This window comes from Bos grunniens, chromosome 17 (assembly GCF_055505025.1).
Source record: "Bos grunniens cultivar Pamir isolate PY7600 chromosome 17, Bosgru_T2T1.0, whole genome shotgun sequence".
Classification (NCBI taxonomy): Eukaryota; Metazoa; Chordata; class Mammalia; order Artiodactyla; family Bovidae; genus Bos; species Bos grunniens.
In genome coordinates this window covers 46645210-47221925 of record NC_141181.1, presented here as the reverse complement: position 1 = coordinate 47221925, position 576716 = coordinate 46645210, and the positions used below count along the sequence as shown (strand labels likewise).

At 44.3% G+C, this 576716-nt stretch overlaps 4 protein-coding genes and 1 non-coding gene across 25 annotated transcripts; 3 read left to right on the top strand and 2 right to left on the bottom strand.

The window, feature by feature from the left end:
- Positions 1–94615: 94615 nt before the first annotated feature.
- Positions 94616–131710, top strand: PIWIL1 (piwi like RNA-mediated gene silencing 1). Of its 3 annotated transcripts, XM_086347265.1 has the most exons (22): positions 94616–94769; positions 95907–96005; positions 97860–97947; positions 98969–99080; positions 106318–106443; positions 106944–107158; positions 107531–107652; positions 108741–108821; positions 109910–110107; positions 110606–110717; positions 116555–116681; positions 116901–117018; positions 117800–117914; positions 119083–119270; positions 119644–119716; positions 121463–121663; positions 121769–121872; positions 122690–122760; positions 122938–123091; positions 128011–128136; positions 130546–130693; positions 130856–131710. In XM_086347265.1, the coding sequence occupies exons 3-22, from the start codon at positions 97870–97872 to the stop codon at positions 130970–130972; spliced, it is 2586 nt and encodes an 861-aa protein (XP_086203391.1). In that variant the 5' UTR covers positions 94616–94769; positions 95907–96005; positions 97860–97869; the 3' UTR covers positions 130973–131710. The 3 variants fall into 3 exon arrangements, with proteins under 3 accessions (XP_086203391.1, XP_086203392.1, XP_086203393.1); XM_086347266.1 differs by lacking the exon at positions 130546–130693; XM_086347267.1 differs by lacking the exons at positions 116555–116681; positions 116901–117018; positions 117800–117914; positions 119083–119270; positions 119644–119716.
- An 11014-nt stretch (positions 131711–142724) lies between these two features.
- Positions 142725–449861, bottom strand: RIMBP2 (RIMS binding protein 2). Of its 11 annotated transcripts, none has more exons than XM_086347255.1 (23): positions 449533–449656; positions 270900–270989; positions 262678–262800; positions 226132–226236; positions 218382–218432; positions 204434–204638; positions 199599–199744; positions 197465–197541; positions 191877–191986; positions 188231–189043; positions 183173–183324; positions 181718–182179; positions 180535–180678; positions 177345–177503; positions 173778–174485; positions 172114–172231; positions 168492–168557; positions 164788–164969; positions 163566–163734; positions 157822–157925; positions 154779–154850; positions 146263–146397; positions 142725–144140 (listed from the first exon to the last, which is right to left on the bottom strand). In XM_086347255.1, exons 4-23 carry the CDS (start codon positions 226231–226233, stop codon positions 143952–143954), a joined length of 4164 nt encoding a protein of 1387 aa, XP_086203381.1. In that variant the 5' UTR covers positions 226234–226236; positions 262678–262800; positions 270900–270989; positions 449533–449656; the 3' UTR covers positions 142725–143951. The 11 variants fall into 11 exon arrangements, 9 of the variants coding, with proteins under 9 accessions (XP_086203381.1, XP_086203382.1, XP_086203383.1 ...); XM_086347256.1 differs by lacking the exon at positions 449533–449656 and adding an exon at positions 376466–376603; XM_086347258.1 differs by lacking the exon at positions 142725–144140 and adding an exon at positions 145340–145762.
- On the top strand, positions 385380–385452 carry TRNAL-CAA (transfer RNA leucine (anticodon CAA)). The gene has a single exon. It is a non-coding gene; the product is annotated as a tRNA-Leu (tRNA).
- Positions 449862–466232: 16371 nt separating the features above from the next.
- STX2 (syntaxin 2) lies at positions 466233–540561 on the bottom strand. Of its 8 annotated transcripts, XM_086347246.1 has the most exons (12): positions 540381–540561; positions 528873–528947; positions 523064–523163; positions 518385–518462; positions 514310–514384; positions 512274–512347; positions 511480–511588; positions 509728–509801; positions 509473–509610; positions 506624–506734; positions 504640–504763; positions 499274–501501 (listed from the first exon to the last, which is right to left on the bottom strand). In XM_086347246.1, exons 1-11 carry the CDS (start codon positions 540408–540410, stop codon positions 504683–504685), a joined length of 945 nt encoding a protein of 314 aa, XP_086203372.1. In that variant the 5' UTR covers positions 540411–540561; the 3' UTR covers positions 499274–501501; positions 504640–504682. The 8 variants fall into 8 exon arrangements, with proteins under 8 accessions (XP_086203375.1, XP_086203374.1, XP_086203379.1 ...); XM_086347249.1 differs by lacking the exons at positions 499274–501501; positions 504640–504763; positions 506624–506734 and adding exons at positions 466233–466346; positions 473911–474116; XM_086347247.1 differs by lacking the exon at positions 504640–504763.
- A 28527-nt stretch (positions 540562–569088) lies between these two features.
- RAN (RAN, member RAS oncogene family) lies at positions 569089–572698 on the top strand. 2 transcript variants are annotated; one of them, XM_086347244.1, is made up of 7 exons: positions 569089–569119; positions 569751–569796; positions 570240–570324; positions 570404–570529; positions 571722–571909; positions 572037–572207; positions 572297–572698. In XM_086347244.1, exons 2-7 carry the CDS (start codon positions 569761–569763, stop codon positions 572339–572341), a joined length of 651 nt encoding a protein of 216 aa, XP_086203370.1. In that variant the 5' UTR covers positions 569089–569119; positions 569751–569760; the 3' UTR covers positions 572342–572698. The 2 variants fall into 2 exon arrangements, with proteins under 2 accessions (XP_086203370.1, XP_086203371.1); XM_086347245.1 differs by having other exon boundaries at positions 569089–569289.
- The last annotated feature ends 4018 nt before the right edge of the window (positions 572699–576716 follow it).

The window sequence follows — 576716 nt, the reverse complement described above, 5'->3', positions numbered from 1 at the left end:
AGCTTCAGCATCAGACAAACCCAGTTTCCAATCCTAGGTTTTCTTCTTACTAAGAGTGGTTCAGTTCAGTTCTGTTCAGTCGCTCAGTCGTGTCCGACTCTTTGTGACCCCATGATCGCAGCCCGCCAGGCCTCCCTGTCCATCACCAACTCCCGAAGTTCACCCAGACTCACGTCCATCAAGTCAGTGATGCCATCCAGCCATCCCATCCTCTGTCGTCCCCTTTTCCTCTTGCCCCCAATCCCTCCCAGCATCAGAGTCTTTTCCAATGAGTCAACTCTTCGTATGAGGTGGCCAAAGTACTGGAGTTTCAGCTTTAGCATCATTCTTTCAAAAGAAATCCCAGGGCTGATCTCCTTCAGAATGGACTGGTTGGATCTCCTTGCAGTCCAAGGGACTCTCAAGAGTCTTCTCCAACACCACAGTTCAAAAGCATCAATTCTTCGGCACTCAGCTTTCTTCACAGTCCGACTCTCACATCCATACATGACCACTGGAAAAACCATAGCCTTGACTAGACAAACCTCTATTGGCAAAGTAATGTCTCTGCTTTTGAATATGCTATCTAGGTTGGTCATAACTTTCCTTCCAAGGAGTAAGCATCTTTTAATTTCATGGCTGCACTCACCATCTGCAGTGATTTTGGAGCCCCCAAAAATAAAGTCTGACACTGTTTCCACTTTTTCCCCATCTATTTCCCATGAAGTGATGGGACCGGATGCCATGATCTTCATTTTCTGAATGTTGAGCTTTAAGCCAACTTTTTCACTCTCCACTTTCACTTTCATCAAGAGGCTTTTTAGTTCCTCTTCACTTTCCTTTACACAAATTAATGTGTCTGGGTCTTAATTTCCTCATATTTCAAAGAGGGAGTACAATACCTTTTTTTTTTTTAAGAATTTTCATAAGAAATAAGGAATTGATTACTTAAAATTTTAAAACCTAAAAAATGTCTTTGAAAAGGATACTTGATCAAAATATCATGTTAACTGCTGCCTCTCCTTCTTGCTCCCAATTCCCAGGAGTTATGGGAAAATACGATTATATATATAATTAGATTTAAATCTTAAGGTCTGTGGAGTACAAGAATGGTGCCAACAGTAGAAGAGAAAATTCCAGAGGTACTTAAAAATAAGAACTCAGATTGGGTGAAGCAGAGTTAGTCAGCATCCCATAAGCCACCAGGAGACACTGGCTGCAGGGGATGGTAGAGGTTAGATGCCTTCCATAGAACCTCAGTGTGGCTGGAAGGCAGGGACTGAGACAGAGAATGGAGCTGAATATGGGCCAGTGTTCCTGTGTTGTTTGGTGGGTGAAGCCACTGAATGCTATTAGATATTAATAAAATATAAAATTGAAGTATGGTTAAATTTTTAAATTATCTCTGGAAAAATATAGCCAGTATGTATGGCTAGCATAACAGTTTGTTGAAAGAAGTACATGGAATAAATGAACCAGCTTGGCTCAGTTTTTTTAAAGCAAAAAGAAAGGATGGGAAAGAGCCAACATGAACTAAACAGAAACAAGCCTATGCATGTAGAAAAATCAGGATATAAGGACTATTTCGCCAATTTTCCCTAAAAAAAGAAAAGTTACATCAACTTGGGTGTAAAGAGAAACTCAGCTACATGCTGTTTACAAACAACACATTATAGATTTAAAAAGTATGAAAATAGAAGAATGTAATAAGAATGTATTATTAACATTGGGCAAGTGAATTCTAAGTTAGAGTCTAGAGGAGAAAATCTCAAATTATCAAAGGTGTAACTATTAAGAAAATGTGACAACCACAAAGTTTTATGCCCCAAAAGTTATGGGCTGATCTTGTATATGAATATAAATATAAATTTCCTAGATAAATATTAGCAAACTGAGTCAGCAGCACATTAAAAGGATAACATATCAAGTCAAAATTGACTTTATCCCAGAAGTCTTTAAAATAATGAAAGAAATAAAAGAAAGAAATAGAAAACTTTTCTTTTTCTTTTTTTTTTTCAAGTATAGTTCAATTCAGTTCAGTTGCTCAGTCATGTTCGACTCTTTGCAACCCCATGGACTACAGCACACCAGGCCTCCCTGTCCATCACCAACTCCCGGAGTTTACTCAAATTCATGTCATTGAGTCAGTGATGCCATCCAACCATCTCATCTGTTGTCCCCTTCTTCTGCCTTCAATCTTTCCCAGCATCAGGGTCTTTTTCAAATGAGTCAGGTCTTTGCATCAGGTGGCCAAAGTATTGGAGCTTCAGCTTCAACATCAGTCCTTCCAATGAATATTCAGGACTGATTTCCTTTAGGATGGACTAGTTGAATCTCCTTGCTGTCCAAGGGACTCTCAAGAGTCTTCTCCAACACCACAGTTCAAAAGCATCAATTCTTCAGCACTCAGCTTTCTTTATAGTCCAACTCTCACATCTGTACATGACTACTGTAAAAACCATAGCCTTGACTAGAAGGACCTTTGTTGGCAAAGTAATGTCTCTGCTTTTACTATACTGTCTAGGTTGGTCATAATTTTCTTCCAAGGAGTAAGCACCTTTTAATTTCATGGCTGCAGTCACCATCTGCAGTGATTTTTGTAGTCCCCAAAAATAAAGTCTCCCACTGTTTCCACTGTTTCCTGACCTATTTGTCATGAAGCATAGATTTTAAGTATACATTTGCAAAAGAAACCCATAGAAATGCTAAGGTGAAAAAATACAGTGATTGGGCAAAACATTTAATGGATGGAATGGAGAGCAGATCAGATGGAGCTGAAGAAGGAATTACAGAATTGGAAGATAAAGCTAAGGATATACTCACAAAATGCCACAGAGAAAAAGGGGTAGGAAATGTAAGAGGGAAGTAGAGTTGTGGGATCTGCTGGCATATACGCAGGGATGAGAGCTTAGTGGGATGTGAATTTCCCTTCTTTTATCTTGCTCAAGTCACCCAACCTCCTGTCTTCTCATTCCAACCTCTCTGCACTTCATAACTTTTAGTGGGATAGTCCCTGTGTCTAGGTTTCTCTTCTGCTTCTTCACTGGAATCATTTCCATTTTACAGGTATCAGCTCAAATACCACTTAATTCATCCACCAATATTTGCTATGTGCTTACTTTGGGTCCAGGCACTGCAGACACAGATCCAGAGAGAGTCCTTATTCTCATGAAGCTCACACTTATAATTTGGAGGAGGAGTGCAGAGCAGATAAGACACAGGATGTAGATTTAGAAGAACACGTTAATTCATGATGAGTAGATGAAGCAAACAAAACAGGGCCTTTTCAGGGAGGTCTTCTTTGCCTATCTGATGATAAAGTGGCCCCTCTATTCTCTAAGACATTTGTCGATTTACTACACCTATTGAATATTGCCTTAATACCTGATAATTCAGCTCCCTGAGAACACTGGAGAACAGAGACTTTGCTACTCTATTGGTGTCTGTATTCCCAGTACTAAGAATGCACTGCGTACTAGTCTAACAGTGGAATTTTCAAACCAGTAAATTGCGGCTCTCAGATGCAAGTACTGGCTTCAGGAAGCTAAATTTTAGCCTAAGCATCTCTTGAACCATTCTCCCCTACACACCACCCCCCATTGCCAGTGCGGTGCTGGTAAAATGTTTAAGAGCCAACTCTTCAGGAAAACAAAGCAATGGAAAAAATAAGTAGATTTGCAGTGTTTGCCAGTTTCCCTGATGACTCAGTGGTAAAGAATCTGCCTGCAATGTAGGAGACCTGGGTTCAATTCTTGGGTTGGAAAGTCCTTGGAGAAGGAAATGGTAACCCACTCTAGTATTCTTGCCTAGGAAATCCCATGGAACCTAGTGGGATACAGTTCATGGGATCGCAAAAGAGTTGGGCATGACTTAGCAACTAACAAAAAAATGACGTAAACACTCCCATCAGAGTCAATTTCAAGAGACCAACTGGACATCAGCAGTTAGAGCTGGGAAAATATACCCTGTAGCCCTGCATTACACAGCATTTCCTCCCTATGAATAAAGGAGATGTGATGAACCTCATGAGCGTAGGTTGGGGACTTCCCTGGTGGTCCAGAGGTTAAGACTTTGCTTTGCAATGCAGGGGACATGGGTTCAATCCCTGGTCAGAAACTAAGATGCCAAATGCCACGGAGCAATTAGGCCTTTGTACCACAACTACTGAGCCTGTGTGCTACGGAGAAAGATCCTGCCTGATGCAACGTAGATCCCTCATACCGCAACTCAGGCCCAATGCAGCTAGACAGGTTTGTTTGTTTGTTTTAAAGAATAACAGTAATAAAACATTTTTTAAAAGAGCATAGGGCATAGTAAAATGGAGTAAAATAATTAGGAACTCATAAACTTCAAGGATTTATCACCTTTGTTTCTAACATGCGGTAAAAGTATCAGTCGTTCAGACCTTTCCGACTCTTTGTGATCCCATGGACTATAGCCCACCAGATTCCTTTGTCCATAGGATTTTCCATGGACAATACTGGAGTGGGTTGCCATTTCCTTCTCCAGGGGATCTTCATGACTCAGGGATCGAACCAGCGTCTCCTGCATTGCAGGTGGATTCTTCGCAATCTGAGCCACCAGGGAAGCCCCTGTTTCTAGCATACCTTATTTAATTGTAAATATATACTTTAGTTTTTAATAGTGGCTATGTTTAAAAACTGGCTCACAAAATTCCTGAAAAGTAATAATCGGTCCTCATGGGCCAGTTTGAACAGAATCCATCACACCACTGCCTGACGCTGAGAATTAGAGAGAGGAAAAAGCCAGGTAGTCTTCTCCTATGGTTTAATATCAGATCACAGGAAGTGGCTTCACTCACTCACACAGGGAAGGGCAAACACCAAAAGGCACATTTGAGTACAGAGGAGGGGTACGCTACGCCATTCGATTGTACTAACGGTACTCAATCAGCAAAACCTCCTTTTATGAGTCACATCCTTGCAGAATCTGAGATAAATGGGCTCCAGAATCACAGCTAATTCAGCTAATAGGAATGCAAACATTGATCTAAATTGAGGCCCAGAGAACGGTCTCTTACATCTTCCTCGCCCCAGGGGGGATGAATGGAAAAGATTACTTGTGGATTATAATTGCTTAAAATAGGTTGCGATGTAAAAATCTAATCCCGTCTCCTCTTCAATAGTAAAGTTCTACAGACAGAGAAATTATGCTTAATGCCAGTGTCTTGAAGGTAAAAAGAAAATTCTGTTCTCCCTTTGGGGCAAGAGAAAGGACATCTTTTTAGAGCTGTCAGAATTCACAAGCCATAATAAATTATTCTTTTTCATTACTGACTTATTAAGCAGGCTGCTTGGTGTAATGGCAGAAAATTTCTGTTTAATTTTCAGAGTATTAGACTACTGTGATTCTTGATCTGAAATCAACTCGAGTTATTTTAAAAAGGAATGTATTTAATGTCATGCGTTAGGCTCTGTCTTTACTAAATTCTTCCCAGTGCAGGGTTGAAGCATTTATGTAATATGGTCATTGTTTGGCTGGAAGCCAGGCATCAGCCATGTTCTTGGGATAGTTTCTATTAGGAGTGTACCACTCATCCCCAATAGATCACTTATAAAATACTAAAAGTGTGTCCAGAAATCCCAAGCCAAAGAGTCCTAGGGGCCAAAGAATTCTCATTTTCCCTGGAATTAGAATCATTTTACTCCAATGATTCTAATTCCAATATTTGGCCACCTGATGTGATGAGGCAACTCACTGAAAAAGACCCTGATGCTAGGAAAGAATGAGGGCAGGAGGAGAAGGGAGCGACAGAGGATGAGATGGTTGGACAGCATCATCAACTGGATATGAGTTTGAACAAACTCCAGAAGATAGTGAAGGACAAGAAAGCCTGGTGTGTTACAGTCAATGGGGTCGCAAAAAGTTGGATACAACTTAGCAACTGAACGACAACAATTCTGTTACAGTCATCATTTCTGCTGATGAGGTGGTCTCAAGCTGACTTTTCTTCATTCTACTCACAGATCTTGTATTAAACAGCATTTACCAAGCTCTTATGAGGGAATGCTCCAGCCCTCCAGGAGGTTTTTAATTATCCTGGGGAAGACAATATACAGGAGATCCAGGTAACATACGAGCTGTACAGGGCAGGTGTGGGAAAGCTTGGAGGAACATGAGTGATCCATACACCCCATGAGGGTCGGTCGGTGTTCACCCACCAGGTTCATTGCTGCTGTCTTTATGGATTTTGTGGAGTTTACCTGGAATGAAAATTATAAATAAATCTAGTGGCTTATTTCCTTTCATAATGAGTTATACCTATATTTTACTGAACTTGCAGATTTATCTTCATTGTGTCTGACTCTTTGTGACCCCATGGATTGTAGCCCACCAGGCTCTTCTGACCATGGGATTTTCCAGGTGAGAATAGTGTAATGGGTTGCTATTTCCTTCTCCAGGAGATCTTCCCAATCCATGGATCAAACCTGGGTAAAGATAGATTCTTTACTATCTAAAGATAGATTCTTTACTATCTAGGCCACCAGGGAACCGTTTAGTAATTAGGTGTTACCCTATTCCAGATAATATAATTTCTACTGAAGCTCATTTTGTAAATCAACCTCTAAATTTGCAGAAATTGGTCAGGTATACACTGAATGTATGATAGTCAAGTGGATAAGCTTGGGACTCCTTTTTTTTTTGGAGTATAATTGCTTTGCCATGTTGTGTTGGTTTCTGGTGTACAAAGTTAATCAGCTAGATGTGTACACATATCTCCTCCCTCTTGGACCTTCCTCCAACCGCTCTATCCCACCCCTCTAGATCATCACAGAGCACTGGGCTGAGCTCCCTGTGCTCTACAGCAGCTTCCCCCTAGCTGTCTCTTTTACACATGAGAGTGTATATATGTCAACGCTACTGTCTCTGCTCGTCCCACCCTGTCCTTACCCCACTGTGCTCACATGTCTCTTCTCTACGTCTGCATCTCTCTTCCTGCCTGGAAATAGGTTCATCTGTATTATTTTTTTAGGTTCCACACATATGCGTTAAGGAAGTTGGGACTTTTAAGCACATGCTAAATATCTCCTTTATGCACATGAATATTCAGCTTTCCCTGATTTAGTTGGCTAAATAGTAGACACCATCCCTGCCATTCTCTATGGTGGTCTGCTCTTGAAATCTATATTGGATTGGCCAAAAAGTTTGAAAATCTATGGAAAAACCCAAAAAACTTTTTGACCAATCCAATGTTTTATATATGGTCCTTTTTTTTTTTTTTTTAAGTGAAGCATAGTTGATTTACAATCTCATGTTAATTTCTACTGTACAGCAAACTGATTCAGTTATATGATAAAGAAAATGTGGTACATATAAAAAATGGCATACTTGTCAGCCATAAAAAGGGGACAACCAAATGATGCTTTTTATTACAAGGGCCACTCCGAAGATAAATACCACCCATTCTCCATGAGGAGAGAGACTCTGTCTTGATCACTGCTGACCCCTCACCATCTAGAAGCATGCCTAGCACACAGGGAACATTCAAGAAGTAAACACTGAGTGAGCAAGACCACCTGGGTGCCCACCTACCTGCAACATGCATCCAGCGGAAGTAGCTGGGTCATCCACAGATAAATTAATTCAGGTAAAGATAAGTGCTTTGGAGAAAATAAAATGGGGATGAAAAGACAGAGAGGAACATCACGCTGGGAGGTGGGGTGGGTCAGGAGGTGTGTGCATGGATTCTTAAGGGGTACACTTGGCTGAGTCCTGACTAACCAGAAGAGCCAGTTCTGTGAGCTAGTCTTTGAGGAAGGGTGGGGACAGCAACCAATATCACCTGGAGGGGGGGAGCATGAAGGCCAAGTTGAGTGCATGAGAGTCGGGCAGGGCCCAGGGCATGAAGGGCTCTGCAGCCACTTAGTAAGGAGTTTGGATTTTCTTCTAAAAGAATTAATGAACCACCGAGAGTTTAAGCAAGTCGATGACATGAACTTAATTTTAGAAAGATCCCACTGGTGGCAGGGTTAGGAGGAGCAGAGGTTAGGAGGGAAACCAGGAGGCCCTGAAATTCTGACTGTTCTCCAGGCAAGAGGTGACCCAGCTTGAACTTGAGCAGAAGTGGACATGAATAGAAGTGGTGTCCTTGGAACGTATTTTGAAGGTTGAAAGAACAGGTCTTCCTGACTGGCTGGACATGGGTGAGTGGGTGGGAGTGAGTTTGTATCAAGAATGATACCTGTATTTTTGGCACATACGACTGGTAGACGGACTTGCCGTGATGGAACATGAGGAAGACACAGAAAAGAGCAAATTTGGGGAAGCGGAGGATGAGGAAGGAGGAGTCGTCTTGTCTATGGAATGGTTTTGTGTTTACCCTTTTCTACCTCTGACCAGCATGATTCCTTGGGATGGAACCACCTCCTCATTGGCCCATGGCTGGCCTCTCAAGATGGTGCCAGGAAACACAACACTCAGTTTTCAAGGAAAGAGAGAAGTTCCTTGCCAAAGAATTCCAGGCCATTTCAGAGGAGGTGAGGTTTGTTTGAATAAAACCCAGTTCTCCTGGGTTGCCACCATCTGTCTGTTCCCCAGGAGCCCCGCCCCTGCGGTCACCTGGGTGTCATGGACTTGGAGTAGGTGGCCCAGTTTGCAGATGGTGGAGAAGGGGTAGGAATTGTATTCACAAAACCCAGTGATCCAGAAAACCATTGTGAGGCAGGATTTTCAATTTCAACAAGGGTGGGGGGAAATTAAAGGGTGGTGTGTTGTGGAGAGGGGGGAGAAGCAGAAACAAAAATAACAAGGCCATTAATCTTTCATTAAGTTAAAGGGATGAAAAGGAACTGCTTTAAAGTATCATTCTTCCCCAGCACCACAAGCATGTTGCCCCCCGCTGACTTCAAAGGCCCTGACGAGAAGTTGGTTAATGTTGTTGGCACAATATCAGGCCGTGGTTTACTTTTGCTTAAGTATGATCTTTTTTTTTTTTTTTTCCTTCTCAACAAAGAAAGCGTCAGGGTCGGGCACTCTGATGGGAGGAGGCCCACCACGTAAAAGATGCCTTTGTGTTGTGTGCAGAGGCCTTCCTGAGGCTGGCTCTGTGAACACACGCTGTTTGCACACTGTTTGTCACAGACCCGAGAAACCACCACCACACGCACACGCAAAAGTCTGCCAGAAAGAGCAGAGAGAATAAGATCATTGTCTTCACTCACTCTCTACTTTCCACTTCCAGAGAGTCAGGCCCGGTCCCCGACTTGGCATCTGGGCTCCCGGTTGCCCTGATGGAGAGGCAGTTTGCAAGACAGCATTGCTTTTCCAGCATCTCCCACCTGTTCAGTGCTTTGCAGCCCAGGATCTCTCACCTGTCTGGGGGCTGCAGGGAGGGAGCTTTGCTGCTTTGGGAGGCTGTATTTGTCTTCAAGGTAGCGCTGTTTACACTGAAAGCAAAGCTAATTGGTGGTGAGTGGCAGGGTTTTGTGGTTAGGCCCTGGCTCTGTGTTGGCAGCTGCTGAGTGTTGAAGGCAAGCTATCCTACCTGGCAAGTGCAAATGCCCCAGGGCAGAGGGAGAATGAGGAGGGGGGTGTCTGAGAGGGTCTGATGACCTGCTTGAAGATACCATTGCTGGAAGCCGACCAGAGGGCTCCTGCTATATGGGAAAGTTGTTTCAAGGCCTTCTCTTTTGTTTTCATGAGAAAAGCAGGGAGAATAGGAAGGAAATCAGTTGCTGTCTTTTAAGAAAGATGCTTCAGGGACTTCCTTGGTGGTCCAGTGGTTAAGACTTCGCCTTTCATTGCAGAGGGTGAAGTTTGATCCTTGGCTGGGAAACTAAGATTTCGAATGCCTCAAGCCCCAACACCTAAAACATAGAAAATTCAAAAGCAATATTGTAACAAATTCAGCAAAGACTTTTAAAATGGTCCATAGCAAGAAAAAAAAAAACTTAAAAAAAGAGAAAGATGCTGTAAATTTGATTCTCTAAGTGCCATACTTGTTGGGTGTCATCACAGGTAAGCGTTATGTCTTTCAGACCCAGAGGGAGGTGACCAAGGCCCACCTGGTATTCCCGGGACTGTTCTGGAATACACAGAATGAACAGTCTCTGCCATCCTTGCCGTCTGCTTTCTTAAGCACCTTCACCCCACACAATAGATTGCTTGCAGTCAGATTAAGCCAGGTTGGATCCAGGCTCTGTAGTTACCCTGTGAGATGCTGAGCAAGCTGCTCACGTGCCATCCCCTGTTCTCCACTTGATAGAGTGACAAAACTGTCTCCCAGGGCAACTGGAGGACGGATGGGGACAAAGGGCATGGAAGCACCCAGCATCTACGCAGGGTTTGGTGAGGGCTGGCTGGTTCCCACCACCGTCACAGACAGGGATGTGTCTGCCGAACGGCCATGGGAAAGGGCACAGGCAATGTTAGCTTTGCCAAAAAATATTTACTTTAGCGAAAGGGAGGGAGGTGACAGTTTGTTTTTTTAAAAACATCACACATAGAGGTTTAAATAGGATTTCATAACAGCTTCCCTCTGCATAAAGAACCAAACAGGGCAACTCAGAGAAGTAGAAATAATTTACCGGGAAGGGAGGGGAGGCACAGAAGTAGATCCTTCCATGGGGCCTAGGCATGTGGCGTCGGAGCCTCGGCCTCTTGGGAACCAGGTGACGTGAAGCAGGTTCCTCGCGGGGCTTTCTTGTGAATGTGTGGGACAGGGTGCCTGCACACAGCATCCACTCAGGGTGAGCAGTTCACATCATCACCATCTTTATTTAGTAAGACAGCCTTGACCCAACCTAGACCCTTTGGAGCAGAGAGCTCCTAATTTGGAGTTACACAAGAGGTGTGGATTATTATTATTATTTTTAAACGTTTAAATATTTTTAATTTTAAAAATATTTTTAAATTTAATTTTTTGAAATCTTTTATCGGAAGGATTATTAACAGCAGCATGAAGAATCCCAATCCATCAGGTCCCTAGTTTTCCCCAGAACGCCACCAGCATATTCTCACGTGTACACCTTTGCCATTGGGATTTTCAAGGCACAATGAGAAGCTGAACAGGGCCTTGCTGCCCGGGTGGATTCTGACCTGCCACTAGCTCGCTGCACAGGGTCAAGCCCTGTTTGACTTCTATAGGCGTTGCAGCTGTCCCAGGTGGCATGGAGTTTCAGCAGGGCAGTCCACTTGGGGGAGAATGGGGACAACCAACACTGACAGGCAGGTGGAAGATAGATGGATATGGGCCCAGGCATGAGTATAGATACGGGTTTGTGTATAGACACGGGTATAGATATGAGTATGGGTCTTGGAGAAGGGCACAACAACCCACTCCAGTATTCTTGCCTGGAGAATCCCGTGGACAAAGGTGCCTGGTGGGCTGTAGTCCATGGGGTCGCAAAGAGTCAAACACGACTGAAGTGACTTAGCATGCGTGAGTATGGGTATTGATATGGATATGGTTATGGGTGTAGATATGGGTCTGTGAATAGCCACAGATATGGGTATGGTACGTGCACAGCTGTATGAATGGGTATAGATATGGGTCTGTGTATAGATATGGGCCTGTATGTTGATAAGGATATATGTATTGATAAGGATATGTGCATTTATAAGTGTTTGTGTATAGATATGGATGTGGATATGTGTATTGACAGGGTACATATATAGATACAGATATGGGTGTAGATAAGGATACAAGTATAGATATGAGTATGTGTATTGATAAGGGTACAAGTATGGATATTGGTATGGGTATGTGTGTAGATACAGATATATAGATATAGGTCCAGATATACAACATGGGCTTCCCAGGTGGCTCGGTGGTAAAGAATCTGCCTGCCAATGCAGGAGACTCAGGAGACACAGGTTCAATCCCTGGGTTGGGAAGATCTCCCGGAGTAGGAAATAGCAACCCACTCCAGTATTCTTGTCTGGGGAAAATCCCATGGACAGAGGAGCCTGGTGGGTTACAGTATGTGGGGTCGTAAAGAGTTGGACATGACTTAGCAATGCGCATGAGCACGCACATGCAGATACACGATATAGATACAGGCGCAGATACACGATATAGATACAGGCGTATATACAGACACAGATATATAGATAGAGATACAGACACAGGTGTAGATATAGCATTTTTTTTTTTTTTTCAAAATGGGTCACTGGTGGACAGGCAATATCATTCGAAAGCTGGGAGGAGGCTGATGAAAAAGATATTTGGAAGGCACTCAGTGTTTGGAGATTTCAAAATAAGCGATTACAATGCTGCTGGTACAGCAAGCATTTTAAAAAGACTAACTTTCTTAAATTTCAGTTGACTTCTCTTCGTTTCAGTTTCAAAAATGGGTGTATTTCCTAGGTCAAAGTGTCTGTAAAATAATCACTGAAATGCCTAACTCTCCACTCCTAATTCTAGACACTATACTTTGGCCATGAGAATCTATATTTGTATCTAAATGTCGTTCTGGGTAGGCTAGGTTAATTGCAGTAATAAACAGCTGCAAAGCCAAAGTGATTAAATAAACCAGGTTTTCCTCTTGCCTGATTGCAAGTCCATTGCGAATCTCTGGGGGTCCAAAGGGACCACAAGCCAGACTGGTTCAAGCAAGAGAGAAGAGCAGCTGAAGCTTTGCCAGGTTCTGTGGCACAGGAAAAAGTGATGCAATAGAACTGAAGGTGGTCTGGGTCCTGGGTGTAACCCACACTGTTTCTATTCAGCACTCAAAAGTCAAGACTAGACCATGATCCCACCCAGCTGCCGGGGGATCTGGAAGTGCAATCATACTTATACATAGGATTCAGGGGCCCAGACTCAAGACTTGGAATACTACTGACACTTAAATACCACCACTACTCCTAAATTCTTCCAGAGTGGTCTCTCCAGGCTGAACCTCTCCCCTAAACTCCAGACTCATATACCCAACAGCCTTCTTAATACTTCCAAAAGGTAACACTCAAAGGTAACATTCCCAAACCCAAACCTCTGGTATTTCCCTCCAAACATGTTCCCCAGTTCAACTGATGGTAATTCTGTTCTTCTAGTGTGTTACTCAGACCAAAATTCTTAGACTCATCCTTGACATATTTCTTCCTCTCAAAGTGAAGTGAAGTGAAGTTGCTCAGTCATATCTAACTCTTTGTGACCCCATGGACTGTAGCCTACCAGGCTTCTACATCCATGGGATTCTCCAGGCAAGAATACTGGAGTGGGTTACCATTTCCTTCTCCAGGGGATCTTCCCAACCCAGGAATCAAACCCGGTTCTCCTGCATTGGAGGCAGACTTCTGAGACCTTTAACCTCTGAGCCCCCAAAAATGAGCAAACTATAAGCTTTCTCCTCAAAATACACAGGACCTGGGCTTCCACTGCCACTCTGCTGCTCCAGGCCGCCCTCTCTCTTACTCATATTATTGCAATAGTCTCCAAAACAGTCTCGGTTTCCATCCTTGCAATCTTCAGGCTTAGCTGCAGTAACAAAGGAATCACAAGATAGACTGGTTCAAACAAGAGACAAGAGCAAAGATAATAACTCTCTCCATACTGTCCAGACAGGCAATCTGGGGTAGATGGAGTGTGTGCTAAATTGCTTCAGTCGTGTCTGACTCTGTGAGACCCTACGTACTGCAGCTTTGTCTCTTCTTTGAACCAGTTTATCTTGCAGTCCCTTTGTTACTGCAGTTAAACCTAGACCCTCTACCCTTGACTGTAACAATACAGAGCTAGGGTAGGGCCAAGGTTGGCCTTTTGATGATGGTGGTTGATGGAGAAGGGGGTCACCAATGGGGAAACCCTTGCCTAGGAAAGTGGACATTGTCCACCAAAGTGTGCTAAGAGATATTTCATCAAGCACACATATTTTCAGAACAATTAAGAGTCTGTGGTCTTTATGTCAGCAGTAAATAAGAAAAGGCAATACATTGAAATTTAAGGGGAAGACAGCCTTATCAGAGTTTTAGCACAAGCTTTCCTTCACCTAATTTTTTTGACTTTTCTCAGGTTTTGCATGAGAAAGGTCTTTGGAAGGCAGAACAAAGGGACTGTATACCTTTAACCTGTACATTTATATATTTATACATTTCTCCTTTCGCCCCCTAGCTCCTGTTATTAACTTCAGATGTTTGTCCATTTCAAAACTTCGTAGATCTGAAAATTGAAAAACCCTACGTATCTTTATTTTCTGATCTGGTCACTATATTCTAGAATATTATCTTCCCCGTTATCACAAAAGCACTGCTTTGAAATTGTCTCCTTGGAGAGTTGACTTACACATGAAGAACTGTTCTCGTACCTACCAGGCTGGGAAAGGCGTTAGGGTACAGAAGTGATATTGCATTAAAGTAGCCCAGGAGAGGGGGGGCGGCTTGAAAATCATGGAATCAAAGGAAAATGATCCAATATTTCAAACAAAATCAGGTCTCGTATATTTCTGCTCCATTACAATAGGGTAAGTTAGATCTAGTCTTACCGAGGCTGCGATCTTAGATGTGGAACTCTGTAAGTGCTTGAAATGTCTTCTATTTTACTACATATACAAAGGAGCTCTTTAATACAGCTACTGTCTGTGACATGGAAGTCATAGCTCAATTTTCTTTTTCAACTAAAACCACTCTAAACTGGAAAGCTATCCCACTACTGCAGAAGTTATCACTCCAGTATTCCCCATGGGTGAATAAGAAATATACCTTTTCCTTTTTTTTTTCTTTTTAAGAAACAGTTCATTGACTAAATTACCTGAATAGTCTACCTGTCTTATGTGAGCTGCATATTTTTGTGAGTTTTAATATCTGTAAAATATTCTTTTGGTCAAAACTGAAAGGTGCAAAGTAAGCGTTTTCTCTCACATTGAAAAGTAAGGCTTTTGTAATTATAAATAGCTTTTTCCTCCTCTTTGCTAAGCTTTGAAGAAATTTAGTTTATTAATGGTTTTAGAAAGTAAACTTTCTGGGATGTAATTACTTTTTAACAATTTATCAATAAGCAGACCATCTGCTCACTATCTGCCCCATAAAAACAAATCTAAAGTTAATGAACCTCCAAAATTTTGCAAATCAAAGATGAAGTTGACACAGGGCAAATTTATCCATATGATTGACTGGTTTTATGCCCAAACTCTGATAATCATGTCTTCTGTAATTTTTGAATACATCAATACAGGGAGTAAGTAACATGTAACAGCTACTGTTTTAAAGCTGGTTGACTTTAAAAACAGTGAGAAAACTCAATCTTTTCATATTCATTCAACAAATATTTATTGAAAATCTGCTATGTGCTCGCAATTACACTGTCTCTGTTCTCATGAAATTAACAATCAAATGGGACCGACAATGAATAAACAGACACAAGGGAATATAGCAAGGCTGTGCACTTAAACCCTTTTTATCAGGGAAAGCATTAGGGTATCGTATAAATGGGCACCTTAATTGGGATGTTGGGAAGATTTACCATGGAAATGACATCTAAACAGATTCCTAAGGAATAAATATGAATCTTCCTAACTGAACGTTACTTTTACCACTCTGAGCCAGGGAAACAACATGAGAGAGAGTTCCAAAGACTGCCAAAAATTCGGTATGGCTGGAGTGTAGACCATGAGCATATGGTAGCCAGGGATGACGACTGAGAAACAAGCAGGGGCCAGGTGGTAAAAACCTGACCATGTCCTAAACTAGCTCGACGGCCGTGAGGATGGAGAAGAGTGAACTGGTGTGAGAGGCAATTGAATGATGGGACAGATAGAACTCGATGCCTTGTTAGATGGTGGGCAGGGTTGGGGCGTGGGTGAGGGAAAGAATGGAGGATGGCTCACAGATTTCTGGAAGGACCAAGATAGGGAACCCAGGGGAGAGAGGGCTGAGTCTCATTTTGAATTTGCTGAGTTAAGCTATCTGGAGATCTCCAAGAGAAAATATATAGCTCCCAACTGGACATGTGACTCTATATGAACTTACTCCTCTCAGAGTAGAAACTCACCGTTATCCATTCAGGTTAGGCTACGTCTCGTCAGTTGTGTCCGACTCTGTGTGACCCTATGGACTATAGCCCGCCAGACTCCTCTGTCCATGAGATACTCCAGGCAAGAATAGTGGAGTGGGTTGCCCTGCCCTCCTCCAGGGGATCTTCTCAAACCAGGGATCGAACACACGTCTCTTATGTCTCCCGCTCTGGAAGGTGGGTTCTTTACCACTGGCACTAGCCGGGACGCCCAGAGACGTCTTTTTATCTTTGGAGTGCCTAGGCTTGATATAGTTTTCTTTCCATCTGGAAATAGTTGTCTACTTCCAGGTTTATAATATATCCCATATATTTAACTTGTTGCTTTGAGATTTGTGCTTTTTTTCTGGGAGACCCTATAACCCTGAGTCCCCCCCCAAATTAAGAATTTCAGTGGTATTCTGATCTGAGACCTCCATGGGGGGTTACATATTAATATATCTCCATACTGTAGAGTAGCCCCTTCTTTTAGGCATATTTCCCTTAGTTCCTTTCCTAAGGCCTGGGTGAACAAGGGTGGGCTGTCCCCAAACCCCAAAGGCTGGGTTACTACAAAACCCTACACAGGAATATCTGGGTGGACAAGACATCAGCTTGCTCATCCTGATGCCTGTGCATATTGTATTTTGTAAGGAATAGACTTTGTCAACTCCCCATTAGAATGATAGAAAGCAAGTTTAGTAAGAGATCTTGAAAGTTAATCTTCTCTGACCTGTTCTTGTGTATCCTTCATGTGTTCCCATCAGGGGCTCCCTCAACCTCAGCCTGCAAAGCTCCAGGGACCAGATATTCACAATTTCCAGAAGCAGCATGGTCTGTCTCTGAGCACTCCTAATTTCCAGAAATTTCTCCATTACATGCAATTAAACTGATCACTTTATAAGTTTCTTCTGCTTGGGAATGATGAACAGAAATTTTGAAGTCAAACTTCATAGGTTCCAATTCCTGCCCTGACAGTAATAGGTCATGTGACTTGGGCAAAAACTTGAGGTTGGCTGTTTCAGTCCCTTCTGTAGAATAAATGTGGATATCAGAACCAGCATCGCAGGGCTGTTGCTAGAAGGAACACAGATGGTACATGCAAAGTGTCGGGATCTGAGCTCAGTAAATGTTAACCATTTAGCATTTAGTTTAAATGATAATTTAAAAAATTTTTTATTAATCAAATAGTCTTAACACATCCTACCCTTTGAAATACTTCAAGGAGACTCACGTCAACCCTGCAAGTGTCTCTTCTAAATTCTGTGACTTTCTTCCCATCGTCTCATCTGACACAGCTTGACATGCCTTCACCGTGTTGCTGACTTTCCTTTGGACATGAGTTTATTTATATCCCCTAAATCCAGTCTATTTTTACCCCTCCCCTCAGAGAGTGGGGCCCGGAAAAGGATGGAATACTCCACAATGGTATGTCCTGAGCAAGATGGAGAGGGCTTATCACTTTCTTTTTTCTTTATGCTGAATTCCTGTGAAGGCCACACCAGGTGCCCCTCACTGTGTGTGTTGTTATGGTCACGGCACGTGGCTGATGGATGGGGGATTCAATGCTGAGTACATTGAAATCCTAAGTGCTGCTCCCATTCACGGTGGAAAGCAGAGCAACCTGAAGCCAAATCCTTCCTCCATCCTAACAGCTGTATGATGTTCAGCACTCTTTCTGTGCCTTAATTTCATCATCAATAAAATAATATAATTCTAGTTTTCTGCAATCCCACTCCTGGGCAAGTATTCAGAGAACACTCTAATTTGAAACGATATGTGCACCCCAATGTTCATAGCAGCACAATTTACAATAGTGAAGACATGGAAGAAGCCTAAATGTCCATCCAAAGATGAGTGGATAAGGAAGCTGTAGTACATACATGGAAGGGAATATTACTCAGCCATAAAAAAATGAAATAATGCCATTTGCAGCAACAGGGATGGACCTGGAGATGATCACAGTAAATGAAATATGTCAGACAAAGACAATTTTCGTATGTCACTCATATGTGTAATCTAAATATGATACCAGGGAACTTCTTTACAAAAAAAACCAGACTCACAGACATAGAAAACAAACTTATGGTTGTCAAAGGGGAAGAGGGATGGGGAGGGAAAAGTATACACTGCTGCTGCTAGGTCGCTTCAGTCGTGTCCGACTCTGTGCGACCCCATAGATGGCAGCCCACCAGGCTCCTCTGTCCCTGGGATTCTCTAGGCAAGAATACTGGAGTGGGTTGCCATTTCAAGTATACACTACTATACATAAAATAAACAGCAAGGATCTCATTGTATACCACAAGGAAACTATACTCAATATTTTGTAATAACCCATAAGGGAAAAGAATCTAAAAAAGAATATATATCTATATATACTCTATACATATATATATATATAGCTGAATCACTGTTCTGTACACCTGAAACTAACATAGCATTGTAAATCAACTGTACTCCAATAAATTGTTTTTAAAACATGATGTGATGATAACTACACCTACCTTACAGAGGTTATTGAGATTGAAAAGTGTTAGTACCTGTCAATTATTGGCAGTGTGCTGGGCACACAGTAAGCCAAGTTCAAATGTTATGTATTATTATTGCCTTTAGATTACATTTTCTATTCCATGTGTAAATTCTGCCCTGATGTGGGTTTCAAAAATACAAATTTGTTTCCATGCAATTGGTGTATTAGGGAACAATTTGAACATAACATGGAACTCACATTTGCTCAGGGGCAACTTCATCTTTGAGAAATGAAGGCAATGGCACCCCACTCCAGTACTCTTGCCTGGAAAATCCCATGGACTGAGGAGCCTGGTAGGCTGCAGTCCATGGGGTCGCTAAGAGTCGGACACGACTGAGCGACTTCACTTTCACTTTTCACTTTCATGCACTGGAGAAGGAAATGGCAACCCACTCCAGTGCTCTTGCCTAGAGAATCCCAGGGACCGGGGAGCCTAGTGGGCTGCTGTCTATGGGGTCGCACAGAGTCGGACACGACTGAAGCGACTTAGCAGCAGCAGCAGCAGCAGCAGCAGCAGCAGGGGAATACAGAAAACTGCAGGTGACGAATCAGGCAGAAAGAATACACACTGTGCACGCGCACGCGCGCGTGCGCACACACACACACACACACACACACACACCTTAAGCACTGACCTGGTTCACACAGGTTTCATGAGATACACCTGAGATATGGGCTGACATCATTTCCTTCAATTTCGGGAAACATTTTCACCACCTCATGATAACTCATCAGCTACAATGCTTCTGAGGCCACAGGCAAACATCAGGTCTTTAATCAGGTAAAGTGCCGTAGTCATTGTAGTGTTAATGTATTTTTGTAGTCATTTAACATGAGTAAAGCCACACTGGCATTTTTACTCTGTTTCTATTGATATCTTTTTTACAAAGCATTCCTGATGAACTTTTTGAGCATTATGTTCCAACCCTATTTTTCTCATAGACCGTGTGATTTATATTATGTGAGTTTTCATAGCACTGTGGTTTCTAGGCAGGCGTAGGATACAGTACAGAGAACTGATGATAATTCTCTCTGCTAAGTTTTCTAAACTCTCAGAATATCTATATCCTTGATTCTGCTATTTATATTTTTACTGTTTTCTAACTTCATGTTATGCTTGAATTTGATGTGAATAATCACACTGTGCTTAGTGGCTCAGTCATAGCGAACTCTTTGTGACCCCATGAACCAGAGCCCGCCAGGCTCCTCTGTCCATGGGATTCTCCAGGCAGGAATACTGGAGTGGGTTGCCATGCCCTCCTCGAATAATCACATTAAATATCTGTAAATCATCAAGGGGAGAGGCTATACTCTGGGAGAGGGTCTGACAAAATTGAAAAAGGCATTTCCTGCAGCAGAATCTATTTTCCACATAATCATGAAGTTTAAATACTGTTATCAGTTGAATAAGCTACTTTCCAGTTTAGCTTCAAGAAGAAGAATCTGTTTTCCCCCACTTACTGAAATCCTCAAGATCTACCTGGCCATGGACCTTGGATGGCTTGACAGAAATCATCTAGTCCAGTCTCTTTGCTCCAGATGAATCAGCATGGCTCTGGGTAATGTGCTTTTTGCCAAGTTCGCCCAACTTTACCGGCAGTGATGGAGCCAAGTTTCACGGCTGTTCATACAACCCTGGGCTGACTCCCAGTTACATGTTGTACAACTTAATATCCTTGTAATAACACTACAGCTTATCCCAAACTAGACCTACCCATTACCACAAGGATGGTTTTGTACAGCTTCTCAGACTGGTACAAGGAACAGGAATAGTAACATGGTTCAAAAGAGACCAGGCACCCCGGTGCTGCCTACTGGGCAGCCAGGACCCTGCCCACACCATCCGCCAGAGGCAACTGCCCCAAGACAGAACAAATGCTGGCATAATCACCTCAAACCTATTAAATGAGCACAAAGCCAGCTCCTTCAAAAAATCTCCTCCTTCTTGATTTCTTTCCTTGTAAAATGGGTTCGTCCTTTATGAATCATTGGCTTGAGTTATTCATTTATTCATTTGCTTGGAGGTGGAGATGACTGCACAGGGTATTTTAAAAGTATTGAGGTATATGATGCTTCTCAGGTGTCACAGTGGTAAAGAATCTGCCTGCCAATGCAGGAGATGCAGGAGATGCGGGTTCAACCCCTGGGTCAGGAAGGTAGGAAATGGCAAACCACTCCAGTGTTCTTGTCTGGAAAATTCCATGGACAGAAGAGCCTGCCAGGCTATAGTCCATGGGGTCACAAAGAGTGGGATACAGCTAAGCACACAACAAACAAAAGCATATACAGGAGGACTTACCTGGTGGTCCAGTGGCTAAGACTCCGCAGTCCTGGTGCAATAGGCCTGTGTTCAGTTCCTGTTTGGGGGACTAGATATTACATGGTGCAACTAAGACCTGGCCCAGCCAAATAAATAAATAAATATTAAAAATAAATAAAGTATACATAGGGAAAAATAGACTATTTTCATTTGCCAACTGGGGAAAAAAAGTACGGATGCTTGATTGATGCTGCTTATAATGACAGAATAAAATCAGAAACACCTCCCTCAGTCACTTTCTTTAAGCACATTCTTGTTTTTACTAGAATAATTTTGATTAAAGCTATGTTTGCATCCTGGTGGCTCATGGTAAAGAATCTGCTGTGATGTAGGAGACCCAGGTTCAGTCCCTGGGTCAGGAAGATCCCTTGGGAAAGGGAATGGCAACCCACTCCAGTATTCTTGCCTGGTGAATTCCACAGACAGAGGCTACAGTGTGTGGGATTGCAAAGAGTAGGACACAACTGAGTGACTGAAGCTTCCCACCATCAGAGTTAGTTAATTGATTAGTCTGTTTATAGAACGTGTAGGGGGCCTCAGCATAATATCATAACTTATCCATTCATGTACTTGTTTATTGATTCATTAATTTCATTCTTCACTTATTTATCTCTGGGAAACCTCCTGGCTTGAATTATTCATTCCTTCATTTGTTCGTTCTTTTGCTTGCTTACAAGAGGTAATGTACACACAAGGCATATGATTTAAAAGACATTGTAGGGTGGGGACTTCGCTGGTGGTCTAGTGGCTAAGATGCTGCATTCCCAATGCAGGGGACCTGGGTTCGATCCCTGGTCAGGGAACTAGATCCCACATGCATAGCTAAGAGTTTGCGTGCCAAAACTAAAGAGTTCGCATATCACAACTATGACCCAGCACGGCCAAATTAAATAAATAAATATTTTCCTTAAAGGTATTGAAGAGTGTGCAGGGGAAAGCAGGTCAGACCTTCTTCCCTGTTGCGCCCCCACCCTCCACCTAGGAAAGAAAACTACTTATTACCCGGTAGACTTTGGTGTCCCTTTCCAGGATGGACCCTGTGTTCATGATTTTGCATGTTTGTGTGAGAGAGAAAGAAACAGACAGATGGACAGACAGATGGGCAGACAGAGAGAAATGCAATATACTATGTATACATGTCCCAGTGTTCTCACCCGGAGTGGCTCTGCCTCACAGTGACCTTTGGCAGTGTATGGAGACTCTGTTCATTGTCACACAGGAGGTGGGCAGCCATTGGAATCTAATGGAAGAGAGAACCAAGATACTGCTTAACATCCTAGGATGCACAGATCAGTTCCCAGCAAAGAATAGTCTGACCCCAAACGGCAGGAGTCTTGAAGTTAAGAATATACAGCTTTTATTATTTTTATTATTTTACTTCTGAAGCTATTTGGACTACTGTTCCTCAAACAAGTTAGTCACAGTTTTGGAAACAAAGGTTGGAGGAATTAGCTGCCTCAGCGAAGCCCCAGTTCCTTCACCTGGCCTCATTTACAAAGACGAGTGTAGAGTGTGGAGAGGAGAAAGTTTAAAACTCCCTGCAGAAAAGGAGCTTAATTGTGTTTTTGGATCCCCAGCATGGCTGTCAGTATGTGTAGTTTGAATGCACAGATGAGCAATTCATTGTGGGTGGGAGATGTATGAAATAAAATAAAATGTCCCATAAACTGTCCCTTCTTCAAATCTGAAACCCCCATATGCTCTGGAGCATTGATTAGAAACTGACTGAGTGCCACAGAAGAGGTTACAGTTGCTAGAATCCTTTGGACCCCAAGGAAACAGTGTGAGTTCCAAAGGAATTTTTCTATTTTGGAAACAAAGGTTGGAGAAATTAGCTGCTTCAGAGAAGCCCCCGTTCCTTCACCTGTCCTCATTTATAAAGACGAGTTATTAAAATAAATAGAAAGCTTGCCTGGCTTTTTAAACGGTGAGGCTCGCCACCCTCCATAAAAGACGTTAGAACACACATCACTGACAGGGTAGAAGGTGTTTCAACTTCATCAAAAGCCTTGAAAAGGAGGACATCCTTTGTATCCATGCTTTCGGAAGTTTTGCAGGACTGGTATTTATTTTAAATCAGAACTGCTCACAAAGCGAACTCCCTTTACAAAATGCATAGGATGAAGCCATCCTAGAGATGACCTCTACCGTTCGAGCCTGGACAGAGATATTATTTTTATAGAAAAAAAAAAAAGAGGATATCTTTAATCAGCTTTAAAAAAACATTGTGAACAGTCACTTCTCTTATTTAAAAGTTTAACTTTACTTTCATCAATTTATAATCAGAGTTCCTCTGGTATGTTTGATTCCTGACAAACAAGGATAAAAGTCTTGTGCCCCCATTGCTAATGAGATGATAAAACAGCAGGGATCAAGTTTTTAATTACTACAGGCAATGCACTGGAGAGGTAGCGATGATATTTTCTATTGCATGTCTAAGTTGTAACTTCAGGCTTATGACAGTCCTGCTGTGCTCCACTGCCTTTGATGATCAGTCATTTTTGTCTCCTGAGAACACACAAAAATTTCTGAGCTGGGATCCTGGGGGGCTGGCAATTATTGGCGTAACCTGGTGCAGGTTCCCCTCTTCAACCAGGATGCTCAGTAAGGATCCAGGATCTTAATGCCTGCCTTTATCACGAAAGGGAAATTGGACATTCGAAATGGCTGTGAACTTTCCTACTCAAATGATACCCATTCTCATTCCACCAGCATGGGCTTGCCATTAATAATGAAATGTTTAATTGAGTGGGGAGATTTCTAGTACGTATGTTTTCCCTTTCTTTTCAAAGTCGTGCTTGAAATTTTTTTAAAACCCACATTTTTATACGCTTTTGTATTTGTCACTCTAAGCTCTTTCAATACATTTCTCACAATATTCTCTTTGTTACTGCAGACGGTTGATAACTGGTATTTTTAGAGGTGCCATTTGGGATCAAATGTGTGTCACACCAAGGTCACGTGCTCTTATCCTGATGGAAATGGAATCTGGAAGTGGATTCCATTAATTCTTCATTTCATAAGACACACACACACACATGCATCCCTCTGGACAGGCAGGGCACTCTACCAAAAAGCTTTCTTTATTTCTAGCCATAAAAACTAGAGCACAGAATTGATTGGATTTGTGGATGATCACTAACCCAATCTGAATCCAACTAACCAGTTTATCAGTCAACTACCCAGTCCTCAAACAACTAATCCTTGATCACTCAGATTGTCTCCAAATTGCAAAGTAAGATTTTGTCAGTATCAAAAGCATTGACTGTATCTACCAAGTGGTTTAAACTTCTAAGACTTTGAACCATAAAGGTAAAAAATGAATCTTCAGCTCCTACATTGGGAAAAGCCATAAAAGAAGAGAGATTTAGAAAGAGTAAAAGTAAATGGACTTTCCTTAGGTCCAACACCTCTTCAAATCAAAATGAACTGCATTCATTAGAAATTCCACTTTTATCAATATGACTTATCATGGCCTATATATGTGAAATATAAAGTCCGGATACTTGCAGTTATTTTTCTTCTTGGAAAAAGGAAGTTAAAGGTGTTTTGACTGCATAATTTTGTGGAATACAGAATTCATATTGCTTGTATTAGTCAGGATGGACCAGGCGTTGAAATGAACAGTGCAGAAGCTCAGGGGCTAAATGCAATAGATATTTCTTTCTTTCTTTCTGGAGTTTGTAACTTTTAAAATTTTTGTTGGAGCATATTTGTTTTATTGGGTTAGCCAAAAAGTTTGTTTGGATTTTCCATATTTAATGGAAAACATGAACGAACTTTTTTGGCCAACCCAGTACAATCGTGTGTTAGTTTCCACTGTGAAGCAAAGTGAATCAGTTATACATATACGTATATGCATTCTTTTTAAGATTCTTCTCCCATATAGGTCATTATAGAATATTGAGTAGAGTTCCCTGTGTTACACAGTAGGTCCTTGCTGTTTATCTATTTTATATGTGTATATATGTCGATCTTAATCTCCCAACTTAACCCTCCCCCTATTCTCCCCTGGTAACTATAAGATTGTTTTCTATGTCTGTGAGCTTGTTTCTGTTTTGTAAATAAGTTCATTTGTACCATTTTTTTAGAGTCTGTATATAAGTGATATCATATGATATTTGTCTTCCTCTTCTGACTTACTTTCAGCCTTCCCTGGTGGCTCAGTGGTAAATAATCTGCCTGCAATGCAGGAGACTTGGTTTCAATCCCTGGGTCAGGAAGATTCCCTAGAGGAGGAAATGGTACCCTACTTCAGTAATCTTGCCTGGGAAATCCCGTGGACAGAGGAGCCTGGTGGGCTACAGTCTATGGGATCACAAGAGTTGGATACGATTTAGCAACTAAAACCAAAGCACCATCTGACTTACTTCAGTCAGTAGAACAATCTCTAGGTCCAGCCGTAGGCTGCAAATGGCATTGTTCTGTTCTTTTTTATGGCAGAGTAACATTCTACTGTATATATGTACCAAGATGTTGGTTTCTTGTTTGTGGAAGTCCATGTGGATGTACCTGCAGTCTTATGACAGTCTGGGCAGTGGTCAGTGCTCCTGGGCAGCTCTCCCCAGGACGTTCCTCCAATCCAGTAACAGTAGGACTCTTGAATCTTCACACTGGCTGGCAACAGAGAAGGGACTGGTTTGAAGACATGCCCAGGGCTTCAGAAACCATTCCCAGAAACACCTCTGGTTTTACGTTGCCCACCTTCCATGGATCAAAAGAGATAGCAAGGCATCACTCAGATGCGAACAGACCCAGCAAGAAAATGAATTGTTTTGGCTGGCAAACTTAAGAGACTTTTCTGCATTAATTATAATGCTGTTTTACCCATATAGGTTGCATTATAGTTGTGAAGAGATTGATCCTATCTCATTTCATCCTCAGAGTCTTGGAAATTAGCCAGAGTCTACTATTATTTACAGATAAGAAAATTGAGGTTCAAAAATATTTATTTTCTTGTTACAAGTCAAACACCTTACTCTAAGAACTAGAACCAAATGCTGATTTTCTTATTCCTCTTTGATATTTGGTATATCATTCTCTCAACTTGACTTAGGAAGTCTATTGTCCTTTAGAAATAGTTATTATAAGGAAATTGGAGATTCAGGTAAACAATATCAAAAGACATTTAATCCTCTGCATAACATAACTTGATGTAAAATTGACCATAAAATTCTAGTAATCTAAAGCAAAGGAGAAAAGGAAAGGTATACGCATTTGAATGCAGAGTTCCAAAGAATAGCAAGGAGAGATAAGAAAACCTTCCTCAGGGATCAATGCAAAGAAATAGAGAAAAACAGTAGAATGGGAAAGACTAGAGACTTCTACAAGAAAATGAGAGATACCAAAGGAATATTTCATGCAAAAATGGGCTCGATAAAGGACAGAAATGGTAGGGACCTAACAGAAGCAGAAGATATTAAGAAGAGGTGGCAACAATACACAGAAGAACTATACAAAAAAGATCTTCACTACCCAGATAACCACAATGGTGTTATCACTCACCTAGAGCCAGATATCCTGGAATGTGAATTTAAGTGGGCCTATGGAAGCATCACTACAAACAAAGCTAGTGGAGGTGATGGAATTCCAGTTGAGCTATTTCAAATTCTAAAAGATGATGCTGTGAAAGTGCTGCACTCAATATGTCAGCAAATTAGGAAAACTCAGCAGTGGGCACAGAACTGGTAAAGGTCAGTTTTCATTCCAATCCCAAAGAAAGGTAATGCCAAAAAATGCTCAAACTACTGCACAATTGCACTCATGTCACACGCTAGTAAAGTAATGCTCAAAATCCTCCAAGCCAGGCTTCAGCAATACATGAACCGTGAACTTCCTGATGTTCAAGCTGGTTTTAGAAAAGGCAGAGGAACCAGAGATCAAATTGCCAACATCCACTGGATCATGGAAAAAAGAGAGTTCCAGAAAAACATCTACTTCTGCTTTATTGACTATGCCAAAGCCTTTGACTGTGTGGATCACAATAAACTGTGAAAAATTCTGAAAGAGTTGGGAATACCAGACCACCTGACCTGCCTCTTGAGAAACCTGTATGCAGGTCAGGAAGCAACAGTTAGAACTGGACATGGAACAACAGGAAAAGGAGTACGTCAAGGCTGTATATTGTCACCCTGCTTATTTAACTTATACGCAGAGTACATCATGAGAGACGCTGGGCTGGAAGAAGCACAAGCTGGAATTAAGATTGCCGGGAGAAATATCAGTAACCTCAGATACGCAGATGACACCACCCTTATGGCAGAAAGTGAAGAAGAACTGAAGAGTCTCTTGATGAAAGTGAAAGAGGAGAGTGAAAAAGTTAGCTTAAAGCTCAACATTCAGAAAACTAAGATCAAGGCATCTGGTCCCATCACTTCATGGGAAATAGATGGGGAAACAGTGGAAACAGTGGCTGACTTTATTTTTTGGGCTCCAAAATCGCTGCAGATGGTGATTGCAGCCATGAAATTAAAAGACCCTTACTCCTTGGAAGGAAAGTTATGACCCACCTAGATAGCATATTAAAAAGCAGAGACATTACTTTGCAAACAAAGGTCCGTCTAGTCAAGACTATGGTTTTTCCAGTAGTCATGTATGGATGTGAGAGTTAGACTATAAAGAAAGCTGAGCACCGAAGAATTGATGCTTTTGAACTGTGGCGTTGGAGAAGACTCTTGAGAGTCCCTTGGACTGCAAGGAAATCCAACCAGTCCATCCTAAAGAAGATCAGTCCTGGGTGTTCATTGGAAAGACTGATGCTGAAGCTGAAACTCCAATACTTTGGCCACCTGATGGGAAGAACTAACTCATTAGAAAAGACCCTGATGCTGGGAGGGATTGAGGGCAGGAGGAGAAGGGGATGACAGAGGATGAGATGGTTGGATGGCATCACTGACTCAATGGACATGAGTTTGGGTAAACTCCAGGAGTTGGTGATGGTCAGGGAGGCCTGCCATGCTGCAGTCCATGGGGTCTCAAAGAGTTGGACACGACTGAGTGCCTGAACTGAACTGAACTGAAGCTACAGAAATCATCCTCATTTTTAATGTTCCACTTATTCACATAATTTGAAGACTACAAACTTTAGTAAAAAGTGTAAACAGAGAAAATCAGTAACCCCTGCTGCTGAAGTGATGTATCTTGAAATTAATTTACAAATCTTATACTATTGAGGACCATATTAGCTTTAATTACTACATGGTTTACATTTGCATAATCTTAATGACTGTGGTGTAGTTAAAACCTCATATTCCCTTCATGATGTCAGGTGGACCAGCGAACAAAAGATAGAAATGTAGAACAATGATCTAACATAATCAGCCAAATACATTCATACAGCTGACCAAGGTGATAAAGATACCCGTGGAGACTCTTTTGGAGAAATTTTTAGTTTGGAAACATGTAGATCAAAGCCCTATAATTGGTCAAACTGAGAGTATTTTTAGCAAAACAGTTTATCAAACAATTTAGCTTTGGGACAGGTAGGAAGGTGAAAACAGATCATCATTGGGATAGTTCAAAACCAGGGTTGAAACTATGAATGCAAAGGTGTAGGCATGATGCCAGTCATCATAGGTCTTGATGGATTTTCACAGAATGCCAGCCACCATCCAGAGTCCTGTGTACATTATCTTGAATCCATACAATAAAAATGCAAGGCAATGGTATTATTCCTCTCTTCTTTCTTTTAATCAAAGACACAGGGAGAGAAATTGGCAAGTAGAGCTTTTTTTAACAGTCAGATCCAGGGGACTTCCCTGGTTATCCAGCAGTTAAGACTCCCCATTCCTAATACAGGGACCCAGATTAGAACCCTGGTCAGGGAACTAGATCCCATATGTGCAACTAAGACCTGGTACAGCCAAATAAATAAATATTAAAAGAAAGTGAGAGCTGGCTGGTTCCAAAGGCTGTGTTGGACTTATTGAAATTTACATTATGACTCTCTATAGGAGAGATAACCCCGCCATGTCTCTGTAGCAGAGTGGCCATATTGTCCAGTGGTTAGGAGCGTGGGCAATGGTGTCACACCTCTGGGATCCAGTCCTCCCCAAACTCCTGACCAGGCTACTTAACCCCTCAGTGTGTCAGTTCGCCTGTTTACAGAGTGGGGGTGGTACTGTCTCATGTAGATTAAATGGGGAAAGGCACAAGGCAAGCACAGTGGAACCAAGCTGGCTGTTACTGTTACACCTTCCAGCTTGCCAAAGTTCATCAAGAGATCACCGGTCACTTCAGGGGCATGTTCAAAGCACCAACACCAACTTGCACATTGGTCCTTGGAAATCCACAGAAAGGGACCATTTACATCACATTTCAGGAGCAGGAAGTGTCCTCCTTCATCCTCTAAATAAAGATGAACTTTGTTTACAGCATCAAATATGAGCAGTCCACTATATAGAGATGTTGGTCATGGCCAAAATCAACCCATGACGTCAGAAAGGCAAGCTCTTCCCCAGTAGGAAGTTACTGGTTTATTTGCACAGGTTCTCCCAAGCCCCTTCCCATGTTCCACACCCTGCACCTGGCTTCCCAGGTCCCTCAGTGGAAAAGAATCCCCCTGCCAGTCCAGAAGACACAAGAGAAGCAGGTTCAATCCCTGGATCGGGAAGATCCCCTGGAGTAGGAAATGGCATCCCACTCTAGTATTCTTGCCTGGAAAATTCCATGGACAGACAGAGCCTGGCGGGCTACTGTCTATGAGATTGCAAATAGTCGGACGTGACAGCACACACACACACATCTCCCAAGCCCCTTCCTGCGTCCCACACTAGTCATCAGGAGCCTTGAGGTCAAGAGGACCCTACATCTCCTGACCTCACACAAGAAGAGATGGCAGAAAGAGTTGGAAATATGCTCACTTTTTCTGTGAGAATCAAAGGTCCCTGGGTACATGCATCCGCTCAAATAGAAGCCAAATTAGAGATAGTCATACCGAGTGAAGTAAGTCAGAGAAGGAGAAATATCATATGACATGCCTTATATGCAGAATCTAAAAAAGAAATGAAACAAATGAATTTACTTACAAAACAGACTCAGAGAATGCACTTAATGGTTACCAGGGGATGAATCAGGGAAGGGATAGTTAGGCAATATGGGAAGGACAGGCACACGCTGCTGTATCTAAAATGGATAACCAACGAGGACCTGCTGTGTAGCCCAGGGAACTCTGTTCAGTGTTATGCAGCAGCCTGGATGGGAGGGGACTAGCAGGGGAGTTTAGGGGAGAAAGGATACATGGATATGTATGGCTGAGTCGCTCCGCTGTACACCTGAAATTATCACAGCCTCTATTAAGTGACTATACTCCAATATAAAAACAAACAAGCAAACAGAAATCAAGAGATTAATATATACATATATACCTCATATATACGTGGATTCAGATAGATGCTCATATTGTATACAGTTAGTGCCGAGACCCTTATGCCTGGTCCCTTCCATCCTTTTGTGTATTGAATCTACACAGGGCTCGATTTGGACAGGAGTGAATCAGAGCAATGGTTCTGAAATTGCTGAATTTGAGGCAGGTGGGAGAATCACATCCTTGGTGTTATTTCTTCAGTCTTTTTCTCCACCCAGACCTTATAAAAGTTGCTGTCTGGACTGCATGCTAAGCCCCCTCCTTCATGTCACACTTCCATCCTCTCCACCGTAACATGGCACTTGGGCATGAAACCGTCTCCAAGACAGGATGCCATCAATATAATAATGTTAAAAATGTACTGATTTTCATGAAATGTAAGCTATGAAATTGAGTGTTATTGATGAGCCCCTTAGTACATAAAAATTCCTACACCTGGTTACCTTATAAATTCCTCTACCATCTCTAAGCATAACAGGAAAACATCTTCTTTATTTGATTTATTTTGGCAATTCAAAGGTGATTGAATGGGTGCTCCCAAAAATCAAATTTGTCCTTAACACTGTACTTTCAAGAGAAGACTGTTCAAAGGTTTTGTGCTATCTTCTATGACGTGATGGCCAAGGTTACCAGTCACTTGGACAGGGCTAAGGAATGCCCAGGATGCTGGTGAACCATTGTATCTGAGTTGATCTAGGAAGCGTTTTTTTAGACAGATATTAGCACTTGAACGGTAGACTAAGTAAAGTGTTCCCTCACCCGCTTAAACGGGCATCATCCAATCCTTTGGCGGCTTCGACAGAACCCACCAAAAAGGCGACAGAAAGATGAGTCCTTGCTCTCACTTCTTGAGCTGGGATGTCCATCTTCTCCTGACCCTGAACTTCAGGGCTCCTGGGTCCTGGGCCTTTGGACTCTAAGTCTTAAATCAGTATCCCTCGGCCCACACCCAAGCCTAGTTCTCAGGCCTCCAGTGTCAGACTGGAAGAAACACCATAGGCTCCTCTGATTCCCAGGTCTTTGGACTCAGGCTGAATAATACCACCAGCTTTCCTGGGTGTACAGCTTGCAGACAGCTAATTGTGGGACTTCTCAGCCTCCATAACCACATAAGCTGTTACCTATCTTATATACACCTCCTGTTAATTCTGTTTCTCTGGAAAAACCTAATACATATGATTTGCAAAATATCCAGCCCAATGTCCTATACTCGGTCAAAGCTGTGTTGTGACTCACGAGTGCCAGGCACCTTTGCCTTCATGGGCTCTTCTTTTCATTATAAGAATTATAACATTTATATTTTATGGTTGCATTGGTTTAAAGACTAATACAATCCAGGACAGATTATATTCAATTCTTCTTTTGATTTTAAAAGAATTTAAAATACTTCTGTGGGCTCCTAAAATAATCCTTGTTCCTATGCCTACTGTGATTTTCCTAGGTGGCACAGTGGTGAAGAATCTGCCTGCCGATGCAGGAGATGCAAGAGATGTGAGTTCCATCCCTGGCTTCGGAAGATCCCCTGGAGAAGGGAATGGTTTCCCAATGCAGTATTCTTGCCTGGAGAATTCCATGGACAGAGGAGACTGGTGGGCTATAGTTCAAGCGTTGGACACATCTGAGCGACTAGCATTTTATTTTGATGGAAAACAGACAGAAAACACTTCAGACAGTGACAAAAAACAAAAACAAAAAAACGCAAATGGTTTCCATAACTTGGAAAACTCTTTGTGTCATTCAGGATACAACTGTTTGCCTGAAAAAAGGCAGCAGAAGATCTAGTGATCAGTATCACTTGGTGGGCTTGCAGTGTCTTTCTATTTTTTTTTTTTAATAATTTTTATTAGTTTTTTTGCCTCATCGTGGGGCATGTGGTATGTCATTATCCAACCAGGGATCAAACCAGCATCTCCTGCAGTGGAAGCTCTTGTGGAAGTGGAAGTGGAAGCTGCACTGCCAGGGAAGTCTCTGCAATTTCTGAATATGTTTAAATGTTTGTCTCTTCAGCTACTTAGAAGCACTACTGTTCATCTACTTGCCTTTTGGTTTCTCTTACGAAATCACAGAGGAACCCTCCCATTTCCTTGCAGCATTACTCAGAGCAGCTATGCAAGAGATGAGTAGAAGAAAACCTATGGTTTGGTAAGAATTGACACAAAACTATAGGGGTTCTGGTAAAGGAAGGAATTGGGGCAAACACCCAGTGATTGACATTTTAACAGCCTGAGAGCCTTCAAAAGCAAACTGGTGTGGCAACAGCCCAAAGCAAACAGGGAAAGATCCATCTCATGATAGGAGGAGGAAAAGGGTTAAGTTGTTGACAAAATCTTGGCTTTGCTTACAGATCGGACTGTGGTTTGGATGACTTCAACACCTTCTGAATGGCAGGTTACTCAACATTTTAAAAATAGTTTGATTAATTATTTATTTTTGGCTCTATTGCATCTTCACTGCTGGTCAGGCTTTTCTCTAGTTGCGGTGAGAGGGTGTGAGGGCTTCTCACTGTGGTGACTTTTCTTGTGGAGAAGCACGGGTTCTCGGGAGCTGGGGCTTCAGGAGTGGCAAGTGGGCTCAGTAGTTGTGATTCCTGGGTTCTAAAGCACAAGCTTAGCCATTGTGGCACTTGGGCTTAGCTGCTCCACAGCATGTGGGATCTTCCCAGGCCAGGTATCGAACCCATGTCTTCTGCATTGGCAGGCAGATTCTTTACCACTGAGCCCCAGGGAAGCCGTATTCAACATTTAAAAAAATTAAATTATCTAGTTAGCAGAAGATCTGGTGTACAGACTCGGGTCATCTACCCCAGGCCCAGGGAGATGAAAGCACTTTTCCCAGCCATTTGCAGTGGAGTTAGCACATTGGTCCTCTCTCCATACCCGCCTGATATTCACACACAGTGATGCTCTGGAGACAAACGCGAGGCCATGTGATGTCCCCCTGCTATGTTAAAAATGCTTTTCTATTTTTTCAAGCGTGCTTCCGTGAAAGAGGGCACATCTGTTTTAAGTCCTCTTTTATGAAAATTACTAAGCTTCCTCAGCGCGCTTATCTTTTAATTTCGAAATTCTTTGTAGCAATAACTTGAGATAATAACCAACCATATTTCTGGTCCCTTTACAAAATAAAGGGTTGAGGGGGGCAGGAAAAAAAGAAAGCACGAATGAGCCATTTTAGAGCTTTGAACTCCCTCTTCTAATCCTTCCCCTTTAGGCCTGGGTGGAAAGGGCCCCCTCATTTGCGTTTAGAATGGCTGAGTCCCGCCTTGATGGCGGTTGGCTCAGTCCCCCAGCCAGACCCAGGATTATTCATCAATTCCCCGGCAGGGGGGAGCGCGGCTCACTCCAGCGCTTAGCCGCCAAAGTTCAGCTGGCCTTGATAAGCCTCTTTATTCCTTCCTCCCTCCACCCTAAACCATTTTTTTTTTTTTTTTTTTTTACAAAGTTTCTCACCCTCTCTCTCCCTCCAGAGGGGTTCCTTGAATGGACAGGACACTAGATTGCTTTTTAATACCCCAACTTCCCAGCCCCAGCAGTTTTGTTTTGAATAGAACATAAGAGGCAGGGCTTTATTGACCATATGTCTTTCTGCTTTTAAACTGGTTTAAGGCTCAGACTTAATCGGGGATTGAGCAGAGAGCTGGATCCAAAACCTTGAGATTCCTCCTCAGGGCTTCTGGTACCAAGTCTTTTTCTTCCTTCCTCTAAGCGGTGATTCAAGGAAAGCGAGGTGGGACATATGATCGGACTTGAGTCCAGAGGTTAAAGAAGAGATGGGGCATCCTTATAGACTTCTGTTCTGTGGCTGACCCACCATTCGGCTTCAGTTTCATACCCTCTACAAGAGGCACAGTGAAATTCTTGATTTTCTTCCCATCAAGTGCAACTAATGACATTATAAGACAGTCTTTGTAATCACCCAACACAAGGGATTCCTGAATAGCCAAAATGTTTTCCTGTGAGCTCTGTTGAGAGGCTGAAGTTAAAACAAGAGGAAACAGGAGTTAATTGGTTCTTGCTTTTCTCCCCACTTATGAAGCTCAAACACCTCCATCCTGGAAGCCCTGGATCCCATTGCAATATTCACGTCCACAACATTGACTTGGAAATCTCCTGACTCCTTAACCACTTAGGCAGGAAATATTTGGCCCATTTACAGAGATTCTATGGCTTTTGGTGTTTTCCTCCTGCCTTACAGTGTCCTTCCATCCCTGTCTTAGTGGAAAGTGTCAAACAGAAAATAAATCTTAAATTATTAGTTCTGCTAGGCAAGCAGCTCTGATTACCAGTATCTGAAAGGAACTAGTGGTGACTTGTGACTTCCTTTCACTTACTTTACTTCATCACAGGATGTTGGATGTTGACTTTATACACTGTTTACAAAATGAACTGAATCAGAAAACCTTGCTTACCATCAACAGACTAGGCTAGGCACTCAGGAGAAGTGCAAATGAATAGAGAGTTTTTTTTTTAAGACTCCAAATCCTTACCTACTATCAAGCACAGGGAACTATATTTAATATCATATAATCTGATAATGGAAACGAATCTTAAAATTCTTTATATATTTGTGTGTACATATATGTTTGGAGAAGGCAATGACACCCCACTCCAGTACTCTTGCCTGGAAAATCCCATGGACGGAGGAGCCTGGTAGGTTGCAGCCCATGGGGTCGCGAAGAGTCGGACAGGACTGAGCGACTTCACTTTCACTTTTCACTTTCAGGCATTGGAAAGGGAAATGGCAACCCAATCCAGTGTTCTGGCCTGGAGAATCCCAGGGAAGGCAGAGCCTGGTGGGCTGCCGTCTATGGGGTCACACAGAGTCAGACATGACTGAAGCGACTTAGCAGCATATGTATGTAAAACGGAATCACTTTGCTGTACAAGAAACACTGTAAACAAGTCTGTGTGTGTGCCAAGCTGCCTCGGTTGTGTCTGACTTTGTGTGACCCTATGGACCGTAGCCTGTCAGGTTCCTTTGTCCATGGGATCCTCCAGGCAAGAATAGTGGAGTGGGTTGCCATGCCATCCTCCAGGGGATCTTCCCAACTCAGGGATAGAACCTGAGTCTCCTATGTGTCCTGCATTGCCAGGCAGGTTCTTTACCACTAGAGTTACCTGGGAAGCTCATTGTCTGCAACTGGAAGAGCCCCCAACTGGCCTCCAGAGAATGTGTTCAGTGGTAGACTGGAAGTCTAGCTTGAGCTAGACCATCATAGCTATCATGTTAGAAGAGGTCTGTTCAAAATGGATAAAAGGTGTAACCCAGGTTTCTCCACTTTTGCATTAACATTCAGGACCACATAACACTCTGCCTTGGGTGATGTCTTTGCATGGTAGGATGTTCTCAGCATCCCTGACTTCTACCCACTAGATACTAGTAGAACATTCCTTGTGGTCCAGAGATAACTAGAAATCTCTCCAGACATTGCCAAATGCTCCCTGGTGGGGCAATAGACCCCAGTTGAGAACCACTGGCATAAACAAAAATGCCAGGAAAGTCAAAGATACACCCATTATCTGACTGACAGTCAATAAATATTTGTAGTCAATTATTCTGGAAATCAGTGATCTTTGGGAAGAAGTGCGCCTCCCTGAAGCCAGATGAAACACATGCTTAAGGCACCAGCAAAGGCAAAAAATTTTGAAAAGAATAAAAAATAGACATTGAAAAATGAAAAAAGGGATCCAAGTAAATAATATGGGTAGAATCTGAATTGTTAGTTACTAAAGAATTCTGTTAGTCTCCTTATTTTATGCTTTACCATTTCCTTATTTGAAAGAATGAGCTACATGAAACCATGCGGGTACATTCAACAATGCTGAGGCCAGACACAAAAGTAGATCGTGTTTGAATCCATGTATATGAAATTAGAGAACAGGCATGAGTAATCTAGGGTTTTTGAAGTCAGATTTGTGATCTCCTTGTAAGAGGTGGCTTACCACCTAATGTGGGGCTCAAGGGAGGCTTCTGGGTGCTGGAAATACTTGCTATCTGGAACTGGGCGGTGGTTATATGAAAGCACACAGGTATAAGATTCATAGAGTTGAATCCTTGAGATAGGTGCACGTGATGTATGTTATCTGTATTTAGAAGACCTCCTTTTTACTGAGCTTAGAACTCCTCAAACAATGCCCTGGCCTGACCCAGGGAAAGCCTGGTTTATTTCTGGCTGGATGAGAAAAGCTATGCCACATTATTGTTAGCTGGGTGCAGAACTTGGTGGAAGAACCTTATGATGAAAAGGCAAGTGTCAAGAGAGGGAACAGCATCCAACCCATGAGGCAGCTGGTGGACTTCTATTGCTGGGGAAATAGAATGCACTCTTCCAGCCACTAGGATATCTCACCCCTTTCTGCTATCTAAACAGGCTAGAAGAAGATGCCTCCTCAAATCCTCTCTCTGACAGAGGGCAGTTGACAGCTCAAGTTAGGCTCTTGGCATCAAAAAATGGAGATGGATCAATGGACAAAGAGAGCAATGGATAAACTGAGAGAAAGAATTTTGCAGACTCTTAATGTTAATTGTAGCATCTAGGGTGTGGGCATTGGGTGTTCTTTCTCCAAAATCTCCCATTTTCTATATGTTTGAAATATTTCAGAATAGAATCTTGGGGAACAAAATCATGCCCCTTTGTCTTTCTGTGTCTACCAGGCTAAAACACCCCGAGAGCTTATAAAATGGAGCAAATATCATTTTAAGTCTCTTTTATTATTTTTAAATCACTGTTAAAATCATCAGCAAAGAGATTATTTAGGGATGTAATCTGAAACAAAACTGGAGAAGGAAATGGCACCCCCTCCAATATTCTTGCCTTGGAAATTCTTTGGACGGAGGAGCCTGGCCGGCTACAGTCCATGGGGTCGCAGAGTCAGACACCACTTAGCAACTAAACAACAACAACAATCTAAAAGAAAACATCCAAATACATTTCTGCAAGTAAATTCTTTTCATGCCGAGATGATTTCTCAAGAAAAGACTTTTTCTATCTACTTGTGGGGGGTGATATATAAAATTCTTTGAAATTCAGCTGTCTAGAAAAAAATGCCCAGCATCTCCTTCCTAAAGATGCCCAATTAAGGATGAAATGAATTACTGTTTTATTTCCTCATACAACTTTGTTATAAATCACCAAGCTGGCATGAGAACCCGTGCGCTGTAGCCCCTGGGAGCCGGTGAGGTCATTGGTGGGAGAGAAAAGGGTCCTCGCTACCCTCAGGTGTGGGGGCACTCTACCTCTTGGGAGGGGGATTTAACAAAGGATTACATTTCAAAGGAGACACTGTGTTTTCCACTCTTTTTCTGAAGTGTTTTCAAACATATTCCCAGCTCAAAATTCTTAGAACTAAGAAAAAGAGGCATCTATCAGACAACCCCTGAAGCAGCTGACAATTCAGAGAGAAAAAAATAGGGTCAGATTTGAGAGACGGGAATCCCAATACATTCCCACCGTAGGAGGGCTTGATTTATTTTTGCCCCACCCACTGGGTCTCAACTTTGAAATGCTCAGTACAAAAGATTTGGACGAATGCCCTGCTTGCATGCATTCTCTCCTAAAATGTGACATGTCTTATTTCCATCTCATCCCAAGCCAGTGTGCAGCATCTTTATTGTAAAAGGCTTATTGCATCCCCTTAAACTCACACACCTCTGAAAGGTGATGGAGAAGGTAAATTATAAAGCGGACTTGTTTCTTTTGCAGTGGGTGAGTGTGTGTGATATGTGTAAGGCAGTAGACTTATCTTTATTAAAGAAATCAAATCAAACATTTTTAAAGGTAAAAAGTGAGATTTCCCCCACCTCGAATCTTTTTAAGATTTTTTTTCAGTGTGGACCATTTTAAAATTTGTTACAATATAGCTTCCATTTTATATTTTGGGGTTTCTTTTTCTGCCTCAAGGCATGTGAGATCAAACCACAACCAGGGATCAAACCCACACTGCCTGCATTAGGAAGCAAAGTCTTAACCACTGGACTACCGGGGAAGTCCCCCTGACTTCTCTTTTCTGTCTCTTTCCCTGGAGATAACAGTTGGGTATGAAACTTACTATAAGTAGGAAGAGAAACTATCAAAATTGGATGTTATGCATCTGAATATGACTATTTTAAAAGAAATGTTTACTGGGCTAGCATAATGGAAAGTGTTTAAATTGGGTTTTGCCATGAAAATATCTCTTGTTTATGATGTATCCTCAGAGATCCTATCATCTACAAAGAAATGAGATCTTTGTAGAGATGATGCCTGATAGGTTCGCAATTTAGTTTTTACCTGCTTACACTTTGTTAATTAGTTAAGTTTTTCATAATTTATGTACATTAAATTTTTTTCATTTATAATTATTCTTAAAGCATACACACAGTTTATAGTCTGCATAATACAGATTATATATGGTATAGTATGTAGCATTAATCTATACTATATATAATAGAGCATTTATTATTAAATAATTGATTATTTTATATAGTATAGGTCAGTAACATGTAGTATATATATGTGTGTATGTGTATAATTTTCTAGTTAAATTTTGGCTATATTCTTTAAGAATTCCAAGGTAATGTTAAAGATCATTTGTGATATTACTAATATTATCAAGCCAAAAAATAACTGAAAATATACTCAGACTTGGGATTTCTGATTACCAGTGTTTATAGCCAGCAAGGTAAGGCAATCTTTTTGTAGTGGGACAGTCTAAAATTTTTATTTTGAAAAAACCAAAATAATATTTCTCCAGTGATAGACTTTTTTTCATCAGCAAGATGTCAACTTGCAGGGCTGGTGTAACTCACTGGTGACTAGTGTTTCACTAACACCCACGCCCAGCATGCTGCCCATTTCCTTAGAATAACTGGGGTTAGTGTTCAGTCATTCAGTCATGTCTGACTCTTTGCGATGCTATGGACTATAGCCTGCCAAGCTCCTCTGTCTATGTGAATATCCTGGCAAGAATGCTGGAGTGGGTTGCCATTTCCTTCTCCAGGGGATCTTCCTGACCCAGGGATCGAACCTATGTCTCCTGTATCACAAGTAGATTCTTTACCACTGAGAATAATTGGAACAGAGACTTATGCTAGACCAGGTACCTTGAATTTCCAGTAGGTTAGTTGTAGGAGCTCCGACTTGACTTTTGGAAATTCTCCGCCATTGACTCAAATTAACAGTAACACAAAAGCCAATCTCACCCATTGTTCTTTCTGTTTTCCTGGAGAAAACTGAAACAGGATAGTTTTGATTCTTGCATTGGGTTTTGTCTGAGATTTAGAGGCACATGGCTAGGAAGATGAACTATGCTGACATGAATGTGTTATGTTTCATAATAAAGTCTAACTGGTTTGATGCTCTCTATATGTCTGTAATTTCTCCACTCGTCCACTCCAGCTAGCATTTCTGTGACATTCACTATATGATCGTCTTTGACATAGATGGTACCTCAAACCTTATTCAAGCTCCTTAGATGTGTTTGAAACTGGGGTGGCATCCTGTAATAATAGTAATATCTCTCCAGTGAAATTATGTGTGTTCACACTTCCCTGGTGGCTCAGATGGTAAAGGATTCACCTGCCAAAGCAGGAGACCTGGGTTCGATCCCTGAGTCAGGAAGATCCCCTGGAGAAGGGAATGGGAACCCACTCCAGGATTCTTGCCTGGAGAATTCCATAGACAGAGGAGCTTGGTGGGCAACTGTCCATGGGGTTGCAAAGAGTTGGACATGACTGAGCGACCAACAATTTTGCTTAGAAACAGCGTTAGTTCTTATCGCCAAAGGTAGTATTTCTCTTTGGATTTAGGCAGAGAAGGAACTATGGGTTTGGAATAACTCATTTAACTCTTAGAACAGCCCTATACAAGAGATACTATTGTTATTTCCACTCAGTGGGTGAGGGGTACTTTCTAGATGGCTCAGTGGTAAAGAATCCGCCTGCCAATGAAGGAGACGTGAGTTGAATTCCTCGATTGAGAAGATCCCCTGGAGTAGGAAATGGCAACCCACTCCAGTATTCTCGCCTGGGAAATCCCATGGACAGAGGATCCTGGAAGGCTGTAGTCCACGGGATCGCAGAGTCAGACACGACTGAATACGCCATGCCATACCATACCATTCAATGAATAAATAAATTGAGGCAGTGAAAAGGTAAGTTGTTTGCCTGAGGATGCATGGCTGATGAGTGATAAGGCTGGGATGAGGCTACCTGGTCTTAACCACTCTATCACACTGCCCTGCACATGATGCATGTTGTCATCTGTGAAAAAAAAAAAAAAAACTGTTACCAAAACACAATGACAGAAAAAGCCCATGGCTGTTCAGGATATTATTTTAATGAGCCATTACATTACATCATTCTGGGTTGTTTTTGCTAAGATGATACATTCATCCAGACATGTGTGAAAGTAAATGTCATATAATGTGAAAATAGTATAAAGAAAAATTTGATAGTGAGATGGTGAGATGACATGTTAGAGGTTTAGAATCTCTCACTTCAATGCATATGAGTGTCAGTCAATTTGTCCTTTGATTACAAAAGTACATTTGCAGCAGTGCTGTTATAGATGAGTTACAGACATGCCTGGGAGACCACCATGTCTGAGTCACTAAATATATTTTGCAACATACACAAATACACACACACATGCACACACTACATTCTGCAGATTCCTGAAAGAGACAGCCTGGGTCCAAATTCTGCTCTAACGTGAATCCACATGTTCTTGAGCTATCTGCACAGTGTTTCTATGTCTCAGTTTTCTCATCTGTGAAATGGGACTAGTACATGTATCTAGAGCATTGTTATATTAATAATAATCACACAGCACTTTCTCCATGGCCTTGATGTCTGCACCTCAGCCAGTTTTGGAGAACTCACTATGGTGGTATTCCTGGCTTCATGGGAATGTGCCTTCCTTCAGTTTATTCAGCCCTGGAAGCGGGATGATGGGAAGTGAGAGGGAGACTTCCTGTCCAGGTGCAGGCTGCCCTTTGACCTCCAGATTCATCCTGCCAGATTGCAGTAAGTGGGCAGCCTAGGACCCCTCCTGCCATCCTCTCATTGTTTCTTTTTGCCCTTCTCTTTTGAGAGAAGGACTCAGGAGGCATCAGAAACATGCCACATTTGACGTTAAATGAGGAAATGCTGTAAACCTTCCCAGGACCCCAGTGGTGAATCCTAAAACCAATAATGTACTTTTAAAACGGTTCCTCTAAGAGCAAAGAAGGCCTAGTCATTACAAGCAGACTAGCTGACAACACCATCATCTGGTTCAGACAGACAAGTTGCGTTGCATAAACTTGGAGTAAGTCCTCACCCAAAAGAGTTTGACAGCATCAAAATCTTCTGCATTCTAAATTGCATTAAAATGCTATTATTACTGCCCCTTACTAACATACTGGACACCAAATTAATCCTTTAGAATAAGTAGAAATGGCTTATTGCTCAACTAACATTTCTTCACCAGAAAAGGCTTATATTTAGCCGTTTCTGTGCTTGCAGTATTCATTTGTAATTCCTTTGGGCACCTGTGTCAGTCAGGCTAGTCTAGGTTATGCTGTAATAACAAATAAGCCCCAATTCTCAGTGCCATAAAAGAACAAGAGTTTAGGTCTTATTCTTGTTTTTTTTTTTTTTACTTTACAATACTGTATTGGTTTTGCCATACATCAACATGAATCCACCACGGGTGTACACGTGTTCCCCATCCTGAACCCCCCTCCCACCTCCCTCTGCATCCCATCCCTCTGGGTCATCCCAGTGCACCAGCCCCAAGCATCCTGTATCATGCATCGAATCTGGACTGGCGATTCATTTCACATATGATATACATGTTTCAACGCCATTCTCCCAAATCATCCCACCCTCGCCCTCTCCCACAGAGTCCAAAAGACTGTTCTATACATCTGTGTTATTCTTGTTACTAGAGACAAGAACCTGGTGGAGTAGCCCTCATCTGCTTTGAGGAGGAGTCTCTCAGGCAGAGGGGAAGAGGGACAGCCCAGGGGACCAAGCCCTGATTTGAAAGCTCCCCACAGGATGTTTTAAGTATCTCTTCCACACACATTTCATGGAACAAAGCATGGATCATCAACACATTTACCTGCATCATCTGAACCCTTGGCTGAGGTCTGAGGAACCTCCCACTTTTTCCCCCAATTTTTAAATTTTTAAAAATTGGAGTAAGATTGTTTTACAATGTTGTGCTAGTTTCTGCTGTACAACAATGTGAATCAGCTAGATGTATACATATATTGCCTCTGTCTTGAGCCTAATCCCACCTCCCCACCCCACCACTCTAGATCATCACAGAGCATAGAACTGAGCTCCTGTGCTATATAGCAGCTTCCCACTGGCTATTTATTTTACACATGGTAGTGTATACATGGGGTTACATATCTGTTTATCCTACCCTCTTCTTCCCACCACCATTGTCCACAAGACCTTTCTCTATACCTGTGTCTCTATTCCTGCCCTGTACCATTTTTCTGGAAGGAATCTCTCACTGGATGCAGTAATAATTCACTTCCTGCTCAGGATGCCAACAGTGGCAGATACATAAGTGTCTGGATTCTCCTACAGGCAGGTAACACCCAGGCTCTGATAATCAGGGGCATCCACTGGAGTCTTGGATCTGAGGCTAGTGTTGCAGAGAAGAGATTGTATACAACCCACATTGACAGACAAGGGCAGCAGTAGCATCCAGCCTCCAGAGGCAGTACTGGTGATGATGTCATCAGGACACACTGCAGCATCTGTGACTGGGGATGGCATTAACCCCACAATGGAAGCTGCTCCTGCCCATGGACCTCTGAGCTTCATGCTTTGGCTATCCTAGAAATCCTAGTTGCTGTCAATATCCTTTTTTTAAAAACTGAGGTAAAATGGGGCTTCCCAGGTAGTGCTAATGGTAAAGAAACTGCCTGCCAAGCAGGAGACATAAGAGATGTGGGTTCAATACCTAGGTTGGGAAGATCTCCTGGAGGAGGGCATGGCAACCCACTCCAGCATTCTTGTCTGGAGAAGCCCACGGACAGAGAAGCCTGGTGGGCTACAGTCCATAGGGTCGCAAAGAGTCAAACATGAGTGAAATGACTTAGCAAGCATGCACGCACACATAATATATAATACACCATCTAAACCACGCAGTGGCATTAAGTACATTCACACTGTTGTGCAACCATCACTACTATCCACCTTTAGAACTCGTTTCATCTTGCAAAACTCTACACCCATTAAACAATGACTCTCCATCCTCCATTCCTCTGGCCCCTGGCCACCATTCTCCCTTTCTGTCTCTGTGGATTTGCCAATATCCTTTTAGTAAATCCCTTTTCTGTTTGAATTAGCCCAAGTGTCCTCTGGTGCTTAGAGTGAAGAACTTGAGTGGTGTTGACTGTAAGTGCCCAGAGGGCAGTGGTTATCTCCTGTTCTGTTCGTTTCCTCACTGCCTGGTGGACAATTGAATTGAATGGCTGAAATGATTAGAAGCAGATCATTGCAAAATGAGGCTGCTCAAACAGGATGCTGAATAATCCATTTCAATACTGAACACATATCTTTATGTTCTTCTTATGGGATTAAAAAAGAGAAAAGTCCTTTTTTTTTATCAAGAAAGGCAAAGTGAACAATTAATAAGGATTCGGTTTTCTGAAGAGATGATACATGCAAAATAGAAAATGTGTGTCCTTGTGATGCACTGATGCTTTTAAGGGACTTCAAAATAAATCAATTCGGCAGAATCATCAGGAATGTGGGTTTGAACAGCTGGTGTATTGCCTCATTCCAGCTATGGCTGTCAGATTCCACACTGGCTTCACGACTAATTGAATCTGCAGGGAAATGTCATTTGATCTGAGATGCATTATTTTTTAAAGAGGTTCAAACACCCAATAGAATCAATCCAACAACTAAAGAAAAAATAGAAAGGAATACTGAATGTGTGATTCAACAGAAATCCCTAAAAAAAGAGAGAATCTGATATAGTTTGATATATTCTCTCAAATTCATATGTTGAAGCTCTAATTCCAAGTATGATGGTATTTAGAGTTGGGGTCTTTGAGAAATAACTAAGGCTGGATTAGGTCAAGAGGGTGGGGCCCTCATGATGGGATTAGTGCCCTTAGAGGAAGTAGAGACACCAGAGAACTTGCTCCCACTCTGTCTCCACCATGGGAAGAATCAGCAAGAAGCTGGCCATCTCAGGCCAGGAAGAGAGTTCTCGTCAGAAACTGACCATGCTGGCACTCTGGTCTTGGACTTCCAGCTTCCAGGACCATGAGGAATAAATGCTTATTGTGTACCTCCTCCAGCCTCTAGAATTTTGTTATGGCAGTTTGAGCCAACTAAGAACCTCTCTTTCTCTCTCTCTCTCTCTATATATATATATATATATAAATTTTTATTTTATTTTTTCTGATAATGAATCAGAAGTCTAACCAATGGGGCCATGCATGACATTGAGGGAGTTCTACACCTTGGTCTGTTGACACCTTGAGCAGAAAAGTTGGTGGCTGTAGACTAGCTCTTGCTCAGGGAGTGTTTCCAGAGCACTGTAGCTGCCGAGAATTTCTTTCCTTTCTGATCACCTGAGCAGGTGGCATCTTTCTCATAGGTAGAAATCATTTGTCCATTCAAGATACATTTATTGTGCCAACTATTGCCCTAAGGGCTGGGGGTATTGCAGCAAACAAATCAAAGTAGTTTCCTACTCAGGAAGCTTGTGTGTGCATATATGGAAAGACGAGATAAATGTTATGAAAAAAATAAAGCTGAGGGGACAGTGAAGGACAGAGGGAATAATTTAAAATGGGTCCTCAGGGAGATCACTCTATGGAGGCATCACTTGAGCCGTGTATCAGCAGAGGTCCAGGCACAGCTGCAGAGATGAAAGCAGGTATTTCAACAGGTGAGATTCAATACAGGAAATGAATAACATAGCAGATGTTGGGCACTGACATAAGCCAAAGGCACTTGGGGTAACCCAAGAGTCGTAAATGCAGAAGCCACTGCCATGCTAGGACAGGGGAATGAGAGGACGAGATTGGGGTTATCAGCACCCAGAAACTCAGAAAAGGAGGTGCTAAAGCTAACTTTAGCTTTAGTCTGGGATCTTCTTTCTTCCTCCTGCCGGGAATAGACGCAAGTCTTGAGTGGTGGCAGCCATTTACAATCATTAGGAAACAGTGGAGATGAAAGTTACTCTCAAAGGATGATGGAGCAGGAAGATGGACAAAGGCTCAGGAAAGAGTAAAATCAACTGAAGCATCAGCCTGGCTTTCCTATCTCTTGACTTCTTGCTATTTGACCCAATGATATTTGATATTTTAATTGAGTAAAGTTTGAAGCTGGTTTGTTAGCAACCAAGAAAGAAAAGTCCTGCCAGATAAAGTAAGGCACAAAGTCTTAATGATAATCTCATGACACATGATATGGTTGTATCATCCCCTCTTGGCTAAGAAACTTCTATCATCTTATCAGACAGATTTGTAGTCTCTCTTGATATGAGCTACACTGCTTGGCGTGAGTGGCCAAGCCTTTCGCTCATATCTCTGCTTCATCTCTGTGTGGGTATCTTCTTTACTTGGAGCCCTGAAAGCACTTGGAGGCTGCTTGAGAAGAAAAATGTCTTGGGAGTCTTTCCTCCTAAGACAAACATTTGATATTATATCTAGTCTCACTTTCCCAAACCAAATCATACTGTAGTTTCATTGGTAACATTTCTACCGGCCCTAAACCAAACACAAAGAGTGCCAACAGTGTGCATAAGTTGATGAAGTGGTAAAAAGATGAACAGCTGTGACCAAGTCTGAGCTGGGCAGGGATAATGACAACTATGTCACAACTGGTGCCTGTCCCCGCCCTCTACCCCTCGATTCCAAGATGCCCTTGGGAGCAGAACTAACATAGATTTTATGGATGACAAATGTGTCTTAGGATTGATGAAATACAGACCAAGTACTTAATAAAAGTTGTAGTCACCGAAACTGTTATTTTACCGCCTATAAGGGCAGTTGTGTGACTGTTTCGTGACTGAATTTGAGATGTATTTGAAAAGGAAAAACTGAGTGAGCTTTTTTAATCTAACCATTAGATTCTTTTTTTCTTTCTAGAGGTGCTTTATTATTATTCTCAATTGTAGTATAGTTGATTTACAATGTCATGTTGGTTTCAGGTATAAAGCAAAGTGATTCAGATATATATACATGCTAACTCATTTCAGTCGTGTCCAACTCTTTGCAACCTATGCACTATACCACCAGGCTCCTCTGTCCATGGGACTCTCCAGGCAAGAGTACTGGAATGGGTTGCCATGCCCTCCTCCAACCCAGGGATCAAACCAGTGTCTCTTATGTCTCCTGTATTGGCAGGGGAGTTCTTTACCATGAGCACCACCTCGGAAGCCCATATGGGCATGTGTGTGTGTGTGTTCTTTTTCAGGTTCTTTTCCTTTATAGGCTACTACAAGATATTGAATATAGTTACCTGTGGCAACTATACATACCATATGGTATGGTACTATACATACCATATAGTATGTCCTTGTTGGTTATCTATTTTATATATAGTATTGTGTATCTGTTAATACCAAACTCCTGGTTTATTCCTCCTCTTCCCTTTCCCCTTTGTTTTAATCACAAGTTTGCTTTCTATGTCTATGGGTCTAATTCATTTTTAATTAGCATTCATACCCCTAAAATGGGCTTTCCTGGTTGCTCAGATGGTAAAGAATCCACCCACAATGCAGGAGACCTGGGTTCCATTTCTGGGTTGGTAAGATTCCCTGGAGGATGGCATGGAACTTACTCCAGTATTCTTGCCTGGAGAATCCCAAGGACAGAAGAGCCTGGTGGGCTACAGTCGATAGCGTTGCAAAGCATTGGACACGACTGAGCAACTAAGCACAGCACCCCTAAAATTGGAAAGGGGAATATTTGAGTAGGTTAAAGAATCTAGCCATGGATAAACCATTCACTGAAATTACCAAACACATAAAGCAAACATTTTAGCTGTTTACATGGATTCTGTGGAAGTGGGAATGCAGTTTTGAGGACAGGACCAGGGCCACTCGCACATCCATCCTATGAACTGTATCCCTCATCTCTTGTTCACTTCTGTCCATGTGTGCTCAGCAAGTTCCAATTATTCAATGACTGGCTCTGAGGTTCCCACACCAAGACTCTCACTGTCCTTCCAGGGTTTGCTCCCCCTGTCTCTTGTCCCCTCTCCTTTGCATTTCTGCCCAGCTCTTCCTTTACACAGGTCTTCTTTACTACATTGCACACTGTGCGTGGCTCTGTCTGTTGCTCCCAGTGCCATCACTACAGACCCGCGTGACATGTGCAGTGTGGCCCTGCCCAGAGTGCCTGCTGTGTCTTGGCCCTCCTGCTCTGTGCCCTGCTGCAACGCCAACCTCCCTCCAACTCTCCATGGACTGTGGCCCGCCCACTCTCACACATGGGGTGTCCTTGCCCAGGGGACCTGTCCTGCTGCTCCCACTGCCCCTGGGGTCACCCTTATTCATCCTTGAAGTCAGCATTTTTCAAACATTTCTAACCACAGGTTGTAGTCAGAAAAGCACTTCATATCAGACTCGCATAGCATTTGACATATATATATACATATATCACTCTGCTATGTACTCTGATATTTTCTATTCTGTTTAATTTATCTTGATACAAAGCACTGTTTGCAACCCGTGATATTCAGTTCCTGACTCAGTGAGTCACAGCGGCCGGAGACAGTATGTCTCGCAGGTCAGGTGACACTTCCCGGGAAGCCCTGCCCAGCTTCTCAGGTGTGGCTTGGCTCCTGTCACATTGACCTCATTCTTCTGCAAAGTCGCCCTTTCCATCACCCGTCACAGGGTCTGGTTACACGTAAGTGTGTGTGTATACTTGTGCGTGTCTGTGTCTCCATGTGTATATGCATACGCATATGTATATGTGTGTGCCAATGCAGGTATGTGTGTGCTTGTAGGCACATGTGTGTTTATATGTGCGCGTGTGATTATTTCATGGGTGCCTGTACACCCCATTTAGACGACATCTCTGTCAAGGCAGAGGTGGCGTCTACTTTTCCACTATTTACTAGCAGAGACCCTCAATAAGGTCCCTTCGTGGAGGCGTCCACCCTATGTCCCCTTGATTCACTGACTAATTTCATTATAAGAGACAGAGGGCATCAATAGACTGACACTCTGTTCCTTAGGTCACTTAGAGCAAGTTCTGTGGGTCCCTTTCCCACTTAAGCTGCATGTCTAGGTGAAGGAGGAGGACAAAGGACAGAGGACAATTCCTGGGTCATTGCTACCAAGAGAATCAGCAGCTGGACTGAGCCAGCTCCCCTCTGGTGCCAGCAGAGCCTGAAATCACAGTTTGGTGATTTCCAGAGTGTCTGGCACAGAGAAAACATTCAGAAAGTACCTTCCAATTTGCTCTCTGATCTTTATTATCTCCTTCCTTCTGCTGACTTTAGGCTTTGCTTGTTCTTCTTTTTCTCCTTCTTTTAAGTGGTAAGTTCAGTTCAGTTCAGTCGCTCAGTCGTGTCCGACTCTTTGTGACCCCGTGAATCACAGCATGCCAGGCCTCACTGTCCATCACCAACTCCCAGAGTTCAGTCAGACTCAGGTCCATCAAGTCAGTGATGCCATCCAGCCATCTCATCCTCTGTCGTCCCCTTCTCCTCTTGCCCCCAATCCCTCCCAGCATCAGAGTCTTTTCCAATGAGTCAACTCTTTGCATGAGGTGGCCAAAGTACTGGAGTTTCAGCTTTAGCATCATTCCTTCCAAAGACATCCCAGGGCTGATCTCCTTTAGAATGGACTGGTTGGATCTACTTGCAGTCCAAGGGACTCTTAAGAGTCTTCTCCAACACTACAGTTCAAAAGCATTAATTATTCGGCACTCAGCTTTCTTCACAGTCCAACTGTCACATCCAGTTGTTTGAGATTCTTCTTGTTTTTTTGAGGAAAGTCTGTGAGAAATCATAATGGAAAAGAATTCTTTTTTTAACTGAGTCATTTTGCTATTCATCAGTAATTAGCACATTATAAATCAACTATGCTTCAATTAAGAAATAAAAAAAGAAATACTGTGCAAGAGTCACATAACAGATGTGTATTACAAACAGCAGCTGCTGTGAATGGATACACCAATAAAAATTTATTTTTAAAAATGTATTAATAAAAAAAAAAAGACTTTTGGGAGGATGGCTGACTATGGGGTGGAGTTAGCATGAGAAGTTTTGTGAACACATTGGACACTGGTCCAAGCCATACCCGAGCCCCACTTGCATGACAGCAATGGCCTCCCCTCCTGACTGGCCTCCCTGCCTCCCCTCCCCTCCCCTCACTCACTCTCTTCTCAACACAGTGGCTCTTGGTGCTCTTGCTTTCATTCAGCTTCAGAGCCCCAGTCCCCACTCAGCCCCAAGGCCCTGCCAGCTCTCCCTTCCCCTTCAGAGGGCAACACCCATATTCCCTTGCTCCCTCTGCTCACCCCTAGTGCCTTTTTAGGAGCTCCAAGCCCTCTTTTGCTTGGGGGTCTTTGCATTTGTTCTGCCCTCTGGCAGCCACGTGTTTGGATCTGAAAGCTATTTAGGAGATTATGTAGATGGGTGGGATGGGATAGGGTAGGGGAAGGAGGTCCAAGAGGGAGGTGATATGTATATGCGGATAGCTGACTCACTTCGTTGTACAGCAGAAACTGACACATCATTGTAAAGCGACTATACTCCCCAGTTTTTTTTTTAGAGAAAGCAAATCAACTTAACTATGAGAAATATAAACCAAGTATAAATAACTTACACATAAAACTGGTATTTCAGAATTTATTTCCCAGCTATGACTTCATACATTCATTGTCTTTTCATCCATGATACAATTATTCAGGGGAATGTGACAGACGGCAGCAGAAACAAAAGCTCAAAGAATTTTTTAAAAAAGACTTGGTTACGGGAGTGAGCATGTCAAGGTGTCATCCATACTTCCAAATTTCCCGCGCACACAAGGAGTGGAGGATGGTGGGGTCGTTCTCTCGGGAGGCACCACTGGACAAGCCCAGGTTGGATGGGTGGGATTCTGAATTCAGTTCTGAACCCATTGAAGTTGAGGTACCTGTGAGTCATCCAAAGGTAGAGAGCAAGGACAGAGACAGATATTTAGAGACCTGACCATCAGAGCAGAGTTCTCCCCCAGAGATGTCAGTTCACATCTACTGTGACATCTATCTCCTTACGTTATCTACATGTGGGTGTTAAGGGAAGCCCAGTGGGTGGATGAGATGGGAAACAGTGCAGTGAGATGGCCCAGGACCAGCCTTGAAGTACCCCAAGAGTGAGTGACCTTGAATACAAGGACAAGCTTACAAAGGAGACGGAAGCCAGGAAGGAGGCGGGAATCAGGGTGCAGGACGGGGAAAGGAGGTTGTGGCCACTGGGGTGGGATCCTGCCTACCAGATTCATAAGCGTCCTCATCTCAGACCCACTTCGTAAGGTTGCCTGAGGAAGCAAATGAAACATGACCTTCGCTAAGGGTTAACATCATGCTTGGCATGTATCAGATGACCTTACATGGAGATGGTTCTTCTGATGGGGAGATTCCCTAGGATTAGTGTGGCTGTTCATCCCACTTTGCCCGGAACCATCCTGGCTGACACCTGTTGCCTGCCCTGATGTCACTGTGAATGTTACTCTCTTCATTTTCCAAAAAGAAAGTGCAAGTGTTAGTTTCTCAGTCATGTCCTACTCTTTGCAACCCCATGGACTATAGCCCGCCAGGCTCCTCTGTCCATGGAATTCTCCAGGCAAGAATACTGGAGTGGATTGCCATTTCCTTCTCCAGGGAATCTTCCCAACCCAGAGATCAAACCCGGGTCTCTTGAATCTCCTGCTTTGCTGTCATATTTTTTACTATCTGAACCATGAGGGACTCATTCTCCAAAGATCCCCATTTGACCTGTAAGTGGTATGTTCACCCCACCCACGACATGGACCAGTAGCACAGGGACAGCATAGCTGAGATCAACTACAAAGTCGTCAGAGGTATAAATGCCAAGGGAGGATCCCCTAAAGAGTCCGCTTCTGGACCAAGAGTATCAAAGTCGGGTACCCAAATGAGACATCTGTTATTCACACAGCCAGTAAACTTGACTGCCGAATAAAATCCAATGTCAAGGTTTTAAAAACAGATGACATTTTTTAGCCTAAAACCACCCACAGATATTTTCACATTTAAATACCCTTGTAAATGAAACTCCATTGTGAAAGGCAGCTTTAAATATTCTAGCCTTGAAGAAAGAAAAATCCTATCATGAAGATTTCTTTCCACTGGTAAATGAGTCATGCATTTATGGAACACACAGAGTTTTTATTTTTAATTTATATTCCTTTGATAAACAGCTATCTATGGTGACAAATATTCTATCCCTTTCTCCAGAGCCTCAGAGATCAAATCCTTTTTATAGGATGTGATGTTATAGATCATATTACACTGATTGGTTAATTCTCGACCAGAAGTATTAAAAAAGATTTATAGTATGTGAGAAGCATAAAATTGTTTAAAAAGAGCCTTTGATGTTTACAAACAAAAATACTTTATTTCATGGCTGGGAGGTGATTTTTTTTTTAAGTTGAGATACTAGGATGTATTTAAAAGAGAATAGTAAAGACCAGTATGACAGCATCATTCATTTAAAAAGAATTTGTTACATTTTTATAAGTGTAACATGAAGAATTTTGACCATCCTGCAAAATAGGAGAAGCCCCCTTCCCTGTTGTGAGCACCCCAACAGAAAATAAACACAAGGGACCCAACTTAGAAGAATAAATTATGTGGTAACATGACAGTAATATGGGTTGATTCTCTTGGGAAATTCCAAGACCTCCAAATGATTTTATTAAAACATAGATTTTTTTTTTTTTTACAAAGATCTTGGCAAGATCAGAAGAAAATAAACTATTTTTAAGGGTCTGGAATTTTAAAAATAAATTTATTGAGCTATCACTCATACACAATAAAATATACCCTTTTAAAGTTTGTGATTCAGTGGGGTCTAGTAGATTCACAGGGTTGGTAATTAAAAACATTACCAATATTTAATTTTAGAACATTTCACTAGCATGAAGAAAATTCATAAACTTAGCGATCATGCACCCTTCTATCTTTCTGTGGATCTAGGCATCTATTAACCTACTTTCTGTCTTTACAGTTTTTCCTACTCAAAACGTTTCATATAAGTGGAATCATACACTATGTGGTCTTTCATGCCTGGCTTCCCTTACTTAGTGGAATGTTTCCAAGGTTTATGCATGTTGTAACATGTATCAGTATGTCCTTCCTTTTTATGGCTGAATAATATTCCATTTTATAGATATACCACATTTTGTTCATTCATTTGTCTATTGATGAACATTTGGGTTGTTTCCACTTTGGGGCTATTTGGTACAAGTTTTGAAGTGAACATATATTTTTAATTCTCTCTCAAGATGTATCTTCTCACAGTTCAGGAGGCCAGAAGTCTGAAATCAAGGCGTTGGCAGGACTACCCTCCCTCCAGAGGCTTGAGGGGAGGACCCTTCCTTGACTTTTCCAGCTTCTGGTGGTTGCCAGCATCCTTGTGTTCCTTGGCTCATGACTGCCTCTCTCCTCCCATGGCCTTTCTCTCTGTGTGTCTCTCTGTGTCTTCTCATCTTCTGATGAGGAAACTAGTCATTGGATTTAGTTCCCCTCCTAAATCCAGGATGACTTCATCTCAAGATCCTCAACTGAATATGTCTGCAAAGACTCTATTTCCAAATAAGTTCACATTCTGAGATTTCGTGTGGGTGACTCAGCGGTAAAGAATCTACCTGCAGTGCAGCAGTCACAGGAGATGTGGGTTCCATCTCTGGGCGGGGAAGATCCCCTGGAGGAGGGTAGGACAACCCACTCCAGTATTCCTGACAGGAGAATCCCATGAACTGAGGAGCCTGGCAGGCTACAGTCCATAGGGTCACAGAGTTGGACACGAATGAAGTGACTGAGCACACATGAATTTGGGAGAGGTGTCATAGTTTGACCCACTAGGAAGCGTCACCCAACCCCCATGACTGGCTGCTTTTGAGCTGGACTCAGTCAATGGGGCACCAGCCAGAGACCAGAAGGCAGAAGGAGATTAGAGTGGGGCATTTCTTTCTCCTACCTCTCATCCTCCTGTCCTTGGGGGTTGGCAGTGGCTGCATCCCTGTCCACCCATGATCCCTTTGTTCAAGCCCACGGTGAAGGTTCCGGGCCCCATCGGGCTCTGCCTCTCTCCCTCTCTTGCCTCTGCAGAATTGGGGTGGTAACACTCCATACTGTTTCCTGCCCCTGAGAGCCCCCTCTGTCCTGCCCCTGAGGGCCCCCTCTCTCCCCTCTCCCCCTCTTTCCTTTAACACTCTTCACCTTTGTAGAGAGTTCCTTTGATAAAATATCCTCCAGAGAACCATCTGAACCAAAGAAATTTTTTCCTGCTGGGACCCTAAATGATACAGAGGTTATATTTAATATTTTTTTCCCCCAGCTCAAGCCATAAAGATGGTCCTTACAAAATAGAGAAGTGTGAGTGCTTTGGGTTAAGCTCACCACTCTAGCAATACTGATAAATCAGAATGAGCTCTATAAAAGTGAAACTTGGCTAAGACAGTGTCTGTGTGAACCTCAGCCAGCTCCCTTTCCAGCCATGCTTCTGGCCTGGCTACAGGCAGGTGTGGGAGTCCACACCCAGGAAATTAGCACAAGTAGAGGGCAGGCAAACCCCAGCCATAGTGCCAACTACCGCTGGCAAGGCACAGTATCCCAGCACAGAAGGCAAAAGCTTAACAGTTGCCCATAAATACACAGCATTTGTAAACCCAGGTGGCGCTAGTGGTAAAGAACCCGCCTGCCAATACAGGAGACATATTAGATCCCTGGATGGGAAAGATTCCCTGGAGAAGGGAATGGCAACTCACTCCAGTATTCTTGCCTGGAAAATCCCATGGACAGAAGAGCCTGGCAGTCTACATTCCACAGGGTTGCAAAGAGTTGGACACAACTGAAGCGACTTAATAGGCACGCATGCATTAAGGTACTTGATCACTCATTACAGTGTCGAGAAGGAGGGAGGAAGCGGCCATCTCCTTGCGCAGTGTGGCTGACAGAAGTGGCAGCAGAGGACCGAGGATTTGGTTCTAAAGGGTCCTGCTAAGAGACTGACACAAGCCAGAGTCGCAGCATCCACTACAAGACAAAAAGCTTCCTCTGCATGGCGTTGACCCAGACGGTGCAAGGCGACTGGCTTCATAGCTCAGGTAATATGGAGCGCGCGCGCGCACGTGTGTGTGTGTGTGTGTGTGTGTGTGTGTGTGTGTGTGTGTGTGAGGGAGAAGGGATACGCATTTAGCTGAGACCTCTAGTATTCAGGAAAGGGCAGAACTGGTTTGCAGGCCAGTCCCCCATGGTGGCGCAGCCCAGACCGCTGTGGACTGGCAGCGCAGCCCCTCCCCTTTCCCCCACATCACACGCTTGTTCTCCTGTTCAGCAGTTTTATTACGGTGGGCTGCCATCTATGGGGTCGCACAGAGTCGGACACGATTGAAGCGACTTAGCAGCAGCAGCAGGCGTCCCTGTTTTCCTCTCTTTTGGTGTTCTGAGCTCTTTGCAATACAATGCGGGTACAGACTGCCATCTGCCCCCCCGAGTCAGGAGTTCCCAAGAAGGGGTATCCTTTGGTTTTCAGAATCTGCCTGTGGGTTCCAGTGTGTTGGTTATATCAGCGATTATTTTTTTTTATTGTTTTTCTTCTTGTGTTTTTATATTATATATTTAAAAGGCACTATCTTTTATACTGGGAATTTGCAGTGTAAGAGGCATAATGCACTCATTTTTTTGCTTCTGTTGCTGTGTACTGTATATAGTCTGTGTGCTTCTTGGAATGAAAATAAACTCTTTATACATTTTTTTTGTATTGGGGTACAGTTGAATAAGCAAGAGAGTTCCAGAAAAACATCTATTTCTGCTTTATTGACTATGCCAAAGCCTTTGACTGTGTGGATCACAATAAACTGTGGAAAATTCTGAAAGAGATGGGAATACCAGACCACCTGACCTGCCTCTTGAGAAACCTGTATGCAGGTCAGGAAGCAACAGTTAGAACTGGACATGGAACAACAGACTGGTTCCAAATAGGAAAAGGAGTACATCAAGGCTGTATATTGTCACCCTGATTATTTAACTTCTATGCAGAGTACATCATGAGAAACGCTGGACTGGAAGAAGCACAAGCTGGAATCAAGATTGCCAGGAGAAATATCAATAACCTCAGATATGCAGATGACACCACCCTTATGGCAGAAAGTGAAGAGGAACTAAAAAGCCTCTTGATGAAAGAGAAAGAGGAGAGTGAAAAAGTTGGCTTAAAGCTCAACCTTCAGAAAACTAAGATCATGGCATCCAGTCCCATCACTTCATGGGAAATAGATGGGTAAACAGTGGAAACAGTGTCAGACTTTATTTTTCTGAGCTCCAAAATCACTGCAGATGGTGACTGCAGCCATGAAATTAAAAGACACTTACTCCTAGGAAGGAAAGTTATGACCAACCTAGATAGCATATTGAAAAGCAGAGACATTACTTTGCCAACAAAGGTCCATCTAGTCAAGGCTATAGTTTTTCCTTTGGTCATGTATGGATGTGAGAGTTGGACTGTGAAGAAAGCTGAGCGCCGAAGAATTGATGCTTTTCAACTGTGGTATTGGAAAAGACTCTTGAGAGTCCCTTGGACTGCAAGGAGATCCAACCAGTCCATTCTGAAGGAGATCAGCCCTGGGATTTCTTTGGAGGGAATGATGCTAAAGCTGAAACTCCAGTACTTTGGCCACCTCATGCGAAGAGTTGACTCATTGGAAAAGACTCTGATGTTGGGAGGGATTGGGGGCAGGAGGAAAAGAGGACAACAGAGGATGAGATGGCTGGATGGCATCACTGACTCGATGGACGTGAGTCTGAGTGAACTCCGGGAATTGGTGATGGACAGGGAGGCCTGGCGTGCTGCGATTCATGGGGTCGTAAAGAGTCAGACACGACTGAGCGACTGAACTGAACTGAACTGAACTGATGTCATGGCTACAGTCTGGTCATCACGCAATTAACTTCTTCCACCTGGTGAGTGTTCTAGTATCTGTAAGACAGCTTACATGACATGGCTCAAAATTTTCTATAGCCCTTGACAAGGAACATCAAGCCTGGTCTCCCGCCTTGCAGGTAGACTACCACCAAGGAAGCCTTAAATGTTCTTGACTTTGCTTAATGACTAAACTATTATTATTCAGTCTCCTTCAACTGTTTTCCTTTGTTTTTGCATGTTCTCATTTCTCTAATTAAGCTTATTTTGGGCTAAAGCTTTTCCACAGATAAAGGGCAGGTGGAGAACATAGGCAGCAAGAATCATGAAGCATAATAGTGTTCTGCTTCATTATCATTATTTAGACAATCACCTATTATTGGGCATCTGATGTGTTTGCAGCTTTTCAATATTATGAACAGTGCTGTAATGAACATCCTTGCCTATATGTCTTTGGGCTTACCTTTGACTATTTCCCAAAGCCAGGTTCCTCATGGTGGAATTTATATGTCAAAGGTTTACATATTTTTAATTTTGGTATACTTTGTTAAAATACCCTCTTGAAAGATTGCTAATGTAGATCTCACTAATATGCTATTATCTTTCTAGATTTTGCAATGTGATGAGTGGGCTTGCCCAGTGGCTAAGTGGTAAAGAATCTGCCTGCAACGTAGGAGACACAGGAGATGCAAGTTCAATCCCTAGGTCGGGAAGATCCCCTGTAGGAGGGCATGGCAACCCACTCCAGTATTCTTGCCTGGGAATCCCATGGAGAGAGGAGCCTGGTGGGCTACAGTCCATGGGGTCACAAAGTGTTGGACACGACTGAAGTGATAAGGGAATGTGAGGAGTATAAATTGAAATTTCTATGTTTTTGCCTTTGATTACTAGTGAAATTTGCTGTGTTTAAAATTATTAGGCATTTGAATGAATATCTATTCTTTACCCAGCTTTTCCACTGGACATATCAGCCATACTTTATTGATTAATAAGAAGTCTTTATATTTTCAAAAATTTAAACCTTAATCAGAAATAATTTTCCCTGTTTGTCATTTGCATTTTCAGTTTGCTCTCAAAATTCTTTAATTTTATGGAAAAATTTAAATGTTTATGTGACCTTGTATATCCCATTTTTTTCTTGATGTCCTTTGAGGGGTTTACCTTTTTTATCCTTAGAAAAGTATTCTTCCCCATGGGAACACATACATATCCATGTAATATTGTTTACAATATTGTTTACAATATTACATGGATTACATCCATGTAATCCATGTCTTAGTGTTTCCTTGGTTTCATTTTTTACATTTAAATAGTGAGATCATCTAAAGTGTATTCAGAGAAAGTTATAAATTAGGGATTTCAATGAATTAATTCTGTTCTAAATGGTCATCTAATTGTGTCAAAATAAGCTACTAAATAATTCACTCCTTACCTCTGATTTGAAATGCTACCTTCATTCTTGTTTGGTCTTGATCTTGCCCTTGACTTTGTATCCTGTTCTAATAACTGTTCAGAACCTTGCCAGTCCCCTTCTATCTTAGCTACTAAAATATTAAAATAAATAAATAAACAAACATTCTGTATCCCTATCTATCTATCTAATCAATAACATAAGCCCTTCCTTGTCATTCTTTTGCAAAGTACACTTAACACAGTATCAGTCTGGGTACAATCAGGAGACAGAAACTGCACCGTGATTTAAACATGGAAAGTTTAATATGAACAATCAGGTAATTATGATAAAAGAGTGACTGCAAAACACAGAAAACCTTAGCACTGCAAGAGAAAGGATGAGGAAGGGCACATCAGAGGGCTCCTCCCTCGCCTGGGCTCACACCTCACTAGAGAGGGTGGAGATGGAGATCTTTGGATGACAAAGAAGTTGTCTGGTTCACAGAAATTGCCAGGCCAGAGGCACAGGTGAGTTCCAGTTGATGCCCAGGTGCATGACAGAGAGATGCTAGTCCAGGCAGGAGCCTGGAGCCCACAGTGTCCATGCCAAGGCCCTGAGGGAGTTGATTGCCAGGTTGATGAGGAACCATGTGCTCTGGGTGCATGGCTAAAGCAGAATGTGAATGCCTCTAGTACATCTTGTAGTATGCTATTCTTCATATGCAGGTTAGACTCATTTGTATATAGTCCCTGAATGTATCCCATTGGAATTATATTAAATATTTTCATTATTTTAGAGAAATTGATGTCCTTATAGTCCTCAATAATCTTGTCCAGGAATATATGTTTTCTGTCTGTTATTTTTATAGCCATCAGCAAAAATGTAGGATTTCTTCTTATATATTGTTTATTCCTTTAGTCTCTTCCTTTTTGCTATTTATATCTCATTTCCATTTCTTGTCTTCTTGCATTAACTAAACACTATCAAATATGAATGTGTGCTTAGTTGCTCAGTTGTGTCCGACTCTTTGTGACCCTTTGGACTACAGCCCACCAGGTTCCTCTGTCCATGGAATTCTCAAGGCAAGAGTACTGTTGTTTGTGGGTTGCCATTTCCTTCTCCAGAGAATCTTCCTGACCCAGGGATCAAACCCGCATCTCTTATATCTCCTGAATTGGCAAGTGGATTCTTTCCAACTGAGCCACTGGGAAGCTCTTATCAAATATGAATGTGAAAATGCTACCTGCTAGGATGTATCTTTGGAGAAGACAATGGCACCCCACTCCAGTACTCTTGCCTGGAAAATCCCATGGATGGAGGAGCCTGGTGGGCTACAGTCCGTGGGGTCGCTAAGAGTCGGACACGACTGAGTGACTTCACTTTCACTTTTCACTTTCACACATTGGAGAAGGAAATGGCAACCCACTCCAGTGTTCTTGCCTGGAGAATCCCAGGGACGGGGTAGCGTGGTGGGCTGCCGTCTATGGGGTCACAAAGAGTTGGACACGACTGAAGCGACTTAGCAGCAGCAGCAGCAGGCTGATCTTGCTGTTCCTAGTTTTCTTTGTGTTCTAGGAAGTGCCTCTCTAGCATTTATCAAACTGATCTAGTTTTCCTTCTTTATACATTTCATGTGATGAATTACATTAATAAGCTTCTAAATAGTAGGCTATCCTCATAATATCAAAATAAGCCATAATTGGTCATGGTGAATTATCTTTCAGCCTAATACTGAATTTGACTGTCTAGTATTTTGTTTGGGATTTAGAGATCTATTGCAAAGGGGAATAATCTCTATTTTCTTTCTTGAACTATTAGGTTTGAGAATCAGGATTAGCCTGGTTAGAAAAACAAACAAACAAACACAAAACTAGGAAGGATTCCATCTTTTTTGGAGTGTATAAATTAATGAATGTTCAAGTTTTAGAAATTTGAACTCTATGGTCTTTCTTCTTATTTCTTCTTCCCAATCTCTCTGCCTGCCTTGCTTCTGGCCCCTATCACTATGGATTCCTAACTGGTGTCTCTCAGCCTCCAGTCTCCACTCCTGCAAAACTCATGGTAGGTGTTATGATTCAAAACCTGGCCCCAGACACCATGCCTTGCGTCACCAACGTGCACAAGGATCCTGTGTCCAATAGTGAGTTTCAGCTGCCTGACCACAAATCCTGGCCCTATCACTTGCTATGTGACCAACAGCAAGTTACACAACCTCTCTATGCCTGTCTGTGCCTATTTCCTGATTTGTAAGAGGATAGTAGCAACTTCCTTGTGTTCATTTCCTGGGGGTTTCTAGGAGAGAGATGAGCATGGAAGTAGCGAGTAAGTACCACTGCCATTTGACGGTGTTGCTTGTTGGCTCTAAATTTTAAAATTGAGCTTGTATTTGGTATATCTTTGCTTTTCCCATTTCACTTTCCTGGGAATTTATTTTTATCCTGTTTTACAAAAGTGGCAGTCTGTTACACATTGGAAGGAAATGCCACCACGCAATGGTCCTCCCCTACTAAGAGTGTGGGAGCACTCCTCTAAAAAGCCTTGGCACTTCATCTCTCCAGAAACTCCGGAGTCCTGCTTGATCACACTTGACCAGCAGGGCAGTGCTCACACCAGGTGTGAAGCGGGTCACCTGAAAAGGATCATTTTAGGTATCCTAACATCCCCAGCACCCAACTGGGGCTTAGAAAGTTGCATAAACTTCTGCTAAGTTTATGATCTGCTAAGCAGCAAAGGCAATTCAAATGTGGAGCTCTCAAGTCCTGAAACACACATTCCTCCCATGTGACTGGTGAACTTGGCTGGGGTGGTAGGGGAGTGGCAGGAAATGGGGTGGGGATGGAGATGATCAGGTCTTGACGACTGATGAGCAGATTCGTCTCTCTCCATTGCCAGCCTTCTCTTCCAGGTGCAATTAGATTCTAATCTAGGCACAGTGAACTCACAAGTGTCTTTTTTTTTTTTTTTAAAGCAAAACCAGGGCACTATCTATCTCAAATATTAAGTAAGAAGCAAGAGGCATTGAGCTGTTCCAACAGCTCATAACCAAAGTACCAGAATATAGGTAGTTAGAAATAGCAACCTTTCAAACTTTATCCAGGATGCCAGTCATCTTTTCATTTTTTGGGGGAAAAAAAGACAATGTAGCTCCAAGATCCAGTGTTTCAGATGCTCTGAAGGATCCTGAACTGAAGACAATATTTTCTCCAACATGAGCCTGTCTGTGGATTAAAGGCAAGCATTTCAAAAATTATTCTGTAGCTTAAGAAAACATACTTCAACAATTACTGTTTCCTTTTCCATGTAACCAAATTCACTGTACATTACAACTTTAAAGCTGAGATCTAAGGTTTTGATCAGCCCTTTAATCCTGCCTGTGGCTTCGGGTCCTTCCTGCTCTTTATGAGAAGGGCTCCAGGCCAGCAGCTGCCTGTGAACTTGAAAAAAAAAAAAAGGAAAAGAGGGAAAGAACTTAGCTGACTGGGAACAAAGTTCTAAGGCATTAAAGAGGTTAAGCCATGGCATTTAAAAATCTGACACTTGAAGAAGATGTAACTTAATGACACGACTCCACCTTTGTGCTCTTTAGAGAGCTTTAGGTCAAATAAAATTACTAAAGGGAGAAGTGACATTAAATCTCTTTCTTGTCTAGTAAGCTGAAAACTTACCAGGAGCCCCTAACTTCATGTTTTCGAAATTGAACCTGCTTTTGTCTTTATTGGGTGTGCCGTGTTCTGGATTTACCCAACTTTCTTTTTTTTTCATTCATTGGTCTTCCTCTGAGTCAGCTTAGTTTCACTGTCCTGTACATTAAGACGATGTCATCAGCAGGATAAGGGGGTGATGGGGGAGGTCCAAGAAGGTTGCTTAAATTGTGGTTCATGATTCAATGCAGATTCTTCAGAAAGCATGGATTCATGGGCAAGCATTTGGATTATGACTCATAACTTACTAGTACACGACCTTGAGCAAGTTGCTTCATCTCTCTGGGCTCTCCATGCTGCTGTCCGTAAACTGGTCCAGGAATATTCACCTTACAGGATGACTAGGAGAATGAAGTGAGATGAGAAAAGCTCAGTGCCTTTTAACACATAGCCATCAGATTATGCTTATTACATGTATTATACAGACCATGGTTCCAAGCTTCAATATGCTGTTGCCAACTTTATTGTCAGTTGAGCAAAAGGTCACCTTAGAAGTTCCATAGAGAAGAAGACTTACAGAGTTAGACCCTCTTAGAACAAAGAAAATCCTCTGGTTCTACACTTGCCCTTCAAAATTTCCATTAGGGAACAAGGAGGCTTCAGTTTCAATTGTATCCACTGAAAGAGGAAGTTCAGGTTCAAGAGTGTCCTGAGAAGTCTCTCCCTTCCTTTTTCCTTATTTCCCTCTCATTTTCACACCATTTGCATTCATCAGAAATGCTGGTTTCTTGCTCAAGACCTTTGAGAACAGATTTAACACAACATCTGAGACGCTGCCGTCTCTCAGTGAAAACCAAGTGAGTAATAGGATTATGGTTCTGAAACATAACTCCTGACATCCTCATGCCAGGCTGGCCCTGTTATATGTTCCAGCTTTTCTTAAATAGGTCCAGGCTGTGTCAAAGCCCAGCAGCTTGTGAAGATCCCCAAATGAAGGTCGACCTCACCCTAAGCAGCTCGGGAAGGTCTTCCGTTCCTGTGCCTTCAGCTCCAGTGAGCAGAAGCCATCACACCCTACAAATCGCACGAAGAGGAGGAGTTGAGACTCAGAGGTCTGTTTCTATTTATTTGAGCCAACGCTTCCTGGTAAAGCTGAATAAACCAGATACTCGCTGCATTCTGCTAGGACAGATGTAGCTTAAAATAGAAAAAAAGAAAAGGCAGACTTTTCCTCTCACCCTCTCCTGCCCTGTAAGTTCTTCCTCTACAAATCCACCGAGGGCTCATCTCCCCAGAGCTCCCAACTACACGCGTTAACAGCTGTCTACCCGAGCAATTCCGGTCTCCCCAGGCATCTCTTTTCCTGTTTATACTTGTACATCAAATGTGCCTCTGGAAAATTCCCTGATTTCTTTTGTCCTGTTTTCTTTGTTCTGTTTCCATTTGGAAATGACATGTAAGGGAAATGGCTTATTTCAACAACTGGAGATGATGGGAAAAGGCATCAAATAGGCAAAAGAAAACACACACACACACACACGCGCGCGCGCGCGGGCGCGCTCAGAGGCTCTGAGAAAGCAAATCTCCAAGCCGTGTGGACTTCTTTGGGAGAGATTTGGTACAAAATGGGATAGCAGAAGTTTCTCTGGCAATTTCAACTTCAAAACTACTTTGCTTCTGCAGATAAACAAGATCCAACTGTAGAGCCCAGGGAACTATATTCAGTATCCTGTAGTGGAAAAGAATATGAAAAAGAATATATGTGGGGGGATTGGGATTGACATATGTACACCACTAGGTACAGATAACTAATTGCAACCTACTGGATAGCACAGGGGGAAGAAAAGAAGGTACCATCTGTCTATAGGACATGGAACAAGTGAACCTTAAAAACGCATTCCAGTATACAGTAGATGCAGACAAGCACTGCTTGACTCCACTTTTACGAGGTACCTGCTGCTGCTGAGTCACTTCAGTCGTGTCCGACTCTGTGCAACCCCAGAGGTACCTAGGACAGTCAAATTCACAGAGTCAGAAGGTACTTTGGTAGATTCCAGAGGCTGGGGGTGGGGTGGGGTGGGATCGGGGAATGGAGACTTAATGTTTAGCGGGGATAGAGTTTCAGTTCAGGAAAGTGAGAAATTCCAGAAATGGATGATGGTGAGAGTCACACAAGAGTGTGAATATACTTAGTGCCACTGAACTGTACACTTACATTTGGTTAAAAGAGTATGTTTTATATTAGGTGACTTTTACCACAATAAAAAAACCATAAAAAGGAACAATATGTATTAAATGGCAACCCACTCCAGTATTCTTGCCTGGAGAATCCCATGGACGGAGGAGCCTGACAGGCTACAGTCCACGGGATTGCAAGAGTCAGACACGACTTAGCGACTAAACTACCACCATATGCATATAAGTATAACTGAATCACTTTGCTGTACATTGTGAATTAACTATACTTCAATAAATAAATAATAATAACCACTGTTAATAATTTAGTATTTAACCTTTAAGACCTTAATGTAACAATGTTTTATCCTTATAAAAAGGTACCATTTACACTAACTACTTTGTTTCTGATTATTGCCGTGTGTGCATACTCAGTCACTCAGTTATGTCCGACTCTTTGTGATCCCTGTAGCTGGCCTGGGTCCTCTGTCCATGGGATTTCCCATGCAAGAATACTGGAGTAGGTTGCTATTTCCTATTCCAGTGATTATCATCAGCTGCAGTTAAATACCAGCCTGGTGGTTGAATCCAAACATGCCCTTGACGTCCGATCTCTCTTTGGAAGCAGCCAGTTCCCACAAGAAGACCCATGTTCCCATCATGCAGACAGCAGTGATGCTAAAAGATGAATAGCCTGGCGAACTGAGGTAGTGGTTCGTCCTCATCAGTCACCCCAAGTGAGCGCAACACTGAAACAGAAAGGGCTTGCTTTCTATGCGTGGAGGCAGCCCCACTGCATCTGAACACATGGTCCAGCCATCACCGTTTGCTCCAGAATTGTGACAAAGGAAATCCCTAAGAAGACCATTTGCAGACATTTATTTTAATTGGTAACATTTAACGGATTACGGAGAAGCCAGGAGAAGACGACCTTGAACAATTCCAAACCAAACATAATCCATATTGTGAATGGAACTTTGAGGTGTGGGGAGGGGCGTTTAAAATCCTTAATATTTCATGAAAGCGATACTGATGTTTACAGGTTTGGTTTTGATTAAACTCCCAAGCCCTACACATCTCTCCTCCTTCTCCCTTGGAAGGGCATTTAAATAATACTGTAAAAAAGGCTTTGATAATCTTTTTGTTTATCTTTGCGACAAAACTGAGCTCAGATGATTCACAAATCATATTTCTGTAGCTTTAACCCCCTGACCCCCAGGAGAGCTCGGCAGGCTACTATATAATAAAATTCCCCACTGTGGGGGAAGAGCCCAGGGCAAGCTCAGTGCTAATCATGAGAGAGCATGCCTTGCATAACTGTGCTCTGTTTTGATGAAATATTCATCTATATTGATATTGAAGTAATAAAAATTAGTGTTGAGAAGTTCCATAACCCCTTTGCAAGCTCAGTACTGACATGTTAAATGTCATGCTTTCAAAGGGTCACCGAGATCATGATTTGCTGGGGTCTGTTTCTGACCTTGATAATGAAAACTAAACTGCGGTTGAAATGTTTTGATCCTCTAGGGTAACGTCAACTGCAGATATTGTCTGATTTTATTTTAATAGAAATAAACTGCTGTTTTTTCTTATCACTTTGAAAGGAATGTATGTCCACACAAACTCAAATGGTTCAAAAATATGTACAGTAGAGAATAGAAATAGTGCATATTACCAGTATCCAGAGCATCTATCTGTCCAGATCTATAGAATCATCTGTGGACTTAAACACACACACATGATATAGCTCTAAGTATACGGAGAGAGAGAGATAGAATGAGATTCTGGAGAGTAAAGGAGAGGAAGAGAGAGATACTAAAGAAGGATTGTCTTACACAGAAGTAGTTTTTCCAGCAAGTGAATTGTGTACCTTTTTTTGGATGCCAATAAACATAGGCCTATTGGAGAAGGAAATGGCAACCCACTCCAGTGTTCTTGCCTGGAGAATCCCATGGACGGAGAAGCCTGGTAGGCTGCAGTCCATGGGGTCGCACAGAGTCGGACACGACTGAAGCGACTTGGCAGCAAACATAGGCCTGCACATAAATTTTAACAGCTCTGTAAATCACTACCATCCATGGCTTAGTTCATTCAAACATCTCAACCAACAGACATTTCTGCTGCTTCCATGGAGCCAGTATTTCAGCAACATTTGTTCTTTGTGATTTTCAGGTCGAAGTTGATTCACACTGAGTTCTTCTTGGAGGTAATGACTAGAAGTCAGATTTGAGTAGAATAATCCAATTACTTCATGCTTAGCTCTTAACAGCTTAGGGTGTAAGAACCATTCCCTTAATTTATTATATCAAATCTCCTCAAGGAACAAAAAGGATTGGCATGGAAAAGAAATGAACCTGATCTAAAAGAGAAGAGTAATGAGGTCAGATTTGGAAAGCCCTCTAAGATCCTAACAGAAGTTGAATATATTAGTATGGTAAATATAGACTGTACATCTATGAAATTGGCATATTTTGCTTGTGTTCATAATGTTGTCAACCATCTTCTTCATTAAGGTCTCACATCCCTCAAAAGTGTTTCATTTTTTTAATAGCTCAGTTGGTAAAGAATCCGCCTGCAATGAGGGAGACCCCGGTTCCATTCCTGGGTTGGGAAGATCCGCTGGACAAGGGATAGGCTACCCACTCCAGTATTCTTGGGCTTCCCTTGTAGTTCAGTTGATAAAGAATTCGCTTGCAATGTGGGAGACCTGGGTTCGATCCTTGGGTTGAGAAGATCCCCCGGAGAAGGGAAAGGCTACCCACTCCAGTATTCTGGCCTGGAGAATTCCATGGACTGTATAGTCCATGGGGTCACAGAGTCAAACAGGACTGAGTGACTTTCACTTTCACTTCTTTCAAACCCAAATCAAGTAACAGTCAAGGAACACACAAGTAACATTAATTACTTTATGTGAATTTACACATTGTCATTTCTGTGTATTAATAGATTCATACAGAACATAACACCCATCAACTATTACACTGAGATTTATGTCAGCATGGTTGCAATGTCTTGGTGTTCTGTGCACTGAAATATGTGTATTTATTTAAGCAGAGAAATACAAACACGTGTGCAAGCTTTTTTGCTTAAAAGGGTGGATCCCTTAGCAATTAAGAGCATGCACTTTAGGCTCAAAGAGACCTGGACTCAAAAATCTCCAATTGTCTCTATGGACAAATTGTTTCTTCATCTGAAAAGTAGAGATAATAACAGGGCTTAGCTGGCAGGGGTGTGGTGAGAAGTAAATGAATCCTATTTAGCAAGTGCCTGATATAAAGCAAATGTTCAATAAAAAATTCTATATTATCAGAACGGTGATGATGCAAACAATGAAGGCATAGTTTAAGTGGAAGTTAATGATAAATGTTGGACAGGCTGAGGGATTCAGGTGAGCAGTGACATAGTCCATCTTGTATGACCTAAATAAACTAAATACTGGAGTGACACACCATCATTCTTGTAGATGGAAAAACTAAACTTTATAAAGACGTCAGTTTCCTCTAAATAAATACGTCAGTTGCATACATCACCAATCACAACAGGACTTTTCCTGGAGCGTAATGCTGGTAATAGCATCTTCACAAGTTATGACTGTCTTTTAATGGGAATTTTGGGTCTACCAGATATGGTGCCAAACATTTGTCTACATTATCTCATTTTATCTCCATAACAGCTTAATTGGGGTCCCCTATCATTTGCACATTTAAAGTGTAAAATTCAGTGGCTTTTAGTATCTTCAGAGCTGTGAGGTCACCACAGTTTTAGAACATTTTCATTACCCACCCCCAAAAGAAACCCTGTGTACATTAACAGTCGCTTCTCATTTTACCTCAATTTATTTTCCTACACATTAATAAATAATCTAATTTATATCACTATAGATTTGCATATTCTGGACACTCCTATACATAGAATCCTACATACATAGAATCCTATAATTTTTTGTCCTTTGTCTTCATTTAGCATCATGTTTTCGAGGTATATCTAACAAAGTAGCATGTGTCAGCACTTCATCCCTTATATTTCCAAATAATATTCCATTGTATGGAGAGACCACATTTTGTTTATCCATGCATCGATTGATGGATATTTGAGTTGTTTCCATGTTTTTAGTCTTGTAAATAATGCTGTTATAAGTATTCCCATACACATTTTTGCGTGGGTGTGTTCTAATTTCTCTTGGGTATAAATCTAAGTGTACAATTGCTGGGTCATGGGTGCCTCCATGTTTAACCTATTGAGGAAATTTTAGACTATTTTTCAAAGCAGCTGCACCATTTACATTCCTGTCAGCAGTGTGTGAAGGAACCTATTTCTTCACATCCTCCTGAACACTTGTCTTTTATTATAATTCCCCAGTGAGTGTTAAGTGGTATCTATCTCATGTGGATTTGATTTGAATTTTCTTGATGTGTAATAACATTGAGTATCTTTTCATATGCTTTTTGGCTCTTTCTAAATTTTCTTTCTCTATGTCTTCTTTGTCCATTTCTAATAAGGCTATTTGTCTTTTTATTATTGAGTTATCAGAGCTTTTCATATATTCTAGATACCATTCTCTCATCAAAAATATGATTTATACATATTTTACCTTGCTCTGTGATTTGTCTTTTCATTCTTGACAGTGTCCTTTGAAGCTGATTTTTTAAAAATTTGATGAAGTTCAATTTACCTCATTCAAATTGTGTTTGTATTTTGGGTGTCATAGTTAAGAAACCATGGCTTACTCCAAAGTCAGGAAGATTTACTTCTATGTTTTTTCCTGCTATTTTTATGGTTTTAGATCTTACATTTAGATCTTTAATCCATTTTGAGTTAATTTTTGTAAGCTATGTAAGATAGGGGTGTAATTTCATTCATTTGCATGTGGATATTCATTTATCCTAACACTGTTGGTTGAAGAGATATTCTTTCCTCATTGAATTATTGTGCCAAACTTCTGAAAAAAATAGTTGACTATATAGGTAAGGGTTTATTGCTGAATTTTAAGTTCTAGTTCAATGATCAATGTCTATCATAACACCAGTACCACACTATCTGGATTACTATAGCTTTGTTCAGTTCAGTTCAGTTCAGTAGCTCAGTCGTGTCCGACTCTTTGTGACCCAATGAACCGCAGCACTCCAGGCCTCCCTGTCCATCACCAACTCCCTGAGTTTACCCAAACTCATGTCCATTGAGTCGGTGATGCCATCCAACCATCTCATCCTCTGTCGTCCCCTTCTCCTGCCCTCAATCTTTCCCAGCATCAGGGTCTTTTCAAATGAGTCAGCTCTTCGCATCATGTAGCCAAAGTATTGGAGTTTCAGCTTCAGCATCTGTCCTTCCAATGAACACCCAGGACTGATCTCCTTTAGGATGGACTGGTTGGATCTCCTTGCAGTCCAGGAGACTCTCAAGAATCTTCTCCAACATCACAGTTCAAAAACATCAATTCTTCGGCGCTTTCTTTATAGTCCAACTCCCACATCCATACATGACTACTGGAAAAACCATAGCCTTGACTAGACGGACCTTTGTTGGCAAAGTAATGTCTCTGCTTTTGAATATGCTATCTAGGTTGGTCATAACTTTTCTTCCAAGGAGTAAGCATCTTTTAATTTCATGGCTGTAGTCACCATCTGCAGTGATTTTGGAGCCCAGAAAAATAAAGTCAGCCATTGTTTCTGCTGTTTCTCCATCTATTTGCCATTAAGTGATGGGACTGGATGCCATGATCTTAGTTTTCTGAATGTTGATCTTTAAGCCAACTTTTTCACTCTCCTCTTTCACTTTCATCAAGAAACTCTTTAGTTCCTCTTCACTTTCTGCCATAAAGATGGTGTCATCTGCATATCTGAGGTTATTGATATTTCTCCCAGCAATCTTGATTCCAGCTTGTGCTTCTTCCAGCCCAGCGTTTCTCATGATGTACTCTGCATATAAGTTAAACAAGCAGGATGACAATATACAACCTTGACATACTCCTTTTCCTATTTGGAACCAGTCTGTTGTTCCATGTCCAATTCTAACTGTTGCTTCCTGCCTGCATACAGATTTCTCAAGGGGCAGGTCACGTGTGTAGTAAAATTCAAAATCAGGAATTATAAGTCCATCAACTTTTCCCCTCATTTTCAAGACTGTTCTGCCCATTTGGGAGTCTCTTGTATTTTCATGTATGTTTAAGAGCTATCTTGTCAACTTTTGCAAAGAAGCCAGTTGTAATTTTAATAGGGATGGTATTAAATGTCTAGATCAGTCAGGGGTATTTTCATCTTAACAATATAAGTCTTCTGAACCATGAACATTGCTTACTATTCCTTTTCTTAGATCTTCTTTCAAATATGAAAATATTTAATATTTTTAAGTAGTCTAAGTGAAGTGAAAGAAAATAGTGAAAGTGTTACTTGGTGAGTCGTGTCCAACTCTTTGTGACCCCATTGACTGTAGCCCGCCAGGCTCCTCTGTCCATGGGATTTCCCAGGCAAGAATACTGGAGGAGGTAACCATTCCCTTCTCCAGGGGATCTTCCCCACCGAGGGACTGAAACTGGATCTCCTGCATTGCAGGCAGATTCTTTACCATCTGAGTCACCAGGGAAGCCCCAAAATATGTATTTTATACTTCTTTTGTTAGGTAATTCCTAATTATTTTATCCTTTTTGATGCTATGTAAACAGAATTGTTTTTAAATTTCATTTATGGTTTATTCATTGTTGGTGTAGAGCAATACAACTAATTTTTGTATATTGATATTGTATCACGTGACTATACTGAACCTCTTTATTAGTTCTAATAGTTTTTGCTGGATTCCTTAGGATTTTCTACACACAAGATTGCAGCATCTGCAAATAGAGGAAGTCTTATTACTTTATTTCCAATTTGAATGCCTTTTCCCCCCATCTTCTTGCCTAATTATCCTGACTAGAACTTCTAACACAATGTTGAATAGAAGTGGTGAGAGCAGACATTCCTGTCTTGTTGCTGATCCTAGGGGGAAAGCAGTCTTTTACTTTATATATATTAGCTGTGGTTTTTTCATGGATTCCCTTTATCAGATTGAAGAAGGTCCTTTCCATTGCTAGTCTGTCAAGTGTTCTATCATGAAAGAATGCTGAATTCTGTCAAATCCTTTTTCTGCATATATTAAAATGACCATGTGGTTTTGGTCCTTTAATCTATGGATATGGTGTGTTACATTAATTGATTTGTGGATGTTAAATCTACCTTGCATCCCCGGGATAAATCCCACTTGGTCATGGTGTATAATCTTTTTTATATGCCCTGGATTCAGTTTGCTAGTATTGGGGATTTTTGTACCTATTTCATAAAGTATATTGGTCTGTATTTTTCTTGTGATAGCTTTGACTGATTTTGCTAGCTTTGTAAAAAACAAAACAAAATCCCCAAAACTTTGGCAAATGTTCCTTCCTATTTTTTTCAAGCTTGTGAATAATTTACATTAATTCTTGTTTAGGTATGTGGTTAAATTCACCAGTGAAAATAAAGCAAAAGAGCAAAATGCTTCATCAGATATCAAAATGCATTAAAAAAAAACCCCAATAACAATCAAAACAGTTTAGCACTGACACAGTTTTATATATAGCTTATTAGAAGAGATTCAGTGATCTGGAATACACACATACACATATATATTCACATATGATTGTAGTGTTGGAGCAGATATTGTTCCTGGCTTAACCAGCATCCAATACCCTCTTCTTACTGCCAAACAGAACCTGACTTTGTTCAACACTGTATGCACCTCCATACCTCCCCCATTCAGCTCGGGACATCAGGCTGTATCTTAGGGATACATCACATTCTTGCTAATTGTTGGTTCATAAAAGGACATGTCACGCTTTCTGGCCAATGAGATGTGAAGAAAGTTGCCACTACCTCTGAACCAGTGGGTCTTCAAGGCTGCACAACCACAGTTGTCTCAAGTCCTCCTCAAATTATCATCTTGGAATTTCCCTTAACTATTATTCTGTAATAGTTAAGGCACTTTCTCAGTTTATTCCTTTATTGATTTGGTGAAACACATTCTGCAGTCGCTTCCTGAGAAAAGGGAGTAAATGATTCATTCTCTGCATTTCTCAAATATCTTCCCGTCACCCTTTGACTTGATCAATAGAAAGAGTAAGCAGAACATTTTAGGTTGGAAACCACTTTCCTTTGAGATGTTGAAGATTCTCTTCTCTGACTTCTAGCTTTCAGTGTTGAGGTTGAATCGTCTGATGTTGTTTTGATAAGCAGTCCTGGAGACATGATTCTTTTCCTGCCTTGTAGTTACTTTCCTTTTTGTCCCTGATGTTATTGACTTTTGCATCTTACTACTTGGGAGATTTAACATCTTATTGGCCATTTTAATGCTCCTTTCCGGAATGTTTATTCATATCCTTCTCTTGCTCATCTATGGTCCAGGTTGTTGCTCCAGAACATCATTTGTATTTTATGTCTTGTATTTTATCTATGATACACTTTGCTGAACAAAAATCTTAGATCTTTAAATATCTTTATATATATATATACACACACACACACATATATATATACTCTGTACACACACACATACACACACACACACACACACACACATATATATATATATATTGTGCTGTGCTTTGTCACTCAGTGGTGTCTGACTCTTTGCAACCCATGAACTGTAGCCTGTCTGACTCCTTTGTCCATTGGGATTCTCCAGGCAAGAATACTGGAGTGGGTTGCTTTGCTCTTCTCCTGGGGAATCTTCCCAACTCAGGGATTGAACCCAGGTGTCCTGCATTGCAAGCAGATTCTTTACCATCTGACCCATCAGGGAAGCCCATATATACATATATATATATACACACACACACACACACATATACACACATATATATATACTTCTAAGTTATATATATATATTTATATGTATATATGTGTATATATATATATATATACTTCTAAGTTGCTTCAGTCGTCCAACTCTGTGTGACCCCATAGATGGCAGCCCACCAGGCTCCCCCGTCCCTGGGATTCTCCAGGCAAGAACACTGGAGTGGGTTGCCATTTCCTTCTCCAATGCATGAAAGTGAAAAGTGAAAGTGAAGCTGCTCAGTCGTGTCTGACTCTTAGCGACCCCGTGGACTGCAGCCTACCAGGCTCCTCCGTCCATGGGATTTTCCAGGCAAGAGTACTGGAGTGGGGTGCCGTCGCCTTCTCTGATATATATGCAGTTACTTTTCTACCTACCTAATATATATATTATATTAGGTAGGTAATATTATATTAGGTAGGTATATTATATATTATATTAGATAGGTACCTAATATATATATTAGGTAGGTAGAAAAGTAATTTTGATTTTGCATGGTTGAACGTTGCTGTTTGATAATGGAATACATTCTTTGATAAATGTGGTTACTTATACATCATTTTAATGTTCATTTCTTGCTTTATACTTTTGCTAATGGCTTCTTACTTGCTGTTCATTTTATATTTATTTTAGACTAGGAAAATTATGTTAGATAAAAGGAAAATTTAAGTGATTTTCTTATTTGAGTTGAAAATGGGTCATAAAGCACCAGAGACAACTCGCAATATCAACAACCCATTTGGCTCAGGGACTGCTAACAAAAACACAGTGCACTGATGGTTCAAGAAGTTTTGCGAAGGAGACGAGAACCTTGAAGTTGGGGAGTCTAGTGGGTGGCCATTGGAACTTGACAATGACCAATTGGGAGGATCATCAAAGCTGATCCTCTTACAACTATATGAGAAGTTGCCAAAGAACTCAACATGGACCATTCTCTAGTCATCTGGCATTGGAAGCAAACTGGAAAAGTGAAAAAGCTTGATAAGTAGGTGCCTCATGAGCTGACCACAAATCAAAAATATCGTCATTTTAAAGTGTTGTCTTTTCTTATTCTATGCAACAAAGATGAACTATTTCTCGACTGAATTGTGACATGTGACAAAAAGTGGATTGTATACGACAACCATCAACAACCAGCTCAGTGATTGAACCGAGAAGAAGCTTCAAAGCACTTCCCAAAGCCAAACCTGCACCAAAAAATGTCATGGTCACTGTTTGGTGGTCTGCTGTCAGTCTGATCCACTACACCCTTCTGGATCCTGTTCTTCTCATCTGAGAAGAACATTCAGCAAATTGAGATGCACCAAAAACTGCAATGCCTGCAGCCAGCATTGGTCAACAGAATGGGCCTGATTCTTCTCCACGACAAAGCCCGACCACAAGTCACACAACCAACACTTCAAAAATTGAATGAATTGGGCTATGAAGCTTTGCCTCACCTGACTCCTACCAACTGACTCCCACTTCTTCAAGCATCTTGACAATTCTTTGCAGGGAAAATGCTTCCATAACCAGCAAGAGGCAAAAAAATGCTTTCCAAGCGTTTGTCAAATCCTCAAGCATGGATTTTTAACCTACATGAATAAACCAACTTATTTCTCATTGACAAAAATGTGTTGAATGTAATGGTTCCTATTTTGATTAATAAAGATATGTTTGGAGCCTAGTTATAATAACTTAAAATTCATGGTCCTAAACCACAATTACGTTTGCACCAACCTAATATTTCCTGGGTTTTCTAAGTTATAAAGACCTCCTGAACCCGTAGGCTGCAACTTAGAGTCTCCCAAATTTTCTTCAAATATTTGTGTTTCTTTTTTACATGCAAATCTTTAATTCATCAGGAATTTGAATTTGTATACATTGTAAGTTAAATACGCAATGAGATATTACATTGATTGTGCCACTCATTTATTTAAAAATCTTTTTTCTTATCCAACTGAAAAATCACCTCTGCTGTATCAGATTTCATTTATACTGAGATCTATTTCTTATTGATCATTCTTCCCCAATGGTCTATTTGTCAATTCCAATGTCAATACCATTTTGTTGGGAATCAAGTTTTCATACTTGGTAAGAAAAGCTAGTGTCTTGTTATTATTTTCCCTTCTTTATGAGGGCTGTTCTAATTTATCCTCTGATATAAATAATATGATCATTTAAAAAAATCTCCCCAATAAAAGATTTAGTTGGAATACTTTCAATTTATGAATTAATTTAGAAGAAATGACATTTAAAATTGTTGGAATTTCCCTGCTGATCCAATGGTTAAGAATACACCTTCCAATGCAGGGGACATGGGTTCTAACCCTAGTCCGGGAAGATCCCACATGTCACAGGGCAACTAAGCTCATGAGCCACAACTAGAGAAGTCCGCACTGCAACTAATGAACTTGTGCAATCTAGACCTCGTGCTCTGCAATAAGAGAAACCCATGTTGTGACTAGAGAGAAGCCCCCATATGCCACAGCTAGAGAAAAAGTCCATATGCTGCAAAGGAGGAGCCCACATGCCACAACGAAGACCCAGTGCAGCCAAATAGTCTTTCCACCCTAGAATGTGATATGGCCTCCCGTTTATTCAGGTCTTATTTTATGCCCTTCGATGAGATTTTACAGTTTCTGCGTGTAAGTCCTACGTGCCCAGTCCCCAGTTAGTCACTCAGTCATGTCAGATTCTTTGTGACCCCATGAACTGCAACCTCTGTCAGATTCCTCTGTCCATGGAATTCTCCAGGCAGGAAAACTGGAGTGGGTAGCCATTCTCTTCTCTAGGGGATCTTCCTGACCCAGGAATTGAACCTATGTCTCCTATATCGCAGGCAGATTCTTTATCATCTGAGCCACCAGGGAAGGCCCTACGCTTTTTTGCTAAATGATAATACACAGTGCTAGAGAAGACGCAGTGAAACTTACATCTACCTGGCTGGCAGCAACAGAAAGTAGCCCAATCAACACTTTATAAAGAGCAAGTTTACACTCTCTGACATACATCACAGCAGGATCCTCTATGACCCACCTCCCAGAATATTGGAAATAAAAGCAAAAATAAACAAATGGGACCTAATTAAACTTAAAAGCTTCTGCACATCAAAGGAAATTATTAGCAAGGTGAAAAGGCAGCCTTCAGAATGGGAGAAAATAATAGCAAATGAAGCAACTGACAAACAACTAATCTCAAAAATATACAAGCAACTCCTACAGCTCAACTCCAGAAAAATAAATGACCCAATCAAAAAATGGGCCAAAGAACTAAATAGACATTTCTCCAAAGAAGACATACAGATGGCTAACAAACACATGAAAAGATGCTCAACATCACTCATTATCAGAGAAATGCAAATCAAAACCACTATGAGGTACCATTTCACACCAGTCAGAATGGCTGCGATTCAAAAGTCTACAAGCAATAAATGCTGGAGAGGGTGTGGAGAAAAGGGAACTCTCTTACACTGTTGGTGGGAATGCAAACTAGTACAGCCACTATGGAGAACAGTGTGGAGATTCCTTAAAAAACTGGAAAAAGAACTGCCTTATGATCTAGCGATCCCACTGCTGGGCATACACACTGAGGAAACCAGAAGGGAAAGAGACACGTGTACCCCAGTGTTCATCTCAGCACTGTTTATAATAGCCAGGACATGGAAGCAACCTAGATGTCCATCAGCAGATGAATGGATAAGAAAGCTGTGGTACATATACACAATGGAGTATTACTCAGCCATTAAAAAGAATACATTTGAATCAGTTCTAATGAGGTGGATGAAACTGGAGCCTATTATACAGAGTGAAGTAAGCCAGAAAGAAAAACACCAATACAGTATACTAATGCATATATATGGAATTTAGAAAGATGCTAACAATAACCCTGTGTACGAGACAGCAAAAGAGACACTAATGTATAGAACAGTCTTATGGACTCTGTTGCAGAGGGAGAGGGTGGGAAGATTTGGGAGAATGGCATTGAAACATGTATAATATCATGTATGAAACGAGTTGCCAGTCCAGGTTCAATGCACGATACTGGATGCTTGGGGCTAGTGCACTGGGATGACCCAGAGGGATGGTATGGGGAGGGAGGAGGGAGGAGGGTTCAGGATGGGGAACACATGTATACCTGTGGCGGATTCATTTTGATATTTGGCAAAACTAATACAATTTGTAAAGTTTAAAAATAAAATAAAATTAAAAAAAAAAGAGCAAGTTTACAATATACAAAGCGTCTTAAAAAGTGAACATTTCCCTGGGAGAGAATACATGCATTAGAGAATTTATCCTCAATACATTTCCAGGAGAAAGAAAAGGCTATAGGTGAGGTGTGGCATTGTGTACAATGTTGAAAACTTAGAATCAGTATAAAAATGAATTCAAAAGGAGACAGTTTTTCAACTTATGACAAACTCACTTAATAGCATAGGTCCTAAAAGTGGCATATGAAATGTATGTAACAAGATTGCTATATAATAAGAGGGAAAATGGGACAGAAAATTGAATGCATAGGGACTTCCCTGGCGGTCCAGTGATTAAAACTTTGCCTTCCAATGCAGGGGGTGGGGACTTGATCCCTGGTTGGGGAGCTAAGATGCCACATGCTTTGCAGACAAGGGACCAAAATACGATCCACATAAAAAAATCTTTTAAAAATTGAATGTATAGGCTACAATTGAAAGAAGTATACTTAGTCACTTCGGTCGTGTCTGACTTTGCAACACTATGGATCATAGCCCACCAGGCTCTTCTGTCCATGAGATTCTCCAGGCAAGAATACTGGAGTGGGTTACCATTCACTTCTCCAGGGCATCTTCCTGACCCAGAGATTGATATGTATATAAATGTAGGGGAAAGAATAGATGACAATACACCAAAATGTTACAAAGCGATATTGGTTTCTTGAGATGATAGATGAGGTTTTTCTTCTATTTCCCACACTTTGAAAATTTTCATTATTTATTTTGACAAAGAGTTGGACATGACTGAGCAACTAACACTGCTATTTACAACAAAATTAAATGTTACTAATAAGGATTCGGAGAAGGCAATGGCACCCCACTCCAGTACTCTTGCCTGGAAAATCCCATGGATGGAGAAGCCTGGTAGGCTATAGTCTATAGGGTCGCTAAGAGTCGGACACGATTGAGCAACTTCCCTTTCACTTTTCACTTTTATGCATTGGAGAAGGAAATGGCAACTCACTCCAGTGTTCTTGCCTGGAGAATCCCAGGAACGGGGGAGCCTGATGGGCTGCCGTCTATGGGGTCACACAGAGTCGGACACGACTGAAGCGACTTAGCAGCAGCAGCAGCAATAAGGATTAGGGCTTCCCAGATGGCTCTGTGGTAAAGAACCCACCTGGCAGTGTAGGGGATATGGGTTCAATCCCTGAGTCAGGAAGATCCTCTGGAGAAGAAAATGGCAACCCACTCCAGTATTCTTGCTGGAGAATTCCAGGGACGGGGGAGCCTGGTGGGCTGCCATCTATGGGGTCGCACAGAGTCGGACACGACTGAAGCAACTTAGCAGTAGTAGCAAGTCTACTTCTGTCTTATAAATAAGTTAATTTGTATTGTTGCTTTAGATTCCATATAAAAGTGATATTATATGATATTTGTCTTTCTCTATCTAATGTATTTCACTTAGTCTGATAACCTCCAGGTCGATCCATGTTCCTGCAAATGACATTATTTCATTCCTTTTTATTGAGCAACTATTAATATTTTTGTGAGGTTCTAACAGTGGCAGCAAGAAGTGGGAGCATAACAGGGCTTAGCTACCCGCATAATCTATCAGCTATGACTAGGTCAGCCCAAGTACATGTAAGACTTAGTCACAGCAGTGTGCTTGCCATGCAAACAGGCTTCCAGACATGGATGCCAGGCCCCTTCCCCTCCATGTGTTCCACCACCTCTTCTAAATAGAAATTCTATCCACATCACTGGTATAAATTAGTGCTTAGGCTGCAAAAATACCTAGTGTGGTCAGTCTAGTCCACAGCCAGAGTCTAGAATTCGCTAGAGTCCCAATTCTGATAATGTACAGGAAATTGCATGCACGTTCATGTATATACACATATGTGTTTCTAAAACTGAGTCAACAACTTCTAGATTTCCAAAGGTTGCGAACTCCTGATGTCACACACTTACTCCGTGGTCTGTCTGATGCTAAAGTCCAAGCTCTGCTCACCATACTGTACAAACTGTCTCAAAGTCACATTTTCAGAATAATACTCTATGATCCTTCTGACTAATTTAGGAAGAAAATCCTCATCACGTACAGTTCTTTACAATAGACCAGTGAAAGCTCATGTCATGTAGCTCAATCTAATTGATCCTGATTTTTGTAGCAAACAAAACAGCAAGTGTTTGGCTCTTGCTCTTTGAATTAAAGAACTGAAGCGAAGATGGATGAAATTTCAAAGGTGCCAATACATAAATAATTAATAGTACAGGTGGGGTTGGCCCATTCATGACCCAACTCATTTCTGCCACTGCTATGGGTCAATTCATATGCTTGAGTAGTATTTATACTGGTTAAAAGCCCAGGGTAACTATATTATTAAACATAGGGAAAAACTGAAGTTTCTATCAACCAATTTAATTCTGTATATGTGATTTTATTACTGTCATTCAAAATAATCCGAACTGATTTTTGAATATTTTTTCAAAGTACAATACTCTATAATGTGTGGCCTCCATGTACTACAGACGCTGAAATGTTGTGACAATTTTTACCAACGTACAAAATAACCTGGATATCACTACAGGTTGAGGTTCATCTCTGTTTAGAATAGAGGCTAATAAATGATGGGTAAGAGAAGGCAGTGGTGACCCACTCTGGTACTCTTGCCTGGAAAATCCCATGGATGGAGGAGCCTGGTAGGCTGCAGTCCATGGGGTTGCTGAGTTGGACTCGACTGAGCAACTTCACTTTCACTTTTCACTTTCATGCATTGGAGAAGGAAATGGCAACCCACTCCAGTGTTCTTGCCTGGAGAATCCCTAGGATGGGGGAACCTGGTGGGCTGCTGTCTATAGGGTCGCGCAGAGTCAGACACGACTGAAGCGACTCAGCAGCAGCAGCAGCAAATCTAACAAGAGCATATATTTTAGGGTACTTCTTTACCTCAAAATAGTTACCCTTGTAGTTCACCAAGGCAGTAGCATGTTTGTCAAAACGGGAGTTTCCCCAAGTAGATTGTGAATTTTATTTCTGCTTCAAAACTCACTCAAAATCATAACTTGGATCCTCAAACTCGATCTCTTCTACTAACATCAGAATCAATTAGAAAGCCTCCTAAAATTTGAGATCACTGTAATCTACAGGCAAAGTTCAATTCTATGGAATCTTTGTTCAGGTTTGGGGCCAGGAGTCCGTACATGTAAGCTTCTCAGGAGGTTCTGACACATCCTGGGGTGGAAACATCTTGATGTAGGGTGTCTTGGCCTGTAAGAACAGCCTGAAGTTCCTGATTCAACTGGCTTAAGCCCCAAAGAAGAGTTCCCCCCGGGTTACCTTGCTCAGAGTCACAGCAGGTCTGGACATCACTTACTTCAATGTCCCAAGGCAGGATAGATCAACTCTTCATTTTTTTAATTTTAGTGACCCCAGCCAACAGCCTCTCATGGGTATTTGGCCAGAACTGTCTCACATGCCAACATCTAGAAGCATCCACTGGTAAAGATTTTGGGGCCATCACAAATAGTTAAGACTAATTTAAAGTGAACCCTAAGTTCCTGGGGGAGGGGTTATGGGTTATGACGGTAACAATGTGGGCCCTTGGGGTCCCTGAAGTGAAGTTGCTCAGTCGTGTCCGACTCTTTGCGACCCCATGGACTGTAGCCCGCTAGGCTCCTCCATCCATGGACTTTTCCAGGCAAGAGTACTAGAATTGGTTGCCATTTCCTTTTCCAGGGGATCTTCCCAACCCGGGGATCAAAGCCGGGTTTCCTGCATTGCAGGCAGATGCTTTACAGGCTGAGCCACCAATTGCATTTCATCTAAGTCAGGAGCAACACAGCCAGTGGTTACTGCCACTTCCAAGCAAAACATCACGGTACAAAACAAAAAATGCACAGCTATTAGCAAAAGACAGAAAAAAAAGTTCAGAGAGTAGGATCCACTATTTGAAGGAGAATTAAACACACATGAGAGAATGAAGAAGCCAATCGTAAGTGACTTACACTCTTCACCTGATTTCTGAAAGGCATACAAGGATGGAAATGAGTGAACTGTTGTTTTTAATTTAAAAAGCTATTTATTTATTTGGCTATGTTGGGTCTTAGCTGCGGCAGGCATCCATCTTTGTGCTGTGCATAAATGCAAGGGCTCTGTAGTTGCCCAGCAGCATGTGGGATCTTAGTTTCCCCACCAGAGATCAAAGCCGCATCCCCCACATTGCAGAGCAGATTCTTAACCACTGGGCCACCAGGGAAGTCCCTGAATAAAGTGTTTGGGCTGTATACCAAGTTGCTTCAGTCATGTTCAGCTCTTTGTGACCTCATGGACTATAGCCCACCAGGCTCCTCTGTCCAGGATTTTCCCAGCAAGAATACTGGAGTGGGTTGCCATGCCCTTCTCCAAGGGATCTTCCTGACCCAGGGATGGAACCCACATCTCGTGTCTCCTGCATTGGCAGGCAGGTTCTTTACCACTAGCACCATGATAAGCTGAACATTGTCAGCTGGCTTATTTATTAAAGAAACATTTTCTGAGTTCCTACTCACATGAGAACTGTGTGATGTGAAGCTGAATGACATGGGGATTCTGTCCTCCGTGAGCTTTCAAAATAATGAAGGAAACTAACATCCATGCACTTCACTGATGGTAGTGAGTGTAATCCTCGATACACCACAGAGAGGAAGGGTTTTGAAAGGAGGGTGCTAATGCACAGGGAGAAAAATTAGGGAAAGAAAACTCGGAGGGCTGCCTCAGAGCTGTTTTGAAGTTGATTGCTGCAGTAACTCAGAGTTGGCTTGTGGGAGACAAGTAGGGAGAGAAAGAGCTGGACAAGCAGCAGAGGGCAGGCACTCCAGGTTGCAGACATGGACCTCAACTTACCTCCCAGTAGCCTCCAAGCAATTTTGATCATGCACCCGTAACAGCAAAATTTGGAACATGTATTTTCAATACTTGTGTATTTATTTATAATATACCATTATACATACAGTAAGTCTCCTACATATGAACGAGTTCTGTTCCAAGAGCACATCCATAAATCTAATTTGTAAGTCCAACAAATTTAGCCTAGGTATCCAACTAACACAATTGGCTATATAATACTGTACTGTAATAGGTCTATAATACTTTTCACACAAATAATACATAAAAACAAATACAAAAAATAAACAGAACATTTTTAGTCTCATTGTACAGGACCTTGAAAAGTACATTAGTACAGTAGAACAGCTGGCATACAGAGGCTGGCATCCAGTGAACAAGTAAGAAGAGTTACTGACTGGAGGAGGGAGAGGAAGTGGGAGATGGTAGAGTTGAAGGATCGTCAGGACAGGAGATGGAGGGTAAGCTGCAATTTCACTCACTCATATCCTGGGCTTGAAATAAAGATACTGCACTACTGTACTCTATATGGAACATGTACAGTAAAGTACACAAAAGCATAACCACTTATAGATGCACACATGTGAAAACGTATGCCAGACACATGAACTAACTTAAGTGATTGGACCTGTGAATGCACGTGAGCATCTCTGAAAGCTCAAAACTTCAAAGTTCACGTATAGGGGAATTACTGTATTTACCATGTGCTGTGCTGTGCCTTTTTCATGATATTCAGTTCAGTTCTGTTCAGTCACTCAGTCGTGTCTGACTCTTTGAGACCCCATGGACCGCAGCACGCCAGGCCTCCCTGTCCATCACCAACTCCCGGAGTCCACCCAAACCCATGTCCATCGAGTCAGTGATGCCATCCAACCATCTCATCCTCTGTTGTCCCCTTTTCCTGCCCTCAATCTTTCCCAGAATCAGGGTCTTTTCAAATGAATCAGCTCTTTGCATCAGGTGGCCAAAGTATTGGAGTTTCAGCTTCAGCATCAGTCCTTCCAATGAACACCCAGGACTGATCTCCTTTAGGATGGACTGGTTGGATCTCCTTGCAGTCCAAGGGACTCTCAAGAGGCTTCTCCAACACCACATAGTTCAAAAGCATCAATTTTTCGGTGCTCAGCTTTCTTTATAGTCCAACTCTCATGTCCATACATGACCACTGGAAAAACCATAGCCTTAACTAGACAGACCTTTGTTGGCAAAGTAGTGTTTCTGCTTTTGAATATGCTATCTAGATGGGTCATAACTTTCCTTACAAGGAGTAAGCATATTTTAATTTCATGGCTGCAATCACCATCTGCAGTGATTTTGGAGCTCAGAAAAATAAAGTCAGCCACTGTTTTCACTGTTTCCCCATCTATTTGCCATGAAATGATGGGACCAGATGCCATGATCTTAGCTTTCTGAATGTTGAGCTTTAAGCCAACTTTTTCACTCTCCTCAATAGGCTTTTAGTTCTTCTTCACTTTCTGCCATAAGGGTGATGCCATCTGCATATCTGAGGTTACTGATATTTCTCCCGGCAATCTTGATTCCAGCTTGTGCTTCCTCCAGCCCAGCGTGTCTCATGATGTACTCTGCATAGAAGTTGAATAAGCAGGGTGACAATATACAGCCTTGACGTACTCCTTTTCCTATTTGGAACCAGTCTGTTGTTCCATGTCCAGTTCTAACTGTTGCTTCCTGACCTGCATACAGGTTTCTCAAGAGGCAGGTCAGGTGGTCTGGTATTCCCATCTCTTTCAGAATTTTCCACAGTTTATTGTGATCCACACAGTCAAAGGCTTTGGCATAGTCAATAAAGCAGAAATAGATGTTTTTCTGGAACTCTCTTGCTTTTTCCATGATCCAACAGATGTTGGCAATTTGATCTCTGTTTTATTTGCCTTTTCTAAAACCAGCTTGAACGTCTGGAAGTTCACAGTTCACGTACTATTGAAACTTGGCTTGGAGAATTTTGAGCATTACTTTACTAGCGTGTGAGATGAGTGCAAGTGTGCGGTAGTTTGAGCATTCTTTGGCATTGCCTTTCTTTGGGATTGGAATGAAAACTGCAGAGTACATTATGCATTATATGCAGAGTACATCATGAGAAACACTGGACTGGATGAAGCACAAGCTGGAATAAATATTGCTGGGAGAAATATGAATGACCTCAGATACGCAGATGACACCACCCTTATGGCAGAAAGTGAAGAAAAACTAAAGAACCTCTTGATGAAAGTGAAAGAGGAGAGTGACAAAGTTGGCTTAAAACTCAACATTTGGAAAACTAAGATCATGGCATCTGGTCCCAACACTTCATGGCAAATAGATGGGGAAACAGTGAAAACTTTATTTTTCTGGGCTCCAAAATCACTGCAGATGGTGACTGCAGCCATGAAATTAAAAGATGTTTACTCCTTGGAAGAAATGTTATGACCAACCTAGACAGCATAGTGAGAAGCAAAGATATTACTTTGCCAACAACGATCCATCTAGTCAAGGCTATGGTTTTTCCAGTGGTCATGTATGAACGTGAGAGTTGGATTATAAAGAAAGCTGAGTGTCAAAGAATTGATGCTTTTGAAATGTGGTGTTGAAGAAGACTCTTGAGAGTCCCTTGGACTGCAAGGAGATCCAACCAGTCCATCCTAAAGGAAATCAGTTCTGAATATTCATTGGAAGGACTGATGCTGAAGCTGAAACTCCAATACTTCGGCCACCTGATGGGAAGAACTGACTCATTAAAAAAGACCCTGATGCTGGGAAAAATTGAGGGCAGAAGGAGAAGGGGACAACAGAGGATGAGATGGTTGGGTGGCATCACCGACTCAATGGACATGAGTTTAAGTAAACTCCAGGAGCTGGTGATGGTCAGGGAAGCCTAGCATGCTGCAGTCCACAGGGTCGCAAAGAGTCAGACATGACTGAGTGACTGGACTGAACTGAACTGTGCTGTGCTTAGTCGTTCAGTCATGTCCAACTCTTTGCGACCTCGTGGACTGTAGCCTGCCAGGCTCCTCTGTCCATGGGGATTCTCCAGGCAAGAATACTGGAGTGGGTTGCATGCCCTCTTCCCGGGAATCTTTCCAACTTAGGGAGTGAACCCAGGTCTCCCACATTGCAGGCAGATTCTTTACCATCTGAGCCACCAGGGAAGCCCAGGAATACTAGAGTGGGTAGCCTATCCCTTCTCCAGGGGATCATACCGACCCAGGAATCGAACCGGGGTTTCCTGCATTGCACATGGATTCTTTCTCAGCTGAGCTACCAGGGAAGCCCAGGATTTACCATACACCACTGTATTATGCACATGATAAAACACACTACAAAATGAAAATTCAAAATAAAAATTTGGGTGCAGTCTACTCCAAAACGAAGATCTTTCATTTTAAACATGAAGTTTTTATCTACTAAAAGCTTTTTATCCCTGAAATAATTAATAATAATAATAATATTTTTAGGAGAGCAATGTGACTGTCAGATCTAAACAATTCAGCATTTAGGACTGCAAAGTGCTTGCACCATGAATAGAGATGTGAGCTCTACAACACTCTTGTTGTTTGCTTATGTTTGCATTTTTCGTTGTTTTTTTTTTCTCTCCCACCCATAGTTTCTATAATCTTTTCAAGCTGCTTTTGCATTTCATGAGGTTTGGTTCGGAGAGAGTTAGATCTTGTCACGTGCATCACTGTGCGCGGGGCCACGTGCAAGCTGCAGCCCGTCACAAGTCTGACGACAGGTGGGAGGTAGGACGTCCCTTCCCCTCTGTACATGGGTGTCTCACGTATAGACACAGACACCCCAGAAGGCGCCCAGTGTCATCTACATCTTTAATATTATGAAAGGCTAATTTCTCTTATTTAAAAAAGAAACTAATTATGAGTAGAAGCTCTTTCCTTACCTCCTACAGCTGTCCTGTACATCCTGCTTACAAGACCATTGCCAAAGCAACTGAAGACAGGATTCGTTAGGGAGAGTACTGCTACAAGAAGCTACCAATACAAAGCTTGGGAGCCAAACGTAAACTCAACAGAGACTTAAGGCCCTTTCAGCTGAAAAGACCATTTAATATCATGGTACCCCAAAAGACGGAGGAAGGTGGTAAGCTTAACATCTTAGCCCAGTGGTGAGTACAATGTTTCTTACACCATCTGGTGAATTTGAATCAACTGGCCGTATGGTTAAACATAAATTTCTAGCCCCACTCCCAGAGTTCCTGATTCATTGGATCTAGAGTGAGATCCAAGAAGTTGTATTTCCAATGGCTTTCCAGCAAAGCTTATGCTGCTGACCTGGAGACCACACTTTGAGAACCTTGATCCATTGACCTTTAGGAGATGGGCAGAAGAAACTCTCATAAATCATATGTAGAAGGACCAACCAGCATAGAGGAAGAAAACCCAGATCACAGGAAGCAAGATGGGATGTTGTTGGGATGGACGGAATCAGCATCACTCTAAATAGGTACCGAGAAGACAGGTAGGTCTAACAGGTGTCCACTGGATTTGGAGACAAGGAAGGTTCTAGGCTCATGGAGGTCTCTTAGAGCAGCCATTGCTAAACTTTTTGGCACCTGGAAATGGTTTTGTGGAAGATGATATTTCCATGGACTGGCATGTTGCTGGTAGGTGGGATGGTTTCTGGATGATTCCAGGCCATTACATTTATTGTGCGCTTTAGCCCATCTATTATTATTAATATATTGTGATACTATGGTGACGGGAGTGATGGGGAGAAGCTGTAAGCATAGATGAAGCTTCACTCACTTGCCCATGCTTACCTCCTGCTGTCCAACCCAGCTCCTAAGAGGCCACAGACCAGTACTGGTTCATGGTCAGCGCTTGGGGACCACTGTTTTAGAGAATTAAAATCCCACTGTGGGAAGGTAAGGAGTGGATGGGAGGTGAGGGGGTAAAAAGGAACAGTAACCCGTTCTTTCAAAGAGATGCACTTGGAAGGGGAAAGACGAAAGAGCAGTGATCGTGGTTTCTTTTGTTTTGCTTTGCTTTTTAAGATGAGGAAGACTAGACACTGTGGACACGCCACATGCCAAGGAGAAAGCCCTGGTAGAGAGGAGAGCAGAGGATAAAAGCAAGGACTTGTGATAGAGAGAAATCTTTGAGGAAGCGAGAAGAGGGGTACAGAGCACAGCTGAAGGGGTTCAGCTGAATGAAGCTGGTGGAAGTGTGGCCCACAGACATTCATGGCAATAACCTCACCTTCCTAGGGGCAGCAGAAAGGCCAGTGGGGTAAGGACTACACAGGGCATTGGTGGAAACTGCGAAGATTCAAGATGGCCTGGAGAGGTGAGGCAGGTGCAGTTAACCAAGAGGAGGAGGTGTGTGATGGGCAGAAATGGTGCCCAGCTGAAATCCCTGCTGCTGGTAGAAGGACCACAGAGTAGAGAAGCTGGAGACATGGAGGTAATGGGGGAGAAGTGATTGCCCCAGGGGCTGGCAAAAGTTGGAGCAAAGGGAGGGACTGTAGACTGAATCCATTAATTTGTTATTTAGTCAACAAAGTTTCTTACAAAGCTTGTTGAGGGCTAAGCACCATTGTGTAAAGTGGGAATACCCATGTGGGTGTTGGACTTCCCTGGTGGCTCAGATGGTAAACCATCTGCCTGTAATGTAAGATACCCAAGTTCTATCCCTGGGTCAGGAAGATCCCCTGGAGAAGGAAGTGGCAACTCACTCCAATATTCTTGCCCGGAGAATCCCATGAACAGAGGAGACTGGTGGGCTACAGTCCATGGGGTTGCAAAGAGTCAGACATGATTAAGCAACTAATACTTTCGCCTTTTTCACATGTGGATGCAACACATTCCCTGACCTCATGGAGATTATATTCTATCAGGCTGGATGATAATAAATAAACTTGTAATGCCAGGTAACAGAAACGACCTTGATAACTGATAGAATGGGTGTCAGGTGTAAAATGTGTGCGTGCGTGCTAAGTTACTTCAGTCGTGTCCGACTCTGTGGGACCCTATGGACAGTAGCCCACCAGGCTCCTCTGTCCATGGGATTCTCCAGACAAGAATAGTGCACTGGGTTGCTCTGCCCTCTTCAAGGGGATCTTCCCAACCCAGGGATCAAACTGGTGTCTCTTACATCTCCTGCACTGGCAGGCAGACTTTTTCCCACTAGCGCCACCTGGAAAGGCCCATAGGAAGTAGAATCCTGCTAAGTCACTTCAGTCGTGTTCGATTCTGTGCAACCCCATAGATGGCAGCCCACAAGGCTCCCCCGTCCCTGGGATTCTCCAGGCAAGAACACTGGAGTGGGTTGCCATTTCCTTCTCCAATGCATGAAAGTGAAAAGTGAAAGTGACGTTGCTCAGTCGTGTCCGACTCTTCGTGACCCCATGGACTGCAGCCTACCAGGCTCCTCCGTCCATGAGATTTTCCAGGCAAGAATACTGGAGTGGGGTGCCACTGAAGTAGAATACTGTGCCCTAAAAATGCATGGCCACCAGGAACCTCAGATTGTGACTTTATTTGCAAATAAGATCTCTAATTAATTCATTAAGCACCTCTAGATTAAATCATCCTGAATTTAGGGTGAGCTCTAAATCCAGTGACCTGTGTCCTCATAACGAGAGAAGAGGACACAGGGAGAGACCCAAGGAAGTTAAATGAAGATGGAGGCAGAGATTGAAGCAATGCAGCCAGAAGCCAGGGAACACCTGGAGCCACCAGAGGCTGGCAGAGGCAAAGATGGATTTTCCCCCATGCATCTTCAGAGAGCATGCCCCTTCTGACCTTGATTTCAGACTTAAGCCCTCCAGAATTGTGAACCAATAAATTTCTGTGGGTTTAAGCTACCAAGTCTGTGATAATTTGTTACGGAGCGCTAGGACCTATAAACCAGGGCAAGGATTGAGTGAGTGATAGGAGGTGGGGAGAGGGCTCTTTTAGAAGGACTCCCAGGGAAATGGCCCTGGGAGGAGGCTATATTTGTATGGAAAGCAGTGATAGTTTAGTGGAAGAAGCTTCCAAATTGAGAAATAGGATGTGCAATGGCCCTGTGGTAGCAGATGATGGGCTGGTCTGGAGAGTGACCATGTGGGGAGGGGAATCCTGTGGACAGGAGCTCAGGAAAGGGCCTTCTGAGGATGGGACATGTAAACAAGACCTGGATGGGAGAAGAAACCTGGAGGCAGGTGCCCTCATAGAGGGAAGAGCCAGGTTAGAGCCTCAAGCAGGACTGAGCTTGGCATGTGTGCGACCCCAAGACCAGTATGGCAGGGGTGCCATTGACTGCAGAGGTGGAGGGGGGCACCCTGTGGGTTGGAGGCTACTGGTACTGATTCTGACTGAAAAACTTGCTGGAGTTCAAAGCTATTTTTTTTTTTTTAACAATTCAGAGGAACTGAAAGCAAAGATGAGACCACCAAGGGGACAGTTTCAGCACCAACACTTCCCAGCCTTAAGTGGCACCAGAATCACATGGACAGAGTATTAATGCAGAACCCTGTGCACTGCCCCAAGAGATCTGGGGTTTAGCGGGTCTGTGAAGGGCCTGAAAATGTGCATTTTGTACAAACTCACAGGTGGGGCTGCTGCTGCGGGGCCATTGACGGCACTGTGAGAAGTGCTGGTCCAGATCAAGGCCTCCTTTTCTAGAGAAAACTCTGGAGAGCACAAGTGGTGACCACGGCCACTCCTTAGAACAGAAATGGACCAGTTTTGTAGACCCAAGTCAGTGCTCTCTTTCCCTCGCCCTCATACATCCTGCCTGTGGCCAGACAGTGATATTTGGAGCTCAATGAAAAGTATGTACTTAGGGGACTTCCCTGGTGGTCCAGCGGTTAAGAATTCACCTTGCAATGCAGGTGACGCAGGTTCAATCCCAGGTTGGAGAGTTAAGATCCCACATGCCTCGGAGCAACCAAGCCCATGCGCTGCAGCTACTGAAGCCCGAGTGCCACAACTAGAGAGTCCGTACACTGCAATGACTTCAATCAGTTCTAATGAGGTGGATGAAACTGGAGCCTATTATACAGAACGAAGTAAGTCAGAAAGAAAAACATTAATACAGTATATTAATGCATATATGCGAGACAGCAAAAGAGACACAGATATAAAGGACAGACTGTTGGACTCTGTGGGAGAAGGTGAGGGTGGGATAATTTGAGAGAAAAGCATCGAAACATGTATGTTACCATATGTGAAATAGATGAGTAGTCCAAGTTTGACGCATGAAACAGGGCACTCAAAGTCGGTGTACTGGGACAACCCTGAGGGATGGGATGGGGAGGGAGGTGGGAGGGGGGCTTCAGGATGGGGGACATATGTACACGCATAGCTGATTCTTGTCAATGTATGGCAAAAAACCACTAAAATAGTGAAAAGTAATTAGCCTCCAATTAAAATAAATTAATTTTTTAAAAAGAGCCTGCATGTTGCAACTAAGACCCAACATGGATGAATAAATATTTTTTCAAAGTTATGTTTAAATAAACTCGATCCTTACCCATTGCCCTTCCCTTTCAACAAACATTCCCAGGTATTCAGTGTGTGTGTGTGTCTGTGTGTGTCTCGTGTGTATCTTGGGACACACATCCACCTTTCCATTCTGCACCTCTGGTTAGATCAGTATTTAAGGAGATGGGGAGAAGCTGGATAGCTCTGTAGGAAAACAGAAATAGAAAACCAAGGTAAATATGAAGCATGAGATAACTGATTTAGGAAATTACAGCTAAGGAATACATGGTAACTTACTCTGCATTTTCTTTTTTTTTCTTTTTCAAAGGCTTCATCCATCGCTTTACCTACAAAACTGGATTAAGATTTTAAAGAGGTTTTATAATCCTGGAATGAAAGGAACTAGGTCAAAATCTGCTCTGATTATTTGGTTTCCAGCTTTAAAATTTTCAGAAGCTGATGGGTTACAGAGTATGATCAAAACTCCTCCACGAGGGATTCCAAACTCTCGATGATTGGGCAGCTTTCCTTTCCAGCCAGCAGCTCCTACCACCACCTACTAAGACCATGTTACCTAAACTAGTTTTAGGTTAGTTTTGTACCTAAACTAACTTGAGTTTTTTTTTTTCTCCATTGTGTTTCCTTCCACTGGAAAGCTCTTCAGAGCAACTGTCATGAACTCAATGGCCATGGACTGAACAGAAATCCACAAAGGTTCCCGTTTCTCTGTAAAAACATTAGACCCATCCTTTGGTGGATGAACGGATTTAAAAAAAGGTGGTCTGTCGGTACCACAGAATACTATTCAGCCATTAAAAGGAAGTAAGCTCTGACACGTGCTACGGCGTGGACGAACCTTGAAAACACGGTGCTGAGTGAAAGAAGCCAGACACAAAGGACCACATATGATTCCATTTATGTGGGATGAACTAACTAAATGAATTGAGACAGAAAGTAGATTTGTGCCCGTCAGGGGTTGGGAAGATGGAGGGGAGGAATGGGGAGTAATTGCTTAATAGGAACGGGACTTAATTTGGGGGTGATGAACATGTTCCAGAACCAGATAGAGGCGGCGGTTTCCCAGCACTGTGAATGTACAAAATGCCACTCAATTCTTTTCTGTGCAATGGTTAACTTTATGTTATGTGTGTTTCCTTTCAGTGAGACAAAACAAGCAACCCCAGTGAATCTGGGACCTCGTTTCTCTTGGTAAGGACAGCCTGGGACCCAGAAGTCACTGACCTTTTCAGGTATGGTGTTTACGCTCCTGTTTGCCGAAGCTTCTCTTCCTATTTGGTGATCGGCCCACTTCGGCAGTCCAGCTGGCCTGGGCTTAGTATCAGCAATAAGAAGACAGAGTATATTGCATTCATAGCAGCTAGCAGGGTGCATTGAGCAGTGAGGATGTTTGGTTTTTATTGTCACTTAACGTCTAGAGCCTGGTCTGTCCCTTCACTGTTATCACCTGTCACTCCTCTACGTGTCCCATCACTCCTGCTGGCCCAACTGCAATTCCCTGCCCAGACCCTGTCCGTGTTTTGCCCATGGTTCCCTGCAAACTCCATTCAAGGCTTTAACAGCATAATTTCCCTGAGGCATCTCCCAAACCACCCTCCCTCCAACACTCCGATCACTTTCCCCACTCTATTCACTTTCAGTGTTGGTTTGCCCCTCCTTGACCCAGTTCCTGGAATGAGAATGTACATCCACTTGGTTTCCAGTTTCCGGAGTCAGGCACATATATCATCGCTCCCCAAAACTGATGCCACTGGGGCCCTGATCCTGTGGTCAACACAGGAAGTTAAAACAATGTTTCCCTGACCTCTCTCTTAGTAGCTTTTCTTTCCAAATTTTAGGTAAGATTTGTGAGATGTGATGTTTGAGACATCAGAAGAAAGACGGGCTTTGCCCCCATCCCACTGTATCACAACTTTTTTAGAAACCAATTACATTGCACATGCCAAGATGCTCGGTGATATTTCAAGCAAGCACTGTATCTTCAGAACTTTCAACGAGGGACTTCCCTGGTGGCGCAGTGGTTAAAAAAAAAACCACCTTCCAATGCAGGGAACGTGAGTTCAATCCCTGATCAGGGAACAAAGATTCCACATGCTGTGGAGCAATGAAGCCCACGAGCTGCAAATACTGAAGTGGGCACCCTCTTGAATCCATTCGACACAACCAGAGTCCCTGCACCACAACAATGTCCCGTGTGCTGCAACTATGACCCAATGCAGCCAAATAAATATAAATAAATAAGAATAGTTTAAAAACTATTTAAAAAAAAAATTTCCAAGGCATACCAGGTATATAGACTTATACCCTCTAATGTTAGTTTGTGATATTTTTCTACCCTACCTTGAGCTGATGCTCTGAAGATAGATTTCTTATTCTACTGCTCCATCTGCTGGCAAAACTTCACAGAACAGCTTTCTACTAACATTTTAAGTCTTTCCTAGGAAAGGAGTACTCTTGCCTGGAAAATCCCATGGATGGAGGAGTCTGATAGGCTGCAGTCCATGGGGTCGCTAAGAGTTGGACATCACTGAGCGACTTCACTTTCACTTTTCACTTTCATGCATTGGAGAAGGAAATGGCAACCCACTCCAGTGTTCTTGCCTGGAGAATCCCAGAGACGGGGGAGCCTGGTGGGCTGCCGTCTATGGGGTCGCACAGAGTCGGACACGACTGAAGCGACTTAGCAGCAGCAACAGCAGGAAAGGAGAAGGGGACCACAGAGGATGAGATGATTGGATGGCATCACTGACTCAATGGACATGGGTTTGGGTGGACTCCAGGAGTTGGTAATGGACATGGAGGCCTGGCATGCTGCCTGGTGTTCATGGGGTTGCAAAGAGTTGGACACAACTGAGCGATTGAACTGAACTGAGGAAAGTTCAAGTTCATACTGTATTCCAAATTGAGCCATAAAAAAATAAAAATGAAAACCTTTAAAGGCTATTTTTCCCCAAACTACTTCTCACTTCAAGTGCCTTTCTCATGAATTCTTTAACTGTGGGAGATGTCAAGATCACAGATCTTGTTTCAAATTTTTCAAACTCCTCTGAGCATAAGAATCACCTTGTGTCACTTGTTGAAAGAAAATTCCTTGCTTCCAACCCAGGAAGCAAGACTCCTAGGCTCTTGACTCTACAGAGTCAAGACTACCTGGGAATGTATGTTTTCAGAACCACCACCACTGCCCCCCAGTGAATGTTTACAATTAAGCTACCATGAGAAACATTGAAATCTAGCCTGTTCCTTTCAGCTGACAGATGAAGCTGTGGGGCTGTGGACCTGGGGAGGTGGCCTGGGGAGACTGCAGCCCTCTCCAACCCCCATCCCGACTCTGACCGAAGTATACACTCTTAAGAAGGAATGAGAAAATGTTTGTTGTATAAACGTCCCATTAAAGCCAGTCCCTAGAAGCACTCCTCTTTGTTTTTGTTCAGTCATTAAGTCATGTCCAACTCTTTGTGACCCCATGGACTGCAACATGCCAGGCTTCCCTATCCTTCACTATCTCCCAGAGTTTGGTCAAACTCATATCCATTGAGTCAGTGATGCCATCCAACCAGCTAATCCTCTGTTGCCTCCTTCTCCTCCTCCCCTCAATCTTTCTAGGGTCTTTTCCAATGAATCGGCTCTTCAAATCAGGTGGCCAAATATTGGAGCTTCAGCATCAGTCCTTCCACTGAATATTCAGGGTTGATTTCCTTAAAGATGGACTGGTTTGATCTTGCTGTCCAAGGGACTCTCAAGTCCCCCTACACCCAACTATAAGGAAGTTACTGAATTGTTACTGGACTTAACTAGTCACATGGTCACCATCCGTCTCACTTCCCAGCCTGACAAATAATTCCATTCTATTTTACAATATGTAGTTTTAACTGTTTTGGTTTTGTCCAGTGAGGAAATGAACTTATATTGAGGGCATGGAGCTCACTGCCTCTGCTATCAATGCAGACATTGGACCAGTTATATGAACATGTTCTGCAATTTATCAGACATGTAAATTAGTGGGTCCTACCAATGAACCTACAGATCCGGAAGCTCTAGTGGTGGGAGCAGTGTGATCTGTAGTTTTAACCAGCCCTTCAGGTGACCCTGATGCAGAACAAGTTTGAGAACCACTCTCCTCCATGGGAACACGCATGCACTCAGCACCAAAGTTGTTGATCTGGAAAGTTACATGTGTAGGTACACAGCCAGCCACCTGGCGTTCCAGCTCGAGAATGCAGTTTTATCTCTTTGGAGGCAAAATTCAAATCTCATTTGTTTATCTGATAAATGAAATAGCTTATTTTAAGAGACCAATCCAAGAGTAAATTCCTTCTTTTTTTAACAGCAGGGAGCTCAAAACACACCTGGTTACAATTTCAGTTTCTCAATGGCATGTTGAGTGCACAGCCCGGCTCCACGAGCAGGAACAAATCAAGACCACTGCAATCCTTGCCAACTGCTCATCACAGGTGTTCCAGGTACAACTCAGGCAAGGTGTGGGCGGGGTCTGGGCGGGGCTGTCTGGCCCTGACGAAACTGCCATTCCCCAGCAGCCAATCAGTACCTAGCACGGGCTGCTGCCTGCCATGCCGTTAGCTCGGTTACCACGTGCAGAGCAGTTTACTCCTTGAGGTCAGTGTCCATCCGCCCTGAAAAAAGAGGATCCTTCCCATTTCCACTGGCCCCCAGGCCCTTCAATCGCCCAGAGTGGACATCGAAGTAAGAGCAAACCCAGCGGCTCTGAGGGGTCAAGAGGCACAGGGGTCCGTTTGGGCCGGCATCCTGGCTCAAAGTCCCAAGTCCCGGCGCGGAGGAATCTGGTGTGAGAAAACCGTTGGCTGCGCCGCGGTAACTGTTAGTGTGACCCGGCCGTCCGCTAGTTTGCGGAGGTTGGGAGCACGTAGCTGCACACCAGCGCCGCACGGTTGTCACCCTCGGGCTCCAGCCTGCGTGCCTGCGGCGGGGCATCCTCCACCGCGGTCCTTTAGCCTGTGCTGAGTCCTGTATTGAGGTGTCCTCTGCCGTCAGTGGGCGCGGGTGGGGCCGGAGAAGCGAGCGGGATCGGGAGAAGGACTGGGGACCGCGCAGGGCAGCCTTAGGACGCGCAGAGGATTCGGCTGCATGTTTGGGGTGGACACTAGTGTCTTTGCCCCTGGGGTGGATGTCCACTTGACCTGGATGTCCTCTGTAGCTGGTGTGGTGCCTTTGAGCACCAGCTCGGTTTCTCACCTCCAGGTGATAGGAGTGGCTTGTGGTCCAGCCAGAGGGATGTTGAAGTGGGGAGGACACAGCTGAGTCCAGCCCGTATGCAGTGGACCTGGGTATGGGGTCGACCCGCGCGGTCTGGCTTGGACGCTGTGGGTATCGTGCTCCAGGGCCCTCGGGCTCAGCGATCATCAGAACCACCTGCAGTGAACAGGGTTTCTCTCTGGGGACTGGGAGTGGGACCCCCATTCCAATTTGCATTTCAATCGGGTGCTAGGTGTTGCCAGTCCAGGAGCACGCTCTGAGAACTACTGCAGTAATTTTTAAAAAAAATCCCTTATTGGGGTGGCAGTTCAGCTTATTACTAGGTTTTTACAACATATGCACATAGACACTGCTAGGTTGCCATGCTTTGGGCTTAGGTGCAAAGGACTAGACTGATTAGCAGCCCTGTCTAGAGGAGCTCTTGAAATGTGTGTGTGAGAGGGAGGAGGAACTGCTTACCCATGAGATGTGGTTGCTGTAATTAATACACATGCAAACAACTTGGTACAGGAAGGTGGAAGAGATGGCCTTTGGGCTGATCCTTAAAGGATAAGCTGAATTCTTCCATTTCAGAGAGGAGAGTGTGGTGCTTTAGCAAAGGATGTGTGTGCCCTGGGACAGAGTGCATCAAGGAATTTATCATAGCTGGTGCATGGAGGAAAGTAGTGTTTGCTGGAGTATAAAGCAGAGATCTCCAGATTTGATTCAGTTGACCATCAGTAAGAGACTTGGGCATATATCCCTGTGTGCTCCGTGCGTGAGTTATGTATGTATGTGTGCATGCTTAGCTGCTCAATCATGTCAGATTCTGCAACCCCATGGACAGTAGCCCACCAGGTTCTTCTGCCGGGATTATCCTGGCTAGAATACTGAAGTGGGTTGCCATTTCCTCCTCTAGGGAATTTTCCTGACCCAGGGATCAAACCCACGTCTCCTGGGGCTCCTGCATTGGCAGGCAAATTCTTCACCCCTGAGCCACCTGGAAGGCCCAAGTTATGTATGTATAACAATTGTCATAATATACATATGGTAAATTCAGAATACTTTATAATGACATTTAAAATTTGTTCTAATATGCTGGTTTCTCAGCAGATTATATTGTGTAACCTGCTTTGGAAATTGCTGATTAGATCATTAAAGTTTTTACAGGCATGTGAGCTAATGTATTTTTAGTCCTTTAGTGTTTGATAAAGAGGTCTTTAAAAGTGTAGTGTCATTATATTTGTCTTCCTAGGAAAATTGCCATGGAACAAAAATGTTTAGAAGCTGAGAAAACTCAGAAAAGGCTTATCCTGACTTAAAGCGGAATGATTTAATTGTAATTAGTCTTATAATCTGCCCCTCTTTAGAACCTTAGGTAGTCTCTCTGTGAATTGAGTGTCAAATCCAAGCTCATTACCCTTCAGTCACAATGGACGTCTTTTAGTCCTGCAGACTAGCCAAGCTCTCAACACATAGTCACGAGCTGTTCACTCTTGTCTGAAGAGTGGTCCCACTGCTGCTGCTAAGTCGCTTCAGTCGTGTCCGACTCTGTGCGACCCCATAGACGGCAGCCCACCAGGCTCCCCCATCCCTGGGATTCTCCAGGCAAGAACACTGGAGTGGGTTGCCATTTCCTTCTCCAATGCATGAAAGTGAAAAGTGAAAGTGAAGTCACTCAGTGGTGTCCAACCCTCAGCGACTCCATGGACTGCAGCCTTTGAGGCTCCTCTGTCCAGGGGATTTTCCAGGCAAGAGTACTGGAGTGGGGTGCTATTGCTTTCTCCAAGTGGTCCCACCTAACCTTCCAATTCCTAGTCCTCCTGCATCTCAGTTTAAATATTAGTTTTGTCGCAGACAGACCTCTTCAGTATGTAAATTAGTTCCTGCTTTCCTCTTTGTAAGAACATTCTTTGTTCCTTGTTAAACTTAAATATTTGTGGTTATGATTTTTTTCTGCCGTTTCCACAAGGGCTCACATGTGTTGAATGCTCATGGTATGCCAGGCACTTTGTGCTCTCTGTGTGTTCGCATTGAGTTGTTCTCAGTTGACCTGTGCGGTATAGGTTGTTATTGACTATTTTACAAATACAGACGCGAGTCGTAGGTTATGTGATTTGCTTCACAGGTTATGTGAAGAAGAGCCAGTCTGGCTCTGATAATAACTTGATGATACTGCTTTCTACTCTATAGTTGGGGGTGAGTTGGTAGAGAACCTTTTATACATGGTAATATATTTGATGCCTGATAGATCCTAGCTTACATTAGGTACTCATTTACAGGGTGCTGTTGAAAAAATGTGGGGAATTGTTGATCATGTGTGGTAGGAGCAGTAAAAGAGTAGTTTGGAGATGAATGACTGTTTCCTTAGAGACAGAGTGGATGCCACTCATCAAGAATGAAATTATGGGGCGTAAATGATGTGGTTAAAAAAAAGATTAAGCTACATGCAACTGTGGAATGATCCAGGAAGATACAGTAGTGTATGTATAAGAATTACTTAAAGGGCCTGGCATAAAGCTTACCATAAGAGCCCTCTTTCATAGATTACATATCTAGGTGTGAAAGAACTATTCACCAATATCTTAAGACTTTTTATAATTAATTCAATTGAAAGATGACATACTACATGAAAATAAGTCTTCTATTTCAGTGCTGTCACCTAGCACAGGAGCACTTAGGTTTTGCTGAAGGTGGGGATACTGCCTTAAGAGGCAATATTGGATAGTGCCTTCACAGGCTAGGAAACTCTGTGATTACCCAGGAGCTTATTTTAGAATCTTAACCAAATCAGTTTAAAGATAGCATTGTAGAAACACTCAAATACAATTGCAAACATTGAGTATTGTCTTCATGATTATTTCCTCTTAAGAAAAAGGAAAATGACTGGGAGAGCCAGAGCGAGAGCAAGAGGAAGGGCGCGTGGTCAGGAGATGGTGCAGCATGTGGGCGCCTCTGCGGTGAGTATGTCACTCTTTTCTAACTGCAGGGAGAGTCCTTGAGAAACAAACTGGCAAACGAAGATCATGGCATCTGGTCCCATCACTTCATGGGAAATAGATGGGGAAACAGTGGAAACAGTGGCAGACTTTATTTTTTTGGGCTCCAAAATCACTGCAGATGGTGACTGCAGCCATGAAATTAAAAGACGCTTACTCCTTGGAAGGAAAGTTATGACCAATCTAGATAGCATATTGAAAAGCAGAGACATTACTTTGCCAACAAAGGTCCCTCTAGTCAAGGCTATGGTTTTTCCAGTGGTCATGTATGCACGTGAGAGTTGGACTGTGAAGAAAGCTGAGCGCAGAAAGAATTGATGCTTTTGAACTGTGGTGTTGAAGAAGACTCTTGAGAGTCCCTTGGACTGCAAGGAGATCCAACCAGTCCATTCTGAAGGAGATCAGCCCTGGGATTTCTTTGGAAGGAATGATTCTGAAGCTGAAACTCCAGTACTTTGGCCACCTTATGCAAAGAGTTGACCCATTGGAAAAGGGTCTGATGCTGGGAGGGATTGGGGGCAGGAGGGGAAGGGGACGACAGAGGATGAGATGGCTGGATGGCATCACTGACTTGATGGACGTGAGTCTGAGTGAACTCCGAGAGTTGGTGATGGACAGGGAGGCCTGGCGTGCTGCAATTCATGGGGTCGCAAAGAGCTGGACATGACTGAGCAACTGAACTGAACTGAAGCCTTCATCAGCTTAGGCTGTCAAATTAAATTTAAAAACTGTGTCCTGTGAAGGAGGTAGGAACTGTACAAGGAAAATTGTGTTCTATGTCCTGAGGGTATTGGAAGCTGGTTCTTAACTTCACTTGGTAACCCTTCTTGAAGAAATTTCTTCGTAAGAGTAAGATATTTGATTACTAATTTAGATCAGTTTTGGTTGAATGCCTTAGATTTGTTTGACTAGTTATTTCCTCTGATGTCTGTGACCTCTTGACACAAAAAGAATGCTGTTCTTTATTTGCATATAACTGCAGAGTCAGCAGCCTGGTTACATTCAGCCTCGACCTCAGCAGCCGCCAGCAGAGGGGGAATTAGTTGGCCGCGGACGACAGAGAGGAACAGTGGGAGCAACAGCGAAGTCACAAGGTGAAGGGAGAGGGAAAGGGCTTCCTGCGTGTGTCTGTGCGCTTGTAGCAATAGATGGGGAGCAGTTACCAAAATCCTGTTTAAAGAAAAAGGAGTCCCAGCATCTCCCTCAGGCTGTGCAGCCTGCCATGGATTGCAGTGCCTCAGGATTTCTTTTCTTGGCAACAAAAAAGAGCAAATTCTAGAGCCCCACACGAGCTTTTACAAAGCAGGTAAATTCTAAACTAATTATAAATGTGCTTATTAGGTATTAATTTAGAACATTCTCTTGGCTTCTTTAGTGGTTTTATCAAAGCTGTACCAACTTTAGCGTTTGTAACTTTGACTTATAAAATATATTTTCACGTGTGTGGTATTGGTTCATCCTCTGGCAGCCAGTAGAGTCAGAACGCCGGTTCTGATTCCAAAAATTGTGCTTTTTCCCTGCATTGTTCCAAAAGCTAATTTTTTTGGATGCTTGGTATAAGATTCTAATAGTTAATAAGTTTGGTTTTAGAATTGGAAAAAAACAAACATATATATACGTAGAGAATTAAACAAACTCATATATATACGTAGAGAATTAAACAAACTCATATATATACGTAGAGAATTAGTGTAGTAACAGTGGCTTTTAAAACCCTGGGATTGGCATGGGAAATGGGCAATGAAAGTGTTGAAGCAAATGGAAAACTTGAGAACAAAGCTGGTTCCTTGCTTTATGCCTTGCACCACTATGACCAAATATTTAGTCATCACAGATGAAACCCATGAAATTTAGAAAACATGGATAAATCTAAGATGAACTTGAAGTGGTATGAATTGAACTGTGACAGATACTGTCAGACTCAAGAGACAACTTGGAAACTTAACTGAAATTAGAAAACAGCTCATCTTTCTGATACACGGAGCAGTCTTATGAATCTGTGATGGGAAAGTGGACAAAGGAAAGGGCAAATCATTGAGAAGTGCAAAGGGCAGTGAAAATGCTAAGCCTTACCATTAAGTTTAAATTGAACTGGAGCATTTTTTAATCTGGTTATTCTCCATTTTATTTTTTTCCAGTTTTGGCAGTTTTAAAATTGGAACTTGCGTTCCATGTAGGATTGTACTAACTTTTGGATGGCGTTTGTAATGTGTAGCAGCATTACACTTTAGTAGCAGTTATATTCGTGGTAATTTATCCAGACACTGAATAAGTACAATCATGTAAGTAAGACTGTTAACTATATTCAAGACCCCAAAACTGGAAAAACCTGTTCTGTAAGGGTAAAACCTGTTGTACTTTAATAACAATGGAGTACCATTTAGCCATTTTCAAAAATCTAAAAACTTGACTGAAATGAAAACAAGTTGTAAAACAGCTTTGTATTTTTAGTAAATATGTGTTATTGTTGGCCAGTTGCTAAGTCGTGTCTGACTCTTTTTGACCCCATGGACTATAGCCCACAGGCTCTTCTGTCGACAGGATTTTTCAGGCAAGAATACTAGAGTGGGTTGCTGTTTCAGGGATTGAACCTGCTTTTCCTGAGTTTCCTGCATTGCAGGCGGATTCTTTATCGCTGAGCCATTGGGGAAGCCCCAGTGGGCTACATGATGTTTTAATTTTTAAGGTCCTTGATTACAATTCATTCATGGGAATCTCTGACTCGGTGGACATGGGTTTGGGTGGACTCTGGGAGTTGGTGATGGACAGGGAGGCCTGGCGTGCTGCAGTTCATGGGGTCGCAAAGAGTCAGACGCGACTGAGCGACTGAACTGAACTGATTGAATCACGTTCCTCAATCTTTTTTTAAAAAATTACCCATTTAATCCAAAAAGTGAACAGGGAGATATAATCCGTTCTATTAGAATAAATATGTCACATTAAGTTATAAATGTTTCTGATAATAGAAACATAAGGTTGCATGAGTTTCAAATATATAAGCCAAGTAAGAATTCTGTATCCAGCATTATACCAGGATATATATCCTCCAACTAAATACCTTTAATGTGCTATATTTTTAAAATACCTTTTGAAATTATCTGATCTGGCAAGATAGTTGGAAAATCTTCAGAGGCCAAAAATGACAAGACTAAATCCAGAGTGGGAATCAAGTGCTGAAACCAGTGACTCCAAAAAACATCTCCAGGTCACTTGCTTTATTATATTTTCCCTAAACATGCTCTGTATTGATCTTCACTAATACATTTTTTTTAAACAATGACTCATGAATTTAAATTGAATTCTATGAAACTCAGTCCCCTACCTATATAAAGGTATATGTTTTTAAAGATAAGGGCCATTGTGAGGACTCAGTGATACTCAGGGTAATGCAAAGCCCTGTTTTACCGTCTTTCCCTGCTCTTGTAAGTATTACATCTCAGAAGTGCTTCTCACAGTAAGCGTTCAGGTATCCACTGTGTTTTAGAAATTAAAATGACAGCCTTAACAGATTTATCACTAATGAGGCATTAAGTGGAGAAGGCAATGGCAACCCACTCCAGTACTCTTGCCTGGAAAACCTAATGGGTGGAGGAGCCTGGTAGGCTGCAGTCCATGGGATCTCAAAGAGTCAGACACGACTGAGTGACTTCACTTTCACTTTTCACTTTAATGCACTGGAGAAGGAAATGGCAACCCACTCCAGTGTTCTTGCCTGGAGAATCCCAGGGTCGTGGGAGCCTGGTGGGCTGACATCTCTGTAGTTGCACAGAGTTGGACGTGACTGAAGCGACTTAGCAGCAGCAGCAGCAGAGACATTAAGACCTTGAGTTTTCACTCTGTAAAGTGGGATATGGTGACATGGGAGGACTCTTAAATAGAACAATAGCATGTCCTGATTTGTGTTTTTAATAAATCATTCTGGAAGATGCATGGAAGGGGAACAAAGTTTCCAGTTGTATCCCTTTAAAATTTTTTTATTTATTTAATTAGAGGCTAATTACAATATTGTGGTTTTTACCATACATTGAGGTGAATCAGCCACAGGTGTCCATGTGTCCCCCCGTCCAAAACCCCTTCCCACATCCTTCCACATCCCATCTCTCTGGGTTGTCCTGGTGCACCAACTTTGAGTGCCCTGTTTCATGCATTGAACATGGACTGGTCATCTTTTTCACATATGGTAGTATACATGTTTCAATGCTATTCTCTCAAATCATCCCACCCTCACCTTCTCCCACAGAGTCCAAAAATCTGTTCTTTACATCTGTCTCTTTCACTGTCTTGCATATAGGGTTGTTGTTAACATCTTTCTAAATTCCATATATATGTGTTAATATACTGTATTGGTGTTTTTCTTTCTGACTTACTTCACTGTGTAATAGGCTCCAGTTTCATCCACCTCATTAGAACTTACTCAGATATGTTCTTTTTTTATAGTTGAGTAATATTCCATTGTGTATATGTACCACAACTTTCTTATCAATTCGTCTACTGATGGACATCTAGGTTGCTTCCATGTCCCAGCTATTATAAACAGTGCTGCGATGAACATTGGGGTACACGTGTCTCTCTTAATTCTGGTTTCCTCGGTGTATATGCCCAGCAGTGGGATTGCTGGGTCCTATGGCAGTTCTTTTTCCAGTTTTTTAAGGAATCTCCTCACTGTTCTCCGTAGTGGCTGTACTAGTTTGCATTCCCACCAACAGTGTAAGAGGGTTCCCTTTTCTCCACCCTCTCCAGCATTTATTGTTTGTAGACTTTTTGAAGGTAGCCATTCTGACTGGGGTGTGATGATACCTCATTGTGGTTTTGATTTGCATTTCTCTGATAATGAGTGATGCTGAGCATCTTTTCATATGTTTGTTAGTCATCTGTCTTCTTTGCAGAAATGTCTCTTTAGTTCTTTGGCCCATTTTATGATTGAGCTGGTATTGAGCTGCATAAACTGCTTGTATATTTTGGAGATTAATTTTTGTTTCCTATTATTTTCTTCCATTCTGAAGGCTGCCTTTTCACCTTGCTTATAGTTTCCTTCATTGTGAAAAAGCTTTTAATTTAATTAGTTCCCATTTGTTTATTTTTGCTTGTATTTCCATTACTCTGGGAGGTGGGTCATAGAGGATCTTGCTGTGATTTGTGTCAGAGAGTGTTCTGCCTCTGTTTTCCTCTAGTTTTATAGTTTCTGGTCTTACATTTAGATCTTTAATCCATTTTGAGTTTATTTTTGTCTATGGTGTTAGAAAGTGTTCCAGTTTCATTATTTTACAGGTGGTTGACCAGTTTCCCCAGCACCAGTTGTTAAAGGGATTGTTCTTTTTTCCATTGTATATTTTTGCCTCCTTTGTCAAAGATAAGGTGTCCATAGGTGTGTGGATTCATCTCTGGACTTCCTATTTTGTTCCATTGATCTATATTTCTGTTTTTGCGCCAGTAGCATACTATCTTGATGGCTGTAGCTTTGTAGTGTAGTCCAAAGTCAGGCAGGTTGATTGCTCCAGTTTCATTCTTCTTTCTCCAGTTGTATCCCCATTTAAAACATCTTTTAGATTGACAGTTACTCATATTTTGACTAAAGTATTAATAGTAGCAGTACTATATGTGGAGAGGGGAGCAGACGTCATTATTATTTTCAGAAACTTGCAGTTAGGTTTTCATATCCATAACTACTATTTTTTCAAGAGAAACTCAAATTTTTCAAGGAAGAATTCAAATTAAGCATTTATGACCAGTTGTTGCTCTCAGACTAGATTCAGTATACCTGACCTTTGTTAGTGTGGACACCTTAAGCTGAAAGTCTTTAGTATAAAAAGTTCACCAGGGGTTTATTCAGTGACTGAGTCATGTCTGACTCTTTTGCAACCCCAGGAACTGTAGCCTGCCTGGTTCCTCTGTCCGTATAATTTCCCAGGCAAGAATACTGGAGTGGGTTGCCATTTCCTTCTCCAGGGGATCTTCCTGATCTGTCTCCTGCATTGGCAGACAGATCCTTTACCACTGAACCACCAGGGAAGCCCCCAGATACTGAAAGATTTTAATATGTGGAGACACAAAGAGAACAAACAAATAAGACACTAAGAGGGGTTTGGGGGATGGGGCTGGGGTGGGATAAACTGTGAGACTGAGATTGACATACACACACTACTAGGTATAACATAATGAGAAATGAGAACCTACTGTATAGCACCAGGAACTCAGTGCTCTGTGGTGACAAAGAGGGGATATATGTGTATGTATGGCTGATTCACTTTTCTGTACAGCAGAAACTAACACAACATTGTAAAGCAACTAAATTCCAATTAAAAAAAAACTAAGATAAAAATACTTAACAATAGAGCCCCTGAAAATCTTGAGGCACAAGAACCAGCATATTTAGCAGTACTTTTAAAGTGCTTTATAAATGAAGCTCTTAACTTAAAACTTACCACATTCCAGTAAAAATCTGTTATAATCAATTTTTCAGGTGTAGAAATTGAAGCTCATATTAAAATAACTTGTTTACAAGATATATCAGGAACCAATATATTTTGTTTGAGCTACATTACTTCTCTTTGAGAAGCTGGCAGTTCTAAGCTAATTTTAGCATTTGTGATTAGAAGAGGACTGGTCTCCCTTATCTTTTTGCTCTCCCAAGTCCATGACTTCTGTCACTAAGATTTATGTTTTGCTCAGAATGTCTGGTTGGGCTCCCTCTTGCCATAACATCCAGATTCCAGGCAAGACTAGCAGCTAGGGGCCTGGAGAATATAAAAGCCAGCTATTAATGCCTTTAAGGTGCTTTTGTAGAAGTTTCATCCAATAATTTCTGCAAAAGTCTCTTAGGCCATCCTTACGTGCAAGGAAGGTAGAAATTTTAGTCTATTAGGTATGTGTGTGCACTCAGTCACTCAACTGTGTCCAACTCTTTGTGAGCACATGTACTGTAGCCTACCAGGCTCCTCTGTCCACAGAATTTCCCAAGCAAGAATACTGGAGAGGTTGCCATTTCCTACTTCAGGGGATCTTTGCAACTTAGGGCTCAAACCCTTGCCTCCTGCATTGGCAGGCAGATTCTTTACCACTGTGCCACCTGGGAATCCCCTATTAGGTGTGTTACTTCCTAAATAAACTTTTAAAATAATGAAATATTGTTTATTGTGTAGTCAGCAGTCTCTGCTACACAAGATAACATGCATGTTAACTGCAAGCTAGAATTTAACACTTGTCTATATAGCTTGTATTTGTTCTTTGGTCCACATCATACTAGTTATATGAAGTGTTCAGTTCAGTCACTGAGTCGTGTCCTACTCTTTGAGACCCTATGAACTGCAGCATGCCAGGCCTCCCTGTCCATCACCAACTCCCAGAGTCCACCCAAACCCGTGTCCATTGAGTCGGTGATGCCATCCAACCACCTCATCCTCTGTCATCCCCTTCTCCTGCCCTCAATCTTTCCCAGCATCAGGGTCTTTTCAAGTGAGTCATCTCTTTGCATCAGATGGCCAAAGTATTGGAGTTCAGCTTCAACATCAATCCTTCCAATGAACACCCAGGACTGATTTCCTTTAGGATGGACTGGTTGGATCTCCTTGCTGTCCAAGGGACTCTCAAGAGTCTTCTCCAACACCACAGTTCAAAAGCATCAATTCTTCAGTGCTCAGCTTTCTTTGTAGTCCAACTCTCACATCCATACATGACCACTGGAAAAATTTTATACAAATTAAAAGACTTAGTAATTTGGATATTTTAACCACAGTTTTTGCAAGTAACCATGTACTGATAGTTAACCTACCCCAGTAGATGTGTATCATGGTCACAGGATAGCACAAGCTCATCCCCTCCATTCTGCTGGTTTTTAAGGGAATTGGTGAGGAAATTACATTTTAAACTTCAACATTTTCTAATTCAGGTAGCACATTTAAATTTTATAAACTGCCAATTCTTACAGCTATAATTATATCATAAAAGTTGTGGAAAATACTGATAATAAGGCCCTTAGGTGGTATTATACCTACAGACAGAAAAATAATTACCCAATCAGCAAATGTATTTTTCTAAGTTCTTGAATCAGTGCAGTCATCTTGGTCTTATATATATGTCCTGTGAGGGAGCTGAGTTTGCCTAGAGTGGTGACAAGAAGGGCTCCATGCAAGAGGTTCTAGCTGAGAAGTTACTTTTTTCTTTGGTTGGCAGATACCTAAAACATCCTGACAGGATTGTTACACACTGTGTTTAGCACCACAGGAGCCTTTGGGTTTCATGCCGTAGTGTACTTTGGGAATTGCATTTGTCATGTTGCGTATTAACTTAGATGTATTTTTTTCTTTGTTATTCCTTTTTTTTTTTTTTTTAAAGAACTCCAGATATCTGCTGGATTCCAGGAGTTATCATTAGCAGAGAGAGGAGGTCGTCGTAGAGACTTTCATGATCTTGGTGTGAATACAAGACAGAACCTAGATCATGTGAAAGAATCAAAAACAGGTAGGTTAATCATTAAGAATAAGTGTCATGAGATTACTTTTCAAGTACACAGGACAGTAAATTGAAGCACTTTCACTTAGGTATTTATTTGTATGATGAATTGCTCAGGTGAAAGAGTATGTTTGTTCAAAGACTGCATGGATACTTTTTCCATTTTCCTCTCCCTTTTGGTTTTGAAATAGGTCATAGATGTTTTCAGCTGCACTGAAATGTTTGGATACATATCACATAGATCACTTTTCTCTTTAACGCTTTTTGCTATAAAGATTTCATTGCTTCAGTTGTAAATTACTTTAGGGATAATTGTTTTCTAAATGGATGCTTCCAGTAATTTATGTAAATAGAATAGTAGTCCCCGAAGTCAGATGTCTGAGAACTTGTGTTGTCTGTTGCTCTTAGCCCTTTGCTTACAGAACTGCATCTGCCTTGGCATGGCAGTGAAGATTTCAAGGAAGCATAAACTTGACATATCATTAATTGAACATGACTTACTTTTACAGGTTCTTCAGGTATTATCGTAAGGCTAAGCACTAACCATTTCCGATTGACATCCCGTCCCCAGTGGGCCTTATATCAGTATCACATTGACTATAATCCGTTGATGGAAGCCAGAAGACTCCGCTCAGCTCTTCTTTTTCAACATGAGGATTTAATTGGAAGGTGTCATGCTTTTGATGGAACAATATTATTTTTACCTAAAAGACTACAGCACAAGGTTATTTCAGTTGTTGGAATGGGGAGAGGGAAATGGGGATTCCCACCTCAAAGCCAAACTGCAACATTCTAGGGTAGCTTTCAAGAACCCCCAGTCTGTTAGGCTTCTGTCTGTTAGGGTTTATAATGCCCCCACAGGGTGTTCTGGCATAATTGTATCACTCTTAGATCTACCTGAGTGACTTCATCATTACAATCAAGTAATAGTAAAGCACTTAAAATCATTTTCTCATACCCATTCTTTCTTTTTTTTTTAACTTTTCTAAATTTTCATGAGCTTGATCTTGATGGCTCAGATTGTTGCCTTATTCAACAGGCTTATGTATTGGGCTTATTTTAACAAAAGTTTGGTTTTCCACCACTCTGGCTTCAGGTTACTGAAGTTTTTAGTCAGACCCGAAATGGAGAGCACGTGAGGATAACAATCACCCTGACAAATGAACTCCCACCTACGTCCCCAACTTGTTTGCAGTTCTATAATATTATTTTCAGGAGGTATGTTAGTGTTTTTCTTTTAACATTTTAATAAGAAATTTTAAACGTAATCTAAAGCTGGAAGGCATGTATAGTAAGTACTTGTATACTTAGTACCTAGATTTGACAGTGATTGGTTAAGATCATTGGGTTACTCTTGAGTTTTAATCATTTTTAGGTGTGATATACTGATATAAATCTCATTTATTTGCTTTAAGCAAGTGTCATGTTGTTCACTTCCTTATTTGTGTTGAGATTAGACCTTTTAAATCCTATTCGAGCTTCTATTAAGAACACACAGTCTCTCAGAGGTCTGTCACTAACCTTATATTCCTTCTCTCCCACAGTGGGTACCAATTCAGAAAACAGGGCAGGATTTAGGCCTATTCAGATTTATTTCTTCCATCATAGGACATATACTGCATGCTCTGTAATTTGCTGTCAATGTGGATACTCTTTTTTTCCAAATCCAAAATTAGGACACATGTTTTAAGGAGACTGCCCTCTATCCCCCTGCTGAGTGGGAAGCAATCTGGATGAGACTGAAATTGGTGTGAGAATAGTGAGACATAATACTGGGGTTTGTAATTTACCCTTTTAAGGTGGTCATAAGATATCTGCTACTGATTAATCTTGGTAGATATTTACTTGAATTAATGCAATAGGAGATTTACTTTTCTGTGAATGATGGGTTGGCAAACTTTTTTTATTTTTTTTGCAAATGGCCAGATAGTAAACATTTTAGGTTTTTCAGGCCATATTATCTGTATCTCAACCATTCTACTTTGCTGTTGAAGCAGAAAAGCAGTCATTGAGCACATATGATCATGGCTGTGTTCCAATGATGGACACTTCACTGATGGACACTGAAACTTGAATTTCTTATAATTCATGCATCTTTATACATTATTATAGTTTTGATTTTTTTCTAGACCTTTAAAAGCTGTTTAAAAAAAATAGCTCTTAGGCCATACAAAAACCAGCAGGTAGGCTAGATTTGGCCCACCTACAAGCCATAGTTTGCCAACCTCTGCTGTAAGCAATATGCCATTCTAATTGTAGTGTGGGGTACTTATCAGTAGTCATTATTCTGACTTTTCAAATTCTAGGCTTTTGAAGATCATGAATTTGCAACAAATTGGACGGAATTACTATAACCCAAGTGACCCAATTGATATTCCAAATCATAGGTTTGTATAAATTGGGAAGTTTCTATTTCTTAGGTTTAATCACAGACTTTGAAAGTGATGCTCTATTTTGAAATGATCAGATTTACTATGGCTGTTAATGGTACCCATCACATTAAATGAACATTTAACTTGGTTTGAACAATGAAGGAGACATCCCAGAATACCTGGCGCTTTAAAGATCATGTGATATTTACTTGTCACAGGGAAAAAGCATAAAGAGTTTTCCAACACAAAGTTTATATTTGATCTTCAGTTGCTCAGTTGTGTCTGACTCTTTGCAACCCCATAGACTGCAGCACGCAAGGCTTCCTTGTCTATCACCAGCTCCTGGAGCTTGTTCAAACTCATGTCCATTGAGTTGGTGATGCCATCCAACCATCTCATCCTCTTTTGTCCCCTTCTCCTCCTGCCTTCAATTTTCCCAGCATCATGGTCTTTTCCAGTGAATCAGCTCTTCACATCAGGTGGCCAAAGTATTGGAGCTTCAGTTTCAGCATCAGCCCTTACAGTGAATATTCTGGACTGATTTCCTTTAGCGTTGACTGGTTTGATCTCCTTGCAGTCCAAGGGACTCTCAAACGTCTTCTCCAATACCACAGTTCAAAAGCATCAGTTCTTCAGCGCTCAGCTTTCTTTATGGTCTATCTCTCAAATCTGTACATGCTTACACATCCATACATACACATATTTGCTCATCACCTAAACTCATCACAAAAACTTATCACCTAATTATGATTGCTTCAAAAGTTACTGTAGTGTATCAGGATGTACACACAAATGGTTTCGGTTTATTTATAATAATTGTAGATATTTTCAATTAGACTTTTCAAGTTTTTAGATCAATATAAAATTTTAGTAAAGTTAGTGTATTAATTTAAAATGGAAATTATAATGTTATTATAAAATAACATTCATTGTTGGAGATCTTAAAAAGATCAGTATTTATCTGGAAAAGATAAAAATAAGTAAATTTAGTGAAAGACTTATCCTTTTGACCTAGCTAATAAAGGTAAAAAACAACTTGTTACATACAAAGCATATTGGGATATTCATAGGAGTTACTTCATGGTTTTCATTCCATTTGACAGATTGGTGATTTGGCCTGGCTTCACTACTTCTATTCTTCAGTATGAAAATAACATCATGCTCTGCACTGATGTCAGTCATAAAGTTCTTCGAAGTGAAACTGTTCTAGATTTCATGTTCAACTTGTTTCATCAAACCGAAGAACACAAATTTCAAGAACAAGTGTCTAAGGAACTGATTGGTTTAATTGTTCTCACCAAGTAAGACTTTTAAGAATGTAAACTAATTTTACAAGTCTTAAGATGTTTGGGCTTTCTAGCCCTAAAATGTTAGTTGGGAAGTAGGGTTTAAGATTGAGAGGTGAGAGTGCACAGAAATGGGAGGGAAACTTACAACCTCCCTTAAGAGTTAAAAGATCGGGGGGAATATACTCATCTGAAAAGGAGAAATATCCAATTATTTCTATCCTTTTTAGTTATAATTTTATTTTCTAATATTAATTTAGTTACATCCCCATCTGTTTTGCATCAGTTCAGTTCAGTTGCTTAGTCATGTCCAACTCTGTAACCCCATAGACTGCAGCACACCAGGCTTCACAGCTTTTAAGAAATTTGTTTCCTTGTTCTTTCTATACTATTGCACATTACCAAATGATTTGAAATTTTATTTTCTAGAAAGTGTATGTTATCTAGTTTTTTCTTTTTAATAACATTTCTACATGTTTTAATCAAATATTGACAAATCTCAACTGGTCATAGGTATAACAACAAAACATACAGAGTAGATGATATTGACTGGGACCAGAATCCAAAGAGTACCTTTAAGAAAGCAGATGGCTCTGAAGTCAGTTTCTTAGAGTACTACAGGAAGGTAAGACATTAATATTGATTTTTATCTTTTTAATGTGAATTGCTTAGACCTTAGGAGAAATCTGAAATACTTTCAGTAGAATTTTCTAATAGCTAATGAATTTTCTAATACATATGGAACAAGTGGCTCTTATAGCTGTATATAAATACGTTTATCAACCCAGTCACAGCATAGTTAGCTCATTAGCAAGTGAGATGTGCTCTTTCCTGGTTCTTTTTCTGAAGCAGATTCAGGATTACATTTGAACCTAACCATGTAGAGGACAAATAAGATAATAGATGATAAAAAATACAAGTTAACAGCTTACCATACTGTCTGATTCTGTAACTAGCACTTTTTCAAAAACTTCATCTGCCAATGGCAGCTCAAGATCTTTGAACCCTTAGCATCAGTTGTGATAAATCTGCAAATGGGTTAACTCTTAACCTTTGTCTAACATGTTGACAGAATTCAGACAGACTTGTTACATGAAGGTTAGATAGTAAGTTCAGTGGTTGATCTTCCAGCACCAGTTTGTAAAAGATGATTCTAGCTTTTGGCACAGTGATCACTAAATTGAAAAAGACACCAGAGACAAATAACATTAAGTTTGTACAAAAGTAATTGTGGCTTCGGACCATGAATTTCAAGTCATCATCAGTTCAGTTCAGTTGCTCAGTCATGTCCGAGTCTCTGGGACCCCATGGACTGCAACACGCCAGGCTTTCCTGTCCATCACCAACTCCTGGAGCTTGCTCAAACTCGTGTCCATCAAGTTGGTGATGCCATTCAACCATCTTATTCTCTGTTGTCCCCTTCCCCTCCTGCCTTCAATCTTTCCCAGCACCAGGGTCTTTTCCAGTGAGTCAGTTCTTTGCATCAGGTGGCCAAAGTACTGGAACTTCAGCATCAGTCTTTCCAATGAATGTTCAGGACTGATTTCCTGTAGGATTGACTGGTTTGATCTCCTTACTGTCCAAGGGACTCTCAGAGTCTTCTCCAACAGCACAGTTCAAAAGCATTAATTCTTTGGCACTCAACTTTGTTTATGGTCCATCTCTCACATCCATACATGACTATTGGAAAAACCATGGCTTTGACTGAATAGACCTTTGTCAGTAATGTCTCTGCTTTTTAATAAGCTGTCTAGTTGATCATAGGTTTTCTTCCAAGGAGCAAGCGCCTTTTAATTTCATGGCTGCAGTCAGCATCTGCAGTGATTTTGGAGCCCAAGAAAATAAAGTCTGTCACTGTGTCCATTGTTTCCCCATCTCTTTGCCATGAAGTGATGGGACTGGATGCCATGATCTTCGTTTTCTGAATGTTGAGTTTTAAGCCAACTTTTTCACTCTCCTCTTTCACTTTCATCAAGAGGCTCTTTAGTTCCTCTTTGCTTTCTGATATAAGGGTGGTGTCATCTGCATATCTGAGCTTATCGGTATTTCTCTTGGCAATCTTGATTCCAGCTTATGCTTCATCTAGCCCAGCATTTCGCATGATGTACTCTGCATATGCATGGTGACAATATACAGCCTTGACATACTCCTTTCCCAATTTGGAACCAGTCCGTTGTTCCATGTCCAGTTTTAACCGTTGCTTCTTAACCTGCATATGGATTTCTCAGGAGGCAGGTCAGGTGGTCTGGTATTCCCATGTTTTTCAGAATTTTCCAGTTTGTTTGTGAGCCACACAGTCAAAGGCTTTAGTGTCAAGGAAGCAGAAGTAGATGTTTTTATGGAATTCTCTTACTTTTTCAATGATCCAGTGGATGTTGGCAGTTTGATCTCTGGTTCTTCCTTTTCTAAATCCAACTTGTACATCTGAAAGTTCTTGGTTCATGTACTGTTGAAACCTAATTTGGAGAATTTTGAGCATTACTTTGCTAGGGTGGAAGATGAGTCCAATTTGGCGGTAATTTAAACATTCTTTGGCATTGCCTTTCTTTAGGATTGGAATGAAAACTGACCTTTTCCAATCCTGTGGCCACTGCTGAGTTTTCCAAATTTGCTAGCATATTGAGTGTAGCACTTTAACAGTATCATCTTTTAGGATTTGAAATAGCTCAGCTGGAATTCCATCACCTCCACTAGCTTTATTCAAAGTGATGCTTCTTCAGGCCTATTTGACTTTGCACTCCAGGATATCTTGCTCTCGGTGAGTGATCACAGTATCGTGGTTATCTGGGTCAGTAAGATCTTTTTTGTACAGTTCTTCTGTGTATTCTTGCCACCTCTTCTTAATCTCTTCTGCTTCTATTAGGTCCACACTGTTTCTGTCCTTTATTGAGCCCATCTTTGCATGAAATGGTCCCTTGGTATCTCTAATTTTCTTGAAGAGATCTCTAGTCTTTCATAACTAAGCTCCAACACATCTTTATTAACCAAAATAGGCAGTATTCCAATCAACACATTTTTGCCAATGAGAAATAAGTTTGTTTATTCCTATAGTGTAAAAATCTGTGCTTCGGGATTAGATGAACTCTTGGAAAGCATTTGCTGCCTTCTGCTGGTTGTGGAAGCATTTTGCCAATAGAAAGTTGTCAAGATGCTTGAAAAGGTGGTAGTCAGTCGGCTCGAGGTCAGGTGGATACGGCCGATGAGGCAAAACCCTGTAGCCCAGTTGTTTGAGCTTCTGAAGCGTTGATTATGTGGTGTGAGGCTAGGCATTGTTGTGGGGAAGTGGGCCTGTTTTGTTGGCTAATACTGGCTGCAGGCTTGCAGTTTTCGGTGCATCTCATCAATTTGCTGAGCATACCTCTCATATGTAATGTTTTCACCGGGATTCAGAAAACTGTAATGGATCAAATGAGCATCAGACGACCAGAAAAAGGTTTTTTTGGCGCAAGTTTGTCTTTGCGAAGTGCTTTGGAGCTGCTTCTCGGTCTAACCACTGAGCTGGTTGTCGCCAGTTGTATAAAATCCACTTTTGATATTGTTGCATAGAATAAGACAATTCAAAACTAGTTTTTTGGTTTGTGGTCGGCTTGTGAGGCACCCATTTGTGGAACTTTTCACCTTTCCAGTTTGCTTCAAATGCAGAATGACCACAGAATGGTCGACGTTGAGTTCTTCAGCAGCGTCTAGTATAACTATAAGAGGATCAGGTTCAGTGATGCTCTCAGTTGGTCATTGTCGATTCCGATGCCCGGCCACTGCTCTCCTCATCTTCAAGTCTCTTGTGTCTTTCGTAAAACTTCTGCAGTATACATTTGTTAGCAGTTCCTGGGCCAAATGTATTGTTAATGTTGTAAGTTGTCTCTGCTGCTTTATGATACATTTTGAACTAAAAAAAATATTGCTTGAATTTGCTTTTTGTGTAACATTTCTATAGTCTGAAATAAATATAAGAAGCAAGTAATAAGTCATTAGCAAGAAATGTACATTAAAATGATGTATAACCACATTTATTTAAGAATGAATTCCAATATCAAATGGTAAAGTGCAACAGTGTAAAACTGAAGTTACTTTTGTACCAACCTAATAGAACAGCTACTGACTAGAAGAAAATAAAATGTTTCTATAGGAAGGCATCAGACATTGTTGTAGTGGTCAGAGATGAGCAGATCTGCCTCCTAAATTCTTAGAAGTCACTTCCCATTTGATGTGCTCTGTCAGAAGTGCAGGAAAACACATCAGTTAAAATTTAAAGCTTGTCTTTGAAGTGCTAAATTTTATATAACTTTTTTCTATTTTCTGTAGATTATGTTTTTTCTGAAAAGTAGAATAAATGAACTATTGTGTGTGTGTGTGTGTTTATATATATATTATGTCAAAAGTATTCATCTGACTGGTGATCTTTGAAATGTCTTTTTGCTGAAAAATCTGTTGCTGCCTGATCTTCAGCTGCTCTCCTGTGAATGAGAAGATCAGATGCCACTCTGGAGGGAAATGATGCCCTAAGAAGTTGCATTAAGAACTGGTCTTACTCTGGCAAAATGAAAACAGGCCAAGGGTCATCTCAGCTTGATTTCCCTACTGCTGTTTTTAACCTCTGAAAATTCCTTGTAGACTTGAACCGTGTTTGACCTAGATTCTTCTGAGTGTCAGAGGTTACTGTGACAAACGAGTTCTGGCATTTTTCTGTAGTTCATTTGACATAAGCACGATCAGGGATGGGTAGAGTTGGTATACATCAGCAGCAAATACAGAGAGGATACAGTTGAAAGTTGATTTAAACCTGAAGCAAGATCAAGGAAAATTCTCCCCTTCTCTGACTAGTACCGAATCTTGCATGCCTGCTTGTTCTTCCACAATTGAAGTGAACATCCTATTAAATGTTGACATACTTCAGGGTTCTGCCTCAGGTCCCCAGTTGCTATATATTTACTCTTCAGGTGATCTCCAGTCTGTGCAAAGACTTCAGATATAATATGCTAACAGTTGGGTGGACTTGAAATATGTGAAAGAAATAAGGCATTCTTAAAACTTCGTAGTGGAAATTCAGTTTTAGTAATAAGTGATGGCTTAGATACTATACATTGAAGCGAATATCTAGGAAGTACTCAGGGTGGGAGATAAGGGCCTTTGGAAGGAAAGATCATGGTCAATAACTTAAAAAATCTAATATTAAACAGAAATGAAAGTGCTGGTTCTTCAGATGTAGGGGAAAGTGTTAAAAGAACTGACAGGCTTTCTTTTACGCACTAAGAATATAGAAGAGGGAAATCCCACAGCTCTGTAATTAAGAATTATGCGTTTTAAGGCCGTTTGGTGAAATAGAGAAATAGGAATACTTCTGAAATCACTACCACCGTTCTACCTGTGTGTATACCCAAGTGAATGATGTGTAAGCAGGGTGACTGTTAATAGACCCCTAATAAAAATAGTATGATAAAATAAATAATACAGAGAAGTGGAGCAGAGGTCACATATGCATGTTCTACTTCGAATTTTTTTTGCCTGGATGATTGGTAAAGAGTTGAGTGTAGGACAGTCAGTGCAGTGCAGGCTAAAATTCACGGTCTCTTACTTGATGATGTAGGTGGCCAGCACCTTGGCTGTATGCAGGAAGAAGGAGGGGCAGGTGGAGCCGTCTTCTGGAGAGAGCAGCACTCATGGAATGGCTGTGACGGCACTACTGTCCTGCATACTTACTGCAGATGTGATTTTATTTGAGAATAAAGTTAGAGCTAAATTAACCAGGGTAACGATGCTAGGAGAGGATACAGGAAATGATAGAGAGGTCTTCTAGAAGCACTCTCTAGTGAAGGGAATGCAAGAGGTCTGCTATGGTCTGGAATTGTAGGGCTGACCTGGAGGCCAGAGACCTGTCTCACACATGTTAGATCCTAGACATCAGCATGTTTGGTCTCTTTACATATTGTAAATCTAATCTTAGACAGTGATTACATGTGGGCAGTCTTAAGATGGGGAACCTTAATACTGCTCAGTTGAAATTCAACTGCAAAGTAAACTTTCAACTTTCCCTAATTAACACTGTTCCATAGAGTGTACACATTTTCCCTCCCCCCTTTATTCTTAGTGTGAGACTTCTTTCATGAGCTCATCCTTACTATGAGTAGTTTTAGAGGAATTACGCTGTTGTGAAGACCTGGAGTTACACAGACTACTGTTTCTGAACCAAGAAGTCAAAAAAATGAAGTAAATAGAAATGTAGCAAAAAGTCAAAACTTAGAGCCTTACCATCCTTGACCATTTAAGTTTTTAGGAGAAAAGATGAGTCTATAAATCACAACCTATTTTAGTAGGACCAGAAAGACAGTATGTTTTACTTGGAAACAGATACTAGCCTTGCTATTAGCATATATGCTTAGTTTTAAAAAGTGAAACTTTTTTGTCCATTAACATGTTACTAAAGGCATTTACTGTGAACAGCGATATCTGTCTTCCCTTAAATAGCAATATAACCAAGAAATCACTGACTTGAAACAGCCAGTTTTGGTCAGTCAGCCTAAGAGAAGGAGAGGCCCTGGCGGCACATTACCAGGCCCAGCCATGCTCATCCCTGAGCTCTGCTACCTCACAGGTATGCTGACTTGTCTTTATTGGTGAAGCCACTGCGTGGTTCCCCTTCAGTTCTAGAAGCCATTAAACATTGCTTTTCCGCACCCATCCTCCCTGCCACCAACCCGACCCTTAAAACTGGTTTGTCTCCTGGGAGTTCTTTACTCATCACCACCCTACGTTCCATATAGTTAGGCCCGATTCTTGTTTCTTTAACTGTATAGTTTTATTCTGTTTAAAGGTTTAACTGATAAAATGCGTAATGATTTTAATGTGATGAAAGACTTGGCTGTTCATACAAGACTGACTCCAGAGCAAAGGCAGCGTGAAGTAGGAAGACTGATTGATTATATTCATAAGTAAGTCATCTGTGCTTTACGGGGTATGTTTTCAGTTCTTTATTGTATGTGGGTTTGGAGGAGTGACTTTCTCAGGGGAATGACAGAAACTAATTTTGTTTTTTATTTGTATTTGCGGTATTCAGGGTGAGTTCTTCATGTTTCTAAGTGAGGCTACTATTTGTCAGGAAATAATTAGCTCAGTTGGTAAAGAATCACCTGCAGTGCAGATCTGGGTTCAATTCCTGGGTCGGGAAGATCTGCTGGAGAAGGGATAGGCTACCCACTCCAGTATTCTTAGACTTCCCTTGTGGCTTAGCTGGTAAAGAATCTGCCTGCAATGTGGGAGACTTGGGTTCAATTCCTGGGTTGGGAAGATCCCCTGGAGAAGGGAACGGCTATGCACTCCAGTATTCTGGCCTGGAGAATTCCATGGACTGTACATGGGGTTGTAAAGAGTCAGACATGACTGAGCAACTTTCACGTTAAGTTAAACCATGGTATTTCTAATTCTGTTAGAAAAAGAGAATAAAATAGAAAGTGAAGTTGTTACAGCATTGTGTTTACTTTGAGGAGGAGATAGTTTGGGCATCAGAATTTTAAATGAAAGGATATTGTGAAGGGAAACATAGACATAATAAGAGAAAAACATTTCTGTGTTTCCTAGCATTCTCACCAGTATTTCAATCCTGAAAGAAACATTGACATTTGTTATAGGTTGCAATGGGTCTCTATTTGCTTGTATATATTAGTTTTTGCTGTTTTCTTACATTTAGTGAAAAGCAATATGTTAAATTTACAGAGATGATAATGTGCAGAGGGAGCTTCGAGACTGGGGTTTGAGCTTTGACTCCAACTTACTGTCCTTCTCAGGAAGAATTTTGCAAGCAGAAAAGATTCATCAAGGTGGAAAAACAGTAAGGCAGTTCTTAAAAGTTGTCAGTGAAATCAGGTTCGGTTCACATTCACAATAAAGCAAGCACGAATTCCATGCCAGTGTAGTCCTTTCCTCTTTTCCCTGACCCACATCCTCTCTTTGTCCACCGATCTGAATACAGGAGGAGGAAATGTGGGAACACTCAAGAAGGCAAAGCCTGTAGCTTGTCTTCAAAACCATCTGTGAGACTGAGATAAAAGGTGGCTTAATTTTTTAAGTAACCTTAATTTTTTAAAGTGAGATATAGTAGAAGTCTCTTAAGTATCTAATTGGGTTGATATTTTGTCTGCCACTACCGTGAACTTTTACATGGAAAACTCCCCGTTTATTTAGCTTCATTTTTGCCTGGACCATTTGTTTGTTAGGGATATATATATTTGCACACATAAACACATACATGGATATATATATATATGTATATATGAAATATTGTGATATCTTTTATATCTTCTCTTCAGAAAAAGAAAGCAAGTATTCTAAAATATGTTTTTGTGTAATTGAAACACTACAAGTACCAAAATTTAAAAATCCCTTTATAAAAAGCTGTGCTCTTCTGTTTTTGAAATGTTCTGTGGATAACAACCTAATCATGTAGCTTAATATTTTAATTACTATTGCTTTATTATCCTTTGTAGTAAATATGTATTCTTGTATAAGAGTTGTTCGGGAGGTGGGTAGGACATGTAAAAAGCAGGCTTTTCCCTCTGTGATAGATATAGGTACTGAGTTATGTGTTAGCTTTCTGCCTTACTGTCAGATGTTTTCATAGCTTGCCTTCAGTATCTGACACCTCAGTCATAAAGTCACTTAACTTTCAAGGCCTTGTTTTTTATATCTTTATCATAAGGTAAACAGCACCTATCCTTGTAAGATTTTATAAAAGATTTTTTAAAAAAGGCCACAGCTTAAGATACTGTAACAGGCAGGTGAGCACTTGAGTGGCAGCTGTTAATAAGAGTGTATTTTAAATAAAATTGCTGTAATCCTTTGAATACATTTTTCTTCTTCCTCACTTAGAGCATTTATCTATGACTGCAGGTCAAATTTAAAAGTAGTACTTTGAGATTTGCACTATGCCATAGTAGAATTATTGAAGAATTTTTGGCTTTATCCCTGAGAACTTACAATGTCTCTGAACTTTCTTCTAGTTTGATTACAATCCACAATTTGCAGATTGGTCAAAAGAAACAAGAGGTGCACCATTAATTAGTGTTAAGCCACTAGATAACTGGTTGTTGATCTATACTCGAAGAAATTATGAAGCAGCCAATTCGTTGATACAAAATCTATTTAAAGTTACACCAGCCATGGGCATACAAATGAAAAAAGCAATAATGTAAGTTTATCAAGTCATTTCTACTCTGAAAATTGACTCATAGTCATTTGGAAGGTGGGAACTCAAACTGTTAAAAACTATTAAAAACATTAAATTATCTTAATTTAAAGATCTGATAAAGTCCCTTGTAGGGTGGACACAGAAATGTGTTCGAGTTGCTAAGAATGAGTGAGACAAAAAAAGGACTGTTTCTCAAACAGTTGCTGTTGGGTGTGTGAGAAATCCTTTTGACTACATGGCTTCTCCTGGTGTTCTATTTCGTTATTTCACCCAGAAGTGTTGCTTGTGTTACAATCTGTGGGAACCTTTTAACACATAGTACATTTTTTTGGTTAACTTTTTCTGAATGTTGAATTACGTATTTCCATTCTAGGATTGAAGTGGATGATAGAACTGAAGCCTATTTAAGAGTCTTACAGCAAAAGGTTACGTCAGATACCCAGATAGTAAGTAGCTAGTTGATATGTAGGCAGCTGACCTGGAATCAGTTGTTGTAAATTGGGCGTTGGTAAACCTTGGAACTTGAGCTCAGTGTTAAAAATGTTATAATTAGGTTCCCAAACAAGTCACAAAACACATATTTTACCTTCCTACGGTAGCTCAGTTAATGCTGGCTTTAGTTGTGTGCCTAGGAGCTTGTGTACTGCAAACGGTAAGGAAGGGATGGAAGAAAACAAAGCCATCTTAAATTTACCCAGACTCAAATGCTCTAATTCTAGAAAATTTCAGGGAGGGAGTGGGGAGGAGAAAAGGCACAAGAGTAGAAATCAGTACTTGTTCAGCACATGTGGTATAATTAGTATATTTGTAGTTACACTTAGTATAATTAATAAGGTGGCAAAGACACATTTAATGAAAAACAATACACCTGAATTGCTTTAAACCTAAGAAATGAGTTGGTTTCTTCTAATGGATTCCTTTTAGTCCTTTGTCTCCTATGCCACAGGCAGAGTGCTATTAGGTTGTCTTGAATAATAGAGATACCAAGGGTAGGAAAATTATTTTACTGGGGGCTATGGCAAGAAAAATAAGAATCTGGGACTATAAATTGGGGAATATAGCAGTAAGTTAGTGTTGGATTCAGCTCCAGAACTTGAATCCTCAGAATTTGGGCAAATACAGGTGGCTTAGTTGCTTGGTTAATTTTCCAGCCTTTTTATGATGTAATTGACATTTAACATTGTGTGAGTTTAAAATGCACAGTGTGATGATTTGATATATTGTGAAATGATGACCATAGCACGTTAGTTAATATCTCCATCATCTCAGGTAATTGCAGTTCTTCTTTGTATATGTGGTGATAACCTTTAAGATCCACTCTGCAGCTTTCAAGTATATAATGTATATATAATTGTGATCGCCATGCTATATACACTAGATTCTCAAAACTTACTTTCTAACTGGAAATGTGTATCCTTTGACTAACCCCCATTTGGGACAGGCGTCTGTTTAGATCAGTCATTTCAGTTTCCCCAGAATTGCCCATGAACTTCTAGGAAATTTCATAGTTTGATCATACTCCCAAGCCAGAGCTTTGAGAGTTTAAAAGCCGTGATTCTAGGTAAGGCATGAGTAAATGAAAATTGTAAGCATTTTAGAAAAGCTTTTATTTGTCCACCTGTAAGTTATCACTAACTTATTTTGCCCTATTCCCTACTCCTAAATTATTCCAAGCTGGTAACAGACCATATTTAACTAACTTCTCAAGTTTTAATGATACTCGGTTTTAAATTGTTTGCTTAACTTGGTTTCGTTCTTAGTATATATTAGTTGAATGTAATGAGCATTATGGGCGTCCCTGATGGCTCCACGGTAAAGAACCTGCCTGCAGTGCAAGAGACACAAGGGGCACAGGAAGATCCCCTGGAGGAGGAAACGGCAACCCACTCCAGTATATTCTTGCCTGAAAAATCCCATGGACAGAGGATCCTGGCGGGCTACAATCCAAAGGGTTGCAAAGAGTTGGACATGACTGAGCACCCAGTTACTCTCAGTGAACATTATGTAAATGTTAATGTCATACTTACTAGCACCGTGGCAGAGATGGAGAGTAAAGTATTAATATCAGTAAACGAATCACAGGTGTTTATGTGTTTATGAATCACAGGTGGGTTTAGTTTCCTCTCTTCTTCTTTGAATTTAATTATCAGTTTCCTAATTCTTTGTGATGAGGATATTTTGTTTGTTTTTAGGTTGTTTGTCTGTTATCAAGTAATCGGAAAGACAAATATGATGCTATTAAAAAATACTTATGTACAGATTGCCCTACTCCAAGTCAGTGTGTGGTGGCCCGAACCTTAGGCAAACAACAGACTGTCATGGCCATTGCTACAAAGATTGCGCTGCAGATGAACTGCAAGATGGGAGGAGAGCTTTGGAGGGTTGATATGCCTGTAAGTTTGATTTAACTTGTAGATATAAATTTTGTTATTTAAAAAAATGTATTTTTATTGTATTGGCATTCCATTGTATCTAAAATTACGATGTTCTTGTTAAAGCTGAAGCTAGCGATGATAGTTGGCATTGATTGTTACCATGATACCACAGCTGGACGGAGGTCAATTGCAGGATTTGTGGCAAGCATCAATGAAGGGATGACTCGGTAAGTGGGCTTTGATAGCTGTAGATTAAGTGCTGAACATAGGCAAACAAGACATGAGTGCAGGGGCTAGTGTCTGGGGAGTACCAGAATTGTGTTAATTTTTTAACTTGGTTTCTTTTACATTAGATCCAATCAAATAGTTAGGAAAGAAACCAGTTATTAGCTACTCTAACCATTTTTAATATCCTTCACTGGCCCTTAATCTGTAGTGGTCAGACTACATTTTAGGTTATTTTATTATTTGTATTTGGTGAGAGGATGCATCTCCTTAAATGTGACAATCTCTAAAAGCTTCTTTAATAAATTTATTACTTTGAATGTAGTCTCAAGTTTCCATGTTAATTTTATCTTGGAAAACCCACTCAAGTTTACCCAGTCACTTGCGTATCAACGTAGTGAAATTACTTTTCAGTGCTTTTCTTAGAACTGATAGAATTGCCAAGAATAGGAAGAATGAGAATTGAAGCATTGATTTGTGGGCATTACTGATACTTGGGCGTATTTCAAGGTATTTTATCTTTGAGAAGAGCGTCTTTTACCAGGAGTATAGTATTAGTATGCTTCTGTATATATTGACGTGTAAACCTAGGAGGCATATCTGGCTATTACAACTTAGATTTTATTTCCTCCTCGGTGCTGGAATTGATTTATAATGAGAAAAAAAAAAATGTCTATGAGGGATTTCCTGTATCTTAACTCCGTTTAAGATTTCATCAAGGAAGTTAAAGATAATAAATTGCATAGATATAGAAGAATTCAAAAGTGAAACAGTTCTGTATGGTTGTGTTCTCACCTCAGTCATTTTTTCTCCGAATAGCTGGTTCTCTCGCTGTGTGTTCCAAGACAGAGGACAAGAACTAGTAGATGGGCTTAAGGTCTGCTTACAAGGTAAGTCGCCTGCTGTGTTCCAGTCTGGCCTCCAAACTCCAGTCTTCAAGAAGTTATCTTAAAGCTGTGCTTCTGGGAAAACAAAAAAACAAAAAAAAACTGTGCCTGGAGTTTGGTAGAAGCACATATTTTTTGTTGTGTGTTAATGTATTTAAACCTTTCCTGGCTTTCTTTCAGCTGCTCTAAGGGCTTGGAATAGCTGCAATGAATACATGCCTAGTCGAATTATTGTGTATCGGGATGGCGTAGGAGACGGTCAGCTTAAAACACTGGTGAACTATGAAGTACCACAGTTTTTGGATTGCCTGAAATCTGTTGGTAGAGGTTACAAGTAAGCACATGACATGTAAAGCGTTTCCTTTGTATAAAATTGCATTTTGCATCTTTGAAAATAACGTCACAAGGTGGAAAGGTAAGTGAGAACCTAACCTTATAGGCGCAATAGGACTTGAGGTAATGGAAGGGGTTGGGGGGTGGGTGTCTCATGGAGACTGTTTTGTAGAGGAGAGGCTAGAAATGTAGAGTGGAAGTTCCCTCAAGGAATGACACATGGCAACACCTTCACTGACCAGCCGCTGCCACTTTTCTCTCTTACAGCCTTGAAGTATGAGGGTCTGATTATCCCAATGCAGCCATAGGCGTCCACAGCATTGGTTGAAATAAATCTTCCAGATAGTCTTAACATACTCTTTCTCTACCTCCTTGTACAACAAATACTTGTTTAATTTCTTTGAACTCAATTGGACTGGTTTTTGATGGGTAGATGATTGGCATGTGTTTGGTGTCCTAGGAGGAGACTGTTAACCTCTGTCCTTTGAGGTGGTCTGCGCAGCCAAGGGGAGCTGTACTCATAACTGAATGCTACTCAGGCTCTCCTTTGAAACCTACATTAGTTTTTGCTTTGCTCTCCTACCAAGATCATTTGTTGGTTCTCTCTGGCAGTAAATTGCATGCCATCTCAAGATAGCTGTTCTAATAAGTTACATTGTTTAATTTTTTGCTGTTTTCTTTCTCATATTGTAAGTAAGTTGAGATCAGGGACTGTTGTATATTAAGGGCTTAGTGCATAATATATTTTGTGGAGCTGATTTTTAAAGATGCTTAGAATATCCAGGAGGTATGTTTGTATGTGCTTGCTCATGCATATTGTTCAGTTGCTAGATCATGTCTGACGCTTTGTGACCCTCTGGACTGTGGCACACCAGGCTTCCCTGTCTTTGGCTATATCCTAGAGTTTACTCACATTCATGTCAGTTGAGTTGATGATGCCATCCAACCATCTCATTCTCTGTCACCCCCTTCTCTTCTTGCCCTCAGTCTTTCCCAGCATCAGGGTCATTTCCAATAAGTTGGCTCTTCGAATCAAGTGGCTGGAGTATTGGAGCTTCACCTTCAGCACCAGTCCTTCCAAAGAATATTCAGGGTTGATTTCCTTGGATTGACTGACTTGATCTCCTTGCTGTCCATGGGATTCTCAAGAATCTTCTCCAGCACCACTGTTTGAAAGCATCAATTCTTTGGCACTCAGCCTTTATGATCCAACTCTCACATCCATACATGACTACTGGAAAAACCATAACTTTGAATATATGGACCTTTGTCAGCAAAGTAATGTCTCTGCTTTTTAATATGCTTTCTAGGTTTGTCATAGCTTTTCTTCCAAGGAGCAAGCGACTTAGTTTTGTGACTGTAGTCACCATCCACAGTGATTTTAGAGCCCAAGAAAATAAAATCTGACACTATTTCCACTTTTTCCCCATCTTTTTGCCATGAAGTGATGGGAGTGGATTCTATGATCTTTATTTTTTGAATGTTGAATTTTAAGCCGGATTTTTTCACTCTCTTTCACCTTCACCTAAAGACTCTTCAGTTCCTCTTCACTTTATACCATTAAAGTGGTGTCATCTACATATCTGAGGTTGTTTGTATTTCTCCCGAAAATCTAAATTCCAGCTTGGGAGTCATCCAGCGCAGTATTTCTCCTGATGTAAACTGCATAGAAGTTAAATAAGCAGGGTGAACAATATACAGCCTTGATGTACTCTTTCCCAATTTGGAACCAGTCTGTTTTTCCATGTCCAGTTCTAACTCTTGCTTCTTGACCTGCATACAGGTTTCTCAGGAGGTAGGTAAGGTAGTCTGGTATTCCCATATCTTTAAGACTATTCCACAGTTTGTTTTGATCCACACAGTCAGAGGTTTTTGTGTAGTCAATGAAGCAGAAGTAGATTTTTTTTTTTTTTTAATTCCCTTGCTTTTTCTTTAAGCCAGAGGATCTCTGGATCCAGTTTGATCTCTGGTTCCTCTACCTTTTCTAAATCCAGCTTGTACATCTGGAAGTTCTCAGTTCGTGTACTGTTGAAGCCTAGCTTGAAGAATTTTGAGCATAATCTTGCTAACATGTGAAATGAGTGCAGTTGTATGGTAATTTGAATATTCTTTGTTATTGCCTTTCTTTGGGATTGGAATGAAAACTGACCTTTTCCAGTCCCGTGGTCACTGCTGAGTTTTTCAAATTTGCTGGCATATTGAGTGGAGCACTTGCACAGCATCATCTTGTAGGACTGAACTAGCTCTGGGATTCCATCACCTCCATGAGCTTTGTTCACAGTAATGCTTCCTAAGGCCCAGTTTACTTCACACTCCAAGATGTCTGGCTCTAGGTGAGTGACTACACCATCATGGTTATCTGGGTCATTAAGAGCTTTTTGTACAGCTCTTTTGTGTATTCTTGTCACCTCTTCTTAATTTCTGCTTCTGCTTCATGGATATTTAAAGACTGATTATTTCTGCCAAACCTTTTCAGCAGCATTTGTTATCATTATAGAAAACGAGGGTCTTGAAAGTCGTTTGACAGTATCTGGGCTCCATGTGATTTATGTGGCCCATGGGATGAGCATTAAGGACTTAATTTCTAGCTAAATTGAAGGGCGCTTCCAAGTCTTTTTTGGCCGAATTCTGAAAGAACCCCTCTAAGTGTTAAACGTTTCTTAAAATGTGATCATTATGCCAGTAAGTTTTCAGAGCAAGTTAGGGATGTTTTTATCTCTTTTGAAGTAACTGAGTTTCAGATTAAAATGCCAATAGCATTTTAAAATATTTTGTAAATGAACGTTAATGTTCTTTCCTATCCTCTTAAAATTCTTAATGCTTATATTTTTCATTGGTATTTTGTTCTACTTTGTAAAGTTTTGTAAGTTTTAATTTGTTTTCTTCCTTAGAAAAAGGAAAGTTGCAGGGAAGGAGGATTTAAATTGATTGCCTGTGCTGGTACATAACAGACCATTGCATGCGGTAGATTTCACATCGTCAATTGTGCTGTTATTTGGGGGCTGCAGAAATTAGTGATCAAGACAATATGTCTTCAAATCAGTTTAGGTTGATCCCAGCTTAGCCTTCATCTGTGAAACAGGATGCACCTCACCAAGGCTGCTGAAAGAAATGCCAGAATGTTCAGTGTACTTCATAAAATACCCAGTATGCTCTCAATATATAGTAGGCACTTCATCTAAAAAAAGTTTAGAGTTGCATATAAAGTAAAATGATATCTAAGAATTACCCCTTACTTTTAAGAAATGGAGTTTGGATTTTAACATTTGCTGTTATCTTATTTGTTTGTTATAAATATTTGTTTTTGAATTGAAGTGTTGATAATTAGCTTTTTATAAAGATGTGTCATGGATTAGCTGATTTAGGATGTTTGGTTCAGAACAAATCAAAAAGTCACTTCAACATACTTGTGACTTTCTTTCCGTCACCACATTTGCGGAATCATTTCTTGAGATGTCCCAGGACTAAAATCTACTTTGTCTTTTGGTTCCTGAGACGGTGGCTTTGTAATATGCAGATCTCTTGTTGCTGGGCAGCAGTGGCTTTACATGTGGAAATAGTGATATTTCTAAAAATGTCCTCTGTTTACTGAAGTAAAATCATCTTCCTACCCCTGGTATATTTGCTTACTGCTACCATGAAGCAGCACAGGTTAGGTTTAGCAATGAGTGGAAGTTCCCAATTTGGAATCTTCTGGACCATCAGTCTAGACAGTATACTGTAAACTACCTACCTAAGTCAAACATTACCAGGCAGGTCCATACTGCATGTGAGGTCCTCTGCTTTCCAGTTGTTAGAATAAAGTATATTTGTGCTCTTAAGGAACTAATTTTGTAGCTAGAAAAAGAGCAGAGGAAAGTTGAGGTATTGAAAATCATAATTTTTATCAAATGCTTATTATATGATAGCACTAAGTGCTTAATATGTTCTAATGCATTTATTCCCAAGTGCACATGTGTATACAGTGTGATTGTATCAGACAATGAATTTGAAATGAACCTTTAAGAGATGGTTGGAAAGGGTATTCAAGCTCAGTACGACCTGCCAGTTTAAAGGCTGTCCTCAGGGGAGCCAAGAAGCTTGTTAGAGGCAGTGAATCTAATGTGACACAGAGCTGAAAGCTCACTAGGGGAGAGGAGTAGTCTTGACATAGGAAAGAAGCCACGTGAATGGGGTTGGGAAGGGAGAGGGTGACAGAGAATGTTCTCGTATTGCTAAGGATAAGCTGAGGAGTGATTGAGTGTGAGAGACAAACGGACACAGAGATCCCCTGATACCAGTCATTTTGAAAAGCAGTCAACCAGTCATTTTGAAAAGCAGATTAGATTTCGAGACTACTCAAATTAGCTTACTTGTCAAAGATTTTACTTTCCACGGGCTTCCCAGGTGGTGCTTGCTAGTGGTAGAGAATCTGCCTGCTGCTGCAAGAGACATGGGTTTGATCCCTGGGTGGGGAAGGTCCGCTGGAGTAGGAAATGGCGCCCTGTTCCAGCATTCTCGCCTGGAGAATCCCATGGACAGAGGAGCCTGTCCGGCGACAGTCCATGGGGCCTCAGAGTCAGACACGACTGAGTACACTTACTTTCCACGTAGGAGGAAGTGTCCACTGAAAAGGGTCTCAGACTGTGAACTTTAAAGACATGCTGGGTTTAACATTTTAGTGTGCTGGGTATGTTATATGCTCGGTTTAATAATTAAAAAACTACATAAACTTGCCATTTTATTTTCTACTCAAAGTTTATTCCTGGTCCTAACTCCAGGTCCTTACAAGTTGTGGAATCTTCCTTCACAACTTCGATAAATAATATACCCAAGAGGGAGATGCATTTCTTTTTTAATGGAGTGTATGAATGTATGAATGATTCAATGCCCTGAAAGTATGACTGACTAAATGTAGTTACGTTCATCACCATCTTAAAGCCCAAGACTAACGGTAATTGTGGTGAAGAAACGTGTCAACGCCAGATTTTTTGCTCAGTCTGGAGGAAGACTTCAGAATCCACTTCCTGGAACAGTTATTGATGTAGAGGTTACAAGACCAGAATGGTAAGTTCTGTATTAGGTGAAGATTGGTTTTTGCTTTGTCTTTTAGCATAACCTCTATGTTTTATTACCTTTTACCATATTTACTTTTTAGTTCTTATACTTTATTTCTTATAAATACTAATGCTTTTCATTAGTTTGCCCTAATAATGCCTATGATGTATGAACTTAGTGTCTGACATGGTGAGCACAGGTTTCTGTGCAGTTTCTCTCTGGGGGAATAGGGTTATCATTTATGGCCTTCGTTATACATACAGAGTTGAAGAACTGCTGCTGTAGATTGCTGTGGCATTTTTTTTTTTTTAAACATATGTAACCTCATCCATAGATTCTTATTTTCCAATCAAAATGTTTAGATCCATAATGTACTTGGTTATCCACAGGTTAGAAAATTCCATCTAAAGACACAGTTGCAGATGAGAAAAGTGACTTCTGAGTAAACACTAGGGTGGCACAGGTGGCACAATGGTAAAAATCCACCTGCCAATGCAGGATATGCAAGAGAGATGGGTTTGCTCTCTGGGTCAGGGAGATCCCTGGGAGTGGAAAATGGCAACCCACTCAGTATTCTTGCCTGGAAAACAGCATGGTCAGAGGAGCCTGGCAGGCCACAGTCCATGGGTTACAGTCAGACATGACTGAGCGACTCAGCACGCATGAGTGAACACTGTGTACCTGTGAGCTGCACTCTGCCGTGAGAAAGCTGGCCAGAACACTCAGGGGCACACGGTCGTGCGCTCAGCACACGACAGTTCAACTGCAAAGTCATGAAACTGGGTTCCTCAAGTTCCATTTTGTGGGGGATGGTGTACAGTGCACTAAGTCACGTTCCTTATGGCAAGTCATTGGTCAGTCCACGGTAACACCCTCCTCATGAGAGTGAATAGGAGAGTTTCTGTTTTTATACATAAATTTGTGGGGCCTTTTAAAAAGGGCAGCTTTAATCAAGGTAAAGTGTCAGCCTAAGGGGCAAAGTTTAAATGTGTAGCACTTCTCCTGTATGAAACGCAGGTAAATGAGGCATTGCTCCTGCTGCTAAGTCGCGTCAGTTGTGTCCGACTCTGTGCGACCCCACAGATGGCAGCCCACCAGGCTCCGCCGTCCCTGGGATTCTCCAGGCAAGAACATGGAGTGGGTCGCCATTTCCTTCTCCAATGCATGAAAGGGAAAAGTGAAAGTGAAGACGCTCTGTCGTGTCTGACTCTTTGCGACCCCGTGGACTGCAGCCTGCCAGGCTCCTCTGTCCATGGAATTTTCCAGGCAAGAGTACTGGAGTGGGGTGCCATTGCCTTCTCCGAATTATACTTAAATTTATGTAGACAAATGATAATACAGATTTTAGATCCACTTAGTCCTGTTAGCTGACAGCATATCGAAATATTTATTTAAAGATTCACTTTCTTAGATTGTGTCTTTTTCTCAGGCAGGTAATAGTTGTCAGAAGGGTTCTAACCTATTGGGGAAAATCTCTGAGGGAGGACAAAATGGCTAAGATAATTGACAGTTTCATTTCCTGTAGACTCTCTTTAACCATTCAGAATGACCTCATGATACTTTCTAACATTACTGCTACTCTGACAACCAAAGCTTAGGTATAACATTGACCTGAAGACAACTTTTTAAAACAATTTGAGTGAAATGGAAGTTGGATTTTAAAGTATCAAAAAAAGTGATTACTTTTTACTCAATGTTCTTTAAAACTTAATAACTGCTAGTCTACTCAAATACTTGGAGAAGTCTACTTTGAATGATAAGGTGCTTAAGTTGGGAGGGAACTAAGGTTTTGATTCTAGCTCGGTTACGATTTCGCTGTTCTTTTGGGCACATCATTTAATGTTTCTGAAAGCCTCATTTTTCCAGATTACAATAATCTGTTGTAGATCAATTCTGATTTTATAATTTGTCTCATTTTAAGGGACATAATAAATTTAATATCTTTATCAGGCTGGATTACAGCATCTCTGAATGGATACTTAATTGGTACCGTCCCCCCCCCAAAAAAAAAAAACAAAACCTGACATCTATTCCTTTATGTTTGCACTACTTGGTTCTTGATCCTAGAGCCTGTTCCCGCTCAGCTGTCTCCCTCAGATGTGGAGTGGAAACGGGCCAGTTGTACAGCGTGCACTGTCAAAATTAGCAGCCAGGTCAAACATTTGTTAATGCCCTTAGGCATCAATGATAGGTATTTAAAATACAAAAAAGTGGTATCTTAAACCTCTTTCACACATAAGCATTCCAAAACAGTTCATGAATAGCAAGCTCTGAATTCAAGGAAGCACACGCTTTGAAAAGATTACGTTACATTAGTATACAGGATCCTTCCACTGTAAGAAACTTGAATCATCTTAACTTTAGCTTTGAAAAAGATAAGCCTCATACCCATGTGGTTTTTTTCTTATGTAATTCCAGGTATGATTTTTTTATCGTGAGCCAGGCAGTGAGAAGTGGTAGTGTTTCTCCCACACATTATAATGTCATCTATGACAGCAGTGGCCTGAAGCCAGACCACATACAGAGGTTAACTTACAAGCTATGTCATGTCTATTATAACTGGCCAGTAAGTATTTTTTATTAATTGATATTTAGCCACATCAGTGAGATTCACTTTTCAAAATGGAATTGCTGTGTTTTCAAAGGCTTTTACTGTTAATACTGAGATTTATAAGTTAGAGAAGTTACTTTTAAAGTAATAGAACCTTTTTGTTTTCTTCCACTAAAGGGTGTCATTCGTGTTCCTGCTCCTTGCCAGTATGCCCACAAACTGGCTTTCCTTGTTGGCCAGAGTATTCATAGAGAACCAAATCTGTCACTGTCAAATCGTCTTTACTACCTCTAACCTACAGAAGACGACAAGATGTGGCTGCGTTTTTCTTTTTGAAATTATATCTTCAGGATTTTTTTTAAGCTCTTATTTTTTAAACTGTTATCTTTCTAGATGAAACTTGGGAAGGAAACTAGGAAATCTAGAGTCATTTCTAACTTTGCTATTAATTGACTTATTTTATAGGTAAAAATTAGGATTTACTCTTTTATCTTGTTCTCATAAATGTGAGGATTTTTTGTTTTGAAAAAGTGTGGAGAAGATGCTTTGTACTATAAGCAGAATCTCTTAAACTATTTGAAAAGCAGGGATTTACTTGAAAATGTTCTCAGGAGTGAGCAAGTCCTATTTGTAAAGCTACAATGGCCTTGTTTTTGAAATACTTAGTTTGAATTTAAAGGAGAGAAAAGGAATAAAGTGGAAGGCTCACTACAATCATAAGGTAGGATTTTACTTGAGTATCTGATGATCTCATTTTACAGGAAAAGCTGCCATTAAATAACCTATACAAGGTATAGGAAAAGTGTGAGAGTATGGAGAAGTATGCTTATATTTTATTTCATTTTGGGGGCTAGGTATTATGGGGGTTAAAAAAGATAGTTGAAAATTTTAAATTTCTGTCCAAAGAAACATTTTAATACTGTTTAATAAAAGAGACCAGTAGTCTATATTAACATTACTATTTTTTTTTTTTTTGCAACTGGGACATAATTCCATTTGTTGTAAAATAAAATTACAATGATTGTCATCTTATTTGAATAACAGTGGAGTTTTTATTTTTCTGAAAGCATATGCATTTTCTTTCCATATATTATATTTTTTAAACTGCTGAAGAGTACACTCAAAGGGTATGATTCCATTTATTAAAGCTCAGTTAGTTTCACTTAATGAATCTGAAACTGAAAACTCAGTTTCAGAGTAAAACTCTGTCAGGAAATGCTGCAACCTTAAACTTAACAGTGTAAGACCAGAAATCCATAACTTGAAAGAAAATGTAGACTAAGAGAAGTCTGTGTATTGTGAAGTTGATGATTGTAATTATTCACATCTATATATGTATAGGAATTTTGCAAAGAGCAGGCTTGCAGTTGATGAGTAATTATATGCCATGAGAACACCTTTAAACATTGGTTACAAGTGTAATGAGTGTAAACACAGGCCATAGGAACCATGATTTAAACTAATGCCATTCAGTAAAGTTGCTTGTCTTAGCATTTTTGTACTTGTTATCAAATAATTACATTTTGGATTTAGCCTTACATATTGTGAATGAAAACCATTTTATTTTCCTTTTAGTTCTTTGAGCTAATAACTGTTAACATTGTTCTTGGCTATTAGCAAAGGTTCCTTAACCTATTTGGTTTCTAAACATTAGAAGAAACACAGGAGATTGCGAAGTTTCAGAAGAATGCTAAAGACAATAAAATCAATGAAAGTTGCTAAACGTTGTCACAGTATTAAGGAATATAAGGAAGTCTAGTTATACAAGTGTAGAAGACTTAATTTGAGGCATTTTTTTACGTATGGATTTTTATGACTAATCAGTAACTTAAGTCATTAAAGTCTCATACTTGGCAGGTTTTAAACTGTCCTTTAAAGTTAAAAAGCTTTTTAATATCTTTAAAAACCATGAAAAATCAGTAAATGTGTTATTTCCAGAAAAGTTGCAGTATTCAGAAGACCTTCACTTTCTCATAAAGACTGTTTTTTTGCAAGAGACCAAAAAAGTCTCAGTTTAAGCCAAAAAGAGTATTGATTGGCTTTCCTAGTCATCCTACACAGTGGTTCCCAAATGGAATGTTAAACATGACCTCATGGCCTTTGTAAAAGCACAAGCTACTGGGCTCCAGACCAGACCTAGGAGTCAGGACTTGTAGCGGGGAGACTGGGTGACTTTTAGATGCATCTCAGATTGTTTGGGGATTTTGGCAAATACCAGGCGAGAAGGTATGTATAGAACCTAGTTGGTGAAATGATATTAGGGATCTGTCTCTTGCTCTGCTTTTTCTGGTTCTAATCAGATGGGGTTACAAAGATGGTCACAAAGTCTAGATCTGTGTCTCAGCCTCACTGCAACGAGAGGAACATCTCTTCCACAATAGTTGTAGCAAAACTCTGGCTGTTACACATCCTTGAGTCCCTTGAACACACTACCCTGATAGACTTGGAGTTGTTACATAAGATGAGGTTCATACAGAAGTGGGTAGAGGAATGGTTCCTAAGGAAAATGTGGGTGCTACAGCCAGGAGACGGAATGGACAAGTGAACACAGTGGATGCTGCTGGGTGTCTGCTCTGCTTTTTCAGCTGCAGGTTGGCTTGTGATGGAAGTAGCAGTTGCTCTGGTCCCTTGAGGGACAAGTACAGCCAAGCACCTCTAAGGGAATTGACTGCAGCACTTCCAAAGGATGAAACCCAAAACTTTGAAACCCAGGTTTTTTCCTTAAAAGAGAAACGTGCACACCTGAGTTCTACTAAAAGCTTTAGCATTAAAGACACTTTAGGCACTTAAAAGTGTCTTGTCTGATCCATTAAACATGGTAGTTCCTTTGGTTACCTAGCATTTTGGGGGGTGCTTCAGAAGTGCATTATCACAGGTAATCTGCCCAGTTTTTTCTGCCACGGGTTTTTTCCCTCACAACTCCAAAAATTTGCCCCTGATTGAAGTTCTGTTTCACATGGTATTGCCTAGAGCTCATAGAAATCTTGTCTGTATTCTGAAATTTCTGTTGGTAAATGCTGTCTCTGTTCTCTATGGGTCAGTCTGTTTTCAACATCAGTTTCAGAAATTTGTATGTTTTTAAGGTTTAATTAATTTATGACTGTGATACTGTCATTCAGATACAATATTTCAAGGGCTGGATTTAGTCCTGTTTGCATTCATCATTCCAACCCAGTTAAACCATTTAAAAGGTCAGGTGAGAAATAGAGAAATTGCAAATTCTTCGAGTTATCAAGTCAGTGGTAAGTCCACGTGCTCTGTAAGATGGCTCTTGGCTGCATTGCTTCTGCTGTGGTTTACATTTCCCTGCCCAGCACCCTGTCCTGCCATCAGAAGTCCAGTGGGAACTCCAGACCTCCGCCTGTGAGACCTCCCATCCTTCCCCCAACTCCACAGTCAGGGCCTCCCCAGGTACCTGACTGAGAACCATTAGGATGAATGGCGTGCACCTCATCCCTGAGGTTTTACCAGTCTTAAAGGAGCTCCTTGCTGCTGCTGCTAAGTCACTTCAGTCACGTCCGACTCTGAGCGACCCCACAGACGGCAGCCCACCAGGCTCCCCCGTCGCTGGGATTCTCCAGGCAACAACACTGGAGTGGGTTGCCATTTCCTTCTCCAAAGCGTGAAAGTGAAAAGTGAAAGGGAAGTCGCTCAGTCATATCTGACTCTTCGCAACCCCATGGACTGCAGCCCACCAGGCTCCTCCGTCCATGGGATTTTTCCAGGCAGGAGTACTGGAGTGGGTTGCCATTGCCTTCTCCGAAAGGAGCTCCTTAAGTTGGATTTTCTGACACTCTCCCAGGCACACTCAGAGCTTTTCGTTGTGTCTTCTGGGACTGATGGTCACGTGTCAGCAGTCCCTCACTTGAGAAATTTCTCTGCTTTCACACACCTAGCCCTTCCCCAGGACAGACACTACTGCCTTTGAGTAACAGTGTCTCATACCTCTTGAGTCTAGAGGTGGGGTTGGTGTTTCTTAGCCCTCAGTCTTAGATTTCAGATCCCTCCCCATTGCAAACACACTCAACTTTGAATGTCTTTTCATCAGGTATATCCACTCCTTCCTCCCTCTTGTCCTGTAATATCCCCTGGGCTCAGACAACTCAGTTTTAGTCCCTGGCTTGCCCACATTTTCCAATGGTACTTTCTTCTGAATCCTGGTTAAAAGACCAGTTAAATCTAACCATTTGTCTACTTGCCCATTCTCATACAGATTTTTGTCTACTTGCCCGTTCTCATACAGATGAACATGGCTGGGGACAGACGCCATTATTTTAATGCCGCTCCATATCCTGCGAGTCTAGCTCATTTTGTTTCTGGATCTCAGATGTCTTTCATACTTTTTCCCTTTCGTGTCAACCTCCAGCACCACGTGAACCCTCACCCTAAAGATAACCCTGGTTTTTAGTGCACTGAAAACTCGAGTGGTCATGAGAGCTTCACACACCCTCACATCACCCCAACAGCCTATAGCCAGCCGCATCTCAGTACTGGGGAGCTCTCTGCTTCAGCTGAAGCTAAAGCCACCCACTTGTGCATAATATGCCTATTCAAGTACACTGCTCTCGAGTCACATCTTGTTCTGCATCACTTTTCTTTTCCTTATTCATGCCTAGAAGCCTGAAAAACTGGTATTTTTTCATCCTCCTCCCCCAAAGAAGCCCTCGTGGGCCCTCTGTCCCCAGTAGCTCTTTACTGTCTTCCCGTTTAAAGCAAAAGTCCGCTGTTGCCTTCATGCCTTTCCTCCCCATCCTCTCTCAACCTGGTACTCTTGTCAAGATCCTCCATGATTTCCATGTTGCTCATTGGTTAATTCCTGGCCCTCATCAGCAAACCTGCTGGCATATCTGACACTGATGTCCCTTCTCCTTGAAACACTGTCTGCCTGGCTTCTGGGATCCCATACTCTGTTGGTTCCTTCTCAGTCTCTTGCTGGTTCTTCCTGGTCTCCCTGACTTTAAAATGCTGCAGTGCCTCCAGGCTTAAAAGTAGGATCTCCGAGAATTAAGAAAAGAGTTTTTTTCTACTCTTCCTTCACGTGGTAATCCCATTCAGTTTGCTAACTCATTTGTGTGAAAATGCTTCTGATTTACATCTCCAGCCCTGGTCTTCTACGATCAACTGTCTCCAAGTGAGTGATAGAGTGGTTCTCAGATTCTTTGGTCTTGGAACTGTCTTGCCCTCTTAAATCGCCAAGGACCCGTAGGGTTTTTATGTGGATTATATTTATTGATAATAGTGCATTAGAAACTATATTTTGAAAACAGTGTGGAAACCCACATTCCATTAACTGTTAGAATGATGTCATCATGTCATGAAGTTATGTGAAATACTTTATGAGAGAATAAGAATGAAAAAGGCAAATCACCTCTTGGTGTTACCAAAATTAGGTTCTATTGACCCCAGCTCTGGTGCTAGTCCAGCTGAGACACTGCCGTGTCAGGAAAGTTCTTTTGCATTAGGGTTCACACAGCCAGAAATGAAATTGACACTGAGATCAGTGCAGCACAAGCTTTATTTAATGGCCAAAGAATTGAGAAGGGGGCACTTAAGTTCACAGATAAATTTTCACCCACCTGGCAAGAGAGATTTGATGTTAAAGAATAAAGACAACACAGAGAGGAGCGAGGCTGATGGTAGGGAGGCATTTGCATTGTTCTTCTGGGGAAAGGGATGGGGTTTCCCCCAAATAGGTTGCCACGTTTTTCTGTCCTTTTTTGGTCTGCAACTTCCAGTCATGGCTGCTGTCATTAAGTAGCTGATGTAGTAAAATCATTGTAGATGAGACTCTAGGGGTCAGTTGAAGGTCAGATTCATTAACATCTTGGTTCCAGCTGGTTCTGTTTTTTTGTTTTTCTCTTTATATCACTTCTTTTCTTTGTCTCTGTATCCTGTGACTTAAAGAGAGATGTTAGTTCCTGTTCAAGGGAGGGGTTGATGGGTTTTGAGCAAGGATCTGTTGTCAGCTGTGGTAACAGTGGTAGTAAAATAGTTTTGACCAAAGAACCCTGATAGAGTCTTAGGGAGCCACAGGGGTCCCCAGACTACACTTTGAGAACCTCTGGTTGAATAATTTAACATACCTGGAACTGAACTGTGATTTCCTTCAGACCTGCTCCAGTTCAGTTAATTGGAATTCCATTTTTCCATACGGTTCAGAACAAAACCATTGGCCGCCTCCGTGAGTCTTCTCATGTCACAATTTGGGTTCCTCAGTAAATCCTATAGGCTCTGCCTTCAAAATATGAATACTGAAGCCACTGTTCCTATCCTCTGTTTCAACCACCATCTCTGAATTACTAGAGTAGCTTCCAAAACTGGTCTTTGTGCAACAAAGTGATGAAGTCAGACATTTGCCCAAATCTTGCAAGCGACTATCTCAGGTCATGGTATTGTGTTAGCTTGCTCTTCATAGCGCACCCAGGTGCCCTCATCCCGCCCGAGGGCCTTTGCCGGTGCTCCAAACCCAGATTTCCACATGCTCCTTGAGGTCAGCTAAGATGTCACCAGCAGAGGGACCACCTTCGAAATTTTTTTGCATCTCACAAGCCTAGAGACATACCCTTCTTGTTCTCTCCAGCTTTGCTGGTAGCAGTAGCATATTATTGTTGTGCTTTTTAAATTCTGTTCCCCTACTACAGTGCAAACGATTCTTGGAATCCCAGAGGGCAGTCATCACTGTCTTGTCCACTGTGGTCTCTCCAGCATCTTTATCAGTGTCTGACACATAGCAGGTTCTCAAATATTTATTGAAAGGATAAATCACTAATATAAACCTTAACTCAGGCTTCCGTGGTGCCTCAGTGGTAAAGAATCTGCCTGCCAATGCAGGAGATGGGTTCAGTCCCTAGGTCCAGAAGACCCCCTGGAGAAGGAAGTGGTAACCCACTCCAGTATTCTTGTCTGGGAAATCCCACAGACAGAGGAGCCTGGCAGGCTATAGTCTATAGCGTCACAAAAGAGTTAGACATGACTTAATGACTAAACAAGTCAACTCAGTCAACCAGTCCCTGTATTTATGCATGTGAATGTCAAAGGACCCCTCTCTACAGTTGTTCTCGGCCCAGGCTGTATGTTCTGGTCATCAGAGGGCTTTGAAAACTCCTAATGGTAGTCCCCCATCCAGTTATCTTGGCTTGGGACCTGGACATAGGGACACTCAGAAATCTTAGCAACAGCTGGAATAAAATTGTACAAGGCAGAAAAGTGAAATCATCTATGTGGACAACAATGAACCAGGCTCCCTAGAAACCTAGATCCTAAGTCCCAGCCTCTGGCCACACCTCAGCACCAGATGTTCTGCCATTCTTCATGAGTGCCTAGAAAAGGAGGCCCTGCCCAGTTCATCCTTGCCCACGCTCCCCACCCACCTGACCTAAGTCCAGTGCAAGGGTTGACCAGGTGTGACGTGAAGGAACCCTTTAGAGGGGGGCCATATGGCCTTAGCTGTGGTATGGCAGGGTTGCCTTAGCACAGGCAGGCACTTGGATCCTGGCCCCAGTGATCAGAGATTGCACTGCCCAGGAAGCAGCCAGGCCATAAAGGGTTGTTGTTTGCCACAAGGCACCTGATACAGGAATTTGCATGTTTTCACCCTATTAGAGGCCAGCTTCTTCCCATCTGACCTCAGGGGCCTGTGAGGTTGAGGCATGGGGCAGTATATATACCTCTGTTCTAGATAACGCAAGACTCTTTGGGCACTCTAATCCTGTTCCCTCTTATCTAATTTAATGCCATTGTTTTAAATCAACTTCATTGTAATTTACACGTAAGTGAGTGCAACTTGCTGAGTTTTGACAAATTTATACTCTCCAGTATCTCTGCCACCGTCAAGTTAGAAAACTGTCTGTTCCCTCCCACAGAAAGTTCCTTCTTGCTTCTTTGCAAACCGTCTTTCCTACCTTGACCCCAAGCAACAATGGTCTGCCTACTCTAGAATTTCATGTAAGTGGAATCATATAGTATGTACTCCTTTGTATCTGGCTTCTTTTGCTCAAGAGTGCTTCAAAAATTAATCCATTTTATTGCCTAATTGATTTGTTTGTTAAGCAGTATTCCGTTGTATGATTATATTTCACATTGTCTATTCACCATTGACAGATGGATATTTTGGATGTTTCTTATTTAGGGCTATTTTAAATTCTAAAAAAAAAATTCTGTTCAGCCTCTGTGTGGAAATAGTTTTTACTTATTTTGGGTAAATACATAGGAGTAGAATTGCTGGATTTACATGCCAAGTGTCTGATTTTATAATAAGTTGGCAAATGATTTTACCCTATTCTGTTCTCCCCTCCAGTGCATAAGAATTCCAGTTGCTCCACATCCTCACCTACTTGTGATGATGTCAGCCTTTTCATTCTGGTGGGTGTGTAATGGTACCTCATTTGTATTATCAATTGCATTTACTTCCTGGCTATTATATTGAGCATTTTTTTGTGTGCACATTAGCCATTCTTACAGCTTCTATGAAGTATCTGTTCAAATAATTTGCATATATCTTTTTAATTGGTTGGCCTTATTGAATTGTAAATTTTCTTTAAATACTTTGGATAAAAATCTTTTGTCATATTCATATGTGCACTATGAATGTTTCCCCTCAGTTTCTGGCTTTCTGTTTTGCTTTCTTAAGTGTCAAAGAGAAGATGTCTTTAAATTTGATGAAGTCCAATTATCAGGGGTTTTTTCCTCTTATAATTTGTGCTAATTGTGTCCTGTATATCTTCCCAACCAAATTTCTATTGTGTTTTCTTCTAGAAGTTTTATAGTTTTAACTTTTTCATTTAATTCTATATTTTGAGTTAAATTTTTTTGTATCATGTAAGATAAGGGTCACTTTTCTCCCCTATTAATCCCCCTTCTTTCTGCAGAATTTTCTGGAAGAGACCGTATTTCCCCCATTAAATTGTCCTGGCACCTTTGTTAAAAATGAACTTACTATATATTATGCATTTATGTGTTCCATTGACGTATATGTCTATATTTTACACAAAACAGCACTGTCTTGATTACTGTTCACTTCAGTTAGTGTGTCTGACTCTTTGCGACCCCATGAATTGCAGCACGCCAGGCCTCCCTGTCTATCACCAACTCCCAGAGTTCACTCGAACTCACCTCAATCGAGTCGGTGATGCCATCCAGCCATCTCATCCTCTGTCGTCCCCTTCTCCTCCTGCCCCCAATCCCTCCCAGCATCAGGGTCTTTTCCAATGAGTCAACTCTTTGCATGAGGTGGCCAAAGTATTGGCATTTCAGCTTTAGCATTAGTCCTTCCAAAGAACACCCAGGACTGATCTCCTTTAGAATGGACTGGTTGGATCTCCTTGCAGTCCAAGGGACTCTCAAGAGTCTTCTCCAACACCATAGTTCAAAAGCATCAATTCTTCAGTGCTCTAGCTTTATAATAAGTCTCAAAATTAGGCAGTGTCACCCTTTTAACTTTGTTCATCTTTTTCAAAATGGTTTTGACTATCCTCGGTCATTTGCATTTCTGTATAACTTTTTAATCAGTGTATCAGTTTCTAGAATAAGCCTGCTGGAACCTTGACCAGTATTTCACAGAATCAGTAGATCTACTTAGAGAGAAATTGGCAGTTTAACAATACTGAATCTTCCAAACCATAAACATATATCTGTGTTTAGGAGTTTTTTCATAGTCTCTCAGCAATGTTTCACAGTTTTAGTATACAAGTCTTGTTTGTGTGTTGTGCTGTCGTTTCAGTCATGTCTGACTTCTTGCCATTCTATGGGCTGGGGCCCACCAGGCTCCTCTGTCCAGGGGATTTTCCAGGCTAGAATGTGGAGTGTGTTGCCATGCCCTCCTCCAGGGGCTCTTTCTAACCCAGGGAGCGAACCCGTGTCTCTTATGTCCCCTGCATTGGCAGGAAGGATCTTTACCACTAGCACCACCTGGAAAGCCAAGTCTTGTGTGTATTTTGTTAAATTTGTCCCTAAAAATTCCATGTTTGTGGTGCTACACAACTAATTCTATTATTTTATTTCACATATCTATATTTTCATTTCTGTCTAATTGGTCCCTGTTGGGGAAATTCATAGGAAATATGCAGCTTATTGTTGTTTAGTTGCTAAGTCGTGTCTGATTCTTTGGAACACCATGGACTGCAGCATGCCGGGCTTCCCTGTCCTGCACTATCTCCCAGAGTTTGCTCAGGGTCATGTCCATTGAGTCAGTGATACTAACCGTTTCATCCTCTGCTGCCCTCTTCTCTTACAAAAATACAATTGATTTTTGTATGTTGACCTTGTACCCTGTCATCTTGCCAGATTCGCTTTATTAGTACTCATGGCCTTTTGTAGATCCCTTAACATTTTCTGCATGAACAATCATGTCATCTGCAAATAGAGACTGTTTTACCTCTTTCTTTTAAAAGCATGTAACTTTCTTTTCCTTTTCTTTCCTTATTGTTCTGGCTAGAAGCTCCAGTGTAGGGTTGTAGTCAGTGTAGTTAAACAGATATCCTTGTGTTGTTTTTGACAGAAAGGGGGAGTGGTCAGTCTTTCACCATTACATATGTTGGCTGTTAACTTGATCAAGCTAAGGTAAATTCCTTTCTTTCCCTAGTTTCCTGAACGGGTGTTGATTTCTTCCAGTGCTTTCCTCACATCTATTGCAATGACTAAGTAGCTTTTCTCTTTTGTTCTGTTAATACAGTGAAACACATAGATTTTTCTTCAGCATGTGCAACCAACCTTCATTCCTGGGATGAACCACGGTTGATGTGGTTCATCATAAAAAGATGAACCAAAATATCATCATTTTATATATTGTTGGATTCAATCTGCTAATATTTTGTTAAGGAATTTTTTAAATTTATATTCATGATGCTATTGGTCTGTAGTTTTGTTACAGTGTCTGTCTAATTTTGGTAGCAGGATAATGCTGGCCTTGTGAGTGTGGGCATTTTTCTTTCTTCTTCCTTCTCTGGGAGAAGTTGTATACAGTTTGCCTTGTGTATTCCTTAAATGTTTGGTAGCATTCATCAAAGCTGAGTCCAGCTCAGGATCACTTTGGGTTTGCCTACATTTTCATATTTTAGGAAATTTGTAAATGTGGTCAAAAGATTTAATCCTGGCTCTACTTCTACCTTTTTTTTTTTAGAAATTATTATCAATTTCTGTTTATTATGGTAAAATATTTATAACAAAGTTTACCATTTCAACCATTTTTAAGTGAATAGTTGCATTAAAGACATTCACACTTTGTATAGACTTTAATTTCTTATACTGGTATTTCTTACACTGGAAAATTTTTTAAGACACTCCATTTAATCTGGCAGTTTAGCTTGTCTTTAAACATTAGATCTCCAGAAACATCATATCTTTGACCAACATCTTCCCATTTCCCCCACTCTCAGCCCCTGGCAGCTACCATCCTACCTTCTGCTTTTAAGTGTTTAACTGTCTTAGGTTCCACGTGTAAGCAAGATCATTCAGTATTTCTCTGTCATCAATTAGTGCAACATAACCTTTTCTGTTAATGCAGTAGGTGAAAACATAATTTGATGTGAATGGCATTATGATGTTATAATTTTACATATTCATACATAGTTTCATAAAGTTATGAATTTGAATTATATTTTCTCTTCCATGTTGTTAGTGAGAATAAATCCTATTATTTGGAGGATTTTAAAATAAAGTTTTTAGGAAAATGCTTTGAAAAGTAGTATTTTATTATATTTAGTTGGTGTAGCTCTTTATTCAGATCATCTGAATTCTAGAGTTGCCAAAGGGAGATGTTATGAATATGGTTTGAACTCACTCTCCACGTCTTTGCTGCTCGTATTTCACGAGAGTATGTCTCAGCACTGATTGCATTTTGTTTGTCACTGAGTGGACTGTCACCAATAATGCTAGGGTGACAGCATTTTGTAAATGACTCCCCACACGTAGGTCAGAATTACTTTAGAAAAAAAGTAGTGCACAAGAGGTAATGTTATAGAGTTTTTTTTGTACATACAGGAGAAAAGAATTCAGTTATGCTGCTATTATTTTAAAAAGCATTTAAAACAAAGATACAGAATAAATGGCATTGTATAAAATAACAAATTTTATTTCTATAAAATATTTTACACTAGCTGTACACATGCACACACCCACGCAGAACTTAACCACACATAGAGTAATTTCCTTTGAATAAATCTACCACATACTATTATATTACAATTTACAATATAGTTTTTGAAGACACAATGGGGAAAGCTTTGTCATTCATTTATAAACCTTCCATAAATTACAAAAGAAAGGCAGTCTGAAAAGTATGTATAAAGAGTAAAAACAATTTACAAGTGGACAAGAATTACAAAATAGTAACCATCAAATACATCTGCCAACAACTTTGTAAATCTGTTTTTGTTCAAGTGCCAATGGTGAAGATTGGTATGGAATAATTTTGAAGAGACTTAAATTTAGGATGTTTCTGGTGTGGCTTATGCATTATGTGGATTGCTTTACGTGTGTGCTGCTCATTGTTGACTGTGTATGGCATCTTGACAAATAATGAAAGTAACGTAAATCCATATGCCACAAAATGTAACACTGAAAGCAATGAATATTACCAGGTTTCTGGCAGGTTGGAGAAGTGTGGTACTTTACCAAAGCTATCTCCTCTCCTCTTTTTTGAATGATTTGAATAAGTAAACATTTTCTGTGTGTTGCCTGGCTTGCTTTAAAAGCTGAAAAGCCAGGATCTTAAATTGCACAGCCTGCACAACTTGGTTTCAAACCACTGTGTCTGTGAGGATGAGAGCACTGAATGCACAACACATACAAAGTGTACACTGTAGTTTTTATTAGACAGTACAAATCATTGTGCATTTATAAGGCAGAACATCAAGGCGATTAAACTAGGAATTTCAAGACCAGAGTTAAAGTGAGAGTTATGCATTATGAGGCAAGCATTTTGAAAAGGGAGAGAGGTTGAAATCATTCCTTTAAGGGCAGATGACAAATGCACAAAGACTGGAATCCCAGGTAGGGAGTGAGCTACAAAGAGCTACTGGCTCCCTGCATGTTCACGAGACAGCCCAGCTCCCGCCAGAGCCCGGGCACTAATAAGAGCGGTGGGCGGAGGCGGGTGGGAGCACCAGCAGCTCTTTGTCCTGGCGCTGGGCTTAAAGTGGATGGTAGTGCAAAGAGCATTTCTCTACTGGTGTCAGGGGAGAAGATTGTTTTTTTAGGAAGTACTTGAGTCATGAAAGCCCTAGTTTGGAATTAAAGAAAATTACATAGATTTGGAAGTTGTCCGGAAGCACATGAATCATTTCACTGCACCCAGCTTTTTCAGCAGTTTCTTGCCTTTGGAAAGCAGCCCCTTTTTCTTTTTCGAGGACATTTCCCTGCCTCTCCCAGGACTACCAGTACCCATAGATGACGTAGGTGACCCCGAATGGAGATGTACTGTGGGGGATGGCGCTCTCCTTGCTGTACCTGAACCCTCAGGAGGAACCTAGTAGGTACATTGTTACAGTTTATTGAGTGCGCGAGCGCCAACAACATCCATCCGCTCACTCGGTAACATCAGAAACACCACACTGCCCCGCTTCCCACCAGGAAAGGTAAGGGTGGATCGTTTCTTCTTTCAAGGGTTAAAGTATGCTCTGAGAGGCTCACACCTCTCCCAGGGCATATCTCTTACAGGGGGTCTAGCCATCAATGTTGGGTTTTCAGTTTCTTTGTCTCCGGGGAGGGGGTGGCCATTGCTTTGGCAAAACAAAGCTAGGTAATAATTTACTTTGTAAACTAAGACCAAGAGCAGGAAAAAAAAAGAGTTATTTTGAATTAGGTTGAGAGTAATATTGGCCAAGTACCCATCTTAAACACAAAAGTAATCTTAAACACAAAAGTTCTTAAAGAAAGTTTTGTTGTATATGAAAACTACTTGGGTATATAAAACCCTGACATTGTTGAGTGCACTCCTGGGTTAGTTAGTATACTGTAGAAACACTGGAGATGGCACACCGGTTGAAAGAAAAAAAAAACTAAAATGAACCTTAATTACAATCAAAGAAAGCTTAAAGGCCCTTCTTGTATGCTTATTTCCAAGATATTAAAGATGTCTTTTTGTCAATATAGAGCACATGGTAGGACTGTACACTTCAGTGCTTAATGCTGCTTTGCAAGAGCAGAACGGCATGGGAGGCATGACAACTGGCCTCACCCACGTTTCTGCCCTGGGCATGCCTGAACTCCTCTTACTCCCTTACCTCACCAGAGCAGACCTCTCTCTAACATGAGTGTTCATTATTCAACAGGCAAATGATATGAGCCAAGGGGCTTCAAGCTTACTTGGATTTAAAATCAAGGTCTAATTCTAATGGAAAACACCTAGTAAAGCATCCCAAAGTACACCTGAAGATACCATCTATTCCATCTAATGCAATCGTTTGAGCTGCATGTTTCATTAAACTTAGTATTGCATTGGTATACCAACAGAGCAGTCTTCCACCAAACGCTTTTGTGTTCAGGACACTCACTTGTGCTTTGAGGAGAAGCACCAGCTCTCCTGTAAGGTAGAGGGGTGGTCACTTAAGAAAAAGCCATCTGCTGCTCAAGCCAGCATGGGAAGTGTTCAGTGCCAACTCTAGATCACCTCTTGGTCACTACTCATCTGCTCGATCTCGAGTTGCATTTTTTTTTTAAGTAAAATTTCCATAGTAAACATTTATTAGGTTGTGCTTTTTCCAAGAGTGGCTAACAATGCAATATGCAGCTTTAATTATGAGTAGACATTGGAACACTGTGTAAACAAACAATTAGCCTGTTAAGAAATATGTTCCCAATGTTGGCCTTTCAAATATTCTCAATGTAAATCATAGGAAATAATTATTAAAGATGATTTATTTCACTGCAAATTCAGTTGCTTTACAACTGAGACCAAGTAATACTTTAGGTCCAATGGGTTTTTGAGACATATTTCTTTTTTTTTTTTTAACCCCACAGTGAAGCCTTAAGTCTACCGCATTGGTCCAGTTAAGGTAGCTTAAGTTGGTATCTTTATAGGTATCTTCAGTTGCTCACTTACGTGAAGGCTACATTGCCTGATTAAGGTGTGAAATGAACACTCTTCTTCTGTTTCCAAGCAGATGAGCAAAGAAATAAAAATATATATATATAAAAATATAATATATAAAAACTCGCAGTGATGAAATAAAATAAAAATGAGACACTAAACATGAATGTAATCTAATAGTTATATATGGTTGAGAAGTTCTCTGACCTTTGTTCAGAGGATCTGTTAAGTCCTAACAGGGCAAACAATCATTACTGCCCACTGAATCTATGGACTAGCCATCCCCTCCTCACTCTTGATCAAACTGAGATGTGCTCCTGGGATGCAGGATGGGAAGCTCCTTTGTGAGTAGAGCAGGCTGATTAGATCGAAAGGGTCATTTTTGTGGAACAAATAAACGTGGTTAGAATTTTGGGGCACAATCCCCATGGAAGGGCAGAGAAAAAACTCAGGGTCTATGCTTTTCGGCCTAAGGTATAAAGAGAGCAACGCACAGGCTGTACTGGACCACCTACAGCAGAGCGGGAGGGGGTGAAACATGCTGAGTGCTTGTGCTTACCCTTTTCGTCTTGGAGCGCATTGGCGTGTCCTGTGAGTAGTGGGACGGCGCGTCGGAAAGGTAGACTTCTACATCATCAGGCACTTCTTCTAGGAAGTTGGAAGGTACAAGCCCTTTCTGCCCATTAAGCTCCCCCTAGAAACACAGAGATGAGAAAGAAGAATGACTGACCCTTGTTCCCAGAAACCCACTTCTTGCTTTCACTAAAGGAATATAGCTCAGAGTAGTGAGTTTATCATGGTTCAAAAGTGGTAGAGCTAGGGACGCCAGCGTTTCCTAACTCCCCTGGTCACAAGAATGACCTTGGCCATGTGCTTGAAGTACAGGGTCACGCCCATCTCCCTCCTTCTCCCTCCCCACCCCAAGTCTCATTTTGGACTACGGTGGAGCCGAAGAATCTGTTCCAGCCAAGAGGCCTGGATGAGTCTTAGGATCAGCCACGCTTAGAAACACTCTTTGAGAGCATCTCACTTCATAGTTCTCAGCCCTGGCTGACCTCTGAATTCCTAGAAAACTTGTAAAAAATACCATTGCTCAGGCACATTGAGAGAGGGGAGCTGGGGGTGTGGGGGCAGAGGCAGGATTGAAGGGACAGACCAGTTCATCCTATGCTTTACTACAGTCTCACTGTAAGGATCCACACAATAGAGGAAGATGAAACTGTCGATACCTCCTTAGAGGTGACTGCTTCAGTTGATACCTTTCTACTCAGTAACATGCCTATGCATGTGTGGGGAGAGAGTAAATTAGCCAAGATGGTGGGTTCAGGCTCTCTTGCTCCACATAGTGTAAACAGTGACGATGTAACAGCTGAGATCATTTGTAGCACTGTACACGGGCGTCATGAGGTACTCGCTTGGTCAAGGGCTACTTTGTGCAGTACGCCTGTATGAGCGCCACCTAAAGAAAGCAGGCATGTTACTGGTGCGTCATGGCTGTGTCGGCCATGAGAGGAGAGAATGCAGCGTGTCTACTGCTACGGCTGCTATGTCAGCCAGGAGAGAATACCGTTGTGGCTGCTGCATCAGCCAGCAGAGAGGTTGTGTTGTCTTCGGTTATGCTATGGCTGCTGCGTCAGCCAGGAGAGAATAAACGTTTCTGCAGTTCCTATGGCTCCTCAGGTCTTCTTCCAGCTTTACCACTCACACCTTGTCTACCATGGGTTCATGGAACAGTGCAGACGGTGTGAACAGCGAGACAACTGGTGCTGTCAGCAGGATCAGCAATACAGCATGTAACCTAGACCAGCTGCTCACCGGATGTATCGAGAGGTTCACAGTCCACATGTCAATCCCCCCCAGTGCCAACTGCCCCACAGAACCCAAAACCAAGTTCAAAACTGGCCCCAGATAACATGGGAGTCTGTTTCTTTGTTCAGGGTCTAGGAAATGACAATTTGAAAGTGACAGCTCACAACATCAAAATTAAAAACTATGCATCCAAGGACATGACCAACAGAGTGTAAAACAAACCTACACGATGGGAGAAAATACTTGCAAGTTATTATCTAATACGAGTTATAAAGGATATATGAAAAAATTCTACAGCTTTACAAAATAATTCATCCAGTTAAAAAGTGGGCAAAGAACCTGAATAGATATTTCTCACAAAAAGACATACAAAGGGTTAACAAGCACATAAAAGATGCTCAGCATCACTATTTATTAGGGAAACAAAAATCAAAACAGCATTAGGATGGCAATACTGGTGTAGATACAGAGAAATTGGACACTTGCATGCTATCGGTGGGACTGTAAAACAGTACAGCCACTGTGGAAAAAACAGTATGCTGGCTCCTCAAAAAATTAAAATTACTATATGATCGAACAGTTCCACTTCTGGGTATTTACTTGAATTAAAAGCAGAGTCTTGAAGAGGTTCTGGTATGGCTGTATTCACAGCACTCTTCACAACAGCCAGAAGATGGAGTCACCCTAACTGTATCGGTGGATGAATGGATAAACGATGTGTGGCTCAATGCAGTATGATTCAGCCTTCGGAAAGGAAGGAAAATCTGAGCTATGCTACGACGGTGATGAACCTCGAGGATAGCATGCTAGGCGAATGGTCAAAAGAAGAACACTGAATGATTCCACTTACACGAGGTTCCTAGAGTAGTCAGAGTCACAGGAGAATGGTGGGTGCTGGGGACAGTGTTAACTTTGCAAGATGAAAAGAGTTCTAGAGGGGGATGGTTGTGATGGTTGTGCAACAATATGAGTGTACTTAACACCAGTGAACTACACACTAACGAGTGATTAAGGTTGAATTGTGTTTTATCACAATTAAAATGAATTTTTTAAAAAGAGGCAGGTCCAGGTACCGCCCATGTTTTCCTATGCAGTAATCCTCCTGAGCCCCAAATCCACCTGCCCAGTTCAGCCATCACCTGCCTCCTGCTTTGACCTTGAAGATTCCACTCTCCTGTTCTCCTGTTCAGCTTCAACCCTTCTTCCTCAGGCTCTCCTGTTAGCTTGCTTTTCTCTGTTGCTGTTACTTAGAGACTTTCTAGGACACCTTTATCTTTTATTGTGCACGTGTCCCTGATGATTTCTTCCACGTCAAAGGTTGCAGACAACGTCGATACACAGACACTGGAATCTCTATACAGTCCAGACCTCCCAGTAACTCTTTAACAGCCAGCTTTTTTTTTTTTTTCCTCCAGCATCAGAAAATGACCTTCTTTGGGTGAGCACCAGATGGAGTAGTTGGCTCATAATTGGGGACTACGTTCTGTGAAAATACAGCTTTACACACAAATCCCCATCAGTACCATGCTCACATCACAGCAGGCACCTGTGTGACCACAGACCTATACCCTCCTGCCTGTTCAGGCTTCCGGGCTGAACCCTGCCCTAGGCTCACTGAATGGAGTGTGGGGGTACTGTCTCTACAGTGTTTCCTCTCTTTTCTCCTGAGCCTCCCTCATACAGGTCTGTTAAATCACGTGTCAGAAGTGTGCGTGACACCACTGTCAGATGTGATCACTAGAATATTCCAGGGGCGTGAGTACTCCTCCGTCTTGGAGAGGCTCTGTAGCCTCAAGCTCAGTATTTCGTGTTTTCCTCTCAAACATGTCCTTATTCCTGTTTTACCCAGGGCACCCATCAGCTAAGGCAGAACCTTGAGATATTCCTGGAAGATGTCCCAACTAACCATCTGAGCCTCCAGTATCTGTCTGCCTCAGTTACCATCTCAGTTCAAGCCCTTGTTCCTCACCTGGGTCATTCCATAGCTTGTACCCTGGACTCTTGGTGACACGTAACCAAGCCCCCTGGGACTCCCACCTCCCTTCAACATTCCATTTGCAAAACCCTTGACTACAACTGTCTCTAAGAGAAACCTGACATTTCTTCCCTCTTGCAGATCCTTCACACTCAGATCTGTGGTCCTCTTTGAGCCTCATTTCCATGTTTGAGGCCAAATACAAACCGTGTCAAGACCTTACATTCAAACAGAATTGGATTATGTTAGGCTAAATGGCAGAAAACATTACAACTGCCGCATTTTCTTCATGCACGGTCAGCACGAAGCCCAGTCATGCTTGCGTAGTTCTCCTTCTTTGCTGGCTTTAATGCTTTTAGACTGCTACTGTGCAGCCAGTTTCCTTCTGACCTATCACAGTACATGACTTAAGAGTCTGGGTGTAGAAACACTGCACCATGCAAGCATCTGGTTAACACAGGCTAAGTAAGGGCGGAAGCATTATGGGGTGCTGGAAATCTCAAGTGATTGACTTCACTCTGGATGCTATGGATTGTGGAGGGGAAGGCCCAGGTGGACAACAGAGGTCCCTCCATCTACTCTCTGTTCATTATGGGATGTTTGGAACTGAGGAGAGACTGGGAAGAGATCACAGGAGTATATCCCAGAAAAAGTTAGCTCTTATGAGAGCTTTCAAGATTGCATGCAATGTCAAACAACACAAGTTTGGTGAAGCTTGAGATTATTGGTATCAAGTTATATATCCCCAGTTCTCATTTATCAAATAAGAAGTAATTGAGAATAAGTGGACTGGGCAGTCTACTCAGCAAATCAGACCAACAAAATAACAGTAAAGCCATTTGGTGGAGATATAAATAAAAAGTGTACATTTCATATCAATTTAGATCTGATTCCTACTATCATGCAAAATTTAGGTAGGCTAAGCCAAGAAAACAAAGAGATAAAACATAACACAGCAATGGAAACATGCAGCTCATAGTAGAAAAATATTTTTAAATAACCAGATAATACTATGTCCAGTTTTGTCTAGATGTTTTAAAATATAAATGAAAGGTCTGGCCTTCTAAATATACATAGATTCTAAAAAAATTGACTCAATAAGAATATAATCATTTAAGCAAATGAAAACTTTTGTACAACCGCATCCTAAAAAGATAATGAACCTAAAAGACCTTTTAGACATAATCTTCACATAATTATAAGACCTAACTATGTCATTTTAGCTGTCCAGATCATGAAAAATACTGGAAGCTTACCAGTTCATTCACAATTCTAGCATAATCCTGATATCAAAAGCCATATAAGAGATATTCCAAAAATTATATTCCAATATAATTTCTGGAACATAAATATGATTCTGAATAAAATGTTAGCAAATCAAATACAGCTCTTTAAAAATAGTTGTAAAAAATAGTGGTATACCATGGTCAATAATTTACTGAGAAAAAAAATAAGCTTAGCAAATGGAAACAAGATACTTAACAGTATAAAGACCATCTCTCTATTGATAGTCTAGCTTAACACATAACAGTGTAAAGATTAGTGATATTCCTACTAAAATACATTATGTCAAGGATCCCCTATCCTCACTATTCATAATTGTTCTAAATGATGCAGTAAGACAGTAAGAAGAGATGACTGATATTAAAGAAAAGACAAAATGTCTTGACTCTGGGAACCCAAGAGAACCAACTGACGACAATGGAAATAATGCATCCAGAATAAAGATTTGTAGGGGAGCATAAACATGCAGATAAACAGGCACAGCGAGCACACACGTACATGCACATAAAATGCACACACACACACACACACGCAAACACACACACATGCCCATATACATACACATGCACACACATTCATGCATGTTTGCATGTATGCACATATGCACACATACATGTGTGTTGCATACATATACACAAAACAGATACATACACACATACATATGTATACACACATTTCCAAGATACTTTCTAAATAACCAGTTGCCTTGAGCAGGAGCTCCGCCCCTGGCAAAGGTCATGAGGAAGGAGGCTCGGCATACGCAAAAGGCGGGATCAAGCCTCAGGAGTTCCCCTGGAAATTCTCGAGCATCTACCCCCAAAACCAGAGTCTCCCTACTTTCTGCTTTGTGCTCTCACCTACACCTCTGACTTTATGGGGGGCTGTCCCCCAGTCCCTCTCTCTGAAAAAAGAGTTAACTTACAGCTCCAGTTAATAAAGTTCCTGGGTGTGATAGTGTTTCAACCTACAAACTCCTTTGGAAGTCCTCTAGCCTGCCTGAATAGGTTTTTCCAGCCATATGGGATTGTTCAGAGCCTCCCAACTGTGAGAGGCATGAGATGTTCTAAACTGTCTAAATACAGATTCTTTTGAGCAGTTAAAAGATTGATTAGAAATTGTATTGGTGAAGGGTTTTTCACTTGTTGGGCCAATGTTTGCTGCTAAGTTTCCATATCCCTTACCTACTGTGTCCCTGGCAGTGTATTGATTAATATAATTGGTGTAAGTAGTAATGTTTGTAACCTTGGACCCTTGAGTTAATTCTTTTTCTTGTTATAGCCCACCACACCTTTGCCCTATAGGAATGCAACTTTATCTAATGCTTTTGGAGGGTGGTGCTTGACTAATCACCTTTAGAGAAAAATAAGTTTTCTGAAGAAAGGGTCTTAAAATGTTAACAGGCCTCCGGGCCAGAAGATGATGCAAATCACCTAAACTTTTGCATATGATAAGTTTGCAGGAAGAAAGCCTGGCTTACTGCATGACTCTACCCCTTCCCCCATTATCCTCTATGCATAACTTAAGGTATAAAAACTACTTTGGAAAATAAAGTGCGGGCCTTGTTCACCGAAACTTGGTCTCCCCATGTCGTTCTTTCTCTCACCTTCTGGCTGAATTATTCAGCATCTTTTCTCCACTGAATTTCCTCACTGAGCTATCCTTATTCTATTACTCTTTATATCCTTAATTAACGTTTAATTAAGCAGTTGTTTCCTGATCCTCGCCGGCGCCGTCCCCGCTTCGAATTCCTTGGATCCACCGGGACTGGACCCCGGCAACCAGTAAAATATACACCAGAAAAATCATAATAGCAAGAACATAAGAATGAACTTTAAAAGATATATAAGGATGTGTAAGAATAAATTCATGAACAGATGAAAGGAAAAACTTAGAAAAAGTCAGACACACCTATGTTAGAGTTGAAAGACAATGTCATGTCATCTAAAAACTCCCCAGTTTCCTCTAAAAACTAAATGCACCTCTAAATAAAGTACTATGGCTTTGTTGTGGGGTGGGATCCTAGTGAAGAGATCCCTCCCAAATATGAAAATGAATTATAAAAGCACAGTAATTGAGAGAATCGAGTAGCTGAGATATGGATGCAGTCTGGTCCTGTGTACCTGGGAGTGTACTGCACATTCTGTATACTAGGCGTGTAGTACACAGAAGGGTGGGATTTTTAAACAGTAGGAAAGGATGGATTACTTAATAAGTGGCATGGGGACATTAGTTTCTCTAATTAGAAATAAAGTTAGACACTTGAGATTTATATGTGAAAATGAAGCTATCAAAGTGAAGAACCAAGATAAAATGATTATTTCTATCACCTTGAAGGACTTTTAAGCATGCCTCCCAAGGGCTGAAAAACATAAAAATTTACATAAAAATTTAAAACTTCTGCTTCATAAAAGACAAGACAACAAAACCACACACAAAATGGAAAATTTGAAAAGCAGATGATTACCTAGAAAAAGAAATACTTGCAACATATGGACAAAGTGTTGAGACAGGCTTGGACCCGGAACCCGGGACCTTCTGCTGCAGTGCCTGCACCTGGTGAAACATCTCCAGCATCAGAACACAAAGAAACTCGAAGGAACTAAAACTAACTCCATGCAAGGAGTCAGTTAGGGCAAATTACGGACAACGGGGTACAAAGAGACCCCAAAACCCAGCTGCCACTTCTGAAGAGCCCAGAGTAAAAGCAGAGGTTTGAGAGCAAAGCCAGGGTACCTCGCATGCCCCCTGCACACACCACCACCTAAGGGGTGGGCAAACCACCTAAGCTACCCTTCCGGGCTGACCCCTGGACACACCTCTACCCTCACCCCATGTAAGGAACACGCTCGTCCCCCTCATCTGAGAGCAAGCAGGCAAACCTGTTGTTTGTTCTGGCTCCCCACTGTGCACCAGGGGCCCAAGTAAAGCCTTACCTGAATTTTTGTCTGACCTCTGATCAATTTCTATTGATTGGGGAAGGCCAAGAACCCTGGTTGGTAACACCATGAACAGTCTCACTAAAAACTATTCTCTTAAAAATCAGAAACTGCATCAGAGGAGCTTTGAAATACCGTGTGTGCCTGATGTTGTAAAATCCATTTGACCCCAAGAGAAACCTGCCTTGTCAGGGCTTGAGAGTTTCTTGATTATTTTCATTATTTAAAAAAAAAACAAAAACAGAAAGAGGAGGAAAGTGGGATGCAAGATGCTGACCCCATTCCTAAGGCTAGGAACAGCAGTAGGTGTCTGGCTGGGGAGGTGCCCCTAAGATGACTACCCAACATGCCTGCCTTCTCTTCAGGAATATCAGGAGATCTGCTCCGCTGGCCCAGGGCAGAGTCAGGACTCCCCCATCCCTATCCCAGAGGCTGGGTCCACGGTGCTGTAAGAGGGAGGAGCTTGAGATCCTGTTGGTTTTAATTAATTTTGCTTCTTTGTATTTCTTCCTCTCACCATTTGAAAATGTATTACCTATGCACTAAATGGGGCTTCCCAGGTGGCACTAGTGGTAAAGAATCCACCTGCCAATGCAGGAGACGTAAGAGACTCGGGTTCCATCCTTGGATTGGGGAAGATCCCCTGGAGAAGGAAATGGCAACTCACTCCAGTATTCTTGCCTGGAGAATCCCATGGACAGAGGAGCCTGGCAGGCTACAGTCCATAGGGCTACAAAGAGTCGGACACGACTGAAGTGACTTAGCATGCACGCAGGCACTAAGTAATCCAGAAAATTAAACTGCTTGGTAAATGTTTGAATGAAAGAAATGTTTAATGTGAGCATGTGAATACTCTTACTTTGTCAACAGCTCGTATGCATTGAAAATAGTCCTTTTAAAGAGAAGTAACAGTGAAGATCACAGAACTGCCTTCCCATATTTTATGGGCTCAGCAAAGAGGACAAGCACATTAGCCATCCTTTCAGCAAGCCAGGTAAAGTTTCCACACAATTTTAGGGGAAAGAATAGACAAGCAAAAATATTTATATATTTGATGCTTCAAAAACTTACATAATAAAATCCATCTTCATCAATTTCGCCAAAAACAGTAATAATATCTCCTGTGCAAAATGTAAGTTCAGCCTGTAAAGACAGAGCATAAAGTTAATAGTGTTTTCCTAAATATAGAAGTTGCCTTAAAAAAAAAATCTTCATGATTTCTGGTATGATTTCTCTTTTTTTTCTTATTGTTTTGGTATGAACCTACACTTTCAGTCAGATAAGGAGAAAGGGTACATATCAGATGAATGAATGCCTGTGTTCCCAGTCTCTTAGAAAGTAAGGACAATTCAAAATGGGGCCAAGTCTCCAACAGAAGGGCTGCTCTGCTCCGATTCTCAGCCAGAATTAAGATCATCCCCAGGTTCTGCTGGTGGTGTGTGTTTACAGCCAGTTAAATAGTTAACTTAAAAACCACAGAGCCACATGTATACCTGTGGCGGATTCATTTTGATATTTGGCAAAACTAATACAATTATGTAAAGTTTAAAAATAAAATTAAAAAAAAAAAAACAAAAAACCACAGAGCCTTCAGATGCGCTCTGCAGTGAAGGGACCATTGCACAAATATCCTTTCACTGAATATATTTTAAAAAACTGTATTTAAATGTCATTTAGTAAGAGTCTACTACGTGCCATGCTCCAGATTAGAGGTGGGTGCATTGACTCCAGCAGAGGATACCAGAAAAAAATTTCATTTTTATCTCTAGACATGAAAACAGGGTACTAAAGTTCATTTCTAAGAGCCATTAGGCATCATATATATATTAAGCCAGGCTTCCCAGGTGGCACTAGTGGTAAAGAACCTGCCTGCCAATTCAGGAGACACAGGAAACACGAGCTCAGTCTCTGGGTCTGCAAGATCTCCTGCAGGAGGGCATGGCAACCTACTTCAGTATACTTGCCTGGAGAATCCCACGGACAGAGGAGCCTGGTGGGCTACAGTTCATAGGGTTGTGAAGAGTCTGACATGACCGAACCGACTTAGCATGCATGCACACATTCATCAAGCCAATACAGAAATTTGAATCCACCTAAGCTCTGAATCTGAACCACGAGCTGGTCACCCATCGGGTACAACAGAAATACCAAGGACCAGAGATTTGTATACATCTTGTCCAGAGCCAGACATCTGGAATGTGAAGTCAAGTGGGCCTTAGGAAGCATCGCTATGAGCAAAGCTAGTGGAGGTGATGGAATTCCAGTTGAGCTATTTCTAATCCTGAAAGATGATGCTGTGAAAGTGCTGCACTCAATATGCCAGCAAATTTGGAAAACTCAGCAGTGGCCACAAGACTGGAAAAGGTCAGTTTTCATTCCAATCCCAAAGAAAGGCAATGCCAAAGAATGCTCAAACTACCACACAATTGCACTCATCTCACACACTAGTAAAGTGATGCTTAAAATTCTCCAAGCCAGGCTTCAGCAATATGTGAACCGTGAACTTCCAGATATTCAAGCTGGTTTTAGAAAAGGCAGAGGAACCAGAGATCAAATTGCCAACATCCTCTAGATCATCAAAAAACAAGACAGTTCCAGAAAAACATCTATTTCTGCTTTATTGACTATGCCAAAGCCTTTGACTATGTGGATCACAATAAACTGTGGAAAATTCTGAAAGAGATGGGAATACCAGACCACCTGACCTGCCTTTTGAGAAACCTGTATGCAGGTCAGGAAGCAAGTTAGAACTGGACATGGAACAACAGACCAGTTCCAAATAGGAAAAAGAGTACGTCAAGGCTGTATATTGTCACCCTGCTTATTTAACTTCTATGCAGAGTACATCATGAGAAACGCTGGGCTGGAGGAAGCACAAGTTGGAATCAAGATTGCTGGAAGAAATATCAATAACCTCAGATATGCAGATGACACCACCCTTATGGCAGAAAGTGAAGAAGAATTAAAGAGCCTCTTGATGAAAGAGAAAGAGGAGAGTGAAAAAGTTGGCTTAAAGCTCAACATTCAGAAAACTAAGATCATGGCATCTGGTCCCATCACTTCATGGCAATTAGATGGGGAAACAGTGGCTGACTATTTTTCTGGGCTCCAAAATCAATGCAGATGGTGATTGCAGCCATGAAATTAAAAGACCCTTACTCCTTGGAAGGAAAGTTATGACCAACCTAGACAGCATATTCAAAAGCAGAGACATTACTTTGTCAACAAAGGTCTGTCTAGTCAAGGCTATGGTTTTTGCAGTAGTCATGTATAGATGTGAGAGTTGGACTGTGAAGAAAGCTGAGCACCAAAGAATTGATGCTTTTGAACTGTGGTGTTGGAGAAGACTCTTGAGAGTCCCTTGGACTGCAAGGAGATGCAACCAGTCCATTCTGAAGGAGATCAGTCCTGGGTGTTCATTGGAAGGACTGATGTTGAAGCTGAAACTCCAATACTTTGGTCACATGATGCGAAGAGCTGACTCATTTGAAAAGACCCTGATGCTGGGAGGGATTGGGGGCAGGAGGAGAAGGGGACGACAGAGGATGAGATGGTTGGATGGCATCACCAACTCAATGGACATGGGTTTGGGTGGACTCCGGGAGTTGGTGATGGACAGGGAGGCCTGGCGTGCTGCAGTTCATGGGGTTGCAGAGTCGGACATGACTGAGCGACTGAACTGAACTGAACTGAACTGTCTAAAAAAACAGCTCCAAAGAGTGGAAATCTAATCCTTCTGAAGGCAAATGCTTGTCAGTTTTCACAGTGTTCCTAGGACACGAAGCCTATGTGCACAGAGAACATCCATCTTTTCTGCTCGATTTTCCTTGAGTGTGTGTGTGGTGGTGGTGGTGGTGGTGGTGGTGGTGGTGGGGGTCATTGGCCACATGTCAGAGGTTTTGCTTTCTCTGTCCAGGATGACCCATCACAGCAGGTATGGGCCACAGGGTGCTGGTCCAGGGAAACCCTATTCAGTGGCTGCCAGTGCCCTGAGTGTGTCACCAGGCTCGCGACCTCTCTCCTGCCCTCCTGGCTATCTCGTTCCTGGTTGAGTAGCCCTTCCTGTGTAAGTTCCAGGGAAGGGAGGGAGGGAGGGTGTTGTGGGCAGAGGTACCTCGACGTCAATGTTGGGCGAGCTCTCCCTTGGGTCATAGTCGTACAGGGCCACCATCCTTCGCGTCGACACCGAGTGCTGTCTGCCGCTTCTCCTGTTTCTCTCTGTTCACATCACAAGAAGAACACCATCATGAAGTGATTTCAAAGCCAGTGGCGTCCCCTCTCCCTTGGCTCGACCAGTGGAGCCAAGTCACATGCGACCAGTGTGGCTGAGATGACTGCTGGGCTCTAGTGCTGGCCCAGCCGGGGAAGCCCCCAGGCTCCCTACGCTCACGCTGAAGTCCAGTCTAGCCCCACTCCTTTCTCTCTGTGTATAGGAACAGGGGAGACTTAGAGCAGGGAATTCGCTCAAATAGTCAATCTAAAGGGCTTGGAGTGGCACACGGTGCATGTGAGGGGCGGGGGTAAGCAGGCCACTTGCAGGTTGTGACCCAGCTCAGAGGAACCCCATAAACACCAGGTCAAAAATGCTGCCCATGTAGCTGCTATGAAGATGATTCTCTCTCAGATTATTCTCGCTCAGACTAGAGGCACAGCCACCAGTCTGTCATCAGGAGAAGCAAGAGTCTATAGAAAGGGGCACCCTCTCTACCCGTCTCAGAGGTTCCTTTCCCTCCACGTCCTCTGGTGCCCTCGCTGTACTTTTAACAGCTGTCCCTGAAATGATGCCACTTGAGGAGAAGGCTCTGGGGGAGGCCCCCTCCGCTGCCCGGCTGCGATCTGCCCTAGATGGAGCCCTGGGCTGTATATCAGCATAAGAGGGGAGAAAAGAAGAAAACCCCACACAGAGCATCTGGAAAAACTCCGAAAACACCCACTTACAAGAAGGGCCAATGAAAAACCATGGGATCTGGCCCAAATTGTCAAACTCCCTGGCAAACCTCCGTTGTTGGGTTCCTAAATGACGTTTCTCCTGGAGAAAGTAGGCATTGAGGCCTTTCTCCCAAACACAGCCACCTTTTGCCTAAGATTGATTTTTGGAATTCAATGCACAGAAATGAAAACTCCTAAAGACAAGTGTTTTGAAAGCATGTAAAGTGAGTTAAGCAGCTTTTCAGGAGTCAGCGGCAGGCATAGGGCTCATTGTGTGCATGTGCAAAATTCAACCCTCAGTTCCTGGTCAAGAATCACTGCTTTTATTTGAAATAAGCAAGCACACCTTTGCAGGACCTGCATGTATGTTTCCTGGATCAAATTACAGTGGTAACCAGAGGTTAATTACAGTGTTGCTAAACTGCTAATTTCAGAGGGGAACCCTATGTCAGTGGCATTAAGGCTACACATGTACTGTATTGAGGTGTAATTTATATACAGTATGACTCAGTCTAGTGTTCATTCACTTTAGTAAGTTTTGATAAACTCTATGGTCACATAACCACCACAACCATCAAGGTATTGAAGTTATGTCACCGTCCCCAAATTCCTTCATGCCCATTTGTCACCTCCAACCTAGGTAACCACTGATCTGTTTTCTATCCTAATAGTTCTGCCTGTTTTAGCATATTGTTTAAATGGCATCTCATGGATGTAGCTTTTGGGGACTGGCTTCTTTCCTTGGGACAGTGCATCTGAGATTCAGTCATGTTATTGCATGGATCAATAATTTGTTCTACTCTTATTGGTGAGTAGTATCCCATTGTATTGATGAACCATAGTTATTTTATCCATTTACCAGCCAGAAAACACTTGAGTTCTTTCTGGTTATTAGTGATTTTTCAAAATTTAGTTTTGGTTGTGCTGGGACTTTGCTGCTGCGTGCAAGCTTTCTCAAGTTGAGGTGAGTGGGGGCTACTCTTTTTGCAGCATGAGGGCTTCTCCTTGTGGTGGCTTTTCTTGTTTTGGAGCATGGGCTCTAGGGTGCATGGGCTCAGTAGTTCAGGTGCACAGGCTTAGCTGCCCTGTGACATGTGGGATCTTAGTTCCTGGACCAGAGATCAAATCCATATCCCCTGCACTGGCAGGCAGATTCTTAACCACTGGATCGCCGGGGAAGTCCCACTCAGAAATATTTAATTTTGATAACATCTAACACAATTTTTAAAATATATCATATCAAAACAATTGTTGCCTGATCATTACAAAGTTTCTCTCCTTTGTTTTCTTCTATAAGTTTTATAGTCTTCATTTTTATATTGAAGACAGTATGAATCTTGAGTTAAGCTTTTCACTACAGTGAGAATATGGCTTGAGATTCACTTTTTGCCTGTGGATGTCCAGTAATAATAGGATGTCAGCACCTATTATTGAAAAGACTACCCTTTCTCAATTGAATTGCATTTTTACCTCTGTCAAAAGTCAGTTGATCGTGGATATGTTGATCAGTCTGGGGGGTCCGTTCTACCCTGTTCCTCTGTGTGCCTGTCCTTTCTCCAGCACCACATGGTCTTGATCAGTTTGCCTTTATAGTGAGTCTTAAAATCAAGTTACATGAGTCTTTCACATTTTTCTTTTAAAAACGGTTTCAGTGATTTTTTGTTTCTCTGACTTTTCATATGCATGAAAGATTTAGCTTATTGATTCTATATAATGCTTTGCATGGACCTTGACTGCTGTTTTGATGAACATATAGGTTGGTTTGGGGATATCTGACATCTTAATGTCTTAGCAATATTAAGTCTATGAACAGTCCATCTCTATTTACTTCGGGATTCTTTGATTTCTTTCATCAATGTTTTATCATTTTCAACATACAGATACTGCATGTATTTTGTTAGACTTAACCATATTTCACATCTTCGTTGTGTTACTGTACACAGTATTACTTTTTCAATTTAAATCTCAAATTTTCATTGCTAACCTATGGAAATGCAATTGCTTTTGTATCCATTGACCTTACTAGTCTCACTTGTATTCTAGGAACTGTATTTATAGGTTCTCTGAGATTTTCAAGGTAGGCTTCCATGTGATCTTTCCATTCTGTGGGCCATTGCTCCCTGGCTCTCCTTGTACTGCACATTCTAGCATGCAGCTGGAAAGGAGAGATGAGTGTGGACATTGTAGCCTTACTCCTAGTCTCAGGATGGAAGCTTCCAGTCTTTCACCATGAGAAACATTGCCTCAACATAAAAGGGCAAGCAGGTATCTCAGCTTGGTTCCCTCAACTAGTCTAGGTACTACTGAATAAAAAGACATTTAATCCAAGTGATCGTGTAAATCAAGTTTCTCTTTTTTTAGCAGATTGCTCCTAGACTCTCTGGGCCTGTGGTGCACAAGCCCATTTCCTCTTTGAAGAGGTACTGTCGACTTCAGGAAAGGGGGCAGCGATGCGAGGGAATGGAAGGTGTGAGGGCTCAGAGAGCTGTGGTCTCGGGGATTTAATCTGGGCAGTTTATTCATATGAAACCTTGACTGTTAGACATGGATCTTGAGACAATGAACTCATTAATACCAAAAAGGTTGAGATATTTGCTTTTGTGTTTGTCCTTAAAATCATGCATATTACTTGAGCCACTGAACTTTGTCTGGAGTGTGATTTAGAAGTGAATCCAGGGGAGGCAGTGGGGTGCACTGGGAGTTTGGGATTAGTAGACGCAAACTATTGCATATGGGCTTCCCTGGTGGCTCGGTGGTAAAGGATCCACCTGCCAAACCAGGAGACACAGGTTTGATCCCTGGGTTAAGAAGATGCCCTGGAGGAAGAAATGGCAACCCACTCCAGTATTCTTGCCTGGAAAGTCCCATGGATAGAGGAGAACCCGGCGGGCTACAATCCATGGGGTTGCAAAAGAGTCAGACATGACTGAGCACGCACGCAATGCACAGCAAACTATTACATATAGGACAGATAAATAACAAGGTCCTACTGTATAGCACAGGGAACTATAGTCAATATCTTGTAACAAACCATAATGGATGAGAATATGAAAAGGAATGTATATATGTGTATAATTGATTCACTTTGCTATACAGAAGAGATTGGCACAACATTGTAAATCAGCTATAAGTCAATAAAAATAAATTTAGAAAAAGGTTAAACAATAAAAAAGAAGTGAATGTAATGTTTTGAAGTATTAAAACTTTAAATATGAATCCCATGAGTCTTTCTGTCTACAGTTATTTAGAAAACGGAGAGGCCTTTTGAATGAGTAGATTTTCCTTGCATGTGGAAAAATTAAAGATCATAAATGTAATGTTGCTGAAAACAGTTTTACTGTTTGCTCAGTGGTTCTAGATAAACAAAAGAATTTAGTATCCAAATTAAAGGGTAAAAATCTTTTATGTCTTTGGATAAGCAGAATTTACCTGAAGAATGGAAAGCATACGACTTATCCAATCATCCTTTGAAATTTATCATAGATAGTCAATGTGCAAAGTAGTACCAGTGTGCTGGTGGTCCAGTGGCTAAGACTGTGCTCCCAAAGCATGGGGCCCAGGTTCAGTCCCCGGAGGGCAAAGGAGATCCCACAGGCTGCAACTAAAGATCCCGCACGCTGCAATTAAGACACGGAGCAGCCAAATAAATAAATACTAAAACAAACAAAACCCGTATATTACCAGTATCAGTCCATTCATGCTGAGATAACAAAGTGCCATAGACTGGGGGCTGAGACAACAAGCATCCATTTCTCACAGTCCTGGGGTGGGGGACGTCCAAGATCAAGGTACTGGCTGACTTGGTGTCTGGTGAAGACCTGCTCCCTTCCTTCCTGGTTCACAGATGACTTCCTGCTCCTTGTGTCCTCACATGATGGAAGGGGGAAGGGACTCTCTGGGGTCTCTTTTATAAGGGTGCTAACCCCATTCATAAGGGCTCCACCCTCATGACCAGATCACTCCCAAAGGCCCTACCTCCTAATAAACCATCACATTACAGATTAAAGTTTCAACAAATGAATTTTAGGGGGACACAAGCATTTCATCCACAACAACCCAAAAATGTTTACTTTCTAAATGTGATAGACTTTTAGTAAGCAAGGCCATACTTCATCTTTCATGAGAAGATCATCTGTGTTTTCATAAATATTTAGATGCCTCAGGACTATTAAAACCTTGGTTTACAGAATGGGTTTTGCCCAAGAAAATCTGATGGTTAACACTCAGATTTTGGGGACTTCCCTGGTGGTTATGACTCTGTGCTTCCAATGCATGGGGCACAGCTTCAGTCCCTGGTCTGGGAACTAAGATCCCGCATGCCTGGTGTGACCAAAAAATAAAATGGTCAAGTGACAAGGATTTACTTGTCACTTATAGTGACACTTAAGTGACACTTATAGTAGCACAGGGAACTATATGAAATATCTTTAAAAAAAAAAACCAAAGCATTCATTCCTCTGCTCAGCGCTGTCTCCTGCCCTGAGTTGGTGGGTTTTTTTTTTTTTTGGCAGTTTAAAAATATATATATTTTTTAATTTTTGGCTGTGCTGGGTCTTTGTTGTTGCACTCAGGTTTTCTCGCGTTGCAGTGATCTGGGGCTACTCTCTAGTCGCAGTACTCAGGCTTCTCATTGCGATGGCTTCTCTTGTTTTGAAGCATGGGCTCTAGGGGGCATGGGCTTCAGTAGCTGTGGCTCCTGGACTCCAGAGCACAGCCTCAATAGTTGTGGTACATGAGCTCAGCTGCTCCAAGGCATGTGGGATCTTCCCAGTAGCGGGTGGAACCTGTGTCCCCTGAATTGGCAGGTGGACTCTCCACCACTGAGCCACCAGGGAAGCCCTGGGCTGGTGTTTTGTGCTACAAAACCCTGGAAGAGGCAGGCGCTACCTGGCCTGCAGGCTCACAGGTGAGCAGGACGTGGCCTCTTACCTATTTTCTCCACAGGTGTGTTCAGAGGGAGGAAGCCTTGTCTTAGAAGCTGGTCCATCATCTCTTCATCATCTGCCTGGATCTCAGAGACCATGTTACAGGGAATAAGGCCAAGCCGGGCACAGGTTTCCCCACGGTAGAATCCATCAGCGTCTTTATCACCATACACCTGGAGTCACGGGAAAAAGGCAAGGCATTGGGGTGGCTGGTTCAGAAATAGATCAGCTCTGTTCACCTAGAGTCACAGTTAGTCAGACACTGACTTGAAGAACATGGAAAACTGCTGCTTGTGGGCATAAGTGTGTACACATAGCCCTCACCCTAAAAATCTGTATGTCTAAGAACCTGTTTCTCCTCCAGGGTTTTGATAGCCTCTGGAGCTCCCATTGACCAGGGGGCTGCCCGGCAAGGCCAGGGCTTTGCTAGCTGAGTGCATGTGTGTGAACGCACACAAGTTAAGTGCCGCCCGCCCCCCCCCACTCCATACACATACATGCAAGTGCAGTATAACAAATGATTCCTCCATAAGAAGACAGCGCCACTGTCTGGCATTCCAGAAGTGAAAAACCTCAACTCACAAAGGGATTCTGTGCGTACTATTCTGCGGGGTAAGCATCACCATTCTTTAGAGTCCGTTTTAGTTAGCGACCTCTTTCAAAGGTTATTGTCAGTGCCCTTTCGGAAATTTGCAAACTTGGGGTTCAAGGCCCTTTCCCCTCTCCTAGGGAGCATCCCATGTCTTCCTTCTGACTCCAGACTCAGGCTCTTCCTCTACTACTGATGGGAGGCTGAATGTCAAATACAAGAGGAAGTAGCCTGTCGTTTTGAGGTGTTAAGGCATCTGTCCACAAGTTTTGTGGCACTAAAAACTGGTTTTGTGGAAGACAATTTTTCCGTGGACTGGTGGTGGTGGTGGTTTCCAGATGATTCACGCACTGTAGGGTTTGTACTCCTATGAGAATCTAATGCTGCCACTGATCTGACAGGAGATGGAACTCGGGTGGTAATGTGAGTGATGGGGAGCGGCTGTAAATGCAGATGAAGCTTTGCTTGCTCACCCGCCACTCACCTCCTGTTGTGCAATCCGGTTCCTAACAGGCCACAGACCCATACTGGTCCATGGCCCGAGGGTTGGGGACCCCTGTGTTAAGGAACTTGGATCTGGTGAGCACCCCCTCCCCATCCTCCCCCGCCACCTGTACCCCCCGGGCCATGCCCCCACCTTGATGATCTGCCCTTCTTTAAAGGGAAGCTCCTCTTCTGCAGCGTCTGGGTTCGGGGACATGGTAAGGGGGTCGTAGTCAAAAAGGGCCACAAAGATGCGGGCTGGGAGCTCTTCCGCCCCAGGGTCTGTCTCTGACTCTTCGTAGAAGTCCGGAGAAAGCCGGTCCCGCCCGTACTCATCTGGGAGTGCATGGGATAAAGCACAGGGTCTAAGTGATTCCCACCAGCCATTCTCCCTGCTTTACCCAGAAAGGTGAGCTGTTATACAAAGTGTGGTTTTGGAAAATGAAGAGAGAAGCACTTTAAGTTTTTTTTTTTTTTCCCTTAATGTGTAGCTGGGCTTTCCTAGTGGTTCAGTGGTAAAGAATCCACCTGCCAATGCAGGAGATGTGGGTTTGATCCCTGATGTGGGAAGATGCGATGTGCCTCGAAGCAACTAAGTCCGTGTAACAAGGCTATTCAGCCTGTGTTCTGGAGTCCAGGAGCCGCAACTACTGAGCCCACATGTTGCAACTACGGGAGCCTGCAGCCTAGAACCTGTGCTCTGCAACAAGAGAAGCCACCACAATGAGCAGCCTGTGCACGACAAGAGAGCAGCCCCCACTGACCCCAGTAGAGACAAGCCCGTGCAGCAGCAAAGACCCAGCACAGTCCAAAACAAAACAATCCATAAAGTCATAAAAATAAGTTCTTAAAGAAATGTGTAGCTCAACATGCAGGCACAAATGGATCACCTCGACAGAGATGGGTTTGAAAAGCTAATAACTAGTATGAAACGTAGGCAGCAGGGTGAGTGTAGGTGTGCTGCTTGTGAAGACAGCGAGAGATAAAGAACTGTGTTTCAATGACCTCCTGGCAGGACTGGTCTGAGCGCTGGTTGTGGGGGTGGGTGACGGGTGGCCAAGTCCCGGGGATTAGGAAGGACCTGTTCAGGAGTCAAGCATAGAGACCCAGAGACCCTCTCAGTTCGGTTCAGTCAGTTAGTCATGTCTGACTCTTGGCGACCCCATGAATTGCAGCACACCAGGCCTCCCTGTCCATCACCAACTCCCGGAGTTCACTCAGACTCACGTCCATCAAGTCAGTGATGCCATCCAGCCATCTCATCCTCTGTCGTTCCCTTCTCCTCCTGCCCCCAATCCCTCCCAGCATCAGAGTCTTTTCCAATGAGTCAACTCTTCGCATGAGACCCTCTAGGTTTCCATTAACAGACGAGCCAGAGCACAAGGATGTTAAGAGATGTATTTGCCTATCTGTCAAAGTTTGATACAGGTGACTGAGCTGCTCACTTGGCTCCAAATACGTAAGTGGCAATGAATGCATTACAATGAATTAATGAATTCCTGGAAGAATTGAGTTTCAAGTCCGCCTACCACTGAGCTCCTAAAGACGATTCTTTTGAAATCCTAGTATATATGCGTATGTATTACAAGGCTGAGCACCAAAGAATTGATGCTTTCGAATTGTGGTGCTTGTGGTGCCTGGACAGCAAACCAGTCAATACTAAAGGACATCAACCTTGAATATTCATTGGAAGAAATGATGCTAAAACTGAAGCTCTTTGGCCACCTGATGCAAAAGAACTGACTCATTGGGAAAGACACCGATGCTGGGAAAGATTGAAGGCAAAAGGAGAAAGGGGCAGCAGAGGATGAGATGGTTGGATAGCATCACCATCTCAATGGACATGAATTTGAGCAAACTCCAGGAGATGGTGAAGGACAGGGATGCCTGGCATGTTGCAGTCATGGGATAACAAAGAGATGAGCATTAGTGAGCAACTGAACATCAACAACATTATTAAATGTCATTATAGACATGCATATATCTCACTATATATGTATACATTTATTAATATGCATATAGAGAGAACAAACATCTGCTAGTGAATTATACTGTTTTGACTACAGTATAAGGACTGTAGAAGGACTGAGAAGGACTCAGAACATCAGCGGGGAAGCAAATGAGAAAAACTCCAATCGTCAGAAAGGAGGGTAGGGGTGGGACAAACAGCCGGTCAAAATTTGTGTCACCAGCACAAGGAGCACAGGAGGTGGGATAAGAGGATGTCGAAGCTGTGTGGGGGACACAGAGGGTGTGGGGAGAGCCAGAGTCTTGGCTGCTTCCACCAGCAGAAACAGGCAGTTGAAAAATAAAAAAGCACTTTAACTGCAGGAAAGGTTGGTCTTTAAAATGCAGTGAACTGTTAACATTATTTGAATTCGGGATTCTTTTAGGATACCAAGATAATCTAAACATTCAGTAACTTCGCTTCTGCTAGGGAACAGAAGTCAACAGCACGACCTTACTGATTTCTTCACACCAGTTTTGATTTTGTTTATAGTCAATGCAGATTCTTTACCAGCTGAGACAGCAGGGAAGCCCATGAATGCTGGAGAGGGTAGCCCATCCTTTCTCCAGCGGATCTTCCCGACCCAGGAATCAACCAGAGTCTCCTGCATTGCAGGCTGATTCTTTACCAACTGACCTATCAGGGAAGCTCAAAGGCAACAAAACTGAACAGCTCGGCCTTACTTTCTTCACACCAGTTTTGATTTTGTTTATAGTCAGTGAGAGGGCTTCCCAGGTGGTGCTAGTGGTAAGAACCCGCCTGCCAAAGCAGGCAGACGTAAGAGACACAGGTTGGATCCCTGGGTCAGGAAGATCCCCTGGAGGAGGGCACAGCAACCCGCTCCAATATTCTTGCCTGGAGAATCCCAAGGACAGAGGAGCCTGATGGGTTTCAGTCCACAGCGTCACACAGAGTCAGACATGACTGAAGCGACAGCACACACGCACACACAGTCAATGAGAGGGTCTCATACTTTGCCCCCCTAGTCATTAAATGTTCTCTAAATTAAATAGCACGAAGCTAATGGTACGCCATCTCGTGACCTGTGACGTCTCTGTATGTGTAGTGATGCAGTGGTTTTTTCATGCTCGTGGCTGATGGTAGAGAAGACCATTAGCAGCATGAGAAGGATGTTTTCAATTCAGCTGGGTAACTTTGGGAGTTTTGCAGAAGGAACTTAACAAAACAGCAGTGTGACCCAGTGGGTGCTGTTTCAGCTGAGGGAAAAGTCACTGAAGGAGCACTGTGGCTACAACTGTGGTTGCACCCACCCAGAGGACTCCCAGGGCTTCCTTGACTAAGTTGATGTGATGATCGTGGAGTTGGAATGTACAGGCAAGTTCACAAGGGGAGGATTGGGTAGGTCACTGTCACTCTGGAAGACCTTTGAGTTACTCCTACAATTCACATGCTCTCAGGAGTTGGCTCAAGTTCAGGCACCGTGATGTGCAGACAACTGTGCCTCTACGTCTTTAAGTCCCAAATCACACCAAGCACAAGTGGGAGACCGGCAAGAGGATCTCAGGCTAGCACCATGCTCAGTGAAAACAGCAGGCAGTCACCCACACCATTACAGGATCTCTCTCTGGTTTGCAGGGAGGAGCCAGGATGGGGTGGAAGTGGTTGGAGCACTTGGAGTTGGTGTATATGAGTGGAAGTGTGGGTATGATGTCACGGTGTTTCCTCCAGAGAAGGTGTGTTAGATACTTTATGGAATCAAACCTCATGGGAAGAGAACAGTGGCCTCCATGGAATGTGTCCACACAAACCCAGCTTCACAGGGTTTGGAGTGGGTGACTGGGAGGCCCTTCCTTTTCTTGGGGGCAGGCTAGACTCAAGGAAGAACTTACCGCCAGCTGCTGGTCTGACCTGGGCGTGGATGCTCCTCCCTCTGCCCTGATGTGGAATATCCTGGCCTGGGGTAGGAGGGGGTCTTTGTCAGGAAGGAGGAAGGGTCCGCAAACCACATGCAAAGTTGAAGATCCTGACTTGCCCCTGTTGGCTCCCGAATCCTCCTGTGCTGCCAGAATAAGCACTGTCTTCTATAAGTGAACTTCTTCCCTCACTACCTGAGGCTACCTGCCTCCACTGTTCTCTCCATTGTAATTTCTACAGAGAAAAAGTGGGTTGCCTATGAAGCATAATTTACAGCTGCTCCTCTTCTCCTTACAGGGAAACCCAGGGAGACGAGTCTCCTTTCTAGAGAGTCAAGTTTTGTTTATTTAGTTAAGTCATTTTAACTTTTCCCATCTGGATATAGAGAAAATGTGCTGCATTTCCTTGCTATGTAAGCTCAGTGGCCAAAATAACCTGGAAAATGGGAGGAAAATGGAGATTTTCACAGTCGACCAGTAAGAGCAGAATGCTCTAGGATGTGGTATTTCTTTTCAGATGGGTACACCCTTGAGCCTTTTCATCTGTCAGGTAAATAACTAGATAAATGCAAAGACCAAAAATTACACAGGAAGAAACCAAATCCAATGAAATCCTTGTTTGGGGTCATTGATTAAGGTTATGAGGCCTTCGTTATGCTAATTATATGACTTAGAATTTACCAGATATGGAACTATATAATTTTTATCTTTTTAAATCAGGAAGGGCATTGTTTTCTTAATTAAGGAAATCCAGAGTATATTTAAAAGTATAATATATTTTAGTTGTGAAGGCATTGCTTATTAAAAAATATATGTAGGAGGGGAGTTTCTCCATAAAAGAAAAGGATATTTTTGGAGTTGGCAGATTTCTAAAGTATTAATTACTGATATTGGCACAGGAAAACTATAACTAAATAAACAGAGACTAGAGGAAAATCGCTTATTTATGTGTCACTGACCAAGCACTTCCTAGAGTTTGGGGCATGATTCTCCTCTTCTCTGAGTCATTTTTGTCTTTTGAAAATATAATAGGTTCTTTGGTCTGTGAATATATGTATATGAAAATATAAAGTGATTGATACTAATTATGCTTTATAATTATGCTTTCTTGCCTTGCTCCATGCTAAGAGATCAGGTACAATGAAAGAAATTCTATCATGGATTTATTTAACACTTTTTTGGGTTCTTTTATTGAGGCTTTTTTTTTTTTTTTCTTTGTGAAGGTGTTACCACAGTATTACTCTCTTGCTACTAACTTGAAGTGAAGTGAAGGTCAATCAGTCATGTCCAACTCTTTGAGACCCCATGGACTATACAGTCCATGGAATTATCTAGGCCAGAAAACTGGAGTGGGTAGCTGTTCCGTTCTCCAGGGGATCTTCCAAACCCAGGGATCAAACCCAGGTCTCCCGCATTACAGGCACATTCTTTACCATCTGAGCCACCAGAGAAGCCCAAGAATACTGGAGTGGGTAGCCTATCCCTTCTCCAGGAGATTTTCCCAACCCAGGAATCAAACCAGGGTCTCCTGAATTGCAGGCAGATTCTTTACCAGATGAGCTGCCAGGGAAGCCCTCTACTAACTTAGCTAGTGTCTTTCACTAAAATTAAGACATGTGCAGCCTTCTGCATTCTTTCCCTTAAGACAAATCCACCTGAAGGATTGTCCAAGACTCTGATGGGGAGACTGTGGGTCCACTTATGTTTTCCTTTACTTCCTTGCCCAGTTGGCAATTTGTAGCGCCATAATTTTCAGCCCTGTAGACTTTTCTTCTCTGTCCTAGGAGACTGGAGTGGGAGACCCACAAGGCCTCCTCCAGAGGACACCCCTTCTCAGTGCCAGGACATTAAACTTCAACCACAGAAACAGTGGCGGTTCACGTAATGAGCATTCACTCATTAAAGTCACAGTCGAATGAGCACTTAGGAACCAAATTCAACAGGAAGAACGGTCTTGAACTGGTCCTCACCTCCTTCCTCAAGACTCTTATTTACAAGTCATTTATTTTACAAGCCAGGAGATCCTACTTAACCTCAGTAATTGTTACAGGGGCAACTATACACAAATTAAATGAAGATCTGAGTGATGTGGCACTGGTTTACAACACTCAAAAATAATGTAGGCTTAGTATACACAAGGGCTTCCCTAGTGGCTCAGATAGTGAAGAATCTGACTGCTTGCAATGTGGGAGACCTGGGTTCAGTCCCTGGGTTGGGAAGATCCCCTGGAGGAGGGCACGGCAACTCACTCTGGTGTTCTTGCCTGGAAAATCCACATAGACAGAGGAGCCTGGTGGGCTACAGTCCATGGGGTCGCAAAGAGTCAGACACGACGGAGTCACTAAGCACCATGCAGTATATGCAGAATTCTGCTAGTGGGTCTGTAATATGTGAAACCAGTGTTTTCCAGCTGATTTTATTTTTTAGCTTATTTTATTACTTTTTAGCCTAACTGAAAACAGTCTGTTGTTTTAAAGGTCCTTTAACATTCTATAGAATTTTTCACTGATAAAAATAAAAACATTCTAAAAACTGTAAAGATGGAAAAAGAAACTGTTTTACCCTATTGTTTGGGTTCTACGGGAAAGAAACATCTAGAAGGAGGAGAAAACTTCAGGGGATCTGATTTGGTTCATAAAGTTTTTAATTATTGTTGGCTGATGTGAACAAAGCCCAACTGTCTTTTAAACCTTAGCTATTTAAACGGATTGGGGCTGTGTTTCCAGGTGTCTGGACTGTCCAAGGGCTGCTTTCCTTGAGCCCTGTCTCACCAGATCAATGTTTTTCTCTCAACTACTTCTGTTCCATGAATGGGTCTCTTGCTTTGTTTCGTGTGTGTGTGTGTTTTCACAAAAAGCTAGTTTATTTGTGCTGATTACCAGATTCCATTATCTTGCGTATAATACTTTTTGGAACTGTTATGCCGGGGTTCATTCCAGTAATAGAAAGGTTCCCGTCTGACCTTCGGCCACGCTCCCCCTCTTAGTGGATTGATGAGAATGACTACAATGACAGCTTTCAGCACGGCTGGCTGAATTCCAAAAAGTAATTAAGAGAATGGAATTGGATGCCTGAGGATGACTCATGCAGGAGGAGGTGGCCAGATGGACAGGGTCAACACACAGTTCAGGGCACACATTCAGGCCTCTTGCTGTTTTTTCATAACTTTCAACCCCAGTTGCCCAAGTGTTTCATGCATACAGATAACTCTCCACTGGCTGGGGGCTCCTTTAGGTATTTGGAGTTCAGCCACCCATCCCTGTCTCTGCTGCTCTGACCATGAGCATTTCAGGAGAGCATGAACTAGGTGGGGAGATGGCCCATTATCATCTCTTCCATGCTTAGGATGGCAGTCTTTGCAGTTAAAAAAAAAAAAATTGTAGGGAGAAGATTGACCTCAAAGGTCAGTATATTTTGAGAATCCTTAAATTTAGGTTCCATTTATTTGGTTCTGTTTCTGCCTTCTTTTGCCATAAATAACCAAGTGTCTTCTGTATTTAGTTGAAAATGCTATTCCTAATAATTTTTTAAAAATGTTTAGATTGAGCCATGTGCTCTGGTTAAAAGAAAGATGGAGGACTCCATCCGGCTCACTAACCCGCAGCATGGACCATCATTGGCCGGGACCTGTGGGAACCAGCACTGCCGTGGGAAAACCTCCGGCCCACGTGATCCGCCCGATCAGCCCGTCCTGCGGTCACCGGGTTTCCTAAAATCTAAAGACAAAACAATGACACGGTCATCAGTCTTGCCAGTCGTGGGAAGAAAAGAATTAAGTCAGCCAAATCAATTCAACTTAGAAGCAGAAGCTCTAAAGGCAACTAAACTTAGCTTTTAACTGAAAGGTTAGCTGAATAACCTGGAAGAGAAAAAGAGTGCTCGCCCCAGGCACCCCGTCTTCTACAGCACAGTTGCTTTTCCGGGCGGGGGCGAGAGAGAGAACCCCTCGGGAGACATCTTTTTGTTGCTGGTGCTGCCGCTGAAGCCAAGTATTTTGAGCCATAGTGAGAGTGGCTTAGATAAGACTCGTCACGCCTTTGGTACCTCTTTTCTAGTCTCAGCACAGTCTGCCCTCCTCCAGTGACCCCAAAGGTGGGAAAAACACTGCATTTCCCAAATGTCCTGCTTGGGCAAAGTTGTGTGCGAGGTTACCGAAAACTCAAAGACAGAAGTTTCTGTGCATTACCAGCTCTGAAACTCATGGCGCCGTCTTGACGCTATTCCAAAGACTTCCAAACCTTCACGTTTCAGGGCTAACCCGAACTATTTTCCTTTATGGATAAGTTTTGCCTCTGATTCGTACTAAAGGTTCGCATCCTATGCGAGAATCAAAGCAAAACCTCCAGCTCACTGGTGACTTAACTCAGGAAGTTTTCAGGGACACGGAATGAATCAGGGCTGGGAGCTTCAGAAATGAGTCTGAACAGGAAGTGGGCTGCAGTTTGCTGGTGACTCGGTAAACTGTGGGTCGGCGCCCTCTAGTGGACATGTCACAAACTGCACCGGCTCAAGCCCAAGGCCTGGCGCCCTGGGATGTCTCACCTGTGTTTTCATGGAAAAGTTCAGCATGACAGGAGCAAATGTTCTGAAAAGAGGACACAATATAGAGATGAATGAAGCCTTGAAGGAATCCCTACTCTTGAAAAGCACTCACAAGCCTGGAAGACAAGGCCTGGGGATGTGTCTAGAGCTGATGATCGAAAATCTCATTCAGAAAACTGCTCTCAGGAAAGAAACGTGGGGAAAAAAAAAAAAACAAACAAACCTTTGGAAACAAATGCAAAGGTGGATCTCTTCAATAATTGTTCTCCATTCTTTTTTCCAGTTATGGATGAACTGGAAAACCAATCACAACCCAAAACCAAAACCACCACCAGAGAAAAACCCTAGTAAGCAATACCAGTCAGTCATAAATACATCCCCACGATTCATTTTGAAAAGTACGTGTTGCCAAACTTTGGGAGAATCAGAGTTCAGCTAACCCTTAATTAAAATTTAGATTCAGTTGTCCTTTAATTAAAGCAGCCATAATCATCACTGATTTGGAGGTGGGGAAGGGATCATTATTCTAAAGCAAAGTAAAGAAATCATCAGCATGGTGAAAAGATTGGGAAGCTTCATAAATCAAAAATGCATGGAAAAACGAGAAAGAGCCAGCAGAGAGAGTGCCCGGGACGGACACCAAAACAAAGAAAGAAGGTGAGAGAATGAAAACGGATTGGTTTGGCAAGCGGATGTGAGCGGGAGGTTTACTTCACACACCAAAGGGCCGTCTGCAACCCGGGGAGGAGGCTGGGCCTGTCGGGCAATGGCCCTACTGTCGGGCATTTTTATGCTTTTCTTCCAGGCATCTCGGAAATCTTCGCGGCCCGTGGGCTCATCCCAGCCGTACTTGCTGGGGGTGGACCTCTCTGGGCTCGGGTGGGGCTCATCGCTCCTGACGACGTCGCCGGGCTCCACTGGCTCCCCAAAATCCTCTTCGATGCTGCTCTGCCGTGTCAGCGTCCGGCGCCGGGCCAGCAGGGGCCTCAGGCTCCTCCTACAAGGACAGTGCCCGGGGCCGGGGCTGCACTGGGCAGTTGGGCTTCGGAAACTAAATCTCATCTCCTCCTCTTCGCTGCCGCAGTCCAGGCCGCTGTCCGGGCTCCTGGTGGCCGCGCGGCTGAACCGACAGCCTCTGTCTTCGAATATGAAGTCCTCGGCCTGGGGGCCCCTGGGTTTCGTGGGGTACCAGGAGCCGTGGAGGGCCTCGTGCCCCCGGCAGGGCCTGGCGGGCCTGGGCTCTCTGGCCAGCCCGGTCCTGACCCTGGAGGAGGCCCCTAAGCCCTGCTTGTGCAGGAACTCACAAGGCTCTCCATCCTCCTCCGCTACTTCGGGGATACTGAAAAGTCTCTTACTGTGGTGGGTCTGTTGGGGATACTCGGGCAACTCCGAGAAAGCACGTTCAGTGGTCCTATTCTTAGAGCACTCCTTAAGGAGGGGGCGGGGGTTGGTGTGTTAGCACAGGTGCCGGGAGTCAGTGTATGATCGCATATGAAGGAGGGCAGAGGGAAGGAAAGAAAATACAGAGAGAATTAGTCTCCGAGGCCATGAGGGAGAGAGCATGCTTGTACTCGTGGTGGGGCAGGGGGTGGGGGTGGGGGCAGATGGCATGCTCTGGCCGGGGCTCTGGAATGAAAACAGAATGGGTTAGATGGATGGGGCTGGAGCCAGGGGCCGAGCGCACGCGGAGCGTCCCGACGCCGTCAGGACTAGCCATGCAGCCAAACCAAGGAAAGAGAGGCCGCTGGGCCGCGGGTGTGGGGAGGATGGAGGCAGGAGGCTTCACACTGACCGAGGCGCTAGGGTCTGTGACATGGCTGTGCCCAGAGGCCGGGGACGTCTGAGTTCACTGGCCGCTGGCTGCACCCTGAGAAACTCCCAAGGTAGCTGCCCCGGGATGCCGGTGAGTGGAGGCCATTCGCAACACAGGAGGCCCCACCCGGCCACGCCGCTCAACTCTGCTTGTCCCTGAAAGCATTCAGCATCCTGTGAAACCCGTCCATGCTCTCTTACCTATGGCTCTCTCCCGGCTCAAGTGGAAGGGTGTGAAGCAGGGGGACCTTGGCACTCAGCGACCCAAAGTCATTTGCTTGGCCTGTATCTGCAAAGGCTTAGGGGCCTGTCAGTCTCTCTTCCAGACCCCAGACCTCAAGGCTGGGAGAGAGGAGCCGAGTCCCCAGCAGTATGGGCAGCAGGGGCTCAGGGCTGGCCCACCCAGACGGAGGCCGAGGGTGGACACTCCACGCTCCCTGTCCTGACATGTGATTCTCTCTCCAGGAATGGCCGGCACACCCATCCTCTGCTCCAGCTGGGCCAGCCCACTGGGCATACCTCCTGGGACACCTCACTGACTCCAGGAAGCCTTGCGCTCAGCTTTCCTCCCATGGGCCTCCGTGCGTGCGCATTAGAGTTGAGTTGCGGAGGAATATCAAGATTTGCTGCCCTGCCCTCACCTCAACACACAACCCCCCCCCCGCCCCGCCCCAACCGCCTTTCGGTGTGTCCCAGGCACAAGGGGACATGGTGGGTTTACCCAGCGCAGCGTCTTTAGCAGGCTTAGAGCCCACAAGATCGCCAAACGAGGAGCATGGTGCATGCTTCGTTCGTTTGCTATTAAGACCCTGAGGTTTAGGAACGTTGGGGTGAAGGGCAATGAGGAAGCAGGGATCCAGCCCTGGGAGCCTGGCGGGGATGCACGGGGTTCCGTGGGACTCCAGCAAGGGGAGGTGAGCCCGGGCGGCCCAGATCGGCCTGTAAAGTCTCCTGACTTTTAAAAAAATTGTCAGAACCCTGTGGACGAAGTGAAGTAAGCCTCAGCCCCGCTGCCTGAAGGTCCGATTGTCCCTGCGGCTGCTCTAAGGGGGGCCGGGCTGGTGGGGGAAGGACGTAGGTGATTTTACAAACTAGCCCTTTTCCCTGGGAAAAACAAGGTGACCTTTGGTTTGTTTGCTAACAATTGGCAGGAAGGAGCATCCCAGAAGCTTCCTCCATAAGAAGTGGGGAGGCTGCCAAGGGTGGTGGGGGGCAGGGGCAGACACCTGCCTTGTCACAACGCCCAGCGGTAGAGAAGTGTGGGAAGGCAGGGGTGGTCAAGCTGGACCACGGGCAGCTTCGGGCCTTCCTCCACCATGAAAGGTCACTGTGAATCCTGCTGGACAGTGGCTCAGGGGAGGAGCGAGGGGGTCAGCCAGTGGGGGTAGCAGGGGCTGCAACCATGCGGAGTTTGCATAGGGATCTGGCATGTTCTTTGGTGACAGTGTCTCCAAGGCCCTGCCGGGCGCCTTTGTTGGGAGAACATAAGTCAGTCTGCTCTATGCAAGTGGGCACTGAGTTGGCAGCCAGATTTGGATGTTGCTTTCTGTCCACCATTCAAACTGCGTGGCTCCGTGTTCCCAGAGAAAGGCTGGGCTCAGGCACTGTATCCCCCAATGGGACTTTTCTCTCCAAGGCCCTTTTCATTTGAAAACCCCCACAAACGCCCAACCTGTCTCCCCGGCTAGGCCTGCAGCTGCTGGAGCTCGGAGGCCACGTCTATTCTCATCCCCCAGCTTGGCGGAGGGTCTGGTGCTCAGAGTGACCAGCTTGTGCCGAGTGATCAGAAACCCAGCTGGAGTGGAGCAGTGGCACACAGCTCCCCAGACAAGGACGGTGGTGCACCCCAGGGGTGGGGTCTATGGGGGCCTCCAGCTCGATCTCCATCAAGGTGACCCCCATCAAACCCCTCGCTGAAGGCTACCTCAGAGGCAGAGGCAGAGGATCCTGGGATCCCTGGTGGGAGGTGTCTGAGAAGGGGCTTGTGTGTGGACCCCAGGAGGTCGACTGACCCTCCTCCGACCTCCTCTAAGGTCCCCTCTCCCTGGCCCTCCAGCCGTCCAGCAGGGTCCACCTCGGTCAATTCCACTAAAGAATCTCTTCCCGACTCCCCAGCTGCCCATCTCCAGTCTGACTCAGAGACAGGCTCCTGCCCTCCTAGGGCCTGCTGCTCTGCAGATAGACACGCAGCCAGGCGTTTGGGACTGGGGGTGGAAACTTCTCCGTTCTATTCTTTCTGATTGGGTTCTTAGTACAGAGCTGGGTGACCCAGGGATTCCCAGTGGGTTCTTCCAGACTCCTTCACCCAGACTTTTGGCCTGAGCGCAGATTCAATAGCAAGAGAAGCCCATCCAAATCTGGGGACTGTGCCTGCCGGGCAAGGCCCCTCTGGAGCCAGCTGCACAGCCCCCCAAATGAACAGGGATGGGGGACGGTGGGGACGGCGGTGGGGGGGGGCAGCGCCCCCGCACTGACCTTGAGGGCATTGTGGGATGTGCCGCTAGGCCGCCTCCTGCCCCCGTCCTCCAGCTGCATTTCAGAGTACAGCTCCTCCTCGTCCTCCTCCATGATGTCCGAGAGGTCAGACCCCCGGCTGCTCTCCGTGTGGTAATCGTCTCCATGGCAACAGTGCGGCTGGGGCAGGAGAAGGGGATGTGAATGGAGGGGCGACTCCAACACATGGAGTCCCACACCTTCCCCTGCTCTGCCCACTCTCGAGCTCAGGGACATGTCTGGGTAAGAACTGCTCACTCCGGAGGGGAGGGAATCACAGTCCCCGAGCTCATGGGGAGCCGGGATGGCAGAGAGAGGACCAGACCGGGCATTCCCACTCCAAGTCCAGATAGGGGCAGGCAGAGACCCTCCTGGGCTCTGGGCAGGACAGAATACACATGGGAAGACGTCACTTTTTTGGGGACTGGCAGCCTCTTCAACTTAGTGGCTGGACAAAGGCTCAAGTAAGAGGCTGTACATGCAGGGCTCAGGGACGGGTACGTATGTTGCATCTAGGGTCGTGCAGCAGACAGTGGCGGGTGGTGGGCAAACGGGCATATGCACTAACAAGTGTGTCTAAGAGTTGTAAGAAAAACATGGAGTCTGAAATTCACACATGTGCACACTGGGTTGCTGGTGAACAGCCTGGTCTGGGTGGGGTGGGACCCCCTGTGTGGCGTGCCCACTCTGTGGCCAGTCTGGCCACCCACACTGGAGAAGACCTGCCATTGGGGCTGCTTGGTGAAAAGCCTGGGTACAGAGGAAAGGGTCAACAGAAGAGCAAGGAAAAGTAAGCTTGCTAGCTAATGCGTAAACTGAACCAGCAGCCGCCCTGATGGGGTTTGGGATGAGGGGCGGGTCCAACTCAGCAGCCCCTTCCCATCCACAAAGCAAGTGCCTCCCTCAGCAGCTTGGAACATTTCCAGCAGCTCATATAGCACACCTTATGAGCTCCAACTTATGAGCCCCAAACATGCACAGGGGGCTTCCCCAGTGGCTCAGGCAGTAAAGAATCTGCCTGCAGTGCGGGAGACTGGGATTCAATTCCTGGGCTGGGAAGATCCCCTGGAGGAGGGAATGGCAACCCACTCCAGTATTCCTGCCTGGAGAATGCCACAGACAGAGGAGCCTGATGGGCTACAATCCATGGGGTCTCAAAGAGTCAGATCCCACTCAACAACTAACACTTTGACTTTTGACTTTGAAACACACACAGAGCTATTCTGTTTCTGCTGGACAGTGTTGATGAAGATTGATTTCTTTATTCTCCTGGTGGGCGACAAGACAAGTGTATTTAATAGCATCTTGTGACATGTTTATTAAAAACATCCAGCTTAGGGGCTTCCCTATCAGTTCAGTGGCTAAGATGCTGCACTTCCATTGCAGGGGACATGGGTTTGAACCCTGATTGGGGAACTAAGATTCCCACATGCCATGTGGCACAGCCAAAAAATGGGGGGAGGGGGGAACTGCTCATTTATGAAACAAATAAAACTTTAAAAAATGGTTTCAATTGCTCCTCTATATAAAGATATGGGGAAGCAGTGTGAGTGCCCAGTGAGGGGGGTTCCCACCAGGGGTCCCACCCCAGCTGAGCCCTCAGATTGGTGGCCTGGATGTTCTCAGTCTGAGAAGTGTGTGCAGCATCATTTGACCTGCTCCAGCCCTATTTCTTTCAATCAAGTGCCTTGGAGAAGACATAAAAGTGAACTGGTTTTAGATGAATAAACAAACATCAGGTTGGTTAGAATGAGGGCTTCCCAAAGCAAATGGGAAGGAACTCCCCTAGAGAACGCAGTCTCATTTGATTCAAACCCAATGATGAGTTAGTAATAAACTCATGGGATGGAAGTAAGTGTCTATTGTTTGCCAAATTTATCATGGATAAGACATTCGTAGGAATCTCTTGGTGGTGGGCACATGACCCTGGTCTACCCAGTGAGATGAGAAGTCTGATGGAGCTTCTGGAAAATGTTTTTCTACCAGTTAAGAGAGATGTGCCTGAGGAGAAAACCCCCTCCCTCCTTCCTTCTTTCCATCCTTCTTGGGATGCTGGCACGTGAGTGTGACGATTGGAGCTATGGCATTCACTTCACAACCATGAGAGAAAGGTCAAAAGAACGGAAGATTAAGAACCCAGAGCATGTTGAGGTTTGATAGAAAACAACAAAATTCTGTAAAGCAATTATCCTTCAATTAAAAAAAAAAAAAGAACACAGAGCTGGAACACCATTGAACAATTGAATCAACTTTGCAGCTTCCTACTTGAGGCTTCCTGTGAGATGGGAGAATGAAATGTCTTTGTTGTCTTAGTCATTATTAGTTGGGCATTCTGTCTCTTGTGTTTCCATGAATACAAGCAGAATTATTTTAATCTTTTAGATAAAGAACCTGATGATTGGAGAAGCTGAGTCACTTGCCTGCTAGCAGTGGCAGAGCCAGGAAGTGACCCCAAATCTATGAGATTCCAAGGCCCTCTTCTCACGGAAGTAGTGACACTGCCTTGCTGTAGAGCTGTGTGTTGAGGGGACTGAGGATCTGACGACTGAGAGGACTTCACTCTGCTGTCTCAAGATCTGAGGACTCTCCAGGCCCCACCCTTCCCTGTTGCCCAGGACTGGGGCTTGACACCATTCAAGGACATTTTCATTAGAATAGGCATGATCAGAAATTGGAGACAGAACCCATCTTGGATGGATTTGTCACTTGTGAGCCTTGTCTGGGAGGAGAAGCCCTGACATTTCATCCCTCCAAGGATGGGATATGGACCTTTCAGTTTCTGAATCTCCCATGATGCTTAGCACTTAGCCAATGCACATCACACATCTGCCTGATGAACAAAAGTAAAGAAACAAATGGTAGGTTTTGCCTACATTGAGACCAGGTAGTCACCTGGAGACTCAGCTGAGGCACAAAATCAGCCCACGGATGGATCCTCAGGGCAGTTGGGAGGGCAAAAGGCTCACATACAGACTTTTGAAATTGTCCCCCAGTGAGGTCACAAATGCACAGGCACCATTCAGTCTAAACTCTCCAGACTGACTGTGATTGTTGTCACCCACAAGATAAAGGTCTGTATTCCTTTATCTTTCTCACAGACCCGGGGCATGCAGGGACCTGAACCCCTCCCACCGGGAGCCACCATGGTGGGAGGGGGGTGGGCAGCACTCACCGGTTTGCCCAGCTCCGAGCCTTTCAGGAACTCATCCACGGATGCGCCCCTCCTCTTGACGTCCGGGGACTCATAGCCGTCCTCCTCGTCTGAGTTTGCATACTGTCCACTGCTCCTCTCCAGGAAGATGCTCCTTTTCTCTAACTTGGGAGAGGAGAGGGGAGGCATCAGGGCAGAGACCACCTGACCTTGGGGCCCTGACCTCCGGCTTGGAGCAGATGAACTGGGCACCCTGGGAGACAGATTCACCCAAGGGAGAGAGAGGCAGGAGGAGGGCATGGCCTAGTTCAGCTCCACCTCTGCTGCCTGCATCCTTTCACGGGTGTTTCCTACAACTTTCCATCTCATCGCACATTTCACCTGGGATGTGGTCCCACTGTCATCCAAATACTCCCCCTCCCCAGGACCCAGGCAATTTTGAGTGACAGGCAGGCAAATATATCTATGTGCCTGCACTTCTACATGTAGGTATGTATGTATACCTGTATTAGTCACTCAGTCGTGTCTGACTCTTTGCTACCCCATGGACTGTAGCCTCTGTCCATGGAATTCTCCAGGCAAGATTACTGGAATGGGTTGCTACTCCCTTCTCCAGGGGAACTTCCCAACCCAGGGATTGAATCTGAGTCTCCCACATTGCAGGCAGATTCTTCACTATCTGAGCCGCCAGGGAAACACGTATGTATGTATACATATGTGTATATAAGTGTCTGTGTGTGTGTATGTATGTATACATATACCTGTATGTATGTCTGTGTATGTACACACACACACAGCTAGAAGTCTGAAGTGAGTGAGCCAGAAGGTGACCCTTGTTTAGGAAGATGAGTCCCCAGGCCGACTCCCAGGAGGCACCTCTCAAATCCCCGGGCAGAGACCACCCGGATTGTGGGTTGTTAGCCTCTTTGCTAAGCCAGGCTGGTAGATAACCATTTCCTCTGGTTTTCTAGGTCCATATCTATGAAATGGATCCTGATTCCATCAGGATAAGACCTAAGATGCAGTCAGATAAACAGGGCATCCTTCTTCCCAAGTCAAGGCAGCCATTCTTGGGGGCTGGGTGTTTGAGGCACTTCTCCGCACACACTCGGGGTGCAGATGGGAGATTCCATCCCAGGTGGGCTGCGGGGATGAACCACATTCTGCGGGCAGCTGAACCAGTGAGGAAAACACCTGGCCTTACCCTGCTGCTCTCGGCCACCCTCTGCGCGGCTTCCCGGGCCATGGCCTTGGCGACGGAGGTGGAGACCGGGACGCCCTGCGGCTGCGGGAGGATGCGGCTGGGAGAGGGTGACCGTCGCCCGGGGCCCGAGCCCTGCAGGCCGGGCGGCTCCAGCAGGTGCCCGTGGGCTGGGGTGGGTGCCCGGCCATGTTCCCAGGCCTCGTCCACCGCGGCGTGGGGACCCGGGTGCTCATCTTTGGTTTCGGGGGCTCTGGCACTTGCTAATGGCTTCGGTGTGGGAGCAGTTCTCGGGTGGGGGGCTGGAGGCACCAGGAGGTCGGGGGGGATGGCAGCGACGGCAGAGTCCACGGACTCGCCCTGGGCAGAGAGGGTCCGCACGGTCACGCCCTTGGCTTCCAGGCTGCGCAGGCGCACCAGCTCCACGGCCGTGCCGTCTGCTGTGGGCGAGATGATCTCAGCGACCTGTGCACAGAGAAAGCCGGCTCGGCTTGGGGACTGCCAGCGCCCCAGGCCCCCAGATGCCTCCCGGGCCTCCCATGAATATCCAACTCAGACCGCGCTGCACAGTCTGCAAATTAGATCCGTATGGAGCCCCCGTTCCCGCCCAGATGTTGGCGGTTTGGAGGGACAGCTGAGCACATGCTTTTCTCCCACGTCTAGAACCAACCTAGAAACAGATGCGGGGGCTACAGAGGAATCAGAACACTAGGCTCATTACCAGCAAAGCTTGGCTCAAGGAAGATGCCATGGGGAGGCCATGAAAGACGGGCTTCCGGCTGTGGTGGAGGCATATCTGTGGCCCCTTTGGGGAGGGGAGCAGGGATCAGAGAGGGGGCCTTCAGCCTAAAGCAGCCACTCCACAAAATGAGCTCAGAGACTCGGGTGCATCTGATATACCACCTCCCAGCCGTATAGGGAAACAGGGTGGGGAGGGTGGGGAACGGACAGAAGCTTGCTCAGGCCCTGCCCCCCTAAAGCAGCCCTGTCTATTTCATGTGCCAGGACAGGGATGGGGGCTGAGATTAGGGGCTGCCCGATGGTGTGCATTAAGGATCCTGCAGAGTTTCCAAGGCGTTTGGACAAGACTACATCTCGCCAAGAATAGGTCTGGTGGAATCTGCAAGCCTATCATCTATTGAGGGGGCCCTGATGTTGTGGGACTCAAGAGAGGTGAATTTTTGGTACCCAGGGGAGAACAAGAAAGGGGTCTACCAGCAGAGTGGGGCAGGTAATCAGTGTGGGAGGGGGGCAGAGAATATTCTGGGAAGAGGATGGAGCAAAAAAGGATGGAGGTTCTCTGTGTTCTGCAACTGGGCCTGGCATGACAGTGTAGGGGATGCTTAGTAACTGCTTGTGGGTCTTGGGGATTGAGGAGAGAGGGAGGGTCACCCCTCGCTGAGTAGTGAGTGGTGGCCGGGAGACCTGGATGTGAGCACCGCCCCGATAAAAACTCACCCTCTGCCCTTTTGCGTACACGCCGTAGCCGGTGACATTGGCTCCATTGGATAGCCCAGTGGCCGTCAGAGCAGGCGGCCTCCAGGAGACCTGGACGGTGGCTGGGGTGGCCCCAGCTTGGACGGCAACATCTTGTGGGGGTGCTGGAGGACCTGGGAGGACAGAGGCAGAGAAGCTTTCACGACATGACCCCCTGGCAGGCAAGCTGCTACCATGCCTGACTAGCCAATGGCACCTGGGAACGAGATCTTTCATTACAGCCTCCAGGGGACAAGGGAGAATCTGAAGTGTGACATCGGAGCAGGAGGGCCAGGAAGTAGCAGCTCCTAGATGCACGCAGGGCCCTCCTGGAACCCACTGCGACTCTGGCCTGGCCAGTCGGCCACAAGGTCCCAGCGTTTGCAGAGGCAAGAGACCCCCACTGCCTCTCTCTCTGTCCCCTCCTCCCTCCGGTTCCCCCCATCCCTCCTTCTCTCTCTCAATCGGACTTGAGGGCAGTAAACCGGACCACACAGCACCCATCTCGCCACCTCCAGAGAGACGATGGAACCAGAAGCTGGAGAGAGGCGGTCTGATGAAGCCACCAGGATGCCAACTCCACACACACACTGCCCAGCCGATCAGCTGAGACGCTCACTTTGAAAGTCCTGAGCAGCTACTTCAAGCAACAAGGAGACAGGTGTCATATCACTGGTCCTTCCCAGTGGCTCCTGGTGACAGCAGGGCTGCCCGTCTGCCCTACAACCCTCAGGCAGCTCCCTTGCCTCTAGGTCTGGTGCAGAAGTCCTGTGTCGTCATTGTTGAGTTGCTAAGTTGTGTCTGACTCTTTGTGACCCCGTGGACTGCAGCCCACCAGGCTCCTTGTCCATGGATTTCCCAGGTAAGAATACTGCAGTGTGTTGCCATTTTCTTTTCCAGGGGATCTTTCCCACCCAGGGATTGAACTTGAGTCTCCTTTGTCTCCTGCATTGGCAGGAGGATTCTTTACCATTGAGCCACCTGAGAAGCCCCAAAGGTCCTATAACTATAGCATTATATTTGGAAAGAAATGTGCAACTTCTAGGAAGAAGGCCGTGAGCCTCCTCTTCCGAGACCCTGCTGCGGCCCCGTGGATTTCTGCATAAGGGAGGAAGGGCTCTTTGCTGAAGCTTTTCTACTTGCTGCTCATTCTGCTACTCACTTTGGACACCTGACATCACTTGATTCACACAACAGTCCTGTGTGAATCAGGACTGTTAGCGCATCCTCGTTTGCAAATGAGGAAATTAAGGTTCGAGGGAAGCTGCTCAGCTGTCATGTGTTGGAAGCCTGGCTGTCCTTGCAGTTCATAATGCGACTCTACCCTCAATGCGCTGTGATGCAAGGCTTCCGAACTGCTGAGCAACTGGGTTCAGAAGTTAGATCTTACCTGGATGGTCCACTCAAACGTGACGACGGCTCATTATTCTTAAGGGTGTAGTCAAGAACTGAAACTGGTCTGGGGGTTGCTGGACGCCTGCTTCTACTAGCACAGCAATGACAGTGGAGAGCCAGGGTTGTGTGAGTGGGGAAGGCTTGAGTATCTGTGACCTGCCAGCTCCATCCCATCCCTCCACTGGCCCAGAGGTGGCTGTCTGTCACGTGGGGGCGTTTGGTCCAACCACACACCTCCTGCCTGTCACCTGTGTCATTTTCACGACTGAAACTCCTTTCCTTCTGGGCAGGCAGAGGAGCCAGTCTGCTATGGACTGACTGGACACTTGTGTACCCCCAAATGCATATGGCATTCACAGAAGGCAGCTGTGGGAGGTGATCAGGTCTCGAGGCTGGAGGTCCCATGAACAGGATTCGTGCCCTTATTAACAAGGTGCCATCTACCAGGTGGAGGGGATGCGGAGGAGACACCGTCTATGAACCAGTAAGTGGGTTCACCAGACGCTGAGTCTGCCCAGGCCTTGGTCGTGGACTTCCATCCTCTAGGACTGTGAGAAATAAGTGTCTGTTGGTGATAAGCCACTCAGTTTATGGAACTTTGTTATATCAGCCCAAGCTAACTAGGACACCCAGGAATTGGGTGTGGACCTATAGGATCCTGCCCTGGGCTCAGTATTTCCTCTTGGTCCTCATATCTCTCCATCTCAGGGAGCTTCTCCACAAAGCCTTTCCTGGCTGTCCTAATGGATGTTCTTCTCACCTCTCCTTGGAGCCCCTAGGGTCCCCAGATTTGGTGTTTCTCACTTCTTCACCCCCAGCACTGACAATAAGACTTCATGGCAGGAATCAATGAATAGCTCCAGTCTGCACAGTAAGTCCCCTACATACAAATGAGTTCTGTTCTGAGAGCGCGTTCCCAAGTCCAGTTTGTTCATAAGTCCAACAAAGTTAGCCTAGGTACCCAACTAACATAGTCAGCTATGCAGTACTGTGCTGTTCTAAGTTTATAATACATTTCATACAAATAATACATAAAAATAACAAACACAGAAAATAAAGAAAGCATTTTAATCTTATAGTACAGTACCTTGAATAGTATAGTAGTACTGTATAGCAGCTGGCATCAGTAGACAGACAGGAAGAGTTACTGACTGAAGGAGGAAGAGGAGGTGGGAGATAGTAGAGCTGAAGGATTGTCAGCAATAGGAGATGGAGGACAAGCTATCTTTTCACCTCAATTCACACTTTCAATCTTTCTCACTTTTGTTTCCATTGTTATCACTTAGCGCTTCTTAGCAGTACCAGCTATGTCACCGCTGCTTTTAAGCTTGGTTCCAGACATCCTGGACTGGAAATACAGACACTGTACTACTGTCCTCTATGCGGTACTTGTAAAGTACACAAAAGTACGCCCACTTGTAGAGGGTGCACGCATGTGACAATGTGTGCCAGACACAGGACTAACTTACATGACTGGACATTTGAACGCACGTTCACATCTTTGAACGTGCACAACTTGAAGGCTCAAACGTAGGGGACTTACTGTATCTGCAATTAACATCCTCATAGGCAGGCAATCCAACATCACCTTATAAGATGAATGAATGGACCCTTCATAAATCAGTTCCTGCTCAGACCCACTTTCTCCTTGAAACAGTGTCTGTCCCAACTGCCCCTGACCTTGCTTCTTTGTAGGTTATACTACTCTAGGCTGCCAGTGCAGGAGACATAAGAGATGCTGGTTTGATCCTTGGGTTGGGAAGATCCCCTGGAGGACGGCATGAAAACCCACTCTAGTATTCTTACCTGGAAAATTCCATGGACAGAGGGGCCTAGTGGGCTACAGTCCATGGTGTTACAAAAGAGCTGGACGCGACTGAATGACTGAGCATATATGCACAGGTCAGACTCTAGTTGATGATGGGTTTCAAAAAGAGCGGAGAGCAACATGCACTAAAAAGCAGATCCATTGCAAAATGGAGGGCCCACCTTGCATTAGATGTTAGGCTTTCTGCAGCTGGTAGAAATGATCCTGGAGAACCACTGAACTGTTTGTAAAACTGACCTGACAACTGAAGTTGGGCAGAGCTGGATTAATTAATCACAGAAGACAAATCCAAGGAAAGTATCCAGACAGACGTTTCGAGGGAATTCTGTGAACATCACAGGACTAAAAAAGGCCATTGAGAAATCAAAATAGCCCTCGAATGTTTTTGCAGACATGACCTTCTTTGCTCCAGGAAGGCTGCTCTTCTCAAGAGTTCAGGGTCCCACCCTGGGCCCAGCTCAGAAGGGCTGCCTGTTTTTGGGTGTGCCAGAATGTTCATTAAGATTTTATGGAAAACCCAAAGTGAACTTTCTGGCCAACTGAATATGTGCACCCCAGCCAAGATGAGCATGACGGAACTTTATGGAAGTGACCGTTAACAGCTGTAGGATCCAAATAAATCACTATGGGAAGACCCCACAGGCTCATCCATTTCATCCTATCTCTTTATGGTTTCCCTGGAGGGAGTATGTGGGGGACTGGAAAGGGGAGCACCCCTCCTCCTGTTACAGCTGGGAAGTCAGGGAGGAAGGTGGGGTTTCCCTAGCAGATAGAGGTGTCCGGAACCCCAAATTGTATCCACAATGGAACTTCATGTCTTCTACAGTCATATATATATCAAAAGAAAAAATGAGGGCCTTCCCTGGTGATCCAGTGATTCCCAGTGCAGCGGGCCAGTTTCCAAACCTATCCCAGGAACTAGATCCCACATGCTGCAACTACGACATGGCACAGCCAAATAAATAATGTGTGCGTGTGTGCGTGTGCACGCGTGTGTGCATGTGTGTGTGCATGTGTGCGTGTGTGCACGCACACGTGTGTGTGTCTGTGCATGCGTGTGCACCTGTGCATGCATGTGCACGTGTGTGTGTTTGTGTGCGTGTGTGTGTGTGTGTGTGTGCATGTCCATGATCAGTCGTGTCCGACTCTTTGCAACCCCACGGACTGTAGCCTGCCAGGCTCCTCTGTCCATGGGATTTTTCCAGGCTAGCATACTGGAGCAGGTTGCCATTTCCTTCTCCAGGGGGTCTTCCTGACCTAGGGATTGAATCCCCATTTCTTACATCTCCTGCATTGGCAGGCAGATTCTTTACCACTAGCACCACCTGGGAAGCCCATAAATAAATACATACATAAATATTTTTTAAAAAAACGAAGATGAAAAGAAAAAATGAGAGAGAGACAACAATTGTGAGAGTGCTACAGGCACCCCCTTTCTCTGTTCCTTTCAGTGAGCACGTATTCAGGAGTCGGTGGCCCCAGGAAAACAGACCTTCCTGCCCCCTAGGATGCTCCCTTTGCTTCCTGTCTGTAGGATGAGTCTCTTACAGATGCAAGCATTAAAATATGTCCAACAACACAGCCCATCAACAAAATCAGAGTTCTCTCTCCCTTGCCCTCCGTCTCTCTCTGTCTCACACACACATACATGGCTCATGCATGTATTTCATGCTTCCCAGCTGATCCAAGGATGCTCCAGGACAGTACTGGCTGTCTGAAGCTCCCCTCCTGCTCCCCCCTCCCGCCCCTCCACTTGCACAGGGTGACATCCTGGTGTCCCCTCCCTTGAGGGGACCCCTCCCAGAAAGAGGGCTCACCTGCAGGCAGCGTGGAGAACTCCACGAAGGCCTCCTTCCTCTCCCTCTGCTCCAGGGGTAGCTGCCAGGGCATCTGATGGGGCTTGGCCAGGACCTTCACCTTGTAAGCCATGTTGGGCCTGAGGTTGCAGAACTGGTACTTGTACCTGGCGGCCCTGACGACATCCAACTCCTGCTCATTGAGGAAGATGACGTGGCTGTAGTTGCTGTTGGTGGGCAGCCAGGACAGCTGGGCAGAGATCTGGGTGATGTTGTCCACGCGCAGGTGGGAGGGAGCCACCACCACATCCTTGCCCACCAGCAGTGTGCACCGCAGCTCGTCCGAGCTGCCCCGGCTGGTGACGCACTGCACGGAGATGCGGTAGGTGCAGGCTGCCATGTTCAGCTTCTCCACCAGGGCCTTGGTCCTGCCGCCCAGCGCCAGGCTCAGGCGCGTCTCCGCGTCCACCAGCACATTGTAGCTGTTCACGGTCCCCCAGCCCGGGGGCACTGCCGGGGGCTCCCAGCCCACAATGACACTTTTGGCGAGTTGTTTGATGAGGGTGATTTTCCGAGGGTAAGGCACGATGTCTTCTCCGATGTCGTCGATGTTCACGTCCAGTGTCCCCGCCCCGTGGTCGGCGAGGCTGGAGTCCGTGAGCGTCGGAGAGTGGAGGTCCAGAATGTTCTCCCCCTCTGAGCTGATGCCTGCGTGGTTGATGAAGTTCTGATCCTGGTCGTTACCCAGCGTGCTGGCCAGTCGAGACTCATTGTCCTGGATGAAATCCACGAAGTTGGAGGGCACCAGGCCCCGCTGCCCATCCAGAAGCTCCCCTGTGGGGCCAGGGACAGGGTTAACACCCGACTATCCCGTGGGGGCCCCCAAGGTCCTGCTGTGGAGTCTGCACCTCCCCCCGAGGGGACCATATGGAAAGCAATGGGGTTATGGTGGATTCCTCAGTTCTTTCCAGGAACCTCTTCAACATCACCTCCTCAAGAACCCCCTACCCTGTGTCTGTACCCCACTACCTGCCATCTGCCACCCCCATCAGTCATGGTGTCTTTCCCCCATAGTGCCTACCACACCACGATCATCCCCTGTGTACGCCTCTCCCAATCAGGAGGAAGGTCTGGGAGGGCAGAGACCTGTTCTTTTCTTAATTGAAGTATAATTGCTTTACAATGTTGTATTAGTTTCTGCTGTACAATAACATGAATCAACAATATGTATACATATATCCCCTCCCTCTTGACCCTCCCTCCCATTCGCCCCCCACCCCACCCTTCTAGGTCATCACAGAGCATCGAACTGAGGTCCCTGTGCTATACAGCGACTTCTAATGAATGAGTAAAGAATACGTGGTACAAATGTAAAATGGAATCTCACTCGGCCATAAAAAGGAACAAAGTTGGGTCATTTGTAGTGATGTGGATAGAGCCAGAGTCTGTCATTCAGATGAAATAAGTCAGAAAGAGAAAAACAAACAATACCCCAGGGGATGTGTATGGAATCGAGGGAAATGGCACTGATGGAGCTATCTGCAGGGCAGGACTAGAGATGCAGACATAGAGAACAGACTTGCAGACACAGTGGGGGAAGGAGAGGGTGGGACGAATTGCGGGAGGACAGGGACCTTTGTTCCCTGCTGGCCCTAGAGCCACACCTGGCACACAGTAGGTGTTCAGTAAGTGTTTATCAGAAGAATGAACAGCATGTAAAATATGTGGGTTCGGAGGCTGTTACACATCTTACTCTGATTTTTGATTGTATGATGACACAAATGGCAATTAAAAGGTGACCTTCCCCCTCCTTGCAAAGCAGTATGTCCATCTCAGCAAAATTCCCCAAACGTGTCCATTTGGTGGGAAACAGAGACGATCTATCGGGTGCCAGAGCCACCCGTAGGCTGAGTGGCCAAAAAATGCCACCAAACTAGTTCTTGTGGCCACAGGCGATCCCAGCGGGGATCGCTTTTTGTTTCAGGAAATGGTCTCATTTCTGTGTGTTCTCTTTATTCATGGGGCATGAGAGCCCGCTGAGAGCAGAGCTCTGGAAAACCATGAAGTGTTTTGAAGATCTTCAAAGATGACACAGTTTGGATAATCTTGCAATACCAGCAGGCGAGGGCTGTTCGTTTCCCTGATTTGTCACAGAAAAGGCTTGACTAGGGGTCCCGGGGTCTGGGAGGCTTGGAGTACATGAAACGAACAGTGGGTTCTGCTCCCAGTAGACCCTCCCCCGCAGGGAATGTGCAATGTGCCCAGGAGAGGGAGGCTGACCACTGAACTGGTCCTGATTCTCCCACAATCAATGAGGGTCTGAATCTGCTCCTGTCCTCAGCTGGGGGGCGGGGCTGGCGGGCCTTGAGATGTCAATCTTTGCCTTGAGGATGCTCTGAAAACACAGCCTCATTCGACACAAGGGAAGAAGGAGGAGGGGGATGGGAGTGACGGCAAGTCCTATGTACCAGGCCCCTACTTCAGACCCCACACCTTCTTCCTTATTTATCCTCACAGCCACCCCTCACGTTGGGAACTGTGAACCTCTATCTGCACAGTGAGGGGAGATACTTCTCCCCTGTCACATGGACAGAGCACTGAGCCTTGCCGCCTGCCTTTAACCCAGCCTCCAGAAAGTCTACATGGGCACAGTGCTGGTGCAAATATTCTAGAGAATTCCAGCGAGGGTTTTCTGGCAGCCACCCTGGCACACAGGCCATCCAGGGCACACGGTTCTCCCCCATGTGCCCCTCGGTGACGGCAACATGAACTTATGTTAAGAGCTCAAACTGTTTTGCCACTAGTCCTGGTGAAATTTCTCAGGTGGTCCAGTCACAGCCATGCCTCTGTTCCCCTGGTAGCAAACAGAAAGCGAGAATTTCAAGGATCTCAGATTCTAGCATCTTCCCAGACAGAAAACCAGCTAAGGCTGGGCTGCTGACCTCAGGCTACCAGACCTCAGGCCAAGACATCAACACCAAGAGCCGAGAGTGTGGCTGAAAACTCCAAGAAAACTTCATGAGGTCATGAAAGAGAAATCGGCTTGTTTAGTAAGAAATAGTTTTTTTCTGCTCAGAGGAAACCAAGACTCTTCTATTAGGGCAATAGAAAAGTTTAGGGAACCGAGAAATCTGGACTTAGGAAGCTGCTGGGGATGTTACATGCTCATCCTCTAGCTACAAAAGTGACCAAGAGTATGAGTTTTGGGAGATTCCTGATTTTACACCATGGCAAGTGCCCATGAAGGAAGTGGTCAGACAGGATGTGAGGCCAGACCGCCCAAAGTTAACAATAGAGCCTGAAGGTCAATGGGAGTGCTGTTAACCAGGTGAGGTCACCTGAAAGGAGCCTTGGCCCTTCTGTGGGGACGGTGCTGTGCAGTAAGATGGGGACAGTGTGGGGAGACACTTGTCTGTCAGCCCCACGTGTCTGCAGTAGCTCCTGGGAAGCTCCGTGGACGTGAACGTGAGATGGTGTGCACTCCGTGTCAGAGGGTTGCTTGGGGTTAAAAATAGGAAACCCTACTCAGTCAACCAAAAGGAGAACAGACACCTCGTGATTCTGAAGGGCAGGAGGGTCAGAGAGGAGACTGGGGCGGCCAGAAGTGATCGGGGCCCGGCCCTGACCTGGCTTGCATGTGCCCACCGCCCACCAGGCTCTCACTGACCTTCATAGAAGCCATCCTCATCCATGTCTCCATAGACGTAGAGATACTTCCCTGCTGTGAGGGGCAGCTCAGCCTCTGGGTTCTCATTGGGCCCATCGAAGGGGTTATAACTAGAGGGAGAGACAGACCCACTAGGTGAGGCTCTGGGTGGAGACTGACACCAGCCCATCCCTTCCAGAGCGCGGAGACCTCCTGTCTGCTGTCACCTGGATATTTTCTTTTTCTTTCTTTTCTTTTCAAAAATTTTTTTCCTTTTGCCTGTATATTTTAGACCCATGCAATGGTTTGGTACCTGTGAGTTGTGTGTGCTCTGAAAACTCAGACCACTAATGTCTCAGCTAACACAGATTTAAAGCTAAATGGTAATTCTGCAACCAAGCTGTATACTCAGAGTCCTTCGTATCAGATGTCATTTGTGTGTGTGTACACATGTGCTCAGTGTACTGCTGCTAAGTCACTTCAGTCGTGTCCGACTCTGTGTGACCCCATGGACGGCAGCCCACCAGGCTCCCCCGTCCCTGGGATTCTCCAGGCAAGAACACTGGAGTGGGTTGCCATTTCCTTCTCCAATGCATGAAAGTGAAAAGCGAAAGTGAAGTCGTTCAGTCATGTCTGACTCTCAGCGACCCCATGGACTGCAGCCTTCCAGGCTCCTCCATCCATGGGATTTTCCAGGCAAGAGTACTGGAGTGGGGTGCCATTGCCTTCTCTGGAATCATATAATTCCAAATTATATTGTGACTCCCTGGACTGCAACCCACCTGGCTCTTCTGTCCATGGAATTTTCCAGGCAAGAATACTGGAGTGAGTTGCCATTTTCCTTCTCCAGGGGATCGTCCCAATTCAGGGATCAAACCCATGGCCCTTGTGTCTCCTGCATTGGCAGATGAACTCTTTACCACTAGTGCCACCTGGAAAGCCCAGAAGATGTTTAAATGATTCCAAAGTATATGTTTTAACAGGCTTCTAAATTGGTAAGCAAATTAAAATGCTACTAAGGACTTCCCTGGCGGTCCAGTGGCTAAGACTCCAGGCTCCCAGTACAGGGGGCCTGAGTTCAATCCCTGGTTAGGAAACCAGGTCTTTTATACTGCAACTAACACTGGCACAGGCAAATTAAAAAAAAAATAAAGTAATTAACTCTATAATGTTTCAATACATTTTATTGAGGGAAAGTAGAATTGTATGACATATACTATTTAGTTATCTGTGTACATTTTAGGCTTCACAATATGACATGATTATCTTTTCCCTCATGAAAGACTCTATCATATCCATTTTAATGGTTATATAATATTCCACTGGGTAGACTAATATTCTTTAATTGATCCCATGTTGGGCATGGATATTTCTTCAAACGTTTGGCTGATATAATCAGTGCTACATCCAATGTTCTTGTCAACATATCTTTGCTCACTTGCCCACTTTCTTCCTAAAGATGAGTCCCCAGGAAGCATACTTGTTTGGCCAAAGCCATGCACATTTTGAAGGTCTTGGGTATGTTCAGCAAAATATACTGAAAATGATGCACATTTTATCTTCCCCTCTCTACCAGGACTATAAAAATGTCCTTTTCAAGTCCTCAAAATATTGGAATTAACACTTTAAAAAGTCACCTTCAACTTGCAAAAAAGAACTTGTGAGATGAATTTTTAATTTTATAATTAAAAGATTGGTTAATTAAAATAGGAAACGCCTCATCAAGAAAAAGAAAATGTGGCATGACTGATCATGGCAGATGACTGGGTAAACAAAAGAACAGCTTCACTCATTGTCCTGTCACACAAGGGGTGAAGCCACAGCCCTTAGGCCCACCCAGGGACAGTGTGCCCTTGAAGGATTCGGGATGGGAAAATAGAATAAGGCTTCTGTGGTTTTGGTAAGATGGGCATCTTAAGAAAGAATTTCAGTGACTCCAGGTTCTGGCATCTTCCCAGACATACAAAAGCACTAAAATCATTAACTTGAGAAATGTGTTCTTTGTGATCCATAGGGCTTCCCTGGTGGCTCAGAGGGTAAAGCATCTGCCTGCAATGCAGGAGACCTGGGTTCGATCCCTGGGTTGGGAAGATCCCCTGGAGAAGGAAATGGCAACTCACTCCAGCACTCTTGCCTGGAGAATCCCATGGACATAGAAGCCTGGTGGGCTACAGTCCATGGGGTTGCAAAGAGTCAGACATGACTGAGCGACTTCACTTTCACTTTCAGTACTATTTTAATGCTTGAGTACATGAATTTCCCAGCCCCAAAAATTCATATATGTCCTGGTTCCTCCCCTAACTCTTCAGAGTAGTTTCTCAGAGCTACCAAGGGCTGTCTCTTAAGCCACAGTCCTTGTGATGCCCTGAATAAAATGTAACTCACAGCGTTTACGTCATGCATTTTTTTCTTCAGTCAGCAGTAGTCTGCTGTAACTAATCATGGTGATGTGATGATGGTTACACACCAGCAGCCCCGTGAGTTACCAGCACTTCCTTTATTTGATCCCTATTAATGCCCAGTGAGGAATGCAGAGATGATATTAATATTATTATTCTCAATGTTCATGGCCAATTGTGATGACTTATCCAAAGTCATAAGCTCATTAAGAGGGGGGGTATGGAACCAGAGGACTTCCCAGGTGGGCTAGTGGGTAAAGAACCCACCTGTCAGTGAAGGAGACATTAAGAGACACGTGTTCGATCCCTGGGTGGGGAAGATCCCCTGGAGCAGGGCATGGCAACCCACTCCAGTACCCTTGCCTGGAGAATCCCATGGACAGTGTAGCCTGGCTGGCTACAGTCCATAGGGTCGCAAAGAGTCGGACATGACCAAAGTGACTGAGGCGGCAGGCAGCTGGAACCAGAATGAAGGCCTCCTGATCTTCTCCCTGTGAGGTTTTAACTATACCAAGCCACTCTTTCCCTTAGAGACCAGAGGTCCAGGAACATCATCCAGTGCTCTGAGGGTCTTCCTGTGTCAGTAACTTCCCTGGGGCATTTGCATCAGGAAGATAGCACAGTTTACAATGTGCTCCATCTGGTTGCGGGTGGGGTGGGGTGGTAAATACACCACCAGGAACACACAGAGGATGGAAATGGAGCTTGCTGAGCACCCTGGCTCTGGCTGGTGACCTCATGTTGGAAGCACACTGGTTGACCACATGTGCTTTCTCTTTGCCTGGTTTCATGCTGGCTGTGAATCCAGACTCTGGGTGCCTTGGCTCTTGGGCACCTTCCCTGGAATGAGGTCTCGTCTTCCCAGGAAAGTGAAAGGAAGGTGAGTCTGGCGGGCACACGGCCCCCGCAGCCTTGAGGGACCAGGCTCATCGCTGGGAAGGGAAACAAAACTGGTGAGGAAAACAAACCCGAAGCCAGCTCAGCATCCCGGCCATAACTCCAACTCACTGGCCTGGAGGGTGTGTTGTGCTGAGCAGCTGTGCTCAGCCTGGTTCCACACACACACAGGAAGAACCATCCTCCAATCAGACACGGGGTAGGTGGAAGCCCTCCTTCCCAGGTCCCCAGACTGGTGTCCTCAAAGCTCTCCCCGGCACTGTGGCAATGTCCCCACAGACCATGTGAAGGATGCTCGTGGGTGCAGTCAGCCTTCAGATGGGGGACCCTCCTCAGGGGCTGTCTGGCATCCTCACCCAGGACTCTCCAGCCCAGGGCGGCTTCTCCATAGGCTTCCATCATCTCAATGTCAGAAGTGGGTGTGCACTGGTAAAATTAGTGGATCAGCAGAAAATAATTTACTGATCAGCAGATCAGTTATTCGAGATGATTCTCAGTGGAGGAAGCAAAAGGCTTTGAAGGTATATGGATAGGTCATCCCCTACCACCTCTGCTCGAACAAAGTCTAAACATCTCATGCGGGAGGCATCCACGCCACTGGTGATAGCTCCTGAAGTCTGATTTCTCAGCAGTTCTGTGCACAGCCCTGAGGTGGGACTCTGGTGCCTGATGCCAACTAAGAGGGCAGTGGCGTCTGCCCTGCCTGCCCTGGCCAGCCCGGCCTGCAGAGGGTCACTGGAGAGTCTAGGAAGACAAAAGCCCGGGTCTTTACTAAGCATAAAGTACTGGAAGTCTGACTTCCATATCTGCTTTTTGTGACTATTTGATTCATTCGTATCTGTACACATGGCTGACTTTGGATGGAGGCTTGTTGCGTTATAACCAGGCAGGGAAGTTGCGGCCAGGTGGCTAACCCTCACCCATCTCAAAGTTTTCGGTGGTGACCACCAGGAATCTGAGAGTCATCCATGACCAGACTGGCTCACGTTAGTGGATACGGACACATGGGTCCTCCAATGAGAGCTCAGCTCCCTGGCCGTGACGGTTGCGTGATGCAGCCAGGCACTGGACAGACAGGAAAGATGCTGGAAAGGCATTGAGCAGGGTGTTCTGGGCAAGGATAACACTTTCTGAGTTTCAGCTTGCTGCCTGTTATGCGGTGAATCGCATCACCCCAAAAAGATGTTCGGATCCTACGTCCTGGCCCCTGTGGAGGTGAGGTTATTTGGAAATAGGGTCTTTGCAGGTGTGATCAAGTTGGGATGGGGTCGTACTGGAGTAGGGAGGGCCCTAAGCCAATGGAAGGGGTCCTTGTAAAAGGAGGAGGGAACACATAGAGGCAGAGGGAAAGAGAGCACAGGAGGATGGGGCAGAGTGGAGTGGGGCATCTAAGTTGAGGAACCTCAAGGATGCTGACAGCCAGCTGGGAGAGGCAGGACAGTCCTCCTCTGGGGGCTTCAGAGAGCACAGTCCCACCCACACCTCAACTTCCCACCTCTGGCTTCCAGAACTGGGAGAGAATGGACTTCTATGGTTTTAAGCCATCCAATCGGTGACAGTTCTGAATGGCAGCCCTGAGAAACTAACACAGTATCCAAACTCTGTCTACCAGAACAGAGAAACTCTTTGTTTTGTTCAGTCACTAAGTCACGTCCAACTCTTTGCGACCCCATGGACTGCAGTACACCAGGCTTCCCTGTCCTTCACTGTCTCCTGGAGTTTCCTCAGACTCATGTCCATTGACTTGATGATGCCATCCAACCACCTCATCCTCTGTCGCCCCCTTCTCCTCTTGCCCTCAATCTTTCACAGCATCAAGGTCTTTTCCAGTGAGTTGGCTCTTCTCATCAGGTGGTCAAAGTATTGGAGCTTCAGCTTCAGCATCAGCCCTTCCAATGAATATTCAGGGTTGATTTCCTTTAGGATTGACTGGTTTGATCTCCTTTCAGTCCAGGAACTCTCAAGGGCCTTCTCCAGCACCACAGTTAAAAGTATCAATTCTTCGGCTCTCAGTCTTCTTTGTGGACCAACTCTCATATTCATATATGACTACTGGAAAAACCATGGCTTTGACTATGTGGACCTTTGTCGGCAAAGTCTCTGCTTTTTAATACTCTGTCTAGGTTTGTCATAACTTTTCTCCCAAAGACAATCTCTTGGCATTCTCCAAAGCCTGGCTGAACTCCCGCCTCTTCTCAGTGCCGGGGAAGGGACCTATCAGCTCATGGAGTGTCCTACCCATCACCCCACCTGCCCCGAGGCCGCCCACCCTCACAGATGTTCGGAGGATGCAGAGAGGAGCATTGCCCTTACCTGTAGCGTGCGACACACAAGTGGACCTTCCCCGAGTACCTCTGCTTGGCGGTATTGGAATTCCGATCATTATCCATCTATTAAAGACAATGGATATGCAGGTTATTGATGCCGAAGGCTTCACATTTCATGCTGGAAACACACAGGAAATCTCTTCCATGGTCTCCCCAGGGTTTTCAGCCTCACATGGTGAGGACTCTGCCCACCATGAGATTCTGCCACACCTGGGTTCTCAGTTTTGGGCATGCCCCAGAGACAGGGTAGGCTCCTGGGTCACACAGAGAACATTTATAAAGGACTCATCTCCTCCAGTACTGTCTGATGTCACTTCTATGTGGAATCTAAGAAATAACACAAATGAAGGTATGTGCAGAACACAGACAAACTTAGGTTACCAAAAAGAGGGAGGGATAAATTAGGGGTTTGGGATTAACAGTTACGCCCTGCTGCTGCTGCTGCTAAGTCACTTCAGTCGTGTCCGACTCTGTGCGACCCCACAGACGGAAGCCCACCAGGCTCCCCCGTCCCTGGGATTCTCCTGGCAAGAACACTGGAGTGGGTTGCCATTTCCTTCTCCAATGCATGAAAGTGAAAAGTGAAAGTGAAGTCGCTCAGTCGTGTCCGACTCTTCGCGACCCCATGGACTGCAGCCTACCAGGCTCCTCTGTCCATGGGATTTTCCAGGCAAGAGTACTGGAGTGGGGTGCCATTGCCTTCTCCAGTTATGCCCTACTATATACAAAATAAAAGAACAACAAGGATACACTGTATAGCACAGGGAATTAGAATCATTATCTTGAAATAATCTATACTGGAGTATAATCTACAATAATACTGAATCACTATGCTGTACACCTGAAACTAACATAATATTGTAAATCAACTATGTGTGGTGTATACATGCTAAGTCTTTGCAACTCTATGGACTGTAGCCTGCCAGGCTCCTCTGTCCATGGGAGTTGTCCCATGGACAAGAATTCTCCAGGCAAGAATACTGGAGCGGTTGCCATGCCCTCCTCCAGGGGATCTTTCCAACCCAGGGATTGAACTCTTATCTCTCACGTCTCCTGCATCGGCAGGCAGGGTCTTTACCACTATTGCCACCAATATAATATTGTAAATCAAATATACACCAATATAAACAATAACAACAACATATAAAGAGCCACTTAAAAAAAGATCTCATCTTCTCTCACAGAGTGGTGAGCACTGTGATTTAAGGCCTGAGATGGTCACTGCTCCAGAGCCTGCCAGGCTCCTTGGAGGACAAAGTTAGCCCAAGCTCTGTGTCCTCAGCCCTCAAGGACCCCATACAGGGAGGGGAGTGCTCGCACATGGATGGTGCCTGGTGCTCCTGGGAATCCTGCATGGAGGAGGCAACACCGAGCTCCTTTCTCCTGGTGCCCCCTCCCCCTGCCCTACTCCTCTCTGCCTATGGGGGCTACAACCATCTTGGGGTTGTGGGGAGGGTAAGACAGGGCCCCAAGCTGGAGGAGTGGGTGGTTTTTCTCCCAGGGGAGGGTGGGAGTGACTGTGACTTGTCATGTGTAGCCCCCTCCTCTGCCCCCCACCCCAGGATAAAAAGACCCGGGACTCCTGCCTGTTCCCTCCCCACAACACACTCCCACCCCTCCCCTCTGGAGTGGGCTCCGCAGGAGTTAGGCCACAGCACTCCCGTCTCAGGGTCTTTCAGTGGTTTCAGCCTGGACTGAGCCAAAATTTGAGAGCTTGCTTGAGGTTTCAACTCGCCTCCCACCCCATCCCCAGGTCTTCTCCAGCCCAGCGGCCTTCACCTGGGCTCCTGCTCATAGATAGACCACAAATGGTCCATGGCCAGTCTGAGAAGGGCCGCCCTGTCCTCTGCCTCGTCCCTGCTTGTTGGGTTCAGGACATTCACCGTTAGCCGACTTTTAGATGTTGACTCATTTATGGTCATTCTGCCCATTAAAGCAGGGACTCCCTTGTCTGCAAACTGGGCCCTCACACCCTGGCATAGAGTAGGTGGTCAATGAAGATGGGTTAATGGGAGTGAAGGCAGAAAGGGAACTAGGGAGAGAGGGTGGGAGGGCCACCCACAGCCACAGCCCACATCATGGGTAGCAGGGCAGCTGGCCGAGGCCAGGACACGACTCACGTCTGATTCAAATCTGCATCTTGGGCCACCGGATCTTGACAGGAAGGTGGGCTTGACGGACAGAGGTTCCGGCTTGTCACCCGGGAGCGGGAGGGGCCGGATATATTCACCGATCACAGTGTGGCTTCCAAGGGCACTCTCTTGACCTGGACACGAACATTGGAATGATGTGAAAGACGGTACAAAGGAAATAACCAAAGCACGCTGGACATGTGCCTTCCCTGTGGGTCTTTCCTGTCTTTGGCATCAGCCTTTGATTTTCATTTCAGAACCCACCCATCTCCCACTCTTCATCTACACCCTCTGCTCTGGGCCGTCCATCTGGCAGAGTCCATTCCTGGCTACACTGGTTGTTTGGTGGAGATAGTGTTGCACGCAAGATGGGAAGGTCCCATCAGAGAGACCTTCGTGGGAGTCATGAGCAAAGAGGCTCTCCTTTTCCCCAGCTTAAAACAGAAAGGAAATGAGATTTAGTCGTACAGCAGCCACACTGTCCCCAGGAGGAGGAAACTCCATCTGACAATGCAGCCTGCTCATAGAAGGAGGAGCTGAAGGTGGAGAGGCAGGAATCAGGTCCAGATGGCATGGTTGGAGCCCTTGAATCCAACTGTGTGTTCATACACTAAGTTGTGTCCGACTCTTTGCGCCCCATGGGCTGCGCCACACCAGGCTTCCCTGTCCTTCACTATCTCTGGGAGTTTGCTCAAATTCATCTCCATTGAGTCAGTGATGCTATCTAACCATCGCAGCCGTACCTGAAGCTAAGCCATCTTCATCTACTCTACATGATAAATAAATTCCTTTTTGCTCACACTAGTGTATGTCAGCTTTCCTGTCACTTATTCTTAATAATACAACCTGAACAGTCCTGACATACACAAAGTGGCCAAATGGTCAGGTTTACGGCTGAAAAATACTTTTGATAAGAGATTCACTAGGACCAAGCAGATCTCTACCCATCCTGTCCTCATGGGGTTGCTGGCCCTGTCCCAGGCACTATGGGGGGGAGGTGGGGCGGGCAGGGGAGAATCGAGACCCTTGATCAGTGCTGGCCCAGACCGTTGGATTAAAGTCAGGAGTGTATTTTTAGGATCAGACATGAATTACAGAATTAATTTTTCCCCCTCCCCGAGTTCTCGCTGCCCAGTGGGCTGCAGACACCCTTCCCTGGCTTTGTCTAGCCTCTGGCTGTGGCTCTCCCATCATGGGGACTGGTTCACAGAGGAAGATGACTCACTGAGCCCAAATCAGGAGAAACAAACACTGTAAGAAGTGTTCCACAAAGACTGCATGGAGGTCACCCCCTCAGGCCCAGTATGATTAACAAAACGGTGGCAAAGCATTACTGCAGCAGAGAATTGACACTGAAGTAGACCCCCGGGCCCTGCGAGGAGGCCAGATCCCAGGGAGCAGCAGCCTGGCCCTGGTCACTGCCCAGGATCCCTAATGCCCACAGCAGTGCTCGGCATTCAGCAGGTGCAAAGTCCGTATTTACTCAGGGAATCGACTCTCAAATCCTGCAGCCTCAGGAAGTCAGCTGAGGATGCGGCCTGCTGCTTCAGTGCTGCAGTGGAAGGGTGTCACTCTGACATGGGACTCATCCAGGTCAGTGACCTGTGAGTGGAAGTGACGTGTCCTACTTTGGGATGGAAGCCCTTTTGAGCCAGTGTCTAATTTGTTATGCTTCCTTTCCCCTGAGATGGAACATTCCAGACAGAGGAGGCTCAGCATTCCCGAGTGAAGACAGTGTGGAACCCATTCCCTGATCCAGTCTAAGGTGGACATGGAGCAGGATCAAAAGAGAGAGAGACTTGTGCTGTTTTAAGCCCCTGAAATTTGAGGATTTTGTTACTGCAGCTGAACCTAGCCTGTCCTGACTGATACACTGCTGCTGGGAGGAGCAAGGGGTGAAATGACCAGAGTTGCCTCCTATTTACATTTTACTTAAACAAATCCAGTTTTCTAGAGAAAAATAATCTGATGCCTGTGGCATGTTTACCTGTCCTTCTGCTCTTTAAGTGAATGTGAGATTAGACACAAAATCATGTCATGCTCTCAGTTGCATGTTCCTTTGTGATCTGCATGCCTCAGGATACATATTTTTTGGGAAATATGGCCACTGAGCCCAAAACAATGACTTTATCTGGTGTTTCACCGAAACTCAGCTCCAATACTGGAAGGAAGCTGGCGATGGAGGGGTGGCTCTGCGAGATGACACGCCCCCTTCCTAGTACATGTCCAGGGATAGTTCTGTTCCTGTGAGGTTCCAGCCTTGCTGGTTGCAGGGGTGACTCTACTGCACAGAAGGTGAGTCCCAACCAGGGGCTCACAATCAAGTGGTCCTGTCCTCCTCACCCTCAGGCTGACCCAGCCTTAGGCAGGAGGCCCCCGACAGGACGTGCAGCACACTGGCCTGGTCCTGCTCTGATTCTGAACTGGCCCTGCCCACTCCTTCCATCCCCCACCCTCCTCTCCTGCATAAGGAAGACAGGCCAGCCCAGCAGGGAGTTTCTTCATTACCCTCATTCTTAAAGTGGTCCCTGCCATCTGCCAACAAAGAACGACCTTGAGGAGGACTTCAGGGTTGCGTGAGGAAGCCCCCTTGCAGGCATTCCTCCCATGGCCACTGATGCCAGCATAGCAAGCATGCTCTAAGGATGCCGCCAAGTATGCCCAGCTAAGGAGCTGGTCATTGAGCACAATGGCTCTTCCAAATGCCTAAACAGAAGCCTTGGTGCAAACCTACTCTTGTACCAGGGTCTAGAACTCCCTTAATAGAGACACAGCCCTGTTTTGGTTTTGTTTGTTTTATTCTTAGTCAGCATCCATTTTCCTCCATCACAAATCAGATTGGTTTTTCCAAATCAATCTGGACGCCAAATGGCTCAGGTCAATCACTGTTCCCCCTCCAGTGACCCATAAGCTTGCCCTGGATCTTGCCCTGGACTAACACGTCCTCATGCTGTGCAGAAAGGAATTCACATGGAGGGAAGCCTGGGGCTGCTACTTTAAGAAGGGTCTGCTGACAAGTCAGGCTGCACTGCGACTGGGAGCACAGTTTCTAAACCTTTCCCTACACCAGTGGGACAGGCTCCCTAGGTGACCAGGGCATTTCCCTGTAACTAGACTGTGGGCCCAACCTGGTTTGTGCTGAGTGTCTGCCTAGCTCGGGCAGTCTGGTATTCTGGCGTATGCTGGACAGAGGTGCCCACATGACCAGTGCCCAACAGATCCTGTATGCTGTATCTACTCGATGTCCTTGGACATCATCACTGCATCCATATAGCTGCATTTTTGTTGTTGTTGTTGTTGCATAGTGGGCACTCCAGGTGGTCTTCCTGGAGGAGGAGGGCATAGGATGCCTGCACGTGGATTCTTCAGACGCCCCATCTCTTTTCCCTCAGGACCCACTCTATGCTCGTCCTGTGTTTCTGTAACAGGTCTGAGCCAGGAGGACAACTCTTTACTAAGTCTTGGACTCATCAACCATGCTGGGGACCTGGGGACCCTGATAATTGTGCATGATTGAGCTCATGTGAGCCCTGAGCCACAGACCTTCCCATCCAGTGGGGACTGGAGAAAGTTTCATCTTCAGGGGTCATGGCTCAAACTTCATTTCCAGGAAGCAGTCTTCTCTGATCATCCTAAATGGCTCTGGGTCATCTGCTCTCTTGTCACCTGACTGCTCGTGTCTGTCTGAGCGAGTGGCTCCTTACTCATCTGTGCCCCTGTGTCTTGTCTGTGTCCCCCTACCCAGAGGGGCTCCACATAGGGCCTGCCATATGCACAGCATTGCAGCCTCGGTACCTGAACATGGCCTGGGGAGTACCCTGTGCTCGGAACTTGGTGGTGGTGGTGTCGGGGGGACCTCCCTCTCCCTGTCTTGTGTTTCATGGCCTCTTTGCATTCTCCCAATGCATGCGCAGGACGGAAAGGGAGCGGGAAGGAGGGGTACGCCAAGAAACATTGTTCATCAAGATACATGCTGCAGCACCTCATTTTAATAATAAAAAGCACCCAGAAGAACTTCTCCTATGTTCTGACAAAAACTGGGCGAAATCTGGAAATTCCCTCCCTTTTGTGGAATTCTAAAGTAGGGTTCTGGCACACATGTCCCCTAAAATAAAAAAAGTCAACTGCTTTACAGAAGAAAACAGCCTGTGACCTGTTTAACCTTCACTGGAGAGAAAGTTCCCTAACCGAGTAGGGTACTTCATTGTCTACACTGGGAACTTCCCCTGAGGTTACATTAAATGCCTCTGTGATCAAGAAATGATCCCTCAGAACCACGCAGAGTGAAGTCTCCCCGCTCTCCACTCTGCTTCCTGAACACAAATGTGATGGGAACGCATTAACATTCACCGCAGGTACTGCTGTTGCCTTTGTTGGAACAGAAGTTCCAAGTACATCACAATGTCATCAAGAGGTCGCTGGGTGAGAAGGGAAACAAGTGAAGTTGAGCAGCCCGCCTGGCAGGTCCCAATGCAGACCCCAGAGCCAGGTCCCTGGGTCCAAGTCCCAGCTTGCCGCTTGGCTGGCTGATCCTCCGGGCACCTGGGCCGGTGTCATGTGCATAACAGGGCTCAGAGCAGCTGGGAGGGAGCTTACACTGATTCACACCCATCAAGGGTGGTACATCGAGTATGCATGGGAAACGCCAGCTGCCCCTGTACCATCCCAAGTCCTGCTATGCTGGTCACTCCCTCGGGTGTTGTGACAGGCTCTGTCACACACCCCTGGCTGTGCCCAGCTGTTCCCAGCTTGCTGGCTGCACCTTCTTCTCCATCAAGGCCTAGGCAGGAGGGAGAGAGAAAGGAAGGGAGGGAGGCACTTACCTTTTCCAATGGAGGGAGCCAGTCCGTTCATGAACCTTGGGAAAGACTTGCTGGGGGACGACGGGACGTCCAGGGAGGCCACAGTGCTGCCGCCCAGCAGGTCGATCTTGCCGGCGTGCTGGCGAAACTGCTCCAGATCCCGGGACAACAGGCTGAACTGCTCACTCTGCGTCCGGCATTTCTCCTCCAGCTCCCGCACCTTGCACTGCACACGGAGACCCGGACACACAATTAGAGGGTGGCCCGGGCTTCTGGGGCCCCATGCGTCTGCGCACAAGTGTGTGTCTGTGCATGTATGTGCACTGCACGTGTGTGTACAAGACTGACTGTTGTGTGTGCATGTGTGGATGACAGTATGTGTGTGTGCATATGAACGTGTATGGCCTGAGTGTGTTTGCACACATGTGTGCATGTGTGTGGTGGTGGTGGGGGGGCTGCCTCCTGCCTCCACGTGAGAATGGTGGCTGAGCAAATCAAGCTTCCTGTCGGTTGGAAGCTTGGCCGTCAGCCAGATTCTCTCACAGGGCAAACGTGGGAAAGCACAGGTGCCAAGAAACCCTGCAAACACTCAGATCTCAGCCAACAGCGGATTGTTCTCGGCTCTGTGTGCAGCCCGGGCACTTTGTGGTTGGCACGCCTCACTGTAGCTGCTTGAAATTTGGAGCAGGAGGTGGTGAGAGCCCAGCTTTGGGGATGGCTCAGTTGCTAACTCCACTGATGCAGTTTTCTGGTGGAGGCTTCTGCCCCTAAACTGCAGAACCCCAGGGCACCCTGCTTTAGCATTAAAAGGAACTGCTACCTGCTCGCTTGGGTTAGCAACATCACTGCCATCTGCAGACACTGAGGATATTTAGGGAGGCGGGAGCGTCCCTGGGTACACATGGCAGGGAGGGTACCATGGGCAGTACCCCCATACACGCCCATCTTTGCCTGCTTCTGGTTCTCAGTTGGGTGAGCATGATCCTGCCATACTCCCCTTCCTGGAGAACCGAGATCCATACTCCCTACACTTCCTCCCCTGGTGCAAAAGCAAAACTCTGTCTCCTGCAACAAGAATTCCCTGCACGGGTCCACAGTTGGGCGCCCACCTGAGAAGGGGCACATAGACGGTCGACTTTGCCTCCTCCCCTGCTGTTCCCTTCATAGCACCCTCCATTCTAGTAGCTCCCTGATTATTTCTCATCTCTCTCTTAGATCATTTAAGCGTCAAGCTTGTGCTTTCTGGTCCTGACAGATCCTCAATGCTTTGCATAATATTGGCATGTCCTAGGTGCTCAATAAACATTTGCTGAAGCGATGAAGAGAGAGGACTCCCTGATTTGCAGGCATCACACTCCTCGTGGCAGTGGCTTGTTCCATCTGCGTGGTGGTCCTGCCTCGTCTCCCTTCCTTTGTGATAAATGGACAACGTCATCTGCTGTATTATTAACCGTGTGCATCGTCTGACTTTCTCCACTAAAATCTCAGCTCCGTGAGGGCAGGAATTTCTGTCTCCTTCTTTCTCACTCAGCACTCAGACTAGAGTTTGGTACCAAGCTGGGGCTTGAGAGATGTCTGGATTCGTGTAGGTGAGCAGACAGGGATGTGGATGGTGGTAGAGCTATGCTGTCTTCTTCTTCTTTCTCCCTCCCCACCTTCTTCCTCTCCACCTCCACTGGTATTAAGCGTTCAGCTCCTTAGGCCAGAGTGAAGTGCTATTTATGTCTGAGATCATGGAATTCTGAAAATAGACCTAACAAATCCCAAACCTATAATTAATTTCTTTGATACGTTAAAATAATTGGCAAGATTCTTTTCAAAGGCTGAATGAGCTTGGGCGTGATGGCTGTCTCCAGCGAGGAAGACACAGAGGAGACACTGGGCTCCTACAGGCACAGGTGTGGACAGGGAGCAATCTGCCTCCTGCCTAGGTCACCCATTGCAAAGATGCAGGACGTGCCAGGAAGCATCTCTGACCCCAGGATGGCAACTTCAGATGCCTCAAGGCCAAGCACTCTGGTTCTTCTGGGCTCAGTCCTGAAGAAGAGACTTTGCTCCAAGGCTGAGCTTTTGCTCCAAGGTCCTCAGGTGGGGAAAAGCAGCTGCCAACAGCCTCGGGTTAGAAGAGCACTAGAAGAGCCCTGAGATCACCTGTTCATCCAGGTGTGCCACCAGCTGCCATGGTAGTGCATGTGTGTGTGTGGAGGGGTAGGGTGGGGGTGTGAAGTGATTGTGGAAGGATATAACACTATTTAAACGGCCACATTCTCATTTTAATGTGCTTGAGAAAAATGCAACTGGCCATCAAATCCTTCATGTGTATATCCTCTGTGTGTATGTAAAAATGACCTAACTAAAAAAACAGATTATTCATTGATGCAACTTTTGTGAAATAATAAAATTAAAGTGATGGAAAACTGATCAGTGGTTGTCAGGGTCTGGAGTTGGGGGAAGGGTCTGACTTTTAAGAAGTAACATTTCCCTGGTGGTGCAGTGGATAAGAATCCGCTGGCCAATACAGAAGACACGGGTTCGATCCCTGGTCCAAGAGGATTCCACATGCCATGGAGCAACTAAGCCTGTAAGCCACAATTATTGAGCCTGTGCTCTAGAGTCCATGATCTGCAATAAAATAAATCACCATAATGAGAGGCCTGTGCATGACAACGAAGAGTAGCCCCCACTCACCACAACTAGAGAAAGCCTGCACACAGCAATGAAGACCCAGGGCAACCACCAAAAAAAAAAAAAGGAATATGAAGGTGTGACTTTGGTGGGGTGGAGCCATCTGTACTCCTGATGGTGGTATGTGAATGTATATGCACCATCAAATCCCATGGAATTTATCACTAGAGGAAGGACAAAGAATGACTTTGTAGTTTGGCTACTGACACTGTACCCATATCAACTGCCCGGTTTCAACAGTGTGCTCCAGTCACCTACGATGCTATCCGTGGGGAGCTGGGTGAAATTATGCAGCAACCATCTGTGCTATTTTTGTAACTTCTTGTGAATCTCACATTATATCAAAATAGAATTTTAGAAAGTGCACAGATTTAAAGAAAATATGAAATAATCGTGTAGGTGGCAGACAGATACAGAGAAAACCTCAAAGGTGGTGGATGAACAGCTGGTGTGTGGGGACATCAGATTAGGGGCCTGGCGGGTTAAGAGCGGCCAAGGTCTCAGGAGCCCACACAGAGGTCAGGCATCTGAGGCACCTGGAAACAGCCCAGGGCAGGAGCTGATACCGAGCAGGGCCCTGTGGGGCTCCTGGACACAAAGCCTTTCTGTGTCCCCTGTTTCTTTGATTATAGGAAATAATCTTCATTCAGTCTCCATGACCTTCCCTGAGTTCCAAGAGGCAGATCCCAATAGTTGTTAATTAGGGAAGGGAGGGGTTGAAAGACCAGGGAGAAACGGTCACGAAAAACAGTAGTGCAGCCTTGGGGCAGGGTCCTGGTTCCCCATCAATAGATAGACACAGTATCTTGGAGCTATTTTGCAGACACTGAACTCTCTCCAGGTGGGAGAAGCTAAGGATTAATGATGGATGGTAGGCTGCCCACAAGCAGACCCCAGACCAGTTGGACCTGAAGTTGATGATGCTGACTGCCCCTTATCTCACCACCAACCCACCAGAAGAATGTCCATGAACTGATCATGCCCTCTTTGAACTATTACTATAAAACTTCTCATACCCTTTCCAAGTGGGGGACACATGGTATTTCGAGGTGTGAGCCCACTGTGTCCCTCTTTGCCTGGCAATGCAATAAAGCCATCATTTTTGACTTCACCCAAAACTCCAAGATTTAATTCAGCAGCAGTGCACAGAGAAGTTAAACTTTTGGCATCTGAGCTCTTGACTTGCTTTTCTGGCGGAAAGTGGGGGTAGGTGGGGCATGGGGATGGCAGAAGGGAGACTGTGTGCTCCCAGCAGACCCTGGGGGACTCAGACAAAACCAGTGAGAGACGCTGGTGCTCACGCAGAGGCGATGGACCACTGCACATTTTAGGTACTACTGTGAACTCCACCTTCTGGGTACCACCGCTTTGCCAGTCCGGGACCCGAACTCTCGGAGGGTCTCCTTCCAAAGAACAAATCTTTGCTCAGGGTCCTCTTCACTGATGGGGACTGTGGTGGGCAACTTCCCCTGGCAGCTGCCACAGGGTATGCCTGTAGAAAGGAGGGTCGGCTCTGATGTGAGTGATGAGGGGAAGGTCCTGGATCAGAGGTGATGTCTAACCATTGCTATAAATTGAACATCCACAGGGGTGGTGGGGGATGCCCATGAGAGGAGGGGAGCAGGGCAAACCCATAGCATCTCTGGGGACCATGGTGAATCAGGGCATGTTCGTTTTGTCTAGAGGAATGTCTACTTCTTAGCTTCAGGCCAGACCCACCCCGGGCAAAACTTCCAGTTTTCCAAGAGAGGCAAAGAATCTTCATTTTAATGTAAAAAAGAAAAAATCTCTCAGTCATTAATAGTCAGAGGGTATGTCGAGGCTTACTGTCTGACATGGCTCCTGTAGAGATGGACACGGCCAGGGGGCTGCCACTTTGCTTAAGATGACTACATGGGTAGCAAAGCCAGCGCCAGGTCAGGTTGGGTTGGATGCCCTCATGGCCCTGTGCATGGACTCCAGCTGCACCCACCCAAGTGCGAGACACACAGGACGATCCCCACAGAATCCGGGACCTGCTGGCTCTGGCATTTATAGTTTACAGTTCTCCTGGATGGAGAGCATATACCCAGGGACTAGAACTTCATTCTGGGGCAACCGGTGCCAGAAATGAGAATCCCACCTCAGGTGTGGTCAATGCAGATGTTAGGAAGGCTGTGCACCAGGGGCAGCTGCCCCAAAGCTATACAACACCTGTATCCCCCTCCAGCTCTAGGCATGCCCACTTAGTATGGGCAATGTCAGAAGAAAATTGGTAAATGATGAGCTTTTACCTAGGCCTGAAGCAGGGGAGACGTGGACGTTCATTGGTGAAATGAAAGGTACTCAAAACAAGGGGTATGTTAGTTCTACCCCACTCTTGAATGATTAGTGCATAAGGCTAGTATACTTTGGGGGCTTCCCACGTGGCTCCGTGGTAAAGAATCTGCCTGCCAAAGCAGGAGACGCAAGAGATGCTGGTTCGATCTCTGTGTCCGGAAGATCCCCTGGAGAAGGAAATGGCAACCCACCCCCGTGTTCTTGGCTGGAAAATTTCATGGACAGAGGAGCCTGGTAGGCTACAGTCCATGAGGTTGCCAAGAGTTGGACATGACTGAGCAACATAAGCAAACACTGGTATACTTTGGGAGATGGACCCCAAGGCTGGGTCTATAAATGGTCCTCTGTGTGGATACTGATTCGGCAGATTTCTGGTTGCCCGAGGCCACCAGAACCAGGGTCTTCTCCTCAGTTTCCGTGGGCGCTGGTGGAGGAGGTTCCCAAGGGAACAGAGAAGGAAGTGCTGCTTTGTGCTTGCTTGTCAACCAGTGCTTTGTAATACATGTCTGCACATGTGTGACAGTGTGGTCTGAGACTTGCTTCCATTGTGATCTGGCAGTAAAATTGTAGGGCTAACCCTCTCCCACCTCATATTTCTACCCCAAGGATTCTAAGAGTCCTGTGTGATCACACCTAATGGTTTATCCCTCTTTTCAATTCCTTGCTTTGTTTCTCCTCTGGGTATCTGAGGACATGGCTTCAAGGCAATAAGGATGCTGGTTCCTAAAAGTCAGGCAGCTGCCACATGCCTTTTCTCACTAATTTCAGGGGGAGAAGGTCTGAATGGCTAGTGGATGAGACATAGGGACCCAGGAAACCCAAAGAACATCTCATAAGTGAGTGTTTCCTCTGGAGACTTCCCCAGGCTTTCCTGATGTTTCCCTCTTCCAGGAAGGAGGCAGGTTTTCCTCCAGAGCCTCCTCTGCGGACACACTCTCAGGGCCTGGCTGCAGCTGGCAGAGGCTGGGTCTCTGATGCTGAGCCTGGCAGCTGAGGCAGAGTCCCTCCCATGACCCCCGAGCCGCTACCAGAAGGAACCAGTACCAAGTGATGCAGAAAGAAAACAACAACCCCACTGATCAGCCCTGGTCGGCTTATTGGGATGTCAATATTGACCTCAGGATGCAGGGCAGCATCCCTCTGGCTTGGGTGGCAAGGCTGATGGGGGCAGAACCGTGCCCACATGAGTTAACCTGGCTGCTTGCGTGTCCCCATCCCTGGCTCCGCTCCCTCCACCCCAGAGACCCACCACCTGCAGCATCAGGAGCGGAGGGCGGCTGCGTTTCTGACCGCAGCAGGAACAGATGGCACAGTCATCGGGCAAGTAAACTCTAATTGGGATAAACAGCGGAGACTTGCAAATTTGGCTGTGAGTATTTATAAAGATGAAGGAAAATACATCCAAAGACGTGCCTGTTAGCACTCCCAGGGTCCTCTGCTCTGGGTTTTTCATCTGAAAAACTTTGGGGCTTTGTAAAAGGCAGCGAATGAGTAGGGGGTAGTGCTCTCTAATGTGTCCAAACCAGGACCGTTTTGAGAATCTAGGGACACGGTGAACTCTCAATACTTAACACAGCAAAGTCAGGGGTCGGGGTCGTCCTGGCAGGGCTGGGTCGCTGCGTAGCAGTGATTCGGGAGTAAGCTGTTCCGTGCAGTATCTTTATGTGTAAACAACTTTTGTGATGCTATTTATTATTTACTGAAAACCTGCTATGTGCTGGGTCCTGCTGGGGGCTTTCTATGCATGACTGCTGATGGCTAGAGAGACTCCAGGGGTAAGTTGATGGAGCCTGTTGTATGAATGAGAAAAACAAGGCCAGATGGACTAAAGACCAAGGTCACATACCCAGGAAGTGGCAGGACAGATGTAAGCCTGTCTGACTCCAGGTTCTGGGCTGTGTGTAGATCGCCAACCTTCCTCTCACTCACTCAGGGGACCTGGAGGCAAGTCACAGAAGCGCATTGGGCCTCAGTCTCTTCATCTGTAAAATGGGGAAGAAACTTGCCTTCCAGGACAATAACAAACTATTAAGTCCAGACTCTCACAGGCACGGTAGGGGTCCATAAGCAGAAGCTAAGATCTTTTGTCCTCTATGGGCAACAGTCAGAACTGGACATGGAACAACAGACTGGTTCCAAATAGGAAAAGGAGTACGTCAAGGCTGTATATTGTCACCCTGCTTATTTAACTTATATGCAGAGTACATTATGAGAAACACTGGGCTGGAGGAAGCACAAGCTGGAAGGGAGGGAGGTGGGAGGGGGGTTCAGGATGGGGAACACGTGTATACCCGTGGTGGATGCATGTTGATGTATGGCAAAACCAATACAATATTATAAAGTAAAAAAATAATAATAATAAAAATTTTTAAAAATCCTTTGACATAAAAAGAAAAAAAAAGATTGCCGGGAGAAATATCAATAACCTCAGATATGCAGATGACACCACCCTTATGGCAGAAAGTGAAGAGGAACTAAAAAGCTTCTTGATGAAAGTGAAAGTAGAGAGTGAAAAAGTTGGCTTAAAGCTCAACATTCAGAAAACGAAGATCATGGCATCCGGTCCCACCACTTCATGGGAAATAGATGGGGAAACGGTGGAAACAGTATCAGACTTTATTTTTGGGGGCTCCAAAATCACTGCAGATGGTGACTGCAGCCATGAAATTAAAAGACGCTTACTCCTTGGAAGGAAAGTTATGACCAACCTAGATAGCATATTCAAAAGCAAAGACATTACTTTGCCAACAAAGGTCTGTGTAGTCAAGGCTATGGTTTTTGCAGTAGTCATGTATGGATGTGAGAGTTGGACTGTGAAGAAAGCTGAGTGCCGAAGAATTGATGCTTTTGAACTGTGGTGTTGGAGAAGACTCTTGAGAGTCCCTTGGACTGCAAGGAGATCCAACCAGTCCATTCTGAAGGAGATCAGCCCTGGGATTTCTTTGGAAGGAATGATGCTAAAGCTGAAACTCCAATATTTTGGCCACCTCATGCAAAGAGTTGACTCATTGGAAAAGACCCTGATGCTGGGAGGGATTGGGGGCAGGAGGAGAAGGGGACGACAGAGGATGAGATGGCTGGATGACATCACCGACTTGATGGAGGTGAGTTTGAGTGAACTCCAGGAGTTGGTGATGGACAGGGAGGCCTGGCGTGCTGCAATTCATGGGGTCGCAAAGAGTCGGACACGACTGAGCGACTGAACTGAACTGAACTGAAGATCTTTTGTCCTCTATGGGCAAACTGACGTGAAGTCAGTTAACTAGTGACTCAATCACCCTTGCTTCTCAGATGGCATCATGGTGTTCTAAATCTCTTCAATTGTATCTGATTCTTTGAGACCCTCTGGACTGTAGCCCACCAGGCTCCTCTGTCCATGGGAATTCTCCAGGCCATGTCCTCCTCCAGGAGATTTTCCTGACCCAGGGATCAAACCCATGTCTCTTCTGTCTTCTGCATTGGCAGACGAGTTCTTTACCATAGCGCCACCTGGGAAGCCCTCTTTCATGGTGATGTCCAGTTAAGAAATACCCTCTACCGCCAGTTTCATACTTACACCTGCACCAGCTCTTGCATGTAGCTACATATACACAGACAAACCCCATCAATTCATCTAAACTGGCTCTGGATTCCAGGACAAGTGACTGCTCTGAACTCTAGAATCTTTACAGGGTGATTTCATCTTGATACTAAAATGTAATAAAGTAATAACCAAAGGGAGACTCTGGTGAAGATGACTCTTTAATGCTTTGCATCCTATAATGTATTGATTCAGCATTATTAAAATGCAATGTCTTAAAATGTCTTAAACATTTGTTTTAGTTCACATGATGAATGCCTTTATCAAATCCAACTAAAACGTAGTGAATTCTGCACTGGTGGGTCTGGATCATTGGAGTCTTTTGCTTCTGTACAGACATGCATTTGGCACAGAGGTGCCCTATGTGCAGATAAATACATTTCACGGGTGGGACCTCAGAACCCAAGGCTGCCTGTTGACTGTAGCTTTTGCCCTCAAGGTACCAACTGCAGTGAGATGGGGAGCATTAGGGAGATGAAGCTGGTGTCAGAAGGTGAGCCCCCAAATATTTGAGCATCCCGGTTTCTTTGTTCCTAACAACCTTGTCCTCCAGCTAAGACTCATGGGTACAGGGTTGCCAAAGTTATTCCCAAGAGGCAGAGAACCCATGCCCACCAGAATTACTGGGGGAAAGAGAATTCTTAAGAGATTTAAATGCAAAGCATTAAGTTTAAGCTTCTTTATCTGAGCACTTCTCAAATTCTCAACTTGGCTAATATTGTCACACTTTAGTAGCAAAATTGCATTGCCTTGTAAGGACTCCAGAATTCAGATGTGGCAGAGCCGTGCCACAGGGCCCCCACTCAGGGTGACTGCTCTTCCTAGCCTCTCCTGCAGGTCGCTAGCTCTGGCTGGTGACCCAGAAACAGAGGTGACATCTGTTGCCTCTATAGTTGAGACACAGAAGAGCTCTCCCTGCCCCCACAGTGATCAGGAAGCCATACGCTCTGGCTGGCACAGCCTCAAGATACAGGGATCCTGGATCCCTGAGTTACCACGTGGAGGGGAGCTTCATGGAGAATTCCCATATCTGCAGTGGCAAGAAATGAACCCTTGTGCTGAATGTAAGATTTTGGTGTTTGTTACTACAACACACCTGCGCCTAACCTGACTTACACCAAGAGACCAAGAGATCAGAGACTAAGGTCATCTGTTTGATGGGACAAAACAGATTTATTTAACCACAAGGACACTCCCTTGCCAGATGATCGCTGAGCACCTTAATACAAGACAGGCAGCAGCATGGTACCTGAGGCCTTGTTGAGGGATCCATGGCAAAGTTTTCATTTTAATTGTCTTTAAAATCAGGGGAAAAAATGAATATAATAATAATGAATCCAAGCTGGATTACATTCATCTTTGTACCCAAGCAGATGTATAATATAATTTTTAATATCTTAAGGGAGGAAGGGTCCCATGAAAGCAAAAGGAGCCCAGGACCCATAAAAGTCACTGGGCAGCCCAGATGCTGACACCCACCTTGAGATTCAGGGCCCTATCTGCTCTTGGATGAGACTCGGGGATGAATGGAACCTGTTCAGGTTCTTTCTGGCATCACCTGCAGGTGGACGCCTTGGTCCAGGAAGTGGCCAACAAGCCCTGGGAGCCCTGAATAATTAGCCGCAAAGCACACAAGGCGCACATACAAAGCCCTCAGTACTGACACCCAGGTGGGTACCAGCTCATCACGGGCGAACATGCCCCCTGCAATGGATCCCAGAGCTCACTGCCTCCCAACCCAACAGGTGTTGCGATTTATCAGCCCTACAGTCATGGACCATTTCTTCTTTGCACTTGACTCTCTCAGCGACTTGATATGGTGTTACCTGTGGACCCTCAGGGCTCTTGCTCTGCTCTTAGGAGCTGTGTGTCCTTGGCAGGTGGCTCAGCATCTCTGTGCCTTGGTTGTCTCGTTAGTGAAATGAGGAGGATGCTATCAACCTCCCTGGGGGGTATTAAAAGGATTAAATTTCATCACACTTGTCACTCGTGACCACACGATGTGCACTCCTGTCTGCTGATGCCCAGAGGTCAGGGTGAGCTGTCTGCCCACTGTTTCTGAGTCTGGCTGCTGCAGGAGCTGATCTACCTTTTGGTGGCAGGAGAGCTGACCCTGCTTTGCAGGGAAGTCAGGATTCCTAGGTCAGAGGATGCTGCCATGCAGTGGCGGAGATTTTGGATTCTGGCGCTAAACTCCTGGGGTTGGCATCCAGACTCTGCTCCTGGCTATCTGCCCCTGAGGCTTTGGGAAGTCATTTCTCCTGATCATGTCTCAATTCCCCTTGTTGTCATGGATACGAGAGGGACAATACTTCTGTCATCTCCTGGGTAACCCACAGATGCATTCTGAACAATGCCCAGTTGAGAAGGATTCAATAAACCCTGCTATCAGCACCGTTGTTGCTGTTACAGCTATTTTCTTTTGCTTCTTTGACCTGAACTAACTTTACAAAGTGTCAAGGAAGCTACATAACTAGCACCTGCTCTTAGGCTGTTAGGTTTTCAAGCAGAGCTCTCCGTTCCAATTCTGAAAAGGTGTTTTCAGTTGACTCTTGATCCTTGTCTTTGCTCAGCCTGCCAAGCCAGCCCAGATCAGTCGCTGGGTGTTCTGACCAGGAATAAAAACACCTCCTCTCACCCACAAACATCCTGGCTGCTCACTCATCAGAAAACAGGACTGAGACGTCCACAGAACCGGATGTGTGCATGTGAGTGTTTCGAGGGGTTTTAACCTAACGCTACTTCCAGGGCAGCCCTTCTCTATCACTGTGTCATCCCTAGCTGTGTCTTTCTGCTCAGTAGAGGATCTCACTAAAGTCAGACATGGAAAACATGAATTTCCAAATGAAAAGTACACTGCCTGCTAAGGATGCTCCTGAGGACCCAGTGGGTGGGGACTCGCTCAGGTTGTTCCTGGTCAACACTTCCAGTTACTAAGGCGCTGAGCCAGGATTGGCCAAGATTCCCAAGTGCCCTACTCCTTCAGCTACTTATCCTTCCTGTAACCAGCCTAGCAGACTCTCTAAACAACGCTTCTTAAACTGCTCAGGGGGGTTGGTTAAAACGCAGACATCTGTGCCCCATCCCGAATTTCTGCTCTAGCAGGTCGCAGGCAGAAGCTGAGGATCTGTGTTCTATCGAGCTCCGGGGTAATGCAGATACTGAAGGTCTGGAAAGCACACACTGGGTCTGGGAAGCCCACGTTGAGAACAACCCAAGAGTGAGGAAAGTCATCATCAGTTCTACAAATTCACAGCCAAACTCAGAGTTTTGGAAAAGGCTCAAAACCCTGTTTGGAGAGACAGTTCATCTCCCTTCTTCCCCAGGTGGCTGCCTGCAGGAAGAACGAGGAAGGGCCCCTCCGCTGCTAGAGAAGCCACTGCCCGCCCATGACACAGGATAGCAAGGGGCCCACTCAGGTGCAAGGCGTGAATACTGATGACCCACAGAATTCCGGGCTCTCGGCAGTGCAAGCACGCGGATGGCCCGAGGGCAGAATCATCCTGACAGTTCTCCCCGCGGTCATCTGAATTCACAGAACATCCTTCCAGCCTGAGAATGGAAGCCGGCTTTGCTGGGCTCGCTCATCACTCACGGTGGACAGAACCCTGGGCCCCAGTGCCTGGATTAAAGTGTCTCCCTGGGGCAGAACTCCCACGAGCAGCTCCTTGGCTCCCCCCACCCCAGGGAGACCCGGGCACCCACGACTGCATCAGAAGCTGCCCATGTTCAGAAGAAGAGGGAAATGGAGCTGGCCCAGGGGCGCACGGCCGGTCCACTCATGGGAAAAAACTTCACCAAGCACATGGGAGGGGAGGACATCACTCGCTAAAATACCTGCATGCTGTCCAGTGTGTTCTGGGTGAAGAGCAAAGCAAAACACAATGACGGGAAGACGTGGTGAATAAAAGAAAACCCAGGTTCTCAGCCCATCTGCGTGGCCCTCTCCGTTTTCCCAACCAAAGCACGTTACATCCGTCCCCCACGTGTCAGGGCCTGCACCCCGCACCAGCGCCGGGTGACGTGACCTCAGCGGGGCTGTCACAGAGCAGCAGCTCAGAAGGCAGATTAAAACAACACAGACCATCAGATCGATGGGCTTGGGGTGAAGGGAAGGAAAGAAGCTGGACTTCCAGCCAGGAGACTATGCAAATCAAACTGCGGTGGGCGATCCTGCGAGGGGAATGAAATGCTGTTTCAGGGAGATGTATGGCCATTGGGACGTCTGTTTCCACTCTCTCAGGTTATATATTTTCCCACCTGCTATTTATCACTCCCAGCCCTCCAGATATTCATTAGCTAATGGATGCTTTCAAAAAAATCAATTTTAATATATATGATGATAATGATGAAACCGTTTCCTGGGGGAGGAATAGATTTTAAAAGGCAATGTAAGAGATGCACATATTCTGTTTTAAGTGGTCACGCAGCTGTCCTGGGGGACAAGAGACAAGGTCATCTTAAAGAGGACAGGCGCTTCCCTTATGCAGAGACACAGGCCCAGGGGAGAGGCCCTCCTGGCCTTTCTGGATGGAACAGAACTAGGGGAGGAGCGCTTGTGGGGCCACCCCACGCTGTGCAGCCACCCCTCCTGCTGTTGTGTCTTGACTGAGGGGTCAGTAATTGGGGGACCTCTGTCTTCAAAAGGGAGATTCCTTATGTCCATTTATTATACATGAGGCATGCAGACTGCAAAGGCCCCCCAGGGGACCCCAGGAGTTTCCTCCATTCCCGAGGATATGGGAGGCCACCAACTGGAGGCAGAGGGTGATTCTGACACGTCACCTGCCTCCTGCCAAGCCCCCAGCATCAGAGCCAGTGAGAAAGGCCTGCAGGTGGCTGGGGAGGGTGACTCCTGCTGTGCTCACGGGGACAGTACCTGTGGCCGCGCCTCGACCGTGTTCACTGCTGCAACTCCCTTCGCTGTCCTTTCTCTAAATCTGCAAATGCCTCCCCGGATGCCAGGTATTTCCTCAGGCTTGGCGCTATCCTTTAAAATACCCCCATTCACCTGACACCCGTAGGAATGATCCACTTCCCTTTCTCCTGTAAGGAAGCAGGCTCACCCTCCCTGCTTCCCATTCAATCAGAGGAGAGCAGAGCACCTCTGAGACTCACAGTTCTGATGCTGGCTGTGTGGCCACAGGAAAACTGCTTAACCTCTCTGGGCCCCACTTCCTCACATGTAAAAATGGGACTCATAATGATACTGATCTGATGGTCTGCTTGCATGGACAACACGGGAGGATGTGTAAACGGCAGGAGTAATGGGTACCCAGTGGGCACTCAGTAAAGGTCGGTTACGACTTCTACAAAGCATTAACACAGCATGCCCTGAGCTCACCCACCCCCGGGGAAGAAAGCCAGCAGGGCTGGCTCACTTACCTCTAGCAGCTGCACCGCACCTTCATGTTCTTTCTTAGCTTCAACCTGAGCCTTTTGGATGATGAAAAAAGACAGAAGAGTGAACGTTTACAGTGGGAAAAAGGCAGCAGAATTAGAGATTAATGTCGAAGTTATCAGGGAGTGTGGGTCATTGATATTCATTCCTCTAACAAGCCCCAACATTCTCAGGGTCTAAATCAGTTCTCATTTTTTTTCCCTTCCTTTGGGCAAGATGGAATGGATTGGGGTTGGGCTTGACGCTCTTTGTAAAAACTGAAAAGCACCCCCTCATCTGGCAGAGAATGGAGAGGCTGGTGAGATTGGGCTGCTGCACGAGGTGGTAAAGAGCCCACCTGCCAATGCAGGAGATGTAAGAAAAGTGGGTTCGATCCCTGGATTGGGAAGATCCCCTGGAGGAGGGCATGGCAACCCACTCCAGTATTCTTGCCTGGAGAATCCTATGGACGGAGGAGCCTGGCGGGCTGCAATCCATGGGGTCGCAAAAGTCAGACACAACTAAGCACATGATAGAGAAGAAAGAATCCACCTGCTAAACTGAGATTTACATTCAGGATTCTCAGCTCTGGAGGAATATTTTCTCCAGGTGGCTGGAGAATAATAAAGAGAAGAGTTGGATGTCATAAATAAGCCAGTGAGAGCTGTCTTAACAGCTTCTACTTCTCACTTGAAAATTTCCATTAGTCGGAAAGAGGGAAAGGCTTGGCTTCCCCAGTACGGACTAAAAGCGAGAAGTAGCCTGATATTTCCATACTGTTCATTCATATGCATTTCATTCTCACATATTTCCAATGAGGCTTTTAAGAGCTGGGGAAGTGAATAGAACCCAGCAAATTAACTCAACCATTCTTGAATCCAGCTCAGTCTTCAAAAGCTCAAAATTGTTCCTTTCAAAGCAAAAACAAGAGCGACAATAAATCATGAAATGGGGTTGGAGGGGGGAGACAAAACAGCTAGAGAACATACAGAGATTATATAAATAACACCACCATTGAGCCACTTGAGTCAAAGATAGTTTTCAACTGGCAGAATGAAAAACAACCAAAAACCCCATCACAGGCTGTTAAAACACAGCCAAGCTGGCAGTAACAACTTCGTTTCTGGCTTCAAGTACAAATCAGGAGTTCGTTTTCGTAGGCTACTGGCAAGCTGGGCCATTTGGGCAATCAGAATAGATGGCTAAAATTAACAGTTAAAATTGGCAGTGCTGAATTCTTGCAGAATCTAGGCGACAGCTTCAGCGAGGCTCATTTTGGGGGCCACTGCCAACACATGGGGAAGCTGAGACCTTCATGGTTTCCTACAGAACACATTAGACTTGAGAGGGACTGACTCCTAGGGAGACCCACAGTCCTACGGTCAGAAGAAGGGGCTTGTCATCCAGGGATGAAATGTCCAGGGAGTGAGTTAACATGGCAGCAAACACATCTATTTCAGGGGGAGGGGTAGCTGTTCAAAAGGGACATAGATTTCCTGCTGCCAAAGCTTTGGACGTTTGGCTGGGACAGACCGGCATGTAACACTCAGAGTAATAAGCTCCCAGGCACCTTGGTGATGGGGTTGGGAGTATGGATGCTGGGTGGGATGAGATGAGAGTGGGTGGGGGTCATTTACAGGTGCTGTTAATATCAACTCCACAGAAAAGACAGTGAGATTCATGGAACTAAATGTACAGATCCTCAAATCAGGTCCCCGGGTTCCACAGAGCTGAGGAAGTCGTGAGCACTGATCAGTATCCCAGGCATGCATCGCGGGAGAAATCAACACACTGAATGAACTCAGAAGGTCAGCTTGAGATGTCCCTGTTACCCACACACAGCAACTAAATCCAAAACATGCAAGGGAAGCATTTGACATGGAGGCAAAGCAGTTTTATGAGCTGCAGGGTAAGTTTGGTTTCTAATAGCAGTGAGCATGTCAATAATGGCCTTAAGCCTGGGAGCCTTCGTTTCCCGCACGGGAGGAATTTAAAACAACAGTAGCATTTGCAGATGAATTTTAAATGTGGACAATTTTGCTCATACACTGAGATTATAACTGTTACTTGTAATAAGATGAGGATGTAACCCACACAGGAAAAGGAAGCAGTTAGAGCGACTGGACTCTGCTCACTGGTTCCCTAGAGAGACACTAGGGTTCTGGTGTCAGGCCTCCAGGGGACCTGGACCATGCTGTCTAACCTCAGGTTCTGCATCTGTGAGGGGACCTGCATCCCACAGGTTACAGTGAGAGCTTATTGCTGTCACCACTCATACATTCAATAGACACTTACCAAGGATGGCCTGGAACTTACCATCAGTTATCCTGGTAAAGTTACAGGACCAATTGATGGAGTCTTACTAGGTCTTTCCTGCATTTATTCATTCATTCATCCGTATTCATTCATTCAAAGTTCCTGAGTATCTCTGTTCATTCATTCATTCATTCAAAGTTCCCAAGCATCACTTGTTGAGTACCTGCTCTGTGTCAGGCAACGTCCTGGGAGTGCAGACACTCCACTTGGGATGCAGAGAACAGGCAAAGAGGTACAACAACGAGCAAGTGGCATCACTAAAGGGGGTGAGTGGCAGAGAACGCCAGAGCGGGGGTGATGAAGTCCATTCAGGCAGGGCAGCCGGACAGAGACTCCCATGACAACAATAAGCCAGCTCTGTCATTTTTTGGGGGCCAGGCATTCTCAGGGAAGAGCAGAGAGGGGGATGTTTGGGTCACAGAGAGGAGGCCAGTGTGGCTGCAGGAAGGGCGACAGGGCAGGAGGAGTCAGAGGTGGTCAGGGTTTTAAATAAGATGACAGATGTCTGCCTAGTACCGGGCCCAGAATATGCTACACTGAAAGCAAATGTTCATGTTGTAGCTTTTATTACCACTGTCATTGTCCATAGCCTATATTCACAGCCTGGCTCACTGCTGTGTTCTTAGCCATCACACAGCCGACATGCAATGCTCAAGGACTGTTTGCCGAATGAATGAAGGTGAGGATTCTCAGTCAAGCTCCTGGTTCAGTGATCTCCATGAAGCAGCTGTCCCGTGGAAAAGTCCTCGTAGACAGGACTCTATCTGCTTGGACTTCTATTTTTTTTTAAGCTTACATCTCCACCAGCTACCAGAAATAAGGGTTGGCCAATGGTCTTATCTCACCTTGACTCCCACTAGAATAGCCTTGGGCAGCTTGATCATTCATCCATTCTTCAACTCAACAGGTGTTCTCACCTGCCCACTATTTCCCTCGCTCCTCCCAATCACCATATTGAGCAGAGGGAAGAGCTGAACTTCCAGGGAGGAGGGAAGAGGTTCCCTGGAGAAAGTTCTGACATCAGCTGGGTCCCTGAAAGCCAGGACCTTCCTTAGGGTGGCCAAGTCCAGAAGTGAAGCTGAAACCACAAAGCGATCTGCAAGGACTACACAGTAGCAGAAAACCGCTTACAATTCATGAGAAGATAAACCTCTGGCTTCCTTACACACATGCTGTCCATATTTGAGGATCTGGGAAGAAGCAAATCCCACAAAGTACAGAGTGGTCAAGGGAATTCCTAAGATGATGGTGAAGGGCATTTCTAGACCCAGTGTAGCATCCAGCCTCTGGGGCAACCAGCCTGGACTGGAAGATGAGGCCGGGCTCCAGGCAGGATGTCTCAGAGGAAAATGGAATGAAAACATCCCCTGAGGAGTCTGGTTGACTTGAGAGAAATTTTAACACTCTGGCAGAAAGTTTGGGAATAAGAGAGTGATGAGCACACAGAAGACTGAGCAAACACACAGAAAGGCAACTGACTCCAGGGGAAAAGGAAAGGCTGTACCAAAAAGGAAACACTGCCCTTTGCAGAGCCTGGCAAGATGTGCAGAGCACACCTTGCTGAGGATGGAATGGACTTCAGCTTGGGACAGGACGTTTGAGATCATCCAAGCTGGACAACCAGTTGGACAAAAGAAGTGGGGTTCAGTGGAATCCAACTTGGAGATCCACATGTGGGAGTTGGCACACAGACGGCATTGACACCCACGGAACCAGACAAGGTCATGGAGGGAGCAGTGGAGGTCAAGAAGAGATGTGGGAGATTCCCGGGTGGCTCAGTGGGAAAGAATCTGCCTGCCAATGCAGGAGACACGAATTCCATCCCTGATCCAGGAAGATCCCACATTGCTGCAGAGCACATAAGCCTGAGCACCAGAATTATTGAGCTCGTGCTCTAGAGCCTCAGAGCCACCACTTCTGAAGCCCATGCACCCTAGAGCTCGCGCTCCAGAACAGGAGAAGCCACCACCACGAGAAGTCCAAGCACCACAACCAGAGCAGCCTCCGCTCACTGCAGCTAGAGAAAGCCCTTGTGCAGCAAGGAAGACCCAGCACAACCAAATAAATAAAGAAAAAAAATTAAAAAAGAGACGTGGATGGCAGGCAGAGCCTTGAGGATGCTTAGAGGGCTTCTGTGAGGAAGGAGAAAACTGGAAGAGAGTAGGATCCTGGAAGCCTAGGGGTTGGGGAGAGAGACCCTCTCAAAATGTGCCTCTGGGTCAAAGAGGAAGAGGGCAGGACACTAACCACTGAGCAGGACATTCATGCACGGGTGACTTAACAAAAGCCATGGCATTGGCGAGATGAAGCTGGGTCCCACAGGAGTGCATTCAAGAAATCCTGTACTGGGATTTGCAGCAACACGGATGCAACTTAGAGATGATCATACTAAGTGAAATAAGTCAGACAGAGAAAGACAAACACCATATGATATCACTTATATGTGAAACCTAGAATAGGACTCAAATGAACTTACCTATGAAACAAAAACAGACTCAAGGACATAGAGAACAGAAGGTGGTTGCCAGGGGAGAGGAGGATTAGGGGAGGGACGGATTGGGAGTTTGGGGGGAGCAGATGCAAACTACTATGTATAGAATGGATAAACAGCAAGGTCCTACTGTAGAGCACAGGGAACTATAACAATCTCCTGGGATAAACCAAAATGGAAAAGGATATTATAGAAAGAATATATATATAGGTGTATAACTGAATCACTTTTCTGCACAACAGAAATTAACACATTATAAACCAACTATGCGTGTGTGTACTAAGTCACTTCAGTTGTGACTCTTTGTGACCCCATGGACTGTAGCCCACCAGGCTCCTCTGTCCAGGGGATTTTCCAGACACGAGTACTGGAAAATACTCATGTACTTTCCAATACTTTCCAGTACTGAAAATACACGAGTACCCACGAGTGGGTTACCATGCTCTTCTCCAGGGGTTCTTCCTGCTCCAGGGGTCAAACTTGTATCTCTTAAGTCCTCTGCGTTGGCAAGCAGGTTCTTTACCACAACGCCACCTGGGAAGCCACACATCAACTATACTCCAATAAAAATAAATAATGGGACTTGTAGTCAATGGGACTGCAGACAGCTTCTAGGAACTATGCACGTTGCTATCTCATGATAACCAAACTGGAACTCAGGGCGCTCTGGTGACTTTTATTATGATAGAGGGACAAGGGCTAGAATTCGGCTTTCCATAGGATATGAGCATTTCTATAATAGGTGTCTGCCACTCATTTCAACTTCACCCCATATAAAGTCATTGTCCTCATCAGTCTTTATTCTGTGTTTCCTTTATGGCATTTCCCTGATCTGAACTTCTTTAGTTCTTCATGACTTGTTCACTTATTCTCACTCGGTAAGCCAGAGGTCTTGTCCGACTCTGCACTGCATTCCTGGTTTCCAGAACAATGGCTGAGCAGCCGACACACAGGTGGAAGCTAGCAAACGTGTGCTGATGAGTGAATGAATGAGCGAGTGAACCGGACAGCAAATGTAGCACGAGGGCTGTCCGTGCAGGAACTCGAACACAGACGCGAACTCTGGAAAGAATTCACCAATCTCGTTCCACTCAAGTCTCAACCTTTCTAATACTTTTTTATTTTAAAAATCAGAGCTCTAAGAAATTACAAGGTTTGTGCATTCATCCTTCATTAGATTTTCTTCCTCTGCTTCCCCCCACCCACCTCCCGATGAAGCATGAGTGTGTCCAAAAGAGAGGCAAGGATGAATTCAGGGGGAAAAAAAGCAAAAGCAAAGGAAGTTGGATGATGCTCAAGAGAGACACTGGGAGCTGAATAAGGGACTTGGCTCTAGTGCACTTTCCTCGGCATCAAGTGTTTCATAGATAAAACTCCAGGCTAAAAGAGAAGGACGCTCTGGTAAGAAAAGCCAACCTGTCACCCTTGCTGGACAATATTTGTATTTCTGTCCTGGATGCTCCCAGCCTGGGGATGTGGCTTTCAGGGATGCAGTGAAGGAGTGTAGGTACCAGGCACCGGAAGGTCCCTCACGCATGGAAAGAGGGAGAAGACAGGAGTAATATCGGTGTCTGCATCCCAGCAATATCCTTTCTGGACAGCATCTAATGAAATCTTGCTTCTCAGCGTACCAGCCAACTTATTATGACAGGTAATAAGGACTGTGACAGTCTCTATCGCACCAGCATAATGAAATCTATCCTTAGCACGAGGTCTCCACAAATGATTAGGAAAACAGCATCAGAAGTTATCTGCTTGATGCTACACGCTCTGCTAATAAACTCGGGAGAAGAAAAACACTCCAACAGATAGGGATCTCCAGCCAGATAAGGCTAGCCACTGAGTCCTTTATTTGAGATCAAAGACCTGGAGGGGCTGGCTGGGGGTGGGGGCGCCACCGATGGAGGAGGAGGGTGCCGGCTGCTCATCCCAGTGAAGGGAGGCATAACTGGGACCAGCATCTGCATCAGTGGTCAAGCTGGGTCCTGCCTGGAAGGGCTGGGCTGCCTTCCCATGGGTGGGGGACACAGGGCTTCAGGATTGAAACCCAATGAGAAATATACACAGGGACCCCAAGCCTCATGGTTCTGAAGGAGGGGTCCCCAGATTCATCTGGACAGAGACAGGAAGAACAAGGCTGCTGATTAAGGATGCTAACTTTCGTGGTCCCCAAACCACCCCAGGTGCCATGGGAATATACCTTCTGAACTGCTTGGTCCCCTCCGCTCGTCCCCTTCTCCCTCCCTCTGGTTTCTGTCCTTTGTTCTTCCTACCATTTTTTCTGTCCTTACTCCTCTGCTTTGCTTTCTTCTTTTTATGTTCCCTCTCTCTCTTTCTCCCTCTCTTGTCCTTGATCATGCTACATATTTCTGCTCACTTAATAACACATCATGTAAATCCGAAGAGACGGCATCTATAAGCAGAATTTCTTCCTCCCAGTGTGGTCATGCTGCTCTGTGGTATGGATGCCCCGCAGTTCACACAGCCTCGCCCTCGGATGGGCATTGGATTTAATCTTGTTACCTATGCCCACACAGCAGGATCCAAGTCGAACCAAACCAAAACTGGTTCCTGTATTTGTTACAGGTATATTCCCAGAACAGAAGGTTGCAGGGTCAAAATAGACCTTTAGTTCTCAAGGATGCTGTCAGTCACTTAGCCCAGAGATAAAGCAATTCACACCCCATTTTAATAACCCACAGGCGTGTCCTTTTCCCTACAATCTCGCCAGCATCAACTGTTAGAGCTTTTCCTTTGATTTTTGCAGCTTAGAATATAATCACAAGTTAACTGAGGAGAAACTAGAGCACACGGGGAATCTTTCCACACCAAGAAGTCATTCCCGAGCGTGTGAGAAAAGGCTCGGGAGAGCAGCCAGCCACCCACACTCCAGGTCCCCAGCGCACTGCCTGCCTTCTCCCAGGCCCCCAGCCCCAGCCCCAGCTCACCTTCTGCAGGAGGTCAATTTCCTGCTGCTTGGCGTTGAGGATGGCCAGGGCTTGTTCATGCTCCAACTCCAGCTGCTGCCGCCGTTCTGCGGCCTCTCGCATGTGCTGGGGAGGCAGGGGGAGACACACAGGTCAGGTCAGCCCAGCGCCCTGCAGGGAGCCGCGTCCTGGGTTCCCCCACAGCCAGCCGGCTCCCCGGTCTGACTCACCGCCTGCATCTCAGCTTCTCCCCAGGGCGGCAGGATCAGCCGGGGAAATCCTCACACCCACAAGCTTTCCTCCCCTGTTTGCGCGTTTTCTGTTTTACGTGCCAAGAGCACGTGAGCAGAGCTGCAGGTTCTTGTGTGGAGGTGAATCTCTCTTCTCTGTTTGAAAAAATCCTCTCTTTCTCCGCCCCCGCCGCCACCCCCAGGTCTTCTGCAAATACCAGCCAAGATGCATGGCTCTTTCCCTAGATAGGGCTACTGTTTCAAGCTTCTTACCACCATGTAGCTGCTGTCACCCACAATAACCACAGGAGTGAGGTAATGTAACTGGCCCCATTCTACAGATGGGAAAACTGACATGCAGTTTTCCTTGTTTGACACACACGCTAAGTGGCAGTCGGGCATTCAAATCTGACACTTCTATGGAGCTTCCGAATCTCAGGGTTTGGGCCTGTCTGATCACTCTGGTGAAGTGGGGTGCTCAGCCCCCCACGAGTCCAAATGTCCCTTCATTGGTCCCTCTGCAAATGCCCTGCCGAGGCAGGCGGTCCCGGGGCTGGGCCCTTCCTCTAACCAGAGCATCTTCTCCCTGCTCTGATGACCTCTTGTCACCCAAAGTCATCCCCCAGGAGAAGCCATCAGTGGGCATCAGAGAACACGAGGACCTCCTTACCCCTAACAGTGACCACCTGTGAACCCTGGTGGGGAGGAACCATGCGAAATGACACCATGCAGAAAAAAGGCACAGGTGGGACCAACTTTCACACAGGCAGAATCTCGTGGAAGATTTCACGGGAAACCATCTGAATTTAGCTTCTTTCCTCACCTTCCTCCCCCCTCCCCCTCTCCTCCCCTCTCCTTCATTTCTCCCGCCTTCCCTTCCTTCTTTCCTCTTTCTCTTTTTATAATGAGATTTATGTGGCTCAGCAGTAAAGAATCTGCCTGCCAAGGCAGGAGACGCAGGTTAGATCCCTGGGTCGGGAAGATTTTCTGGAGGAGGCCATGGCCACCCACTCCTGTATTCTTGCCTGGAGAATCCCATGGACAGAGAAGCCTGGGGGGCTAGAGTCCATGGGGTTGTAAAAGAGTCAGACACGACTTAGCGACTAAACAACAGTAACAACAAATGCCAAAGGTGGTTTAGCAGTCAACATTTTAAACATTGGGATCCTTCACGTAGAAGTCCGGATTCCTTCAGAAAAGGGAAGATTTAGCTCCGTGTCTCACCTGGAGGAGCTGGCAGAGGCTGGTCCCTGAGCACGCGCCTGCTGCTTGTCTGCTGCCCCTGCAGACCAAGCCTGTCCTTCCAGTGGCCTGACAGCTGAAGCTGTGTTCACGTTATACAGATGGGAGACATCTTAATATAATGGGGCTCTGCTGAGCTGTGTTTAGTCATTCAGTCGTGTCCAACTCTGTGACCCCATGGGCTATAGCCTGCCAGGCTCCTCTGTCCATGGGGATTCTCCAGGCAAGAATACTGGAGTGGGTTGCCATGCCCTCCTCCAGGGGATCTTCTCAACCCAGGGATCGAACCCAGGTCTCCCACATTGCAGGCAGATTCTTTGCCATCTGAGCCACCAGGGAAGCCTGATACAATGGGGAGGGGACCCTAATGTACTTTCCTCCTTGGCTTGAATTTGTTGGTGATTGTTATTATTTATTACTTTAAAATTTTACCATTTTAATTCTTTTACTTATTTTTATCCCCTAGCCTGGGGATGGGGGCACAGAGAGATAAGGGCAGAGAGGCAAATTCTATGCTTTTCACCATTTTTCCCAAGTCCATTCCACCTGCTACCACCAAAAGCTCTTTTCTTCCAGGAACGATCTTGTCACTCTGCCAGTTTAAACTGTGAATGGGGAGGTTTGGGGGGTTCATGTCCCAAAGTTTTGTGGTTCATTTGTATTAAGAAGTGAAGTCTTCCTGCCTTCCATGTTGCACGCATTACATGTGTGGTGACATCACAAGCTGGCTTTGTCTCCCATTTTGGGCTAAACAACCTTACAGCCCCTCTGCTGTCTTAGTTTGATGGAAAGCTGCAATTACAGTAAGTCCCCTGACATGTCAAAGTTGCCAGTGTGCCCCTGTTATGCTGGACGACTGTACTTTTCAAGGTATTGTACTGTAAGATTAAAAATGTTTTCTTTAATTTTTGTTCACTTTTTAAATGTATTATTGTATTTTAAGTATTATAAACCTATTACAGCACAATACTATATAGCCAATGGTGTTCTGTTGGACTTAGGAACAAATTGGACTAACAAACATGCTCTCAGAACAGAACTTGTTCGTATATATAAGGGAGTTACTATAGTCAGCCCTTCAGCGGAGGAGTGGTGGTTTCACTGTTGCTATGGAAACTCGGGATCCTGGGAAGATAGGACCCCCCAAATATGAACAAAATCCCTTGAAATGTGGAAATGGGCATGACTGTCGATGACTATAACCTGCCTGAGTTGGGGCTGGAATGCGTCATTCATGTCTATTTGTGGACAGGAGGAGAATCAGCACACATCCATCCTTTTGCATCCACTCCAGTCTCCAGCCTTCCTGGTCTCACCAAGTCTCGCCTTCCTGAGCGGGAGAGGGGTTATTTGCCTGTAGACCCCCAAGAGCCAATGTTGACCATGGCTCTCCTGGCCCTGTGGAGTTCTCGGATTACCAATTTGGGTCCAGAAATTGCTAATGATCTCTAATGACATGCTTGAACCCCACTGTCCACTATCAAGCCACTGATTCCCAAACCAGCAGTACAAGGTACCAGCATTTTCAGAACACTGAGAAAGACCAACCACCAGAGCCTCTGAAGACGTAAGGAATTCTCTGAGCTTCCAAGAAGCTTTGGAAATTCTTCCACAAACACTGCTCACTGACTCAGAGGGATATTATTTTTGTCTGGTATTGTATTTCTTCTTAAAAGCATCAGAGTTCATTAACATTTATTCTCTACCAACATTCATGGGATTGTCAAGACGGTTGATGGGACTGTGTGTGTTAGGCTCTTCATTCTAGAAAGGAACATTTCTTTCCATTCCTTCATTCATTTTCTTCTTCTATGTATTTGTTCATTCAACCAACATTTATTGGGAAACTATCACATGCCAAGAAACTAGGCCTACAGAACAACAGGATTCTGCCTTCATGAATGGGCATTCAAATTGGGAGAGTGGATAAGAAAGGGGTTATGCAAGCCAATAAACAAAGACACGTCAATTGCAACAAGAAGTGTTAGGCTGAACCACTTAAGTTGACATTGAAGCATCTTTGACTTATAAGACTGTCTATTCACATAGCCTAATCCTATGATGCAATGTCAGTCCAATGCTGTAAAGAAAATTCACTCACTCATTCATTTATTCAACAATTACCAAGTATCTGTCATGTGCCAGTTGCCACTCTAAGTTCTGAAGGTGATAATGATGAAAACAAACACAAAACCAGCTCCCTTGGAGCTTACACTCTGGAGGCAGACTCTATTCACATGCATTAAACAACATGAAGCGTGTCAGGCGGTCCTAAGTGTTACAGAGAAAAATATGGTGTGAGATGAGAGGGTGGGTATGGAGTTGCAGGCATTGCAGAGGCTGGCAGCATTCAATGAATTGGCTGGAGCCTCATGGAGAAGAAGCAGAGACTGTGGCAGGTGATGGAGCTCCGCCCTCGTGGAGGCTGTGATGGGAAGTGCCCTGGCGCAGGAACATCATGGCACAAGGACATCGCCCATTCACCGCCCATTCCCACTGAGATGAGGCACTGAGCCAAGCTGCTAACAGGACTGTGGGGCTGTGAGGACTGCACTGAGCCCCCAGGAAGCTTCCAGAATGTTCCCTGCTCCGTCACTGCTCACTGGTTTGGACAACGTCCCACAGCAAGGAAAGGGAGACTTTCTTCTCCACCACTTCAAGGAGGAATGTCTTTCCAGAGAGTGACTGATGACTTCCCATTTGGTCTTGTCAGCCTAAACTGAGCAGATGCCCACAAGGAGGCCAACCCCTGGCAGCCAACAGCCTGAGGGGTCTCTGCACCCAGGAAGTGAGTCATGCGCCTTTTCTGCTCAGAACCCCTCAGTGGTCCTCATCGCCCAGAGTAAAACTGTGGTGCTGCCATGGCGGGGGAGCTGCAAGACCTGCTCCTTCCTCTCTGATGTCACTGCTGTCCGTCTCTCCTGTTCTGCTCCACAGGCCTTGATTTTCTTACTCTTTCCAAGGGCCAGCCACCCCAGGGCCTTTGCACATGCTGTTTTCTCTGCCAGTCATATGCTTCCCCCACCTGATATTGGAAGAGCTTGTTCTCTCAAAGTCCAGTCTTCACCCAAATGCCACCTTCTCAGAGAAGCCGTATTTAAAATGGTAACCACCCCAGAGCATCCTTATTCTCCTCCCTGCTTTATTTCACTCCAGAGCACTTATTGCCATCCAATATATTTCACACTTCATGAGCCCACTGTCTGCTTCTCCTTCCTAGGATGTCTCAGGCTGTGGTCCTTGCCCCTGGACAGGTACTCAGAAAGTAAGCCGTCCTTTGTGATCTGCCCGTGACTCCTCAGAGCTCAGCTCTGCCCACTCATCCATCCTGCTCCTGTCACACTGGCCTCCACCAAGTTCCTGGAACTTTCCAAACATTCCCCAGTATGTGCTTGCAGAGACAGTGATGATGGAGGTGTGCTTCCGGCACTTCAGGTCAGAAGAAGGGCAGGGTGCAGGGATCAAGAAGCAGACTGCCTGGGTTCAAATCCCAGCTCTGTTGCCTTCAGCTAGTGACTTAACCTCCCTGGGCTTCATTTTCTTTTTTTGGATTAACTATTTATTAGCATTTGGATCAATTTTTAGATGGCTGTGCTGTGCTTAGTCCCTCAGTTGTGTACCACACTTTGTGACTGACCCCACGGACTGTAGCCCGCCAGGCTCCTCTGTCCATGGGGATTCTCCAGGCAAGAATACTGGAGTGGGTTGCCATGCCCTCCTCCAGGGGATCTTCCCAACCCAGGGATCAAATCCAGGTCTCCGACACTGCAGGTGGATTCTTTACCACCTAAGCCACGAGGGAAGCCCAAGAATAATAGAGTGGGTAGCCTATCCCTTCTCCAGGGGAAATTCCTGACCCAGGAATCAAATCAGGGTCTCCTGCATTGCAGGCAGACTCCTTACCAGCTGAGCTACCAGGGAAGCCCTTTTAGATACTTAATTAACAATTAAATAACTAATGTTTATTAGTTAATTATGAATGACCACCTGCTTTGAAGAGGGGTTTTGAATATTACATGAGTTAGGATAGTACCTGGAATCTATTAAGCCTATTATCTTTTACTCTGAATATAAGAAAACCCCTTCCCATCGACCTTGGAGGTTATCATGACACAGGATACTGCAATACAGTATTGTGTAACAAAGTGTCACGTAAAGCATCATGTGATAGAGGATCGTGTGATAGAGCATCGTATGTGGTGTGCCATAAGACATCATCATTACATGTTACAGTATCATGTAATTTAACATCATGTCATTAACTGTAATGTGATGCTGCTTTAACATAAAACTCAAGGTGCAATGGCGAATGGGATTGTTACATTTCTCTTTCTGATGTTTCATTGTTAGCGTATAGGAATGCAAGGGATTTCTGTGTAATAATTTGGTATCCTGCAACTTTACTACATTCGCTGATCAGCTCTGATAATTTTCCGGTGGCATCCTCAGGGTTTTCTAAGTACAGTATCATGTCATCTGCAAATAGGGGGAGTTTTACTTCTTCTTTTCCAATGTGGATTCCGTTTCTTCCTTTTTCGTCTCTGACTGCTGTGGCTAGGACTTCTGAAAGCTATGTTGAATAATAGTAGCAAGAGTGGGCCCCCTTGTCTAAAACTGGTACTGATGAACCTATTTGCAGGGCAGGAATAGAGATGCAGACGTAGAAAGCAGACTTGCGGACCCAGTGGGGGAAGGAGAGGGCGGGACAGAGGAGCATCGAAACATATATGGTGCCATGTGTAAAACAGCTAGCTAATGGGAAGTCGCTATATAACCCAGGGAGCTCAATGGGGTACTCTGTGACAACCTAGAGAGGTGAGATGGGGTGAGAATGGGGGGGAGGTTCAAGAGGGAGGGGACATATGTACACTTAGGGCTGATTCACATTGTTGTATGGCAGAAGCCAATACAATATTGTAAAGCAATTATCCTCCAATTAAAAAAAAAAAAAAAAACTCAAGGTGAAGGGGGGAGGCGGGGGTAGAATATATTCTATGACCAAGGACTCTACCAGTAAGGCAATAAGTGATAAAGATGATGGTATTGGTAAGATGATAGTGTTAAAGAAAATGTGTACCATTTAGTAAGCTCTTACTAATACTGTGTACCAGGAACTATCTCTAACACTGAGAGCTGGGCATTGTGATTATGTTTACAACAGGCCACAGATTCATGATGCTAGCGGTAAAGAATCTGCCTGCCGGTGGAGGCAACACAAGAGACATGGGTTCGATCCCTGGATAGGGAAGATCCCCTAGAGGATGAAATGGCAACCCACTCCAGTATTCTTGCGCAGAAAATCCCATGGAGAGAGGAGCCTGGTGGGCTGCCTATAGGGCCACAAAGAATCTGACATGACTGAGCCACTGAGCACACACACGGCACAGACTCAGGGAAGCTGAGTGCCTTGCTGAAGCCCACACCAGAGCCTGGAAACCATCCCCAAACGACAAACCTCAGAGCCAGAGTCTGCCTAACCGCTGACCCTTTGCTGGCCTGAGGCCACTTCTCCATGGCCATCTTCAGTGTGAAACTCTAGCAGGGGCAGATCTGCATTTTCAGACTCCAGAACAAGCCGATCTGGTTCGGATGAACAATTATGCAGCTGTTTAATGATACTATTGTTCCAGCTAATTTTTGCGCTTCTGTTTATTTTGGAAGCGGGCACTGCCAAATACAGCCTGCGTAATCTTTATTTAGCTTCAGGAAGGAAGTTATTAGTGGAAGGAGGAAACCATTTGCCTTAAAGGATTCATTAGAAACATTAACCAAATATAAAATTCTTCCAGGCGTGCTGCCACAGGCGTGGGGGTCACTGGAGGATAGACGGGCCACAGACACCTTAGTGGGCTTCTTGTGTAGAGGCGAAAGGGGAACAGGAGTGTGTAGGTCAGATGGATGGGAACAGCTGGGGTGGAAATAGCTGTTAAGTTTTTCAGACTGATGGACCAAGTCAACATGAAGCGGTTGTCAGAAAAGCAAAATGTGTAAAAATATATGCCCTTCTGGGTGTTACTGATCAGAGTTCTTGGCCTTCCTTAATCAATAAAAATTGACAAGAAGCCAGACAAGAAATTCAGGCAGGGCTTTATTGGGGCCCCTGCTGCAGCAAGCAAGGAGTGAAAACAAGTAACAGGTTCCCTGTCTTGCTTGCTCCCTGAGGGCATGAGAGCTGGTTCTTTATGTGAGGGTAGGGATGTATCCAGGGGTCAGGCTGGAGGAGGGACAGGTGGTCTGCCCACCCCTCTAGTGGTGTTGAGGGCAGGGGGCATGCGCAGTACCCTGCTTTTGCTCTGTTTTTGCTCCCAGCTCTTCAGCAGTGGCACTTGGAGTTTTGGTCTTTTTGTACCTTTTTGTCCATAATTTGCCCCAACTGCTCATGCAATTATTTTTAGTCCCTTACAATTTCTTTGTATTTTATTGCCCGAGCAAACATTGTCCAGGTGCAAGCACTGCAGCAAAGGGTCCCAGGCCCCAGCCTGTCTCAGGGGACATCGTGTTTGAGGTTAACTATAATAAGCATCACAGCTGGGGGAATAAGAGTAGCTGGGAACTTTTTTAGCTTCCTGTGCATCTTCCCTCATCCTACCTGTCCCTTCAAAGCCACGTTCCCCTCCAGCTACTGCCCACATATCTGTTTCATTTTCCAGCAAACTGCTTAGTGTTGTCTGCACCCACTGTCCCCGCGACCTCACTCCCCACTCACCCTTCAAGCTTCTTTACCCTGGCTTGCCTCCTACCGCTCAGCTAGCAGCCTTCTGCCAAGCTGACCAAGGAGATCCCTGCTGTCCAAGCCAGAGGTCACATATCTGTCTGATGGAATCATCTCTTAGCAGCACGTGGCAACCGGGGCCACCTCCTCATGAAACACCCGCTCTGCTCCTGGCCCAGGAACCCCCACATTGGCCCAGTGTCCCCTCTTCTCTGTTAACTCCAATTATACACTCACCTTCCCAAATAAAATCTTTATTTCTACACTCATATCCAACTGCCTATTTCTCATCTCCATGTGGATGTACAGGAGGAAGCTCAAATTCAACCTGTCCAAAAACAGAGTTCTTGACTTTCTTTCTCCAACCACTTCCAGCCCTCACTTGCCCTATCTCAGCAATGATCCCACCAGCCATTCAGATTCTACAGCCAAAAAGCCGGGAGTCATTTTTGCTCCCCTATCCTCCTTGCTCCACATCCAAGTCTTTAGAAAATCTTCCATTTGCACCAAAACTTCCTGGGTTGGCTCTTTTCTCCATTTCCACTTCCATCACCACTGGGCTGGACATAATCATGACTCCGCCAGACAATAGCCAGACTTTGGAGTTGGTCTTCCTGCCATCAGTCCTGCCCCCTGAAAAGTCCCCCAGAGTAGCCAGGGTGCTCCCTCCAAAACACAGGCGTCTGTGATGGCTAATTTTGTGTCAACTCACCTGAGCTAAGGGATGCCCAGAGAGCTGGGAAAGCATGTCTTCTGGGTGAGTCTGGGAGGCTGTTTCTGGAAGAGATTAGCGTTGGAATTGGGGAACTGAGTATAGCAGATGGTTCTCCCTGGTGTGAGAGGGTGCCATCCCTTATGCTGAGGACTGGACAGAACGAGAAGGCAGAGGAAGGAAGAATCACTCTCCATCTACTTGAGCTAGGACGTCTATCTTCTGCCCTTGGACATCAGCTTCCTGCTTCTTGGGCTTTGGGGCTCAGATTAGGATTTACATCATCAGCCCCCAAATACTCAGGCCTTTGGACTTGGACTGAATGACACCACTGGCTTTCCCGGTTCTCCAGCTTGCAGGTGGCAGGGAGATCATGGGATTTCTTGGCCTCCACAACTGCCTGAGCCAATTCCTAGACTAAATCTCCTCTTGTATCTACATCTCTCTCTCTCTCTCTCTCTCTCTCTCTCTCTCTCTCTGTACATCTGACTGGTTTTGCTTTTCTGGAGAACCCTAATACCCTGTCTTCTGTTTAAATTACTCAATGGTTGCAATTGCACTTGGAGCAGAATTCAAACTCTTTGCCACTGCTGAAGGGTTCCTCTGTGATGGGGTCCACTTGTCTCTTAATCTCTTACTTCCCTCCTTCACTATTTAGCTGTGCTGGCCTCTGATCAGCTCCACTCTTATGTCAAGATCATCCCCGTCTCCACATGGGGAGCATATGCCACCCCACTGCCTGGAATGCTGGTCCTTGTAATCTTCACATGGCTGACCCGTCACTGTATTTATATCCACCAGAGGTTATTTTGTCTATTTTTATGTTTATTTCTTCTACGTCTTCCCTCCTCCCTGCTTATCTGAGATCCATATGATTAGAGAACTCATCTCCACCTGCTGATAAACCCCAGAGTCTAGAACAGTCTCTGGCACATAGTGGGATGGAATAAATGAATCCCTTTATCCAGAACATCTTCCCCATGGCTCCAACCCAATCTCAACTCTCTCTTCGCTGTCACTTATGGTTGTTCTTGTTGTTTAGTCTCTAAGTTGTGCCTGACTCTTTGCAACTGTATGGACTGAAGTCCACCAGGCTCCTCTATCCACGGGATTTCCCAGACAAGAATACTGGAGCCAGTTGCCATTTCCTTATCCAAGGGATCTTCCCAATCCAGGGACAGAACACGTGTCTCCTGCATTGGCAGGTGGATTCTTTACCGCTGCGTCACCTGGGAAGCTCTTCACTTATGGCATCTATCATTATTCTGCATATAGCAGATGCATTGTCATTATTATCATTCTGCATGTAATATATGCATTATTACTATCCATATTCTGCATATATATCATAGACTTTGTACCATTCTGATTAATTTTGTGCAATTCCTACTTTTTCAATTGGACTCTAAATGTCTCTTCCATACCCATACTCCACAGGCAGTAGAAGCTTAATTCACATTTGCCAAATGGAATTCAATCAATGCTTATGGATGGAAGAGTTGCCCTTTGGCTGTCAGGAAACTAAATTTCTGCCTTTAGGGAGACTAGAGGAGAGAGAATTCTCACCACTAGGGATCCCACATTTTAACCGAACTGTGAGCCAGACACATCGACTAATTCTCCCAGAGGAAAGGCATGCTGTAGGGTTAGTGTCTTCCATTTATCAAATGTTTTCTAGGAGATGAACTTTGAAGGCTGATAAAGAGTAGAGATAAATGGATGGTGAGAAAATGTTTAAACCAACAATAGGAGAGTGATTGGTTTTGAAGTCTGAAACCTGTGGAGTTAAGTGAATGGTGGGAGAAAAAATTAACTCAGATGATAGACGGGGTTTGGAGCTGTGAGTTGAACATTAGTAACATCTATGAACCAGTCAAAGCAAAGAAACAGACAAGACTCAAGACCATACAAACATATTAAACGTACTCATATGTCTTGGCATAAGGATATACTATTGATTCATCCCATACAGCATTGATTTTCCAAATACAGCCAGAAGATATGTCTATGTTGAAACACACACAGAAAACCACAGTGTTGCGAGGTTAATATTTTTGAGCTATTGATCAGTATTTCTTTCTGTTATTCTCTTCTATTTCTCCTCCACTCCTGCCCCACCTCCCATCCAGAAGGCAGGTCCATTCTGTGCTTGCCATCTCAGAGAGGATGGACAGAGTTGGGGCAGATAAAAGACTCTCCTGGGCTTTGGGGCAGGATGAAAGGAAATCACACCGACCAGCTATGTGTGGCAACTACCTAAAACTACAGCTTCCCTCCACATCAGCAAAAACATTGCTTCATCAGAAGTCAAGAGATAAACTCACGTGTGTATAGACCCTGGTGCATTCTGGAGAGAAGGGCTTTGGTTCTTCTTTCTGGAATGTTCCAGAGATGTGAGACCCAAGAGAACTTACAGCTAGTAAGTGATTTCAGAAAATGAAGCTCTGAACTGCCTAGCTGAGATCTCTGCACTACACTGGGCTAATTCAGAGTTCATATGAATTCATACCACTCAACTATCAAATTCTTTAGTCCTCTAGTTAATTATACTGTCGGGTATATTTGAAAGGTACTAAGAGAGTAGATCTTAAAAGTCTGCATCACACACACACAAAATTTGTAATTATCTACAGTGACAGATGTTAACTAGACTTATGGTGGTGAACATTTTGCAACTTAGACAAACATCAAATCATAATGTTGTACATATGAAACTGACATACTGTTATATGTCAATTGTACTTCAAAAAATTCTTTGGTCTTATATTTTGCAATGATGTCATGTAACTAAGAATAGCACTGAAGCATGTATATTACCATATGTGAAACAGATCGCCAGTCCAGGTTTGATGCATGAGACGAGGTGCTCAGGGCTGGTGCACTGGGATGACCCTGAGGAATGGGATGGAGAGGGAGGTGGGATGGGGGTTCAGGATGGGGAACACGTGTACACCCATGGCTTATTCATGTCAATGTATGGCAAAAACCACTACGATACTGTAAAGGAATTAGCCTCCAATTAAAATAAATAAATGAATTAAAAAATCATAATGTTGTACATCTGAAACTGACATACTGTTATATGTCAATTATACTTCAAAAAATTCTTTGGTCTTATATCTTGCAATGATGTCATGTAACTTTCAGAGAAGGCAATGGCAACCCACTCCAGTACTCTTGCCTGGAAAATCCTATGGATGGAGGAGCCTGGACGGCTACAGTCCATGGGGTCGCTAAGAGTTGGACACGACTCAGCGACTTCACTTCCACTTTTCATTTTCATGCATTGGAGAAGGAAATGGCAACCCACTCCAGTGTTCTTGCCTGGAGAGTCCCAGGGACAGGGGAGCCTGGTGGGCTGCCATCTATGGGGTCGCACAGAATCGGACACTACTGAAGTGACTTAGCAGCAGCAGCAGCCTGTAAATTTAAGCCTTGTCTCCAAAATGATGGAAACAACTGTTAGACTGTGGCTTGTGGATTTTTAAAGCCTAAATGTAAATAATAAGAATTGGACAGAAGGGTGGGAATCTCAGCATATGCATGCATGGGTGGGGACAAGATGGAATTCTCCAACAATTGATATTATGTAATCCCGAATCACAACTTAGGTGTAACCCTGGTGTGCTGGTCAATTGTCTTATTGCTGTGAAGTCTGTTTTTTTCCCTTCCCTGCTTTGCTCACAGAGAACTACACTTCCCAGACTGCTTTGCCCAGGCTTCTCAGCAACTGGCCAGTTAGAGGAACCAGAGGGTGGGAAGAAGACAGAGGCCCTCTCTCTACTTTCTATATTATCTCTGCAACTGGTTTGTTCTCCTCTAAGGGTCTAGCTCCAGCTGGGCGGCCCTCACCCATGGTCGTTGGGAACGCCATCGCCCCTACTCTCTCTGTAGCCTTAGAGGTGGTATCTCCAAGTGCGTGTTTGACTTCTCACCTCCCCTGAAAGTATTAGTCGCTCAGTCATGTCCAACTCTTTGTGACCCCATGTTCTGTAGTCTCCAGGCTCCTCTGCCCATGGAATTCTCCAGGCAAGAATACCGGAGTGGGCAACCATTCCCTTCTCCAAAAAATCTTCCTAACAAAGGGATCGAACCTAGGTCTCCTGCATTGCAGGCAGATTTTATAACACTGAGCCACCAGGGAAGCTCTTCTACTGCCTCTGTGACCAATTCCCTGAATTAAGGTCCCTCCACCTAAAGACACCTAGATTGGGACTTCCCTGGTAGTCCAGTGATTAAAAATCCACCTTGCAATGCAGAAGATGCAGTTTTGATCCCTGGTTGGGGAAAAAAAAAAATCCCACATGCCATGGAGCAACTAAGCCCATGAGTTACAACTACTGAATCCATGTGCTGCAACTGGAGAGTCCTGTGAGCCTCATCAAAAGATTCCACACAATACAACAAAGATCCCACATGCTGCAACTAAGATCTGATGCAGCCAAATAAATAAATAAATATCAAAATACATTCATATTAAAAAAAAAAGACACCTAGATTGGTGTCTGCCTTTCAACTGAAATCTGGCTGAGAGGCTGAAGAAAAAGGATGAAGCCAACTCCAGGTTGACATCACAAATGTCTAACATTCTTTCAAAACGAGCATCTTAAGGGAATTAAGTAACTTTGGGGGAAAAATGCTCTATTTCTTTCACTTGAGCTTTAACAATTAGATTAATGTTTTATGGATATCCTGTGACAACTGGAAGGAAAAAAAAAAAACACTGAAATCTGAACTTTGCTGACACCCTGCTAAGCAGCAATGAATCTGTCCAGGAACATTTACAGCCTGAGAATGGCTTCATTTACTTTACCCACAATTTTACTGGTTTTAATATGGCTTAGTTAGTTTGCTTGAAACATTTCTACTGAAAAAAATGGTTTTGATGCTTCTCCCCAACTGAGAAAATTGCTCCTTTCATTCTCAGTGTAGCTGACCTTGGAATGAGCACTTTAATGAGTCTGTGTTGTCTCCTCTCCCGGAGGGTAGGGCACAGACATGCAATTCAGGGAGCTCTGAAGCCTGTGGCTTATGCATAGTGGGTGGAGAAGTTCAAGGGTGACACTCCCTGGGCCCAGACCCCAGTCTTCTGTCTAGGAAATCTTGCTGAAACACCAAAAGCTGAAAATCCAGTGGGTTGAGAAATTACTAGAAACAAGACAAGACACAAACACCTTTTCATTTTATTTCTGACACACACCCATCAGCTGAATACTCAGAACTTCAGAAATGATGTAAAATGGGAGCAAATGCATCCTTCTATCCCATTATTCATCCTCCCTTCACAGTTACCATAAAGATGTCCAATGGATGGATGGACAGATGGAAGGAAAAGTGGATGGATGGATAGGTGGATGGACGGATGACTTAGACAACCATAGTCTTGCCCTTTCCTCTCATTGTCCAGGCTTGCCAACAGTGCCTTGGCAAGCCACCATGTGCCCTGGGGTTAGACTAACTTTCATGTCCCAAGAAATGTTTTAGGTCATTTCTGCCTTCCTGATTTGGATTATGAGGTTCTGTCTTCACTTAATGGTCTGATTTACTCCTAAATGTTCACTAATTCCCTTGTACCCCAAACCCAACTCAAACTTCACTTTCTCTAATTTGTCCCCAGTTACTCTCATCCTTGGGGCTTCCCTCGTAGCTCAGTCAGTAAAGAATCTGCCTGCAATGCAGAAGTCCACCCGCAATCCGGGAGACCTAGGTTCAATTTCTGGGTCAGGAAGATCCCCTGGAGAAGGAAATAGCAACCACTCCAGTATTCCTGCCTGGGAAATCCCATGGACAGAAGAAACTGGCAGGCTACAGTCCATGGGGTTGCAAGGGTCGAACACGACTTAGCAACTAAACCACCAACCACCACCACTCTCATCTTACTGACTTCCTTCTCTGCAATGGACTTCTGATAATCTTCTCAGCCCAGATTGTATTACCTGTTCAAATGATAGCAGCATCCTGAATTATCCCAAGGACATCATCTTTTCCCTTCTCTCAGTTTCACATTTTGTGGGGAGCAACCTCAACCCCTGACCCCAAGGTCTGCATGTTATCTACACACTTCTAGATACACAAGCCCAAAGGTTGACCAACTGAACAAATTCTGAGACATTTACTAGAAATATTGGGAAAGATGGAAATATTTTCTTCTGTGGGGGTTAAACTGCTGCTGCTACTGCTGCTAAGCCACTTCAGTCGTGTCGGACTCTGTGAGACCCCAAAGATGGCAGCCCACCAGGCTCCCCCGTTCCTGGGATTATCCAGGCAAGAGTACTAGAGTGAGGTGCCATTCCCTTCTCCAGTGGGGGTTAAACTGATAGAATGCAAATCAGGAGATGTTGGGTACATGACTTGGTGGCAGCCTGCCTGTGCCTGATTGATACAGAAAAAATCAGTTACAAAAGATGAAGAGAGACTCTTCTCGATATCACATACATACCTTGATTCAACCTTGACTGAAGCCTAACCTCTCTCATATTTCCCACTTTATAAACCAATGATTTTTCTCTCTTAAAACCATTTGACATAGGTTTTCATGAACCTTATCCCAAATTATCTTCACTAAGACATTTTCAACAGCACTTATGAGTACCACAAAGCTTACTTAGTTCTATAACGTCTCATGCACTGAACCTTCATGACTTTTTAGTCCTGTTTCTCAAAATAAAGAGACAGCTGGTGAATCATGACAGTTTTGGAGTTCTTTCAATTCCCTGTTTTGGGAAGAAGCAGCCAGAGAGTTAAAGGAGCCTTCCAGAATTAAAATGACACCTTCTCAGCAACAGAGAGTGTACACTGGGGTAGAGGGACATGGGGGTGGAGAGGGGTGGAGTGAGGTGGGATGGAGGCAGGATGCCGCTCTCCCAGGGCCAGGAAACAAAGTCCTTAGATCAGGTCACTGGCAGCAAATTTCGTTATTCAAGGAAATTAACCTTATTTTAGTAAGGTTGAGACCCATGAGTCCAGCATCAGAGCCAGACAAGGGGGTTTCTGTGAAACTCTGGGCCAGAGGACAAGTTCAGAGGATTGAAACAGAGGTCACATTTAAACACACACTGGAACTTAGCCACCCTGGAAAAAGGTTCCGGTGGAGGGAGGGAGAGAACTCAGCAACTGAGAGTTTTCATGGGAGCTCCTGATCCTGCATATGGAGCCACTGCAATTAAACCCTCCTAGGCTTCCCTGGGGCTTCCCTGATAACTCAATTGGTAAAGAATCATCTGTATAAATTCCGTAAGTCTTCATGATCCTGACTGTTCCTGGGAGCACAAGGGGTCCGTGGGTCCTCAAGAAGAGTCTGAAAGTCTCTGGTTTTCACGCCAAGACAAACCCACACCAAATTCCTAATATTTGGCTTCCATTTCCATTTACAAATGTTTTCCCAATTCCAAGGGCACATGTCATGTTCCGTGAGACTATTTCACATCTGAAAAGTCTGAAGATCATGCACCCCAGCAAGTAGTGCCTGTTTGAAATGCTCTGCCTGTGGCAGGACTTATTTTTAAAGCAGTGATATTTATAGCCTGATGTCGGCATTAACACGAGTGCTTAAGTAGCCTACAAATGTCAAGATGCCGCTTTCCCAGGAAAGCTCGGATGTGACATGGAGTGAACGAGCGTGGAGCAAATTGAATCATCTCCTCCACATTAGATCAAAGGGGGATCTGTCTTCTGCTTTGGCTCCTGCCCTGCCTGGGCAAAGAAATTAAGGAAAAAGTCATTTCCCTTAACAGGAGTTAACAGCGATGCTTTTAATGTCACGTTCATGGGATCCGGTGTGCCTGGTGGAAATAATGAAGCATTTCTGTGCCCACAATTTCCTTTTACGAGACACCTGGTGAGAAGAACACATCATTTACTGAGGTCATGTCTTCAAAAACAAGAAAAGAGGCTTTTAAAGCTGTTTGTTTTCCATGCCATATGACTTCCTGTCCTGTCTGTGGAAAGCAGAGTCATTCATAATGAGAATTAGCATGAAAAAGAACCATGGAAGCTGACATATATTTTGACCAAAGTATCTTTGTTTCTTAATGGTTATTTTAAGTTTGTATTTATTTTTGGCTGAGCTTGGTCTTCAAAGAGGCAAGCCTGGGCTACTCTTTAGTTGTGGTGCATGGGCTTCCAGCGGTGGCTTCTCCTGTGGCGGCTCGCATAGGCTTAATAGCTGTGGTGCATGGGCTCAGCTGCCCTGAGGCATGTGGGATCTTAGATCCTGGACCAGGATTGAACCCATGTCCCCTGCATTGGCAAGCAGATTCTTAACCACTGAGCCACAAGGGAAGTACCTCTTTAGTTTTTTAAACTGGAAAAATTTAGGAAGTCAGGAGCCCCTTTAAACAATAGAGTTCCCCTGATTCCTGATTTGTCCTTAAGCCACCGGACAAACTTCTCTCTTGCTCATCTGAGCCTGATGGATTCTGAAAACACAGGGACAGTAACACTCAGAGCTATTAATATTAAGATCATCTTTCTGAAACATGATTCTCATCACGCCCCAGTGATCCCAGACTGCCCAGCCTGGGGATTAAGACCAGACAGGTAGAGGATATATGGTCACCCAGACCTGCACTCAAATGTCATTTTACCACTTACAAGCTGTGTGCTCTGGGGCGAGGTGCGTACCTCTCTGAGCCTCTGCTTCCTTATTTATCGAGTGAAAGAAAACAACCCCAACCTTCCCAAGGTCATTGCAAAGATCAGATGAAATATGAGATTCAAAGTGAACTGCACAGTAATTACCTTTAATGCAATGATGGGTATTTTCCATTTTATTTGTTTTCTATTTGTTCCCTCTCCTATTCATCGTTCTATTTCATGTTTCTGCCTTCTTTTCAATGACGTGAATGTATGTTAGTATTTCATGTCATATATTTCTTGGGTGTTTGACTATATATTTTTATATGCCTTTTAGTGGTTGTTCCAGGTATCTTAATATATGTATTTAAATTAAAATAATCTATCCAGAATCAAATTTTGCCACACCAAGCGAAATGTAGAAACATTACCACCATCTTAGTATCTCCTTTCAGTGTTATGATTGTCCTAAGGATTATTACATCTACATACATTGAAAACCTTCAGGATTATTGATATAATCCTTCTTGAACTGTCATACATATTTTAAAGAACCTAAGAGGAGAAAAATAGTCTATTATATCCAGCTAGCTCCTTACCATTTCTGCTCCTCTCATCCACCCAATAGTTATTAAACACCAACTATGTGACAATTGCTAGCAATACAATATAGACAACAGAAGTGGTCCTGGCTTGTGTGGATTTCACCTTCTAGTGGGAATGATTAGTGTTTATCAAATAAGGATATAAAAATGAAACCTTGTGACAAGTGCCATGAAGGAGACACGCTGAATGCTGAGATTTTTCCATCACTACCAGATGAGCCCTGGCAGCCTCCCTGGGGAGGGAAAAGATGAGTGGATTTTTTGAGGATGCATAGGAGTTGGTTAGAAGACGGAAAGGGAAAGCATTCCATGCAGAGGGAGTGGTGTGTGCAAAGGCCCTGTGGTAGAAGGGATCAAAGCGAGGTCAAGGGTGAAGGAGGGCTGGTGTGATTGGCCTGGGGAGAGTGAGATGCAGAATACTGAAGGGGAATCAAGGGGGTCAGCAAGGACCAGACCACCTTGAAGGAATGCCATCCTCATTTTCAGAGCCATGGGCAGCCATGCAAGGATGCAAGGATCAGCATCAGAGAACAGCATGACTGGATTTGTTTGCAAAGACTGTGGTGTGAAGAAAAGATCAGAGGAGAGCCAGAACAGGCGGGAGGAGGCAGGAAGTTAGGACATGCGTGTTATAGCCTGAGCAAGAGAGTGGCTGTGTGGTCTCAGGCGGTGGTAGTAGAAATGAGAAGAGGTAAATGAGCTTGGAGCAGGGGGTGGGTATTTGGATGACTTGCTTGAAATCAAAAGGATTTTTCATGAATTGCATGACCAGGATGAAGGAGAAGGAACAGCACACCTCCAGATGGAGCAGCTGGATTGATGGTGAAATCAGGAAACAGAATCCGATTGGGCTTCTTATTTCAAGATCTGTGGATTTGTGTTGAAATGGATTTCACTCCTGGACACGTGCTTTCATTCATCCCAAAACAATTACTGGACGCTTACTCTGTGCATCCATACATGCTAAGTCACTTCAGTATGTCCAACTCTTTGTGACCCTATGGATTGTAGCCTGCCAGGCTCCTATGTCCATGGGGTTCTCCAGGCAAAATACTGGAGTGGGTTGCCGTGCCCTCCTCCAGGGGATCTTCCCAACGCAAGGATCAAGCCATGTCTCTTGTGTCCCCTGCACTGGCAGGCAGGTTCTTTACTGCTAGTGTCACCCGGGAAGTCCCCACTTACTGTGTGCCTAATACTTAATGCTTGGAATAGAATAACAAACAAGTCAAAGATCATCTCCGTTCTTAAGAAGCTTACATTCTGCTGGGGAAGGGTATGCAGAAAATAAACAGGGAATCTGGCAAATAAGCAAGGATTTCAGAGAAGGATAGAAGAGGATGAGAAAGCAAGGTGGTGTGTAGGGGAGACAGGCAACAGTGGAAACTCTATTCGAGTCAGACAGGGAGATGACATTTTAGCTGAGACCTGTATGATGACCAGAAGCTGGTCAAGCAGCATTTCGGGGAAAGCTCACGGAAGCAGGAACCAGCTCGGTATGTGTCCACTGGCTGCACCAACCCCTGGGGCAGGGTTGGCGAGACGTGAGGGAAAGGGCAGATATGCAACAAATGAGGTGGTGGCCCTGTTGTGGGTTCAGTTCTGCCTCCCAAATGGATGTACTGAAGCCCTCACTTGACTAGATGTGACTCATTTTTAAATGATCACATGAATGATCCACTTCTGGTGAACATCATGGCTGTTTATCCCAGGATGGCTAATGCTACAATAAAGATCGTGGGGGATGTTATGGGGGCTTTATGTCTTATGTGGACTCCCAGAAGGGAGACTGTAAGAAAAGATGATGTGCAAGCTTGGACTTCCCTGGTGGTCCAGTGGTTAAGAATCCACCTGCCAATGCAAGGAACACAGGTTCGATCTCTGCTCTGGAAAGATTCCACATTCTAGTGAGGCAATTAAGCCCAAGTGCCACAACTACTGAGCCCACGAGTTGCAACTACTGAAACCTGCACACCAAGACCCCATGCTCTGCAACAAGAAAAGCCAGTGCAATGAGAAGCCCACACACTGCAACTAAGAGTAGCCCTTGCTCGCCACAATTAGAGAAAGTCTGCATGCAGCAGTGAAGATTCCGTGCAGAAAAAACAAAAAAAAAGTATGCATAAGCTAAAAGAGTATGCATAAACTGCCCACGGACTTCCCTGGTTGCTCAGATGGTAAAGAATCTGCCCGCAGTGCAGGAGACCTGGGTTCAATCCCTGGGTCGCGAAGATCCCCTGGAGAAGGGAATGGCAACCCACTCCAGTATTCTTGCCTGGAGAATTCCATGGACAGACCATGGGGTCGCAAAGAGTCAGACACCACTGAGCGACTAACACTTTCAACAACTTTCATAAGCTAAATGGGCTTCCCCCGTGGCTCAGATGATAAAGAATCTGCCTGCAATGCGGGAGACCTGGTTCCATCCCTGGGTTGGGAAGGTCCCCTGGAGAAGAGAATGGCAACCCACTCCAGTATTCTTGCCTGGAGAATCCCCATGGACAGAGGAGCCTGGCAGGCTATCGTCCATGGGGTCGCAAAGAGTTGGACACAACTGGGAGACTAACTACAACCCAGAAAGGCTGCAGCAATTCACCTCCAGCCGGCATCGTGCAAGGGCACTTGCTCCCTGCTCCATGCGGGCCCTGGGCACTGTCTCTCCTAAAAGTTTATTAATCTGATGGAGGTATCGGCATCTCGCTGTCATTTCAATTTGCATTTTCCTGATGATCAGTGACACTGAACACCTTACATGTTTAGCAGCTCAGAATTCTGATGGGCTGGCTGGGGCTCCCAGCAGAGAACAAAGAACTAGGCTGCCTGCTACACAGAGAAAGTCATCAACTCCATGGTGGGGGCAGAGAAGGTCCAAGTCTCAGAATGAGACAGATTCCCAACCTTTTGCTGAATGTAAAGAAGACACGTACGTGTGTGTGTGTGTGTGTGTGTGTGTGTGTGTGTGTCCCACAGCACCAGCCAATGATCTGGTAGTGCCTCTTACCTAAATCATCCCCCACGGAGATAGGAATGAGAACGAAGCCCCCAAAGCAATATATTTCCTGTTTCTTGCTTGTCTCTGAACATCTAGATAAAGCTATCAGCTATTCGAATCAAGGGTTTTGCTGGAGATGGAGCCCTAAACATTATTCTCATGTTCAGAGAACCCTGGAGGGTTTTATTGGCGTTTGAATATCAGCACATAGAAAATGAACTCTAAAACCTTAATTAAACCTGACAATGACTGCAGGCAGGTTTGTATTGCTAGGTATAAGGAGGAATCTTTTCGCACAGATATGAGGTAAGGGGAGGGGCAGAAAGGAAGGAGCTGGAGATAAGGGAAGATTAATCGTTACTGCTAGAGTTACTTATGCATCCCAGATAATCGGGTGTTCATTAACACAGAATAAGCCTCCAATTATCTGCATTGAAATTGACTCATCTGTTGATTGTGAGAACAAATCCTGGTCCTGGATACTTTTTCCTTTGTCTTTGAAGCATAAACTCTAATGGGTTAAGTTTAATTAATGAAAAATGTTTTTACAGACTTGGGTAAGATTTCTAGAATTTGCACTGCATGCTGGCCATTTGACAGGAAGAGGGATTGCAAAGGTTCCCTTGTGAACCTGCTGCCAGCACTTCAGAGTCGACAAAGTGCTCAGGGATCCTTGAAGTCAAGGCAAAGAATAGTCCTGATGACGTCACGATTTTTTAAAATTAAATCAAAGTCAATGTTGAAATGCCTCTCTCCACAGTCTTAGCAGGAGATGTCTGAATACTTAAATGATCTGGGGCTTCCCAGTGCCAAAAGTGGTAAAGAATCTGCCTGCCAATGCAGGAGATGCAAGAGATGCAGGTTAGTTCCCTGGGTCTGGAAGATCCCCTGGAGGAGGGCATGGCTACCCACTCCAGTATTCTTGCCTGGGAAATCCCATGGACAGAGGAGCCTGGTGGGCTACAGTCCATGGAATCGCCAAGAGTCGGACACAACTGAGCATGCAAATTTTGAGTTTTGAGTGTGTTAGTCGGGGTGGGAGGGAAAAACACCCTGGCAGGAGTCTCTCTCTCTCCAGGAAGCTTTTTCCAAAAGATGTGACATTTACAGCTTCTGGATGGATGTGAATTTAGAGGATGCTGTTCCCCCTCCCATCACAGCTATCCAGCATCTTCTCCTAGGCTGTGGTTCCCACTGGGCTCCAGGACCTGCTCTCAGGCCCTGGGGATAGACAGCTGCCTGCTTTGCTGGTCTCCTGTCTCACCAGCCCCGGTGCTCTCCCTTGTCTCTTGGCCCATGCCTCTTGAAATGATCTCATTGCTTAAACACTCAGGGATCTCTTAGCTTAAACACTTGGAGCATACCGTCTTCCCTACCAGGATGCTAATGCTGTCCTAAAATAGAGACACATCTCTGCTCCATCTAACAAATGGAGCCATCTTTCGGGTCCTGAGAAAGAAGACACGGGGAAGAGAGGCAGGATGTGCTCTGGTCATACACGGAAACTGAACAAGTTCTTTTTCTATTTCACTGGAGCTGGTAAGATCTAAGGACCTAGACTATCCTACAAATCCAGCAACAAGAAATTTACATGAAACACTAGGTTTTGTTTTTTGTTTGTTTGTTTGTTTTTTTCAGAATCCTTGAGTCAGAGAAGTTGAAGAAAAAAATTGTTTGGTATACTCTCTTTTATCACAAGGTTAGACACTTGTGCCAAGACCTAACCAGAGGACTGGTGAACTTGGAGGTGGGGAGCTCCATGGTAGGGTACATCCTTGTTTGACAGTTACCCAGCTTGGCCAAAGCAGAGATTGGAAATCATAAACTCTAAAGCAGTTTGTCCTCTTGGGGAATTTCAGTCTTTGCCAGAAAGAGGCTGCACTTGATTTGTGGCTGAATTTTTACAAAAGCGCTTGGAAGCCCCAAAGAAGCAATCTTTCTAGACAAGCTTCCTCAACCACAAGCCTTCATCTGCTCCATTATTCTTCACAATGACAGGTGTCTATGGTAACAAACCATGTCAGTATCACATCGTCTCTCACTCAGGCATTCACTTGTGTACTCATTAATTCTGCAGTTAATGCGTGCTTGTATTCATTACTTTGTGCATTCATTACTTCATGCATTTGCTCACTCACTAATTTACTCAATCAACATTTACTGAGTGCCTAGAAGATGCCAGATCTTGTCCTATAAGCTGTAACAAAGTCCTTCTCGAGGAGGCTATATTTTGGTAGGAGAAAACAAAGTATATACAAGAAAACAATTAAAACAAGCGAGTTAAGTTTTCTCTGAAGAAAATTAAATCAGAGGATGTGATAGCAACCTCTTATCACAGATAAGATGGCCAAGAGAGGCATCAACAAGTAAGTGACATGAAACCAAGACCTGATTAACTGACCTGGAGTCAGAAACACAAAGTGCAGAGAGAAAAGGCACCAGAAGGTGGAAGAAGCAGTATGTGCAAAGGCCCTGGGCAGAGACGAGTGCAGTGAGTTCCAGAAAGACAGGAATGGCCAGTGTAGCCGGGTCCAGGCTGTAAATGGGTCGTGGTAGGATGAGGTCATGAGGGCTGAAGGATTACCTGGGGGCCAAAGAGCACAGCGTCCTGCAGGAAAAAGGTTAGACTTTCATCTCTGTGCAGTAAAAGGAAATGGGTGGGGGTAAGAAGGAGGGATGTGATTCAATTTCTGCTTTATTAAGGTGACTGTGTCTTGACTCAAGGGGATAATCCATCTTAGGAAGGACATTTATGCCTAGAGGCTTTGCAAAGCTGAGAATGCACCTCTTGGCAACTGTACACAGGGCAGACTTGAGAATATCCTGCCTCCATCTCTCATTCATTCAGCCCACGAGCATTTATTGTGTAGTTTCTCTCTGCCAGACTGGGCAGTGGTGATACATTGATAGGGAAAAAGATATGGAGCCTGCCCACATTGTGCTTTCTGGGAGGGTGACAAGACCAAAAATGATCCAGAAAACAGAACACAGCAAGTGCAAAGGCCCTGGGGTGGCTGGAGCATGCCCACTAGAAGAACCAAAAGGAAGCAGTGTGTCTGATTGTGAGGAGAGGCTTGGCCTTCCAGACCTCAAGTTATCTGACTCCTCAGGGTCTCCTTGGCCTTGTTGTCTTTGTATTCCCCCTTTCATTCTATTTCTGCAGTGCTGGCCTCTGCCTTGTTCCTCAAGCATGTCAGGCACCTAGACTTCTGTCTCAAGCCTTTGTACTTGCTGTTCCCTCTGCTGCAACATTCTTTCCCCAGATTTCTGCACAACTCCCTTTCTCCCTTCATCCAGCTCTCTATTCACATGTCACATTATCAGTGAGACCTTCCCAACCACTGAATATAAAGTAGTACTTTTATCTTTATCATGCTTTAAGCACTTGAGAAGGTTGAGACCTTCCCAACCACTGAATATAAAGTAGTACTTTTATCTTTATCATGCTTTAAGCCCTTGTAGTTGTCATCCCCTGACTTATACATAAATCTGTTTATTAATTCACTGCCAGAATCAAGGGCAGCACCCAGGAAGTATATGGCACATATTAGGTGCTCAATAAATATCAGTTGAGTTCATGCATGTGTCCGCAGGTGTGAGTTTTCATCAGAGTGATTACACTGGAATATCTGCAGGAAACTAGGATCCAAGGCATCTGGGATCCATTTTCTCTAAAAAGCAGCACATGCTGTCTTACTTTTCCAGCTACTCAAGTGCAAAGCTCCTTGGCAGCCCCCTGATAGAGCAAAAGAGGCCTATGAAACACATTATCACCAACTCAGTGTGCTGGTGGACTCCTGATTTGCATAACATCACACACCACTGGCTCCCCTGATAGCTGAGTTGTTAAAGAATTGACCTGCAATGCAGGAGACCCCGGTTTGATTCCGGGGTTGGGAAGATCCACTGGAGAAGGAATAGGCTACCCACTCCAGTATTCTTGGGCTTCCCTTGAGGCTCAGCTGGTAAAGAATCCATCTGCAAAGCAGAAGACCTGGGTTCGATCCCTGGGTTGGGAAGATCCCCTGGAGAAGGGAAAGTTTACCCACTCCAGTATTCTGGCCTGGAGAATTCCATGGACTGTATAGGCCATAGGGTCGCAGAGTCAGACACGACTGAGCGACTTTCACTTCACTTCACTTCACACACCTTAGGGAGAAAGCACACACTGTCTGTTGCAGCAGAGACATTACTTTACCAACAAAGATCCGTCTAGTCAAAGCTGTGGTTTTTCCAGTAGTCATGTATGGGTGTGAGAGCTGGACCATAAAAAAAGCTGAGCGCCAAATAGTTGATGCTTTCGAACAGTGGTGTTGGAGAAGACTCTTGAGAATCCCTCGGACACCAAGGAGATCCAACCAGCCAATCCTAAAATAAATCAATCTTGAATATTCATTGGAAGGACTGATGCTGAAGCTGAAGCTCTAATACTTTGGTCACCTGATGCAAAGAACTGACTCACTGGAAAAGATCCTGATGCTGGGAAAGATTGAAGGCAGGAGGAGAAGGGGGCAACAGAGGATGAGATGGTTGGATGGCATCACCGACTCAATGGACATGAGTTTGAGCAAGCTCCGGGAGTTGATGATGGACAGGGAAGCCTGGTGTGCTGCAGTCCATGGGGTCACAAAGAGTTGGACACGACTGGGCGACTTAATTGAACTGAACTGAAACTGAATTATCCGTATGAAGACACGTGGCCCATCAGTGATATTTGGAAACAAAAGAGCCAACACAGGAACGTGACCGATGGAGTAATTATCAGTTCAGACAGACGCTGGATGCATGTTGGCTCAACTCCAGAGTTGCAATTACGCCACATTAACATAAAATGAGCGTTCTTCATTTACCGACCGTGCGTCCCCTCTGCAGCCGTCACTCTGAGAACTCTGAAGATGGTGTCAGGTATGAGGTAATACAATTTAGTTGACGACTGTGATCACCAGATGTTCAAATGGCAGGACACCTTGATCATCTTGGGACCATCAACTTTAACCCCAATGAATTGCTCCTGCCTTTCATATCATCTGACCACTGAATGAAGCCACTTCTTGAGGATTAGTGGGTTGGTCCCCAGTGTGAGGACAGAGGGTCTCCTGCACCAAGGATCCCACAGTCACAGTGTATTTCATCTCCAACATAAGGTGGTTCCCCGACCACCAACCCACACCCCAGTGATCACATCACAGCCAAAGACTCCATCTCTCATCCAAACACACTTCTGGGCCCTTGGCATCATCCTTGACCCCTCCCTGTCTGTCATACTCCACGGCAAATTCTTCAACAAATCTTGCTGATTTCACCTTGAAAATACACCTAGACCTGACCACTCCTCTCTCCCCTTTACTCCCACCTTGGGAAAGCACCTACATCTGGTGTCTCGAGCATCACTCCTAATCTTCCAGCCCTGCTCCTCATCTCTCATTGCAGCCACTGCAGTGACCCTTGACAAATGAAAAGCAAAAGCAATTCATCACATCAGTTCTCGACCACCATCTGAGGAGCATCGATCCCTCCCTAGATCCACGGGCTTAGTAAGGGGACGTCACAGCTCCTGCAAGCTGATGGGGGGAGATTGGTGGGAGGGACATGCACTATTCTGGCCTGGTCCTCACGGTCTTCCAGGGTGTCACTGTCTTTCATGGCCCGTTATACCTTGATTAGAAGCTTTAATTAGCCTGCTGGAACATCAGGGAACAACGCCAGTCAACCTGACCCAAACCATCTGACATCAACCAATAGCCGGCCAACTTCGTGTCCAGCCAAGTCCAGCCAAGATGACAGCACCGTTGAGCCAAGCCACAGACTCTCAAGCAGTATGAGATATTCTTGTTTTGAGCCATGGGTTTTGAGGAGGCTTGTTATGCAGCAGTATTATGACAAAGGTGTGTCTCATGACGCTTAGAACAAAAACCCTTGGAATTCTACTTGGGCCCATAAGATGCTATCAGACTGACCTCACCCCAATCTAAGCTTCATTTCCAACTCCTGCCCTTCTCTCCTTGTCCACCAGCCATCTGGCTGATCCTTGGACCTGTCTGGAATCCTCCCATCTCTCCACCTGCCTGGTGCTCTGCCCCTGAAAGTTGACAACCCCTTCCCACCACTTCATTGAGAAGCTCTGCTCAGTGGACGTGTCTGAGACAGGACACCTCCCAGCCATTCGTTCTTGTGCAGGTGATTTACAAGGCTCTGTTAATTTCTGCTATACAGCAAAGTGATTCAGTTACACATATATTCACATACTTTTTCATATTCTTTTCCATGATTGTTTATCATAGGATGTTGAATATAGTTCCATGTGCTGTACACTAGAACCTTGTCATTTCCAGCTACATTTCTGAAGGGTCACTACATCACTTCCTACTGCCTGGCTCTAATTTATTTTTCTTCTAAGCATTTATTGCTGCCTGACATCGGCAATGCCAAAGAATACTCAAGCTACTGCACAATTGCACTCATCTCACACGCTAGTAAAGTAATGCTCAAAATTCTCCAAGCCAGGCTTCAACAGTATGTGAACCGTGAACTTCCTGATGTTCAAGCTGGTTTTAGAAAAGGCAGAGGAACCAGAGATCAAATTGCCAACATCTGCTGGATCATAGAAAAAGCAAAAGAGTTCCAGAAAAACATCTATTTCTGCTTTTTTGACTATGCCAAAGCCTTTGACTGTGTGGATCACAATAAACTGTGGAAAATTCTGAAAGAGATGGGAATACCAGACCACCTGATCTGCCTCTTGAGAAATTTGTATGCAGGTCAGGAAGCAACAGTTAGAACTGGACATGGAACAACAAACTGGTTCCAAACAGGAAAAGGAGTACGTCAAGGCTGTATATTGTCACCCTGTTTATTTAACTTATATGCAGAGTACATCATGAGAAATGCTGGGCTGGAAGAAACACAAGCTGGAATCAAGATTGCCGGGAGAAATATCAATAACCTCAGATATGCAGATGACACCACCCTTATGGCAGAAAGTGAAGAGGAACTAAAAAGCTTCTTGATGAAAGTGAAAGTAGAGAGTGAAAAAGTTGGCTTAAAGCTCAACATTCAGAAAACGAAGATCATGGCATCCGGTCCCATCACTTCATGGGAAATAGATGGGGAAACAGTGGAAACAGTGTCAGACTTTATTTTTCTGGGCTCCAAAATCACTACAGATGGTGACTGCAGCCGTGAAATTAAAAGACGCTTACTCCTTGGAAGGAAAGTTATGACCAACCTAGATAGCATATTCAAGAGCAAAGACATTACTTTGCCAACAAAGGTTCGTCTAGTCAAGGCTATGGTTTTTCCAGTGGTCATGTATGGATGTGAGAGTTGGACTGTGAAGAAGGCTGAGCACCGAAGAATTGATGCTTTTGAAATGTGGTGTTGGAGAAGACTCTTGAGAGTCCCTTGGACTGCAAGGAGATCCAACCAGTCCATTCTGAAGGAGATCAGCCCTGGGATTTCTTTGGAAGGAATGATGCTAAAGCTGAAACTCCAGTACTTTGGCCACCTCATGCGAAGAGTTGACTCATTGGGAAAGACTCTGATGCTGGGAGGGATTGGGGGCAGGAGGAGAAGGGGACAACAGAGGATGAGATGGCTGGATGGCATCACTGACTCAATGGACGTGAGTCTGAGTGAACTCCGGGAGTTGGTGATGGGCAGGGAGGCCTGGCGTGCTGCAATTCATGGGGTCGCAAAGAGTCGGACACGACTGAGCGACTGATCTGATCTGATCTGACATCATGTTACAAATGCTTGTCTTTTTCTGCATGAACTGTTCCCACTGACTCGGTTTTGTAACTACAGCAATCCCTGCTTTGGGGAACTGGGCCTGGAACACAAGCAGTGCTCAAGTGACAAGTGTGAATGAGTGAATGAATCAATGACTGAATGGTCATGCAATAAACACCCACAGGCCAGGGACACCACACTTTGTTCCAACTGTGTAGACCTCTGTTGAGATGTTCAGGTATGTCTTTTTCCCCTGATAAGGAGCCTGAGGATGTGGCAATTCCCAACCAGACAAGACGAATAGGCACAGGGGAGCCTTCTCATCTCACCTTTGTTCAGACTCTGATGTTTTCCATCTCATGGTATTTTTAAAAAATATTTTTACTTATTAGTTTGACTATGTTGGGTCCTAGTTGTGGCACATGTGGGATGTTTAGTTGCAGTATGTGGGATCTAGCTCCCTGACCAGGCATTGAACCCAGGTCCCCAGCTTTGAGAACTTGGTGTCTTAGCTACTGGACCACCACAGAAGTCTCATCTCTTGGTATTTTTAATTCCATAGACCAGAAATTGGTCCAGGAACATTAATTTTCCTCTTCTTCAGTTCCCACCACAAAGAACACTTCTTGGGTTCTTCCTAAGTGTGGGAAATCTGGCTTTAATGATTCTCCCCAGTTTTCCTTGCTGTAACAGCTCAAGACAATGGCCTGAGGAATCCACATGTCTTTAGAAATAATAGGGACCTGCCTGGGTGGTGCAGTGGCTAAGACTCTGTGCTCCCAAGGCAGGGGGCCCAGGTTACTTCCTGGTTGGGGAACTAGATCCCACATGCCGCAACTCAGAGTTCATATACTGCAAACCCAACACAGTCAAATAAATCAACAAAAATTTTAAAATAAAAAGTAAAAATAATAATTGATGAATTCACTGTCCACATGTATACTGTTCAATCATGCTTATTTCCAAAACCCCAAAATAAAGGCAAGGGGGAAAATTTTGCCCCTCAGTTGCTATGAAGATGCTTCAGAAGATATTTTCTACTATATTGCTCTGCATCTTCCTCTAACATAACATTCTAAATAAGACCATCACGTTTCGTTCCATTCTAAGTAAGACCATCACGTTTCGTTAGCCATGCTTTGTTTTCCTGGGGAAACAGTAGGTTCCTTTCTCTAAGGAATGTGAATTACATAATTGTTTCTATTTCCCTTTATATCCAGGCTGCATGGAGATGCAGGCCAAATTAGAGTAACTATGTCTAACTTCCAAGCTAGTGAATCTGAATTCTCCTTTCTCTTTATCTGAATTTTCTCCTTTCATTCATATTATCTGTGCATGTTCTATTACATGTGATGGTTTTTTGTGATTTGATGATATTCTGGGAAATAAGCATGATAAAAAAATATATATACAGACAGTGAACTCATCAATTATTATTTTTACTTTTTATTTAAAAAGTTTTATTGATTTATTTGACTATGTTGGGTTTGCAGTATGTGAACTCTTAGATGTGGCATGTGGGATCTAGTTCCCCAACCAGGGATTGAACCTGGGCCCCCTGCATTGGGAGCACACAATCTTAGCCACAGCACCACCCAGAGAAGTCCCTATTATTTTTAAAAGTATAAAAATCAGAACAAATTCAAATCTGGTAAAATATGATCCGTTTGGTTAGTGCAGGGGCTTCTAGACAGTTTCAGTATTATTCTAATTGGATTGTCTTAGAAAACAGCCACATATTCAATCTTATCTTAGTTTCACAAATAGCTTTTGTATTTTGAAGGAAAAGATAGATTCCATTCACAATTCGGAGAAGGAAATGGCAACCCACTCCAGTATTCTTACCTGCAGAATCCCATGGACAGGGGAACCTGGCAGGCTATAGTCCATGGGGTCGCAGAGTCGGACACGACTTAGCAGCTACATATTCACAATTTCGGTTAAAAACAAAAAAGGATGAAGTGATCCTGTGAGCTGGTCACCAGTTCCTACCCCAAATCAGCGGCACAGCATCTTTGCTTCTCCCAGATGAGGGTCAAGGGTCAGCCAAGTGGTCCAGGTTCTGCTGCAGGTATGCTGAGGCTGGACTCCTGCACCACCCAAATTGCCCCTCACTGGGCAAGTTTTCTTTGTGTGTTTGTGTTAAATTGCTTGAGTCATGTCTGACAAGGGCATGGCAACCCATGCCAGTATTCTTGCCTGGAGAATCCCATGGACAGAGTTCTCTCTGGTTCACAGCAAATTAGGTTGACCAACACCAGTCTGCAGATTCAATTTAATACAAATCAATGACAACCCCTGACTGTACATCACACTCCAGGAGTTGTAGGGATGTCCAGGAACTTCTGGAAATGTAAGGTCATCATTTTACCTGAGTTAACAGAAATGATAGCATTTTCTAAGCCAGGTCAGCTGCATCTCAGCTCAGCACGGCAATCACCTCCTCCCTTCTCCATTGCCCACTGATGGTCTTTGCTCCTCAAGGAGAAAAAAAGGCTAAAGGTGGGGGTGGGGTGTGTGGAATGCATTGAGAGTTTGAGGTTAGCAGATGCAAACCAGTATATAGAGAATGAATAAACAACAATGTCCTACTATACAGCACAGGGCACTCTATTCAATATCCTGTAATAAACCATAATGGAAAAGAATACATATGCATAACTGAATCACTTTGCTGTACAGCAGAATTTAGCACAATATTGTAAATCAACTATACATCAATTAAATAAATTTTTAAAAAATAATAAAATGGGCTTCTCTGGTAGCTCAGATGGTAAAGAATCTGCCTGCAACACAGGAGACCCAGGTTTGATCCCTGGGTCGGGAAGATCCCCTGGAGAATTGGCTATCCCCTCCAGTATTCTTGCCTTGGAAATCCCACAGACAGAGGAGCCTAGCAGGCTACAGTCCATGGGGTTGCAAACAGTCGGACACTACTGAGCCTTAAACACTTTCACTTTCACCAAATTGGAAAAAAGGCTAATTTTGAATAGCCCTTTTATGACCATGACCAAATTATCAGAAGAACATGGTGTTTTCAACTGGTCCAAGCTGAAGCAATGTTGACAAAACATGGAGTTTCCTGGCTTGAGAGTGGTTCTTTGAAAGCAGCAAAGTTTAGCAGGTTCTGTCCAAGCACCCAGGGATTTCAGCAACTCTATCTAGATTGTCACCTCCCTGATTTTTTCCCTCCTGTTCTTAGCCCAAAAGGCTCTCAGTGCCCGGTGTAAGAAAAGGGCAGGTCCCATAAGGTTTTGCAAATTCACAAGACACGCGTTTTCCTTCAACTGCCATGGAATCAACCCCTTTACAAAGGACATGCCTCTTCTAATCTCCAGATCTTTTTTGTCTCCCTTTTTTGCATGGAGCACAAATCTTTTGTGAAAGAGCCCCGTTTGCCTCCAATAAGGCCCCTGTCCCAGGCCAGCCTGGTTGGGCATGTCCTACATTTCAGCCCTCCTGCGGGGGCCCCATGGTTCATCCACTCATTACATGGGTACTGAGGAGAAGAACTTTATGAAGGAGTTTGGGAACAACATATACACACTGCTCTATTTAAAATTGATAACCAACAAGGATCTCCTGTATAGCACCAGAAACTGTGCTCACTGTTATGTGGCAGCCTGGATGGGAGGAGAGTTGGGGGGAGAATGGATACATGTATATGTATGGCTGAGTCCTTTTGCTGTCCACCTGAAGCTATCACAACATTGTTAATTGGCTATAATCCAATATAAAATAAAAAGTTTAAAAAAAAAACTCAGTGCCTGGATTTGTTCCAGAAATAGAGCTGGGAGTGGATGGCATCAGGGCAGAGAGTGGAGAACAGGGGTCCAAAGAGGTGAGGGTGACCGCACGGCCTGGGCTGAGGCTAGTAAAGGCGCCAGGCTTTGGGTAAGTGAGCTGGGGCAGGAGGAAGGGTCATGTGAATGGTTTGAGGATGGTGCTGGGATCTGATTTCTATTTTTACAGTATTGCTCTGGCCGCCAAGTGAAAAATAGGACAAAACAGTAGTGGGAGCTGGTGACCAAGGGGAGACGGTGACCAGAATCCCAGGCCCATAACACTCACTTGTCCCCATGGACCCCTCACCGCCTCTAACCTCTCCTGCTCTCGCTGCCTTCCTGGTGACAAAGATGACCATGTCCACTGATGGCTGTCCATGGCCTGCTCATCAGCTAAAGTCTCATCACCCAATTCCACCCTTAGAAATGGAGCCAAAGGGAGGAGCCCAACAGGACCCCACACTCTCTCCTCACGGACCACAGTCCAGCTCCCCAGACCCTGGGATTCCACACCCCAGAGCCCCCAAGCCCACCCTCAGCTCCTGCACAGTCCCCCTCCCCAGTCTACCCACCCCCCACCAAACGCCGATGACAGCCCTGGTGTGTACCCCCTGGACCGGAGGGCAGCCAAGGAGAGGGCTGTTTGCAGGGCACCACAGTCAGAACCTGGATGTCAACTCAGGTGTCTCCATGTGTGCAAGGCCCTGATGATGAGGCTCAAACCCCAGGTCAGACAGAAGGGTGGTGGGGCCCCGAAAGCTGGGAATGCACAGCCCTTCACCCACTCTGGATGAGAGGAAAGACTGGCCCGAAACCCAGCAGGCAGCCAGGAGACACAGAATGGAATTTCACAACCCAAAATTATAAACGGGGCTTCCTCTGCTCACAGGTAGCATCGGTGCTATTGGTCACCTCCCCAAACACTCCAGGTGGAGCAGGCTGAATAATGTTCCCCAAAGATGTTCACCCCTCAAGCCCTGGGGGGCCTGGGACTATGTCACCTTACAGGACAAAGGGATTTTCACTGGGATTAAGTTAAAGATTTGAGATGGGGAGATTGTCCAAGTGGGCCGAGTGTCATCACAGGTTCCTGACATGAGGGAGGCAAGTAGTCAGAGAAGAGAGAAGATGCTAATTGCTGGCTTTGCAGGGAGGGGCAGGAACCAGGAGCAGCTGTCAGAAGGTGGGGACAACAGGAAATGGTCTCCCTATAACCTTCTGAGAGGCAGGCAGTTCTACTGACACCTTGATTTTAGCCTGTGTGACTCATTTTGGATCTGACCTCCTGAAGTGTAAGAGAATATATTTGTTGACTCACAGGCTTGGACAATGAACCTACGGTTGCTAAAAGGAAGGATGGGGGGAGGGGATAGTTAGGGAGTTTGGGATGGACATGTGCACACTGCTTTATTTAAAATGGGTAACCAACAAGGACCTACTGTATAGCATCCAGAATTCTGTTCAAAGTTATGTGGCAGCCTGGATGGCAGGGGGGTTTGGGGGAGAACAGATACATATATATGTATGGCTGAGTCCCTTCACTGTTCACCTGAAGCTGTTACAACTCCGTTTGTTAATCGGCTATGTGTGTGTGCATGTGCTAAGTCGATTCAGTTGTGTCCGACTCTCTGATCCTATGGATCATAGCCTGCCAGGCTCCTCTGTCCATGGGATTCTCCAGGCAAGAATACTGGAGGCAGTTGTCATGCCCTCCTCCAGGGGATCTTCCTGACCCAGGGATCGAATCCACGTCTCTTATACGTCTCCCGAGTTGGCAGGTGGGTTCTTTACCACTAGCTTGGGAAGTCCTAATCAGCTATGTGCTGTGCTGTGCTTAGTTGCTCAGTTGTGTCTGACTCTTTGCAACCCTATGGACTGTAGCCCACCAGGCTTCTCTGTCCATGGGGATTCTCCAGGAAAGAACACTGGAGTGTGTTCCCATGCCCTCCTCCAGAGGATCTTCCCAACCCAGGGATAGAACTCAGGTCTCCTGCATAGAAGGCGGATTCTTTACCGTCTGAGCCACTAGGGAAGCTCCTATACCCCAATAGAAAATAAAAAGCTTTTTAAAAAAATAAATAGCTTTTGCACATCAAAAAAGAGAGAAAATACATCTGTTTTATTTTACATTGTGACAATTTGTTACAGCAACAATTAGAAGCTGACACAGTTTCTCAACCTTGGTGCCAATGACATTTTGGGCCACTTAATTCTCTGCTATGGAAGTGGTCCTGTACATTGTGGGAGGGTTAGCAACATCCCTGGCCTGTGCCCATGAGATGCCAATAGCCCCCTCCCCAGTCATGTACATCAAAAATGTCTCCAGATTGTCAAATGCCTCCTGCAGGCATAGTCACCCAGGAGGCACAGTCCCCCAGAACCTCTACCCTACACTGTCCTTCATGGTGACTTTTCTCCAACAGACCCTCAGCAAAGCCCGTGGGTACACTCTGCTTTCCCAGCCCATCCTCCACTGACCCCACCAAACACCAAACACCACCTTTCTCAACCTCTATGGGTAGAGAGTTGAATGAGGCACAGTTTGTGCCCTCAGAGAACTCACAGTGGTCCAGGTAGCTCCTGAAATGAATAATTACATGGCATCTCACTCCATTAGGGCCATGTTCTAAATTCAGAGCAAAGGGTAAAAAGAAACATGGTCAGGGTTAGCCTTGGTCCTTCCTCCAGAGAGGGCCAGGTAGACACTCGGGGGCGTCTCAGACACCACCAGCACTGGGCATGGCTCTGTCACCTCCTGAATCACACAAGGGTGTGGTTCCGCTTTAGGGCCAGCAGAAACAATAGGGCATCTTTACTCTTAAACTGGGGACTTCACCAATGGCTGAGAGGTAAAGAATCCGCTTGCAATGCAAGAGATGTGGGTTCGATCCCTGGGTCAGGAAGATCTCCTGGAGGAGGAAATGGCAACCGACTCTAGTATTCTTGCCTGAAAAAATCCCAAGCACAGAGGAGCCTGGCAGGCTACAGTTCACAGTGTTGAAAAGAGTTGGACACGACTCAGCACGAACATGCACCTGCACTCTTAAATTGAGATGTAATTCACATACCATAGAATTCACCCTTTAAAGCGTACAATTCAGAGGTGTTGGTACATTCACAATGTTTGGTAATCATCACCCTAATTCCAGAACATTTTCATCACCCCCAAAAGAAACCCTGTATCCATTTCGCACCTCACCCTAGTCCTTACCAATCATGGATCTGAGTCCCCTCAGAGTTCTAGCAGTTCCCCCAAATAAGCTAAAGGTGGAGTTAAAATCACTTCCTGGTGCAGGACGGTGGGTGGGCGCACAGTAACTCTGTTCTGTGCTTGTGCCATACAAATGCTTAATCTATGTACTAGATTGTAGAACTGCAGGTGATTATTTTATTCTTTTATGTTAAAAATTTTTTCCCACTATGAGAATCCAATAAAATTTTAACACTTAAAAAAAAAGGCAACGAATTCATTCAGCTTAACTCAGTAATATCAAAAGCAAATCAACCCACCCATTAAATATTGAAGGAGATCCCAGCTCATCAGGAATGCATGAGGCTATCCAATTACCTGCAGCTTGATAAAGCAATTTTCTGACTTAGCTATTCTCTTTATAACAAAGGTCGTTAACCATCTGAAGAACAGCTTAAAATTCATGAAATCTGAAAAACCAACGTAGACACCTCTGGTCTTCAACTTAAGCCCAATTTCCATTCGGAAGTGCTGCCTAGCATCTCTTGCTCAGCTGTGTTTAACATTCTAAGAAATGGAAATGCATAATTGGTTTTACGGGATCGCTTCCAGAAACATTCAAATTTTGTTATTTATTGCTTTGTATACCACAGAAAGGGTAAAAACAGCCCCATAGAGCCCTGAATTTTTATGATTTTGAAACTCAAAAGGAGTTTCAACCACTCTCTGCTTTGGAATTCTGCGGCCCCTCCTTCCTCACGTTGACCCCCGTGGAAAGCGGAAGTGGAAGTGAGTCCTACCTTTAGGACCTGTTCTAGGTTCTCCAGCTTGGCTTGGAGCTGGTGTTTCTCCTTCACGGCCAAATCACGTTCTCTGGTCACTATGGTGAGCGTGTGTTTAAGCCGAGCATACTCTGCTTTCACCTAAAGTAGCAAGAATGGAGAGAAGGGGTGTTTACAATATGCACGGGAGCTGCAGTGGGTATTTGTCCCCAGCTGTCATCTGTCACTTCCCCTTTAAGTTCTTTTTGGAGACTTCCCCTCCCTCATCCTCAGTCCTGGACTTCGTAGTGGGTCCACTCCTGCTCGGGTGAATACGTGTGACCAAGGGCTGGCCAATCAGCACACAGCTTCTCTCTGCATCCCACCCATCCTCACCACAGCCACAGTGATTGGATCAGGTCTGGAGATGTGACCAAGGCGTAGCCAATCAGTATAATCCCATCCCCTGGATGTGAGGATTGGGAGAGAAGAGGCATAGAACCCAAGTAGCATCCACAGAGAATGAGATACTAGACTGTGTAGGAATCTGGGAAGAGATTCCTTGGGAAGAGATTCACCCACTGTACTTGGAAAGTTAAAGACAAAGGTTGGAGCTACACTGCTATTTGCATTCATGAGGGAAGAACTCATCTGAGAATAGACTCTGGAGATGTAGAGGAAGAAGCAGGGTCCTAATGACATTGTATGAGCAACTAGATCAAGCTGTGCCTGAAGCTAATGCTTTCCTTTCTAGTTACTTGGGCCAATAGATTCCCTTGGTTTACTTGTGTCCATTTGAATTGTCTTCTGTCCCTTTGAACTGAAAGTGCTGACAGACACAAAATGTTACTCAAATTGTGTAGCCATACTAAATTTTTTTGCCTAAAATTTCACCTCTGTCATAAAAGTGGACAAAAATGGCAACAAAGCACCACATGGATTTGGATGATTGATGCTCCAGTAACCTCAGAAACCATGTCCATTTTCAGCCCAGAACCCCCATGTTTAAATCTTATCTGGGAGGCTCTACTAATCCTCAATCTCTCCTCTAGCTTCTTTGAAACAGACAAGGGCATGCCCTTGATGAGAGAAGTTACCTGATTTCTTCTCCATTATTTTTTCATTGTGCAGCATGCTTTATTCCAACCACGGAATTTTAATTTCTTCCCCTCCTCCCCAAACATTACAACATGAATTATGGCTTCAATAACAGACTGTCACAAAGTCATGGGTTTTTTTGCCTTTTTTTTTTTTTTTGTAGCTACATAAGTCCTTTCTGTTTCAAATGCTTTATGTACGATCTTCGTGTAACCTGACAGTTTCTGTGGCACAGAAAGAAAAGAAGGCGCCCACTTGGCATTCGTAAATGGAGCAGGGTTACAGGGAAGCTGTTATTAAGAGGTCGTGGAGAGGTCTGATTCACAGGAGTATTTTCGTGCCATTTTGCTACAGTGTGATGCATCAAGCAATGAACTCAGGGGGAAATTCAAATGCTACCTGGTGAAAATGTCATGACCTAATGGAACTAAGCAGAACCCGCATTTGAACCTCAACTCCAGGTTTGCTGAAAGCCTTCGCTTCTCATGTCCTGGCTAATCAAGGAAATTAGACTTGGAAACAGTATCCAAAAGCCCTGATTCCAGTCTTGCACCATAGCCAGCAGAAGCCTTCTAGAATAGAAGTCAGATCTTGCTGATCCCTGATTAAAAACTCCCAGGGCTGCCATGGAAATCAAGTCCAAATTCCTAATGTGGCCCCAAAGTCCTGCAGCATCTGGCCTACCCACCTCTCCGATCTGACCTATTACTATCCACCATGCTCAGTCACTTTGGCCTCTTTTAATACCTTGAACAAGCCAGGCTTATTCCTGCCCCAGGGCCTTTGAACGTGCTGTTACCATTGTGGCACCTCCCATGCCACCCCCACTCTCTGCTCATCAATTATGTCACTCCAGACAAGCCCTTGAGGTACTGATATCCTCCCTACTTGTCTGTCTTCGTCATCCTTGCCATTTTCCCCTGCTTTATTTTCCATGGGCATTTATCACTATCTGAAATTATTGTATGAGCAGTTTACATTTTTTCTCAGGGTTATGCCTCATTAGAATGCAAGCTCCGATGGGACCAGAATTTTCTTTAGTGATCCAATTCCCTGTTGTCAGAGTAGAGAAATAGAATGAATAGCCAAAGCCCATGTAAGTCAGGTATTTTCAAGAAACTCAAACTCATAGTTTGTAGGGAAGCTGAGTTGGGTTTCAGGTTCCATTTGCCAGCCTCATTTATTTCTGTATATTTAGTTATTATCCAGCCCCTTATAAGAGCACAGGGCAGTCAGGAATCATCCTGCCAGGGGCACTGCCCAGGGCTTTGGTCAAGAATAGCCAATCCCCTTTATGTTTTATCATAGGTTATATGAAACTCCAGTACTTTGGCCACCTCATGCGAAGACTTGACTCATTGGAAAAGACTCTGATGTTGGGAGGGATTGGGGGCAGGAGGAGAAGGGAACGACAGAGGATGAGATGGCTGGATGGCATCACTGACTCCATGGACATGAGTCTGAGTGAACTCCGGGAGTTGGTGATGGACAGGGAGGCCTGGCGTGCTGCGATTCATGGGGTCACAAAGAGTCGGACACGACCGAGTGACTGCACTGAACTGCTATATATATTTTTTAATTGGAGGATAATTGCTTTACAGTGTTGTGTTATTTTCTACTGTGCAACAGCTGTGAATCAGCTAGCTATAGTTATACATATATCCCCTCCCTGTTGAGCCTCCCTCCCATCCACCCATCCCACCCCTCTAGGTCATCATAGAACAACAGCTGAGCTCCCTATGATAAACCATGATGGAAAAGACTATTAAAAACAGAATACATATATATATAATCTAATCACTTTGCTGTATAACAGGAGTTAAAAACATTGCAAATTAACTATACTTCAATAAAAATAAAAAGATTTTTAAAAACATTAAAATAATAATAGTCGATCCCCAACCTGCAGACAGACGACAACCCAGAAGTGAATCTGGAAACTGACTGGCAGCCGCCAGACCTGTGCTTCCGCAGGGACGTTTCCAACAGCGGACAGAACAGATGTACGTTAGAGGGTCAGGCCCACCCCAAAATCCCATTTACCCCACATGGAGCTAAAATGTTGTGCTTTTGTTGTAGCTTATATTGTGTTCATTGTAGTGACAACAGAAAGCAATTGTTGGTGGGGAAAAAAAGCGCCGAGTTTTATTTGTCTTGAAGACAATGCTTTACAGGACAGCTCAGGATAAGCAAGAATCTGCAGAGGACTTCTGGGCCACTAGAAGGCTCTGCAAGTTGTTGGTGCTCGTGCTTTAATACATCAAATACGCTTCATCTCAGGCCACGATTGTGGTTTTGCATTTCTTTGACTTAAAAGTTTCTCCATCGTGTCCCCTTTACAGTCACAGTTATGGAATGATTAAGGTCACTTCCCTGGTTTGCAACAATGGAAAGAAAGTTGGTTGGTTAGGAGGGATGGGGTAGACAAAGGGATTGACTGGGGACAGGGGTGGACTGGGATAGGCTAAATTAAGACCCACAAGGAAGTCCGCATCCTAATCCTGGAGCCTGTGAATGTTGCCTCATATGCAAAAAGGACTTGGAAGGAGTGATTAAGGATCTTGAGATTGTCCTGGGTTATCTTAGTGGCTCCAGTGTAATAATGACAAGGGTCCTGATGAGAGGAATGCAATATGAAGATGCTACCTTGCTGGCTTTGGAGATGGAGGAAGGGCCCAGGGGCCAAGGAATGAGGGCACCTCTAGAAGCTGGAAGACATGAGAATGTGATTCTCTCCTGGAGCCTGCAGGAGTGCAGCCCTGTAGACACCTTGATTCTAGGACTTCTGACACTAGCCAGTCTGGTTCCATTGTTTCCACAATATAGACAGGAGATGAAAAAGGAAGTGTTGAAAACATGAGCTTAAACTGGCCTTGGAAATCTCAAAGACTAACCTCTCCCATGAAAAAATGCTGTTTGTGGTAATCTCCACTCTTTCCCAGACTTCCCTGGTGGCTCAGATGGCAAAGAATCTGCCTGTAATGCAAGAGACCTGAGTCCCATTCCTGGGTCAGGAAGATCCCCTGAAGGAGGGCATAACAACCCACTTGAGTATCCTTGCCTGGAGAATCTCATAGGCAGAGGAGCCTGGTGGGCTACAGTCCATGGGGTCACAAAGAGTTGGACACTACTGAAGTGACTTAGCACATGTGCCCCCACACACTCAATGAGAAAGTAGCCTGCACCTCCAACTGGCTACAAGAACGGCTACCCAGTTTGGGGAGAATTTAATGGGCTCCTTTGAACCCAAGTGAGTGAAAAATTTGGAATCTTTTTTTTTTTTTGAAGTTGGGTTTGCAGGATGGGGAACACATGTAAGCCCGTGGCGGATTCATGTTGATGTGTGGCAGAATCAATACAATATTGTAAAGTAATTAGCTTCCAATTAAAATAAATTAATTTAAATTAAAAAAAAAAAATAAAGTTGGGTTTGCAGGCATCAGGGGCTCTGACCTATCCTTTGCACTGTGTCCTGGATTCCTGGTTCATTTGTTTCATTCCACGGGGAGGCCTGCCCAGTAGAATTCAACTCAATATTCTAAATATTTCCATAACCAATTTTGCACCTAAGAGACAATCCCTTCTGGGCAGGCTTCGGGGAAGACACTGACCCTGTATCCCTGTACATTAATAATTAAGAGCTCTGATCATTAATTTTACGTACTTAATCAAGGCTACTAAAAAGCAGATTGCAAATCCAGCCTGAGTCAGCTGTGGGAATTGGGAATTCCCAGACTTCTTCCGGAGAACCAGATGAAACACTTCCTTGTGTTTCTATAGGTCTCGGGGATGCCCCCCCCACAACGGATCTGGTGCTGTGGTTGAATTCTTTCACCATCAACATGAACCAACCCTCCCCTTGTACCTCCCCAAGTTACGCTGGGACACAGACACTGGTCTCCCAAGGCAGTCTTTCAGGACCTGCTGTTTCCCACCGTGACTCCCCTGAAGACACCCTGCTCGGGCATCCCAAGGGAACGAACAGCCCTGTAAGCCTGGGAAGGGGCGGGACAAATATGATGTCTATGGCACCACCAGGCTCCCCACCCCCTCTCTGCAAGCTCTGCTATTCCAGTCTGTGCCTGTGAGTCACTCCGTGCCTTCACATCCCCCTGCAGTGCCGAGGGGAGCTCATTTTCTGGGCCTTGAAGCTTTGCTTAAAAGGTCAAGATGTGAAGGCAGCAGGGGAAGGAGTTTCAAACCTTAATGAAAAAAATTATGTCAGTTTTGGTGAGAGTTCTATGGGAACAGGGGTGCCCATCAGGGTGCTGGGAGAGCCAGGTTTGGGAATGAGATGCTGGTGATGCTTGACCCTGGGACTCCACCCTGCCACCACTGACCAGCATAGGCGACACCGCCACTGGGCTCCTCTGGCTCTGCCCTCACCAAGGAGGACTCAGACTCCAGGCGCAGGACCCTAGCTGAGGAGCAGACAGATGCCCACATGGAGTGAACTTGGTGAAAGCGAGGAAGGCATTCTAGGATCAACCCTCCCTCCAGCCAACTCCCTCCAGCCCTGTGGTTAGTTTGCTTCTGATGCCCAAAACATCACCATTATTTTTCATTTCTGTTTTTGTTTAAGTAAAAAAGATGCCGGGACTGAGAAGGTCACCAAGCCTCATTATGGATTCGCACCTCAGGGTGCGTGAGTTTATCAGAGCCTTACCTGAGAGCAGGTTTGGAAAGGAAAGAGGACAGAAGGCAAAGGGGCTGGCAGGAATATGGAGGAAAGAATTTAAAGGGAGAGTTGGAGTCGTACTGAAAGCACATCTTTTTGATAAAATTATGGTAAAATACACATAACGTGGGGCTTTCTGGTGGCTCAGATGGTAAAGAATTTGCCTGCAATGCAGGAGACCTGGGTTCGATCCCTGGGTTAGGAAGATCCCCTGGAGAAGGAAATAGCTACCCACTCCAGTATTCTTGCCTGGAGAAACCCACGAACAGAGGAGCCTGGTGGGCTGCAGTCCATGGGGTCACAAAGAGTCGGACACGACTGAGTGACTAACACACACATGACATCAAATTTACTGTCTTAATGTTTTTGAGTGTATAGCTCAGTGGCATGAAGTATGCTCACACTGTCATGGAACCATCACTAACACCCATCTACAAAACTTTTCATCTTCCCAAACTGAAACTCTGTCCTGCTTAGACACTAACTCCCCCTCCCCCTCCCCAAGCCCCTGCCTCCCACTACCCTGCTTTCTGTCTCTATGAGTCTGACTCCTCTAGGGACATTATATGGGTGGAATCATACAGTATCTGTCCTTCTGGACTGGCTTATTTCACTGAACATAATGTCTTCAAGGTTCATCCATGTTGCGGTAGGTGTCAGAACTTCCTTCACTTTAAGGTTGAGTAATAATAGTCCATTGTGTGTATATATAATTAATTCCCAGGTGGCACTAGTGGTAAAGAATCTACCTGCCAATGCAGGAGACTTAAGAGATGCAGGTTCAATCCCTAGGTGGAGAAGATCCCCTGGAGGAGGGCGTGGCCTCCCACTCCAATAGGGTTGGCCAAAAAGTTTGTTAGCGTTTTTTGGTAAGATGTTATAAAAAAAAAAAATCTACCCATATATGTACACACACACACACATATATATACTGCATGTTATATAACATTTGTTGATATTCATTCATAGATGGTTACTTGGGTTGCTTCCATCTTTTGGCTATTGTGAATAATGCTGCTATAAACATGAAAAGACAAATATCTCTTCTTAATCCTGTTTTTAATCCTTTGGGTATATCTCCAGAAGTGAAATTGCTGGATCATGGGGTAATTCTATTCTTAATTTGTTAAGGATCTGCCATCCTGTTTTCCGTAGTCACTGCCCCATTTTATATTCCCACCAACAGGGCACAAGGGCTCCAATTTCTTCACATCCTCTCCAACACTTCTTATTTCCTGAAAAGCAGATCTTTTTTTTTTTTTTTTTCCCTTAAAAAAAAAAAGGCGGTGGCGGGGGGTGGCATATAGGAAGGCAGGAAAAGAAGTGTAAAATCAAAAAAGCTCTGTTTTTATAGTAAATTTAGGACTCAGTTATTCTTTGAAATAAACATTCTGTAATTATGGAAAGTTAAGCAATTAGCAATTTCAAACCACCAACTGATCGTTAACTAATATTCACCGAGTACCTACAATGTTTCCTGAGATAGGTACTGGGGATACTGTGATGAATAAGATGGCAAAGACCTCTGCTACCTAGGAGCTGACATTATTGCAGGGTGGACAGACAGACACATAAGTGAAGATGTGATCAATCAACAAAGTGATGAGACACACAAGAAGATAAAAGCTGAGGGAAGCCACATAATTAAAGGAAGGGGATGGGTAGCTGGAGGCAGTGAAGGTCTAGCGAGGAGGCAACTGACCATGAAGAGCAAGAGGCTGGTGGCTGTTTGAAAAGGAGGGAGCAGAGTTCTAAGCAGAGAAAGTCATGGCACACTGAGACCAGCTTGGTGGTCGGAGGAGCAAAAAGAAGGTCAGCGTGAACAGAACTTCAGGAATCAAAGATGGAGAGGCAGATGACAAGGCTGAGCAAGACGGCAGCCACAGGGAGGAGTTTTGTTGTTATTTTGGGAGAAGGTTTTTACTCCGAGGAGCAACGTAGTCTGGTTTGAGTCACAGGATCACTCTAGATCATGCTGGAAACTGATTGTAGGACATGAAGAAGGGAGGTAGACAGGCCAATTAGGAGACTGTTTCACCATTCAGGCAGGAGAAAATGGCAGCCTGTGCTTGTGGGACACAGTGGGGTTGGAAATGGGAGGGCTGGGGGCTGTCAGAGAGTGAGGTGTAAAGGAAGCATAAAGGACCACTCAGAGCATCTAGGCCTGAGCAGTTGGAGGGATGGCCATTTACTGGGATGAGAAAAACTAGGAGAGGCAATGGTTTGGTGGAGAGGACATGGCAAGTTTTGTTCTGGCCCCTTTGTGACTGAATAGACCTCTACGTGGGGATGCCTAGCAGACAGCAAATGAAACATTTCTCTAGGGCTTTGTGCAGTGGCCACATGATGAAATAGAAGAGGTGTAACCAGGGTCCCAGCCACTCTCGTTTGGGTGGAGTTCAGTGAGTCATCCCCTTCCACCTTCCCTGGGCTCCTCCCTGACACCCCAGCTCCCAGTGGCCTGTTGATGGTGGTGGCCAGTTACCTTGTCGAGCTGGCGGGCCCTTGCGGGAAGGCCTGCATAATGGGGCCTCAGGCGATGGTCTCCTTGGGCAGCCTCCTTAAGTGCATTTTCCTAGAACAAAAGGAAAGGGCATCGTGAGATGGCATTGTAGCACACAGATGGGGGTGAAGGGTTCTGATTTGAAATCAGATTGGGGTTAGGTGTGATTCTGTGATTCACAAGCCTTGCGGCGTGGGATGCATTTCTTTTCCTCTTTCCAAGCCATGAGTTTCCGAGTCTATAAAACGGGAGGAGTGATACTTTACGATGATGTTATGAGTGGATAATAAAATAATTTCTATAAAGCCTGTAGTGAAGTGTCCAGAAGATAAATCACATCTGATACACTGTGTGCTGACCTGCACTGCACTCTTGTGTCCTAAAGAGGCAACGGAACTGCTCTTCATCTGGAGTTATGTCAAGCTCTGACCTGCCCCCTTTCCTCACAAGCACTGCTCCAAACATATCGCCATAATAAACAATACAGAAAACACTTAGAGGTTTGTCTTGCTCAAAAAGAAGGCAAAAAAAAAAAAAAAATCTATGAGGACTATGGAAGGCTGGAGCACATGTCAAGAGTGGAACTCCTGGGACTCGCTGGATTCTGAGTCCAGAAAATTCTGAGTTCTCTCCTCTGCCTAATTTTCCAGGTAGAGAAAATTAGGAGTCCAATTATTTTAGGCTATGAAGAAGTGAAAGCGTCCTACCTGAGGCTAGAGACTTGAGCCAAGGTACTGCCTGAACCAAGGCTGAGGTCAAGTCCCCAACTCCCAAAGGAGGCTGACCAGAGCTCTGGCACAGACAAGGTAGTGCAGTGGAGAGGCAGGGAGACCAGACCCACTGGCTCAGTGGTATCACCTGTGCAGGAACTCTGAGCTACCAACAACAGAACCCAATTCAAGACCAGGAGCACCCATGGGATGGTACAAAATGACAAAGAAGGAAGACAAGAGCAGAGAGTGAGCACAGACAAGGAGAGAGAGATAGGGGGTAAAAATCTCCCAAAATAGATGAGTCTGAAAACAGAAATTCCAAAACACAGAAAGAAAACTCACACTGCTAAACAGATTTAACAAAACCAGTAACCGGGATGAACTGACTCCAGAAGAAATAAAAATAATGAAGTGATCTGAAAATGATGCATCAGTGAGCAAGTTGAGGGTTCTCACAAAGATAAAGAATGACACCCGTTAAAAAGCACAAGGAAGAAGCAACAGGGACAGTTAGTGTCCCACGGTGGGAGGTGACAGCAATAGCCACATGCAATCATGTCTGCAGGTTTCTTTGCTTGATTCTTCAAGTGTGTTCTCTGTTCATCTCCTAAGAGAGTTCCTATCTGGGGATCACCCACATCTGAATTGACTTGGGAATCTCCTCTGTAATACTTCAAGAGGTCTGAACTCCGGCTCATTCACACTCACAATAAGAAAGAAACAGGAACCATAGGGTTACAGACACCTCCCACAAGGAGAAAGGGTCCTCCTGATGTTTTCAGGTCCTATATTTCAGTCAAGCCCCTTACCCTAGGCCAGAGTCATTACAGTCTCCTCCCCTTATGGTATCTTCTGTGTTTGGTTCTGGAGAACAATGATCCCCAGCCTATGAGAAACTGCTTCCCTCCTCTGAGATGTTCCCAAAGGCATAAATTCATTTCCCCCTTTCTTACGTAAAGCAACCACAATGTAATCCCCTGCCGGCTCCTTGGGGGACCTGGAGACATTGTGGGATATCCCACATGAGAACCACTGGCAATCACAAGGAATAGGTACATTCACCCACACCCCTCACTCTTGACCTTGGAAGTCTTGGATACCCCAAGGTGAAATAAAGGCAGCCATGTCTCAGAGAATTACAGGAGAAACTCATGTTTTTTTAAAGCAGGAGTTGATATTATTATATTATTTTTTTAAGATTTTTTTTAACATGGGCCATTTTTAAAGCTTGTATTGAATTTGTTACAATATTGCTTCTATTTTATGTCTTGGGTTTTTGGCCATGAGTCATGTGGGATCTTAACTCCGGGCCGGGGATTGAACCCATACCCCCTGCATTGGAAGGTGAGGTCTTAACCACTGGACAGCCAGGGAAGACCCCAGGAAAAACTTTAAGGAGGGGTTAAAATGTCAGTCCTGAAGTCATTCTGCCTAAATACAAACTCGAGCTGGTTCACGTGTAAGCCCTATGACCTCAGGCAGGTTGCCTGGTATCTCTACACTCTCTAAGATGGAAGGATGTGAAAGCACCTACTCAGCAGCCATTGGGAGGACTAAATGGGATGGTTCTCCTAGAGTACTGAGCGTTTCCCTGCACACGATGGCGGCTCAAGCAAGGGTCACCTTCCCTGCTGGAGGCACCGCTCTCTGCACACCTTCCACAATCTGCCATAACCACCCACTCAATTCCTGCCACCACCTTCCTCTGCCCCTCCCCTGGAAGAGTGGACCGCAAGAATGCAACATCGGGAAGAGAAGCAGGGCTGGCTCTTTCATCGTTTTCTAGTGGTTGTAGGAAAGTGGCATTCATCAATTTCATCTCTACTCCATCTCAGTGATTCAAGGTCAGCTGCTTAACCTGATGCAATCAATCTTCAAGAGAAAAAAGCCCGGGATCTAAATCCAGTCCAGGAAGTACCAATCCACAATATCACCAGGTAAAAGGGGAGGGAGGGGTGTACATGGCCATCTCTTCCCCCAAATTGGTCCAAGCATGAATCTGCATTGGACCACTGCATTGGGGTACCACTTACTGTACCGGTTCTCCCACCTCAAGGAACTAGGAACAGAAAGAGCTGCTGAGAAGCAAACTCAACGCCAAACAATTCTCTGCTCCACCGCAAACAGTTTAGCAGAGGCCAAACCCCCTCACACAGTGATGCTGAAAGAACCTATTCAGCACCCAACATGTCCAGGTAAAAGCCCAGAGAAGAGTGAAGAAAGATGCCACTGGAGCTACACGGACTATGTGATTCACCTGCCAAATTATAGCATCTCATTTATCCAGTCTTGTCATTTAGCCCTGAAAAACCCTAGAGGTGGGCATGGGGCAGGGGGACACATGTGGCCTCGCCCTCAATGCCGCAGTGACAGCAGACATTGGTTCTCCCCACCCCTCAGAGTAACAGGGCACGGATGCTCCTCAGACATGCATGTTTCTTGGATTGCTTAGGGGAAAATCCAGAAAATGCCTACTGCTCAGGCTTCCAGTCCCATGAAGATGCTGAGAAGCAGGAAGACTTACCCTGGAAGCTTTCATCATTGACACCGTGCAGGACCAGAGCTGCCCACCCGGGGAAGCTGTCACCGCTCCAATGAAATCTAGCCTTTCTGGATTAATCAGCACCACCAAGGAAGGGCCGCTAAGCAAGAGATAGAACACCTTACATACTGGTCGCATGCTTGAGACCAGAAGGCCCCCCAAAGATGTGGGCTTTTAGTTGCAACACGACAAAATGAGACTCGCCAACAGGCGCGGGTGCACGAGCTATGACAATTCACAGGAGAAGGAGGAGGAGGAGGAGGATGGGGTGGACTTAATATAATCTGACATTCCTGCTGAGTAACGAGGCTTTTCACAGCCCAGGGTAAAGGCGGCCGGTCACACCAGCGTCCAGATCACAGGTGTGCACACTCACCTCCCTGCCACAGAGTGATCTGTGCCCCTCTGGCATTTCCTGTGCTGGGGGTTTGACACTGTTGACTACTGGGCACATCCGAGGACCCAGGAATTGAATCTGACAGCACACGCCCACTGCCTGGAGATGCAAAGCCAGTGACTCATGCATCACCAGGACTGTGATAACAAAGAACTTTCCGAGCACCAGCTGTATGAAATCACCCTCTAAGCTCCATCTTCTTGACCTGAAATAATGATTGTGAAGAGAGGAAAACCAGCCTCTGTGTAACTGTTCGCATCCTGGGAAATGGTCCAGCTTCCCTGTCCTTGGGAGACTCTTAGCATCATGTTGGGAGCAGACTGGATCTTGGATACTTTACATTTAAAGCCATCCAGGTAAGAGGGCTTAGGATTCACCAAACAGTGGATGCATGAGACAGGGTCTACCCTGTAGGAATCAAAACGCACGGTTTGTTGAATCTAGTTATCCATAACCACAGATAGAAAAGGGCACGGTATTTATTTCCACTTTGCAGATAAACATTTTGAGGTTAGGACGAACTCCCAGCAGGCTGATAAGAGAGCTCTGGCATCTGAGCTGAAGAATTCTGAGGCCAATGACCCCTGAAGCCTGAGTGCAGATTAAGTGCAAACTGCCAGTGAGACTAAAGGGAGGACCCAGGACAGAGTGAGAGAAACAGAGATGTTAGAACAGGCTGAAGAAGAGGCTCCTGCAAAGGGATGGTCAGGAGTGATGGGAGACAAGTGTGTGATGTCCTAGACGCTAAGGAACCACAAACTTGACAATGAGGGTCCTGAGCATCAATTGTTGCCCAAGCCAGGTGAGGACCAAAGATGTTTAGTGGTTGAGGCACTGAAAGTGTTTCCCATGACCTCCAGGAGAGGTGCTGAGAGAGAACCTTTCTACACTGTTGGTGGGGATGTAAATTGGTGCAGCCACTATGGAAGACAGTATGGATGTCCTTAAAAAAACTAAAAATAGACTCACCATGCATAATCCATCAATTGCACTCCTGGACATATATCTGGAGAAAACTGTGATTCAGAAAGATACATGCACCACAATGTTCAAATAAGCACTATTTATAATAGTCAAACCATGGAAGCAACCTAAATGTCCATTGATAGATGAGTGGATAAAGATGTGGTACATATGTACAGTGGAATATTACTTAGCCATAAAAAAGAATGTAATAATGCCATTTCCAGCAATATGGATGGACCTAGAGACTATTATACTAAATGAAGTAAGTCAGAAAGAAAAAGTCAAATATCATATGATATCACTTATATGTGGAATCTTTAAAAAATGATCAGATCAGATCAGTTGCTCAGTCGTGTCCGACTCTTTGCGACCCCATGAATCGCAGCACGCCAGGCCTCCCTGCCCATCACCAACTCCCGGAGTTCACTCAGACTCATGTCATAGAGTCAGTGATGCCATTCAGCCATCTCATCCTCTGTCATCCCCTTCTCTTCTTGACCCCAATCCCTCCCAGCATCAGAGTCTTTTCCAATGAGTCAACTCTTCACATCAGGTGGCCAAAGTACTGGAGTTTCAGCTTTAGCATCAGCCCTTCCAAAGAAATCCCAGGGCTGATCTCCTTCAGAATGGACTGGTTGGATCTCCTTGCAGTCCAAGGGACTCTCAAGAGTCTTCTCCAACACCACAGTTGAAAAGCATCAATTCTTTGGTGCTCAGCCTCCTTCACAGTCCAACTCTCACATCCATACATGACCACTGGAAAAACCATAGCCTTGACTAGATGGACCTTTGTGGGCAAAGTAATGTCTTTGCTTTTGAATATGCTATCTAGGTTGGTCATAACTTTCCTTCCAAGGAGTAAGTGTCTTTTAATTTCATGGCTGCAGTCACCATCTGCAGTGATTTTGGAGCCCAGAAAAATAAAGTCTGACACTCTTTCCACTGTTTCCCCATCTATTTCCCATGAAGTGATGGGACTGGATGCCATGATCTTAGTTTTCTGAAGGTTGAGCTTTAAGCCAACTTTTTCACTCTCCACTTTCACCTTCATCAAGAGGCTTTTTAGTTCCTCTTCACTTTCTGCCATAAGGGTGGTGTCATCTGCATATCTGAGGTTACTGATATTTCTCCCGGCAATCTTGATTCCAGCTTGTGTTTCTTCCAGCCCAGCATTTCTCATGATGTACTCTGCATATAAGTTAAATAAATAGGGTGACAATATACAGCCTTGACGTACTCCCTTTCCTATTTGGAACCAGGCTGTTGCTCCATGTCCAGTTCTAACTGTTGCTTCCTGACCTGCATACAAATTTCTCAAGAGGCAGATCAGGTGGTCTGGTATTCCCATCTCTTTCAGAATTTTCCACAGTTTATTGTGATCCACATAGTCAAAGGCTTTGGCATAGTCAATAAAGCAGAAACAGATGTTTTTCTGAAAATGCTCTTGCTTTTTCGATGATCCAATGGATGTTGGCAATTTGATCTCTGGTTCCTCTGCCTTTTCTAAAACCAGCTTGAACATCAGGAAGTTCACAGTTCACATATTGCTGAAGCCTGGCTTGGAGAATTTTAAGCATTACCTTACTAGCATGTGAGATGAGTGTAATTGTGCGATAGTTTGAGCATTCTTTGGCATTGCCTTTCTTTGGGATTGGAATGAAAACTGACCTTTTCCAGTCCTGTGGCCACTGCTGAGTTTTCCAAATTTGCTGGCATATTGAGTGCAGCACTTTCACAGCATCATCTTTCAGGACCTGGAACAGCTCAACTGTAATTCCATCACCTCCACTAGCTTTGTTCGTAGTGATGCTTTCTAAGGCCCACTTGACTTCACATTCCAGGATGTCTGGCTCTAGGTCAGTGATCACACTATCGTGATTATCTGGGTCGTGAAGATCTTTTTTGTACAGTTCTTCTGTGTACTCTTGCCATCTCTTCTTAATATCTTTTGCTTCTGTTAGGTCCATACCATTTCTGTCCTTTATCGAGCCCATCTTTGCATGAAATGTTCCTTTGGTATCTCTGATTTTCTTGAAGAGATCTCTAGTCTTTCCCATTCTGTTGTTTTCCTCTATTTCTTTGCCTTGATCACTGAAGAAGGCTTTCTTATCTCTTCTTGCTATTCTTTGGAACTCTGCATTCAGATGTTTACATCTTTCCTTTTCTCCTTTGCTTTTCGCTTCTCTTCTTTTCACAGCTATTTGTAAGGCCTCCCCAGACAGCCATTTTGCTTTTTTGCATTTCTTTTCCATGGGGATGGTCTTGATCCCTGTCTCCTGTACAATGTCACGAACCTCAGTCCATAGCTCATCAGGCACTCTATCTATCAGATCTAGGATCTTAAATCTATTTCTCACTTCCACTGTTAAGAAATGGAGTAGCCATCATGGTCAACAAAAGAGTCCAAAATGCACTACTTGGATGCAATCTCAAAAACGACAGAATGATCTCTGTTCGTTTCCAAGGCAAACCATTCAATATCACAGTAATCCAAGTCTATGCCCCAACCAGTAACGCTGAAGAAGCTGAAGTTGAATGGTTCTATGAAGACCTACAAGACCTTTTAGAACTCACACTCCAAAAAGATGTCCTTTTCATTATAGGGGACTGGAATGCAAAAGTAGGAAGTCAAGAAACACCTGGAGTAACAGGCAAATTTGGCCTTGGAATACTGAATGAAGCAGGGCAAAAACTAATAGAGTTTTGCCAAGAAAATGCACTGGTCATAGCAAACACCCTCTTCCAAAACACAAGAGAAGATTCTTCACATGGACATCACCAGATGGTCAACACCGAAATCAGATTGATTATATTCTTTGCAGCCAAAGATGTAGAAGCTCTTTACAGTCAACAAAAACAAGACCAGGAGCTGACTGTGGCTCAGACCATGAACTCCTTATTGCCAAATCCAGACTTAAATTGAAGAAAGTAGGGAAAACCACTAGACCATTCAGGTATGACCTAAATCAAAAAAATGATATGAATAAACTTATAAAACAGAAGCAGACTCACAGACACAGAAAAAAAACTTATGGTTAATGAAGGGGAAAGATAGAGAGGGATAAACTTGGGATTAACCTTTACACACCAGTAGCTCAGTGGTAAAGATCTGCCTGCTAATGCAGGAGACGCAGGAGACATAAGTTTGATCCCTGGGTCAGGAAGATGCCCTGAAGAAGGAAATAGAAACCCACTCCAGTATTCTTTCTTGGAAAATCCCTTGGACAGAGGAACCTGGTGGGCTACAGTCTATGAGGTTGCAAAGAGTCAGACAGGACTGAGCTACTGAACAACAATAAATGTATGAATAGAAAACAACACAGATCTACTGTACAGCACAGGGAACTATATTCAATATCTTATAATAACCTATAATGGAAAAGCATCTGAAAAAGAATATATATATATATTTAACTGTATCACTTTAAACTATATTCAATTTTTTAAAGTTTTTAAAAATTTTTAAATAAAATAAAAATAAAAAGAGAGGTGCTGAGGACGGACTAGCAGAGGTCACCTTGTGACTGATGGGAAAGAAAGAGGTCCAGAAACTGAGAGGTGATAGTTCTTGAAAGAACACTGGGTTGAAAAGGAGGAGTGAGACAAAGATGAACCTCCTAGGGACACGGGCGACCACGGGAAAGTGAAGATACAGGCTTTGGAAGCAGCAGTGTGGGAGGTAACAAAAACCAGCGACTCCATCTTTCCACTGCAAGTAAATGGATGTTGGAGGGGATAGACCCTCCAGGGAAATCCAGTTACAGCTGCAGGCAGTCATGCTCACGCAAGCAGCAGGAGATGAAAACAGGCACACTGGGAAATGGCAAGGGGTGGGAGAGGATCACAAAGCACTTTGGGGATGAGAGCACTTGAGGAGAGATGAATGAACATTCAATTTCGCTGCAGCTGCAATTCATGGAGCTTCTACTCTGAACTGGGAGCTGATCTAAGCCCTTTGCTTTCTTCTTCTTCTTTCTAAAAGCTCATCCAATTCTCATAACATCCCTGTGAGGGGGACATTGCTATTCCCGCTTGGTGCACATGGGAACTAAGGCGCCAAGAGTTAAGTAACCTGAATAAGTAGCCTCCACATAGCAGGTGGCGAGATTTGAGCCCAGGTGGGGATGCTCATGAGCACTGCACCACACTGATCCCTGCACCCCCAAAACCCCACATTCTTTTTCTGAAGAACAAGGTCCTGCAGCTTTCCTGGTCCTGAGAGCTGTCAATGGGCTCAGAAAGGCCTCCAGTTGGGAGGAGTGGGGATTCTGAGAGACCTGGGACAGTGTTCCTTGGGCTCCGGGCCCCAAATACAGTCTTGCGGGTGGTCTATGAAAAAAAAATGGTATTTTTTTTTATTTCTGTGAAATCCGAAAAGAATAAATATGAGCATATTTCATGCCTCCTTACCACTCAGTACTGAATTTTTAAAAAATATTTATTATTTATTTATTTGGCAGTGTTGGGTCTTAGCTGTGGCATGTAGACTCGGTTGCAGCATGTGGATCTAGTTCCCTGATCAGGGATTGAACCCAAGCACCCTGCATTGGGAGCCTGGAGTCCTAGCCACGGGGCCACCAAGGAAGTCCCCATACTAAATTTTCATGTCTGCATTTGTTAGTGTGTAAGTGAGTGTGTGTGTGTGTGTGCCTGCACTGACTTGAAGAATTACCATCTTGACTGCCCCAAGATCATGTAAATGATGTTTTCATGCACAGTGAAAGCCACACACCTTCATGTGTGCTTAAGAATCAAAGATTTTGTAGGAGTTTGAAAGGGATCAGCAGTAGGAACGTTGAATCAACTTTCAGGCAACTGTCAAAGGGCATTATACTTACCAAAAAAATTCAGTGTAAGTAAGATAGTATCGTCTGACACATTAAGTTACAATAAGTTTGGATCTTGAAATTTATTGTCTTCACTCATTTGTTTCTTTCTAATCTGTTCATTCATGTTGGCTTTATGGTTTAGAAAAGCTGTAAACATTTATAAACTAGTTTTATCACTGGGCACATGTAATTACATTATCAATTATAAATATATAATCATATTATGTTCAAATATACTAAAGACTATGTTGTGTAATGTGCAAGTCTAATAAAATCATATTATGTAAGAATGATGTAATCATCAATTATAATAATATATAGTAAAAAAACAATTAAAATCAACACTGGGATATGCTTGATAATATTTTTCTTTCTGAATGGTCTTCCTGAGTGGTTCTAGGCTAAAGGCATGGGCAGGGAAGATGAAGTGATTGGAAAAGAGAAAGGCAAGAAAGGGAACAGGAGTGTATGACAGTGAGCCTAGGGTGAGAGCCGCAAGGAAAGGAGGAGGGGATAAATACAGAGTGGAAGGAGTTTCCTCTGCTCCTGTCCAGGGTCTTGACCATTGCTGAGCCCCATTCCTGCTCCCTGTGGTCAAGACTCAGGACAGCTCTCGAAGTCATCACAGGTTTTGGAGAAAACGTTGGAATTCAGAGGGCCTGGGTTTGCTACCTAATTCTAACATATACCAAGTGTGTTTCTGGGAAAATTCTTTAATGCTCTGTGCATTCCTGGCAATATAAATGAGATACAACATAGATAACTAATAAGAAACTTCTGTATAGAACAGGCAATTCTACTCAAGACTTTGTATTGGCCTACATATGGGGAAAGAATCTAAAAAAGAGTGGATATATGTATATATATAAATGAGTCACTTTGCTGTACACCTGAAACTAACACAGCATTGTAAATCAACTATACTCCAATATAATTTTTTAAGAGATAATGCATATAAGCACATTTTGCAATCTGTAAAGGGCAATTTGAATGTGACCAATTGTTTTGCCAATAAAGGGGCTGCCTCTGTTTTCCTATAATGCTCTGGGATTCAGGGCAGGGAGAGACAAATCTGCATCTCCAAGTCCCCTTCTGCATTCAGAAAAATCCATAAATGTGCATTTGCTTTCACTATGATACATGCAATTCCTTGACCTGTTTGCTATTCAGGCATCGTCCATATGCCAATAATGCAATTACAGAGAAGCATACTGTGCCATTTAAAAGCTATTTTTCTAATATAGGTTAGAGACCAGCTGAAATGGAAAAATATAACACACTAAGCAGGTTCTAATGTAAGTTCATGACCTAGAGAAACATTTGCATTTGAAAAAAGGCTTCTCTCAGTAATTGTATTTCATTAATTTATAAGTACCTACAATGTGCTAGGGCTTCCCTGGTAGCTCAGTTGGTAAAGAATCTGCCTTCAGTGCAGGAGACCCAGGTTCAATCCCTGGATCAGGAAGATCCCCTGGAGAAGGAAATGGCAACCCACTCCAGTATTCTAGCCTGGAAAATCCTATGGACAGAGGAGCCTGGCTGGCTACAGTCCCTGGGGTCACAAGAGTTAGACACAACTTAGCAACTAAACCACCACAACAATGTGGGCTTGGTCCTACTAATGTTTGTTAAAAATAAATTTAGTGAAATTGATGCTTGGTTCCCTTTGGTCACTATCATCAGAACCCAGGCTGCCTCCAAAGATAGCTCTTCTCTACCAAAAATGGTGGGATTGTGTTACAGAAGAGAGCCAATTTTGACTCCATGTTGGATCTGTTTCTTTTACTTTAACTTTTGCTTCCCATTGTTTTTGTTCACTAATTGGATACTGTTCATACATAATGGCCTGCCTCAGGGAACCCTGCCCCTCTGCCTGAATGTTAAACCAAAATGCTTTTGTTCAGGATCCATTCCACCTATGGATGACTACAGGAAGGAAGTTTAAACAGAACTATCATATAACCCAGTAATTCTGCAGGAGGAGAAGGGGACGACAGAGGATGAGATGGTTCGATGGCATCACCGACTCGATGGACATGAGTTTGGGTGAACTCCGGGACTTGGTGATGGACAGGGAGGCCTGGCGTGCTGCGGTTCATGGGGTCAAAAAGAGCTGGACATGACTGAGTGACTGAACTGAACTGAAAGCTATGGTTTTTCCAGTAGTCATGTGTGGATGGGAGAGTTGGACCATAAAGAAAGCTGAGAGCCAAAGAATCGAAGCTTTCAAATTGTGGTGCTGGAGAAGACTCTTGAGAGTCCCTTGGACAGCAAGGAGATCAAATCAGTCAATCCTAAAGGAAAGCAACCCTGAATATTAATTGGAAGGACTAATGCTGAACCTGAAGCTCTAATACTTTGGCCACCTGATGCAAAGAGCCAACTCACTGGAAAAGACCCTGATGCTGGGAAAGACTGAAGGCAGTAGGAGAAGGTGGTGACAGAGGATGAGATGGTTGGATGGAATCACTAACTCAATGGACATGAGTTTGAGCAACCTCTTGGAGATACTGAAGGACAGAGAAGTCTGCTGTGCTGCAGTTCATAGAGTCACAAAGAGTTGGACATGACTTAGCAACTGAACAACAACAACAAAGATATATACCCAAAAGAATTGAAAACAGATGTTCAAAGAAATCCTTGTACATATATGTTCACAGCAGCGCTCTTCACAATGCCCAAAACGTGAAAACAACTCAGAGAGATGGACACATAAACGAAATGCAGTCTCTCCAGTGAACAGCGTATCATTCAGCCATAAAAAGGAATGAAGCACTGACATACACTACAAGGCGGATGAACCTCAAAAACAGCATGTAAGTGAAAGAAGCCAGACATGAAAGGTCACATACTGTATGTGTCTGATATGAAATATAAAAAATAGGTAAATCCTCAACTTTAAATAATTTGTCACCAGTCCCTCCAGCAACAGAACCTGAAGTGCCATGAGAGAAGAAAGGTTATTCCCCAATCATTTCTCCATGAGGTTCTCCTGTTGGAAGAGTATCTCCCTCATGGAGAGCCACTTCAGACAACTGGTCTCCTAGATGCAAACAATGCTGCATTTGGTCCCCAACCAACAAGCAGCAGACTCAACCAGTGCTAGAGGAAAAAGCTGAGACCTGCTCCTGCCAAAGGGACTTTCAGAGACACTTTTTCTATACATGACTTCGGGATAACCTGCTGCATTTAGAACCAAATCCCTGCATAAAATGCAATGCTTCCATAGGCTCGTTCAGGGTACACAATGTATAAGAATTTAAAAACCATATCCCACCTACTCCCCTCAAAGAAGTTAAAGATCAGATCAGTTCAGTCGCTCAGTCGTGTCCGACTCTTTGCGACCCCATGAATCGCAGCACGCCAGGCCTCCCTGCCCATCACCAACTCCCGGAGTTCACTCAGACTCACGTCCATCGAGTCAGTGATGTCATCCAGCCATCTCATCCTCTGTCGTCCCCTTCTCCTCCTGCCCCCAGTCCCTCCCAGCATCAGAGTCTTTCCCAATGAGTCAACTCTTCGCATGAGGTGGCCAAAGTACTGGAGTTTCAGCTTTAGCATCATTCCCTCCAAAGAAATCCCAGGGCTGATCTCCTTCAAAATGGACTGGTTGGATCTCCTTGCACTCCAAGGGACTCTCAAGAGTCTTCTCCGACACCACAGTTCAAAAGCATCAATTCTTCGGTGCTCAGCCTTCTTCACAGTCCAACTCTCACATCCATACATGACCACAGGAAAAACCATAGCCTTGACTAGACGGACCTTTGTTGGCAAAGTAATGTCTTTGCTTTTGAATATGCTATCTAGGTTGGTCATAACTTTCCTTCCAAGGAGTTAAGGATGGCCTGTAATTAAAATATTTATCTAATAGGCAATTAAGAATAAAAAAAGAACCAAATAGAGAAAAATGTGTTCCAGGAAATCATATCAAGGATTTTACCCACTGATGGAACATCACATTTGAGCACAGAACTTACCAGCTTGTAATTAGAAGGACAAGTTATCAGAACTTTGTTAATATAAAAGATGAGCTGCCTAGGATCCTTCTACAAAGAACACAGCAATAAAAAATATATATGTGTCTTTTTAAAGAAGCTTTTGATTTTTCAAGGGATAGTTTATTATTATTGTTACAAATTGGCACCACTTCCTCAAGAGCTTGGCGTCCTAAACTCCTGCCAATCTAGAGGCTTTCTTTCCTTCACCTCATTTCAAATTCCTGATCATGGGAAGTTTTGAGTTATATGAGCAAATGGAAATAGTGATGCTGCAAACTGGTCCAACCAGGCAGAGTCAGAGTATAACTTGGGCAAACTGAATAGCCAGTCACACAGTAAGATCAAGTTCCACCCCCAGAGACTGACCACTCTGATTGATTATTAACTAGATTTGCCTTAAGACTGAGGGACCTCTAGGTGTTCAAAAATATATATTTGAGTTTAGGTTTAAATGTCTTTTGTTCACATTGTGTTATATGTATTATCGTAGAAAACAGACAAAATTCCTTTTCCTCTCATTGTTTCTGTTTTTTTGTTTGTTTGTTTGTGTTTTTTTTTTTTTTGGCCATGCTGTGAAGCATGCAGGATCTTAATTCCTTAACCAAGCACTGAACCTTTGTCCCCTGCCGTGGAAGTGTAGAATCTTAACCACTAGACCACCAGGGAAGTTCCTGGATGTTTCAGATATTTTTAAGTTAGCCTTTCATTTTATTTTATAACTAACAGGCAGTATTATATTAGTTTCAAATGTATAGCATAGTGATTTGATATTTTTATGCATTGTGAAATAATCACTGAAACAGGATAGGTTATGATCTGTCACGACACAAAGTTCTTATGGTATTGCCACCTCTATTCCCTACATGCACATCACGTCCCTGCGGCTTAGTTATTTTATAACTGGATGCTTGTACCTCATCTCCCTCATCTATTGCATCCAACTTCCAAACCCCCACCCTTCTGGCAACCACCCATTTGTTCTCTGTATCTGTGAGTCTCTTTTTATTTTGTTTTGTTCATTTATTTGTTTTTTGAATTTCATATATAAGTGAAATCATACAGTATTTGTCTTCCCCTAACTGATTTATTTCACTTAGCAGGTTCATCCATCTTGCCACAAATGGCAAGGTTTCATTCTTTATTACGGCTGAGTAATATTTCATTGTGTGTATACCACATCTTCTTTTTCCATCCATCTGTTGATGGGTACTTCATTAACTTTTTAGCTTGAAGTAAAACGCACACATTCTTCAGTATAAAAAGTTAATGAGGTTTCCATCAATAGATGGATAGAGAAGATTTTTAGCCTGAAGTGAAACACACACATGCTTCCCAGGTGGTGATCCCGCCTGAGGCAGGAAACATAAGAGACACAAGTTTGACCCCTAGGTTGGGAAGATTCCCCTGGAGAAGGAATGGCAACCCACTCCAGTATTCTTGCCTGGAGAATCCCATGGACAGAGGAGCCTGGCAGGCTATAGTCCATTGGGTCAAAAAGAACTGGACATGACTGAAGCAACTTAGCACATACGCAAAGCATACATGTACACACAAAATCACACAAATCATAGGTGTACAGCTCTGTTACTTTTTACAAAGTGCACATATCAGCACAATCATAGCTCAGATCAAGAAACAGAACTTTTCAGTAGCTCCAAAATTTCTCTCCTGCCTTCTCCCAATCAAGATTCTCCCCAAAGGTAACCACTAATTGTTTTGCCTGCCTGCTAATTTTATATAAATGAACACAAATAATTGACAGAAATAGGGGTGTGTATTAGAGAAAGAGAGATAGGGAGGGAGGGAGAGGCATGAAGAGGGGATAGACATGAAGAGGAGAGAGGGAAAATGGTTTCTGGAACTGGAGTGGGGTTCTCACCCATAGACATTATTTTGATCAAAAAAGCACCCCGTGGTTACTGCCTTCAGAAATGAAGGTGTTCCCAGAATAGGTTGACACTTCTAGTCCCTATACTTAATAACGATTGACTCAATTTATCTCAAAATAGAAGCTCAAGAAGAAAGAGCAAACTCTTGCTTGATTTTATGAATCCTCCTCTGGGAGTGGTTCCCAGAACGGCTTGAGAATTCTATTTAAGCATCAAAAAATTCACAATCATGGGACCCTCCTACACCATTGATGGGAATGTAAATTGGTACAGCCACTCTGGAAAATAATATGAATGTTCCTCAAAAACTACAAATAGAACTACCAGATGACCCAGCAATCCCACTCCTGGGCATATATTCGAATAAAACTATACTTCAAACGGATACATGCACCCCAAATGTTCATAGCAGCACTATTCACAATAGCCAAGATAAGGAAGCAACCTAAATATCCATGGACAATGACTGGATAAAGAAAGATGTGGTATACATATACAATGAAATAAGAAAGAATGAAATAAAGCCATTTGCAGCAACGTGGATAGACCTAGAAAATATGATACTAAGTGAAATAAGTCAGAAAGAGAAAGAAAAATACCACACGATACCACTTATATGTGGAATCTAAACTACAACACAAACCAACATATCTATGAAATAGACTCACAGACTTATGGTTGCCAAGGGGGACGGGGCGGGAGAGGGATGGACTGGGAATTTGGGATTAGCAGAGGCAAACCAGCATGTATAGGATGGAAAAACAACAAGGTCTTACTGTATAACACAGGGAACTCTATTCAATATCCCATGAGGAACCGAAATGGAAAAGAATATGAAAAAGAATATATATGTATAACTGAGTCACTTTGCTGTACAGAAGAAATTAATACAACATTGTAACTTAACTATACTTGAATTAAATTTTTAAAAAATTCACAAGCACACTCCAATTACATGATTGCATCTGGACTTTCATTTATTTGGGCTATTTATGAATTGGCTGACTTTGGCAATAATCTAACCCCCAGTCCATCTCCACTACTGAAGTCCAATATGGTAGCCACCAGCCACATTTGGCTGTTTCATTTTGAAGTTTACTAAAATCAAATAAAATTCCAGAATAGAGCTTAATTACCCTTCTCTTGAGTATGGACTGGGCTTTAGAGACTTGCTTCCAGAGAATGCATTTCAGAATATGCTTAGAGAAGAACAGCAACTTTTCAGTGGAAGAACCTAGAAGACACCATCTTAACCAAGAGATCAAGGTCATATCACAGTCACATTGTGAGAACGTCATCATATTGACATCATAAGCCCCTTGATGTGAGGAAATAAGAAAGGTACTTCATCTCTGTTGCACTTTCTCCAAAAACCTATAATGCCAATCTAATCGTGAGAAAATCCCAAACTGGGGACATTCTAAAATTCTGAGAAACTGTCAGAAATCTGAGTAGACTAAGAAAGCAGGATGACTAGATGCAGTTGTGGAGTCCTGAGTGGGATCCTGGAACAGAGCAATGAGATACCACCAAGGCAATCTGTGCCCAGTTGTAGCTACAAATGATGTCAGCTGTAGCTGTGTATTTGCAAATGTTGGAATTGGTCCATGGAATACTCCAGGGCAGATAGGAGAGTATGGTTTACCTTACTGACTTTGCAGATAGAGTATGGTTTACCTTACTGACTTTGCTCCTAAAAGTTTTGCCTTCTGCTTCTGTAACTGACATTCCTAGGGGTAGACTTATCTTCCATGAATCCCATTTGACACTGGTGATGCAGGTTGTAGGATGCTGGACTAGGAAGAAGGAATCACATCCGAAGTATGAAGTTAGTGGAGATACAGAAAAAGCAGATTGAGACTTGACCTCGGAGCCCCTCAGCACCCCCACCAGCCAGCTGTATTGCTGTCAGCAAATTATTTAACCTCTCCGTTTCCCTGCCTCATCTGTAGAAATGAGCATCAAGACCCATATACCCTTGCAAGGTTATTGGGAAGATTGAAATAAACAGCTCATGTGAAAGATCCTGGTAGACATGAAAAAGAAAACAAGTGTAAGTTTCTGATGTCCCTGTGCAGAATTCTCAATCGAGGCTGTATAACACATATGGTGTATCTCAAATTTGCAAAAGAAAATCTTTTCCTATCACAAATTCCCCAGCCTCAGGGAACAGCGGAAGCATCCTGATTTCTTTAAATGAGATCGCTTCCCTGTCTGGCATGGAGAAGTCATTACAGGGCCATGTCTGTGCTCTAAGCTAAGCCCAGATCATTTTTTAAACTTCCCCTTTTGCTCAGGCTGGGCTCAAGGTAAGAGTCTTGCTAGTTTCAAGCATATTTGCTCTTACTCTGTTTCTCTCCAGATAAGATATCAACAAATCCATTTTCACTTGTGCAGGATCACTAGCCTCCAAGAGCTGACAAAAGCAAAATGCATGCCTGTAGAATCCTTCCATGTGGAAGGGAAAGCCTCAGGATTTCTCGGGATTATACGAGGGAGATTATTCAAAATGGCATCATATGAGTGAAATTGCCCCAAAATGTTTTTATGTGACCCAAGTTATCTAAATAGTCATCCACATTTAAAACTTGGAAATTAAACATTTAAAAATGAATATTTACATTTTCTGGTGAGAAAAATTAGAGACTGACAATCCTGGGTCTACATTTCCATATGGCCACACTTAGTCATTAACATCCACGCTTCTTTTTACCTTTAGTCCTAAGTGTCCTTATTCATCCCGGAGCTCCTTAGGAAGCTGCAGCTCAGAGAGATCAGATGACTTAAGGGAGCTCACACTGCTGGTTCGTGTGAGAGCCGAACCTCCATCCATGCATTCAGAGCCCATCCTCTGAACCGGCCACCCTCTCCCCTGCCAAGCAGGGCACTAAGGCCGCACGCACATTAGCACAGACTGCTGTGAAAGCATCCCCTCTGTGTCACCCTCCAAGCCGGAGTCTACACACTTGAGCTTTTGAATGTCTGCGCTATAGTAAGCAAGCACATTTTCCAAAGTGGAAAAATAGATTTTACAGGATTTGCATCAATAGAGTGAGTCACAAGCGTTACAGGCAGCTGAGAACCCAACTGATTTTACATGCTCTCGAGTCAAGGGCGGTGACAAACTTGGCTTCTCCCTCCCATTCTTCTTCTATCTTGTTGTCAAGAGATCATGTGGGGCCACCATGCTGTAGTGCCAAGTAAGGAGGGGGCCATGCAGGGTGAGCTGCGGGGTGATAAAAGGGGAGGGCGTGCCTGTGACCCTGCAGACTCTCTGCAGCTGGTGATCATTTACCTTCTGTGACTTTCTAGACCAGGAGTCAGCAAACCATGCCCCAAAGCCAAATCCAGCTTGCCTCCTGTTTTTGTGAATAAAGATTTATTGGAACACAGTCATGCTAACTCATTTACAAAATGATTTTTTTTTTCAGAAGCAGTTCAATTGTGCATGGCACTGCATGATATCTGTGACTCAGAGATGCTATCATGTCCAGTGGAATGAGATCTAGGACACCAGAGATTCATAAACAGTGAGCAGAATATATGTATATTCTCCCCAAAGATCTATAATGATAGAGATTTTTGTAAATATAACATACATCTATTGTTGTATGGTTTTTTTTGTTTCCTTACCATTAACCCTTGAACAATTCAGGGTTGGGGCACTGACCCTCCACGCCGTGGAAAATCCACATGAAAATTATAGTTGTCCTTCCTTACACACATTCCCTCCATATCCACATGGTTCAGACTCCTGTTGTTCAAGAAGCTATACAGTATTCTCTGAATGCTACATAGAGAAATAAAGAAGGAAATAGAGATTTCTAGAAAATGTGGTCAGGGAAAGTGGCTCTGAGAAGAGGTGTCTAAGCAGAGACCTAAACGCAGTGAGGGAGCAGGGTGGACATCTTGGGGAAGGACATCCAAGCAGAGGTGATGAAATTGAGCAGGACCCTGTGGGACTCCTGGACATGGAAGCCTTCCTAATCAGGGAAGGGAGAGGATGCACCACTGACTCATTGGAAAAGACCCTGATGCCGAGAAAGATTGGAGACAGGAGAAGGGGACGACAAAGGATGAGGTGGTTGGATGGCATCACTGACTCAATGGACATGAATTTGAGCAAGTTCCTGGAGATGGTGAAGGACAGGGAAGCTTGGTGTGCTGCAGTCCATGAGGTCACAAAGAGTCAGACACGACTGAGCAATGGAATGATGAGTGCAGTCTTGGGACAAGGTCCTGGTTCCCCTGCAAGGGATCAGTTCAGTTCAGTCACTCAGTTGCTTGCTGCTGGGAAGAAGAGCTATGACCAACCTAGACAGCATATTAAAAAATAGAGACATTACTTTGCCAACAAAGGTCTGTCTAGTCAAAGCTATGGTTTTTCAAGTAGTCATGTATGGATGTGAGAGCTGGACCATAAAGAAAGCTAAGCGCTAAAGAACTAACGCTTGGTGTTAGGGAAGACTCTTGAGAGTTCCTTGGACTTCATGGAGATCAAACCAGTCAATCCTAAAGGAAATCAGTCCTGACTATTCATTGGAATATCCTTCAAGGGATAAACACAATATCTTTGAGCTCTTTCACAGATACTGAAACCCCAACCAACGGAAGATGTTAACATTCTTCATTCCAGAGAAGATCACAATTTGATAACCTCAAGAAGTTCATCAAGAGACCACCTGAGGCCAGATTAAAGAAGTGCTGGCCCTGCACACATCCTGATCCTCATCAGCAAAAGTGAAAGTGAAAATGAAGTTGCTCAGTTGTGTCCGACTCTTTGTGACCCCCATGGACTGTAGCCTACCAGGCTTCTCCATCCAAGGGATTTTCCAGGCAAGAATACTGGAGTGGGTTGCCATTTTCTTCTCCAGGAGATTTTCCTGGCCCAGGGATTGAACTCAGGTCTCCTGCATTGCAGGCGGACACTTTACCATCTGAGCCACCAGGGAAGTCCTCCTTATCAGCAAGCCTGCCCTTAAATCATTGTTATAAAATTCCCCACAAAATCCCTCTGGGTTGGGATACAGTTTTGAGCCATTAGCCCTACCGTGGCCCTCTTTGCCTGACAAAACAATAAAAGTATTCTTTTCTACTTCACCCAAAACCCTGTCTCCAAGATCCAATTTGGCACCAGTGAACAGAGGCTGAGCTTTCAGCAACAGTGCCAGCAAGTGAAGAGTCCCCAGGAGCAGCACCAGGACAGACAATAGGGAAAGTGTTGGCAGCCAGGTGTAGACTATGGCAGGAGCTGGGGTTTTACTCAAAGGTGGATGGAAAGCCTTAAAGGGTTGAGAGCCAGGGAGTGGCAACACCTACCATAGGTTTAGAAGGATCACCTAGAAGAGGATGAACAGGGAAGAATGGGAAGTGGGGGTTAAGGGAGGGACCAGGTAGACCCACTGGAGGTTAGTGCGTTTGGTCAGAGATAAGAGGGTGGGTTGATTTAGGGATGAAGAGAGAGGAAGTGACCAAGGGCTGCAGGATGGTCAGGGACCCCCGCACAGGCACATTTTCCGTGAAGCCACGTCTCTAAACTTCAAACCACGGCCATCAATTCTCTACCCAAACCTGACAACAATTTTTATCATAGGGTATCTGCTTAATCTCTTGCTTTTGAAAACACACATAATCCTGCTGCTGAAAAAGAAAATAGCAAATTGAATTTGAGAACAGAGGGTGGTGGATGAAGAAGAGTTCTTGAACTTCATGTTCTCAAAGAATTATTAAAGGAATAATCCTGTTGTCAGAAAGGATTCACTCTGCGTGACAATCACATTCTAAAACCCCAATCACCAGGCCCAAATAGATGTCTGCTCTCCATAGCTTCCTTGTGACTCCAGAGCATAATTTGACTTCACTAATGCTATTTGATCTCAAAGACAAAGTTTCATCCACTTGGACCCCAGGGTTTCCTATGGGATTTTTTTTTTTTTTGAAAAAGGGAAATGGCCTTTCTGTTGTTAAGTAGGAAAAAAACTGATTTATAAAGATGCTTCGAAAGAAGGGGAAATCATGGTCTGCTCTGTCATTATTCTTTATTAATCTGTTAAAACACCCCTGTGAAGCTGGGTACTTGGTGTTTGGACCTTGAGCCATCACAAATCTGTGGGAGGGCATGGACTAGTGAACATATCATTTCTTCACGTATAGAATGGAGTTGATGCCATTTCCCTTTTCCATCTCTCAGGGTGTTGATGATGAAATGAGGATATGTCTGACTGTCTTTCTGCAGTGCCTGGATCCTTTCTATAGACCCTAAAGACCTTGTGTTTAGTCTTCAGTACTCTGTGTAAGTCTGTAAGGCTCAGGCTGAAAGATGGAAAACTACATTTCCCAGCCTCCCCAGTAGAGGAGGCACTGGAAGGAAGTGGCAAATGAAAGTAGGGGTGAAAGTTGCTCAGTCCTGTCCGACTCTTTGCAAGCCCATGGACTATACAGTCCATGGAATTCCCCAGGCCAGAATACTGGAGTGGGTAGCCTATCCCTTCTCCATGGGATCTTCCTAACCCAGGAATCGAACCCGGGTCTCCTGCATTGCAGGCAGATTCTTTACCAGCTGAGCTACCAGGGAAGCCTGGATAAACATGAAGGCAAAATATAATTGCAAAAATGAGTTATTTTCTTTGAAGACCTATAGACATGAAGATAGAGAGCAGAGGCATTAAATACACATTTTAACACATACAAATACATATATCATATATTAATAGGGCATCACCGGTGTTTCAGCAGTAAAGAATCTGCCTGCAAGAGCCTCAAGAAATGTAGGTTCGGTCCCTGGGTCGGGAAGATCCCCTGCAGAAGGCAATGGCTAACCCACTCCAGTATTCTTGCCTGGAGAATCCCATGGACAGAGGAGCCTGCAGGCTACAGTCCATGGGGTCACCAAGAGCTGGGCACGACTGAAGAAACTTAGCACATACATCATATATTAATATACTTTTGTATATTCTATATAATTTTTCTTTTGAAAGTAATAAACTTCATTGCAAAGTATTTAAGAGATCTTGAAACGATAGAAAAGAAAAATCAGCTGTATTGTCCCCACTCAGAAATACCACTCTTCACTTTACATTACTTACTCTCTGCAATTTTTTCTCTCAGATAGTTATTACTAAATATTCATGTCTTTTTATTTTTGCAAACTTAAGACTACATTGCATGCAGTGTTTCAAAACTTACAACGTTGCAACGATTTTTGTAAGCCACAAACTATTCTCCTAAAATATAATTTGTAATATCTGCAGCCTGCATCAGGGTCACTCTGCCTGCTGGCTCCGTGGTCTGAAAGGGTAACAGCAGAGAGAACAATGGTGGCCATATAGGGGCCCTGGGGACTTCCTTGTTAGTCCAGTGGCTAAGAATCTTTCTTCCAATGCAGGGGACACAGGTCAAATCCCTGGTCAGGGAACTAAGATCCCACATACCGTGGGGCAACTAAGCCCATACACCACAACTACCGAGCCCGCTTGCCACAACTAGAGAGAAGCCCTATGCAATAACGAAGATCCAGCATGCTGAAACTGAAGACCTGATGCAGCCAAAATAAATAAACAGATAAGTTTTTTAAAAAGATTTCAAGCAATTCTGAACTTTAAAAAAAAAACAAACAAAAAAATAGAATAACCATCAAATATCACATCAATAGCAGAAAAGGGACATATTATTTCTAAAGCCCTATGAAAAACCCTTCTTTTAAGCTAATGACCCCTATCTCTGCATTAGCAGTAGATGTCACTTTATCACCAGCACAGGCATGTGAGAGCATGGCTGTTTTAATTCTTTTATACAGGTGTTAAAAGGTTACATTCTATGTCATTATTCTTCTCTAGTTTATGATATTGTAGCAAAACAAAAAGCCACAGGATTTGGGGTTCATCAAAAAGGACTTAGTTCTGTTCTCAATACAGTGACTTGGTGGGAAGAAGAAAATTCCACAAAGCTTGTAAAGAAATAAATAAGCAGCACAAACACAGAACAGCTTTAATATGACACCTTCTTCTGGAACAGAGTCTGGTCCCCTCCCAGGACACACCTGAGTCACTCCTTGTTTCTTTCTGTTGACTTTCTTTCTTCAGCCAAAGATTAAGAAACCATAAGCATCCTTTTTTTTTTTTTTTGGCCTCAAAAGCAATCTCCTTTAGGGACAAAACTAAGTTGACTATGTCCATAAGAATGATGGTTAGTTAGAGTCTACTGGCTGAATAAGATCTGTGGATCTCTTAGTCCACAGCGTTTTTTATTTGCTTCTTTGTTGTGTGTGTTTTTTTTTAATTATTTTTATTTTTGGCTGCACTGGGTCTTCATTGCTATGCAGGCTTTCTCTAGTTCTGGGGAACAGGGACTGCTTTTCCTTGCAGTGAATAGTGGCTTCTTTTGTTAAGGAGCATGGGTTCTAGAGCATGGGTTCAGCAGATGTGGTTGATGGGCTTAGTTGTTCTGCAGCATGTGAGATCTTCCCGGGCCAAGGATCTCACTCTTAACCACTGGACCACCGGGGAAGAACCTGTTGGGTTTTTTTGAGCTATTTGCCAATCCTTCACAAATCAAAACAATTCACATAAAAATCTGAATTTCTGTCTTCTCCTGAAAAATTGGAAGTGCTGGCACCTGTGGTGGGTTGAAGGAGTAAGGAGGCCAGCCCTGTGAAATGTGATATCCATCCTCTGACTTACTCCAGCTTCCACTAATCTCTATTGTCTCCCCAGTGCTGAGGATGAAGAGAGGCCCAGTGGTTATTTATCATCACACTTGTGCTGTTATCTTTCTCATGTTATGGAAACGTTTCCCTACATCCATACTTTCACAGAGATGATGAAAATGAAATGCAGACTGGAGATTATTTCTTGTGTCTGCATATCTTCTATCATATTCTTTCTGTGTCTTCTCTATTACATTTTTTGAATGAAGATGTTTCTGTTTTTCTCTTATACAGCAAAACTCTCAGGATGGTTAAGGCTCTTTATAATGAAGACAATGAAAAATATTTTTTAAATTATATGTACATTCCTATGTGGGGCTTCCCTGGTAGCTCAGCGGTAAAGAATTTGCCTGCAAATGCAGGAGACACGGGTTCAATCCTTGGGTCAGGAAGATGCCCTGCAGAAGGAAAAGGCAACCCACTCCAGGGTTCTTACCTGGGAAATCTCATGGACAGAGGAGCCTGGCTGGCTACAGTCTGTGGGGTCGCAAAAGAGTCAGCTATGACTTAGCAGCTAAACAACAATAACATTCCTATGTAAAGACTTTTCCAAACCTCGAGTTTCTTTCTTACTACTTAGTTTTCCAGTGAAATAATGGGAGGAAAAATCTCTTGACTACAGTTGTGTGGACTGCTTAGATACACCACCCCTGATTTATTAGTATAAACTTCAGTTGTAATACGGAGACCAAAGGCAGATGGTTTTCTCACCATCATATTTTATCACCTTGTTAGCAGACTTAGTATAGTATTAATCAAAGGTCTACATTTCATGTTAACACTGGCTGCAGAAATTGCTTTCCAAAAGCTTTCCATGGGGAGGCCTTGGGACTTAATAAAACCCAACAGAAGCAATCATGGCCTGCCAACAAGGTGTGGAAGATTACATCGTCCTCCCCTGCAGGAGGGAAATGAAAAGCCTGATTTACTCTCTCAAGTCAACAGGGAGGATTCAAGATGTGGCCACACTGTTAGCTGTTCCCAACTGGTTCTCACCAACTCTCTTCCAATGCCAGAGGATCTCTGAGAAAACATGATCACAGAAAACTGCTCAAGCTGCTTCCTCCTCTCAAACATCCTCTTGATTTTCTTCCCAGTGAAGACAGACAAAAGAAACTCACTATATTTCAGAAATACTCATTTAAGTTGCAGGAGTTTTGCACTGAGAAAGACCCAACGCCTCTCTTAGAGCTCCTTCCTTCTACTAAATAACTGTTTATTCTGCTGTTGATGGTGCCCAGATCTTTCTGCTTGGGGCTCAGGATAATCATACCTTTTAAAGTATTTATTTTATTTATTTCGCTGTACCAGGCCTTAGTTGCAACATATGGGACCTTAGTTGCAGCATTCAAACTCTGAGTTGTGGCACGTAGGATCTAGTTCCCGGACCAGGAACTGAACCTGGGCCCTTGCATTGGAAACAAGGAGTCTTAGCCACTGGACCACCAGGGAAGTCCCAGGATAATCATATCTTAGGTAGTAGCCACCGTGAGCAGAATCACTTGCTCTGGTCACCCTTCGATAATTGGCCAGTATCTAAAAACCATCAAAGACTAAAAACCACTCTTCTTCAAAGACTGAATGGAAGTAACAGAAGAAGAAAAGTCCATGACTGGTTTCATTTGTGTCATGAGATGGAGGATTTGAACATGAGTCATAGACATGATTCTGCAACGTCGAAGATACAAAGAACAAAGTGGACGGAGGCAGGGTGCTGAGATCCATTCCAGACCTCTATAATGTCTGGTTTCCTTTTTTGCCACCTCTTCCTGGTTTTTCTCCTATTTCAATTCCACAGATGAAGCAAAGAATTTGATCTCTCATCAATTAGACTACAGAATGTTTTCAAATGGTCTTTTTTATCACTTCCATGAAACTTCCCTTAAGATTCTGTTCACATCCATCTCACCTTTAGGACTTTGAATCAGGTAACAACCCTCTTGGGAGACCAACTCTTGGTTGGCAGCTGTGTGGTGAGACATCTCTCAGAGGACTTTTGCAAAATTGACTGGGTGCTGATGATTCTACAAAAGTATTTCTGGGAAAATTTATACATCTGTGCTAATAATTTCATTTCCCCTTTAATTAATTAGTTGAATGATCCTAGGAAACTTGTAAGAAGTGCTAAGTACATTTTATTCAATGTAATTTCCATTGTGGGGAGGACTGGCTTTTGGATATTTTGTCACTTTCTGTAAAAACTAAACCAAGAGTCAGCATCTTCAAATCCACATAAAAATCCCCTCTGATAGATGGTCCAAGCAGACACCTGATGCCCAGTCTGGGGGAAAGCATGTGAAAACTTGGCCTTGTTTATTTGTTGTTACAATGAAGAGATGAAACAGCACACATGGCCAAAGTAATTAAAATGCTTCACAAAACCAATCACAGCTATAATTTAGATGTGGGCTAGAGGAAGAGAAAGGGGCTATAAGTGTGCACGTTTATCCTGTGCCAGGGAAGGTGTCTTCTGCCTCAATTGACACTTTACATCATGCCCACGTATGTTCTGCTTCTCTAGCTGAGCTTTCTAAGGACCTCCAACTCAATCCCCTGAAAAAGTTTCAATGTAAAAGATAAAAGCGAAGATGTTTAGAAATCTTCCTTCCCCCAACAAAAACAAAAAGAGGAATCCAAGAGCACTGTATAGTAGAGATGTCCATTTTCTGGTTTTGATAACTGTCAGTGGTTATAGATGGCATAATCTATTGGGGTAAGCTGGGTAAAGACACAAGATGCAGGAGAAATTAACACAGAAACTGTGGATAAAGTATACACAGGAACTCTCTGTATTATTTTTGCAATGTCTATGTGAGTCTCAACTTACTGAAAAATAAAAAGGTTTTGAAAATTAAACTATAAAATGCTAGACAGAACATGGGCTGTTCTCTGCCAATTCATCTGTGGTTTAATAAATAAACACCTAAGGCAGGGTATTAAGTTCCACAGGAGATTTTAAAAGATGTGCAAGAGGTAGCCTCTGCCCATGAGGACTTTATGGTCTATCTGGGAAAAGAGAGTTCAGAAATACAGGAGATGTTTAAAACTGGTACTTCATGCGTGCTAAGTCACTTCAGTCATGTCTGATTCTTTATGACCCTATGGACTGTAGTCCGCCAGACTCCTCTGTCCATGGGATTCTCCAGGCTAGAACACTGGAGTGGGTTGCCATGCCCTCCTCCAGGGGATCTTCCCAACCCAGGGACTGAATCCACATCTCTTTATACCTAAAATATATAACTAATGAGAATATAATGTCTACCACAGGTAACTCTACTTAATGCTCTGTGGTGACCTGAATGGGGAAGAATCCAAAAGGGAGGGGATATATGTATATGTATGACTGATTCATTTTGCTATACAGTAGAAACTAACACGACATTGTAAGGCAAATATACTCCAATAACAATTAAACAAAAAATGGGGCTTTCCTGGTGGTGCAGTGGTTAAGAATCTGCTTGCAATGCAAGGGATACTGGTTCAATTCCTGGTCTGGGAAGAGCCCACATTCCTCAGAGCAACTGAGCCCATGAGCCACAACTACTTATGCCCAAGCCGCTAGAGCACATGCTCCATAACAAGAGAAACCACTGCAGTGAGAAGCCCACACACCACAACCAAGAGTAGGCCCCACTCAGTGCAACTAGAGAAAGCCTTCGTGCAGCGAAAAAAGACCCAGCACAATCCAAAAGTAAAACTATAAAAATAAATAAATCTTAACAAAATAGAAACAAAAACGATGGCTTGCTGTACTGTGACCTCAGAGAAGGTGGTGTTTAGGTGTCTTTCACTTCTGATCCCCAAATTGCCTGACACACAGTGATCACTGAGTCAGTTTTTATTGAGTGAGGGATTAGACAGGAATGAATGATGATGCTGAGGGTTTACATGGAATCACATGGATCAGAAATTACAAAAAGGAGATGACCAGAGTGGGATCTCCAGGTATGGAATTCTACCTAGGAAATAGAGTCTCTGCCAATCAGCCAAGCAAGTCACATTTGTAGAGACAGTTTGGAACAAGCTGGGATCAGACAAGAGAGGGGCTTCAATCTCAGAAAGAGAATTTATATAACTTTGTTATTTTCCTAGGACCCCACAAAATGTTTCCCATGATTTAATTAATGCCTAATGTTTCTCATTTCATATATACATGTCCATAGGCACTCAGATGTTATACAATAAGGATTGTTAACTTAAAAAATAAACAAGTTTTGCTTAGTTATTTTTAAAATAATAAAATGCAAAAATGATAATTTTGTTCTTTCCTGCCAATTATATTTCTGAATTATTTTTCTTGTTTTATTGCTTTGGCAAAGACTGCTAGTCTAATGAATGGTGAATTATAGGGGGATATCAGCCCTGGTGACTATAGTTGTCTACCTCCAATTCAAGGAGATAGATATTTTTGACCCCCCAAAATTCGTAAATATAGTTAGGGAAGAAAGACACCAGAGGAAACTGAACAGGGACTCCAATATGTAAGCATTCCAATGGATCCCTCCAGTGTTGCAAAGACCTAGAGCATGCTTCAAGTAAGATTTCCAGTTAAAGGTAATTCTTTTTTGAAAAAAGACCTTATAGTTACCTTATAGGATTTTATTCATACATGAACCACCTCCCCAAAAAGACATCAAATGGTCTAGCAGTTTCATTTAATGTTAGCAGTAAATTATGAAACACAAGCTTAAAAGAAATAGCTTCAACTGACAGGAGTGCATCCAGTAATTTCAGGTCCCATATTAATTACATGAATCATTAAATCCTTGTTAAAGGAGTTTCCAAGGCATGAGTTGAACTGGATAATGGCCTGTTTGTGCTAATAACTGCTTCAACACCCGTACGATGTGTTCACTGGTATGATGCTAATGCATGGCAGTGACATAAAAATCAATAGCACAGCCTCTCGTAAATAAAAACATAACAACTTAATGAAAACCCATGAAATTCACATCCTCTGAAATAATTTTGGTTAGTGGGGATGGGAAGAGTGGGCAGTGTGCAAAGTCTCAATTAAAAAAATTATTTAATGTGACAATCACATAAGCAGAATTAGCTTTGACACAATTTATCTCTTCTTTCCAAAAGTGATTTGATAAGTACATAAATTCATGAAATAAAATTAGCATATTAATCTATTTTCCATGACAACTATACAACTGCAGTAAATTAGGACAAGATTTGTGTCTAAAATGTAAGGGGAAATAATAATGGCAATAAAGATAATGAGAATATTTTTTTCCAAAATAGTACTCTACTAAAACATGACATCTTAAAAGCTGTTGGTGAGCTGATAAGGAAATGGGCAACATTAACCCTGACATTAGGAATTAATATGGCAAGGTCGTATTTTTATAACAAATCAGATTGTTGATTCTGCCTGTTTCATATTAAAGTTAGTGTTAGTCACTCAGTCATGTCTGACTCTTTGCGACCCCATGGACTGTAGCCTGCCAGGCTCCTCTGTCCTTGGAATTCTCGAGGCAAGAATACTGGAGTGGGTTGCCATTTCCTTCTCCAGGGGATTTTCCCCCAGGGATCGAACCTGGGTCTCCTGCATTGCAGGCAGATTCTTTACCATCTGAGCCACCAGGGAAGCCCCTGTTTCATATAAAAGTCAATAGACAAATCACTGATTAAAAAGTATCGTTTGTCTTTTGTCTGCGCTGGTCTTTGAAACTGGTTAGAAAAATGCACCCCATGGGACTTCCCTGGTGATCCAGTGGTTATAAATCCACCTTCCATTGTGAGAGACTCAGGTTTGATCCCTAGTCAGGGAACTAAGATACCACACGCCCTGGAGCAACCAAGCTCGTGCACAGCGAACACTGCGGCTTCAGGCTCTGGAGCCCATGTGCATGCGCCCCAGTGACGGATCCCACATGCAGCAATGAAGATTCACGTGTGGAACTAAGACACGAGGCAGCCAAGTGAATAAATAAATATTTTTAAAAAGAAGAAGAAAGAAAAGTGTGCTCTAAACTTGATGGAACCTTCTGCACTGCCCAAGGTGCTGATTAGAAGATGGCCAAGGCTATTCCATTCTGTAGCAGTAGTTAATCCCTGAGTAGATTTGCAGAAGGGCTTCCCAGGTGGCTGCTGCTAAGCTGCTAAGTCGCTTCAGTCGTATCCGATTCTGTGCAACCCCATAGACGGCAGCCCACCAGGCTCCCCCGTCCCTGGGATTCTCCAGGCAGGAACACTGGAGTGGGTTGCCATTTCCTTCTCCAGTGCATGAAAGTGAAAAGTGAAAGTGAAGTCGCTCAGTCATGTCTGACTCTTCTCGACCCCATGGACTGCAGCCTACCAGGCTTCTCCGCCCATGTGATTTTCCAGGCAAGAGTACTGGAGTGGGCTGCCACTGCCTTCTCCCAGGTGGCACAAGCGGTAAAGAACACGCCTGCCAATGCAGGAGACATAAGAGATGCAGTTTTGATCCCTGGGTCAGGAAGATCCCCTGGAGCAGGGCATGGCAATCCACTCAAGTATTCTTGCCTGGAGAATCCCATGAACAGAGAAGCCTGGTGGGCTACAGTCCATACAGTCGCAAAGAGTCAGACACCACTGAATCGACAACACACACACAGATTTGAAGAAAACACAGGAAAAAAGGACAACATACGTTTGGCTAGCTCCACACTACAAGCATTTGATAAAATCTAACTAGCATTAATATTACACTAATTAACACATATTGAATGCCTCTGTGTGCCAGCTTCTGTGCTGAATATTTTCCCAACATTTTCTCTTTAATATCGACAACAATTATTACCCCAATTTTAATATGTAGAATTTAAAAGTTAGGGGTTAAATAATTTGACCAAGTTATTTAAACTTTACAAAGTTGTAGTTCTGGAACCTTAACTGAACCTGTCTCTTCCCCAAGCTCTACACCAAGACGGGGAGGCTGAGGAAAAAATACCTAAATGCACTTGACTGGTGCTGGGATGTAGGAATATTGACAATGTCTGCGACTTTAGGACTCTGGGTTTATGACACCACAGTAAAAGTTCCATGGAGGAAAGCAATCCATAATCACCCCCATGGCCAGCAAACAGCTACTGTGGGCTAGCTCTGTTCCAAGTTGAGTGTATGAACAAGTGACAGTCTGTTAACCCCTTAATCTTGGGGAACACAGAGTTGCACATGGACAAAAAGAGCAAATACATGTAATTACAAAGGATACCAGATACAGCAATTCTGATTTCAAATCCCCACTCCACCTCCTATTGGCTGTGCAATCTTGGATAAGTCACAACTGCTGTGAGCTTTAGTTTCCTCAATTCATACCCACCTCCTAGGCCCTTTCCAGGCCCTAAAAATCATAATTCAGATTAAACACTTCTACAATGCCTAGCACATAGCAAGTGGTCAGAGAAAAATATCAGAAGTTACTACCATCCTATCCATTGTTCAAGTACCTTAAGTGACTTTCTTGAGTTAAAAAAAACAAAAAAACAAAAAACTGGCAGAGGGACTTCCCTCATGGTCTAGTGGTTGAGAGTCTCTTCCAATGCTGGAGATACAGGTTTGATCCCTGGTGGGAGAACTAGGATCCCACAGGCTGTGGGGCAATTAAGCCTGTGCACTGCAACTACTGAGCCCTCGTGCTGCAACTAGAGAGCCTGTGAGCCACAAACACAGAGCCCGCATGCTCTGGAGCCCTCAACACAATTAGACAGAAGCCTGCATGCTGCAATAAAGATTCCGCAAGCTGCCTGGAAAGATAAATGCACCCCAGTGTTCACTGCAGCACTGTTTACAAAACATGGAAACAAACTAAGTGCTCATCAACAGAGGAAGGGATAAAGAAGATGCGGTACATACACACAATGGAATATTACTCGGCCATTAAAAAGAATGAAACAAGGACATTTGTAGCAACATGGATGGACCTAGAGAGTGTCATGCTGAGTGAAGTAAGTCAGACAGAGAAGGGGAAATATCACACGACATCCTTTATATGATGAATCTAAAAAAAAATGATACAAATGAACTTACTTACAAAACTGAAAGAGACTCACATGGTTGCCGGTGGAGGCGGCAGGGAGAGTTAAGGATATACGGAACATCATGTATACACTGCTATATTTAAAATGGATAACCAAAAAAACCTATTGTACAGCACATGGAACTCTGCTTAGTGTTATGTGGCAGCCTGGATGGGAAGGGAGTTTGGGGGAGAATGGATACATGCATATGGCTGAGTCCCTTCACTGTTCATCTAAAACTATCACAACATTGTTAACTGACTGTTTAGTTCAGCTCAGTTCAGTCACTCAGTCGTGTCTGACTCTTTTCGACCCCATGAATCGCAGTACTCCAGGTCTCCCTGTCCATCACCAACTCCCGGAGTTCACTCAGACTCAGGTCCATCGAGTCAGTGATGCCATCCAGCCATCTCATCCTCTGTCGTCCCCTTCTCTTCCTGCCCCCAATCCCTCCCAGCATCAGAGTCTTTTCCAATGAGTCAACTCTTCGCATGAGGTGGCCAAAGGACTGGAGTTTCAGCTTCAGCATCATTCCCTCCAAAGAAATCCCAGGGCTGATCTTTAGAATGGACTGGTTGGATCTCCTTGCAGTCCAAGGGACTCTCAAGAGTCTTCTCCAACACCACAGTTCAAAAGCATCAATTCTTCAGCGCTCAGCTTTCTTCACAGTCCAACTCTCACATCCATACATGACCACTGGAAAAACCATAGCCTTGACTGTACCCCAGTACAAAATGTTTTTGGTGTTAAAAATAAGATTCCACATGCTGCAACTAAGATCTGATGCAGCCACAAATAAATAAAATTTTAAAAACAGGTAGAGAAAGGGTATAAACTAGATATGAAACTTCATGTTTGTGATTATGGAAAATGTATATAATACACAGTCCTCCTAACTTGATCATATTATCATCACTCTCATGGTTCAACAACTGTTCCTGGGCTTAAGAATAAAACTGGAAGTAAAAGTTGTTAGTGAAAGTACTGTTGAACAGCATTCTTAAGTGTTGATTTTATCCACTGGGAAAACACTTAAATTCATTTATCATGGGGTGTTCTGACCATTTGATAAACATTAATTTATTCAAGGCTCAGAATGACTCTATGAAGTAGGTGACATCATCATGCCCATTTTGTAGAGAGAAGACTGAGGCACAGCAGGTGAGATGGCTTGCCCAATGTCAAGAGAGGCAAAGGGTCAAGCAAGGACTTGAACCTAGGTAGGCTTGTTCCAGGGGTCTTCCATGTGGTGCCAGTGGTAAAGAACTTGCCTGCCAATACAGGAGATGTAAGAGACATGTGTTCGATCCCTGGGTCAGGAAGATCCCCTGGAGGAGGGCATGGCAATCCACTCCAGTATGCTTGCCTAGAGAATCCCCATGGACAGAGGGGCCTGACAGGCTACAGTCCATGGGGTCACAGAGTTGGACATGACTGAAGCGACTTAGCACCTACCCATGCCCAGGCTTGTTCCAGAGCTTGACACCTAAGCACTATACTGCACTGGCTTCGTGAACCACTTGTCTTGGTGAACTCTTGCCTCTGTTAAGATACAACAGGAGAGTGCTTCTGTTGAACTCAGATTCAGCATAAAGGACTAGCAGGGAAAAAAATTCCAAAAAGCTTATTTCAGCCTCTGGTTATGGCAGCCATTAGACAAAATCAGAAACTGTAAGGGTTTCACATTACGCATCCCCTCACTATCTTGGACACAAATGACCTGTAATATTTATACTTAAGCCTCTGAAGTTTACTCCATTTAGTGAACTCTAGGATCATAAATGCAACTCTGAGCACACACCACCACATTTCATTTGAGGGCAGAGACATGATTTTATTACAGAAAAATACATCATGTGGCAACTAACAAAAGTGTAAATATATCTATTTCTCCAGGAAAAAAAAAAAACGGAATGCCTTAAAACTTAACAAGGGATCGATCTTAGAGGTGTGGGGGTGGGGGAGCACAGCTATTCCATTAATAGCCTCACTGCTGATTTACAGGGGGAGTTTTATGATGCTATTATGACTTTGACCTTGGAAGGGTTTCTATATAAAACATTCAAGATACAAAGCTGCCCATGCAAAAGCCAGCCACATAAACCAGAGGAGGGAGATTGTTTGAGATCTTGAAAATAATGTTCCATGTCTGGCAAAACTTAATAATCATCTGGTTCCTTTGTGAGCGATAATCATAAAAGGCCACTGTGCAGGCCAGCTCACAGAAATACATTTCGCCAAGCCAGCCTCATTGCCACGCACAAAGAGGAAGCAGCACCCAGAGGCACGTCAGTGGTCACCATGGCAACCACAAGGCACCGCAGGTGAGTTTCGCTGCCCCCTTGTACTTTGGAAAGGAGCAGAGAAAATGGACAGAATTAACAGCATTGTATTCTACTCTGACTAGGGTTCAAGACCTGCTGTACTTTGGTTCCTGGCTTCAAGAGTCTATTTTTAAAAAGCAGGATCCTTTGATGTGTGTGTGTGTGTGTTTTAATCACCCCACAGCAGGACTGCCCCCACGGTATAAATATATATACGCACTCTCTCTGTCTAGATCTTCATAAGAATAAAAAGCAATGTGACTGAGACAGCCTCTTTTTTTTATTGGAGTACAGTTGCTTTACAGTGTTGAATTAGTTCCTGCTGTACAACAACATGAATCAGCCAAATGTGTACATATATCCCCTCCCTCTTGGACCTCCCTCCCACCCCACCCCCCACCCATCTAGGTCATCACAGGGCACCAAGCTGAGCTCCCTGTGCTATACAGCAGCTTCCCACTAGCTATCTATTTTACACATGGTAAATGGCAAACCACTCCAGTGTTCTTGCCTGGAGAATCCCAGGGACAGGGGAGCCTGGTGGGCTGCCGTCTGTGGGGTCGCACAGGGTTGGACACGACTGAAGCGACTTAGCAGCAGCAGCAGCAGCAGTGTGTATATGTAAATCCTAATCTCCCAGTTTGTCCCACTCTTCCCTTCTTCCCTGTGTTCAAACGTCCATTCTCTATGTCTGCATCTCTATTCCTGCCCTGAACGTAGGTTCATCTGTACCATTTTTCTATATTCTAATATATATATGCACTAATATATGATAATTGTTTTTCTCTTTCTGACCTACTTCACTCTGTAGGACAGACTCTAGGTCCATCCACATCGAACTACCATATGACCCAGCAATCCCACTACTGGGCATATACTGCGAGAAACCATAATTCAAAAGGACACACATACCCCAATGTTCACTGCAGCACTATTTACAATAGCCAGGACATGGAAGCAACCTACATGTCCATTGGCAGATGAATGGATAAACAAGACTGCTTCTTTTCAATGCTTGCATAGGTTAAATGCACAGCCAATGGATCATGGAATTTCCAAGTAGCTCTGGAGACCTGGAATCCATTCTAGCTTTTTGCAGCATTTTTCTCTTACCATGTGTCAAAAACAAATGACGGGAACTTAGGAAGTGGAATCAATCAGGGTGCTGTCTGCAAACAGATGGCTCCTCCAGCTGGGATTCTGCAGAGTTAAGGAAGGAGCTGCTTAGGGGGTGTGGGTAGGGTGAGTGTCTAATAAGGGAGGCTCAGAGACCCTGCGCTCGGGCACCACCGTGGGAGGGCATTACTACCCCTGTGCCTGAAGGGACAAAGGAATAAGCTGGAGCCATGTCAGGAGGGTGCGGGCCACCCAGACAGAAAAGATGTTTGTTTTCATTACTGATTTTTAACAGAAAAGTTTCCATCTTCATTAGCAGCTGGTCCTCCAGCGTGGTCCTGAGTAGGGTGAGTGCTGCTGGGGTGCTGGAGTCCCCTGGGTGGACTGCCTTGAGGTCACACACCCAGGCCCCAGAGGACCAGCGATCAGTGCTGGAAGACCCACCCTCTTCCAACCAGAGCTGAAGAGATGGTGTCCTCCACGTAAGCCAGCCCACTGCAGATTAACAATCCTTTATAAAAATGCTCAGAAAGAAGATGTCCTCTCTGTGGTGATTTAGACAGATGGGATGGGAGGAGGTCCAAGAAGAAGGGCATATATGTATCCTTAGAGCTGATTCACTTCGTCATACAGCGGAAACTAACTCCACATTGTAAAGCACTATGTTGTTCGGTCATCACATTGTGTCTGACTCTTTACCAGCCCATGGACTGCAGCATGCCAGGCTTCCCTGTCTTTCACCATCTCCCAGAGTTTGCCCAAGATTCATATCATTGAATCGGTGATGCCATTCAACCATCTCATCCTGTGTCACCCTCTTCCTCCTTCTGCCTTCTGGAAGTATACCCCATTAAAAAAAAAAGTCAGATCCTGAGTATGTGTGCTATGAGGCCAGATCTAGGGGCACAACTCAAAAGTTTGGCTTCAAGTTCAAATGTCAAGGCTGTGGTTCCTGCGGCATCTGATTCCCATCCTCCCAGCCCCTCACTCACATCCATCTTGCTGCCGATGTGGGCAGCATCCACACCAAATCCCCATCACCCTGACCTCGGTCAGCAGACCGATCACATCTCTCCACCTGCTGGGGGGCTTCAAAGTCGGAGGATGTAGCTCGTGAACCGTCTCTGGGTTTTTTGTCCAAAACTATATCAATATTCCCCATTTATTTACCACTTCCACTGCTGATGGCATGCCACTTCCAAGATTAGGTCATTAAACATCTGTGGGGTCTCTCTGGTCCTCTCTCTCATCCTTGGGTCCCTCCCTCTGGGGAAAATCAGCTGTTATGAGGTGAATGGCTTTGTGGAGAGGCCCACAGGGGTGTCTGTGTCCACAAGCCGGCAGGAAACAGAGCCTGCAGCAGCCAGGAGAGTGAGTTGGGGGTGAGTTCCTGACCTGCCCACAGCCGGGTTTAGTGAGCCTGGAAGCAGATCTCACCCCAGTGGGATCTGCAGCCCCAGGGGACACCTTGACTACAAACTCACGTTAGACCCTGAGCCAGGCACTCAGCTAAGCTGCACCAGGCTCTCAGAAACTGTGAGACAGTGAGTGTGTGCTGCCCAAAGACATTGAATTTGGGATGATTTATTACATGGCAATAGGTGACTAACACAGCTACCTTGAGGGGACTTTGGGATGACTTATTACACAGCAATAGGTGACTAACACCTTGCTACTGCTGCTAAGTCACTTCAGTCATGTCTGACTCTGTGTGACCCCATAGACGGCAGCCCACCAGGCTCCCCCGTCCCTGGGATTCTCCAGGCAAGAACACTGGAATGGGTTGCCATTTCCTTTTCCAATGCATGAAAGTGAAAAGTGAAAGTGAAGTCGCTCAGTCGTCTCCGACTCTTAGCAACCCCATGGACTGCAGCCTACCAGGCTCCTCCATCCATGGAATTTTCCAGGCAAGAGTACTGGAGTGGGGTGCCATTGCCTTCTCTGACAGCTACCTTGAGGGATGATAAAAAGCTGAAATTCTCCCTATGTTCTGCCCCTGGAGCTGTGTGTGTTCATTACCATGACCTTGCTCTACACCTGCCCTCATCTCTGCCACATGGTAGCAGCTTTGAGTAAACCCTTCAGTCCCCACGACTCCGTTTCCTCACCTGAAAAGTGAGGGTGACGCTGTCACCGATGTCATCAGGTGCCTGTGATAGATCACTAAGCAAACAGGTGTAAGTGTGTCCCAGAGACAGAGCTCAGAAGAGGGGCTGGACAGAGTAAGTGCTCAACGACCATTAGCCTTTATTATCACCATCATTATGGTGATGGTGATTTGCTCCTGTTTACCCAGGAATGAAATGTACAAAACTGACAACACAGTCTGGATTTTCCTGGGGCCACTCTTGAGCCTTTTTTTTTCAGCTGACCAAACCCACTCGAATCCTCTCTCATTGTCTCACGGAGAATAGCTCACTAATGACATGGGAGCCATTAGCATCCCGGATAAGTCTGAAAATAAACATTTCCACAGTTGTGATCAGTTTGGACATATGGGATCATAATATTTTGTGATCACCGACAAACACACCTCTCTCTGCAAACAAACACAGCTGCCTGCTGGGTGGGGCTGTGCTTTCCCTCCTCCTGAGAGTCAGTGTGTGAATTCTCTTCCTCCCTTCCTCCCAGCGATGGTGACAGAGGGCAATAGGCCAATGGCCACATGCTGTCAGTGGCGCTCCAGTGCTCATCAAGCAGGTTTGTAGCAAGGAAGCTCAGAGCCGGCCCAGAGACCCAGGTTGAAACACATCCTGTCAACCCAGTCTGAGAGAAGAGGGAAGGGACAGAGGTGAAGTCAGCCCTGGTTGAACTCACGTCTCTGGGTCCATGTGCAAGGGGCAGCTGGCTTGATAGGAGCTCTTCCCAAATCCCAAAGGGCCATGATTTGCTTTGTGAAGAGGAGACTCTGATCTTCTGGATGTAAGAAGGAGCCTGTGATGCCACATTTCTAGCCACCTTCCAGGTCAAAACTTCCCCTTGCTGAATGTTGATATATTTTACCGTTAACATTAAATTTTTTTTCAAATAACTTGCTTATTTGGTCATGACACTGAAACTGCCAAGTAAACCCGGCATTCTCTTAACAACTACGATTCCCATTCGCTGAGGCGGGGCTTCCGCGGTGGCGCAGGGGTAAACAATCTGCCTGCCAGTGCAGGAGACACCAGAGGTGTAGGCTTGATCCCTGGGTCGGGAAGATCCCCTGGAGAAGGAAATGGAAAACCATTCGAGTATTCTTGCCTGGAGAATTCCAGGGATGGAGGAGTTTAGTTCATGGGGTCGCAAAGAGTCAGACTTGACCGAGCACACACGCATCAGAGTAGACCATGTGCTCCACACGGCTGCTGGAGCCTGATTTACACAGGACTCGGCAGGGTTTGGGGATCAAGGATTCAGGCTTGGAAGTCTCACTACCCTGATATTAACAAGGGCTTAAATTTCAACTCCATTTGTTTTCTTTCTCCACCCCTATTCCAGGTTTGTTGAGATATAATTAACATGTAACACTGTGTAAGTTTCAGGTGTAAAATGATGATTTGCTCCATGTACAGATGTAATGAAGTGACTACTAAATAAAGTTAGTTTACACCTCCATCACTTTATGGCAAATAGATGGGGAAACAGTGGCTGACTTTATTTTGGGGGGCTCCAAAATCACTGCAGATGGTGACTGCAGCCACGAAACTAAAAGACGCTTACTCCTTGGAAGGAAAGTTATGACCAACCTAGACAGCATATTCAAAAGCAGAGACATTACTTTGTCAACAAATGTCCATCTAGTCATGGCTATGGTTTTTCCAGTAGTCATGTATGGATGTGAGAGTTGGACTATACAGAAAGCTGAGCACCAAAGAATTGATGCTTTTGAACTGTGGTGTTGGAGAAGACTCTTGAGAGTCCCTTGGACTACAAGGAGATCCAACCAGTCCATCCTAAAGGAAATCAGTCCTGGGTGTTCATTGGAAGGACTGATGTTGAAGCTGAAACTCCAACACTTTGGCCACCTGATGAGAAGAGCTGACTCATTTGAAAAGACCCTGATGCTGGGAAAGATTGAGGGCAGGAGGAGAAGGGGACGACAGAGGACGAGATGGTTGGATGGCATCACTGACTCAGTGGACATGGGTTTGGGTAAACTCCAGAAGTTGGTGATAGACAGGGAGGCCTGGTGTGCTATGATTCATGGGGTCACAAAGAGTCGGATACAACTGAGCAACGGAACTGAATTGACACCTCCATCAGTTCAGTTCAGTTCAGTCACTCAGTTCTGTCTGACTCTTTGTGATCCCACGGACTGCAGCACGCCAGGCTTTCCAGTCCATCACCAACTCCCAGAGTTCACTCAAATTCATGTCCATTGAGTTGGTGATGCCATCCAATCATCTCATCCTCTGACGTCCCCTTCTCCTCCCACCTTCAATATTTCCCAGCACCAGGGTCTTTTCAAATGAGTCAGCTCTTTGCATCAGGGGGCCAAAGTATTGGAGTTTCAGCTTCAACATCAGTCCTTCCACTGAATATTCAGGACTGATTTCCCCTAGGATGGACTGGTTGGATCTTCTTGCAGTCCAAGGGACTCTCAAGAGTCTTCTCCATCACCTGATACAATTATCATTTGTGTGTGTGTGTGTGTGATGACAACATTTAGGCTCTACCTTCTAAGCAACTTTAAGTCTATGTAACGCAGTATAGTTCACTCTGATCACCATGCTGTACGTTAGATCCTCTGAACTGACTCACCTCGTAGTTGGAAGTTGGTTCCTTTGACCACTTTCACCCATCCCCTCCCCTCCAGCCCCTGATGACCACCTTTATTCTCTGTTTCTATGAATCTGGCTTTGTTAGATTTCACGTATAAGCAATATCATACAGTATTTGCCTTTCTCTGGCTATTGCACTTCTAACATGACTTTCCCAAGGTCCATTGAAGAAGTGAAGTGAAGTGAAGTCGCTCAGTCATGTCCGACTCTTTGTGACCCCATGGACTGTAGCCTACCAGGCTCCTCTGTCCATGGGATTTTCCAGGCAATAGTACTGGAGTGGATTGCCATTTCTTTCTCCAGAGGATCTTCCCGACCCAGGGATTGAACCCGGGTTTCCTGCATTGTAGACAGACGCTTTACCGTCTGAGCCACCAGGGAAGAGGCAGGATTTCCTTCCTTCTCGGTGACTGAATGCTATTCCACGATACAAATACATCTTCTCTGTCCATTTATCCATCATAGACACTCACTAATTCTACCACTTTCCAACTACATGACCTTGAGTGAACTACCTACCTGCTCTACACCTCAGATGTCTCAATTATAAAGTAAAAAAGGATATTTGCTTTGGAGACTGGTTCATAGATGATCCACGTACAGAAATCTATGCAGAGCACTTACATAGCATGGCAAACATAAAGGAAACATGTTCTTAATATGGTCAGTGTACCCACTTTATGGAAAGAGAAACTGAGGCTTGGAGAGGGATAATTTGCTTAGGGGCAAAGAGCAGATACCCAGCATCCCAGGAACACAGACACAACTCAGTGCAATGTCTGAGGCTTTGTTAATGCAGGATGTGAAAATTATCCCTCTCTTGGAAGGCTAGTACGCTGTCCTAAAAGGAGAACATGATTGCAATTGAGGTAGAATTTCTATGCTCCCTATTAAGTTCAGTGAATGTGTAAAAAAACTCGCATGTTCCAGATTTAATCTCTCATTTTTATCAGGTCCCTCCCTTACCTTCATCTCCATTTTTAACTTCACTGCAGATTTATTTTGAGGGAGGAAGCATCTAACCCAGGGTTTCCAGCCTCAGCGGGACTGAGATTTGGGGCTGGATAATTCTTTGTTGTGAGGGACTCTCAGGCGCCATGCAGGTACAGGGCTTTCACCTGCATCCCTGGCTTTGATCCATTAGATGCCAACTGCACCCCACCACCACCACCCAGTGGGGACAAACAACACCATCTCCAGACACACAGCTGAATGTCCTCCAGAGACAGAACGGCTCCCCCGTGGCTCCACTTTGAGAAGCAGGAATCTAAGCTACAGCAATAGCCATTCCTTTCATCACCAAACTTGTCCTGTCCTGGATCCATCACAATGAGTCATGAGAGCAACTCATAAGCTACACTGCTCTACACCAAATGTAAACCTGCTTCCAAAAGAAGTGTGTTCAACTGGTATAAATCAACCTCTTAGACTCTGCCAGAACTATCTCATCACTTTCCCTGCACTGGTTCTAAAACCCCACACTGAAATTTTCTTCTTACGGATTGAATTCTGTCCCCACCCCTAGTACCCCCACTGCCAATATTCATAAGTTGAAATCCTTCCTAAACTTCAGAACGTGACTGAATGAGGAAATAGGGTCATTGCAGGTATAATCAGTTATGTGATGATGAGGTCATTCTGGAGTAGTTTTCTCCCTCCTCCAACCTGAGTGCTGCCCTTATAAAAGGGGGGAAATTGGACACAGACATGGACACGGAGAGAATGCCATGCGAAGATGGAGGCAGAGATTGAGGATAGTGGATGACCAAGCAGACCATCGGCAGCTGGAAGAGAGGCTGGACTGGCTTCCCCTCCTCAGCCTTCAGAAGGAACCAAACGGGCCAGGGCTTGATCTTGGACTGCTGACCCCTAGAACTGTGGGAGGGAAGATTTCTGTTATTAGAGCCACTAAGTTACACTTCTCTGTGTCACAGCAGCCTTGGCAAATGAACATCCAAAGGCACTAATTTCCCAGAGTCTGATATATTTTAGGTCTTCATTAATTTCTCTGAAGTCTCAACCCAAGGGTTCACTGAACATATTTAGAGAGGCCAGAGCTAGTTCAATGTGGTCAAAAGAGAAGTATGGAATCAATAGTTGTTTGGAGGTCTTGGGACTTTCCTGGTGGTCCAGTAGTTAAGAATTCACCTTCTAATACAGGGGACACAGTTCAGTCCCTTGTTGGGGAACTGAGATCCCACAAGTTGGAGGACAATTAAGCCCTCATGCCACAACTACAGAAGTCTGCACACCACAATGCCCATCCCACATGCCGCAACCAAGACCCAGTGCAGACAAATAAATGAATGTTTTAAAAATCCAAGTAGGCTTCAAAAAACTTTTTAAAAAATCAGTTGTTTGGCAGCCTGACCAATAGAAAACAGGTGTCCCAACCCTAATCATCATTTTCTTCTTTATCTCAGACGTTTTGAAGCTTTTACTTCCTTGGATACAGAGATCCCTGGGGTCGGTCCTTCTTGCTTCATCAGTTGCAATTTTTCCAGCAAACCGAATGCAGAAAACAGATTTATATAATTCCCAACTGATCATTAAATATAAGTGGCTATATCGGGTAGCTCCAAACTACATCTCAAATCTCATTTTTCAGTTAAGGGATGAACATTCACGAAATATAATTCAAAGTTTCAGAAAACAGTGGAAGCCAGACTAGTAAGGTTTCTATCCTGTATTCATTTTAAAGCTGACTTCTCCACACAACCTCTTACTTTATATGCCTGTTAAATAGACTTTAGAATACGATCTTGGGGACATCCCTGGAGGTCTAGTGGTAGACTTTGCCTTTCAATGCAAGGGGTCCCCACATATCCTTTTTTGGGGAACCAAGATCCCACATGCTTTATAGCCAAAAAACCAAAACAAAACAGAAGCAATGTTGTAAAAAAAATTCAATAAAGACTTAAAAAATGGTCCACATTTTAAAAAATCTAAACAAGAAAGAATATGATCTTATATTCTCCAGAATTGAAAAGTATCTTACATTTATCTGAATTTATCTTTTACTAATAACATTTTTTTTTGCTGTAACATATGTAATTATTACAGTATATGTGCTCACTGTAGGAAATGTTTTAAGTTACATGTAGAAAAGTACAAAATAAGACCGCTGAAAACTATCAAACTATATGAAAGTGGTGATACCTCTATCTGTTAAAGGAAGCATCAAAGAAAACACAGGTGGAGCACACACATCCTCAGTTTGTAAACGTCATTAAATTTTACTCCTCCCCTTTGAACCCAGTATATCCCTGTGTGGATGCATGGTAAGTTGCTTCAGTCTTGTCCGACTCCTTGCAACCCCATGGACTGTAGTCCACCAGGTTCCCCTGTCCATTGGATTCTCCAGGAAAGAATAGTGCAGTGGGTTGCCACGCCCTCCTCCAGGGTATCTTCCTGACCCAGGACCAAACCCATGTTTCTTACAGAACTTGGGTCTCTTGCATTGCAGGCAGATTCTTTACCATCTGAGCCACTAGGGAACACCGAGTATATCCCTAATACTCTACAAATGAAACATCTGTGCCCATCCAAACATTGAATTTTATTAAATTACTTCAAAGCTACCCTCCAAGAAACATAAAGTGCTTTAGCCACAAGGAACAGTAATTCTACAAAATCCTTGAGAGAGCAGGGTTTAGTTTATAAGAAACAGAAAACCAACTGAAACCAGCTTAATCGAAAAGGAAGATCATAAGCTTATGTAACAGGAATTCGGAGACGGAGCGGCCTTCAGGGCTGACTTGATCCAGGGCCCCACCCTGTGACAGCCTGCTTCTCCTTGCTCCCACTTATCCAATCCACCCTCCCCCCAAATCAAGAACAGTCAGCAAAACATCTTTGTGCAATAGCATCCAAAGGAAGCAAGAGGAAGGGTACCTCTTGAAGCCCACTCAGAAGAGAGGAAAACCTTTTCTAGAAGCCCCCCTGAAAGTCTCTCCTCACCTCTGATTGGCCACAGTTGTATCACATCCCCTGTCGGACCACCGCCTCAGGAGGGCTCGGGGCAACTGTAAAACCAGGGAAGCTGGACCCTGGCTGCAGGGTGGGTCTGCAGACATAGAGCATGTGAGCCGCCTGGGAAAGCAGCTCGGCAGGAACAAGCAGGGCGGTGGGGGTGGAAACGGATGTTAATAAGCAACCAGGTGTCGTGTCAATTCCACAGGAGTTGTCTGGGTCTGACAGCTTGTCAGAATTCCACTGGGCACCTTCAAGAGTGCAGGGAATTTGAAAGGCAGAGGAAAATCACTGGGCCAGGAGTAAACTCACAGTGCATTTAATAAAATCTAAACAGAAATCTCTGACAGTGTAACTTGCAGTGACTGATGGCTGATGCAGACAGCTTTGGACTCTGCTGATCTAATCTTTCTGTCTCACCCTAGACTAAACTAGAAGCTGTAAACCCATTCACACTGCATAAGAGGCATCATTGAAAAAATGTTATCTTGTATTTCATTCTAAATCGAAGAGGGTTTTTCAAAACCCATTTAAAAGTCTTCAGTGCAAGTGACACAAAAGGACCCACCCAGTGGATTTTGTATTTCCAGAGCCCTTTAAACCAAGGTACGTTTTTCCTCCATGAAGAAGTGAATTGTCAGGCACTTGAAACACTTTCGGAGGCCCTCACTGCGGCTTTTCCTCAACAAGATATCTGGGTGGCATCTCGGGCTGCCAGTCCAATAATTAGCTTGTACATGAGGAAGTTAAATTGGTTCAAATACAGAATGCAAGCAAAGATCAAATGTGTGTCTGAATGTCAACGGGGTTGAATTTCCAGATCAAAAGTTAATAGGAGAAGGTTTGGGATTCATCTCCAATTATTAATGAAGTTGTTCAAAGGGATGAACCGAGGAGCTACCCGGGGAATAAAATGTGAAAATGGTAACTCATAATTGAGACTGTGTTGTGAGCTTTCATATTTAATGCTAATCTTCTTGGAAAGGGTAAGCAAGTATACCTTACTGCAGCCAGGGCTTTTTGGAGAGCAATTTTTTTTTCCCCCTGGTGTTACTTAAACCAGGTCAGCTGTTTCAAACCCATGGTTAAATCATCCCATGTGCAAACTAGTTTGGGGGGCGTCAGTACAATTAGCATCCTGCCTGCATTATTGTAATACCATCTCTCCCTTCACCAACAGAGCAGGTAGGGCTCCTTTGAAATTGTAAGTCGGCTTACATCATTTTTCCATTGAAAACCCTGCAGTGGTTTTCCATTTCAGTTATATAAAAAAGCCAAACTCCTACAAGATTAACAAATCTCTGTATGATCTGCATCCTTGGACCTCATTTCCTGCTACCTTTTCCCCCTCCTCCCAGCTCACTCTGCTTCAGACGCACCTGCTGTTCCTAAAACACGCCAGGCAGTCTCTGCCTCAGGGCCTTTGCACTGACTGTCCTTCCTACTTGGGAAGCTCTTCTTCCAGACATCCATTTAGCTAACTCCTTTACCCTTCAAGTCTTTGCTCATATTTTATCTTGTCACTGAGGCCACTCTGCCCCCTCTTTTTAAAAACACATTATTGACCAGAGACACAGCAACATGTTTTTAGAGAGTGATTGGGCTTCCCTGGTGGCTCAGCGGGAAAGAATCTGCCTTCCCAGGCAGGAGACATGGGTTCAATCCCTGGGAGATCTGGAGAAGGAAATGGCAGTCTATTCTAGTAGTCTTTCCTGGGAAATCTCATGATCAGAGGAGGCTGGTGGGGTACAGTCAATGGGGTCACAGAAGAGTCGAACATGACTGAGTAACTAAACAACAACAATTAACATCACCCAGTAAGCCACTCTTCATGTTTTTTAATTACGTATTCTTTTTTCCATCTGTTCCCAGTGGAATGTGAGTTCTGTGAGAGGCACATTGTTCTGCTTGGTCTTCTACTGCACCTACAGTAGAGCCAGGAAGAGAATCGAGGCTCACGCTTGGCACCATAAAGGAAGACACAGATGCTTGCCCCTACACCCAGAATCACATGAGTGCTACTACTCCTGGCACAGAATGGCACTGGTATGTCGTTTGGTGACTCAAATCTCATTAGCAGCGTTGGCCTCAGTAACCTGAGTTCCAAATATTGACCAACTTTTTGGCAAAGTCCCAAGCCAAAAGTTAACTTTTCCTTAGTTTTCACTGTGCCTTTCTGAAAAATTCAGTATAAATTAAAACTGTGCAAAAAAAAAAAAACCAAAAAGAATCAAAGCCCAGTAAATTATAGCAAATTAAATAAACATGGAAATGAACTGCCTCATCTTAGAAAACCACCAATCCATTTCCCACTCCCTTGATATCTGTAGGATAACCTGCAGTTCCTTCCACAGTGTTTCTGCTAATGTCTGAACAGGTATTTCCTCCTCCCCCTCTGTATTTTTTGGCTTCAAAACGTATGGGGCCTTACTCTGTGCATCTTTCTATTTACTGGAGACACATTTGTTCACACAGCAGCACAAAAGTTAATACGAGAATTATAGTTAATGAAATAAATGGAAACCATATATTTCTGGGTTGTAAACACACAACACTCCAACTTGGCTGGAAAAATGGGAAGAGGAAACAGATTCACTATCATATTTGATAAGCTTTTAAATAATATTGCTTTTACTCTCAAGGAGGAGGAAGAAACATCTGAACACTCTTACTGGAGACAATGTACTTTCTGTCCAGCAGTCTGTCAAATACCAGTTCCGATGAGAAGCTTGTGGTGGAATCTATCAATGTTAAAGAGTTAAATCAGTGAACTGCCCACTCCTATAGCTACACCTAAACTTGGGTAGTTAGAGCGGGGATCAGTGTACACAACAAGAGAGAAGAGAAAATATTCTTAGTGCAGAAAGAATTTGGGGGAAATATAAAAAGACTAAAAGGAGTGAGTAAAGCTGGTAGAAAGATTTGTGACCACAGACAACAGAAGCAAGCTTATGGTTGCTGCTGCTGCTGCTGCTAAGTTGCTTCAGGCGTGTCCGACTCTGTGCGACCCCATAGAGGGCAGCCCAATGCAAAAGGAGGTGGGGGCGGGGAGTAAATTAGGAGCTTGGGATTAACAGATACAAATGACTATGTATATAAGAGATAAACAATAAGGATCTGCTGTATAGCCCAGGGAACTATATACAATATCTTGTAATAACTTATAAATACAAAAAACCTGAATTATAAATATTCTTTTTTAGGATCACTTTGCTATACACCTGAAACTAACACAACTTTGTAAGTCAACTCTACTTCAAAAAGACCTGGAGTTTTCAGATAGAGGCTCTGGCACACAGGTGCCTAAGTGTAAGCTAGGGTCAGCTGTCCTGCAACAAATCTATTATTAGTAATAAAGTATGTAGGCATTTCTCACTTTGTTTCTTTTCTTAAAAATTGGGGTTTATAATTCACTATATTATGATTCGGAGGCAATGGCACCCTACTCCAGTACTCTTCCCTGGAAAATCCCATGGACGGAGGAGCCTGGTAGGCTGCAGTCCATGGGGTCGCTAAGAGTCAGACAGGACTGAGCGACTTCACTTTCACTTTTCACTTTCATGCACTGGAGAAGGAAATGGCAACCCACTCCAGCGTTCTTGCCTGGAGAATCCCAGGGACGGGGAGCCTGGTGGGCTGCCGTTTATGGGGTTGCACAGAGTTGGACACGACTGAAGTGACTTAGCATAGCATAGCATAGCATATTATGATTACCAGTCACGTGCATTCCGATATCCTGGGGCAGGGGTGTTGTCGGGCAGTCAAGCCCATCCTCTCTCCTCAGCTCCCTGTTTGACTCTCCAATAGGGGGCGCTGGTGAGGCAGGAAGGATGGAGGAGGGTTTTCTGTCACTGCTGCTCCTGCCCTGGCACTTAACTGGAAAGGCGCAGGTTGTTCCGAGAGCAGCAGTTGGCGCCTACTTGAAGTTCTGCCATCATTACACCTCCTGGGGTTCCAACAAGAGCCAGCCAGCTTCCCCCGCCCCCGCCCACTTTAAGCTCTGGGTCCCGTCTGCCATGCCTCTGAATTTTACTATTAGCCACTCAGCATCTGCCTTTCTGCCTTTGTCGTCCTCTAATACTTGGTTAACAATTCTGCTTGTATATCTGTATATACGTATAATTCTCTCTGCTAAAGTAACTGGCGTGTCTCTGTCTCCTGACTTGAACCTGAATGAACACTTGTGTCTTTCAAATAAGCCTCTGTCTCTCTTATCTGTGCCTTGGAGCTATCTTGTCAAGATCACCTGCCATACGTCAAGGAAGGGAAACAAGAATGGATGTCACAGAAATGTCATCCTATGCCATGTAGCCTCCAAAAGCTTTCCCAATAATTTGAAATCTCACATCTCCCTCCTTTGCACGTTAGTCAAATTTCTTTCTTTTGCAAGCAACAGAAATAGCCTTAGGCTACACTAAGCTAGAAAGTAACTTTATTGGAAGGATGGTGGGGTCTCAAAACACCCAGAGCCAAGTTCCACAGCCAACCCAGCCAGAGGGGAAACCCGGGAGGTACCAGGGGACCCAGAAACAGGAGCTCAGGAACCTTCTCCCCAGAGGGCTGCTAGTCCCTGCTTCAACATCCCAAAACCTTCCACTCCAGACTGTAAATTCCCAGGAGCCCAAATCTGATGGCTTGGAACAGATCAGTGGTATATCTGATTAGAGCAGCTCCCTCAAGTGGACAGGTCTCGTGGTCCCCACACCAGCCCAGGGTCAGTCCCAGAATGCACAGGGAACTGGTGTGTGAGCTTGAGCCTCTGCCCCGATCCTAATTTCTCATTCCAGATGATGGTGACAGGCTGCCCTGAGGGAAATTCAGAAGCAACCGAGAGACAGGCTCCCGAGACCCGTTACATTCAGAGCAGCTGTCACGCTAATAGACCCTCTTGCAAACTTGATATGCATGTTTCTTGCCAGGTGCTTAAAGCTAAACACTTTGCTTTGAAACATTTGTTGAAAAGCCTTTCAGTTCCCCAACTCCACCTGTTTTATACAAGTGACTTAATAGGAACAATTTTGCAATTCTCTCTTCCAGTCGGATTCTCTCCCGTATGCAGAGTTACCTGCATGTTAAGAGGGCATTTGCACAGGTATAAAACTATTTCTGGACAGTGGGGTGTTATCCAATGAGCAAAATCCGAGACAGTCCTGGAGTTGATTTCTAAAATGCCATCCACCCTCCTTACACAGGCAGTCCAAATGCTTGGTCCTCGTGATGCCCTCAAAGGCTCACTGCATCTCACTGATGCTCTTGCACAAGCCAGGGCTAAGCCATAGACCCTGCAGCAGGTAGTCCCAACATGGACACAAATCCAGTATATGGAATCCATGCATGACTAGTTTGAACTTGGAGTTCAAATGGTATCTATTAAAGGATAGATAGAAATGATGAACTCGTTGAAAACCAACCTTGCTACACATAAATTCATTTCACACAACTTTACAGAAGAACACCACCAGGTTGGCCTCAAAATGACACATCTTGGTAGTTTCCAAAACTCAGATGCTAAGGAAAAGGATGCATAGGTTTGCTGGACAGAAAGATTCACCTTATTCTTTCCCCTCTGTGTGATTCATGAAAACCTGAATTTGTAAACCTCTTATTGGAATAAACACTGGAAAGGAGAAAAAGTATTGTGTCAATACCTGAAGAAACATCAAACAAGGAGCACTATTATGTGACCATTAAGAGATGAGACCCTGGAATTTGAGAGAGGTGTGAACAAAAGTGCCAGGTCCTACAGAAAGGAGCGACCTGACAGTTAGAAAGGTATCTAGCCATCCACATCTATGCTTCTCCCTGTCCTGATTCCTACATACAGTCCCAAGAAGTCAATGACATGCATCTGGTCCCATTTGAGCACTCGGCACACTTTCACTATGATGCTGATTACTAGAAAAATCAACCAAAGTCCTATGACAAAAATCACAGCAGCAATTATATGGATATAGTCATGGTTAATCGCAGCCAGTTTAAAAAAAATAGGTAGAAAACTTAATATTTCATTTAGCACATACTTATTAGCACTGCTGTAGGTGCTGGGAACACAAAAAGGAGGGGGCGGGCGGGGGGGGACTGGTCAAAGCTCCTGCCCTCTTGGAGCTCAGAGTTGATTAAGCAACAAAGACCAAGAGAAACATGCCATTGGAAATAGAATGGGACGTGGTCATTTTACACGTACTGCGTAAGTGGCCAAAGGGGTTTGTCTACCAACCTAGGAACGATCAGAAGTGAGGCGGGAGCTCGTGGTGGGACTGGGGGTGGGAGAGATGGGAAAGCAAGTGGTGAGAAATCCAAAATTCCACTGCAGAGACATCCTGCCCCTCCAGAGCATACGAGCTGTCCACAGCGGCTGTGGCATGCTTAGATGCTCACTTTTCTCGTCGGCAAACACAGCCATTAGAGGAATCCAGGGCCTCCTCCAGCAAGTGCGAAGGAGTCAGAGGTCAACACCAAGGAAACCAGCGATGCAAAGCTGCCAGTGCTGCTCAGTGACAGTTTTGTCAGGGAAAAATATATACATATTTGTCATATGTATACGAAAAAATTCATAGAGCACAGAGGAGATGAGAAAGCAAAATTGATCAATTATTGATTCAGGGTAGAATCAGAGGTAAATAGTTTATTTTAAAATGTTCTTTAGCATCATTATGAATTCTTTTCCATGCATCCCAGTGTTCATTGCAGCGCTATTTACAATAGCCAGGACATGGAAGCAAGCCGAGATGTCCATCAACAGAAGAATGGATAAAGAAGATGTGGAATATATATACAATGGAATATTACTCATCCATACAAAAGAATGAAGTAATGCCATTTGCAGCAACATGTATGGATCTAGAGATCATCACGGAGAAAGCAATGGCACTCCACTCCAGTACTCTTGCCTGGAAAATCCCATGGACGGAGGAGCCTGGTAGGCTGCAGTCCATGGGGTCGCTAAGAGTCAGACAGGACTGAGCGACTTCACTTTCACTTTTCACTTTCATGCACTGGAGGAGGAAATGGCAACCCACTCCAGTGTTCTTGCCTGGAGAATTCCAGGGACAGTGGGGCCCGGTGGGATGCCATCTATGGGGTCGCACAGAGTCGGACACGACTGAAGCGACTTAGTGGCAGCAGAGATCATCATACTGGGTGAAGTCAGACAGAGAAAGACTGATATCATATGATATCATTTATTTGTAGAACCTTAAAAAAGGCTACAAATGAACTGATCTAAAATTCAGAAATAGAGTTACAGATGTAGAAGACAAACTTATGGTTACCAAGGGAGAAAGGAAGGGGGAGGGGTAAATTGGGATTGACATATACACACTGCTGCTGCTGCTGCTAAGTCGCTTCAGTCATGTCCGATTCTGTACGACCCCATAGACGGCAGCCCACCAGGCTCCCCGGTCCCTGGGATTCTCCAGGCAAGAACACTGGAGTGGGTTGCCATTTCCTTCTCCAATGCATGAAAGTGAAAAGTGAAAGTGAAGTCACTCAGTCATGTCTGACTCTCAGCGACCCCATGGACTGCAGCCTTCCAGGCTCCTCCATCCATGGGATTTTCCAGGCAAGAGTACTGGAGTTGGGTGATAGATAACTAATAAGGATCTATGTATAGCACAGGGAACTCTGCTCAATATTCTGGAATGACCTATATGGGGAGAGTCTAAAGCGTGGTTATATGTATATATATTAATATAACTGATTCACTTTGCTGTACACCTGAAACTAACACAGCATTGTAAATCAACTATACCACAATAAAGTTTTTTTAATAAATAAATAAATTAAAATGCTTTTTAATAGATATACAGACTTAGAAAACAAACCAAAGGGGAAAGGGAGGTGGGGGAAGGATAAATTGGGAGTTTGGGATTAACAGATACACACTGTGTGCGTGCTGAGTCCATTCAGTCACCTCTGACTCTCTGTGACCCTGCAGACTGTAGCCCACAGGCTCCTCTGTCCATGCGATTCTCCAGGCAGGTATACTGGAGTGGGTTGCAATGCCCGCCTCCAGGGGATCTCTCCTACCCAGGGATCGAACTCGCATCTCTTATGTTTTAATTTTTTCACCTTTTGCTCCGTTGCTCTTCTCCTTGAAATCTGGCTCTAGGGTAGGGCAGGGTAGAGGCAGGACTGGGGGTGTTTGCTGGGGGCAGACATCTGTTTCTGGCCCCTGGTGATGGGGAGCAGCTGAGGACGGGGACATAGCAGAGCCCTGGGGGGTGGTGCAAGCTGAGAAACACAGGAAGCGAGATGCACACAGCCCAGAGATGCTAAACTCAAGATTTGGGTAATTTTGAAACCTGTCTGGGGCTGTTCCCCAACTCAGGGCCAACTGTTCAGTGTAGAAATCCCCCTTCATCTCAAGTCACCCCCACGCACGCCTCCCTCCCGACTCTCTTTCCAACCTCTGCCCACGACTCTGCAGGCACGGGATGGAATTCAGAAAGAAAGGAGAAAAGAAAGCTTGCCATTTCTGAAGGGAATGAAAAGGCAAGCAGAGATCTAAGCGGTCAGCTCCGCCGTCTCCTTGTTGAGTTTCCGTTTAAACGGATTACCACCATGCACAGGTGACGCTCCTGTAATAAGGTCAAGCTGAATCTGTCTCCCTTCAAACGAATTTCGAGTTAAACGTAACTAACAAACAAAGTAACCACCAAAATGAGGGGGGAAATCCATCAATGGAGTGAAGATTAAATCCCATCCTATACACCGCATTGTTTCAGGTTGGAGATGTGTGTGTTCAGTCGCTCAGTCAGTTCTGACTCTTTGTGACCCCGTGGACTGTAGCCTGCCAGGCTCCTCTATCCTTGGGATTCTCCAGGCAAGAATACTGGAGTGGGTTGCCATTTCCTCCTCCAGGGGATCTTCCCAACCCAGGAATGGAATCCGAATCCCTTATGTCTCCTGCATTGGCAGGCAGATTCTTTACCGCTGAGCTACGGCTATCTCTTCAGGATGGAGATATATAAGCTCAAGGGGCAGCATCAAGAAAACAGGAGCAAGCCTCCCTGAAGGAGGAAACAGCCAAGTGGTGAGCGACCAGCTCCCCAGAAACATGGACCCGGAGGGAAGAACACTCCTTCCCCCATCAACTGAAGAAAACCTCACACTACAGAGTCTAATTTTCATCTCATTCTGTTCCCAAAAGAGATAAGGGAATTCTGGGGCAAATTACTTCCTGCTAAAGAATTTCTGTTATTGCCAATATACATAAATAAACTTCCCAGTGTGTTTGCACAGTGTCTGGGGATGCATTCTTTCACATGCAATGTGCCTTTCCAGGTTGTCAACATGCCCCTCTGAGTTCAGACTGAGGGTCTCTAAGCCCCAGTCCCAGGGGCAAATTTGCATTTCTGGGGTCCAGGTGAGAAAGTGCTTTTATAAGCTGCACCCTCATCAGCACATGGAGATTCCAACGGCTGGGGACCTAGGGAAAGGGTGACATGTGGTCTGTGACTTTCCTCCTGGACTCCAGAGGGGGATGCCTGGGAGCCGTGAGCAGCCCCATCTCACACCTGGTCTCCTTCCACTCACGGGGAAGACTAAACTTCCTGGATCCCTGCGTTGGATGGAATCACATGACCAGTTCCAACAAATGAGTTGTGAGCAGAAGTAACAGGTGCCATTTTCTGGATCAGAGGACCTAACAGTTGAAGTCAGATGCTCCAAGCTCATATGCCTCTACAGGGCAGCCAGGGACATTTCAGATGGCGGCCACCAGACCAGCCTGGGTCCCTGAGGGACCACAGTGAGCAGAGTCCTGCCATCTGAGGACAGCCATGCAGCTTGAGCAAAAAATAAGCATCCCAGGTTGGGGAACATTTGTTATTGCAGCATGATCAAAACTTGCCAGGCTAAATCAGGATGAGATGCCAACTATGCAAAACCCTCCCCTTCATGGATCACTGCCTTGTCATGGTGAAGGGGTTTGTTGTGGTGAACTCAGTGAAGCTATGAACCATGCTGTGCAGAAGCTCCAATACTTTGGCCACCTGATGCCAAAAGACCCTGAAAAGACCCTGAAGCTGGGAAAGATTGAAGGCAAAAGAAGAGGGCAACAGAGGATGAGATGGTTGGATGGCATCACTGGCTCAATGGACCTGAGTTTAAGCAAACTCTGGGAGATAGTGAAGGACAGGGAAGCCTGGCGTGCTGCAGCCCACGGGGTCACAAAGAGATGGACACGAATGAGCGACTGAACAATGACAACAAATGCAAAACTGAGCAACACACCTGTGGAATTTCAATCAAGATTCAGCCAAGTCCTCTATCAATCAAAATACAAGATGTTTCTAGGGTTTTTTTCCCCAAATGTTACAAACAATGCTCCAATGTATGTATTTATGGTTATTAGTTCTTTCCTGTTCCTGGAATGCCTGCAACAATCAGGCACTGTGCATCCAGAAACAAGGAAAACATACAAAGCCCCTGTTCTCACAGTGGGAGGGAACACACAGCAAATCAGTGTAACAGGCCCGGCAGTGATGAGCACTATAAAAATTGAGCAGTGTAAAGAAGACACAGAATGAATTTGATAGCGAGGGTACAAGGAAGACAAGCTGCAGCTGGGTTGCTCAGGCTCCTAAGAGCTTAGTCTGTGTACCCCTTCCCAGCTCTGTGTTCAGTGGGGTCACCTGGTAACTTGAAAACCATCCCAGTAGAAATACTGGCTTGGCCAACAGTTCATTCAGATTCGTCTGTGGCAGGCTATGGAAAGACCCAAGCAAACTTTCTGGCCAGCCCAATATTTGCACCACGGAAATGGGCAAACACTACAAATCAGAGCTTGTGGGCGTGGAAGGGATTTCTTTCTGTCCCCACCCCAGAGATGGTTTACCAGAATGTCCTTGGATGTTTGGATGGAGACGGAATTGGGAATGAGAGGGAGGAAAGGAGAGAGTGAAATGGCTAGGAAGGATATTTCAGGGAGAAGAGACGCTGACACGAAGATGATTTTGACTGGGGTGGAATGGAGCGGAGAGGGCGGATAAGGTCCAGGAGGAAGGGTTGGAGGTCACACGGGGCCCTGTAACCAGTAGGAGAGCTTTGAATTTTATCTTGAGCATGATGAGATGTCTCTTTGACATCTTTAAATGCACAGCTTAAAGCTATAGGACCAAAGCAAAGACAAAGAAGGGAAGGACAAAGGAAGGAAGGAAGGGAAAGAGGGGGGAAGGAAGGGATGGAGAGAAAAAAAGAAAGGGAAGGGAGGGAAGGGAGAGGTGGTGAGGGAAGGAAGGAGAAAATGCAGTTTCATATCCAGGGCCATGGGTGGTTCACTGAGGAAAGAAGCAGCTCGCTACTGCATGTGTGAGAGAGATGCTCTAGGCTGTGGCTTCCACACCGCACGTGTCTAAGGTCTCAGCGGGCTGGCTGCAACTCTCAGAGCCTTAAGCAACCTGCCCACAGGAGCGGCTGAGCAGGCGGCATCCCCGCCCTGAGCGGCCCCCAGGAGATGTGTTCCTGCAGAGGGTAGCAGATGGGTCCCTGTGTGCACTTGCTCATAGCCAGGACCAAAGCAATCACCCAAAAAAGAGAATCAAACCAAACTGTTCCTGTCTCCCCGGCCAAGTGGTGGATAAACGTGTGTGTCTCTCTGGGTCTGGAAACCAGAGTGAGATAGGGATTAAGACGGAGCTGGCAGGGCAGGGATGACGGCCGGAGCTCTTTAGCACCAGCTGCTGCGAGCGCCCAGGAGCCCTGCCACGGAGCCAAGAGGCATATGCACACTCCACATGCCATCAATTGAAGCCCCAAGTCCTAAATGAATCACACCGGGAGAGAGATTGCAAAACAGCGTGTCTCCATTGCAGTTGGGCAGGTGTGGTGCCTGGCAGCAAAGATCTTCATGTCGAAAAAAGCCTGGATATGTGTCTAGGGCTGGGTGGGCAGAGCTTGGGGACCGAGATGAGCACAGAAAGATGTGCAGGAAGGCCCAGACCCTCTCACACGATCTCAGGAAAAGTTAGGAGACCACATGGCCAGCTCCAGCCCAGTGTTGGCCTGACTGGGTCCATCTGGTTGGGCTGGGCTGGGCTGGACTTTTCTCTCACACGGCCTGGAGGATCAACCATCCCATCTTCCACTGTAGCTGTTGCCCTGAGCATAGGCCACTGTCTCGGGTTCAAAAGGTACAGCAACGCTGAGCCTGCAAGACTCCGTAGGGAAGGCCCACTGGGGTGGCCGCGGTCCCCGCATGCCCTGCTGTTTCCACCCTTGTGCCAGATCTCACGTGTTTTGCCTGGGGATTCATTCATTTCCCCTGATCCCCGCCCCCTGGGCTTTTGATCTTGCAACCCCAAGACAATAGAAAGTGTCAAAGAAAAGACCAAGGGAAAAAATGGACCAAGGTACAGAGTGGGAGGGTGGCTAATTGTTTTTCTGTTATCAGTTTCTTCAATCTTCTGAAATGCGTTTTAGCAGCTTAAAATTATTTTGAAAGTCATTATTAAAATGACCACAAGCGCTTTCAGTATCAACCAGGGAATAGGCAATAGACGTCTCTTACAGAATCACTGGGTTTCATAGCTTTGTCCAGCCCCGAGGAGAATTTGTAAATGGAGATGGAGAGGAGTGATGTCTTCCACTTTCTGTCACACCCAGAAGGGTGGCAGCTGTCCACTACACACTGGGAGTCACGAGTAATCTCTCCCTTCCTTCCCTCCCACACAAGCCTGCTGGTGCCTCCCAGGCAGATGCTCCGGCAGACGCTCAGGCCTCAGAACACTCCAGCACCATTCCTATCGCGCAGCCCTTGCACCTGTTTTTCCCCCAGTCCCTGTCTGAAATGTCCCTCTTCCTTTCTAGCCCACCACTCCAACTCCTCTCCAATCTTCACAAACGGGCTTCAGTCCAGCCTCCTCCAGGAAGCCTTCCTTCCCCTACTTTCAGCCTCTAGCCATTTCTCATGGTCTGAGCTCCACACCAGTGTTTCCCAACCCGCAGGCAGGCAGTTCCCATTCTCTGTCTGTGCCATAACCCCACGCCGTCTCTGCTATTCATTTGGAAATATTTTTATTTAGGTCAATTCACTTTTTATTAAGGCTTTCTAAAATATACTCACTTTCCAGGAGACTACACTGAATGGCGAACTGGTAGCATTTACGCTAAATGGTAACCATAAAAATAAATACAGGTTCTTCCCCGGTGGTGCAGTGGATAAGAATCTGCCTGCCAGTGCAGGGGACATGGGTTTGATCCTTGGTCCAGGAAGATCCCACATGCCTCAGAGCAACTCAATTATGTGCCATAAGTACTGAGCCCACGAGCCTAGAGCCTGGGCTCCACAACAGAAGAAGCCAGCACCAAGAGAAGCCTGTGCGCTGCAGTGAGGAATAGCCCTCACGGGCTGCAACTAGAGAAATTCTCATGCTTTGTTTTCCAGTTCCAGAAACAAAGACCCAGTGCAGTCCAAAATAAATAAATAAATAGAAATCTCCATAAAAAATAAATACAAAAAAAACTGGACATTATTAGGTCTTTGCTAAGCCCATGGTTTGCCACAGTCAGTGCACCCAACACCTGCCCTTCACGTGAGAGCTGCAAGGAGACAGGCTCTCATGGGAGAGGCAGTAATGATGGCTTAGCACCAACCCACCCAAGATATTCTCATTTTCAGAATCAGAAAGATTGTAGGAGACTGGAAGAGGGAGTCATTGAAATACACGGGCCTGACGCTACCTGTGGTAACTAAGCAGCTGGGACTGCATCACTCCATAGCATAGTCATTTCGTCACCTGATTACATCATCATATTATCTTATCACCTACTTATATAAGTATGGGCTTCCCAGATGGCGCTAGTGGTAGAGAACCCACCTGCTAATGCAGGAGACATAAAAGATGTGAGTTCTATCCCTGGGTCAGGAACAATCCCTGGAGGAGGGCCACTCCCCACTCCAGTATTCTTGCCTGGAGAATCCCATGGAGAGAGGAGCCCAGCAGTCTCCCTACAGTCTATAGGGTTGGACATGACTAAAGCAACTTGGCACATAAACACATACGAGTTCCTGGTTTCATTTCTGAATAAAACAGTGAGATTCATGAAGTTTCCCTTAGGTGTCCACCAAGACAACCACAGTTGAGTTCACAGAACATATGCAATGTATATTTTGATCAAACTGGTGTGTAAAATATTAATAGACTTCTCCTTTGTTACCTGCAAGTCCTAGGGTGATTGCAATGGGAGAATCAGGGATTCCTTCTGATGTTAATCTCCTCCAGACTTTGTGTATAGCATCCAGGGTTAAACACTTGGGAGCTTGGTCTGTGTCTGAAGCCTTCTCTGAGAAAGTTGGTGGCTGAATGTAGATCAGACTTGCTAACCAATAATTGAAACATCAATACTCTGATCTCCAGGGCTTTCCCTTAATTTTCCAGCTCCAGTCAGTAACAACAGGAAAGTGGGAAAGACCCTCACGGGGGCCGCCAGCCCTACCCTTCCCAGCGATGTACCATGATTTCCTTAAACAAAAGACTCTACACACACACACACACACACACACACACACTTCTTTGTTCTGTTATGTTTTTCTCCTGCTGAAATGAGTAGAAACAGACTCACTTTTTAAAGATAGCTTTCAGTGAGAAACACTCGTGTATGAACCCAAGGAATTACTTTCTTTTCTGCAAAACAAAGCTCCTCACACTTCCAATCAGGGTCCTCTGAAATCCTGGCCGAAGGAAGGGGTCAGTCCCCAGACCAGATGGAGCCCAAGCCTTTCTGCTCCCTTAACACGGGCAGGTAATTCCTGGAGAGCTCAGGATCTGACCACCCTGCCAGCCTTCCTTCCTGCCTGCTTGCCTGCCTGCCTACCTTAGCCACATGGCTCCCCAACAGACACTGTGCACTCCAGCCAACCCCTGCCCACGCACCAGGCTGTCCGACCCTCCTGGTTTGCCTGGGTCTGCAAGGGGGGAGGCTAGATGCAGGGCTAAAGCTGGTAAGTTTTGTGGGGAACTGGGATGAGCTGGGCATCCTCAGGAACACTCCTGGCATTCTACCTGGGATGCCCTGTGCCCTCTGCATGAACCAGACCTCACCATCCTCATGCCCCACCTACCCAGGCATCCTTAAAGCCCCAGCGCACTAGCTCACATTCCTCTGGACTCGTCTATCTTCGAGAAGCACCCGAGGTGCTGTCTTGGGCTGTGGACCACTCTTTCATTACCCTACAATTCATCTCTCTGGAAGCTTCCAGGAGGCAGATCCTGTGTTCTCACCAGCTTTCCCCATAGGTGGCAGGATGTCGGTGGCACAGAGTGCACCCAGCCCCTGTTCCTCCTGTTATAAAACTCCACTCTTCTCCCTGGAGAAAAAAGCCCCTATCAATTATTTCAGCATCTTTAAAGGTTTAGGGGTTTATTTTGTGCCATCATATCTTTTAGTCCATCTGGAATTTATTTCAGCGTGAGGTCTAGAAAAGGAAACTAACCACATATGCTCTTCAATTCAATTTGATGGGTGCTCAAGCCTAAATCCCTTTATGGAATGGTCTTTTCTTGCACTGCTGATTTGAAAAGAAAACAATTTCAAATATCAAATTCTCATGTGCAATAAAAATAAACCTTTCTTGAATACACACCATATGCCAGGCACTGTGGGGAGCACTTTGCACAAGGTTGATCCTGTCATTAATTCCGCTTTATCAACCAGGAGAGAGTTTGAAGCAGTGGTTTTCAAAGTGGGGTTCCCTGACCACCAGCATCAGCATCACCCAGAACTTCTTCAAGAAAGATTCTCTGCCCCATCCAGACCTGGGGAATCAGAGACTGAGTGGGGGTGGGGACAGCCACCTGGGGTTTAACCAGCCCCCCAGGTGATTCTGTGCACCCTCAGTTTGAGAACCCCTGGTGGAAGGAAGTTGTCATGTGTCAATTGGCAGGTAGATAGAAAGAAGACCTGGACCCAAGCAGCCAGATTCCAGAGCCCATAGTCACCCCTGAGGTCACTGCTCCCTCTTGATGGTTCCTGGTTTTCTGAGTGGAGTGACTGATTGCCATGTTTTCTCTGACAAGAATGCTTCCCATCTATATCCACTGATGCTTCAAAATCTCTAAAAACCCAGGTGGTCCAGTGGTTAAGGGGCTTCCCTGGTGGCTTAGATGGTAAAGAATCTGCCTGCAATGTGGAATACCTGGATTTGATCCCTGGGTCAGGAAGATACCCTGGAGAGGGGAATTGCAACCCACTTCAGTATTCTTACCTGGAGAATCCCATGGACAGAGAAGCCTGGTGGGATACTATCCATGGGGTTGCAAAGAGTCAGACACAACTGAGCAACTAACACTTTTCACCAGTGGTTAAGACTCTGGGCTTCCCCTGCAGGAGGCATGGGTTTGATCCCTGGTCAGGGGAAATAAGATCTCACAAGCTGTGTGGCACAGCCAAAAATAGGGGGGAAAAAAATCTCTAAAAATCCAGTAGCCTGCCCTCCATCTCATGACAAATATTTCTAAACATCATTATTTCCTCCACCTATCAACAAAGCTGAGAAATTAGTAATAATAATAATTATAATAGGGCTTCCCTGGTGACTCAGTGGTAAAAACCTGCCTACCAATGGAGACATGGGTTCAATCCATGGGTCAGGAAGGTTCCCTGAAAAAGGAAATGGCAACCCACTCCATCTGGGCTGGGAAATCCCATGAACAGCAAAGCCTGGCAGGCTACAGTTATGAAACAATCATGAGAAAATGATGGTAATAAAAAATAGCTACTACTTGCTGAGAGTTTTCCATGCCTGCAGAAAGTTTCCATGCTTTAGCTCAATTATTCCTCAGAACAACCCTACCAGGTAAGTCCAGTTGCTACCCCTCTTTTCAGAGGAGAAAATTGAAGAGTGACAAATCCAAACAACCAGCCTCCAGCCGACAAGGGACAGAGCCAGGATGCCAGTGCTGCTGCCGGGGCACCCTGTTACCAGGGGCTCCAGGGCACCAAGAAAAATGCAAATGGCCCCGCTGCCTGGTACCAGGGAAAGGTCTAGGAGAGAGAAACCTGGAGGATGAGGCTGGTCTGAGAGATCCGGGCACCTCCATTTATCCCCATGAAGAAGTTGGCTCCCTGAGAAAAGCAGGCTGGCTTCAAACCATGGTTCTTAGACTCATCTGCATGTCAGAATCCCTGGAGGATGCTTTGAAACATCCAGAGCCCAAGCCACATCCTAGATCAACTAAACTACAGCCTCCAGGGAGGGATGCTGGCATCCGTGTGTGGATGCCCTCAGGCTGCAGATGTGTTTAGGGACTGCTGTTCTCAGGTCAGTTTCCGGGGAGGCTTGGCACATTGGCATAGCACTACCAGCCTACTAAGCAAAGACATAAATTTTTACAGGAAAACCATGAAAACTGTTTTCCTGTAGAAGCTTCTATACAGAAAGGCAATTCCTACATCAAGGGACAAAAAAACTCTCTGTTGAATAATCTAGTGAAAACTTGTGGTAATGAGAGTTCTCAGCGCATCACAGAATGCCCAGGAGACAGAAACCCACCCAAAGCACGTTATCCATACAACCTCGGCTGAAGCTTAAGTCCATCCCCAGCTGACAACATGCTTAATTTCTCCTAATTAGCCACCAGCTTCCCTGGAGACCCAGTGAGACAACATGGAGGCCAGACAGCCCCAAACCAGCAAGTGCCCTGGCGCCCTCTCTCTCTGTCTCTCTCTCTCTGCTTCACCACTGGAGGCCCCTGCACAAGAAATAATTCCAGTACCACTAAGACTTCCAGTTTCCTGTAGAGCCTCCTGCTGCCCTTGTTCATCAGGACAAAGCACGCAGATCTTGGCTGGAGACAAAGTCGAAAATCTTACAGATAAAGAAGGATGGCAGGTGAAGTGAGAAGAATATAAGGTTCACATCTGAGTTTGCCAATGGACCTCCTTGCATGTCTCCTGAACTCAGACCTGGCATTTGATCCCTTTGGAGACCACCTTTGCTGGCAACAGCCACAGAATGTCACCTTCTGGTGTGTCTCTGATACCTTTTAAACCAGGCAATTGTTAAAAATCAGCCAGAAAAGGCTAGAAGTGCGAAGATTTCATCTCCCATTTTAGGAGCAAAACAGTGCTTCCCCAGCTGAGAACACACTTGATATGAACCTCCAGTGGGGAAGCAGAGGGTCACCCAGGGCGGAGCTGGAGGGATGGGAAGGGTAGGATGCAGTGCAGAAATCGCTGCTCAGGATTCGCAAAGGCAGGCCATGCTCCCATCTCCAGCAGGGGGTCACCCCTTGGGGAACGCATCTTCAGCTCTACTTCATTGGGTCCATTTGTTTCCGCTCCTAAAGAAACTGATTAAGCCTCTTCTCAAAGGAATTGACAGCTGTGGGGCATGCAATAATATTGTTTGATAAGCAATCAACATAAGGGCTAATTATTGTATCAGAGCCTTGTTAAAACGTTAGCTTCTCTGAGGCAAAATTTTACATAAGGTGCATTTATAGCAAAAGTTCTCCAGCCCTCTAAAAAATAAAAAAAAATAAAAGTCTAATTTTCCTGATCCCAAGTCCAGAACCAGAAACTAACTTGAAAAACTAGGAGGCGAAAAGAAAGACCACCATCATCCACAGACTGACTCCCTCAGGGTCTCACATGGGCAGAGCACGTGTGAGCTAGAATCAGAGAAAGTCTGTTCCCCAGAGACAGTGGGCTTAGCAAATCTTCCGTAAAAAGCCAGAGAACGTGTGTATTTTTAGGCCTTGCAAGCTGGGCTGTCTCTGTCACGAGTCCTCAGCATTGTCAGGAAGAGCAAAGGCAGCTCTGGGCGACAGCAAATGAGTGGGTGTGGCTGTGTGTCAATAAAACTTTATTAACAAGCACAGGTGGCTGGCTGGGTTGGGTCTACAGTCTGCCAACCTTCTAGAGGGTGGAAAAGAGAACCTCCAAGGTCCCACAACCAAAGTATTTTGGGGGACACTTGAGAATAAAAAATCCTGTGATAATCCAAGATTGCTGGTCACTTCTGAGAAGGCCTGAGGTGATTTGGTGGCTAAAAAAAAAAAAAACCAGAAATGTATTCTCCTACAGCCCTGGAGGCCAGACATACTAGCAGGGCCATCCTGCCTCCAGAGGCTCCAGAAGAAGCTCCTTCCTCGATGCTTCCAGCTCCTGTTCCCATCTCTGCGTCTGTCTTCATGTGGTGTTCTCTTTGTCTCTTAAAAGGACACCATCCATGGTATATAGGGCCTGCCCAGATATTCTAATATGGCCCCATCCAGAGCTCCATAACTTAATTACACCTACAAAGACCCCTTTTACAAAGGTTACATTCACAGATTCGAAGGATCAGGGCATGGACATATATTTGGGGAAGTCACCATCCAACGCATTCAGTTCAGTTCAGTGGCTCAGTCATGTCCGACTCTTTGCAACTCCATGAATCGCAGCACACCAGGCTTCCCTGTTCATACACTAAAAATTAATTACTGTTCTGAAATTCAAATTGAACTGCATCCTGCTGTTTATCTGGCAACCCTATGGAGGTGTTGAGTGTTAGCCTTTCTTAGCTGCTCTGCCCCTTCTGAGCAGGTCCCCACGGGCCAGAGAAGCAGGGAGAAGGCAGTGCTTAGGGTGGAGGCTGATGGCATCTCCATGAACTCTGCAAGGGAACTTGCGGCTGGACCAAGGATTTGGCGATGAGCGTCAATGGCATCTTTGCCGATAGGCCTATGAGAATGTAAAGCTAGGGTGTGACTGTTTTAGGACTGAATGGCCAGCTAACACTAGGAACTGGTTGGACCAGTGACCTCTCAGATAGTCCTGTCTGAGCCCCTCTGTGCATTTGAGTCAAAGCAAGCTTCTTCTCCCCCCATTTATGACCACCCAGCTCTGTGTAAGCTATCTGGAAACCACATTTTCCGCTAAGTCACAGTGCCAGGGAGGTTTGTTAACAAAGGGCGTGGAAGGCAGCAGAATTCCCTCTGTTCCCACCCAACCCCTGCCCGCTGGCATTGTTTCACCAAGGAGTCAGGGAGAGGGCCCAGAAAGGGGACACCATGGCTGATGTTCAGATCCCTCGGGCTGCATTTGGAAGAAGGTTTTATGGGGCAGGAATTCAGTAACATGAGAGCCTGCACGTAGGTAAAAGATGCTGACTGCTGTGTTGCCCACAGCACAGGCAACAGCAACTTCTACTGTTTTAAAATCTGCTTTATTGAAGTATAGTTGATGTCCAATGTCGTGTTAATTTCTGCTGTACAGTGATTCAGTTATACATACATATACCTCCCTTTTCAGATTCTTTTCCATAATGGTTTATCACAAGATATTGACTACAATTCCTGCGTTACACAGTAGGACCTTATTGTCTATGCATTCTCTGTTTGGAGCTTCCCAGGTGGCACTAGTGATAAAGAAGCCCGCTGCCAATGCAGGAGACATGAGAGATGTGGGTTCAATCCCTGGGTATACTATGCATCTGCTAAGCCCAAACCCCCATCCGTCCCTCCCCCACTCCCCACCCTCCCCACCATCCTTCTACCCTTGACCTCTGGTTTCATTCTTTATTCTGCAGACGGAGGGAACTTGAAACACCCAAATCCAGTCATTCTGTTTTTCTGCTTAAAATCCTCCCAGGGCCCCATGGCTGTTAGAACAGACTCCAAATCCTCCAAGTGTTCTCAGTCCCTTGAGGGCACCTGTTCACTCCTGTGCTGTTTCCTCTTCCTGGAATATTCTTCCTGATTTCCACCCATCCTTGATGCCTTAACCCAAGGGTTACCTCCTGAGGAGGCTCTGTTCTTTGGTGTTTGTTTAGCCTTATCAAAGTATAATTGATGGGAGAGAGGGATGAATTGGAAATTTGGGATTAACAGGCTATATACTATATACAACAAAGACCTACTGTACAGCACAGGGAACTATACTTAGTATCTTGTAACTACTTGTAAGAATCTGAAAAAGAATATATATATTAAATATAAATGTGTATGTATACATATTTAATATACATTAAATATACATTATTATATTTATATGCAAATGTATATAAATATACATTTAATACACATTATTAAATACAATATTTAATACACATTAAATATTAAATCAGAGAAGGCAATGGCACCCCACTCCAGTACTCTTGCCTGGCAAATCCCATGACGGAGGAGCCTGGTGGGCTGCAGTCCAGGGGGTCGCTAGGAGTCAGACACAATTGAGCGAAAATATTAAATATACATATATATATGTATAGCAAACTGAATCACTTTGCTGTACACCCGAAACATTGTAAATCAACTATTCTTCAATTAAAAAAAATTTTAAGGTATAATTGACAATAAAATTATATGTGTTTAAGGTGTACAACTGATACCTTTATATACATATACGTTGTGAACTGATCACAGTCAAGCTAATGAATATATTCATCACATATCACCATGTGTGTGTGTTGAAGTCACTTAACATCTAGCCTCCCTACGAAGCTTACAGAGGTCTCTTTTCTCCACTAACTCTCACAGCAGCCTGCCCTCATCCCTATGGCATCTTCCACGTTTATACATCATTGCTATATCACTACCTCTTTCCCCATTCAGGGGAAGATTCAAGGGGACCATGCTTGTGTTCCCCTGGTCGCCCGCACAACACACCCGGTGGTAGGCAGAGTGCCAAGCACACTTGTTGTTGTCCAGTTGCTGAGTCATGTCTGACTCTTTGTGACCCCGTGGACTGCAGCACACCAGGCTCCTGTCCTCCACTATGTCCCAGAGTTTGCTCAGATACACGTCCAATGAGTCTGTGATGCTATCCAACCATCTTATCCTCTGCCACCCCTTCTCATTTTGCCCTCAGTCTTTCCCAGCATCAGGGTCTTTTCCAATGACCCTTTGGAAAAGGATCTCTTGGAAAAGGGTCAGCACTTTGCATCAGGTGGCCAAAGTATTGGAGCTTCAGCCTCAGCAACAGTCCTTCCAATGAATATTCAGGGTTGATTTCCTTGCTGGTTGGATCTCCTTGCTGTCCAAGGGACTCTCATGAGTCTTCTCCAACACCACAATTCAAAAACATCAATTCTCCAGCACTCAGTCTTCTTCATGGTCCGGCCCTCACATCCATACGTGACTACTGGAAAAATCATAGCTTTGACTAGACGGACCTTTGTTGGCAAAGTGATGTCTCCAAGTACACTGGGGATGCATAATAAACACACTTGAGTCTCCAGAATAAGAGATAGTGCTTATTATACCCAGAATTGCCTAGAACATGGACTATGCAGTAATCTGATTCTGCAGCTTCAGCAGGGAAAAATGAAAAGTTTTCTCAGCAGGAAGTGAAGCTTAGCCACTGAGAGGTCAGAAAGTGCACCCTTGGTGACGATAAGAAGAGGAGAGGTTATATGCCCTGCAGGCTGGATGGCAGTGTGAGACGGGTTCTGTGTTCCCAGGGACAATCTAAGTCCTGCGGGGCACATCTGACTTTTCAAGAACAGTTGGAAAGCCTGACTTTTATGTGAGTTCTCTCAATTTTAAAACGTTAGCAATTATCTTACGAATGTGAAGTAGGCTGCCTTTGTCTGAGGGCAGGATTCAGCTGATGTGTCGCTGGTTGGAAATCCCTCGTATCATGGCTAATGGAAAAATAACTATGAAATTGTCAAGAATTGCTCCTCCCGAATCTCAAGAACACCGTGTATCTTCATGGCCCAATCTCTACATTTTGGGTTTTCAGTGAACTACATTTTTTAACTTTTATTTTATACTGGAGTGTAGTTAATGAACAATGTCGTGTTGGTTTAAGGTGTACACCGAAGTGATTCAGTTATACATAGAAGTGTATCTATCCATTTTCAAATTATTTTCCTATTTAGATTATTACAGAGTATTGAGCAGTTTCCTGCGCTATACAGTGGGTCCTTCTTTATTTCATACATAGCAGTGTGTACATGTGATTCCCACACTCCCTAACTACCCTTCCCCGAACCCGTCTCTCCTGGTAAATATAACTTCTTCTCCAAGTCTGTGAGTCTGTTTCTCTTTTGTAAAAAAGTTCATTCGTATTGTTTTAAAACTACTTTGAACGTTATGAGAGTTCTCTCCCAGTAGCTCGCTGGAGAAATTACTTCCAGCGCCAAACTTTATCCCCATGATACTGTTGCTTAGGTGATTTATAACACCAGAAGGCTGTTACCCTTGACACTCATAATTTCTTTTTATTCCTATAATGTTTTGGTGGGGGCAGTAAGGAAAGTATAAGTTGTCTGTTGTAGACACTTAAACAGGAGTTGATCTGATATTCCTTTCTTCAATTTTCCAAGGCAGGCTGATTCTCAGCTTAGGGGAGGGTCTTGCCCAAAGTGGCAGGTTATCTTTTGGTCAGGCTGTGGTGGCGGGTACCTGGCCCCCGATCCTAATGTATCACCATTTGGCAGATCTCTTAGGCAGGCCTCTTTCTAGGGAGATGCCCTGTGCAATGTGATGCACAGCTCATCAGGCTGTGACATCCGTTTAGTGGGTCATGACCAGTATTTTGTAAACAAAACAGAAGAGTATAAAGTAGGATGGAATGGAATAGACCCCGGAAGAAGGAAATGGCAACCCACTCCAGTACTGTTGCCTTGAAAACTACATGGACAGAGGAGCCTGGCGGGCTACAGTCCATGGGGTCGCAAAGAGTCAGACATGACTGAGCGTGCGTGGACTAGAAACCCGCAGACTGGACTGCACATGGAAAGGCAGGTGTACTTTCATGAAACTTATCTTTTAAGCATGGTATGTGTGTACATCTCCTTGTATACTTCTTCCATGATTCATAGTCCAAAACCACTGTTTGTTTTTTTTTTAATTACATTTCAGCTGTTCTGTGAGACATGTAGGATCTTACTTCCTCGACTAGGAATCAAATCCGTACCCCTTACAGTAGAAGTGTGGAGTCTTAACCACTGACCACCAGGGAAGTCCATGAAAACCACTGTTCTAATGTATCAAACTCTCAGAGATATTTTGGATTTGATTTTAACTGGAAATCATCTTTTCTATCTAGGTTTGGGATGTCCTGACAATGTCCTGAGCAAACTACTGTCCCCGGTAGAAACGAAATGACCCACAGCGTCAACAGTTACCATAATGATCACAGTGCGTGCCTGTTAAACTTTATATACTTGCAGGTACTATGTGAATGCTTCACCAGTATTATTAACGCCTTTATGCCTGTAACTACCCTATAAAATAGGCACAAGCTGGTATCACCCATGACCAACTTAAAGCACAGCAAAGTTAAACAACACGTCCAAAGACCCACAGCTCAACGGGGTCAAAGACCGGACTGGACCCCCACACACACACCTTAAGCCTAGCTCCAGAGTCTGTGCTCACAAACCATCACACACAGCCTCTCGCAGCAGACCTGCTCAGAACTCCATCTGTACCTTCGGCTAAACTCAGGCTATTACAATCACATCATTCAGAAAACACTCCCAATTGCCTTGAATAATTAACAGCGGCAGTTGCTTTGGAAATAGCAAGAGCCTCGTGTTAGAGGCAGGCGTACCTGTTCCTATACCAAAGGGAAGGAAGGGAAAATATCACCTCGAGATTTTGGCTGCAAGACAGCACTCCCTCACGCCAAGGAGGGCAAACACCTGCTGGCCAGAGAGGAGAGGAGACACCTCCGACAGGTGTGTGGCAATGACTTTCATTTCAGAAATAAAGTGCACGAGTGGGTTTGGAACTGAAGGACTCAATGTGCACAGCATGAAAATTGCTGACATTTACCAACTCAACAGAAATCTGATATTTATACTGCGTGACCCCTCTTCTTCCTGAAAATCTGCTTCAACACTACCTTGCCTATCTGAAAACACCATGCTGGCCAAGAGGTTGGCAAGAAAGACCTCTGAGTCACCAGAGCAGAGGTGGCAAAACTGTGTCCCTGACTTTATGCAGTTTGCTTCTGAGAAGCCCATGTCAGACCCTCACTCAGCACCTACCGACTCTTCATTCGCATACAGTTCTAACTAGCCAGCAGGTTTGCTTTTTAAATTCACAAGCACGTGGAAGCAAGCAGGCAGGAGAACAGTAAACAGATATCTGCAAACCCACTCGAAAGATGAGGGTCGCATTTACTGAGCACTTACTGTATGCCAGTCATTCTATCGAGGGCATGACTTGCATTTTCTCATGTAATACTCACAAAGTCAAGTAGCAGGCATGATTAGCCCCCACTGCACAGGTGAGGAACCAGCTCAGAGAATCTTGCCCAGGGACACACAGCTCAGAAGCTGCAAGGCTGGGATCTGAACCCAGAAGAGAAGGCTCTAAAGCTGACATTCATGACCACCATTCAGTAGTCCCTCCTCCCATTGAAGGGAAACTGTGAAGAGTAAACCCACTGGTACACAAAGTGCAGAAGCCTCGAACCATTGACCCATTGACTTTTATGCTCTATTTGCTGTCATAGTCCAGTGCTTAAAGCAGGACCTGGGACATAGTAAGTGCTCAATAAACATTTGTGAAATGAAATATGGACACACATTTTAGGAACCACTGATACTCCTGTGCCATCATGTCCCCTGCTCTTTGCAATCTGGTTTTTCACGGATATTCAAACTATATAACCAAACCAAATATTTCAGTACAAAATAACTTAGACAAAATGGATAGATTCCTTGAAAGACCCAAGTGACCAAGTCCTCTCAAGAAGAAATACATCACTCGAGTAGCTCCACATTTATTAAAGAAATGTAATTTGTAGTCAAAGGCTTTCCACAAAGAAAACCCCAGCCAAAGACAGCTTCACTGATGAATTCTCACACATACTTAGGGACAAAACAATCTCAATTCTTCACAAATTGTTCCCCAAAAAATTGAAGGGGAGGAAACACTACCCAACTCATTCTTTGAGGCCAGCATCACCCTGATACTAACTCAGACAAGGATAATACAAGAAAACTATAGGACATATGTCTCATAAACACAGAAGTTATAAATAAAGATGTAGCAAATTGAATCCAAGAAGATATCTATAAATGGTAACACAGAGTTTGTCTCAGAAGTGGAAAGTTAATTTAACATATGAAAACCAGTCAATGTAATACAATAAAAAGAAAAATCATATGATCATCTCAAAAGACACCCAAAAAAGCACTTGAGAAATTGTAATATTCATTTCTGATAACAACTCCTAGTAAAGCGAGGATAGAAAGAAACTTCCTCTACTTTCTTGATACTGATGATTGTGTCCTGGGTGTATACACATGGCAACATTTCCCATTCAAATAGGGGCAGTTTATTGCCTCGGGATTATTTTTAAAAGTGAAGTAGTGAAATCACCCCTGATTTCAAGAAAGGAATTTAAAATTTTGTGAAATAAAAAAATTACAGGCAGTTAATTTTTAAACAACTGAGACTTCCATAGATAACTGTTTGTAGTTCATCCAAATACTCATATAACTGAAAGATGAGGAAGCATGTCTTTAAAAAAGAAGAAAAAGAGATTGTTTCTTCGCTATAGGCTTCTTAATGATGTATGTTGTCATAGTGTATTATATTTTGATTATAAATACAAACATTAAACAGGAACTACATATTTCAATACTTTTATTTTTAATTAATTTTTTATTGGCATATAGTTGCTTGATAGTGTTGCTGCTGCTGCTAAGTCACTTCAGTCGTGTCCGACTCTGTGTGACCCCAGAGATGGCAGCCCACCAGGCTCCCCTATCCCTGGGATTCTCCAGGCAAGAACACTGGAGTGGGTTGCCATTTCTTTCTCCAATGCATGAAAGTGAAAAGTGAAAGTGAAGTCGCTCAGTCGTGTCTGACTCTTCTCGACCCCATAGTCTGCAGCCTACCAGGCTCCTCCGTCCATGGGATTTTCCAGGCAAGAGTACTGGAGTGGGGTGCCATCATCTTCTCTGATAGTGTTGCTAGTTTCCACTGAACAGCAAGGTCAGTCAGCTATATGTATCCATATACCCCCTCTCTTTTGGGCTTCCTTCCCATTTAGGTCACCACAGAGCACTTGAATAGAACTCCCTGTGCTGCACAGTAGGTTCTCGTGAGTCACCTAGTTTATGCATAGTATCCATAGTGTATATATGTCAATGCTGATCTCCCAATTCATCCCATCCCCTCCTCCCCCCTTGGTGTCCATATGTTTGTTCTCTACATCTGTGTCTCTGTTTCTGCTTTGCAAATAAGATCACCTGTACCATTTTTCTAGATTTCACATATGAGTTAATATATGACATTTGTTTTTTCTATCTCTGACTGATTTCACTGTATATGACAGTCTCTAGGTCCATCCACATCAAAACAAATGAGCCAGGTTCATTCCTTTTTTATGGCTGAGTAATATCCCATTGTATATATGTACCACATCTTCCTTATCCATTCCTCCATGTTGATGGACATCTAGGCATATTTCGATTAAACTGTGTTTTTGTTCATGCCAAAGCAAAGCCATCAAACTGATAAATACAAGGAGCAGATTCCTTTAAGAATGCTTTTCTCACATGTGTGTTTCACGCCCATTCCATCAGTTCCCTATCAGTAGTTTCTATATTCTGTTGCTGTATCACAGACAACTCCAAAACTGACCAAAACCAACCATCTCTTTTGCTTAGGGTCATCCAGTCCAGGAATTCAGGAAAGGCTCAGAGGGTGTTTCATCTCTGTTCCACATGGCATCGGGAAGACAGGGGGTAGGCGAGGAGGACGCTCCACTCCCGTGTCCGTGCCTTGGTGGTCCTCGATCTGTCTGTCTCCGACTCTCTTCCACTTGGCTTGCATCTCTCAGCATGGTGCTCTCAGGGGAGTTGCACTTTTTTACTTCCAGGAAATGGAAGCCAACAGGCCAGTTAAACACACCACCCCAAAACAGCATGAAATCTCTATTCTATTAAAATGATCACAGGATTCACTGGATTCCAGGGCTGGAAAAATGGTCTCCAACTCTGGACATGGAGGGACTGGTCACACTGCAGAAGAGCAGGTGGGACAGGAAATATTTTTACAGACATTTTTGGAAAGAATCTGCTAACAGTAGGATTCTGGTTCCACTCACATATTGATACATGACCTACTCCATGAATGATTCTCCTTTCACTCCCATTCTGTCCTCCACTCTGCCCTATGCCTTGGGATGGGGAGCTGACCTCCGGGGCTCCATCACTTGGCTGGCTTCCTTATCCTATGGCATCCATCTGGCTGGATTCAGTCACAGGAGGACTAGCAGGCAATCACTGGGTGGTCAGAAAGAAAGATCAGAGTTCTTATTCCTCTGAGCCTGCTTGCTTTCCATGGTCCTGGAGAAGGTTTCTTCTTTTCATGGCCACAATTTCTGTCAGATGACCCCTTCTTCAGCTACAGGAGTCAGCCAAGCTGTTCCATGGCTGCTTCTCCCCCTTGGAGTTTATGGATGATAACAGCCCCCTATTGTTGCCAGATCCTGCCTGTATCACTGCCTCCTACTGGGTCTCCTAACCATGCCCACACATCTATAAATAGCCACTGTGGTCTCTCTAAAACCCTAGTTGAATGGGTCCTTCATTTCCTGCCAGAACCTGACCCAGACATTTACTGCAAAACCAGACTCCACTCTGGGTGGGCACTCATGCCTTTCACTGAATGATAAGTCTGTTTTGGAATTAGGTTTGGGTAACACTCTTAATGGCACCCCACTCCAGCACTCTTGCCTGGAAAATCCCATGGACGGAGGAGCCTGGTGGGCCGCAGTCCATGGGGTCGCTAAGAGTCGGACAAGACTCAGCGACTTCACTTTCACTCTTCAGTTTCATGCATTGGAGAAAGAAATGGCAACCCACTCCAGTGTTCTTGCCTGGAGAATCCCAGGGATGGGGGAGCCTCGTGGGCTGCCGTCTATGGGGTCACACAGAGTCGGACATGACTGAAGCGACTTAGCAGCAGCAGCAGCAGCAGCAACACTCTTAATGGGGCTTCTCTGGTGGCTCAGATGGTAATAAATCTGCCTGCAATGCAAGAGACTGGCATTCAATCCCTGGGTTGGGAAGATCCCCTGGAGTAAGAAAAGGCAACCCACTCCAGTATTCTTGCCTTGGAAATCCCATGGACAAAGGAGCCTAGAGGGCTACAGTTCACGGGGTTGCAAAAGAGATACAATTTAGTGACAAACAATACAAACAAAACCCTCTTACTGTCAGAGCCAATTCACTATGTGGTTTAACTAACTAGGGGAACCACTAGCATTCATTAAGATCACTACCTGAACAGAGTGAGCTCAAGTCACCAGGATTCTTGACCTTGAGTGGCTCAGACAGACCCTCCAAGCTGCCTGGAGTCCCAGGGCCACCACTCATGCTAAGGTTGGGGAGAGACAGACCCACTGTGGCGAATGTGATTATCTATTTTATTTCCTGTTGGATTGGCAGCCGCTGGGTTGTTGCACATCCATCATGCTGAAAAGTGCGTGATATCCATGGATTAAAAATTAATTTACTGTCCAGCCTGGCTTTCAGCTTGATGCCTTAATTGAGTTTTGTTATGACAGTGGTGCTGAGCTCCCAGGCATCGTTTAGCCCAGTCTAGAGGCCTCGGTGTTTGGGGAGAGGTTTATGAGCTCTGAAATACAATTATCTCCCAGCACACACACAGTGCTTATCTTCAAAGTCACTCATGATTCATCCTGGGTTCTTTATGCCTGTGGAACCAGGGATACAGTTATTGATCTGCTTCCTCAAAAACATACTCCACAGCCCTGAGTCCCAAAGGGGAAGATCAGAGAACTGGATCCTGTTGTTCAGAAAGCCCCTCTTTGGAGAAACATTAATTAATTCAGTTAAATATTTAACCAATAGCGGCTACTGTGTGTTCAGTATGCAAATGAGTATGACATAATCCCTACAGAAGTTTGCATGCATGAAGTCACTTCAGACATGTCCAACTCTGTGCGACCCTATGGACTGTAGCCCCACCAGGCTGCCCTGTCCATGGGATTCTCCAGGCAAGAGTACTGGAGTGGGTTGCCAGGCCCTCCTCCAGGGGATCTTCCCAACCCAGGGATTGAACCCGCATCTCTTATGTCTCTTGCATTGCAGGTGGATTCTTTACCACTGAGCCACTAGTAAAGCCCCTACAGAAGCTTGCAGTGATCCTTTCAGCCACATACAACATCAAGGACATGGGTTAAAGAGGCAGCACTTTATTACTGTAGCCTCTGGCCAAGAAAGGTCTCCAGAGCTTCCTGTCTTTGTTTCAGGCAGGGGTCCTCAGCAACTGGGCTGTACAGAGGGAGGTGAGCGAAGCTTCATGTGCATTTACAGTCATTCTGCACCAGGCACGGCCCAAATACCAACTCTTACAGCCATCATAGCTGTGTGAAGGGAGATGCATAAGAATGTCCATCACAGAAAATGGCAAAACCCAATACTGAGATGAATAAGGACATTTCATCAACCCCAATACATCTCCCAAAAGTAAGGCAGGGTGAGAATAGCAGCATAAGGAATCACATGCCCAGTGTGATGTATCTATGAAAAAATCTACATTTAAAAAACACCATATATTTTCCAAGGAGATAGATGGTTCTAGAGATGTAGGTCCCTAGATATATGTAAAACTGTATCTTAAAATTGGGCCTCCCTTGTGGTTCAGCTGGTAAAGAATTTGCCTGCAATTCGAGAGACCTGGGTTCGATCCCTGGGTTGTGAAGATCCCCTGGAGAAGGGAATGGCTACCCACTCCAGTATTCTGGCCTGGAGAATTCCATGGACTGTATAGTCCATGGGGTCGCAAAGAGTCAGACATGATTGAGTGACTTTCACTTTCATTTTAAAATTTGGAAGGATATTCAATATCCTAATAACATAGTGGATGCATCTAGGGTTTGGGGTGGATATTGAGGTGACTCTATAAATTAAAGAGGAATTTAGCTTTATTCATTATGCTTGATTTACTTTGAAAGGCAAAACGTACAATTGATCTGGTCTTTTCAATAAATCAATGGTCTGTAGGAAAAAGTGTTTTCAACTAAAAGACTAAAAATTCATAGCAGTCAATATAACATGTAAAGTTGGATTGGATCCTAGTTTAATTTTTTTAAGGGATAAAAATATATCCTAGAAACAACTAAGAACTTTTGAATATGGGCTGGATATTAGGTAATATTGGAGAATGATGGAAGTTTTAGATATGAGCATGATATTATGGTCATTTTGGAAATAATCTTACTTTAGGATGATACATAATAAAGTCAAGAAGTGGCACCATATCTGTATCTTTGAATTAGTTCATTCAAAATAGATGATAGATTGATTGATAGATAAGCATATAGATAGACAAGCAGACTACCAAATGTGACAGTTTTTAAAATGATTGCGTCTACATGGTGTGTCTGCTAGGGGTGATTGTACTATGCTTTGAATTTCTCAGTATGGATGAAAATTTTCATAAGCAAAAGTTTAAGAAATTTGGGATCAATATATATTAATATATATATATGCCACTATATATAATATCCATAACCAACAAGGTCCTACTGTATGGCACAGGGAACTATACACAATATATCGTAATAACCTATAATGGAAAAGAATCTGAATATATATATATGAATCAATTTGCTGTATATCTGAAAATAACACAACATTCTAAATCAACTGTACTTCACATTTTTAAAAAGAGAAAAAGTTGATAAACAACAAGGTCCTACTGCATAGCACAGGTAACTAGATTTTTTTAGAAAAAAGTTTTAAAAAGCCAGGGCAATGTGTGACTGTTTAAAAGTATAGACAACACAAATAACCAGAGGCGGGAGTTCCCTGGTGGCCTAGTGGTTAGGATTTTGAGCTTTCACTGCCATGGCCTGGGTTCAATCTCTAGTCTGGGAACTTGCAAGGTGCCAGATGTAGCCAAAAAAAAAACCAAAATTAATTAAAAAAATAATAACTGTAAGCAAATACACTAAAATATAGCTTTTGGGAATCTCTGTGATGGGAATTCCACGTGTTATTTTCTCCTCTACATTTTTCTTTAAAAAAAAAAAAAAACAAATTAACAACAGTGACAAAGAAAAATAATCCCGAGAATGTTGATTTCCTGAGATGGCCACGATTTCACAATGTTTCCACCACTAATTGCCCAGAAGAGGTCGCAAGAAAGGAAGATCTGCATTTCCGGAGATGCCCAAGATGGCTCGTAGGAAGGATTCATTCATTTGCATAGCTTCTTAGCTCCATCCACAAAAGCAGGCTTTCACGGCTGTGGCAGGTTTGGGGAGGAGTGTGGATTGGAGAGGCAGAGGCTGAGGGAGTCATTTCCAAAAGGAATTCCACTGTCTTCTCTTTCATAGCAAGACTGTTTGTTGGTGGCTTTCGGCCAAACCTTATCTCAAAGTGTGCCTGTGAAAATGAATATCTTCACAGCAAGCTACAGACTATGAACTTGAGACAGTCTAGAACCTATCAATATTTCTCAGTTTCAAATCACGACCTGGACAGACCTTTGTCCCGGTGCAAAAGGATGACTTTTGCTTAAGCGAAGTCAAAAATAAAATGTGTAATGGCTACAGGCAATGGCAACCCACTCCAGTGCTCTTGCCTGGAAAATCCCATGGACGGGGGAGCATGGTGGGCTGCAGTCCATGGGGTCGAAAAGAGTCGGACATGACTGAGTGACTTCACTTTCACTTTTCACTTTCATGCGTTGGAGGAGGAAATGGCAACCCACTCCAGTGTTCTTGCCTGGAGAATCCCAGGGACTGGGGAGCCTGGTGGGCTGCCATCTATGGGGTCACACAGAGTTGGACACAACTGAAGCGACTGAAGCGAATGGCTACAGGAGAGAGTCCAAGTCACCATGACAAAGGACTCCGATTCTTTCACGGAAACCCGGCTTGTCCCAAGTTACCAGCCGCAGTTGCTGAGATGAGGCTCCTCAGCCAGGTTTAGCGTCTCTACATCAATGTGGTTCACATCCTGTGACAAGCACGTGCAGAGCATTTGAGCACCTAAAAAATTCTCCTGAAGGGGCTGACCATGCTCCTTCTAAAGAGAGAGAAAGAGCTCTCCAGATGATAGCATGGGCTCGGATCACAATGTACCAGCCAGTCAGGATTATATCTGATAGACGGTATCACCCGTTCGATTGACTTCCTCACATTCACCACTCACAGCCCCAGCTAATCGTCACCTCCCGAGCACTTGTAGATTTCTTTCACAGGATTTCTGCAACGTTTTCAGACCAAGACCATGTTTCCACACACTCAACATGAACACATTGCTTATTCATGATGCTTTGATCATCTCCTGTGAGTTTCTTTGCAAGAGGTATGAAAACACCAGCTCTTTAAGTCATCCTTATAGGCAACTGTTTCTCCAAGCTCAGCCTCAGAGTGAGTCAGACACAGGCAATTCCCCAGCAAGGAGGATGCCCTGATCAGACAGCACAGGGCAGCCGGGCAGGGGAGCCTACCGAGGAACCCACCCAGCCAGGGCTGCGTTCACTCCCTTCTGGCCTCTTGTCTCAACTCTGACTGAAATGAAGCACCACCATTCCAGCAGCTTAGGCTCTATACTGGGTGCAAGCAACAGAAAAGAAACCAAACTGTGGCTGACTTCATTAGCAAGGGGCTTTATGGGGAGGAAGTGGGAACACACAGGAGATGAAAGAAAAAAGTGGAAGATAGCCTACAAGGATGTATTATGCAAAACGGGGAATATAGCCAATATTTTGTAATATAGTAAGTCCCCTACATACGAACGAATTCTGTTTTGAGAGTGTATTCATATGCCCAATTTATTAAGTCCAACAAAGTTAGCCTAGGTACCCAACTAACACAATAGGCTATATAGTACTATACCATAATAGGTTTATAATACTTTTCAAACAAATAATACATACATAAAAACAATAAGGAAAAATTTAATCTTACAGTACAGGACCTTGAAAAGTACAATAATACAGTCCGACAACTGGCATCCAGGGGCTGGCATCAAGTAAACAGGCAAGAAGAGTTACTGACTGGAGGAGGGAGTGGAAGTGGGAGATGGTAGAGCTGAAGGATCGTCAGCAATAGGAGACGGAGGACAAGCTGCAATATCACTCATGCCTGATGTTGATGGAACACAGGTTCTGGTTCCTTGCTGGAACCCGATGCAAGTTTGCATCTTCGAAAGTTTGCAACTTGAAGGTTTGTATGTGTGGACTTACTATAACTAGAAATGGAGTGTAATCTTTAAAACTTGTATTTTTTTCAAAAAAAGAAAGGTTGGAGAACCAGGCTCAGGAAGCAGAGGGCTGCCCCTGCTTTTTTGGCAGTTTTGTAACTGCTAGAAAGTTCCTATCCCCCAACCCAGGAACTTGGTATTGAAATAAACATTCTCCAACTGTTGACTTTTCTCCTTACGCCGTCCACAAAGATTCAGAGTTCCAAACAAAAGCACCCACTTGGTCAAGCTTACATATCAAGCCCCACCCCCTGCCCCAGTACCCGAGTGGGAAACAGAAAAATCTGGCAAAAAGAACCTCTAGAAAACTAGTTTCTCCAGTGGGTGGATGAGCTACCTGTACAGCAATAACTAAAGCTGTACACACAGGCGGAAGAGATGAGATACAGTGGGAACCAAGGCCCTTTAGGAGGAGAGGTGGGATGCCAGGCAGGGATGCAGAGATGCAGTGATACATCTCAGGAGCATCATTTCTATGGTCCTGAGTGAAGCAGCCCCACCTGGGGTCACGCAATCACAATCCACCAGCCGTTTGCAAGCAGCCTTCTGGCTACCCTGGTGTCTCTGGGTATTTCAGGGAAGTTTCAACCCTGCAGGTCAAAGAGACTTTCCAGGCCAGGCCACTTGGTATGGTTGGGTCCCTCTGGGGTTGGAGAGGGCAATCTGAAGCCTAGAAGTTTGTTGGGTGGGACCCCAGCTACAGCTGGGGGAATGCTTCTGGGAGGAGAAGGAAGTCAGACTGCAGAGGGAAAGAGCTACCCCTCTGGCTGGCCATTGTTGTTGGACACAAGGTCAGTGCTGCAGCTTGGGTGTGGGACTCACCTGGTTCTCACCCCCAGCCATCCAGGGAAGGAACAAGTCTACTTCGGCTGCCTTTTCAAGGCTGGATTAGGATCTGGCTCCCTGCCTTTCCATTGGGCGGAAAACATCAAATGCCCTGCTGATACATCATTCCTCTCATGCTGGAGTCCCTAACCAGCTCCCCCTCCTCCTCCTGCAAGTCACGTTTTAGAGCTCTGCTCTGGTTATCTCTTTGTGCTTGCATATATTTAGATTTTTAAATCAGTGAACTCCTGTCTTTTTGATAAGCAAAAACAAAAGGGTAACAACAAAGTAACATTTTCTAGCACTCTACCAGACAGTATTAATACACATTTGTGACTCATTAAACAAAAAGTCTTGCCTCCTCTAAATTCAGTGTCAATCACGCACCACCACTAGGATACCTATGATGCTTCAGAAATATGCATCTGTTAGAAATCCTAGCTGACAGATGACTGTTTAGAGTTTGTTCACTTTGTTCTAAAGGCTCTAACCTGATTGATGCAGAAGGTTCAACAAAAAGCGCCTTGGGGGTCATGGATCCAAACACTTCACAAGCCAGGAAACCAAGGAATGGAGCTTATACTCAGCTTCTAAAGCCCCAGCACCACCAGCCACCCTGGGATTTTCCCAGCATCACTTCTCAGCACTGCAGGATCCAAGAAAGTCAGGGCTTCCAGGATCCGCCCCGCTGCCCTCAGTCAATAAGCATCTGTGCCAACTTCTCCCAGGATTCTCATGTCACTCCTTGACTTCCATGGAGTCACCACCTCCTCTTGGGTTCATTGCTGTGTCCCTCCCTCAGTCTCTTTGGGTTACAGCCTGTGACACATGAGAAATCACAGGACTGTCTTCCTGAACCATTAACCTTTCACTCCACCTGAAGACCGGACATCCAGGGTGCTTTATTTATCATCAACAGTCCTTATGGTCCTAGGATGAAAGATGCTACCTGTCAGATATAGGTTGCAGGTAGAAATTATGGACTTTAAGCGACCTGGCCCCGAAGGCATCCCCTACAGAATGGACTGAACGCAGTGTGAGGGCTGAGGGAAGTTCAGAAGGTTTATAGAGACTTGATTTAGAAGGTCCCTCATCTGCAGCTGCAATCTGATCAGTTTCTCCTCCAACAGCTCTCTTCCAGCCCCAGCCACACATGATAGAAAGTCGTGTATTCTTGTCTGAAATCCTGTTCATCGTGCAGTTGACAAGGAGTGGTTGCCTGGCAAGCAGGACATAGAACCTGGGTCCAGCTGCTGCCTTGGCAGGAGATGCTCAAATGCTTGGGTTGTCATGTTCTCTGTCATGCCCGGAACTCCAACAGACAACTCCAGATGGAGGGGAGGCTCCTTGAGTAGAAGGTTGGGGAAACGGGGATTGGATGCTGTTTTGTACCAATACTTTGGCCACCTGATGCGAAGAGCCGACTCACTGGAAAAGACCCTGATACTGGGAAAGATTGATGGCAGGAGGAGAAGGATACGACAGAGGATGAGATGGTTGGATGGCATCACCAACTCGATGGACATGAGTTTGAGCAAGCTCCAGGAGATGCAGAAGGACAGGAAAGCCTGATGTGCTACAGTCCATGGGGTCGCAAAGAGTGGGACACGACTGAAGGACTGAACAGCAAATTGTACCCACAGCCAGTCCAGTGCGTCCTCTGAGAAGCCATCTCCAGTTAGTTCAGCCATGGGACCTGTGGTGATCTGGATGTTCGTGGGGACAGTTTGAGAGGGCGGTGACCAGGACATGTCACGCTGCCCGGGTGGCATGGTGCACTGGCACATCTCTGAGCCTGTGAAGAGGCCTGAAGACATCGCACCTCCTGGGATGGCCTGCGGGTCTGCCTAGCATGGGGAACAGAGTCACCTGTGAGCCTCACTGACCTCACCTTCCACAGACCAGGAGAAAAGTGGCCAGAGAGGTCTCAGTGTGGCCCAAGGCATGTTCCCGTTAGCCAGGGAAAGTCTGCTTTTTTCATCTCCACTTAAAGGACTTTTTTCTCTCTCTTTTTAATTTACTGAAGTAAACTTGTTTACAGTGTTGTGCTAGTTTCTGCTGTACAGCGAAGTGAATCAGCTATATGTGTGCGTGTAAATGACTTTTAAAACATTATTTTGGCTTTTTCATCAGGTGCCACCTTTCCCCCCATTCTTTTCCATCTTCTTGGTTTGGACAAACCCTCAGGTAAGATGGGAAGGTCACAGTGAATGATCTGCTCTGCTTTGCATGAATCCCTGATCCAAACTGTGTGATCAGCTCTCAGTGAATGAAAGCAGCTCTGGGTCAGGGTCCCCGAGACCACCCCCCAGGGAGACAGATACTTAGAGTGGCAATCATGGGACTCAGGACACAGTCGTGCTCAGGATGATGATTTAAGACAGCAAAGGACATGAAGCAGAACCAGCAAAGGGAAAGCGCACTAGGGTGGGGTGTGGGGGACTAGGAGAGAGTATCCAGAATTGTCTCCTGGGGAATCCCGCACGACAAACAATTCCTGCAGCATCAGACTGTGACAGCGTGTAGAGACCCAGAGCCCAGGGTTCACTGGGAACTGGTCACATAGGCACCTCTGTCTGGGATGGACCAGAATTCCAGACTCCCAGGGGAAAACAGGTGTCTGCATCAATGAGATAGCTTGCACAAACAAGTCTGGACACAGCAACCCACCCTGGTCAGCTGGGGAACAATGAAAACCCTTTGGAAATCCAAGATGCCAGATGCCAGCCAAGGGCCAGCTTGGCTAGCAGACTTTGCCAAGACGGCAGCCTTGGGGCCAGGACGGGAGCCCTCCTTCTGACCACACCACGGCTCCCAGACCACAGCAGGTTTCAGCCTCTGCTTCACGGCAGGCCAAGCCCATGTGCCAGGTGGGGTGAGGGGACACGGAAACACAGGCCCGATCGCTGGACAGCATCATCGGCTTGGCCCACCCAGAACCGGCTTCGGCCAGTCGGGGACCCTGTCCAGGTCCCTCTTCCACGCAGCTGTTAATAGAGGCACATTTTTATTTTACGCATCGACTGTCATCTTGCTTTCTACAAGAGCTAGACGGCAGGTGCCTCTGGGGAGAAGCCTCACTCTCCATCTTGCTGCAGGCCTCGCCTCGCCCAGTGAGCATGGCCAGCCCCCCTCAGCTGTGACCTCTCTCAGTGGCATTGACGGACCCTGACCCCCAGCCTCACATCAGTTACACAGAAATTTGTGTGCTCAGAGGTGTTTCTCTTCATCCCTGACTCTGTGACTCTTTGTTTCTCTCTGCCTGCCTGTCTCTCACTGTCTCTGTTTGTTCATCTTCTCTGTCTCTCTTTCTGTTTGTCTGTCTCTGTCTCTCTCTCTCCCTTTCTTTCCCTCCTAGAGTCACTCATTCTAGCCCAGAACCTAACTGCACTTTGGCAAAAGCAGGAGGAACAGTAGCTACTCCTGGGTACATTATGGAAAAAAAGGGGTGTTTTCAAAATAATTTTAAGGCATCATTTAAACAAGACAACTAAGACCAGGGTGGAAAGCCTTTAAAGGAAGCGGTGTAAAGGCAGGACCTGATTCCTGAAGGCAGTTTTGCAAAGCTCTGCCTGCAGCCAAACCTGACCATTGAACCAGTCAAGTCTGCACATGAACTTCTGAAACACTTTGTACATGGCAACACAGCCCCACGTAGCTGCTCTGACTTGAAGTGAGAAAACCAAACGTTTGTGCCCACTCCATAAATAAAGACGTAAGTGGGACTTCCCTGGTGGTCCCGTGACTGAGACTCCATGTTCCCAATACAGGGGGCCTGGGTTCTATCCCTGGTCTGGGAACTAGATCCCACATGCCACAACTAAGACCCGGTATAGTCAAATAAATAAAAATAATTTTTTTTTTAAAAGAAAGAGGTAAGTGAGTCACCCCTGGGGAGAAGAATGAGGGGGCAGTGTCAAAGGAATCTCCTGACCCCTCCTGACTCGTGGTCCCCCTGCCCACTGCTCCTGCTGCCCCAAACCCACTACAGGACCACAGGACTCTGACTCCGAGCACATCTCCTTCCTGCTGTTCAGGCTGCCAAGACAGTCTTTTCCGCAACTCAGGACTCTGAAGGTCAAAGACTCTTAAGATGTCCCAGAGCAGGAAAACTCAATGATTAATAAACACCTATAGTCATGGGCTTCTCTGGTGGCTCAGATGGTAAAGCGTCTGCCTGCAATGTGGGAGACCCAGGTTCGATCCCTGGGTTGGGAAGATCCCCTGGAGAAGGAAAAGGCAACCCACTACAGTAATTTTGCATGGACTGAGGAGCCTGGTAGGCTACAGTCCATGGGGTTGCAAAGAGTCGGACACAACTAAGCGACTTCACTTTCATTTTCATAGTCAGGGAGCTATCAATGAAATGAACAATGGAAACAAACTGATGGTGAAACACTACACACGTGCTAAACAGCACGATGCTTCTCACGCAGATTTGAGAAAGATGAAAGAGTGATAATCCTCAGTGCTGGGGAGTGTAGGAGTATGACACTCCACCTATAACTGGTAGGAAGGTCAATTCCTACAGTCTTTTTGGAAAACCATCAGGCAGAGGTATAATTTAAAAGAACATAGACATATTCTGATCCACAAATTCCTAAAAATGGATTCCTTAAAGTAAAAATCACAAGAATATATCCAGAGGATCTTTATGATAACCCTGTAAAGGCAAAAAAAAAAAAAAAAAAAGTGAAATGTCTTTTAATACAACAGTTGAATAAAACTGTGGTGTATCATATATCGACAATGTTATATTTCCATGATATCCCCATAAAGCGGGGGGAGGGGGGCGGGAATGTAACTGTGGCGTATCCATACCATGGACTGTGATAAAGCACATTCAAAATAATGAGTTAGAAATGTATACGTTGGCACAAAAAATTATTCAGGAGTAAAACAAGTTATAGAAAAAGTTACACACAGGGCAACTGACAAAACCCAGAAAGGCCTGAATGTGGGTGTATAGGCATTGGTGTTTGATTCTACAGAAGAGAGAAAGGTGTGTAGGGACCCACCTTGATTATCTGGGCACGAGGTGTGTGATGTGAGAAATCTAGGGGAGAGAGCTGAAAAAAAAGATCTAATAAATACAAGAAGCACTATTTTTCATGAACATTGGCGGGCATCTCCCTGTGGAGACAGGCAAAGGCTTCGAACCTCTGCCAGCAGGACTGTAGAGCCGTTAGTCCATCCAGACAAGCTGGGTGCAGAGGTTTGCTACCTGTGTGAACACGCCTGACCGCTAGATGCCTGGATCCTTCTGCTCCAAAGGTGATTGCTTCCTCAGTTTGGTCAGGCAGCAATCTTCCTGCCCAGCAGGAAGGTGAAGCAGGAGCAGGCACACACTCCACAAACATCTTGAATTTTTAAAGGAACCTACAGATCCGGTGCTCTGTGTCCACTAGCAAAGGCTGTCTCCTGTTACGGACTACCGTACTCTGCACACCGCTCACCGGCCAGGAGAGGAGCTGTCCAAGGTATCTTGTTCCAGATTAGACATTGCAGAGGACCACACACACACGTATGCTCATGCGCACGCACACACACACGCGTGCATACGCACACACACATACACACGCACACACACACACACACGCACACACACACACATGTACGCACATGCACACGCACACACACACACCTCTGTCTCTGGCTGCTCCCTGTCTCTTTCCTCCACCTTGTTCCCTCTCTCTCCCTCACCTCTCCACACCCTCATCTGTTCCTTTCCCATCTCTCTCCCTCCTTTCTTCTTCCCCTCTTTCTCTTCCTTCTTCTTTCTCTTTTTCTCTCCCCTTGGCCCCATTTATGTCCCTCCCCTTACTGCCTTCTCTTTGGTCTCACCATCTTCAGGAGGGTTCATGGCTTGGGGCTGGTGTAGAATCACCTGAATACCCTTTACTGAGTGCCCACTCTTGTCCTCACACCTGTCTGCAAGATGGATATTAGTGTTAAACCCATTCGACATCCAAGGAAACTGAGGCACAGGAAAAGCCACTCAACCAATCAACAAATATCTACTAAGTGCCTACAATGCACCAGATACTCTTCCTGGAAGTGATGACTCAGACAGACAGAAGTTAAGGAACTGTCCATTCCAGTTCATACAGGGCAGAGCCTGTGGATGGCGGGAAGCTGTGAATGTCCTAAGACATGGCCAGCGCAGAGCCCCTGGGCCTTTTCCCAAGTACAGTGAAGCTCTCCTCTCTTGCATCTCTGTGAAGCAGCAAGCTTGACCTGGAAGGAAGCAGGGCCAAAGGGAGAAGCAAAGGAGAGGCAGCTTTATTTTCCAGTGCAGAAGTTATGCAGAATATGGCCAAAGCCAAGTGAGGAAAATGCATGAGGACCACTGGTCCCCAGACATGGTGTCAGCTGCTAGTCTGAAGCTGGCATGCTGGTGCCTATTTGTTCTCATGGAATTCACTGCATCCCACGGCAGACAGGCTGTGTCCTATCTCCTATTTTTCTAGAACCTCCCACCTCAAACCTCATGGCGAACTGTTCTGAGCCCCTCCTGTGGAACCAAGCCTAGTGCCGAGACCTTACCAATCTTCAGGGCATTTAACCCTCACAAACAGCTCCTCTGAGATAAGTGCAAAAGCTCTCATCCTGGTTAAACACACAGTGATGGGAAAGTTTAGGGAAATTAAAGCATAGGCCCACATTCAATAGCAGGTAGGTGATGGAGTCAGGATTTAAACTCAGGTGTTTCTGCATCCAAATGGTTTCTTTTACCTAGATCACTTTTCTTTTCCATAGAAAACACTGACCTAGGACATGAGCTGGGAGTTCCATAAAAGCTCTGGTCACAAGGCTCTAAGCACAAGCCAATTGCATCTCTAGGCAAAAATGACAAGTAGGTTCCACCTCACACCAGCTTTCTTTAATGCTTTTATTTGATGGCATTGAGGAGGGTTTGGAGACTGGGACCAGGGTCGGCAGAAAAGAGTACCACAAAAAATCAGCAATGTGGGCCATGGGCAAGAGGTCAGGGAGTATCATACATGTTGGTTAGAATAACTTAGCTTTCAAAGAGCCATGAGAAGGGCTTCAGGTAGGGGTAGATCAAGTGGATTGAATGATACTGCCCAGCGTGATTCCAGTGTCTGGGGTGCCTTCCCTGAGTCTGTCTTCAACATCTAACTCTGATTCTAAGCTGAGAGCTAACAGGCCCAAGTGTTTCAAGCTTTCTTGTCCACAGCCAGTAGAAAAAGGAGAATATCTTTATGACAGCATGGCAACCACATTCCCCAAAGCCACTCTGATTCGACTAGCTGAGGCCACACATAGGGATCTGAAAGTGGTCAGAGAGACAGAATGCAACCACTCCTGGCCAAGGTCACATGTTCTTTCCTTAGAGTCAGGGCGGGGAGGGGGAGTCAGCTGATGGAAAGGGTAACAGAGACGAATAGGCAGTCAACAAACCACTATGCCACATCTATGACATCACCCCCCAATCAAGGCTCATTCCTCCCAGAAGAACACAGGCATGGGCCAGAATACCTTTTCTCCACTTTGCATGAAATGCAGACCTAGGAGCCTCCTTCTCCCCTCTGGCTAGGTGCTCTCTTTTTCCATGAATCCATCTCTGCAGAAATAAAGAGAGGACCTTCTAATGCCCCTCCAAACTGATCTCCACATTAGAGACCATAACTAGGGCCCCACCCATGGAATGAGATGAGAGACCCTACAATACATTTTCTTAAAAGGGTAACTACCACATGTAACATTTTAACCCCATTTTCTCTGAGAAGGCCTTTCTGTGTTAACCTGATTAAACCAGGAGTGAATGTAATTAATGGGAAGCATGAAGTGCTGATTACATAGGAGGCACGGATGATTATTTAGACACTATATGAAGCCCCATCACTGATATGATTATGGACAAACGCACTGCTAACAGGCTTGGAAAGTATCATTAACACAGACTTCCCAGGTGGCGCTAGTGGTAAAGAACCTGACTGCCAATGCAGGAGACATAAGAGACCAGGTTTGATCCCTGGAGAAGGGTATGGTAATCCACTCCAACATTCTTGCCTGGTTAATCCCATGGACAGAGGAGGTTGGTGGGCTACCGTCCATAGGGTTGCAAAGAGTCGGACACAACTGAAGTGACTTAGCATGCATGCATGCATGCCAGGAGCTTCTTAGAATTACACTTCTGAAATATCTTAGAACTCTTTAAAAAAAACACACAGACGTCTGCAAATCAGTTGATTCATGCAAAGGCTTTTTTTTCCCATTGGACACCATATCCAAGTTGCCCAGACAACTAAGCTATTCCTGGTCTGCTGAAATAATTTAATTGAAGTACCTCCTGTTAGTTCAGAACTTGGGTCCATCTGCAGACTCTGGGGACAGAAGGCACTGGGTTATGAGTGTCAGAGCAGAGATACATGTGTACATGCTCAGTTGCTTCAGTCGTGTCCGACTCTTTGCAACCCCATGGACTGTAGCCTACCGGGCTCCTCTGTCCGTGGGATTCTCCAGGCAAGAATACTGGAGTGGGTTGCCATGTCCTTCTCCAGGGGATTTTCCCAACCCAGGGACTGAACCTGTATCTCCTGAGGCTCCTGCATTGCAGGCAGATTCTTTACCACTGAGCCACCAAGGAAGCCACAGAGCAGATATAACCTCCCTGCTAAAAGGGCCAAGAGCCTCCTATGTTGCTTTACCGAGACTCTGGCTGAAACAAGAGTCAGCCTACCGCCGCTGACAGATGGCCAGCAAGAGGCTGACCTTCCCTTCCCACCTGGCTTTGGAACCTGATGAAACCACTACCTTTGGAACCAAGAGTCCAGTTTCTTACTGAGGGCATTTCCCCATTGGTGTAATTGCCACAAGAGAATAAAAAGAATTCCACATGAATTCTACTGAAAAGATGAACCTTTGATTTTTAATCTTTGATTCATTCACCTTGCCACTGCTTTCCAATCTGCCAGACCCCACACAGGAGGGTCCTTCACGGAACCCAAGGTGTTTTCAGGTACAGATGTGTCAGGCATTTCATTAGTCATTGATTTATAAATCATAGAATCATCATCAATTTAATATTCTATTTTAGTATTTTTTTTTTCAATGACAAAGCCTCCTTTGGGTGCTAAAATGTCTTCTTTATGTATGTGTGAGTGTGTGTGTGAGTGTGTGTGTGTGTGTTCTAGTTGCTCAGTTGTGTCCAACTCTGCGACCCCATGGACTGTAGCTTGTCAGGCTCCACTGTTCATGGAATTCTCCAGGCCAGAATACTGGAGTGGGTTGCCATGCCCTCCTCCAGGGGATCTTCCCCACTCAGGGAATGAACCTGGATCTCCTGCATTGCAGGCAGATTCTTTACCATCTAAGCCACCAGAGAAGCCCCAGAATGTCTTCTTTACACCTCTGTAATACTTGGTCATCTTCCTGTTGGAGTCAGTGTGAATAAGTGTCAGGTTTAAAGGCTCAGCTAGTCCTCAGAATTTAGCTGGATTTGGATAACAGTGTTGTTTTTCTGTATTTGACTACTTTTACCTTTTATTTCTAGCAGGATTTTCCACTTAATCTAGTAATGAAAAGGTTTTTTTTTTTTTTCAAATACATTTACACAGTATATTAATTTTTAAAAATAATAGTATTATAAGTAATAGTAACATTACCAAGCAGATAGCACAAAAATCAGAAAGGTGGTGATTCTCTCAGGTAAATATTTATAAACTAATGAACCCAGTTATCTCTCTTCCAAACTTGTAGGTTTCCAACTCCATGGTCTAATATCTGTAACATTTTCTTCTCATGTTTTGCCTGGATGGCTAACATGGCTAATTACCACTTTCATGAGCACACATTATCATCTCAGAATATCAGATTCTTGCAGTGGCTAGTTCATGTCTTACTCATTCCAAAATCTTCCATAGTACACAGAGCAGAAGCACTGGACAAAGTTTGATTAATTTAATTGTTCCCTCTGCCTCTATGAATCCAGCCTCTCTCCCAGGGCCACTGGTCTTCCTCCTCCAGGAAGCCTTACTTGATCACCCTAGCCCACAATGTCTTTATGAAGAGTATACTTTGCTTTTGAATTCTTCCTTCTGCCTCCATGAATCCAGCCTCTCCCCCAGGGCCACTGGTCTTCCTCCTCCAGGAAGTCCTCCTGGATCACCCTGGCCCATAATGTCTTTGTGAAAAACATGCTTTGCTTTCTCTATATCCATTCCCCATTCTTCTAGTTATAGTATTCCACTTTCTCTCTGGGAAATGACTGCTCTCCTATTCAGTCCAGGGCAGGCACATGACCCAGATCTGGTCAAAGTGCCACCTATCCTTAGGCAAATAATTGTGAAGGAATAGATGATGTCTCAGGTTGATTGCTGAGATGTTCCCATCAGAGACAATCTTGGGATTCCTGTTGAACTATCAGGCAGAGGCAGGTCCCTTTTATCCCACTTAGGGATAAGTCCTAGGAATCCTAGGAAAATAAATCCTAGGAAAAGAGAAAGCCTAGAGCTGCTGGTACCACCACATGGAAAGATCCTGCTGAGATGAAGCTGGTGCAGAAGAAAGGTGGGACAGGAGATAGAAACTAAATCCTGATGACATTGCTTCAGCCCCCGGATCTACCCATGCCTGAAGCCCTTCTCTCAATAAATATCCTATTTTGCTTTAATCAGACTGAGTGGACTCTTCATTAACTTGAAACTGAAGAAATCTGTGACTAAAACACCATTGTTTGAATTTGGAAAGTCCATCTTCTCTGTACTAACCATTTGAATAGAGAAAGATACTGTATCTCTGGTCTTCACACTGTCTTCTTAAAAAGATACCAAGTCACTGGATTTTTAGGGCTCACCCTAATCCAGTATGGTTTTAGAATCAATCTGGTTTTAGAAAATCAAAATTTTAATCAAGTTGGTTTTAGAAAAGGCAGAGGAATCAGAGATCAAATTGCCAACATCCACTGGATCATTGAAAAAGCAAGAGAGTTCCAGAAAAACATCTATTTCTGCTTTATTACTACGCCAAAGCCTTTGACTGTGTGGATCACAATAAACTGTGGAAAATTCTGAAAGAGATGAGAATACCGGACCACCTGACCTGCCTGGACAGGGAGGTCCAACGTGCTGCAGTCCACGGGGTCGCAAAGAGTTGGACACGACTGAGCAACTGAATTGAACTGAACTAATCCAGTATGACTTTATCCTAATCTACGTCTTCATTACATCAGCAAGGACTCCATTTTCAAATAAGCTTATATTCACAGGTAGCAGGGGTTAGGATTGGAACATATCTTTTGTGGGAACTGAATTCAACCCATTATAGCTACCATCTTGCTCCTCTGAGGAAAGTCAGACTCAAGGCAAAGGAGAAAGAGAAATGAGCTGGATATATTCGTGATAAAACAAACTTAGCCTCACCTGAGTCTATATTAAATACATCTGGACTTGCCTCCCCTTCACACCTGTCTCTCTTGGTAATGATAAAAAAGATCAAGTCCTTTTCATTCTCAGTCCTTTTTCCCTCCCTCCTTCAACCTTCTGGTGTAGGATCTGTTCAACAGGTGGGAAGGACTCCCACTCTATCATCCCAATGGACTGTGTCACCTCCTCTCTACCTGGCTCTGCCCGCTCCCAGGGCTCTTGCACCTTTTTATACTGCGTGGCCACATTTGAATGAGCATACAGGCAACTGATGGAATTTCAAAAAGAAAGTCAGGCAAAATGCCTCCTTCAAAAGCATTGAGATGGAAATGTTTTTTTAATAGCTTTGTAATGTAAATAACCTTGAAGTCAAAATTACAGCAACAGAAAGCAAATGTAAGACTGCACATGAAAAGGATGGAAAAGAGATCTTTCAGTCACATTCAACTGTACAGTGATCTTGCTAAGAATGTAGTGCACAGCCCATTTAGGAAGAGAGGGAGGGAGGTAAGGAGGGAAGGGAATGGGGGGAGAGGGAGAGAAGGAGGGGAGGGAAAGGGGAGGGAGGGAGCAATGAAGGAAGGAAGTCTGAATGACAGCCCAGACTTTGATCAGAGATGGGTCTTTGTCTAAAACTCAGAAATAGCCAGGACATGGAAGCAACCCAAATGTCCATCAACAGAGGAATGAATAAAGAAGATGTGGTACATATATACAATGGAATATTACTCAGCTATAAAAAGGAACGAAATGGGGTCATTTGTAAAGACGTGGATGGACCTAGAGACTGTCACACAAAGTGAAGTCAGAAAGACAAAAAAATTCAAAGAAATCTAAAACTGCCCAGCTTACAGAGTGGAGCGTCTGCCTGCTAGTTAGCAGCTCTCATCAAACAAGGAACTAAATCAAGTAGAGACTTCAGAAGCCACAGTTCTGAATAAACAGCCTGGGATATTTTTATGTGAGTCTCTGCTGCTTTCCATAGTGACTGACTCATAGGTAGCCTTAATCTGACAAAGCCGTGTCGTCATGGGAACCAGACTTAGTCCATGGCCACAGGTTAAACATTAAGCTCCTACCTGTGATAATGTTCCCTTATCAATCTCCTCTCGGAACCCAAAGCTTTTCCATTTCCTTTGGGCAGCTGGCCGCTCTCTGTTGATAGTGTTTGCCAGTGGCAAAGGCTCTGTTGCCTGGTTACTAATTGGTGATGGGGGTGAGACCTGGCTGGAGAGGAGCAAGTCGAAGATGCTTAAAGGCTAAGCAAGCTGACTGGGCAGCGTTCATGGAGAGGTGGCCCCGTGCAGACAGGACACTGTCCTTGGCCCTTTGAACTTGGGAGTCACCATAACCTCACACTAGGCAAAGCCACCATTCCAGCAGGCTCATGGAGGCGTTAAGGACCCTGCTCATGGATGCCCATGGCAGGGCAGCGTTTCCCTGGGATGTGCCCACCAGCACGACGATTCAATGCAGGAAAGGAGAAAGAGGCTCTGGGATCCAAATAGCAAAGGACATAAAGGATGGTGGAAACTGTGCTCGCCTTTCTTCTGGCCAAAGCACTCAGCTTCACTTTGAATATGGTCTGGTGAGAATGGCAAGCATTTGGCATCCAGCCCCCTCCAACCACAGGCTTCCCTGGGTGGCTCAGTGGTTAAGAATCCACCTGCCAAAGCAGGAGCCTCAGGAGACACGGGTTCAATCCCTGTGTTGGGAAGATCCCTTGGAAAAGGAAATGGCAACCCACTCCAGTATTCTTGCTGGGATAATCCCATGGACAGAGGAGCCTGGCAGGCTACAGTCCATGGGGTCATAGACAGTCAGACACAACTGAGCATGCACGCACGTCCCTCTAACCACCAGGAACAAAAAGACACCGGGCGGGATATCTCCTGACTTTACATCTCGAGCAGAGACACCCAAACACCAAAACCAGGGGCTGCATCAGAGTCATCCTAGTGGGTTCATCCTGAGGGCCCATCCATGGACACCACTATTTAGATTCCCAGGTCCTCTCCTTTCCATCAATTCTTCCAGGCAATGCCTCTTTTTAAGATTACCAGAATTAGGATACCAGAATTCAAAACCTTTCATCACAGAGCACTGAGCTGAATTCCCAGTGCTATAGAGCAGCTTCCCACTAGCTATATATCTTACACATGGTAGTGTACATACATCAGTGCTACTTTCTCAGCTCAGTGCTCTTTGATGACCTACGGGGTAGAATGGGGAGGCGGGAGGCAGGCTCAAGAGGGAGGAGATATAGGTATACATATAGCTGATTCACCTTGTTGTACAGCAGAAACTAACACAACATTGTAAAACAATTGTAGTTTAATTTTTTTAATTAAAAACTAAATTTTAAAAACTTAAAAAAAAAAAGACCTTATATCAGTTTGCTTGGGCCATCATAACAAAGTGTCACAATCACGGTGGCTAAAACAACAGACCCAGACCTTCATGACCCAGATAACCACGAAGGTGTGATCACTCACCTAGAGCTAGACGTCCTGGAATGTGAAGTCAAGTGGGCCATAAGAAGCATCACTATGAGCAAAGCTAGGCGAGGTGATGGAATTCCAATTGAGCTATTTCCAATCCTAAAAGATGATGCTGTGAAAGTGCTGCACTCAATACAGGAGCAAATTTGGAAAACTCAGCAGTGGCCACAGGACTGGAAAAGGTCAGCTTTCATTCCAATTCCAAAGAAAGCAAAGCAAAAGAATGCTCAAACTACGCACAATTGCACTCATCTCACACACTAGTAAAGTAATGCTCAAAATTCTCCAAGCCAGGCTTCAACAGCATGTGAACTGTGAATTTCCAGATGTCCAAGCTGGTTTTAGAAAAGGCAGAGGAACCAGATATCAAATTGTCAACATCTGTTGGATCATAGAAAAAGCAAGAGAATTCCAGAAAAACATCTACTTCTGCTTTATTGATTACACCAAAGCCTTTGACTGTGTAGATCACAACAAACTGTGGAAAATTATTCAAGAGATGGGAATACCAGACCACCTTATCTGCCTCCTGAGAAATCTCTATGCAGGTCAAGAAGCAACAGTTAGAACTGGACATAGAACAACAGACTGGTTCCAAATCAGGAATGGAGTATGTCAAGGCTGTACATTGTCACCCTGCTTATTTAACTTATATGCAAAGTGTATCATGTGAAATGCAGGGTTGGATGAAGTGCAAGCTGAAATCAAGATTGCCAGGAGAAATATCAACAATCTCAGATACACAGATGATACCACGCTTATGGCAGAAAGCAAAGAAAACCTAAAGAGTCTCTTGATGAAAGTGAAAGAGGAGAATGAAAAAGCTGCCTTAAAACTCAGCATTCAAAAAACGAAGATCATGGCATCTGGTCCCATCACTTCTGGGGAAAAAGTGAAAACAGTGACAGCTTTTATTTTGGGGGGGCTCTAAAATCACTACAGATGATGACTGCAGTCATGAAATTAAAAGATGCTTGTTTCTAGGAAGGAAAGCTATGACAAACCTGCTGCTGCTGCTGCTGCTAAGTCGCTTCAGTCGTGTCCGACTCTGTGTGACCCCATAGACGGCAGCCCACCAGGCTCCCCCGTCCCTGGGATTCTCCAGGCAAGAACACTGGAGTGGGTTGCCATTTCCTTCTCCAATGCATGAAACTGAAAAGTGAAAGTGAAGTCGCTCAGTTGTGTCCGACTCTTAGCGACCCCATGGACTGCAGCCTACCAGGCTCTTCCGTCCATGGGATTTTCCAGGCAAGAGTACTGGAGTGGGGTGCCATTGCCTTCTCCATGACAAACCTAGATAGTTGTATTAACAAAACTAATACAATATTGTAAAGTTTAAAAATAAAATAAAATTAAAAAAAAAAAAAAACAGAGACATCACTTTGCCGACAAAGGTCTATATAATCAAAGCTATGGTTTTTCCATTAGCTACGGACAGATGTGAGGGTTGCTCCATAAAGAAGGCTGAGCGCCGAAGAATTGATGATTTCAAATTGTGGTGCTAGAGAAGACTCTTGAGAGTCCCTTGGACTGCAAGGAGATCAAACCAGTCAATCCTAAAGGAAATCAACCCTGAACATTCATTGGCAGGACTGATGCTGAAGCTAAAGCTCCAATTCTTTGGCCACCTGATGTGAAGAGCTGACTCATTGAAAAAGACCCTGATGCTAGGAAAGATTAAGGGGAGGAGAAGTGGGTAACAGAGGATGAAATGTTTAGGTAGCATCACTGACTCAATGGACACGAGTTTGAGAAAACTCCAGGAGATAGTGAAGGACAAGGAAGCCTGTTGTGCTACAGTCCATGGGATCGCAAAGAGCTGGACACAACTTAGCAACTGAATGGCAACAACAAGTGATCCAGAGTGGGCCATCCCACACAGCCATGGTGAACACAGGGAAATTGACAAACCTGTAACTCATGGTGGGACTTGGACCACTGTCAGTGCTCCACGGCATAGTTTTGTTAGCAATGGGGAGGTGAGTCACAGGCCAGGAGATCTGGCCAGATGGAGAGCCCTGCAAATGCAGAAGCACATCTCTGTAGGGAGGAAGAGGTGGTCTTCCAGTGAAGGATTAAGTGAATTTTTCACCCTAGTCTCCTGGGGAGCATGGTCACACTAATATGGGGAAGTACTTTAGCTGATCTTGAAAACTCTTGATCCTGATCACAAGGCTTCAGGAAATGGATCTTTTGAAAGAAGAGTGTTAAATGGTAGAATTTGGGTGAATCCCCCTCATAGGTGAAAAATATAGAGCCCAAGAAATGATAATGCAAAGCTCTGTTGGCTTTTTAAGCCTAATTTTAGAGATGTCAAGTCAATGAGGAAATAACACTAGGCCTATGAACCCTAAGTGCATGGTTAAGGGACTGATTAAAACTGAAGACAACACAGAGGAAACTGGCTCAGAAACCCAAAACATTGTTTGAGCTCCTGGATCAAGCCGTTCCTGAAGCCAGTTGCTATGCTCTCATCAATTATACCAGTCAATTAACTCCCCTTTTTGCTTAAGCTAGTTTGAGCCAGTTTTCTGTCATTTACAAGCAAAAGAGTCCTGATAAACACAATAGCATAGTATATGGCAAGGCCCCAAGGACTTTTCTGAGAGTACAGCCACATCTGCAGCATCATTTCTCTTTCTGCAGGACAAAAGGAGCATATTAGCTACCTTCCAGGGTCTGGGTTTGCCAAGAGATCAGAGTGAAACAGATGCTATCAAGACCCATATGCTGTAGCTGAGAGCCTGAGTTTCACAGCAATTTCTGAAGCCCTTGCCAAACACATTTGTACTCTCTTTTGCTTTTTATTGCCCTTGCAGGCAAATGGAGGGACATGACTCGGGGTGTAGATGGCACGCCATCATCATGGGCACTTCCTGGCAAGCCCAGGACAGCACTAACAATCATGTGACTGTAATTAGCACTGAACTTCAGTATCAACAGAGCCCATTCCATTCTGACTTGCCTATTTAAAAAGAAACAAGCAAAATGGAATTTAAAATACATAATTGCCTTAGTCATGAAGAGTAATGACATTAAGAGCTGTTTTAACTAGGCATTTCCGCACAAATGACATTACACTGAGACAGTCTGTCCTAAGGCCCCAACCAAAAGCGAGACCCCAGAATCTGCAAGGAGTATAGGCTAAAGATAGTATCTGGTTTGGTCTTGGAGCACAGGAGCCCCTTGCAGCTCTCAAGGTTGGAGAAAACTTGCTTCCCCCAACATCACAGATTTTGCCATTTCTGTGTCTCACCTGATAACTGCTCCTTTTCCTTAAACAAGCATATGTGTCTTATGGGCACTAAGATATTGAAAAAGGTAACTTTATCTCATTGTGGTTCTGATTTGCATTTCCTTGATGATTAGTGATGCTGAGCATCTTTTCATGTGCCTCTTGGCCATCTGTATGTCTTTTGGGTAAAAAAAATGTCTATTTAGGTCCTTTCCCCATGTTTAAAATCAGATTGTTTTTTGTTATTGAGCTGCCTGAGTTCTTTATATATTTTGGTTATTAATCATGATCAGATACATAATTTGTTAATATATTCTCCCATTCGGTAGGTTGCCTTTGGGGTTTGATCATGGTTTCCTTTATTGTGCAGAGCCTTTTTAGTTTGAGGTAGTCCCCGCTGTTTATTTTGGTTCTTGTTGCCCCTGACTGTGGAGTGAGACCCACAAAAACATCACTTAGACTGGTATCAGTGAGGGTACCATTTGTGTCTGCTTCTAGGAATGTTATGCTTTCAGGTTTTATATTCAAGTCGTTAATCCATTTTGAGTTAATGTTTATGTCTAGGAAAGGACAGTGCTCCAATTCTTTCTTTTGCCTGTGACCATCCAGGTTCACACCTGTCCGAGTGACTATCATCAAAAGGCCCAGAAATAACAAACGCTGGAGAAGATGTGGAGAAACGGGAAATTTTGCACACCATTGGTGCGAATGTAAATTGATGTAGCAACCTCGGTTTGGAGATTCTCAAAAAATTAACAATAGAACTATCATGTGATCCAGCTATTCCACTTCCGGGAATTTATTCAAAGAATGTAAAAACATGAATCTAAGAAGATAAATACGATAGCCAAGATACAGAAACAACCTAAGTGCCCATAAACAGGTGAATAGATAAAGAAGATACGGTATATGTACACAATGGAATATTACTCAGCCACAAAAAGAATGCAATCCTGCCATCTGTGACAACGTGAATGGACCTTGAGGGCATTATGCTTAGTGAAATAACTGAGGTGCAAAAAGACAAATAACATGTGATTTCACTAATTTGTGAAATCTAAAAAAATAAGAACAAACTCATAGGTACAGAGATCAGATTAGTTGCTACCAGAGGGGAAGGGGGTTGGAAAGAGGGTAAAATATGTGAAGAAGAAGGTCAACTATATGATGAAGGATGGTAACCATATTCAGAGTGGTGACCACTCTGTAGTGAATACACTTGCTCAGTTATATGCTATACATTTGAAACCTGCATAATATAATGATTGAAAAATGTATTGGTTGACCATGAAATAATTAACCTAATAAAGATGAAAGGTACAGATTTATCTCCTGAGAAAAGAGGAAATTTATATTACTATCATGAAACCATTGTCTAAGGTGCTAGTTATTTTTAATAAATTTTTAAATAATTTTTAATATTTAAGAGTTTTTAATAAATAAAATTTTTAATAAAGAATTCTATTTTTTCCCAGTAACACTATGACTGTATCTGGGCTTTGCTGAATGTCTTTGTCTATGAGGTTACCTATAGAGCACTCTGCAAATACTGGGTTGACCGACAGATTTAGGATATGTCTTCCCCAGGCTTCCCTGGTGGCTCAAACGGTAAAGAATCTGCCTGCAACGCAGGAAACCTGGGTTTGATCCCTGGGTCAGGAAGATCCCCTTGAGAAGGAAATGGCTACCAACTTCAGTATTCTCGCCTGGAGAATTCCATGGACAGAGGAGCCTGGTGGATTACCGTCCATGGAGTCACAAAGAGTTGGACACGACTGAGTAACTAACACTTTCATTTTTTTCCCCAGGCTGACAGTCACCAAAATTCTCTACAGAGGCAGAGAAGAGCTCATGGCATTGAATAAACAGACAGCCAACTCCAGGAGGCAAGAATGATGCAACTTATCAATGAGGTAGAATAAACGAACATATGTGCAGCCCAAGTGCCAGTGGACCACCGGGTCCACTTCCTCCCAACGATTCCTGGGTTCAGCAAACATTGACTGAAACACCTACAGTGTACAGAGTCGGGTTGTTAGACTCTCCACACACACACAATTACATGTAGAAAAAGGTCCAGAAAGACGAAACTGATGACCGTAGTAAGATTGGTGAAAGGGAGAGAATCAAAGACACTTGCGTTTTACCGTGAACATACCAATTTCCTGCCTGAGTCATGGATGCACACATATGTACATATCCCATTTTGCATGTACATAGACATCTGTATATCAAGGCATGTATATTTGTATATATTTGTGAATGTAGATGGACAAGAAAGGGTCTGAAAATTCTGAAGTGAAGTCGCTCAGTCGTGTCCGACTCTTTGCGACCCCGTGGACTGTAGCCCACCAGGCTTCTCCATGAGATTCTCCAGGCAAGAATACTGGAGTGGGTTGCCATTTCCTTCTCCAGGGGATCTTCCCAACCCAGAGATCGAACCCTGGTCTCCCGCATTGCAGGCAGACACTTTAACCTCTGAATTGTTAATAGTAATCAATAGTAATTGACGGGGATCAAGGATGTGAAAGTTATACAGGAGACTTTTAACTTTACACACCTCTGTAAAATGTGACTTCTAGAAGCATCTCTTGACCTTGAAATCTGATAAAGATGTTTAAGATGTTTCCACGTATCCATATATTCACAGCCTCTGTGAAAGTGTTGTTGATGACATAATTTCTCTATCTTGGGTCTAGGAATAAACATTTTCATGTTTTATTTACACAGAGGGGCCCTGGCCCCTGTTTAAAAGAATGGATACAATCCTATTGAAAATAATGATCATGACAGGCTGATACATATGCTGCCCTCAAAGAGCTTAAACCTTAGTGATCATCAAGGTGTGTTTAAGGACATTTTAATTTGCTCCACATTGAAGGTATCCACAAGAGCCTCCTCCTCTGAGTCAAATATGCAGCCCCCTTTGAAACTCACTGCTTAGACCTCCTATTTCGATAAGTCACGAGGATCTATTTTTCTAATTGCTTTCCCTTCACGGTGAAATAATTCAAACATTCCATTCCCTTCCAAAGTGAGAACAAGAGCTAAATTTAAACGCAATAACGTAACGATGCCTCTGCAATTCCAAGCAGCCAACAGTCTATCAGGAAAAAAAAGATCAGCCCATTCCAAATATAGGAAAGCTTCACACACATGCACATCACTCTGCTCTGCAGCTTTCAACCCCTGAATGACCAAAGTTAAAAAGCATCAAGTAATAAGATCCCGAAATAACCTGCCTGCTACCCCTGAGAGAACTGTGTAACTTCTGGGTCCCCCAGGATACAGAAAATCAATGAACTCAAAAAAATTACCCACAAATAATAACCCGCCTCACTCAATTGAGACACATCCTCTAGGAAAGTGTCCCTAATGACAAAATGTGTCTGTCGAGGGCATTGTAGACCAATGCCTCTTCTTATAAATGATATCCATTGAAGAAACAGATACTCTCAGATTGATTACAATGAAAGATAAAGGGTTTGGAATATTGTCCAGGCATCCTCCCATCTTAAAGAACCCTGCCTTTACTAATTAAATGATGGGAGTTTGGGGCTCTAGAGTGATGGGAAATGGATGGTTACCAAGTGTATATCCTATATCTGAAACAGCTGAGTTTCACGTAGACTCTTTATGTTTCCTGCCAGAGGAAATGAACACAGAATATAGAAATCACAGGATCGGGTGTGAATTTCTAACAAACACAAACTGGCTGGGTCCATTCCCACCATCACCAGCACCATCAACAATACCGTCACCATCATGATCATCAATACCATCAGTGTCATCACCTCCACCTGACCATGCCCAGCACCACCTCGATCAGCACCATTAACTCCCAACCATAATGTTTACTGGAATAAAAGATTCTGATCCATTTATTTCTATCAAGTATAATGTGTGCTCAGTCACTCAGTTGTGTCCAACTCTTTTGCAACCCCATGGACTGTGGCCCACCAGGCTTCTCTGTCCATTGGATCTCCCAGGCAAGAATACTGGAGCAGGTTGTCATTTCCTTCTCCAGGGGATCTTCCCATTTCTATCAAAAGCAACCCCCAAAGCCAAGCCCCGGCTGGTTCACCTTCTGCGTTATACTCAGAATTGTGTTGGTTTCTGCCACACAACAATGCGAATCAGCCATAATTTTATCTATATTCATATATCCCCTCCCTGTTGAGCCTCCCTATCCTCCCCGCATCCCACCCTCTAGGTTGTCACAGAGCATCAGGCTGGGCTCCCTGTGTTATACAGCGGCTTCCCACTAGCTAGCTATTTTATACATCATAGTGTATATATGTCAGTGCTTCTTTCTCGTGTGGTGAAACTAAAACCCAATGCAGCCAAATAAATATATAATTTTTTAAAAAAACTTAAAATCTTTATCACAACACAACCTATAAGGTCCTAAATGAGCTGCCTGTCTCCACCATTTCCCCATCTGTGTCCACAAAAACACACCTCATGCATCAAGTTGCTTCTTGCCCCAGGACCTTTGCACTGCCATCCCCCATGACACTGCTGTCTCCACAAGGGCACAGACACTTGTTTTGGTCACAGTTCTGACCTCCTCAACTAACTGACATACAGGTGGCCTTTCAAAAAATACTTACTTGTCTGGCTGCATTAGGTCTTAGTTGTGGCACTTGGGTCTTCATTGCAGGGCCTGGGTTTCCTTCTAGTCATGGTGTGCAGGCTCCGCAGCTGCAGCCTATGGGCTTAGCTGCTCCGAGGCATGTGGGATCTTACTTCCCAGACCAGGGATCAAACCCACATCCCCCTGCACTGGAAGGAGGATTATTAACCACTAGACCACCAGGCAAGTCCTTGATAAACAAGTCCTTGATAAACCTTGATAAACATGTCTTGAATAGATCCTTAAATAAGAGACTGGACACAGCCCTGAATGAGACAGGGAGTAAAGCCTCCAGTGGAAGTAAAGACAACTCAGCACAAAGCTCCACTGCTGGGTTCCTGGTCTCAGGACACAAAGCGAGAAATTGCCAAGTGAATCTTCCAAAGCTTGGGTCTGATCAAATGGGTCTTCTAGACTCACAGGCTTCTAGTCTGAAGGGTCCCTTCTAAACTGTAGGAAGAAGTGTATCATCTTCTATGACAAAGAATGGCTTGTAAGTTGGCTTTTCTGCCTCTTTCACCTTCCTCTGTGCCCACAATGCAGGCAAAGTCAGAGAACATGTTGTCATTTTCTAGTTTATAGCCCTGGGGGCTTAAGTAAGTGACATGGCTGAGGCTTAACTCATGATCTTCCCAGCTTGACACTTTCCCTTCCCATCACCCAAACATTCTGGTGTGGAACAATGCAAAAATATGCACACACCCCAACACTAGGCTTTCACGACTCTTTGAGTAGAATTCCAAGTCCCCGAATGTGACATGAGAAATTGTGTGCAGGGTTAATTATCCCTTTTTGTATAACTGTGACATGCCACCAGCTGATGGCAAGAGGGACAGAACCGAGACCCAAGTCATCATCCAGACCTGCTCTATACATGTCCTTAATTATATCAACATGACTGATGCCCATGGATGATAAGAGGTGTCACTGTAGGTCAAATTAATGAATAAAAATCAATATATAAAGCCAACGAGTATGCTGCATGTTGCAAACTCTTGGGAGAATTCCCATCTTGCTCTTATATACTTAAAAACAGAAATTCCCCTATTTCAGTATACCTTCAGGTTGACATAAACAATCATGAAAAAAAACAGAAGTTATTTTACTTCCCTCTTATTTTGTTAATGAAGTGTCTGTAAACTTCTTAGAATCACAGAATAAGATGATGTACTGAATTATCTCAGGTGTCATTCAAAGGCTCCAGAGTGCCTCGGGTTCAAAGGAAGCAGCGTGGACAAGAGAAGAACTAACATAAAGTTGGGCTTTAGCCTGGAATTTGGAATTGAAAATTCATATGACCAATACTGACCAGGGTTCTTGCTCTTCCCCGATCAACAGAAACTGATCAGAAGCCAGACAAGAAATTCAGGCAAGGCTTTATTAGTGGCCTCTGCTGTAGCAGGAGGGAGCAAAAACAAACAACAGGTTCCCTTGCTTGCTCACTCCCCAAGGTAGGGGGCCAGCTGGTTCCTTATTTAGGGTGAGGGTAGGAATCGTGTCCAGGGCTCAGGCTGGAGGGATGGCTTAGGTGTTTTGCCCCTGCTTTTGCAGGTGTTACTGCAGGGGGCATGCCCAGGAGCCTGCTTTTGCCTCAGGCTCTTTAGGGGTGTCAGTTGGGTGTTTTGGTCTTTTTGTATCCTTTGTTCAGAATTTGCCCCAATGGGGCATGCACAGTTATTTTTAGTCACATACAGTTTCTTTGTATTTTGTTGCTCCAGGAGAGGAGTGTCCAGGTGCAAGCATTGCAGCCCTGCAGCAAAGGGTTCCAGGTCCCAGCCCCTCTCATGACCAAAATTCAGTTTATTTCAATATAGCAACCCCCTTCTGAGTACCTATGGAGTTCCTGGCGGTTGTCAGACCCACACATCAATAAGACTGGGTCCCTCCAGGACCAGATTCTGACAGGGGAGGCCAGGACATGCTTGTGTCATTTGCATTCAAGCCAGACTTTAATAAGATTTAGAATGACGTGCAAAGGAGATGTAAGGGGAAGATGTCTAGACCGGAGATCGGAGGTTTATTTCCCAGAAGGGGTTGACAGCAGAGCTCAGGACACAGAGGCAGGCAGAGCTCACAGTAGTGGAGCGCTATATTGAAAAACGAGAAATTAACAGAGGCTGTCTGCGGAAATGATGAGCATGATCTGAGTAGCTGGGCACTTCCTCAACCACCCTTAAACCAGGCAGGAGATTGGAAATACCATTTTGGTAAAAAAAAAAAAAAAAAGGCAATCCATTCAAGGGCAAATACCTCCATATGGGGATATTTGGAGCTTTCAAGACAAAATGTTCAGTTCCCTGCCATGGGAGTGAGCCCATCACTGACTAGCCCCACAGATATCCACTAAGCTGTCAGGATCTTGCTCCAAAACCAATCACTAAGTCATGAGAACACAGGGTGGTCTCGACAGACAATCAAATGGGCCAAGTAAAAAGTGAATCAAAGTACAGAGACCGCCAGTGAGAATCCCATCACAGAAGCACTGCATCTGTATTGACCAACCCCTCTGAACACAAATCCACCAAAGCCTTCCAACAATCCACTTCCTGGAATGTCTCTCTTAGGGAATGGTTAAAGATGACATTAAAAAAAAAAGAATACAGGAAACTCTGTTAACTTGCATGCTGTGCAAATACTTCCTAATTCTACAAAAGAGAAAAAAAAATAGGACAATAATTTCTAGCCTCTCGATGCATTTAGCAAACTGGGCTTCCCAAGTAGATCAAGATCAAGTAGGTAAAGAATCTGCCTGCCAGTGAAGGAGATGCGGGCTTGATCCCTGGCTCAGGAAGATCCCCTGGAGAAGGGAATGGCAACCCACTCCAGCATTTTTGCCTGGGAAATCCCATGGACAGAGGAGCCTGGTGGACTTATGGTCCATGCGGTTGCAAAGAATCGGAATGACTTAGCAACTAAACAACAACTGTGTGTTAAGTAAATTTACCTCTTCTCTTCCTTAATCTCTCTGGGCTCTGGGGTCTTCTTGCATCCTCGATACCTTTCTGCCCCCTGCCCCTTTTCCCCAGCCCACTCCTAATAGGGGCTAAGTGGCTGTAATGTCTCTCCATCTCACCAGGCTGACTGGAGAGCTTGTTAATGATTACAAAGCACGAAAACCTCCTCTATATGCTTCTATGTGAAGTGTGATTATTATTAATTCAAAAGTGGTCCAGCAAGATAATGCCTTTGAGGGGATGTGCATAACCAAGTCTAATGAGTCTGAAGTAAAATTGGATGTACAGCTCAACTATCACTTCATACAAAGTTTTAATTAACAGAGCTGCTGGAGCAGATAGGGAAAGAAAAGCAATGATTTATTAATGCACAATTTACTGCTGCTACCAAATGCCAAGCAACTGAAAACACTGCCCACCTGCTTTGCCCTATAAACATGTTCATCACAGAGTGCAGAATAAATCCTTCTGCCATGAGAGAAAATCCAGTTCTAGCTACTTAATGTTCAGAACACACTCCACTCATTTCATCTATCTCTTGACTACCAGAATAAATAGAAAAAAAAAACAGAACAGAATCCACTGACCTTCTTAGAAAACAAACTTATAGTTTCTGAAGGAGAAAGGTGGGTGAGAGATAAATTAGGAATGTGGGGCTAACATATACACACTATATATAAAATAATCATCAGGGACCTATTGTCTAGCACAGGGAAGTCTCAGTAGTAATAATAACCTATATGGGAAAAGAATAAGAAAAGGAATAGATATACATATATACATAGCTAAATCACTTTGCTGTATACTTGGAACTAACACAACACTGTAAGTCAACTATACTCTGATATAAAGTAAAAACTAAATAAATAAAACACATAGGATACACACACACACACACACACAAGAATCCACTGGTCTTACAGCCAGCACTATCTTCTTGATATTTTACACAAATTACTTTAATGAATATATATATACACACACAACATAAAAATACTACAATAACATCCACTCTCTTATTATATTCATTACCTGAAACCTTCACAGTGTTCAACCCAGTCTCACGAATTGGGCTTAAAGAACTGGCAAGTGCTGCCCCCAAACTGAATACAAAACAAAGGTAAAAACGCCCACTGAAGACACTGCAACTCTAAGTATGTGCTGTTTGTAACACCCGTTATGTGATGCTCAAATAAGCAAAACCAAACGGTTTCAAACAGAGCAGAGATTTCCTGGGAGAGTCAGGTTGAGTGAATAAATAAGAACTGCTCCACACCGCAGCAAGTTAAACCGCTGCCTTCTGTACTGAGGCACAGTGTATTCCAAGCGTCCTGCTCACAATTTGCCCAGTGAACTGACCCTGAGTGCAGAGGATCCTTGCGACCCTGATGCTGGCCTGAGAACAGATTGGGAAGCAAAGTGCAGAGGGTAGCAACAACAATTGAAGCCACAAGTAAGACCCAAAGGCTTTGAAACTGGGAATGATCAGAGACTCAGAAGCTACTCAGAAGCTGCAGATTCCTCTCCCGGGTCTCAGCGCATGAAGGCAGTTCTCCAGTCCTGAGCCAGCCCAGTCCAGGAGGGTGAATTTCCTGCCTCTGTGTCTAAACCACATCTCATTAATCCAGCAGACCCTTCCCCATCCACAAAGCAGGTACTTACAAGATGCTGGGGATCAGTGCCCTAGTGGATCAGATGGACTAGCCTGGGGCCCACGCCCCCAGGCAACACCAGCTTCCTATCCCCTGTGGATGCCAGCCTCTCCAAGCCTCCTCCGATGTTTATGCTCGGCACCAAGCTGGAAGACTATTTACTTATTCATGGACTGCCCGAGCCGGCCAGGAACTGCTTTGTGTCAGCTGAATAGGATGGTAATTCAATCTCCAAATGGGAACTGTTCGGCACATGGCATATCTGTCATAATGAGTCACGCAGATAAAAAGAACACGGCTTTCACAGCCACAGGCGAAACGTGTGTTTTGACGACGAATCGTGTTACAGGACACCACCTTCTCTTCCTCCATCACTCTCCTCCCCTCCAAATCACCCCACCCCAAATACATCCTCCATGAGATGAAGGACCGAGAGGGAACTCCACGTGGGAGTCTGATTCTTAGGAGAGGAGCATCTCTGTTCTCTTGCAAGAGGAGTGTACCTTTGGAGAGAGAGAGAGAAGGTGCAAATGTTTGGGAATTGACAAGATAAACTGAAGGGGTGATGAAGTCAGAGGAGAAAGAGTTCGTCTCTATCAAAGGTTTTGCACTGTGAAATGCTTTGCATGCATTCTCTCAATAGCAGTGAGAGCTCCAACACCCGGAAATAACAGCATTAATTAAGTCATAGCATCCAGAGAATGGTCTGATGTTTAGAGCTGAGAAGACCCCAGTCATATGACAACATGAACCACTCCTGGGTTCCCAAAGAACCGTAACTAATGGTGTAGTGGCTTTATTCTCATTCCTGCTACTGTTCCTAGTGTGTTAGTTGCTAGTCATGTCTGACTCTTTGCGACCCCATGGACTGTAACCAGCCAGGCTCCTCTGTCCATAGCATTCTCCAAGCCAGAATACTGGAGCAGGTAGCCATTCCCTTCCCCAAGGGGATCTTCCTGACTCAGGAATTAAACCCAAGTCTCCTATATTACAGGCAGATTCTTTACCATCTGAGCCACCAGGGAAGCCCTGCTTCTTGGTCATTTTTCCCTGAGGATTTAAAGCCTGCATTTCATCTGATTTCCTTGTTTCAGCCACATGAAGCCCTACGACTCCCCACCCTCCTCTCTCTCCTCTGTCCCACCCTGCAACAAGTCTGTTCCTCTATTCATTTCTTTACCCATGTAGTTTGGTCTTTGCCCTTTAAACTATCCTCCTGTCAATGTATCCTAAGCTTTTCCCCCACTGTTCTCTATCAGCCTGGCAAGACCCCGCTCCACATTAACCAACAGTCCACCTTCTCTACACCTCCTGGACAGGCTGCTGCTGACTGCCGTAGAAAACCTGCAACCCAAGCAGGCCCCTGCCCCAGCTGGCCTCTGTCCCCTACTGACCTCTGTTCCCAACTGACCGTAAGCCCTATGAGGATAAGACCATGCCTACGATATTCTCTGTGTTATTCTAAGCCACCCATGGTGTCCATCCAAAGAAGCTACATAAACATATATTGAAATACCAAATGAATGAAGTTTTCAGCTTCAGTGTGGCCTTGAAATGTGTATCAGTCAGGATGGGCTCAGTTATGCTGAAGTAACAAGTAGCCCTCAAATGTCAGTGGCTTCAAATGACAGAGGTTTATCTCCCATGCATACTCTGTGTCTGAAGAAAGTCAGCAATACTCTGCCCCGCCTCGTCCTCACTCCAAGACCCAGATCAATGGAGCAGGAAACAGAAAAACAGAAACCAGAGAAGTGTTTGTAGTGGCATAAATAAAAGATTCCATACTCCATAGCCACTGTATTTCTGCCCCGAGATGTTTTGCTGAACTGAATCTTCCTATTTTTACCCACTGAATCTTCCTATTTTTACCCACTCTATTCCCTTCCTGTCTTCAGGTCTTGGTTCAGACATCACCTCCCCATTGAAGCCGTCTAAGGCATCCAGTCTAAAGAACACAGCATCTACCCTCCTCCATCACCATTTAAAAATGTTAGTCTTCTGTGGCCCCATTAAAATGCCAGGCCTCTTATCATCTCATTCCCCACTGTGTCCCCTGAGACTGGTGCCAGGATTACGGTAAACGCACAATAACCATGTGTTGAACAGAAGAACGAAAAGAACAAATGAATAAAATAGCAGATTACACTGAAGAAAGCACAATATTTTGGTGTAATTAGTTACAAAATTACTGAGTTCAAGAAGCAGTCTCATTAAAATGGAAGTAGTATAATACAGTAAGAGCAGCATAATTAGAACAGAAGATTTGGGCCACATAGAAGGAATTCTGAAATTAATGAAGATGACGGGTTTGTTAATGTATTCCCTGTGCTGTTTGCCGGGAGAAAAAGATTCCTAGGACTTGATCAGAAGCAACTCTAATGAATAACAGAATAAGATGGAGCTATAGAAGCTTGGTGTAAATATCCTTTAGCTATTTCTGTATTTTTTAAATTTGTCATTCATCCAGAAACCTTCTGACCTACACTTGGATCTCTTAGTGTACAGCTTATGAAAACAGGAAGAAAGACTGTCCAAATTACTAGTACCCTGTACCATACCAGCTCTAGTGACTTTGGTTATTAAGATTCTTAAAGTGGGAGAGAGGTTCAATAAGGAGAGGACATATGTAAACATATAGATGATTCACTTCGTTGTACAGTAGAAACACAACATTATAAAGCAATTATACTCCAGTAATAAAATGTTAAAGATTTTCTTAAAGTTATTTGGTGAATTTCGTCAGTGTTTTGAGCACTGGATAAATAGTTGAGAAAATCAGGTTTTGCAACATGCAAATTTAGTGACTGCGGATTATAAAGATTCCTGAGACCTACCCCCAACTTTCTTGGTATGATGACATCACCAATGTCTATTTGCTACAAGATGTCATTTGGTGAATAACCTGTCAGTTACTCAATTTATATCCAAAACATAGACATCCCCCAATGTTCTGTCTGCCTGATTTCTCCAGGGTCTTCCTAGATCAGTACATAGGAAAGCTGCCCTGTTTTGGAATCTCCATTGTTGGGATCTGCTTAAACTAAGCAACTAATATATCCTTCAGTATTCGGTGGATAAACAAACTGTGGTCCATCTCAACAATGGGTTATTATTCAACACTGATATGAAATTAAAAGACGCTTGCTCCTTGGAAGGAAAGCTATGACAAACCTAAACAGTATATTAAAAAACAGAGACATCACTTTGCTGACAAAGGTCCATATAGTCAAAGCTATGGTTTTTCCATTAGTCATGTACGGATTTAAGAGTTGGACCATAAAGAAAGCTGAGCACTGAAGAACTGATGCTTTTGAGCTGTGGTGCTGCAGAAGACTCTTGAGAGTTCCTTGGACTGCAAGGAGATCAAACCAGTCAATCCTAAAGGAAATCAATGCTGAATATTCCTTGGAAGGACTAATGCTGAAGCTGAAGCTCCAATACTTTGGCCACCTGATATGAAGAGCCAACTCACTGGAAAATACCCTGATGCTGGAAAAGATTGAAGGCAAAGGGAGAAAGTGGGTAACAGAGGATGAGATGGTTAGATAGCATCACTGACTCAACGGACATGAATTTGAGCCAACTACGGGAGATGGTGGAGGATGGGGAGGCTGGCATGCTGCAGTCCACGGGGTCGCAAAGACTTAGTGACTTAACAGCAACAGCAAAGATGAAATGAGCTATTAAGCTACAAAAAGAGGTAGAAGAACCTTAAATGCATATTAGTAAGTGAAAAAAAATCTGAAAAGGCTACTCACTGTATGATTCTAACTCTATGACATTCTGGAAAGGGAAAAACTATGGTGAAAATCAAGATCAGTGGTTGTCAGGGCATGGGAAAGGAGGGAGGAATAAATAGGCAGAACCCAGGGAATGTTTAAGGCAGTAAAACCACTCTGTATGAGACCATAATTGTGGATACATGTCATAGACATTTGTCCAAACTCACAGAATGTACAACATCAACAGTAAACTGTCAAAAAAGAAGAGTGAACTATCATGTAAACTCTGGACTGTAGTTAATGTATCAGTGGATAAACAAGGAGGTCCTACTGTATAGAACAGGGAACTCTATTCAATATCCTGGGATAAACCATAATGGAAAAGAATATAAAAAAGGAATACATACATACATACATATATATATATATCTGAATCATTTTTCTGTATAGCAGTAATCAACACAACATTGTAAATCACTATATGTCAATAAAAAATAAAATTTAGTGAGCTAATGACCATAAAAAAGAATAATAATGTATTAACATGGGCACATCAATTGTGACAGAAGTATCCACTAATGCAAGATATAGGTAATAGGGAAAACTGTGGGTAGGGAGGAGCGAAGGTCCGTAGGAATTCTCTACTTTCTGATCATCACTTCCGTCAACCTAAAATTGATCTTTTTTTAGAAAGTCTACTGATTTCTTCATTGACCCCAAAAGCATCCCACCCCTTTAATTGCTGTTCTTTTGTACACAACAAGCATCTACACTTTCTGGATGAGTGGATTTTTTCCTCTTCACCAGGTTGACTGCATCCGAGGGGGATGTTCTCCCCGACAGCAAGGCTTTGGAATGACCCTGTCGTGTCCCCAGTCCTCAGAATGGCACCTGCCTCATGGAAAGGGCTCTGTGACTATCTGTTGAATAAAAGATTCCATTTCTTGTGTTTCTGCTTGGTTGTGAATGACAGTACATTAACTAGTGAAAATTGAAAGCCGAGATAAAAACCTCCCCCAGGAAAAGCAGTCCGGCTGCTACATTTTCCAGAGATGTAAGTCAATAAAATAATTCTAGAGAGCTGCAGACACATGGACCACTCCATCAAGGATGGTGTGCAAGGGGCGCCTCAGCATCCAGCATCTGTGATCTGGCACGCTTGGCCCGCTGGCTGCCTCGCTCACTTTCTCGTTGGTCCTCATTGGTTTGAATAATTAACTCTACCCTCAGATACACACTGTTTCTGCAGCTCGCAGGAGGCTCCCCTGCGCTTGCAAACCCACACGGTGGATTCCTCACCGTGTCACTCCTCACTGTAGCCATTTCAGCCAAAAGGAAGATGGCAAAAGACCCACCATTTGGAAGCATCCACGCTGCTCAAATATAAAGACTCTGAGGTACTGAAGCCTGCACACCCTAGAGCCAGCCAGTCACAGCTACTGAGCCCGCATGCTCCAACTACTACAGCCCGTGCACCTAGAGCAATGCTCCAGAACAAGAGAAGCCACCGCAGTGAGAAGCCCATGAACCGAAATTAGAGAGTGCCCAACACTCTGCAACTAGAGAAAGCTCACATGCAGCAATGAAGACCCAACATAGCCAAAAATAAACAAATAAATAAAAAATAAAATTCCAGTCATTGTTAAAAATTATGCTCAGATGAAGGAAAACCAGGGGGGATTCATTGTCAGCAATCTGCTCTAAATAATTGCTTCAGGAAGTTCTTTAGACAAATGAGAAATGATACCAGAAGGAACCTTGGAACATCAGTAATGAAGGAAGAAAAATTGCAAATACAATAGGCTATTTCTCTCCTCTTGACTTCTTTAAAATACATTTGACAGCAAAAAAATGTTTAAAGGCTCTGAGAGCAAGCAAAAGGGGCCACTGCAGAGGATGGTGTGTACCTGAGCTCAGGTATGAGAGGCAACACCTGTATTTAGTCACATTTACTGCACAAGAATTGTTTCATCTGCTTAATCATCTTACATGAAAATTAATTTTGCTCTTGCTAGAAGCCCTGAAACAGTTGTGTGTGTCCAACCGTCTGTCACAGATGAGGCTTTTCTTCAGCCCAATCACTTTTTTATTTTCAAACTGAAGCTCAGTGTATGGTTATTTAAAAAAAAAACAACCAAAAACTTATTTCAGAAATCTGATTTTCTCTTTTAATGTTAATTATCGGTGTCAATAACAGCAGCTACCAGTGCGATTGCTCTTACATACTAAGCACTGTTCTAAGTAAAGTGTCCTATGGAATCTTGGAATTCCCTGAGGTCAGGAATGTGGTTCTGTGTGCCTGGTACAGGGAAGAATCGGAGGCACAGAGAAGTTAGTCACCCCGTGAGTCAAACAGCTCGGGAGGTGAAAAGTCGGGATTTGAACTCACTTGGGAGTCTGGCTGCATGGACCACACTCGGCTTCACCTCTGCCCCATGATGGGCAGCCCCATAGGTCAGATGGCCAGTATAGACTGAGGGGGAAAGGGTAATCGAGGTAGGAGATACATGGGCTCCTGGACTGGACAGCTGGCGTTTGTCAAGTGGAGTAAAACTGAAGCTTTGTTCTCACCCAGACACTCCAAGGACAAAGCTAGTGGCAGAAGCTGAGCTCTGCTGAAGTAGACAGACAAGGCACTCACTCCTGAGGTCAAGGAGGACTTCCCTGTCTGCATATGTGCAGAAAGCACATGCTTCATGGGGGTCAAAAAGGAAGGGGGTCCTATCCAATAACAAGTGTGGACATGCATCCATAGGCCTCTGTGATGGGATCCATCTTAGCAAAAAAGTTGGGCATGCATCTTGGAGAGGATCCCAGGACCAGTCAGGTGTGGAAAGAGGAGATAATTGGTCAAAAGTAAACAAAGCCCTGGAAGGACTGTCCTATAGAAGAGGTTTACATCACCTCTTTACTTCGCTCCTCATTCAGGACACCGTCATTCCTCTCTGGGTGTGCATCTCTGCCTTGCCTCTGTCTCGAAAGAATAAACTGCTTTTCTGCATACTCGCTCACTTGTGCTGTGTCTCTAGTAATAAATTCATAGCTGTTTTTATAATTTTGCCTCCTTAAATATTCTTGCTTTCAAATCGGGAAAAGAGGCAGGGTCACTTTGCTTCTAATCTCTAGCCCCTGCTGGACTGGAGGTTAGGACTCCTGATTTCCGTCCAGGCTTGTGAACCAGGTGAATCCTTTCCCAGTTGTGTCCTCCTCTTTGCAACTCCATGAACTGTAACCCAGCAGGCTCCTCTGTCCATGGGATTTCCCAGGCAAGAATACTGGAGTTGGTTGCCATTTCCTCCTCCAGGGATCTTCCCCACCCAGGGATTGAACCCACGTCTCCCATGTCTCCTGCATCGCAGGCAGATTCTTTACCACTTGAGCTACGCAGGTCCAGTCCCTGGGCAGAGAGCTAAGATCTCTCTTCAGGACTGCTCACTGCTCCTCCTCCAAGATCATAATGACTCTCAACTTCCAATATTTTCAAAGAAAAAAGCCTTCTCTTTTCTGAATGTGAGAAATAGCTAACTTTATTCCCTGGGCTTTTGGAAATGTTAAATTAACAACTTTAATACTAGAAAACTGCTAGGAATGTTCTAAACCAAAGATAAGAGAGACCTACCCGTAATAAAGCTAAATCATGTCAAGACGGAGACCTCCTAGCACCTAGAGCAACCTCGGTGTCATCATCAATTTAAACATTTATTATACATCTTTCGTAATTCCAGCATCCTGTTTACCCTGAGCCATTTAAAGATGCAACACCATAATTACAAGATTACCCAAGTGCAAGAGTCCTCATCCCTAGTCTGTTGTTTGCCATTAAGGGAGAGAACTAAGTGATTACCCACATCAGGCCACCTGACCTGAACCTCAGGGGACTGGCCTCCAAGTGGCCGGAGGATGACTGTTTGACGGATGACGTATTTGACGTTAAGCCTGATCTCACACTAGCTTGTTTGGGGATTAGGACTCCCGCCGTCCTTCCCTTCTTCTGCGTCCTAATTGTCCCACTCAATTCTTCCCTTCTAATCAGCCTCCTGGGCTGAGAGGCCCTCGTTAGTGCCTAAGAATTAACGGGAGTTTAAAACAGAAAAACAGACTGTGTCTATGTTGGTCCTGGCATCATGGGGAATTAAGGAGGTGACCCTGCTGGGTGAGCCCTGGAAAATGAGTCAGCACATTGAGGGTCCCTCAACTTCCCCGTGTAGGTACATAGCTGAGAATGTTCCAGGAGCACTACAGGACGTGGTCAGCACCGAGAGGGGGCACTGAGCCTGGCTGCACCAGACCTGGGCCCCTGGATTCTGAGCAGGGGCAGCAAGCACTGATCAGCACAAGTACATGTCTGGTAATACTTACCCCCAATGTACAGATGGGGGCTTCCCAGGTGGCTTAGTGGTAAAGAATCCGCCTTCCAAGCAAGAGACATGGGGTTCAATCCCTGGGTCAGGAAGATACCCTGGTGAAGGAAATGGCAACCCACTCCAGTATTCTTGCCTGAAAAATCCCAGGAACAGAGGAGCCTGGCAGACTACAGTCCATGGGGTCACAAAAGAGTTGGACATGACTGAGCAATTAAATAACAACAGCAACATTGTACAGATGAGAAAAGTTGTATGAGAAAACGTCATACAACTTGCAAATAGCAGAAGCCTGGGTCAAAGTCATGTCTGACCATGGCACTCTGCAGCCCCCTGCCCTCCGTGCCTGAAAACTCTTTGCACTGGCACAGGGGCCTGGGGACAGAGTGGGAATATAAGGTCTACTGCTGTCATATCCAAGAAATCATTGCCAAGCCACCACCATGAAGCTTTCCCCTTCTGTTTTCTTCCAGGAGTTTTACAGTTCCAGGTCTTGCAGTTAAATCTTTATCCATTTTGAGTTGCTTTGGGTGTACGATCTAAGTTAAGAGTACAATTTCATTCTTTTGCATGTGGATGTCCAGTTTTCCCAGCACCGTTTGTTACATAACCTTGGTGCCCCAGTCAACCAGTTGACTGTATTTATGTGGCTTTATTTCTGGATTCTCTGTTTTGTTTTCGTCATCTAAGATGAATAAGTTCTAGAAACCTGCTGTACAATGTCATGCTTGTAGTTAACAATGATGTATTATGCACTTAAAATTTTGTTAAGAGGGTATATCTCATATTAAGTGTTCTTACCACAATAAAAAAATTTTAAGCAAAATAAAAATAAAGGAATTCCTTGCTGGTCCAGTGGTTAGGACGCCATGCTTCCACTGCCAGGGACCCAGGTTCAATCCCTGGTCAGGGAACTAAGATTCTCACAGGCCGCATGCTGTGGTCAAATAAAATAAAACACTGATTGAATACGATGTAAAAGAAACAGACTCACAGATATAAAGAGAACAAATCAGTGGTAACTGGTGGGGAAGGAGCAAGACAGGGGTAGGGGACTAAGGGATACAAACTACTATGTATAAAATAAATAAGCTACAAGGATATATTATACAGCACAAGGAATATAATCAATATTTTATAATAACTTTAAACGGAATATAATCTGTAAAATATTGAATCACAAGAAAGATAAATAAGTACTAGAGATATAATGCACAAAATGATAAATATAATTAACACTGCTGTAAGTTATATATGAAAGTTGTTATGAGAGCGAATTTTAAATTACAATCACAAGAAAAAATGTTATCTATTTCTTTAGTTTTGTATCTATATAAGATGATGGATGTTCACTAAACATAATGTGATAATCACTTCATGATGCATATAAAATATACCTTAAAGTTGTATATATGCCAATTATACTTAATAAAAGTGGGGGAAAAAAAGATTAAAAAAAATTTTTTAAGGACTGATTGAAAGAGATGTCCCAAAGGGTAGCTCAAACTTCAAGGAGGTCCCTTGCTCTATCTGGGTCTCTGAGCCTAGTCTTAGAAGCCAGGCTGTCCCAGTTAAAATAATAACATGTTATTTTCACAACCAACATCAACTAATATTTATTATCCCCTTCCAAACGCTAGGCCTTATTCAATTCATTTGATCCATATAGCAACAGGTTTATGAATCAAGTCATATCATTATATTTATTTCTTGGATAAGAAAACCAAGCTACTTATTCAGGATCACACAGCAAGGCAGAGAACACCAGACTTTACACCAGGTAGTCCCTCTTAACTGAGCATGTGCTATAACCACCACACAATACTGCCTTTCACTGGGACTGAGGGACTGGTAGGAAACAAACAGTCTTTCAGCTCATCTCCACAAAATGATTGTACAGATTTTCTCCTCACCTGAGAGTCTTGGATCCATTTGAAATTCCCAACTCTCCAAACCCCTGATCCTCCACTTCTAACAGCTACCCTGGGAATAATGACTTGTTGCCTGGCTGATGGCCTTTCCCTTTTAAAATTTGTATGGAAATACAAAAGACCCAAAGAACCAAAACAGTCTTGAGAAAGAACAACAGAGCTGTAGGAATCAGGCTCCCTGAGTTTAGACTATACTACAAAGCTACAGTCATCAAAACAGCATGGTACTGGTGCAAAAACAGACACAGAAATCAATGGAATAGGATAGAAAGCCTAGAAATAAACACACACACACACAGAGAGAAGTTGCTCAGTCTTGTCCGACTCTTTGCGACCCCATGGATTGTAGCCCACCAGGCTCCTCGGTCCATGGGATTTTCCAGGCATGAATACTGGAGTGGGTTGCCATTTCCTTCTCCAAAACCCACACACCTGTGGTCAATTAATCTACAACAAAGAAGGCAAAATATAGAATGGCAAAAAGACAGTCTCTTCATAAATGGTGCTTGGAAAACTGGATAGCTACTTGTAAAAAAAAATTAGAGATACCAAGGGAACATTTCATGCAAAGATGGCCTCGATGAAGGACAGAAATGGTATGGACCTAACAGAAGCAGAAGATATTAAGGAGAGGTGGCAAGAATACACAGAACTATACAAAAAAGAGCTTCACGACCAAGATAATCACGATGGTATGATCACTCACCTAGAGCCAGACATCTTGGAATGTGAAGTCAAGTGGGCCTTAGAAAGCATCACTACAAACAAAGCTAGTGGAGGTGATGGAATTCCAGTTGAGCTATTTTAAATCTTGAAAGATGATGCCGTGAAAGTGCTGCACTCAATATGCCAGCAAATTTGGAAAGCTCAGCAGTGGCCACAGGACTGGAAAAGGTCAGTTTGCATTCCAATCCCAAAGAAAGGCAATGCCAAAGAATGCTCAAGCTACTGCACAATTGCACTCATCTCACACGCTAGTAAAGTAATGCTCAAAATTCTCCAAGCCAGGCTTCAGCAATATATGAATCGTGAACTTCCAAATGTTCAAGCTGATTTTAGAAAAGGCAGAGGAACCAGAGATAAAACCGCTGGATCATCGAAAAAGCAAGAGAATTCCAGAAAACCATCTATTTCTGCTTTATTGACTATGCCAAAGCCTTTGACTGTGTGGATCTCTATAAACTGTGGAAAATTCTGAAAGAGATGGGAATACCAGACCACCTGACCTGCCTCTTGAGAAACCTATATGCAAGTCAGGAAGCAACAGTTAGAACTGGACATGGAAAAGCAGACTGGTTCCAAATAGGAAAAGGAGTACGCCAAGGCTGTATATTGTCACCCTGCTTATTTAACTTATATGCAGAGTACATCATGAGAAACACTGGGCTGGAAGCAGCAAAAGCTGGAATCAAGATTGCTGGGAGAAATATCAATAACCTCAGACATGCAGATGACACAACCCTTATGGCAGAAAGTGAAGAGAACTAAAAAGCCTCTTGATGAAAGTGAAAGTGGAGAGTGAAAAAGTTGGCTTACAGCTCAACATTCAGAAAACGAAGATCATGGCATCTGGTCCCATCACTTTATGGGAAATAGATGGGGAAACAGTGGAAACAGTCTCAGACTTTATTTTTTTGGGCTCCAAAATCATTGCAGATGGTGACTGCAGCCATGAAATTAAAAGACGCTTACTCCTTGGAAGAAAAGTTATGACCAACCTAGATAGCATATTCAAAAGCAGAGACATTACTTTGCCAACAAAGGTCCATCTAGTCAAGGCTATGGTTTTTCCAGGGGTCATGTATGGATGTGAGAGTTGGACTGTGAAGAAAGCTGAGTGCTGAAGAATTGATGCTTTTGAACTGTGGTGTTGGAGAAGACCCTTGAGAGTCCCTTGGACTGCAAGGAGATCCAACCAGTCCATCCTAAAGGAGATCAGCCCTGGGATTTCTTTGGAAGGAATGATGCTAAAGCTGAAACTCCAGTACTTTGGCCATCTCATGCGAAGAGTTGACTCATTGGAAAAGACTCTGATGCTGGGAGGGATTGGGGGCAGGAGGAGAAGGGGACGACAGAGGATGAGATGGCTGGATGGCATCACTGACTGGATGGACGTGAGTCTGAGTGATCTCCAGGAGTTGGTGATAGACAGGGAGGCCTGGCGTGCTGTGATTCATGGGGTCACAAAGAGTCAGACACGACTGAGCGACTCAACTGAACTGAACTGACTTGTAAAAGAATGAAATTTGAACATTCTTTAACACCAAAATATACTTAAAATGGATTCAAGACCTAATGTATTTTATATACAAAGATAATCTCAAAATGGATTAAAGGCCTAAATGTAAGACCATATACCGTTCAACTCCTAGAGGAAAACATAAGAAGAACATTCTTTGACATAAATTGTAGCAATATTTTTGGACCCATCTCCTAAAGTAAAGGAAATAAAAGCAAAAATAAACAGATGTGATCTAATTAAACTTAAAAGCATTGGCACAGCAAAGAAAACTATAAACAAAATGAATGGGGAAAACATTTGCTAATGACATGATCAATAAAGGATTAACATCCAACATATATAAACAGGTCATATGATTCAACATCTAAAAAATTAACCTGATTTAGAAATGGGCAGAAGAACTGAATAGACAGTTTTCCAAAGAGGAAATATAGACAGCCAACAGGCACATGAAAAGATGTTCAACATCACTAATTGTAAGGTAAGGGAGTTAGAGAAGGCGAGGTTCAGAAAAGAACAAGACCAGCACTTTACAGGAATAGATCACCTTTAATGAGGCTAGAAGGGGCTGCAGTCAGATTAGTGAGCTGCTGCACCAACCCAAGAAAAGAGTAAGTATATATATAGGCATATATGTGGAAATCTACTGTCTTAAGGGGCCTGTTCTTCTCCAAGGTTGTTCAGGTTAGTTATCTCTTAAACGGCTGAGGCAAGGAATTCCAGACATCCGCCAGAGGCTGGGACCGGCTGGGAGCCGGGCATAATCAACCTTAATGTCCATTTTTTTCCTTCGGGTGAGAGAGTTCTTTGTTTTGTATAGAATGGTGGAGAGAATCCAGAGGGGTGTTTTAACCCCAGGCTATTTTGAGCCCTGTAACTTTCCTTCAGTAATCATCAAGGAAATGCAAATCAAAGCCATAATGAGATATCACCTCACACCTATTAGAATGGCTATCATCAAAAAGAGCACAAATATCAAATGTTGGTGAAGATGTGAGAAAAGGAAATGTACTTGTATACTGTTGATGGGAATTTAAATTGGTACAGCCACTGTGGAAAACAGTAAGGAGGCTTCTCAAAAACCTAAAAATATACTACTATATGACCCAGAAATTCCACTCCTTGGTATATATCCAAAAAAAAAAAAAAAACCAAGAAGTTCAATATGAAAAGATACACATACCCTAATGTTCATAGCAGCATTATTTACAGTAGGCAAGGCATGGAAGCAACCTAACTGTCCATCAGCAGATGAATGGATAAAGAAGATGTGGTACATACGTACAATGGAACAATACTCTGCCATAAAAAAGAACAAAATCTTGCCATTTGCAACAATATGGATGGACTTGTAGGGCATTATGCTAAGTGACATAAGTCAAACAGAGAAAGACAAATACTGCATGATATCACTTATATATAGAATATTTAAAATACAACAAACCAGTGAAAACAACAAAAAAAGAAGATATAGAAAACAAACTCATGATTACCCGTGGGGAGGAGTAAGGGGCAATATCAGGGTGGGAGTGAGAGGTACAAACTCTTGGTGTAAGACAGGCTACAAGGATGTATTTTACAGCACAGGGAATATCAATATTTTGTAATAAATGTAAATGGAAAGTAACCTTTAAAAATTGTATAAATTTGAGTTCCCTGGAGGCCTAGTGGTTAGGATTTGGCACTGTCATGGCCTGGGTTTGATCCCTGATTAGGGAACTGAGATCACACAAGCTGGGCAGCACGGACAAAATATTTTTTTAATTGCATAAATTTTTTTTAAATTTTATTTTATTTTTAAACTTTACATAATTGTATTAGTTTTGCCAAATATCAAAATGAGTCTGCCACAGGTATACATGTGTTCCCCATCCTGAACCCTCCTCCCTCCCCATACCATCCCTCTGGGTCGTCCCAGTGCACTAGCCCCAAGCATCCAGTATCATGCATCGAACCTGGACTGGTATCTCATTTCATACATGATATTTTACATGCATAAATTGTTTTAATAAAATGAAACCCTCCTCCACCTGCCATCCTAGGCCAACCTTCTGTTCTGAGATGACAGAGAAGCCTCCGCCTGAGCCCTCCACTGTGTAAGGCATATGGGCTTGTCCTGGCCCTGGTCACACAGGCCACACTGGCATTTCCTTGATGTCAGTGCCCCCCACAGTTGGTTGGTTTAGTCGTTAAGTCGTGTTTGACTTTTGCGACCCCATAGACTGTAGCCTGCCAGTCTCCTCTGTCCATGGGATTCTCCAGGCAAGAATGAATACTGGAGTGGGTAGCCATTTCCTCCACCAGGGGATCTTCCTGACCCAACAATAAAACCCGGGTCTCCTGCATTGCAGGCAGATTCTTTACTGACTGAGCTAGGATCAGCTCCCCTCCATGAGGACCACATAATCTCCATCAGGAAGGGATCAGTCGCACAGACAAACCAACAGGAGAGACTGTTGGGGGTGGGGAGGTGGCACGAAATGCAGATACAAATACAGATGAGAAAGCCTTCTGGCTGATTACACTTAACAAACTGAGGGGGAAGAACACAGGTTTCTACAGAAATCCCAAAGGCTGAGGGAAGGTCCCCCATCTTACAGATGAGGAAACCAAATCCCATACATGTGGAGGCAGGAAAGCTCTCTTGGGTCAGTCTTCCTGGAAATGGAGGACCAAGGCTCTTCATTCATCCATTTACTAATTCATTCAAATGTATGTATCACCCACAGCACAGGTACGTTGGTGAACAAGAGGGAGAGAAAGATAAGGTCCTGGCCCCAAAGGGTGCACATTCCAGTGGGAGAGACAGAGACCACAAACATGCAAACAAGGCAATCTCAGCTCATGAAAATGAGGAGAAAATAGAGTAAGAAAGTATGAAAGCAAAGGCTGGGGTGTTTAAGTAGGGAACTATATTTTTTACCTTCTTTTTTCAGTTGAAGTATAGTTGGTGTACTATGTTGTATAAGTTTCCAGGCATACAGCAAAGTAATTCAGATGTATTCTTTTTCATTATTTTCCTGTATAGGTTATTACAAAATATTGAGATAGGTCCCTGTGCTATACAGTAAGTCCTTGTTGTTTATCTATTTTATATATAGTAGTGTATGTCTGTTAATCCCAAACTAATTTATCCCCTGCCCACTCTCCCAAGGGAGAGTTCCTTTAGAGAGTATGGTCAGAGTGGGCCTCTCTAGGGAGATGTCTGCCCTATACTGTGATGAAAAGGACATGGAGAGAGAGAGAGAGAATCCCAGCAGAGGGCACAGCATGTGCAAAGGCCCTGAGGCAGGCTTTAGAGTCTATAGCCACTCTATCAGAACAGGACTCTCCTCACTAAGGACTCCACCGCTCCCTGCCAGAAAAGCTAGACTGTGGGGTCCTGGGGTCTGTTGCCTCCTCTTTTAAGACAATGGGAAGGAAGTGGGGTGGTGGATTAACATTGAAGACCTCAAACTTGCTCAAACCAATACTTGCTATGAGACTGGAAGACAGAGGAGGTGGTATGAGGAGACCTATGCTTTCCTCCATTGTGGCCTCAGATAAATTAGCTTTCACAGCCCCCTCAGCATTTAATCTATTAAGGCAGACCAGTGTAACCTTGGTTAAAAGTGCAGTAAAACTCAGCGCTGAGATGCATGCTGCATTTAAAATACAATTGCATATTGATTCAGACTCAACCAGTGGCTTATTCATTATCTCATCTAGGAAGACTAACCTTTTAAAAATATATATATTCATGGGATGGCAAAGATTAAAAGTATTGCTATTTCAAGGAGCCTCAATATCAAGGACAAATTAATTAGTGGAGGACACCACACCTGGATCTAAACCGAACAGCTGGGTGTGATGCACAGGAATTATTAGAAGAGGTTTCAAAACCAGAGGGTTCTAATCACAGGCAGCCTTCAGAGTCAGCACAGCCAGCAAATGACATCAGAAAAACCAGAGGACAGACCCCCAACCCTCGAGCCTTTAAGGCCAAAATCATCACATCGCTTCAGTGCCTCTCCTGAAATCATCCTCTAGGAAGAAAAAGTTCAAAATACCAGGGAAAGCACACTTTAGGAAAATCCAAGGTCTGCCTGATGTCAGGTATTTGTAGTAACCCAGGGAGTATTGCCAACATGCAAGGTAACCAGTACAACCAGCCGCAAGTTACAAAGATGCTCCCAACAATGTATTGAAGCCAGAGGCTACCTTCTCCAATTATTAAACACAGTAAGTGCCCTACATACAAATGAGTTCCATTCCAAGAGCACTTTTGTAAGTTCAATTTGTTCATAAGTCCAACAAAGTTAGCCTAGGTACCCAACTAACACATCGACTATACAGTACTGTACTGTAAATGGTTTATAGTATTTTTCATGCAAATAATACATAAAAACAAGCAAACACAAAAAATAAATTAAATATTTTTAATCTTCCAGTACCTTGAAAAGTAGAGCAGTACCAGCTACATCACTGCTGCTCTTACAGTTACTTTTAGACAACCTGGGCTTGAAATAGATGCTGAACCACTGTATTCTATACAGTACTAAACAGTAAAGTATATCAAAGCACAACCACTTGAGAGGATGCGTGCCTGTGACAACATACACCAGACACGGGAACTAACTGTGTGATTGGACATGCACATTCACATCTTTGAAAGTTCACAACTTTTAAAGGGTCTGTACATAAGGGACTTACTGTACTCAGGAAAGTTGATATTGAAACACGATAGCTTGAAATCAGCTACATTTGCAGAATTTATACCGTGGAATCTGGCAGACTACAAGCAGTGCTATTTTTTTTCCCCCAGAAAGCTTAACAAGACTCCTAAAACCGACTTCTTTATCCAGGTAAGAAAATAAAGCAGAATGAAGACTTATACTCCATCTATGCTGTAGAGCTCCCCACCCTCAATGTCTTCTCCAGCACTGGCTTTGTGTGATGTTGGGGGCTAAATGTGTCTCCCCAGTATTCATGTGTTGAAACCCGAACACCCACGGTGATGGTGTTTGGATGTGGGACCTTTGGGAGGTGATCAGGTCATGAGGGTGGGGCCTTCATGAATGAGATGAGTGCCCTTACAAAAGCGATAAAAGAGACCCTGAAGAGCTACCCCTCTGCCAGTGAGGACACGAAGAGAAAATGGCCACCAGTAACCCAGAAGAGAGCTCTCAACAGGACTCAACAATGCTGGCTGGCACCCTGAACTCAGCCTCCAGAGCTGTGAGAAATGAATTTCTGTTGTTCATGTCATCAGGGGCTTCCCTGGTGGTTCAGATGGTAAAGAATCTGCCTGCAATGCAGGAGACCTGGGTTCCATCCCTGGGTTGGGAAGATCCCTTGGAGGAGGGCATGGAAACCCACTCCAGTTTTCTTGCCTGGAGAATCCCCATGGACAGAAGATCCTGGTGGGCTACAGTCCATGAGGTCGCAAAGAGTCGGACACAACCAAGCGAGTGAGTACACGTGTCACCTAGCATGTTGTGTTCTGTGATAGTGGCCTGAATGGACTAAGAAAACCAATCAAGGACTTCTCTGGTGGCCCAGTGGTTAAAACTCTGAGCTCCCAATGCAGGGTTGCAGGGGATGTGGGTTCAATCCCTTGTTGGGGAACTAATCCTGCATGCTGCATGGTGCAACCAAAAAAAAAGGAAAAAAGGAAATCAATCAATACACTCCATTCCCCTGACTATGGTCACGATGCAGAGGTGAGCCTAGGACCTGAGCTGGTCCACAGGAAACTTTAAGACTGGGAAAAGTTATGCTCTTTCCTACTGGAATTAAGTGATGAGGCACAAGGACTGAGGGAGGTATTAGACATCATCTTGTAACTATAGGAGGAACCAGCTTTAACCCAAAGAGAGCACAGAGAAGGATGAAAAGCCATAGAGTCTTGATAAGTTTAGGTCTGGATCAAACCATGCCTGATGTCTTCTTGATCTTTGGACTATCGAGTTATCTGAGCCAATACACTCCCTTTTAATACTTAAGCATCCTGGAGATGCATTTTCTTTTAATGGAAAGATTCCCAGCCAACAGAAATCTGAAACCAAGCCTTTACATATGGGTCCTCCTCACTTAACTAAATGGATTTGTTAAAGCTCTTTCAAATTACTAAATCACTTAATAGCTTTGTTTGTACTCCCAAGCTATAGCGAGAACAGAAGAAAACCACAACCAGTGAACGATCCTTTGCCGAGCTTTGAAATTCGTGAATGCTGAAGCACATTCACACAGCAGAGGTGATTAACTTGTTTTTCCATGCTCTTAATAACCTTCTGTTCCCATCCCATCCTTGGGGTATCATTTTAAAAGATGCTTCTCTGTACCAGTCAAGGGTTGCAAACACACACATCTCTGTAGCAGAGGATTGTGGCGTGACAGAGATGTTTCAAGTTTGGAGCTGTAAAGAAGAGTGCTATCATAAAAGGGGGGTGCCCTGCTTAAAACATAAAATCATACAAAGCTCCAGTTGGAAAAAGCCATAAAATCATCTACCCAAGAACAAGAGGGAAAAAACTGGCTCCAAGTTTGAACGATTTATTGATAGTCTTACAACTCAAGAGTCACAGAGCCAGGCTCTGGAGCCAGCTCTCCTGACTTGGGGTGACAAGCAGGACTAGGCCTCCCAGCCAGGAGGTTCCAACACCCACAAGGAATGAAATTTGGGGTTTGCCACTCCCAATCTCTGGGTCTAGGGGACCAGCATTAGCCTGTGTGATTCTCATGGACACGCACATGTGCACACAAAGCTACATGTGCACACTTCATACTGTATATTTCTAGGTTAAAGAGCATCACTAAAATTTCAGCACTGATTATCTTTGAATGCATTTGTCACTAATTGTTGCTGCTGAGTTTGAGGTTCTTTCTTCATCGCGAAAGAATTTGGAGATGAAGCAGAGAGGTTAAGAATACTCCAGTATCCTTGGCCTGGGAAATCCCGTGGACAGAGGAGCCTGGTGGGCTACAGTCCATGGGGTTGCAAAGAGTCAGACACAACTGAGTGAGTAAACCACCACCACCACCATGACCTCAGAGAGAGAGTGGGCAGACAGGTGAGGAGTTCTCAGGCCTCTTTGTCAAGCCTGTTACGAGGGCCATATAAATGAAGGAGCAGAATATTCACTAGGGAAGGAGTTTAGGGATCAACATCCCTGACTTCCTTCCCAGCTCCATCTTCCCGAGAGGAGGAGGGACTTTGGTCCCCATTTAGCTTAGATCAGAAGTGTCATGGCATTGGTACATGATGAGAACTTCTGATCTGTAGACTAATCTTACTGCAATGAGAGCACAATGAGCAAAAGTTTACTTTGGATGCAGGAGATTGCAGCCTTTTCCCACCTTTCTTGGCCGGCTTGTGCTTGTTCAGTCGCTAATCCCTGTCCAACTCTTTGTGACCCCATGCACTGCCGCACGCCAGGCTCCTCTGTTCTCCAGTATCTCCCGGAGCTTGCCCAAATTCATGTCCATTGAGTCAGTGATGCTATTTAGCCATCTCATCCTCTGCTGCCTCCTTCTCCTTGTGCCTTAAATCTTTCCCAGCATCAGGATCTTTTCCAATGAGTCAGCTCTTCGCATCAAGTGGCCAAAGTACTGGAGCCTCAGCTTCAGCAACAGTCCTTCCAATGAATATTCAGGGCTGATTTCCTTTAGGATGGACTGATTTGATCTCCTTGAAGTCCAAAGTCTCTCAAGATTCTTCTCCAGCACCATAATTCAAAAGCATTCTTTGCTGTGCTGTGCTATGCTTAGTCGCTCAGTCACGTCTGACTCTTTGTCAGGCTCCTCTGTCCATGCAGATTCTCCAGGCAAGAATACTGGAGTGGGTTGCCATGCTCTCCTCCAGGGGATCTTCGCAACCGAGGGATAGGACCCAGGTCTCTCTCATTGCAGGTGGATTCTTTACCATCTAAGCCACCAGGGAAGACCTCTTCGTCTGCTACTTGGACCCTTACAACCCAAAATGTGTGATTTCCTGTCGGTTCTGAGGGTTCCTGCTTCCCTTCCTCTGCTCAAGGACCGGCTTGTTTACAAGCCCAGTCGTTTCCTGCCACCTGGCCCCGCCCCCTTTCTCTGCTAATACCTAGCTTCCTGCCTGCTGTAACATAATTACTACTTCCTTAATTTTTACACTTCTTTATTTTCTAGCTTTCCTCTAATAAATAATAACAAATGGAAATAATTTCCCCAAGGCTTTCAAGACAAGAGGGGAAGGCAAATCTTGTGTACTGCTTATGTGAGAAGAAATGGACACAATATCAAACTATTTATCCAATGCCTTACAAACATGTTTATCTTCAGAATCAGAAATTCTACTTGTAAGTTTATCTCAAAGGATAATAATGGATGTGCCTGAATCATCTTTTCTTTTAGAATTACACACCTAGTGTATTCCTTGCTTAAAAAAGAAAACAGCTAAGCATAAAGATGAAAATGAAAACTACCTACCCAAATGCATTCAATCCACACTTTCTCAACATCCTAGTAAAGTATGATTCAAGCTATAACTATCAAATGTTACCCATGAGGACTGTGGTGAGGTATGTTTATTGATAATTTAAAATTTTTTAATTATATTCTATATTTTTTAAGAAATTCTATAAAGGATATATATTACACTATGAGTTACATACAAGTGATCTAAAATTACTATACTTTACTAAAGAAATTCTACATGCACAACAATTGTTGCTGCAAAAAGAGTTAAATAGTGTGAGACCTAAATGTCATTTTTCCTGTTGATCACAGATCCATATGGATCCCATGGTTCCTGATGAACCAATAGCCTGGTGGCACCAGTAACAGGGCTCTCAATTTCCTACCCTACACAACAATGATAAGATAAATCAAGTAGTGGAGGGTAAGAGGAGGAGCTGATGGACAAGGAAGTAATTGAAGAGGGTTAGGATTAGGGTCTTAGTATAAAACTAGCCTCTACCAAGGGAGGCACTGAAATGTGGGGGTTCAAGTAACACGTGTTTATGTCCTACTCACAAAGACAATCAATGCAAGTGGTCCTAGCTGGGGGCAGTGTCAACTACAAAATGGCACTTGCCGTGGGTGCTTGTCATTTACTCCACAAGGATTAAATCATGTGCTGCTGCAGCTCATCTGCTGACCTTCAACACTCCCTGAAGGAGTTTGGGGTGGAGGGGTGGGGTCTGGCAGGACAGATCTTCAGATTGTTAGATATTCTCAGAAGCTGATTTTATGAGCCCAATCCTTGGATTTCCTCACATCCAGAAAAGCACTAAAATCCTTTATGGTGGTGACTCTTTCTCATGACCAGCAGAAGCTTCACGAGACCAACAGAAACTTTCTACAAAAAAAATAAGCGCTTGATTGCATGCATTCCCCCTTCACCCAGATCACATATATACTGCCCTTCCCCCTACCACTTTGGAGCAATTTCTCAGAGCTATCTAAGGTGCTGTCTCCTGGGCTGCAGTCCTCATTTTGCCCCAAATAAAATTTAACTCTCAGCTCTCACGTTGTGTAGTATCTTTAAGTCGATAGCAGCTTCCCTGCATGTGGAAACCCAGATATCCAGACCTCTTCCGTCTTGGGGGTCCCCTGTTCCTAGGGGTCACGCAGGCCTCAGCATCCACCTGGCAGGTGGGTGACCAAGGGTTGTGCTTCTCCATCGTCTGTGCTCTAAAACATCACACATCACCTCTTCTTTCCTCTCACTGACCAGAACTGGTCCCATGGACCACCCAGACCCAGAGCTACCTGAAAACGGACTCCTTAACTGAGAAGCATCTTTCCACAACCACTTGATGCTACAGGAGAAAAAGATCTTAGGTGAACAGCCAGGTTCTCTATCCATGGGGAGATAGTGTGGGAAGAGGAGGAAACCCCCAAACAACGGATCCCCTTCCCGTGACCAGCTCCTCCTGCTTTATCCTGTACCCTTCTAGAAAGGCCCTTGTGTCCTGGGAAAACCACCTGCTCAGAAGTTTGACAAGATAACAATGTGATGGGGAAGGGGGTGCTCTGAGGCCTGGCTGCCCGCCCAGAAGAGGACACAGGGGTCTGGGAGCGCTGCACTCAGTGCCCCCCGCAATGGCAGGTATAGAAACCTACCCCCCAGCCCTCCCACCCATAGCCTCAGGACAATCTAAACTGGAACCCTGTCTGCAGGTCAGAGAAGTAAATAGAAACAGGCATTCCAAGGCTCTGAGAGAAGGAGAGGTACACAGAGTGTACGATGGAAGCTGAAGACACCAGATGTGAAGATGTACCCAGCAAGTGTGGGGTGAACCGATTTGACCATCTTCTTCGGGAGATCCATCCAGGGGGCTGGAGCAGGTATGAAAGGAAAATTGCCTCTGCTTCCTTGGCACCAAAACAGAGGGGTGTTTCCTGGGTGGGTAGCTTGCAAGCTCTGCCACAGAGTATGTTTCTGTCCCTCAAGTGCACTATGCTCTCTGGGGGCCAACTTGCACCCTCTCCCCCAATGGTTGTCAATTCCATTCTTAAAACCCTCCGAGGTCATGTGTCCTTAGCTCCAGGTCTGGGCTCCAAATAGACCTGCTTCTGACACCACACCTGTGCTATTTCCACTTGGCACAGTCCCTCTGCCACATATGAGCATCTCATAGCATCTTTATCTGTGGACTCCACTGGGGAAGCCCTTTCACTGGGCATGACCCAGGGGCAGGGTCCCTCCATTTATAAGGAGAAAGAGGGTGCTATGCCCCCTGATGCAGCACACACAGCCCCTATGACCTGACCTGGCATTTGAAATCCACATGGAAACATTCTGAAGACCCACTTCCACACATAGATGCCAATCTCAATCCTCTGCCCAGGGAAGCCTGAAGTTCATTAATTGTCTGAAGACCCTTTCACCACTTCAGTAAACAGGAAGGATTAGGGTTGTTTTCCTAACAGATCATTGTTTTCTGGAGGGCAGCAGAGAGTGATGAGAAGAGAGATTTCCCTTTCAAACAAGTGACTGGATCTAGAAACTTATATTTTGCACTTTAAGCTTGTGCCTTAAAAGGAAATTGCCAGGAATAAATGTGTGCCTCCTGGACCTTAGAGGCAAATATCAAAGAGATTTCAAGCAGCATTTCTTTGAACAAAAATTTGCACTACCCTGGTTCTTTTTAAATAATAATACTAAAACTGCTGTGTAAATGTCATAGGAAGGATGCTAAGCACAAGGTGAAAAGGCTCCGAGGAGAGAAGTGCTACAACCTAGTCTGGGACTGAGGTCGCAGGCTCTGGGGTCTCAGAAGCACCTTAGCTTCCCGAGTGATGCTCTTTGGAGGGGCTTTTGGGCATGCACAACTCACAAAGATGGGCACTCTTCCATTTCACTCTACAGAGAAACAGGGCTTCCAGATATCTCCTAGCACCACCTCTGGACCCCTCGCTATAGGAGGCAGGGTAACAGTAGCGAGCATGCCACAGTAGCTGCCAGGGGGACCATGGGCGCTCAGGAAGACAGGTTGAAAAGAAGAAATCGTTAGAATGAGGAGCACGGACCATGATAAGATGGGCAGTGATGATGACAAGGGGGATGCTGGTGGACATTCATGAGTTCTTCCTGTGAGTGGTCAGAGTCCTGAGTGTCCTACTTGGTCACCCGTCAGTGTAGGACATCAGTTAGTTCTCATTGCCCGCCCCCCTCATTAAGCAGGTAACATTCTCGTTCTCATTTTATAGATGAGAAAACCGTGAGCAACACCGCGGTTGAGTCACTCATTCACCGCAGCTAGGCAGGAAGTCGAGGGGATGGGTCCAAACCCAGATGGTCCACTGGCCCACAGAGCCCTCCCAACCCCAGCAGGACCACCCCCACTATGACCTAACAGCACGGTGATGGGTGCGGGAGAGAACCCCAACTTCAGCTGGAATTAGCCTCTGAGCTGAGTCTTTCCCAAGAACCAGCCCTTTCCAACACAACCCAAATCAGGTCCTCCCAAGGAGCGGGAAGGAGCTTAAGTTTAAATGAGGATGCACGTGCGCCTGGATATTCTAACAACGAAGCTACCACGTAAGGGACCGAAGACAGGGGATACTCACTGCCTGAGAGAAGTCAGTGGCAGCGACCCAAGATTTTATCCTAGGGGTCGGGAGGAACCAGCCTTACAGAGAGAGTTTCACAGGGACAATGAGAGCAAATAAAGCTTTATTTTATCATATTCGTGAGTCCTTCCTGCTAAACCTCATAGCTTTCATTCTTTCAGAAAGTTATGTGGTTTCCAATCTCTGATCTTACTTTGAAGCAGCCTCTCGATGTGTTTCTTTTTAAATTTCCCTTTTGGTATATATTGTTTCTTGCTTTAAATATGCGTGTGCTGAGAATATTCAAAATCAGAGAATGAACACTGGACAGGAGCCAAACCATATTTCAAATGCGTGTATATTTAGGAGCAGAGAGTTTTTGCCATATGATGCTAAATCCCAAGATGCTTGATTTTTTTTCCCCCTTTCCTCTCTCCAGTATTGTACTGGATCTTCTCAGCACCTACAAAAGAAGGCCTAACTAACAATTAGCTCATGAGAGGGGCTTTGCCACAGGAAGGAGCCTGCAGCACCCAGGGGCCTGAGGCAGTCTGGTTAGGTGGGTGGTGGGAGGGAAACCCACTCAGCCAGAGGACTTGAATTTGGACCTCCAGGTTCCTCATCTGACTTCAACTCTTTCAGCTAGCTCCACTTGCCTCTCCAGGAGCTAAAGCACCACACCACCTCTGAGACATCTCATTCAGTCAGGAGCAGGAATTTTATTATTTACATTTAGATACATTAAGATACATAAGATATATTAAGATACAAAGGGGCTTCCCAGGGGGTATTAGTGGTAAAGAACCTGCCTGCCAATGCAGGAGACAAAAGAGACACAGGTTTGATCCCTGGATGGAAGAGTGCATGGCAACCCATTCCACTGTTCTTGCCTGGAGACTCCCAAGGACAGAAGAGCCCGGAGGGCTACAGTCCACAGGGTCGCAAAGAGTCAGACACGACTGAAGCGACTTAGCAAGCGTGCACACATAAATACCAAGAGACCCCAAAAGTCTTCTCCATTGTACCTTTAGAGGAAATGTAGCCCTTTTCCCTATGGAAAAAAGAGGAGACAACATTTTGCAAAGAACGGAGGCCAGGAGAATCATATTTCACTGAGCAAACTGACAAAAGGTCAAAAAGCTTGATCTTTGCCACTGACGTGCTTTGTCTGAAAGCTGAGCTGCCATTTAAATATTTATAGATGAGAGCTGTAGCTGCGCCTATGTATATACGTCTGAGCCAGGCTGGGACCATTTTGCGAGAAATTAACCAAGTTCCCTTCGGAGGGAGCTTCTGGGAAGGATTCCGCTGAGCACTCAGTGCTCTCCCTGAACCCTAAAGGAAATCAAGCGATGCTGACAGGTAACAGACCGGACAGGGCTGCAAACACACAACTGAAAAGACGCTTTCAGGAACCCACTCTGACAAGTTCACCCCATTGCTGTTTCCACCAGTCCTTGCCCTCTTCCGTCTGCACCTCCCCAACATTCCAGCACCCTTGCTGCCGGTCAATCACTTTAAAGCCGCCTTGGTGGGAAAGAAAGGAAGATTTGGATGCGGCAAGATCAAGAAGGGAGGGCATGAAGAAGGCAGGCATGGCCTCCCTCAACACCATCCAGGAAAAAGATAATGTGAGCCATACCTGGTATCTTAAGTTAGGGGAGGGGGACTTAAAAAAAAAAAAAGTAACAGATCAAATTAATTTTAATAGTACACTTTAACTCATACCTAAATAAATCTGTTTAACATTCTTCTTTTCCAAAGCCTTCAAAAATCAGTGCACGGTTTGTAATAACGAGTTTTAATTCAGATTTGCCAAGTTTTGAGGGCCTAACGGCCCCTTCTGTGTAGGCAGGCGGGGTTGAGAGACAGGAGGAGGATGTGGGAAGAGCAAGAGTCTAGGATCAGGGGAGAAGAGGCTTGAGAAGAAAGGAGCAGTCGCTGGTATAAAACCCTTGAGACAGGACTTCCCTGGCAGTCCAGCGGTTAAGACTCCATGCTCCCGCTGTAGGGGCACCGGTTTGATCCCTGGTCAGGGAAGTAAGATCCTGTCTGCTACAGGGTTCAGCTAAACAAATTTTTTTTGTATAAAAATAAAACCCTTGAGACGGACATCAGGACACATGAGTGTTGGCAGTAGTACTTGGACTCGGTCTTTGGGATTTAATCATCCCAAAGATTTTGCCTCGAACCTCTCCTCTTTCCCTATACGCTCCTCTTTGGCATCTCACAGAAACCTCCAGGTCAGTGATTATCTTAAAACAGATGCCACTTGAGCAAGGGAGCTGAGGGAACATGTAGGGTCCCTGAGAAGATTCTGGTATAAAATTTGGGTGCAAACTGCATGTTGGGGAATCGTGGGAGACAGAGGGGTGGGGGACACAGTAAAGAGGCATGAATATGAGAAAGTCTGGTCTACACTGCAAGGTGCACAGTGAGAGTCTCCTGGCTCTGGATCAGAGAGTCTGCACACAGGATTCCTCAGCCTCGAACTCTGGAACCAATGGCAGGAACGCTTTCCCACCAAACACTGAAGTCTGCGGGAGGTGCTACCTCACCTGTGCTCCCTCCCTCTCAGTCACTGCTTTGGTGGCCAAGAAAGCCTTCACTGGACCCTCTGCTTCCTCTGACCATTCAAGGTTAAGATGCCAAAAGCTTATGTACCTTCATGAGCAACTTTCAGTGGCAAAGCCCACCAAGGCTCCTGCAAATGTCACTGCCATTGATGAGAAAATGGATTTCCAGGTCAGCGAGAATCTGTATTCAAACTCCCCTAGACCATCCACTTAAAAGCCATATGGTCTCAAAAATTATATAACAGGATGGGGAAAGGACCCTTAAAACAGAATACAGGACTTCCCTGGTGGTCCAGTGGTTAAGAATCCACCTGTCAATGCACGGGACATGGGTTCGATCCCTGGTCCAGGAAGATTCCACATGCCTTGAGGCAACTAAGTCCGTGTGCCACAACTACTGAAGCCCACGCACCCTGGAGCCTGTGCTCTGCAACTAGAGAAGCTACTGCCAGAAGCCCTTGTACCACAACTAGAGCCTCAGCTCTTCTGCAGCTAGAGAAAGCCTCCTTGCAGCAATGAAGACCTAGTGCAGCCAAAAATAAATAAATAAAAATTTTAAAATCGTCTAAAAAATAGAATGCAAACAGAAGCTAAGGAACCGAATTGTATTTCAAATGAATATATGACCACATGAAGGGCAGAGGGGGTTCCCTAAGTAATTGATAAACGTAGTACTTTGAGTATGTGTCCTCAAACCCAAGACAGAAAGAGCTGTAAGTAAATGTTGAACTCTCCTTAGTAATGCTTTTGTCTTCCAGGATTGAGCAGATAAATATATATCTGGCTTGATGAAGGTGAAAGAGGAGAGTGGAAAGGCTGGCTTAAAACTCAACATTCAAAAATGAAGATCATGGTATCTGGTCCCATCCCATCACTTCATGGTAAATAGGTGGGGAAACAATGGAAACAGTGATAGACTATTTTCTTGGATTCCAAAATCACTGCAGATGGTGACTGCAGCCATGAAATTAAAAAATGCTTGCTCCTTGGAAGAAAAGCTATGACAAACCTAAACAGCGTGTTAAAAGGCAGAGACACTACTTTGCTGATAAAGGTCCATATAATCAAAGCTATGGTTTTTCTAGTAGTCATGTATGGATGTGAGAGCTGGACCGTAAAGAAAGCTGAGTGCCAAAGAATGGATGTTTTTGAACTGTGGTGCTGGAGAAGACTCTTGAAAGTCCCTTGGACTGCAAGGAGATCAAACCAGTCCATCCTAAAGGAAATCAATCCTGAGTATTCATTGGAGGGGGAAGCTCCAATACTTTGGCCACCTGATGTGAAGAGCCGACTCATTGGAAAAGACCCTGATGCTAGGAAAGATTGAAGGCAGGAAGAAAAGGGAACAACAGAAGACAAGATGGTTGGATGGCATCACCGACTCGATGGACATGAATTTGAGCAAGCTCCGCAGGATGGTGAAGGACAGGGAAGCCTGGCGTGCTGCAATCCATGGGGTCGCAATGAGTTGGACACGACTGAGCAACTCAGCAACAACAGTAAAATGGAATCCAGGTTTCTCACTGTCAGAGAAAGAAGGCAGACACACTGTGGCGGGGTGGCGGTGGCGGGGGCAGCGTTGGGCTGCAGGAAACCTGTGGGGTTAGACTGCATTTGGATGTACAATTATGAACTCAAGGTTTTGAGTAGAGATAAACAGATACATAGACAGACTTGGAAATAGAACTAGATACAGAAACACACACACACACACACCCCTAGCTCTGTATGCCGGAAGGTCCTAGAAGTATGGCACCCCAGTTTCAATGGTCACACCTAGCACCCAGATTTTGGTTTCTAAATACCATTCTCCACCAAAAGAAACAAGACTCCTTCAAGAAATGGCTTATATGTGGAATCTAAAAAAAAAAAAAGAAAAATGGTACAAATGAACTTATTTACAAGATGGAAATAGAGCTGTAGAAGTAGAAAACAGTCTTATAGTTACCAGGGGGAGAAAGAGGGAAGGGGTAAATTGGGATACTGGGATTGACATATACAAACTACTGTATATAACATAGGTAATTAATAAGGACCTACTGTATAGTATAGGGAACTCTACTGAATACTCTGCAATGGTTTATATGGAAAAAGAATCTAAATAAGAGTGGATACATGTGTATATGTAAAATGGATTCATTTTGCTGTATAGCAGAAAGTAACACAACATTGTAAGTTAAATATACTCCAATGTGGGAAAAAAAGGAAGAAATGGCTAATTCTAAGACTGAAGTAGGGAGAGTACAAGCTGAGCTTATTATTAAGCTAGAGCATCTTATTAAGCTAGAAAGTAAAGAAGAGCTAAAAAAAAGAAAAGAAAAAGGTGGTCACACATCAGAAGGACACAGGAACCAGATTGAAGGTGCACCCAGTGCTCTTTATGGCGAGCATTAAAATAAATACTGATAACAAATTTAACCCTTGCATAAAATACTAATCCATTCATCTAAACTGATATAAATAAACATCAATATATCAGTGGAGGGAAAGAGTATTTTCCCTTCCAGAGGAAAGCCAACTAATAAATAGTGAAAGAATGGTAGAAAAATCACCATTTTGTAACTGTCATGCATAGTCATTGATTTGGGTGAGTCATCAATGGATGCTGAAATAAGTGAGCACTTGATGAGGAACACTTATTTAGATGGTCTCTGTATACCTCCCCACAAGTCACTTGCTAATTACAAAAGCAACCAGAGTAATTCTACAGCAAAGGAGCTCAGTGGATGGCACCGCAACCAAGTGATCAGGTCAACACCCTCAAAAGGTGACGAGCAGACGCCCTGTGTTTGTGCTGGCAGGATGCACCGACACAGAGACATCACCTCTGCAGTATCCCTGCTGAAGTGTACAACCTGCTCCTCAACCTACATCGACCAACTCAAAGTGAGGAACAGTCTATGAAATGACTGGCTTGCATTCTTCAGAGATGGTCAAAATAAGGAGAGACCAAGAAAGGCTGAGAAATGGTTGAAGGTTAAAGGAGATTAAAGAGACATCACACCTAAATGTAGTGTGTGATCCTGCATTGAATCCTGGACAGGAAAAAGAAAAGGAAGGAAGGAACAGAGTGGGAAAGGAGGGAGACAGGAGAAAGGAAGAGAGGAGGAAGAGACGGAAAGAAGGAGAGGTGGGGAGGAGAGAAACAAACGGCTATAAGGATTTGGGGACAACTGAACAAATTTGAATATGAACATAGATTAAATCAGAGCATTGTACTGATGCTCAATTTCTGATTTGATTTACTGTAGTTTTGAAAGAGAAGGCTCTTGTTCTTAGGAAATATGCACTTCGGGGGATAGGAAGAATCCGCCTGCAATGCAGGAGAGCCCAGTTCAATTCCTGGGTCGGGAAGATCCACTGGAGAAGGGAAAGGCTACCCACTCCAGTATTCGTAGGCTTCCCTTGTTGCTCAGCTGGTAAAGAATCTGCCTGCAATGAGGGAGACCTGGGTTTGATACCTGGGTTGGGAAGTTCCCCTGGAGAAGGGAAAGGCTACCCCCTCCAGTATTCTGGCCTGGAGAATTCCATGGAATGTATGGTCCATGGGGTCGCAAAGAGTCTGACACGATTGAGAGACTTTCACTTCACTTCACTTCATTCAGGGATAGAAAAAGGCTTAGGAATAAAGGGAATGTCACTTCTACAACCTTCTCTTAAAGATGCAGACATGGAGAGAAGGATAAAGCAAAGGGGAGAAAACGCACGCAGTGGGGTCATGGTCATGGGATGTACAGAATCCATACTTACAACCTTTCTGTAAGTTTGAAATTATATTAAAATGAAAAGTTACCCCCAAAGGACCCCCGTTCTTTCTAAAATTGATACTAAAAGCCCTAAAACAAATAGAAGCAAACAGGATCTTATCAGGCTAAGAACCACCCCATCCCCCAGCAGTGGGCTAATGCTAATCACCATCCCTGAGGGCCCCTCACCCACCAGCCTCATGCCCTCCTGAGCCACACAACAACACAAGGGCGCCAAGGTTGCACTCTTGCTTTATCCTCATGTTCCAAAATAAAAAAATTATTTCTAAAGGCAGGACTCCTGTGTAAGACAAACTTTGGGTCCAAGACACCAGAATATGGATCCACCCAATTCACCCCGGTTTCACTCTTGCCTGCCCTGGGTTCAGGCCTGAGCTCTGCACAAAAGAGGTGATGAGTGTCCCCAGCACCTAACAGAGATCTTGGTGCATAGCCATCACTCACCAATGTTTACTAAAGGAAGGAAGAAGGAAACGCAGGAGGGGAGATGAGGGACGGAGGAAAGGAGGAAGGAAGCGGGGAGAGGGCAGGGGAATGTCCCTGTGGGGAGAAATGAGACTTGACAATCCCTATCGGATCCTGGCTCGAAGTAGATGGCTCATCGAAATTGGGTAATTTTAAGAGAGTTGAAAAGAGGAATCATTTACAGAGTTGTGGGCAGGGTACAGGAATCTAAAAGACAGAGAGGTCTCCCGGGCCCAGTGACATCTGGAAGCCCACCCCCACCCCAGAAGAGAGAAGGGGAGAGCAGAGGAGGGGGAAGGGCCAGAGCAGGCACGGGAGTTTTAAGGAGGGATGGAGAAATGCTCCCTGTGCAACCCCAGCACCACAAGTGAGGGCAGACAGGCCCTGGCAGTCAGCCTGCTGGCACATGAGCAGGATGCAGAGTGGATGTGAGCTCGGGTGGCCTCGGCCTGCAATGGCCTGGAGCCGGGCTCGGATCCCCAGCCAGAGACTGAGGCCGAGTCTCACCAGTGAAAGCACCAGATACTAGCCACTACACCGGTGATGAGGGATAAGAGCCCTGCCCCTTCAGCTTTGCAGAAAAGAATTTCCACAAAGACGGAAAACAGTGGAGCAAGTAACGTATTTATGAAAGTCAAAGTCCCTCAGTCGTGTCCAACTCTTTGTGACCCCATGGACTGGGGCTTGCCAGGCTCCTCTGTCCATGGAATTCTCCAGGCCAGAATACTGGAGTGGGTAGCCATTCCCTTCTCCAGGGAATCTTCCCAACCCAGGGATTGAACCCTGGTTTCCTGCACTGCAGGCAGATTCTTAACCAGCTGAGCTACCAGGGAAGCCCCAAGTATTTGTAAAGAGGAAAAAAAGTATTGTACATGTAGATAGACACACCATCAGACTCAGAGGGAGAGTCCCTGAGTCGTGCCTTGTAGTGGCTTGAATTGCTTTTATGGGACATTTCTTCTGGTTTCCTTTCGCCAATCATTTTGATTTGCCTGGTTCACAGTCCATATCTGGTCCTCAGAATCCTCCTATGGGTGTATACACATCTCAGTCATGGATTCTACCAAAAAGGTGTCTGGATAGAGCACCCCTTGACAAAACTGCCCTTTGGCCTCTAAGGCCTTTCTGCGCATATGTGGTCAGGGAGGTCTCCTGACTTTGAGAATGAGAAATATGTAGTCTGGGGAGGGCCCAGCCTTCTCCCTTAAGTATCCTGCTATTCTTGTCTTGGAGTTTTGATCAGTAGTGAATGCATCTCCAGTTGCTTTACCCTGGGGAGGTGACGGGGTGGGGGAAGGGCGGGCATCTGCCTCCTGCCTCCCATGCAGAGGTGCAAACATGGCTAGAACTCACACAGCTGCTGGTGTGGACCGATAATCCGGCTGCCTTTGCCCCTGGCCCTGGAAGGCAATCTCTGAGCCCTGGGATTTCCCGAGTCACAGAGAGTCTTTGTCATTGGAGGCTGCCAGAACCACACCAGAGTTCACGCTCATGAGTCGGCTCCTGGTGGCACACTAGCTGTTTCAGGATAGGGGCTGGTCATAGAGGAAAACCCTTGTGACCAGAGGGTTGGGGCTTTGGGCGAGGTGATGCCAGTCTGACCCTCCAGGAGGGGAGAGGGCTGGAGACCTGGTGGCAATTTGACCGAACTCTTTGCAATGAATGTCAGAATTGCAATGCAAATCTACACCTAAATTCTGAGCAGAAGGTGACAGGAATAATTTTAGCTGACATTTGAAGGCTTCCAAGGTACCAGGTGCTTTACTAACAATACAGCATTGAACCACATGAACAGTCTGCAAGGTAGACCTTCCTGAGTATCCTCACTTTACAGAGAAGGAGGCTGGGTCCGAGATACAGTGATCTGGGATTTGAACCCCCACGGCTCCAGAGCGCACTCAAGAGAAATGGCCAATGATTTTGTGGTAAAGAACTTGCTTGCCAATGCAGGAGGCATAAGAGACGTGAGTTCGATCCCTGGGTAGGGAAGATTCCCTGGAGGAGGGCATGGCAACCCACTCCAGTATTCTTGCCTACAGGATTCTGTGCACGGAGCAGCCTTGCAGGCTACAGTTCATGGGGTCACAGAGTGGGACATGACTGAAGCGACTTGGCAAGCATGCGTGCAGTACACTGTGGCTGGGGCAGAGGATGTGTCATGTGGGAACTGCTGAAGAGAAAGGGGAAGAACATTCCACAGTGGGAACAGCCCAAGCCTAGCACAACCAGAGCAGAATAAGCAGCCGTGGCTGAAGCACAGGGTTTGTGATTGGGCTGATGGAGTGGTGAGCCGGGGGTGGGGTGGTGGAGGTGCACTGTTTACATCAATTTAAAAATAGGGGTATTAGGTTAGACATCAAAAGAGGAACTCCAAGAGAAGACGTATCAAGAAACCCAACAGACTGTTCCCCAGGCCTCGTGGTTGGAATAACTTCTCAAATTTTAATAGGATTCTTAATTCTGAATAGCATAGATGTGATTGTAAACACCATTCAAGAGGTAATAAGTTTCTCTCTAAATACCTATACTTAGGATCTGTTATGGTTTGAATGCTGTCCTTCAAAAAGATGTATACACTAGCAACAAGGTCCTACTGTATAGCACAAGGAACTATATTCAATATCCTGAGATAAACCATGATGGAAAAGAATAATAAAAAGAAGGTATATGTATGTATATATACATATGTATATGCTGTACAGCAGAGAGACTATATATATATACATAACATAGCCTCTCTGCTGTACAGCAGAAAGTAACATTGTAAATCAACTATGCTTCAATAAAAATTGTTTTTATAACAAATAGTTAATATTTCTTTTATTCCCTCTCGACGTATTATTTTTTTTTAGCTTTTTATTTTGTATTGGGATATAGCCGATTAATGATGTCATGATAGTTTCAGATGAACCCACTCAGCCATACCTATACATGTATCCATTCTCCCCTAAACTCCCCTCCCATCCAGGCTGCCACATACCAGCCAATAAAAATTTGTTTTACAAAGATGTCTCCGCATCCTAAACCACGGAAACTGAGAAGGATATATTATTTGGAAAAAAAGGACCTTTGCAGACACGCAGTTAAAGATCTTGAGATGAGCTCATCCCCTATTATCCAGGTGGAGCTTAAACTTAGTCACTGCACAGAGAAGACAGACACACAGACGGAAGAGGAGGAGGCAGTGTGACCACAGTGGGGTACACTGCAGTCACGGGGCCCCAAGTCGAGGAGTGCCGATGGCTACCAGGAGCTGGGACAGAGGGCTGGAGTCTCCCTGAGGGCCTCTGGAGGGAGCACCATCCCACCAGCACCTAGGCTTCCTGCCACTGATACTTCTGACAGCAGGAACTGTTGCTTCAAGCCACCTTATTTGTGGTCATTTGCTACAGCAGCTACAGGAGACTCCTACAGCCCCAGGGATGCTAGGAGAAATGGATTTTCCTGGCACCAAGCGCTGTGTGGGCATTTGCCTCTAGGAAACTAGTGAATAGGTGCTAGGAATTTCTCATAACAGCATTAACATTTCTCTCTCTTCTGGTCCCCCCAGGCCCTTACATGTGCTCTCCTCCTCCCTCTGAAACACCCTAAGATCTCAGCTCAAATGTCACATGTGCTAACACCTTAAAGGTGGCTGATCTGACATCCACACCCAATACCTTTCTCCATCAGAAAGGCTAAAAAAGGATAAATACTAACATCCAACCTCCCTGGTAGCCCTAGTTTTCATGTGACCTAGATCTGCCCACCCTCTCATAAGATGCCTGTTGAGGGAGCCTGTTGATAGTTCCTACTCTTCTGATAGGATAGCTAGTTGAGGCTGGTGACATTTTTCCCACTGTGAGCACAGATGTGATGGCTGGAGCTACAATAGCTATTTTGTGACCTTGAGAAGAAAAAAAAACCCCAAGAGACTTACAAAGACCCTGGCTCTGAATCAGTGTCAGCAGCTACCTACTTTCAGGCTCCTTATTAAGTGAACAATTAAACTCTCATTTCTTTAAGCCATGGGATGTCTCATTCTCTTGATACAATTCCTAACTGATCTATTTCCTCACCAAAGGGAACTTCATAACTACTCTAAACAATGTTGCCCTCTCCAAACTGATTTCTACCAGGTGACTCTGATTCACTTCCTTTGTTGCAGGAACTAAAGTTAACTTGTTACTTTACTATCTCTCAGGCCTCCTCTACCCTCCAGCTAGAATATAAGCTCCATGAGAACAAGGACATTCTCTTATTCACCACCTTATCCCCAAATGCCTAGAACAGTGCTTGTGAAAAAGGATATTCATTCAGTGAATATTTGGTTAATATTCAGCCCTAACGATATGGAAGTGTACAGCTGGAGAACTGCCTGCTGCCCAGGGCTGACCTGTGCACTGTGGGATATCTCACAGCATCCCTGGCCTCTGTCAACTGGCTGCCAGCATCACACCCTCCCCTGCCCTAAGACTATGACAACCAAAAACTTCTCCAGACATCACCCAATGTCTCCTGGGTGCAAAATTGTCTGGTTAAGAACTGCTGATTTAATAAATGAGCAAGAGAATGAATGACCTTCTCTAACTGCACACAAAAATGATGTCATATGAAAGATGCTGGCAGATCACAGAATCTCAGGAGAACATGCCACTTAGGAGAAACCCATGCACGTGTATGTGCTCGGTCGCTCAATTGTGTCCAGTTCTTTGTGACCCCATGGACTGTAGCCTGCCAGGATCCTCTGTCCACGAAATTGTCCAGGCAAGAATAATGGAGTGGTTTGCCATTTCCTACTCCAGGGGATCTCCCCAACCCAGGGACTGAACCCACATCTCTTACATCTTTTGCATCGGCAAGAGGATTCTTTACCACTGCACCACATGGGTGTCAGAAGAAAACCATGTGTCATCAAATGAATCAAAGGATATAAGGTCAGTGAGCCAGTACCTTTGCTTACTTGTCCTTGGACATAATTTGAGATGGGATGTGCTATGATTTCAGGATGGAAAGGGTCACATTTTTCTCTCTTCACCTGTAATGGAAGCTTAGAATTCCACAGATTTGCCAAGGTTGTTCTGCTTAGAATGTGTCTCCAACTCTCTCAGTCGATGCTCCGAGAGTTCTAAGATAATTCCAGTTAAAACCTCAAATCCCTCACTAAAGCTGCACTGCTCTAATTCTAAGGAAATTTCCACAGATGGAGATGGAAATAAATAGATGCTCCTGGCCAGGTCTGATTCTCACCATACGACTCATTAAATCAATTAAATCACTTGCTTGGCAGGATTATTTATGGAAATAAGAAATCATTTTCTATCAGCAAGTTGGAGGGTGGCTAAACACCATCTCCAAATTGGCGCGCTGAGTTGAGCTCATAGGCACATCATTTGGATGAACCCAACCTTGCATTTCTCGAAGCATCTTTAAGGTTCCCAAGTACTTTCAAATCTATCCAGGATACTTCATCTCCTGTAACAGCCTTGCAGTGGCTCCTCTGGCTGGTGGGAGATAGAAGAATAAGGTGGTTCAAAGGCTTGGCCAAGTTGCCAATTGAACAAGAACCACGACTTGAGAGTTTTAATGGTATGTCCTATGCCAGGGGCCAAAGGCAGAGACAGGCAAAAGAAACAGGCTGGTAGGTGCTGCTGCTAAGTAACTTCAGTCGTGTCCGACTCTGTGCGACCCCATAGATGGCAGACCCCCAGGCTCCCCCATCCCTGGGATTCTCCAGGCAAGAACACTGGAGTGGGTTGCCATTTCCTCCTCCAATGCATGAAAATGAAAAGTGAAAGTGAAGTCGCTCAGTCGTGTCCGACTCTTAGCGACCCCATGGACTGCAGCACACCAGGCTCCTCCGTCCATGGGATTTTCCAGGCAAGAGTACTGGAGTGGGGTGCCATTGCCTTCTCCTGGTAGGTGCTATGGAAATTTAAAGAATTGCTGTTTCCCTGTGCAAGCTGATTGTGGTCACACTGAAACCTCAAGAATGTTGCCAGAGCCTCTGATTTTTTTAAAGAAAATTGTCAGAAATCTAGAATGTTGCCCATGACTTCAAAGCTAAAAACACACTGTGTTTACAGACCTTATCAGTGCACTTAGATCAAAGCTTTGTTGTCCTCACCCTTTTCCTTCCCACACACCTTCATTCCTTTAGAGGAAGTTTTGAGTCATTTCCTTCTTCTCACTTAGGGATTTGTTCAGCTCTCAGATACACAAGTCCCCAAGGAATAAGTAGTCTATCTCAGAAAGAACCACAAGAATCCTCAAAGAAACAGTTACCACTTGGAAATCGAAGAATTCCCAAGAGTGCCTGCTCCTGATCTTTAGACAGAAATGTAATAAGGGCTAAATTGTTAGAACAGCCACAAAACTGCTCTCTGTTTGGGAAAGTATAGGAATTGCTGTCAGCAGAGAAGGGGGTACACAGCCCAGCAAAACCCATCTCATCCTAGGAGCTGGGTGCCACCTAGATGTCACCCCATCGACCTGGAACAGGCATTCCTCTCTCTGCCTCAGGCACAGAGAGACCAAATTTCCATTTGGTGAAGCCCTGGATGAGTGATCCAACATCCCAAACCAAACTTCAAGTCAGAACGAAGGGGCAGAGCGGAAACTTGTCATCACCATCCTATGAACCAGTTCCCAGTGGCTCATCATTTCACTGGCTGGGAAAGCTGGTGGACCACTGAGGTTTGGAAGGAAAACACTGGTGGTCTTGTACATAAAACACATGAGTCGACACAAGTCTAACTTCCAGCCAGAAGGAAAGTGACTGCGTAAAAATTGAAGACAGCTTTCTTCAGGGTGATGACAAAGCATGGCTTCCACACAGGGGACAGAGCCAGGGCGGATGCAGGAGATACCTGTGTCCCCCTGGGCACTGGATCTGATCAGCCAAGAGTGAGACTGGTGTGTCCCCAAGGTCATCACACCCAACTCTAACATTTAATCAGTGTTACTCACTCCAGTAACTTATTTCTAACTTAGGAGAATTTACAGCATAACCTTTACCACCTTAACCATTTTAAAGTGTACAACATTGGGACATTCATAATCTTGCACAAACATCACCACCATCTACTTCTGAAAGTTGTCCATCACGCCCAGCAGCAGCTCCACCCCCACCAGCAGCCACTCCCCATTCCCTTGCCCCAGCCCCTGACACCCATTCATCTGCTTTCTGCCTCTATGCACTTGCCAATTCTAGAGATTTCATTTATTTTTTTATTACTATATTGCTGATCTACAACATTGTGCTAATTTCTGCTGTACAGCCAATTGATTCAGTTATACACATATACCCATTCTTATTTTATATTCTTTTCCATTATGGTTTATCCCAGAAGACTGAATATAGTTCCCTGTGCTATACAGTAGAATCTTATTGTTTATCCAATTTATATATAATAGTTTGCTTCTGCTAACCCCAAACTCCCACTCCACCCCTCGCCTCCCCCCTGCTTCCCCTTGGCCACCGCAAGTCTGTTTTCTATGTTTGTAAGTCTGTTTTGTTTTTTTTTTTTTTTTGTAGATAGGTTCATTTTTGCCATATTTTAGATTCCATATATAAATGATATCACATGGTATTTGTCTATCTGATTTACTTCACTCAGTATGATAATCTCCAATTGGGTCCATTTTGCTGCCAACAGCAGTTTTTTTTTTTCTATGACTGAGTAGTATTCCATTGTATATATGTTCCACCTCTTCCTTATCTATTCCTCTGTCCGCGGACATTTAGGTTGCTTCCATGTCTTGGCTATTGTGCATAGTGCTGCTATGAACACAGAGGTGCATGTATCGTTTTGAATTACTGCTTTCATGTGGGTATATGCCCAGGAGTGGGATTACTGGATCATATGGCAACTCTGTTTTTAGTTTTTTAGAAACTCCCTACTGTTTTCCATAGTAGCTATACCAACTTATGTTCCTACCAACAGTGTAGGAGGATTCCCTTTTCTCCAGACCCTCTCCAGAATTTGTTATTTGTAGACTTTTTAATGATGGCCATTCTTACTGGTGTGGTGGTTCCTCATTGTACTTTCGATTTGCATCTCTCTCATAATTAATGATGTCAAGCATCTTTTCATGTGCCTACTGGCCATCTGTGTGTCTTCTTCAGAAACATAGATATTTCATTTAAATGGAACCATAGGATACATGGCCTTTTGTATCTGGTTTCTTTCACTCAGGTAACATTTCCAGGGTTCATCCATGTTATAGCACTTGGCAGCGCTTCAGTCATTTTCATGGCTGAGTAATATTCTGCTGTGTGGATGAACAGCATTTTCTTTGCTCCTTCACATACTGATGGCGTGTAGTAGAATTTTTATATCAGGTTCGCATTCACTCATTTTTATAGATTGAGATGATATACCCATTTTAGAGATTTTTATAGATAAGAAGCAAAGTTCTGGGAGAATAGATCACTGGTCCAAAGACACAAACTATAAGGGGCAGAGTCAGGGGTGAAATCCATGTCTTCCTGAAACATTGTCCAGGTGATGCCCAAATAGTTGTATAAAGAAGGACAAACCTCATACCCTCTGCTTCTTACAGGTAGATTTGACCTGGTAGGGACCATGGGCTCTTCTGGTTTCTTCTACACAGTCAACACCCCAGGTAGACACCCTCTACCCTCGTCCCCATCAGCAGAGTGCCTACCAGCTGGGCTGAGCTGCCAGCCCTCTGTCTGCTCATCCTCACTTCTGTGCCTGGATCCAGAGGCTGCGGTGTCCCCTACCTCTAGTGTCACGCTGTCCACAGAGCCCATGGCCTTGCACAGAAGAGGGAGGGGTCTTCCTCCCCACGGCAGGGCCTCTGCTTGGCCCTGCCACCTCCCCAGGCCTCCTCCTCTCTCCTTCCTCACTCCACAAGTTCTGGACGCCAACACGACCCTCTGCAGAAACTTCCCTCTGAGAGTTGTATCTGTTGGATTGAGATCAGTTACAGATCACAGAAAACCTGTGCCCACAGATCTATCAGAATAAAATGCTCGTTCAGAGGCTCTTCTCCCCCCCAGATCCTGCCAACAGACAGCTCTCCTGGGGTCAGGCAGACCTGGAATAAAGCACTCTCTCATATATGACCTGATCTTGTCCCATTTCATCCCACTTCCCATGTCCAGCATCTTCTCCTCCAGAAAAAGGAAAACCCTTCCTGCTGGACCTCAGCGATGCCTGCAGACTGATGCTCAGAGGCCCCCAATTGCAGTGGTCACTTGCTGTTCCCCTGCCCAGAATCCTCTCGAATAACACCTCTCCTTACAAGATCCAGGTGTGTTTCTTATTTGATGCTCATCTAAAATTCATGTGTCACTTGGATCAAGAGAGTTGCTTAAGAACTAGCTCTGCTTCTCATCCTCTTCATCTGCTAAGTGAATGGTGCACACAGTACCCCTCTTATGGGCTGGTTCAGAGCCCAGGACACTGAAACGGTTGTATAAACAAGATCCGTGAGGCCATGGTCTCCTTCATCCACATCCAAATGCACACAAGGGCCCTGGGTGTGCAGTCATGTTGCTCTGCTGGACCCACAGACTGATTTCTCCATTTAAATCACTGCTGAGGTTAAACGTGATGGCTGTGCCAGGAGGGGGTCCAAGTCTGAGGCTAAGATGAGGATCTGACGATGAAGCACATTGCTGGCACAGCCGCGCTGGGCACAGGCCCACGGCACCCGCGGCCTGGCCTGGAGCCCACAGGTCTGCACATCAGCGGGGGCGTCCAGAGCTGTCAGGAGCCGGGCAGCATCTTCCAACACCACTCAGCAGCCAGAGCGGTCCCTGCCAGCTGGCCAGATGCCACGGGAGGGGCCTCAGCAGCCAGGGCCAGGGGAACCAGATGGCTCGGTAACTTGGAGGAGCAAGGGTGTGAACTGGAAATAGTGGCAGGAAGAAGGGGTGCCCAGGAGGAAGCAGGTACAGCAATGTCAGAGATGAGTGGGAGGGATGGGCTACGATTTCCATGAGGCCACTGGCTTACAGGTAACCATCCGGCTCACCCCCAGCTATGATCCCAGATGAGGCCTATAACCCGGACAACACAGTAATAGACCGCTTCCAGGTGAAATTGTCATGGACAAGGGTGCATTTTCCTTTTTACTAAGTCCTTAATGTTCTCATCTTTTTAAAAATGAAATTTTCATTTTCATGTTAAAAATCATCCCAACACACATGTACGTGTCATAGTCTCTATGCATTTCAGTTTGTAATTTTTTTCCTGAACTAAAGGAAAAGTAAAGGAAGAAAGAATATGAGGTATAAAGATGACTATCGTGTATCCATTCCATGTGGTTTTCTGGCTTTTATTTTACCAGATGTTTGTCTCTTTTTAAAAGCTCCCAGGTAAGAAACGAGTTGCCAGTCCAGGTTCGATGCACGATACTGGATGCTTGGGGCTAGTGCACTGGGACGACCCAGAGGGATGGTATGAGGAGGGAGGAGGGAGGAGGGTTCAGGATGGGGAACACATGTATACCTGTGGCGGATTCATTTTGATATTTGGCAAAACTAATACAATTATGTAAAGTTTAAAAATAAAATAAAATTAGAAAAAAAGAAAAAAAAAAAAAAAAGCAGAGACATCATGTCTGTATAGCCAAAGCTGTGGTTTCTCCAGTAGTCATGTACAGGTTTGAGAGGTGGACCATGAAGAAGGCTGAGTGTCAAAGAATTGATGCTTTTGAACTGTGGTGTTGGAGAAGACTCTGGAGAGTCCCTTGGACTGCAAGGAGATCAAACCAGTCAAGCCTAAAGGAAATCCACCTTTAGGATATTCATTGGAAGGACTGATGCTGAAGCTGAAGCTCCAATACTTTGGCCACCCGATGCAAAGAGCTGAATCATTGAAAAAGACCATGATGCTGGGAAAGATTGAGGGTAGGAGGAGAAGGGGACAACAGAGGATAAGATGATTATATGGCATCACTGACTCAATGGACATGAGTTTGAGCAAGTTCCGGGAGAATGGTGAAAGACAGGGAAGCCTGGCACACTGCAGTCCATGGGGTTGCAAAGAGTCGGACATGACGGAGCAACTGAACAACTTTAAGACAAGTTCAAGTTATGTACTTTTGCATTTATAATAAAGAGAATAGAAAAATAAAAGTCATTTGGAACATTAAATAACATAATAAATAGCTCCCTGGTTTAAAAATAAATAAATAAATAAAAGCTACCAGGTGACTGAACTTTGGCTCAAAGAGGCAAATAGAAAATAAAAGCAGTAATTTCTAAATGTGACACAAGTTATGCAAAATGGAAAGATAAGAAGGAAAAGGGTTAAAAACTAAGAAACTCCTGTCATTCAGAGTATGAGATGTCCGACATTTTCTGCCCATATTCCCATGTGGAAACAAATATGGACCTTTATTGAGAAGTGTATTGACTGCCTAGTTTAATTCATTGATGGGAATATTTATTGACCATCTAGCATGCTTTGGGCACAGGCTTCAGAGAGATAGAGTCCCCACAGCATAATAGACACCAACAATTAGGCCCCCAACCTGTACCAAGGAATAGGTTAAAACAGCACTCAAAGTAAAGAGTGATTTTAGAAAACTGCACCACCAGACCCAATGGAATGAACCCAAAGACCCATGCAATCTTAGCCCACAGATTAGATCAGCTCTTCAACCTAATACATACTGCGGGAAGGAGGGACATGCCATAACAGTTATTAGACATCTTATGATATTCCCATCAGGCTTTGCTGCCAATCCAGACTTGGCTCCTAGATCCTAGCCTGGTCCAGGCAATTAATCCTGCCTGGAACTTACACCAGATCCCTAATCACCTTGCCTGTTGGGTTCACAGCACAACCAGGCAACCCCTTAATTCACCAATCATGGCATGGCACTCATGGGGGGTTCTGCCCACACAACGGAACCCTGGTGGTAACCAGGGTGATATAAAAGGCCCGACTATGCTGCTTCCTCCCCTACCCCTCTCTCCACCTCCCAGCCTCACTGGCCTTCTCATTCCTCCAACTCTTCAAGTTTGTCCTGCTAGCTGGGAGCACATGGAACATTCTAGAACACTCTGGAACACTCTCTCCCAGGACCCTACTCCCTATTCAGAGTTTCCTGTCTAAGAAGCCTCATCCAGCCCATGCAGGCCACGCTCCATTAAGACCCTGTCTTCACAGCACCTGTCACCACCTGGGCCAATCCGAGTCTGGCCCCAGGAGGAGCCTGGGACACGCTTAGGGGAAAGACAAAGCATGTTCCTCCTTCAGAGGCTGCATTTTTCCTTCCAGGAGGATGTGATCTCCCGGGTCAGGAGTGCAGGGGTGGGCCACCTCTGCTAGGACTCACAGCTCCTTACGAGATGCCATGAAGAATGCCATGGCCCACGGGGAAGCGGGTCACAGGGATGACTCTCTCCCGAATGGGATGCTCTGGAACTCACACACGGCCCCCTGACAGAAGAGAAGACAATTAGCAGGGGTGTGTGTGTTGTCGGGGGAGAGGAGAGGGGAGTGTAAATGGACTTTTCTTTCCTCAGGAGGTCAGCTCTTCAGACTCTGCTTCCTCCTCTCCACGGGAGGGCAGATTAAGTATAAAAGGAGAGGTCGACAGCGCCCCCTGGAGGCAAGGCTCACGCGGCCGTGGCATCCTTGCTTTCTCATAGTTAACTCCACACGGGTCCGTCATTCTCTCAGTCTGTAGACGAGGTAACTGACTGAGCAGGCTTCCCACGGAGATGCTGGAGACGTGAAGGGAAGCGGGCTCCAGGCTTCCACGCGCAGAGCGCCCGCCCCCAAGCAGAGCCCCGCATCTTTCCCTCAGATCCGTCTCCCATCCATCCTTCCCTAAGAGGCTAGAAAGCCAGCAATTGCCCCAGGCTCCTTTTGTTTACGAAGCTGTGCTCTGTGGGACCCACCCCAGCTCTCAGGAAAGAAAAACAACACAGCCAGTGTGCAGTGTGCCGCACAGACATGGTAGAAAATTATTTTAAGTAGCAATTAGCTGGAAATTAAAGGCCCCTGAATGGCGTGAACGGTGCTTCGTGCACTGTGACCCCGGGGGTGGCTGCAGGCGAGTCTGGGACATCGCTGATAAAGGCTTCCTGGGTGAGCGGGAGCTTCTCATTATCTGAGGGACGTGGTCTGTGGGCGCTTCGAGGGGTCCAGGAGGTCGGTGCTGCATACTGCCATGATGCAAAAGGAGGATCTATTTGTTGATGACTGCACCAAAAGAAGCAAGCCCGCCATCTTATCAGACTTCCACCAGTGACGGGGGGATTGATGGGCCTTTTGCTGGGCTGATGATGGATGGCTGGATTTACCAGCAAAGGCAGCTTCTGTGGAGGATCCTCCAGACCGGGAAAAAAGGGGGGTAGTTTTTATTCCTGCCTCTGGAAGAAACCCTCAGGGTTCCCAGGACAGCGGAGGAAATAATCAAGTTCATAGCTGGAAGCCTTACATCCATGGCCCTGTGGGAAGGTGGAATGGGAGAGAGAGAGAGAGTGCCGGACCAAGGGCAATCTGGACGACACCCTTGCCTGGACAGAAGCAATCCAAGTCCCGCTAGACCCACGGAGGTCCAGCTCGCACCTGCCACACAAACCCACATCTTCACTGAGTGTCCTTTCTAAGGCCTCTCCCACCTGCTCCCTTGCCTCCTGCTGCTGGTTTGTAACGGAGCCTCTTCATTACCTGGTGTTAAGCAGTGAAGAGTGAAGAATGATTTGATGAGTTCTTTGTTCTTTTTTTTTTAATTTATTAAATTGACATTTAAAACCATTAAAGACTCCCCGTCCTGATGCACAGAATTAAATCTCACCAAGACCCTAGAAAAAGTGGCTGACTTTATTTTTCCAGGCTCCAAAATCACTGCAGATAGTGATTGCACCCATGAAATTAAAAGATGCTTACTCCTTGGAAGGAAAGTTATGACCAACCTAGATAGCATATTAAAAAGTAGAGACATTACTTTGTCAACAAAGGTCTGTCTAGTCAAGGCTATGGTTTTTCCAGTAGTCATGTATGGATATGAGAGTTGGACTATAAAGAAGCTGAGTGCTGAATAATTGATGCTTTTGAACTGTGGTGTTGGAGAAGACTCTTGAGAGTCCCTTGGACTGCAAGGAGATACAACCAGTGCATCCTAAAGGAGATCAGTCCTGGGTGTTCATTGGAAGCACTGATGCTGAAGCTGAAACTCCAATACTTTGGCCACCTGATGCGGAGAGCTGACTCATTTGAAAAGACCCTGATGCTGGGAAAGATTGAGGGCAGGAGGAGAAGGGGATGACAGAGAATGAGATGGTTGGGTGGCATCCCCGACACAATGGACATGGGTTTGGGTGCACTCCGGGAGTTGGTGATGGACAGGAAGGTCTAGCGTGCTGCGGTTCATGGGATCGCAAAGAGTCAGACACAACTGAGAGACTGAACTGAAGACCCTGGAGGTCTCCTTCTGGACGTGGTCTCCCTTCCTGAGGGTGGCCCTCTCTCCTCTCTCATGATCCCAGCCCCACCCATTCCCCATCTTGCCCCAGGGCAGCCAAGCATGAGGTTCTAGAAAAGGGTTGTTCAAGCATCAAGCCATGACCAATTGGATTGTGGAGTCAATTAAGTAAGTAGGTCTTAACACCATTTTTTAAAATAGAATGGGATAGGATGGGATGAAACTGAAGATAAATACTGACAAGTTAGGAACTGTTATCTTCTCCATTTTACAGACAAGGAAACTGAGAGGGAGGCTCTCCCCATGAGCAGATAGCTAAGACATGACTTACACAGGGAACTGTCCCCCATTACCTTCATATTTTTATTATAACACTTCTCAAAAGATACATGTCTGACTGCCCTTCTCCCTGTGAGCCTCATGTGATATGACTTTATATGCAATCATCATGTAGTAAATTGACTGAATGAATGAATGAAATGTGAAGAAACATGCAGAGGATTAGCTCTAAACTTGTCTTTCCACTTCTTGAAGCTCTGATCTTAAAACAGTCAGCAATGACATAAGCTTGCATCCTGAAGGGACTCAGGTAATTATACCTTTTCATCCACACCTGAAAGGGCAGCTTAAAGATGAAATCACCCAAGAATAACACCTTTTAAAAATGCCCTTCCTAGAACTTTCTTTTTTAACTCTTTATTTTATATTGGAACATAGCCGATTAACAATGCTGTGCTAGGTACAGCAAAGGGACTCAGCCATACATACACATGTATCCATTCTTCTCTAAATTCCTCTCCCATCTAGGCTGCCACATAAAAGTGAGCAGAGTTCCCTGTGCTATACAGTAGGTCCTTGTTGGTTATCCATTTTAAATATAGCAGTGTGTACATGTCGATCCCATACTCCCTTCCCCTCATAGTTCCCCCAGGTAACCAAAAAGAATTTTGTTTTTAAAGATAATTTAGACAATCAGAAAAAGTCTGAGTACACACACACACACACACACACACACAAATCCAATTCTAGCATAATGACAACCTAGGAAAGAAAGAATCACCCCAGTGAAATTAGGTCAACCACAAACGATGATAGCTATTTATCATATGTGTTTTCCTTTAAAAATAGTGAACCTCAACACCAGTGAAACTCAGGGACTGTGTGAAGAATCTCACTCATAAGTCAACCACAGGAGAGGCTCAGGGACCACATAATTCATGTGCACTGGGTGAGGAGAGCAGATGTTTTGAAGATCACTGGTCTACCTCATATGCACTTGCAGAACTTTCTTTTTTACAGAACTCAAGTCTTATTGGAGGTGGTCACACCTCAGGGAAATACTATTATTTCCCAGCTTCTGGTACAGTTTGGAGTGGGTACCTGGCCAATGAGATATAAGCAGAAGTCCCTGAATGGTGTCCCCAAGAACATGCATTAAAGAGGGATGCTTCCACTATCATTCACTTTTTCTCACCCTGCATCCATTTCCCCTTCTTCCTGCCTGGAATGCAGATGTACTGGCTGGAGCTCCAGCTGCCATCCTGAGAGCATCAAGATGAGGGTCACTGTCATCAGGTTGACCGAGCAGCGACCTAGGATCCTGAGTCCCCAGTGATTCTGTGAAACCAACCCCATTGGAAGCTCCAGACTTCCTACAACTAAAATTTTTAGGCCACAGGAATACAAAGCCTTATCTTGTTTGAGGCACTGTGTTTTCTTTAACATGCAGCTGAGCGTAATCCTGAATGATGGATCTAGGACACCCATGCACCAGAGGGCCATTCCGTGCCACACAGACTATAATCCTCGAGCAAGATTCTCCTCCAGAAGAGCAACCCGGACAGTCCTGCCCACTGACTAGATGAGGAAGCCAGAATTCCTGACTCAGCCCTCTCCCATCACTCAGCCAGTTACCACATGCACCAAGTTGGCCTCCTATTAACTCTCCAATCCATTCACGTCCCTCCATCCCACGACCCTCATCCTCATCCAGGCCACCAATGTCTTTCTCCTGGATCACAAAATCTGCCTGCTCACTGGTCTTTCTTCTAGCCGAAAAGTGAAAGTAAAAGTCGCTCAGTCGTGTCCGACTCTTTGCAACCCCATGGACTGGAGCCCACCAGGCTCTTCTGTCCATGGGATTCTCCAGGCAAGAATACTGGAGTGGGTTGCTCTTCCCTTCTCCAGGGGATCTTCCCAACCCATGGATGGAACCCAGGTCTCCCGCATTGCAGGCAGATTCTTTACCATCTGAGCCACCAGGGAAGCTTCCTCTAGCCAAGGCTTCCTTTAGCTCATATTCCACCGAGGAGGCAGAGCCATCTTTGAAAAATGGACATCTGATTGTGTCATTCTTTTACTTAAAGGACTTCAGAAGCTGCCCGTTACCTTAAGGATAAAGTCCACGGTCCTGACTGCGGCTTGCAATCCAGTCCTGCCTCATTTCCAGGGTTTTCCTCATCACATGGGTTTTCCAGCCTCCTTGTGTACTGGTCCCTCTGCCTGGGACCCTCTTCCCCTCTTCTCCCTGATAGTGAACCCTACTCACCCCTCATGTCTCTGCACCAATGTCATTGCCTCACCGTGACCTTGGTGATTCTCTGGATAGTCCCCACAGCCACAGCCCTCACTGCCACTGTCACTGGTTGTCCCATAGGAGATAATGAGGGGTGACAAAGAGGGTGGGGTGAGATGATGGCCGAGGACAGCCCGGGAGAGAAGTTACAAGAAAAGGAAGAAACCACGTTGAACGTGGGCACACACCATGTCATGTCTTGTTCTTGGCACTGTTCCCAGAATGTAGAAGATGTTTGACCAACACTGACCAAAGGAATCAACAAATAGAATTTGGTGATGGAGTCAGGAAATTCTGTCCAGGCCAGAGTGAGGGTTGAACCAGGTTTCACAACAAATCCAACCAGAGGTACTCCCATCACGATGCAAATGCCGTGATCCCAACGGAGCCCTTTTCCATGAAGCCTGGGGCTCCCCTTCAGCACAGAAATGGGGAGCAGCCCTGCCTTCAGTTCATTGTTAGAAGCATCCTTTTTAAATAATGCAGGAGCTACAAGGTCTAACTTCCTATCCCCTCATTAAGCCTCCCCTGATCCCTCCAGGACTGTGGGTCTCCCTACTTCCTGCCCCAGAGAGTATTTCTTTGCTGACTCTGTACCTGTTCTGCAGGATCCCCACCATGTGAGCTCGGAGGACCCCATGGCCTCAGCCTCCCATGAATGCACAAGCAATAGTCAGACCTTCACTTTATCTCCAAGTGAATAATATGTTGTCTCTGAGAGATGCAGAGAATTGAAAGGCAGGCTTGCCATGCAACCTTGTGAAATGTACCACATTCAAAACAAACCACTTGAAAACTCCCACCCACAGCTGACTGAACCAGGAAGAAATCATCTCAGTTTCTGTTTCATGAGCTTTAACTATAACACTGAATCTGTCATACACCATAAGCACATATGCTGAGAAGTCACGATGTAGTATCAGGGATGGGGGCCATCATGAAACCTCAAGGAGAAAAGCAGAGATAAGAAGGACTGTTCCCTGTAAATGTGTGCAGCTGCTATGGAACAGTACGGAGGTTCCTCAAAAAACTGAAAACAGAGTTACCATATGTTCCAGCAATCCCGCTCCTGGGCATATATCTGGGAAAAACTATAATTCAGAAAGATACACGTACCCTTGTGTCCACAGCAGCATTATTCGTGATAGCCAAGAGATGGAAACAACCCAAGTGCCCATCAACAGATGAGTGGATAGAGAAGATGTGGTCATACATACAATGGAATATCACTCAGCCATAAACAATGAAATAACGGCATTTGTAGCAACATGAATGTAACCAGAGATTATCACACTAAGTGAAGTAAGTCAGATAGAGAGACAAATATCATATGATATCACTTATATGTGGAATCTAAAATATGGCATAAATGAACTTATCCATTAAACGGAAACAGACTCACAGGCATGGAAGACAGACTTGTGGTTGCCAAGGGGGAGGAGTAAGGGGGGAGGGATGGATTGGGAGTTTGGGATTAGCAGATGCAAACTATTATACATAAAATGGGAAAACAACAAAGTTCTATAGTATAGCACAGGCACTATACTCAGTATCCTGGGATAAACTAGAAAAGAACATAAAAAAGAATACATATATATATATATAACTGAGGGCTTCCCAGGTGGCACTAGTGGTAAAAACAAAAAACAAAAAACCTGCCTGCCAGTGCAGGATACCAGGAGACACAGGTTCAATCCCTGGGTTGAGAAGATCCCCTGGAAGAGGGCAGGCAACCCACTCCAGTGTTCTTGCCTGGAGAATCCCATGGACGGTGGAGTCTGGCAGGCTACAGTGCGTAGGGTCACACAGAGTCAGACATGACTAAAGCAACTTAGCACACACATGTATGACTGAATCACTTTGCTGTATAGCAGAAACTAACACACCATTGTAAACCAACTATACTTCAATAAAATAAATTTAAAAAGTAAAAGAAAGATTGTTCCCTCCCCACCATGAGTCAGAAAAGAAACCCTGAATTCTGACTTTCCAGTTACCATTCTCTTAAGCTCTCTTCATGTTTGATCACGGTGTGAGAGCATGGAAGCAATGGGCAAACGTCCATTGGTCAAGCTACTTAGAGATGAGCGAGATAGTCTGGGTTCACAGAAAGTGTTTCACATCCTAAGGGCAGTTGGTGCTTCTTTTGTGCCCCCCTGGTAAACAGGCACATTCTGGCTAGAAAAACTGGACTCATTCTGTCACTCACCCAGCAAGCTCTGAGTGCCCACCACACGGCAACACTCCCTGTGCTGCGGTGTGATGAGCAGACAAGACAGCCCCACCCTCCTGCAGCCTATGTTATAACTGGGGAAGCAGAAAAGCCAGTAAAGCAATAAATGTGACTGTAGAGAAGCTGATGCTAAAGAAAATCGTGTGGCCTCTTCTGAAGATGACATCAAAAGTGCAGATTCCAGTAGTAGCCCAGTAGTAGACCTGGCTGAACTTCTGGTAAGAGTCCCCGCCTATATCTAAATAAGGAAAGCAGCATCAGAGATCCTCCAAGATCCAGGGGAAAGTGCATTCTAGGCTTCCCAGGAGAAGGATCTGACAAGGCATCAGCCAACTGCATGGGAACTGGCCTCATCTGGGGCCCTGGTGCAGAGGAGCAAAGAAACGATGCTCATAAGACTCTTTCTAGACTCCCATCTTTGCGCTTCTGTCACTTTTTAAAATGTCTTCAACCAGGAGAGTTTTCTGAACTAAAAGTTACCGAAGGAGCTTATGATGGGTCTACAGTTTTCTGGAGAAGACTCTTGAGAGTCCCTTGGAAAGCAAGGAGATTGAACCAGTCAATCCTAAAGGAAATCAACCCTGAATATTCATCTGAAGGACTAATGCTGAAACTCCAATACTTTGGCCACCTGATGGGAAGAGCTGACTCATTGGAAAAGACCCTGATCTAGGAAAGATTGAGGGCAAGAGGAGAAGGGGACAACAGAGGATGAGATGGTTGGATGGCATCACTGACTCAGTGGATGTGAGTTCAGCTTAGTGAAGGACCAGGAAGCCTGCTGTGCTGCAGTCCATGGGGTTGCAAAGCGTTGAACACGACTTATCGACAGAACAACAACAACAGATAGGTTTCTAATTAGAGTTTCAATTAAAAAAAAAATCCAAAGCCCTTTCACACACCAGTTCTTTTCCAAGGCTTTCTCTGCCCCGAGCTCCCCTCTCTCTGTGCTCTGACCCTCAGATGACACGTTCTCCATCCCATTCTTCTGTCGGTAGCAAATACCTGTTCACACCTGAGCTTCTCCAAAGACCAGAGACCTGCACGACTCCACTTGGGAGGTATTTGCTTTTGGTTTTAAACAGTAACCGTACTCAGTCACTCAGTTGTGTCTGACTCTTTGCGATCCCATGGACTATAGCCCACCAGGCTCCTCTGTCCACAGAATTTTCCAGGCAAGAATACTGGAGTGGGTTGCCACTTCCTACTCCAGGGGATCTTCCCAATCCAAGGATCAAACTAGCATCTCTTGCATCTCCTGCATTGGCAGACAAATTCTTTACCACTAGCACCACCTTTGGTTTTAAAGGAGAATACATTTCCTGTTTCGGAGTTCGAGGTGTGAAGGACATTTCCCTGTTCGTCTCTACACCTCATGTGATAATGAAACCCTCCTTCTGTCCCTCAACTCTGCCACCCGTGCAGCTGACAGCTCCCTCCTGAGTTGCTGCTCAAAAGCTTCTGGTAACATCCACAGCTCTGGTTCTAGGGCTAAATTAGCTGGAGGATCTGGGGTTGGAGGGGGGAATGTATATGCATAAAGAAGGCCAGGTGTGGCCAGCAAGGGGATGTGGAGACTTGCAGAGCCAACCAGGGCTCAGAAGCAGCCTTCTGCTCTATCACCTTGGCTTCACAAAAGAATGTGAGTTTCGCTTCAAATATGTCAGACTGTGGAAGTACAACACCATCTTCAGGACCTGGAAAATGATGCACAAGCACACCAGTCTAACATTTAGTGATGGTGGTGCCATTTCATTCCACCATCAAGCTGGTCGTTCAAAGAGAAGGCCATCGGGAAGTCCGAAGGCTCCATCATCCTCAAATCTAGCACCTAAAGCCAAGTTCTGTACTATGGTGGAGACTCCCAGTGGTCGTTAGTATCCATTCTCCCCTCATACACATGAACAGGATGCTGCAGCTGGACAGATGGCTGCCCAGGGAGTGACTTAACCTTTCCCAGCCTGGGAAGTCAGGCATGGCCAAGTCACTAAGTCTTACCCACGAGATGTAAAAGAAGCCATGTGGCGACCCTGGGCGGTCCCCCCAGGAAGGTGTATACCCTCACCTTCACCTCAACTCCGTTCCTGCCATCCAGGATGAGTTTGCAGTGATAAAACATTTGGATCAAACAGTGGAAGCCAGAGCAGAGCTACAAGACAGCAGGAACCTGGGTTTCTCCACAGCAGAATCCTGTGGAGCCCCTGACGTGGACTATTACTCAACCAAGAGCATGTACCTTTAACCCATTTCTTTTGGATCTCATTACAGCAGCGGAACCTCTCTCCACACTCATCCAATGCATTCTTTCACTTGTCCACGTGACCAGTGAGTCTTTCATCCACCCCATTCATCACCCCAAATGTGCTGGCCCTCTGCCCTCTCCGTGGCCCTTCACCAGAGAACCCTGTTCCCCTCTAGAAGGGAGATTCATGAAGTCAACCTCACTGGCTATTGTTCCGAAGCCACAAAAGTCCAAAGTTGGCTCTTTTATAAATTTTTTGTCTCAAAAATTTGAACTGAAGTGGACGAACCTAGAGCCGGTTACACAGAGTGAAGTAAGAAAGAGAAAAAATACAAGTATCACATATTAACGCGTGTATACAGAATTTAGAAAAACGGTAATGATGAACCTATTTGCAGGGCAGGAAGAGAGATGCAGATGTAGGGAATGGAATCCCATGGACAGAGGAGCCTGGCAGGCTACAGTCCATAGAGTTGCAGAGTCAGGCATGACTGAAGTGATTTAGCACACATGCAGGCATGCACAGGACCTTACAATCAAAGAAGTGGGACAAAGCTGTTGCAGCCTACCCGCCCACCTCCGCCACAGTTCTGGACAAGGGGGAGAAAGCTGGCATACACCCCTCAACCCTGCTGGGTGTCCATTCGACCCTCATACATGCACTTGAGGGGGGTCAGGAGGTATAGAAAAGAGCATTGCTGCAAAGGGCCCCCCACCCCCACACCAAATAACAGCATGGAAGAGGTTACCCAACAGCACTGCTCCTGGATCCAGCTGATTTCAGTCAATAATCCAGTGCAAGAAATTTCCAGAGTTCCAGTTAACCAAACTACTCTTCTTAACAAAAGAATGGGATTGACTATTTGCATAAGAGTAGGGAGAAAAATGGAACTTAGAGCTGAACGCTTGGAAATGATTTTGACTTTGCCAAAGTCAATAATGATATAGTCACTTAGTTATCCAGGAGCTGGAGGAAGGACTTCCTTGGTGGTCCAGTGGTTGAGAATCTGCCTTGCAATGCAGGGTACATGGGTTCAATCTCTGGTCTGGGAACTAAGATCCCACATGCCACAGAGTAATTAAGTCCTCGCACAACAGCTACTGAGCCCACTCACTCTGGAGCCCTCATGCCACAGCTAGAGACTCAGTGCACTGCAGTGAAAGATCCCACATAACTAAGACCTGATGCAGCAAAAAAATAAATATATTTTTTTTAAAAGAGAGAGAGTTGAAAGAGAAAATAGGTGGAAATGGTGTGTGTGTGACAGAGAGACAGAGAGAAAGAAGGAGGGAGGGAAGGAGGGAACATGTGTATTTGTCCTTCCTTTCCCTGGTGGCTCAGATGGGAAAGAATCTGCCTGCAATGCAGGAGACCGGGGTTCAATCCCTGGGTTGGGAAGATCCCCTGGAGAAGAGAATGGCAACCCACTCCAGTATTCTTGCCTGGGAAATTCCATGGACAGAGGAGCCTGGTGGGCTATAATACATGGGGTCACAAAGAGTCGGACATGACTGAGCGACTAACACTTTTACACTTACCCTACGGGAATTTAAAGAATTTCTTTTCAGCTATTAATCTATTCTAATAAGAACCACTGCACACTGGTTAAGAGATAAGGCTCTAGAATCAGATTATACAGAATAGAATCTTGCCCAACCCCACCCACCCTGTTACAAACTGTGACTTTGAACAAGTTACTTAAATTCTTGAGCCTCATCCAATAAAGCCCATCCTTAAAAGCGGCATTCATAATATAAGGCTGTGAAAATTCAATAAAAAATTAAAAACTCAGAGAGTTTCACAGAGGATGCTCTGTATGTTAACAGCATCAGCATCATTTATTTCTTCTCCTTCATTCCTGGGCCAAGACGACAAGACTATGATTTCCAGTAATTTGCTCATTTCGGTAAATGCTGTTACATTTTAGGTGCCCTGAGAAGTTCATGATAATAGGATCTTTTCCATAAAGCATGCAGGTCACTGGGTCACCTCAGTGGGCGCAGGCTGGATTGTTGGTCTCGAATCCTAAAATAATTGCTGCAGGTGCCAGAATGTCGGACCCGGGACCACCAGGGGAGCCAGTTAACCCGGGATTGGATGCTCACCATCTATTTCCTATTTCATCTGCCTTTTACAGTCACCACTTATCATCAAGCAGGTGCCCCTCGCTGCCCAGTATGTGAGGGTCATCTTCAGTTATTACACTGGCTGCCCGAGAAGCCTCAATTTGCTAATAAGAAAATGATGGGCTACCATCAGTGTTTGAAAATTACCTTTAGAATTCAGGGAGAAAGGGTAAGTGATCATCATTTTTTAAAAGCGTGGACATGCCTTTTGCCATCCAGCATCCTCTCCTGAACCACAGTGGCTTGAGGATGGTGGTCCCCCTCCCAACTCAGCCCCAGCCTGGGGTCTGCCCACCTGGCTCTGGGCAGGGCGCCGGGTCAGCTCCCCGGTAATGGGTAATCAGGATCTGAGAGGCATTAGCCCTCACGTGACCGGGCTGCCCCCTCCTGACCCCGATCAGCTTTTCACCCACAAGCTGCCGCCTGCAGCCTGCTCTGGGCTCACGTTGACTTTCCACATTCTAAGATTCAACAAATCTAATCAGTGGAGTATTTTGGTGTGTGTGTGTTTAAACGGAGATCCCTAGGGGAGAAGAAAGAAAAATAAAATAGCACCCCGTAATAGAACAGCAGAGAAGAAATGCTGTAGGAAATGAAGAGGCAGGTGAGGGTAGAAGGGAGGAAACAACAGGAGGAACCTCAGGTCACTCAGCACAGGGCAGAGGCCGGGGGCCAGGCCACCAAGGAGGCGTCCCTCTAGGACACACTGGGTCCATCACAGGCTGGTGAGGCAGGCGGCTCCACTTTTGTTGTATTCTGGAGAACATCAATGAAGTCTCCCTTAAACATCTCCTTTCTGTGTCCAAATGCCCCAGCTGGAGCTCTCTCCTATGAAGTGGTGCTTGGAGGTCCAGGGACCTCTGGAGAGTGCGTGTGGGGCCAATGCACTGACCCTCCCCTGGCACCAAGACCCAGGAGAGGGCCCTGACAAGGACTGCAAGGAGGGCTGAGCCACCAGGAGCAGGGGTGAGGGGAAATCGCCTCTGCAGGTCCTCGGTCAAAGTTTTATTTATTTGGCCCCACCATGAGCATCCCTGGTGGCTTAGATGGTAAAGAATCTGCCTGCACTGCAGGAGCCACAGGAGACCCAGGTTCAGTCCCTGGGTTGGGAAGATCCCCTGGAGAAGGAGATGGCAACCCACTCCAGTATTCTTGCCTGGGAAATCCCATAAACAGAGAAACCTGGCGGGCTACAGTCCATGGGGTCGCAAAGAGTTGGACACGACCGAGCAACTAACATACACATAACCATGAGGCATGTGGGATCGTAGTTCCCAGACCAGGGATCAAACCCACACTCTCTGCAGTGGAAGCACAGAGTCTCAATCACTGGAACACAGAGAAGTCTGCTTCCCATGTTTTGACATGCTTTCTAAATAATTTCTGCTGATGAGTCTGCCCGCCTGTCCCCAGTTTTCCCAAAGTGGGGCAGGCCTGCCAGTGAGCAGTGTGAAGCCTCTGGGAAGTTCCAAGATTCCCATACTCTCCAGTCCAATCACCCTGGTTCAAATGCCAGCTTTGCCACTTCCTGGCTGTGTGATCTCAGGCTAATTACTCCACCTCTCTGTAGCTTAGTTTCTTCATCCACACAACAGTGATAGCAGTCATGCCCACTGTGTGAGTTTCCCATGGCTGCAGTAACAAATTACAGCAAACCATGTGGCTGATAACATCAGAAATTCATTCTCCCTGGTGGGCTGGTGTCGCAGAAATCAGACATGACTGAGCGACTGCACACAATAACAGATCTGAGGGCCGAAGTCTGAAACCAAGGTCTCTGGGGCTTGAGGGGAGGACTCTTTCTACTCCATCCACTTTCTAGCGCCTCCAGGCTTCCTTGGCTTCTGGCCACATCCCTCCAGTCTCTGCCCCATGGTCACATGGCCTCCTGCTCTGTGTCTGTGCATGCAGTTGCATCCAGGGCCCACTAGATGATCCAGGATAATAAGCTCCTCCTCTCAAGGTCCTTAGTGTGATCCTATCCTTTGCCCTGTAAATGATATTTGCTCTTCCAGTCTTTCAGGCAATAGTCAGAATTCCAGAGCTTAGGATTCAGATGCATCTTCTGGGGCCACAGTCAGCCCACAGGGACTTCCCAGGTGGCGCTAGTGGTAAAGAACCTGCCTGCCAGTGCGGGAGACTTAAGAGACGCAGGTTTGATTCCTGGGTTGGGAAGACCCCCTGGAGGAGGGCATGGCAACCCACTCCAGTATGGACCCTACCGTCCAAGGGTTGCAAAGATTCGGACACGACTGAAGTGATTGAGCATATGCTACAACCTTGTAGGGCTGCTAGAAAGTTGGTTTTGTTTTGTTTTTAATAATTTGTCTGTTTGTCTTTTGCTTCATCTATTTTTTTTCTTTAATTTGGCTGTGTCGGGTCTTAGTTGCAGCACATGGGATTTCTGTTGGGGCATACAGACTCTCTAGTTGGGGTGCACGGTCTCAATAGTTGCATCGCATGGGCTTAGTTGCCCTCCAGCGAGGGGTCAGGTCAGGGGGGTTTCTCCAGTGGCTCAGCTGGTGAAGATCCACCTGCCAATGCAGGAGACTTAAGAGATGTGCGTTAGATCTTTCTGTGGGGAAGATACCCTGAAGAAGGAAATGGCAACCCACTCCAGTATCCTTGCCTAGAGAATCCCATGGACAGAGGAACCTGGCAGGCCACAGTCCATGGGGTCACAAAGAGTCATGTCCGACACACATGTGGGATGTTAGTTGCCGGATCAGGGATTGAACTCACATTCCCTGAATTGAAAGGCAAATGCTTCACCATTGGACCCACCAGGGAAGTCCCTCCCTTGAAGATTTAATGTGCTAAAACCTGCAAAGTGTTTACAACATTTCTTGGCACACAGAGAGAGCTGAATGTCACTGTCAGCTGTTACAGTGTTCTTTGTTTAGTATTATTATTATTCAGGGGCAGCATTAAATGACATTAATTCATTATCTGTTCTCTTACATGAGTTCCTGCAGGAGGAAGTATCGATCAGGACCAGACTGTCTTCAACACCTTTCGAAAGCTCCACTCACAAAACCCCCCTCAACAGAGAGGGCACCTCAGGAGCCGAGCCCAGGCAGGCAGGAGAAGATGTTTAGGACCAATTAGACATCTCTTATCTTTACTCGTTTCATTTTTAGTCCTGCTTCATCTAACATGATATAAAGATTTCATTTACAATAATCACATAAAATTGCATTTGTTTATTTTTAGCCTCCATAGATGTCTTTAAAAAGGAAAATGAGTCCACTGAAAACAGATATTAAGTCAGTAATGGCGTAGGTTTGGACAACTGGGGCAAAAAGAAATCACAAAGCTGGCCTTATGGAGGGGGAACATCACCCCGCTGAAGACATAAAGGAGCAAGTAAAACACCACCACTCACAACACACATGCACCAGGTTGGGAGGTGATGCCTGCATGACCCGAGTTTGGGAAACAGTGGTGCTGGAACGAGCAGGACTCTATGGTCCTTGCCCCCCACCCCAGGTCCTCTGCCTGCTTTTAGTCTCTGGAAAAACTTTGGCCAAAGAATAAGTTTAATCAGAGAACTGAAAAATGGAGAAACAAAGGAAAGCTGCCCAACAGGACTAAATAATAATTTTTTAGTCATTAACGGAGAAGGCAATGGCAAGCCACTCCAGTACTCTTGCCTAGAAAATCCCATGGATGGAGGAGCCTGGTAGGCTGCAGTCCATGGGGTTGCTACGAGTCGGACGCAACTGAGCGACTTCACTTTCACTTTTCACTTTCACGCAATGGAGAAGGAAATGGCAACCCACTCCAGTGTTCTTGCCTGGAGAATCCCAGGGAAGGCAGAGCCTGGTGGGCTGCCATCTATGGGGTCACACAGAGTCGGACACGACTGAAGCAATTTAGCAGCAGCAGCAGCAGTTAGTCATTAAACATAGTCAAGGACCTTTTGTTCCTTCTCAAGGGCTGTAGATAATAGTCTAAGCCATATCCTGTGAGCCATCTTGTCAATACTGAAAACCCCCCCCAAGTGAAAGAAGTTAACTACATGATGACTAGACTGAGGCCATGACATAAGTGGCCACAATTTTGAGACCAGCCCTCAAGAAATTGAAACAAGCTGACCCTGGATCTGAAGACTAACTGTACTGAAAACAATCAAGATGATGCTGGTCAGACCACTGATGACCAATTTCAAGACGGCTGTCAGAGCTGACTGTGCTGTTTCTCATGGAGCCCCCTCCCTCCGTCTATAAAAGCTCTTGCCCACTAGTGGTCAGTAGGGGTGGGGGGAATCAGCCTTTGGACAGGAGTCTGCCCTCCCAACCCCACCCTGGTTTCGAACATCCAAAATAAAGCAAAGTTTCATCTCCACCAACCTGGGCCTTTTATTGGCTTTTGAGTGGCAACCAGCCAGACCCCAGTTTCAGTTACAGCATGAGATTACTATCTGCACTTTGGAACCATGAAGACCAAAGCTAGGCAGTGAGGTGACCAACCCGTTCATTGCAAAACATGGTCCAGAACCCAGGGATCCTGGGGCACCCAATCCAAGCCTTTCTGTATGTATTTACTTCTGGGATGAAAAGAGTTCTGTTTCCCCCATTTGTTTCTCCAGAGATTGTGAGTCACAGAACTATCCTGGGGGTGAGGGTGGTCAAGAGGAGACACAGCTGTCCCATGGGCCAGGTGCACCCATTAACCCCCAGGGGTACCCCTGTTTCTTTTTTTAATAAAGTATTTTTATTATTATTTTTTGTTGCATTGCAAGGCATGTGGGAGCTTAGTTCCCTGACCAGGGATCGAACCCATATCCCCTGCAGTGAAAGCACAGAGTCCTAACCACTGGACCACCAGGGAAGTCCCAGCACACCTGTTTCTGATGTGCTCCTGTCTGGTGAAATATCAGTGAATGTGTCTGCTGCTTTATCTACTGTGTTCGAGCCCCCCCCCTCCCCGCCACTGTTTCTCCCTCTCCCTTTCTTCTATAGCCCTCCAGGTCCCTGTGCAGGGCAGAAGGAAAGAGCCTCAGGCTCCCCGCGCTGCAGAAATGTCCTGTCTGCCCAGACAGTGGGGCCGAGCTCCAACTGAGCATCTTCCCAGATGCAGTGCGCAAAAGCCAAACAGAGAGAGGCCGAGCCCATCACAGCCCCTACACCCCGAGCAGGACTGCACGATGCCATTCCCTGCACAAGTCTCTCCTTCCCACATGGTTTAGGCAGCTCTGCTCATAAGAAAAGAAAAATAAATAAACTGCAGAAGCATCTATTTAAAAATCTAGGCTTCACTGCCCAGGAGACTCAAGTCAAAACAAACTTCAAAGAGCCAGTGAAAGCACCTTTGCTTGAGGCTCTTGAAACAGATCAGAACTGGGGAGTCCCTACATCAAATCTGATTTTGACCTGAAATAACCCAGCAGGTCTGGGCTTTAGCCCTTACCCAAGTCGACAGGCTTCCCTGGTAGCTCAGGCGATGAAGAATCTGCCTGCAAGGAGGGAGACCCGGGTTTGATCCCTGGGTGGGAAAGATCCCCTGGAGATGGGAATGGATCCCGTGCCAGTATTCCTGCCTGGACAATCCCATGGACAGAGGAGCCTGGCAGGCTACAGTCCATGCGGTGTCAAAGAGGACATGACTGAGCATCCAACACACACCCAGGCCAACATGGCAGCGAGGATTTCATAATGGAGCCAGATGAGAGCCGAGCCTCATCTCCATGTGGCTGTTTATGCAGATTACCCATCAGAAAGATGTAAATGGCTGCTCAAACATTCAAGTCACTGAGAGCAGGGAGAATGTGATGTTTTCATCCTGTGCTGGATGAGGGCACCAGTGAAGGACGGGCTGGTGCAGGGGGTCAGCTCTGCCATCAGTCAGCTGAGCGGAAGTAAGGCTTTCAGGGACAACCTCCCACCCGGAGCACGGGGTGTGAGGAGAAGGTCCCCATTCATGTATCAGGTGGGATCCTGTCTTGTTTATCTCATCCTATTCATTCCATTGTCATTTTACTGTCTGGTCTGTTTGGGATCTGAGAACCATAGCAGTGATAATACTAACTAGCATGTGTAGAGCCCTCACTGTCTGCCAGGCCCTGTCCTGAATGTTTCACATCATTCAACTCATTTAATCCTCAAAACACCCCATCTACAGCCTCCCCATCTGAATGAGAATAATGGTAAGAGCTAAAATATGTACTGAGTGCTTACTGGGTACTGAGCAGTTTACTTGTATTAGCTCAATCCTTTGAGAAAGAGATAGATGACATTGCTCTATAGATAGGAAAACGAGGCACAGAGAGGTTAAGAAATACACCCATTGCATGTCAGAGAACAAACTTACAGTTGCCCAAGGCAGGGGGTGGGAAGGATGGGGGAACGGATGCTTGGGAAATTTGGGATGGACAGGTACACACTGCTGTATTTTAAAGGGATAACCAACAAGGACCTACTATATAGCACAAGAAACTGCTCAAGGTTACGTGGCAGCCTGGATGGGAGGGGAGTTGGGGGGAGAATGGACACATGTATATGTATGGTTGAGTCCCTTCTCTGTTCATTTGAAGGTATCACAACATTGCTAATCGGCTATACCCCAATATAAAATAAAAAGCTATAAGAAAAATATAAAGAAACACACCCATAATTACACACCCCGAAGATCAGAGAGCTAAGGCAAGAACTAGCCAATCTGGCTTAAGACTCTTAAACATGGCCAGTGCCACCTACTGAAGGTCATTTCCCAGCCCCATTTGTGGGATTAACTCCCCTTGCAGGAGCCATAGGGAGAGAAGTGAGTGCAGAAACGGGTCAGCACCCTCCTCGGCGGCAGTGTGGCCTGATGGTTAGGGTGTGAGTTCTGCCCAACGATCCCCAGTGCACTTGACTGCTTCACTCACCAGCCTCATGAGACTGGGCAGGTGACTTCTGTTCCCTGGTCTCAAGCCCCATCCACAAGCACAGAGAATGACAGCTCCCCCCTTATAGGGTTAGTGATTGTTAGTACCGCTGTTATGATTGAATTCCAGACTAATCGCAAGTGGAATTATGAATCAGTACAGAGGATGAGATGGCTGGATGGCATCACCGACTCAATGGACACGAGTTTGGGTAAACTCCAGCAGTTGATGATGGACAGGGAGGGCTGGCGTGCTGCAGTCCATGGGGTCACAAAGAGTTGGACAAGACTGAGCAACTGAACTGAACTGAATGGTTTATCACTACTCAATAGAGGAATTATTCAGAAAATACCAGTGGTCCCCAGTGCGGCAGGACTGTATTCTGAAAGAGTAAAGGAAGCCTTCTCCCCACATATCCCACACCCCAGGGGAGGGGGAAGGAATATTCTGGACCAGTTATGCCTAGCCTCCACTTTGATGGTCGAGCTGACCTCAGCCAGCTGTACCCTCCACGCCCCCTCTCCATGGAAGAGAAATTAACTGTGAAATTTTGAAACGATAGAGAAAACACAAAGTAATCAAATTTATCCTCCAGTGACAAGATCAACTTTCCTGATTAAGATCAGGAAAAGCAGAGCTAAAACAAGCTGGTTACAGACAAGAAAGCAGCCTCGGGTGACTTTGACCTCCGGGAATCACATGCCACCCACATCAATGCCTCGCCTTGCCCACAGCTCTGACTCTGCACACGCCACTGTGCACACCCAGGCCTCCCGCTCTGGGATGCTGGGCTAGGGCAGGAGGAGATGCCCAGGCCTGGAGGGTTCATGCACCCTCCAAATACTGACCCCCTGAAGGAAATCCAGAAGAAATGACAGAGGATGAAGGGAGCCCCGCCCCTCCCTCAAGGAAAGAGGAAGAAACAGGCTTTCTGCAGGGGGATACGGTTGCACAGAGAACCAGAACTGAACAGATCAGCTCCCAGAGCCTGGGGCCACCCGACAGTCCCTGGAGCCTCTGAGACCAGCCTTCAGGGCCCACTTGAGCCTCTTAGAGCAGGTGCTCTGGGATGGGGCAGGGACATCAGTATTTTTAAAACAGATTTATTGAGATGGAACTTAAGTAGCATTCAACTCATCCATTTAAAGTATACAAATCAATGGATTTTAGTATATTCTCAGATACATGCAATCATCACCATACTCCATTTTAGGACATTTTCATCACCTCAGAAAGAAACTCAACACCTTTATCATTTCCCAGTCTCCCCAGTCCTCCAGCCCTGGGCAGCCACCAAACTACTTCCTGTCTATGGGTTTCCAGTCCTGGAAATTTCATGCTGGCAGAACCATACAATAGGTGATCCTCCATGTCTTGTCTCTTTTCGCTTAGCATCTTGTTCCCGAGGTTCATCCACGGGGTGGGATGCATCTGAATGTCACTCCTTTTTTATAGCTGAATAGTATTCCCTGGTGGCTCAGATGGTAAAGAATCCATCTGCAATGCAGGAGACCTGGGTTTGATCCCAGGGTTGGGAAGATCCCCTGGAGGAGGCCACTCCAATATTCTTGCCTGGAAAATCCCCATGGACAGAGGAGCCTGGTGGGATACAGTCTACAGGGTCACAAAGAGTTGGACATGACTGAGCGACTAATCACACAGCACACACAGTATTCCATTGTATGGGTCCACCAATGTCCATCTTTGGCAGCCATATTTTTTAAAAGATCTGAGAACCACTGCCAGAAATGGAGATGTGTGTCATTCCATGCAGTCTCTCCTCCCAACCTCCTCCTCCATCCTCAGCTGTATCCTAGATCTGTTCCCATGGATTTATTCTCTTTTCCCCTTCAAGTCCTGAATCTGATCTCTTCTCACCATGGCCACTGCTATGCCCTGGCCTGAGCTGAGACCCCATCGTCTCATCCCCTGTAGGCTGTGTCAGCCCCTCCCCATCTCCTCATCCACCTCTGCCCTGCAGTCCACCCCACACAGCAGCCAGAGCATCCTGCTGAAAACAGGCAGACCACGCTGCTCCCCTGAGAACCTTCCGGTTGCTTTTAATCTCACCTAGAATCAATTTGAGGCCCTTTGACCACTACTGTGAGGTCTGCCCCTGCTCCCTCCCCACCTCCATCACCAACACGGCTCCCTGATGCCCACCGCCTTCAAGACACACTCACCGGCACACAAGACACACTTCCTTCCATGAGGGCAATTCTGCACAGTGGGTATCCACCAGCTTCCGAGCTTGGTTGACCCAAATTTAAAACCTGGACCCTTCCTCCCCAGGTGTGAGACCCTGGAAAAGTTCCTCATGTCTCTTAGATGATTGTGCTATCTGTAAAATGGATCAATGGATCTAAACTATGTCCAAAGCCCACCTCATAAAGCCTCAGTGTTGTGCATGTAAAAATCAAGGACACACGGGGATGCCCAGTCAGTGTCACACATATTACTGCATCTACAGTTCCAAGAGCTGTTCACACAGGCTCCCTTATTTAATTCTCAGCCTAAAAAATTGGTCCAGGACTTCGCTGGTGGTCCAGTGGTTGAGAATTCGTCTGCCAGTGCAGGGGACACAGGTTTGATCCCTAGTCTGGGAACAAAGATCGCACATGCCCAATGGCAAATAAACCCGTGTGCAGCAACTACTACCTCCACATCCTAGAGCCTGTGCTCCACAACGAGAGAAGCCACTGCAAGAAGAAGCCTGCCCACTGCAACTAGAGAAAGCCCACGTCGAGCAATGAAGACCCAGCACAGTCAAAACTAAATACATAATTGATTAAAACTCAAAAATGAATTATTTTTTTTAATGATCCAGGGACTTCCCTGGGGGTCCAGTGCTTAAGACTTCACCTTCCAAAGAGGGGGTTGAGGGTTCAATCCCTGGTTGGGGAGCTAAGATCCTACATACCTCATGGCTAAAGAAAAAAAAAAAACCCCACAAAACAGAAGCGATGTTGTAACAAATTCAATAAAGACTTTAAAAAATGGTCCACATTTTAAAAATATATATTTAAAAAAGTGGTCCAGAACTAGAGTGAAGGGACTCCACCCAGAGCTGGTGGGCTTGAGGACTGTCCAGAGTCTGGGGGTGACAAAGGCACCCAGCCCATCCTGGAGGGTGTCACATACACCAGTTCATCATTCCTGAGCACCTACTATGTATCAGCCACTTGCCAGCACTGGAGATTTGGCCACAGCCACAAGCAGACAGGTTCCACAAAATCGGATGTGGGTGGGCCAGGAGAAGTCCAAAGTGACCCCCAATCCTCAAGATGGGGTATCTGAGTGGCAGAAGGCACAATTCACTTTGATGACCAGAGAATTCCAGAGAAGTGGAGGTTTTGAAGGGGAAGTGAGGTTGTAATCTACCTTGACAGCTAGTTTGAGACTCTCCTGTGGGACTGCCTTGGGCCATGGGAGACGCTGCTATAAAATCCCTTGACACTACAAATGGACAGCCCCGCGTGTCACCCAGAAGGACAGCAAATTGGGTACCACGTGTGTGTAAGTTGTTCAGTCGTGTCCAACTCTTTTGAGACCCCATGAACTGTAGCTGGGCTTCCCAGGCGGCTCAGCGGTAAAGAATTTGCATGCAATGCAGGAGATGCAGGTTTGATCCCTGGGACATGAAGATCCCCTGGAGGAGGACATGGCAACCCACTCCAATGTTCTTGCCTGGAGAATCCCATGGACAGAGAAGCCTGGTGGGCTACAGTCCATGGGGTTGCAAAGAGTCGGACACAACTGAAGTGACTGAGCACACACACACACACACACACACACGAAATGTAGCCCACCATGCTCCTCTGTCCATGGGGATTCTCCAGGCAAGAAAGCTAGAGTGGGTAGCCATTTTCTTATCCAAGGGCTCTTCCCAATCCAGGGATCCAACCTGGGTCTCCAGCATTGCAGGCAGATTCTTTACCATCTGAGCCACCAGGGTGGCCACCCATTATTTGTAATAATAAGGAAAAATTGAAACAGCCTGAATGGTCCTATATGATAAGTAAGCTGGGAATAACCATGTTCAAGTATTACACAGCTACTCTAAGATATGTTTTTGCAGTGTCTTTCTATATCATAGAGAAATGCCAACTTTATCATGTAAAATATTTTTAAAACATACTTCAAAACAGTTAATGAAATAAAAACCCTCATAGAGAAGAAACTGGAAAGAATGCCAGTATTAACAATGGTTGGTTCTGGGTGACAGGATTATGAATCAACAATATTTTCTTCTTCCCTTTTTTTTTTTTTTTAATACTTTCTAACTTTCCCACAATGAAAAGTCATTACTTTTATAATCAAAAGTAGGGACTTCTGCAGAAGGAGAAGAGGGTGGCAGAGGATGAGATGGTTAGATAGCATCACCAACTCAATGGACATGAACTTGAGAAAACTTCAGGAGATGGTAGAGAATGGGGAGCCTGGTGTGTTGCAGTCCACGGGGTCGCAAAAAGCCAGACACAACTTGCCGACTGAACAGCAACAACAAAAAAACAGATAACTAATGAGAACCTATCGCTCAGGGAACTCTGCTCATTACTCTTCAGTGACCTAAATGGGAAGGAGATTCCAAAAAGAGGGGATATATGTATATATACAGCTGATTCACTTTGCTGGACAGTAGAAACTATTATAATACAACATTGTAAAGCAAACTATACTCCAATAAAAATTAATTTAAAAAAAATGAAGGACTTCCCTGGTGGTCCAGTGGCTAAGACTCTTCATTCCCAATGCAGGGGGCCTGGGTTCAATCCTTGGTCAAGAACTAGATCCCACTTGATGCACCTAAGAGTTCACGTGCCATAAACTAAAGATTCTGCGTGCCCCAGCCAAGACCCAGTGCAGACAAATAAATAAAAACAATTTTTTTAAAGATGTCATTGAAAAAACAAATTCAAGATGCAGAACCCATGTAGTGAGCTGTGTAGGGACAGTCAGTGTGGTTTTGACATCAGCAGAGGCAGCCTTGTCACTTGCCCCAAACCTGGCCCCCAGCTCACCAGCATCCCAACCCCCTAGAGCAAGTCCTGGGTAACTAGGTAGATACACAGATCAGATTCTTGGCCCCTAAATCTGAGCTCTTTAAAGACGTGGAGCTAACAACCAAACATGATTTCCTAATACTCCAGAGCTCCTTCTGGGATGGGGCAGGGGAGTGCTGTTAGGAGGGAAACATTAGAAACAAGCAGACAACCCCATGGCCCTATTACCTCTTTACATCTCTGAATTCGAAGTAACAGTGGAACAACGCGATGAGGAGTGATTCTGTGTTAGAAACAATCAGTCAACAATAACCATCCATAACTTCCCAGTGGAAACCAACTCTGCTGAGCCAACTGCAGCAACCAATTCTAAACTCTGTCATCACAGCATCCGTGCTGGGTTTTGGCAACAAGAATATTTCATCACAGAGAATCTTTCCAAAGTTCCCCCTGACCAGATCAGCAGCCAAAAGCTCCACTCAAAATGCCTTTTTTACCAAAGGCGAGACAAACAGGTTTTCTTGGTGGCAGCATGCAGTGGGGTGGGGCAAGATGGGGACAAGAGGACGTGGAGAGGGGAACCTTCGCATCTCGAAAAAGGGAACCCTGTGGCCAATTCCCTGAGGATGGAACTGGCAAACTACCCCCACCCACCGGTTTCAGACACCCGTAGGAACTCACGGCTCATGCTCAGTGTCCACGGGTAAAAGCCTCGGGACTCCAGACCCCTGTCATTCCACCTGCTCCAAAAACATCCTGCTGGCACTTCCTGCACAGCCATCTAAGAGAAAGGAAACCACTGTTCCTTCCCTCACATATTTAGGGTCTTTGCACCTGTATCTGTATACCTGGATTCTTAAATGTCACTTCCTCCATGAGAACTTCGAGGATACCCCTCCACAGGCTCTCACATCAGGCTGTTCTAATCTTCTGTATGGTGTTGCCTCCATTTGTTTTTCAGTCATCTGCTTGTCAAACACACACACATACATACAACCATAAGAGCAGAGATTTTAGCTATCTTGCTGGCTGCTCTGTGCTCAAAATGCTACTTAATATTTAATAGGGGCTCAAATGTTTGCTGAATGAATAAGTGAATGCACTGTCTTCATCCCTAGATTACAAAAATAAACATCACAACTGCTGCCTTCCAGGAGCTTCATTCTAGAGAACAGAACCATCCTGGAACACATAATTGTAGAGCTTGTGGTGACGACAATGCACAGGCCAGTAACCAGACCAAAGGTTACTACTGCCCCATCCCACCCTGGGGCCTCTTACAGGTCATTCCCTTCCTTCATTCCTGGCTTCCCTGATAGCTCAGTTGGTAAAGAATCTGCCTGCAATGTGGGAGACCTGAGTTTGATCCCTGGGTTGGGAAGATCCCCTGGAGAAGGGAATAGCTACCCACGCCAGTATTCTGGACTGGAGAATTCCATGGACTGTCCATGGGGTCACAAAGAGTCAGACATGACTGAACAACTTTTACTTTTACTTTTCTTCATTCTTTCCAAAAAATATTTATTGACATCCTACTATGTGCAAAGCACTTGCATGGAAAAACAGACAATAAAAATGTCAGCAAATAAGATAATTTCAGATGAATGTCCTTAGGTCACCCTGATTCCTCCATTTCTCAACAACCTCCCCCACACCCAATTGCCACAGACTCTGCCACGTCACCCATCTGTGTCCCTGTGAAGCCTCTCAGGGCCTGGAAGTCGTGACACTTCTTTCCCATGTGAGTGAACATTAAGAACAAGTTATCTGACTGTCCTACTATAGGGCACAGGAACTACAGTCAAAATCCTGGGAAAAACCATAACAAAAAAAGAATATAGCAGAAATTAACACAACATTGTAAATCAACTATACTTCAATTAAAAAACAATAATACATTTTAAAAAAGAATAAGTCATCCAGATTCCCAGAGAAGCCCTAGCCGCTCCCATTTTATGAGCTTCCTGGTCCAGTAAAAACTAAGAAATGTCAAGGCTGGTTTAAATTGTTATTTCTCAGGTATCCATTTAATGCATTAAATACATGTATTGGGCTTCCCTTGTGGTTCAGCTGATAAAGAATCCTCCTGCAATGTGGGAGATCTGGGTTTGATCCTTGGGTTGGGAAGATCCCCTGGAGAAGGGAAAGGCTACACTCCAGTATTCTGGCCTGGAGAATTCCATGGACTATATAGTCCATGGGGTTGCAAAGAGTTAGACACAAATGAGCGACTTTCACTTCATACACGTATTAATATATACGTGTCATGTACACGTTATTAATAATACATTAACTACAACCCAACAGGGGCTCCCCAGGTAGTTCAGTGGTAAAGAATCCACCTGCCAATGCAGGAAGCACAGGAGACACGGATTTGATTCCTAGGTCAGGAAGATCCCCTGGAGGAGGAAACAGCGACTCACTTCAGTATTCTTGCCTGGAAAAGCCCATGGACAGAGGAGCCTGGAGGGCTACAGTCCATGGAGTAGCAAAGAGTCAGACATGACTGAGTGACTGAGCATGCACATAACCCAACAAACCCTAGTATGATATCATTGACTTATGAATATGGATCCACACAGGTCCAGTTACCAGGAATGGGTTTAAAGTCTCATGAGAAATGATTTATTTTGAGTCTTCTCAGTGGATCTTGGTGATTGAAAACATAGCTTCAAATGTCAAGGGTTAATTTGAGATTCTTTGTCACTCTAAGGATGAGCCAAACGACCCTCCCAGACACTCCCCCAAGAACCACATTGGTTCTCAAAGAGGAAGAGCCGTTACCCATAAGGCCTGAGACTCAGGGCAGGCTGCCTAAGACTTAAGAAATGACTCTGAAGAGACATAGCCCAGTCCCCTGAAAACCCACCCAACTCTGCTGCTGCCCGCAAATACTAGTTTGGAATTGAAGTGTCTGTGAAAGCCCCCTCCCAAACAGCTTTAGGCAGAACTGGATACACAAGGGCTGGAAAAGTTCATTGCAAACGTTAGAAAGTTGGACAGTGCTAAGTACTGGCAAGAACATGGGGAAAGAGAACGCACCCTGCAGGGCGAGCCGGAAGAACTTGCTGAAATAAAGTAGTCACATCCCCTCCGCCCCAGCCATCCACTTCTGAGATGCACTCAGAACGATTCTCACTCAGGACCCTCAGGCACATGTGCAAGGATGCTGCTGCAACATCATCTGTGCAACTGGGCTCTGGAGCCAACCTGGTGTCCTCGATAGGGATGGGCAAGAAAAAGGTGGTCCATGAGCTGTACGGAATATCACACAGCAGTTAGAGGTAACTCAGCAGAAATACACACTGTGACACAGAGGGACTGCAAAGGGACAGGACTGCATGAGAGAAGCAGGAAACAGAACAAGGTCCAGAGCACCATGGAATTTCTGTTCATCAGAAAACCTAGGAATGTGGCAGCACTAATGTTTCTCATAGATGCAAATTCAGGGTTATATATCAAATGCGTTGAAGGGACTGGCTGTGATGGGAAAGATAAAGGAGGTAGGGACTGGGGTGAAAGGGAAGAGACAGGAAGAGGGGCAAGGGAGAGATAGAAGGGAGACAGAGAGAAGGAAAGGGGAAAGCAGACTGTAACAATAACACATTAGGGACTGTGGAGTGAGGTTCATCCAACCCTTGGCACCCCGTGCAGTGGCACCAACATCAACAGGCCATTGCTTCTCTGCGATTGTGAGCTTGGAGCAGATGCCATAACAAGATCAGGCAGCTTTTCAAATGGACAGGCAGAGGCAAAGAGAAGCTGGGGAAACACTGTTCATAGAGTATAATGATCTAATTCAAAAGGAACCAGAGAAATGAAGAACAGTTTACGAGCAGTCAGGGTCAGCCACTCCAGTGCATCCATAATAGACCAGCACAGCAGGAGGTGCATCCTTAAACAAGTTCCCAGGACTACACAGATTGCAACCTTCCCGCTACCCCAAAACAACTGGGAAATTCAGCGGTTAAATCCTCTACCTCCCCTACCACTGGGAGCAGTTGCTCCAGCCATGCAGGAAAGGAGTCTCCTTGCTACGAACAAAGTTCCAACACTAGCCTACACCCACCGGAGGGGCCAGGGCTTTGCTAGAATCACACTTTGTTTATACTCACAACCGAAGTCAAGAGCACGGTAGACAACTCCCACAGATGCTTGACCACCTTGGGGGTGACCCCTAACCCAGCAGTTCTCAAAATGAGGTCCCTGGATCAGAAGCATCAGCACCAGAAACTGAGAAATTCAAACCCTGGACCCCATCCCCAGCGCTGCTCAGAAACTGCTCTCACCCTGCTCCCTCCATGACTCGGATGCTCCCCAACATTTGAGAGCCCTGGCGCTAATTAAAACTTCAAGCTTCACTCCAAAAACACAGAGGAGGGAGGCTTGGAAGTAGAAGCTCAGGAAAGAACCTCGCTGCTCTGTGCCCCTCCTCCTGCCCTTTAAGCACAGGCTGTTCTCCCAAACGCGAACCACGTAGGGAGAAATGAGACTGGAAAACACAGTGGAGAGAATCAGTGGAATTGGTTTGCTGCCTTTTTTTTTAATTGCTAGTTCTCAGCCCAGTCGGCACACAGCCTCACCTGGGGACGCTTTGAGACTCCCCCCACCAGGGATTCAGATGTAGCTGGGTTTGATATGGGAGATGCAGGGCACAAACCTGGGACTGGGGTGGGGGTGGGGGCAGCCCCTTAAGTCCCACCCACTCCCCTGGCACGCTGACAGCGCCAACCTTTCCCTGACCCACTTTGTCATCTTCTCAGAAGGGGAGGGTGGTAAATATCAGCTGCCAGCCACTTCCCTGAAATAACCTCAAAATGCTTTGCTCCGTGTCCCGGGTACAGTGCCATATGGCCAGCAGAGCAGCCGTAGGCCCTGGGGCACAGCCCAGTCACCCCACACTGCAGATGGGGCTGTCTGCCTGCCTGCCTCCCACACCAAAGCCCCGCGTCGGAGACACAAGCCCGGGTGGTACCCAAGCATCTCGCCTGGAGGCTTCAACTTCACAGGAGCCCAAATCACACTCAAAGATAACGAAATCTCACAGGCTAGGGGTCCGGGCCACAACAGGGGATTCCACAGCAGGGCTGGGAGAAAGCTGAGGGGCTGGGGTGTCTGGATGGGGAGGGGACGCCCCCGGGGACTGTTCACCTTGCAATCGGGCTAAGTTTAAAGTGCTCCCCTCCCATGGCACCTCCTTTACTCCTGGTTCAGAAACTGGGCGTGAGGAGAGGTGGTCCACACCCCCCTTCTCTCTCCATCCCATCTTCCATGTTCATAGCCAGCTCACTCCCTTCTTCCTCCGCCTGCTCTCTCTGGGACATTTTCTGTCCCTTAATGAGGTGGGGGTCTCATTTTAGTAAAAGGTGATGATGCAGAGAGAGAGCCCAGGGTGGACCCCTTCCCTCAAGGCCCTCCCCTCCTCGCTCACCCTGCCATCCTAAGAACTTGGGGGGACTGCAAACCCAGTGGAAGGGTCTGGAGAGCCCCCGTCCCCAGTTCCTGCAGAAGCCCCCAGTGGCCCCGAGCCCAGTGACCCAATGACCGAGTGTTGAGCTGCGTCCACCCAGCCCTCAGCTGGACTTTTGGGGACAGCCCGTGGGAACGCCCTGGGGACAGCAGCGCACCTGCCTCTACAAAGGCCTCAGCGTCAGGAGAGCAAGCAGCACCCTCGCCCCCACTGGCCCCCAAACCCAACTTCCCTCCCGGCTGACCGTCCTGTAAACACTGCGTCTCCAGGTGAAAACATGGCTTTCGGGGGAGGGCCTGCCCCAGCGAACAGCCTGTGCGCACACACACACACACACACACACACTCCCACACTCCCACACACACACACACATATGCGCACGCACGCATTCTGCCGGGAACATCTGTTTTGACAAACAAATTATTCAAGTCAGTCTATGGGACATGAATTGACAAATTCTCAACGTGCAGGTCCCTGGCTCCATACATTTCAGATCTGAGCCAAACTGGGGATGATACAACCAACTCTTTTATTTTTTTATTCCTTGGCCCACAACCCCTTCCTCACCCCAGCCCAACCTCAAAGAAGACCACATCCGGAGCCCCCAACAGGCTTAAATGAGAAACAATCCGAACTCACACACCTGGGGGTTACAAAGACATTGCCTGCCGTGGTGTCAAACTTCGCCCAGAGGGGCTTTTCTGCAAAGCTGGGGGCGGAAGGGGTGTCGGGAACCCCACAGTGACTGAGAACCGTCAGCCCTGCCCTGGGAAACCAGAACCACGGGGACCAAGCAGCAATATCCCGCATCAGCGGGAGGAATCGTCTGGAAACGGTCCGCCTCTCCCCGCGGCTCTCCGGCACCGGCGTCCATGGCAGCTTCGCCAGCCGCGCGGTACCCGGACCCCGTGCTGAAGGGCATCCTCAGACCGCTGGAAAATAAACTTTGTCAGGCAGAGAGTTTCCGGCTATCACCCAGCGATCACCGCCGCCGCTGCAGCGCGGGGTGCGTGCGGAGGGGTGAAAAGGCAAACGAGAAGCTATTTTTAGGAGAAAAAATAATAATAATAAATCTCAGCCTACCTTAGAAGCAGCAATGCCAAGACTGGGAGGTTCACCGGGAGACAACTGCAGTCTGCTGTGTCAGATTACAAACTGGGGGCCAGAGGGAGAGAGCAGAGAGGGAAGGGGGAGGGAGGGAAGGAGCAGAGAGGAGGAGGGAGGGAGGGGGAGAGAGAGAGAGGGCATTGGTGTGTCTGCACTGCTAGGATTCAGCTAGAAATGATTCATTAGTTTTCTGCAGGCAGGCAAGCAGGCCCAAAGAGAAAAAGATGGGGGGGGGGGACCAACCGCCATGCAGCGGTACCCAGAGCCCAGGAAACGTCAGTGTTTTAAACACACACGTACACACATCAAGATGGCTCTCCCCTCCCTGCCAGCGTCTTTTCCACCGAGTTGTGGCCAAAAGCGAGGACAGAAATGGAGGCCACACAGCTCTCTTAGCCACGCAGGGCTTGGGGTTCAGTGGGTGATGCTCCGTCTGTGGAATAACAACGCAAGCTCTCCCCTGTTGGCTGCCAGGGGCCTCCTGCAACCTACCGGCCGCGGAAAACCTGCCCTCGCGCGCCCCACAAAGCTAAGAAACTCAAGTGCAGCCGGGAATTAAGCGATTATGTGAACCACCCAAGCTGTTCGGGTCTTTACCCTCTGGTCTGGCGCCCCCGCCCGCCCCAACCTCCAGAATCCAAAGAAAATAACGTATGTGTCCTCCTCGTCCCTCAAGAAGTTCAGACTCTTCCACAGACTACCAGCTACCTAGCAACGAGGCAGAGTGACAGATTAGGAAAATGTGTGTGGACTTGACACACACACACACACACACACACACACACACACACAGATGCACACAGTTTGTTCCCTGAGATGAAAACCCCATCGTGTGTGATTTAAAGATGCTAAATAATTTAGCTCCTGGGAAGAAAGCCCCATGTTAGGTCCCACAGACCTCGACTGCAGCTCTGAGGGGTCCCAGTGCCACCTGCCTAGGCAGAGACCAAGCACCAGCGACAGGTCTTTTTTACAAAAAGGTAAGAGTCTCTGGAGATGGTTTCTGTTGCTTTTCCAATTAACAGGCTTACAAAACAGGCTCATCAGGAAAATCTAATACACCCTCGACCACTGTGTTTGAGTCACTTGCCTTACACAAACCACCATGATCTAAAAAACTGGGAAATTCCCTGGTGGGTCCAGTGGTTAGGACTTCAAGCTTTCACTGCTGAGGGCATGGGTTCCATCCCTGGTCAATGAACTGAGATCCCACAAGCCACAGGATGTTGCCAATTTTTTTTTTAATTTTCTTTAAATTAAAAAAAAAAAAACATGGTATGAAAAATAAAAAGCTAACTGGCCAGAAAGACACTTCTTTCCCAGACAACCTCTGCATCATGGTGGTACGAGGGTGGAGGAGACATTTTCCTAATCAGGACCCACTTTTGCTTCCCGAAGATGGAGAGGATCTGAGTTTGCCTACAAGACAGAAGGCTTCCTCCAGCCCTGAGGTTGCTAGTCCCAGCCTCTTTCCATGGAACCAAGAGTTCTGTGCCCCTCTCAGGAGTGGGGTGCAGACCACCCACCATTTCCCTTTTCATTCTGCAGGCAGAGCTGTCGGATCCCCATAACCAAGACCAGGGAAGAGAAGAGGCAAACACCTATACACCACTGTGTACAGGCTGACTAGGCAGCTCTAGTCACAACAGCCAGTGGGTGGAGACAGCCCAATGCTCACGGATGGGCAGGTGGATCCACAGGAGGTGGTGGTCTATCCAGGCAGTGGAATGCTATGCAGGCCCAACAAGGACAGAGGCACAGACACAGGCTACAGCAAGAATGGACTTGAAAACATACTGGTAGAGGAAAGAGGCCAGACACAAAAGAAAACATGTCATATGATTTTATGTAGATGAAATGTCCAGAATAGGCAAAGCCATAGAGACAGAAAAGAGATGGATAGGATGGTGGCCAGGACCGGGGCCAGGGGGAAGCGGGGAGGAGGAAGGGGCTGCTAATGACCACAGGATCTGCTTTAGGGGTGATGAAAACATTTTGGAATTAGGTGGTGGTTGTACAACATTGCAAAGGCACTAAATGCCACTGAATTTCTCACTTTTATGTTATGTGAAGCTTATCTCAATTTTTAAAAAGGACTATGGGAAAAGCACATGAATTGGGAGTCAGGCTGGCCAAAGTCTTAATCCTAACTCTGTGTGACCTTGAGCAGGTTGGTCTGTTCCCCTGGCTACAAAAGTATCCTATCTGCTTCTAAGAGAGCATCCACCTCCTGGGGTTATCATGGGAAACAGAACGTGATGGACAGAAGAAAATAAAGCTCCTCCCCCTGAGAAAGAACTCACTCTTGGAGAAGGACGTTCAATGGTATGAATATGGCTTTCTCCCCCTCTTTTCTCAGCAGATTGTTTTGAAACAATCCATAGATCAGATAGGGCTAAAGGCACAGGTTCTGAAACAATCACCTACAAAGTCCTCCCCAGGCTGGGCCACAGCCACTTGAGCTGGCCGTGTTAAGAGTCCATAATCATTCCCATAGTGTTTCATGTCAGTGGGAGTTGCTTGCCTAAGGGTCTCCATTTCACCCACTTAGAGGACCCGGCAAGCTGAGAATGGGAGAGGACACTGTCCCCGTCCAATCAGAAAAGGAAGGCAGGTGGGAGTGTAAATTGGTGCAGCCACTATAGAGAACAGTATGAAGGGTGCTGAAAAACTAAAAATAGATTTGCCATATTATCCTGAAGTCTCACTCTTGTGCATATATCTGGACAAAATTCTAATTCAAAAAGATACATGCACCCCTATGTTCGTGTGTGTGTGCTCAATCATGTCCAATTCTTTGCAACCCCGTGGACTGGAGTCCACCAAGCTCCTCTGTCCACAGGATTCTCCAGGCAAGAATACTGGAGTGGTTGCCATCCCCTTCTCCAGGGGATCTTCTGACCCAGGAATCAAACCCACATTTCTTGTGTCTCCTGCATTGGCAGGAGGATTCTTCACCATTGCGCCACCTGGGAAGTCCCTGTGTTCATGGAGATTCCTAGGTCAGAAGATCCCCTGGAGAAGGGTATGGCAACCTTGGAGAAGGGCATGGTAACCCACTCCAGTATTCTTGCCTGGAGAATCCCATGGACAGAAGAGCCTGGTGGGCTACAGTCCATGGGGTCACAAAGAGTCAGACACCACTGAAGTAACTTAGCACGCTTGCACAGAAGCAACCTAAGTGTCTTTCAACAGAGGAATGGATAAAGAGGATGTGGTGTACATATACAATGAACTACTACTTGGCCACAAAAAAGAATGAAGTAATGCCATTTGCAACAACATGGATGGACCCAGAGATTATCATACTTAGGTGAAGTAAGTCAGAAAAGACAAATACCATATGAGATCACTTAATATGTGGAATCTAAATAATGACACAAATGAACCTATCCAAGAAACAGACACAGACTCACAGGCATAGCAAACAGACTTGTTTGCCAGTGGGGAGGGGGAGGGATGGAGTGGGAGTTTGGGATTAGCAGATGAAAACTATTATATATAGAGAGAATGCTCTGTTAATTTCTGCTGTAGAGCAAAGTGATTCTGTTATACATTATATATATATACACATTCATTTTTTTATATTCTTTTCCATTATGGTTTATCACAGAACATTGAATATAGTTCCTTATGCTATACAGTAGGACCTTGTTGTTCATCCACTCTCTATTTAATAGTTTTCAATAAATTTAAAAAAGAAAAGGAATTCAGTGATTCCACCTGTGAGTACTGTGTTCTAACTTCACAAAAAAGCAGGTGAATTCTGTGCTTTAGCCACCAGAAAATGTAACAGAGCAGAGAATTTCATAGACAAGATCTTGGGTAACTCATGATGCAGAGGAAACCATGCTGCCTCTGTGAAGAACAAGGTGTGAAGACACAGCAGGAAGGGACTACTCAGTTCTGGAAAATGGGCTGCCAGGACCCAGCCTGGCTTGCTTGAAGAAATCGGTGAAGCTCATTGCTTCAGCACTAGTCAGAGGCCACTCAGAAAACAGACCCTACAGAGGAATCCCTGTTCGACTATTAAGAGCTGCTATAGATAACTCACCATGTAGATAGCACTAGTGGTAAAGAATCTGCCTGTCAATGCAGGAGACACAAGAGACACATGAGTTCCATCCCGGGGTCAGGCAGATCCCCTGGAGAAGGAATGGCAACCCACTGTAGTATTCTTGCCTAGGAAATCCCATGGACAGAGGAGCCTGGTGGGCTACAGTCCATGGGGTCTCAAAGAGTCGGACATGACTGAACGACTGAGCACAGAGAGAATGATTTATCTGATCCTGAATGCAAAGAGTGTTTGCAAGACTGACAGAGAAGCACCAGATGCAAAGTTGCATAACTGCCATCCAGAGCCTTCCAGTCACACATATGGAGAAAGCACAGCTGGGCTGTTTCCATTTGGACTAGCTCTCTCTGAGGAAATGCCAGGTGTCGATTGCAACGTGGTTCTGAGGGTTCAGCATTAAAGCAGCAGAATCTATGATAGTCATGGAGCTAAGAATAGGTCCTGAACATCAAGGTCTCAGCAGGTGCAGAGCTGCTACAAAGCACAGCAGGCTCTCTACTAGGTGTGTCCCAAGGCCAGTGGTGAGGTGTGGTACCTAAGCCCTTTTCAAGTCATTTTAGGAGATGTTATGATGGTCTGTGAACCAAGAAACTGTTACAAATAAGAATGGAGTGGAATGGAATGGAGTAGAATAGGACCACATAGAAGAATTCTGCATGCATTCCTTAATAGAATACAATCGTGTATTATTTCTGCTGCCAACCAAAAAAAAAAAAAGGATATTATTGCATTTAATAATATCTAAAAATCAATAGCTTTTCTATATAGGAAGAACAACCAGTTGGGAAACAATCCCATTTATGGTAGCATATCAAACAAAAAACCCACGAATACAAAATGGTATAGATATGATTATATCTAGGAATGATTTGAACCAGAAATACACAAGATATATGTGAAGAAAACTGAAGAAGAAAATATGGAAATTGAATAAAGAGAAAAGAATATACTATGCTTAGAAGGGATGCTTAAATTCTGACATTTTCCCTAAATCAATCTTAAAATTTAACATGATTACAAAAGATATACAGACAGACACCCTCAGATCTATGGAAGCTGATTCTAGGCTTTGTATGAAAATACAAGCACAAAACCTGGAAAATTTTTTAGGATAGAGAAGAATAATGAAAGGATACTACCATTACCAGACATTAAAATATAAATATATTTTTTAAATTGATGGTAGTGGTGCAAGAATAGGTAGATCAATAGAATAGATTTAGGCAAATAAGTCCTATTTGCCTAATTTACTACATAATAAAGTATCACTTCTAATCAATAAGAAGGCTGGTTATTCAATAAATGACATTCATAAAGCTGGATAATTTTTTAAAATTCTTACTCAAAAATTAATTCCAGATGAATCAAGCATTTAAACACATAGAAGAAAAATTAGACATTTTTGAAGAAATCATGAATTTTTTTCATTATTTTTAAATGAAGGAGGACTTTCTAACCAAGACAGGAAATCAGAGATGATGAGAGTAAAAGTTGATTAAATATGACAACATGGAAATTTAAAACTTTTGCACAATGAAAAAAAAATGCCATAAATAAGCCAAAAGATAAGTTACAAACCAGGATAAAATATTGGCAACACAAGTTTAAGAATCAGGTATGGGCCCAGGTTTTATGAGACCTGGGGTTTGTTCAACTTGGGGACCCTGTTTTAAAAGAATAAAAACAGAAAAGAAACCCACCAATACAAAATGGTATAGATATGATTATGTCTAATGAATGAGAAAATAAATCAAATCCCAGACTTTAAAAAGCTAACAAACCCCACAAATATCACAAAATTTAGAAAGATAACATTGTATGTGTTTAATTAACTGCCTGACAGACCTCTGCAATACTTTTGTTGCATTTTTTTGGCTGCACGATCTTTGATGACCTCTCCAAATGACAATGATTTTGTGGCATAATTCTATTTTGAGAGAATAAAGGATAAATTCTTTCCCTAGCATATTTAATCAAATGCGGGGGGTGGTTAAAGTTATTTTTGACAGTTTAAAAGTTTTCTTCATATGATCCAGCAACCCCACTCCTGGACATATATCCAGACAAAACTATAATTCAAAAAGATACATGCACCACTATCCTTATAGCAGCGCTATTTACAACAGCCAATGCATGGAAACAACCTAAATGCCCATCAGCAGATAAATGGATGAGGAAGATGTGGTGTATGTGTTTATACACACACACACACACACACACACACACACACACACACACAATGGAATATTACTAACTCATCAAAAAGAATGCAATAATGCTATTTGCAGCAACATGGATGCAGCTAGATATTATCATATCAAATGAAGTAAGTCAGACAGAGAAAGACAAATATCATATGATATCACTCGTATGTGGAATCTAAAATATGACACAAATGAACTTGTTTTACAAAACAGACTCACAGACATAAATAACAGACTTGTAGTTGACAAGGGGAAGGGGTGGGGAAGGGATGGACTAGAAGTTTGGGGTTAGCAGATGCAAACAATTATACACAGTTGTTTATATAAACAATAGGGTCCTACTGTACAGCATAACTGTATCCAATATCTTGGGATAAACTACAATGGAAAAGAATATTGAAAAGAAGGTCTGCATATGTATACCTGAGTCACTTTGTTGTACAACAGAAATTAACACAAGATTGCAAATCAAATATTCTTCAATTTAAAAAATAAATAACATATCTAAAGTTTTAAAAATTTTTCTTTAACAAATTTATTCCATGTATAGCTACTGTTACAGTAGCTCCTGTACTACTATTCCAAGGTGTGTTCAAAAAGCATAGAAATTATTTTCTTTTTATTTAATTGGAGGCTAACTACTTTACAATATTGCAGTGGTTTTTGCCATACACTGACATGAATCAACCATGAGTGTACATATGACCCCAATCCTGAACCCCCCTCCCACCTCCCTCCCCATCCCCTCCATCAGGGTTGTCCCAGTGCACTGGCTTTGAGTGCCCTGTTTCATGCATTGAACTTGGACTGGTGATCTATTTCACATATGGTAATATACACGTTTCAATGCTGTTCTGTCAAATCATTCCACCCTCACCTTCTCCCACAGAGTCCAAAGTCTGTTCTTTATATCTGTCTCTTTTGCTGTCTCACATATAAGGTCATCGTTACCATCTTTCTAAATTACATATATATGCCTTAATATACTGTATTGGTGTTTTTCTTTCTGATTTATTGCACTGTGTATAATAGGCTCCAGTTTCATTCACCTCATTGGAACTGATTCAAATGTATTGTTTTTAATAGCTGAGTAATATTCCATTGTGTATATGTACCACAGCTTCCTTATCCATTCATCTTCCGATGGACATCTTGGTTGCTTGCATGTCCTAGCTATTGTAAACAGTGCTGTGATAAACACTGGGGTACACATGTCTCTTTCAATTCTGGTTTCCTTGGTGTGTATGCCCAGCAGTGGGATTGCTGGGTCATATGGCAGTTCTATTTCCAGTTTTTAAAGGAATCTCCACACTGGTCTCCATAATGGCTGTACTAGTTTGCATTCCCACCAACAGTGTAAGAGGGTTCCCTTTTCTCCACACCCTCTCCAGCATTTATTATTTGTAGACTTTTCGATAGCAGCCATTCTGACTAGCCAAAGAAGGCAATGGCACCCCACTCCAGTACTCTTGCCTGGGAAATCCCATGGACAGAGGAGCCTCGTAGACTGTAGTCCACGGGTCACTAAGAGTTGGACATGACTGAAGTGACTTAGCAGCAGCAGCAGCATTCTGACCAGCATGAGATGGTACCTCTTTGTAGTTTTGATTTGCATTTCTCTAATAGTGAGTGATGTTGAACATCTTTTCATGTGTTTGTTAGCCATCTGCTTATCTTCTTCGGAGAAATGTCTGTTTAGTTCTTTGGACCATTTTTTGATTGGGTCAGTTATTTTTCTGGTATTGAGCTGCATAAGCTGCTTGTATATTTTTGAGATTAATTCTTTGTCAGTTGCTTCATTTGCTATTATTTTCTCCCATTCTGAAGGCTGTCTTTTCACCTTGCTTATAGTTTCCTTCGTTGTGCAAAAGCTTTTAAGTTTAATTAGGTCCCATTTGTTTACTTTTGCTTTTATTTCCATTACTTTCGAAGGTGGGTCATAGAGGATCCTGCTGTGGTTTATGTCAGAGAGTGTTTTGCCTATGTGCTACTCTAGGAGTTTTATAGTTTCTGGTCTTATATTTAGATCTTTAATCCATTTTGAGTTTACTTTTGTGTATGGTGTTAGAAAGTGTTCTAGTTTCATTCTTTTACAGATGGTTGACCAGTTTTCCCAGCACCACTTGTTAAAGAGATTGTCTTTTCTCCATTACATATTCTTGCCTCCTTTGTCAAAGATAAGGTGTCCATAGGTGCGTGGATTTATCTCTGGGCTTTCTATTTTGTTTCATTGATCTGTATTTCTGTCTTTGTGCCATACTGTCTTGATGACTGTGGCTTTGTAGTATAGTCTGAAGTCAGGCAGGTTGATTCCTCCAATTCCATTCTTCTTTCTCAAGATTGCTTTAGCTATTCGAGGTTTTTTTGTATTTCCATACAAATTGTGAAATTATTTGTTCTAGCTCTCTGAAAAATACCATTGGTAGCTTGATAGGGACTGCATTGAATCTATAGATTGTTTTGGGTAGTATACTCATTTTCACTATATTGATTCTTCTGATCCAGGAACATGGTATATTTCTCCATATATTTGTGTCATCTTTGATTTCTTTCATCAGTGTTTTATAGTTTTCTATATATAGGTCTTTTGTTTCTTGAGGTAGATTTATTCCTAAGTATTTTATTCTTTTTGTCACAATGGTGAATGGAATTGTTTCCTTAACTTCTCTTTCTGTTTTCTCAATGTTAGTGTATAGGAATGCAAGGGATTTCTGTGTATTAATTTTATATCCTGCAACTTTACTATATTCATTTATTAGCTCTAGTAATTTTCTGGTGGTGTCTTTAGGGTTTTGTATGTAGAGGATCATGTCATCTACAGTGAGTTTTACTTCTTCTTTTCCAATCTGGATTCCTTTTATTTCTTTTTCTTCTCTGATTGCTGTGGCTAATACTTCCAAAACTATGTTGAATAGTAGTGGTGAGAGTGGGCACCTTTGTCTTGTTCCTGCCTTTAGGGGAAATGCTTTCAGTTTTTCACCATTGAGGATAATGTTTGCTGTGGGTTTATCATATGTGGCTTTTATTATGTTGAGGTGTGTTCCATCTATGCCTGCTTTCTGGAGGGTTTTTATCATAAATGGATGTTGAATTTTGTCAAAGGCTTTCTCTGCATCTATTGAGACAATCACATGGTTTTTATCTTTCAATTTGTTAATGTGTATCACATTGATTTATTTGCAAATATTGAAGAATCCTTGCATCCCTGGGATAAAGCCCACTTGGTCATGATGTATGATCTTTTTAGTATGTTGTTGGATTCTGTTTGCTAGAACTTTGTTAAAGATTTTTCCATCTATGTTCATCAGTGATATTGGCCTGTACTTTTCTTTTTTGTGGCATCTTTGTCTGCTTTTGGTATTAGGGTGATGGTGGACTCATAGAATGAGTTTGGCAGTTTACCTTCCTCTGCAATTTTCTGGAAGAATTTGAGTAGGATAGGTGTTAGTTCTTCTCTACAGTTTTGGTAGAATTCACCTGTGAGGCCACCTGGTCCTGGGCTTTTGTTTGTTGGGAGATTTTTGACTGCAGTTTTGATTTCCGTGCTTGTGATGGGTCTGTTAAAATTTTCTATTTCTCCCTGGCTCAGTTTTGGAAGGTTATATTTTTCTAAGAATTCATCCATTTCTTCCAAGTTGTCCATTTTATTGGCATATAGTTGCTGATAGTAGTCTCTTATGATCCATTGTATTTCTGTGTTGTCTGTTGTGATTTCTCCATTTTCATTTCTAATTTTGTTGATTTGATTCTTCTCCCTTTTCTTCTTGATGAGTCTGGCTAATGGTTTGTCTATTTTATTTATCCTCTCAAAGAACCAGATTTTAGTTTTGTTGATTTTTACTATAGTCTCTTTTGTTTCTTTTTCATTCATTTCTGCCCTAATTTTATGATTTCTTTCCTTTTCCTAACCCTGGGGTTCTTCATTTCTTCTTTTTCTAGTTGCTTTATGTGTAAAGTTAGGTTATTTATTTGATTTTTCTTATGTTTCTAGAGGTAAGCTTGTATTGCATTGAACCTTCCCCTTAGCACTGCTTTTATTGAATCCCATAGGTTTTGGGTTGTTGCTGTTTTCATTTTCATTTGTTTCTATGCATATTTTTATTTCTCTTTTGATTTCTTCTGTGATTTGTTGGTTATTCAGAAGCATGTTGTTTAGCCTCCATATGTTTGTATTATTAATAATTTTTTTCCTGTAGTTGACATCTAATATTACCACACTGTGATCAGAAAAGATGCTTGAAATGATTTCATTTTTGTTTTTTAATTTACCAAGGCTCAGTTTATGGCCCAGGATGTGATCTATCCTGGAGAAGATTCCATGTGCACTTGAGAAAAAGGTGAAATTCATTGTTTGGGGGTGAAATGTCCTATGGATATCAATTAGGTCTAACTGGTCCATTGTATCATTTAAAGTTTGTGTTTCCTTCCTAATTTTCTGTTTGGTTGATCTATCCATGTGTGAGTGGGGTATTAATGTCTCCCACTATTATTGTGTTACTGTTAATTTCCCCTTTTATACTTGTTAGCATTTGCCTTACATATTGCAGTGCTCCTTTGTTGGGTGCATATATATTTATAATTGTTTTATCTTCTTCTTGGATTGATCCTTTGATCATTATGTCTTCTTTGTTTCTTTTTATGGCCTTTATTTCAAAGTCTACTTTATCTGATATGAGTATTGCTACTCCTGCTTTCTTTTTGTCTCCGTTTGCATTAAATATCTTTTTCCAGCCCTTCACTTTCAGTCTGTATGTGTCCCTTGGTTTGAGGTGTCTCTTGTAGACAGCATATATAGGGGTCTTGTTTTTGATTCTATTCAGCCAGTCTTTGTCTTTTGGTTGGGGCATTCAACCCATTTACATTTAAGGTAATTATTGATAAGTATGATCCCATTGCCATTTACTTTGTTGTTTTGGGTTCAAGTTTATAAACCTTTACTATGTTTCCTGCTAAAGAAAATCCTTAAGCGTTTGTTGAAGAGCTGGTTTGGTGGTGCTGATTTTCTCTCAGCTTTTGCTTGTCTGTAAAGCTTTTGATGGGTGGAGCTGTGTTCCCTCCCTGCTATTTACCTGGGGCCAAATTATGGTGGAGGTAATGAAGATAATAGTGACCTCCTTCAAAACATCCCTTGCATGTACTGCTACACTCAGTGCCCCCAACCCTGCAGCAGGCCACCACCAACCAACACCTCCGCTGGAAACTCCTGGACACTCACAGGCAAGTCTTGGTCAGTCTCTTGTGGGGTCACTGTTCTTGTTGCCTATTTAACTTACATGCAGAGTAAATCATGCGAAACGCTAGGATGAATGAATCACAAGCTGAAATCAAGATTGCCAGGAGAAATATCAATAACCTCAGATATGCAGATGACACCACCCTTATGGCAGAAAGTGAAGAGGAACTAAAGAGCCTCTTGATGAAAGTGAAAGAGGAGAGTGAAAAAGTTGGCTTAAAGCTCAACATTCAGAAAACGAAGATCATGGCATCTGGTCCCATCACTTCATGGCAAATGGATGGGGAAACAGTGGAAACACTAGCTGACTTTATTTTGGGGGGCTCCAAAATCACTGCAGATGGTGACTGCAGCCATGAAATTAAAAGATGTTTACTCCTTGGAAGGAAAGTGATGACCAACCTAGACAACATATTAAAAAGCAGAGACATTACCTTGCCAACAAAAATCCATCTAGTCAAGGCTATGGTTTCTCCAGTAGTCATGTATGGATGTGAGAGTTGGACTATAAAGAAAGCTGAGCACCAAAGAATTGATGCTTTTGAACTGTAGTGTTGGAGAAGACTCTTGAGAGTTCCTTGGACTGCAAGGAGATTCAACCAGTCAATCCTAAAGGAAATCAGTCCTGAATATTCATTGGAAGGACTGATGTTGAAGCTGAAGCTCCAATACTTTGGCCACCTGATGAGAAGAGCTGACTCATTTGAAAAGACCCTGGTACTGGGAAAGATTGAAGGTGGGAGGAGAAGGGGGCAACAGAGGATGAGATGGTTGGATGGCATCACTGACTCAATGGACATCAGTTTGGGTAAACTCCAGGAGTTGGTGATGGACAGGGAGGCCTGGTGTGCTGCAGTCCATTGGGTCGCAAAGAGGTGGACACGACTGAATGACTGAACTGAACTGAACTGAAAGCTTTTGATTTCTCCTTCATATTTGAATGAGATCCTTGCTGGGTATAGTAATCTGGGTTGTAGGTTTTTCTCTTTCATCACTTTAAGTATATCCTGCCATTCTCTTCTGGCCTGAAGAGTTTCTATTGAAAGATCAACTGTTATCCTTATGGGGATCCCTTTGTGTGTTGCTTGTTGCTTTTCCCTTGCTGCTTTTAATATTTGCTCTTTGTGTTTGATCTTCATTAATTTGATTAATATATGTCTTAGAGTGTTTCGCCTTGGGTTTATCCTGTTTGGGACTCTCTGGGTTTCTTGGACTTGGGTGGCTATTTCCTTCTGCATTTTAGGGAAGTTTTCAACTATTATCTCCTCAAGTATTTTCTCATGCCCTTTCTTTTTGTCTTCTTCTTCTGGGACTTCTATGATTCGAATGTTGGGACGTTTAACGTTGTCCCAGAGGTCTCTGAGGTTGTCCTCATTTCTTTTCATTCTTTTTTCTTTTTTCCTCTCTGCTTCATTTATTTCCAGCATTCTATCTTCCACCTCACTTATCCTATCTTCTGCCTCAGTTATTCTACTGTTGGTTCCCTCCAGAGTGCTTTTGATCTCAGTTATTGCATTATTCATTATTGATTATTTTTTATTTCTTCTAGGTCCTTGTTAAACATATCTTGCATCTTCTCAATCCTTGTCTCTAGTCTGTTTATCTGTAACTCCATTTTGTTTTCAAGATTTTGGGTCATTTTTACTATCATTATTCTGAATTCTTTTTCAGGTAGACTCCCTATCTCCTCCTCCTTTGTTTGGTTTGGTGGGCATTTATCAGGTTCCTTTATGTGCTGAATATTTCTCTGCCTTTTCTTTTGTTTAGATTGCTGTGTTTGGGGTAGCCTTTCTGTAGGCTGGAAGTATGTGAGTGAATGAGTGATATCACTCAGTCGTGTCCAACTCTTTGTGACCCCGTGGACTGAAGTCCACCAGGCTCCTCCATCCATGGGATTCTCCAGGTAAGAATACTGGAGTGGGTTGCCATTTCCTTCTCCAGGGGATCTTCCCAACCCAGGGATCGAACCCAGGTCTCCCGCATTGCAGGCAGATGCTTTAACCTCTGGTTCTTCTTTATTGTGGAGCTTGCTCCCTGTGGGTGGGGTTGGACTAGTGGCTTGTCAAGGTTTCCTGGTTAGAGGAGTTTGTGTCCGTGTTCTGATGGATGGACCTGGATCTCTTTTCTCTGGAGTGCAATGAAGTGTTCAGTAGTGAGTTTTGGGGTGTCAGTGGGTTTGGCATGGCTTTGACAGCCTGTCTTTTAGTGCTCAGGGCTGTGTTCCCACATTGCTGGAGAATTAGAGTGGTATGTCTTGCTCTGGAACTTGTTGGCTCTTGGGTAGAGCTCATTTTCATTGTAGGTATGGAGGCTTTTGGATGAGCTCTTGTCTGTTAATGTTCCCTGGAATCAGGAGTTCTCTGGTGTTCTCAAGTTTTGGATTTAAGCCTCTTGCCTCTGGAAAAGCATAGGAATTCTGAACAATCCTATTTTATTTGACTTCCAACAAAAAAGAAAAATAAATGCATGATGGATTACATTGGTGTTTGCTGGATTGTTGAGGATATTCCAGACAGGAGAACTTCCTGTTTGTCATGCATTGCTGAGAAAGACCTTCTCTGCTAATAGTTGTTCATTGAAGACTGGAAGAATTTTGCACAGACTAGCTTTCATCTCCACACAGTTCAAACCTCTTTTCTCACCCACTATACATATGCTTCCAGATCCACATACCTAAGATATGGTGACATTATGATATCATCTTTGGCTACACAGGGTGATGAAGGATAATTCAGTACGGTGGGCCACAGATGTATTATTACAGGAAGACATCATGTACCATGATGACCAGTGATAATTTGTACCCAGAAGTAACAGAAACTCATTTAATATATCCCACTAAATCCAAATTAAATGTGATCTTAACTGAACTTTCTCTTAACCAGATGTCAAAAATGCTGACAGCCTGTCTGACAAAACTATCATGAGAGAAAGTCTCAATAAAGAGATATAACTGTTTTAAATGATTGTAATTAAAATAACTTAGCTGAGTAAATTTTATGAACACATTGCTAGGATCATTTCAGGGTCTTGTAAGGGTTTGTGCAATTAAGGATGACTGAAGCTCAGACTTCATTGATTTCATGTAAATCAGCCTCTTGATGAGCTAAGAACTAAATACTTTAATATATAAAGAGCTCTAACAAATCAGTAAGACCAACAATTCAATTGAAAAGTTAGCAAAAGTTGTATATACACTGTACAGCATTCCCCCAATTTAAGAAAAATGATGAGTTGTTGCCACAATACAATCTCCAACACATATTAAGTGAAAAAAGAAAAAGGCGAATAATGTGTATGCAGTCTCCAGTCTGCATACAAAAACAGAATGTCTATACATACACAGACTATTTCAGAAAGCTTACAACAATAAGAGTGGTTGCCTTAGGGACTAAGGGTTTGAGAGTGAGAGCTCTCTTTTGCTTTGGTGCAGTGTGAGTTTTTCAGCAACTGCAGATACTGTTTTGTCTTTTTGACTCCAAGTGTTATTACTTACTAAAACTCATTGAACTGTAAACCCAAAAAGAGTACATTTAACTGTCTTTAAAATAAAAAATGTAGATTTTAAAAACATGATTATTAAGTGTATATTAAATAATAAATATATAGTAAAATAATATTTTATGTGTATATATACGCACACACAGGATTTACACACACATATATAAACACAGGATATAATGGAAAAAATGCCCATTGTTTAACATTTGCTTTACTTTAGCTACTGGATTGAATAGGGATGGAGGTAAAGCAGAGTAGTACAAAACTGTAAAATACTTTTAGCTAGATTTGATATGTGTTCTGTTCAGTTGGTCAGTTGTGTCTGACTCTTTGCGACCTCATGGACTACAGCACGCCAGGCCTCCTTGTCCATCACCAACTCCCAGAGCTTGCTCAAACTCATATCCATCGAGTAGGTGATGCCATCCAACTATCTCATCCTCTGTCATCCCCTTTTCCTCCCGCCTTCAATTTTTCCAGCATCAGGGTCTTTTCAAATGAGTCAGTTCTTCGCATCAGGTGGCTAAAGTATTGGAGTTTCAGCTTCAACATCAGTCCTTCTAATGAATATTCAGGACTGATTTCCTTTAGGATTGACTGGTTGGATCTCCTTGCAGTCCAAGGAACTCTCAAGAGTCTTCTCCAACACCATAGTTCAAAGGCATCAATTCTTTGGCACTCAGCTTTCTTTATAGTCCAACTCTCACATCCATACATGACTACTGGAAAAACCATAGCTTTGACTGGACGGACATTTGTCAGCAAAGTAATGTCTCTGCTTTTTAATATGTTATCTAGGTTGGTCATAACTTTCCTTCCAAGGAGTAAGCGTCTTTTAATTTCATGGCTGCAGTCACCATCTGCAGTGATTTTGGAGCCCCCCAAAATAAAGTCAGCTAGTGTTTCCACTGTTTCCCCATCCATTTGCCATGAAGTGATGGAACCGGATGCAATGATCTTCGTTTTTTTAATGTTGAGTTTTAAGCTAACTTTTCCACTCTCCTCTTTCACTTTCACCAAGATGCTCTTTAGTTCCTCTTCACTTTCTGCCATAAGGGTGGTATCATCTGCACATGTGAGGTTATTGATATTTCTCCCAGCAATCTTGATTGCACCTTGTGCTTCATCCAGCCCAGCATTTTGCATGATGTACTCTGCATATAAATTAAATAAGCAGAGTAACAGTACACAGCCTTGATGTACTCCTTTCACAATTTGGAACCAGTCTGTTGTTCCAGGTCCAGTTCCAAGTGTTGCTTCTTGACCTGCATACAGGTTTCTCAGGAAGCAATAAAGTGGTCTGGCATTCTCATCTCTTTAAGAATTTTCCACAGATTGTTGTGATCCACAGTCAAAGGCTTTGGCATAATCAATAAAGCAGAACTGTTATTATTTGCATCAGGTTTACCCCATAAGCCTATTTAAACCTGAAATCTATAAACACATTCAACTACTGCAATAGAAAAATAAGCAAAAATGCAGCTAAGACAAAAGTGACCTTGATAATCCACCAAAACAATGCTTCCTATGTGAATAATGGAAGGTTGAGATCCATGTTAGATTTGAAACTTACCCCGGGTTTCTGGTACCCTGAACAGACCCCTCCTTCTCTCCCATCCTGGTAGGCCAGCCTGTGCTGTAGGGAAGGCTGCACTCACATTTGTTTGGGCTTCCTGCAGACATTGCTGCTGGTCATCTCTGCAGTCACAGCAGCCCCCGACTCAGACAGCCTCAGCAGCTGCTCCCCATCAGCAGGCTCCTGTCATAGCCGCTCTTCCTGTGGTAGAAAAACCAGAGTCCTTCAGAGCACAGTGCCTGGACCATGAACCACAGGGCAGCCTATCCGGGAACTTCTGTGTGCATTTGTGGAGATGCTGAGGGAACAGTGTTGTGCATTACACAACAGACACCTGAGTCCCCTTCTGCTGGAGTAACAAGTTTCGAGAGATAGACAGGGAGTGGGGAGAGAGATGGACCCCTTCCTGGATGCAGGGAGAATTGAGCCACCCCCAAACTCTACCCATAAACATTATTCCTACCACTGGCTATTCCAAGCTGCAGAGTGGATTCCCAGCGGGAGAGACTGAATTTCCTTGCCCTCTGTGTGTATCTAAGGATCAGCCTGGTCTCTATTTAAATTCACTTCCCTGGTGGCTCAGCAGGTAAAGAATCTGCCTGCAATGCTGTAGACCAGGGTTTGATCCCTGGGTCGGGAAGATACCCTAGAGAAGGGAAAGGCTACCCACTACAGTATTCTGGCTTGGAGAATTCCATGGAAAGCATAGCCTGGCTGACTACAGTCCATGAGGTCTGCAAAGAGTCGGATACGACTGAGTGACTAACACTTTAACAAGGCATTTACTCCATCGAAGAAATCCTTTGCGGATCTCCCTGGGCACCCTGCACTGCTCTGGGTGCTCAGAATACAACTCAGATGAAATCCAGGTCCCTGCTGTCACGCGCCTATGTCCTCAGGGCAGGGAGGCAGACCACACACAGATACAGAGATCAGGAACCTAGAATGCGGGTTGTGATGGGGCGACAGAGACACCCGAGACAGGTAAGTGGACAGACAGAGGTGGGTGAGGATCAGGAAGTTCTCTCTGAGAAGATGATAGTGGGGCAGAAACCTGAGGCCAGGGAAGGAACAACCTAGACCAGGAGCATCCCCAGGTGGGGCACAGCTGGTGGGAAGCTGAGAACACACCTGGCCTGGCATGGTGGGGGGAGGGGGCGCACAGAGCCCAGGGCTGTCAGAAGAGGAAGGGACTGGGGCCAGGGAGGGGAAAGGAGCCAAGCCGTGTACACTTTTATTAGAAGTGGCAAGAGCTCTTCTTTTTTTTTTTTAAGATTTTTTTAATGTGGACCATTTTAAAATTCTTTATGGAATTTGTTACATTATTGCTTCTGTTTTTATAGGCTTTTGTTTGGTTGGTTTTTTCTAGCCATTCAGCATATGGGATCTTAGGTCCCCTAGCAGGGATCGAACTCACACCCCCTGGCTTGTGAGGCAAACTCTTAACCACTGGACCGCCAGGGAAGTCCAAGAATTCTTCTTTTTTCTCTGAGTAAGATGCCAGCCACTGGAGGTTCTGAGGATTAACTGATGTCCTCTGCTTTCAGACAGTCCCCCTAGTTGTCTCAGGCGGGAGGGCTGTGCCCACAGGCTGGAAAGTCACACATCCCCTTCTCCTCTGTTGACTGTGAGTTTAATAACAGCCATGAAAGAAGCTGTTGTAGAGAGAAGGAACTTAGGGAAGAAATAGGCATGGTTGCTGGGGCTCCCACGTCGAAGTGACAAGGTAGGAGAGTGGGGGAAGGATAAGGAAATTGGCATTTCCCCAGCATCACTGTCTGGCTCCAGCAGAGGATCGGGGAAATGGCTAGAACCCAGTGGCCTGTTAGTCTCCTGGCTCAGCCCCTGTTTTCACATCCGCTAAGATATTCTGCTCAGACCCAAAGTTCCCAGAGATGCAGTTGCATTGGTTTTATCTTCCTTCTACTCAGAGCATGTATTTTTCTTGAGTGTCTGTTGAGAGTCTTTTCCAGTGTCTGGAATTGCTCCAAAAGTTTATAGAGAAAGTCTCCTGATGCCTAAACCACGCAAAGCACTGATGACCCTGAAGGGGACTGGATTGGGGATGTTTCAGGCTGTCTTAGGCATCAGTGAATCATTTTCACCTCCTGATAGGCTCACATGAAAAGATATTTGATAATATCCCACCCAAGAGCAGAGGCAAGGAGTAGAGAATGAGTTTGTGACTGTGGTTTTCATTGGCTGGTGGTGGTTTAGTCGCTAAGTCGTGTCCGACTCTTGCGACCCCATGGACTATCACCTGCCAGGTTCCTCTGTCCATGGGATTCTCCAGGCAAGAATAGTGCAGTGGGTTGCCATTTTCTTCCCCAGGGAATCTTCCCAACCCAGGAATCAAACCCAGGTCTCCTGCATTGCAGGCAGATTCTTTACCAAATGAGCTACAAGGGAAGCCCTAAGTCTTTTGTTGGTTGGGGAAATCCTATTAGGAATTTCAAAACTGTGTGTGTTTTCCAAGCACAGAGAGGGTCCCAGCAGTGAAGCCAGTGTCAGTTTACCCAGAAAAGCAGGAAACCCTGTAAGCTAAGATTAAATGTGCTGATCTTGCTCAGATAGTGCTTTAGTATAACAGCTTGAGGTTGAAATCAGAGTTTGCAAAGTCAGATGCCTACAGGGAGCAAATTGACTAAGGGTGAGAAACATATGTTCTCAATACAAATCCTTATCTTCTGACTTTTTTTAAATTTTATTGAGGTATAGTTGATTTGGGCTTTCCAGATAGCTCAGTTGGTAAAGAATCCACCTGCAAAGCAGGAGACCCCAGTTCGATTCCTGGGTCAGGAAGATCCGCTGGAGAAGGGGTAGGCTACCCACCGCAGTATTCTTGGGACTCCCTGGTGGCTCAGCTGGTAAAGAATCCATCTGCAGTGTGGGACCTAGGTTCAATCTTTGGGTTTGGAAGATCCCCTGAAGAAGGGAAAGGCTACCCGCTCCAGTATTCTGGCCTGGAGAATTCCATGGACTGTATAGTCCATGGGGTCACAGAGAGTTGGACACGACTGAGTGACTTTCACTTCACATAGTTGATTTACACTGTTGTGTTCATTTCTGCTATACGGCAAAGAGACTCAGTTACACATGTAGACATTCTTTTTCATATCCTTTTCCATTATTGTTTATCAGAGAATATCCAATGTAGTTCCCTGTGCTATACAGTAGGACCTTACTGTTTATACTAGTTTGTATCTGCTAATCCCAAACTTCCAGTCCTTCCCTACCCTTCTCCTTGGCAACCACAGGTCTGTCTATGTCTGTGAGTGTGTTTCTGTTTTGTAAATATGTTCATGTGGTATTTTAGATTCCACATATGAGTGATCTCATATGATATTTCTCCTCTGTCTGACTTGCTTCACTTACTGTGATGATCTCTAGGTCCATCCACGTTGCTACAAATTGCATTATTTCATTCTTTTATTCCATCACATATATGTACTTTGAGTCCCTTTGACTGCAAGGAGATCAAACTAGTCAATCCTAAAGGAAATCAGTCCTGAATATTTATTGGAAAGACTGATGCTGAAGCTGAAGCTCCAATACTTTGGTCACCTGATGCGAAGAACTTACTCATTAGAGAAGACTCTGATGCTGGGAAAGATTGAAGGCAGGAGGAGAAGTGGATGACAGAGAATGAGACTGTTGGATGGCATCACCAACTTGATGGACATGAGCTTGAACAAGCTCCAGGAGTTGGCGATGGACAGGGAGGCCTGGCATGGTGCAGTCCATGGGGTTGCAAAGAGTCAGACACAACTGAGCAACTGAACTGAACTGACTGATGTATCACATCTTCTTTATCCATTCATCTGTCAATGGACATTTAGGTTCCAACTTTTAATAGAGACAAGCGTATTAAAAATATGTCACTGTTAGTAGAATGGATCTGAAGGGTATCACCACTGGGGGGTACTGATCTCTGACTAGTCCCACATGTATATAGTCTAATGTATATAATCTGATATACATTAGATCAATTCCACAATCTTCCCTCCTTTTGATAAATAAACCTACAGACTGTCCCCAGCTAGCACTCAAGCCTCCTTTCCAAAGACATGGCTTACACTCATCCACTCCCCAAGCAGTCTGGAACTAGAAACCTGGGACTCTTGAACAACACAGAATCAGCTACCAGTACAACACTGTGATCCAGAACTTATCTGACCATTCCAGGCCAGATCACGCAACCTGCAGAATCAAACAGAGCTAAACAAATGAAGTGAATAACTACATCCTTCCAGAGCTATCAAGTTCCCTGGAGTGAGCCTTACAATGCCAGAGGTTCTTTCCTTGGAATGTGGCTAATTGGGGGCGCTAAATATAAACATTCCATTTTGGTTAATTTTCCATCTGGGATTTCACATTCTATGTCTACAAGAGCTAGGAATTCTAGAAAGTGATTCCCTAATTGTCAACACCTCACAAAGGGGAGGAAAAGAAACATGATTTTGGGGTCAAGTGAACCCATCCAAGTGAGAAGCGGTAATTGAGAGTGTTCAAGCCCCACCAAAAATAATCCCATTTAACTTCAAACTATGCAAAGCAAACAATGCATGGTCCCTGGTTGAAGTCCTTCTTGATAGTTTCTAGGGAAAAACTTAAGAGAACTAAGGGGGACTTGGCCTTTTAAACCTCAGTTGATGTCACAGCAGCTTTCAGCTTATAGACCAGCAGCTATATAATTTGACTCATCCTTCAGAAAATCTATGCACCAAAAATTCAGATCCTAAAGCTTCTAGGTCAGATCCTGTAGAGTAAGAATATCACATAGATGGGAAAATTTCTGGGTTTTAGGGGTAGATCAATTGACAGTAGCATAAAGTGCAGACCAACAGACTGTAGGCTCATAAATCTGGCCTACCTATTGGTTTTGTAAATAAAGTTTTATTAGAACTCTCATTTGTTTACATATGTCTCTGGGTGCTTCCATGCTATAATAGCAAAGGTGAGGAATTGCAACAGAGACTATACAGCCCGCAGAACCTAAAATATTTACTGTCTCACCCTTCACAGAAAAAAAAATCTGCATCCCCTGGTGAAAGTTTTCCAAACTTTTTGATCAGATACCCCTACTGATAAAAGAAAGTTATAGAGCTGTCACAGGAGTGGGGGAAGGAAAGAAGGTACAATCTGTTTGTAGGACATATGTTAAGTTACTCTTAAAAATGCATTCCAATATGCATTAGATGCAGACACATACTGTTTGATTCCACTTATAGGAGGTACCTAGAATAGTCAAATTCACAGAGTCAGAAAGTACATTGGTAGATGCCGGGGCTGGGGAGTGGGAAGGGGGAATGGGGAGTTAGCGTTTGATTGGGACAGAGTTTCAGATTCAGTTCAGTTCAGTCGCTCAGTCGTGTCTGACTCTTTGCGACCCCATGAATCGCAGCACGCTAGGCCTCCCTTTCCATCACCAACTCCCGGAGTTCACCCAGACTCACGTCCATCGAGTCAGTAATGCCATCCAGCCATCTCATCCTCTGTCATCCCCTTCTCCTCCTGCCCCCAATCCCGCCCAGCATCAGAGTCTTTTCCAATGAGTCAACTCTTCGCATGAGGTGGCCAAAGTACTGGAGTTTCAGCTTTAGCATCAGTCCTTCCAAAGAAATCCCAGGGCTGATCTCCTTCAGAATGGACTGGCTAGATCTCCTTGCAGTCCAAGGGACTCTCAAGAGTCTTCTCCAACACCACAGTTCAAAAGCATCAATTCTTTGGCGCTCAGCCTTCTTCGCAGTCCAACTCTCACATCCATATATGACCACAGGAAAAACCATAGCCTTGACTAGATGAACCTTTGTTGGCAAAGTAATGTCTCTGCTTTTGAATATGCTATCTAGGTTGGTCATAACTTTCCTTCCAAGGAGTAAGGGTCTTTTAATTTCATGGCTGCAGTCACCATCTGCAGTGATTTTGGAGCCCCCCCAAAACAAAGTCTGACACTGTTTCCACTGTTTCCCCGTCTATTTCCCATGAAGTGATGGGAGTTTCAGATTAGGAAAGTGAAAAATTCGGGAGAGGGATGGTGGTGAAAAACGCACACCAATGTGAATGGACTCAGTGCCACTGAACTGCACAGTTACATATGGTTAATGTAGTATGCTTTATGTGACTTTCACCAATGTTTTTAAAAGATTGTTTTAAGTTATGGAGCATGTAGCCCTATTATATGGATGAGTTATGGGATGTGTATATAGCTTCAAAGTGCATGCATGCTAAGTTGCGTCAGCCGTGTCTGACTCTTTGCCACTCCATGGACCATAGCCTGCCAGGCTCCTCTGTCCACGGGATTCTTCATGTAAGAGTCCTGGAGTGGGTTGCCATATCCTCCTACAGGGGATCTTCCTGACCCAGGAACAGAACCATGTCTCTTGTCTCCTGCTTTGGTAGGTGGGTTCTTTACCACCAGTGCCACCTGGGAAGCCCAGCTTCAAAGTATCTCTCCACAAATTATTTACTAACTGTAAAGGGGAGGATATTAATAGTAACCTTAGTGTGAAAAATCTCCAACAGATATTGCCTTATCCAGGCAACCAAATTAACATCACCAGAAGCAGGACAAGTCAAAACCACACGTGTCCTGGATGATGCCCTAAGACACCACATCAGCATTATGTGAGCAGCAACCACACCAAGAACACAAAACTGAATAGAATCTCGAGGAAACATCAGCAAACCTGAATCAAGGGAGAGTCTTCAGGGTCTGTCAAGGTCATGCGAGGCTGGGAGGGACTGGGGACTGTTCCGCATTAAAGGAAGATCAAAAGATGCGATGGCAACTTACAACATGTGATCCTGGACTGGATGCTGGGCCAGGAAAGAAAGTGACTGTTTAGGGTATTATGGGGCAATTGATCAAATCTGCATAGGGGCTGTGGATTAGTACTAGTGGTTCATCAATGTTAAATCTTCACATCATTGCACTGTGGTCTTGGAACAGGATGTCTTTGTTCTTAGGAAAAAACATGCTGAAATAGTTTAGGACAAAAAGACAATGTATCTGCAATTTACTGTCAGTTAGATGGTTCTGGGGGAAATCTCTCTCCCTGTCCCACCATGTGTGTGTGTGTGTGTGAGTGTGTGTGTGTGTGTGTGTGTAAACAGATAATTGATAGATGATAGAGAAAGAGAAATAATGATGGATGGAGGATAGATGGACAGGTAGATGGACAGATAGGTATATAAAAAGATAAAGAAATGGGGGAAAAATACAAACAATTGATGAATCTGAGTAAAGGATATGGGGCTTTCCAGATTGCACTAGTGGTAAAGAATCTGCCTGCCAATGCAGGAGATGCTAAGAGATGCAGGTTCAATTCCTGGTTCAGGAAGATCCCCTGGAGGAGGAAATGGCACCCCACTCCAGCATTCTTGCTGGAAGAATCTCATGGAGAGAGGAGCCTGATTGTGTGTGTGTGTGTGTGCGTGCATAAATAGATGACTAATAGATGATAGAGAAAGAGAGATGATGATCGATGGATAGACAGATGGAGAAATAGATAAAATGATCAAGAAATGGGAGCAAAATATAACAATTGATGAATCTGAGTAAAGGATATAAAAGTATTCTTTATGCTATTCCTGCTGCTTTTCTGCAAATGTTAATTATGTCAAAATAAGAATTTTTTTAAATGCAGAACAAAAATACCCCAAAGCACCCCCAAGGACAGAGCTCTTATTTTTGACTCATTCCTGGCAGCTCAGGCCCTCTGGGTTCATTTATTTTCAGGCCAGTAATACAAAGTGGATTTACCCTGAGGTCTCCACGCTGTTCCCTCAGGCGCCCCCTTCTCATCGCCCAGTTACTGGTTTCTGGGTCCCCGCCCAGGATGGCCTCCCTCGGCACCTGCTGCAGGGAATGAGTTTCTCCATGGAATTCATGACCTTTGGAGTGGGTGGAAAGCAGGCTTGTAGAGTGTGTTGTCCTTTTCCCAGATGAGACACAGCACGGCAGTTCTTCTAAAACAAAGGAAGAGAGATACTGAATGTTGTGCAAATTTTGGTTTGACCAGTGTGGCTTATGCTGCTAATCCTTTCTAATATCCATTCATCCCTTTTTTCTATATAAACAGGATACTGATTAATTTAGGTTGCAATTTACCTAGACTCTGTTCGAGGTAACCATGTTATACTGCTCTGGCCAACAAGCAGTGCTGATTGGGGTCAGGAGGGAAGAGTTCTGGAAAAAACATTTCCTTTCTCTTAAAGGGGAGTAGATGAGATTAGTGTTATCCTTCATTCTATTTCTAGTCCTGAATACAGATGATGGCTGGAGCTGTGGCAGCCATTTTACAATCATGAGGAAACCCCCAGGAAACTCAGAATGACCGTCCTGATAGCCTTGAGTCATTAAATCATGGCCAACAACTGTATACTTCTCATGTGAGAAAAAAATAAAGCCTTATTTGTTTAAAACACTGTTAGTTGTGTATTCTATCACTTTTTTCAAACCAATTTTTAATTGTCATAAAAATAAATCTTATTTTCCTTTTTGTATCTTAGGCTCCAGAGAAGAGCTATGATAAAATATACTGCATTCTATTCTCTTGGGGGTCCCTTCCTGTTCTCCCTCCCACAGTAATTTTCAGTTAAACTGTGGGCTTAATTCTTCAGTCCTGATTCAGACAAAGCTCCCATAGGGAGTGTTCTCTGCATAAAGCTGACGATTCTTACTTTTATTCTCCAAACTGAACATTTTCACTTCTGCTTAATTATTAATATGCTGCAGATATATTTAAGATGCGACCCCAGCATAAAGTATATTTAAAACTCGAGCAAGGATTTCCATTACACTGATAAATAAAGGATGAGTTGCTCCAGCCTGCCTTCCCCTGACTGCTCAGCTGCTCCCACATGCTTCTCGCCTTGCTGGAAGCTCTTCTGCCTGTTTGTCCAACCAGCTGACAGGATCATCATAAGGATCATGCTCAGAGGAGTTATGAGCCCAGGACTCCACAGGGAATGGCAAATGTAAACAATAGCCAAGAGGCTATGTGTGAAGATTCATTTATCAAGACAGATCCAAAGAGGAAGACTAGTTCTGGAAATAGATTTTCCCCAGCCTGACTCAGGACACAGAAGAGTGTCCAGCCTCTGTTCAGAAACACTAGCAACCAGACTCCATAGGCTGGAATAGGACAAGCCAATAGATTCGTGGGAGCAGAAACGGCAAAGAGACACAGAGCACCAGAATAAAACATCAATGTGAGTGTTGCTCAGTCAATAGCTAATTTCTTGTAGGTCAAATACAGCTGCAAAGTATTCATCTGGGTTAAGATATTATGATACAAACAAACCTATCTATGGGACAGAACAGATGTACAGACATAGAGAAAAGACTTGTGATTGCCAAGGAGGAGGAGAGTAGGGAGAGGGATAAACTGGGAGTTAGGGGCAATGGCACCCCACTCCAGTACTCTTGCCTGGAAAATCCCATGCATGAAGGAGCCTGGTGGGCTGCAGTCCATGGGGTCGCTAAGAGTCAGACACGACTGAGTGACTTCACTTTCACTTTTCACTTTCATACATTGGAGAAGGAAATGGCAACCCACTCCAGTGTTCTTGCCTGGAGAATCCCAGGGACGGGGGAGCCTGGTGGGCTGCCGTCTGTGGGGTCGCACAGAGTCGGACACAACTGAAGCGACTTGGCAGCAGCAGCAGCAGACACAAACTATTAGTATTACATTTAGAATGGACAGACAACAAGGTCCCACTGTACAGCACAGGGAACTATATTCAGCCTCCAGGAATAAACTACAAAGGAAAAGAACATACAATAAAAATGTATACATGTGTATAATTGAGTCACCTTGCTATACAGTGAAAATTAGCACAACATTGTAAATCAACTATTGTTGTTGTTGTTTAGTCTTAAGTTGTGTAAAACTCTTTTGTCACCCCATGGACTATAGCCCACCAGGCTCTTCTGTCCATGGGACTTTCCAGGCAAGAAGATTGAAGTAGGTTGCCATTTATTCCTCCAGGGGATTTTCTCTATCCAGAGATCAAAGCCATGTCTCTTATTTCTCCTGCATTGCAGGTGGATTCTTTACCACTAGCACCGCCTGGGAAGCCCCAAACAGTACTTCAATTTTACGAAGAATATGTATTCTTGATTCAGATATATATATATATATGTATACACACACACATATATATGTAAATCACTTTGCTGTACACCTGAAAGTAACACAACATTGTAAATCAACTATATTTCAATAAAATTTTAAAAAAAAAACAGAAAAAAAGACATTATAATCCCAAAACACCCAAACAATTGGACATTTCTCTAGATAGATTACAGAGGACAAGATGCCCCTGAAGCTTTGTAATGCTTTTATCATAGATTGCACAGAGATGGCCATGGAAGAGTGGGGGACAGAATGGGTAGCTCCCAGTAAAAGCAGAAAAAGAGCCCAGTGCATCGGGTAGAGCAGGTAACATTGCACAGAGATTCCTGTGGCACCAGGGAATGGGCATCTCCACAGAGGTCTGGTGGTGGATGATGGATTAGGAGGACAGGTCTCATTGAAAGAGATCCAGGGCCACCAGGAGACGGGGATCACTTAGAAAAATCTTGAGGACACCAAGGAACAGGCATCACTTAGGGGAATCCTGGGGACACCAGAGGAATGGACATCACTTTATCAGATCCTGGGACACCAGGGGAAAGACATCACTGACAGCAATCCTGGGAGGATCAGGAGGTATAACTGCATCAGATGCATGAAAGATGTTTCCACAGTTAGCCTTGGCCTTGTACAGCCTCTGCTCCATTATAAGACGACCATGCCCTTGGCAGTATCCTTTCCTTCAGCCCAAACCCCAGAGTGAGACACCTGCAGGACACCCCCGAACCCTGAGCCTGAAGCAAAATTGTCCACACATGCCCAGTCCACTCTGCTGGGCTTCACTTGACCTGCATGCCCCAATATGAGAAGCCACTTGCAATCTTCTGTGACTTGGAGACCTGGGAGTGTTTGTTACGCAGCAGTTGCTGACTGCTAGCTCCCACCTGCTGAAGACAGGCTACCCATGTAGTGGAGGGGAACAGAGAAGTCTATGATCTGTGCTCAGGAACAACAGCCAATTTGTGCAGCCTATTAATTCTATCTGCCTTTGGAGAGAAAGAAAATCATTATACAGTAACTTGAGAGATTTTATGCTTCACATGAGAGGGCATCCCATTATACTTTCATAGACTTGAATATCCATGTTTATCAATAACATTTGTCTACAAATGCAAGGTAACATAATAATGTGCTATGAGCTGGTTTATCACAACCGAGTCAGTGCACGCCCCAGCCTGCCTTGGTTGTTTCTCAGGGGGCCTGGGGGGTCTCAGTCCCACACAGAGTCCTGGTTAGTCCTTGCTTTATAAAATCAGACAGACAACCTTCAAAACACACAGATGTGTATATTTTATTTCCTTTATTTGATGTCAAGGACTCAAGGATTTATTTTTCAACTGTAACATATACTCCATTCCATTGTACAAGCATTTTTCACTTAAAGTCTCAACAATACTGAAAAAAATCAGAAGCTCAGTGGGAAATTGCTTTTCCGAATCCTATTTTCTACTATTTCAAACTGGAGAAGTTATTACACGTTACACATCCACCCAAATGCTCCAACAAATTTTATAAGTGTAGCTTTAAAAAAAAAGTAAAATCCCTATATATACATAACAACCTGTCCTGGGAGCAGGTAAAAATCTTACAGCATCACTTGCTGACTATAAGACAATTCATACAATTGTCACAAACAGTTGTTCTGGATGCCGTACCCCCAGGATATCTGAGATTCATGGTTCTTTGGTGGGCAAAAGGAAGCCTTTCCAAATATCTTGACTTTGAGGCTCTACTGCTGCTGCTGCTGCTGCTGCTAAGTCGCTTCAGTCGTGTCCGACTCTGTGCGACCCCACAGACGGCAGCCCACCAAGCTCCCCCGTCCCTGGGATTCTCCAGAACACTGGAGTGGGTTGCCACTTCCTTCTCCAATGCATTAAAGTGAAAAGTGAAAGTCAAGTCGCTCAGTCATGTCTGACTCTTAGCGACCCCATGGACTGCAGCCTACCAGGCTCCTCCGTCCATGGGATTTTCCAGGCAAGAGTACTGGAGTGGGGTGCCATTGCCTTCTCCGTTGAGGCTCTACCACTTGTATTTTGAGAGAAAGTAGAAACTTTGTCCATTTAGCAATTTGTTTAAAATGTCATCTTGAATTGTGGGATCAAAAATGTGTATTTCTCTTTAGATACATATCTGAGAAGAGATCTATTTATATCATATATGTGTGTTAAGTTATACATTATATATTAATATATGCATTGTTCCTGTTCTTTAGTCACTAAATCACGTCCAACTCTTTGCAACCCCATGGACCGTAGCCCACCAGGCTCCTCTGTCCATGGGATTTCCCAGCAAGAAGAATGGAGTGGGTTGCCAGGCCCTTCTCCAGGGAATCTGTCCGACCTAGGGATCAAACCCAAGTCTCTTGTGTCTCCTACACTGGCAGGATTCTTTACCACTGCACCACCAGGGAAGCCCAGTATATGCATATGCATATATAATGAAGTTTGATATTAAAAACCAACAAATGTACTTCAAGTACATGTATATGTACCACTTCTTTACCCATTCACCTGTTGATGGACATTTAGGTTGCTTTCATGTCTTGGCTATTGTAAATAGTGCTTGATGGCACCTGAGTTCTCCAAGTACCTGAGACTTTCCCGGGTCAGGCTGTCCCTACCAGCACTTGCTGCAGCTCGAGACACTAGCTACCCTCTGGCGCCACCTACTGGTTCTCTTCCCCTTTCATCCCAGAATTTCCTTGCACTCAAAATCAAGAAGAGATTTTGAGCGGGTGACCTTCTCTTTATATTGATTGTGGAAATGTAGGGGTGACATTCTGATTCCTAAGGTGGTGCATTTGTGCTTGGACTTCCCTGTTGGCTCAGACGGTAAAGAATCTGCCAGCAATGTGGGAGATACGGGTCCGATCCCTGGGTTGGGAAGATCCCCTGGCTAAGGGCATGGCACCCACTCCAGTATTCCTGTCTGGAGAATTCCTCCGACAGAGGAGTCTGGCAGTCCATGGGGTCGCAAAGAGGTGGACACGACTGGGCGACTTTCACTTTCACACATTTTTGCTGGACATTTGTAGAAAATACAAAAACAGCCCAAAGACAAGCCCCAACTATAAACAAGCCTCTCCCACCCATAAAGCCCCACTTTGAAAGAACCATTGTTCATATTTTTAGTACCAACCTTTCTAGTTTATCTTGTGATATTATTTTATTATGTGTATTTTATGTATATTATATTTACTATATGTATCTTCTCTATACATGTTACATTAGGGGAAGATTATTGTTACTTTATTCTGTTTTCCCTAGAGTCTATTCTGTAATCTGGTTGGTTCTACTTAATTCACACTTTCCCTTAATCCATGATGTTTGAATATTGTCATCGTTGTAACCATCTGTAACTTATGTATTATCTGCCTCCCATTATTTAATATTTCACTTAATTCTGCATGATTTTCTTGGATATAAAGCTGCTTGCTCATCTTTCATGCTTTCACAGCAATTTATTCCTGGGAACAAAACATCTAGATCCACCAACTGTAGGCTTTTTCATGGCTTTGGATTCTCTTTGTCTAATAGCCTTCTGTGTGTGTGTGTGTGTGTGTGTGTGTGTTGTGCTTAGTCGCTCAGTCTTGTACTACTCTTTTGTGACCCTATGGACTGTAGACCACCAGGCTCCTCTGTCCATGGGATTCTCCAGGCAGCAAGAATACAGGAGTGGGTTGCCATTCCCTTCTCCAGGGGATCTTCCCAAACCATGGATCGAACCCCTATCGCTTATGTCTCTTGCATTGCAGGAGGATTTACTGTCTGAGCCACCATGGTAAGCCCAATTGCCTTCTGCTGCTGCTGCTGCTAAGTCGCTTCAGTCATGTCCGACTCTGTGCGACCCCACAGATGGCAGCCCACCAGGCTCCCACGTCCCTGGGATTCTCCAGGCAAGAACACTGGAGTGGGTTGCCATTTCCTTCTCCAATGCATGAAAGTGAAAAGTGAGAGTGAAGTCACTCAGTCGTGTCCGACCCTTAGCGACCCCATGGACTGCAGCCCACCAGGCTCCTCCGTCCAAGGGATTTTCCAGGCAAGAGTACTGGAGTGGGGTGCCATTGCCTTCTCTGAATTGCCTTCTAGGAAGTACCAATTTGCGTTCCCACGAACAGCGCCTCTTTCCCTACCTCCTCACCAACGTTTGGCAGTATCATTTGTTAAAAATCATAGCTAACATGGTATGTAAAACAATGCTAACTCATTGCTTTAATTTGCTGGAGTCAGGGTTGGGGAGGTGGTGAGTGCTGCTCAACCACAAACCAGCTGTTTGACCAGGCCAGTCAACTAATTTTTCTGTGCCTCAATTTCTTTGATTGTAAGAATCAGATTGTACACTTGGACACCTCCTGGCTTGTGTGAGCTTGGGATGAGCCCATATGTGGAAAGCCCAGAGGACAGCGGCTTATATACAGGACAGTGTAAATATCGATGGGGAAGGGTGCACCTCTCAGGAGTTTGTTCATTTGGACCCAGTTTCATTACCCTGAACTCATAGCAGCTCTCTTGAAACAGTGTTATTTAATTGTGAGCAACTTTGGTTGCTATGACTTTTACCATTAGGAAGATTTGATCTACATTTCACATTTTACCCAAATGGGTGTTTCCCTGGTAGCTCAGATGGCAAAGAATCCCCCTTCAATGCAGGGATCCAGGTTTGATTCCTGGTCAGGAAGTCCCCTGGAAAAGGAAATGCCCCTCCAGTATTCTTGCCTGGGAAATTCCATGGACAGAGGAGCCTTGCAGGCTACAGTCCATGGGGTCCCAAAGAGTCAGACATGACTGAGCTATTAACACTTTCACTTTATCCAACAGAGTAGAAAAGATTTTAGGAGACTAACATGAGTGGGTAATTTTCAATTGTATGGTCTTTTGGAGTTTGAAAAGCTGCTTCCAATTTTAAAATAATAATAAGATTAATTGATAGATGGGTAGTATAATGGATAAAATTATGTTAAACCAAACACAGCAAAATGCTAATTTTAGAATCTAGATGGTGGGCAGACCTATTCTGGTGGCACAACTTTTTCACATTTCTATGTGTTTGAAAAAATGTTTTAAAAGTTGTTGATGGGGAGAACTGCTTTTTTGACATTATTTCATTTTTTTCACTCTCTGACCAAGCAGATTGCTGAGTCTCTTTGTCTTGATCTGTCTTTCTTGTCTAAGTTCTGAGTGTCGGCGTCATGGGGTCTTGCCTGCAACTCTTCCCCTTTGTACATTAGGTTCCTCAAGCAAGACTCATGGCTCTGGGGCTCAGTTACCCCTCCTCCCCTGGCACCTCCCCTCACATCTCCAGCACCCACTCCTTCAGTGAGGGCCACCCTGACTCTGACAGCCCTCCCCCCACACACCTGGGTGGTAACTCAAGTTCAACCATTCAAACCCAGGGGCACAGTTACCATCAAGAATCTCAAGTTTTATACACACACACACACACACACACACACACACACACACACACAGTGGAATACTACTCAGTCATAAAAAATGAAATACTGCCATTTTCAGGAACATGGATGGGCCTAGAGATTATCATACTCAGTGAAGTCAGTCAGAAAGAGAAAGACAAATATCATATCATTTATATGTGGAATCTAAAAAATTATACAAATCAACCTATTTATAAAACAAAAACAGTCTCATGGACACAGAGAACAGACTTGTGGTTACTGAATGGAAAAGGGGAGGAGGAATAAATTAGGGGTTTGGGATTAGCAGATACACACTACCATATATAAAATAGGGGATCTTCCCAATCCAGGGATTGAACTCGGGTCTCCTGCATTGCAAGCAGATTTTTTACTGTCTGAACCACCAGCGAAGACTGAGATAAACAACAAAGGAACCATATGCAGTATCTTGTAATAACCTATGAGGGGGAAGAATCTGAAAAAGAACATATACATGTGTATAGGGCTTCCCCAGTGGCTCAGTGGTAAAGAATTCACCGGCACTGCAGGAACTGCAAGGGGTGCAGTTTCGGTTCCTGGGTCGGGAAGATCCCCTTGGAAGAGGGCCACGGCAACCCAGTTTCCAGTATTCCTGCCTGGAAAATCCCATGGACAGAGGAGTCTGGCGGTCTACAGTCTATAGGATTGTAAAGAGCCAGACACGACTAAAGCGATTTAGCAAGCACACACACATGTATGTAGGTGAAGTGAAGTGAAAGTCACTCAGTCGTGTCTGACTCTTTGCGACCCCATGGACTATATAGTTCAAGGAATTCTCCAGGCCAGAAGACTGGAGTGAGTAGCCTTTCCCTTCTCCAGGGGAACTTCCCAACCCAGGGATCGAACCCATGTCTCCTGCATTGCAGGCGCATTCTTTACGAGCTGAGCCACGAGGTATGTACGTATAACTGAATCACTTGGCTGTACACCTGATACTAAAAAGATATTGTAAATCAAGTGTAGTTACATTTTTAAAAAGAGCCTCAAGTTCTCCCCCATCCAGCCCCACTCCAACCCTCTCCTGCAGCTCATGTGCTGGAGTTATTTTATTTAGGTGGGCTGAGGGGCATCCCAGCGCTAGCATGGTCTGCGCTGCTGCTTCTCCAGACCACTTCCCCTCAGTCCACAAGAATAACATAACCCCATCACACATCAGCACTGCAAGCACTGGGTCCAGTCTCTCAGGACATGATATCACTGAAGAATCCAGGTCACCCTCTTTCACCACCTGGCTGACCTCAGCTTCCCCCGAGGGAGAATTATTAACAAGACAGCGGCCAGGGCAGAGTGAGTCCGGAGCACAGGTGGTTTGTTTGTGTGGCTTGAATGTTGGGAATTCCACAGGGGCTCAGACCCCCTCAGGGCCTGCGGACAAGCTCATCACTAAATCATTGGCTCCTGCTTTGGTCACCTAGGTATCCCTTTCCCCATGGCCCCCCTCCCCATTTCCAATAGGATTAGGAGAAGCCACTAAGCATTGTGGGAAACTCCCTCCCGTTGCCTTCTCAGGAGGCCGCGATTATGAAAGCCCTGGCCCAGCGTTTTATTCCACCTATTGACCAAAGAGTCCCCTGCTGTCTTGGGATCCTTCACAGGGCTGAATAGGCTCCAGTTTACAAAAGCGGTCGCGGCGGGGATGTTTTCCACGGTGCCGTCCTACAGGTAACCATTGTCTGCGGATTATTCATGTACTGCGAGCTTTGGAGGCCTGAAGTCGGAAGGGGCCCGCCTTCACAAACGATGATAAACAGCTCTTAAAGGGTCGCACAGGTCAGCGAGAAATGGGATTTGATTGACACAGATTCTATTGACCCAGGGTTTTTAAGAAAACAGTTGCCAAGGAGAAAAAGAAGCCACATTCCACAGCTGGGCAAAGAGCCTGGACTCAGGGATTGTGACAGAGCGCCCCCTGCTGCTCAGTCAGGGCTCTGCAGACCATGAGAGCAAATCGCAGCGAAAACCCAGGAAGACCCAGAGGCTTATGCTATATAGTAGTTTCTCACTGGTTATCTATTTTGTATATAGTAGTGAGTATATGTCGATTCCAGCCTTCCAATTTATTCCTGCTTCTTTCCCTCCGGTAACCACACGTTTTGTTTTCTGCATCTGTGACTCTGTTTGGTAAATTTAGTTCATTTGTGCCATTTTTTAAAAAGTCCACACATAAGCAGCATCATATGATATTAGTCTTTCTCTGCCTAAGTGCATTTTTAAGACCACATGAGCTGTGGCTGTTCGACATCCCTGGAAGAGAAGTTCCTCTTGTTATTTCCCAGGACAACGTGATGGGCCTGCTCCCGGGGCATTGATGGTTTGAACAGGTTTCCCAAAGGTAACTTTTGGTCAAAAAAGTTGATCTGCAGGTGTTGTCATGAAGCTTCAGTACCTTCAGCTTTTGAGATAAGCAACAAATGTGGAGTGTGACATGTCCTCCTGGAATGGACCCCCCGCCCCCACAGAGGGTCAGCTCCATGTCCTCCATGGGTACAGTGTCAGCACCCTAGAAGTTTCCCCGACTCCACAGGCACTGGGTAACCCAACATCCTTCTTACCCGTGGAGAGACTAAGGCCCAGAGAAGAGAGCAGAGTCAAGGAAAGATACCATCGTTGGAGTGACAATGATGGAATGAAACGCGTCTCAGAATTTATGAAAACTAATCATTCAGCTGAACTCAATCAAGCTTATTCATCAACGGAGAAGGTAGTGAAAGAAGCAGGTGATGTCATCTGGAAGTGTATTGTTCAAGACTTGTTTCTTTGAGAGAAAGCCAAGCAACTCCCTGTTCAAATGAAAATACATCCCCAGGAGGGTTTTCAGCTCCAACGTAGCCAGGACCCCATCCCAGCATGGAGACACCTGGTCCTTCATCCCTGATACCCAGCTGGTCCCCTGGTTCTGCCCAGTGCCTCCTTGTAAACACATCTGTGTCTCTCCTTTCCTCCCAAGCCCATGAATTCATCTTTGGCAAGACCCTCCACAGCTGCAGAGAAGAGGTTCCAGCCTCTGCTTTTACAGATCATACACAGAGACCTCAAAGGGGAGAGCCATCACTGAGAAGGTCAGCGGCATTGTCTGGAAGAGGGCAACGTGGTCCCCCCATAAGGACCCAGGCTCCTCGTCAGCTTCTGCGTGTTGCTTCTCTGTTCAGTGGCTTCCCACGACCTGTCATGTGGACATCTCACCTCCTCCCTCTGGCTTCTCTATGAAGTGTGGGGCTAAGTGTGAAATGGAAGTGCAGAACAGAAAAACTGGCTGTTAGAGGCACTAAATTATAACACTGCCCCACCTGTGTGGCGTCCCTCTCAACCCATCATGGTGTCTTATTTTTTAGTCTTTTAATTCATAATTATTATTTTTTAATAAGGCTTGACAATGCTGGAGCTGTAGGAGACACAGGTTTGATCCCTGGTAGATAGATAGATAGATAAAATGATAAAGAAATGGAGGCAAAATATAAACAGTCAGTGAATCTGAGCAAAGGATATAGGGTTTCCCAGGTGGCACTAGTGGGTAAAGAACCCACCTGCCAATGCAGGAGATGTAGAAGATTCAAGTTCAATCCCGGGTCAGGAAGATACCCTGGAGGAGGAAATGTCAACCTGCTCCAGTATTCTTGGCTGGGAAATTCCATGGACAGAAAAGCCTAGTGGGCTACAGTCCATGGGGTCACAAACAGACACGACTGAGCACATGCATTGCTATACATTGTTGTGCTAATTACTGCTGTCCAGCAAAGTGATTCAGTTATACAACATATACACATTCTTTATTATATTCTTTTCCATTATGATTTATCACAGGATATTGAATATATTTCTTGTGCTGTACAGGACCTTGTTGTTGATCAGAGCATCTTTATTTGCTATTTAATGTCATGCTTCCTGGGACATGAAAATACTCTCATGGTGAGAACAGGTCTGCACAGGTTTGGGAGGTCTTGTCCTGTGACTCAGCACGCAGCCCACTTTCCACCAGCCTCTAGACCTGGCCAGGTGCAGGAAACTCAGTCCCCCTTTCCACGGACCCAATGACCCAGCCTACTCTGGACGGTGACCCCTTAAATGTTGGCATCCTCCATGTTGGGGTGCACTTGGTACCCAGACAGGGGGCAGGTGAGGGCTCACCCTCCAGCCACTGCCAGGCCCCCCTGAGACCCTGCAGTGTGCGTGCACCTGACCCTGACACTCTGTGCACAGCCCAGCCCCCAGGGGGCCACAGGGCAGCAGGCTGGGCATCACAGAGTGGGGGTCGGTAGGGAGGGGCCAGGTGTGCAGAGGCTTCCCTGGTAGCTCAGTTGTTAAAGAATCTGCCTGCAGTGCAGGAGACCTGGCTTCGATCCCTGGGTCGGGAATATCCCCTGGAGAAGGGAGTGGCTACCCACTCCAGCATTCTTGCCTGGAGAATTCCATGGATAGAAGAGCCTGGCGGGCTACAGTCCATGGGGTCGCTAAGAGTCGGACACAACTGAACGCACAGGTGTGCAGGGTGTTGAGGGTGAGGCGTGGCCACCTGAGAACCCATCCAAGGAGGCAGAGGGACCACCTGAGGGCACGGCAAGCGCGCAGCAATCACTCCATTGTCCCATCAGACCCCACAAGACACCCACTCAAGGACAAAATGACTACAAATTATAAGATGGCAAACGTTATGAGCTAGGTTGTCTCCCTAGATTTCATCTGTCAAAGCCCTAAAACTCAGGGCCCCCAAAATCTGATATTATTTGCAAATAGGGTTCTTGTGGATGGAATTAGTTAAGATGAGGTCAATCTGGAGTAGGGTGAACCCCTAACCCAACATGACTGCTCTCCTTATGAAAACGGGGGAATTTGGGCACAGACAGGGTGCAGGAAGGAGACTCATGAAGACATGGGGAACATGGGGGTGGGGAGGGAATGGGCCATCTGCAGGCAGGGGAGAGAAGCTCAGGACAGTCTCCCTCGTGGCCCCAGTAGGAGCCAGCCCTGCGGCATCTGCACTGTGAGAGGATTCATTCCTGCTAGTTAAGCTGCCTAGTCGGCAATGCTTCGTCACGGCTGCCCCAGGACAGACAAAGAGACTGCGGCGTGTTGAACCCCTAGTGCGGGGCCTTCTGGGTTTGGGGCCTCTGGTGACCACATGAGTCTTACCCAGGAGGCTGCTGGCTTTTGAGGTTCCACTAGTGAAGGTCTCCTGATTTTTCCTCCTGAGCATGCATTTCCCCTTTTCTACTAATGGCCTTCTGATTTGAGGGAGAAGGCACCCCCAATATGCTGTGTGCATTTTGGGGGGTTTCCCCAGCTCTGGGCACCAGGATGCCCAAGTGGCATCACCATCCCATCTCTCTAGCCAGCTTAGCAGGCACAGAGATGGGAAAGCGACCCATGACCTGGACAGTGCATGAATTCCTGGGAGTTTCTCTCTCTTTTTAAAAAAACTTTATTCATTTATTTTTGGTTGTACTGGATCTTTTGTTACTGTACATGGGCTTTCTCTAGTTGCAATGAGCAGGGCTTACTCTCTACTTGTGGTGTGCAGGCTTCTCACTGGGGTGCCTTCTCTTGTGGCAGAGCCTGGGCTCTAGAGGACAGGCTTCAGTAGTTGTGGCACACGGGTAGCTGCCCCTCAACATGTGGGACCTCCCTGGACCAGGTGGATAAGAATCCACCTGCCAATGCAGGGGACACAGGTTCGATCCCTGGGCCTGAAAGATCCCATATGCTGTAGAGCAACTAACTCCATACACGGCAACTGCTGAGCCGTTGAGCCCTAGAGCCCGAGCTCTGCAACAAGAGAAGCCACCGTAATGAGAAACCCGTGCACCACAACCAGAGAGTAAGCCCTGCTCCCACAACTAGAGGAAAAAAACCCTCATGCAGTCAAAAATAAATAAATAATTTTTTAAAAATAAATTAAAAATTAAAGAAAAGTATTTTTTTTTTAAGTTTGTGCAAGATGGAGAGAAACTCAAAGTAGGGTGGAAAAGAGAACACTTGTTGGATGCTTACTATCTGCACCCTTCAAAAGGATTCATATTTTCAAAATCAATCCTTGCCCCCTCAAGGAAGGGACTATTATTAATATCATTAGCTCTGATTCATGGATGGGTCAGTCTAAGGAAGGTCCACTCTAGCGGACTCAGGCTGGCACGGGGTTGGAGAGGAACAGGTTATCAAGTTCTGCTAACACTCTTTGCTGGAAAGTTCCATTCAGATTGATATCTTAGCAGCTCCTTATTCTCCACCATGGGTCTCATTGATCCTGCCACCAATACAGTATCTATTTTATTACTTTGTCACAGCACACTTCAACGTTATTTATGGGAAATCCTTCCCTTATATTTCTTTTTTGGCAGAAATGTCCTTTTTAATCTTCCTAGATGAATTTGAGATACATTGGGCAACATTTTCAGAACTAATTGGAGGAAAATTTACTCTTGAAATATTGAGTCTTTCCACCCGGAATTATGATGTCTATCTTCATTTATTTAAAAGGCCTTTTACATCCCTTGTGAGACCTCAGTTTTCTTTAAAGAAGCAAACCTCTCCCTTTGCATATTCAAAAAAAAAAAAAAAAAACCACCTGTCTTAATACCTGTGTTATAAAGTCAAAATGGAAGATACTAACCTGTTAGAAATGAGCAATAATGAAAATTGAGATGAAGAACAATCATACCTATAAATTCTGAGCCCCATATATATCAATCCTCTGATTAAAAGGATAAATAAATGAGTCATTTCTGTTTATCTTAGGTAAATATGTCATTTCTGATAGGTTTTTTAGCATTCCGAAAAGGACTCCTGACAATTCCACATGACCCCCTCCCCAGGCAGGGACCACTCCCCTGGGCTATGTGACGTCACTAAAATGTGGAACAAGCTGTGGCCTGACAGCAACCCAGCAACCAGGACCCTCAGCAAACTCACTCAGCTCCCAGGCTCTTCCTTGAGGCCATGATAGGCTTCCCTTCTTTCTTAAGGGACAGAGGACCTGCACCCAAGCCTGGGGCTGTCTGCCATCCCCTACCATGGCCAACACTCAGTGTGCCCTGTAAGAAACTAGTAGACAAATGAATGGATAAAGAAGATGTGGTACATATAGACAGTGGAATATTACTCAGTCATTAAAAAGGAACAAAACTGGGTCATTTGTAGAGATGTGGATGGACCTAGAGACTGTCAAACAGAATGGAGTAAGACAGAAAGAGAAAAACAAATATCGTACATTAATGCATGTTTGGGGCTTCCCAGATGGCTTAGTGATAAAGGATCCACCTGCTAGGCAGCAGACACGGGTTCAATACCTGGGTCAGGAAAATCCCCTGGAGAAGGAAATAGCAACCCACTCCAGTATTCTTTCATGGGAAATTCCATGGACAGAGGAGGCTGGTGGGCTACAGTCCATGGGGTCACAAAGAGTCAGACACAACTGAAGCAACTGAGCACACACACACCGCCACGTGTAAGATAGCTAGCTGGTGGGAAGCTTAGCACAGGGAGCTCAGCTCGGTGCTCTGTGATGACCGAGAGGGGTGAGTCATGTCCTCAGACAGCCCTGCCCTGGCGTGGCCTTGGCTCTGACCTTCACCATACCTGGCCACTCTCCCTCCCAGCACCAGGTTTCCATTTCCCCACAGCCTCTGTCCCACTCTGAAAGGGTGTTGCCCTGGCTGACTTGCCCACGGTCAGCCTCCCTCTCTGGACCCCCAGATCAAGGCAGGAGCTCCGTCCACCTTGCCCAGGGCTACAGCCCTGCGTCCAGAGCCAGGGTTGGAAATACTGCTGGCTGAGCACCACCAGCAAGCAGCCCCCTTGGTCATTTCAGTCCCGGAAGGGATGCACATTGTCTCTGCCTACAGCCTTCCTCTATCTGGGCTTGAAACCAGGGGTAATGATTCATCAAATCCACTTCACTTGCCTTCACCGATCAAGGTCATGTGTCTCCTCCAAACATCATGTAGCCTGAACAGTAAGATGCTGCCCTGAATGGTGCCCCAGGAATTTGGAGTCAGCTGTGTTCAATTTCGAGCTGAATCTGGTTAAGACTGGCTGGAACCAACCACCCTCCAACTGGGCATGTGTGAGTGTCGCTTTGTGACCTTTTGACAGCGAGGGCTGAAAACTCTGCCCTCAGATTGTGCTATCTTGTTCAGTTGCTCAGTTGTGTCCAATTCTTTGTGACCCCATGGACTGTAGCCTGCCAGGGTCTTCTGTCCATGGGATTCTCTAGGCAAGAATACTGCAGTGGGTTGCCATTTCCTCCTCAAGGGGATCTTCCCGACCTAGAGATCAAACCCATGTCCCTATTTGGCAGGCTGATCCTTTACCACTAAGCCACCTGGGCAGCCTGATGGTGCTAGGAGCATCTGTTTTTGAACGTTGCTTAGCTTTGCCTGCACAGAACCACGACGATGCCCATCTTTTCAATCACCTTTCCCCACACTCCCCACACCTGGTACCACCCAGCTGCTTTATTCTTCATTCCTTAAGTGCTCCAGTCCCTCACCTTCCGGGAGGAGGATCTGAGACCTGTTCTTTTGTCCCCTCATTTAGCTGCCTTGCAAACACACCCTTTCTTTGTCGCAAACCTCGGGGCTCATGTTTTGACTGCTGCACATCGGGCGATGGGCTCTTTGCCATCAGGCAGCACATGTTTTGTTCCTGGCACAGTCCTGGGTGCTGGGTAATGGGAACTGGCGACATGACAATGGCCACAGAGAGAAGCAAAAGGGACTTGCACCATGAAGGCCAGGACGGTGGCCCTGCAGGCAGGAGTGAGTGTGTGCAGACTCCTCCAAGTAGGGTCTGCGCCCATCCACTGGCCTCACCCGGGTCCCACTGCTCTCGGTGGTTTACAGCTCTCTCCCGAGGTCTTCAGGCCCATGTGCATCCCTAACCCAGAGTGAGGACGGGAGACGTGGCCTCTGAAAGGTGATTCCCAGAGAGATTGTGAGGGAATTTCAAGGTGCCTGGGAAAGATCTTCCAAATACCTCCAATTATGGTGAGACAGACCCGGGTGGTGCCTCCAGAAAGACTCAGGACAGGGGAAAATGTTGGGTGTCACGTGTAGCTACAAATATGTGGGAAGATTCAGAGACCAAGAAGTTTTAAACCAGTTCCTACTGTAAGAAGAAAACATATATATATATATATACACATAAGCATATACATACATATAAACATATATATGCATATACATACATATAAATACACATGTATACATACACAAACATAATACCATACACATAAATGTGTACCTATACATACACATGCAATATGTATACACTATATGTAAAGAAAAGAGGTTGGGTTTTCACCAGTAATCCCATTCCTGGGCGTATATCCAGAGAAAACTCTTAATTTGAAAAGACACATGCAACTTTATATTCATAGAAGCACTATTCACAATAGTCAAGATATGGAAGTAACCTAAGTGTCCATCAAAAGAGGAATGGATATTATGATGGAATATTACTCAGCCATAAAAAGGATGAAATAATGCAGCAACATGGGCAGACTAGAAACGATCACAGTATTTCAGATAAGACAAATATCATATGATATCATTCATATACAGAATCTAAATAAATGACACAAATTTATTTATGAAAAACAAATAGATTCACAGACATAAAAAAAAATTATGGTTACCAAAAGGGACTTGGCAGGAGGGATAAATTAGGAGTTTAGGATTAGCAGATAGACACTACTATATATAAAATAGATAAACAAGGATCTTACTGTGTAGTGTAGGGAACTGTGTGTTATAGTAAACTCTAACGGAGAAGAATATGAAAAAGAATATATACATACGTATCTATGTATACCTGAATTATTTTGTGGTTCACCAGAGACTAATACAATGTTGTAAAGGCAAAGATACATTTCTCTGTCACAGGAAATCCTGTCCAGTGGCCCCTCATGCAGCCCTAGGGAGCCAACACTTAATTCAGACCCCGCCTGAGTGGGCTTTCATGGAACTGGGGAGGAGAGTGATGAGACTCAGATGCTGTGTTTCAGGGTGTCCTGGGTCAGTTCCCTGAGCTGAGCCCATATTAATGCATTTACGTAGAAAGCCCATCTATTCACAGGCATGATTCTGATGTCTATGTGTGCCCAAACCAGGAATTCCTCCCAAACTGAGAACAATCATACTTGGATTTTTTTTTTTAAGAACTCAATGGGAGAGAAAGTACAAGACAGCAAGAGGTTAAGAGAGGCCTGTTTACAACCTGAAAGTAGAGAGTTATTTTATTTGGTGGGAATGTTTAGGACTCCAAGCCCGGGAGACAACATCTCAGTAACTCTGAGAAAACTGCTTCAAGGAGGCAGGAGGCTATACACAAGTCTGCAACAAGGGGAGCAGGCAGTGAACATCAAAGATCAGGTATCAAGTGAAGGAATTTAGCATTCTATGTATGGGAAGATGGAAGCCTCTGGGCTCCCTGAATTCACTCCTTTCCTATGCACCTCAGCTACCTGGGGCCAATCATGTTTCCTTGTTCACCTTGCTTCTTGCAAGGCTGCTTGTTCACCAGCTCCTCAGCAATCACTGTGAGGGGTGGAAGCATCTGCTGGATCGCAGTTTGGGTAGCCCCCATTCACATTTGGAGGCCAGAAATCGCTGATGGTAGTGACATTTCTTGTTTATTGATGCGGTGGGAGATATTTTCATTTCACAAGCCTAAGGGTTTCCCTCCCCCTTTGATGTCTTGCAAGACAAGATACTGCCCAGGCATTGACACTCAGGCTGTCAGTCCTTTGAAGAGGTGGAGAAGAGGATGTTCTCTGTGCTCTTTTTTTGTTTGCTGTCTTTTTTACTGAAGTATAATTGATTTACAATGTTAATTTCTGCTCTAAAGCAAACTGATTCAGTAATACATATATATATATGTATGTATTTTCCATATTCTTTTCCATTAGGGTTCCATAGACACTGAATATAGTTCCCTGTACTATACAGAAGGAGGACCTTGTTGTTGATCCATCCTATATAATAGTTTGCACCTGCTAGCCCCGAACACCCAGTCCTTCCCTCCTCCCAATCCCTTGGCAACCATAAGTCTGTTCTCTGTGTCCACGAATCTGTTTCTTCTGTGTCAATAGGTTCATTTGCTTTTCTAAAACTGACACAGACTTGTAATTAACATAATACCATGTCTGTGTCACATCCAACAAAATTAATCATCATCTCACAGGCACTCCATAGTCAAATTTATCTGATTAGCTCAAAAACATTTACCTTTGATTTTGCTCAAATGAGGACCACAGGTTACACTGATGTTTATTTCTCTGAACTGTTCCTTTCCTACAGATGCATCAACCTTCATTAATCAGAAATATATCCAAAGAGGGACTTCCTGTTGGTCCAGTGGCTGGGACTCCAAGCTCCCAATGCAGGAGGCCTGGGTTTGATCCCTGATCAGGGAACTAGATCCCACATGACCCAACTAAGAGTTCGAATGCCACAGCGGAGACCAGGTACAGCCAAATAAATAAACAATGCAAAAAAGAGAGAGAGAGAGAAATGCATCAGAGAGTAAGCAAGCAGGATTTTAAACAAATGAGGGTCCTAGCAGGGTGAGGGGAGTGGGATTAGAAGGCACTGCCTGCCCCCCATTGCCCCTTTCTTCTTTGCAAATAAATAAACCATCCCTTGGAGGGTCACAAAGACCTTGGTGAATCTTGCTTACAAGCAATGGTCATAGACTATCAATAGATTATCAATCCCCTCTGTAGCTGGGAGATGGATAATTATCACGGCTCTGCCCAGACTATCATGGTTCTTCTGACTCCTTGGGGGACCTCCCCCAGGTATCACGGGGGTAAAAAGATGAGTAGGATGTGCTGCAGTGAGGAGACTGGGATGTACACCCCACAGCCCCACTCCCCAGTCCCCCTGCATGTGTCCCTAGGCCTTGGGGTTTATCCTTAAATCAGTTCATTCATTCTTCCACAATGCAAATATAAAGTCAAGTGTGGCAAATCATAGAAAAAGAAATGCATTAACTGTTCTGTGAATTCAGAGAATTAAGTGTAACCTAGGGCTTCCCAGGCGGCCCTATTGGTAAAGAACCCACCTGCCAATGCAAGAGACGTCAGAGATGTGGGTTCAATCCCTGGGTTCAGAAGGTCCCCTGGAGGAGGACACAGCAACCCACTCCAGTATTCTCGCCTGAAGAACCCCATGGACAGAGGAGCCTGGCGGGCTTTGGTCTATAGGGTCACAAAGAGCTGGACATGACTGAAGGGACTTAGCCTAGCCTAGTGCAACCTGTGTGGGTGCCAGGGCCCTCGTGGAAGATGCTCCTCATGAACCAGGCAGAATAAAAAGGAATACCAATCTTTAGTCATGCTTCTAGAAAAAGATTTCAGGCATTTCATTCATAAACCATAACAATCTTGTTGAATTACTTGTTAAATCTACTGTTTATTCTGGAAGAGTTTCAGATTTGGAGACATTGTGGCTATTCCTGTGAGCATCTTCTTTCCTTCTGAACCCAATTCTCCACGCTTAGAAACCTCTCACTGACTCCCCACCCCAGCCCACCTCCTCTGGAAAATATCCTTTCTGTTACAGAAAAAACAGAATTGAGTGAACAGCCTTTGGCACATACCAGCCAAACAGTCAGAGAAGGCAATGGCACCCCACTCCAGTACTCTTGCCTGGAAAATCCCATGGACAGAGGAGCCTGGTAGGCTGCAGTCCATGGGGTCGCTAAGAGTCAGACACGACTGAGCGACTTCACTTTCACTTTTCACTTTCATGCATTGGAGAAGGAAATGGCAACCCACTCCAGTGTTCTTGCCTGGAGAATCCCAGGGACAAGGGAGCCTGGTAGGCTGCCGTCTGTGGGGTCGCACAGAGTCGGACACGACTGAAGCGACTTAGCAGCAGCAGCAGCAGCAGCCAAACAGCCCTGGAAGAATTATGCAATCTTGGTTAGTACTACTACTAACACACACTTGTAGCTGGACTTGTCCATCATAAAGCTAATTACTCTGACTCCATTTAGATTATACACCGCACCTGGCATCCTTCTCCCCCTACCCTCTCTTGTAGCATTCTGCATTTCAGAAAGTCACGGGCTGATAACTTCAGGGATACCAGACCCGGCTGCTGAGTTGCCCGATGCTAGCTGTGGTTGTTTTGAAATCTTGAAAAAGAAAAAAAAAAAAATGCAAAACCTTCATGAGGATATAAAAACCTCTCCCTATTCCCCAGAGAGGGGGACACAGTTCTTGAGGCGCCAGCCTGCTGTGTTCTCCCCCTTGCCTGGCAAAAAGAAAAAAGCCACTCATATTTCCTCCAAATGCTGTCTCCATATTTCTATTCGGCATCGGTGGACAGGGAGTCACGATTTTGGCAGCCTTCCTAGCACCCAGCTTTCAGAAATTGTCAGTCCCTCTTTCTTGGTTTACTCTCCCGTTCAACTACTGCAGCAGCCTCTGGGTCTGTTTTCTACCTTGTTTCTTCACCAGTTTCACCCTAGTTTTCCTTCCCATGGAATGTGCTAGAATCAGCTCAGCACGCAAGCCCCTCCCCCTCTCTTCCTGTCTCTTCCCTTCTCTCCACCCATTGCCCTGACTCTGTTCTGCATCATGAAAAAATGACAACCCAACAGGAAGGCACATCCTCTTAGAGGTGGAGGAAGTGGGCAAATTCTCCCCTGTGGGTGGCATGGTGGGTGGTCTGACTGCTGCAAGCACTCACTTTTTGGCGGATTGTGTCTGTTCATGAAAAGTGCCCAGTCTGAACAGCCCCGGAGATGCCCACAGCTGCAGGGATCATCCCAATTCCACACGTCACGGTCCCAGGAACTGGACAGGGAAATTCTGCTGTGAGGTTAGATCTGCGGGAGACCTCTCCCCAAAAAGAGGATGTCTGCATGGCTGATGTTACCTCTGCGGAGATGTTGCCCAAAATACTCTGCTCACTACTCTGCTTTGCAATCTGACTACCGGAGGAAGGACTTCTGACGAGCATCAAGTGGGTGTGCGTGAAGCATGTCACCATATTTTGAACAAAGCAGCTGTGGCCACAGGAAGCTGTTCACTGTGGAACACTGGTCTCCTGAGGACAGAAACCTCTTAGCAGTTGCCCTTCAACCAAAGCATCAGAGCCACCCCCAGTTTCCTGGGTCCTGTGGCAAGCACTTCTATTTATTTATCCAGGGATCTCCAGTTTATATCAGACACAGCTTTCTGATAAAAACATCCCTACTAACGGACATTTCTCCAAGGAAGACATACAGATGGCCAACAGGCACATGAAAGATGCTCAATGTCACTAATTATTAGAGAAATGCAAATCAAAACCACAGCAAAGTATCACCTCACACCAGTCAAAATGGCTATCATTGAAGTCTACAAATGAAAAATGCTGGATGAGGTGTGGGGAAAAGGGAACCCTCCTACACTGTTGGTGCAGCCACTGTGGAGAACAGCATGCAGGTTCCTCAAAAAACTAAAAATGGAATTACCATATGATTCTGCAATCCCACTCCTGGGCATATTATCCAGAGAAAACTTTAATTCAAAATGATACAGGCACCCCTATGTTCACAGCAATAGCCAAGATGTGGAAACAAGCTAAGTATTCATGGACAGAAGACTGGATAAAGATGTGGTACTGGCATACAATCGAAGACTGCTGCTGCAGCTAAGTCGCTTCAGTCGTGTCCGACTCTGTGCGACCCCACAGACAGCAGCCCACCAGGCTCCCCCGTCCCTGGGATTCTCCAGGCAAGAACACTGGAGTGGGTTGCCATTTCCTTCTCCAATGCATGAAAGTGAAAAGTGAAAGGGAAGTCGCTCAGTCGTGTCCGACTCCTAGCGACCCCATGGACTGCAGCCCACCAGGCTCCTCCGTCCATGGGACTTTCCAGGCAAGCGTACTGGAGTGGGTGCCACTGCCTTCTCCGACAATGGAAGATACTCAGCCCTTAAAAAGAATGAAATACTGTCATTTGCAGAAACATGGATGCAACTAGAGATTATCTTACAAAGTAAGTCAGACAAATACAGTATGACATCACTTACATGTGGAATCTGAAATATGACACCAACAATCCACAAAACAGAAACAGACTCACATAGAGAGACTTGTGGCGGCCAAGGCGGAGGGTCTGGGGAAGGAGGGACTGCAAGCATGGGGTCAGCAGATGCAAACTAGTGTATATAAGATGGATAAACAACAAGGTCCTGCTGTGCGGCACAGGCAACTACAGTCAATATCCTTGAGAAACCATAATGTGAAAGAATATTTTTTAAAAAATGTATATATGTGCATATACTAAGTCACTTTGCTGTACAGCAGAAACTAATGGAACATCATACATCAACTATGTGTCAGTTAAAAATACATATTGCCTGCCACTCTAGTAAACAATGAATGTTGCCCACAGTCGTCATCAGCCACTCAGCCTGAGGGGACTCGGATGGAGAAAAGCAGGATACTGGCCCTAGATAGTTAAGGTGCATATTAAAGGAATAATTTCACTGAGCCCCGACTCTTTCATCTTCCCATCCCTAGAAAATCACTAAGATCATTGACATGTCTGGTTTTGTAATGAGCATTAACCTTTCAGCATTGGACTACATGTTTTTTAGCAAAAACTCATATACATCCTGGCTGCTCCCCGACCTCTTTGGAGCAGTCCCTCAGAGCGATCTAAGAGGCTGTACCCAGCTTACATCCTCGGTAAAGCCACCAAATAAAACATCATTCTCAACTTTCAGGTCGTGTGCTTTTTTTTTTTTGCAGTCGACGTAAGTCCCAGGCTTGCAGGCTGAACCTACTAACGCACGGCCCTGCCCTTGATCATGCCACCTTTTTCTGGAACTTACCCCCTTCCCACAACCGGACCTGTAACCATCTTCCTGGTTTAGGCATCTGCTCATTCAGGAGATGTGAGTCAGAAGATGACAACTGATGTTGCCTCAAAGGAAAACAAAATGGCTCGCTGTCCATACGGCACTCTCTCTGGAAACACGGGCACATCTTCACCCTGACTGCGGCTAGGACATGGGATGCCTCTACAGAGCTCCTGCTGCACTGAAACCCCAAAATGTGCTGTCTCATCCACACCGAACACTGGATCTTAACAAAGGCGGGAACCAGGGTTGGATGAGGTCAAGACTGTGTCCTGTGCGTACCGTGTTGGTTTCACACTTTAAAACCAAGCAAAGCCCCAGGCTTTGCTCAGCTGCCCTCCAGAGGCTGGTTCTGGACTTGTTTCCCTCTGGAGTCGATTCTTCTCACTGATGTTCTCCTTCGTGTAGGGGAGGGGGAGGAGGGGGAGATGGGTGGGGGGTGTGCTGCTGTGTTCACTGAAATAGTAACCTAGAAAGAGGGGGCGGGGGGGGACACATGGCTGGGGAGGCCTCAGCTGTCACAGGGGGTCCTTGCCAAGCACACGAGTCATTGCCATGAGAAGATGCAGACTGACTCCTGGCCTTCCCCCCTACCCTTACCCAGGCCCCCCTGATCTCCGTGGAGCCCCAGGCCCCAACCCACAACTGGGACAAAATCCCTGGGCAACCCTGACCCCTGAGCCCCCCAGGGTCCCTCCTGTGACCCAGGCTCTTCCAACCCAAGCCCCGTGACCTGCGGGCCCCACCATTTAAACTCTTGAAAGGATGTGAGCTTAGATTTATTGAAGAAATTAACTAAAACTGTTGGAAGAGGTCCTGGAAAGGATGCGACTGCTCATTGACCCACAAGGTGGCCCCCGGGCATCGGAGGCCCAGCAACCCAGCCCTGTCCTTGGATGTCTGCTCTGCCCACCCCCCAGCACCCCCATGTCCACTGTGGGAGCCGTTTCAAGGACACCCCTTGACAGAGCTGGTGTGGAGACCTTGGAGCAGCGTGGGTGTCCGAACCTCAGGAAGATCTCTCTCTCAACTCGAAGGTGCAGCGGGCAGGTGGGTGGTGATCGTGCCCTGTGGAACCCCAGACAAACCTCTGAGGGAAGTTGGGGGGCTGCCTCCTCCTCAGCCTCCCTGGGAAACTCCCCAGGGTGTGAACCTAAGAAACTCAGGCGATAAACTTCATAGTCTTTAAAAAATATAAACCAAGGCACTAAATTACTAAGTGTGCTTGTCAAGACCGCAGGTTGAAAGGAAAGAAAGAGAGAAGGTTAGAGGTAATACACGAGTGGGGGTGGAGAGGTGTCCAACCTTCATGAACTGATGTTCTCCAGAACTAGCTTATTTTTCTTTCTATTACATGCCAGATTTTGAACACCACTTTCCCACATGATTAGAATTCAGTAAGGATTATGGATTAGGGAAATTCCAGTTAATAAGAAAGTGGAGGGGGGTGCCCTGTTAATAACTATCAATGCAAACATGTCCAATTGGCAGAAGCATGCAAAGCCAAATTCCCTAAATTAGCATCTGTTGTCAACAGCAAGAAACCAGGTGGGTTTCTTAATATGTGACAGCCAAACCACAGAAGTTGGTAACACCAAATAATCAAAAACTTACCAAAAACACCTAAAATTATTAACTTACATTGTATCATTACACATAATAACAGCCACAGGTAATATTCTTTTAACAATTTATTTATGGATATGCAATAAAATATCTCCCCCCAAATCTTTCCAGAAATGAACAAGGCAGAAAGCAAAATATTTCTTTTTTGGGTTCTCTTGAGTTTTTTTTGTTTTTTTTTAATGTAAACATGACATTTCAAGAAATGATTTAAAAAGTAACAAGTGAACCTGTATATGTATTTTTAAAAATCCGATGTCAAATAGGTACATGAGGCTTAGACATACAAAATGGGTTACCTGGTGAACAACTTAAACACCTTAAGTAGAAATCAAGAAGCGGTTTCATAACTTAGATTCAGTAGGTGTTTCAAATCCAGGAAGAATGTCTTGAAGAGATACAAGAGGAATTGCTATGAGGAGTGGGGGCTAAAAAGACTTCACTTGAAGCGACAGCGGGACACGTGGGGAGCATGAAGTGTCTCCACGCGTGCACATCATCATATGGACAACGGCTGTACAAAAGTCACCCTGACACAAGCATGATCTCTGGAATCATATGGACAATGGATGTACAAAAGTCACCCTGACACAAGCATGATCTCTGCATAGTTAAATTCCCTCAGGACAAGTCATGCCATCAACATAAGCAGCACCAGGGAGCCTGTCCCACTGACGGGCTAAAGATTTAAGAAACATGTATGATGGAGCCAGAAGACTCCTAAAGGAATCCTGACTGCACAGTGATGACCAGCAAGAAAATAAAATGCACACATACAGACTTGACTCTGAGCTAAGCAGTCAGATGTATAAAGTATGAACGCGTGAAATTCGTAACTGTATTCAAGAGGGAGCACAGCTTCTAAACGGTTCTGTAATTCACACTTACAGCTTGCAATCAGGCGTGTCTATATATTAGTTTTCAAGCCAGACAATGTTAAATTACAGTCACGAGCTTACACAATCACATACAGAAGTAACAAGAGATAACTATATTTTTAATATCCTTCACATATTCATTTAAAGTTTTACTTGCTATCATATAGATGCCCATTTGCTAGTAAGATTTCGCACATTTTACAGTCTAAATATAAAGCATATTATAATTTTAAAAAATTAAGAAGTAATACAAATGTTAATTACAGATTCCTGTAAACTTTGAGAATTAACTTTTAAAGTTCAGCAGAATAGTAAGTATGTAACAAGAACATTCAGGTGATCTGTACATGTAAGAATGACTTAATGTCTGGGAATGATCCCCTTGAGTTTAAAATTTGATTTTATCACCACCTTAAATTCAGACATTATTAGTGTGAACAGGGAAACACAAACCTTATTTTGTAAAGAATGAAAGCAGAGACCATTGTCTTTACATTGCAGTAACTAATTTATTATCTTGGGTAATGGAACAGGTAGAGAGGAAGCTGAGTACAATAATCGAGCTTTTCCTGGAGGGTACTGGGCAGATTTGAACCTTATAAATCAATTTCAACAGAAGGAACTAGAAAGGCTTTTTGGGGTACTTCGCAACCAATGTTTTCTATGCCGATGGCAAACTGTGTAAACAACTGTGCAAAGATGGCTCTGATATCATGACGTTTCTTTCCTACTTCTTTTAAAAGGCAATAGTTAATACATAAAATTGGAGTAAATTAAGATGTTAATATATTAAACAATTAATTTATAAACATTTAAACTTATAGATATCTTACAAAACAGCTCTGTGATAATAAAAATAATTTTTGCAAACATAAACAGACATGAGTGAAACATAGTACAAAAACGTCTCTTAATGAGCATGTTAGCTGGGAGAGGGAAGAAAGTCTCAGACCTGAAATCTACTAACTTCATAACATAAGATATTCCTAATTCACATACATATTTTTAACACTGAAATATATAAAAAAAAAATTGAAAATTTCAATGATTCCTTATTTTAAGGCCATTGAAACAAGTCTCACATTGTTAAATGTTTGTGCTGTGTTATTTAGAGTCCAAGGATGTCTGGGTTAACACATCACATCCATTCTGTTTTTTCCACTGAACAATACATTCTGTTGTGCTCTCTCCTTGAATTCACTAATAAAATATCAGCACTCAATGCCACATGTCACAATGTCTAGGATTCATTCATGAAATGGGAGGATGCTGATTTGCTGCAGATGTGGTCTGACTCCAAGGACAAATGGCTCTTGGGATACGGTTGCTATGACAATGTTGTTGCTAGGATAATTCCAAGGATCACAAGCAAAATAACTACACAGATAATAATGAACATCATTTTCTGCAAGATAAAGAAAAACATTTATTAATTTGCAAGATAGCAAAGGAAAGAAATCAATGATGTCATTTCCTAACAAAATTCTTTTGGAATTTGAGATGGTTTAAAATCCATCATCAAGAAAGAACCCCTACAGGTCATAGAAAAGGGAGGAGTGGGGAAGGGAAGTTCCAGAGGCACAGCACAAAGTTACAGACACATATACATTAAATTAAGTGAATTTAGTAATTTAAAATACATATTATTAAAACAATAACCATTGACTCCTGGAGGTAAAACACAATGTCTACTTGACACTATGTGGGTTCTTAACGAACACTTTCTATTGATCACAGTAAAATCCCAACTATTGTTTCTTGGATGCATTGTACATCTTATCATTTTAAATGGATTTATTTCTCATTTGCTGAAAAAAATCTTATTTATGCTTTTTTTTTTTACATTGAGGTAAGACACATGTAAAAAATCAACACACCATTAACTCAGTCTTCTATTGCATCCTTGGCTCAGAGGAAGGCAACACAACATTTAACTTTTTGCTTCCAGTTAACAAGCATCCTTGCACAGGATGCTTGAAAAGCTAAACAACCTCTGGCTTGAGAAATCTAGTCTCTCTAGGAATACCATCTATGGGAGAAGGTGAGGAATTCACAAAGATGAGAGGCATATCACACCGCCTGACTTCGAGTTCTCTTGGTAAACAGCAGAGATGTGTCATTTTAAATCACGGTTACCAAACACATGGCACACTTTCACCTGAGAAATCACACCTGCCAAAACTGGTCAGTGCCGAGAACGCCATCAGTCACTGCATGATATATGAAGGCAAGCATGGCCAGGCCCCTCAGGAAACTTCCCTGTCAATTACTCAGAACCTAGGGACCACTGCCTGCAGGACATCACACCCTCAAATTTCAGGTCACTTATTAATATTATGCACATTTCCTGGAAAGCAAGGCCTTGGTCCCAACCATCCTGGCATCTCCTCGTGTGTCTTCCTGCAAGCCTCTCTCAACATCTTTCTAGACACACCTTTTCCTTCTGGTCTATCACACCTTCCTTCCCATCAGCACCACGCTTCAGCTCCAGAAACTGCTCCATATGCCCGTTACCCTCAGCCACCAGGCGGCTCTGCATCTCGCTGCCATCCAGGCATCTGCCAGGTCTCTGGGTACCATACATGGGTGTGTGCTTGCACATCTGGCTTTTGGAAATGCCTCCTGAATCCTACCATGACTGGGTTCCTGCACCCTTAATACCACAGATGGAACGACCATTCTCGTCCAACATCCTGCTCACAGCTCCAGTCAAATGCCTGGACTTCTCCTTGGTGGCCCATGCACACCCCGAGTCAAGCTGCCTCCTACTACACCTAAATCACGGCCACGTGCCCTCTCAGCCATGTCCTCGGATAGAAAGCCAGGCATCTGGCCCTTGCTGCAAGGTTACGGGGACCAAGATTCCCTCCACATGGTGCCTACAGGCCCAGAGAAGGCTGTGCTGAACTACTTGCCGAAAGAATAAATTAGTTTTTCAAAAGCATAGTTAAAGACACCAAGCACTGCATTTGTATTAAAAAAAAAAAAAAAATTGTTGGTAAGCACTCTGATGTGTTTTGTGTTCACACGTGCTTAAAGGCATGAAGGTACAGCAGCCCCCCAGGCCCAGGGCACAGAGCAAGCCTGGGGCTCCCCAGAACCACGCTGGGAGGAGCCTGCCCTCGTTCAACGGCATCGTCACAGCATCTGATCTCAGATTCTGTTTATCTTTAGCGGAAACACATCCAACTAACCATATGATGGCCACTAGGAAAAGCTAAGAAAATGCAGAGTTTATACACAGTTCATAAAGAATTCTAAAAATAGTTTTTAAATACATTATTATTAGTGAAGGACAATCACATGTATCTTTAGTTCAGCAAAGGTAACAGGAAAGCATGGAGAGATACATAAACGTCCTGCCTGATGAAAAGAGTGCTCAGAGCTCCTTCTGCCTCCTGAAAAAAATGGCTTGCTAACAAACTCAACATCCTGGAGCTTCCGAGTGCAAGCCCATGCTTCCGTGAATGTCAGGAGCCTCACCTGCCAACTGCGTGCTCAGCGCAGAGATGCTTACACCAAGAAAACCTCTTCTTTAATACAGCACTAAGTGTTTATCAAGCCAGCAGCTGCTCTCACAATAAAATAATTAATTCATCAAGGACTAGTTGTCACAATCTAGATACAATAAATTCCAATGATTATGCCAAACAAACATTTAAAAATAAACAATTAGTATGTCCAACTCTGAGAAACCAGACAGCATGCTAGCTTAAGAGTTGAAAGAAGGATGATTCCAAATGCATAAAGAGATGAAAAGCACAAATCTCCCAAAGTTTGCTGAAAGGTGACACTCATGCAGTGAATAAAAATAAAGGTGCTATAAATAAATAATATCTTTTGAGTATCTTTTGTATTCCAAACCCTTTAAATTGAGAATATCTTTTGAGTATTTTTTGTATTCCAAACCCATTAAATTGAGAATTAACAGCCATGCTACTCAGTATAAGTTTTCATTTTAATGTGGACACATTTAAAACAAGCTCAATGATGCCAGTGGAAACAAGTGAGACAAAGTCTCTTGGTTCCACTGAGTGTTCTTCACAGCTTTCGTCCCATTCCCTCTAATTCCATAGTAAAATGGTGAGCAAATAAATACAGCTCACAAAGCACGTTCAGTTGTTGCACTTATTCTAAGAATTAAAACTTATGAGACAAATTATTAAATGTTAGTTTTTTCATTGAGAATTAATCCTCATTACTAAAGTTATTCCACTAAAGAAGGGCTTCAATAAGGAGGAAGCATCTTCCTGGATCAAAAACAAAAGCCTGAAGAGTCAGGAGCTGTTGCCACCCCTACTATCACATCTAAACAAATCCAGAGGTTTCAGAAAACAGCAGGAAGACAACCCTGGTTTAGAAATGGACAGCAACCCAGCAAATGCTTATTCTCAGCACACGATGACTAGAGACCTGAATTCAGAAGTCAGGCAAACACTCCGCTGGCAGGCTTTTGTTACTTTCCAGTATTTCTGGATTGGGCGAGCACCACTATTAGCTAATTGGGCGAGTGGGTAAGCAGATTAGTTGATTAGTTACTTACTGCCGTGCTGGCAGAGACATGCATGCTGCCGTTATCCACATCATCACTTGCCAACTGATAAACCAATAATTAGAGCAATCACAGCCAACAGAACCAGTGACACAGCCACAATTATCCACTTTTTCTGTCAAAGAAAAGCAAGCTGATTATATCATGGTTAATTCCACATTGCCGTATTAGAAGATATCATTCATTTAAAAATCAAATAATCCATTGGAATGTGTTTTAAAATCTAAATTATGGGCCATCGATTAACTGTTTGACAATTTTCAAAGTTGTCCAAAAGAGGGATTTTTAATTTAATGAGGTCAGACTATTTGGAGATATACTATTATAGAACTTGAAATATTAGGTTTTATCAATGAGAAAGCACATGACCACATTCTTTTGATAAGTTTCTAATGAACTGAGACATACAGCTGATTTATTTTTTCATGTATAGAGAGCTGTGTGGCCAGGTCAGTGAATGAGGAAATCAGTGACCTAAGCCCCTACACTTTTCTTCTTGTTTGTTTGCGATTGGCAGGTAAGTCCTTCACTTAACTGTCACCCCAAATAAAACAGATCATTCCACTAGCGTCATCCAGTCTCTCAGGGGTTAACCGGCTGCCCTGGGAATGGAACCAGGACACCACGAGAGGGGACGGCCAACATCTCAAGGACCACACACCCAACAGCAGAGTTAGAGATGAACAAGCTGTGGGTGGTTTCAGATGTCAGGCCTTGAGTTGGAGAAGTTGTGATGAATTTCGAAATGAGCCTCAGGTTCTGACCAGTGGCCACTCCAGGTAATATACTGACCCAGCCACCTGCTAGAGCGAGGCCTTCCCTGCCAGATCAGGATGAGATGGGAATGTCTCATGGAAACGTTCACTGACCTGCTGTTCAGGTCATGGAGAAAGGATGGGACCTGTCCTTTTTTAGTGACTGCTTTAAAGTGTAAGTCCGTTCTGTGCCTGAACCAGAGCACGTCACACCCGGACCTCACCACCTCACTTTAGTTTAAGGCTCAATATTTCAAAATCTGGTAACACAGAATAATGTAAGAAACCATGTCTTACATCTCAAAGATAATTAATACACAGATATTCCGAAGAGAAAGCAGGGTGAGATGCTCTGCAGGCTGACATGAAAGCCCTGATGTGCCTCATATTTGAGAACATCTATGGACCATTGTCACAGGTGAATCTGACTCTTCGTTTTTCCTGAACATTCTGAAACTCCCTCTTTACTAGGCCTTTATGACATCGCATGGAAATCTCCCGACAGGCACCGAGAAAGGCCTCTGCCAGGAGGAGGGAGGGGGACAGGCACTGAAGTGGGGGTCTGGGGCCCTGTGTCGCTCTCGTCTACACTGGGGAGAAAGAAACCAACAAGTGGTGGGCCAGGTCCCATGGAGAGACACACAGTTCTCCAGTCCCTGAATCAGAACTGAACTCTGTAGCTTTGCTGTTTCCTTAGAAAGCTTTCACTATGAAGATACTAAAACTCCTCTACAAAGCTTCATGGGGAGTGCTACATAACATCTGAGGTCCATGGTCAAGCAATTCTCTTTCCTCCAATCCAAAGGATTAGCAAATAACCTAACGAATAAAGTGTTCACTGCATAAATTGTGTAACCAATGATTTTTAGGAGAATTTCCAGTCCCATGAGTTTTATATGTCCCTCCAAATAATGACCCAAGAAACAGAGAACTGTGGAAATGAAACCCATTCACCCAAGGAAAGGGAGGTGGGGCCAACTTTGGCAACCCTAAGTAAGGGTTATCATTACTTAGAACTGACAGGGTTCACCGTCAACATAACTTATCTGATACACTTCAAACATTTCAGCAAAAAGAATTACTTCAGTTTTCAAATGCAAGATTAATGTAAGACGTTTTTATTTCCCGGAATACATTTAAAGTAGGCTTGCATCAGTGTATGACCACGCGAAACCAAATCCAGAGGAAAACGTACTTCAACTCTGAAAGACCAAACTCACCCTTCTTGCTTTGCTTTGATATTTAATAGCTTTCTTCGTTTCTTCTTTTGCATGTTCTACATAGTCTGCAGCATTCATAACATTTTTTTCTATGTTGTTGATCATTTCACCCTTAAAACGAAAAGTTTCAAACTTAGAGGACACTTTCAAATGACCTAACTGTGCCTCTTAAGACAGTCACAGAGCAGCAGTAAAGTTTCCACAGGAACGTAATGTGCATGGAATGGACACTGAAGTATTTTTCACATTTACAAAAAGATGAGACCATTATAAATGTGCCAATATGAAAAGTAATCAAATTCCAACTTACATTACAAAAAGAACTAAAAGGGATGGGCAACAATGCTGACAATTAAAGGCATATCAAGTAGGCTTTGAGATGTGCTTTAATATAGGAACACTCTCTTAAAATGGGCACAGTGAGTGAGAGGCAGCTGGCTTTAGGCTAAGCTAACACTTACTATTACGCACAAACATACGACGTCCCAAGAGTGACCTCTTTTCTAATGGGTAGACAATATTTGTCATTTCTTTAAAATACCAGTAAACTAGGAATAGCTTATGTCTCCCATTAAATTGACTAGATTAATGAGCAAAAAAATGTAAAGAGAGGTGAACCCATTGAAGCATCAGGGGAGAAAAGCACATTACCTGGTTTTCTGTCCACCAGCAGACATAATCTGCAGCAGTGAATAGTAAAGCATTGGAAAGTGACGCAGAGTTAACTTACTCATTCACACATTTCAACATACTAGCCAGTTTCAACTAAACATATTTTGAATTAGATGAGTCAATACAATGCAATACTAACAGACTTCTGAAAGGAAACAATGCAACGAAGCTAAGAATACATTGACATATCGATTTTTCTAGTAGAGATTAACACATCTGGCATAGAACAATCCTAAAAGTCCAAGGTACTCTAAAATCTTTAGATTTTAGACTGAGCGACTTCACTTTCACTTTTCACTTTCATGCATTGGAGAAGGAAATGGCAACCCACTCCAGTGTTCTTGCCTGGAGAATCCCAGGGACGGGGAGCCTGGTAGGCTGCCGTCTATGGGGTCGCACAGAGTCGGACACGACTGAAGTGACTTAGCAGTAGCAACAGTAGCAGTAATGACAAAAATACTCAGATTGGTCTAACTGTCTCACTGGTCTCCTTCATGAAAACAAAAGCTGGCAGTAGCCAGACTACCAGTTCTCCTTTTCGGGACCATGAGTGGCAACGGGCGCCCCCAAATCAGAAAGGAGTGAACCTGCCCTATCCCCACCCCAACTGCAAATTCACGGCACCTCAGCTCCGCACACATTTTTATGGCAAAGTTCCTCAAGCTAAATCTTCCAAAGGCTGCTGGCGATATGGAGGATGAATCTGGTACCCAGATGGACTTCCCAGTGCTCCTTACATAACCCAGGAAACCAGCAAACAGGCCCATCAGAGGACCACTCCTGCCACAACAGATCCTGAATGCAATCTCCATGGGAGGGAGGACATGACTGTGATGTGAATCCCAAGATGCTCTGGTACGAAGGCTTTGCCTTCACAGGGCAGTCAGCTGGACTCAATGGCCCATCGACCCATGAGTGACCAAGTGTGAGCCTCACACACTTGAAAAGTCTCAGAGGACATTATTCACCATCACAAGAGGCGGGGCAAGCACCCCCACACACCTAACTGGAACCACTGGCTTTATTTTACACTGAATTTTATGTTCTTTTTTTGTGTATGTGTGTGTTCTTTTTTTCTGTTTTTAATTGGAGGAAAACTGCTTAACAATGATGCTTTGGTTTCTGCCGTACAACAATGTGATAATCAGTCATAATTTTATATATATGCGTGTGTGTGTGTGTATCCCCTCCCTCTTGAGTAAATTTTATCTTCTTAAAAAACTGCATTAACTTCTGCAGTCCCTCATAAGGGTCTCCTCATACCTGCCCCCTTCTGCTTGTGGTACTGAACACTGTAGTAAGTATAAGCTTCTATTTATGTCACAGTCTGTCCCCTCTGGTGCTTATTCTTTTATATATTTCTCCAAATTGTTACTCTAATATCTGCTCCTTGTAGAAAACTTGAAAATATATTTTAGAGAAGAAAACGAAAATTCCCATAGTCCCACTGTTGCTATACTGCTTGGAATATTTCTTTCCTTCTGTGAGTACTGTTTCATGTAGCTGACTTTATGCCACACACACTATATACAGGAGTATAAGGGCGTATGCTCCATATATATTTACATTTATACATAGAAGTGTATATACACATATGAAGTGACATGAAGTGTTAAGCTGCTCAGTCATGTCTGACTCTTTGCAACCCCATGGACTGCAGCCCACCTCTGCAGGCTCCTCTGTTCATGGAATTCTCCAGGCAAGAATACTGGAGTGGGTAGCCATTCTTTTCTCCTGGAGATCTTCCTGACCCAGGGAGCAAATCGGAGTCTCCTGCATTGCAGGCAGACTGTTTACCATCTGAGCCAACAGGGAAGCCCCATATATATATATACACACATACACATGTACATATAAGGTTTAATATTGCCCTCATGTCAACTTAAATTCCAACACGTACATTTACACATTTCATTCAAAATCTTCCATGAACAAAGTTTATGTTGTCTACCTATGGTTGCTTATCCTATGGACACACCATATCTTAAATCAGTCCTCTACTGTTGAAGATTTAACGTGCTTCGAGCATTTGAGCCTTACATGGCAGTAACGGTATAATCAGTTTTTGAATTACAAGACTGGATCCAGAATAATGGCTTTCCCAATAGATTGGAGTCAAATATCAGATTTTACAAACCATAGCTCTGTTTCAGAGAAGCAAAGATGCATGCGATTACCTGAGTCTCGACGAACATGGCCATGTCCATGAACATCTCATGTAGCTCACGGATGCTTGTCTCCAGCTTCATGATGTCTTTATGACGGGACTCAATTTCATTGAGAGCCTGTCTAGTAATTTGTGAATCTGATATAATCTTTGAAAAACAAAAACAGAGGAGAAATACTGATGAACTTAAGATCTTTCTAGAGGTTAAAGAAAAAAAATCTGTATAAATACAAACACACAGGCCACACAGCCGCCCAGCACTCACATCTGACGTGAAGATGGAGGGATTCCCACTTTCCAGCATCTCTTCCAGCTCATCATCGGTGGTAGTTTTTCCAGCTAAAATATCAACACGGGAAAACTTCACTCAGTATGCAGCAGTATTTTTAAATTACCTTTGCATCCATAAGTTAGCAGGTAAAATCTGAGTTGCTAACATTTTAACCAGTGTTTTTCTAACTTTTCCAATATATTTTTTTGGCAAGTGTTAATGATGAGAGAAATTAACATAAGCCCTTTAGAAGTAGGAAGAACTGGAAAACATTCATGAAAAACTTTGTAACTGGAATGACTAATAAACATCCAAGTTTAGTATGGATGAGAAACAACTATAAAAAGAAAATTGATAGATACAAATTTTTGGCATATCAGTTTTCCTAAAAGTTTAACTGGCTTATAGGACAGGAGGGTAAGCTAGACTTAGCATATGTTAACTGGAATAATAAAGATTGTATAACTGGAATCAGAGGCTCTAATACTTTCTGTATTTTGGTTATTAATATATTTTCTTGAGTTAAATGTATTAATGCTTCATATGAACAAGTTCACAGGATTTTGGAAAAACCCAATTGATAATTCCTATTTTCACACTCTGTGCCACAAAGACAAAATTAAATGAATAAACATCATAATAATTAAAATATAATTTAATGTGAACATTCACAGCAGTATTATTCATAATTATCAAAAGTAGAAACCACCCAAATGTCCATCACCTGATGATGTATAAACATGTTAATGTGGTCCATCCACACAACGGAACCTGATCCAACCATAAAAAGAGATGTAATACTGATGTTTGCTGCAGTATGGCTGAACCTTGAAAACCCTGTGCCAAATGAAAGGGCCAGTCACAAGAGACCATATATTGTATGACTCCATTCATATGGATGCCCAGATGGGCAAATTCATAGACAGAAGAGTAAACTGGTGGGTGCCTAGGGCTCTGGGGATGGACGTACCTGACAACGGGTGCCGAGTTCCCTTTTGGAGGGATTAAAATGGTCTGAAATTGATTGTGCTAATGTACATACTAAAGACTACCGGACTATACACTTTGAGCACCTGTTTACATGGTATGTCAATTACATGTCAACAAAGTCAAAATGTCACTGAATGAGGTTCAAGTTCACAGCTGCTCCCTTCTCTCCAAGCCCACGGGAGATGCAGAGCAGTCCTGGTGGACAGTGCACCCACCCGAGGCTTGTGTCGCAGCTGAGGGACCCTGATCTTTCACAGCGGGGAGTAAGCAAGCCTGCCTGACCTTTGTTCAGCAAGCAAACAGCCTTCTGCCCAGAGGAAAACCTGAGTTCCATCCTCCAAGGCTGCATAGACAAACATCCTAGGAAGAAAGTCTGGAGCAAAAGGGCAGGAAGTGTCTGCTCACCAGACATGCGGAATCATGAGAACCATGGAGACTGTGCCCTGAGATGGGGCAGGAAGTGGTACGGGCACAAAAATTACATGAGGACGGCTGGAAGCTTTCCAGATCCGATCATCACTTTACAGGTAACGGTCATCAGAAAGTAATTTAAAGTCCACTCACTCAGAATCTGAAGGATGTAAGTAAGTAATAGGTTGATTGATTCAATGAAAGGGAAGCTATGAAAGGGCTTTACACTTTACAATACTGATAAAAACAGGGATGAAATTACTTTTTTGATGGTACATACTTTCATGTCAGACTTTAAGGGAAAAAAACACGTTTTTAACAAAAACAGCATGCTCACTGACTCACTTATTTCTAGCTGACGCTGTATACGGCCTTTGCTTCGCTCCCGAAATAGAGTCTGTGCTTCGTTATATTCTGTCATGACTTCCACAAACTTTCGAGATAGCACTGAATGCTGTTACCATAGAAAAAAAATAGACCAATATATAATGGTCATTTCTTCTACTAAAAGAGAAGGCTTTTCACTCACATATAAAAACATTACATTCTATAAATTCAAACTAACATGCTTCGTCCGTCAAATGGGAAATAAGAATAATAGCAGCTTACTGTACACTGTATAACAGAATCTATGCTAAGAACTTTACATGCTTTGTCTTATTTGATTTTCACAGTAACCCTCCTGTACTGTTACTGTCCCCCACTCTACAGAAGGGATGAAAACCATCACTACGAGAAGTCAATTAGCAACTAGTGTCAGGCTGACTGGGGTCAGGCTGGCACTCAAGCAAGGTGTCCCCATAGTCTGAATCCATAATCTTCATTTGTCAAGTAGAGATAAGTGGACTAAATTCCACTTTGCTGTAGCATCAGCCTCTAAAAGATGAGGAGTTCATCATGAACACTAAAATGACTCAGATAATTCTCTGCTCTTCAGAAGAGATTTCTGCTGATGGGCTGAAGAGACTTTTTTTCTTCATCATCTAGAAAGGGAATCTATAAATACTGTCTTTATGCAGAAATGCTGTGAGCATTAATGTGACAGTAAGGATGTAATTATTCTGAATTTTCAAGAAGGAAGTAAAAAGACTTCTTAGTCTTCAACATTGCTTCACACTAGAAAAGGCTGATCATCAAACCTGGGTTCTTCGTATCCGAAGCTCCACAGAAGTTCGGTTTCCACCCTCATCCTGATCAAAACTCTGTTCAATAGCTAGAAGCAAAGAGGAAGAAGTTACATTTTAATCTTAAAAAAAAATGAAAGGTTTTCAAGCCTAAACTCAAACGTATTTTATCTTTTCAACTCCTAATAAATGTGTGAGTTTTGGTAAGCATCAGTTGTTGATAATGTCACAAAATAAAACCAGATGTTACAGCTTCACATTTCAAAGCAGATAACCTGAATTTGATTCAGTTTGGAGAACTTAACTGTCCATCCACAGGAAACAGAGAGCATAGTGGAACCTGTTGAGTGAAATTAAAGGGGTAAAATCAGTGAAACTCTGCAACAGGGCAACTTCTGATGAACTAATGTCCTGGTTTCTCCAACCAAGAGGGAAACATGCTGGGGGTGGGGAAAGATGGAAGAACCTGACCTGAAAAAAAGCCTTAAGTGACATAACAACCAGTCATAGTGCATGGTGACATAACAACCAGTCATAGTGCATGGTGACATAACAACCAGTCATAGTGCATGGTGACATAACAACCAGTCATAGTGCATGGTGACATAACAACCAGTCATAGTGCATGGTGACATAACAACCAGTCATAGTGCATGGTGACACAACAACCAGTCATAGTGCATGGTGACACAACAACCAGTCATAGTGCATGGTGACATAACAACCAGTCATAGTGCATGGTGACATAACAACCAGTCATAGTGCATGGTGACATAACAACCAGTCATAGTGCATGGTGACATAACAACCAGTCATAGTGCATGGTGACATAACAACCAGTCATAGTGCATGGTGACATAACAACCAGTCATAGTGCATGGTGACATAACAACCAGTCATAGTGCATGGTCCAAACAAGAAAGTGGAGTCACTCAGTCGTGTCCAACTCTTTGTGACCCCATGGACTGTATCCTACCAGGCTCCTCCGTCCATGGGATTTTCCAAGCAAGAGTACTGGAGTGGATAGCCATTTCCTTCTCCAGGGGATCTTCCCAACCCAGGGATCGAACCCAGGTCTCCCGCATTGTAGACAGACGCTTTACCGTCTGAGCCACCAGGGAAGTCAAACCAAGTCTGGTCCAAACAAGAAAGCCAATTTAAATAAACTGTTGAAGAAAAATTAAAAGATCACTGGGGAAGTGTGAATTCTGACTAGATAGTTTGTAATAAATAATAACAACTAAGGTGACTTAGATATATATATAAGAGCATTGTAGTTGTGTTTGGGGGAGGGGATCCTTGTTTTAGAAATGCACACTGAAAACTATATGCTGATGAAGTCCTAGATATCTGCCATTGACTGTGAAACCAGTGGGGTGGGGTGGGGGCCACTGAGACCTGCAGAGCTGATGAGTGTGGACCCTAGGCTTGAGGTGGTAACCCCTTCCCCCCATGTATGTCTGAAATTTTCCATAATAAAGGTTCCCTTTGATCTTCAGATATGTTCTTGATTTGTATGTTATTTTGTAAAAATTAAACACACTGTGTCTTTCTACCACATCAAGAACCACCACATCTGTTTAAGTCCCGCAGGGAGGCCGTGGGCATTATCAGCTGAGCCGAACTGTAGGAAAGGCTCACAGGACCTCACCAGCTACCTGACCATTCAAGAAGAACCTGGCAATTCATGTTGAAGGCTACTTACCTTCTCAAGTATCTACAATTTAGCCCCAAGTGTCATAACAATATAAGAGATAAACAGTTTATAAGCAAGTGCTCACTCCTGTGGAACCTCACTCCAAAATCTAAGCATTAATAGCCCTTAGCTCTAGCTCCTCATGTGTGATCCTTACAGCTGGTAGCTTAATAATTCTAGAATAGTGAGGAACTTAAGCAAGGGTCACTATTCCAAGTACATACAAACGATTTATTTTACAGTGGTCAGAATCTTAACTTTGAAAATGTAAAAGAATAAAAACTTATAAAGAAGAAAATAATAATACCCACATGCCCACCATCAATGATTATATGTAATTAAAGCTTTAACTCACACTTCAACTTAGTCCGTATTTTATTAGCAGTTTTCTTGATTTCTTTGTTCAGATCTTCAAGCTCTTCCTTTATTTCTATAAATTAGAAATAAAAAAGACATGTGAGTTACAATATCCAACATCAATAATGTCCAACAAATGTAAACGGACAATATTCTTGGTAAATATTCAAGTTTGTTGGGTTTTTCTTTAGAGAAACTGTTGATCGCACCAGTGGTTCTCAGAGGGTGAGTCCTGGACCAGCAGCTTCAGTATCAGGAGAGTGTTTAGCAGAAATGCAAGTTCCTGGGCCCCATCCCTGACCTCCCCATAGGACCCGTCACTGGATGGGCACAGGAATGTGACTGAAGCCCCCCAGGTGATGCTGGTGCACACCCAAGTTTGAGGACAGCTGGTTTATACCAATCAACTGATGAAACAGTGCCCTGAATCCACTGCTAACATCCAGACCTGAAAAAAGAAAGCAGAAATGTAACCATATTCTTGTGGGGAGGGGGAGCCTGCCACGTGTCTGCTTTCTTTCCTGCTATCCTAATCAAAGCAGGCTCCAGGCGGGAGTGTGGATTCCTGCACTGGGGGAACAACCCCAGAGGCCCCACCACTGCATGTGGGGAAGAAACGTCGAGGAAGGTGTCCAAGAGGAAGAGTGCATGAGCAGGAGGGTCTGCCCTGCTGAGGACACAGAGTCAGGGGAGCAAGCATTCCAAAGCATGGCTCACCTCTCTAGAAAGGAAAGCCCCTGGGTTGGGGGGGGGCATTCAGGACGGAATCACTGGACCTTCCTGCCAACACAGGCATGCAGGGGCTCAAGCACTAATTAGAGAAATAAAAGAGGCATAACTGTACTTAGCCCTTCAAGCTACAGAAGCAGGCCATGAGGTTATACTTGATAAAGGCAGGATTTCAATACACAGAAAAGAAGGCAAAGATGGGAAACATCCTTATCCAGTGGACTAGGTCATTCCAATCAGTTCTCCTGCTGAGAACAATCAGAAGAGTTGGACAAAACATTTTTTAAAAATCTGCTTAAAGGTATCATAAACCTACAAAAGCAGAAAAAGAAGAAGATTCAAAAGAAGGAAACCCAGAGATGTGAGCCCAGCGAATGGAGCGGCTTGACACTGAGGCAGCCAAGGCTTTGAGCAGCTGAGAAAATGCTGACCTGATACAAGGCCACGCCCCGGGACAAAGGGGAGCCAGGTCCAGAATGCTGGCGCCCCCAGCTGTCCATCAGAAATGTTCAAAAATCATCTCTCAAAAAAAAAAAAACAAAAACTATCCTAGGACTCACACTGTGGCCCCGAGCCTTCAGATACAAAGCCCAGGGCTCAACCAAAAACAACTAGCAAGACCAAGAAAATAAACCCCAGGAAAACAACAGAGCTGTCTAAACAGAGTTATGAGACACAGACCTTCAAATAAGCATGTTCAAAGAGGTAAAAACAAGGTTGAGGGTTTTGTCGGGAAAACAGGACAGGAGAAGAAGGAGCCCAGAGAAATTCTAGGACTGAAAAATATTTTAACCAAAAATAACTCTCCATGAGTTAAGAGAGATTCCCTGATCTGAAAAGTAATCACTAAAGAGAGGTCAGGAGACAAATCAGAAAGATTTCAAAATAAAACACAAGACAAAATGATGAGAACAGAGGGCAAGCGGCATAAAAGATACAGTGAAAAGGTCTAAAACTCATATAATTCAAATCTCAAAATAAGAAATGACAGAAAGGGGAGGAAAGATGACTTATGAAGAGAAAATAGCCAATATTTTTCCAAAACCGCCAGAAAATGTCAACCCACAGATCCAAGAAGCCTTATAAAAACAGTATAAATAAAAAGAAAACCATATCTGGAAACATGAACACAGCATTGATAAATCCAAAGGCTAAAAATAAAATCTCTTATAAGCTATAATTAGATAGCTGACAAAAAAAAAGACATTGAAAATTTATTTTCAAATTTTCAAAGTGGTGAAATAAAACAATTTACGAACTAGACTCCTATGCTCACTGAAAATATCCTTGAAGAACGAAATCAAGTAAGGACAATTTCAGACAATGGCATAACCCTAGTAAAAGAAAGAACAGTAGTTTTTAGAAAGAAAAAAAAATCTCTGATGAAAGTTTAAAGATACAGAATAATGAGGAGCACTGGTACAGGTAAATATGTGCGTAGCTCCAAATCCGTATTAATTGTATAAAATAAAAATATACATTATTTTTATCTAGTACAATACACATATATGATGATGATGATAGCAGTAAGAAGCGACAGAGTTAAAGGTTCCTCCTAAGGTCCTCCTATTACTTGAAAGTAGTAAAAACATAAATTTATATTAGATTTCAACAAGTCAAGGATGCATACCACAATCTATAGGACAACGAATAAAACAACAGCAAACAGAATATAGGAAAGAGCTAAGGAGGCAGGACAAGATTCTTAAAAACCAATCCAAAAGACAGCATGGAGAGAGAGAAAAAGTAACAGAAGAAGCAAGGAAAATATAAAGCAAACAAGATCATGAATGTTAGCCCCAATGTATCAGTAATCCCAGTAAACAAATAGACTACAAGAGTTAATGACAGACAAAAAAAATGATCAAAGGGGCCAAGAAGACAAAACCCAACTATATTTTATATATAAAAGATGAGAGAAACATCTAAAATATAAGGATACAGAAAGATAAAAAGAAAATAATGGGCAAATATCCATCATGCACACACTATCAGAGAAACTGGTAGAGCTCCGTTGGCTGATATCTGGCCATGGCCAGGAAGGCACAGCGCTTCACTAGAGCAGAGAGGGGCCTTTCACGCGGGAAAAGGCTCAATGTGCCACCAAGACAGGACAATTCCAAAGGCATTTGTGTCCAGGGCTTTAATTGCCTCGCTGTCTAGAAAGGACCCTGGAAAGAGCGGAAAACAGCTAAAGGATATCAACTCAACAATTCTTGACTGAAAATGTGGACTGTGGATTCGATAGCATTTCATCCACATTAAATATTCTACACTAGGTAATTATACTGTCTGTTTATAAGAAAATATTCTTAGGAGTTAAATGCTGGAGTAATTAGGGGTAGATGGTCACAAAGTGCGCAACTCACTCTAAAATGAGTCAGCAAAAATAACATGTGTATACACATGTGCGATATGTATATTTATATGCACTCACATGTACACAAATACACACACACACACACACACACACAGATAAAGCAAATGTGGTGAAATGGTAACAACTGGTGAAGCTAGGTGAAGGAAATGTGAGTTTTCACTGCACCAAAACTGCAACTTGCACACAGATTTGAAAAGTTTCAAACTAAAAATGGGCTTCCCTTGTGGCGCAGCTGATCAAGAATCCGTCTGCAATGCGGGAGACCTGGGTTCGATCCCTGGGTTGGGAGGATCCCCTGGAGAAGAGGAAGGCTACCCACTCCAGTATTCTTGCTTAGAGAATTCTATGGACTATATGGGTCTCAAGAGCCATACTAATGAAAAGAACATTCCATGGGATGAGTCCCTTGACACAGCACAATGTTTCCAGGACTGCTGGCCCGGGAGACAAGCTACCAGGTACTCAGGGACACACAGGTGGGTCAGGATGCCCAGGCCAAGTGGGGTGTAACCATGAAACCCTAATGGACGCTTGGTGAGCCTGTGGCCCCATTTCAGAACAGCAGCGGGGACAGGAGAGCCGGCTTACAGGTCAGGGTGCTTGAAACCACACTAACTGCCCATCCTCCCAATCCGCAACATCCTCAGCTCCCAGACACACCCGAGGAGAGCATCCGCCTCCCAAGGCCATTCAAAGCATAAACGAGCCGCCACCTGTCCAGTGCTCAGCAGTCCCTGCCACTCAATACAGCAGCAGGTCTAAGGTCATAGACCACTGTGACAGCATAGCAACGCGAGATCCCTGCACTGACCCTCACACACTGCGAGGGAGGCACCTGTCAACAGTGAAGGGCTGCCATCTCACCCAAGGCGTGTGGTCCCAAAACACTGCTCCCACATAAACACCAAAAGTGAAAATGCTACTGCTAGGCAGCCATTAAGAAAAGGGTGCTGTAGGGACTTGCCTGGTGGTCCAGTGATTAACACTGCGCACTCCCAATGTAGGGGGCACGGGTTCAAATCCCGGCCAAGGAGCTGGAATCCTGCAGGTGGTATGGCCAAAAAAAAAAGGCAGGTGGGCCTGTAACTGTACATTCATCAGCAAAAAGAGCATGCTGTAAGACAACAAGCACTGTTGATCCAAATTCTACACTTTTTAGACATTATTTGTTTTTAATACATGTTTTTGCTAGAAAAATATATACCAAAACATTAATATACATATATATATATATATATATACACACCAATGGACAAAATTATGAGTGTTTTTTTTTCTCTTCCTTTCTGCTTTCTTCCAAAATGAGCACAACAAGCACATACTGGCTTTGGTAACACAAAGCAGGTGAACTTTAAAAGATGAAGAGGCTGGGGTGGGGGAGGGGAGCTGGCCAACAGGGTCAGAGGCTAAGGAGGGAGCACAAGGGCCAGGGCGGGGCCCGCAGCAGGATGCGGGGTGAGCGGGGAGAGACCACTCTTTCAAGAAAGAAACAGCCACTAGAGGGTCAGGCAGGGCTGTGGGGAAGGTGTGGTTGTAAGGGGGGAAAATGGACAGCCTTCTGGCTGACAAGAAACAAGAAAAAACACCGAGAGGAGGGTTCAAGGTCACACGCCACAGTCTACCCTTAAAAGGGAGACACATGCCTCTTACTCTGAAACAGAAGCAAGGATGGGATGGAAACGAGGAGATGACGAAGAAACACAAGGACAGCAGCAGTTGGCATTTTATAGGAAGATCGGTGATCTGTCCAAGGCCAACAGTGAATTCATGGTGCAACTGCAGTTCGAACCCACAGCTCGCCTGAGCAGAGGCTGCTACACTGAGGCAGGTGAGCAGTGATGGCCACGTAGTTCTCAAGAGCCTGAAACGCGCACTGAGGGCACCACTCCAGCAGAAGAGGTGAGGAGGACAGGGAATGAGAGATGGGATGCAATGAGGACGCAACTGCTCAGAGAGAGGCCAACCCAGAAGACAGTGGGCTGGAAAAGAAGGAAAGATGAAGTGTCAGCAACAGGTGCGACTGTTTAGGAGGTCCACACCTAAAATGGGCTGAGGAGAGGGACTATGACTCCTGATTAAGGGAACCACAAGCCCCGTCACTGATGAAGAAAATCCCCACCCTTCTCTGATGGTCCTGTCAGTCATAATCCTATCACCAGTAGGAACCAAAAAGTTGAATCCTGTACATTTATTTCAGAGTTCTGCCAGGTGGATCCATATTTTGGAGAGCCTGAAACTTACACATTTTCAATGACCTTCTTTCAAAAAAAAAAAATACATAAGTGTAAGGTCAATAAAGACAAGTGCAAGTAAAGGTGCCCTCTGTTAGCTTTGTAGCAAACGTTCCTCTGGGATCTTGTTACTGAGGTTAATGAAACGGCCTGGCCACCCAGCCAACTGCATCGGAAGCAGAAGCTAATGGGCCAGGGCCGGGTAGCGCCACCTGGTGGCCACATGCTCTGGACTCCTGCATGTCCACCCAGGAGCCTGGGCAGCGAAGGCCCTGAGGAGCTAGAGCTCCGATTTGCACCCTCCCCTTCCCCCTGCACGGACAAAGGGCAGGGGACGGCAGCCCACTGCCCTCTGCAGCACCTGGGGCACTCCCTAGAGCCCAGCAGCATGGGGCAGGAGCCACTACATCTATCTTACAGAGACCAACTAAGGAAGCACTGAGACGCTACTTCCTACGCTCTGGTTCACATCTGTTGTGAAACTAAAAGCAACAGTTTTCTTCAGAGACCAAAGGGACGACTGTGAAGCACTAGAGCTCTAAATTTACTCAAACAATTGTTGTGCCTACTATTACTGGGGAGCAAAGTTTTTTGGAGGTAAATTTCTCGAAAGAAAAAATATACGAGCACGTATTCAAATCTTCACCAAGAATTAAGCAATATGTTAATAACTGTTACATAAAAAGTCCTGTGGGCAAATGTGTTTGTGAAACACTTCACTAAGCAAAGTTAAGCAGGTTTCTTCATCACAGGACTTCTCAGGGCCTTTATTGCTCTAAGTACACTGAAATCATCCAAGTGGGGATATGCTGTGAAGATGACCCCAAATGTATCCGGCCATAGAACTCCCGTTTAATACAACAGCTGCTGAGAGTCAAGCTTCTGGGAAACATTTTTCTAAATCATGAGACAGGGCATCTGCAGACATACAAAGCATTATTTTACAAGACACACATAATCTTCAAAATGAGTAAAAGAGTTCTTTTTCAATTTAAAATCAAGTTATTTTTTAAAAGTGAGGCCACATCAAATAACCTTCTAACAAAGTTGCTTTCAACTTTCCTCTGAGACTGAGAATAACATGTTCCCATCACCACTTCCATTCAATGCTGTATAGAAGGTCAGTAAAAAAAGTCAACTGAAAATAAAAAGCCTAAGAACGGAGGGACAACTGTCATTATTCACAGATAACATGACTGGCTATAGAGACAATCCAAAGGGATCCACAGAGAAATTATTTAAAATAATTGACTGGGCCAGAGAGTGAGATAAAAGCTCAACATACAAAACCTACTGTGTTTCTATATATGGAAACAAGTAGAAAACAAAATTTATAGCACATACCATTCACATCAAGATCAAAAGCATCGACTGCCATGAAAGGTGTGTGAGACCTCTACACAGAGCCCTACATACATCACTGGGAGCAAGCAAGAAGATGTAAGCAGAGGGATGAACCATTTCCAAGGATTAAAAGACTCAATATGGTAAAGGTATCAGTTATTCCCCCAAAAGACATATGGATTCCAATTAGCAGTATTCTGGCCTATCCAGATCTATTTACCTTTTAAAGTTTTCAAAATTTATCACTGCAGCTCAAGGAAATACTTCCTTAAAACTGCCAACACTGTGATGTTCAGTTCATTTTAAATCACTTGTTCACATGCTGCCCTCCACAGACACTAAGAACAGTACACTCCACACAAAAGCCTTTGCTGAAGACGTAAAACTACCTGTTTTCATCTTTAAAACTGCTCCATCCTGCTCTATTGTTTTCCAGATCAACCTCTCGTTAACTTTCATCTAAACACAAAATTCTATCACTACTGTTTAGCTGTGAACATAGCACGGCTCTACTCATCTCACACGCTAGTAAAGTAATGCTCAAAATTCTCCAAGCAAGGCTTCAGCAACACGTGAACCTTTTAGAAAAGGCAGAGGAACCAGAGATCAAATTGCCAACATCTGCTGGATCATCGAAAAAGCAAGAGAATTCCAGAAAAACATCTATTTCCGCTTTATTGACTATGCCAAAGCCTTTGACTGTGTGGATCTCTATAAACTGTGGAAAAGTCTGAAAGAGATGGGAATACCAGACCACCTGACCTGCCTCTTGAGAAACCTATATGCAGGTCAGGAAGCAACAGTTAGAACTGGACATGGAACAACAGACTGGTTCCAAATAGGAAAAGGAGTACGTCAAGGCTGTATATTGTTACCCTGCTTATTTAACTTCTATGCAGAGTACATCATGAGAAACGCTGGGCTGGAAGAAGCACAAGCTGAAATCAAGATTGCCGGGAGAAATATCAATAACCTCAGATATGCAGATGACACCACCCTTATGGCAGAAAGTGAAGAGGAACTAAAAAGCCTCTTGATGAAGGTGAAAGAGGAGAGTGAAAAAGTTGGCTTAAAGATCAACATTCAGAAAATGAAAATCATGGCACCTGGTCCCATCACTTCATGAGAAATAGATGGGGAAACAGTGGAAACAATGTCAGACTTTATTTTTCTGGGCTCCAAAATCACTGCAGATGGTGACTGCAGCCATGAAATTAAAAGACGCTTACTTGGAAGGAAAGTTATGACCAACCTAGATAGCATATTCAAAAGCAGAGACATTACTTTGTCAACAAAGGTCTGTCTAGTCAAGGCTATGGTTTTTCCAGCGGTCATGTATGGATGTGAGAGTTGGACTGTGAAGAAAGCTGAGTGCCAAAGAATTGATGCTTTTGAACTGTGGTGTTGGAGAAGCCTCTTGAGAGTCCCTTGGACTGCAAGGAGATCCAACCAGTCCATTCTAAAGATCAGTCCTGGGTGTTCATTAGAAGGACTGATGCTGAAGCTGAAACTCCAATACTATGGCCACCTCATGTGAAGAGCTGACTCATTGGAAAAGACCCTGATGTTGGGAGGGATTGGGGGCAGGAGGAGAAGGGGACAACAGAGGATGAGATGGCTGGATGGCATCAATGACTCGATGGACATGAGTTTGGGTAAACTCAGGGAGTTGGTGATGGACAGGGAGGCCTGGCGTGCTGTGATTCATGCGGTCGCAAAGAGTCAGACATGACTGAGCGACTGAACTGAACTGAAGACCCCATCAATCACTGATGTGGTCCCAGAGTCCTGCGAAGTCATGTCCGTGTATTCTCATGGCTGTCATGCATCAGTTGTCCTCACCCAGGCTGAAGAGCAGATCCCATGGAAGCTGGAAAAAAAAAACCACACCGAGGCCTTGGCTTGCCCAGACCAGACATGAGAATGCAGAGGGTGGACTGCCAGCCTCCAGCACTTTTTACAGGCTTCCAGCTTAAGCTCACAGTTCCCGGGCTGAGGCTGTGTTATGGACAGCAAGACAGGCAGATCAGACAGACAGACATACTTCTTTTTAAAACCAACGACTTACTTCCTTCTGGGTTTGGTGCAGAAAGAATGATGCTGTGGTTTTTCTTCACTTCTTCGACATACTGAGCTATTTTCGCTATACTGTTTCTGATCTCCTCGACCTAGGAGAGAGAGAAAAAGTCATCACCACTGTGGCAAATTCAGGTTTGCTTTTCATTACCTGAAGAGGGAAGGATAAAAGAGGGAAATAAGTGAATAAGTACCACATAAAGAAATAATAACCTTTCCCCACTCAACTTAAAAAAAATAAAGAGAAATGATTTATGTATGTATATGGCTGAGTCACTTTGCTGTCCACCTAAAACAAGCACAACATTGTTAATCATCTACACTCCTATATATATATATAGAATAAAATATTTTAAAAAGTAAAATATATAAAATTAAAAAGTTTCAAAATAAAGGGAAATAAGGCAGCATCAATCCCCAGGAAAACCTAGTTGGCTATAAGAAGTTTTATAATCACGACCCAGTATTAGCACAGACAGTGGCAGCTGTTACAGAAGCACCTGCTCTGAGCACCAGTTCTCTGTGCAGTCAAGAAGGGAACTCACTCGGTAGGCCAGGCCAGCGATAACATTCTCATGTGGGGAGGCATGGACAGCTGGTAAGACCCAGCCTTCTTAGTCATTATTTTTTGCCTCTGATTATCTGAAGTATTCAACACTTGCTTCAAAATGTAATGTACTCATTAGAAAGATTTGTCCAGATGGATTCTTAACAAGGGTGGCAGCATGAATACTGTTCCCCCAAAATGTCCAGGCCCTAACCCCTGTGACCTCTGATGGTTACCTTACATGGCAAAAGAAAGTGCAGATGTGACCTAAACAAAGGATCCTGAGATGGGGAGACGGACAATCCTGGATCCTCCAGGTGGACCCCCAACATCATCTCAAGTGTACTTGTAAGGGAGAACAGAGGACGATGTGGCTACAGAAGAAGGCCACGCGACCCAGTGAAGCAAGATGCTGTGCTGCTGGCCTGGAAGAAGGTGGGGTGGCCGAGGGGAGAGGACGGGGACACAGCTCGGGAGCAGGAGAGGCAGGGTCTCCAGGGAGCCTCCCAGGAGCGCATGCGATCCTGCTGACACCTCGGTTCATCCCAGTGGAACCAGGGTGGACTTCTTGCCTTCAGAAATAAAGAGGATAAATCTGAGCTGTTTCAAGCCACGGAAATGTGTGTAGCCCCAGGAAACTAAGCACAATTTCTATACTTAAAACCTCAGGGAGACTTCCCTGGCAGTCCAGTGGTTAAGACTCCCCCTTCCAATGAAGAAGTGTTTCGATCCCTGGTCAGGGAGCTGCCTCACGGCCAAAAAACCAAAACATAAAACAGAAATGATATTGTAACAAATTCAATAAAGACTTAAAAAATGGTCATATAAAATATATATACATATATATATATATATATATCTTTAAAAAAAAAATTAGGAAAATCCTGCTGCTGCTGCTGCTGCTGCTAAGTCGCTTCAGTCGTGTCCGACTCTGTGCGACCCCATAGACGGCAGCCCACCAGGCTCCCCCGTCCCTGGGATTCTCCAGGCAAGAACACTGGAGTGGGTTGCCATGTCCTTCTCCAATGCACGGAAGTGAAAACTGAAAGTGAAATCGCTCAGTTGTGCCCAACTCTTAGCGACCCCATGGACTGCAACCCACCAGGCTCCTCTGTCCATGGAATTTTCCAGGCAAGAGTACTGGAGTGGGCTGCCATTGCCTTCCAAGGAAAATCCTAAAGCCCAGCAAAAGGAGGCTTGTTAGGTTACATTATGGAACTATAACAAAAGGCATAAAAAGATACTCAGGATATATTACATATATTACCCAGTTAAAATCACAGGGGGAAAAAATACCTATGAGTTGCAGAATACTGTATATACGTGTTAACAATGATGAAAAAAGCCAAAACAAACAGATTAATGGGCAGATGTTAACATTTACAGGAAGAAACACTGGGATGTCTCAAAAAGAAACTTAAAAAAGGACCCCTCTCGAGGTGAGAGGTGAGAAGACAAGCAGATGAAGATGGGGGTAGGGTGAGGCCTCTCCTAGGAGTGCGTCCTCTCTCATCATCCTGATTTCTGAGCAATGGGGATGTACCTCTCTGTGGAGAGGTGAGATGTCTGCTTTGGCTCAGGTAGGCTGCAGCTCCTTCCGATCTAAGTACCACAGCGGAGATACACCTTTGCTGCTGCTGCTGCTGCTAAGTCGCTTCAGTCGTGTCCGACTCTGTGAGACCCCAGAGACGGCAGCCCACCAGGCTTCCCATCCCTGGGATTCTCCAGGCAAGAATACTGGAGTGGGTTGCCATTTCCTTCTCCAATGCATGAAAAAGAAAAGTGAAAGGGAATTCGCTCAGTTGTGTCTGACTCTAGCGACCCCATGGACTGCAGCCTACCAGGCTCCTCCGTCCATGGGATTTTCCAGGCAAAAGCACTGGAGTGGGGTGCCATTGCCTTCTCTGATACATCTTTAACATGTATGAATTCTCTTACTACAGTCATCACAAACCCACGACATGCTGTGGTGGACGTCCACATCTTAATCCTCTGCACGTGACCTTACAGGGCAAAAGGCGCTTGGCAGGTGTGGTTAGTTAAGGGTTGAGACGGGCGATTATCCTGGATTATCTGAATATCCAAAGTAACCAAAAGAGTCCTTAAAAAACAGAAGCAATGGGATCAAATTTAGAAACAAGCAGAGATGTGCTTTAGATGGAGGAACGGGCCACGAGCCAAGAATGAAGGAGATTCCAGAAGCTGGAACAGCAAGAACTCAGATATTCCCTTGAGCCTATAGGAGGACATGACCCTGCAAGCACCCTGACGTGTGCTCCAGCTCGTTCCAGACTTCTGACCTCTGGAACTGTGAGACGATAAATGCATGCTCTGTTAAAACTACTGTATTCGTGGCCATTTGTTACTGCAGTAGCAGGACACTAAAAATACATGTTAACATAAATAATGTATTTTTATGGAAAAAAGTAGTATTTTCCCCCAAAATCAGTGACAGTAAGAGCAGTGATTTACATTTCTCTGCAAATCTAGCTTCTAGCTTAACGGAAGGCACCTTGATTCTGATGCCTGTTTCTGTGTTCAGTCTGTTGTGATGTCGCCTCTGAAAACTGCCCCCACCCCCATGGTCATTCATGACAGAGGGAGAGGAAACAGGTGAACATCTTCGTATTGTAATGAAAATTGTTTCAGCTACACAAACTCCTTCGAAGGGTCTCAGGGATCCCAGGGACACTGGGTCCAAGCCTCACAGCACATTTTGAAAAGTAGCATATTAGAGGACAGTCTGACACAGAATTCTGCTTTCATAGAGCAGTGAAGGGCTATTTCATTAGTCCTGAGTGTTATTTCCATCTATACATGATTTCTACAGAACTTCACATACTTTTAATTTTATTAATCAGGTAAAAACCACACACAAAATTACAACAGAACCTTTTTAAATTTTTGTTACTTTATCACACAAGCTTAAGCACAAATGATTTTGTGGGTTTAGTGCACAGATTTACATTTCAGTTAGCCATCTTTAAAGCACCATTTCTGAAGTAAAGTCAGTGAGACACATCTGTCACAAAGTAGAAAAGATACTCCTTTGCCTCTTGGAAAGTTCTACACACACCAACATTATCTGTGCAGCAGAAGCACCAGTGTGGCCCAAAAAGAAAAGGAAACTGCTGAGCCACCAACTCGGTACCAGGAGGGAAGTGCCATTCTCACGGTGGCGCCAGGCCCGTTTACGCCTATGAATTACACCACATGGGCTCTCTCGGACAGCCACAAGCTACTTTCACAAAAAGGGGATCTCCTGGCCGCCTATTACAACATTATTTTAGTTTCAACCAACACTGGTCATGTGCAAAATTCCTATCTTTTGCAATATTCTATGTGATGCTTAAGACCTAAATGTCATTTTCTAAAGAAAGAGCTTGTATTAACAAACATCATTTGCTTCTCTATTTGTTTCAGAAGTCATTTCAGGATGTCCCTGGCGGTCCAGTGGTTACGACCTCAGGCTTCCACTGCAGCGCACACAGGTTCAGTCCCTAGCTGGGGACTAAGATCCCACACGCAGCACGGCACAGCCAAAAAAAAAGTCATTTCACAGAAGTCAACTGCAAAATAAGTCAACTATTTAACAAATGAAACTGGAACTTAAGTTAGAATCAATGGATCTCAAACCTCCCTCACACCACTCACCCGTTTTTGTATGCGTCTCTAACACCTGCAGCCAAAATGGATTAGTGCTGTTACTACAGCTCAATGACACAGCGATTATAATTCTTCTATGAAATACATCATTTACTGCTAAAATATTCTTAAAATAAAAAATATGAAAAAAAAATATGGGTTTTTCTGGAGAACTGATATGGAAGGACTAAGCATCTAGGTAAAAGGGGTAAAATCAGAGAAATAATGATTTTACAAAGTGGGCAGGTAAACTAATCAGGATGAAAAGCATCTTGTTTGCAAAGTGAAATCCAGAAATCCAGTAACTTAACTCCAGTAAAGTAAGCCCTATAGATAATGATTTAATTTCATGTTTTTTTCAATTAGAAAAGACTAGGAACTAACATAAATATATTTGAAACCCAATGAACTACGTATTCAATAAATTCTGGCTAGAAAGTTGGTAACTTGTAATACATTTTTAATTAACATATTACATATTTTCAAATGCATGTATTGATCCATGTATCTTCCAGTTTACACTGCCAACAGATTTAAGAATCAACTCAAACTCAGACTAGATTCAGCATAATCAAAACAAGTCCTTGCAAATGAAGTTTTCATTGTTAAAAAGTTATACTGACCATGTTTCTTTTCTTAATGCTTAACAAAGTCAAAATATCTGTTCTCAGACTCAATTTCAAATATTTGAAATTATGCAAAATTTGATCAACTATGACTTAGGGTTAAGAATTTAAACATGCTGTCATGTTTAAATTCTAGGAAAAAACCCTGGGGAGTTTCGAGGGAGCAGGAAAGGCCTTAGGGGGAAGTCTGGGAGACAGGTTCGAGGGAAGACCCAAGGGCACAGGTCCAGAGGCTTCGCCCCTGTACAGACAGTCCAGAGAAAGGCCAGGCTAACCAAGGCAGAGCAGAGTTGCCACAATCATATCTTTGCTCAAGGATAAGATCTCTCAGGAGTGAGCAAAGTCCCATATGACCTAGAGACTCATGCTTTGATATTTGGGAAACTTCTCAGGAGAAGAATTTAAAATTTAATCACAGATTTTAGAAAATGCACCATATGAGCGAGCCCTTTGATACACGGGACTCACTGGCACTCGACAGAAGAGCGGGAGAAGCCTCGCCGTGTGTACTGTGCACGCCTGACTGCCAGCTGAGGGACATCACCGCCACCAGGCCCTCCACTGCAAGGACCCAGGCTCCCTTCGTCTGGAGGACCCCACTGGCCATGGGTGCGGCAGGACCTGCCTGAGGGACCCTGTGCTTGGAGGAGGTCCCTTCTCCCAGCACGAGCCCGTGGGCAGCAGGCCCACCTTGCTGGCCACCCCCAGCCCGTGGGCTTCAGTCTCCTCAGAGGCCCTCGGCCCCCCATCACCGTTCTCACCCACCCTCCCCCCGCCCCAAGTCAGTCACCAGGAAGAAGGGATCAACAGCAACAAATGTGCTAAAAGCACTAAAAAGTCTACAGCACTTTTTGTCATTCAAACGTCAATTTTTTAAAATATTTAGTTTGGGTATTATTTCAAATACGACAAATGCACAGTTACATTAATTTAATTATGTTTAAAGAAAAATGACAGACTGGCTTTCACAAAACGACTCTTACCTGATGGAAGAAATCATCCATAAAATGGTCCTTTTCAACAACAACAGTTGTGTCCCCATCATCATTTTTCCTACACTGAAATGGAAAAATATGAAATGTAAAATTCTGGTTTTAAAAGTTTTCACAGAGGCACCAACAGTGAACTGAAAGACAAGAGCAGCTGGGTACCTACACGATCTCAGCTCACTAAAAGCACCAAAGTGTAAGAAGCCTGCCACCCACCAAGGCCATGACATCCACCAGGCCACACACAGTCAGGGCAGGCGCACACAGCCAATCAGCCAGGAGAAGGAGCCACGTCAGGGGGAATCAACAGCTAGATCTCCGAGAACTGAGCGGCAGAGGATCGATCATTCATTCTCACTGAGTACGTCCATGTGACACAGGGCAGGTTTATCTTCCACAAGTGAATCTGCTTACACTGCACACTGTCTATAAAGATTAAAAATACTGACACCACTAGTCAATTTTTCTAGTTGTTGTTTAGTCGCTCAGTCGTGTCCGACCCTTTGCAGCCCCATGGACTGCAGCACGCCAGGCTTCTCTGTCCCTACCATCTCCCAGAATTTGCCCAAGTTCAGGTCCACAGAATCGGTGACGTCTTCCAGCCATCTCATCCTCTGTAACTTTCTTTTCCAGACTTTTGGGCCCAACTTTTCTAGATTAGGTAATAATTTTCAAAGAACTTTCACATATGTTAGCTGGTGTTTATCATTTTTCCCTAAGTAAGTAATTCCCAGTTATGGCCACACTCATATAATCAATAAACATTTTACTAAAGACAGACTCTAAAGAAGACCTGAGTGAACTGTGGAACTGGAAGAGACTCTTGAGAGTCCCTTGGACAGCAAGGAGATCAAACCAGTCAATTCTAAAGGAAATCAACCCAGAATATTCTTTGGAAGGACTGATGCTGAAGCTGAAGTTCCAATACTTTGGCCACCCGATATGAAGAGCCAGCTCATTGGAAAAGACCCTGATGCTAGGAAAGATTGAGGGCAGAAGGAGAAGGGGACAACAGAGGATAAGATGGTTGGATGGCATCACCAACTCAAAGGAGTTTGAGCAAACTCTGGGAGACGGTGAAGGACAGAGAAACCTGGCGTGCTGTAGTCCAGGGGATTACAGAGTTGGACACAACTTCACAAATGAACAACAAAGGAACACTGAGGAAGAAAGCAACCCACCACTGGGAAAGGCCAGGATGACACTGTACTTTACAAATCAGGTGCCTGAGTTTAAAATAACATTGAAGAGATGTTCTAGGCCAGGGGTTCTCACACTTGAGGGACATCAGGACCGCCTGGGATGGCTGGATCTCCGGCTGGGTGGGGCCAGAGTGGGGCATTCCATGACTTGAGACTACCCTAGGACATCCAGAACCTCATCACACTGTAACCCTAACCCACCCCTCAAGGGAGGCAAAAGAATGAAACAGTGAAAAGTCTTTGCAGTAAGTCCCCTACACACGAACCTTCAAGTTGCAAGCTTTCAAAGACATGAACGTGCACTCCCATGTCCAATCACGTAAGTTCGCATGTCTGGTGTACACTGTCACATGTGTACATCCTCTACAAGCAGTTGTGCTTTTGTACACTTTACTGTATAGTAATGCAGTTTTATTTCAAGCCCAGGATGTCTGGAAGCAAATGCAAAAGCAGTGACGATGTAGTTGGTAACTGGTATGATGAGAAAAAAAGAACTACTACCCAGACATCACTGGACTGTTTTTCTGAGAGGGAAGATAGAATTGAAGCCAGCAAGGAACCAGTGTCATCAGCATCAGGCGTGAGTGAAATTGCAGCTTGCCCTCCGTCTCCTATTGTTGACGATCCTTCAGCTCTGCCATCTCCCACCTCCACTCCCCACTCCAGTCAGTAACTCTTCTTGCCAGCCCTGTTCGCCAGCTGTCGTACTATACTACTATACTTCTCAAGGTACTCTAAGATTTTAAATGTTTAATTTTCTATGTTTGTTTTTTATGTATTATTTGTGTGCAGGGCTTCCCTTGTGGCTCAGTTGATAAAGAATCTGCTTGCAATGAGGGAGACCTGGGTTCGATCCCTGGGTTGGGAAGATCCCCTGGAGAAGGGAATGGCTAGCCACTCCAGTATTCTGGCCTGCAGAATTCCATGGACTGCATAGTCCATGGGGTCACCAAGAGTCGGACCTGACTAAGTGGCTTTCACTTCACTTCATTTCACTTCACTTCACACTACAGTACTATATAGCTGACTGTGTTAGTTGGGTACCTAAGCTAACTTTGTTGGACTTACAAACAAACCAGACTTGTGAACATGCCCTCAGAACGGAACTCGTTTGTATGTAGGGAACTTACTATAGTGGGAAGAAAGCCACCTCTGTCTACAGCTACAGGGGAGAGGAGACAATGTCAGACCCCAGGACCTGGCATCCGAGTCACACAATATTTATCAAGGACACGTGCCACAGGATCTACCAGTGGGAGCTATGGATTCGAGAGGAGAAAGGAAAGATGCCTGGCAGCATACAGAGGAGGGAACTGTTTGGAACCATCTCCCTGCGGGCGCGCTGGGCAGCCAGTTCAGCTCTAACTGCGAAAGCTGAGGCAGCCACAGATTTCAGGAATTCTGGACCCTCAGGAAAATCAGAGTCATTGAGCACTAAAAGTTTTAAGTGTAGCTTTACTGATCTGCAACCAGGAATGACGTGGAAACAAAATTCCACTAAATTTAGTTACGAAAGATCTGCCAAATGTAATAAATGTGGTAAGAAAACACGATGCAGCCTCCCTCTGCAGCTTCCAGGGCCCACGCTGAGGCAAATCGATCTGGCCTAAACTTCAACAGGAATCTCTCACCACCCCATGGAAGGCTTCCGCACCTCCCTTGCCCTGGGGCCACTTCTGGGTGCAGATAAGACAATCTACGAGGGCTAAGGAAGAAATGTGCTTCTCCAAGATAGAGAGGCATGAGCTCCCTCAGACAAGGGGTTTTTATGAGAGCCATAAAGAGTATTTTATCACCAGGTGACACACACACTGGACAGCCGTGGGGCGGTCTCGAGGGAAAAGCAAACCCACCTCCACAGGGTTCTGGGAGAAGCTCACTGAGCTGCAGGCGGGGGTCAGCGGGCGCCTCTCAGGGCTGTAGGCTGAGCTCTCTGCACACCATTGCTTCTGTTTACACCGACTCCCCAGGGCATCCGCCTGGAATGGTTTCCCCAGCAGGGCCCTTACCTTGAGCCACCACCCTGCTCTCACGTGACTCCGGTCACAGAGGAAGATGCCCGCAATTAGGCAGCGCTGCTACTGAGAATGTTTCATTTGTGCTCTGCTAACAGGGCAGGTATTATGGGTTGAACTGTCCCCCTAAAAATAAATGTTGCAAACCCCCAGGACCCGTACTTGGAGAAAGGGTCTAGGAAGACGTAATTAGTTAAGATGAGGTCATGCTGGAGCAGGATGGGCCCTTAACCCCACATGACTCTGTCCTTATAAGAGACAGAGACACAGGGGAGGCGGCCACGTGGCGAGCAAGGCAGAGAGGGTAGTGAAGGGTCTGTGAGCCAAAGAGCCAAGGACTGCCGCCACTCCTGGAGACATGAGCAGCAGGGCAGGCCTCCCCCCAGGTTTGGGGGAGCGTGGCCCTGCGACATCCTGACTTCAGGCTTTGGCCCCCGGGGCCAGACGTGACAGCATGTCTGTGACCCCATCTGTGGTCTTCTGTCACGAGAGCCCAAGGACACACAAAGGACCGAAGCGTGCCGACCCCGATCCTTTCTTTAACCAACCGTGCTAACTAACCAAGACACCGCTCTGGACCCAAGCAGACAGTCTCAACTAGAGAGAAGAATACTGTCTTGGGAGTCGCACATCTGGCTTCTAACCTGCTTACCAGCTGGGCACTACCAACTTCTCCTAGTCTGTCTCCTGGTCTCTAAAGTGAAGATGACATCCGTTTTCTTCTCCAAAGGTGGGGCTGCAGGAAAACTGCCCACTTGGGGCTTCATAAGGCACGTGATTTTCACAGGGTGTCCACACACCAATAAAGGCTTTTAAAATCATTTCAGGTCCATGTTCTTAATTCCCAGCAAAAGAGCACTTAAAGGCAGATCAGCAATCAGCTAACTGCAATAAAAGTGATGTTCAGGCAAACCCGCCAACGGCGTAGAGCTCTTCTCCAGGCTCCCGCATTATTTGAAGTGAAAGAGGGCTGCTAATGGGCACGACTGAGCGACTGAACTGAACTGCACTGAACAGGCATCGCGGGCCAGGGCACTGGGGCAGCAGGAGGACTTGATGTTGTGTTGGTCCTCCAGCACCACCTGAAGCCTTGGGAAGATCCCCTGGAGAAGGGAATGGCTACCCACTCCAGTAGCCATTGGAGGGGGGCAAGCACCCCCGTTTCACACACAGAACACCCCAAGACAGCTGAGCACCATGCTCACAGCCTCAAGCCTCTCTGGGAACCAGGAGGGTTCAACTTCACAAACCCACAACTGTGCTGACTCACCAATGGCAGGAGCACCAGGAAACTTAAAATGCCTTCCACACCTGCTCCCCCAACTCTGCGAGAAGCAGTTAAGGCAGGAGGGGTGAGGGGCTTCCCTGGACATTCAGAGCTGAGACCACCTTATCCATCTGACTCCAGAGGCCCTCGCTCTTGACCACACACCACGGACCTCCTCCTGGAGGAGGGGATTTCACATGGGTCCTCCAGGCACAGCCTGGCTCCCAGGCTCCCTTCTGAGCTCCCGGGGCAGCTTTCTTGGCCTTCACAATCATGTTGTCTTTGAATGACCCTGCATGTCACTGTACCCCCATGGCTGACTTCTTTTCACAGATGCGGGAAGGGGACATTCCAGGGGCCAGGGACACTGGAGTGAACTAAATTAAGTCCCCATGAATTCACTAAATAAGAATGGGGGAAGGGTAGAGAATGAACTTGAACGTGGCTGAGCAGGGCTGGGATTCCCTTGTGGCCCAGAGGATGAGTGATGACAACCCACCTGCCCCCACTGTGGCTTTCCTGGGGCAGAGGGCACCCATCTCACCCCTCTGACAGCTACCCGAGGTTCTCAGAGGCCTCAGTGTCTGTCTGTCTTTTTGTTGTGGAAAATGACAAAACATGTACAGAAGTAGAAGGAATAATATAGGGAGCCCTCGATGAATCCAGTGGTCAGTTCACAGACTGTCTCACTGCACCTGCACGCTCCCTGCCCCCAGCCCGGCAGCACAACTCCATCTCGTGGCAAAGCCCACACACAGGCTGCCTGCCACGCGTGACACAGCCGAGAACCTAAGCTCCCTACTCCACCTGCTCCGGGACAGAAACTTAGTTATTTCTGGCTCAGGGGAGACGCTGTCCAACATGACACTCTCCCTAAGGGAAGTCAGTCCTTTTACCATTACATTATACATGGACCACTCTCCTTGCAGGAGGCAGTGAATAAACAACCAACCACCAAAAAACTCAACTCTTCCTGGATGCTGAGACCCACATGTCACCACGCGTGATCTCTATTCACAGTCATTCACTCGCTGGTAAATCGTTCATTTCTCTATCTGCAGACCAAGAGGGAGCCAATGACTGGAATCTGTTTCCTCTACTGTCTTTTTTCCTTCCTTTTTTTTTTTTTTTTTTTGGCTACTGGTTTTACTATTATGTTTCAGTGCCTTAGAGAAAAATCAGCAAAACAATGATACTGTGTGCAATTTTAACACAATTTTTGCAGATTAGAGATTATTAAAATTATTTCTATTCATTAGGGCATGGTATTCTTATGTCATAAACAGATAAAAACATATAAAATCAGTTGTGAAGATATTTTTTCTTTTTTATGTTGGAATAAAGCCTATTTCCTACTTATATTTCTTAGGTCCATCTAGAATTCTCAAAACTATTAGACATGAGAAAATAGACCCAGTAATACTATCTTAGCTTTTCCATTCACTAAAAAAACAAAGAATAACTACCTAACAATGCTATTTAAGCTACACAATCGCCCCCTACGTCCACGAAGCCCATGTTCCATCTTTCCAGCTGAGATGGTGTAACCTCTGTACAACAGCTGTTGTTTATAACAGTGCACTTATCGTAAATAACAAAATGATTGGTGGCATTCACTAAGAGCAGTGGGAATAGCCTCCAACTTGATTTCCAAAGTGTCAAAGGGCAAGATAAGCACCCAAATATCAACATTCCATTTCTGTTAAATTTTAAAAGAATTCTCCTTAAAAGGAGCATTATATTAAAATACAATTCTCTCTGTGAAAAGTATTGTGAGGAAGAGACAGTAAGGAGCTTCCCTGTTTAGAAACTATTTAACAAAGATGAATTATCTGTCACTGGAATGCTCTCTGTTGAGATCATTGAGAAGCTGAATTATTGCAAACTAAAAGAATCCAAAGTTGGATACGATACTGAATTTTTCTCCATGTTATTCTCCATATACATGTACACTAGGGCCTTCCATGCAAATGCTAATTGTGGGGAAACAATTATCTTGAAATATGCCCAATGCTGGCAATAGTTTTATTGCTAGAATATGGTGATTTTTCAAAATTGCATTACTTCAGTTAAAAAAAAAAAAGAATACTTGTAATTAAAAATAGGTAAAAGCTGACCGCTGGCCAGTTGGTAATCATGTTGCCAGATATAAGTATCATTTCTTTCCCATATTTTTATATAATCAGTTATAGTTTTATGCCCTAGGTAGAATATTACTGTTTCATGCTTTACATTTTCACTTCATGTTTATCTCCATTATTATTATATAAATACTACAGGTCCTTACACTTTACATAAATAACACTGTACTGCATAAATGCTTCTGGTTTTTTCCTCTCAAAGGTATGTTTAGATTTTTCCTCATCTCTCATTTTCACTCACCACTATCAAACTCATCATCCTTCTGTTCTTAAGAGCAGAGCCTTGGCTGGCCGTGCCCCCTGCCCAGCTTATACCCAGCTGGCTCCTCCTTCTCATCACATCTCAGCTCAGAGACCTCCCTGACCAAGACCCCTGATCACCCAGCCCAAAGCAGCCAACCCACTCACTGTTTTATATGCTCCCCAGCAGTTACTGCTCACTGACTTAACTGTTCCTTGTCCTCTCCCGCCAGGACACATTTCAGGGGAGCAAGGACTTCAAGGGTCTTGCTGCAACTTACGCCTGAAACAGTGCCTGGCACGTAGCAGCCACTCAGTTGAGACCAGCTAAAGGAATGAACGAAGGGCACAGAGATGAGATGGAGGTGGGGGTGGAGAGGAGAGAAAGCACATACAGAAGGACAGGGAAACCAGGAAACAAAGACGCAGACACACACAGTACGAAGTGGCACAGTGGGCAGGACTGGAGACAGAGGCAGTCTTGGTTGCTCGCTAGCCCCTGGTTCCATCCCCTCATGAGGTCTGACAGCACATCGCGCTGTTGAGTCTGAAGCCCCATTCTACCATTGCATCAGTCTCCCTTTTCTGTTTTAGCGAAGGGGTTTCTGTCCCTTGCAACCCAAAGAGCCTGAAGACAACAGAGTCCATTGTCATCTGCATTTTCCTAACTAACCATGGGCGTGCTCAGAAGTAAACGCACTCAAACCATACCCAGCAGGTGCTCCATGCAGAGTCCTGAGCCCTCAGAGCAAACCTGACAGCACCCATCTGCCCTGGAAGGGCGCAGAGTCTGCGGGAGGGCGCAGAAAACAGGACCACGTGTGTGTTCGGATGGGCAGAGATGGGAGATCGCTGGGGACACAAGAGGGAAGACTTCCTGGTAGCAGTGCTTGCACTGAGGCCAAAAGAAAACGTGGGGCCAGAAAAGGGGAGGGGGCAAGAGACATACAAAGTGAGTGGCTCACGAGGACCCAGAGAGGAGGGCACGTGGGAACAGCGGACTGGGCCAGGGGACCTGCCAGAGTGAGGTACTGGTTCTCTCTTGGGTTCTCCATTCCTCATATTCAGAATGAACAGACTTGAAATTGAAAACAAGTAATTAACCTGTGGAAATGTAGAGACTTTGCTTTTTTATTTTGTATACAAACAGTATTTATTGTGGTTCCCAGAGAAATATCAAGGGCTTCCCAGGAGGCGCAGTGGTCAAGAATCTGCCTGCCAATGCGGATCGACACAGGTTCGATCCCTGGGGTTGGGAAGATTCCCTGGAGGAGGAAATGCAATCCATCTTGCCTATACACAAAGAAACTATAGATCTGGGTTGCAAAGATCCCAATTGTCTGTAGAATGACACAGGAATCAGTAAATCATGAAATCCTCAACATATTCAAATATTATAGACAATTCATATATTAAAGTACACATGTATTATGAAATTCTCAGTATTTTAAATTTCAGTGACATACTTAGAAAAAAATGTTTTTACTTTCTAAGTTGGAACCTGAATCTTTACCACGTAACAATCTGCACTCTGTGTCCCCATCTGAGCTGCCAAAATAGAACCTTAAAAATATGCGGGCAGCTTCTCTTGCCCTTTAAAAAATTTTACGTGCAATTCATCACCATGAACCCAAGTATTAAAAATAGTAATTTTCTCAATAAACAAAGTCCTACTGTGTAGACAGGGAACTATATTCAATACCCTGTGAAAACCCTAATAGAAAAGATTATGAAAAAATATATATATATAACTGAATCACTTTGTCCAGCAGAAACAGAACATTGTAAATCAACTACATTTCAATATAATTTTCCTTAAAAAATATAATCTTCTCCTATGTCTACTAATGAATACCATCTAAGTATGTGTGTTTATGTCTATTACTCTGCAAATTCCCACAGCTGAAATTTGCAATTTTTCTGTTTTTAACTATCATAAATACAGTCTTTTGCACTGACAAACTTTTTTTAAAAGGTAATCAAAATATATTTGGGGTCATTATCTCGAAGGACAGCAATCCCACTTGGACTTACTTCCTAAGCCTACTTCCTTCTGCTTCTGCACACTTCCTTACCCGGCTGTGCACATCCACAGCACACACCCAGTTCATTTCTGTGCCCTCTGCACTTAGCACGTAACCTCACAGAGATCCAGTGCTCAGAATCTACTGAATGAATGGTCCTTTTATTTTTTTAAAAACCAGAAACATCCTTCTGGATTTAGAGTTTAGGAAATCTTGGGCAAGTCACTCAAACTTTCTACACCCAAATGAACTAACTGGCTGCTCAAAAAGAGAATTCTTGCTTAGAAGCAGTTAAATCTGTATTTGACACACTGTATTGGACAAACTAACTTTTAAGTCCTTTCCGAGTAGTTATCGGTGGGAATCTTTTTCTCAGGAGGAATCACTAACAGCTAATAAAGGAAACTTCTAGAAGGCATCAAGAACATTTTGTTAATGTGGACAACACAGGCGTTTTAACTAGTAAAATTAAATATTCACGTTTGCCTAGGAAAAAACACCAGCCACTTAGAAACATGGTTGTGAAAGGTCATTTTACTACTCCAAGAGCTACCTGGAAAAGACACATTTCCTGAAAAAAAAAAAAAATTAGCTTTGATAGCTGATAATTTTCAGATGAGTTTTCAAATATTAAAAGTTAAACTTTAAGTATGTCAGATTCAATTTTGAGTTAATATGCCAGGGAGAAGGTTGCTTTTTATAACTGCTTGAAAACATTTTAAAAACTAGTACATATTAATAGCACTTGTAATTACAAAGCATTTTTCTCTCTCCCACCCTCTCCCAGAGTGTCACACGCAGGAGATAATTCTATGATTCAGCGCTTCTTCCATAAGAGTACACAAAAAAAATCTTATTATCCTCATTATATATACAGGAAAACTGAGGTTTTGAGAGGTTCAGAAATTTTCTGCCCAAGATTCAACAACTCCAGACATAGAAACAGCTGCTCAATCTTCATCTATAGCAACATGGTACTGGATCAGAAAAGATCACTTCTTCCTCTAGAATTCTAGATTAAAACATGTTCTTACCCACACTGTTGCCATAAGAGCTGAAATACACATACACTTAAGAGTGATAAAGAACTGCCTTCTCTGTTTTTTGCTTTTTTTGCTAAACAAGCCAAGAAAAGCTTCTCACATATTCCACTAACACATTTTCTACTGTTCTCCAACATTCATAAATTTGTATTCTTTCATAATACATTCTTCATTTCTTCACTTAACAAATACCTGAGCTTCTAACAAGGAACGATACTCCATTGAGTGCGATAACAGAACAGCAATTTGCCGTTTAACATGTTGCTAACCTGTAAACACAAACATCAAAATATCTAACCATTAATAAAAAGGGAAGCAAAGAAAAATCACTATGAAGAAACTTTCTGGGTAAGAGTGTAAAAGCATAATTTTCATAATCTGAAGAATGAATCATTCATTGCTTCTCTAAACTAAGATTCCTCATCTGGCCAAAAGAATCTGAGGGACTATTCTCTCTACTTCCTAAGCCTGGGACAGGGCTGGATCCATTCTAGAAGCTGAGGAAGAGAGTTAATTCATTACATTCAATGGGTGCTTTAGTGCAGTGGGCCTTGCTCTGTTCTGAGGCTGTTCAGAGTACTGGGAAACGAAATACAAACATTCAACACTATTTTAGTACTTGTATTTTTCCAGAAAAAAGTCAGAATTAATTCTGTTCACCTAAAATGTTTCAACTCTTCTACATTCTATAAACCACTACCGTTTCAATGTCATCATCTCATTCACAGTATTGTCTGTGGAATGCATCAAACACGACTCCATTTCCTAAGGGAACAAAACACTGTTCTCTTACTAAAGTTTTTGGTAATTTGCTGAGCACCTATGTACTCCACCAGTGGGGTTTACTGGGAGTAAACAAACGCAAAGCAAACTATTTACAGGGGAAACAAAAGGCGCCCCTCTGTACCTGCCTCACCGCTCCCTTCCAGCATCCAGTCCGGCAAGGTGCCCACTGGCATGTGGCATCAGATGCATCCGTTCCCACCTATCCACTGAGCTCCTACTGCGCGCGGGGTCCCACCCAAAACCCCAGATATAAGACAGGGAGCAAGGGGACAAGTCCCTGCTCTCAGGGAGCTGACGCATACTAGGATGGAACAGTCCATAATTCAACAAATAATTTCTGGTCATAAGTGCTCTGCAAGGATTTAAACCGGGCGAAGGAATGGACCGCCTCTAGGGAAGGAAGTCACCTGAAGAAGCAGCAGAGCCCAGCTCAGAAAAGGAGGTTCGAGGCCCCGCCGGGCCCCGAGACGCCGGCTCAAAAGCTATTCCCTGCCCCAACGCCCAGTGCAGAAGCGAGGGCAGAAGAGTGCCTTCGGGGCGTTAGGGAGATGGTGGGACGGTGGTGCTGCGGGCTGGGGAAGCCGTGCGCCCCCTCCAACCCCGCACAGAGGCCGCCCCGCCCGGCCTGAGCCCCGGGACCTGGACTCCCCTTCCCCGCTCTCCCTGTGACCCCGCACCCTGAGCCCCCAGCCCAGCCCTGCACCTCCCCGCCCCCGCCCATCCTCGTGCCTCCAGGGCTCCCGGCCCGAACCGCTACACTCCAGCTCGCCCGCCCGCGGCTCACCGCCGTCAGGTCCGGCAGCCGGTCCCGCATCCCCACGGGCCGGGCGCCGCGCCCCGCCGCTCAGGCCTGCCCGGCGCCGCCTCCGGCTGGCCGCGGGCTCTCGGTGTCCCCGCCGCCGCCTCAGCCCGCCGGTCGCCCTCCCCTCGGCCGGCGCTGCCACGGCAACCGCGCCCTCACGCTCTGCGCATGCCCGGCCCGCGCCGCGCCCAGACCCACGCAGACAGCGGGAGCCTTCCTGAGGGAATGCCGAGAACCAAGGGGCGGGGTCCGCCGGGGAGGGGCGGGGTCTGGCTTGGGTAGGCGGGGACTATCGGGGAGGGAAGTGGCCCGCCCAAAAGGCGCGGCAGAGGAACAGGCGCGGTCTGGTGGGGGAAGGAGCGGAGCCTGACTGAAAGGGGAGAGGCGGGGCCTGCTGAGGGGAGGCGGGGCTGGCCGCGAAGGGGCGGGGCTGGCCGCGAAGGGGCGGGGCTCGGCTGAGTGAGTTGTGTTCGGGAGGTCGTTTATCCTGGTTGGTTAGATATGACTTTTGCTCTTCTTGATTTTCTTTTGGTTTTGTGCTTTCATATTCATTTGATTTACTTTAAAAACTCGTGGAAAATTTGGTGACGAATTTAGCAAGTGTATGGAGATGGGTTAGGTGCAGCTTTGGTGGCTCAGAGGTTAAAGCATCTGCCTGGAATGCGGGAGACCCGGGTTCGATCCCAGGGTCGGGAAGATCCCCTGGAGAAGGAAATGGCAACCCACTCCAGTACTCTTGCCTGGAGAATCCCATGGAGGGAGGAGCCTGGTAGGCTACAGTCCATGGGGTCGCAAAGAGTCGGACACGACTAAGCGACTTCACTTTCACTTCACTTGCATATGCATATTCCAAACAAAGACCATCTCTTCAAGGATTCTTGGGGCTTCCCTGGTGGCTCCTGCCTGCCATGCTGGAGAGCATTCAATCCCTGGGTCAGGAAGCTCCCCTGGAGGAGGGAATGGCAACCCACTCCAGTATTCTTGCCTGGAGAATTCCATGGACAGAGGAGCCTGGGGAGCTACAGTCCATGAGGTCGCAAAGAGTCAGACAGGAGTGAGTGACTAACACACTTTTATGGATTCTTGTCCTTTTTTGTGTGACTAAGGCCTAGTCAATCCTAAAGGAAATTAGTCCTGAATATTCATTCCAAGGACTGATGCTGAAGTTGAAGCTCCAATACTTTGGCCACCTGATGTGAAGAACTGACTCATTGGAAAAGACTCTGATGCTGGGCAAGATTGAAGGTAGGAGGAAAAGGGGAAGACAGAGGATGAGATGGTTGGATGACATCACTGACTCCATGGACATAAGTTTGAGCAAGCTCTGGGAGTTGGTGATGGACAGGGAAGCCTGGCGTGCTGCAGTCCATGGGGTCGAAAAGAGTTGGACATGACTGAGTTGACTGAACTGAACTGAAGGCCGGTAATGGTTAACTGCTGCTGCTAAATTGCTTCAGTCGTGTCCGACTCTGTGCAACCCCATAGACGGCAGCCCACCAGGCTCCCCTATCCCTGGGATTCTCCAGGCAAGAACACTGGAGTGGGTTGCCATTTACTCCTCCAATGCATGAAAGTGAAAAGTGAAAGTGAAGTCGCTCAGTCGTGTCCGACTCCTAGCGACCCCATGGACTGCAGCCTACCAGGCTCCTCCGTCCATGGGATTTTCCAGGCAAGAGTACTGGAGTGGGGTGCCATTGCCTTCTCCAAATGATTAACTAACATAACTTAAAGAATGTAATCTAAAATGGCATGAAATGGTAATATGCAGAGACTCAGGCCTTGGGATGCAGTTCTAGTGTGAGAAACAGACAATACAGAAGCAGACAAATAAATAAGAAAATGGGGCATGGACTTGGAGAAGGGCTGAGAGAGAGGTGGCTACATCAGATAGTGGTCATGGGAGGCATCAGAGTTTAGGCCAAAAGAAGTTAGAGGGAACAGTCTCCAAGACCACTCTGACTTCTGACACCAACTACAAGTTCAGTAACTCACTGGAGGGACTCACAGAATTCACTAAAAACTGAAATGCTCACAGTTGGGGTTTAACACAGGGAATGGATACAGATTAATGTCAGCAAAGGGCAGACATGCTTGGTGGGGGCAGGGGGGAGGACGTCATGGCTGTACCAAATGTGAAGCTTCTGATGTCTTCTCCTTGGATAGTCCAGACACATTACTTTCACAGCACTGATGTGTGTCAGAATACATGAAGTTGCCAACAAGAAAAGTTCACCCAGGCCATCAAATTCTGAGTTTTTATTGGGGCTCCATTGCACAAGCTTGATTGATTGGTTAATTGCCCTCCTGGTTGATCTAAGACTCCAGATTAGCTGGTCCCTATGAATTGGGTGATCCCAGGAGTAGAAAATGGCAACTCACTCCAGTATTCTTGCCTGAAAAATTCCATGGACAGAGGTACCTGAAGGGCTACAGTCTATGGGGTCACAAAGAGTTGGACATGACTGAGCGACTTCACTTTTCAAACTTGGGTGAACTAGAGGCAAACTTGTCCCTTCTTAATTTATGACTTTGATATGTTTTTCATAATTTAAATCAAAATCAGTAAATTGAAGGATATGGATTGAACAAAAATTTTCCATTTTGACTAAGCAATTAAAACAAAGTGTTGGCAGGGGAAAAGTGGGCAATTGTACAGAGATTTTCTAAGAATGAGGTTAATATAAAGGAAGTAAAACTGAGAGAGGCTAGACAAAAAACACTTGGTCCTGTACACAGCATTTGAGCTCCTCTGTCAAGGAGTACCTGAAACAAGCACACTCCAGGACTTTCATGAGCCAATGAAATCTTTTTCAGTTTCTTCACTTAGAATAAAAAAACCCTAATATATTGCTAGGAGAATTAAAATAGACAGATTACAGGCTAGGAGCTAGGTTACCTTTAAAATACAAGGTCTTAGGGAATAGGGGCTTTAATCTTTCTTATTCACCACTGTCTTGTAGCTCCAATCCCTACAAAATTTCTGGCAAGTTGGAGGCACTCAATACATAAATATAATTCAAAAAGACACATGTACCTCAGTGTTCATAGCAGCACTATTTACAATAGTGAAGACATGGAAACAACCTAAATGTCCAACAACAGATGAATGGATAAAGAAGACATGATACATGTATGCAATGGAATACTACTCAGCCATAAAAAAGAATGAAGTAATGCCATTTGCAGCAACATGGACGGACCTGGAGACTATCATACTAAGTGAAGTAAGTCAGAAAGAGAAAGAAAAATACCAAATGACATAGCTTATATGTGGAATCTAAAGTGTCACAAGTGAACTTATCTACAAATCAGAAACAGACTCACGTAGAGAACAAAATTGTGGTTCCCAAGGGGGTAGGGGTTGAAAGGGGAATGGCTTGGGAATTTAGAATTAGCAGATGCAAACCATTATATATAGAATGGATAAACAACAGGGATCTACTGTATGGCACAGAAAACTATATTCAATATCCTGTGACAATGGAAAAGAATATGAAAAAGAACGTGTGTGTGTGTGTGTGGATAACTGAACCACTTTTCTATGTGTTAGAAATAAACACAATATTATAAATAAACTATATTTCAGTAAAATAAAGTAATAATAGATGTCGAGACCTGGCTTTGAATCCCAGTTCTGCTATTTCCTATGTGTGACTTTGGACTGTGAAGATATATAAAGGGAGACCTCACTAAAATGGAGTCAAGAGGCCAGAGGAGGAGCTCTCACTCAATGTCAATACAGATCCCAGCAGGAAGAGATGGTACCTTGCTGGGAAGTGACATTACTACCGCCAACAAGAGAAAGTTTTTTCTCCTGGCCTGGCAACAACTCAGTCAGTGAGAGACCAGCACAATTCAGTCAATGAAAGTCACTGTATTTCAAATTCTTAGTTTCTTCCCATGGACTTTTTGTTCCCAATAACCCCTCCCAGGTGCCCCCTCTCCCCTGTAAGAGTTTTCTTTCTTTTGTTTTACCAGACTTGTTTGTAGTTTGCCATATTTGCATGTTCCAAGTAGAAATTCTTTGCTGCTTGGGAATAAACCCATGTTGCTGGTAAAATAACTGGTGGTCTTATTGTTTTAGGTTTCCAGAACAAAAAGACTAACCTCTCGAAGACTCAGTTTTCCTGCCTGTGAAGTGGTGTTAAGGCTGCTTTCAAGCTGAAAAGCTGTGTGTGACTTTGTCATCTTGACCCCACTACGCCTCGAGAAACTGAGCTGATTACTCTTAGAAATAATTAACATGTAATAAAAAATCTAAACTACACATGGTAAGATTTGTTACAAATTTTAAAAACTGAAAAGTTATACCTGGTTAGTAACAGCAAAAAAAAAAAAAAAATTACCCAGGAAAATTAGGTTTGGGAAAAAGAATCATTAACATAAAATTAACCTCCTAAAAGTGAATACTGCAAAATTTGCTCTTATTTCAAAAACTGATGAAAGCATCAAATCTTAACAGACTTTAGATGTGCAAAATCAGCCTGGAGAAACTGCATCGAGTAAAAAGTATTTACACACACTTTAGAAAAGGCAGAGGAACCAGAGATCAAATTGCCAACATCCATTGGATCATAGAAAAAGCAAGAGAATTCCAGAAAAACATCTACTTCTGCTTTATTGACTAAGCCAAAGCCTTTGACTATGTGGATCACTACAAACTGTGGAAAATTCTTAAAGAGATGGACATACCAGACCACCTTACCTGCCTCCTGAGAAATCTGTATGCAGGTCAAGAAGCAACACTTAGAACCAGACATGGAACAATGGACTGGTTCCAAATTGGGAAAGGAGTACAATAAGGCTGTATATTGTCACCCTGCTTATTTAACTTCTATGCAGAGTACATCATGCAAAACGCTGGGCTAGATGAAGCACAAGCTGGAATCAAGATTTCCAGGAGAAATATCAGTTACCTCAAATACACAGATGAAAGTGAAAGTGTCCTTTCACTCAGTCGTGTCCGACTCTTTGCAGCCCCGTGGACTATACAGTCCATGGAATTCTCCAGGCCAGAATACTGGAGTGGGTAGCCTTTCCCTTCTCCAGAGGATTTTTCCAACCCTGGGATAGAACCCAGGTCTCCTGCATTGCAGGCAGATTCTTTACCAACAGAGCTATCAGGGAAGCCCAGATATGCAAATGACACCACCCTTATGGCAGAAAGCAAAGAGGAACTAAAGAGCCTCTTAAATAAAGTAAAAGAGGAGAGTGAAAAAGCTGGCTTAAAACTCAACATTCAAAAAACTAAGACTGGCATCCAGTCCCATCACTTCATGGGAAATAGATGGGGAAACAATGAAAACAGTGAGAGACTTTATTTTCTTGGGCTCCAAAATCACTGCAGATGGTGACTGCAGCCATGAAATTAAAAGACGCTTGCTCCTTGGAAGCAAAGCTATGCAAACCTAGACAGCATATTGAAAGCAGAGACATTACTTTGCTGACAAAAGTCCATATAGTCAAAGCTATGGTTTTTCCAGTAGTCATGTATGGATGTGAGAGTTGAACCATAAAGAAAGCTGAGCATTGAATAATTGATGCTTTTACACTGTGGTATTGGAAAAGACTCTTAAGAGTCTCTTGGACAGCAAGGAGATCCAATCAGTCAATCCTAGAGGAAATCAGTCCTGAATATTCATTGGAAGGACAGATGCTGAAGCTGAAGCTCCAATACTTGACCACCTGATGTGAAGAACTGAGTCCTTAGATAAGGCCCTGATGCTGGGAAAGATTGAAGGTGGGAGGAGAAGGGAGTGACAGAGGATGAGCTGGTTGGATTACATCACCAACTCAATGGACCTGAGTTGGAGCAAGCTACAGGAGTTGGTGATGGACAGGTAAGCCTGACGTGCTTCAGTCCATGGAGTCGTAAAGAGTCAGGCACGACTGAGCCACTGAACTGACTGAATGATTGAACGGATCTGCACACACACCCATACTTTCCAATGACAAAAGCTGTAATAAAGAAATGTTTTACACTAACTAGTTATTGATTAATGAATAAAACCTTGGCAGTGAAAGGTACAAAGGAAAGAACTGATCTTTCTCAGTCAGGTTGGAGTATTGACTCAGACAGGCAGGTCTGACACAGGTACTCAGCCATCAGAGCTCACTTTTCATCTCTCAGGTGATTCCTCTGCATCGGTGTCTGGCTGGGCCAGACTCAGTCCCAGGGAAAAGAAACAGCACCTTTTCTGGGTTGCAGCTTCATTCCTGAACTTCACTCTGATTGGATCAGTTCAGTTCAGTTCAGTAGCTCAGTCGTGTCCGACTCTTTGCAATCCCATGGACTGTAGCACGCCAGGCTTCCCTGTGCATCACCAACTCCCGGAGCTTACTCAAACTCACGTCCATTGAGTCGGTGATGCTATCCAACCATCTCATCATCTGTCTTCCCCTTCTCCTCCTACCTTCAATCTTTCCCAGCATCAGGGTCTTTTCCAATGAGTCAGTTCTTCACATCAGGTGGCCAAAGTATTGGAGTTTCAGCTTCAGCATCAGTCCTTGCAATTAATATTTAGGACTGATTTCCTTTAGGATTGACTGGTTTGATCTCCTTGCAGTCCAAGGGACCCTCAAGAGTCTTCTCCAACACCACAGTTCAAAAGCATCAATTCTTCAGTGCTCAGCTTTCTTTATAGTCCAACTCTCACTCAGCTGGGTTTATTTGCCTACCTTCCAACCCATCACAAGTCAGGTGACTTTGCGGCTGTGATAGGTCAAACCAGGTCATGTGACCCGCCCGAGACCAGAAATGCCTGGCACAAAATCACTGGCAGAGGGAGGTCTGATGAACAAGCCTGTAGAAGGATGAAGGTTTCTGGGTGGCTGAATAACCCACTCCATCCCACTCGATTCCAGTGAAGATACACTCATTAGCAAGAAGTGAAAAAGGAAGACATTGGGATCCTTCAGTTGCACTGTGTAGAACACTAATTAAGGCATTGAATTGCGCTAACACAGTTCCCTCTGGAAGACACTTTGTTAAAATGAATACTTAACTGATGTCAAAACAATTTTGATTAAACGTGTTTATCCATAAACGTTCTCTGGATTCCGAATGTGACATCTAAACATCCAGTCTCTGTGGCGTTTCACTTGGAAAAATGGAGTCCCACAGTCAAGGCAATTGAAACCGATTCCAGTCTTTATTATTTCTAAGAATATTAGATGAGGTCTCATTTGTAACTCCCAAGATCTCTCTTTAAACCCTTTCTACAGTTTCCTAGTGTTCCGTGTATTTTATACCCTACCTGCATCTGCTTGTGTGCTCAGTTGTATCCAGTTGTATCTGTGTGACCCCATGGACCGCAGCCTGCCAGGCTCCTCTGTCCATGAGATTTTCCAAGCAAGAATACTGGAGTAGGGTTGCCATTTCTGCCTCCACTGGATCTTTCCAACCCAGGGGTTGAACTGAGGTCTTCTGCTTTAGCAGAGGGATTCTTTACCACTCAGCCACCTGGGGAGCCCTTTATACCTTAAAGTTCCCAGAATATCATCTTTCTTGCTCATCACACCCTAAACTTCCCCACCAGAGCACTTTCTTTCCATCTACCATCATTGTTAATTTCTCTCCAATAAGTATTGGCCTAGGTCAGGAAGATTCACTGGAGGAGGGCCTGGCAACCCACTCCAGTATTCTTGACTGGAGAATCCCAGGGACAGAGGAGCCTGGTGGGACTACAGTCCATAGGGTTGCAAAGAGTCAAACACAACTGAAGCAATTTAGCATGCATACAAGTTTTGATGTTACCTTTTCCTCCCCTTCCCACAACAGATATTCCAAAGCATATAATATGGAGAGAGAAGCTGGATGATGTTGAATTGTCAACCAGAACTTTCTTATCCTGCCAGGGAAGGAATGAAAGTGTGACTACTAATACATAATTCATCACTTTTGTCCCTATTCAGTTCAGTTCAGTTCAGTTGCTCAGTCATGTCTGACTCTTTGCGACCCCATGAATTGCAGCATGCCAGGCCTCAAACTCATGTCCATCAAGTCAGTGATGCCATCCAGCCATCTCATCCTCTGTCGTCCCCTTTTCCTCTTGCCCCCAATCCCTCCCAGCATCAGAGTTTTTTCCAGTGAGTCAACTCTTCGCATGAGGTGGCCAAAGTCCTGGATTACGTACATACAAATGTAGTCGAATGTTTCTGGGGTTGAAATATCAGTTAGGCCACAGTAGTGGGTTCAGCAGTGGGTTCAAAATACCTGCTACTCAAGATTGAAAGAGACCTATATTCCCAGGAAAGAGAATCTGATTACTTAGTATTAACCACCCAGGATGGATGGGGGAACTAACACTGGGGCAGACAAATAAATAAATATTTTAAAATTTTTCTTTAATTTAAAATTAAATTAAAAATTTAGCTTCTGGAGGACAGGGCATATTTCTCATATATCGCTTTTCAAGGACAGTTACAAGTAAATGAATGAAAGAATAAGTAGGTAAGGACAATAACACATTGATCTTTGTATTTGTCCTCCCTACTCACATATCTATGTTTTGGGTTGACATATACTGAACAAATAAATCATACATTTAGTCACCACAGAGTAGAAGAGCCTGTTGTGATTGCTGTTCAGTTGCTAAGTCTTGTCCTACTTTTTGCAACCTCATGGACTGTAGCATGCCAGGCTTCCCTGTCCCTCATTATCTCCCAGAATTTGCCCAAGTTCATGTCCACTGAATCAATGATACCATCCAACCATCTCATCCTCTGTCACCCTCTTTCCTTGTGCCGTCAATCTAAGTATCAGGGTCTTTTCCAATAAGTCGACTCTTTGCATCAAGCGGCCAAATGATTGGAGCTTTAGCTTCAGCATCACTCCTTCCAATGAATATACAGGATTGATTTCCTTTAGGACTAACTGGTTTGATCTCCTTGTTGTCTAAGGGAGTCTCAAGAGTCTTCTCCAGCACCATAGGCATCAATACTTTGGTGCTCTGCCTTCCTTATGGTCCAACTCTCCATCCGTACATGACTACTGGAAAGACCATTGCCTTGACTATATGGACCTTTGTCAGCAAGGTGATGTCTTTGCTTTTTAATATGCTGTCTATATTTGTCATAGCCTTCCTTTCAGTAATCAAGTATCTTCTAATTTCATGGCTGCAGTCACCATCTGCAGTGGTTTTAGAGTGGAAGAAGAGAAAAGCTGCCATGCTTTCACTTTCTCCCCTTCTATTTGCCATGAAGTGATGGGACCAGATACCATGATCTTACTTTTTTAATATTGAGTTTTAAGCTGGCTTTTTCACTCTCCTCTTTAACCTTCATCGGGAGGTTCTTTAGTTCCTTTTCACTTTCTGCCATTAGGGTGGTATCATCTGAATATCTAAGGTTGTTAACGTTTCTCCTGGCAATCTTGATTCCAGCTTGTGCTTCATTGAGCCTGGCATTTTGCAAGCTGTACTCTGCATTTAAGTTAAATAAACAGAGTGACAATATACAGCCTTGTCATACTCCTTTCTCAATTTTGAACTAGTCAGTTGTTCCATGTAAGGTTCTAACTGTTGCTTCTTGACCCAGATACAGATTTCTTGAGAGATGGGTAAGATGGTCTGGTATTCCTATCTCTTTAAGAATTTTCCACAGTTTGTTGTGATCCACACAATTAAAGGCTTTAGCGTAGTCAAGGAAACAGAAGTAGATGTTTTTCTAGAATTCCCTTGCTTTCTCTATGATCCAACAAATGTTGTCAATTTGAACTCTGGTTCCTCTGCCTTTTCTAAATCCAGCTTATACATCTGGAAGTTCTCGTTTCAATACTGCTGAACCCTAGCTTGAAGGATTTAGAATATAATGTCACTAGCATGGGAAGTGAGCACAATTGTCCAGTAGTTTGAACATTCTTTAGCACTGCCCTTCTTTGAAACTGGGATGAAGACTGACTTTTCCAGTCCTATGGCCACTGCTGGGTTTTCCAAATATGCTGACATACTGAGTGCAGCACGTTAACAGCATCATCTTTTAGGATTTTAAATAGCTCAGCTGGAATTCCATCACCTCCACTAGCTTTATTGGTAGCAATGCTTCTTATAAGGCTCACTTAATTTCACATTCCAGGATGTCTAAGAAGAGCCTATACAGAGCTAATACAGAACTGAATGCCTCCTGAAGTCAGGTAGGAAACATGTAACAATTCTTCGGCCAGAGACTCCCAGTTAAGGCTCCATCACATTGCCTCCAATTTTTTTCTGTTATGTCAACAATAGAAGCCTATGCAACCTAGATTTTCATCTAGACCATTGGTTTTATTTTTCACACCTGATACATCAGTCAGAAATGGTTGCTTCAGACTTTCCTGGCAGTTCAGTGGCTAAGAATCCACCTTCCAATGCAGGAGACATGGGTTTGATTCCTGGTTGGGGAAGTAAGATCCTACATCCCATGGAGTAACTAAGCCCATGCACCACAATGAAGACCCAGTGCAGCCAAAAGTAAATAAATAAATATAAATAATTTTAAAAAAATAAAGGAAGAAAAGAAATGGTTGCTTGCAGTAGCCTTGATTCTTTAATACACTAAAGTTTAAGCCCACACTCCAGAGGTTATTGGAGAAGGAAATGGCAACCCACTCCAGTATTCTTGCCTGGAGAATCCCATGGACGGAGGAGCTCTGTGGGCTACAGTCCATGGGTTGCAAAGAGTCAGACATGACTGAGCAACTTCACTTTCACTTTCCAGAGGTTATAGTGCATTGGCAACATGATGTGCAGTTTTGTGGAATAATTATTATATATATATATATATTATTTACTCACTGGGAATACAAACCAAAGTTCTTAGAGTGGCCTACAAGGTCCTGCCCCAACTGATCATTCTCTAATACCTCCAGAGCCTGTTTCCCTCCATTCTTCCTTCCACCGACTCCTGGGCCAGACACGTTCCACCTCAGGGCCTTTGCACTGACTGTTCTTGTCTGAGTGCTCTTCCCACAGATATGGTATAGCTTTGGCCCTTACTTCCGTTAAGACTTTGGTCCAGGGGCTTCCCTAGTGGCTCAGTGGTAAAGAATCCACCTGCCAATACAGGAGACATGGGCTCGATCCCTGATCTGGGAAGATCCCACGTGCTGAAGGGCAACTAAGCTCCTGCTCCACAACTACTGAGGCTGCGCTCTAGAACCTGGAAACCACAACTGTTGAGCCCACATGCTGCAAATACTGAGGCCCCAGGGGCCCTAGAGCCAGTGCTCTGCGATAAAAGAAGCCACCACAATGAGAAGCTCATGCACAGCAACTAGAGAGAAGCCGCAGCTCACTACAACTAGAGAAAAGCCCATACAGCAATAAAGACCAACACAGCCAAAACTAAATAAATAAAATAATAATAATAAAAAAAGACTTTGGTCCAGTGACATTTTTCAGGAGTATCTCTCCTGACACACCCTGTTAAAAATTACCACCCTCTTCCTCTCACTCTGAACCCTCTTACCTTGTTTTTTTTCTTAACCCCTGCAACCCTCTGACCAACTATGTCATATATGATGTACTTATTTTGTGTTCTATTTCTGTCTTTCTCCTCTGAAATGTCTGCTCCACTGAGAGCAGGGATTTTTTCCCACTTTGCCCAGTAATTCTCTCCAGGACCTGGAACAGGGCCCAGCACATAGGAGGCATGTAATAAATATTGGTCGAAAAACTTACACTGCAAAATTTTATTCATACGTGTATTCACTCAAAAGTCCACTTTATTATTCCAGTGAGCAACTTACAGCAAATTATAGGTTAGTGAATTTCTGGTTAGCAACAGAGTTTGAATTTTACCTTAGCAAGGCTCCTGCCTATTTCAAAATTCTGTGATTCTAAGTTAATTTATTTTTATTTGACTTAAGGAAATTGGAAAAGATCCTGATGCTGGGAAAGACTGAGGGCAGGAGGAGAAGGGCGTGACAGAGGATGAGATGGTTGGATGGCATCACTGACTCAATAGACATGAATTTGAGCAAACTCTGGGAGACAGGGAAGCCTGGTGTGATGAAATCCATGGGGTTGAAAAGAGTCAGAGATGACTTAGCAACTGAACAACAAGAACAAGGAAATAGTAGGGGACATTTAAAAAATCCATTCACATTCAGGTCTCTAAAAAATCACTGTCACCTGACCATCTGCTTATGAGTTAAAGACTGGGCTAGAATTCACTTAGCCTTCTCCTAACCCAGATACAGAATATACAATTTTTATATATGTATTTTTACTTATTTGGCTGCACCAATTCTCAGTTGCAGCATACCAGATCTAGTTCCCTGACCAGGGATCAAACCCGTGCCCCCTGCACTGGGAGTGTGGAGTCTTAGCCACTGGACCACCAGGGAGGTCCTTAGGATGTACATTTAAATGAGGATGAATCTTTTAAGGTATTTGGAAATGCAACAGCCTTGTTTAATTTATCATTATGTAAAGTTTAGAAATAGGCTACCCTTTTAAAAATGGAGCTGAATACATTATCTGGAAACAGGCTTATGATGTCCCATATTGTTTTCGAATCCTACAGCTGCCCTAACAAATTACCAGAATATTAGTGGTTTAAAATAACACAGATTTCTTATCTTATTAAAGTCTACAGGGGCTACATGTCTCACTGGGCTAAAATCAGCGTTTTCTGGAGATTCTAAGAATCTGTTTGACTGCTTCTTCCAGTTCTTAGAGGCACCCACGCTCCTCGGTTCACAGCCCCTTCCTCTATCTTCAAAGCCAGCAATGTCACATCGCTCCAACCTGTCTTCTACTATCACAGGTTTTACTCTGACCTCAGCCAGTTCTCCACTTTGTTGGACTCCTGTGATCAGAGGAGGCCCATCTGAATGGTCTTTCCATCTCAAGGTCCCTATCATCAATCATACCTGCAAAGTTTCGTCTGTGGTGGAAGATAACATAATCACAGTAGGCTCCTAGGACTAGCACATGGACATCTCTGGGGCCGTTATTCTGCCTACTATGCATACTCTTGGCTTATACTTCAAAGAGTTATTTAATGTATTCGCTTATGTGAATGGAAAGAAAATAGGATGAAATACGTCACAGATCATGACTCAGAACATTTCATATTGATATTATCCAAGAGAAAAAAAAAAAACAAACAACTTGTAATGCTATCATCAGATTACTCCTGAGGAGACACATTTTGAACTATGAGGCTAAAATGGCACATGAAGATGAAAAAGATATACATATCACTAATAATCAGGAAAAACAAATGAAAACTACAGTTCAACACCAGTTTGCCAACGTCTAGGGAAAATAGAAAATACACATTCCTTTAACCTAGCAATTCCTCTTGAGGAATCTCAAGTTCCATAACAGGTGGTCCAACAGTTAGGAGTCCAGTTAGGACTCCACACTTTCACTCCCAAGCACCTGATTTCAATCCCTGGTTGGAGAACTAAGATCCTGCAAGCTGCAAACACAACCAAAATACATAAAATAAAACAGGGCTTCCCTGGTAGCTCAGTGGTAAAGAATCTGCCTGTCAATGCAGGAGATGCAGGTTCCACTCCCAGATCCCACATGCCACGGGACAACTAAGCCCACACGCCACTGTTACTGAGCCCACACCCTAGAGCCTGGGAACCACAACTTCTGGCACTGCAGCGCTAGAGCCTGCTCTCCACAGCCAAAGAAGCCCCTGCAATGAGAGCTAGAGCAACTAGAGAGTAGCCCCCCTCGCCACAACTAGAGAAAAGCCCACAAAGCAGTGAAGTCCCAGGACAACCAAAAATAATTGATCTTTAATAAAATAAGAAGTTCCATAACAACAAGAGCCCCAGATATGTTTAAGGATATTAACTGCCGCATTGTTTCAGGGGGGAAAAAACTTAAAAACAAACGGCTATTAGGAGTGGAAGATTTGAACAACCTGAGATTTACCAGTGTCATGACTATTGTGTAAGACAGAGAGTGATGTAGGAAGACACAGAGCCCTGCTCCTTCCCCAGCTTCCAACCGGGTGAGGAGGATACATACAGGCAGTCTTGACATATGCTGTCAGCATCAGTAGAAGAAAACACTCATCACACACCCCTGAGCTTGTGCCCCAAGCTGATTTGCAGGGGTTAATAGCCAACTGTTGCTCTGGCTAAGCCACAGAAAATCACCACGGGAAAAGAATAAAAGCAAAATATAGCAATACAGCATCACCCAAATAAAAGTATATCAGGTTGATCAGTCAGTCTTCATGCCCTGCTAAGCTAAGGAAAAACATAATGTGGACCTTGGAAAACCAGGTCAGCACAAATTCAGAACGCTGCTTGTGCACACACCAAGATGTTTTTCCAAGGCATATGCAGGTCTATGAGCTTCAGCCAGGTGATACCTCTCGTACAAGAAAATAACAAAAATAGTTTAAAGTAATCACTAAAATGGGCGACGTGACTGGGGACACAGAAGGCTGACGTCATTGTGGCACAACAGATACTTTCTGCTTGCCAAGACACTAAATAAAAGTGATGCGGCTCCGAGGAACAGGGCTCTCGATCCAAGGAGTCTTGAGTCTCCCGGTCCCGTCTTTAAAACTTTAATTCTGTCTCTAGTTTCTTTTCCCCAGACTGTGCATCGACCACTTTCAATCTTTACCTGCTCTGCTGGCCACAGAAGCGGTGCCCAACGTGGGGCTCGAAAGTGAAGGATCGCCAAGAATGAAACTGAAGTTGAAATATCAAGCAAAACTGAAGCTAAAATATCAAGAGAAACTGAAGCTGAAATATTGGCACACGGTCCTGAAGAAGAGTGGGGTAAGGCCTCTAAAAATCCCCCTTTGCGGTAAGTAATACTCTCTCAGGCACTGAAACTGGGGTTAAGCATGGGAAATTCAGATAGTTCGGAACAATACTGGCCATATATGCCTCTTAAGGCAGGTTCTAAAAGTGAGGGGAACAAAAATAAATGAGGGCCGGCTATTGGAGCTTTTACAAACCATTGAGAAACATTGCTCATGGTTCCCTCTCTAGATTTAGGAACATGGGAGAAGGTAGATAGTGAATCAGAGAAACTTCTTTGTAAGGGAGTGCCCTTGCCTGTATCTATCTGGTCAACTTGGGCACTGATAAAATCCATTTTAGAACCACTTCAGACCCCAGAAAGCTCAAAAGGGAATGAGGATGAACCTGAAACCCCATCAAAGGGAGGACCTGAATATGCAGAGGTGGAGGGGGTAGAAAAAAAACACAGGAGGCTCTTAAAGCTGCAGTTCTTTCTGTACCTTTGTTTAGGGAAGACAGTTTCCTCTGCCTCCTTTTCCTCCCTCTCCTGTCTTAACCACTGGAACGGCTCAGGCTTTTCCTTCCTTAAGACAGACAGCAGTTCTGTCACCCCTCCAGAAAGGTATTTGTCAGACTTGACAGGAGAGTGACTTGGAGGCTATAACTATGTTATTTCCAGTGACAATACATGAACGGATAGCTCCTGGGACAGATCCTAATAATCCTAATGGGGTGTATGAGGCTGTACACAAACAGATCCCCTTCAAAACACTAAAGAAACTTAAGCAAGCTGTTCAAATTGTGGAGTAAATTCTCCTTTTACCTTGAGAATAAAGCAGGGACTACCTGAGGGTTCCCATTTGATTATGGTGGCTCATGACCAAGCCAGGCAGATCTCCATTTCTTTAAATCAATTGATAGGCAGTGGAGATTGGGGGAGAACTCAAGATCAAGAACTTATGGAAGATCAGGCTATAGAACAGGTGAGGTGATACTACTCAAGAGCCTGGGAGAAAATAGAGGTTAAAGGACAGGCTTTCTTTATTTTAAAAGAAGACCTCACCTCCCCAGAGAGACAATTCCTGCTGGGACAACATCTTATCAGCCAGGCTACCCCTGTCATCAGAGCCAATTTGAACATTCTCTAGTTTAATTTTTAACTATGAAACTATGACTACAAAAAAGAGAGATGACATTTTGACACTGAATGCCCGTGATATTCTTTAGACTCCGAAAAAAACTGGTTAAAATAAAATCTTTTTTGAAATTACAAAACCTGTTCTTCTTGCACGTGCAATTAGGAAAAAGTTGGCTTGTTAAAATACTTTTTTGGAGCTCCAATTCTGCTTGAGAAACAAAAACAGGCCTGGGAAAAAAACCTGAAGTTAATTCTTATCATGTCCTTGGGACACACAGCCCACTCTATCTGGGACTCCAGCCATGAACAAATTGGTAGAATTCAAACCAAGAAAAAAAAAATAGAAGGGGCAAAGTGACGTTTTAAATTTCAAGTGGAAAACTATGAGATCTCTGTCTAAATTTATCTGTGTCTCAGTGTCTGTCTTTGTTTTTGGATAATATGAGGTTAATTTATAAATGAACTCTATTTAAATTCAGGTTCATGTGAACTGAAAAATATTCAATATTAAAAATCTAACATTAACGTTTGTTTGCTAATCTACTAAAGACATGTCTTAAGTCATCAACATTATGTAATACTTTTGTTGTGCCTAGGTTTAGTAAACTAAATTTGTCAACAAAGAAAGCAACTGTTTATATATATAAATATACATAAATGAGATGAAAACTTTTAGATAAACTCTAGTAAAAATAATTATATTTTAGAAATGTCTATCCAAAATAATCTCCGAAGATTGGGGTAACTTAAATTTCTAGGGTTGTGCTAAACTAAATGATGATAAAAGTTTATTAAATAGCTAGGTCATTTCCAAATAAAATAAGATTTTGAAACATTAATTACTGAACACTAACTTCCTTTTACAGAGAAACTAAAGAGATTTTGGACTATTAATAAATACGTTTGGTGTCATCCTGAGATGTTCTTTATAAAAAAATTTTTTTAAATATTAAAACTGATATTTATGTTCACCAATCTATAAAATGCTAATATACAAGACAGTTCATGTTTACTTAAGGAAAATAAGGTTTATGTTTTTAAATATTTAAAAAAAGATATGAGAAATAAAATTAGTCTATTTAAAAAAAAAGAAGATAAATCTAAACTTACAGGTAGCTGACTATTAACCCCTGCACTGATCCATTCCCCAAAGCACACTACACATTCACAATGTTTTATAAACTCTATGTTAAGGATTGAATTGTGCCCCACTCCAAGAAAGATATGCCTAACCCCTGTACCTGCGAATAGACCTTATTTGGAAATAAGGTTTTTGCAGATATATTCAAGACATTTTGCAGATGTATTCAAGAGGAGGTCTAGGGTGAATCCTTATCAGAGGAGGAGATGAGGACACAGACACACATGGAGGCAGGGACACAGGGACGATGCCACATGGTGCCAGGGTTGCATCTGCAAATGGAGGGACCCCAAAGATGCCAGCAATACCAGTGGCCAAAACAAGAGCCTGGAATGGAGTCTCCCCTGGAAGCTCCAGAGAGCACAGTCCTGTCAGCACCTTGATTTCAGGCTTCCAGAACCGTGAGAGACTACATTTCTGTTCATTTTAGGCACCCAGTTGATATTTTGTTACAGCAGTCCTAGGAAGTCAATACACTCTAATTATCTTACAAATAGCACAGGAATGCTGCATTAGTGATTACTCTGTCTTATAAGACTTAGTTTGTTCAAAGTAAGTATTCAAAATGTACCACAGGCTTCCCTAGTGGTCCAGTGGTTAAGAATCCACCTGCCAATGTGCAGGGGACACAGGTTTGATCGCTGACCCAGGAAGATCCCACATGCTGTGGGGCAAGTAAACCCGTGCGCCAGAACTACTGAGCCCATGCTCCAAAACAAGAGAAGCCATTGCAGTGAGAAACCCGACCACCTCAATGAAGAGTAGCCCTGGCTCTGTGCAACTAGAGAATGCCTGCATGCAGCAACAAAGACTCAGCGCAGCCAAAAATAACTAAACAAATAAAACTTTTAAAAAGTACTACAATATTTAAAAGCAAAAAAAAGTACTGGAAGTTTAACTATATATACTATTAAATATATGCTGGAAAGCATATATGCTGGAATTTTTCACATGCATTTTAAAAATTATATACCTATATATCCACATGTGTAAATGTATAAAGATGGGGCTTCCCAGGTGGCACTAGTGGTAAAGAACCTGCCTGCCAATGCAGGAGATATAAGAAATGCAGGTTTGATCCCTGGGTCAGGAAGACCCCCTGCAGGAGGGCATGCACTCCAGTATTCCTGCTTGGGGAATCCCATGGACAGAGGAACCTGGCAGGCTATGGTCCGTAGGATCACAAAGAGTAGACACGACTAAAGCAGCTTAGTATGCACACATGCATAGATATAGATACTGCACAGATACTATACTATATGTGTGTGTGTGTGTGTATAAATACAATTGACCCTTGAACAAAGTGGAGATTAGGGTCACCCGCCCTCTACGAAGTAGAAAATCCTAAGTGTAACTTACATAATCCTCCATTTCCACGGTTCCTCCATATCTGTGGATTCATGTAGCACTGCAGTTTTTAAAAATTTTATTGCTGCATAGTTGATTTACAATGTTATGTTAATGTCTTCTGTACAACAAAGTGATCCAGTTATACATGTCCACATACACCTTCTCATATTCTCTTCCATTCTGGTTTATCACAGGATATTGAATATAGTTCTCAGGGCTATACAGTAGGACCTTGTTGTTTATCTATTTTATATGCAATAGTTTGCATCTGCTAATTCCCAAACTCCCAAGCTGTCTCCCCCCAGCCCCTCCCTCTTGGCAACCCCAAGTCTGGTCTCTATGTCTGTGAGTCTGTTTCTGTTTCATAGATGAATTCATGTGGGTCATATTTTAGATTCCACATATAAGTGATAACACATGGTTGCAGCTTTTACTATTGAAAAAAAATTGTGTATAAACGTATCCATGCAGCTCAAACTCGTGTTGTTCAATGGCCAGCTGTATATAATAGATACTAGATATCTACCTATATCTAGAGCTAGATATAAATAGAGATCTACAGAGAGAGAAATAGGTGGATGTGGATGGATGGATAAATAAGATAAAATAGATGGACAGATAGATTAGATAGATAAAATGGATAGATAGATAGGCCTAAAACGTCCCAGGCCTGTCTCAGCTTCTGAGAAGCTCTGTTATGTGCTTCTATATACTTGTGTTTTCTTACAGCATTTTCTATCCTCCTTCCTCAGACTACACCCTCCTAAAGTGACATGGGACCCAAAGCAAAAGCCTCTCTCACAGACAGGCTCTGTCCTACTGTGGACTGCCAAAAGGTAGCTTTTAAAGTTCTCCTTGCTAGAAAGAAACCACCGTTATTCGTGGCACAAGAGGCCCCTTTGCACTCCTGTGGAGACCCTGAATTTACACAGAAATACCATCAAGGGTGAGCCCCTCCCGTTCTCTCTGAGCTGGTCTCCTCCAGCCTCTTGTCTCCTGGCCGCCCTGACAGCACCAGGCGGGCCTCCACCTCAGCGCCTCCGCCCTCAACGCCCTCCCCAGGAATTCTCTTCCCACAAACATCTCTGTGGTTCCTTCCCTTACCTTCTTCGGGTTCCTCTCAAATGTCACAGTCTTAGGGGAGGCCTGTCAGTCACCCTGCCTCACTGCTACCCCCTTTCTCTGGCATCCATATCTTCTTTACCTGCTCACCTATATCTAGAGGTAAATATAAATACCTAGAGATCTAAATATGCATACCGAGAGATCTAAGTATCTCTCTCTCTCTCTCTTTCTCTCTCTCTCTATCTATTGGGCAATCCTGGTGGCTCAGTGGTAAAGAACCTGCCTGTCAATGCAGGAAACACAGGTTCTGTCCCTGATCCAAGAAGATCCCATGTGCCAAGGAGCAACTGAGCCTGTGCACCAGAACTACTGAAGCCCTCATGCTGTAGAGCCCATGCTCTGCAATGAGAGAAGCCACTGCAATGAGAAGCCTGTGCCCTCCAACGAAGAGTAGCCACGGCTTGCTACTACTAGAGAAAAACCGGCACAGCAACAGACTCAGCACAGCCAAAAATAAATAAGCAAAATTTTTTGTTTCCTTAAAATATATACATATATATATATAAAATAACATACATATCTAGAGAGAAATAGATGAATGGATGGATGGATGGAGAGATAGACATTAATCGGTAGATATTATATCCCACTCTAGCAACGATCACATGTCACATGTCTCACTACTTGTTTCTCACATGTCCTGTTTCTACCTTCTAGGATGAAAACTCCTAGGATGAAAACCCTGGATCCTTTGGGTCTGTATTGTTCACTGCTCCAGTCCTCAGGGAGTGCCTGGTCCCTTGTGGTGCTCAATAAATATCAGCTGAATGAATGAATGAATCTGGGTATTTGCTTATCACTGTCTTAGATTCACTGAAGGAGAGGTTGTGGGAACTTCCCTGGTGGTGCAGTGGTTAAGATTCTGCACTTCCACTGCAGGGGTTGCAGGTTCCATCCCTGGTCAGGGAACTGAGATTCCGCATGCCTCAGTGTGGCAAAAAAAAAGTGATAAATGAGAGGTTGTGAACTCCAACATGTCAAGGTACAAGCAGATCATTCAGGGAGTAGTGCAGGCTTGGTGTCAGAAGACAAGTGACCCCAGGCCTCAAGCCTGAGACATGATGGGGAATGGCAGGATCCAAGACAAATGTTGACGTCCGCTGCATCCATGGAGAGCAGTGGTATTTACCTCCAACTGGTGTGGACATACAAGAAATCAGGCCCAGTGCTTTCCTATCTTGATGTTCAAAAGAAACCAGCTATCTGGATTTATATGTGAACAGTCCTCACATGGACTTCTCTGGTGGCTCAGACGGTAAAGCGTCTGTCTACAATGCAGGAGACCCGGGTTCGATCCCTGGGTCAGGAAGATCCCCTAGAGAAGGAAATGACAATCCACTCCAGTACTATTGCCTGGAAAATCCCATGGACTAGAGGAGCCTGGTAGGCTACAGTCCATGGGGTCACAAAGAGTCGGACACGACTGAGCGACTTCACTTCATCTACCACGGCAGAACAAATTACCCTAGAAATTAATAGCTTGAAGCAACAATGCACAGTACTATCTCACACAGTTTCCAGGAATTCTGGAGTGGTTTCACTGGGGGGTTCTGATCTAGGGCTCAAGAAATTGCAGGTAAGACATAGCCCTGACTGGGGCTGAAAGATCCATTCCCCTGATGGCTCCCTTACAGGCCAGCAAGTTCCGACCGGCTCTTTGCAGGGACGCTTAACTCCTTGTCACATGTTTCTGTCCACAGTGCTATTGTTTAGTCACGAAGTTGTGTCTGACTCTGCAATCCCCATGGACTATAGCCCGCCAGGCTCTGCCGTCCATGTGATTTCCCAAGCAGGAATACTGGAGTGGGTTGCCATTTCCTTCTCTAGGGGATCTTCTTGACCCAAGGATCAAACCCAACTATCCTGTGCCTCCTGCATTGGCAGGTGGATTCTTGACCACTGAGCCGCCATGGGAAGCCACCTATGGGAAGCCCCCATAGGGTTGTGCCTGTCTCCAGATGTGGTGACCATCCTCCTCCAGAGTGAGTGTCCCCAGACAGCAAGGTGGAAGCCACAGAGCCTCAGTGATTTAAGTCAGGTTACACTGTCCATTGTGACATCCTGCATTGGTTAGAAGTGAGTCATGGTTAGAAGTGAGTCACTAAGTTCAGCTAGAAATGAGTCACTAAGCCTGCCCCAAACTCCAGGAAAGGAGAATTAGCTTAAGCTTTTCAAAGGAGGAGTATCAAAGGATTGTGGACTTATTTTAAAACCATCACTTTTTTTTTTTTTTTTTTGACCACTCAGATTTTGGGATTTCAGTTCCCTGACCAGGGATTGAATCTCCAAGCCAGGCTTCAGCAATATGTGAACCGTGAACTCCAGATGTTCAAGCTGATTTTAGAAAAGGCAGAGGAACCAGAGATCAAATTGCCAACATCTGCTGGATCATGGAAAAAGGAAGAGAGTTCCAGAAAAACATCTATTTCTGCTTTATTGACTATGCCAAAGCCTTTGACTGTGTGGATCACAATAAATTGTGGAAAATTCTTCAAGAGATGGGAATACCAGACCACCTGACCTGCCTCTTGAGAAACCTATATGCAGATCAAGAAGCAACAGTTAGAAGTGGACATGGGACAACAGACTGGTTCCAAATAGGAAAAGGAGTATATCGAAGCTGTATATTGTCATCCTGCTTATTTAACTTATATGCAGAGTACATCATAAGAAACGCTGGGCTGGAAGAAGAACAAGCTGAAATCAAGATTGCTGGGAGAAATATCAATAACCTCAGATATGCAGATGACACCACCCTTATGGCAGAAAGTGAAGAGGAACTAAAAAGCCTCTTGATGAAAGTGAAAGTGGAGAGTGAAAAAGTTGGCTTACAGCTCAACATTCAGAAAACTAAGATCATGGCACCTGGTCCCATCACTTCATGGGAAATAGATGGGTAAACAGTGGAAACAGTCTCAGACTTTATTTTTCTGGGCTCCAAAATCACGGCAGATGGTGACTGCAGCCATGAAATTAAAAGACGCTTACTCCTTGGAAGGAAAGTTATGACCAACCTAGATAGCATATTCAAAAGCAGAGACATTACTTTGCTAACAAAGGTCTGTCTAGTCAAGGCTATGGTTTTTCCAGTGGTCATGTATGGATGTGAAAGTTGGACTGTGAAGAAAGCTGAGTGCCAAAGAATTGATGCTTTTGAACTGTGGTGTTGGAGAAGACTTTTGAGAGTCCCTTGGACTGCAAGGAGATCCAACCAGTCCATTCTAAAGGAGATCAGTCCTGGGTATTCTTTGGAAGGACTGATGCTAAAGCTGAAACTCCAGTACTTTGGCCACCTCATGCCAAGAGTTGACTCATTGGAAAAGACTCTGGTGCTGGGAGGGATTGGGGGCAGGAGGAGAAGGGGACGACAGAGGATGAGATGGCTGGATGGCATCACTGACTCGATGCACATGAGTTTGGGTGAACTCTGGGAGTTGGTGATGGACAGGGAGGCCTGGCGTGCTGCAATTCATGGGGTCACAAAGAGTCGGACACAACTGAGCGACTGAACTGAAGTTTTACATTTAAGTTATTAGATTTAACTAGTTATTACATTTAAGTTATTAGATTATAATGCTGCTGTTTCTGATGACTCTTTCTGTATTCAGATAGAATTCAGAGCAATTGACTCAATAATTCAACAAATATTTACTATGTTCCCATTCAGTGCCAGTCACTGTGTAACATGCCTTGAATATGGTGACAAATGAGGCACTTAGCTTATTCTAGTGAGGGAAAGAAAGATTTTTGGAAAATCAAGCTTGTGAATAATTAAGCAAGGTATTTTCAGTAGTGGCAAGTGTTCTGGGGAAAATAGAACAGTGCCTGAGATGGGGAATGGCTGGTGTGGTGGGACCACATTTGAAAGGGTGATCAGGGTGGGCTTCTTGGAGGTGACATTTGAGCTGTGACCTGAAGAGTAAGAATGAACCAGTCAGGCAAAGATGTGGAGACAGAGCATTTTAGGCAGAGGATGAGTAAATGCAAAGGCCCTGGGGTAGGAATGAACTTGGCCAAGGTAAGGTTCAGAAAGGTTTGTGGGGCTATTGTGGGATTACAATGAGAGAGGCTTGAGATGAGCTAGAGGGGTAGGCACAAGATAGGTCATATAGGGCCTGGCCATGGACTTCATGTATCTGAGTATAACAGATAAGAAAGGGTTACAGAGATTAAGAAGGGAGAAGGATGGTCTGATGTTTTTAGAAAATTGTTCTGTACTTCTTGATAGGATGCACTGGGAAGGACATAGCATCACTGCTAGGGTGTACTGACCCAAACTTCATACCCTGAATCTTAGCCTGAGGGAATATGAGACACATCCAAATGGAGGGACAGTCTACAAAGTAACTGGGCTATTAAATACCCAGCAAGAGACGACAAGGAAGGTACCGCCCTAGATTAAAAGAGACTAGACAAAAAGAGAGACAGACAAATACCATGTGATATCACTTATAAGTGGAATCTAAAATATGACACAAATGAACCTATCCATGAAACAGAAACAGAGTCCTGCACATAGAGAACAGGCTGGTGGCAGCCAAGGGGACGGGGGATGGGGGATGGATGGAGTGGGAGGTTGGAATGGATAAACAACAAGGTCTATCTGGGGAATTCCCTGGCAGTCTAGTGATTAGGACTCTGGGCTTTCACTGCTGAAGGCCCAGTGTCAACCCCTGATTAGGAAACTAAGATCCTGCAAGCCATGTGGCATGGCCAGAACAAAAACAAAACACACACACACATGCAAAACAAGGTCCAACTGTAAGCACAGAGAACGGTAGTCAATATCCTATGATAAATCATAATGGAAAAGAATGTTTTAAAATGTATATATATATGGAATCACTTTGTTGTACAGCAGAAATTAACACAATATTGTAAATCAACTATATTTCAGTTAAAAAGAAGAGAGAGTGGACAGGTCAACATAATGTGTGATCCGGAAGGGTACCGTCCTAGATAAGGGCAGGAGGGAGACAAGTGCCAATTAAGTCCTGTACATTAGGTAATAAAAGTGTAACATCTGAATTTCCTAATTTTGCTAAGTGTGCAGTGCTTATATAACAGGATGTCCTGAAGTTTTTGTTTTTTAAACTACAGCCTGCCTTCTGAGGAGAAAGCAGGCATATTTATCTATTTGTTTATATTTATTTTTATTTATGTATTTATTTGGCTGCGTTGGGTCTTAACTGAAGCATGCAGAATCTATAGTTCGGTGACCAGGAATTGAACCTGGGCCCCCTGTATTAGGAGTGCAGAGTTGGATCCTGGACCACCAGGGAAGTCCCATCCTGAGGTTCTAAACAATAGACACAGAGGGGTGTTCTGTGTGCTATTTACTCTCAAACATTGCATTGGAAAAAAAATCATATATATATATACATATATGATCTATAGAAAAATCATGTATGTATGATATATATATATATATATATATATATATATATATACACACACTGATAGAAAGTTAGCATGATAAAGACAAATGATCAACTAAACAATATTAACATTTGGGGAAACCAGAGATAATAGATGCTGAAATTTCTTGTATGGTTTTTGTAACTTTTTTTTTGTATTTGACAACAATTTTGTATTGACAACAATTAACTGGAGGTTAAGGATGGGCTTGCAATCCACACTGGATGACCAAGACAAGAAAGTACCTCTGTAAAATGCAAACAAACAAATCACCTGGGAACTCTGTCTAGGTGGCTAGTTCAAGAAGAGCTAATACTCCTGGTTTGGCAAACTTCCCTTTAGCTTTTTTGTCAGAAGAAAATTTTGTTTTAAATAACAAAAGGTATAAACATGATGTTCTCACCACCCAGAATTATATAATGGTTAATAGGCTTTTATACTTGTTTCAATCACTTTTTAGAAAGAAAAAATAGAACACTGTAAATAAAGTTAAAATCTTCTTTGACCTCTTTGGCCAAATTCCATCATATTCCTTTTTACCACTACGAAGCAACAGCCATTGGAACTCGGTCTATATACTTGCAGTCAATTAAAAAAATAAAAATAAAAAACGAATGTACATATGTCCAAGAGCTAATGGTTTTTTATGTGTTTGTAAAAAACTTACCTAAACTGTTATAATATATATGTATAGCCTCTATAAAATTAAACAAAGATTTTATAAAGCTATCATCACATCTTCCTTCAACTTGCTTTTCTTAGTATTAGCTTTTTGAGATCTACCTAACCCTGTTGATTCAATGACTTTCTGTACAGTAAACCCATAGTACAGTTATACTTTATTTATAAATTTTCCTATTGATGAACATGTACTTAAGTTTCATCTTTTGTTATTATAAGAGAGAAGATTCTTGAGAGTCCCTTGGACTGCAAGGAGATCAAATCAGTCAATCCTAAAGGAAATCAGTCCTGGATATTCATTGGAGGGCCTGATCCTAAAGCTGAAGCTCCAATACTGTGGCCACCTGACGCAAACAGCCAACTCACTGGAAAAGACCCTGATGCTGGGAAAGATTGAAGACAGGAGGAGAAGAAGATAACAGAAGACGAGATGGTTGGATGGCATCAGCAACTCACTGGACATGAGTTTGAGCAAGCTCTGGGACACGGTGGACAGGGAAGCCTGGTGTGCTACAGTCCATGGGGTCTCAAAGAATCAGCCACGACTGAGCAACTGGACAACAACAACTATAAAAAACGTTGCAGTGAGCCTCTTGATACTTGTTTCTTTGGGTATATGTGTAAACTGAAGTCTAGGACATCTCCCTAAAAATAGAAATAAAGCCATGGACATTTATGTGTGTTTTACCAGCTTCTATCCTCCCAAGTGGCCAAACCAATTTACATGCCCACCAGCAGCATCAAGATCTGCTTGGTGTTTTCCTGAGGGTCCTTGGGGGCACTTGGATTTGAGTTCCCAGCAGGCAGGTTCTCAGATGTGTTGTGCCCAATTTGTGTCACTTAGATTCCCAGCAGACCTGCTAGTAAACGTGCTCAGTACTACGTGGCTATCTCCTTGGTCATTTGAGTTCTCTTCGCTCTGGGAAGAGTCCCCATGGGGGAATCTTTTCTGGGGAACTTAACTATCCTGATGGGGCCATTAGCTGTCTGCTCTTACTGTCAGCCGTGGATGCTTGGTTGGGGAGGAGCGGGGGTGGGGGCGGGTGGGGAACCAACATAGTAGTTTAAGAATCCAGGCTGATTCATGTTGAGGTTTGATAGAGAACAACAAAAATCTGTAAAGCAATTATCTTTCAGTAAAAATAAATTAATAATAAAAAAAAGAATCTGCAGATGGCATAAAGAACAGACTAATCCACATGGGATGGGGGAGTTGGAAGAAGAGAGCCAGGGACGAATGGAGAGAGTAGCATGGACACTTATACACAACCATATGTAAAATAGATAGCCAGTGGGAATTTGCAGTAGGACTCAGGGAACACACACCCTGGCTCCGTGACAACCTAGAAGGTGGGGTGGGATGGGATGGGAGGTGGGAGGGAGATTGAAGGAGGACAGAATATATGTATATCTATCATTGGAAAAGATTCTGATGCTGGGAGGGATTGGGGGCAGGAGGAAAAGGGGATGACAGAGGATGAGATGGCTGGATGGCATCACTGACTCGATGGACGTGAGTCTGAGTGAACTCAGGGAGTTGGTGACGGACAGGGAGGCCTGGCATGCTGCAACTCATGGGGTCGCAAAGAGTCGGACACGACTGAGCGACTGAACTGAACTGATGGTCAGTTCATGATGATTATGGCAAAAACCAACAAAATATTGTAAAGCAATTATCCTTCAATTAAAAAGTAAACGAATTAAAAAATTTTATACCTTAAAAAAACATATCTGTGGCTGGGACTTCCCTGGTGGTTCAGTGGTTAAGCTTCTGCTCTTCAAATGCAGGGAGTAGGGATTCAATCCCTGGGTGGGAACTAAGATTTATTTATTTTGGAGGCTGCAGCATGAAATAAATAAATAAATAAATAAATAAATAAACAAACAAACCCTATTGGATAAGGCAATGGCACCCCACTCCAGTACTCTCGCCTGGAAAATCCCAAGGACGGAGAAGCCTGGTAGGCTGCAGTCCATGGGGTCGCTAAGAGTCGGACACGACTGAGCGACTTCACTTTCACTTTCAACCATTGGAGAAGGAAATGGCAACCCACTCCAGTGTTCTTGCCTGGAGAATCCCAGGGACGGGGGAGCCTGGTGGGCTGCTGTCTATGGGGTCGCACAGAGCCGGGCACGACTGAAGCGACTTAGCAGCAGCAGCAGCAGCAGCATTAACAGTCATCAGGTTGTGCCTTACATCCCTTAAAAAAAGAAAAGAATCTGTGGCTGTCCAGACAAATGCCAAAAGGGGGCCTTATATTTACGCTGTGAGATTGGAGGACTGCATTCAGCCATCTTGCTGAAAGCAAAGGAATATTAATAAACCCATACTTGTTGAGCTTGAGGTAGTCTCACTTCCTATCTCTGACGAAGGTGAGAGGTGGCCCCAGCAGATTGTTAAGTTTTACGCGTGGTCAGTTGTCTGGATCCTTGATAGCCTTATCCCTGCAAGCGTCTGGAACCTAGTCATTGATTGCATCCTTGTTTGTAACTAAGATGAAAAGAGCTGAAAGGTTGGACACACTAAATTTCATCATTCTTTTCACAGAATAAGGCCACAAAAGCTGCTGACCACTTAGATGTCCTGAAGAAAAGGGGACTGGCTTTCTACTTCTGGTAAGTTCCAGACTGATACGGGGGCGCCGGGATGGAGCGGGAGGGGAAGGGGGATGGGGCGACCCGCACCCCAACATGGCGCCCGCCCCGGGCCTGCGTGCCGTGTTTGTACGCGGGGGCAGGGCCTTTGTGTGGGCCACCCCGCGAGTTTCCCGCCCAAGGGGACCTCGGCCTCTCCTCCCAGTTCTGTTCCCGCGGTGGCAGCAGGGCGCGCCGCGTCGCCGTTTGCGCATGCGCGCGCGCGAACCCGCCCCCGGGCTGGCGCACATGGCCTCGTGGGCCGGCGTGCGTGCGCGCGACCGCGTTGCCTCCCTCGCCCGGTGCGCCGAGAGCCCCTCCCTTACGCGCCAGGCCGACGGGTGAGGCCGCCGAAGCCTGGGCGGCCTGCGTGCGCGCGCGCGTCGGGCCACGTGGGAGCGGCGCGGCGCCGTTGCCCCGCCCTCCCTCGGCGCGCGCCGGCGTCGGCTGCGTCTCCGGGCATTTGAATTGCGCTTCCGCCATCTTTCCAGCCCTCAGTCAGACGGGCGCGGAGACGCTTCTGGAAGGTAGCGGGGCTGGGGCGAGGGCCGTGGGGCTGGGGCGGGGGCTGGTGTTGGGGAGTCCAGACAGCGGCGGGAGGCGGCCATGAGGAGGCGGTTTAGCGAGTCCTCTGGGCGGAGGGTTCTCCTCTCTCCCCTGCCGCGGAGGCCGTGAGGGTGCCGGGACGGGAGCTGCGGTGGGTCGGGCGGACTGTCGGTGCGGAGGGGTGGCCGGCGTACCGGCCGCTTGGGAGGAGGGGAGATGCGGCCGGGCGGAGGGCCGAAGGGCGGCCTTGGGGAGGGCCGTGGGGCGGACAGGACGGCGCGGCCTGGCCGCTGGCGGTGACCAGGCGCTTTCCGCGCGTCGGCCTCCACGCCGAGCGGGCCTCCGCTCCGCCCGGTCTCCGCTTCGAGCGGGTGCGCGCCACGATCCGGCGGCCGCGGAGTCCGGCCGGAGACCGATGCCACCATCGCCATCGCACAGTCGGCCCCCGCCCACCCGCATGTGTGTGTACTGGGGATAGGAGGTGGGATGCGGGCGGCCGGGCTCCTCGGTGGAGGCCTTTGTGGGCCTGGGCACGTGGGGCGGGTCTGGCCATGCGGCCCCCGGCCCGCGCCGCCGTGCAGCGGGCCTTATTTCTTTCTTCTTTTCTCGCAGTAACATCGCGATGGCTGCCCAAGGAGAACCCCAAGTTCAGTTCAAAGTAGGTAACGCTCGTGAGTTGGGGGTGTGCTGCAGCGAACAGGAAGGGCTCTGAAGGAGAGGCAGCTTTGGGGGGCACTCTGTTCCAGACGGTCTTACTTGCAGTATCTCCTTTATGACCGCAAGTGCGTGTGGACGGCCTGCTTCGTCAGCTAACGTGCTCGTGCTGCGGCAGTGCCTTCGGTCCCCCGATAACGAGATGGGGGTGCTGGCCCCACCCTGCGGACAGGGAAGCAGGGCTCAGAAAGTTTCGCTGATTCGAGTCGTTCATTAGATGGGACAGGGCCGCTTGATTAAGATTCTTTGTTGTAAATGTACTTAGGTAGTACGTAAACTTCTGTTGTGTAAGTTAAATTGTCCAGAACATCTTAACAGCGTCATAATCCTGGGTTTCTGAAGTGTTACGTGTTTTGGTGTTTATTTCAAAAATTTGGTTTCCGACAGCTTGTTTTGGTTGGTGATGGTGGTACTGGAAAAACTACATTCGTTAAGCGTCATCTGACTGGTGAATTTGAGAAGAAGTATGTAGGTATGTGGGGGGAACCATTTGTAGACATATATGTAAAATGTTTGAGTTCTTTGACTAACTTGCAATTTCTATGTTCCAGCTACCTTGGGTGTTGAGGTCCATCCTCTTGTGTTCCATACCAACAGAGGACCTATTAAGTTCAATGTATGGGATACAGCTGGTCAGGAGAAATTTGGTGGACTGAGAGATGGTTATTATATACAAGGTAGGTACCTGATTTGTAATAAGTTTTTGAGAGGATTTAGTAGCTTAGTCTCCAAGGTTACTTAGGAATAGATCTATTCAAGTGAAGACGTTGGTAATACTGACTGAATTGGAAATTGTGTGATTCAGTTCAATTCAAAACATGAACCGACTGACTCCAGAGAGTTGACCATTAGAGGGGAGGAAAATTTTGTGAAGGTTGTCTTGTGCCATTTGATTGATTGCATGCTTGTGTCGTGGTAGGCATTGTTTTGAAATACACTGTATAGTTTAAGTTGAGGCTCTTAATTTGAAGACAGTAAGCAACAGATAGTTGTTGCTACAGCTTCAGTATTTAAGCGTTTATGTTTGGGCATATGTTTTGGTGATTGTCAATAATTATTTCTTGTGCACTCCATTAAAAAGATAGTGAACCATTTGATGGGCTTCCTTGGTGGCTTAGTGGTAAACAACTCTCCTGCCAATGCAGGAGACACAAGTTGGATCCCTGGGTCAGGAAAGAAATGTCAAATCAGTCCAGTTTTCTTGCCTGGGAATTCCCATGGACAGAGGATCCTGGTGGGCTAGTCCATGGGGTTGCAAAAGAGTCAGACATGACTTAGAGACTAAGACAACAGGACCCATTTGATACTGAGCCAGAGGAGCTAGGCTTTTTATTTTATAAAATGCTGTTATAAGACCAGCTGATTTCTCTTTAATTGTACTAGGTTTTGCAGAGTTTTTTGTTTTTTTTTTTTTAATGCTTGATTTTAGATTTAAGAAGACAAAGGAGACAAATGCTTGTTATACCGAGCAAAAAAGATGCACAGAAAATACTCATCTAACACTCTTGCTCACTTGATGAAAATTATTGGGAATCTTCCCATGTCTTTTGCTTTTACTTGAGTACATATAAATGCAAGGGTCTTCTTGCCTCCTCCCATCCCCAAATTCGTTAGTTAAAAATCCATAATATATTATGCTTATTAGCTTTATCATGGCTGTGTCTTTCAAAGGATAGATTTCTAGATACTCAGAATATGGGAGGTGAATTCTGAAGTGGTGGTTTATCATTGATCGACTTTAGATACATTCTGAGGCTGAGACAGTTTATGAAGTATTGCAGATGAAAAGAATAAATAAATATGGTAAGCATTTTTCTTCATGTGGTAAATTTGTAGGCATGTACTCATCACTGTAAATGTTTCTTTCAGCTCAGTGTGCCATTATAATGTTTGACGTAACATCAAGAGTTACTTACAAGAATGTGCCTAACTGGCATAGAGATCTGGTACGAGTGTGTGAGAACATCCCAATTGTGTTGTGTGGCAACAAAGTGGATATTAAGGACAGAAAGGTTAAGGCAAAGTCAATTGTCTTCCACCGAAAGAAGAATCTTCAGGTATGTTTTTTAAAGCTTATAGAATTATAATCCTTTGGTTAAAATTATGATGTTAGGCCATTAAAGTGATTTATTGATGTTTTTGATGTGTGGGTTTTTAAAATTAACTTACCATTCTTTTAAACAGTACTATGACATTTCTGCCAAAAGTAACTACAACTTTGAAAAGCCCTTCCTCTGGCTTGCTAGAAAACTGATTGGAGACCCTAACTTGGAGTTTGTCGCCATGCCTGCTCTTGCCCCGCCAGAGGTGGTCATGGACCCAGCCTTGGCAGCACAGTATGAGCACGATTTAGAGGTATGGTGTTTATGTCTCAGCGATGAGTGCTTTTAGATTCCTGGAGCTTTTCATTTGGAGCATTGTAACATTTCCATCTCTTTGTCTAGGTTGCTCAGACAACTGCTCTCCCGGATGAAGATGATGACCTGTGAGAAAGTGAAGCTGGGGCCCAGCGTCAGAAGTCTAGTTTTATAGGCAACTGTCCTGTGATGTCAGTGGTGCAGCGTGTTTGCCACTTTATTATATAGCTAAGCAGAACATGTGCTTAATCTTTGGATGCTGAAGGAGATGGATGGGCTTTGGAGTGAATGTGGCAGTTAAAAAAAAAACCTTCATTTTTTGGACCTGCATATTTAGGTGTTTTGGAACACAGTTGTTTCCTCCTTGAGTTTCAAATATAAGACTGCTATAGTCACATGACAATATTGAGAGGTGGAATCTTGTTTGTTACTGTCATTCCCATTCCTTTTCGTTTAGAATCAGAATAAAGTTGTATTTCAAATATCTAAGCAAATGAACTCATCCCTTGTTTAAATGAGCATTTAAAACCGCTAACAGGGAAAGTTGTGCCATATTACTATTTGAATTGCCTTTGCTATTACCACTTACCTTGAAGTCAGGTTAAATGCTTCTAATTTTCTGTATACTTGAATCATTTCACACAAACGTAATGACAAGTCAACAGTATTGTATTTGATGAGAGGTGTAAATACTATCAATAGTTACGCTAAAATAACATCTACCCCACCTGCCTTTGGGCTTAGGTAGTGTCACCTAGAGATGAGATTTATGTGACCTGTGAAAGGTGGTACCTGTTTCAGATGTTTCAAACAGATACCTTAATTATATTTGCATTTTATGGCAGAAGTAACCATTTTCTAATGTAGAGCTTGTCAAAGTCCAATGAAATCATACAAACGGTTGCAGGAACTTGAGGGACATCTCATCTGTTAAATATGAATATAATTGTGCATTTTTTTGTTTTTTGATGTTACATGTTTAATGTAAAGTTGGCATTCTAGGAAGATGTTCCATGTTTACCTGCTGTTAAGTACTCCCAAGCTTTAAAGGTTATCAAAGATTAAGGATTTCAATGGATATATCACAGCTTTGATGATTTTTCTCTCCCCAAAGAATTTTTCTGGGTGGTGCAAGAACACCTCAGGATGCTGCAGCATAAAAGTAGGTCTTAGGTAAGCCTCTCAGTGATGTGAACAGACTGCCAAACTTTCAGTAGACTAACCACTTAACGTTGTATGGTTTCCACATGTAAACATGAATTGGGTCTGTCTTGCCTGAGTTTGATCTCACTGACACCATACTGTAGCAATTAGAAATCAAGACGAGCTATTTTCCTCTTGTAAGTACTACTGTACTATAGTTCAGTTTACCAAAGTTCTTCAGATGTCCAATTATCCTTAAATGATTACTTTCCTACCTAAAAGTAGGGAAGGATCCCTTTTAAGTATATGGAAAAATGGACTATAAAGGGTAAAATTGGGTACATTTTAATTTGTTGTTAAAGTATTGAATAGATATTAATAGATTCACTTACAGATTTGAATTGATGTATATGCTATGCTATATTCAGTTCAGAACCAGACTAACAGATAATGAAGTTTCCCATGGTCAGATGAAATCTTTCATTGAGATACATGAGGGATATGTATTTGTAACCTTATGTAGAATGCCAGTATGACTAATATTCTGAAACCTAAATGTAACAGTAAAATTCTGGGAGCTACTTGGAGGTGGGAGAGAATTTGAGTCATTCTTGGAAGAAAATTACAAAATATACTGCTTCTACTTTGCCTGGATTTTCTGGATCATCTGGTGTTAATTACCTTGTGGGGGATGCATTTCTGTGTCTAGTTCACACAAATGGGGAAATTTCCCCTTCAATTTCAAATCTGGTGTGTAATGGGAAGAGCCAGCAATTGAAAGCCAAGTTGGTATTAGCTTATTAAACCAAAACTGGTAAAAGTAAACATGAAGTGTTTATGAAAACAGTTTTGTGATGTTCCTTGGCCAATTTTTAAGAAACCCTTTTGGTCCTATTGATCTCAGTATCTAGGAAAGGGCAGGGATTTCCAAAAATGCATTAGACTTGTAAAGACCAATTTCCTGGCTGATCTTGTGCATCAGATTATCATAGTGAGAATTTGTTTTCTTTTGTAAAGAAAAAATGAAGAAATAGTAATGAGCATGTGGGTTAAAATTGGTTTGACTTGCTAGTTGTGCATCTGAAACTGACCTTGTCTTTTGAAGATGCCTTCACCTGTCTTGGGGCTGCAGGCATCCTCCTTGGTAGAACAACTTGGGACTCATCCTAAAATCACGTGTCAGGCAAGCACTGCTAACAAAATGCTATGCGTGTTAACCTGCAAACCTAAAGCTGTTTTGGGGATAAAAAGACCCTGCCTGTTTGTACCTTCTTACTAGTTAGGGCTCTGAGTTATCGTTGGCAGCTCTGCCTGCTTAGGTCCCTGTCATTCCAGGCTTTAGCTTCTTTCCAGAATTTGTACCTACTGAAGTAATTTGATTAGTGCTGCAGCTCCTTTATAGCTCACTCATGGGGTGTTAAACTGGCTCAAGTGTCCCTTGACAGATTTGAATTGTGGAGGACTCTTGAAGAGTCCCTTGGACTTCAAGGAGATCAAACCACTCAATCCTAAAGGAAATCAACCCTGAATATTCATTGGAAGGACTGAACACTTTGGCCGCCTGATGTGAAGAGCCAACTCGCTGGAAAAGACTATTATGTTGGGAAAGGTTGAGGGCAGGAGGAGGAAGGGAGGGGGTGACAGGATGAGATGGTTGGATAGCATCACTGACTTAATGGATGTGAGTTTAAGCAAAGAGGGTGATAGTGAAAGAAGCCTGGTGTACTGCAGTTGATGGGCTTGCAGAGTCAGACCCTACTCAAGTAACAACAGCAACAAGGGTCCCTGCTGTGGCCATGTCGCTGAGCTGCCTCAGCTCTGGTCAGAACAGTAAATTTGCACTTGACGTCGTTTCTCTTACTAGTCTAATTGTCGTGAGGGGAAGGATTATGTCTTCTTGCTTGCTTTGCTTTGCTGTGCTGTGCTTAGTTTTGCTCAGTCGTGTTCAGCTCTGCAACTCCAGGGACTGTAGCCCGCCAGGTTACTCCGTCCATGGGGATTCTCCAGGCAATACTGGAGTGGGTTGCCATGCCCTCCAGGGGATCTTTCCAACCCAGGGATTGAACCCAGGTCTCCAGCATTGCAGGTGGATTCTTCACCATCTGAGCCACCAAAGAAGCCCCATATTGCTCCCTTGTGTCCTTTAAATCTCATCCCTGAGGAGGAAAGGAATTCAGGGCTTGGAGATGAGGGGGTGGGATTGTTGGGAATGGGGTGGGAAGTGGCAGGGAGGATTTTATGCCATTACGATCTGGTATTTTGAAGTATTTCCTCTTGGGATTTGTAGTTTGCATTACCTTTTATCCATTTATTCCAAGTTGTTTCCTTAAAGGAGTGGGGAAAGTGGTCCATCAGGAACTTTGCCACATATGAGTCATTGGATTAGGACAGTTCTGTTAGATGCTAGATCTGTTAGATGCTACCTGGAAGAAGACCCTTGCATTGAGTTTTCAGTTCCTTGTGTTTAAGAAGCAAAGTAGATGCCGTTCCAGATAAGCAGTATTTTTCTAACATGGGCAGTTCACTTCCTAAATTCTGAGCTCCATGCCCTGGGGTGTAATGCTGGCCTTGCAGCTTTCATCTTGGGAAATGAGCAGTCAGGCATCTGCAGAAATGTCATGACTGTAGTGAGTGCTAAGATGGAAACTTAGACAGTGCCTTGAAAGCATGACAAAAATTGAATCTATTTGAGACCTGGAAGGGAGGCCCGTGATCTGAAGGTACCCTGAAAGAAAAGTACCTGAGGCAAAGGGAGCAAAATGCTAGGGCAGAGGATGTGGCTGGAGAGTGGGCAGTGGAGGCCCAGGATGCAGGGTTGCTGGAGGCTCATAGGGGTTTTCAAACCTGTTTATAGAGTCCACACACACAACACAATGCAGAGCCACTGGAGAAGGGTCAGAGTGGCCTATTAGATACTCTCTCGGCAGCAGCAGTGGTTGCCCAGGGCCCAGTGACAATCCAGCCTTGCCCCACTCAAGTCCACTTGACTTTTTGCTGCAGTATTTCAGAAAATGGGGGGTGACAGCATGGTTACAACATAGAGCAAGCATCTCAGTGAAAACAATAAATATCCACAAGGAATTCCAGGCATCATCTTTTGTTAACCATTTTCTTTCCCCAACTTCACTGAAACATAATTGACACAAATTGTATTTATGGTGTGCCATGTGATGTTTTGATATGGTTACCACAGTCAAGCTATTCAACAAATCCATCACCTCAGAGTTATTTTTTGTGTCTAGTGAGAACATTTCGGATTACTCTTTCAACACATTTCAATCTTAATACAGGGTTACTAACTACAGTCACCATACTGTACCTTGGGTCTCAAGACCTCATTTATCCAGCATAACTGAAACTTTGT

Excerpts from the sequence above, each read along its gene's own strand:
- PIWIL1 (XM_086347265.1), top strand. The coding sequence starts at position 97,870 with ATGACTGGGAGAGCCAGAGCGAGAGCAAGAGGAAGGGCGCGTGGTCAG. Across the intron at positions 97,948-98,968 it reads AGCATGTGGGCGCCTCTGCG|AGTCAGCAGCCTGGTTACAT; the intron begins GTGAGTATGTCA and ends ATATAACTGCAG. Across the intron at positions 128,137-130,545 it reads GAGGTTACAAGACCAGAATG|GTATGATTTTTTTATCGTGA; the intron begins GTAAGTTCTGTA and ends ATGTAATTCCAG.
- RIMBP2 (XM_086347264.1), bottom strand. The coding sequence starts at position 274,310 with ATGCGACCAGTATGTAAGGTGTTCTATCTCTTGCTTAGCGGCCCTTCC. Across the intron at positions 270,990-274,154 it reads CAATGATGAAAGCTTCCAGG|GAAAATGCACTTAAGGAGGC; the intron begins GTAAGTCTTCCT and ends CTTTTGTTCTAG. Across the intron at positions 177,504-180,534 it reads GCTCGGAGCTGGGCAAACCG|CCGCACTGTTGCCATGGAGA; the intron begins GTGAGTGCTGCC and ends CTCCTGCCCCAG.
- RAN (XM_086347244.1), top strand. The coding sequence starts at position 569,761 with ATGGCTGCCCAAGGAGAACCCCAAGTTCAGTTCAAA. Across the intron at positions 570,530-571,721 it reads AGATGGTTATTATATACAAG|CTCAGTGTGCCATTATAATG; the intron begins GTAGGTACCTGA and ends TGTTTCTTTCAG. Across the intron at positions 572,208-572,296 it reads AGTATGAGCACGATTTAGAG|GTTGCTCAGACAACTGCTCT; the intron begins GTATGGTGTTTA and ends CTCTTTGTCTAG.
- STX2 (XM_086347253.1), bottom strand. The coding sequence starts at position 540,410 with ATGCGGGACCGGCTGCCGGACCTGACGGCG. Across the intron at positions 509,802-511,479 it reads ACAGCGTCAGCTAGAAATAA|CTGGAAAAACTACCACCGAT; the intron begins GTGAGTCAGTGA and ends TTGATATTTTAG. Across the intron at positions 474,117-506,623 it reads ATCAAAGCAAAGCAAGAAGG|AAGAACTGCCGTGCTGTGTC; the intron begins GTGAGTTTGGTC and ends CCTTTGTTTTAG.